Source organism: Eptesicus fuscus, chromosome 5, assembly GCF_027574615.1.
Source record: "Eptesicus fuscus isolate TK198812 chromosome 5, DD_ASM_mEF_20220401, whole genome shotgun sequence".
Lineage (NCBI taxonomy): Eukaryota > Metazoa > Chordata > Mammalia > Chiroptera > Vespertilionidae > Eptesicus > Eptesicus fuscus.
Window position 1 is genome coordinate 4,521,824 of NC_072477.1, and position 576,716 is coordinate 5,098,539.

Consider the following 576,716-nt stretch of genomic DNA (forward strand, 5'->3'; position numbering starts at 1 on the left):
TGGGGCATGAGAGTTTGCATATCGAACAAATTCCAAAGCGAGGCTGACATTGTTGATCTGGGAATCACACTTTGTCATTGGAGTGGAAGAGAGAAGTGATGTATTTACTCACCGTTTCACAGCAAGTGAAGACCAGGGACAGAGATAAAACCCAGGGTGGGAAGATAAAATTATTCTTTGCAATTCTTCATGAGCTTCCTACACTTGAATTATATAGCCATGCCTTTGTCTCTGTGATTTTCCAAAACCACCTACTGAAGTGATATTTCACTTCTCTGCTGTGTAATCGGTCGAGGGTTGGCCATGTGACTTGGTCGGGTCATTTGGGATTTGGTGAAGGAAAGTTGAGCCACTACCAAGCCGAGACTTTAAGAGACATTGCCTGTTAGTATAGACTCTCGTGGATTCTTGCCATTGGCCATGAATAGAGCCCCGGTTTGCTCCAGTGCAAAGAGGAAGAGGGAACACAGGACATAGACATTTTTCTAACTCTCTGTCTAGATGTAAGTCCAACTGACCAGTGTCCTGAATCACAATTGCTAAGCCAAGGCCAGACAAGTTCATCCAAACACAGATGACCTGTGGACCTAAGTGAGAGAATGTTTGTGGTATAGCAAGCTATTGAACATTGGGGTTGTTTGTTATACAGCATTAATGAACTAATTGCTGACTAATACACACTGTGTGTTAGCACTATGTTGCAATCATCTTTCAGTCCAGAAAGGTAAAAAAGTATGATGTATTAAGCATCTATTATGTGCCAGGACTATGTTTGTAGCATTGTACGTAGGACGGCCTTGCTTCCATCATTTTATTATACATCTCTCTAAACTCAGCACCCTTAAAAAGGTGGTTCCAGTAATTGTAGCTTTTATTGTATAATAAATAAATATTTGATATCCCCCCAAGTCTTGCAACTACATCTTGACATGTCTTGGATAGCTCCCTCAAGTCTGTCTGGTGTGTGTGGCTCTGTAGTTTATGATTAATTATTCTGGCTTTAGAAGTCACCAAAGGCTCTGCTTACAGTCTTTCTAACTACTCCGTATCCACTGTGGCATTGTTTCATCCCAACACATACTTGGAACAAAAGGAAAAAAAAACACAAAAACATAAAATTGAAACTTTAGTATGTGGAGATAGGCAACTTTCGTTTCTTCTCATTTCAGGGGGAGGGGAGATGGCAAGGAGGGTGTCTTTTCTTCTTATGAATAGGTAGGCAGGATTGACACAGAAAAAGTACTTCAAGAGCTGAAGTCCTCCGCTGAACACCAATGCGGAGATATTCTGTATATCTTTAAATGTTTTATATGCCCCAGTCATATATAATTTATTATGTTGTGAAGCTGAGTCCTTCCTTGAAAGAAAATTTTACTGTCAGAGCCTGGGGTACTTTAGTTTGATGATTTAAAACTCCCCATGCACTCGTAGCAAATAGCACATTTTTATGGCAGGCTGTTTGTCCAAGAGGTCAGCTTTCAGCAAGTAGGACATTTCCTCAGTAAAATTATTGCAAAGCCAAAAATATACCTCCCAGCCTAATTTTTTCCGCAGAAAATGCAGGTGCTGGGTGTCCATTTTTCAATAGGGCACTGGGCAACAGGGATTTCAGACCGGGGCTGCAAGGATGCAGTTTGAATCTTGTCTTTTCCCTCAACTGGCCAAGCCTACTGGTTTTAAGGATAACGGGAGGTTCTGAATATCAACTCTCAGGACATAATTTGTGAGGGTTAAATGAGATGGTAGTTTGTCAAAATGCCTGGTCCACAATTATTTTTCTACCACATTATTCTGCAGATTCCATTGTGAAATGAAATCGGCCCAGAGAGAGGATGTGACAATGTACAAAAATAATGAGAGGGTTCAGTCAGTTCATTGGCAAAGATTTAGGAAAATCTAGCCAATATTGAAAAGATTCAGCACTCAGTGACACGGGCAACAAGGGCAGCAAGGGCACAGTAAGGAAATGGCAGTTACAAAGGTATGATAAAAAGAATTGTGTGTGTTGCGAAAGTACACTCAGCATGCTTCACCCTCAGCCCTTTCTCTATCTTCACACTGTGAGGACATGTAGACTAGGAAAGGTAGTAGGATTACATTCATCCATCCCATCCATCCATCCATCCATCCATCCATCCATCCATCCATCCATTTATCCATCCATCCATCCATCCATCCATCCATCCATCCATGTGTCCATTCACTCATTTATTTATTTCTATTTATTTCATCTTTCCATCACTCAATCACTCTATGAGCAAGAAATTCAAGAGCGATGATAAGGCAGGTTCTGAAAACACCAAGAGGTAACCCACGTCTGTGGCCTGTGGGTATTTAGAAAGAAGTTGAGAGGCACATCAGATGCAGCCATCATCTCTTCAAGGCAGTGTGCTCAATATTCTAAGGGAAGGGTCATGAAATGCTAAGAAAACACTGAGCAGAGAAACTCTAGGGAAATCCAGGAGGAACTCCCAGGTACCTGAGCTGAGGACCCTTTGGTCGTCAAGTGGGTGACATGAGGATGGCATTCCAGAGCGGGGGAACAGCAGACACAATAGTTTGACTCAGCCCTTTCTCTATCTGAGGCAGGGCTCTTTCTGAGGATTCTGTATTAGCCATCTTGAGCTGCTGTAACAAAGTACCACCCAGACGGTACAATTACTTTTTCACAGTTCCAGAGGCTGGAAGTCCAAGATCAGGGTGTCAGCAGGGTAGTTTCTGGTGAGGGCTCTTTTTCTGGTTTGCAGACCGCCACCTTCTGGCTCAGTCCTAATTGGCCTTTCCTATAAGCTCGTGCAGAGAGAGGACTCCCCTGTCTTTTCATCTCCTTGTGAGGACACCAGTCCTATCATTTCAGGGCTCCACCCTTATGACCTCATCTAACTTAATGACCTCTTTAAGGTTTCTATCTCCAAATACATCATATTGGAAGCTAGAGCTTGGACCTGTGAATATTGGAGAGAATTTAGCTCGTGACAAATGGTGACTGGGATTAACCTGACACTCAGGAGGTATATGGGTAGAAGGGAGAGAAAAGAGAGGTGAGCACGGGTGCCCTCAACTCGGGGTGGGCCCTGTGCCCATGTGGACATGGAAAGCATGCAAGTGTAAGACGGGGCCCACCTCTGGCAGAAAGAAACCCAAGTGAGAAGACATGAGCCACGTTGGTATTGGCACTCCATTCGGACACCACCAGCACCCCAGGAAGCACAACTGTGGGTCAGGTTTCCAAGTGTTGCTTCCCTCTGCTTCCTCCCCGAGCTGAGCGCTTCTGGAACCCGCAGGTTTGACTGGGGAGCGACCCCTGGAAATCCAGGTGGGCGCTGATGGGTTTGGACTTCGGATCCCATTCCCTTTGAGGGGATCCTAAGTGGAAGCTGTCCCCAGAGGACGCAAAGTCCATTTCGGAGCTCTGCAGAAAGAGGCGAAAACCTTGTGCCTGCCTCCTGCGAAATGTGCAAGCGTCAGGGGAGGAGACCCCCAGGGAGGCGGCAGGTCACGGCCTCTGGGCTCTGCGATCAGTGTCCCGGCCTCCAGGAAGCAGGGTGTATGCCCTGTCCCCAGCAGAGCCTCCCTCCATCCCCCCCTCGTATTCTCCGCTGAACTTATTAAGTTGGTATCAAGTCAATGCACCCCTTCTTGATAGTACACAAATTCCCCCAGTGCTGCAGAAGCCTGCGCCCGTCCTCCCACCTGTCACCGCAGCGCCTGTTAGTGATGTTAAAAGAAATCTTTACTGTCACTCATATCACCCATTCACTTTGTTCCCCGCCAGTGACACTCTTGTTGTGTTTCTCCCAGAGCCGCAGCCGACTCCTGCGTCTTGGCATTCCCCGGATTTACACGCGCTCATTAGTCTGAATAAATTTAAAAGCTGCTGCTCCCGAGCTTTAAAAATGTAGCCCGGCTTCTCCTCGGATATAATTGAGGCGTCTTTAGAAAAGTAAATTGCGGTCTGACTCCCAGCTCGGCATGCTAGGAGTTGCGAGGCAGGGCTCTTTGGGGCATCATTGGAGCTATAAATATCTGGGGAGGGGGAGGAAGGAAATAATGCAATCCCCCCAATCAGTGCTGCCTTCTGTTTACTCTGTCCCCTTCCCTCCTCTCTCTCTCCACATGCGGAATACCACAAAGGGCGCCTCGAAGGAGGCCAGGTCGCATGCACTTCCCCTCTTCCAAGAGACCACGAGCAGGTGGTGCCTGAATTTCTCAAACCATTGCCCACGGGCCAAATGCACGAGGCCATTGGGCAAACGCGTGTGAAAATACAATTTTCTGGGCTTTCCCACAGGCCTCTGGCACCTGACACCCAGCCAGGGCCTGGCAATGCCTATTTATTACATCCTGCTGTTTAGTAAGTGGGGGGCTTCCTCTTGCCATGGGTTCAGTGCAGACTTGGGAGCCTTTTTGGCGAAGGAGAGAAGCCAGACGCCACCATATCCTCGATGACCACGCTAGGCAAACTGCCTGCCCCCCAAAGGCCACAACACTCACTGCAAAGAGCTTTGCATTCAGTGCAGAGGGCTGAGCAAGCGCATGTCCCTGCAGGTGATCGCCGGTACCAAGGGCAGTTGCTACCTAGTGACTCTGTCTGAGTTCATCAGGGTGTTCGTGACGAAACCCCGTGTGCGGTGGCCTCCTTGGCACAACGCTTGCCAGCACAAAGTCTTCATTTAGGGAGCATGACTAGCACCTCTTCTGGGACAGCCACAGCGTAGGTCCCCTTTAATGCCCTCTTAGACACACACCAGGCCACAAAGGAAGTGAGCTAAGCACGCTGGATGGGGACAGTGCCTTGAAGAACAACAAGGTCGTGGGTAGGTCGTGCCAGGCAGGCGATGGGGACTTCACTGAGAGGGGCCATTTGGGCAAAGACCTCCAGGAGACAGAACTATCTGGAAAGAGCTGACAGCACTTCCCATGGCAGGGAGGGCTGGCAGCCCCAGGGGTGGGCCAGGGTGCACCTTGTCCCATAGGAGGGCCTGAGGAGGGAGGGCCGGAGTCCAGGGAGCATGTGCCCATCTGCCTACGTCCCCAGTGACATCCCCGTATAAGCTCGCTGGGCAGCGGGAATGCAGGGTCCGCATTTGGAACTGCAGCAGAAGCTGGAGCAAGGACCACACGTAACAGAAGTGGCCCATTTTTTCAGGAGAGGGCTGAGCTGACAGCAGGGAGCATTGCCTGCTCAAAGCCCCAGAGATGTTTGGAGGCTCCAAGAAGAGAGAAGACCCATCAAAGAGAAATGTGAAGGGGATGACTAACTGCCATCAGGTAGACAGTTTGCAAAGTCATAATAACAGCCAGTCATTAGCAAACACCTGCTACGCTGTGGAGCCTGACCAGGCGTTTCCCAAGTGCTAGTCCTTGGGGAGCAGGCACTTTACACAGAAAAAAGCCAGGTGAGCGGTGCCTAGGGGAGCCCAGTTTGCCAACTAGGAAGGGAGGTGCTGGCGTCCAGGCTCCATCTGCCCAGTTTAGAAGCACCCTCCCCAGCCAACGCCCCAGGCTGCTCAGTGCTGCTGACTGGGTTCCACGGAAAGGGAGAGCCCATGCCGAAAGCAGAGCAGGCGGGAGAGTGGGAGCTTCCACAATACTCCCTCTCCCAAGTACCAGCGCACACCCACCACTGCGGAAAAGCTGGCTCTGCATCCAGGAACCCCAGCTCTTTGCAGGTCCTCATGGCTCTGGAGCAGATGGCCTGGGTTCTACTCCCACCTCCGCGCTTGCCTGTGGCCTGGGTCACGTCCTCGGATCTCCGGATTCTCCGCTCCTCACTTGGAATGTGGAAGGAATAACGGTACTCCCCTTTCAGGGACAGGAGGGCTGCAAGAGATCCGACGCGTCAAATGCTTTGCAGCACGTTTAACAGCATCCGGCTCTCCTTCCCTCTGCCACCCATTTATCTATCCATCCTTCCCCCCAATGCATACTGTTGAACTAGGCAATGTTTGAAAGGATGCAGGCAGTTTAGAAAGCAAACAAATAAAAGCCAGGCCACTTGAAAAGCATGGCAAGTGTGAAGATTAATCACCAATACACACAGACACAGGGCAATGTGCAATGGAGCCTCGAGGCCCGGAAACATCCGACCAGGAGGCTCTGAGGCAGGGCTGCAGGGGACCCTGGCTCCTGCCTGAGGAGGAAGTCACGTGCTGCTCCATCCCGTCTGTGTTAAGTAGGAAGGGAGTCACTCCTCACCTGCTCTCTGCGCCCTTGGAGGAGACTCGCCTTTCTGGGCTCACCCCCACCTGCCACCTCTCTGCAGTGGAGTCCAGGTCAGCCCTGTCTGGAGACTTCCCCACGTGAGTCTCTGGGATCATTTATTTGGTCCTCACAGGGTGTGGTCAGTAGAAAACGAACCCCAGAAATGTCTATGTCCTTGTCCCCATGACCTGTGGGTGTATGCTATATTATGGGGCAAAGGGACTTTGCAGGCAGGATGACATTAAGGATCTTGAGATAGGGAGATTCTCCTGGATTCTCCTGATGTGTCCAGTGAATTAACACCATGAACCTCTTACACATGGAAGGCCAGGAGGGTCAGATCAGAGGAAAGAGACTGGAAGATGTTGCAGTGCTGGCTTTGAAGGTGGAGGAAAGGCCGTGAGGTGAGGACTATGGGCAGTGGGAAAGGACGAGGGAGCAGGATCTCCCCTCAAGCCTCCAGATGGAAGGCACCCTTGTCAACACCCCGATTTTTCCGCAGTAAGACCCTATTGACGTTTGACGTCCATGACTTTAAGATAGGTTTGTGCTGTGTTGAGCCACTACATCTGTGGTCATTTGTTCTGTTTCTCTGGAGAATCCTGCCTGACACCCATCCTATAGCCTTGGCAAGGTTGGCAAACCACAGAGCCTCATGCTTTGTTTTCTCATCTGCAATGTGCAGGCTCAATAGACCCCGAAAGATTTGCTTTGAGTAAAGAAAAAATTGGAAAAAACAAAACAAAAAACTTTTGTTTGGCTTCTGATGTCAATGAGATTGCATTCACCGTAATGAATTTTTTGTTGTGGTTGCCTGGTATTGTTAGGAGAGTATTCACCCTCCAAAAATAAAGCCAAAATATGACACAGTGTGGACAATTGACCTGTTAGAATCTTGTATATGCTCTGCAAACACCTGAGTTACTTAAGCCTTTTCTATAAAGCACTCATGTTCCCACAATACTCAAATTTTATTTCTTTAATTACTTATTCATTGTTAAGTGGTTGCAATACAAACTCATACAATGAAAATACAATGAAATATGCATACAACTGGAATGTTATGACTGGAGGGGGGACATATGACTAATGATGCAAACATAATTGAATAGGTTGACCTTCCAACTTATCCCAGAGCTTTCTGGTGTCCCAGGTGAGGTGGAGGCATGATCAGTCATGCAATGTTACTTGTTCACAGAGAGGGGTCAGGCCGGTCTCTTGAGGGTAAGTTAATATGTTTTCTAGCTTTGAATTCTAAACATAATTTTTCATAAAAGATTTTATATCATTTTATATGTTTTTAAATTGAGAGATCTCATGGTATAGGATTACATACACAGAATACTGTGGTAGCCTTTTTTCAGTCCCAGCTACACCATCAATAGGCTTATGACAAGTAAACAGCATTCACTTTTACTCTCCAAAGCATGTTCGCCATGTTGAGAAGACCGGGGGCAATATGTATAAATGGTGAGTGTGGCCTTGTCAAATTTTGGTATGTACTTATTATTAGCACTGGTTTTTATTATCATTATTTGAAAGCATGGGGATGTCAAATGATTGAGCAGACAACATTCCAAAACATAACTCCAGTGAATGGGCTTCTGGTAGAATGGCAGGCAAGGTGATCAGAAGACTATCTTGTCTGAAGGACAACCAGATCTTGGGTTAATTAGAGATTAACAACACAAACATAAATAAACATAGTTTTAAAGTTGTTTGGGCTTCATAGGATATAAGGACGTATCTATGAATTGAAAAACATGCAAGCATACGGAAGAGATGACTGAGCTGAAACTAGAACATGGATCTTGAACAATAAATAAGCATGTGTTAAGTAAATTAAGTCTAGATTCTGGCACTGCTGAGGAGCTCATTCTGCAACATATACTTTGGACCCAGAATCATACAAGGAGCCAAATAATACTGGATCTGTAGAGTACTCTGGCCTGCAGCAAAAGCAAATGGAAATCCTCTCTGGAGATCCCATGTCAAATGCAGGTCCTATACACACACATACACACAGAGTTATTAACGTGATGCAAATAACCGTGTGTAGTACTTAAAGAAATAAAACAAAATGATAACATACCAAAATCCAGTAAAACATGTCCACACAGATTTAAAATACAATCATACAGTCCTTTTTCTAAAATATATAGAATTTCAAAACCCAACGAGTGGATTAAACATTGAATAAGACACAAGTGGCCTGATCATTGGGGATCACAAAGGTAAATCAGAAGAAATACTCACAGTGTTTGAAAGAGAGGCAAGAAAATAGAAAATATGAAAAAAGTTCTAGAATATAGGAATATAGCAAATAAAGTAGAGTGTAGATCACACAATATTAAACCAAGAACTCCACACTTAGACATATTTTTGTAAAATTGCAGAACTTCAAGCAAAATTCTAAGAAGCAGCAGCAGAGATTAACCAGCTGACAACATGCTTCTCAATAAAAAGAATGGAAGCAAGAAGACTGGAGAGACATCTTTCAAGTTTGGAGAGATTGTAACTTTCAACCAAGAATTGTGTGTCCAGTGAAACTATCATTAAAAATCAATGTAAAATAGAAAAATATTTTCTTATAGCTAAAAACTTAGAAGATTGTGACCAACATAATTCTCCAAAAGAATATTAAAAATATATTCTTCAAACAGATAAATTCTCTGGGGAAAAAAGATGAGATTCATATATATATATGATATTGGAGAGAAGGTTTAAAATGCTTATTAGCTTTAAACCTTATTAAGCATACATGAAAAAATTAAGTATAACTATTGAAAATAAAGAAGTAATATGTATAGATCCCAAACTAGTAAAGACAAAACAAAATTACACTAACAACAAAATTGCACAATTGATTCCCCAACTCCATCTTACCCAAAAATTCTAGAAAAGTGAATAAAGAATCATAGAAATAGCATCATTATTAAGACATTACATAAGAGGTATAAATTAAGATGCTAGAAAAAAGACCAATGACATGAACAATCACAAAATATATAAATGGACTAAATTCAGTTAGTAAATAGTTGTTGACTGTAAGACTAGTTAAAAAACACACAAATATATGTTGTTTACAAAATTATACTTAACACATGACAACATAGAAAGGTGGGAAAAAGGTAACCAAGGATATAGTAGATAAATACTAACCATATTGAAATTAGATAAGTAGAATTTAAAACTAGTAGATTATGTGTAGAGAGAGTCTCTATATTGACAATAGGTGTCAATGCACCAAGAAGACATAACTATTCTCAACTTAACTTCAACATGTATTATATTTTCAGAATACATAAAGCAAACCAGAACAGACTTACAGGGAAAAGCTGGCAGGACCACCTTGGCAGTGAGAGACTTTTAAATTATTTTGCAAATTCAATTACATACGCAATTGCTCAGAAAATATTTATTGAACACCCACCCATACCCTAAATGCTTATGATTATTTTTTAGAAGCATTAGTTTGAAGCTGATGACATAAAATCAAAACCTTGTCAAAGGCAAGAAGCTCTGGGAAGAACTAGGACGTGTGGGTCGGTAATGCAGGCTTTAAGACCAGGTTGACTGCATTAGGACTGTCAGAGGTAGCAGAGGGTGGACACAATGAACATCCTTTAAAGGAACTTTTATAAATCTTGGTCAGATTCAGAGAAGCAAGAAAGCCTGATGGTACCTTCTCTGAGCACCCAGGAGTGTCTAGATTCTGAATTGAGGAAAGAACATTCATTTATGGAAGTCCGTTGAGCAGTCATGAGGCAGCCTTTTGCTGGCAAGGTGGAGGGGCCTACATGGGACTCTTGTGGATGGAAGGTCGGCGCGCCCACCACAGAGGGGAGAGGGAGGGGCTCAGCAATCCAGTGTCCCTCTTTAAAGTATAGACTCTGCCTAATCAGCAGCGAAGCCATCCTTCGTAAACTAGGTTAAAATGGCTTCATGGGCGGATGAGATGGCTTTTAAAAGATGATTTGATTTTGAGACCAATGGCCTGAGTTACAGTTCTGACTGTACTCTTTAGAAACTTTGTGATACATCTTGATTTAAGCAAGTCAATAGACGGTGAGTTAGGGTTTTTACCTATGTCCCAGTTTCAGACCTATGGCACCCACACCATATGAGAGAGTGAATGCAAAAGCACATTGGAAACTCCAAACGCAGGATAAGCATGGAGAGATGTGCCATCCTTGTAATCCAGGAAATTATGCACAGAAATGATCCTGACTCATTTGTGGAATACAGGGATGGGCAAAAGTAGGTTCACGGTTGTGAGTATGAGAAACACAGAGTTTATTTTTGTATTATTTATTAATTGTTGTATTATTTTCCATAGGAACAACTGTAAGGCCACTTTTGCCCCACCCTGTATGCTCTAAGGAAAAAGTGGAAAGTAAGGTAACCAGATAAAAAGCCTCTATCTGCTTTGAAGGACTGCTTTGAATATCATCAGAAGTTCAGGTTTGATTTAGGAGACGCGTGGACACAATTACTGCTGGTGTTTGGGCAGGGAGCAGGATCCTGAAATTTCTGTGGCATCTACAATGAACTGAAATGGATATTTATTAGCTTGTCAACTAAAAGTAAGACTCTTCTTCTGATAAATGCTCTTTCAAACCACAGTGTCCTATTGAAATTCTCCATATAGTGTATTCTAACTCAAGGTGGTCATGTGACCAAGTTAAGCCAATCAGAAATCTTCCCTGAATTTTTTTTTTCTCCTAACTTAATCTGAAAAGAGAATCACTATCTCTCTCTCTAGGAACAACAAAATGATGATGCGCTTCCCAAGAACTCAAGGGCCTGCTCTGCCTTGTGAATCCATTGCCTTCCTGTGAGGATGCAGGGCACAAGACAGCCTCGCCTTCATGCTAGTCCCACCCTAGCCCCTAACACTAACCTCATGCCACGCGCTATCCCAGATGTTCCACTCACATCGTTGCATCTAGTCTTCACAGCAGATGCATGACGTGGACACCGCTGTTGAAACTCAAAGGCGGGGACTTGGAGTGAACAGACAAAGGTGATCCTGCTGAAAGGTAGAAACAAACGCCCCTATTCCAACACACCCAATCGCCTGCTGTTTGCCCAGTTTTTGCCCATATCTTAGGCCAAGAATAGGTTGTAGCTGCCGTCAGCACCCTGTTTTGGAAAGAACTCTCATTCCAGCGATTTCCCATTCACGCTGGGGACCGGGCACACCGTGTCACGTTGCCTTAAACATCATTAGTGGGGAAAACACAGAGCGTGGAGGCTCTGAAGCCGGGCTCCCCTCCTGACAGTGACAGGGGCTTTGAAATCGTGTGCTTGGCGCTGGCAGGCAGGGGCCGAGGGAGAGGCTTTCTGTGCTCCATGGAGTTGGTGCTGATCAAGAAACCGATTTAATTTGCAAGGCAGATAGATGCAGCTAAAAAGACCACAAAAACAATGACTAAATAACAAACCGGAATAAAGTCCCCTTTAAAGCCTGTTTCTCCCCTGGTCAGCATGGCTCAGTGGTTGAACATCAACCTATGAACTAGAAGGTTGCAGTTCAATTCCAGGTGAGGGCACATGCGTGGGTTGCGGGCTCCATCCCCAGTGTGGGGTGCGCAGGAGGCAGCCGATCCATGATTTGCTCTCCTCATTGATGTTTCTATCTCTCTCCCTCTCCCTTCCTCTCTGAAATCAATAAAAGTATTTTTTTAAAGCCTGCTTCTCAGTGTAGCTCTGGAGCCCAAATTGCCCCTCCAGTCACTGCCCTCAAGAGGTCCTGCCCCTGGCCCGTCACGCCCCCCGTGACACTAGGAGATCCCGATGCAATGAGACGTGGACATTCCTTCAGAGCGGCATTTTCAGGGCCGGGGAGTTTTCAGTTTGATTAACACATTGATAAGACATCTATTTTCCTTACAACAAGGATGCCTGTGGGATTTGGGGGAGTGCATTCCAAAAACGAGGCCACACTGGAAATATTACCTACGGATACAGTAGTAAAACATTCCGCTAAAACAGCGATAAAACGGACCTCGGATGGGCCCCTGGAGGAATTAGAAAGAGCAGCTTTATTCGGCCGCTGTGTTCCGACAGAAATAAATCCACCCGCGGCCGAGGAGAAACAAGACCCTGGTATATCCTCATTTCAGCTTCGTGGATGCCATGTGGGAGCGGAGGGAAACGCAGCTTGTGTCTGAAGCTGCAGCCTGAACCTGGTGGTAGTTTTGGTGTTTCCCGCGGGGAAAGGTCATCTTTGGCAAGGTCGGATGTTCTTAGGCCATTTCACACAGACCTGTGCCTTCCTTTGGCATTTGGTCCAGCGGAGACACAACCCTTCTGACACACGGATGCGTTCTGAGCAACCCGCTGGCCGTTTCTCTCAATGTCTGTGATTCATACACAAAGTGAAATCGGCACCCTTTGTAGACAGAGACCCCCGGCCTCTCTGCAGTGGGAGACGGAGCTGAGAGAATGGAGAGTAAGTTTTTATTGCTATTTAAAGGAATAGTGATAATATTTTAAAAATAAAAGGACAGGGCCTGGCCAGTGTGGCTCAGTAGTTGAGCGTTGACCCATGAACCAGGAGGTCACGGTTCGATTCCCAGTCAGGGCACATACTGGGATTGTGGGCTCGATCCCCAGTGAGAGGCATGCAGGAGGCAGACAATCAATGATTCTCTCTCAACACTGATGTATCTCTCTCTCTCTCCCTTCCTGTGAATAGGAACAGGAAGTGAATGTAGGAAGAATTATGTTGGCTGTGACTCTCCATACCAAAAAAGTGCACTTCAAAGGAAGACACATTTAATTCATTTCAAAATGTGAACAGGTTACCCTGCTTACAGGAAAGGCAGCCCAATGTAAAAGTTCATAATGATATTTGTTAATTAAATTACCGGAGGTTATTTTCTCATCAGATGGATTGTGAGCATGTGACCACAGCAAGGTCATTCCCTGCCCAGAGCCCCAGGGCAGTCCTTGGAGCAACACTGACGACCTCTGACCCTACGCCCTGCATCTGAGGGTTGTTTGTAAAGGTCCCTGAGAAGGAAGGAATCAATATCATTATTACCTTTCAGAACTGATGGTTGTGCTGTTGATTTTCATAGCTGCACACAGCAGAGGTAGTTTTCCTAAGTCACTCGGCCGCCATGGGACTTAATCTAAAGAAAATGCCAAGAAAGAAAATTATTGCTACGTGGAACCTGATGAACAAAATAAACAAAATAGAAACAGACTCATTGGTAGAGAACAGACTGACAGCTGTCAGAGGGGCGGGGGCTACGGGGTTGGGCAAAATGGGTGAAGGCATTAAGCAAAAAAACACCTCATAGACACAGACAACGTTATGGTGATTACCGGAGGGAAAGGGGGTTGGGGAGGGAGGAGACCATAAAGGGCCGGGTATATGGTGACAGGAGACATGACCTTGGGTGGAGAACACACAATACAATGTACAGATGATATGTTATAGAATTTTATACTTGAAACCTGAATAATTTTATTAACCAATGTTGCCCCAATAAATGCCATAAAATATTAAAAAATAAAATAATTTAAGAAATACAAAGTGAATAGATAGCAAGCCTGGCTTGGTAGGAAGTCGATGCCTCATATAAAACACAAGTGCCCCCCCAAAAAAAGCCGATCCCCAATTCAACCTTCTCCCAGGATCCCACCTTGGACCCGGTAAGTCCTTGAATCAGAGTAGAGAACAGTCCTTGTTCTGTTCCATCTCATTCAGGAAGCTCTGTTGTCTGAACACTTCCTGGAGTAAACCATCCCACCGCACCTCCCGGGACCTGGGTGTGGATCACTCCGGGGCCCACGGGGCCTGGGAAGAAAATGGCCTCAAGGAGAGGCAGGAGCAGCTGCAGGGCGTGGGCTCAGGGCTCAGGGCTCAGGGAGGCCAATGACATGAAGAACCTGCTCCCCCCGCCCTCACTGCTCCCCCTCCATCACCTCCCCCGCTGTGGCTCTGCAGGTCCCTCTGAGTTGACTGTTCTGCCCAACGTTTCAGCAGGAAGCAAAGGTGTGTGGCCGCCATCCAGACCTTGGGGGGCCCAGGTGCTCCTTGCTGGAAGGTATCCAAGTGCCCCCAGGACTCAAAAGAGGTGAACATCCAGGTGTAACTGAGCATCCAGGTGTAACTGCTGGGACTGTTTTCTTGTTGCTGCTCCCCCATCAGGGCCCCCCTGCCTCCACCTGAATGGTCTCAGACAAGCACCCCTGTCACACGCTCCCGCCCTGCCATGCGCAGGGGCCGGGGGCTGCCACGGAGGCTGTAAAGGGTTTTGCCCATTCATTCAGGACGATTCGGAAACCAGGGCAAGGCAGTTCCTCTCCTGTGTCCCCCTACAGGACCTCCCAACATAGCTCCCTGAAGACGGGCTTTTCAAGCTTTGCCTCATGTGCCAGATGTTCTTCCTTCTCATGCAGAGGGAGCAGAGCGGCGTGCCGAGAGCTCTGCACACACAAGCAGAAGTCAGAGACATCACATCGTCGCTTCTGGACCACCGCAATAGAGCAACCGCCCCGGACGGGGCCGGCGTGGGAACGTGCTGAGGATTTCAGCCACTGCCCTAGAGCCTTAGAGTGAATGCATTGGGAGGTTTTACTCCTGGAGAAACAGAACCAGATCTGTTCTGTGAAAGATCACACAAGCTTCAGTGCTGGCTGCAGAGGGGATGGATGAGGTTTGGAATCATGTATGTCTGGAGGAGAGACGATGGCATCTAGAACTGACGTGGTCATAGCGAAGATTGATAGACGTGAAGAGATACAGAGAGTTTAGAGGGTGAAACTCTCCTGCCTTAGTCATGGCTCGAATTAGGGGACCAGTCTCTGGGAGGAGTCCTGTGACTCCTACGTGGCCCAGTTGTGCCACTTCTGGATGGTGATGCCACTTACTGAGACAGAGTAGGGGTGAAGGTTAACAAGGTGGTCTTGGACACCCTGAGTTTCATGTACCTTTCAGGGCTCCCCATGGGGGTGATGAGTAGATGGCTAGATACGCGGGTCTGCTACTCAGAGGAGGAAGCTTGGTTCTAGCCATCTGCGGGATCATCAACCTAGACATGACGACTAAAGCCACGGATTGGCTAGCTTTGGCCTAGGAAAGAAGCACAAAATAAATTATACGGTCCGTTTCCATGGACAGCATTGGGGTCTGGACACGGACAGGCTAGAGATGGCTTGGATAAGCACAAAAATCAAAATAACATTTTCTGGATCTTTAGGTTCTAGCAGTGGCGGTGGGAGAAAGTGATGACTTTTGCAAGTTGTTATTCTTTGGGAAAAGCTAAACAGCAATTTTTCCATTAATACATTACTGCAGTCTGTGTTTATCAGTTATTACCTATCTTTTCTTGTTGTTGTGGTTGATCCTCACTGGAGGATATTTTTTCCATTGATTTTTTTTAGAGAGAGTGAAAGGGAAGGGGAGAGACAGAGACAGAGAAACATCGACCAGGGCCCGGGATGGAGCCTGCAACTGAGATATGTGCCCTTGACCGGAATTGAACCTGGGACCCCTCAGTGTGCAGGCCAACACTCTATCCACTGAGCCAAACTGGCTAGGGCTTAATTTCAGTAATTTTACAATGAAGATACATCTAATATGTACTCGTGTGATTGAAAGACAGACAATGACATGGCTTCAGAAATAGATTGTTATGGCAGCAGCACCCAAGAAGGCCCAATGGGAGGAGCACAGTGAGAAGGCAGGCAGCCAGTGAGGACAGGGCAGGCATCCCCTGGGTGCACAGGTGTGCACAGGTGTGCACAGGTGTACATAGGTGTGCACAGGTGCGCGGGAACCACATGGAGATGGTTGAGTCTGGAGACCAGAAGCTCAAGTCCCGAGATGCTGAGAAAGCAGAATCCCATGACTGAGTTACCAACAGGGCAAGGCCCTGGTCAACAATGCTGCTCAGAGTGTATGTGGTGAGTAGCATGGTGGTGGCTGTGCCATCCACAATGGTGAGTCATAAAGAACGTGTATGAATTCTGAGCCAGCGTGGGCTTGGCGAAGGTTTAGGCAGGTATTATACCTAGGAAATGGCGAAGTGACTGAGACCAAGGCTGGAGGAGATGTGTGAGCAGGTGGACTCATTTGGTCTGGGTCCTACCTGAGGCGGGACACCGAGGACTTGAATTGTCACGCGTCAGAGCTGAAATGCATAAACGTGGGCTGGAGGCCTGACCAGGCACCCTGGACTTCTTTCTCCAGCTGCTCAGAGACACCAGGGTAACTCCTGACAGATAGCCAGCATTTCCAAACCAAAGAACGTATATACTTATATGCATAGTCCATGGACACGGGCCATAGGGTAGTGAAGACGTGAAGACGGAGGCGGGGTACGGGGAGGAGGTACTGGCTAGGAGGAGGGGGTTAAGGGTGGGTGGCAATGGGAGATATCTGTAATATTATCAACAAAAAATAAAATAAAATAAAATAAAAATTACAAACTATGAAAAAGAAAAAGCCAAAAGGAAACCTTACATTCATCTGGGATAAGGCTGCCCTCGCCATGACGAGGTCTTGGCTTTGCTCTGGAGGGAATGTTTCCCGCGTATTCCTTGCCTCCTGAACTGAAAAGCTCTGCCTGATAAGTAAATGGGGGGACCCGCAAACAGCCCCACGAGTGGGGGAAACAGGAGTCTCCAAAACACCTGCTTCCGTCCAGACACCGGAAGGCGGAAGAGCCGGGGTGCATCTCCGTTCTGGGGAAAAACTAGGCTTTCGCTTTGCTCTGTGCCGGCTTGCCTGGCAATCCTTTGGGGCCTCAGTTTCCCCCTTTGTGAAATGGTTCGTTTCTGCTTCCACATTACCATGCAGGAGCAGCTCGAGCTTGCCCTCAGCCCACACCCTCCTCCCCTCCGGAAGGATAATTGATTGATGGTAGAAGAAAGGATATTGGAAAGAAAAAAAATTAAAACATTGAATGTATGCAAGTGGGGAGGGAACTGCCTCATTAACAGAATAATTGAGCTGCTCCTTCATTTTACTTGTTATCCACAGGAAAGAGCAACAACCTTCTAAGCAGCGACTCCTCTTCCACATGATTAAAAGCACAACAGAAAGGCTTGCGTCTTGGATGTGTCTAGTAATCATGGGCCTGGCAGGTTTGTGTTTTGTTGTTGTTGTTGCTTTTTCCTTTTTAAATATCATACGAGGCAGATGTATTTTTAAAATCCTGGCAATTTACACAACACCAGGAAAGTGTCAGGCTTCCTAATCAGAAATGTTCCACGCTTCCCCCACCCTTATTAGCAGTAATTCCCACTAACCGATAATTGTTACCTTTTTCTTAGGCAAATCTCGCTGTTGGTGTAACAAAATGTCCTGCGTTGCCGAGACCAATATGTTTAACGCTCGCTGTAAATAATGCATAAAATTAATTGCAAAACTATGCAAACTTTCCATGTCAGCTGCTAATTCACAGCCATTTTATTTTGATTTTTGCAGGGGACTGGTAATAATGAGGCGTTCTTAAGCTCAAATAATGAATCCTTCACGTGTAAATGCTGTTAGGACTTTGACTAAAGCCCTCGGACACCCCTGTTTCCGGCTCAGGAGCTCCAGTGGCGAACAGCGGATTCTGTCCTCAGTCAACTGCAGCGCATCTTGGCCGATTCATGTAAGACAGTGGTCAGCAAACTGCGGCTCGAGAGCCACATGCAGCTCTTTGACCCCTTGAGTGTGTGGCTCTTCCACAAAATACCATGGCCTGGGCGAGTCTATTTTGAAGAAGTGGCGTTAGAAGAAGTTTAAGTTTAAAAAATTTGGCTCTCAAAAGAAATTTCAATCCTTGTACTGTTGGTATTTGGCTCTGTTGACTAATGAGTTTGTCAACCACTGGTGTAAGAAAACGCTTCTTGACCTGCGTGCAGGAGACTGGACTGGGCCCCTGGTGATGACTGTGGGTTTGTGCAGGCTAATTTCCTGGAAATTGATGATGTCTTTATGGCAGTCAAGGGCAAGGCCAGCAGGCATCTGGGTCGTAGCCCAAAGTGACGGCTAATAAAGGAACTCTGGCAAAGGGCCCTGGACGAGCTTCAGACACGGGAACGTAACCATCACATTATTCTGGCTTGTGCCCCCCGCCCCCCCGACCCTACCTCCCCCCCTGCCCGATTCCTAATTAAAACAGACACACTAAACCATCGGAAAGACAAAGACTGCCCCTTTTTAAAGAAAATATACGACCCAGCAATCTGAAATACAGAGGGAGCTTGCACGTGGAAGAGAAGTACTTACAGAACCAGCTTTCTCCCACTTCTGCAGCCAAGCTGGTCCCTGCGAAACCTTCCCCTGGGGACAGGGAGGGAGTCCCAGGCTTTGCACCCTGTCCTTGTTAGAAGTGACACCTGCGGGCGGGGGATGGAGTCGAAAGAGCAGGGGACTGGGTGTGTGGGGCCCTGCTTTCCTGAACCTTTGTGCATTAGCCTGTTGCTGAGCAAGACAGTGCTCTTTATGGGCCTCAGTTTTCTCATCTGTAAAATGGAGCAGGTTACAGCATAAAAGGTTTCTCAGCCTCTTTCTACTCTTTTATTTCACCTCAAGGCACTATCTTTTGACCCTGATGTATATATATATATCTGTCATATATATATATATATATATATATATATATATATATATATATATATATATATATATATATGTTTCCCCGTGTATTCCTTGGGGAAATATATATAAAATTCTCCTGCAGAAAGGGGAGTAATTGAGAACAGCAATTAAAGTCACCATGCACATGAAATAAAAATTTGGCAGTTGGAATATATTCTAGGCAAACTGTTTAGCCACCCAACCTCCTCTTTAGAGTCTGAGTCCAAACTCTTCCTTTGGGGCATATTTGCAATATCACCAATACACCTTGTTCAATTCTCTCCCTCTGTGTCTCTCTCCCTCTGCAAAACACAAGTTAGGGCAAGCAAAATCAAAATAATGGTCATCTTTTATTGCCAGAAAATTTGTTGAATAACTATTTGCTTCTTTAAATTTTACACTGAACGATGTGAGTTAATTTGAATAACTAATAAGCTATCTGGTGACAGATATTACCCCTTTCATCACATCGAATTCATCATCAATCATAAGAAGTATCATTGTTTTATGTACCACTAAGAAAAAAAGATACCAATTAAACTCTGATATGTCATTAATTATAAGATGCATCCCAGTCTTAGAGATGGTAAAATGTGAATAATATGTGTCTTAGAGTCAATGAAATATGGTATCTATTATTATATTTCTTTATATTTAATCATGTTTCAAATAAGATCTATGAATCTTCTTGTACTAATCATAATTTAAAAGCAGCTTATGTATGATATGACATCAACAATGTAAAACTGAAAGATAAGTTAGCATTCAAGTACTCCAGAATATTCATGGTGATTGTTATATCCAGAGAGTAAGACTAACCGAATTTCAGTTTCTTCATTGTACATTTCTGTAGTTTTATATTTTTACTAAGTTAGTATTAACATCATAATCACAAATATTATTTGTATCTTAAATAATTACATGCCATTTTGTATATGCTATATTATAAAATCTTTTACATAACCTGAAAATAAAAGTAACAGAAAATACATCAAATATTAACGATGTTTATTTCTGATAATGGACTATGGTGGCCATTTTTCTTTCTTCTCTCTACTTTTGAAAACAAGAAACTTTTTTGCCAGAAAAGCAGGTTATATCCTAACAGGCACTTGCACACACTCTTCGTAAGTCAAAAAGTCAATTAATAGTCGCCTACCAAAGAGCCATCCTCTCCACCTTTCTTAGGATAATCACTTGTCAATTCTATGTGGCAAAATGCTGAACTGAAAGCTATTCTTGGCCAACCTGCCTCCCAGAGTGTGGCCCTGTGAGTGAGTTTCCACAGAAGAGATTTAATAAAAATGGCCAATGACACTTCCAAGAAAACTTTTTAAAACCAGGCAGATGTAGCTTTTGCCTTCCTTTCCTCCTTGTCGGAATGCTGCCACAAAGGCTGGAGCTATAGCAGCCGTCTTAGGCCTGATTTAGCTTGAGAATGAGAATCAATGCTGCTTGTGCTGGAGGAGAGGACAGGCAGCCTGGTTCCTGACACTGTAGGAGCTGCCAGCCCACCACCAGACTGCTTGCCTTTGGACCTCCTATGAGAGAAAAAGAAATCAACCTCTCACTTATTTAATCCTCTATGATTTAAGTCTCTATTGCTAGCTGGGGGAAATTCCTAACTATTACAAAGACTGAAATGAAGACAGCTCTCCCTGCCTCTGCATTCTATGTCTGATCATGAATGTGGACAAGACATAGGCACAATATAGTCCCTGTTCTTTTGAAATAAACAGATCTATGTTATCCAAGCTTAGCTTCAACTCGGCCATGTTCCGTCTGAGTGTCTAGAAGGGAGGAAACTCTGAGATCTCCATGCACTCAAACAAACCTGATACTTGGATGGACGTAATCTCCATTACGAATGAGTCCTTTTTCTGTTTAAGCCATTTTCTCCATTCCTCACCTGGGTTGGGGTCTCTGACCTCTTGTTTATTTCTTCCCATGCCACCCTTTCCCAGAAGCACTTGGCTAATTTTGTGCTCTGCTGACCAAGATGGGTGTTGGTCGCTCTCCTCAGAAAGAAAGGAAACAGGTGAATGTGACGTTCCCAGCAGCTCGGACTGAGTCTTCGCCCAGGCGACAGTCTACAGAGCACTTTGCTAGAGATGTGTGCATCTCCAACTTGGATACTTTCCACAACATGCACCTGTGTGTTTCCTTCTAAAAAGTCCATGACAATCAACTTCGTTTCAGAATCCAGTAACTCAGACCAAAAGGAAAACGTTCTGAAAGCACGTTAAGAGTGCCTCTAAGAAAGATCCCTCCTCTGAGAGATTTTTCTTATTTAAGGACTCTGTGGGCCAATGTTGGAATAAGGTAAAATAAAGGATCCATTGAATCCATATGACCGCATGATCAATTGTCATGGACAGACTTCTAATACAAAGAAAGTGACCGGCTAATGAGTTTTTGGTTGAATTTTGTGGAGCGAAATTCTCTAACCTCTTCTTCACCTTGTAAACTCTGTGGGCTTGATGACTAATTGAAGCATATGATTTAAGTAATCCAAAACCCACAAGGATTGTCCTTGGGAAGCATGGGCCTCTGTTGATGGCACTCGTTAGAATTCATGTCCAAGGGCAGCTTTCCATTGACTTCAGGATGCCGTCCATGGTTATCCCCCCACCTGCTACCTCCCTCTGCCCCCAAAGGTCCATACTTATTAAACTGATATTAAACTATATGGATACCCCCTGCCTCAGGACCACTTTCCTGGAAATCTTTGTACGTAGTTCCCTTTGTCTGGCAGAACTTGAGTGCATGGGTCCAAGTTCTGTGTTTCTATCTGCTTATATATGTGAAAAGAGTGGCTTTATTCACCCATTAGATTGGATCTTTTTCATTTATAGTGTGTGCTTATGTTTAAGTTGGGTTTAATTTTATTTTCCAGTTTCTTAAGGTAGAAGCTGAGGTCGCTCATTTGAGACCTTTCTTCTTTCCATTTAGAGGCACTTTAGTTCCATAAACTTCCCTCTAAGTACTGCTTTGGCTGGATACCACACATTTTGATGGGTTGTGGTCTGATTTTCGTTCAGTTCTAATACCTCCTAATTTCTAATCATGTTTTTTTTTTATTTCTTCTAATTTTTGTTGATGATTCCTTCTGCTTGCAATCATTGGAGGTCTTGGATCTATAGAATTATAGTTTTCATTAAGTATTCAAAAATGTAGTTGCTATTTCTCAAATATTTTTTCTGCTCTCTTTTCTTCAAGGACTCGAATTACCTGCATTTTAAGTCATTTGATATTGTCTCACAGACCATTAGGACTCTATTTTTGTTCTCAGTCTGTTTTCTTTCTCTTTCACTTTGGACTAGAGGCCTGGTGCATGAATTTGTGCACAGTGGGCCCCAAAGCTGTTGGGGGTGGGGCCGGGTCACAATTGGCCCTCTGGACAGGTGGTGGGATACCCTTGCCATCCCATCCTGTCCTGCTGACATTCACACCAATTGTCAGGAGCCACCTGGCAGCCGCTTTTATATTGTTTCTTCCTTGTGGAGCATCTAAGGAGGGGGAAGCTGCCGCAGTGCCAGAGGCCAACTTCCAGAGGCCAGCAGCGCTGTCAGGATTGTGCTGGCAGTGCTGGTCTGTTGGTGCCTGGCCTGTTCTCCAGAGATTGGACCTGCAGGACTACTGAGGGAGTGAGTGGCTGCCACGGGGTTGGTGGGCCACTGGGCTGGGTTGCTCAGTTGAGCAGTGCTCCTACTGTGCTTAGGCTTTTATATATATTGATCGTTTCTATTACTATATCTTCACGTTCACTAATTTTTTCTTCTGTAATGTCTAATCTGCTGTTAAGCTTATGCTACAAACTTTTCATACCAGACATTATAGTTTTCATTTCTAAAAATTTTATGTTTCTCTTTTTATATGTCCTATGTCTCAACATACTCATTCATTCCTCTAGATCATAGAACATAAAGTGTGTGAAACAAAAAAAAGTTATACTAATTGTTTGAATAGCCTTGTCTACTACTTCTATCAGTTATGTCATTTCTGAGTCAATTTCAACTTGTTGACTTTTTTCCTCATTGTGATTCATACTTGCCTTCTCATGGGAATGCCAGGGAATGTTTTATTAGTTGCCAGAGATTATGGATTTTACCTTATTGAGTGGCAGAACTTTTACATTCCCTTCAATATTATTAAGCATTATTCTGGGATGTGGCTAAGGTTTTTGGAAGCATCTGATCTTTTGAATCTTGCTTTTAAGCGAAACCAGAGCCACATGTAGACCAGATCTGGTTTTTCCCTAGTACTGAGGGAAATCCTCATGGTCACTCTATCTGGTGTCCCAGGAGCTGCTACATTTTCCACTCTGGCTGGTGGGAACAGGCCCTGTGTGAGTTGTAGGATGTCTTTCCTCTGAGCCTTTTCAATGGTTCATTTCCTGTCTTGAGCTCATGCATATGCTCATAAGATTTCAGGTGAAGACTTGAGGGGAACCCACTACAGATCTCTGACTTCTCCCTCTGTGCAATGTTCTCCTCTCAGATACTCTGCCCTGTGGACTCCACACTCCTTGGCCTCCCGCCAATATTTCCTCAACTCAGGTAGGCCGCCAAGCTCGGCTGGCCTCCGTCTCCTTTGGCCATAACTGGAAACACCCTCGAAGCAATAAACTAAGATAATTTGGGGCTACTTCTCTGCTTTCCACCTCTCAGAGATTCCTGTTCTTCCTTGTCTCCTTCCCAGTTCTTGAAAAGTATGGTTTCATATGTTTTATTGGTCTTGTTATATATGATTTATTTTTAATGGTATATCTCGTTTCTGTTACTTCTTTGGTCATAAGTGAAGGTTGAGTTTAATTTTCTATTGTAAAAATGATTGGTGTATTAGAATCTTTGAGAAGAGGCTGGAGAGATTCTTTTTGCTCATAATTAATCTTGATATTCTTGTCGGATTGTGGTCAATTATTTCCTTAGCTCAGGGAGCATGTCTTTTTGAACCAATTCCTCACGTAACCAACCTCAGTCCAATAGGTGAGTTTCACACCACAAATCACCTCTTGTAAGCTATCTAACTCAGATTACCTAAACTTCCTTACCTCAATATATTTAAATCTCTAAAATAAGAATACTATTATCTACCTAATGGATGTTTAATTGTTAAATTAAGTAGCATATAAAAATGTCTTTCTAATAGGAAGTGTCTGGAACACAGTTGTCTAATTAAAGGCAATTAAAAGTTGTATACTCTAAGATGTCAGGGTCTATCCATTGTCTCAAAGTCAATTATAGTTATAGATTTTATCTATCTCCCTGTCTACGTACTTTAATTTGCATTTAGGAATGTCTTTGAAATTCTACACTTTGCCAAAGCAACTCTAACTTAAACTTTTTTTTAAAATTATTATTTTCTGAGTAAAAACCATGCCCTAAAACTTTCAGGAGAGAAACATTTATTGGAAATGTGATGTTTTTAACAGTGTGTTTCACACATAAATGAGATTGTACTTCCTCTTATAGGGAGATAAAAAGATCCTGAATTAATTAACTCAGCCCAGTGAGAGGGCATTTTCATTTGGGAACCTGCTGAGCCTTGGCAGAGGCTCATCACGGGCAGAGGTGGCGGTTGCCATAACCTCACCTGGTCCCCCTGGGCCCACGCGCTTGGTCAATGAGTCCTGCCATCTGTCTCACTGGAGAGCACTGAAGATGACCCAGGTGCCGTGTTCTCACTCTGCCACAGAACATTTGTGTGGAGGAAGCGCCCCTGTGCTGGCACCGGTCTTTATGCTGCCAGAGGGTTCCAGTGGCATCCAGATGATTTCAGTGTGATCGTTCATATGGGCCACTTCCCTCCATTCTAGATGGTCTCTTCCGCAATGACTTTCAATAGGCACCAGGGTTGTTTCTTCGCGGCTCTGGAATTCTAGGCCAAAGAAGAGGGAGGGAACATTCCATTTCCTTCCATCTATTTTCATCAGAATAAAAATAAAATCCTTCTGCCCTAACCAGTTTGGCTCAGTGGATAAAGCATCGGCCTGTGGACTGAAGGGTCCCAGGTGCGATTCTGGTCAAGGGCATGTACCTTGGTTGCAGGCACATCCCCAGTGGGGGATGTGCAAGAGGCAGCTGATCGATCTCATTGATGTTTCTAACTCTCTATCCCTCTCCCTTCCTCTCTGTAAAAAATCAATAAAATATACTTTAAAAAAATAAATAAAATAAAGGCCTTCTTAAATGCCCACTGTAGTAGAAAAACTTTGTGGTAACTGTTCAACTCAGTGCCCCTTCGACTGCCCTCCTTACCCATAGAGGAGGTGCCACAGATCCAGATTCATAAATATCTCTGGTGGGCGAGGCCACCTGTGGACAGCAGATACAAGCTGGGGTAAGCACATTTGAAATTGAAATTCATCAGTTATATTTCACGTGAGGTCACCTCCTAACAACAACAACAACAACAACAAGATCCTTGAAAGGCTGGAGCTGTGATTGGGTACCTTCCACAGGTGGGTAGGATAAGCAGGATAACATATCTGCAGGTGTAAGAGAAGGAGCTGGATTCAACAAATAAGCAGGCCCATTCCTTAGACTTTGCAGATGCTATTCCATGACTTGCCTAAGGTCTGGCTATCTTTCCACTTCTAGGTTCTGGGAGGCATGACTGTGTCCTAAAACTGAATAACCAAATTTCATTCCCACTTTATTGGTTTCTTCTGCTTGGAAACAAAATTCCCTAATAAAGCAAAAGCAGCATGAGTAAAGAGAGTTGGTCTATACACATAGAGAGAGATGAAGGGCACCTAGAAATGACTGAACACCCAATTTAGGCCAAGAATCCCATGGGAGGTAGACATATTAGGTCCATTTTACAGAGGAATAAACTGAGCCTCTGCTAATTCAAGCAATGTGGCCAGAATCATCAAGTTAGTAGGTGATGTTGGCACCAAAGTCCAAAGCCAGGTCAACTGACTAGTCAGCTTCTGGTGCGTGAGGATGCTAACCCCTCGCTCAAGGATGACAAATGACAACGGTGACATGTGACTTGTGGCTTCTGAAGTCCTTGACCACAAGTTAGGTCTGGTTTATAGACGGATCACAGGAGCTTAGTCATCGAATTAACTTGCACAGGGGCTGAAGGTCACTCAAAAGGAGTCCGATAGGGATAGTCACCAGCAAGGACAATGTATTTTCTCCATGCACAAGCAGCAATTAGGTGAGTTTCCTGTTAATTCAATCAGAGAAGCAAAGAAATGTTGCAATTCTTTGGATGAAGGTCTGAAATCAAATATTTTTTTACACTGTTGACCTTTGTCAGTTTCATGTAGGAGGAACTGATGATGAGCCACTGAACTAGCAAATTAGCTTTGCAGAGCTGTTGACAGGGTCAGGAAGAAATGACACCGCTTTCACGAAGAGGGCCTGCTTTCCAAGGTGTGTGACTCAGATGTGGAGGCTTCAACCATGAAGACGTTCAGAGGCACTTTAGAAGCAGACACAAAAAATTTACAGATTTCAGTCTTGAGACATTTAACTCTTTTATTCCCCTTCCCCAATCAGTAAAACAGAGCGAGAGGTTGGCTTGCCAGCCTTCAGAAAGGCAGAACTCTTTTTCAACTAGTTAAAACCAAACAGAAATGTGGGGCATCTCATCTGCTCCAGGCACTGACCCTGCCATCATGGATTGACTCCTTACCTCAGAAGCAGAAGTGTGATTCCCAGTTTACAAGAGAGAAACTAAGGTACAGAAAGGTTGTGTAACTCACTGTAATCTCCTGCCCTGTTAAAATTTCAGGTCACTCTGGAGGATGCAGGGTGCAGAAATAAGGAGAAAGCTAGGTGGGGGCCCACCAGTTCTGTTCCTTATACATTCAGAGTACAAGCTTCATTATGTTTCTCAGACTGCCTTGAAGTTGGTGTGATCATGTGACTGCGTTCTAACCAATGGGCTGTCAGCAGAAGTGATATGCAACAATTGCTTTCCGGTGCATAAAATATTCCACAGTCAACTTTCTTTGCGTTACCTCCTCCCAATGGCTTGGCAAAGACAATCACAGCATTTTTTGAAGCCCTGCTTTAAAAATGGGGGAGCCACAAGATGGTAGGTGTCTGGATCCCTGAAGCACCACTTGGAGGAGAGCCAGTCACTGATTGGGGACATTTATTTTGGACTTCATATGGCAAAAAATAAATTATTGCACACTCGACACATCAAGACATGTGAGAGTTTATTGCCACAACTAGTGTTAACTAGTATAAAGAGCTAAGGACCATGAGGGTGACAGGAGTTTTTTGTGGTAGAATCTTGATGGTTAATTTTATCATTCAACTTGGCTAGACCATGGGACCCAGATGTTTGGTCAAATACTCCTTAGTCTAGATGTTGCCATAAAGACAGTTTTTTTATGTGATTCACATTTATGATCAATTAATGTTAAGTAAAGCAGATTACCTTCCATAATGTGGGCGGGCCTCATCCAATCAGTTGAAGGCCTTAAGGGCAAAGAGCAAGGTTTCCCCAAGAAGAAAATATTCTGCCTCTAGACTGCAACAGAGAAATTTTGCCCGAGTTTCTAGTCTTTGGACAGAAAACTGAAACATGAACTCTTATTCTCCATCTTGCCGGCTATCCCTACGTATTTTAGATTTGCCAGCCACCATAATCGCATCAGCCAATTCCTCCAAATAAATGTCTCTCCCTCCCCCTGTCTCTTCATCTATCGATCAATGAATTGATTGATCTCTATCACTTTCTATTGATCTACCAATCTACCAACCTATACCTGTCTCTATCTCTATCACGCTCTATAGATCTATCAATCTATCAGTCTCTATCTATCTATCTATCTATCTATCTATCTATCTATCTATCTATCTATCTAGAATCTATTGGTTCTGTTTCTCTGGAAAAGCTGACTAATACAGATTTAAACAGCTGAGGGAAGTGGTGCTTACAGTGGCTGAGGGAGTGAGATGCTGCTAGTAAATGATATCCTCACATTTCTGGAAGATTCAGGGAAGAGCAGTGAAGGCCACAGACAGCTTAGAGAGCTTCTAGCCAAAGTCCTAGGCTATTGGGCCACTGGTTGGGAAGCCTGGCAGTGTCTACAGCAGACAGTATGTGGGACTCAGGCATGCCCTGTCCCTCTGGAGGAGGACAGCCCTTTCCTGTCACACTGACATCAGGCTGGACCATCTGACCAATGTCATGTCTGGGCAGAAGTTTGAAGATTCAGCCTAGGATTCTTTCGCTTTTCCCTCTCCGTCACCAACCTGAGTCCCACAAACCAGGCACCTGGTGCATTTTTACAGCCCACTCTGGATTGAAAGAAATTATCCTTTGTATTGAAAGTTGCTCAAAATCTGGGGTGTTTTGTTATTGCAGCATAAGTTAATCTATCCTGACTCATCTATCTACATATATAAAAACCTAATATGCTAAGTGTCCAACTGATTGGTCGGCCGTTGGTCAACAGCTCGACCAGCCGCTATGATGCACCCTGACCACCAGGGGGAAGATGCTCCAACTGGTAGGTTAGCTTGCTGCTGGGGTCCCACTGATCAGGACTTGGAGAGATGGGCTGGACACACCCTGGAGCCTTTCCTTGGTTCCTCAGGCCTCTAAAATATTTATTCTAATTAATTTCCTTTCAATGTGCATGGATTCGTGCACCAGGCCTCTAGTATTTACATAATGATGACTGCAGATTCACGTGGTTCAAATCCTGGTTCCCACCATTTCCTAGTTGTGTGTCCTTGGACAAGTTACTTAGCCTCTCTGTTGCTCAAGTGTCTCTACCTCAAAGGCAGGGAGTAGAGTATGTGTCTAAAAGGGTTGCTCTGAGGAGGTAGTTGGTTAACACAGGTAAAGTTCTTATGTGTGACAGGCATAACGCAAGGTAGTTACTGAAGATTCCCTATGATTGCAGCATGCTCTTGAACCCTTCTCCACACAGCACCCGCCAAGCTGGGCCCATTCGGGTGGGCCACGGAGATTCGTAAGGAAGTCACAGCCATTCATCTAAGGAGCATCATCTGATTCAAGGTGGGGAGGGGGCAGCTTGCTGCCAGTGCTGGTAACACATTGCTAGGTTCTGCAGTCCTCAGTTGCACTCCACCCCGTGTTCATCTGTCTCTGCGTCTCCTTCTGGCCTCATAGACCTTTACCGATGCCACCACAGCTCCGAGCTGCAGGGAAACCCAGGAGCAGCCCATGGGCCTCATGTGGCTGCGGGCCTAGTCTGCCAGCCTCTGGTTTAATGAATCCTAAAGTGTCTGTTTCTTTTAATTTTCCTTATATTGGGTCTCTGTCTAACCTCTATTCTTTTTAAAATATGTTTTTATTGATGTCAGAGAGAACAGGAGAGGGAAATGGAGATAGAAACATCAATGATGAGAGAGAATCTCTGATCAGCTACCTCAGGCACTACCTCCTGCACGCCCCACACTGGGGATCGAGCCCACAACCCCGGCATGGTCCCTGACCGGGAATGAACCATGACCTCCTGATTCATAGGTCAACGCTCAACCACTGAGCCACGCAGGCTGGGCTAACCTCTATTCTATAAAAAGAGTTCTAGACCATTCTCTATGCAGTTGAGCGTTCACCCCATGCACACTGTATGTCTGTATTCATTATTCAATTCAGCTTGGGAGGTGAAACCTTCAGAACAGCCAATGAAGCTGATTAGTGAAGAAAGAGCAAACTCTGTGTTTATATGAACAAATGTTGATGAGCCACATTGCAAAATAACAAAAGACTTCTGGTGTGGGTGTTCGGCTTGGCTGGTTCGGTAGGAATAGCTTGTGGTTGGCATGGGTTCTGGTGTGTCCCTGTGATGGTCCCCAGTGGTCCATCAAGGACAGGATTGTCACGAGCCTTTGGATGAAACAGGTGCTTAAAGTCCGTCTGGAAAATGCCACTGCAGGTTAATCCTCAAGACTGGCCCCTCTTTCCCATGCGGAATGCAGGCGTCCCCACCCTCCGAGTCCCAGGAGGAGACGGTTACCGGTACATGAAATAAGTAGGGACGTGCCTTTCCGTAAGACAGCACCCGTGCCGCCTGAGGTATTTCTCTCTAGGTACAGCCCAGCCACAGTTCACATTGACTGCTTCTGACTATTTTGGAATATTTTCTAACTATATTGTCCAACTCAGCTACTGCCTCTTCTAGTCCTTGGCATTGGCGTTGCCATTCTGTTTGTCCATCTGTTGTTTGTCCTTCTGGCATTGTCGCCTGCCCATTTTTAATGTTTTGCTAGTTTTTGTTTTTCCCCTTTCCCAGTAATTTTGCAACAGCAGTCTACCGTTTGATTTTCTACCACACACCCTCCTGAAGATGCGCTCTGAGAAATTCTACTGGAAGGGAACACGGGGCCTGATAGGCACTGAGTGGCCATATATATATATATATATACATATATATATATATATATATGTATGTATATATATACTAGAGGCCCGGTGCATGAAATTCGTGCATGGGGGTGTGTGTCCCTCAGCCCAGCCTGCACCCTCTCCAATCTGAGACCCCTCGAGGGATGTCCGACTGGGGTAGGATCGGGCCTAAATGGGCAGTCGAACATCCCTCTCACAATTCAGGACTGCTGGCTCCCAACTGCTCACCTGCCTGCCTTCCTGATTGCCCCTAACTGCTTCTGCCTGCCAGCCTGATCACCCCCTAACCACTCCCCTGCCAACCTGATTGCCCCTAACTGCCCTCCCCTGAAGGCCTGGTCCCCCCCAACTGCTCTCCCTTGCAGGCCTGGGTCCCTCCCAACTGCCTTTCCCTGCAGGCCTAGTCGCCCCCAACTTCCCTCCTCTGCCGGCTTGGTCACCACTAACTGCCCTCCCCTGCAGGCTTGATCATCCCCAACTGCCCTCCCTTGCAGTCCTGGTCCCTCCCAACTGCTGTCCCCTGCTGGCCTGATCGCCCACAACTGCCCTCCCCTGCTGGCCATCTTGTGGCGGCCATCTTGTGTCCACATGAGGGCAGCCATCTTTGACCACATGGGGGCAGCCATCTTGTGTGTTGGGGTGATGGTCAATTTGCATATTACTCTTTTATTAGATAGGATATATATCTGTACTGATTAAAATACATTTCATTTTCAAAATTGAGCTTTCAGCTGTTAACATTTTATACATTTTGGGGGATACCCTGTGTATATGATATAAACAAACTTTTAATTCAAACATAAAATAGTCTAAAATTGTCCTTAGTTGTTTCTATCCCCACTATCCTAAAACGGCTACTTTAAAGGCAACACAACTTTTCCCATTTATACTCACCTGTGCTTGCGAGGTTTCCGCACAATCGTAATCATAGCATAGATATGCAAGGATGTTCTAATATTTCCCATGATCTTTAGCACCTAAATATTTATAAAAATCTAATTAGTTCTTCTAAATTACATACTATGTCTTTGTAGATATGCACTGCAATATTACGATGCATTTAATTATTATTTTCCTATGAACATGACATTAACATAGAATCATATGAGTGAATGTACACAGAGCAGAAATATAATCTGCAGAGGAAATTTTAAAATTACTCATAATTTCACCACCCAGAGATATTTACACATAAACACTTGTAAATACTGATTATACTTTTCCTTGTTCTTTACAGAGGAGAGGTACCAAATCTTTATCAATTCTCTCTTAGGCCAACATTTTTACAGATTTGTGTTATTATTTTCAGTTGAATATGTTTTAATTTGTGGACATGCAGATCTATTGACTTGCGTGAGATTTTCTGTTATTTTTGTGCTTTATAGTTATGGCTCTTCTCAGAGATTGGCTACATAGTCACCAAGATACCACATGATTTCACATGTTTCCATGACTCTATATGGAATTTATTTTGTTACTTTTTTTTTTTTTTATGAAAATTGCACTTATATTTCCCAAGTAGCTAATACAGTGCCCTAATAATTTCTGTCCTCCTTTCTTCACTGCATTCCTTTTTCATGTCTAGTTCCAATTCCACAGAGAATTGTGTTTAAAAATATTTAAAAAATAAATGCAAAAACTGATGAATGAGCGATAGAAAGTATGGTTGAGTAGTGAAGTAAACGAGTGAAGTGAGTGGACTTTAATCTTAACCCACTGAAAAAAGTAAAGGTTTCATGTCCAACACCCAGGCAAGCCTGGGAGTGGCTTCAACCAGCAGGCTTGATCACCCCCAACTGCCCTCCCTTGCAGGCCTGGTCCCTCCCAACTGCCCTCCCCTGCTGGCCTGATCGCCCACAACTGCCCTCCACTGCTGGCCATCTTGTGTTAGTTCAGAGTTCTGTGGGTCAGGAGTCTGGGAGCAAAGCGTCCTGGCCCTGACCACAGTCTCACAAGGCTGCAGTCCAGTGACCATGGCCATGGCCTCCTCTGGAGGCTTGACCAGAAAGCAGTTTACCTGCAGGTCCCTCCGACGGCTGGCATCACTCATTTCCTCGCGGTTATAGGATAAAAACCCCATTTCCCCTCACTGCTGGCAAGGGATCCCTCTCAGCTCCTCGAGGCAGCTCGGGTCCTTTCCACATGGTCCCCTCCATCATCCCCCTCTCACTTTCAGGAAGGAACAGTAAGTGCACATTGTCTGAGTACCCTAATATGCACCCCAACAGGTGGATAGGAACCAGGTACCTCAATCAAGTTCTTCCTTATATGTCTGAGATATAAGTTTATACCATGTTCCCCACACAGGCCCATCAGCCCTGTATTTAGAGTTCTACAGACAGATTGTGTATTCTTGGCTTCTATAGGGAATGAGTTAATTTTCCATGCTGTGTTCTACATGGTTGCTGCTAATCTACAGAAAAGCTATTGATTTTTAGAATATTTCTTTTGAAATGGTCACAGGACGTGGCTGTGATTAATTCTGCAAGTCCTTCAGTTTGTGTACAACTGAGTTATCTTTACTTGTGTCTTTGAGGTAGAGACTCATAACAAACGTAGTAATGATCACTTCGCAATCACGGAATTCTGCATCTTCTTCTAAAAGGGCATGACATCTTTGATCTGTTTTATACCTTAACACTGGCTTTATTTTCACAGCTCTCCGTGGGAGTTAGTCTTCTGTTTGTTTGTTTTTTAATAAGTTTCATGTTGGTTTAAAAAGGATATCTTTGGCCCTAGCTGGTTTGGCTCAGTGGATAGAGCATTGGCCTGTGGACTGAGGGGTCCCGGGTTCGATTCTAGTCAGGGGCATATGCCCAGGTTGCAGGCCCGATCCCCAGTGGGTGGTGTGCAGGAGGCAGCTGATCAATAATTCTCTCATCATTGATGTTTCTATCTCTCTCTACCTCTCCCTACCTCTCTGAAATCAATAAAAATATCTTTTTTTAAAAAAAGGATATCTTTGCTATTATTTTGTGTTTGATATAGGAACCCTTCCCAATTGGTTTCTGTTATTAAAAAAACCAACCTACAGTGTTTGTTTGAGTTTATTTTCCTCTAGATTGTTCCTCTCAATATGTAAGAGGTGTAAGATTCATCGGGGTGCTGGTTGGAGGTCTCTGGGCATTGGGCAACATTTATCAGCTGTTTACTTGCAATGGCCAGACTTGGAGTTTGCTTTGTACATAGTATTTGATTGTCTTGGGGGGAAATTGACATTTACTTACAAAGCTGGGGAGGGCAAGGAGAGGCAGACTGACCCTGGGGCACCTGGAGAACAGGGTTAGGAGTCTGCTCCATCCCCTGGTTGCTGGGTGGCTCCTGACCCTGAGGAACCTCTTCTCCCCATCCACGTGGAAGCAATGATGCATAGTGATGGGAACCCAGGCTCTGCAGTTCGTTCTCTGTGCAACTCAGGGCGAGGCGGCTCCTTTCTCTGAGCCCCCTTTTCTTCCTGGAGGCGACTCCCTGCCGTTCGCAGGGGCTGCTCTAAGAGTTGAGGGAGGTACCACATTTAAGGTGCCCACATTTTACTCTGCACAGAACACGTTCTCAAAAATGCTCTTCCCTGTTATTCTCCACCAAGCTTCTAGGTGCTCTGTAGTCCACACACGTTTCTGTTTGCCCTTCACATGGTAACTGGGAAACATTTGTAACTTGGTTATTTTGTCGTCAGCAGTTCTGTCGTTACCACCATCACCATCATCATCACCATCATCACCATCACCATCACCATCACCATTACCATCACCCTCTCGATGGAGATGAATCTAAGTCATCTGGGTCACCTGGTGAGCAGGACATTTTCCTCTCAAGGCCAATTGTAGATCTTACATATTAAAGCATGCAGGCTGCTATATACAGAAGAGGGACTGTGGTCTCACACCCCAGGGATGAGCAATTAACCAACTGAGCAAGCCACACTGCCTGTCCCCTGCCCCGTGGACATTCTCTCCCTTCTCCTCCACTCCACACCCCCACCCAGCAGTCTATCCTGACTCACAGACCCTTTGGAGAACAAACGTTTTTATATTTATCATAACCTCCCCTTATATGCCCCAAGACTACACTGCTGGTCTCCTCTCTCCTCACCCTAAACACAACACACCACATTTATTACAAATTGCATGGTGTCCAAACTCTATCATATGTTTTAACCATCAATTTGGAACTAATACAAAATAATATTGAATGTCAACACTTAATTGAAGACTAAATTAAAATAAATTATTAGGTATGGTAGCCAGAATTCTGGGATGCCCCCCAAGACACCCGCCCTCTGCAAACAAATGTAGTAATAATCATTTTGCAATAACGTAAGTTTGCATCTTCTTTTAAAAGGTCATTACATCTTTGACCCCTGTGTAACCCGATCCTGGTGTGAGTGGGACTGGTGAACATGGTACATTGTACCCCCTGGTTCGTTCACCCTACATGACAAAGGGGAAGGAATTGAACAAACTCAATGAAAATGCCTAATCAGTTAACTGTGGGTTAACGTGAAGGGAGATTCTCCTGGGTGGGCCTGACCTAATCAGGTGAGACCTTCAAAGTGACCAAGTCCTCCCTGAAAGTGAGAGAAGGCTGATGGAGGGGACTGTGTGGCAAGGACCCGGGGCTGCCTCCAGGAGCTGAGAGGGATCCCTGGCCAGCAGTGAGGGGGAAATGGGGTTTTTATCCTATAACCGTGAGGAAGTGAGCTATGCCAGCAGTCGGAGGGACCTGCAGGTAAACTGCTTTCTGGTCAAGCCTCCAGAGGAGGCCATGGCCATGGTCAGCTCGATTTTGGCCTTGGGAGACCTTGGTCAGGGCCTGGACGCATTGTTCCCGGACTCCTGACCCACGGAACTCTGCAACCACTCTCTGTGGAATCGGTAACCTCATTGCTCACCTCAGAATAATCCTTCCATATGCACGTCCATGCTCTCTGCCCGCCCCCTCCCAGGCCTGCATTAGGCGCCCCGGACACTCCCCTAACAAGTGCCTGCTTTTCTCCTGGCACTCACAGTGCCATACCTGAGTTACCTGTTCACTTGCTACCCCAACCCATTGGGATATACATCTGGGGGAGTCGAAGAACCTGGTTATTTTTCACAGCATTGCTAAGAGGAAATATAGAGACAGATAGTAGTAACTGTGTTTACAAATATTTGAAAAGTAAATGCAGAAAACGATGAATGAGCGACAGAAAGGAGTGAATAAGGAAGTGAAAGGGTGAAGTGGGCTGGACTTTCATCTTAACCCGCTGAAAAAAATAAAGGCCCATCGCTCTAGGCAAGCCAGGGACATTGCATTTTCCTCCCGACCAGGCAGAAGTGATCAAGGCTCCTGTTTGGGAAAAAAGAAATGCCAAAACCAGGAAAAAAAAAAAAAAAACATTTAACACTCTAAGAGAGAAGCAAGGCTATAAAAGTAGCAAAAGAATGCAGTTAATTACAATTTACATACTGATCAGAAAAGACTTTTTTTTTTCAGCCTGAATGAATGTAGTGAATTCCAAGTAACAAACTCTGTGTGATGAGAGAGAGATGGCCACTGACCGTGGTTCTGTGCCGGATGCCTGGCAGGTTGCGTCTTCCTTCCGGGGAAGCCCCGCCTCGGAGTGGACATCCAGACACAGGCGTGTGTCCGGGGACACGTGCAGAGGTCGTGTCCGCCTAAATACAGCCGGAGATGGAGCCCCGGGCTGTCTGTGAAAGGAATGTCCCCCAAACCAGTTAGCTGATCATCCGTTGCGCCTGTGGGGCCTGCCTTGTTGCAATCATCCAGGAATCAGAGTGAAAACCAAAATTCACCTGGCTCTAAAAACCAATCCCTGTCAGCATCGCAATGGATGCTGGGAGGAGCAGCCCTGGCCATGGTTGCGATGGAAGTTAATCAGGGCGTAGGGCCTTTATTTTTATTTTTTTGTTAATCCTCACCCAAAGATATTTTTCCATTGACTTTTAGGGAGAGGGGAAGCCAGAGGGAAACATTAATGTAAGAGAAACACATCAATGGGTTGCCTCCTGCACTCACCCTGACCAGGGCCTGGGCCAGGGTACATGCCCTGGACCGGAATCGAACCTGGGACCCTTTGGTCCACAGACTAATGCTCTATCCACTGAGCCAAACCGGCCGGGCCAGAGGGCCTTTATAGTTCTCTGAGCATCTCCCGGAAAGATGCCTTAACATTCTTTATGACCGTACCGCACTCTGCTCAGCCAGCCCAGAGGAAGGCATAGGTTGACCCAGCTTACAGAAGAGCAAACCGAGGCTCAGATGGTGATAACATCGGCACAAAACTATTGAGAGTCGTCCACCTAACGATTGGACTCAGACTGCTTCCTCTCCGCTGCCCAGTGCAAGGAGCTCACCCTCCTCCCATGTCAGACGTGAGCACCAGGAAGGAAACAATCACTTTCCCTAAGGAACAGCTTGGCGAGGAAAGCCAGGCATGCGTGTATGGCATCGCTCTGTGTATGCACACGCGAATGCGTTGATAGGTGCGTGCACATAGACATTTCTACGTGTGCTAAAAAATAAAACAAACAAACAAAAAAACCACCCCCCCAGAAGCCAAAAGGAGGGACTGCTTTGGCAGCCGGCTCCTGCCCGGCCCGCCCCTTTTATTCCTGAGAGGTTCAATTACGGGCTGCGATCATAAACAGCGCGATTCCTCCCCGCGATGATGCATTGTTTTTAATCTCGCCGCCTCGTATTCGATCACATTCCTATAATTCTTCCGACAGGAAAAGGCTTGTTTCATAAAAATATAGTCCCCGGCACTTGAAATATAAGTTCGCATGCAGGCAACGTATATATCACCGCGCCGGCAAACTAAGTCACTTACTTAATCCACTAAACTTCAGGTGCTCCCTATATTATGTGAAACGGCTGGAAACAGGCAGAAGCTGCCAGAAGCCATCACCACTTCTTTGCTCAAGAGAGACAGGGAGCGGGGAGGCGGGGGTGGAAAGCCCCTCGGTGGATGCCACAATAACACGTCTTTCATTATCCCGGGTGTCAGGACACGGGGCCGCGTTCATTGTGCATGCACACTAAATTACTATTTACCTGCCAGCGCCGTGGAGGGGCCCGCGCCTCTCCCCTCCTCCGTCCACGCGGCCCGCGCAGCCGGGCCCCTGCGCCCATCATCTTATTAAGGTGATACCTTTTCTGAATAAGAAAGCACGCGCTTCCAACGCCCGCGCTCTCCGGGGTGTTGGAGGGACAGTGTTTTTATTGGTCCCCTTTTATTTCTCCCCCCCCGCCCCCCCAACTGTGTTCCAGGGCTGCAGCGGCTCCTGTGTGTACGGCTCCTGTGGCAACGGCGGCGGCGGCAGATATATGCAATATTAAAGAGCGCTTATGAATTTTTGACATCTAATTAGTCGCTACCCAGTTAACATGTCAGGACTCGGAGGGATTAGGGAGGCAGCCCTTTCTGAATAAGTTACAGCGAGGCCCCTGTCCTTTTCATGTATTATTCTTTAATGTAGCGGGTGATTAGTTGGCTGTGATTAATTGATGAAGCTCATTGGTCTGGCAAGTGGTACCGGATCCGCCATTCCTCACTTTTATTTCTCTGCTCAGCCACTTCGTCGGAGGGACTGGCTCCTCTCCGGTGGCCTCGCCTGCCCGTGTGGCCCGGGCGGCTCAGGGCTGTCCCCCGGGCCTGGCCTGACCTCGCCCAGCTCTGCGGCCACAGGTCAGCGTGGCCGGGGCATGCTGCCTTCTGCTTGTGGGAGGCCCGCACCCCTGGAACCATCCCCTGGAGAAGCTGCCGGGCTCCCCCTTCTCCTGCCGGCGCCTTTGACACCTGTAGCCCTGTGGTTCCGTTTACTGCAGGCACAGCTGCCTGCCAACACGCCAGGTGACGTGCCGGCTCTCGGAGGTGGCCCCTGCCATGGTCTCCAGCTGTGGGGCCCTGGGACCACGCGTGCCCTGATGCACAGCCTGCTGGCGCTGGCTCCGCCCCGGGGTAAGGGACAGGGCTCCCGAGTGGCAGCAGTGCCCGCGGGTGTCGGTGGCCAGGGGCTGCTGGCTGCCTAGAAGGGCACCGTCCCGGGAGCCCCGCAGCCTGTCGCCTGCTCAGGTCAGAGCGGGGCTGGGAAGCAGGCGCTGGTCGCCATCACGGGTTCGCTAGGCCCCGCGCTCCCACAGCCCCATCCAGCTCCTGCTCCGCTCGGCCAGGTCCTCCCTGGCCCTCCCTGGACGTGTGGGGCGGGGCCTGGTGGCCTGGGAGCTGAGGGGGCACCTTTGTAGGTTTTGAGATAATGCAGCAGGGAAATGGTCTGTGCCCACAGCTCTGTTTAAAAGGGGCCGTGACGATGATTCTTTTTTTCTCGTTTCAATTCATGATTCTCCTTCAACACACCCTATACACAGTCACAGGCATGTACATACAAGTACACACATGTACACAACACACACATGCCCTGCACAGGCACACATGCATGCACATATATACACATACATGTACACACAGACACACACCCTTGTACAAATGCATATATACACACAGGTCCACACATGAACCCATACATACACATATACCCTTGCACAAACACACTCATGCATGCGCACACATACATGCATATATATATATACATATATACACACACAAAGAGACACACATATACACACATGCACGCACATGTACACACGGACACACACACACACACCTTTGCACAAATACATATATACACACAGGCCCACACATGAACCCACACATACACATATACCCTCGCACAAACATACACACAAGAACACAACAGACACATATGTCATGTAGACACTCGGGCACATGCTCCATACACACACACACACACACACACACACACACACACACACACACACACTTCCTCCCCCAGGGCTTTCCAAACAAAGGCTGTGTCCTCAGCCTTTCCACCCCGGCCTCCTGGTTTCATGGACAAATCCTTACTTTGTGCAAAGCAGAATCCCCCCCATGTCCCTCCCCACTGCTCCAACCATAATTGGGGCAGTAACAGAGCCCTGGCCGACTCGTCTTTTAAATGCACGGACTCTGGACAAACCGTCCTAAAATCATGTAATTTAAAGAAACCTTCACCCACGTCAGCTGGCGGGGTTTTTAATTGCTGCACTTGATGTCAATCAAGGCCAGCCCGGGGCCCCTGTTGGAGGCAATTTCAGAGACACTTGGGGACCTAAGCTGTTGTCCTTCCTCTATTATCTATATTTACAAGGGGAGGGAGGCGATGAGGCGACAGCCAGGAGAGAGGGGAAGAGGCTCTGGAAAGAAAACCCCGGGGAAGGCATTTTCCCCAAGGGGCAGTGTCCTGCCCAGGAGATCTGGGACCCACCCCCAGACCTGCCTTTGTCCCCAACCCTTTCCCAAAGCATGCTGGGAGTGGGGTGCATAGGTGCTGAGGGAAGGGGTGCAAGTGGATGGTATTCCGTGGGGCGGGGGAGCAGAGAGCAAGAATGAGGGGTGCTAAAATAAAAATAAAAAATCAATTGATATATTTCCAGTTTCTCCTCCGCGGCGGGTTTTACCCGAAGGAAGCGCTGAACTTTGTAGTGTGCGCGGCAGCTGAAATTTAGAATTATTGTTTCCTTCTAACAGAAGACTCATTTTCCACGGCCGCATTTGCAGCATAATAAGCTTTTTGTTATTTTTTCAATTAGAGTCAATTGACCTAACAAAATGCTTGGCAATTAAGTGATTTTTGTAATGGTCCGGGGGTAATTTAGTCGAGCTTGTCAGCTGTGTTTCATGAAGCCGGGATGTCTTTTTTCCCCCCACTGCCTCTCTCTCTCCCTCTCTCTCTCCCTCTCTCTTGCTCTCTCTTGAGCATAATGGCTCATAATTTCGAAATCTTTTCCTTCTGTTTCCCTCACAATAATTCGCAATTACAGGAAGTTGTTGGAGGTGATTTTTTTTTCCTACCTTGCCTTTTGAGTCAGTAATTTTAAATAAAATGTACATACTTAGAAAAAGGCAGCTATTACTGAAATGACTTTTTGTGTAAACTCAATTATTTTATGAATAGTGACATCAGCTTATACCGGTCCTGCTCCTGAGGCTGCAGCCTTCTCATCTTCGGGGTAAAAGGTTTGAAACACGCAGACCCTCTTCCCAAATCCACCAGCTCCCAGTGAGGGAAACACCACTTCAGGCAAAGGGCAGGGCGCATCTGGGTTACCTGGTGGTGGGGCAGGTCCCGGCTCCTGGCCAGCCCGGTCCCCTCAGCCAGGCCTGGACTGGGGGGAGGGGTGGCTCTCATCCTCTGATTTATGAGGAAATTCCTCATTTGCCTAATTGATTCATTGTCTTAAGAAGACATCTGGAGTTACATCTCCCTTTTAAAGGGCCGCAGTTAGATCTGATGGCGGAATCAGATGCTTCCTTACTGAAGCCTTGTCTGTTTACGCCTTAAGAACACGCAGCTTGTATCTGCACGCGTGCCCACGTGGCCAGGAAGCCGGGGCCCTTGTTCTCACAGACGGCTTGGACAAAAGCAGCAACGCGAGCGGTTGTGGGGACGGGTGTTATCAAGGTTCATCTGTAACCTTCAGGACGCTGGCGCAGCTTCTGCTTCTCGGCGTGTGTTTCCAGATCCTCTCTGGTTGCCACACCTGAGCGAGGACCCCCTGCTGAGTTCAGTTACCCCATCCTCCAAAACAACTTCAGAGCAACCCGCTTCTCTCCTTGGCAGGGACGTCTCCAGGAGGGGGCAGTAGAAGAGCAAGCCAGCCAGCCACAGCCCCATGGTGGGAGGCCCAGCAGCAGGGGCAAGGCCACTAGCTCTGGGGGTCCCCTCCCCTCCTGGCTCACGCGTGGACACAGAGCTAGAAAGATCCGTTAATGCAGGCAACTGGTTTCGTCTTGGTCCTCCAGTTCTGTCTGAGTAAGGTCTCCATCAAATGTTCCTCCTCTGTTTGGAGGGTTTCTACCTTTCCAAAGGGGTTCCTTGAAAGTCTAGGGTGTTGTCTGCTGGGTGCTAGGAGCCCTGGGAAAATTCTCAGCCAAGGCCACTTAGGCAGCACCACTCTCCAGTCACAGAGGCTCTTGCGAGGCCTTGCGGAGAGGAAGACAAAGGTCCACAGCATTCAACTCCTGCTGACTGAGCAGACACAAGACCTAGGCCATCATTTCTCTTGCCTGCATCTCAATTTCCTCAACTCTAAAATGAGGAGGTTGAGCTAGACACAATCTGCAAACCGATTATGCATTCTTTCATTCTTTAGGCATTCATTCACCCATTCATTCATTCTTTATTATATGTGTACATTCATTTTTTACTGAGTGTAGCTTTATAGGCAAAAGGCATTCTGTGTAAACAGGGTCAACATATTCTTGGATTTGATTTTATCGTTTGTTTAAATATAGGAACTTAGTTTAAATCCAACTGCTTGTCTTTAAATTTATTATTATTATTATTATTGTTATTGATTGGTTGTATAATTTGTCGTCACCCAGGGCATAAAGAGATTTTAGAGACTTAAGCTTATTTATTACCTTTTAACAAAAGTGTGTGCTTCCCACAGTGACATTTTACTTGTACTCTGAGATACTTGGCAGTCCCCCCGCTTCCTCCAGGGTAGCAGCTGGCCCTGAGTTTGGTTGACTGCAGAGTCCCCATCCCTGTGGCCTGGCCAGGTCCGGGCTGGGCCGCAGCTCCAGGCTTTGATGGATCCTCTCATTTTCTGACTCTGAAAGAAGACACAGCTCTGAATGAGCAGCTTGCAGGAGAAGTAAGCCAGAGCAGAAAGCACTAAACTTTCAACCAGCTCCATAGGAGAGATGTAGTTATTAAATCTCAGCTGCTTATCAAACTGATATGAAAGTCATTTTGCATGATTGCTCCGCATCCTCAAATCTTCTGCTTTTATTTGCCATGCAGCTCTGTGCTTTCTTATTAGAAAAATACTCAGAGGATGAAAAAGCTGATAATATTATTCAGTTTTGACAATTAGGTGGAGAGAAGAAAACATCCAGGGAAGTGCTTTTTTATTGCAGCTGGTAGTAATATCGGGGCTCCTCTTGACTGCAGTCTATACCGATGCTCCCCAAGCTGACACTGGCTTTGTCTTTGAATTGCTGTGTACTGGTTATACTGGGGTCGGGCGAGGGGGCTATTTCCAGTCCTCTCATTGTTACCCATGACCCTGGTTTATGTGACATGGGGACAAATGCTCATCCTCTCAGATTCACTCTCCCTGCCTCAGTGGCCTGCCCCCTCTGCTGTTGGACTCCAGAAAGGTACGCCCCACCCCCCCCTTCATTAAGACACTTTGTCCAGCAATTGCCAGGTGCTGGCACTGTGCCGAGGGCCAGGGGTGGCGCTCCAGGCAGCCATCCACCCACAGTTCAATCTCACATCTTCTCCATGAAGTCATCACTGCTTACTTTTAAACGCATGGAAAATGATCAATTAGGTCTATGTTTACCCATGTGCAGATATATGATTAGTTTCATCACTTCACTGTCTTCCAGTGGTCAGTAGAAACACAAAAATGATTTTTGTATCAACGGCTGGTTTTATAGGCCTTATTGTGTTTCAGGTCTCCTGATAACGTTAGGCAGCAGAGACCCAGTTTCTCACTGGACAGCAGTGGGAGTCAAAGCTCAGAGAGGTGAAGTGACCTGCTCCAGGCCACACAGCTGGGACGTGACAGGGTCTGTGCGACCCTAAAGAGAGTGCCACTTCAGCCTTAGCCTGCTGCCAGCACCAGGCTCCCCAGCACCCTGTGTTTCCTAGTGGTTAGAGACATTGACCCAACTGGCATCGCCTGGTAATGAAGGTGAGCATCAGGCCTCCAGGAGCAGGGATGGGGCATGGGCACCCCATTAGCCAACGTCACGGAGCCACACCTTCCTTCAGACCTGCTGGTCTACCTCTGCTGCTCTTACATAGGGAAATGGCACATCGTCACCCCATCTATGTGACTGATACTGACAAAAGGAAGGTGCAGCTTCTGAAGTGCAATCCTGGGGAGTGAACAGAGCCCTCAGCAGAAGAGGGAGTGGCGGCCAGGGCCACTGGAAATCGCTCTTACTTAAAGTCAAGAGAGACTGGAATTAATTCAGCAAGATTCGTGGAGCACCCACTATGAGCCAGGCATGGTTCTTGGTACTGAGACAAATGAAACAAAGCCAGGCAAGAGCTGCGTGGTGACGGGGACCCACAGCCCACAGCAGGTCAGGCTTGTAGCAGGAGGCGGGGTAGCATGTCAGGAGGCGGTGAGTGCTGTGGACAAAAAAGGAGCTATTTCCCCAATTCTAAATTGAGGAGGTTGAGCTAAATGCAAACTGATTATTCATGCGTTCATTCTTTACTGTGTGCGTTCATTCTTTCTTTACTGTATGCATTTATTCATTCTTGACCGTATGCATTCACTCCGTTTTTACCAGGTGTAGCTTTATAGGCAGAAGACATTCTGTGTGCTAACAGGGTCATCATATTTCAGTATGAAATCGCCTGCTGGGCCACGAGGGAGCCAACCTCAGATGCGTCTCACAAAGTCTTCTCTCTCTGGGTCTCTTAGGCCACGATGGCAAAAGAGAAAATGGAACCAAATCAAAGGCTTCTGAACTTGACCGATCTTAGGAATCACCAAGGCGGTTTGTTGTGTTTTCTTTTCTGTTCCTTACCTGTAGAATCCCACGCTCACCTTCAGATCCAGGCTATCAGACTATTATGGACCTTGGGCCTAGGGATCTGCACTGTGGAGAGAAAAGAGTCCAGGTGTGCAAGCAAGTTTAAGAAGGCCAGGACTCAGTGCACATACACGAAGGGCCTGGGGAATCTTCTTGGCTTGTAATCTCTGCCTTTGGAGTTGTTCCTAGACCCTGGAGTCCATCACTCCTGGGTAGGTAGTGAGGATTATCTGATCCAGCAGTTGGTAAAGGCCTTGGCCCAGGTCTTGGCACATCACTGGAGCCCTATATTACCTTCCTATTCCTCGTAGTTCTGACATCAAATCATATTCCTCTGGCCCTAGCTGGTTTGGCTCAGTGGCTAGAGCATCAGCTTGCGGACCGAAGGGTCCCAGGTTTGATTCCAGTCAAGGGCACATGCCCGGTTGCCAGCTCCATCCCCAGGGTGGGGCATGCAGGAGGCAACCAATCAATTATTCTCTCTCATCATTGATGTTTCTATCTCTCCCTATCTCTGAAATCAATAAAAATATTTTTTTTAAAAAGCATACTTCTCTGGAATAATTCCACAAAACAGGGGCATTGGAAGAGGAGCCTCTAGGTCTATAAAAGACGAGAAGAGAGGAGAATAAAGGATGGGTGAAGTGGTTACCCCGCCAAAGGAGAAAGGGGACTGGAAGCCATCATGCAGGCAGGGCCCTTTTTACCAGTTGGGTTAACAGCATATGCATGCGTTCAGCTGAGAGGATGAAGAAAGGGTGGGCTTCAGAACTCCCATCATGAGCGCCCCTGTATTGGGAAGGATCCGGTGTCCTCCCATCCGGGGTGACGGAGGAGGAGGGCCCTGACTCCAGTGGACTCTGAGCCCTGACATTCTGCCTCTGTCCTCAAGTTGTCTGTGTACAAAGCAGATGCCTTTGTCTCACTCATCACCTCCGCTCTTAGAAAATGGAAATTGTATTTAAAGAAATAAAAATGAAGCAGAAAGAAGCACCTGAGATGAGAGGCCACATAAATATTCATCTGCGAGGGAGTGGAATCATCCCCTCCCCTAGTCTCCCGAGGCTCCTCCTCTCCCGCCACCATCACTGCCGACTCCCTTGCCGGCTCAGTGCTGGTGCAGGACTCACTCCCACCCAAGGCAGCGTTGGTTTCATGGTGGGTGTTTCTGGGTACTGTCTCTCTTTCCCCACTAGAATGAACACACATGAAAGCCATGGCTTCAGGTTGCATTCATTGCTCTATGCTTGAGCAGGTGTTCAATACATGTCTTTTTGGAGTAAACGAATTTCAACTCATCCCTGGTTTCATACTGGTTGAATGTTACCCATCGTGCTTTGGTTTTCTCTTCCTTAAGTTCCTCTAGCACACAAAACTGGAGTCCTTTTGCTATACCTAGATGGTAGGAAATGGCAAAGCATAAAAGACAGAAAATGAAAGTAAAGGGAGAGAAAGGAGACTTGCAGAATATTGAGCATAAAAGTGTTCAATTTAGCATTATCCCCTTTATACATTACGGTGGGTGCCTGTACACACCGTAGATCTCAGGGCTTGATGTTTAATTTCGGGCACACTTTTATGGAATTCATCGTGTTGAGGGCAGAACAGGATTTTAATGGCCAAAGGCAATTGGCAGATTAGTTTGCAAACTTGCCAATTCCTGATATATTACAGGGAAACAGATAAGGCAGAAATAGATTTGTAACGAGTCGAATATAAATTTTATTTTTAAGAAACATACTTTGATTCATTTCAGGTACCTAATTATCTCCTCAGTTTAACAACTATTTCTGTTGAAATGACAGCATTTTAAATATTTGACTTTAATGAAGCCTCCCCTGAAAACTTGTTATGCTATTAATTTGATAATTATTTAATGGAATGTTCATTTGGTAAAGGAAACCCCGTGCATGTCTAAAAAAGTCAATCTCTTTCAAGAACAGCTTCCAAATTAATGTTTTACCATCGCCCCACCCAAATGACTGGCTGAGCATCCACCTCGCCATCCACTTGACGGCCTTGAATTGTGTCTTTCTGAGGCTGGGACCCGGATGACCCCCCGAGGCTGGGCCCAGGTGAAGTCCCCAAGGTCACGTGGACTCCCGCTGTAGAAGGGATCCTCCTTGTAGTTCAATCTCTGGATGCAAATGCAACTTGAAAAACTCCGAATTCTATCATTCCACACATGTTGGGATGTTGGGGACCGTGATTCTGAAGATGTGTGTAACATGTAGATGGGCCTCCATCCCATTTAATAATTGTTTACGCACCATCAGCAGAAGGGGCGTAAGGAGAAAGGATGACTAAGGGCCTCCCCCTTCCCACGGTGTGGTTGTGGGATGTGGGGCACGACTCAGAAGGTCCAGACTCTGAGCCTACTCTGCCACCGACTCTTCTGCTCAAGCCCCACATCTACATCCATCTATTGAGAATCAGGACCAGCATTAATATTCTTTCCATTTACAAAAGTAAAATGCATGGCTGTGGACCAACCTCTGGACTTGCTGGAAATTCAAGCCAGGAAGCAATTTATCTAACCAATGTTCTGGGCCAGACCAGCACTGCAGTCTGGCTTGGGAGTGGAATTAAAACATACACATACATGTATGCAGAGGCACACACACACACACACACACACACACACACGTGTGTGCACACAGTGATAGTGGCTGCCCACAGGAGGATAGCAACTTCGGGATACTTACAAAGCAGACTCTGGATTCAGATCTCAACTTCATCCTTCAGCGTCTCGGTGACTGTGGGCGAGTTGCTTCATCTTCTTGACCAGAGTGTCCTCATCTGAAGAGCAGCAATGAAGATACAGGCGTCCCGGGGTCCTTGCAGAGGCTAAGACAGTCAATGTTCATTGGCCTCCAACAGGCCCAAGCACATAGTAGGTGCTTGGCGATGGGAGGTGTGACGGCAGTGATGGCAGTGGTGACGATGGGAAGAGAAGGCTCCTGTTATGTCATTCTATGAATAAGCTCCCAGGACAATAGGACATCTCGGCTCAGAAGCCGTACGTCAGGGGCCCGAGGCTGTGAGTCACCACGTTGCTTCGTGCCTGTCAGCTCGCTTTTGAGAATCCGCAGAAATAGACATGTTCTATCAGACCAACTTGGATTGCCATCTGGCCCACACATTTTCCTGGCACGGCCCGAAGGCCAGCGCTGCCATTCTCCCCTCCCACCAAAGCCCCCGGTTTAGCAGAACAAAAATCTGGTGCCGAAATGCTTCGGGCTCAGCATCAGCTCATTCCCGCCACCAGCAACACCAGCAGCCTCGTAAGGCGATTGATGTGAATAATAATGGAATCCGGGTTTCAGGAGTCACTGTAACTACGAGTGATAAACTGCTAGGACACGGTGCAACGAAGGAGGGGATGCTTGCACCTTTTCAAATGGCTCTCGCATTCACCAGGTCTTGGGTTTATTATTATCCTTAGTTTCTCTTTGGGGAAACTGAGGCTGGGGACAACTGAGACTTAACCCAGGCAATGAGCTGATTTGCGGAAAATTGGGAATCAAAAACTCTGTCATCTGACTGCGTGTGGAGCCAGCCCTGGAGACCGAGGAGAGACAAGCTCGCCGAGTCAGGCTTCGTTGGGCTCAGCCACTGTGTGTCACGGGATGCAAATATGGAAACCGAGGCCCAGAGAAGTGCATGATTTACCTCTGGCAAACAGGGCTTCCACGCAAATGCCAAATTGATTTTTTAGAGAGAGAGAGAGAGAGAGAGAGAGATGGCCACCTGCTGCATGCGCCCTGACTGGTGATAACACTGGCCAGGGCCCAAATAGATTTTTGTTTCACTTACCTTGTGATCCTCTTCTTGAACCCGGAAAGTGAGTGCTTTAGAATTTTCTGTGATCTGAAAACCAAATGATCAAGCCTGTTAAAGGTGCATATTCACCTACCAGTTTTGCCCTCAAAGCGTGGCCTAGTGGTGAGCGTCCCAAAATGGGCTCCTTTAACTCTCATTCTGTAGCACAGGGATAGCTACTATGGAAAAATAGGATTTCTTCATCCATTACACTTTAAATATTCTGGGTTCAAACAGGAATGAAACAGGTGTGTTTTTTATTGCTGCCCTTTTTGTGTTTTCCAACTTAAACATGCAAATAGCATGCTGTGATCCCATCCATCTCTGACCGTGAAATCCTTTTCTCTCCGAACATCCCTGGAGACTCATGTTCGAAAGAGCACCGTTTGGGAAACGTGGACGTGGTGGCATTTTCTCCGGGGTTTTCCTGCGTCCGCTCTGGAGCAGGTATTGCGGATGCACACAGGCCGGCTGGATTAACGTCTGATTCGGCTGGATTAACGTCTGATTCTCGGGCTGACATACGCGAGGTGGAAGGCCTTCACATGATAGAGGGAGGCCGGAACAAGCGCGTTTCATTTCAGAGGCAAGGACCTACGAAGCAACTCAACCCACAACACATCTGAGGATGCTGATCCCCTTTCTGAGCCCTCCGAGTTCCCGTAGAGACACACACCTTCAATGGCTGTTTACTAAGGGCCTGCATGGTGCCAGTTTTCACACAATTTCTGGCTATTTTAGGCTCCTACTTCTGGATCCGGGCTTCCTGTGGTGAGACACCGGAGAGGAAGGCGTGCACGGGAGGGAGGGCATCTGTAGGCTTGGGGGCTATGACGTTAGGCAGTTGTACTTGCACAGGTAATTTCTACAAATCCTCCTCCTCTCTGAATGTGACAATATAAATGGGGGGTGGAATCAACCATTTCTTCTAGGTGTCCCGGATAATGTAGCTCCTGGAAAAAAAGCAGTGAGAGACTTTGCTCAGATGAGGACTTTCTTTTAGTTAAAAAAAAAAAAAAAAAAAAGAATACCTAGGAGCCCTCGCTGGTTTGGCTCAGGGGATAGAGCATTGGCCTGTGGACAGAAGAGTCCAGGGTTCGAGTCCAGTCAAGAGCATGGACCTTGGTTGCAGGCTCCTCCCTGGCCCGGGCCCTGGTCAGGGCATGTGCAGGAGGCAACCAGTGGCTGTGTTTCTCTCACATTGATGTTTCTCTTTCTTTCCCTCTCTTTAAAAACCAATGGGGGGAAAAATCCTCGGGTGAGGATTTAAAAAAAAGAATACCTGGGAAGGAATGAGACAAGGCTAGAGGCAAGATTTGGCCAAAAACTTGGCAACATTTGATGCTCTCAAAGACACATTTGTTTTACTACAAACCCTTAACATTTATAAGTTAGGAGATTGAGAAGTGAGTTCTCACTGATTTAAAACTTGGCTTCAACTAGGTTCCTCCTGGAAATCTCATTGTTTGGTCCTTTTTCATATTTTGTTTTTCTTAAAGGAAAAAAAAAGTTGACTTTGAAAATTGCATGAGAATCAGCAAAAACAGGGCAGTGTGGAGCATGGCCATTCTGACTTCATTTCCAAGCCTTTCCATGGGTTTTGCATTTCCAATTCGGAAGGGAAGCTCCTTTTGGCTCTGTTTTGAAAAATAAATAAATAAATAAATAAATAAATAAATAAATAAATAAAATCTAAGAACAGCCAAAGTTCTGAGGTGTCCAGGGACCTACAACTTTCTTTTAAAAAAATCATACATACAGATTTCCTTTCAAAAAATCATACATACATACTAGGACTTTAACCATTTTTTACTTTACACTCAAAGCCCTGTTATCAAAGGCCATTCCTCTCCTGGTCCCCTCTTTGAATATGTAAAACTCTGCCTGCATTTAATGGGTCCTTCAATTGTTCACTTGTACCTTCAAATTATGGGACAAGTGGCCAATTGGGCCTGCAATTGGCTAATTGCACTGACAATTAGCCAATTGTGGGTATAATGAGCTGCATGTAGCATTAATCATATGCAGAGAGTGGGCAGCCACTCTTTGAACATGGAGAACTCAATGTGGTCTGGGTGAACATCTGTCCTGGGCACAAAGGGACAGAGGCGAGGACCCTGGAGGGATCACACTTAAGAGAATCATTATGGGACATCTCGTGCCTGGTTAAACAGACCACGTGGTCCAACGCTGAGCATCGGGTCTCCCCACTCCCTCCACCCGGAGCTGGGCGTGGACAAGGCAGAGGAGAGCTGAGCATGGCAAATAATTCCTCCCGTCAGAAGGCCTTCTGCAGGGAGCCATGCTGGGGCTGAGAGCCTCCGATTTCACCTTTCTCTAACTACATCTTTAAACGTGTGGGATCGTGGGTATGTTGCATCAGACAGACTCTGCCACCAGAGTCCTCAGGAAGCAATATAGCTCATCTGCATTCTAATACTTTCCACCGTGTGAAATGTTACCATCTCACTCAGACCCAACACCATGCTTCTCAGGATGGCACCCATCTCTTCCCAGGGGGGCCAGGGCATAGTCCCAGGGTAAACCCAGTGCATGTCTCAAAGCACCAATTTCATCTGAAGGCAAGCAGTACGAAATGCTTGTCAATATGAATCAGCAGAAGAGTTTGAAAGTGGTTAAAGTCCTAGTACAAACATGTCAAACTTGCGGCCCGCGGGCTGCATGCGGCCCACAACGAATATTGTTTTGCAGCCCAGCAAAAATTCTTATGGTATGTAAGAAACATTTTAATAAAAAATTTTGTAACTTAATTTTTACAATATCCTGTTATACATAATTATTAATAATAAACGACAATGTTCACTAATGGTTACTATAATCGTGTTGCATTAATTTGCCTTACACGCCTTATGCGCAGGTGCACCATTTCTCTCCACTAATACCAGCAGCGAATATTTTAGCAGCCGATGGCCACATCATTAGTCTTGGACTGACTTGTTTGGGGTGCGCAACAGGAAATATTTTGCTTTCGGAGAACAAGAAAAATAGGTTTATTTGCACTAGGCTTATTACTTTGTAGTTATTCAGTGTCTGGTAAGTTAATGTTCAGGTAAAAATATTAATTTTCATTAAAATGTTCTATATTTTATGTTAACCATTACTCATTTATTTCAGCCTTTTGTATTCAGCATGTCTCTATCAAAATAAACCTACGTTTCTATGAAAATTGAAGCTTTTGTTCTTTTGCGGCCCACATACACTTAAACCTTGTTTATTTGGCCCGTGTTAGCCCTTGAGTTTGACATGGTTGTCCTAGTGGGTAAATTCCTCTACGAACTCCTTTACCTAACGTCCTCATCTATAAGGATACACTACTTGGGAAATGACACTCCAGGTGAAAAGCAGTCAGTGGATGCTTCTGGATTACAGAACAGAATCCAGGCTCTTTGCCTGATTCCAGCCCTCCTCATGTCCCCTGAGCTTCCACTCTTCCTATGCCTCCAGTCAGGGTGCTGCAGGCAGGTCGGAACCCTGAGCTTCCCACGCTGCTACCCACCCCCTCTGTTTAGAAGGACCATGACTGATTTGCAACAAAGCTCACGTGAAATGGACCGGGGACATATCCCAAGTCAGAGGTGTTGAAGAAGAGAGAACTACCAATGTTGAAATGCTGCCTAAACATCAAGACATGTTTTTTTTATTATGTACACACATGTGTTTGCTCCTAAGTTTTGGCTAGGTATTATGCACACACCCCTTTTTAAATTTTATAAATTGCATACGCATTGTATGTTGTTCTAGGAAGGGAGAAGAGGGAGATGTGCTGGTGGGCTGCGGATCTGCTCCCTGGGTTCTTCTCATTCTAGGGTTTATATGAAAAAGAACAGCCTTGCCTGCTGCATGCCTTTGCTCATGACAGAGGTCAGGGATGAGAAAGTGGGTGAAAGCTCATGCTGCCTCTAAAAGCTGTCGGTTAGATGTGGTCCTTTTACATGCCATGGTCCAAAGCAAATCATAGAGTCCAGCTCTATGTCAAAGACATTCACAGAGTCCACCTCTCTGTCAAAGACATTCATAGAGTCCACCTCTATGTCAAAGACATGGGGAGGTAAACTCTGTCTTCAAGGTGGTAAAAATGGAGAAAGTGAATATTTATGAAAAAATAACCAAAATCTACTGTGTTATCAAGCTACATAGTCTTTCCCCCATGATCAGTAAAGTGAAAGAACGTAAAATACTGATTCGCCTTCTTATCTCTTATTACCAGCATAGAGCGGGTGTCTGGAGAAGGTGTCTTTAACATGTGAATATGGCGTTAAGTTTCATTCCAGAGTAAAGGGATGAAAGAATCAGGTGGCACTTTCTGAAATAGTAAAATTGTACCAATGTAGAACTTCTGTACTTACTCTCTCTTCTCTCTCTCTCTCTCTCTCTCTCTCTCTCTCTTCTCTCTCTCTCTTTCACACACACACACATACACACACACACACACACACACACACACACACACACACACACACTCTTTCCTTTAGTAGTGTCGTTTTAGAGAAAAGGAAACCAAGACTTCAAGAAGCTGAGAAACTTGCCCAAGTCCACCCATCAGGAAGTTGAATCAGACCCAGGGTTGTTTGACTGCAGATTGCATGACCTTCACCCATAAGCTCCAGTGAACTTGACCTCCTTGTCTTTGGAGGACTTGGTGAAGGAAAGGAGAAAATGGGCTTAGCAGAGACAGCTGCTTAAAGGAGCTGCTGAGGTATTAGAATCAATTTTGTATTATGTTCTTCTTGCTAGCAGATACAACAATAATGATACCTCATGTAAGGGCATCCTTGTAGAAATGAGCGGCTGAGACACTTAGATGATGAAAGTGCTAACCTAGCAGTCTTTGCCTAAGTTCTTTACATCATGGCACACACAGAAAATGCTTTTATTTGCCTGACAGCCACAAGGTGGAAAACAGCAGAGGTGACTGGCCAGGGGCCTCCAATTGCCAGAGATCCCACTGGGCCATCTCAAGGCCCTGGAGTATACTCTGCTAAGAACAGCCTACTGGAGGCAGCTCTGTACTTCTGAAGCACACATGCTCACTCTAGTCAGAATCAGAGACCAGCGGGGCTGGGAAAACAGTCATCTCAACCACAGGCAATGTGATCTCCTGCTCTGGATGGCATATATCTCAGCAGTTTACCAAGCACTCTTGTAGATACCAGTAAATTCATTATCCAAAATCCAACTAGAGACATCAGCATTGGCATCAATTATAACACAACTAGAGGCCCAGTGCATGAAATTCATGCATGCGGGGGTCTCCTCAGCCCAGCCTGCGCCCTCTCCAATCCAGGACCCCTCAGGGGATGTCAAACTGCCAGTTTAGTCCCGATCCCCTAAACTGGCAGTTGGACATCCCTCTCACAATCTGGGACCACTGGCTCCTAACTGCTCACCTGCCTGCCTGATCATCCCTAACTGACCCCCTGCTGGCCTGGTCGCCCCACACAGCCTGCTGTTCAGTCATTACTGTGAGGGCATCCTTACCAATTTGCATATTACCCTTTTATTAGTATAGAGAGCCTGGGCCTGTGAGACATCCAATCTGACAATGCAACAACCTTAAGTGTCAGTATCCTGATTCCCCAACACAGGCTTGCAGACCCTTCTCTATTGATTACACACCTGAGGACCCAGCTCTTCAGGGCACAGCCAAGAAACTGAAAGGGCTCCCCAAGAGCCAAGACCTAGAATCATATGAAAGGTCTTCATCCTACACTGGGGACTCACTCCCTATGAAAATTATCATTTGGCTTTAAGCTTACTTAAAAGGATGGATGACAGAGGTTGCTGTAAGTCTTATTACTCAAAAATCAGCTGTTAACAGGTCCACCAGAAAGGCAAAAGTGAAAAGAAAAAAAAAAGAATTAAAAAATTAAAAAATATAAGAATAAAGAATCATGGCATTCCAGGGGCATTTGGTATGAGGGCAAAATGTCCTACAGATCTCAAGGTCATGATTGCTTACCTACGTGGTAAGTGTTATATGCAAAGTGAAGATTGAAGACTGATTGGGTAGCTCTGGATATACATTGCAAAGTTCACCCGCCACGTTGAAAACAAATAAATAAAAATAAGACAGCAATAGGAACAACTTTGCCTTCTGAGGGAGGGAGGGAAGGAGGTCACCTTTTTTTTTTTTTTACATTCCACCATATGTCTGAGATGTTTCATATGCTGTTTCCTCTAATCGCTATAAAAAACCTTCTGGGACTGTTTTATTTGGTGTTACCCATGAGGCTGAAGGATAACTCCCGTGCTTAAAGTCACTTTTTGAGTTTCAAACTCAGGGATATTCTTTTCCAAAACCAGTGTCATCACCTCATAGGGGACACTTAATTTCCTGCGGAAATAAGGTGGGTTGGGGCCCTAGGAGCAAAGGCAATGACTCAAAGGACAGGAACGTGTTAGTGCTGTGTACACAGCCACCTGCAAAAGCCAATGGTTGGCCCAGGGCCCTTCCCTCACTGCTCAGCCAGCTGCCAGCCCTTCCCTAGGCGGGTGAAGCAAAAGGGGCACAGGCTGGAGGGCACGCTTGGACCCCTGTGTGAGTGACCTGTGATCGGCAGGCAGACCTAAAGCATTGACTAAATGTTGCCCTTTTTTGTGTGTATTTATAAGTACTAACAGCTACATGCCACTAACGCAGTACCATTTCATTTGATGGCATCCAGCACCGAGCCATTTAGTTCCTCGTTCACTCACTGAAACATCCATCACAGTTTTCCAGGGGCTCCGGTGGAGACTTCTGACTTCCTGAAGCCACAATTAGGAAGACGGGGAGCTGACCACCCTTGTAAATGCTGCTGAGCTGTGAGTCTAGGGAGCAAGGGGCTGAGACCTTTGGAAATGTAATTCTTATTTGGGTTATTCACAGGTTAAAACAGCAAATGGTTATTGTGTTCCTACTGTGAGTACGGACTCTGAGCTGGGTTCTGCATTGGACTATTTTATGTAAATGTTGTCATTAACTCATCACTAAAACCCAGCAAGGCAGATCTTTTTATCCCCATTTTACAGATGAGAAAACAAAGTACCAGAGAATTAGAGCTACTTCACCCAGGCCTCACACTCAGCTGAGATCTGAACACAGGTCGACCCCACGCCCTTACCAGGACATGCGATTCGCAGATGATTGTAAACATGCTGATGATAGTGACCATTGAACCAGAGTATCCCAGGCATCTTGCATCCATGGTTTCTTTGAGTCCTCCAGATAACCTAGTAAGTTCCATTGCCCCATTGTCAGATAAAAATTAAATGAAAACAGTCTGAGGAAGATGAGGGATGCATTAAAGAGCTCATGGAAAGTGCGTGGAACCAGAGCTCGTGATTGCTGAAGTCCCTCTACTCTGTGTTGGCATGAATGGAAGTAGGACTGGATTCAATAGCTATTGGGAATATCAATGTGCAAAGACAGCTCCCCTTTTGGTACAAGGGCTTGATCTCTAGTTTTCCATGTTTTGTGGTATTTAAAGTGAAATAGTTTATAGCAGAGTTAGCAAGGAAGGTGTGAACATATACCTACATTAATGGCTGACTAGTGGCTCCCAAACCACAAGGCTCATGGCTAAGAGTCAATCAAGGGTCAAAGGGAACTCAGCTCTTCCAGGGACTCTTCACCTGGACTTTATTCTGAAGCCACGAACTGCAGGATTTCTCAGATCAGAGAAATCAGACTCTATTGAAATTGCACATTGGAAATTCATCCTAAGCAAATCACCAGGCATATGCTGCACAGTCCATGAGGGCATTCATTGCTGGGTTATTATAGCACAACATTCCTGCAGAGAGTGACTGGTTCTGTAAGTTACCATGCATTCATTCTACTGCATACCATGAAGTCCTGTGGGATGACACACATATGTACAGGCACATGAATACATGGGGCTACACACCTATGCACACGTGTGCATACACACACACACACTTAGACAAAGACGGTTGCTTCCAGTTGGGTAAAGTAGGGTATGGATGTGTTTTGCGAGTGTGTCTGTGCAGGGACAGGTGCTGTGCTTACTAAACTCCTGTCTGTTTGCCAAGTTTTCCTTCTCAAGCATGACTTCCTTAGTCACTAGCAAATGAGGACTCATGCCCGAGTGCCCTGTGGCACAGGTCAGTCCTCTCTTCCCCGGATCCTTGTCCTAATTCGGACAAACGTCTCACGCCAACAGTTCTGTCTCGGGCCCACTGGACCTCACGGTGCCTCTGGTCTCAGAGATGTCTGGGAACTGCTCCTGCTCTGAATGAAACCATAATGCCTATCTCCATGACAAACCAGAGGGGACTTGTCCTGGGCATGTGCAAGTGGGTGGGTGACAAAGCCCTACCTTTCCTGCCTGGGCAGCTACAATGCACAGCCGTGGAATGTGCACGAAAGCAGGCTTTATCCAAGGATTCTGTGGAGTGGCGACTGTGCCTCTGCCATTCAAACACTTGGCCTTTTGGTTTCTTGCAGGTTTCTTTGCAGAACAGAGTTAATTTACTGCGTGGAGGGTCAGCACCCTCCCCTGTTCCAAGCATTGGGGCTTCCCTATGACACTTACAACAAAACAAGGCCTGAATTGGATAAGAGTGCCCCTTATCTATATATATAAAGAGCCAGGGTTGTAACATCCACAACAACCAGAGGTTCAACTGATCACCAGGCTGCACATGCAGCAGGAAAGTGGGTTGAACTGCTGAACTCATGGAAAGAGAGAGAGAGGCAGGGCTGATCAGCAGCTGCAGCAGCTGCTGGCGAGGCCGGGAGAGAGAAGCAGGATGATCAGACCCTGCTTCTCTCTTCTGGCCTCGCCAGCAGCCAAGCCTCTCTCTCTCTCCCAGAGGTCAGCAGTTCAGCCACTTGCCAGCAGCCTGGGGCAGCTAGTAATCAGGCCTGGAGATAGGCCAGGGATGCTAACTGGCATAGAAAATGATTAATCAGAACCAAATTTGGGTGAACTGCGAGGAGCCAATGGCTGTCTAGGAGGCGGAGCTTTTGATGCTGACTGGCATAGAAACCGATCAATCAGGACGAAATTGGCCAGCAGGGGAGGGCAGTTGGGGGCGAGATCAGGCCAGCAGGGGAGGGCAGTTAGGGGCAATCAGGCAGGCAGGCAGAGGGGTTAGGGGCATTCAGGCATGCAGAGGCAGTTAGGGACAATTAGGCAGGCAGGCAGGTGAGGAGTTAGGAGCCAGTGGTCCCAAATTGCGAGAGGGATGTCTGACTGTGATATTGGGCCTAACCCAGCAGTTGGACATCCCCCAAAGGGTCCCTGATTGGAGAGGGTGTAGGCTGGGCTGAGGGAACCCCCCCCTCTGTGCACGAATTTTGTGCAGCAGGTCAATAGAGTGTGTGTGTGTGTGTGTGTGTGTATTAATTATACTTTTACACAAAATCTAAGTTATAGAAATCATGCAAAGCAACTATTGAGCACTTTCTGTATGCCCCCGGCACTGTGCTCAGTGATTCAGAAATATTTTTGTCAATATTCACAGCAAATTCACGGGACAATGGCAGCTATCCCTCCCACACACAGGTCCCTCAAGGAGGGGTGATTCACTTGGCATGATCATGCCATGGACTTAACCTTGGCCTTGAGCACGGAGCCCACGTGGTTAAGGTTCAGCACATCTAGTTCCCCGAAGCCTGTGTAGTGCCACAGAGAGCACAGGCCCCTGGACTAGCTGCCATTGAGAAGACCTAGAAACAGTGCCAATCCCAGGGAAAATCTCTGGTATAGACTCTGGGAGTGACCACTGGCTGAAAACCGAGACTCCAGTCCAGGCCTCCGATGGCCCTGGAGGTATTCCCGTGAGGCCAGGATGGGGAAGCAGCCCTTCATTTCCCAGCATCACCTCCCAGCCGGCGAGAGCCCCTGCGCCCTTGAAGGAGCCGTGGGTTTGCTGACCTCTGGGCCCAGGCTGACGGCTGGCTTCCCCTCCGCCCTGGTTCTGTACCTGTGGGTCAGGACCTTCCTCTCTGGCTGCCGTAACCGAGTCAAGCGAGAGGTTTGGTCTGTGAATGCCAAGCTCTCCCACCGGAGCCTCCCGACACAAGAAACGCACTGAGGTTTTATTCCCCCGGCATCACACAGGCGCGGGCACGTCCATGCCTCCGCGGAGAGAAGACTGTTTGCAAAAAGATTCCACAGCCTCCCCTTCTTCCAGGCCAGGCTGTTTGTAGCTTCGTTTTATTTATTTATTTTTAATTATTTTTTGTTATTATTTTGTTAATTTCAGAGAGGAAGGGAGAGGGGGAGAGAGAGAAACATCAATGATGCGAAAGAATCATTGATCGGCTGCCTCTTGCACGCCCCACACTGGGGATCCAGCCAGCAACCCGGGCATGTGCCCCGGCCGGAATGGAACAGGGACCTCCTGGTTCATGGGTCGATGCTCAACCACTGAGCCATGTGGGCCGGGCTAGTTCTATTTTTTGGGGGGCGGGGAGACAGACATGTTGTATTTTGCTCTTTCCCAGATTCAACTAATGCCGTAAGAATTACAGTCCCATGCTTTTCACCCCATCCCCATCCCCCGCCTCGGTTAGCATGGCCGCCTCCCTGGGACCATCCACTCAGTGTCCCCAGCATCACCTGCAGGTACAATTTTTGTGTCCAGGGATCTGGGGAGACGATGGGGAGAAAGGACCACCAGTATGGGTGGGCCGAGCTAGAAATCCCACCCGTTGGGGGAGCAGGGGAGAACTCCTCGCTCGGGAACTGAGGGGCAAATCGGCGTGATCAGTGCCTCCACCGAGCCCGCTCCCAGCCGCTCCCTCAGTTAACACCCCGGCACACACAATCCCGGCGAAGGTGATTATCGCTGCCAGCATAATTCCTCCCTAACATCTGCTTTCGCCCATAACACTCCACTAATTTTTCCCTCATTTCATTACACATAATTTTCTTTCAACACAATCTACATGTATTAAGTGGTAATGACTTTCAAGTTAAGAGCAAATCGACACCGAGGGACCCCCGTCCCCCCCACGGTTGCCTGCGGAGCCTGACTCTGGCTATTAGAGATAAATTCGTACCTCAGGAAGCGGCCGCGAGGTAATCAATCAATTAAGCGGCGAGGACGTACATTCTCAAACTTCCACAGTGCGGGGGGCAGGGGCCATGCTGATCTACTTGCCGCGACTTTTTAGGAATGCAAAAAAAATAAATAAACACGATTGAGAGCTATTAGACACCCAGGCTGTGATTCGCCCCTCAAAGTGGGGCCTGGCTTTGCCGCCCAGGGAGCAGGGAGGGCCTGGGGCCTTGGATGTGTGCTGTCTGGGCCCAAGTCCTGGCTCAGACTTTTATTAGTGGGGTCCTGGAGCACACGAGGGAACCTGGGGGGCCTCAGAGTCCTGTCCTTTCAAACTAAAGACACCTGGGATTTCACCCCTTCCTGCCAGGCTTGTGTGGGGATCCCCTAAGGCTGTGCCTACAAAGCACCTGGCCCATCACAGGCTCTCAGGAAGCCCCAGCCATCTTTCCCGTCCCCTAGACTGTGGCTCTAGGACATGTAAGGTGACCTAAGACCCCCAAAGTGCGGGCCTCAAACTAGAGTTAGATGATACCATCAGCATCAGCATCACCGTTTCTCTCAGCTCTGTCGAGAGAGCCTGTAGTCAGACAACCGGCCAGTCCTCCCTCCGCTGCTCTCCCTGTGTTCTCTTTGTGCCCACACCTCGGTTTCCCCATCTGTAAAAATGGGTGCATTCATGTCTCACCCCCCACAGCAAGGGTCCTCAGAAGACTCCTGGAATTTATCTTTGAAAACAATAATTAGAGGATGTTAGCAAATATTTACCTGCAAAATGGTCAACATATTGTTGTTTATAATAGCGAAACATTGGAAGCAATGGAGTCCAGTGCTGGTAGATTGCGGTCATTCGTTGAGCAACTTCTTAGTGCCAGGCCTTGTTCTAAGTGCTGAGGCCACCGAGTGAAGGAGGGGGACCGGGTCCCATTCTCCTGGGTCTCCAATTAGCGTGCAAGGAGACCCCACCTGAACAAGTTGTGATGCATACATGAGATGGAACAGTATAAATTCTTTACTCAAAATATTTACTTGGGGCCCACTGTGATTTGGGCACTGTTATAAATCTAAAAAATAAAAATAAATAAAATACAGCTTTGCACAAGGCAACAGAAGATAGGAAACATGTAACCAAACATGTGATAGAAACATACCACATGAATGATGTAGGAAAAAACAATAACGGTGTTACAAGAAGTAAAAATGGTTATATGACATTATGCACAGTATGACGCCATTTGCATAAATAAGCAAAAATGTTTATGCACGAGCATTTAAAAATATTAGAAGAATGCACACCAACTGCTGGGCAGTAACATCTCCAGATATTTTATTTTTCTAAATGTTTGCATTTTTTACTTGTAAAATATACATTTTTAAAAGCACTGTACCCATGATAGGTCTATACTGAGCTACTGATTCCATTTTGTGTTTTTGTTTTTACAACATCAGTTGAATTAGACATGGTGGCAGCCTCAAGATTTGATTTCTCAATAACTAGGATTCATAACATAAAATGGGCTTTGGGTTACTTTATGAATTGTCTTCTTCATAATAAAGAGGACTTCAGGCTCAGGTTCTGAAAGGCGGAAGGAATTTAGAAATGATTTTCAGCCCAAAACTTAACTCACAATGGAAGGCATGGAAGTCTCCAAGGGTTAGGGGACGTGCCTGAGGGGTCGAGCAGGACCTGGGCCCTGACATCCCTTTAGAGCGCTCTCCATGGACAACCGACCCAGCCCTTCCCCTCCGGAGCCCACTTCAAACCTCCGCCTGGCTCTGCCCGCTCAGAACCTCCAGGTGATGGAGAGCAGCGAGAGGAGGAAAAGCATCGCTAAAAATTATTAGCTGCCCATGATCGATTCTACCTTCAAGCAAAAGCAGAACAGAGTGAAATAAACTCATTAAATCCCCGTAGATCGGAGGTGGGCCCTCTGCCCTGCACTCGGACACCGGGAACATGAGGACTCCCCTCAGTAGGGGCTGTGTTTACAACTGAGGTCTTTCATTCCCGGCCCAACTTGTTCCAGCCTGTGTGGGTCAAGGTCAACGCACCGTGATTTCCAGGAAAGCAGCAAGTTAGGAAACATTGTCATGATCATGGTCCGAGGGTAGTTATTCAGGATCGTTACTAGGCTGTAGCTACAGGGAGCATTATGGTTTACCAGGCCATTCACAGGCGTCTTTCCTGGTATTCTCCAGGGCATCACATCGTGCCAAAGTTGTACCCATTTTCCAGGTGAGCATGTTGAGGTTCTGATGACCGGAGGGGCTAACCTGCAGTCACATCTCAGAAACGGAACACAGCCAGAGCAAGCCATGTGACCCTCAGCCCACTGTTCTTGCTTGGCTGGGAAAAGTGTTTGTAGGATAAGCTTCGAATTCAAAAATCTTGTCAGAAACTTGGAGAGGTGGGGGAAAAATAAATCAAGAAGTTACTAGGCTGCCTTTTTTTTTTTTTTTTTTTTTTGCTTTGAAATGAACTCGCCCAAAAGCCACTGTATTTATTCTAAAAACCCAGCCGTCTGTTTTGTCCGACGTCTAAGCCTTTCACCTTGCTGAGCAGTTGCACCAAAATGTCCCTCCTCGGCCAGATTCTCATCCGGGCGGGAGTCTGAGTTTTGAAGAAGTGCATTTGAACAGGACGGCATGGGAGCGCCAGCGACGCTCTACGCAAAACAAACCCTTTGTTTACTGGGCCGTTTGTTTTAAGACAGAAGTAACTTCATGAGGTTGAGGGATCAGAGGCTCCGGGCTATTTCCTCGGATCCCTGAGGCGGGGCGGGATGAAATGTGAATGGAGAGAGAGCCCGCCAGATGCACAGGGCCCTCACACAATGTTCTGTTGCCTGTTGATGTTTGTTTTTGTTTTTTTCTCAGACACTCAAGCCTCCATCACTCCATGGAGCTGGGAGACCGAGTCCTATGTCAAGTGGTTTAAAAACGCAGCTTGACCCCCAGCTGGTCCTGACACACAACCTCCCACCCCATGGGGCTTGAGGCGCATCGTGGACTTTCCCCGGGGTGAGGTCAGCTTCGCAGTGGTGCCAGCAGCAGAAGGCTGTCGGGGGCTAGGAGCATGATTTTATGTTCTCCCCTGTGACCTTCCATTCCACCACCATTTTTCTTGCTCCTCCTCCCCACCCCTCCCCATGGCAAGATGCCTGGCACCCGATGTCTGGCATGAAACCTCCCGGTCTGCGTTTTCCGCTGGGCTGTGACGATGTGTTCCCACGTGCCCTGCCTCCTTGGGAACATAGAGGTCCATTTGTTTGTCTCTGAGGACCAGGAGGGTCGTAGCTCTTTGAGCGGAAAAGGGCATCTTCACCTGGGGTGGATCTTTCTCAGGAGAAGATGAAATCATCTCTCGTGGATTATTTGAGAAATATAATTCTGTTGTAGTGCGTGTTGTGAAAGCTCATGTCGGTGATGCACGTCAGTCATTGCTTCGTTGTTTGAACGTTGCTGGTAGCCTGGAGACTGACTCCCCGCTGGCAGGATCCGCAGCGAGTCCCCTAAAATGTGAGCAACAGAAGGACTGGGGAGTCATGTCATCTGTCAATCATGGTGCACTCATTCCATGCACCACGCCTGATTGCACAAGCTGGAGAAACTGAGGCCGGGAAAGAGAAGAGGTCTGCTCAAGGTCAGAGGCGGGTCGTGACCAAGTCGGAATCTCTGCACTTAAGAGGGCACCTCAGATGACTGACCTGGTGTTAAGGTTGCCTTCCTTGCTTTTTTGTTTGTTTGTTTGTTAATATCTTTATTGATTTCAGAGAAGAAGGGAAAGAGAAGTGAGATAGAAACATCAATGATGAGGGTGAATCATTGATTGGCTGCCTCCTTCATGCCCCAGACTGGGGATTGAGCCTGCAACCCGGGCATGTGCCCTTGACTGGAATTGAACCCTGACCTCCTGGTTCATAAGTTGACGCTCAACCACTGAGCCCTGCCAGCCTGGAGCCTTCCTTGCTTTAATCATACTTTATAATGTAGCCATATGTACTTTTAAAAAAATGTAACCCTTACAGCCCGGGCTGTGTAGCTCAGTTGGTTAGAATGGTCATCCCTATATGCCAAGGCTGTGGGTTCGATCCCCAGTCAGGGCACAAACAAGAATCAACCAATGAAGGCATAAATGAGCGGAACAACAAATCGATGTTTCTTTCTCTCACTCTCCTTCCCTCTCTCTAAAATAAATAAATAAATAAATAAATAAATAAATAAATAAATAAAATTATTTTCAATGTAACCCTTCCATGCAATAATGCTACCATTCTGGACTCAAATGTATTGTTAATATTTGACTATTTTGCACAACTTTATAGAATGGTTTCCCCACTCTTCCTATTTAGAGTGCTATCCTATGCTTTTGTTGATTTTTTGAATTGGAGGATATCACTGTTTTTCACCAGTTCAAACAAATTATGAGTTGTACACTGAAAACTGATTTTAACAGGAAGGAAAAATAATGTGATGAATGGATAGAAATGAATAGATGGATGAGTGGACATACAGATGGATGGATGGATGGATGGATGGATGGATGGATGGATGAGTAGATAAACAGCTACATATTAACATGCTCACACATGGTAGCATTTCAATAATAAATGATCTTGCTTTTCATAGAGGCCGGTTCGTAAACGCTGAGCTTGGGCATCTTTGAACCGCGGACCAGAGGCTGTCTTCCCTTGCCTGCAGCGGCTGGTCCGGGCCTGGCACCAAAAAGATGCTGAAAGACTTACAGAACTGACATGCGCATCGGCACCAGTGGAGGGCTCAAGGCTACATCAAAGCCCGAGCTCAAGACTCAGTAGAACAGAACGCCATCACTGTCACCCGCCCTGGCCTTGAAGCCAGGTCTTCCTCCTTCCAAAAGGGCCCCTCCCCATCCTTGCCTTTGGGGCCTTACACTCAGCTGCCGCTGGGGCTTGTGGGTCGAGGACACCAGTCCCTGTGCTGAAAGGCACATCTGGGCCCGCCCGACGCCTTTCTCCCTCCCCTTTGTGTGTGTGTGTGTCTCCCGTCCCTGGCTGGTGTGTTCCTCGCAGAGCCAGACAGAGCACCTCGGCCCCTCTCCGCGGTTCAGCGGCACCTCTCTCCTCCAATAAACCGTTTGCATTCCATCTGGCGAGCGTTTGCTCCGAAGACATTTCCCTGTCAATCTCTGCCGCCACATTAAAAATCTGTCATTACGATTGCATCGCCGCCTGGCTCCTGAGATTTCTGACTGCTTTATTGCTCTCCCCGCTTTTTTTTCCTGCTGCTGCTACAGCCCAGGAGCAGAAATAAAGGCTTGTTGCTGAAACATGGCCGGGAGGAAAGTAGGAGGCACACATCTGTCAAGGTATTACCTTTCTTCAACCAGGGATTAAGGTGTTTTACGGCGCTCGCTACCGAGCCTCACACTGAATAAATTTTCTCGGCAGAACATAAAAATGAGCTCGTGCGCTCTGAACCACGTTCCCCTCCGCCGAGTGGGCCCAGGTCACTCTTCAGGGGCCCAGCATCCGGGGGACTGCAGGTCAGGCTGGGAGTCTCCCAGCACCCAGCCCACCTCCGCCAAAGCTGCACCGAGAAATGCCAGGGGAGGCAAGCCAAGCATCTGGGTCAGGGAGGCACTGGCTGGGAACGTGCAGCCTTCCTTCCCTGGTGAGATAGAATGGAAAGATCTAGAAGGAATCCTGGTCCCAGGATCCCCCAGCCAAGATCTGCTCTTCCTTTAAGAGCTGGAGCCAATCACGTCCCTTGGGGAGGGTGGGTCCCTTGACTCCACCCACTGCCACCACCTCAGTACCTGCTGTGTGGGAAGACTTATATGACAATTGCAGGTTCCATGTCTGATCTGCCCGCTATCTGTGAGCACAGCCCTCCATGCCCCCCACCGTGCCTGTGTGTACCAGCCTCTGCAGTGCCTGATGGGAGTGTCACACCTGTACCACTTCCCACGCTCCCTTTGCATTGTGTGCTTGGTACATGGATCAGCCCACCAGGTTCCCAGCTACCCAGGGCGGTGCCTGGCACATGAGCAGGCTGGGCGGCCGATGGCTCTGTGCCTCGCCCCAGGTCACCGCTCTCCTCTGTGGGGGCAGAGGAAGCTTGGAAGGAGTTCCTGGCACAGCAGGGTCCTGGCAAGGAGCAGCGATGCCTGGGGCCCTGTCTGGTCTTGGGGCCCTGGGGCCCTCCAGGCTAGAGTCCCACCCAAAGTCGCAGTGGCTCCCGGCTCTGTGGGGGGTGGGCCAGCCACGGGCCCGAGGGGGATGCAAGCGGCTTATGGACCTAAGAAGATGCGGATTCTCACCAGCAGCTAAAGCCGTGGACAGTAAAGCCACCAGGAGATCATGTCACAGCATCAGAATGAAGAACGCCTTCAAGTCCGTAACCTTTAAAGCTTGTTGGCAATGGGGTAGGGATAGATCTTGCCAGAGGAGACCTTCAACATGCCTGACCTTTCTGAAGGGCAACTCAGCAACATCTGATCAAAATTAAACATGTGCAGGACTTTGGTCTGTATTCTCCTGATATGTTCACACTTACATTCAAAATATGTAAGCTGTGTGTGGAAGTCAGTTACAATAGGAGACAACGTGCACAAACCTGAATGTTCGGCCAAACAGGAATCCCTGGTGATATGAGAGTCCTCCCACGACAGAGAGAACTACGCCGTCATGGGAAAGGCGGTCGCGAGTGCACCGGCGCGGAGCAGTGGGCACACTGTTGGTGATTGACTGAAAAGGCAAGAGGAGGGGCAGCATTTCCCACGAAGGGACAGGCGCATGCTCTTGATGTGCGGTCTGTTTCTGGAAGGATGGACACGATTCACCGTGGTCACCCCTGAGGAGAAGAGACTCGTCCTTATGCACCATCTTCTATCGCTTGAATCTTTTTGCAGTGCGCGTGTCTCTTTCACAGTAAATGATGAGTTCAATCTGCAGAGTGGATTGACACTCCATGGACAAACCAGGGGCGTGTGAGAAGTTGCAGCTCCAGCGTGGCTCAGGGGGGCTGGGAACACAGTCAGGGCCACCCTCCCCCTCAGCAGCCTGGACTAGGGGACACATGGCTATCGTGCTGTCTTCCCGGCTTACTCAGTTGCAGACACTGAGTAAACGCCTGCCACAGTCCCTCATGCTGCCCACTCAGTGTGACTTTTGATGGGTAGATGGGCTGGTTGACAGGAACGCTGTGATGGACCTTGGCTGACCCCTGAAGAAACGACCTTCCAGAGAGAGGTTATCAGTCTTGCTCTGGTCAGCCACAAAGGCAAGGTCCGAACATCACCCTCTACCCAACCCTCCGCTAACCAAAGAGGAATTATCCCGAACATCAGACCATTTGCTGCCAAGCCCTGGTGGCCAGCTCCATCCATGAATAACGCTCAGCTTGTCCAGTCAAATCTAACTCGTTCACCTTCTGTAGGAGAGAGAAAAGGGAAGGGGGGAAACTGGAAAACCTTGAGCCTCCTGGGCACCGAGCTCTGTGAGAGACTGATGTTTTTATCAGATTACTAAAAGTTATCCCAATGATAACTCTAAGAGTAAGTATTATCCCCATTTAGCAGGTCAGGACACTGAGGCTCAGCTGGGAGTGGCGGCGAGATGGGAGGTGGGTTTCTCAGACCCAAAGGAACAGACTCCTTCCATCCTGTCTGCCAATCAGCCTGGACAGTGAGGCAGTGTGCAGGGCTGCAAGGTCGGCCGACCCTGCCCACCCCCAGCCCCGCGCCCGCCCCTCCCCCCCATTTGGTCTCATCGCCACTGAGGGAAAGGTGAGCAACCCGGGGTGACCCTATCACTTCTCTGTGCGTGGGTTGTTTCATCAGTAACATGGGACTTACCCCGTTGTGCTGCTGTGAGCATTAGATGAGATACTCCTTAAGGGCTCCTGGCGTCAGCCTGGCGTATAGTAAATGCTCAGTAAGCCCTGGCTGTCATTCTAACCCATCCTGCCAAAACCACCCCCTCTGGCTGTGCTCCCTGAGTGGAAGTGACACATGTGGAGACAGGGACCCTCCGTTCAGCTCCCCTCTCTTCCTGCGCCTCCTCAGGGTTTACACTTGGCCTTGCGGGTGCAGTCGTTTTTCCTCCCCGTGACCATTTCATGATACCAGTTTCGGAGTCCAAAGTGCTGTCAACATGAGGCCATGCATCTGCGATGCCCACGAGGCCCTGTAATGTGATTGGCAGATGCGTTTTCTTTAGCTTAACAGTATCACGTCCGCATTTCGGCCTCGGTCGGCTTCATCGCCCTGCCCAATGCTGGGGTTTTATTGTTGCATCAAATAAACCCTGGCTATAAATCATCCCCAGATGTCAGCCTAATTATTGTGAATGGTGGGGACCTGGAGGTCAGGGCGCATTGGGCGCACGGTGGCCAGTGTCCCGGAGGCCAGCCTCCTCCCACCCTGGCCCCACAGCTCCAGGGGCTGCCGCGCACACACCCCAGGGACTTGCAGGCTCTCCCGGCCCTCTTCCTCCCAAACAGTCCCACCGAGTCAGCTCCCAGGAGGTGAGGCCTCCACACAGGCTCCCGACTTCCTTCTGCGGAAAAGCGCTCGGCTCCGTCAGGATTCTGAGGAGTAATCGTTGCCACCCAACCTGGCAGGTGTATGGGCCGCTTGCTGACCCACGAGAGAAGGAGAGCAAGGTGTGGAGGGTTCAGGTGTTGTGGGGGCCCAGCATTTAAAGACACAGACACATACATGTTCACCCTTAACAAGCCTGAGGCAGGTGTATGTGAGCCTTGACTGTTCGCATTTTAAATGGAGAGGAGATTTTTAGGAAATCCCCCCGGAGAGGGAGTGCTCAGGGCCCCGGCTCAGCCTCGTTCCCACAGAACCAGCCTTTCTCCTGTCTTCCCTGCGGGGCACCTGCGCTGTGTCGGGAGCCACGGTGATGCCGCTTCCCTCTTCATCCTCCCGTTGGCTGTGCTGCCATGGGACCGGGCAGGTGGTGCCCAGGCACACGGGGGCCAAGGTCACTGCTCCACCACGGACTGCTTCTCCCTGCGTGGGACCTGCACGTGGTTTTAAAGTCCTCTGATAAACCCAATATTTGAGAACATTTGCCTCTGGATCTGGGCTTCTCCCATGCAGCTAGCTACTTTACGAGTGATTGATGTTAAAGATGCAAGCTCAGCGCTGGCTGGGGTGGCGCGGTGGTTAGAGGGTCAGCTCTCACACCTCAGGCTCACAGGTTTGATTCCTGGTCAAGGAGCATGTACCTGTGTTGCAGGTTCAGTCCAGGTCAGGAGGGAACTAATTGGTGTGTCTCTCTCACATTGGTCTCTCTCTCTCTCTCTCTCTCTCTCTCTCTCTCTCTCTTTTTCTCCTTCCCTTTCTTTCACTCCCTCTAAAAATCAATAGAAAAAAAATATGGGTGAGGATTCACAACATAAAAATGAAATAAAATGCCAGCTCAGCGTAATGGCTGTCTGGCTGTGCTCCCTTGTCTCCCTGGCTCCATGACCACGAGGGGACTCCTCTGTAAGGTCCAACCTTAGCCACATGGCTGCCCCTGGTGGCTGGCACCAGGCCTGTCCCCCTTCTGCTCCCAGACGCCAGCGGCCTTCCTGCAAGGACTCAGCCTCGCTCACCTCCTTCCCCCACATCAGCAGACGAGCAGGTGGGGGCCCTGAGTCACCTCCCCCATCGCTGGGGTGGTGTGTAGCCCGGTGACGCCGTGGCTTGTGGCCTGCCCTGCCTGAGCCTCCTCCTGAATGAAGGGATCCTCCCAGCATGACCAGCTAAGAGCCAGACTTCTATCAGCAATGGTGTGACTGACGGACCAACCAAACGTGTTTCTGGAACAGGCCTTCCCACAGTGGAGGCCTCAGGGTGACATCGTTCCCTAGTTGCTTGTGGCTTTTATTAGCTCTCATCCCTTCGACCATTTGAGCATTTTCAAACTCAAACAAAGGTAGACACACGCCTGGGAGGAAGAGGAAGGAGAACAGCATTTGAGAGACGGAGCTTCACGAAGGGACGGGGAGTGGCTTGCAAACTCCAGCACTGTTTGTGGGCGCTGGCCGCTGCCTCCTGGGGAAGCTCAGAGTGAGAAAAAGGTGTGAGTGTGAGCGTTACTGAGCTCTCGGTAGGTGGGGAGGTGTGAGGGGTTCCCACTAAGGTGTTAGCAAAACACACAGGACATGCAGGAGAGCCCTTGAGAGGAGAGAACATGAGGTCCTTCATGCAACTGCCCCAGGCCACTCACTGTGCTGAGCCAGGCAGGGAGGGGCCGCTAAAGTCTCCCACGGTCAGTCAGAGACCCCCCAGGGTTCAGTCGGAGACGCCCCAGGGTTCAGTCGGAGAAGACCAAGGACAGTCCCAGGCCTCCATGCAATAGTCCAGGCACCTCCCACCAGCACCCTGAGGTAGGTTCTTTAGTCTCCCCATGTCACTGACCTAAGAACCTGAGGCCCAGAGGGAATAAGCCACTCATCCCAAATGACCAGGGTCTCCAACGTGGCCTCGGGGGGTGGACAGGATGTTACCCCCCCCCCCCCGGCAGACCCTGGACTTCGTGCAGGGGACAGGAATGCAGCGAATGATGGGGAACACTCAGAGATGCCCCTGCTTGAGGGTTAGGAGCTAAAGGAAGCAATGCAAACACTTATCCATGAATTCATAAGTCGGAAAATTTCCAAAAACTCGTGGGCCATTGGTAGCCCTGAGGTTACTCTGTTGGGACCTTTGTCTTCACCTCCCCGGGTCCCATGCCAAAGGGAGATGGCTGGGTGGGAGTATCTGAGGCACGGGCCATTCCTGGCTCCCTCCCAGGCCACGTCCTGTCTGGGCCTCAGGCCTTCCTCCCTGTGACATGAGCTATGTGATGTCTGGTGGGGGCCATGCCTGGTTCATGGATGTCCTGGCCCCTCAGCAGATTCCTGTGTAATTAAAATGTACTGAATTGGCCCTAGCTGGCTTGGCTCAGTGGATAGAATGCTGGGCTGCAAACTGAAGGGTCCTGGGTTCGATTTCAGTCAAGAGCACATGCCCGGGTTGCAGGCTCCATCCATAGGGTGGGGTGTGCAGGAGACAGCCAATCAATGATTCTCATCACTGATGTTTCTCTCTCTCTCTCCTGCTCTCTTCCTCTCTGAAATCAATTAAAAAACAAACACAAAAGTACTGAATTGAATTTGGTGAAAACAGAAGACCTGCCCACTCCGGGCAGGTGTGGGCGAGTTTCCACACGTGACGGGGTAGTGGTAGCTGGTGACCGTGGAGCAGCTGCCGGGCCTTGTGGAGAGAATGGAGCTGTGTCCCTTGGGTCAGGTTTCTGAGGTCCCTGTGGTGAAGTCTCTCAGTGGGAGCGCTTACAGTCTTAGGTGTCAGGCATCTACACACCGACCTCGGGAGATGAGGATGTCATCTTTGAGGCAGGAGCCAGCAGCACGGGGTGACAGAGTCGAACAAATGGGGGGCCAGGCGCGTGCCTGGAGCAGGGTCTGGGAGAATGACACAGCATTGCCCCGACCTCCAGGAGGTTCCAGCCGGGACCAGCTGGTGTGAACTCTTCTTTCCCGTCACAGACAGCACGATGGGGTTGCCCACACCCCTCACAGCAGGTATTTCCTGAACAACTCCTTATCCAACCACTTACCTGGACTCGTGGCGCTGTGTGCTCAGGGGGCTGGGGAGGGCGGCTGCCCCAGCCCCGGGGTCCTCGCTTACACAAAGAACTGCAACAGCAACTTCATGAGACTGAGAAGCCCACTTAGAGCAAAGACACAGGACCTTCCTAGTTTATATTAAAATGCAAATCACCCCCAAGTCCCAGGACTTCATCAGTGGTTACTAACACGCACGGGGTTAAGCATGTGCGCTCTTGGCGGGCTGCTGCGAAGATGGAGGGAGGGATATAAACCAGTGAGGTCCCCGGGCTGATGGCTGAGCTAGGTCCTAGCATCGGGAGGCCTTCCAGGGGCCGGGGTGTGGGCGTGACTTTCAGGGCGGGTGGGTGTCAGCTGGTGAAGAAGCCTGGGAAGGGCATGGGGGTGGGGGTATCACAGCAGGAGGCGAGCTCTGGAGGGGAGGCAGCTCACTCGGGGTGGGTGACCCATGGACCCATGAGTGGTCTCTGTTGCTGAAGGAGAACACGAGGAAGGACAGGCCTGTGAAGTCACTGGAGACAGAAGCCTTCATGTACTGGGTAGGAGCTTGCTTGAGACCTCCTGACCAAGGTCCTGACCTTGGCCTTGGCCTTGGCCTTGCTGACATCGGGGCTGCATCATTCTCGGTTGTGAGGCTGCCCTGTGCCTTGTGGGATGTTGGTGGCATCCCTGCCTCCATCCATTCTATGCGGGTAGCATCCCTCCCCCAGACAATGGAGAATGTCTCCAGGCTTTGTCACGTGTCCCTCAGGGTCAAAATCGCCTGCTCTAGGTGAGGGCTGCAGGCAGGCACGGAGGGGCAGCTGGTGAGGCCTGGAGGGACCTGGACAGGCAGCCTCTGTGGGGAAGCTGTGGGGCCAGTGCTTCCAGCCTGGCACACAGTAGGTACACAGTAGGTACACAGTAGGTCCTCTGTGCATGGCACTGTCTCCACCTTAAGAAAGAAAGTCTGCTGCAAGGAACACTGAGCCCCTAAGTGTCAAGCATTCAGCGCTCAGCAGCGCCAGGCCCTTGTCAGGCCAGCGTCCCCAGGGCTGGGAGGCCACAGTGGGCACCACCTCAGGGGTCAGGTCGTGCTGGGTGGCTGTTTATCCATGTGCCCAGGGCTGCCTGCTGGGCGTATTAGAGGCCATGAAATAATGATGAGGCCTTGGAGGGGTAATTAAAAGCCAGGGTGACATTGATCTGCGGAGATTTCTGAGCGAGCCCAGAGCCCACGGGGCGACTCTCCACCTTCCCTCCTGCAGCCCCGGCCTGATTGGCCCCCTGGGTATTGCCGGGGCCTCGGCACCTCACCTGTGGCCGGGAGACTCCCAGGGCAGCGCCAGCCCGGCTTCAGAGGCTGAGCAAAACAGGCAGCAGGGCGGGGGGCAGCCCAGCTGCTCTGTTCGGCCCTGGGAAGGCAGGAGCCAGAGAATCTGTTAAAGACACAGGTCCCCATTCTCTGCGGCCTCCAAGGCCCACCTTCCTCCCTCAGACCCCAGAAACTCACGCAGTGGAGGAGCTGAGCTACTCTGAGGCCCTGCTGCCTGGCTTAGGGTGGGCGTGTCCATCCGACCCTTGGCCTCAGGGTCTAAGAAAAGGGGGTGACCCAGACGCAGATGAAGGCGACCGTTCTTTCTGGACCGTCTCTCCTGGGCTGAGCACTGCACACACTTGATCAACCGATGAACCTCTAGTTTGTACTTACAATGCCCTGCGCCCACCTGGACACTGACCCGCAGAGCGATGAGCTTGCTGTTGCTGCTGCCCAGTGGGTATTGCTCCTTTGGGGAGCCTTCAGACCTAGGGAGTGGGTTGGTCCAAGTGCAAGTCACACAGCCTGAGTCTGGCCTTGGCTCGCCACCTGCTGTCTCTATGGCCGGAGCCAATTGCTCACGGACTGTCTTAGTCTCCCTGCTGGTGCACGGGATGAAACAACCCACACTGCCCTGGCTGGTGTCCCAGTGGTTAGAGCATCGGCCCCCACACCTAAGGGTCTCAGGCTTGATTCCCAGTCAAGGGCACATGCCTGGGTGACAGGCTTGACCCCTGCCCCAGTTGGAGCACGTGCAGGCGGCAACCAACTGATGTGTCCCTTTCACATCTCTCTCTCTCTCTCTCTGTCTCTCTCTCTCTCTCTCTGTCTCTCTCTCTCTCCCCACTTCCTCCCTCCTTCCCTCCTTTTTAGTCTCTCTAAAAATCAATGGAAAAAATAGCCTGGAATGAGGATTAACAATGACAACAAAATAATAATCCTATATAATAAAAGGCTAATATTCAAATTGTCCCCTTGACAGGAGTTTGACAGTGGGTGGGGCCAGCCAGCCAACCGCCCAAGGCCCCTCCCCACAGCCAGCCAGGGCCAATCCACCCTGATCAGGGTGGGCTGGCCGGACCCCACCCATGCAAAAATTCATGCATCAGGTCCCTAGTAATATTAATAATAACGCACACACCATGGGTAGGAAAGGAGTGCATGAGGCCATGGTCGCAATGTCAGGGGCATTCATTAGCCCTGTTGTTGGTTGTGAGATTTACTTGGTGGCTAAGATCCTTATATCCTGTAGCTCCAGGGAAGTGGCCCCCACTAGCCCACTTCACAGATGAGAAAACTGAGGCTCTGGGATCCCATAGGGAGATTGTACACTCCCCCATCCACAGGGGGCTGGGTGCTCCCCCTGCAGGAAGCTTGGCTTCCAGCTCCAGCCTCAGACAAGCAGGAGGCAAAGCCCTCTGAGAGCCTGGGAATGCAGAGCAGCACGCACTGAGCCCCGTTATGTAATCGCAACCTCTGGTCTTCCTCTGTGAAAGCTGCCCTATTTTTTGCGCTTGGCCTTCTCCCCGCTGTGTGGGCTGGGCGCGTGCACCCCTGCTCTGCACACTGTAAAGGAAGTCGCAGCCCTATCAGATGGAAGGAAGCAGAAGTTTGCTTGGGGCTTTGACAAAGTAGCCCATCTCCCATCCCACATGAGTGCGGGCTGCGGTGAGAGCTCCGATGTAAATACGGAGACAGGCCTGTGTCTTTCTTGTAAGTTGCCGGGAGTGGAGAGAAAGAATCTTCCAGATTTCAGAGAGGACCCTCAAAGTCTTAGAAAAAGCCCATCTCCTTAGGCTCACTGCCTCACGCCGCCCTCCGTGTCTGTATCACAGGGGACACATGAGCTGGGAGGAGGGACACACAGGATCCAAATTAAAGGCACAGGGTTGCCCAGACCCTGATGGGGAAGGCCTTGCAGGAATGAGTGTCCGAGGGCTGATGCCCCGGTACACGTGTCTACTGATGGCATCGAGGTTAGAGCTCAGCATCCCCAGGCCTTGGCAATCATAGGCACCATCTGCGGAAAGTCTGCTGAGGACCGGACACTGGACTTGTGTTCAGTCCCAGCTGCCACATGGGGAGGCAGGGTGCCCCCCGCACACGGAGGCTGGGCAACATGCTCAGGAGAGCATCACGGGACCTGCGCGGAGAGGGAGGTGGCAGGCTGCCCTCCGCCCTGCACTGTCCTGTTCAGGAACCTTCTCTCTCTGCGTGTACATTCTAAGTGCAAACGCCATCTAATTTATAAACTGAAACGGGGCACGACCCTCCGGGTGCCATACAGGGCGTTGAGCATGTGGGGAAAATACTTCTCTTTCCTGCTGGCCGGTACGGGCCCCTGATGTCATAGGGAAGATTCCATAAACGCTTCGTGAACCGATAGTCATTTCCATCATTGATCTGGTTGGGGAAGCCTGGCCTGAGCCAACAGAGAGAACAGGAGGCTGTTGAACGTGTGTGTTTTCCTCACATCGTGCCCATGTCGTGTGTTGCCCCAAAAATATGAGTGTGTGTGCTCTGTCCCTGGCGCTGCCCCAGACTCTCTGGGTTGGTGGTCACGTGGTACCCCATGAAGACACACAGCCACTTCCTAAAACGTTCCTAGTTCTGAGAAATGGAACACGCCTGGCCCCTCAGGGCTCAGGACGGGATGGTGGGCCTGCCCGTCACGTCTGCTGGCCACCCACGGAGCCGGGGCCTGGAGGTGCTGTGGGGTGGCGGCAGGTGTGGCCGTATCAGATCGAATCGCCCTCCACCCGACTGCACTTATACAGCTGCCTGCACAATCTGGGGCGACGATGGGGAGCTCAAGGGAGCCTCCGTCTCCCCAGTTCCAAGGCGAGGGGGGGGGGGTCACAAAGACAGGGTCGCAGGAGGTAGCTGTGAGCTGATTCCCGGAAGGATTTCGGGTGCGATGGCTTTTGGGGCCACGCCAGGGCGCTCCCTGTTTTCGGCTGCTCTCTGAGGCAATCTCCAGAACTGATGCAAAGGTGTGGTAAAACTTTCACTCCGTCAAGGTCACTGCCCTTCGCCTGGAGGAGGGTGTGGCCCCAGGGAGCTGAGGCTGGGGGCAGGTGACGGCACACGGCACCTGCGGAGGCCGAGGCAATTAGCCGCTGCCACCAAGACCTTTCCCATAGTAACCAGCTGTCCCCAGCCTGGTGCTGCGGGCCCCGGCCCCGGGGGAGCGCTCCGGGACACTGCTCTCCCCGGAGCCCAGCCCTGACCACAGGAGCTCGGTAAATAGGCCGGAGCTTGGCCTCCCCAGAGCCCGGGGCGATGATGCAAGGCTCCTCCGGAGCTCAGGTGCAAGGCAGCTGCTGATGGACAGAGGACCAGGGGGTGGGGACCAGAGGAAGGAGGACAAGGGGAGGGGAAGCCTCACACACTCAGCCTCCCCCCTCTGCTCAGAGGTTAGGTCCTCCCCACTCCCCCATCCCCCACCCCCGCTCCTCTGGGCCTCCGCTTTCCTCCCTCTGTTGTTCTCTTGCTTTGGGTCTCTCTAGCTCTTCCTCCCTCCGTGTGACTGTCCCTCCCTGGCACCTGCACACGTGTGCTCTTGTCATTACAGCCAACAGTGAACCCAGGGTTCTCCCCCCCAAAAAAAGATAGTTCATACAACGTAGGCTAGTTTGCTGTTGCCGGGCGAATTTCCACTTTATTTCAGACATAGGTATCTATGCAACAAGTATCTCTTGGGCACTTCCTGCTAGCCAGGCCCTGCTTCACCTGTTGGGGGAACAGTAGTGACTGAGACAGAAAGGCCTTGCCCTAAAGCTGGGCTGGGGGGAGGCGATAGAGCAGTGAGCATCAAACCAGGGGTGTCAGAGGATGGCGAGTGCTACGAAGAAGAGCCACACAGACCACGGGGTAGACTTCGCTGGGGGCAGGAGAGAATGATCAGGAAAGGGTCTCTGACCAGGAGGCACTGAGGTCATCCGAGTGACGTGACAGAGAAGTGCATGTGGCTAAGCGGGGAACAGCATCCCAGGCAGAGGGAACAGAATGTGCCCAGGCTCCGAAGCTGAGGTGTGCTTGGCATGTGGCAGGAATGTCAAGGTGGATGATGGCGTGTCGATTCAGAGAAGGTACTCTCTTCGAGTCTTTGAAATCTTTCTTCTAAATGGAGGTCATTGGCCCCTTCTGGAAAATGAGGACAGTGGTTCAGAAGCTGTAAGGGGTTGGCTCGATAGCAAAGGCATTACATTAAGAAGGAGGGTTCCCACTCAGGCCTCGGCGTGACCACTCTTCACAGTGCCACCCTGAAGCTGGAGAGTGTGGAATGAAGCGAGAAGCCCCGGCTGCTGGTGACACCTCATCTATTAAGAGCTGCGGGGACTCAGCCACAGCCCCATCTCCCAAGTCAGGAACAGCTGTGACAAGTGGTGATCCGATCCCCAAACTTCAGGCCCCTTCTCCGAGGAGGAGGCAGAAAGCAGCATGAGGGAGGTTGAAATCCGAGCCCAAAACAACGGGTCACTTACAGCTGGGGAAACTGAGGCTGGGGAGGCCGAGCATCTTGTCCAGGGCCCATGGCATGGAAGCGGTGAGGTCTGAATGCAAAGCCTCGCCACTCCCCTTGTGGCGCGGGGCTGGCATATAAGGGTGACAACGAGGTAGAAAAAGAAAAGCAGAAAGAGGCCAGAAAACATATGATTGTGTTCTAGCGTTTCATACGTTCCTTTCATCGAACCCATAGGATTTCTGAGAAATTAGCAACAGCACTGAAGTGACAAAGACCGTTTTCCACCAAGAAAAGACAAAAATAAAGGTGATTATTTCCACCTCCCACCTGCCTCTTTTTGTTTGAAAGAGTCGTTACATATATTTCTATCCCATGAGTGGGAAGCAGGACCGTCAATGAATCACCCGCTTCCTGCAACTCGGCAAGCAACCCAGACCCACGTGCCAGAGACACTGTGGGGTTGTCCATGGCTGGGACCAGGGCCCGGAAGGGACAGTCACTGAGGGGAGGACTGGCGGAGGGGAGGAGGGAGCCAGGGGCGCATCCCTGGCCTCCTCATGCTTATCACCGAGTGCGCTCACTCAGCGGGGGGTGCAAACAGTCACTTATTTGTTTATTGATTCTCTCCCTGGCTTCCTCGTGGCACAAACACTTCCTGGGACCTGGCGTCAGGCCTCAGGATCATCTGAGAACCCAAGACCAACAAGACACAACCCCTGAGCTTTCAGGAGTCAAATTTAGTTACAAAAACAAGCCCGGGATGTTTCCAGATCTTGGCGGTGGTAAATTGTGCTGCTGTGAACATAGGGGTTCACACATTCTTTCTGATTGGTGTTTTGGGGTTCTTAGGATATATTCCTAGAAGTGGGACCCCTGGTTCCAATAGCAGCTCCATTTTTTTGAGGAGACTCCCTACTGTTCTTCACAGTAGCTGCACCAGTCTGCACCCCAACCAGCAGTGCACGAGGGTTCCCTTTTCTCCACATCCTCGCCTGCAGTTCTCATTTGTTGGTTTGTAGATGGGGGGAGGGTGGGTGGGTGGGAGGTGATCAACCAAAGACCTTGTATGCATATAGGCAGAACCCATGGGTGCAGACAGTGGGGTAGGGGGCCCCTGGGCTGAGGTAGGGGTGGCTGGAGGGGGTCGATGAGAGGAAAAAGGGGACATATGTAATACTTTCAACAATGAAGATTTTAAAAATTAAGAAGAAAAAGAAAAAGAAAGGAAAGAAGCCTGGGGCCTTCCCGCGAGGCCCTCACCTGCTAGGGATGGACCCAGCATGGAGCTTGGGACAAGGGTCAGGCCTAGGCAGGGGAAGAGGCCGAGGCTCTTCATTCCCTGGAGACTCCCCCAAGGCCGGTGGCCGCCCTGGGTGGGGTGCACCCTCAGTCTGAGGCCGGGGCTGCCGAGCAGGAGGGACATCGGCCGTGGCCGTGGGGGCAGCAGTGTTTGTGGGAGTGGGTGCAGGAGAGGAGGCTCGCCGAGCTCTGTACCTGGAAACATTCACTGTAGAGACTCTGAAACCCAGGCTGAGTCACTTCCTCTGGCAGGAAAGCCCCCACCCCAGCCCCTCTGTGGGGTTCAGCCAGATCGCGGGAAACGCAAGAGGCCCCGCGCCCCGTAATCGCACTGCCAGGGTTTCTGTCTGACCAGGTGCACCCCAAATGGGCCCTGAGAATCAGGCTCTGACTCTTGGGGCTTTCTGGGGCCTGAAACCAAATTCGCCCAGAGGTGAGGCCATAGGAGGGGACAGACAGTCCAGGCTCCTTGTTGGGGACAGAGGACAATGAGCGGCTCAGGGCCCAGTGCCCGCTCAGATGTGGGGCTCTGGGCGGATTGCATAAGCTTCTTAGGGCGCCTCTTCACCCACGAATAGAGGGCTCCTGCCCACTCCATCCACGTGTGGGGAGAAATGAGCCCATTCCAAACCCTGTCCTCTGTCGTCTGTGTTACAAACATGAGGAATCGGCATGAAGAAGAATGCATTGATATCATCACCCCTAAGACATGTGTGTGAGTATAAGTAATAAGCAAACGTACATATGCACTATCATAGAAGCCAATATATGTCATTTGACGTAAAATGGGTCTTGAAGTCTTGTTTTAACTCCGGTAGCTTTCCGACGGCCCTAGAACCAAATCCATCAACAGCTTCGAGGGCCGGGGGGAAGGAGCATTTCAGGAAAGATAAGAATCGCAGTATCAGTTAGTACCCGCTTGTTCATGAAACTTCAAAGCAGAAACCAGAGCGGGAGTCTGCAGATGGCTCCCGAGAAAAAGCCCCGGTTTCTGCAAATCTTCCTTCTGTCTTTAATGACGGCTTAACCTCTCTGCCCTTGAACTTGGGCATCATCTTTAATGAATGCTTAACCTCTCTGCCCTTGAACTTGGGCATCACGTTACCAAGAGTCAGTTCCCACTTTCGTGCGTGCGTGTTTTTCCCCCCCCCGCTTTTAATCCTGAAAATCTGTGGCCATGTCATCCGCTCCTTCTTAATTATACCATATTCTTTACATCTGTCCTGCTAAATAACTCTAATTGAAATAGCACCGGCGTGAATTTCCGTAATGTCCCCCGCAAGACATCGCGAAAGTGACTCCCGAGAAAACAGACTGAAGTCACAGCTGGAAGCGCGTCAAGGATCATTTCCATTTTTACATGATTAATTTGAATTTAATATCTTAAATCAAAACCTGATTAATTTAAATAAAATTTTGATGGTGCCCTGCTTCTAATATACATTGCAGTAATTAGATTCGGCTTAATGTGATTTTTTTTTACATAATTAAAAAAAAGGGGGAAGTGAAGTGTGACAAGGCGATGTTGATACAAATCTGTGGAAATGTATAGAAGGGGACCCTGGTCGGGGACGTTCCTCAGGTGGAGAGAGGACGGGTACTGGCAGGGCCAGCAGTGAGCGAGGACAGATAGGACGGTGCTAACCTCATCCCTGATCGATGGCGACAGAGCTTTCTGAAATGCAAAGTGAAGCGTGGACTTTATTTTTCAGTAAATGAACAGTTCAGTGGGCCAAGGCACCAAAAAAGAGACAATGGGACGTGTGCCATCTCAAATGCAAACGTTCATCTCTGTGCTTTAGACAGCGAGGGAACACCCCCTATGTCCCCAGACCAGGCAGGCTCCACACAGCGGGGGCACGCACAGCCCGGCCAGGGTCCAGCCCCCCATCTCTGGAAACATGGCCTGGAGGGCCATGCTCTGAGGACCCTGCTCTGTATGACCTGCCCCTCGAGGCTGGGGGTTGTGACGAGGTTCCCTTAAATGCGGACTTCTGTTCCCCCTGTGCCAGCAGGCTCACATAGGATGGGGGGGCGGGTCCTGAGAAATGAAGGGACTTCCGTGTCCAGACAGCATGGGAATGGTCACACTCCAGACAGTTCCAGCTCAGAAGCAAGAGGAAGCAGCCGGACGAAAAGAGTCCCACACGGAGGTTTCCAAAATGGTTTTTCTAAGGCGAACCTCTCCCTCACCTGCCAAACCGCCCTGGGCCCGTCATGTTACGATGGGAGTGTCACCCGCGAAGGCAAATGATCAGAAAGGAAGAGGGGCTTCCAGAGAGTCCCACAGGACCCCAACCTTGAGAAGACGGGCCTTGGAGAGCCCCTGAGCCAGAGGACTGAGACAGCTAAGTCCCCGCCAGGGTTCTGGGAGCGGGGTGGTGTCATTGGCCATGAGGGTCCCCAGGGGCAGGTCACAATTCTCAGTGAGCTAGGTCCTTCCTCCCTGGAACAGTGAGGCCGGAGCCAGCCACAGGAGCTTGGTGAAGGGCAGAGCAGATGGCAGGCACTCCGTTCTGCCTTCGCCCTGGTCCATGTGAATGAGAAATCCCGGGACCTGCCGGAGGAGAAGGAACAGGTAAGCGCCTCTGCAGCATGAGAATACAGGCCGCTGTAACGATAACATTTCCAGAGCTCCTCACAGTGAAATTTGAAATCCCCTTCGACTCGATCAATGCTGTTTCTTAGGTGGCTTCCCTATGCACCGTTCTGCAGGACGAGGAGTAGGAAAACCCCTGCTCGCCATGACTTACAGGCAACATCATGCCCTGCATTTGGGAGATGCCTCCTACTCAAGAGACTGATGACCTCCCCTCCCCCACCTCTCGGCCTCCTTCCTGTTTCTCCCCTTGTTCACTCCTTCCCACAAGGCTGTGCCCTGAAGGGTCCACTGTGACCTGTGGTCCCGGCTCCCTACTCTGTAGGCCCCTGGAGAGAGAATCCCTCCGGGGCGGGCACGTGTCTGTGGGCCTGAGACAGGGACGAGGGAAGGACATGGTATACAGAGACTCATCCAAACACCTCTGCCTGATTTCAAGTGGCCCAGGGCCACACTTAGCTTAATGCCATTGTTCATCATTCTAGAGGTTCCTGCATGGGTGTGATTTGAGACTTTCACTGTGAGTTTGAGCAAAGATCAGGACATATGAGGATTATGTTTTTACTAGAGGCCCAGTGCACAAAAATTCGTGCATGGGGGGTGGGGGAGCAGTCTTTCAGGCCTGTTTGTACCCTCTAACAATCCAGGACCACTGGCTCCTAACCGCTTGCCTGCCAGCCTGCTTGATTGCCCCTAACCACTCTGCTTGCCTGCCTCATCGCCCCTAACTGCTCGCCTGCCTCATCACCCCAACTGCTCACCTGACTGCCCTATTGCCCCTAACTGCCTCTGCCTGCCTGCCTCATCCCCCCTAACCCCTCTGCCTGCCTGCCTGATTGACCCGTATATTATACTTTTATTATTATAGATATGTTTTTATTGATTTCAGAGAGGAAGGGAAAGGGAGAGAGAGATCAGAACATCAATGATGAGAGAGAAGCATTGATCGGCTGCCTCCTGTACGCCCTCCACACAGGATGGAGCCTGCATCCTGGGCATGTGCTCTGACCAGGAATTGAACTGTGATCTCCTGGTTCATAGGTTGACACTCAACCCCTGAACCACACCAGCCGGGCTGTTTGAAGATTATTTAGAACCCAGTTATGCCTCACGTCGTGAAAGAGAGAGCAACCTTGGTCCCAGACTGTGTCTGCACCACTTAGCGTCTGGAAAGGGAAGTCCACTTAATCATCAAGTTTGATCCAAACTCCACGGAACGTGCCTGAAAGTCATTCTCAGAATGCCCTCGGCTGCCCTGTGGACTCTGCCGGGGCCAGTTACGAGTTACCGTGGCTGCCTTTACTCTGGCCGGTAACAATTGTAATTGTGCCAACTGCCTGCGTTCCTGGACACCTACATAGACAGCAACTGTGCTCCCCACCTCCATTCCTTATCCCCGATCTTTTGGCACCTCTGCTTAACAGGCATTGTTCTAACCATTTAATGGATTTGAAAACTGAGGCCCAGGGAAGCAAAGGAACTTTCTTGGATCGCAGCAGCTGGGACCGGGATTGGATGAGCCTGTCTGCCCTCCCTGTGCGCGGCCCACGCCACCTGTCCATCCAGGCATGCAGGCAATCACCCGGCCTCTTCGTGGGGAGGGCCCCGGCTGCCAGAACCCTGCAAACCTGGGGCTCAAGTCCGCAAGGCTTTGTGTAGGGGAACCAACAAACCTTCCGACACTTCTGATGACAGAGGGAAGAAGGCAAATACGAATTTCAGAGAGATCGCTGATTTATTCTTCATCACAAAGGGTCTAACGCGACGACTTTCCAATCTGACATCCAGGACTGCGGAGGACAATCAACACTTTAATTTCTTTCTACATTTAGGTTTTCCCCTCTTCTGCATCCAATACCAGAGCCAGCTAAAATATCCGCCCCATGAATGTTGGACGGGAGAATTTCACCGAGTACAGCTTTGTTTTTTTGTGTTTTTTTTTTAATGTTCAAGTTAAAGTCAAAGCAAAATTAATCAGGAGAGGTTATCTACAATGAATCACCATTCCGCTGGGGAGGAGGGACTGGCAATGTCTTGGGCAGCCTCGGAAGAAATGTTCTTTCAAAGAGCAGGGTGGGCCACAGGCTCGGGGAGAAAGATGCGGAGCTTCTATTCAGCAGCGGGAATCTACCCTCTCCCGCTCCGTCTAAGGGTCCCTTTTTGTTAGAAGGCAGCAGGCGTGAGGGTCCTAGGGGCTGTGACTTACATGGTTAATGGAAAAGAAGCCAGGGCGAGCTGTGTCTGGCTACCCTGTCACTGGGACAATCTTATCTGAGTTTACAGAACTATTTCCCATTGGTACACGCTGTATGAATGTCTACTAGATAAAACCCTTAGAACCCCAGGCCTGAGCAAAGGGACCTTGTTCTTCTAGAGCCTTCCACACCTGCCCCTCTGCCTCTCCCCCTCCCCTGCCCTCCCCTCCTCCTCTTTCCGGCCTCTGATAGGAAGTCATTTCACTACCCAAAGCCTCCAGTTTAGACAAATAGACTTAGTCACAGAGTCGTGGGGTGCAGTAGAGACTTGCCCCTAAGCCCTGTTAGAGAACACAGAAGGTCAGAGAGGGCCTGTGACTCACCAAGGTCTTACGATGGGAGAGTCCCACATTCTAGGGGCCAGAATTCAGGCTTTGCCCGGCTGAGCCTGGTGTCCTCTGGGTAGCTTGGAGGGACCAGAAGGGCCACCTCCCTCTGGAATCCCACACGAGGTGGTGACATGAGATTAAATGTGTGACGATTGAGACCATCTGTCCCACGTGGTCGGATGGCCACGATACCATGACTTCCCTATTCCAGGAGGTCTTTGCCTGGCAAGAAAACAGTTCAAATCGCTTCCTTACGAATTCCAGGGGCTTCCTGGGAAACAGCTCTTCTCCTCGTGAATCGAGAGGCAATGCCAAGCAACATGTGGTCCCCACGACACCTCACCGATCCCAAACCATGATCCTGGACCCTCTCTTCACCAGTTCTAATCAGGCACCGCATTGCAAGACCTGCCCTAAGCCAGACTCCCAAACCCATGAGTATCCTGGCATCATCCCCGTCACATCCCCGTCACCCCAGAGAGAGACAAGGTCGGTGCGTGCTCTCCGGAAGCATGCGCTCAGCAGGTCGTGTTTGGAGAGCCAGCATCCGGCGTGTGTCCCGGGAAGGTGTGATGAGCTGACGAAGGGTCTGGATGATGAGCTGGGGGAGCCACATCCTGAAAAAACAACGTCAACAAAAAACACCCCCATGAAGAGGGTAGAGAGGGAGCTCACTCCTGCCGGAGTCTCCACCCAGGGCAGGCGCAGAGCCTCTGATGGGAACAGGGGTCTCTGCCCTCCTGGGCGCAGCTCTGTGGGCGATGGAGGTTGGTCAACATGTGTGTCCCACGCCACCATGCAGAGATGGGGGGAGAGGCCTCTCTGTGGGCGGGAAAGACTCCGGGACAGTGCAACTTGACCTTGACGGGAGCATCCAGGCTGAGAGGCTGGAAAAGGCCCTCCAGGGAGGTGGGCACGAGCATGGCACAGGGGCTCCAGTCGTCCTGCTTCCCAGGCTGAGCACCGCGATCCGACCCCGTGACCTTGGGCCAGTGGCTTGACCTCACGCTGTGAAGTGGGAAGAATGATAACAGGCCCCACCACAGCAGGTACAGGGCCGCACGCATGCAGAGCCCCCAAGAAAGGCTGGATGGTGTTAGCCACTCTGACCCTCTGTCTTCTCCTCGGCCCACCGGGTCTTAGGAGCAAGGCTCCCCTGTATAAAACATACAATTTTCCAAGTTCTACACGATCCCCATGAGCTCCTGATGTAAAAGCAAAACCCATGGCCACCGTCTCTATAGACACTCAAGTGTGGGTTTAAGGGAGACCATGCTCTTTCTGCTCCAGTCTGTGGGGTAGCATCGGCCCTGTCTCTCCCCTCTCTGACCGTCTCCTGGTGCACAGGTGAGTGGGGAGGCAGCGGCTCACAGAGGAGCGGACGGACTCACCACCAGCCTCCATCCTCACCTCCGCAGCCTCCACCCTGCTCATCTCCCAGCAGCCTCAGCTTTGCAAACCCAGCTCTGGCCCGAGACGTGAGGCATATCTCGGGCTTTGCGTCTCTATTGTAATAGATGTAAATTAATGTTTTGCCTTTGTTCGCCATGGTAATCATAGAGGCACGTCTATGTTCCTAACAGCTATCTTATTTTCAATTTGCAAAGCGTACTGTGCTTAATCCCACGAGGCGGCCCATGGCTCCAGATATGAATGGAGGAAGATAATCAGTCCAGGGCAGGAGGCGCTGTCTGCGACCAGGAGCGCGTGCAGCAGCCTGGACAGAGGGGTCCTCCGGGGAACCCCGGCTGGTCATGGTCCCCCTCCCCAAAGGTTTATTCATTTTTTCTCATCGCCACTGCCTTTGTGCAAAGCAGCTGATTTCTTCACGAAAATGGAAATCATGCCCATACTAGAAGCTGGAGTTATTTTGGGGGTTGTTATTTGAGAATTCCCACCCCCGCCCCCGACCAATATTTCTCTTGATGATATTCGTGGCAGGTGACAATTTATTTTACTTTTCTGCCTTTTTTTTTTTTTTTCTCTAACTGAAAGAACGCACCAGGCCTGTGTTGGTTATCCGTCACACTTAATGCCGATGGCAGATTAAGTGACCATCTATTAGAAAGGGCCTCAGAAGGTCCCGGGTCAGAAAGACAAATGTGCTGCCAGCTCGGGTCATGTGCTGTTCCTGCAGGAGCTCTCCCCGCAGCAGGAAATCAGTTATGGAAACAAGCAAGCCGTCGGGCAGGCCGGGAACCCGGCAAGCTCCCAGCACGCACGCCTGGGATTTCAGCCGGCAGTCATCACAGTCAGGCCGGGCTCTGCCTTTATTTACCTGCTCAACCTGAAGCACAGGAGTGTGTGTGCTGGGCACTGGGCCGTGCTGCGGGGTGTGCACTCCCAGAGTTAGGGAAGGCAGGTGGACCAAGGTACAACAGAGGCACTGCCAATGCCATTTGCTGTGGGCAAAGGAGGCAGAGCAGATTCCTTCTCTCTGAGAGAATCTGGGGCGCCTGCCTGGAGGAGGTGCCCCTGGAGCTGGTTTTGAGTAGGTACCTTACATTTCAATGTGACCCGGTAACTTTTCTTTTGTTACAGTTCTTCCAGGCAAATGAAAGTGGAGGATGGCAACAGCTCACATCCATGGAGGGCCAACTGTGCCCCTGGCACTTGGCGCCATATGCCATCCCATTCGCTATGTGTCACCTCGCTTAACCCGGGGACCGAGGAGTGGTTATTATTTACGAATGAGGACACCCAGGCACAGAGGGTCAGAAGCATATCCCAGGATTCTCTGGGAGAGGGGCCAGGTCAGGGTTTGAACCCTGGCCTTTCTGCTCCGCTGGGCAAGCAGGGAGGTGCTCCTGCGAGTCACCCTGGACGCTGACGGCTGCTGGAGGGAGAACGCACACTGCCTCGTAGGACGTCCTCCGCTACAAACCCACACTGTCCTTCTCAGCCGTTCACAGTCCACTTCCCGTGGCCGTGACAAAGCCACAGAGCTGAGCACAAGGGCGGATTTTGCCTTAATTCAAATCAGGTTAGTAAAGGAACCTGAATGCACTTTAAGGGCATTTTCCCCCTTCAGCACGCGAGCGAGGGGACTTCCCCTCTAATGAGTGAAATGTCATTTCGTCTCTAATTCTTAGAGTCCATGGAACCAGGTGCTGCTGGAACAACGTGTGTGCCTATGTGTGTGGGTGTGTCTGTGTGTGCACGTGTCTGTGTGTGCACGTGTCTGTGTGTGCACACCTGTGTTTATGCGCACACCCAAACGCTTCCAGCAACGCGAGCTTCCACGAACTTTAAGAATTAAAGATTATATATGTATATATATATAGAGAGAGGAACAAACAGCCTCCAGACCAGCTTCTCAGGCGCAGGTATGGGATCTGTGCAGACCCGTCCCTGGCGTTTGACACACTGTCACGTGCCGAGCGGTCTCCCCGGGGACTTTCTGAATTCTGATGCAATGTGGCTGCACAGGGTGCTTTCGCACCAAATGGACGGAAGCATATTTAAGAAAACCACTCACTGGAGGAAGCGAGAAGGCAGTTTGAGAATGTTCTGGAGTGTGTCTCCCCTGCAGCCAGGTCCAGGAAGGCAGGGAGCCCCGACGGACCTGCCTCAACATCAACATGGGGGCGTGCCGTGGGGGCCCTTTCATCAGCCAGCCCTGAACTGCCGGTCAGAAGTCTCGCTCAGAGCCACCTTCCCTTATACGTGAAGATTACTTATTATTTCAGGGAAAAGCAACATGCAGACCCAAGGAGAGGGTATGAAGATCCCCCACAGGAACAGAGAATGCACAGCCAGCGCCAGGGGGTGGACCCCGTCCTGGTGGGACAAGCGGGGCCTCCACGCACGGATCTTACGGTGAATGAGGTGGTGACCCTGGGAGACGCCTGGAGGCTTCCTCGGTGCAGCCGGGACCAGCCAGCCGTGTCCCAGAGTGCAGCTCCAATACTAGCTGCTCCTTGTGCAGACAGCGTCGCTCCCTCCTGCTCCCTGGTGCTCCAGGAGGAGGGTCAGCCGCTGAGCGAGACGGAGCTGTCTGCACAGGAGCTCTGTTTCGGGGAGGTGGGTGGGAAGGGTGGGGCCGGTCCATGAGGTCATTTCCAGCCATCTGTCCTCGGCCACGGGCCGGCCCACCGGATCTGCCCGCGGGCGCTGAGCGAATGCTCACGCGCCTCCTTGCGGCCTCTCTGTGGCCTGGAGCGCGGCTCCCCGAGCACGTTCACGCTAACCACCGGACCGCAGGCCTGCCCTGGCGGTAAGCACTGTGGCCCGTGGCCAAGGGCGGGCTCCCGCCTGCCTCGGGGAAGGATGCGCGTGGCTCCTGGGAGATTTCTCTCAGGATGGTTTCCTGAAACCCGCAACATGCGGCACGCTCTCCAGCCTGCCTTCCTGCGCCCCTCCCATGGGATGTGAACGAAGGTTGGAGCCACGTGTGGTCACAAAACCAGACCAGTTTCCGGTCGCCCTTTCTCCCCTCCCCCACCTGATGGCTGTCCACACAACTCTGATGGAAATAACAAGGACCTAACCCTGTCCCTGGGGAGATCCCCCCTGACCAAGTCCCAGATCCCCATACACGGTAGCCGAGGGGCCCTGCGCTGGCGCCAGGCCCCGGGCCCGGGGGTCGCGGTGATGGGAACGCTGCCCGCGTCCTGGGTGTGTGGAAAGATCCAGTGAGTTGCTCCGTCACAGTGCTCTGGGGAGAGTTCGGAGCCCAGCGGAATCATGCACTGAGCATCACTATCAGGATTATTTGCAAGGAATCGAAGAGCCATTCCTTGTCACTCTGTGCTAGAACACACCCTGCCTTTATCACCGTCCTTACCCAAAAACGTGTTCTCTTCCTTCAAAAACATCCTTTTTTTTTTTTTTAACGCGCCTTGAGGTTGAATCATAAGAAACCAAAGCAGTTGTTCTTAACAGCAACATAAACACAGAGGACAGTGAGCTCCTCAGACCCCTTCTCTTCCACAAGGACCGGCCTGAAATCCGGCCTCTGATTTGCTTTTATTTACACCTGCGCATGCTCGGTGAACAAGGGGCGAATAAAAGAGTCCACCAAAGCCAGCCCTTCCTGTCCTGGGGTCCTCAGCCTCATGCTTTGGTTTCCTCACCAATTGAAAAAAACAACAACAAACTAAACAAAACAAAACTAAACTTATTGCATATTTTAAAGGCTCTTCTTAGTCTGCAAAGTGTCACGCCAGCAACATATTCGCCTTCCTCCACCATGATGTTGGGGAGTCCGACCCACTGGCCTAGAAGTTCTTTGTCGAGGCTCCTGCCGCGTGAGAGAGAGCAGGGGGTTATCTTCCGCATCAGTGCGCCGGCACCTGGCAGCGGGAGCTCAGCTGTTGGTAAAAATAACCTCCCGGGCTGGGAGGCAGACTCGGTTGTTGAAAAGGTAAAACGATTTAAAGAGCAAGGCCCAGGCTCCAGATTCGTTTTCATTTGTAACAGCGTTTCCCAAGGGCCACTCCACCGTGGGCCCTTCCTGGCAGTGTTCACGGATGTTGAGGGAACATGGCCGTGGCCTTTTTCAGAAGACGGATGTCAGGGATCAACCTTCTTTCTGACATCATCTTCTTTGGGCTTAATATCCCTGGTTCCCAGAGCTGTGGTTTTCCACTGTCATAGAACGGAGACCCCTTCCTGTGTTGTCCGTTCATATTCACCCTTCACCTTGGAGCATAGCGACAGAGGACCGCGTCCTTGTTCCTATTGTAACGCTGGCGCTTCATCAAGGGCTGAGTGTTTATTGACAGAAGGACGGACAGAAGGGATGCAGGAAAAGAAGGAAGGGAGGGAGGGCCCTGAACCTTGTGTTCGGATAGAACTTCTGAGCAAGTTCTCTCATGAAGAGTTAGACAGCTTTGCCCTGTGAGAGCAGAACAAGAAACACAGGCTAGAGTGTTTGAAGACATGGGTTTGAGTTTAAATTCTGAAAACTCTCAACAAATAGAGGGCTATGGCAGCAACCCCTGTGCCAAGTGCTAGAGAAGCAACCTGAGGTACTACCCATGGCCAGGAGGACCCAGGTGTTCAAGAGGCAGCTTCCATGACACACCCCTCTGGTCCCTATCATCAAGGAGCTGCTGGGTAAGTGTGGGGGCACTGATTTAGGAACAGGAGCTAGGGATGTTGGGTGATGACCTTGAGCAAGACTCTTAAACTCTAAGGCCATAGATGAATGTATGAGAACACTTGCCAAACTGCTAAGTCTTACACCATTAAGAAGAAATTATTGTGTAGAGTATATGATTGCCTTTACTAACATCATATATTACAGGTTTTTATGTCTATGTGTTCCCCTGATTCAGAGATCCTCTCTTAAAATGCAAGAGAAAAGTGCCCCCAGTCTTGCCTAAATGTTCCAGATGGTCACTACCTTCAGGGCAGTCTTTCTGAGCAATGAGCAGAGGCCAAGTCCTTTCCTGTGTTGAACTCATAATGGCCTCCTCATCATTCTCCCACTGCTGTCTATGACACGGGCTCCTTGAGATCTCTGCCTCTTCAACAGAAGGTTGGAGAGTGGGGGCTCCCTGGCGCAATGGTCCCACATCACCTTTCCCACTGATCTAGACGCGGGAGATGGACCTCACAAACTGAGGGCTAATGCCACGGTTAGACGTTAGGCTCTGGGTGAGAAGTCGCGAGAAGACACTCTTTCTGACTTGAATTGTATGGGTCCTGCAGATTATGAGCCTGCAATGTCTGGGAGCCTGGATACCGCTTGAACTAGACATTCACACCTGGAGTGCAGTTCAAAGAAACGCTGCCCAGCCCATGAAGGGATGGCGGGGGGTCGGCCAGGAAACCCTTTGGTCGCCTCCTGCTTCCAACAAGTAGCACCTGTGCCCCTTGTCAGTGTAGCCTCAGGGCCCAAATGCGAGTAGTGAGCTCCTCAGAAAAGCAAAACAATCAGGTAAGGGGAGGCATGCCCAATTCCACAGGACGCTGGCATTGACGAGTCTCAGCTCCTTAAGAGCGCGGGCGCCCTTCCCTTCCTTCCCCGATTAGCCTGGGGGTCTGCTGGTCTTGTGGCAGCACAGCAGATGCAGAGAACTCCTTGCCATTCAGACAGCAGGCCGTGCCCTGGGACAGCACTTCACAGTTTGCAAAGCAGTTTCCTACAAACGACACCAGCACACCACAGCACTAGAGCTGCCTGGGGTGTGGGGCGTGGGCACTCTCCTTGTCTTTTTCTCCTTTTTCTAAAAGAGGAAAGTGAGTCTCAGGGGAGTTAGGGATTTTCCCAGGCTACACTGTGGTAATCACTACCTAGGCCTTCAGCATCCTTCTTTTGTTCTGGAAAAATGACTGTTCCACCAGCTAGCCTCACGCCTGTCCCCTGCTGGGAGAAGACTCTCGCTGCCTCCTGTCACTGCCTTGGGTGGGGGGGCGGGGGGCGGTGCACTCTCTGAATCTCCATCCCCCTCCTGGCCCCCACCATGCACCTCCAACTTTGTTCTGGCCACACTCGGGAGTGTGTGCTCGGCTTCCTGTCTGAAGACTGAGTGGGCAGCAGTGAGTTACCAGCTAAACTCTCAGGATCCGCCTCTCACTAAGCCCCAGGTCATTCTTCAGACCAGGCGGGCCTGTTCTCTGTTCCTCCTCCTTGTCACACATCTGAAGGCCTCAGTGCCGCTCAGGACGGCTACCACCCCCTGCATGCTGGGTTTCTCTCCATAGGCACAGTCTGTGCAGCTCCTGGCAGCTTATTGACCCTGGAAGGCAGGCCAGTAGGTGACCAAGGCGTTGTACAGGCAACACAGAACAGGGACATGCTTTGTCCATGATGCGTGGCCTCTGTCTTTCTTAGCTGATGCTCTGCCATCTGTTAGCCATCTCACCTGTTCTCACTGATACCTGAGCCTGTAACTCCCCGATCAATCTCTTTCTCTTCCGGGTAGGACTGAGTTTTCACATTGGGCACAACTCCAGAGACCCTGTGGCCTTGCGGGGGTTGGGGGGAAGAGGGAGGTGTGAGAGGCCTTGTTAGGGACCCTCAGTGTCAGAGGTTCAGTCTCAAGGATCGATGCCAATGGGTGTTCTCACAGGAAGGCCCCTCTAGGCCACACCCTGGCACCCTGGGTCTGTTGAACCATTTCCTGTGACCTTTTACCCTCAGTACTTCCTGGTCTGAGAACTCACCCCATATTTACTGAGAGGCAATGGTGTGGGGATTTGAGGAGAGTGAGGCCTGGACCCTGCCATGGAGGGATGTGAACCAGCATCCACTGGGCAGCTGCAGCCTATTTTGGTCAATAGCCATGGGGATGCTGCCTCCCGCCCCTGGGTGACAGGCACCTGGCATCTAAGAAGACCCGGGCTTTGGAAAATGTAGGGAGTGATTTTGGGGCACCAAAATAAACGCTCAGAGTATACTTGCTCTTTTTAAGAGTGTGATAACACAGAGAGAGTCCCGCATAAAAGGAAGAAGATGCAATGAAAACAGGCGGCGAAAGACAACATCCGCTCTCATTTCGGTTTCCTGGTGGCGGAATGTGGTCTGGCAGATGTGCTCTTTGTTTCTCTAGAAGAAACAAGAAGATGTAGATGCGAAGAGCTGAATCCACAGCACAGGGTGGAGACGGGCGCGTCCACCTGCGCTCTGGTTCTAGGCGGCCTGGGTTTTCTTCTGAGGGCGGCCGTCCCTGCTGAGTTCCAAAGACATGTCTTGGACCACCGCGCTCACAGGGGCTCCGGGGTTCCCCGGGGCTTCCTCCATGGGCTCCTGGGGAGTCTGTGAACTCCTTGCATTTTTTGAGAAATGTGTGTGCGTTTCCTAGAATGGCTTCTCTATATTTCAAGAGATTGGCAAAGGATCTGACATACATTGTTTTCTTGTCTCTCCTCCCCACCTTCTGTACAGGATACTGCATACAGTTCCATGTGGCTCTACAGCAGGGGTCCTCAAACTTTTTAAACAGGGGGCCAGTTCACTGTCCCTCAAACCGTTGGAGGGCCAGACTATAGTTTTAAAAAAAACTATGAACAAATTCCTATGCACACTGCACATATCTTATTTTGAAGTAAAAAAACAAAACGGCAAAAACACCCGCATGTGGCCCGCGGGCCGTAGTTTGAGGACGCCTGCTCTACAGAGTTGTTTAATAACACCGTCCCATGTTTGCACTGTACTGGAGACTTTTCAAAGCTCTTCCATATGGACTAGCTGATTTGACTAAAAGGCAGGCGTAGTTACCAGCAGGCCAGTTTCAAGCCCAGGAAACCAAACTTACAGCCAGGACCTGGCTGGACACACACATTTCAGGGCAGAGGTAGGGCAAAGAGTCTTCGTCACCTCTGATGTTTCCTAGTCTGGTGACCTTCCCACTCACTGTTTTTGTCCTGGAGAGTTTGGGCAAAAGATTCCTGTTGGTCTTTGATATCATTGAGGATTGGGGGCATATGAGTCTGAGACATGTATGAAATGAAAAAGGGAAGCAGATAAGACTAGAAGTCACCATGCTTCTCATTCTAGTTAATTATCTACATGCTTGACTTCCCACAAGGTTATTATGAAGCAAACATATTTTATTTATCTCTGCATTTTCAGTGCCAAAACAGGGCCTTCTGGTACATGGTAGATGCTCACATATTTGAGGTGTGCCTGAGTGCTTGAAAGTATGAATAAAGAACTAGGTGTACAAGGAATAAATTACCCGGTGTCCAGAGATCTACCATAGATAGTCCTAACTTGCATTCTCAGATGTTGCTTCGCTAGAGTCCTGAGGATGGTCACACAGGATTACAGGCTGGTGGCAAAGTTTTCTAGAAGGCTTTTGGTCAATTCATAGTGAATCTCTGTGATAGAGAAGTTTCCATTATGTCTATCCCTAAATCAGAGGTCTCCATGCCATGCCATCTAGATGCCATTATTAAACTGGCTCTTTAAGTTGTTGAGACTAGTAGGTTGTGTTCTTAATCAAATAAGCAATTCTTACACCAGTCACACACCCCAAGAGGCAAGAGACAGAAGGGTCACTTCCCTCAAACAGAAACTAGAAGTCAACTACCAAATTTAGACAACCAAAGGACGAGTGAAACGGAGCTGTGAAGGCAACACAAAGAGCTGTGGAAAGTAAGAAGTGGGGATGGCCTGTCTGGTGTGGCTGGGTAGTTGAGCATCAACCCATGAACCAGGAGGTCACGATTGGATTCTTAGTCAGGGCATATGCCTAGGTTGCAGGCTCCATCCCCAATGGGGGCATGCAGGAGGCAGCTGATCAAAGATTCTTTCTCATCATTGATGTTTCTATTTCCCCTTCTCCTTTCCTCTCTCTGAAATCATTAAAAAACGTATTTTTTTTTAAAAAAAGAATTGGGGGTGGAGGATGCCTCCATAAGTGTGGTCAGTCCAGATTCCAAATGACACAGGAGTCAGAGAAATGGCCCAGGGGGGTGTCAAGGAGTGTGGTGCTGACCCCAGTCAAACACCTGGATCCAGCAGGAATCCCAGTTGGACTGGACTTTTTCACATGAATGGAAGGGTCAGTAATTGTGAAAGACAACATGCATTCTTATGATTAGCTTTGGTATTATATGACATGGAATGAATTTCTACAAATGGAACCCCCCATTGAGAATCTTGGACATTTTATTTTATTTTTTTTTTTAAATATATTTTATTGATTTTTTACAGAGAGGAAGGGAGAGGGATAGAGAGCCAGAAACATCAATCAGCTGTCGATCAGCTGCCTCCTGCACACCCCCCACCGGGGATGTGCCCGCAACCAAGGTACACGCGCTTGACCAGAATCGAACCTGGGACCCTTGACTCCACAGGCTGATGCTTTATCCACTGAGCCAAACCAGTCAGGGCAATATTGGACATTTTAAAAGTAAAAAGGATTCTTCTACAATTGATCACCATAGACAGCCCTCACCCCAGCACCAATTACTCATCAAGATGAGGTCACCTACATTCACTTTGGGGCAAGAAATCTTGGGAGTGGGACCTCTGTTTTACATCTTCAGGGTGGAAAGTCACCTAAAAGACACTGTTAAACAAAAGTGGATTTTGTTGAAGGGACTTTGTGGTAAAAAAAAAAAGGAGGGGCAACTTTCAGGGTTGTAGATCTTCCCCCCATCATTTCAGAGGTTTGGGCATCTGAAGGTAGCAACCCGAAGGAACCTCTTTTTCTACCATCATAAGTGAGATCTGCTATGTCCGGGTAGAACAGCTTCAAGAGGGTGGCGTTTCTGTAAAGCCATACCGAGCTGCACAAGACTTAAGCGTTGTCACTATGTGAAGCCACCGAGATCTAGGAGTGCTTGTTACTGCAGCCTGGCCTAGACTTCTCTGACTAACACACTGGGATTCGAGAGTTCTTCTCTGGCCCATGAAGGAGAATGTGATCAATGTTCTTTCAAAATAGGATTTCAAAGTTATTTTGGTCTAACCTCTTTCTACAGCATAGAGAGGGTATGCTAGTACAACCACAGGAAGGGGCTCTACCGGTCAAAATCACAGAGCTCTTTAGGAGAAAGACTGACACGACCCATGCGCAGGCTCCTGCCCCACGCTGCAATTAGATTGAGTGCTTTTTTTTTCTTTTTTTTTGGTACCAAATAGCACCCGTCACATGCTCTATCACATTCAATATTCGAAATTACACAAATGGTTTCAACAGCAGCTCCTCTGTCCCAATTAAAATTAAACTATTTGTACCGCATGCATATTTATACAATCATCCCCTCTGACGAGACGTCGGAGCAAAGTCGTGCATTGTCTGAACAAAACAGACGCAGGAGAAGGAGGGGTGGGTGTTGGGGGCTGGGGCCCGAGCCTCCATTCGGCAGGCAGTTAATTTAAAGTTTTAAAAAAATGGCTTTTCCACAGCCGATACATGGCAGATTTAATAACCTGACATTTTTTCTCTCTCTGCCTCGACAGTCCGCTCGACTTGGACTGGACCTGTTGCGGGATGATGTGACTGCCGCGGCGGGCACCCTCTGGCACTATTTAAAACAGCAAATCCCTAATCCCCGCTTAATTTTATGAACTGTCAAAACGATTCTAAATATCGCCTCTGTTTGCATTTTCACCTCGGGACAGGAGTCCGGAGGTACAGATCGGGTGTACAACAGTGGACTTCAGGCAATTTTCATCTCTTCCTGCCTGTAGCGGGAGAGGCTGAATTTGTGATAATCACCAGATTATCTCCAAAGATTGCCCTGTTGTACCTGCAAAACGGTTCTGCAGGAAAATGCAAAAGATATGGGAGAAAGTAATTGATGAGAGGCAGGAGATGATTACTCATCCTAATCCCTGATGGAAATGCACACACACACACACACACACACACACACACACATACCTTGTACCAAGATAAACGTCGGTAATTTCTGTGAATACTGTCTGGAAGCTGCAGTAGCAGAAACTTGCTCGAGAGTCCACGATGGCTCTGTGCCCTTGCAGGCACCTTGCCAGGGGGAACCAGGGCCCGGGGGTCGCTCTCAAAACAGATCCAGAAAAGGAGGCAGGACCCTAGGCCAGCTGAAGGTTAGAGGGGCCCCGGTGAAATGGGCAGAATCAGAAGATGTAGGTATGTCCCCGCTGAGTCACCTGGTACCTGGCACCTGGCCCCCGGCAGGGGCTCCAAACATGTCTGTGTCCCTTTCCCTTTCCTCTCCCTACTGGGGACCAGCCACCTGGGGGTGTGGGAAGAAGGCTTTCTTACAGGTGACTGTGACTTTGGCCTAATGGCCCCTGTCCCTCTCCAGGCTTCTGTCTCTGAATTGGGAGTGGAAGGCATTCCGCTGGTGGGGATGACACATACACCATCAGCACACAGAGCAGACAGAAGCTAAGCCCTTCTCTGACGGGAACTGGATTTGCAGCATTTCATCCATGCTTCTTCTTTTTTAAAAAAAATATTTTTATTGATTTTAGAGAAGAATAGAGAGGGAGAGAAACATCATTGATGAGAGAGAATCAGCTGCCTCTTGCACGCCCCCCTCCCCCCCCCACCCCACACACACACACTGAGGATCGAGCCCGAAACCCAGGCATGTGCCCTGACTGGGAATTGAACCGTGACCTCCTGGTTCATAGGTTGATGCTCAACCACTGAGCCACAACAGCTGGGCAAATCAATCCAGGCTTATTTTAACCCTCATGTTCTGTGCGGTCAGTGGCAGAAATGTGAGGGGGCAGGACTGCCTTCAGTCTGCACTAGCAGTCTGGTCTCTAATCTTAGGGAAAGGAGGAAAGATTGGGAATAACTACGGGTGAAAAAAGGTTGTATGTCTGGGAATACCTTATCTCCCTCCCAAAAAACAAAACCTGTGGTTTTAGAGGTTAAATGGTCACCCAGGCAAAAGACCACTGTAAAACCACCTCTCACCTCAAAGTGCCGCGAGTGGAAGCTCTACATAATAGAATATTCTGGAACAAGGAGGGAGGTTTACTTAGAAATCCCACTTCCCCTGGTTCACTAGCTAAAGGGACTAATGTAAGCTTTCTTCTACTTGAATCTTGAGGGCATTGGGGAGGGAATTTTAAAGCCAATTCTTTTTCAGGGTTGATAGAGGAGGAAAAGTTAGCATAAACCATAGGCAGACGTTGGATCATGTACCTTCCATGTCTAGCCGTCTCCCTGTATCTTATTACTTTTCCTCAAAGAAGAAGCCAGTCCATTTCCAGAGCTGATGAGCAAACCGGCCCAGCCAATCCCTCTGTGGTTATCACTGGGCAGAAGGCAGGCGGGCCTTGGACCCATGCCCAGGCCTCTGAGGGAAGCGCGGAGGGTGAGACAGGAAGTCGTCCACGTGGTGGTGGTGAAGTGTGCTATCTGTACAACTTAGACACCTTTACATGGAAATGTGTGAAACCGTTGGATCCTTTGATCAGAGTCTCCCAAGCAGGGATTTTGAGGTGAAGTCTTACTGAGGATAAGCTAAAATTGATCCCAAACCACCAGAAGTTGAGAGTTTTCTGAGAAAACTGGAAGAATAGATTGCCTTACTCTTTATTTGTTAGAATGCCCTGAAACTGATAAATTCCTAAGCCAACTCTCTTCTGGTGATGACCTCCCATAGAAGGAAAGAACTGTATCACTTGCACAATGAAAGCAACGCCAGGGAGATGCCTTTGCAGGCTACACAGCACCCTCTGATGCTTCCGCACACTTGCTTAAAGCACCATAGCTCACAGCGTGCTGTTAGCACCCTGTACATCACACCCACAGTGTGGTTTAGTATTGCTTTGTTGACCAATAAAACATTTTCAATAACAATAGTATTGAATGTGGAATGATATTAATGACATTTAACATTTTACACATATTAGAGACATAAATGAGAAGGGTACTGCTATAAAGGAGATGCCATGTAGGTGACTGATGTACACTTGCTCTCTTCTTCATAGCAATGACTAAAGGTTGGTTTTATTCGTCACCTAACAGATTAACACTACAAAGCTCAGGTCAATAACGCCCTTGGTTGGCCCAGGTCTCACACCTGGTGAATGACAGAGGTGGGGGCACAAAATCAGGCTCTCGGGTGACAATTGAAGTAATTTTTTACAGGGAATATGTTAGCCAGGTTTAAACAAATATATATCATTTTCAAAGTGCATGACCCCCTCTCATAAACTGCACCGTTTGCAGAAACGTCCAGTTGTGCAAGAGAGTAAATGGCTGCTGTAATCCATGAGCCCTCCTTTGGTACAATGGAGGCTGTGGCCTGATAGGAAACTCAGAAAGGGAAAATGAAAAACAAAATCAACTGGAGTATGATCAGAACCTGAGTTCTCATTAGAGAAAGCAGAGTCCTTTCTTTTCAAAGAAGGCGTTTTGTACATCATCCCGCGGGAGACCCGAGCGCAAACTTATCACTGCAGGGACCCTGGGTGAGCATATGGGCCCATTCATCATGAAATATTGATTGTGCATGGAAACTGGGAAGCGGGTTCCACAACACATGGGCTTGTTCTGCGAGTGCAAAGTGTTAAGTAAGGTAACACCGAAGCCATGTTAACATTCATCTCCCCTCCTTTGTTAGCTGGCCGGTGCTCACCCCATTCACATCGCCTCGGGTTGATGAATTATTCATCAAAAGAGCTAAAAGTCAATCCAATCTGGGTAGGTGTTGTAGTTCCCGTGGCTTCCAAACTTTTTAAATAATGAATGGCTTCATCACTTCCCCAGTGGATGGCAAACAAGCAGGGGGGCTGGGAATTGAAATCCCGCTGGGTACCAAAAGCAACAGAGTCCAAAATGTATGTAGTAAATTTTAGTAATAGCAACTCCTACCTATTGTATCGTCATGGCCACTCTCTCTTGAGAGAACGTTTCAGAATGGGGAAGGAGAGGTGTCTTGGAAAAAGAGGCTTCATAGGATCAAATATTGCAGGAAACATGATATAAAGAGAATTGATGAAAGGTATGAATACATCCAACCACATACAGTATATTGTACTTTGAATTATTCTTTATATTGAAGGAGTTCTCTGATGAGCATCTCAGGATGGAAACTTGGAGAAAGTGCTCTAGAATACATGGGAGAAGAAATACATGGTGTACTTAGGTTGGCCCATTAGCATGAGCCATTGGGCTCGGTACCCACGGGAAGGTATTTAGTGGATAATAACAGGAACATTTGACCAACTCGGAGATAACCTCTGGAAGCAGAGCGGGAATGTGATGGAAACATGCGGACTCTAGGAAAAGAATGTGATCGAAGGAGAAATAATATCACCGAGTACACACAGGTGACAAAGAATTGATTGGTGACACTCGATCAATACCTCCTGTTGGGAACTCGCCAATGTTTCAGATAAGTCTGTGGAGCCATTTTTGCCTCCAGGTGGGAGCAGTTTTGAAGCTGAGAGCCAGGATGTCTGCGGCTTGGTCAGTCACCAAGTGTCCCTCCCACTGATGCTAACCATTCTCATTCACTCTGAAAGGTCAACTGATTCTGACAGGCCCATTCACATTACAGGCTCCAAGTCCCTCCACAGGTTGCAAGTCAGCAGCATTGGGAATTATTGACACCGCTGGTGGGAATGCAGACTGGTGCAGCCACTGTGGAGAACAGTATGGAGTTTCCTCAAAAAACTAAAAACGGAACTCCCATTTGACCCAGTAATCCCACTTTTAGGAATATATCCCAAGATATCAATCAGAAAAGATATATGCACCCCTATGTTCATAGCAGCACAATTTACAATAGCTAAGATTTGGGAACAGCCTAAGTGCCCATCAGCAGATGAGTGGATTAGAAAACTATGGTACATCTATACAATGGAATACTACGCTGCAGTAAAAAAGAAGGACCTCTTACCATTTGCAACAGCATGGATCAATCTGGAGAGCATTATGCTAAGCAAAATAAGCCATTCAGAGAAAGATAAATATCACATGATCTCACTCATTTGTGGAATATCATGAACAACATAAACTGATGAACAAAAATAGAGCTAGAGACATGGAAGCATCAAACAGACTGTCCAACCTAAGAAGAAAGGCAGAGGAGTGGGGAGTCAGAGATCAACCGAAGAACTTGTATGCATTCAATGGGCACAGACAGTAGGGATGGGGGTGAGGACATGTGTTGGGGTTGGGAGCGGCCGGGGTGAGGTCAATGGGGGAAAAGGAATACTTATGTAATATTTTAAACAATAAAGAATTTAAATTTAAAAAAAAAAAAACATTGGCTACTTGTAGGATAGAATTACATGCATTTGACGAAGTGATGGGGCTGTTCTTGGGGAAGAAATCTGTACAAGGAGCGATGGGAAATGATGAGCCTTTATTAACCAAGCTTTGCCTGCACCCCTTTGAATGGCTGTTTGGTAAAATGTGCTCAAACATGCACCAATTGCTAACAAGCCCGAAGGCCCTTATTGTTGCCCTTTCCCCCAAGCTAGGGTTGCCATATAAAATACCAGTCACCCTCTTGCATTTAAATTTCAAATGAGCAACATATTTTTTTAATATATATTTTATTGATTTTTTACAGAGAGGAAGAGAGAGGGATAGAGAGTTAGAAACATCGATGAGAGAGAAACATCGATCAGCTGCCTCCTTGCACACCCCCTACTGGGGATGTGCCCGCAACCAAGGTACATGCCCTTGACCAGAATCGAACCTGGGACCCTTGAGTCCGCAGGCCGACGCTCTATCCACTGAGCCAAACCGGTTTCGGCAAATGAGCAACATATTTTTGAGTATGCGTGTGCCTCAAGCATTGTGTGAAACATCCTAGGAAAAATATCCCTTGTTTTTCTGATCTTCTAATTTAACGTTGTGCCCTGTCTTTTCATTTGCAACCCCACCTTAAACCCAAACGCAAGCCTCCAGATATGATCTTCTAACGTTGTTTCAAATGGACAAATATTTCATGAAAGTGCCTGCATGAATCACTTCGATTTGAAATATCTGCTCCCACTGCATCCCCTCTCTCCTTTTCTATCTTCCTCTCTTCCTTTTCTCCAGTTTCATTGGGCAGATGTGCCTGGATCCATGTCGCTGGTGCGGTTGTGAGGGTAGAAAACTGAATCAGACCCAACCGTTTTCCTGGAAAAGCTCCCAGTCACCTGGAAGAGAAAAGTATGTGTATTCCGTTAGAAAGCTACACTTTAACAGAGTGCATATGCCTTCTTCACTCCATCCTTCCACCCATTCCCATCTAGCCACCCATCCACCCACCTATCCATTCATCTAGCCATCCCTCCCTCCATCCACCCATCCATCTACTCATTCTTCCATCCATCCATATATCCTTTGATCATCCCTCCATGTACCCTCTTCCCATCCGTCATCCTCTATCGAAATCTGAATTAGGGGACCACTTATTGATGGATTGAACTTCAAAAAGAAACCCTGCCACACCCTTATGTCTTAGAAACAGATCAAGCTTTAAGCCAGATATCCCATAGCTAGAAAAGTTGCTCAGCCCTATAGAGCTGATGGCAGAGGCTTGCGCTAGAAATCTCCATCCTTCCCCTCAAAACACACCCCATGTGGTACATCACAGGACACAGAGCTAGACATGCAGGTCGGCACTTTCCTCCTTCTGCGTGTGTGTGTGTGTGTTTTTTTTTTTCCTTTTTTCTCACAGAACCTCTACCCCTCATGTGCCAACGCTCACACAGTTCTCTGCCTTGACATCTGTGGCCCTGGGCCCTGTGACTCCTGTCACCTGCGCTGTGCAGGGGCAGCCTCCCTCCCGTCCCCCGCCTTCCTCGCCTGGGCCTCTGACCGCAGGGGCTGCGCGTGGCCCCTGCTCACCGCGTTCTCAGAGGGCACTTCCTCCTGCCGCTGCTCTGCCACCTTGTTTATCTCTCGCAGGGAGAGTGGCAGAGATGGTATCTGCGGAGATCTATCTGTCTGGGCACAGATGTCTGCCTCGGGGCCCCGGGTCGTCTCTCCGCGGGGCCTCACCTTGTCTTCATCTTCCTCCCCTCCCAGCCCCTCCTGCCATTTGGCAGAAGATTAGCTGCCACAGAGCAGGACAGAGCAGGCTCTGCGCCCCCACCACCCCCAGGGCGCATGAAACGTCTAGGAGAGAAGGCCCAACACTAGTTAGACACTGGTGACCCTGGGCCAGGAATTAGGAGGGGTTCAAAGGGAAGGAGACAGGTCATGGGATCCCAGATGGCAGCCAGATAGCAGCTCAGTGAAGGACAGAAAAGGAAGGAGAGATGGCCCACAAAGAACTGGTTCCCACGGCCGGCCGGGGCCACCGGGAGGGCCTTAGACGGGTTGTCTGATAGGCTGTCTGCAGCGATGGGGGACCGCTCCCACATTGGCACCCTTCACCCCGCAGCCGTCACCCACACGTGGATGTGGGGCACTGGAAATGTGCCCAGTGCGATGGGGAGGAGGGGTATGTAACTTCAACTCCATTCATTTAAAATAAAATGGAAATAACCACATGGCCTGCAGCTACCAGATTCGACGACGGCGCAGTTTCAGAACCTGTTGCGGACGCCCACACGGACGGGCACCACCGTGGGCTGGCAGCTCGCTCCTCCCTGGGCCCTGTCAGTACTCCGAGGAGTCACGGTTTCTTCGATCTTCTCTCATTAGTTCAGCTTCCCGATCTTCAAAGGGCGATCTTGGCCTTGCCTTCCTCAAACTGTGTTGGGAGATGTCAATAAAATAACTGATAGTGGCAAGGGTAGTCCATGAAATAATTGAAAATTGCAGCTTGCAGCCTTAAAATGAGCCTCGCTGCTTCACCGGGACTCGCTCTGGTTCCATGAGCGTGTCTCTCCCCGTCCACCCCCTCCGGGACCCCAGTGCTCGGTGAAGACGTTGGCACATTGCAGAGCTCCAAACACGTGGACGACACGCTGCTTCCGCCAGCACCGCGTGCTCATCACCGCCTCTGACTGCACCGGGGGCGTGGGGAGGAGCCCTTTGGTGTGGGAACTACCTGAGTTCCACTTCCATAGATGCAGGTGACCATGGGCAGGTGTCTCACCTCCTGGGCCCCCACGTCCATGCTGATGACAACGCACCCTGCCCGCCATGGCCTCAGGCCGCAGTAGCCGTGATAGAGGGCCCGGGGCACCCCCTCAGAGCCCCTGCCATTCCTCATGGCAACAACCGTCCATGGTGATGAAACACTGGGCAGGATGGTCGCCCTCCAAGGCCCCAGCGAGAGCTCCTGGGAGCATCCCAAAAGCAAGCTCTGCGGGTCTGGTCGCTGCTCTCGCTGAGTGCGGGCACGTGGGCTATTGCCAAGCCCCTGTCAAACGCCCTGACGTTTCTAGACTAATGTTATTCCTCTCCAGCGCGTTTATTTACATGCCGCAAAGCAAAGTTTCCGGCTTTTAAGAAAAGAGGCTTTTAAAATCATATTAGAAAGACCTCAAAAGGTTTCCTAGACATCAAACAACCCTTAAAATAATGTTTTGATGATTTAATTGTAAATAAATCAGGGACATGGGGATTAAATTTCAATCAAAATACACATGACTTTTTGCAGTTGGGAGACAGGGACGTGGTCTCGCACACTCGGGATTTATGCACGCGGAGCCTTGAGAACAGCTCCGTGGCATGGGACGGGCTCGAGGTCCTGGGGTGGACCCTGACCCGCTGCTTTTATCGACAGCAAAGGACATTTCATGTTTAAAATCTGTTTTTATTGGTTCCAGAGGGGAAGGGAGACAGAGAGAGAGAGAGAGAGAGAGAGAGAGAGAAACATCAATGACAAGAATCATTGATTGGCTGCCTGCTGCACATCTCCTACTGGGGATCGAGTCTGCAACCCAGACACGTACCCTGACTGGGACGAACGGTGACCTCCTGGTTCATAGGTCAATGCTCAACCACGGAGCCACGCCGACTGGGCTACAGCAAAGGACATTTTAGCCGGGGAGGGAGATGCAGGCCTCACACCATCTGATTTGCAATGGCCCAATGCCCTATTCACCAGGCAGCCTCAGGCCCCAGCTGCCCTGGCCCTCCACAGCAGGGCAAGGGGGCACCCCCATCCACCCCAAAGGAGGTGGGCTTGGGGAGCAATTTGGTTCCTTTAAGCTCCTGGGGAAGAGAAGGAGGTCTGGCCGTGGCTCCAGCAGCAGACGGAGAGACTGGCTTGGCCCCAGGCTCCTGCTGCAGGGGATGTGAAAGGTGAGGTCCTGGTGGGCCCGGATTGACCCGTGAGTCTTCTCTCACACACGTACTTACACACACTCACTCACACACAGGCACACACATGCACACATGCATACACGCACATACACACACACACACCCTCAGGCACACGGGACCGGAGGAGGAAGCTGATTTAGAACTAACCCACGGCCCGTGTCCTCTGATCTCAGGCCCTTTCTTTCATTCCCTAAATGAGTTCCAGTTTGAAAACAGCCTGGAAATGAGACACCTCCACCCTGTCCTCCACTTGCACTCGCTCTCCCTTCTCTCCCCCTTTCCTCTGCCTTCCCCCCTTCCTTCCCTTCTCTGTCACTTCCCTTACCCCCCTTCTCCCGCCCCTTCATTTCTCTGTGTTGCTTTCTTCTTTCTTTCCCTCCTTCTCCTTCTTTCCTCCTTTATTCCTCATTCTCTATTTCTTTAACCTCCCTCCATCTATCTCTCCCTCCCCCTCCCTCTCTCTTTCTCTCCTTCCCTTCACTGCTTCTTATCACATCCATCTCCACGGCACAGGCAGGATTTATACTGCATCCTGTCCCAATCAGTCCCAGTGTCCTTTCATACCAAGGTTTCTGCTCATTGTCACCCCCACTGCCTGACACTCGCACTCCATCGGCAGCTGATAGCTGTGTGGGGAGACAGGGCACGCCTGCGCACCATGGGGCTGCAGGTTCCAGGCGGAGCGTGGCCGAGGACGGGGCTCCCGGTGGCCTCCTGAGTAATTGCACTTTCTGGACGTGGGGGGGATCCTGTGCAAACCGGCCTGGGGAGCCTCGCTGCGGAGTTGCAGGGGAGGTGGGGGGGTGAGACAGTGCAGCTGAGCGCAGGCGTTTAGAGGGCAGAATGGCCCCACCTGTGGCCTCGCGTGTTCTGCCCACGTGTACCTGTGGTAGATGGAGGGCACAGAATGGGCAGACCTAAGAGCTGGGGTGATGGCCTGGCTCCCGCATGTCCATTTGGGTGACTGTCCGTAAAAGCGATCCTCCTGGGACCTGAGGTCTTTAATTCTCACAGGGGAATTTTGGAAAACTTGCCCATAGGGTGCATCTCATGGGCAAAAAAATCTGGGAAGGGAAGCCAGCCTGTCCCCAGCCACCACCCCTGGGAAATGTGGTACTGGCGGGGTGTCCCCGGATGTGGGGCTAATCTTGCTGCCCCAAGGCAGGGTCCTCTGTATGGGCACCCCTGCCTGGTAGGCTGACCGTGGCGTGGGCGCTTGGTCCAGCCCTCAGTGCTGGAGGTGCCAGAAGGAAGTCCCGGGGCTGGTAAGTGGGAGCCCCAACTGCAGATGCAGGCCCAGGCCCACCGAGCAGCCGAGAAACCCGGGCTCCTTACTGCACAGAAGGGGCCGTGACCACACCATGAAGGTGACAATGACAGAACCGCAGCGGTGCCTGTGCTTACAACCACACTGCTCTGTGCTCAGGGCTTTGCAGCCTCAATTCTTTCTCCAGAGAATCCTGTGCCCCAGGCTTCCTCGGCCCCATTTCACAGATGAAGAAACCAAGTCTCTATGAGGTTCACTGACTCACCGAAGGACACAAAGAGGACACAGTAGATGTCAGACACTAAGGACCAGAGTCCCGTCCCGCTGGCATGGCTCAGTGGTTGGGCATTGACCTATGAACCAGGAGGTCACAGTTTGGTTCCTGGTCAGGGCACATGCCCTGGTATGGGCTCAATCCCCAGTGTGGGGCATGCAGGAGGCAGCGGATCCATGATTCTCTCTCACTATTGATGTTTCTATCTCTCTCTCCCCCTCCCTTTCTCTCTGAAATCAATTATCTATAATAATAAAAGCGTAATATGCTAATTAGACCGGATGTCCTTCCAGACGAAGCCGCGGTGGAGGGGGCTGAGCCCCTTGTACAAATTTTGTGCATCAGGCCTCTAGTGTGTGTGTGTGTGTGTGTGTGTGTGTGTGTGTGTGTGTGTGTGTGTATATATATATATATATATATATATATATTTTATTCTCTCTTGTCTCTCCCAGCATGAATGTTTCAACATGGTGATGGATCGCAGGTAGGGAGAGAGGATAGGGGATTGGGCCTGCACCATGGACCAGGGCCCAGTTCATGAAGCCCTTTAACACACAATCTCCTACAGCATCTGCAGCCGCCTCAGGGGCAGCACCACTCCCACGCTAAAGAGCTAGACCCCGAGCACAGCCGGCTTGATGATGTGACCAGCCCGCCCAGGGGGACCCATGGAGTCTCCAGCAGGCTTGCTGCTCACAGATGTCCCACTTTCTGGGGAGGGGCTCACCAACCGCTCCCATGTTTGAAGATTGCTTTCTAGAGATGAAAAAGCAGAACCAATCACCTTCCCCTCCGTGTCTGTAAGAATGCGCTTGCTTCTTCCCCTCCCCAATTTTTTCTTCAAGTCTTGGCGGAAGGTTCAAGCTGTGCACACTACAGGGAAGAGTAGAATTTATACGTTCACTTTCTGTGTCTGGCCGGCCCGGCAGGCAGGGTGTAGGACAGAGATCCACACACCGCCTCTGTATTCCGCTCCCTCCCCATTCCACTCCCTCCTCACCCCTACCCTCACCCCCCTCCACAGAGACCACACACACCGCCTCTTCCGTTCTCATTTCTGCATCTTTGCTTCTATGGCTCCTCCAACTTGATGGCCACTGTCTTCCTCCAATGGCTGGCCTACACCTCTCCATCCCTCAAGCACCCTACTAATTGCCCTTTCCTGAGTCGACAGCCATCCCCCCACGCCTCCCCACACCTCCCCTCTCCCGGACTCCTGCATGAGACTCTCCATTTAATGCACTGGAGCTCTGACCTCTCCCCATGGGTCTCCCGGCCTCTCGAAGGTCGAAGGTCGCCGGGGTCTCCTCCGTGGTTAAGATGCAGCAGCTTGATTCATGGCTCTGTCTGCTGTTAAATGGCTCTGTCTCAGCCCTGGTGATATTGGCCAGAGCTGGCCACACCCATCTCAGATACTCACCCCTAAATGCCTGCATCTCATCTACCCAAGCCCTCTGACATCTGCCCTTTGGCTCTGAACCTCAGCTCCCATCACTCACCCCAGGCAATCATCAGGGATTGGCATGCTCGGCTTCTCCACCTCTTTCTGTCTGCTTAAACTTGGACTTGGCCCCTTCTCTCGACAGCCTGCAGCAAGAAGGGGAAGCTGCTCCATGTCCACCCCGGGCCCTATGGGCGACACAGGCTGTGGGGTGCGGCCTTGGCTCCGGCCCTGCTCTGGCCCGTGATCAGCTCCTCCCTGAACCGCTTTCCCATTTGGAAAATGGTGTGGCTGAACCATATGTTTGTAAGAGCACCTCCTGCTTCTGGGACATCTTTTTAAATGACTAAATACTTTGGCTCCTTTTTCCTCAAGTAACTTCTGAAAAGTACAAGACCCAAAGACTATCTTAAAATCAACCTTGTGTGATCTCTAGAAATTAATCCTTAGGGCTCTATTCAAAGTCCTTTTCCTTTTTTTATCGATGGCCTGGATACAGACAAAGGCAATCCCATTGGACATGGACCGAGCCCGAGGGCGGCGAGATGGGAGAGGCGATAGGGTCCTAGGAGAGCTGCCAGGGCAGGAAGGATGAGCTCCGTCTGAGTAGATTTTCCTCCCCGAGGAGGCAACTGCTGAGCTGAGCCTGAGAGGAGCCTTTTCTGCGAAGAAAGGAAGCTGTTTAAGCTGTAGCAGAGGGACACTGGGGCCCCTCAACTCTGGCCGTTAGAGGCCACGGATCCCAGGGATGCGATGTCAAATGGGCTCCTAGGAACCAAAGGGACCAGACTTGCCCCTGAGGTCGCAGCCATGAGCAGTGGCGGGCACTGCCCGGGAGTGGGCTCAGGTCTCAGGAAGGGGCACTTCCAGGAGGCTGTTCAGTCATTGGGAAGACTTCCTGTGGGAGCTACTCTGCTCTAAGGAAGCAGCAGTGACCAGGAGGGCACCCTTCTGCTCTCTCAGCGGGCTGCTCCACAGGAAGAGACACGTAATCACACAGGTTAGCATGCACATACACAGCACATACACACAGGTGAGCATGCACATACACAGTACATACTTACACATAGGTGCACATACACCCTAATGCTTATACACATCTGAGCATACACATACATAGTACATGTTGACACACATGTGAACACACATATACATAGTACATGCTTACACACAGGTGAGCATGCACATAAACAGTACATACACACAGGTGAGCATACACATACAGAGTACATACACACAGGTGAGCATGAACATAAACAGTACACACACAGGTGAGCATGCACATAAACAGTACTTAATCACATACAGATGAGCATGTACTAAATAGCACATAATGGGATACAAGTAGACAATTCCATAATTGAACATAGGTAAACACACACATACATCAGTCAGATCCTTTCACACGTGGTCAGTGTCAGGAAGGGGATGAACAGGGTGTGGTAATAGGACAGGGAGTGAATGGAGGTGGCGGGGCAGTGAAGATCCTCTGTGGATGGGGCGGTGAGGGAAGGCATCCCTGAAAAGATGCCACCTGAACTCAGACCAAAGGGCGGGGTGGGCAGCCAAGCCAGGAGCTCCCCCTTAGGCAGTGGAGCCCCACATTTGCCATCACTAAGCTTGACAAAGTCCGGCGATGCTAAGGACAAGGCCAATGTGGCTGGAGGTCAAGGTGCTTATGGAGGTGACGTGAGATGAGGTCAGAAAGATGGACAATCTGAACTCGGGCAGCTCCTAAATGTCCAGAGAGAGTGGATCTAACGGGCTGCCTGTGATGTGGGAGTCCCTGTCCCTGGGGAATGCAGAGAGAATGGCCACAGGTCAGGCATGACCAACAGCAAGTTCAGTATTAGCTGTGAGAGACCGGGAGGAACTCAAGAGGAACAACGTTAAGCCCCATCCATCTTAGACATTAAAATATCCACTTTCGTGCCCTGGCCAGTGTGGCTCGCTCTCTTGGGCGTCATCCCGTGCACTGAAAGGTTGCCAGTTCGATTCCAGGTCAGGACACATGCCCGGGTTGCGGGCTCGCTCCCCGGTAAGGGGCGTGCAGGAGGCAGCTGATCGATATTGATATTTCCCTCTCACATCGACGTTTCTCTCTCTCTCAAAATCAAGCTGAAAAATCTTTAAAAAAATGTTCACTTCCTGGACTTGGAGACGTCCAGAGTTTCATCTCCTAGCGGAGCCGATCAGATACACTCAGCCACCCTGTGGTTCAGCCGCCGGGCAGGTGTGGTGTGCAGTCCACCACGGAGAGGTGGGGGGAGCGTATAGCAGACATGAGGACATCACAGAGCCTGGGCCGCAACCACTGAGAGCTGGACACTCGAGGAAGCCTGAGCTGCTTCCTGGCACTGACTTCTGAACCCGTGAAGAAGAAAGGAATCAGCAAATCACTAAGATCTCCTGGCAGCCCCGCCATCAAGTCCACCGATGACGGGACCTTAGCTCTGAATGCGGTGGGAAAGACAGTATCGTCTCTTTGCTCCTCCCCAAGCCCGCCACACCAGACTGGACCTCTGGTGACATGCCGGCGGCCACAGCTGCTGCAGGACTCTCCTCCTGATATCACAGGGCAGTGACAGCAGCTCCCGCGACATCCACTTCGTCTCGGCTCTAAGACTCCCTTAGCTCTGCCCTCGCGAAGGCAGGTGGACTTTAATCCTCCCCCCCGCTGCCCCCCACAACATGCTCAGTTTTCTAGAGAACAAAATACAGAGATGGGTTGGAAGTGTGATCACATCGGGGCGAGGAGTCTCCATAGTCACCTGGTATGAAAGATTTTCCCAAGAAAATGCTGCTACAAAGAATGAGGTCACGGGGTTAGGGCAGCTGCCCCTCTGACACTGAATGAAAGTGAGCAGGTGTCTCGAGCTATATCCTTCTCATCTCTACATTCAGACACATCTGCATCTTTTCAGAGAATTTCCCATCGGGCACATGGGCTGCCTTGAGCCGGGCACGACCTCTATGAGCCTTGGTTTCCAATCTGCAGACCCGGGGGCAAGGGTGCATGCCCCCCTCCGAGAGAGGATGTGGGGATGTGGAAGCCCACAGACGCTCTCAGTGGCCCTGGAGGCCCCACGAATGTCAGGTGGATGAAACCCTCTCTCTTGGTTTCTAGGATCTAGTCTACTAGTATGTCCACTCGACCTCGATGGACCCTTCCAATTCCCCTCTGGTTCTAGAGAGTTAGTCTAATCTACTGGTCACGAAATCCCACAGGACAGCGCTTTTGACTTCAATGTATTGTTGGGAAAATTCAGACTTTGGGAATTAAGAAACTGCCCAAGATCTAGGTTTATTATTCAAACCCAAGCTTGGCTGATGTCAACCTCCAGGCTTTGTCCAGTCACCACAATTGCCCCTAAGTGCCATCTGGGGAGCAGTGTCTGAGCGACAGACAGGGAGTCGCACCCAGAAGCTGCGGCTGGCCTCTCGGAATCCGCCCACCCTGTAAGGCGAGCCCCCGAACCCCTCCTGGCCTGTCTGATGAGTCCCCACTCCATCTGGTGAGATCTGGGGACCTGTGGTCTTGTTACCAATCACCATCTCAACCCTCACATCGTGGCGTCCCCTGGGAGCCAGGCCTGGGTAATAACCTGCTAATGACAAAGCGCTAACGGAAGACCCGAGTCACCTCTTGGTTTCCTCCCTTCCCATGGCCGTGGTAATGAAGCCGGGCTGGCCCTGGGGGAAACCAGATCCCGCTCGGGGCTGGCTAAGAGGTGGTTTGTGGTCAGGCACCCAGCAGATGGGCTCACATTACCTGGCTTTAATTCCCAGTAATCAGCGGCCCATTGCCCTCCAGCTCAGGGGCCCTAGGGCTCTGGGGCCCTGGCTACTGCCTGAAGGAGGGGAGGCTGCAGGCAGGGGCTGGAGCATGAGGATTCAGATGCAGGGACCTCCTAGTGACTCAAGGAGCCCAGCGGGTCAGAGCCCTGGCCACCACGGAGTGACTTGAATGCTGAGGCCTAAGCCCCTTGCAGGTCTGCAAGGACTTCCTGCAGAAGAAGGGGAAGGTGGCCATCAGGAAAAGCCAGCCTGGGTCATGTAATTCCCTCCTGGTTCTGTTTGTGTCATTGCCAAAATGTGTGTGCATATGCACATACTCCCAAATGCTTTCTTAGCCTCGCCTCTTAACGATTGTTCGATTTCAGTGCGGACCTTCGAGGCATTAAGTGTTTTACATGTAAGAGCTTACATGATGTTCAGATGACCTCCATGGGGGAGGGCTCTCATAGCCACAGGCTTACAGTCGTGAATATTGGTGGTGAAAGGTGAACGGGCTGCAGGGTCCCCACGGCTCCTCACGAGGGCTGGGCTCTGCCCGGCCCCCAAACACTGTCTCTGCGGAGCAAGGCTCTCACCTCCATCCACCCCGTCTCCTCCTCGTCCCCTCAGGGTTCAATAAACCACCGTGTGTTCATTCATTTACCTTATTCATGCAGAGCCATGCCCCCACGCTGCCCTTCTCCTGTGCCTGGCACCAACCCTGCATGGACTACACACACAACAAACACTCGTTGGGGGAATCAATGAACGTGAGAGTGACGGTCACTAAGTCAGGGCTCCTGTGGAAGGCTGTGCACAGCCGGCGAGGAAACAGAACTAGACCTGAATCTGCACTCACCAGGGAGGTCAGCGGCATAACAGACAGTGGTGAGAGGCGTCAGCACAGTGAGGGCAGGCAAAGTCCGGGAGACACCTTACACAGGGCGGGGGCGCATGCAATCCATCGGGGAACATTGTTTGGCTTCCCCTATAGACCATTGTTTCTGGGGTGGAAAGTGTGTGTGTGTGTGTGTGTGTGTGTGTGATATATCTGTGTGTGTGTGCATATATGTGCATGTGTGTGCATGCATGTGTGCACATGTGTGTGTGTTTGTGCCTGGGTATGTCTATAATCTGCCTCCTGGTCCAAGCCTGGTCATTTCCTTGGTGCCTGGCCTATAAAAGAAGCTTAAAGACAGAAAAGCAAGGACCGAGATCAAGAGACAGGTCAAGTGTCACCCGAGCTTCCTGGGGGCTGTGGAAAGGCGTGTGAGTAATGCTGTTTCTGCATTTGCCCTAACTGGTGGCCTATGACAGAGCCGCTGGCAATGGGACCGAGAGCAGGCCGAGCCGTCTCCTCCCTCCCTGTGGAGAGCCAATGCCATGGCTCTCAGGGAGACTCCCAGGAGCAAGCGGCGCAGGCGGGGTGCTGGGAGTGGGGATACTCTTGGCCCAGAGGGTCATTGAAGAATAATCCATCACCACCTGTGAAGGGCTCCTAGCCAGCTGTCTCATCCACAGGGCGGGCCTGTGACCTTTATGACCCTCCGTTTCCAAAGCGGGCCACCGAGGCCCCCACAGGTCGTTGTACCTCACAGCAGAGAGCGAACCCCGAGTGCCTCCCAGACCGCCACATGCTGCAGGGGTGCTGACTAATGGATTCACTTACCAAATATCACTTCACGGAGAGGGGACACTTCCCCTGCCGTTATGTAATCGTCACACCAACAGCACACTTCTCACACCCAGGCCGCCCCTCACTCAGGGCTGGGGCCCAGACAGTTAAACCACGCAGGGGCCACCTGGTACTTGAAGCACCTCAAGGGTCTTCATAAAACTGCTGGGTGACCACAAAGCTAACCACCAGTTCCTGCGGAGCCCCGCCAGCGGCAGCACCCGGGGGCGGGAGGAAGGGGGGGCGCCAGGCAGCCAGCCTGCTTATCAGCCTCCCACAGACGTGGATCAGGGGAGCCCCCAGCTCAGGGCTCTGACTGCCTGCCTCCGCCTGGGCTGGTCCCGGAGTGCAGACCTTCATCCCTAATATTTCAGTGACTTTGGGTTCAAAGGATATCAGCCCTTCAGATTAAACCAGTCTCCACTGGTTTTCCTAGGAGGACAGAGGGGATGCTGGGACATCTAGACCAGAAAGAGTGCCCCCTGATGGGCTGTCTCAGCAGTGCCTGGACCACCATAGGCGTGGACATGTTGGGGGAGAGCTGGGGCTGTACTGCTACCACCCTTTTCCTCCCTAAATCTCAGGTCACCGCAACTCTGACCTCCCTGTCCAGCCAGCACACACATTCCTCAATCATCCTGTTCATTTTCTTCTTGGAAGGCCACTGAGGTCAGACTGGTCAGATAATCAGAACATGGCCTTGGCCGTCAGACCTGGGTCGGAACCTCACGGTCTCTACAGGCTGGCTCTGTGCTTTGAGTGGCTCCTCTGACTTCCCTGACCATCTATTCTGTTCTGAGGGTGTGGGGGCAGGACCTGGGAAACAGCATTTATACCAATCCCCCTGCCCTGGAGATGGTGCTGGGAACAGCCCTCACAGGGGTGGGGGCTTCATGGGGAGGTTCACAGGAGCAGTGACCCCTGGAAACAGTGAACATGAGATTACCTGTGTACCTTGTGAGGTGGTTATCATAGTGTTCCCAGGGGACCTGTGACCCCAAAGGAACTTAGAACCCAATGTGGAAGTGAAGAGAGGTGGGCTGATGGTGGCTCCCAAGTGGAGGGCCTGTGGTGGCCCTGCCCGATGGGGAGGCCATGGGAGCTGTGGGAGATGAGGAGTTCGGTGTAAATCTGTGACAATCCGGAGGTGTGGGTTGACACCAAGGTGTCTAAATGGCAATGTCACAGGAAAAGTAGGCGACGCCCACCTGGTCTGGCTGAGGACAGGACTGTGGGGGCTCCCAATACACCAGTGACCATGCCAGCTCAAGGGCAGCCTCAGGGAGGGGGCGGGGGACTGGGGAGAATGGGAAAAGCCCAAACAGTGAAGGCCAAAGGGGCCAGGGCTTCACAGATGAGGTGGACTGAGGCCTTCCTGGTGTGCTGGTGGCGTGCTCATGGTCAAACAGAGCTCACGTGGACAGAACAAAGAAGATTCCAGGGATAGCAGAACCCACGGGGTTTTCGGAATCCCTCTGGTTCAAGCCCGGGCTGATACCTCGGCTAAACAGAACAGACCCCAACCCTCCTGCAGGGGTCCTCCATTTCCACACCCCCCCAGAGCATTGCTTGTCTTCACCTGGAAGACATGTTTCACGTAAGGTGTTTTTTTGTTGTTGTCTCATGCATCCCCACCTGTAAGTCAAAGACTAGTTCCAGGACTCTGGGGGAAGTCCCCTCTTTCCCGGGGAAAAGCTCAGGGCGTCTCTTCTTGCCAATCAATCTTCAGGAGACAGAACGAAGCAGACGAGACCGCCAGCAAACACCAGCTTTGCAGAAGCACCCACCACACAAGGCAGATCTCGATGCCAAACGTCTGCTGCCTATATTCAAGAGATGGGAGAGAGCCGGCTCCTCGCAACTGCTCAGCGTCCCTCCTTTTGCTGCTGAAAGAAGTAGGGAATGCGCGAGGAAGAAGGGTGGAGATAGAAAACATCAGGAAGAACAATCACTCCAATCCTATGCATGTTTATTGAGCACCTACTATGCCTGATTCGGGGCATGAAAGACGACGGCCTTTGGACCAGAGCTTAGCTTATGGGTTCCTGGCCTCATGACTTCCCATCAGGGTAGAAGACTCCAAAGCAATTAGGACTGTCCTGGACCCCTCTGTCCCATTTGTGGGTGCCATCTCTAGAGAGTCATTTTCTGGGTCTCGGCTGAAGGGACAGAAGACAGAGGCAGACATGCAGAGACAGATGTCTGAATCTGAAACTCCTTAGATGGGCGGTGGGCTTCCCGCCCTGCGTTCCTCACCCCCATAGACATTTCAGGAGCTCGCTTCTTGCCAACGTTCAGAAGCATCTGAAGAAGTAAAAAGTCATATTTCCAACGTGGCCAGTTCCTTCTTTTCATCAAAGCGTGGAGGCCACCAACCACTCCTTGAAAACAAGTGAGTTTTGCCATAGGAGCCACGGCCCCTTATTCAACCCCTTGGGGCCTCGTGCACTTTGGCACTGAGCGTGTTGCAGACTTAGAAGGGTAAGCTGTTGCATGCTCAGTATTATTTAACACGCCCAGTGGGGCCGGGGGCAGCGCCCTGCAATCAAGCACATTAATATTCCTGCAGGGAAATGGATGACTATGAGCAGAAAGTGAGATAAACAAAGCTTATAAATAGCCTCGTGTCAGTCGGGGTCAACTTTTGCTGCCAAATGAGTTCAGATCGGGTCAGTGGTTGCAGACAAATAGGTTACAAAATGTGGGCTTGCGGAGTGTTCGGGCTTTCAGAATTGCAGATAAGGCATCGTGAGCCTGTGCTGATCCCACGAAGCGAGCTCATACTAGGTGCCCAGAAACTGCTTCTCAGGGCCGACAAGGCAGGTGCCCTCACCGCCCAGTTTGGCACAGGGAGACCGAGGCTGAGGGAGGGTCCCAGGGGGAGTACCTGCCGGGCTGAGGAGCGGTCTCTGTCCCTACCTGCACAGCCCATGCTCTGCACCAAGACATCCGACCAAGATGCCGTGACTGTCCAGAGGGAGCCCCAGCAATGGGTGGAGAGTTGAAGCTGCTCCCAGGGGCCGAGAAGGCAGCTCCTTCCGGCATTCCTCATTTTCCTGCACCCCCTTCCACCCAAGAGAGAGGATCTTGTTAACAAAAGGAAGCCCAGGAAAGAACTAGAACATGGACACTAGTTTCTCCCATTGGGTGTCAGGAAATCAGGAGGCTGGCATCCAACCAGACTGGAGTGTTCACTTCCAAGGCCCCTGGCCAGTGCCCCCTCCGCAACTCGGTCCCATTGTGAGCACCGCCCGCCTCTTGCCGGTAGCCAGGTCAGCTCCTCTGACGTTCCCACACCACTGTTAGCTGGATCTTCCTAAAGCTCTGTTTCTCTGCGGAAAATGCTCCAGGCTTCCCTGCATTCTACAGGAGAAGTTCAAGTGTTTTGACCCGGTCGCTGAGGACACCAATGCGTGAGGGCGGTGAGGGCACCTCCTCAGCTAGCCTAAGCCTCACGATGTCATTGCAAAGGCCTCCATTCCCCATATTGAATGTGCTTACTACCATGTTTCCTCACTTTCTTTTTTTTTTAATCTTTATTGTTGCAAGTATTACATGTGGCCCCCTTTTCTCCCTTTGACCCCTTTAGCCCATCCTTGCCCCCACCCCCCACCTCAAGCCTTCATCACCCTATTGTCTGTGCCTGTGGATTATGCATATATGCATACAAGGTCTTTGGTTGATCTCTTCCCACCCACCCACCCACCCTCCCCCGCCTTCCCTCTGGGGTTTGACAGTCTGCTCCATGCTTCTATGTCTCTGGATCTGTTTTGTTCATCAGATTCCACATCTGAGTGCCATCATGTCTTTCTCTGACTGGATTATGTTGCTCCCTCACTTCCAATGTCACTCTCTTGCACATTAAGCAGAAGCACCTGAGTGTGAAGGTCCAGCTCAGATGTCACTTCTTCTAAGAGGACTTGTCTCTGGCACACAACATGGAGGGAGACCTGCGTGTCATCAATTCCTGTTTTCACTTCTCTTCCCACAGTTTCCAATGCCTCTGCAGTGGAAGCGTTCATTTAGGTCTACTTTGTTTAACAGGGCAAGACAGGGTCCATGTTATTAATGACATTATTACTGTCTATCATCCAATCTGCATGCTTGTATACTGTCATGTGGAATGCACGGGGCTCAGCGGGATGGAATGAAAAGCCACATTGGTTTAGCTCTAGAACACTTAGGTGACAAATTCAGTTCCCTGTTTTCATAATCCTCTAACCTAGGAGGTTTCCAGGTAATAATCCGAGTGTGAGGATATTGCTTTTTAAATGTTTTCTCTACGGTAACAAGAAATCTAATTTCAAAGGTTTCCTTATAAATAACTATTCATCTTCTCATTCATACCTACATGTATAGGCAATATATTATCCTCTTCAATTATTCTCTACAACACTCACAGAATTTGCAAATATAAAAGAAAATACATTATTTACTTCTTTCAGCTCTGGGCTATTCCAAATGCTACCTCTCCACTCTGTCCATTTTCTCAGGCCGATGGTGGGCCCCACCAGGACCTGGGGTGCTTCTGTAGACATTCTTAGCCCCCAGTTACTACCCCAAGTCTTTGATATGTACTAGGGATGTGTGAACACTGGAGGGCTCCCTGCTAGCAAAGATGCCAGAGGACCCACTGGACAAGAGGGAGAGAAAACCCCCTCTGAGATTCAGTTGTGCATCAAAGCCTCTCCTTTGTCAGGAAGTCTGAGATCTCCGTGAATATATGGCGTTTGATTATTCAATTCCCCCAAACACCTTTAAGGACCAAATCACTGGGAATTTCTTTCTCTCTCATACAGGAGTCAACAACTAGGCCTTAGAGGTCTACGGATACACCTACCACACCTTTCCGACCAGGTGTGAGCAAGTGCGGAAAGCAAGGAATCCACTCCCACATGGACCCTAGGCCTCCAGTTTTCACACATCCCAGCTTCATCTCAAAACTGTGAGGTAGTAACTGGGGGGGCTCATCCTGGTGGGGCCCACCATCAGCCTGAGAAAATGGACAGAGAGGAGAGGTAGCATTTGGAATAGCCCAGAGCTGAAAGAAGTAAATAATTAAAACAAATTTCACCCTCCTCCACCCCTCAGTTTCTCAGAATCCCAGCTGCCTTTAGCTGTGGCCCTCATGCTAATTAGGAGGACACTTAGACCCTCAGCATGTCCCCAGGAGCCTAATGACAGACATCGGTGTCTTTAGCCAGTTTGGGAATGTAGTGGTCTGCCTGCCTTGGATGACAGCCTTGGCATTGCCAGGATGTCCTGGGGGACACTTAACAGGCTAGCGAGGCACTGGGCCGGTAGGTGCCAGGCCTGCTGGTTTTGCGCTCTGCAGCCTGCCCCCATGCCTCAGTCGCCCACGTGACATTAGCATGGATCTCTCTATGAGATGAGAAGTTTGCATGCATCTGAATTCTGGGTTTCTTTTGTGTGACCGTTTGCCTTCTTCAGGAAACTTTTGACATGTGCTTAGAGCTTTGATAACAGACAGGAGTCGATTTCCTTGAAATAACAAAGCTATTATTGTAAATAAAGTGTCCCTTTTGGATCTGTTTCTGGTCCGTCTATTTACCGTATGTCAGATTCCATTCAGCAGCAATAATCACACTGTTTTGGTTGTCGTGCCTCCCTGGAGGTTCCGCTTGGTGCCAGGCCCTCTGCCACATATCACTGTCGCCGAGTTCACTAAGTCCTGGCCATCCCTGCCTCAGAAGAAGAGATGGGCATCGGCTCATTGCACCTGCCTTACACCCTCCTTTTCCATCAGCCCTGTGGAGGTTGGGAGGTGCCTCCTGCTCCATCTCCCGTGCTGTCCTTGAGAGTGTGGGCAGCTCCAGCAGCCCTTTGCTCCCAGAGTGTGGGCCACCAGGAGTGGGTTTCTGCCTGTCACTAAGCAGAGATGACATGAGTGGGTACAACTGACATGTTCCTTCCTTTGGAACGGCGGGTGCCTGCAGCGTTCTCTTTCCTTCCTGCCTTCCCGAAGGGAGGCCTGGAGGACGCCGACGAGGAGTGGGCACTCCCAGCCACAGCCATCCACCTGGCCACCCTGAGTCCTCTCACACTCCAGTTCCCATTGACGTGGGGAGGACAAGGTCAGACAGGATGCTGCTTGCCGCCTGGCCCATATGGGAGCAAGGCCAGCACAGGGTCCCGGGGTTATACCAGGCCTCGTACAGCAGGATGCCAGTGCCACCTAAGGCAACACTGGTGCATACTGAGACGATGGCTTTATGTCCCTGCACGGGAACGTTTCAGCTCAGATGTCCCTCCTCCAGGTTCCCTCGGGAAAGCTCCCCAGCTTCCTTCGTTAGGAGGGGTAAGTAGTGGAGTCTTGTTCCCATCGTCCTCTCAGAGCCAAGGGTGCTCCTGGCAGAGAGAAGGTGTTTCATGCGTGTCAGTGCCATTGACATAGATTCTATATTTTGTTTGATGACCACAAAGACCTTTTAAGTTATGCAAATAGATCTTCTTAGGAAACAGGCTCTGGGCTGATGACCGAGATCAAGTCAAAGCTGTAGAAACTCTGTATCTTGTAAATCTTATCAGTATTTTTAAATTATGTGCACTCTTGCAGAAGGTCAGAGAAATGGTTGGCTATTATTTTCTTTGGTGGCCATTGGGGGAGGGGTGTTGGGAAGGCAATCAGAGTCTAGATTTTGAGCATCCCTGGGACTCCAGCTGTGTCTGATGCCCCCCCCCCCCGCCCCCGACTTTCTTCTCAAGACCTACAGCGAGAAGATGTCTCTCACGTTGAGAGAACCAGACCCTCTGAGATGCCCCTTGTCCCACATGTGAAACCCGACCATATCAGCTACACTGGCCCCGGCCGGCCTCGGGCTTGAGAAAAAAGAGCAGAATGTTCCACCCTGTTTGATGGCACCAGAGGGAGGAGGTGAGTGTAAATTTCAATATGAATCTATGACACTTAGTCAGCCAGATTCTACAGCAAGGGGCGTGTGAACTTTCTTGGGGACAAGCCCAAGAAATGGTGTGTGGACCTTTCACACCAGGCCAGATCAGAGGAAAAGATACAGATCCTCGGCAACCACCAGAGAATGCTCAGCTGGGGGGCCCCGCCATCCCCTGGATACTGACCCTCCTTGACAAACACCCTTTTGTAAAGACAGGCTCCTGGGATGGTTGCCTAGCCAGTGGAAGGTCTAAGGTGAAGTTTGAAGAAGTGATGTAGAGAGGGACCTGCGCTTTGCTTACACATTAAACTCGAGGTCCCAAAGCTCAACACCAATGGCAATCAGATAATATAAAGAGTGAGATGCCTGGCTGTGTGGGGACTGGGACAATAAGCAGAACAGGTGCCCCTTCTATATGGGGCAGCAACATCTCTGCTTCAACTGGTCTTCTCCACAAAAAGAGGAAGAACTCCAGTCCTTTGGGTTTATTTAAGTTATTGTTATTTTATGAGAAAATTTCCAATCTGCAAGTGTTGCCAACTACCAGGAGTTCACCTGGAAAGAAGGTGGAGTCAGGAGGGTCCGGGGATTTTATTGGGTACCTACTAAGCTGCACTGGTACCTCATACTGGTTATCACATTTAATTTTCTTCTTCTTTCTCAGAGCAATATATCCCTCTCCCCATTTTACAGGTGAGAAAGCTGTGGCCTGGGTAGGAAAATTACTTGCCAAATATGCCATGAGCAGTTATGGGAAGGAGACCACTTAATGCATAGATCTCCCCCTGACTGCACGCACATTCATTCTAATGCATAGGTGGGCATTTTTTAATGGTCAGAGTTGCCCCACCATGGACTGGTCTTCCTTGTCGAGTAATGAGCTCCCTGTGACGCTGAGCAGTCAGGTGGGTCTAGAACTCCTCCTTCCAAGAATGCTATGAAAGGCAGTCTTGCTTTGATAGTAAAATGAGGCCGGATCATATATAAGATCCCTTGCAGCATGAGGACTCAGATGTTTGCAAAACCCTGTAGCTCCTGCATAGCCTTTCTTGCTCCATCAATTCACTTTGAGTGGAATTTAATGTGAAAAGTCTACCTTGAATATCGAATTTGTATATCCAGCAACATGATGGAAGTTTTGGTGCAGAGGTAGTACATTCACTCCTGATAATTTGTTTTTTAAATGTAGACTTTCTCACTATACTGAGTCCTTTGAAGTATGAGTCTGTGAATGCATAGAGAGTTCACCTTACAGTCTGCCGTCTTGTAAATTCATGTCAGTGGCAGCAATTAAACCTACAAGTAGATGACAGCCTCTTAGAAGAAAACCAACAATACATGTACACTGTATTTTATATTGAAATCACTATAATTATTATTTCTAGAAAATAAAGGGTCTGAATAGGGTTGACTAGAAGATGAATCATAAAACAAGATAATAATATTAAATAGACCACATTAAATTATTTCTGGAACAAGATGGGTGATAGATAACTAGCTTGCTACATAGACAGATAGAAAAAGTTATGATTAACAAAGTAAATATATACAGCAATTTTTAATACGCATTGAATTTCCTTCACATTTACTAGTATATTTAATCAATGCAAAATATGTAGGCTTTGCTTTTGCCTAATTTATGGAGAGCCTGGCATTATGTTAAGGATTTTAATGCCAGGATCTTTGTTCTCCTCAACACAATTATGTAAGAATCCTTCTTCTTCTTCTTCTTCTTCTTCTTCTTCTTCTTCTTCTTCTTCTTCTTCTTCTTCTTCTTCTTCTTCTTCTTCTTCTTCTCCTCCTCCTCCTCCTTCTTCGTCTTCCTCGTAATTATTAGTACTACTATTATTATTGTCATTATTATTATTATTCCCTTTTAAAGATGACAGTGCAGAGCCTCTAAAAGGTGCAATGCCTTAATCAAAGGCACTCTGCTGGTCATTGTTTGAACTCGCCCTAGGAGCAAAGTCTTCTAAGAAGTCTAATCTCTATTTTTTGATAACATCACACTTTGCCAGGAAAGAGGAAACACTTTTATTGAATTGCTAGTAGCCATATATGTGTTTTAAGGCTGAACAGGTATACAGAGTATAATGAGGTTCAATGTGGTGCCAAGACCACTACGGGGAAAATTTAGAAAGTCAACATGACTGATCTTGGGCAATGCCCCTGCCATGTCTGGGATCAACTGCTTGGATATTAAAAACAACTGATCAAGCATCGCTTAAAATTTCCAGTTGATAATTTATTTTATTTATTGATTTTACAGTGAAAGAGGACAAGAGAGAGAAATATCGATTTGTTGTTCCACCTATGTGGTAAGGATTTCAATCATATTATTAGCCAAATAAATGGCAAGTTATTCACACTCAGTTGAGATCCTAGTAGGTATTCAATCAATATGAGGATTATTTGGGCATTACTAATTCCTTAATTTTGTTAGGAGAGGATAAATAAATGAAATAAGTGGCAGGGAACTTGAGAAATCATTCCATCAAATATTTGCCAACCCGTGACAACACCTTGGTTAACACAAAAAGTCCTTGAGTCAGAAGGACGTACGTTTTTCCAAGAATTCAGTAATTCCTATTTTATTTCTTAGAAATAATGTTTGATTGTATTCATTAATTTATCTCTACTAGATAAAGAAATATCACTAATACCATATGGCATAGAATCATATAAAATAAATAAAATTGGCCCTAGCCGGTTTTGCTCAGTGGATAGAGCATCCGCCTGGGGACTCAAGGGTCCCAGGTTCGATTCTGGTGAAGGGCATGTACCTTGGTTGTGAGCACATCCCCAGTAGGTGTGCAGGAGGCAGCTGATTAATGTTTCTCTCTCATCAATGTTTCTAACTCTCTATCCCTCTCCCTTCTTCTCTGTAAAAAATCAATAAAATATATTTTAAAAATAAATAAATAATAAATAAATAAATAAATAATAAAATTGATAAAATATTTTTAAGAAAAAAGAATTTCATTTTGCAACCATCTTTTCTTAATAAGTATTATGAAAAGGACTCAAATTATTGTGTAAAGTAATTACAAAGCACTGGGGTTTGATAATATCCCATTATAGTTCAATGGTTATAAATATGAAGAAAATACAATTAATTGAGGGAAATATAGGGACTAATTATAAAAGTTTTATTGAAGAGTCAAGGGAATATCACCTTAATATTATTATGAATGATTTTTTGCAAAACACTTTTAAAGTTTACACAAGTACTTTCACATTCAAGGACCCATCCATTTTTCAAAATCAACCTTGGAGCCTGGAGTATGTTTGGCTCAATTTTGTCGAAAAGAGAAATGGGGGCTTAATGAAGTTAAGTGACTTGCCAATGCGTCACCTCTAAAAATGGTACCGCTGTCCCATGTATTTTGGTTTCAGGTCTAGAATTTGGTGGTTTTGCTGCTGTTGTTTGTGCTAAATTGCATAGCGGTTGATTAAAACTTGGGAACTACTGGAGGTTTGGGTTTGTTGGGAGCTCTGTTCAAGCCACACTCACTAGTCAGAAAGCCAATATCTCCTAGAACTCCCATTGGCTAGAACTGATCACATGACCAGGCATATTGCAAAGGTGGCTAGGACAGTGTGCCTCTGGCAAAGCAAAATTGATTGACCCAAATGTCCTATTGCCAACGAAGATTCATTTCCTGAGATTAGGTACTTTGTTATTTCCAATAAAGTTGGGGTCAGTTAGCTGAAATAATGTGGCCAGACACTGGTTGGGTAGATAGGGACCAGTGACTTCCACAGATGATCTTTGATACTCAAATCCTGCCCTAGCACTTTCCATACAAAACATTCTCAATATGCAGGAATTCACTGAATTTGAACCATAGAAAAATTAAGTTGGGGGTCTGCCATGTCCAAGGGACCCCTCTTGCCCGATAATTTGAACATATTTGTAGTAAATATTTTTGGAGCGCTGTGGTGAGCATTTTAGGTTTGGTTTCTCATTTCGGCAAGTTCACTCACTAAATTCCACCCACTGGCCTGGATGACCCCTCCCTTCCTCACTGGCTAACTCTGACCTAACACTGAGAGTCCGCTCAGACACCACCCACCACTGAGACTCACTGGCCGTCACCTGACCTCCCAAGGTCAGGTGTTTCTTCCCTGTTCCCATGTGTTCCCAAGGTCCTCTCCCCATCCCCCTCCTCCCTCCCTTCTTCTCTCTTTCCTTCCCCCTCTCTTTCCCTCTCTTCTTCCCTCTCTTTCTCCCTCCTCTTATTCTTTATGAATATTTAAAAAAAAAACAACAACACACAACCATTTTTTATGTCTCCCCGTCCTTTTTGCCTGCCTGATGGGATACCCATCAGCTAGAAGAAAGGCAGGGGTCACCTTTTGTCCTGTCTCAGGATCGGCCCTACACAGCGCACAAGTCCTGAAGCGTGTGTCTCCAGTGCTGGGCAGTTTGGATCGGAACCCACACCCTGGATTGTTCTGTCCACTTCAGAACATGGCTCCATGGCTGCTAAGGATGCCCCCACCAGGAGTGGTCAGGGAGAGCAAAAGCCACCACAAAGTCCAGACCCAAAGCTGACCCCAGGCAGGCAGGGTCCCTGAGCCCTGAGCTTGTCTTAGCCCAGAACCATCAGCAGCTCGACTCCCCTGGAGAGCCTGGCCTGGGAAGCTCCATTTCCCCCGCCCTGGGCCCTCCTCACAGATGCCACGCCACCCCTCCCAGCCCCTGCAGGCTCCCTGTCCCCATCCCCACGCTTCACTGGCCGGGATTGAGTGGCAGCTCGGCTCGGAAAGCAGGTGTCCTGGAAGCAAGCGAGCCTGGCAGGCAGCGCATTAGGTAGCGTCTGTCCCAGGGGAGCCCCAAGGCTCCCAGCTCCAGCAGCCCCAACTGTTCCTCCCTCCGAGGGGGGTGCGGGGTGGGGGGGAGGGCCAGGCCTGCCCGGCCTGGACCAGATGTTTGGGAAAGTTGCCAGGCTGCAGCAAAGAAAACCGCTGTTAATTTATCTAAGGTGTAATAAGTATTAATGGAGCCCCTTCCTCGAGCCTTTGTTTACTAGAAAGGCTCAAAGCAAAGGCGATGCGGGCATCCGTGTGCAGTGTGGGTGGGGCACAGGGGGGTCTCAGAGCACTGCCCTGGGCCCTCCGGGTGGGTTCTCTTCCTGGTCCTGCCCCTGGCTCCTCCGCAGCCTGAGACCTTCCTTAGCATCGGTGAGGCCTGCGCCCTCTGTTGTAATGGAGAGAGGGAGGCTAGAAGCCTGTCTCAGGCCTTTAGCTGGATGGAAAGAGTGAAACCTGGGACTCCAAGTTCTAGTTATCCCTAAAGGCACGTCTTAGAACAGAGAGGGCAGGGGAGAGAAGGGAGAGAGAGGGAGGAAGGGATGGAAAAGAAGGAAGGGAGGGGGAAGGGACCTTGGGAACACCTAACCCCGGGAGACCTGGGATGGCCAGTGAGGTCTCAGTGGCGGGCGGGTGTCTGAGTGGACTCTCAACGTGAGGTAGGACTTGGCCAGTAAAGAAGGGGCCTTAGACCTGGCCTCCCAGTGTCTCAGAGCTCAAAAGACCTTGGAGGTCCTGATCCAACCTCTCACGTTGCAGAGGGGTAAACTGAGGCTTGGAGAGATGGCTCTGCCTGCCCATCATCAGTTGGGGGCAAAGCCTGACCCAGACCCAAGACTCCTAGCTCATAGACCCAGGTCTGGCCAGGCCCCACCTGCCAGCCCAGAGCTCGCCACCTGGGCGAGCTCATGTGTCAGCCTGCCTTTGCCAGCGGAGACCAGCTCAGGAGGGAGGGAGGGGGTGCTGTGTGAACTGCTCAAGAGCGAAACACGAAAGGAGCTGAGGCGAAACTTGAAACAAGACAAGCTGACTGTGTTCTGGCCCCAAGGAAGCCGTGGGCTGGCTGGCCTTTGCGCCGGGGCTGGGATCCCTGGCCAGCGCCTTTGATGGGGCCAGCCTCTGGTTCCAGCTCAGCATTTCTGCGAGTTTCACCCCCGACCAAGCCCGGCTCAGGCCAGCTTTCATGCAAAGTGCAGCGCTCACCTAGCGCCCAGCTCAAAGCGAAACATGGGGCCGTGCACATTCACACAGCCTGAAACCAGACGGGAGAGGCTTTGCATGAATTCCCTCCAGCTCACCAAAGCTGCCTCCGTCCCTGCAATCCACTTCCCCTCTCAGGCTAAATGTGCTTTGCGAGTCTCCTTGATCTCAAAGGCAGGACCGTATGCAGGAAGCGGCAGCAGGGTCTCAGAGACTAGTGCTGTGCATCCTCGGGCCGGTGACTTCACCTCTCTGGACACTGTGTGTGGATTAGTGAAGGACAGTATGAGGGGTTGCATCAGCAACAGAAACTGAGTGATTTCTTGCCATCTGCCTATCTGCTGTGATGTTTACTCAAGATCCCTGTAACCCTTTGTATAGCATTGCCATGTCCAGACAGCTGACATCTGCATTTTAACAGCTTTATTGAGCTATAACTTACATATGCTAAAGCCCACCTGCTTGGAGGGTACTCACATCTTCCCTTCATAGATGAGGACACCAATGCTCCAAGAAGTCTAGCTCAGCAGAGGCCCCAAGCTGCAGGCCTTTCTCGGGAAAGGCCAGATGCTAAGTACCTTTGCTTTGAGGCCAGAGGGTCTCTGTCCCAACTCCTTGAGTGAGTCTGTGCCGGCAGCTCCAGAGCAGCCTCAGATGTTGTGTAAGCAATGGAGGATAGCTGTGTGCCAATAAAACTTTATTTACAAAGGGAGGTGGTCGGATGGATTTGCTGGCCCCTGGGGCACGGTATTCCCTGCTTAAATCACTACAGTTATTGCCCACAGCATTCAGATGACACCTTTTTCTTCTTTCTTTTCTCCTTTTTCTTCTTTCTTTTCTCCTTTTTCTTCTAGGTCTCAATTCAAATGCTGCTTCTTCAGAGAGCCCTTCCAGAAGGTCTGGCTTTCTAACTTATTGCCTTCAAAACACCTCCCTCTCCCCATGATCCTTTGATTAATGGGTGCCTTGTGCTGGGTTTCCATTGGTTTTTCTCACCAGAGCGTAGAATCTGTGGAGACAGGGATGGGGGTCCCTTTCTCTCGCCTCCATGGCTGGTACCAAGGGAACGCCAGGCACATCTGTGAAATGAATGAACGCTGTGCCCAGGCCCTCCTTTCCAAGTTCACTGTCTATGCTCTGAGTGTCTTCCTACCACCCATCCAGGGGGTCCTTTGGTTCCCCTGGATCAGTGGTTGGCAAACTCATTAGTCAACAGAGTGACAAACCACGGCTCGCAAGCCGCATGTGGCTCGCAAGTCGCAGTTTGCCGACCACTGCCCTGGATTAACCCCTGGAACCAGGAAGGTGCCTAGAGCATCTCTTAATTATCCTCCTTTCATCCCTTGTAACCTGTTGGACAGCTTGCTTGGCCAGTGAAAACACACGTCTTCAAATGGCATCAATAGTTTAGGTCAGTGGTCAGCAAACTCATTAGTCAACAGAGCCAAATATCAACAGTACAATGATTGAAATTTCTTTTGAGAGCCAAATTTTTTAAACTTAAACTTCTTCTAACACCACTTCTTCAAAATAGACTCTCCCAGGTCATGGTATTTTGTGGAAGAGCCACACTCAAGGGGCCAAAGAGCCGCATGTGGCTCACGAGCCGCAGTTTGCCGACCACTGGTTTAGGTGATTTGGGCCATATGGTTTAAAATCATCTTTTTAAAGCCCTCACCTCCAATTTTTTGTTTGTTTGTTTTGTATTTTTGTAAATCCTCACCTTAAAGAGAGGAAGGGCGAGAGAGAGAGAGAGAGAGAGAGAGAGAGGAGAGAGAGAAAAATTGATCAGTTGCCTCTGCACTCTGCCCCAACTGGGAACTGAACCCACAACTCAGGTATGTGCCCTGACCAGGATCAAAACAGTAACCTTTCTGTGCACAGGGCGATGCTCAACCAGCTGAGCCACTCCTTCCGGGCCCTCCAAATGTTTTAGAAATTGAGAGATGATCTGCAATGTGGGAATCCAGCTACCACAATAGCAACTGCCTTCCACAGACCGAGGCGAATGCATACATCGCCGCCTGACACGTATGGACCACAGGAGAGCCTGGTGCCCGGCACAGACAGTCCCCGGGCCTCCTCTCATCGGCAGGAGAGGAGGCGAGGACCCTCCTGTCTCTTCCTGCTTTGCAAGTTGCCTGAACTACCGTTTCATCCTGGAAACATTTGGAAATGGTGCACGCGCTCACTGCCTTTTACCCTTCCTCTCCTTTTTTGCTCATTGAAACCTGCTTGAAAGACTGAGGGCAGGCTGCCAACTTCCCTAACCGTGAGCAAAAAAAGAAAGAGAAAGAAAGAAAAGCTCAGACAAACGTGCTTACAATGCAGACGGTCGTTCACTTCCATTTCTCCATTTCCTTCTTTGAGTCTCAGGCGCTGGCCTTGCTGGCGTTTCCTGTGAGCTCTTGATCTGCAAGTTACGGGAGTTGCTTTACTCCACATCGGGAAGTAGATGTGGGTCCTGCCCCGCAGGTGAAAGTGTGCCCCTGGCCAACCTTTGGTCTCGGCGATGTGTGCCCACCTGAGGGGAGGAGGATGAAGAAACAAATCAGAGAGTGGCCCTGTCTCAGCATCGATGTCCTGCAAACTCTTTGCTGCTGACTAGACCCCATTGTCCCCATTTGGAAACAGGTTGGAAGAGTGGCCGGCGTCCTGTGTGGAACCCCGTCTCCCTGGGTTTGCACCCTGGCTTCCCGGCTTGCTCTCAGCGGCACACCAGCTGAGGGCTTTAACGTCTTAGATCTTCAGCTTTTCTGTAAGTGAGGTGAGAAGGTTCCCAGCCCTTGCAGGCTGACCGTGGCCAGTGGGGGTGTCGTACCTTTAAGGGGTCAGTGCCCAGCCGCCCCAGGGAAGGCCTTCCAGAGAAGGGAGCCGGCGTTGTCGGCACAGCGCTTCCTCTTGCCTGTGGCCTTGGCTGCGCAGAGTTGGCCTGCACACCGTGCATACAAATCACCCATATGTTTGATGTGAGCTCCGGGGTCTGCGACCGACCGTGATTTCCAAAGCAGATGCGATTCATCTTCTAAACAGTGCACACCAGCCATGACGTCATTCGGGGCTGACGATGCATGGGCTGCCTCGTTCCCTTGTGGAGGTCATTATTTTGAAGCGGAGGCAGAGGCTGGCGTGTGCAGGTGGGGGCCACTCTGTCCGGAGAACCACCCCGGTGGCGGGAAGCCTGTCGTGAAAACACGAACGTAGGCACGGTCCCCAGAGCTCAGCGCCGAACAGACACACACCGTGGGATGCTGCCAATCAGGCGAAGGTCCCCGTGGACCCCATCGTGTCCTGTCTGTGCCCATGGAGGATGGTGAGGACAGAGACACTGGGTCCCAGGAGAGCCTCCTGTGGCGGGCACCGCTTCCGAGTGCCCGAGCCCAGGCTTGGGAACATGCAGGGAGCAATTTCCTGCTTCGACTCACCTAGAAATGAGGTTCTGCTGTCGCCACGCACAAAGCCGAGTAACCCCCAGACATGAACAGAGGCCTCTGTGTGCCTCGTAGACCTGATGGAAGGTAAGCGCCCAGGTGTCAGTCACCAGACCTCAGCGGCCGCCGAGAGGGAGGTCAGGCAGGCAGCTAGGTCTGTTTGGCAGCTGAGGGTCCAGAGAATGAAATGACATCACTGAGACCAGAGAGGCAGAGGTGGTGGGAATTTTATCCAGTTACTCTGATGTCAAATCCAGCAGGTCCCACCTTAGCCTATCTGCCCTCTCCCGGGCAGGGGCAGCCTGCCAGCAAGTTCACCTGCATGTCCTATATGCACAACAGTATTTCCAGGCAGTGATAATTATGCCCATTTTATAGCTGCGGAAATGGAGTTAGCGACCCAAAGTGACTTCCAAAGATCTCCAAGCTCCACACCTAAATGATGGCTCTTCCGAGGCCGCTGCCCCTCTTCGTGCCCGGGCTGCCCCCAGGCTTCCACCTCCGTCTCTCCCCTGGATTGAAGGGAACTCCCACCATGGCTTCTTCCCACCACCTGCCATGGGTGGTTTCCTTCCCTCACGGGTCTAAGGCTCTGACACAGCTGAGGGTCAGCCCCTGGGAGGGCTGGGCCTGGAGATGGCGGGCGTAGGAAGACAGGGTGATAGGACGGGGTGGCCTGCTGAAGTGGGGCCCGGGAGGCCCAGGTGAGCCCCTCGGCACAGTCAGGTAATAGCAGTGGCAGAGCCCTGTGTCCGCACAGAGTCCCACGTCTCCCTTTGAGGACCACACAGCCCCTGGCCATCAATGTGGGGTTCAGTGCTAATAATATGAGAGGTGGCGCACCCCTCCAGTTTGTAGCTGGTTCCCGGGCCAGTCATTCGTTCAGGTGTGCTCCTGGACATAAAGGCCCTTTCACACTGCCAGGGACTCTGAGGTGTCAACAGAGGCATCCCCAGAGGACACACACACACACACACACACACACACACACACACACACACACGGCTGCAGCCAGGCTGGCCAAGTTCAAGGGCGCCATTCAGGACATGGTCTGTACTTTGCCGCTGGCATTTCATTATGACAATGCATAATTGGCCCTCATAGGTCATGGGTATGTATAATCAAGCGAGTCAGTGACAACTCTGCCATCCACACAGCAGCCTACACGTGAGAAGCGGTACGTATTCAGCGCAGCTCCTGAGACCCGGGCTTCGTGAGGGAGCCAGCGGGCCGAGCTTCATGGTAAGCTATGGGTGGCCTCAAATCCACTAGACAGATGTGTCCACCCATTTGCACCTGACAATGATGCCGGCAGGCAATTTTATTTTTGTTTGTTTTTAGTTTAGGGAGAGGAAACTGTGGGCCAAAGAAATAAGATAAACTGCCCTTCCTTTAGCTGAGCTATGACTTGCATCTGATTCCGTGGAATTGGTTCTTTCTGTTCTTTCAATTCCACACATTTCAAACCTCTATCTTCCTCTTCCCCAACCAGTTTTAGGCTAACATGAAATTTCCCAAACATATCCCAGCTGAGTTCAAAATGTGTAAGGACCTGCTATGTCGAAGGCGCAGGGTTAGTGGCCACGTCATTTGTTCACTTAATATTCACACAGCTCCTGGCATCCGTGTCATCAGAACCAAATTCTCAGGTAGGGAACTGACGCACAGAGGCTGGGGGACCTGCCCAAGGTCACTCAGCCAGTTAGTGACATGGCTTGGATTTGAACCCAGGCAGCCTGGCCCCCAAGGACTCCATAGGGCCATGCAGCAAATTGGAATCTGACTCACACCCTCTCCTTTTGCCATCCCACTGCCCCCTAAAGGAATCGTTTTAGGGTCACAGAGCCTGCCACACCCTAGGCCCTTTCCTGAGCTAATACACACACAGCACTCTCTGTAGCGTACTCCTCATGGCAATGTAGCTGGATTCATTTCCCGCTGCTGCCCTAACAAATCGCCATTAACCTGGTGCTTTAAACAACATCCCTTTAGCTGTGGGACATTTACACTGTGCAATACTATGCAGCTGTAAAAAAGAGGGATCGCTTACCCTTTGGGACAGCATGGATGGACCTGGAAAATCTTATGCTAAGTGAAATTAGCCAATCTGAGAAAAACAAATGTCACATGATATCGCTTATTTGCGGAATATAAGAAACAAAATGAATTGACCAACAAAATAAGACCCGAAGGATAGAGGCATGGAACAGACTGACATACCTCGATGTGGGCCTGGGGGACAAGAAGAGATAAGCCTAAGAACTTATATACGTATGTGCATAGCACATGGACACAGGCAATAGGGTAGGGAAGACCTGGGTATGAGTGTGTGTGTGTGTATGTGTGTGTGTGTGTGTGTGTGTGTGTAGGGGCTGGGAGGAGGGAGGTAAAGAAGGAGGATGGGAGATATCTGTAGTACTATCAACAATAAAAATATATATTAAAACAACGACAACACCCCTTTATCCTCTTACAGGTCTCTGGGTCAGAAGCCCAACAGCACAGGTCTCACTGGGCTCCAACCCCAGAGCAGGGATGCGGTCCGTCCTGGAGGTGTGAGGATGGAATTCATCCCCCCACCTTTCCCAGCTTCTCGAGGACCTGGCCCTCCTGGCTCTGGGCCCCGTCCTCTGTTTTCACAGCCTGAGACACAGCCTGGCCCTGGGCCCTGCTCCGGGCTCATCTCTCCTTCTCCTCTCAACTGGGAAAGGCGCTCACTTTTATGGGTTCATGCCATTCGGCTGAGTCCACCCGGATGTCCAGGGTCCCCTCCCATCTGAAGGCCGTCTCCTTCTTCACGTCTGCAAAGTCCCCTCTGTTGGGGTTTCGGGCTTAGACATGGACAACTTTCAGGGTCCATTCTGCTTCCTTCCATTGTAGATTTTAACTTGGATTAAAATCCAGCTCTTGTGGGATTGGGCTGTGAGAATCAACCCATCCATTCGGAAAGTCTTCATGTTCATTAATTCCGCAAACATGTGAATACCTGACCCCAAGGGCTATTAACACCACCGCTGTTAATTTCGCACAAGTATCAGCATCCATATCCTCACCGTGTGAACTAGCATCGGTCCATCAATGCTGACATTTCCACATCCCTCACTGGATTGGCTGAAGTGAGGCCGCCGGTGCGGAAGGACGCTGTGAGCCTGAAGCTGTGCAGTGCGGGTCCTGACGTGAGTCCCGCAGATGTGGCATTGGGAGCGGGTTCTGGGGGCTGGAAGAGACCCAGAAATACGTGCAAAGGGGCCTGGCCAGCATCCCCCTTGCTAGGACTCAAATGGGACCGGAGGATCTGAACTTAATTTAGGCTTACGGAAAGTTGATGATTTTATTGCTTTCCAGATTTATAAAGCTACTGGCAGTTCCTGAGGGATGGCGTACTAAGGCTGCAATTGTTGCCCAAGGCCAGCTGAGCCACTGACGTGCCGTGGGGAAGGGGAGAGGTCCTACCTCCAGACAGGCGAGTGGACCACCAGCCCTGGACGCTCCACACATGGGCCCTGAGCACAGGGCAGGGCTGGGGGAAACTGTCTAAGGGGAGAAGAACAGGGGGAGGGAGCACACTTGCTCGGCCTTGCGAAGTGAGGGAGGAAGGAGCCCTTCCCGCTGCGTGTGCAGGGCTGTGCGGCTTCCTCCACTGCCTGGGCCTCGGCATGCCCGCCTGGAAAGGGAGCTGAGTGGACGTGGTGGGATGTCAGGACCCTGCGCCTGAAACAGCCAGCACCTCGGCTGGGGTCCTGCTCTCCCGTCCCCTGGCTACACTGCCGACACCATTGCATCGACAAGTGAGCTCCTCGTCCTCCCGATGAGTGAGTCTTGTCCCAGTGTAAGGTGGTCTGGCTCTCCCGGGATCTTGTGAGGATGCAGATCCGGATTTCGATAGGTCCGGGGTTCTGCATTGCTGCTCCTCTGCCAGGATGCTCTGACTCCTGGCTGAGGGACCCACCGTGAGGGGTGACAGCTCCACCCTGCTGGCTCCTGTGGCTCTGGCCACGCCCTGGCCCGGCTCCACTGCCCCTCCGCTGCCTCGGCCTCAGCTCCGCCGTGCCGGCTGCTGGGCTCCTCCTGTGGGGCGCCCGCTGCCAGTGATGGGGACACTGAGGACTCGCCTCAGCAGAGAGGGCTTTGCACCGGCGGACTTCTGGCAGGCATCTCCCTCCTGTTCACAAGGTTGGGGCCCTGGGGGGAGAGGGCTCCCCCCTGAAGGGAGCGGCAGACACGGGGCCCCCCCGGACGATTCTGTGCACGCTGGCCCCGCCCCTGCGGTGTGTGTAGCACCCGCTCTGAGAACCGCTCAGGGGCTGCTTATGTGCAGGAGGTCGCGCTGGGGGCTCGGCGAGGGGCCCTCTGGACGGCCGTTCTGCTGCAGTAAAGGCTGTCCCTATGCTGTGTGGGGCGATAGGGCCAGTGTTCTCAGGGGCAGGTGAACATGTGTGCCCATCGGCGGTTCCTCTGGCTTAGATCCCTCCTGTCTCACCACTGTGATCCAGCCTGACTATCCCAGCACCCACTCTTCATCCCCCCCTGGGTCCCCCACTTTGGTGGACAGGTTCATGACCGAACAGCACGAATGGCTGGTAGGTGTCAAGTTCTGGGGAAGTAAGTCGCCAAGCAGTCTTGAAGGAGCCTGGGTTTGGGAATCAGGCAAGTCCAAGTTCAGAGCCCACCTCGTAGCTGAGGTCCTGGCAAAGCCCCCCAAACTCCCCAAGTGTCAGTCCCTCCCTCCCTCCCTCCCTCCCTCTGAGAAATGGGCTGCTGCGAGGATTGCATGAGAACATGGAGCTTTCCCCTTACACCTGGCATCTGGCTAGGAGTTTGGATTTTGACCCCCACGCCCAGTCCCCTGGATTCTGGCGAGCGTCGGGGGACCCCATTTAGAGCATTTTTGCCTGTTCCTTTCTCTCAGCTCTGTGGCCTGGAGACCCCTGACCTGGGGGGCTCCGTCAAGTTGCCTCTGTTCACAAGTCCTAACACTCACATTCTGAACCAGGAACTTGCCAACCATCTGTGCTGTTGCTGCTGTCAATCCGATTGGACTCGCGTTAAATGGGACAAATTTCCCATTTCACCCACGAGAACTTAAGCGGGTTTGCATGCTACGCAGAGACCCATGGTGGAAAATGGATTTCAAAAATCACGTGCAACTGTGTGTTGAGGCCGAGGAGTTTAAAAACCTGACCGCACGAGCAAACATTCGAACATTCTCATCACTCACAACACAGAGAAGCGATCGGACTCCGCTATCACTGCCCGCACCTCCGGTGTGCGGCTTTCCGGCCCCACAGCTGCAAAGTACAAGGGCAGGGATTTGAACATCGTTGGAAACTTACAAACCATGCCTCTGTGACTTCGGTAAAGGAGAGAAAGGGGCCTCCTTGGATATGTACACATTTTGAAAGGGACCCCCCTCAGGTTAGGTCTAAAGTCGGTGATAAAGCACACTTTCTGATTCCGACCTATAGACGATCTTCCCTCATCCCCAGGCCACTGCCAGTCTTCCTGGAGCGCTGGGAACATCACCAAACACCGTGTCACAGGGCGCATAGACTCGCCGCCATGCCTCACACTCTGCCGCATCGCTGAGTATCATGTTTGCTAACAGTTATCACATTGTCCATTTTCTAATCTAATTCCTAATCTTGAAAACGTGACCCTGATTTCTGTTCCGCCGGAGGCAGTAATAAGACCCCGTTTCCCTGTTTTATCCTCCATTTTCCTTGGTTATCGCGGTGTCATCATCTATTACTGGTTATGGTCCCTAATATACATCTTGACGTCCAGGGCATATATTGTACAATGCTGTGAAAATATGTTAAGAATTCATAAGGGCTGGAGAGTGGTGGCGTTGTCGTCTTGCGTCATTTCTTCATAATGCCTGTGACAACGCAGTGACTTCTTGTTCACTCAGACATTTCTCGTTCGGTAGCTCTGTGCCAGGCTGTGTCTTAGGTCCCAGGGTTGCAGGGATGAAAGGTGGGCCTCCCCCCGCAGCCTCTCCCCTCAGCCTCCCCTCCCCCGCGCCCCCCGTGCAGAACTCGAGGTCTTCTGGGGGTGACCCATGTGGGAGCAGAAAGCACAACGTTGAGAGATTCAGGCTAAGCCTCACCATCGTGTCTGCCTTTGGAGACCACAAAAGGCTTCCCATGTATTTTCTCATTTGATTTCTACCTTAGAAGGTGCTGGGGTGCAACTCAATGGAAGCCTGGCCTTTGTGTCCGCGTGGAGCAGTTACTAGCTGTGTGGCCTTAGGCCAAGCCCTTACCCTCTCTGTGCCGTGTCCCTGGTGGTCTATTGGGGCTTCTCTCCGGGGCCTGTTACCTACAGTATTTCTGGATGCACTGTCCTGTAGCCAGGAATCACATCCCCCGAGGGCGAGTTTATTTTGTCCAGTTGTCTCTATAGACTTGGGAGGTTTGCTCAAACCTCTTTAGCAATTTGTTGAGGTTGCTGCTAAGGTTGCTGCTCAACACATTTCTGTCGATTGAAGAAGTGATTCTGGCAAGTTCCGTTCCCTGGCCTACTGATCCCACCCCTTCCAGGCTGTCCTCCACAGGAGGGCAGGGTCCCAGGAGTGGGTTTTCTATTACCAACCCCCCCTCTTCCCCCCCCCGCCCCGCTGCCACCCTGCAGGACATCCTCCATCAGTGCCCATTTGGCCCAGCCCACCCTTAGAGCTGCACCTCCAGGCCATTCCTCAAACAATCCCTCCTGCCCCTCAGGGACCCCAACCTTGACCTCTCTGTTTGATTGGTCTTCCCCCAACAATAGGGAGGGGATAACATACAACAGGGTCAGCAAACTCAACCCCCTGGGGCCAAATTCGGCCTACTGTCTGGGTGTGCAGCCCATAAACCAAAGAAGGTTATGGTTGAAAAAAGTGAATATATATTTCACAACACATCGACTTTTAGTGTTTATAAATAAAGTTTTATTGGCACACAGCATGCCCATTCACTTGCCTGTTGTCCACATCAGCTATCCTGAAGCAACAACAGCAGAGTTGTCCGCTTGTGACACAGACTGTGGGCGGGAAGGCAGAAAATAGCCACTCGATGGTTCTCTACCAAAAGTCTGCTGACCTCCGATCTACATACTCACAGTCCTTTGCACAAAATGCGCCTTTCCCGGCTGCTAGGTACGCCGTGCTTATGTGTATTTTATCTCTCCCTGGCTGCCATGCCACTTGCTTCCACTTTGCGCCCCAGCCTCTGACGCAGCCTGACTCAGCAGGTTGGGCATGGTGTTTGTGGAGCTGCCTCTGCTGGTGGGGCCACAGTTCCTTCGCGGCCCTGAGTGTAGCAACCAGGCGGTTGGTTAGTGCATCTGCCCAGAGGCGGTGTGTGGATCTGACTTTACAGAAGCAGTTTTCACACCAGCAAACGGAGGGAGTCAGTCCAGCTCCCATGAGCAGGTCCTTGATATTGGCTGTTGAATAATGGGCATCATGTTAGGAATTCCAAATTCATGACCATCAGAGAGGAAAGAGACCTGAACTCTTTTCTCAAGAAGTTTACCTGTTAGGTAAAGGCAGATGCTAGTGGATCATTTCAGCGCTCTTTTAGTTAGGTCTGTGTCTTTCGAGAAAAACTGAGAGAGGCATGATTTCAGAAGCGGAGGGAAATGTACGGACCCATAGATTCAGTTCTGTCTTTTGACCATTCCCAAGCAAATTGCTTGACTTTACTCATCTGGATCTTCACATTTGGAAAATGGGCTTGAAGGTAAAACAGATCAGGTCTGAAGTATATGTCAGCTCTAATCTATAGATTTATACCTTTTATTCTACTGTTTTATTTGACTTTGATAGATGTCTTTCTAACCAATGGCATGCAAGCATTCGGTGAGTTTTAATATACAGGCATATATCTATTCTACAGGCATTATGCAGAGTCTCTGTATCATAAAACCCAAGGGAAACCCTTCTATCTTAAAAAGTCCTAGAAGACATAAACAAAAGACCCTCCACGTCTATGAGAAGATACGGCTAGATTTCGAAGTTCGGTTTTTTTAATTACCAAATCACTTCAGACAGTTTCCAAACGTAATAGGAACAATATGGTGTGACTCTTGATGCCGGCTTCTACAATTAGTGTGTTATTAATTAAACTCTTGAGTAATATAATAACTTGACGGTTAAAGCCCCTCTTTGCATTTAAAGTACATGCTAACTGTGGCTCCAGTTATAAATAAACTCTATGGCTATGGGCTTTGAAAATTTAATTATTCAGAGCAAATTATTCAATCGATGCTCTGTTCTGGAGAGACGCGTCCTGAATATTCTAGCGGGTTCCAGTAGGAAGTGTGTGTAAGCAGAGTTCCACACAGGGGGACTCCTTGCCTCTCTCTCCGGCCCCACCCTCCCCATCCTCTCTGCTCCTGCTCCCCCTGAACATGCAAGCGGGACCTCCAGGTCTGCCCCATCCAACCCACCACCTCCACTCCGTGGCTGCTGGAAGGAACATACACTAAACATGATTCGAGCGTGCCCACTTAATCACTGCCAAGAATTTCCAGAACGTTGGGAATGATGTTTAAAGCCCCAGCTTTATGCACTCATCCTTGTGATGATTCACCGCCCCCTCACATGGCTATCTCCTTAGTGTCTTCACTTATATTCACCTTTTGCTCCACTGCACTGAACCCAGAAACACCTCTCCAATGAGCAAAACTGTGTCATGTTGGCCTGGCTGGTGTGGCTCAGTGGTTGAGCATCAACCTAGGAACCATGAGGTCACCGTTTGATGCCCAGTCATGGCACATGCCCAGGTTGTGGGCTCAGTCCCCAGTAAGGGGCATGCAGGAGGCAGCAGATCCATGTTTCTCTCTCATCATTGATGTTTCTGTCTCTCTCTCCCTCTCCCATCCTCTCTGAAATCAATAAAAATATATATTTTTTAAAGAAATGGTGCCATGCCTCCAATTCTTGGCGTGCGCAATTCCTTCTTCCTGGAATGCCATTCCCTCTGCAGGGAGTTCCTGTTGGCTTTGGACCCCCAGCGCTGCTCATTTCAGCCGCTGAGGGCTGCAGGGAGGATGCTTCCAGGACACACAGCAGGACAGCATGGCAGCAGCGAGCAGGAAGTCACCAAAACATCTGGGACCATCGCAGAGGAGGACAAGGACCCCGGGCCAGGCCAGTTCTTTATACCCATGCAGGGTTCCAGAAACCTAGTCACGTCGCCAAGGCCATTGGATTCTGTGACTTGAAGGCGTGGCCCTGACTCAGTTCAGGGTATGTGACGAGAAGGTAAGGACCTCAGGTACAGAACATCCCTCAAGAATATGGTCCAAGAAAATGAAGAACACACACGGATTGCCTGGGAGAAGGCCAAGAGGTTCGGCTGCCCTGAGAATGGTCTAGAAATATGGTTCTGAAGATTTAAAAGAGGAACTGGCCATCCCCAGTTGGAGAAATCCTCAAAGCCTTCATGGAGGCAACAGCACAGGTATTAAGCACAGCAGGACCAATTCGATTAATCTGACCTATAAGTATCCCCAGCTGGTCTCTGAGCATCAGAGAGGAGTCACTGCCGGTCCCCGGACCACCTACCTGTTACTCAGATCAAAGGTTCGGGGGCCTTACTTGGTTTGTTCAAAGGGCTATCTTGACACAAAGTAATGATTTCCAAACTTCCATCTCTAAGCTAGATGCCTGTCACAACTTCTGCTATGTCAAATTTATCATTTGCACCATTATTTCATTATTATTGCCTTGAATATAATGAAATTATAATCTTTTTTTCTTACTTGGATTAATTTCTCTGCACACATTCTACCTTATAATTTTTAAGGGGACAGCAGCATCCCAGGCCATCAATGAGAGATGAGGGTGAGATAAAGACAACGCGAATAAAACACTGCTACGGGATGCTAGCTCCATGCCGGTGCCTGCCCAGGCTGGAGCCTGTGGCTGGCCATCTCTCCGTGAAGAGGGGGGATGAGGAGTCTGTGTAGGAAGATTTTAAAAACATACATACAGATGGGCCCTACCTCGAAGCTTTCTCCCTGAAGCAATGGAAATGAGGTAGAAATGACAGGCGTTTTTAGTGATGCGATTCGGAGCTGATGCCATTTCCAGCTACTGACTCCAGGCATCCTGTTCCCATGTGTGGGGCTGTGTCCTGGGAGAGGCGTTGGCAGGAAGGGAGGAGCGCTGGGCCCCCATCCAGAGACCTAGGTGTCTGGCCAGGTTGGCTGTGCAGGTCATGGAACCCCTGCCCTTGTAGGACATGGGGGTCCATGCCCAAAGGTCCTTGATGTTTGGTCCTGTCCACAAGGTTCACACTTAGAAAATGTCCTGGATTCAAATTGCCCACGATGTTTATTGATGCTTTGTCTTTACAGGGTTAATATGTGAAAAATGCTACCATATTTTCCCAGTCTAATAATTGCATTGCGGCTGTATTGCCAGTTAAGAACCTTTCTTGCCTCGGTAGCCTGGCTGATCATGGCACATGATCAAGAATCTTTTGGCACGAACCCATTGTCTCCCTGGGAGTTTTGGACCATCCCAAAGAGCAAGGACCTCGGGCATGAACCACATGTCTCCACGGACGCTTTGGACAGCACCGAATGTCCAATAATTGAACCAGAGAGGCAATTTCCATGTGGCCAACGTGATGGAACAAGGAACATTATTTAATTTCCATGGAGTTGTGCATTTATGATCTTTTAAATACCCATTGCACACCTACTACGTGCTAGGCCTTTTCCTGGCCTCTGGGCTGCTCTGAGGAGCAGGTGAACTCTTGGATGTAACAGCACAGTGGGAATGGAGAGGCAGCCACGACCATTACCATCATAGTAAGTTTTATACATGTGCTTTTCTTCCCAGCCTGCTCACACCACGCCTGGGGAAGGGCTTTCTCGGCCCAGAAGTCTGGGGAAGCTTGAGCTCAAAGCTCTGCTGGCTCCTGAAGCTGGTCCTGAAGTCCCTGGCATGGCACTGTCTCTGATGCCCTGGCCCATACATCAGGGCAGGCACTGTCTCTTTAAATCTGGGCCAACCAAAATGAATATGCCTGTGAGATAAGATCATGCGCAGGAGAGAACAGCGGAGGGGCAGTCAAATATTTTAATACTGGAACCACACTTCAAATTTTCATTTGGTTTTACTTTGCCTGCTTTATTATCTGGCCGGGACAAATGGAAGCATGATGAACTCCGGAGGTCTGACCAGCTTGAGCCTGGAACTCCACGTGACGTGGGGAGGGAGGCTGGCGGCTGCTCCCAGCACTTTCTGGCAGGGGCTGATTAGCAGAGAGCTCTGGACCTAGGGATCCAGGATCGGGGCTGGCCTCACCTCTCACCCCGGAGCGCCTGCCCTTCCATATGCTCCCCCTGCTCTCAGCTTGTTTTCTCTGCGGTCGACTGTGGATGGAGCCTCCTGCCCATCTGTGTCTCAAGGGCCCCTGACAGCGTTAAGGAGTGTGTCTCGGACGGACCTGGGCAGCGTGGAGAGAAGACAGGCCAAGCCCAGCCTTTCAAGTATCCCGGGATCTCGCCCCAGCCCATCTTCCTCACAGAATAGTCTGCTCTTTGTCTTGGCTCTTTCCAAATGAAAGGCTTCCGGATGCCTGCACCCCTGCCTGCTCACCTCTGTGTGTTCCAACTGGGCTTGTCTCCACACGCTGCAACATGCACTTGTCCCCGTAGCCTCTTCAGATTCCCTCCGCTGGCAACGGCCTCCCCTCCTCCCTCCACTGTAAACTCCATCGGCACATGAATGGAATATTTAGTGCAAGAGCCTGAGTCATGCCATGGAGTACAACTGCTTGTCAGTGAGAGTGTCTGCTGTGGACCCTCCAGGAGTGAGAGTTGCACTCACCTCGTGTTTGAGTCCCCGTATGTTCCAGGGTGTGTTTGTTACAGCAGCGAGCACCGCCTTGTGCAACCTTAATGAAGCCAGCTCCTCTGGGGCAGGCAAGGCCTCTGCTCCCAGCCTGTCTCCCACTGCCTGGCCAGTGTGGCTCACTTGGGTGGGTGTTGTCCCATGTAAATTTGCATGTACATGGCCACAGTACCTAGTGGCTCTCATGTGGGAAGGGCAGCTCTGGAGGGACAGCGGCCACAAAGGTGACCATTTGGGCCATGATGATAGTGGGGGTGAGTGACACTGCTCCAGCCCTGGACCTGGTGGAAGCCCTGGATGTGGTGAGAAGTCGTCACAGCTCAGATGATTTGGAAGCACTGTGGATAGGCTTCCGACAGAGAGAAGAGGAAGGAGGATTCCCGTCAGGCTGCTGGCCCGGCAGTGGGAGAGACGGAGTCGCAGTTTCCTGAGACGGGAAGACAGACAAGGGGGGGAAGCAATTTGGGAACAGAGAAGATTCAGGAGTTTAGGTCTGAGCGTGATCAGGTCCAGCTTCCTGGTGAGCAGTGCACGGAGTTGTTGCACACAGGTGTCCACAGCTGAGAGGAGAGATCCTCAGAGGGGTGTGGCTTATGACATCACCTGGAGAGGAGAATGCGATGAGAATAGAAGTATCTGGAAACTGAGACCTGGGGCACTCCTGTGTCGATGGGTGATGTCAAGGGGTCAGTAAATGGAACTGAAGGTGGAGGCGGGGGAGAAGGTGTCAAGATGATGAACCAAGAATTATGGGGCAGGGGGGAATCTCACCCACCACAATAGTTAAAATGCAGCTCTGGGGTTGATCCCAGAAAACAGCTGTTGGAATGAACTCAATGGACACACTGCAGGAATCTTCTGTGTGTGTCTAATTTCCACACCCTGGTGGCTCTCTAGCCAGTCTGAGTTGGCAGCCCAGATACGCAGTGTTGCCGGGAGCTCACTGTTGAGTACCCATCCTCATTCCCAGATGAGCACAGACCTCCAAAAATGGATCCAGAGTCCAGCGATGCAGGCAAAGAGAAAGCAGCCAGGCCTACCCTGCCGGGGGCCTGCAGGGAGCAATGGGATGGGGCTGGAGGACCAGGGTCAACTGGACTTCTGCCACTTACTAGCTCTTTGACCTCGGAGAATGGACTTATTTTCCCTGAGCCTCAACTTCTTAATTTACCAAAGGGACTGTCCTACCACCCAGGATGCTTATAAGGATGAAATCAGGCAATGTATGGCAGGCAGCTTCAGCAGCTTCCTTGACATTCCTCCTACGCCTGCACTTGCCCTTGGCTTTCCCTTTATCTCGCCTGCGTGTCTCAGGACCACACAAAGCACGCAGCTCTATAATGGCTGTTGACCAAGGTCACCTCAATGTGTCCATTGAGTTCATTCCAACAGCTGTTTTCTGGGATCAACCCCAGAGCTGCATTTTAACTATTGTGGTGGGTGAGATTCCCCCCTGCCCCATAATTCTTGGTTCATCATCTTGACACCTTCTCCCCCGCCTCCACCTTCAGTTCCATTTACTGACCCCTCGATGAGCCCCAAGTGGAGACTTGAATATCCTGGACTTAGACATAAACAAAGCAAATGTGGGTTCTGCTCAGGTCACACAAAGACAGAAAGGTGAAGGACAGAGAAAAGAATGGTCACCTTGAATTTGTCACAAGGAGACACCGGGCCAGGGCCTCAGCCATGGATTATCAGCCTCCCTCTCTTGGCAGCTCTTCCCTTTCTCTGTCATTCGATTTCCTCCCCAGGCACAGTTTCAACCTCTCTCTTCACCTTGGCACTCAGCAGAGTCTCAATTAAATCACGGCTTTTCTCTTTCCATCATTCTCTTCTCTGATTGCTCTTCATGTTTCCAAAATGGTATGAAAACATTGGAGGAGAATAACACTGCCTGGCCAGCTTCACACTGGCGTGCCAGGTAGATGGAATGATGGATCGTTCAATCAATCAAGAGATGATAACTAGACAGTCAGATTGATAGATATATACTAGGAGTTAGATATGGCTAGATGAGGGTACATGCATCTCTCTATCATGTACTTAATCTATGCACTATCTATCATCTATATAATCTATCTACCTACCTATCTACCTACCTACCTACCTACCTACCTACCTACCTACCTACCTATCTACTTACCTATCTATTGGGATTGGAGACACCTGTATCCTCCAGGTGCCCATCTTTGAAGGAGGGGGGAAGTTGAGCATCCACCTCTGTCACATGACGCTCTGCTTCTTCTTGTGCAGTCCAGTCCAATCCCATGATGTCTCCATCACTCTGACACTCTCGGGGAGCCACCCTCACTGGGACCAGTGAAGGTACACCCCCCAGGCCTTTCATTGTTACGTTTACATGTTAAAGCTGAATTCCACGCTGTTGGTGGCACCTAAGGAAACCACTGCCACCAGTTGCAGAGTTAATTATGGATCGCCCCTTGAAAAAAGCACATGTTATTGGAAGTTGAGGGCTAAATAAAAACAGCTGGGAGGGGAACGGAATGAACGGCTGGGACGGAGCCCATGATGTTCTGCTTAGAGTAAACATTTCTTTTCTTTTCTCTTGCTCAAGCCCGACTCTCTGCGTACAAGTCCGCAGCCCTTTCATGTGGCACAAAGGAGGATTTGGAAAGGGAATTTCCTCAGATCTGTGCATTGAAAACGCAGCTTATGGGAGTCTCGAGCAGAGACATTTTGCCTTTTCTTACAGTGGGTTCCTCTTAATTGTGACTTTCCCAAGCCTCTCCTGAAGTCACCAGAACCATTCAATTAGCATCTTCATCTTTGCATGATGAAAAGAGCCTCTCCCGCTGAACGTCGGCCATTATTAGAAGGCTTTTGTTTGGTGCTATGAGAGTCTCCTAGATAAAATAAGGTTCAATTTATAAAATACTAAAATATATGTAAATGTCAGATCTATAAATAAGTACTGTATAGTAGAGGCGAAAATCTCATTGTAAGCAACAATTTTATTAGCATATCCATTAAGCAAAAGGCCTTATGATGTTAATGTTAACGAAAGTAAACTGTAACCATTTCATTCAGCCAGTAATTTCTGAGCTCTAACTGTGCTATGTACTGAGGCTATATCCATACGTGTATGTACATGTGTGTGTGCACATATGTGTGTGCATACATGTATGTGCACATACCTGTGTGTTTGCTTTGGGGATGGGGACTCTGAGAGCACAGAGGGAAGGCACATTGCCCTGCCCACCTAGATAGCAACTGGCTAGCTGGGTCGACAGTAAAACACACATCGCAAAACAGTAGATCTGGAAATGCACGGCATCTGTTTAGGTATCAAAGCTGTAATGTGAAAAGCTGTCAATTACATCTTGAAGAATTAAAAAAAGCTTCACCGAAGAAGAAATTCTTTTTTTAAAATATATTTTTATTGATTTCAGAGAGAAAGGGCGAGAGAGAGAGAGAGAGAGAGAGATAGAAACATCAATGATGAGAGAGTATCATTGATTATCTGCCTCCTGCACACCCCACACTGGGGATCAAACCTGCAACCAGAGTATGTGCTCTGATTGGGAATCGAACCATGACCTCCTGGGTCATAGGTCAATGCTCAACCAGGGAGCCACGCTGGCCAGGACCAAAGAGGAAATTCTTTTTTTTTTTTTAATTTTTTTAATTGAGGTATTATATGTGTACATATCTTACCATTGCCCCCCACCCCACCCCCATACATGTCCTCACCCCCCAGAGTTTTGCGTCCATTGGTTATGCTTATATGCATGCATACAAGTCCGTTGTTTGATTTCTTATCTCCCCCACCTCTCCCTAACCTTCCCCCTGTAATTTGACAGTCTGTTTGATGCTTTACTGTCTCTGTATCTATCTTTTTGATCATCAGTTTATAATGTTCTTTATTATCCATAAATGAGTGAGATCATGTGGTATTTTTCTTTCATTGACTGGCTTATTTCACTTAGCATAATGTTCTCCAATTCCATCCAGGTTGCTGCAAATGATGAGAATTCCTTCTTCGTGCACTGCTGGTGGGAATGCAGACTGGTGCAGCCACTGTGGAGAACAGTATGGAGTTTCCTCAAAAAACTGAAAATGGAACTCCCATTTGACCCAGAAATCCCACACCTGGGAATATATCCGAAGAAACTAGAAACACCAATCAGAAAGGATATATGCACCCCTATGTTCATAGCAGCACAATTCACAATAGCTAAGATTTGGAAACAGCCTAGGTGCCCGTCAGCAGATGACTGGATCAGAAAACTGTGGTACATCTACACAATGGAATACTATGCTGCCAAAGAGGAAATTCTTGAGCACACTGCGGAGAAGTAAGGCTGGACAGAGAAAAACATCTTAGCTAGAAGGAATAGCAAAGAGAAGATGGGCAAAGTAAACACTGGAGTGTTTTTAAAAAATAAAGTCAAATCAGCAGCAACATCAAAATAAGAACCTAAAGATGCAATGGTAAGTGGGTGGTAAACAGTCTTATACAATCACAATGGGCAGTGAGTCATAAATAATTGGAATTTAGAGTAATTTGAACACTTACTCAAATGTTTATAATACAAAGTTGAGTGGAAAAAAGCAAATATAAAGTTTTGATTCCATACAACCTCCATCATGTAAATACACACAGGCTCATATGAAAAATTTTACAAGGCAGATAGTACTGTTTTTTCTTTTTTCTGAGGTTATGGGATATTTATATTTTCATCTCATTATGGTTCTGGAGTCCAAGTATATATTTTTCCATAATGGTCAGGCATTTCTTTATCATCTGAAAAGGCCATGGAGATATGAAATGAGAAAACAATGAAAGGAACGTGTATAGTTTGTCATCCTTTTCCAGGCTTCGATGTGCCAACCTTCCGCCATTCAGAAAACATATTATAGAGCCAAAGCCCACACTCAGGCCCAGTGGGTCAGCCTAACTGGGAAAGTGCACCCCCGGGAGCCCCTGCAGGTGGGGGTACAGATGTGTGGGGAATGTAAATCCAGCTGCCTTCTACCTGTGGTGCTTCAGTGGGCGGAGGTGATAAGGGTGGGGTCTGGCTGGAACTTGGACTGTAATGATCCTTACATAGCGCAAAGCTGCCGAGGGGAGGAAGGAATGGGAAAGTCTCTAGGTTCCCATGGCCAGGGGGGTGCCCGCACAGGATCACAGAGCCTCACAAAGGAACAGGTACAGAAGCAGAGATGTGACTTGAAGGTGCAGACACCACTGTTAGCAGGCGGATTGCCTGAACTCTATGCTCTGTTTGCCCCATCTCTCTCCCCCACACTTGCACTCCTTCGTGGAGATGATTTTGGTGGGGTCAGAGATTAGCCTGAAATCACCCCGCCATTTAGAGGCGCCTGGACTCCGTCTCTGCCACTTGCACCCCAACTATTCATCAGTGAGCCCTGGAAACTCTCCCCTTCCTTTATAACATTGCTTTTCATCCTCTTCCTTCATTTAAACCATGCATGTTCCAGAGGGCAGGTGGTTGATTCTGAGCCATTCTTCAAATTTCGTACAACACCTTTTTTCTCGCCCCTACAAGGCATTCTTGAGTAATGAGTGAGAACATTTTTCCTGAGTCCATTTTTTCTAATTCAATAGAAATCAGGCCATGCAAACAATTATGACTTATGTAAAACCAAGTTTTGCCAGTTTGGAAAGACTAATAGAGAATTGCATCCAATACCTGGAAACACCCAATAGAACTGAATCTAGTGCTAAGACAAGCATGAAGAACACTTGGTATTTAACATCCAACTTCATATTCAAAAATCACTACAGATTTTTTTTTTTTGCTGTTTTACAAGTGTAGAGATTTGGACCAATGTTATAATGTCAGCCATGCATAAAGGGTGACTCTCAATCTGACAGGGAGCATGAGACACAGATCAAAATTTCTGTGCGAACAGATATATGGTGCAGGATTATCCAACATTTTCTTTTATTTTCATCATTTAAATCAATGTGAGTTCCAAATTATATGACTCGTAATCAGAGCAGTTTATTTGGGGTGTCAATATTAAATTTCTTAGAAATTTCCAAAGAGCATTTGAGGTGATGAAGGGGAGGAAAAATAACTGTAGTCTATGTCTGTGTTGCCTATCTTCTCAAAACACTTCCTTATTTGTAAAGTAATTGCTCTTCAATTGAAACATGATAGGGTATGAAACTTTTATCAGATTCTTATTTAACCAAAGGAAACCTGGGTTATTTTAAAGAACGGGAAAATAATTAGGTTAGATAATTTAATTAAGTAGATGACCTCTAAGGCCTCCTAGCTTATCCATCTATTCAGATATCCATCCTTTTGCAGCATGCCTATATATGTATGCCTTTTCTCTCTCCATATAAAATAGCTGTGTGTATATGGTTTTTAATATGCATATATGAAAATGCCAGTATATTATAACAGAATCGAAGGACCTGCCCTTGTGGAGGGTGGATTCTTGACCCAATGCCTGGGGCAGTATTCAGTGACCTTGGCTGAGTGTCAAGGTGCCCTTCTCTCCGTCACCCTGTGTCTCCTTTTAATAGTGAGGACCCAGGGGACTGTCATCAGCCCCATGGCTGCAATCCTTGTCTGGCCTCAAAGGGAACTGCATGCAATGGACAAGGCCAGTCCAAGGTGAATGCCCAGGTAAGAAAGAGGTCCTGGTACCATCCTGGCGAGGTGGGCTCAAGTACCTAAGACAACTGAGGAAGCTGAGGCTCTGCAGGGTTTAGCGAATCTCATAGACTATCCAGACTAACAATGAGCAAAACCCATGCCTGGCTGGACCTCCTGCCTTTGAGCTCCAACTCTGTGGTTATCGCACACTCGCCACACCAGCAGAGGTCAGGACGCCAGTGGACAGTGACCGGGATGATTCTGTGCAAGACTCCAGCTTCATAGGGGGCTCAGATGGGAGCAAGTGAATGTCCCTCCCTGGGGCTAACAGCCTGGGGCCTCTCAGGTGACCAGAGAATCCGTGATCGCATAGGTAGGTCTTAGACAAGCTGCTGGGACAGAGACACCTGATCTTCAGCCTCCAATCTTTTCTGTGTGGTGCCAGTGACTCCACACACAGTTCCCTTTGCCAGAAGTGCTATTCTCCTCGTCTTCTCGCTAGGACTCTTAGTGGTAGCTTAATGGTTAGACACAAATATATAGGCAAGGACCCTAAAAACAACTGTCATCATCTCAGTCCTTTATTCCCTGGTGCCCCCAAATGCCCACATCTTGTAATTCTCAAGCTGATCTGCAAATACAGTTCCCGGACCCTTGATGAGACTGTGAATGTGTTGAGGGCAGGATCTAAGTCCTATGTATGAATCTTAAACATCTCTGTCACTGGTATATTGCAGATGCTAACTAAAGAATGAATGAATGAATTAATTAATTAATGAGCTCATAGAAACGGCTTGCCTTAGGATATCCAAACGTTATCTCTTCCATAAGCCCAGAAGTCTTCAGCTCCTGGTACAAGACAGGTAACCACACCTGGCAGTGTGGCCAGCTCAGATGTGAGAAGGTCCTCTGGCTGCTAATCCGGGCTTGCCTCGCGGTGCCAGCCACACAGCCACAGCCTCCTGAGCAGAGCAAGCTCCATATGCTAGCCCCCTCGTCTGCTAAACTACCCGCCAGCCTACATTTGAAGCGTTTCTAAAGTGTTACACAAGGTTGCAATAATGTTTTTACAAAACAAAGGCTGAGTGACTGGAAGCCATTTTCAACCAGTCGGCATCTTCTTGAAAGAGGAGCCCGGATGGTACCATTAGTGACATAACGTAAAGAAGTATATGTAAGCATCACAGTGGAGACTCAGCCGGAAACATCTGCTTGGTAAGTGGGGAAGGGGTGATGAGGGGCCCTGGTGGAAGCTGAATGGGAAAGGCCAAGAACGAGGGTGGAAAGTAGTCAACAATGAAGATGTTGAAGGCAATTCGAGTCAAGTAAGGTCCCCAGGGACCAACTACACTGAGACAAGGTGGTAGGCAAGACTTAGGTACTAGAGTCAAGAGCTTTATTTGAGACTAGAGGCCCGGTGCATGAAAATTCATGCACTGGAGGGCGGGTCCCTCAGCCTGGACTGCCCCCTCTCACAGTCTGGGAGCCCTCAGGAGCGGCAGGCGACCTGGTGATCAGGGGAAGGCAATGTCCCATCACACCTCTGCTGCTGCCACTGCCGGCAGCTCAAACCTTGACCAGCCCTGGTTACCTGAGCCTCAGGCAGCCCTGGGCGGCTGGGCAGCTGACATCTGAGGCTTGCCTGCACCTCGGGCCAGCCCTGGGCGACTGGGGGGTTGAGGGGTCTGGGGACTCTGGAGGCAGGCACATGGAGTGGGGCTGAGGGGACTGGGCACTGCCATCTTGTGGCTGTGGGTACTGCTGTCTTTGAGGGCGTGGCAGTCAATTAGCATATTCCCTCCTTATTGGCTGTGGATGTTGCCATATTTGAGGGCATGACAGTCAATTAGCATATTCCCTCTTTATTGGCTGTGGATGTTGCCATATTTGAGGGCATGGCAGTCAATTAGCATATTCCTTCCTTATTAGATAGGATCTTAGTTCACACTCAAACTTGACCCTGTTGGTAATAAGACCATTCACAGTAGTACATGCTCTGGGGTTGTATTAATATTGGTAGGGTGTGGGGAATAGAAAGGTGCCTATCAGACCAAACTAGGCATTTAAATTCTGACCCCTGACTTCACAGAGGATGTGCAGGAGAGCATCCTCAAGGGAGGGGGTCTGAAATGAGGATGACTTGAAAAATCAGGACATATAAAGAAAAACATTAAAAACAATGAAAGTCATCTTGAAAAGAAAATGATGACTTCTGGGGGCATGGCTTGTCCTTAGCTAGCTGAAGTCCTATAATGGGGGGCCTGAAATGTGTTTCCCTCAAATCCGTGCCTCATTTGGGGCTCTCAGTTGAGCATGGCTGGATGGATAGATGCAAGAACATGCAGGGCATGACATGACTGACAGTTGAGGGATGAATACCTGGAACCCTTGGAAAGAAACAGGGAACAGGATGCTCTCACTTCCTGGGAAGGGAGGACATTCTAACAGACTGAACTTTTAAGTGAGATGTCACCTGCTCAGAAGGTAGGGCATCTCTGTGTCTGCGGCCGTGTAAGCATAAAGGAACAAGACCACCCGTGCAGAACACTGACCCAGGACCCCTGTGTTGGAGGAGGTGCTGACCAGGAGGATGCCTGAGCTTCATGTCAGTTTCACTACTTCCCACTGAGCCGATGACAAACCCCACCCACAGCAGCTCACAGCAAGGCCACACGAGCGTTCAGGGGCAGGGCAGCTTGTGGGCTGGTGGTCTGGGGGCTCAATAATACCTCCTCCACACTCCGAGCCCCTCAGCACGGGGCTGCCACAGTTCTAGGGACGTGGGCAGACACAGGGAAGAGGGTGCAGGGAGTGTGGGCACTGGCAGGTCCCAAGGTCCCCAGAGAGGAGCTGGATGGAGCCTGCTTTCCCTGAAGCGCCTGGTGGAGCAGGAAGGAAGTGGGACTTGATTAGGAAAGGGTAGGGGGTGGGAGCCATGGTGCTGCAGAGGGACCAACAGTTACCACCACATCGTACGCTCTCTTTTCATCTAAGATTTTAACTTGGGAGTCCGTGATGTCTTTTAAATATTGATGTTTCGATAGTTTATTGCACTAGGTAGTTGATACTACAAAGATGTATGTGTATCTCTCCGTGATATTTCATTGTTCTAGAGCTTTCTCGTTCTTGGCAGGTCCATGGGAATCGGGTGTGCCTGTGTGTTCCTGTGAATTATTTTTAGGCAGATGGGAGTTTCCCATGCACATGACATTCTGAACCAAATTCTAGCCCACTTGTCACTAGGTAGGACATTCCCTGCCAGTGGGATGTGTGTTTGTGTGAATATAAGTGTGTATATGCACACACATCTACACACACATTGATGTATGAAGGAATCAAGTATCAAGTATGTGCATGTATATTGAACTTAGGTGAAGGATGAAAGAATGAAATATGACATCCCTCATTCTTTGTAAGGATTGTCTACTATTCCACTGTGTGTGTGTGAGTGTGTGTGTAACAAGAACTGTGTAAATGATTTTTCATTAATGAATACTCAGGGCATTTACCATATTTTAATTCTATGAAAAGTGCTAAAGCAAGTGTGTTCATACATTCGTTTCACAAACACTTTGCCATGAAATCACCGTGTCAAAGTGTGAGTGTCCGCTCTGGCATATACTGCCCAGCATCCCTCAGGCGATGATGCACTCCACACAGCCCCTGCACTCCGCCCACACGGGGTTTATTAGACTCTTTGATCTTTGCCAATGTGATCAATGAAAACCAATATCTCACTTTAGTTGCAATTTGCATTTCTCTTATTGGCAGTAAAACTGGCCTGTTTTCACACGCGTAAAAGCCATTTTTACCTCCCTCTCTGTAAACTACCTTTCTCATCCCTCATCCATTTTCCCCAAAAACGCACTCTAATTCCTTAAAGGAATAAGTTCCCAAGAAAGCGGCCTAGCCTCTTTCCATCTTTTAGACAGAACGTGTGCCAACGTGAGCGAACTCACAACTCTTCTCTCTTCTGTGGACCCCAGTCCCTGATGACAGGCGTCCTGGGTGTCAGCTGTCTCCACCCAGATCTGGGCAGGGCCCCATCCAAGCCAGCCCCTCTGGATACAGCCCAGGAGGTGAGCTCTCTCAGGAGGCTCTGCGACCCCAGCCAGAGGAGGAGGTATGCTTTGGGCTGCAGCTTGGCCTGCTGCAAGGCAGGCGGAATGGAGCGCAAGTCTCTCATTTCCATTCTTCCGGGCTCATCATTGGTCTCCCATGTTCAACCCCAAAGGCCAAGGGTAAAGACAAAAACTTCAAGAAGAGACACCAGCTGGGCAGCTGCCGAGGCCGACCCCAGAGCTGGGAGGCCCGACTCAGACCTGGTGCCTAACAGGCCGGGAATGACCCAGGCCCCTCAGTCTCTTCCTCCCTGACCCGACGCCTGGTCACATCCCTGAGTTGACCCCTCAGAACCAGAGCCTCCCGGGACCACCTTTCAAAACCCACCACACCTCAGTTTCAGGGAGTCTCATTCCCCAACACTCAGTTCCCAGGAGCAGAGGTGGTTCCGAGCAGAGCGCCCACCCATGGCCCGAGCGCACATCCTGTGTCAGGACTCATGAATTATTAACAAGACCTCTGCTTGCAGTGCCCGGCTCTCGCTTCCTCCAAGTTCAATTGCTGGGGACTCCATTTGTTTACAAACATACTTAGTTAATGTTTTCTTTTCTTTTTCTTCTTTTTAATATATTTTATTGATTTTTTGCAGAGAGGAAGGGAGAGGGATAGAGAGCTAGAAACATCGATGAGAGAGAATCATCAACCAGCTGCCTCCTGCACACCCCCTACCAGGGATGTGCCCACAGCCAATGTACATGCCCTTGACCGGAATCGAACCTGGGACCTTTCAGTCCGCAGACCGACGCTCTATCCATTGAGCCAAACCGGTTTCGGCAAGTTAATGTTTTCATTGTTGCTTTCTGGAGCGGCCTTTGTACGAAAGTGTTAGAATGTCAAAAAGTCAACCGCAAGCACCCCCCAACACACACACCCCCTCCCCCGCCGGCCTGGGAAAGCCGTGTAAAGTGGACACCAGGCAAATGAAGTCATCAGAAATGAAACCCACTTTAGGACAATGGTGAATATAATGTGTCGTTTCTCAACCCTTCTCCCAGCACCTGGGCATTTCTCAGAAAGGAAGCTGAAGTCGACATACAAAATCCGAGTAGGAGTCCATGGTGCCCCCTGTTCTGCTTTGTTGACCTCAAATCATGCATGACCTCTCCAGGCCGCTCTTGACTCACCTGCAACGTGGGAGCAGCGAGTCCGTCCCATCCTCCGTAACATAAAGGCTCCAAGCAAAGCAGCCTCACCAAGCGCAATGCTCTCCAGGTGTACGTCCTACCTATTGCTTTACCCAAAGGGAGCACCGACGCACTTGGAAAGATGCAGTTGGACAGACATTTAGCCAACACAGCTGGCCTTTGTGGCCTGGGTGCGCCGCCCAGGCCCAGGCTAGGGGTTTCGTAGGTTGCGTGGATGAATGAATATTTATGGGCTCATCTGCTAGGACCTGCCGTCTCACGGAGGAACGGACACACTAACCAGCAGAGGGGATTCAAAGGGGGAAGGTATTGGGCCAATGGTGAAGGTGACCTTGAGTTGGCCGTGATTTAAATGTTAACCAGAAGAATCTTTTTGTTGTCATTGCTGTTGTCGGTACCATTGCTTGCTAAATAACTGTGGCTCTTTTTGTTGTCTTTTTTTTTAAAATATATTTTATTGATTTTTCTACAGAGAGGAAGGGAGAGGGATAGAGAGCTAGAAATATCAATGAGAGAGAAACATCTATCAGCTGCCTCTTGCACACCTCCTACTGGGGATGTGCCCGCAACCAAGGCACATGCCCTTGACTGGAATCGAACCTGAGACCTTTCAGTCCGCAGGCCGATGCTCTATCCACTGAGCCAAACCAGTTAGGGCAACTGTGGTTGTTTTTTCTCACAAAGGAAATACATGTTTCTTATGAAATCACATGAAATACGAGCCAAGAGAAGGTGAAAATCACCCCTGATTACACTATCAAGATGTTGATATTGTGATTCTAGTGCAATACCATCATGGTTTCTATTCCATTAAATGCACCATTTCATTTCCACACAATAAAAACAAAAATCACCGACATCATTCCTCTTTAATAGAATATTTCTATTCCTGTTCTTAAAGACATCACATCGCTCTCTGATCGGAAACTGGCTCCTGGCTCAGCCGGACCCGAGCGCCTACTTCCTGAGCTAGAGCAAGGGACGCAGCCTGAGGAAGCTGGGCCACACTCCGAAGGCAACTCCACGTAGCAGTGGCCACACCGGGGGCTCCCTCCATCCTCCCAGTCTCTCTCTCCCATGGAGTGGTGGCGAGGGTGCCCACTGCCTCGGGCACTGTGAAGGCAAAACCAAGAAGTAGTTTAATTTCATTACAAGTAGAGAAAGTTCAAACAAACCTAACTGAGGTGGCTCCTTCCAGGCACCATGTGTGTGTGTGTGGGGGGCGGGGGGGGTTAGCGGGGGGACGCCCAGTGATCATGGAGTCTCAGCCCTACCACTCACCTCTGCTTCTGATGGGGGAGAAGCCACCTTCCCAACACCTAGGTGAAAATGCGTGTTTTCCATTTGCGTAAATATGCCCATTCAGCTCCTACAACCCATCAGGCTATCAGGGAAACACGATGAATTTCAATAAATCCAATATTTAGCCAAATACAGCAAAATCCCATAATCACATCTTTCCAGAGGGTGGGAAATGAAAATGCATTTATCGGGAAATATCATGGATGGGACCACCGGCCATGTCTTGAAAAGTTAAATGTTACATGCAGGAAAGACTGTGAGTGTAATCATTAAATGTGGGTGTCTACACGAGGGGCCCCTTTTTATTTGTATTGATTTCAGAGAAGAAGGGAGAGGGAGAGAGAGAATAGAAACATCAATGATGAGAGAGAATTATTGATAGGCTGCCTCCTGCAAGCCCCACACTGGGGATCGAGCCCACAACCCGGGCATGTGCCCTGACAGGGAATTGAACCGTAACCTCCTGGTTCATACATAGGTCGATGCTCAACCACTGAGACGTGCCTGTCAGACTACATGGGGGCCCTGTAGAGAAGAAGAAGGGGACTTTCACATGTGGGTGAGGAGGGCATTGCGGGGGTGGCTAATGTGCACCCTCTACATGCCGGGGACCACTGCAACCATCCCATCAGCTCCAATGGGCATTCGGGGAGCTGGACGTGAGAGATGGACCAGGCAGGGGTGCCCAGTGGCCGGGGACCCAGAGCTTCCCCTGCTTCTTCTCCAGCCTTGTCACCCTGGATGAGCCCCTTGAAGCCCCTAAGCCCCCTTTGCCAAATATGCAGGAGACTGAGTCCACTGGACTCTTCCCTGGGGGGCAGTTAGGGCCCAGGTCTGTGAGGGACCTTGCATAGCAGGGAGGCACAGTCAGTGTCATCGAAAGGAGAGGCGTTGGAAGATGGGGCCTCGAGAAAAACCATCCAGGCACCGAAGCACAGGCACAAACCAGGTGGCACAGGTTCCCCTGGGCAACACCATCAGGAAGGCCTCTAGGTTCAGAGGTATTTCCGGCCTGGTCCCTGGGTCACAAAGGAACCCGCCACCATGCTGCAGGAGTAGCTGATGCTGCTACCGGACACCCCAAGCCTCAGGCAGGCGGCCTGGCTGACCCCTCAGATTCCTGTGTATCTCCGGCCTCCCTGCTCCTAAACATCCCATAGATTCAGAAGGAGAGGGAGACGCACTCCCGCTCTGACCCAGCCCCCGGGAACCAGCCCCCGTGGCAGGAGCCACCTGCTCCCTGGAGCCTACGAGGCTGTAGGGATTTATCAGAAGGAACCACAAAAGGCTGAGTGGTCAAAGGGCTCCGCACCATTCACAACGCCTCTGCTATGGCCACCTGCCGCGACCAAATCCAGCCCTGACACCCCTCTCTGGTCCACCCACTCCTGCGCAACCAACACCCAGCGAGGTTCGAGGTTCATGACTTCTTGCTTTGAGGTGCAGGGCTCTGGGACCACAGGCAGCACCTGTTCTCCCCCAATCTTAAAGGACGCCTGTTGCTATGGAAAGGGACTCATTTTTGAAGTCCCCTTTTGTATTGGGGATGACACAGTTAACAAAATTGGTTTTAGGAGTGCAGTTCCACAGCACATCACCTGTACACTGCATGGTGTGGTCACCACCCCAGTCAAGTCTCCGTCCATCGCCACTTGACTGTGCCCCCCTCGCTTCCATTTCTGAACGTAACAGCCGACTGCTCACGGGAGCAGGAAGTCCTGACGCAGCACTGTGGGCTGAGCACTTTGCCCCAAGCGTGGCTGGGCTCTGCGGCCTGGGGGCCATCCAGGGACTTGGCAGGACTCAGCGGTTGTCAACCAGAGGCGACATTGCTCCCTCGGGTGCATTCTGAAACGTCTAGAGCCAGTTTTTGTTGTCATAACTTGGTGTGTGTGTAGGGGGAGGGCTGTGGGCATCCAGCGGGTAGAGCAAGGATGCTGTCAATCACCCACACGCACAGGACGGTCCCCACGTGACAACTGCGGAACGATCCAGCCCCAATGTTCACATCGCCACGCCTCAGAAACCCATGTCTAATGGGCAAGTACATTTGTCAAAAGCTTAAAAACTATTTTATCAAACAAACAAATAAAACCTTAGAATTCATACAGAAAATAGAACCCATGTGACTTTTTCTTGCTCTGTATATTCCACCATCTCTAAAATAGAATATGTACACTATAAATATGTATATTTATATTATACTAGTAAATGCATCTTATGTAAAATGAATGATATATAATTATTATAATTGTTAATGTGATTACATGTTATAATTATCCCTATATATAAAAGGCTAATATGCAAAGTGTCCCCTCTGGAGTTTGACCTGGAGAACAGGAGCTTGATCGCTCGCTATGATGTGCGCTGACCACCAGGGGGTGGCACAGAACGAAGAAGGCCCCAGCTGGCAGCTGGAAGGCCCTGATGGGCCCTGATCGCCAGCCAGGCCTAGGGACCCTTCCCATGCACAAATTCATGCACCAGGCCTCTAGTATACACAATAATGTGGTGCCTTGCTGTATACTGATTACATGTCTGGCTGGATGGAATAAGAGGCATGGGCAGTAGAACGGGCATTGATCACGGAGGGGTGATGTGTGCAGGGCACACCTGGCGGGAAGAGCAAGCATCTGTCCTTTTTTGTGAGGGATGCCCAGGCCCCTGCAGGGAGCACCAGTGTGTGCACAGTTCCTGGATCCCACCCGGACCTGCTGAATTGAATCACTGGGGCCAAGTTTCCACAGAAATCCTTCGGGAGGTCACATGCACCCCAAAGTTTGAGAAATAAAGCCTTTTCATGTCTGGGAACCAGTTGACACCAGCCTCAGCTCTGAGCAAAGGGTAGGAAAGTTCTCATGAATGGATGACCAACACAGTGAGGGGGGTGCTCTGCTCACTGGGACGGGTGACACTGGTGCTCCAACAGGGACAGCCACCCAGGCAAGGCTGGTCCTGCAGACAGACCTCCTGTGAGGGACACTGAGGAGGACTCTGCACCTCAGCTGAATGTGACCACCATCTCTGAGAGTGGGACACAGTGCGGACGCTCTGCAGTGTCTACACATTAAACACAGATGCAGTATCTACACATTAAACATGGTTGCAGTGTCTACACAGATGCAATATCTACACATCAAACACGGATCCAGTATCTACACATTAAACTTGGTTGCAGTGTCTACACATTAAACACGGATGCAGTGTCTACACATTAAACACAGCCACACTGGGCTTCAGTCGGAGGGTGAGTCAGGCAGCCTTAACTCCCTCACTTCCGACGGGAGAGCAAAAAGCAAACCAATTACTTATAAACACTTGTGATGGGATTAATTTAATTTTTTTCTTAAACAAAGAGGGTAAATTAAAAGAACCAGCTTGCTCCTTCCCACACTGTAGTGACAAGATTAAAAATTAAATTTATACATATTTCATTCCTACATAATAAAGCCTTTTTGCAAAAAGAAAAAAAAAAATACCACAGTTCATCTAATTAAATCAAAGAAAATTGCCTGCGGCGATGTTACAGTATCACAACGCAGCCCTTGCCAAAACCAGCCCTTGCGAGTGTGTCTTAAACGCCAGGGTGGGTTTAAGCACTGGATCGGCACGTGGTGTGTGCGTGTGAATTTGGGGGCACCCTCAGGAAAGCGCGGAGCGCTTTCCCAGGTCAGCACACAGGCTGGGGAAGGGGTCCAGGCTCGCTGGAGTTACTGACACATTGGAGATAGCAAGAAAACCCAATTTGTGTGAAAACAAAACAAAAACTCAGCCTGAAGCCTGGGAGAAGAAACAAATTAAGGGTCCTTTTACTTTTCATCTCCCCCAAACTAAAACCATTAAAATGCAGATACCTGAAATAAAATCAAAGCTGCAAGGATGGCCTTATCCTTCCTGGGCACATCGCTGTGTGCACGTGGCCAGTGTGTGGTCCCGGCCTCTGCAGGAGCCACGGTGCCCAGGCGCAGTTAGAACCCCCTCGCCACCCCCTGTCACTCAGCCCGAGACCTGACGAGAGCTGGCTGGACCCTCCCTTAAAGGGACCTCATCGTTAGGAGGCCAGGCAGGTTGATGGATGTGGCCGTGGCCCCTACAGGAGCAAAATAGGCTGGGAGTGGGCCCCCCTCTTGCACAAGGCGTGGTCTTCAGCAAGTCCCTGATTTGGATTCTGAAGACCTCCTGCCAGGATTGCATTTTATTCTTGGAAATCAGGCACTAGAAAGGGGAGAGGCTCATTCATGCCTTCCTGTAGGTCAGAGCTTCGTCCCCTGCAGGTGCCGAGGACATGTATACGGAGCAGGCATTTCCTTCTGCAGCAGCCTGGCAAGCAGTGACCCCTGCCCAGAGGCGCCCTGTGAGTGGCCGCACTCCCAGTTCACGCTGAGGCTGGGGCTGGTAGTTCACTCTCCGTCATCACAGGAACCAGCTCCCACGGGGCTTTGCAGCTTTTAAAATATGTTCCCAAGCACCTCGTCCTTGATCCCGGCAGCATCCCTGGGGATGTGCGAAGTCCACCACTGTTCTCTGAGTTCTCCAAATCTGGAAGCTCCAAATCTCCAAAGCAGCAAAAGCTGAACTGAAAAGTGTGATCTTCGTTGATGCCATCGGATTGACATAAGCACAGGTTTGGGCAGAGAAAGGGTCATGAGTTTCATTACAGGCTCCCCACCCAGAAGCCACAGGGGTGGAATGTGAGGTACCGCAAATGCCCACGTCCCTGAATCGGTTATGGACCGCTGGGTAACAAAGGAGCCCAAAACTTAGAGACGGACACAACCAATCATTTGTTAGCCTACGGTGTCCCTGGTTCAGGAATCTGAGCCCATTGGGTGGGTCCTCTGCTTCAGGTCTCTTAAGAGCCTCTGGTCAAGGTGCGGATGCAGGGTGTCTCCCGGGGCGGCTGTACAGTTGTCAGCAGGGGCCACAGTCATCTCAGGGGGTCATAGGGCAGGATCCTCTGCCAGGACTCCTCCCCTGGTTGGGAGCAGGGTCAGTTCTTCTCGGGCAGCAGGCGGAGGGCCTCGGGGACCTGCTGGCTGTTGGGGAGCTCCTTCCAGATGGCCGCCTCCAGAGGTGCTCGTGAAACAGAGTCAGCATCTTTTGCAACTGAATCACGAAAGTGACATCCCATCGCTTCTCCCATAGTCTTTTTTTTTTTTAATGTATCGGTGTGACATTAATTAGTAAAATTGTATAGGTTTCAGGTGTAAATTTCTATATATATTGTATTGTGTGTTCATCACCCCGAGTCTCCTTCAATTGCCATTTTTCCTGCTATCTTCCCCCACGGTAACCACTATACGGTCATCTGTGTCTGTGATTTGTTTTTTGTTTTTTTTTTTTGTGTGTGTTTGTTTTTTGCTTTATCCCTTCTCCTTTTTCACCTAGCCCAGCAACCCCCGTCCCCTGTGACAGATGTCAGTCTGTTCTCTGTATCTATGAATCTGTTTCTATTTTGTTTGTTAGTTTGTTTTATTCATTAGCTTTCACATATGAGTGAGACCATGTGATACTTGTCTTTCTCTGACTGGCTTACTTCACTTCTCATGATGCTCTCCAGGCCCATCCATGTTGTCCCAAAGAGAGAGAGATCCTTCTTTTGACAGATGAGTATTATTCCATGGTGTAAATGTACCACAGCTTTTTTACCCATTCACCCATTGATGGACACGTGGCTGCCTCCAAATCGTGGCTATTGTTTTAGGTGGGAGTCCCTAGGCCCTGCCATCAGTGACGGTGGGTTAACGGAAGGGCTAGGGTGAGGCCTGGGGACCTTGCCCTCCACCCCACGGTGAGGTGATGGGCATCCACTGGGATTACAATCATGCAATCACACAGTTCTGTGCAGCTCTGTGATAGCTGTACTGGGAATGCTGTAAATATCTCTCTGAATATCCTACTATGTTCCAATTGCTGAGATTGGCGCCAGGAGGATATATCTCGATAAAGCGCCATGGGTGACTCTGATCCATTTGATCCCACAGTCCAGACTATTCTGGAATAATTAAATCAAAGAAAATTGCCTGCAGCGTGGGCCTGGGACATGAGCCACCGAGTGGAGGTGCTCAGATGCACAGACCCAGGTACCACACAAGCAGATTCCAGTGACATGGACATGGGAGGGACTGCAGAGGCCTGTGCTGCAGGGACAGCCGGAGGCCTCCATGGGAGGGACATCTGGAGGCCTGCATTGGAGGGACATCGGAGGCCTGTGCTGGAGGGACATTGGGAGGCCTGTATTGGGGGGACAGAGGAGGCCTGTGCTGGAGGGACATCCGGAGGCCTCCATGGGAGGGACATCTGGAGGCCTGTGCTGGAGGGACAGAGGAGGCCTGCGTGAGAGGGACAGGGAAGGCCTGCAATGGGGGAACGGAGGAGGCTTGCACTGGACTCAGAAGTGGAGGAAGCACATGAGATAGGAGATGTGGGCCGTGGCTGTTCTTGAGATGAAAAGGCTTTGTGACTTTGGATGATGTTCCACCCTAACCTGGCCTCAGTTTCCCCACCTGCACACTGAGGGGACGGACTGGAATCTCTAAAGACTCCTTCAACTCTGAAAGACCCGAGCTGCGAGGGACTCATTTCCTTAAGCGACTTCAGGCCTAGGTTTGATTTCGGATGCTATTCATCGGAGGTTGCTGTGCTGACCAGACACAGGAAACATTACCTCTGTCTGTGATGGAGGTCCCCCTGCTCCCTGTCAGTCTCCTCACCCCCCTGGGCCTTATTCTCTCGTATCCCTGTTTTCTGGGGCTGCTCACATGGGGCACCATCTTGCCGGGGCTGACCAGCAGCCCCTGAACAGCAGATGAATAGATTACTCCGACACAATGTTTGCTGTGAAAGAGAGGCTAAGGGATGGCCAGGCTATAGCAACCAGGCAGCCTCGATTGCCTGCCTCATTAGCCTTTTGTAACAGCAGTTTGAGGTAAAGTTTATCTTTTAGATATAATCAGTAGGGGAAGTAATTTTGGGAGGACACATGTGTTTGTAGTGTCCTTTAAGCCAGGACAACCAAAGATTAAGATTAAGGATTCCAGCAAACACCAGGGGTCTGCACATGCACAGACTTGTTTGGAAAGGTCAAGGAATAATTAGGGGTGCCGACTTCGACACTCCTCTAAGTCTCCTCTAAGTCGGAATGCTGATAAACAGGGCGGGTAGCCTTACGCACACTTCCCCTTTATCAGAATGTCCTCCTTACAACTTTCCACCAAGTCTCTTGTGCTCCCCAACACCTGTTAACTCTCAGTTCCCTCTGTCATTGCTGGAAAACCGCGTGTCTTCTTCAGGGAGTTTTCCTTCCTCTCCCTCATTAAACCTGAGTGGCGTATAATCAAACGCTGAATTCCATGATTCCGTGTCCCCCATTGTTCTTCTTCATTGCCCTTCCTCTGCTAGAACCTCCAGTGTCTCACTCGGTGACTGTTTCTGAGATGTTCAAGCTAAAAGATACTTGTTATTCCTGTATTTTACTCCAAACACCAGAACGACTCTTTCATAAAATTCTGTTGGCCCTGCATTAAACATATACCCAAAGTCTGTGCCCTTCTCATGGATTCTGACACTGTCACTGAATTCTCTCACTAATAATGCAGCAGTGTAACTGGTGTCCCCCCTTTGTGGCTGGTCCCCTCCAGTCTACCCTCCACTCAGCTGCCAGGTGATACATTACAAAGTGAATTAGATAGTCAGCCATGAAAATATGATGCTCAGATCTCCTGCCGCAGGGAGCGTAATCCAGGGGTGATCCCAGCTCTTGTCCGTCCATATGCACCATCTCATTCCTGCCAAGGCTGTGCTTCAAGGACTGCTCCACCAGGACCAAGCCTGGCAGAAGTATTCATATAGGCTGGCTCCTGAAGGATGGAAGACTACCATTTAGTGGCTTCGGCTCAAGGACAACCCTTGGCTTGGCCAAACCTTTTGTAGAACTTAGAACAGTCAAACCCTCTTCCTACCCAACCCTCCTCTTTTTCTACAGAATTAAATTTTTATTGAGTTATGAAGGTTCTCCCAAATACTCCTTTTGTGGGCATTTCCATCCATGAATTTTTAGATGAACTCCAATAGAATTAATTCTAAGAAATCCATTCTCAAATACATCATAATCAAACATTTGAAAACTTAAGACAAAGAAAAAATTCTGAAAGCAACCAGAGAAAAATAACACATACTTCTAATACGTCTATTTTTCTGAGAGTGAGGGATATATCTATCTATCTATCTATATATATATATATATATATATAGAGAGAGAGAGAGAGAGAGAGAGAGAGAGAGAGAGAGAAAGAGACATCAATTTGTTATTCCTCTTATTGAAGCATTCATGGGTTGATTCTTGTATATGCCCTTACCTGGGATCAAACCCACAATCTTGGTATATCAGGAAGACATTCTAACCATCTGAGCTACCCAGCCATGGCAACACATTACTTCTAGAAGAACAATTATATGGAAATTATATTAATGTCTCCAGTCTTATCAAAGCCATGGAGACCAGAAGGAAGTGGGTAGTATATTCTTAAAGTGTTGAAAGAAAAGCACTACTAGTCCAGAAATCTACAGTAGATGAAAATGTGTCCCAAGAATAAAGGTGAAGTAAAGGCATTTTCAGGTGAAAGAAAAAAAAGTAAATTTGTCAATAGCTAACCATATCTTTGAAAAATTGCTAAGAATGTTCTTCAAATGAAAGGAAAGTTATATTAGAAGTAAATTTAGAACATTGGGAATAAAGGAAGAGCAACAAAAACAGTAAAATTCTTGGCAAATACAATAAATCCTTTCCTCTTCAGGTTTTTAATATACACTGAGTGGCCAGATTATTATAACCTCTGAACGCATATATATATATTAGAAATATATATATATATATATATATATATATATATATATATATATATATATATATTAGAAGCCCGGTGCATGAATTTGTGAATGGGTGGGGTCCGGCCAGCCTGGCCAGGGGTAGGGGACATGGCATGGGCGGTTGGCCGGCCTGCCTGCTGGTCAAACTCCTGGTCAAGAAGACAATTTGCATATTAGTCTTTTATTATATAGGATATACACTGAGTAGCCAGATTATTATGCATTCAGAGATCATAATAATCTGGCCACTCAGTATAATAAATATATTTCTTTGTATGCAAACATTTAATATCTGTTAAATCTTATGCATATATCAAATATATTGTGTTGTACAAGACAAGTAATAATTTTAAAAGAATAAAGAAATAAGGGCATGAGCAGAGGATGACCCAAGTAGATTAGTATTTAAGGAACACAGAGCTGTTAGAACAGGAACAGAGCTGCATGTTTCAATGGGAAAGTGAGGCCTGAGCCTTAAAGCTGGGTTGGGCTGAGAGTACTATAAAGAAGGGAACACTGGCCTGGTGTAGGAATGGCAAAAGGGGGTAGGGCATGTGCTCTGTGTATCCATCGCTGCATTGAAAGACATACAAAAACCTAGTGGTATAAGCAGCAGCGGCATTGATTTTGCTCCTGAACATGCAGCAGGGGCAGGGCTCAGCACAGACAGCTCGTGTGGTCTCCGCTCTGGTTCAGCCAGGTCAGCTCCGTGTCTGGGACTGGAAACTTCAGAGGCTGCTCACTCACACAGCTGGACTGAGAGATTCAAACAGCTGGTGCCTACAAAAGCCGGGGCTCCCGGGGAACCTCATTGTCCCTTTCCCTCTATGAGGCTGCAGAGTGGTCCTTCAGGGTCACCAGCCTTCTCAGATGCTGGTGCAGGCTCCAGAGGTGTCTGACCCACGAGGGAGGCCAGATGGAAACTGTCCCTCCTTTTGAAACTCAGCCTCAGACACCGCACAATGGCACTCCACCATCTTCAAGGCAACCCACAGATGCCCACCCACTTCCAGGAAAGGGGAACTTATTTTTCTCCAGCTTTTGATGGAGAAATAGGAAGTTTCTACAGGAACACCTACAACTGACAATATTGCTGTGGCCATTTGGTAAAACCATTATCTGCCACCATGGGTTCTGTGGTTGCTCAGCAGTCTGGACCAAGTCGGTGGTCCAGGTACAGAGGGAACCATGGATCACGGCTGGAGGCAGGTGGAGAGCCATTGGGGATGGATTATGGTGCGGAGGTTTGCAATGGGAGTTAAGGGAAGACACAAATATTCAAGGTTCAAAGGCTGCTGGGGAGAAAATACCATTTGAAGGGGACGATGTATGAGGGGGCCACCCCAAGACAGGTTGGTGTCAGAAAGACATGGAGGAAGCTCTGCCCAGCCAGGCAGGTGCAAGGGGGTGTGGGCGTGGGCGTGGGCCCTGGCTACAGGAAGTGCAAGGAAAAACATCCAAGATGAGGACAAACAGCTGTTTTGGCAGGCATCTCTGTCACTGTGGTGACATGTGGACGGAGGTACCTATGCAGTGTGGTGCCTGGCGGTGTCACCAAACTGCCCAGGAGTAATTTTATTCACTGCCCCATACTCCCAGTAAAAATAATAATAATAATAATCAAAAAAACACACAAAACAAACACAAAAAAAAACCTTAAAAGCTAGTTTTACTTAAGCATAGCCTTGATGAAGCAGTGAAACATATTAATCCTATTAAATCTCGACCCTAAAGTACAATCCTCTCACTATTCTGTGTCAAGAAATGGGACGTGTGTACAGATGCTCTTACTCTTACGTTGGGGTGATGCTCTGATAAAAAAGTTAAAAATAGTGTAAGTTGAAAATGCGTTCTACACTGCGGACACTGAGTGTTGGGTGGCTGGCAGGGGCTGCAACTCACCACCGATGCCACACAGCATCGCCAGAGGGCATATCGCTAGCCCGGGAATGCCCAGTGTCCAAAATCCAAATGCATTTCACTTCCGCCCCATCTTAGAGTCAATACCTGGTAAGTGGAAGTATCCTAGGGAGGGGACCGTCTGTCCGGGCCCTGCTGCACGCCCAGGAACCTGGGAAAGCCTGTGCCTCACTGAGTCACAAATGGAACCAAATGCTTTTCCAAGGAGTCACCAATTGTCCTTCCACGAGCAACTGGCAAACTAGTTACTGACCAGGGCTATTTTGGAGACATTTCTGTGAGAGTGAGTCTCCCACGTCAGGGGAAAACAACTGATACTATTTGTTGCTAATAAAAAAAAAACTGCACTTTTAAGAAAATAAACAAATTCTTTGAATAATTCTTCCTTCTACCATGAGCTTGACACTAAAAATAGAGACTTCTATTTTGACGAGGTGATCTGTGGCTTGGTTTTGAATGCTGTGTAATGAAATGTGTGGACATTCGGAAGTCTGCGTACTCATGGAAAGAGCATGTTTTCCAAACAACCCATGCCTGTGGAACATGGGGAAGCTACCCATTCCGAGTCCAAGAGAGACAAGAAAACAGAACGCAAAAAGCTCACCAATATGCTTCCCCATCGCATTCGGACACTGCCACTTGCTGAGTCTGGGTGCAGTAGAAAAAGAAACCTTTCTCTGAAATTATGCAAAAGACTTCTCTTTTTCTCGCCTCCACATCTGATTTTCATCACATATTTCATCCCAAACAGCAAACAGCCTATTCTGACAGCCAGCATGCACATCTCATGGAAAAGGGCAGTGTTCTGCTGAGCCAGATAGTAAAGACATTTGAAAAAAAAAAAAAAGGAAGCAATGCCACTTACCACTATTATTTTAATTGAAAAAACAACTGTTGTTTTGGTTTGGAAAAGATGGTTGTTTTTCATTAAAATGCTACTTTCATCGGTATGAATGGGTTTGTTGGTTATTTTTAAAGTACATAAGTACCTTTAAATGATCAGGTTTACTTTCTATTAGAGAAAATGTATACACACACACACACACACACACACACACACACACACACATATACACACCACATGAACAAATGTGCTTGGGGGTCCTGAGATCTAGACATTTGGGAGCCATTACATTGTAGGAGACATATTTCGGATGCACAGGAGGACATCCATCCCCTTTTCCCGGATGTCTTTGCATGAGGACATGATGTCTGCAGATGTCAGAACCGTCTTGAAGGGACGATGAGAGGTGAAGCCGACAGCTTAGGGTGGCCGGGCAGAGCCAGGGAAGGCTGGGTTCTTGTTGACATCACTGAGCTGCTGAGCCCATCCACTCTGTTGACTTAGGGAATAAACCTGTTCTGATTGTCCTGGCCACTCTTAGACAGTCTATCCTGCTACTGGAACTAAAACCATCTGAGCTCTTCCACGACCCACACCATCTTCCAGTCCGAGGGCACTTCCCCAGCTCTGTGCAAAAAAGGATGAACGGAGCCATTTTAAATGGAACCAGAGCTGCCACGCCAGAGGCTCTGGCTTGCCTGTCAATGCCTCAAACCTTTGGGATGCTAAGCCAGGTCAACACAACCTTCAGACTGCGCCTAAAGAGATCAGATCCCGCAGAACTCTTTGGAAAGATGACAGAACACCAGGGATGGATACCAGACGGATGGCTGCCCAGACTGAAAACTAAACACAGTGTCCAGCATCGGCATCATGCGTTATGTTCTCTGCATCCATAGGAAGGCCTGCCTTCTGTTGGTGTAATTGCCCCTCTTCCTTTCTCATAAGTGCCCATTACCTTTATCTTCCCATCAGAGCATGATGTGGGCCCCTGCCTGAACCAGTGTTCCCAAATAGCTATTCCTCCATCTCAAATAAATGCTTGTTGCCTGTCACTGTGAAAGGCCTTTTATTTTTAGGTTAACAGCTGTATGATCTGACGTGTATTATTCCATGTAACCCTCTCAACCGTAAGAGAGCCTGTTTTATTCCCACTGAACGGATGATGTGACTGAGGCGCGGGATGCATACTTAGTTATCCCAGTTCACACAGAGGAAGTTGCCACCAGTACTCGAACCATAACCATTTGGCTTCCAAGTCCATTGTCCTTCCATGATAAACTTCACCAGCTTTAATATCTCAAGTCTCAATTCCCATTCCCGCCAAGTGTAAACACCTCAGAGTGCTTTCAAGCTGCAGTCTAATCTTTTAAATTTAATAATCAAATACAATCGAACTGTGTTTGTTTTTAATTTTTTTGTGTTACTTTGTAATTACCCGGCCAGTCACGTTCCCCTTATTACATTTGTAGAATTGTTTTCATATTTCACACAGCTTTTTCATTCTGTATCGTAATTATGTCCTGCAATGTCTGTGTTCCCCTTGGACTGTGAATCCCAGCCCAGGGCCCGACATCTAATAGGCGTTTCCTAACAGTATGTGCAGTGATGGTAAGTGCAGAAGGGACTCACTGCGGCTGGGAACCTGAGACAGATCACCCACCGCTGATACTGACAGCCGTTCCTGAGCTGGTTGTCATCAACCTCATTTTATAGGTGAGGAAAGTGAGGTCCAGCGAGGCTGACCCACGCAGACACACGACACGTGTGAACCAGAAATCAAATACATTTCCTCTGGCAACATTAAGGAGCAAAACTTGAGAAGTTAGTAAGCCTTCTCTCATTTAATGTCTCTGGTGATTAGAAAGTGAGTTTTTACTGGGGTATTTCTTCCCTTACAAGCAGCCCTAATAATTATAAGGCTCTTCCTTCGGGGGATTTGCATTCCCACACATAATCCTATAATGACAAGAATCCTGATATTTGGAGTCTAGTTGCAACTAATGGAGCCCTGCAGAGACAGAGCAGCTCAGGGGTGTGTGTGTGTGTGGTGGGGGGGGGGTCTGTGTGTGAGACGGTGGGGTCCTGCATGGCAGTAGGGGCTGCCAAGAGTGGGGTTAACTGGAGAAGGTCTTTAGCTGCTGAGTTATGCAATTTATTTCTTCTTTTCACATTCTTATTGTTCTACAATTACTCCCTCGGATATGCCTGACATCATGCTAAACACTTCATATGACCTCTTCTCATTCTCTAAGAATTTCATCAGTTCAGTGACATATTTGTCTTTCACTGTTGGGAAAAATGAGGCACAGAGAGAGTCATTCACTTTTCCAGGTTCACACAAGTAGTGAGTGGTAGAGTTCAACCCAAGCAGTCTATCCCCAAAGCCTGGGTTTTCCATCACTGGACGTGACCTCTTCCTCCATGTCCGTGAGATGAAGGGAGGAAAGAGGTGCAAACCATAGAAGACCCCACTTCCCGGCATAGGACAAAACAATCACTATGTACTTCCACTAGTTTGTGCAAGTAGCCACGCTAGACATGATAACTCTTCCAACACAGACTTTTCTGGAAGACCTACTGAGCAATTTTAATTTTCCCTTTGGTTTTATACCGTCTTTCATCCTTGTAACAGATTCTGGAAAGAGAATTCACCCAAAGAAAACTTTAAGAAGTGAAAGAACCTTGATATGCATTCCTTAGAACCCTTTCCCTCCCTTAATTTTATTCCATATGCTCACCGAAAAAGGGTTAAGATGAGAAATCTAAACTGTCACAGCCGACTCCATTGCACATTTGCTTGAATTTACATATAGTGAGATGCATAGATTTTAAGAGTCTAGTTGGATGAATTTTGACAAATGCACATCATGTACCCAACACTTGAAATGGGTTAAATGGTCTCCAGAGAGCCCCCTCCTCTCTCTGTATGTGCCTCCTGCTCCTCCCATCAAAAGATGGAATCTAGCCGAAACCGGTTTGGCTCAGTGGATAGAGCATTGGCCCGTGGAATAAAGGGTCCCAGGTTCGATTCCGGTTAAGGGCATGTACAGTTGAGGTTGTATAGGAGGCAGCTGATCAATATTTCTCTCTCATCGATGTTTCTAACTCTCTATCCCTCTCCCTTCCTCTCTGTAAAAATCAATAAAACATATATTTTTAAAAAGATGAAATCTATTTTCTTTTTCTTTGAGTCTGGGCTGGCCTTGTGACTAACCCTGACCAATAGCATGTGTCCGAAAGAAGGCTCTTCTAGCTCCAGACTTAGTTGTGAAGGAGCCTCTCTCTGTTGTGCTGAGAGAAACTAGTCCGAACAACTGGTAACCCCAGGACACCTCACAGGGCGTTGAAGAACCAACAGGCAGAGGCAGAATTGCATCAGTATATTAAGCCACTGATTCTGGTGGTGGCTTGTTTCTCAGCTAAAGCTATTGAGCGTCCCCAAAACTATTCAGAACATTTCATCACCACAGAGCATGGCCTCACGGCCACTTGCAGTCTATCACCACCTATTTTCACAGCTTAGTTATGTCCCTTCTTAAACTTTAAATGAACTGAGACTTCAAGTGAACATTTATATAAAGTAAATGATGCAACATTTATTCTTTGTCTGGTTTCTTTTTCTGAATATAATGTTTCTGGTATTCACACATCTTTTTTTTTTTGTGAGTGTGTTTTTGTGGGATTTTTTTTTAGTGTTCGTTATTTTTTATTATTGTACTAGTGGCCCGGTGCACAAAATTCATATATGGAGAGGGGGTTCCCTTAGCCCAGCCTGCACCCTCTCTAATCAGGGACCCCTTGGGGGATGTCCGACTGCTGGTTTAGGCCCAATCCCTATGGAAGAAGAAAATCAGGCCTAAACCAGCAGTTGGACATCCCTCTCACAATCTGGAACCACTGACTCCTAACCGCTCACTTGCCTGCCTGCCTGATTGCCCCTAACTGCCTCTGCCTGCCTGCCTGATTGTCCCTAACTGCCTCTGCCTGCCTGCCTGCTTGCCTGATTGTCCCTAACTGCCCTCCCCTGATGGCCTGGTTGCCCCCAACTGCCCTCCCAGACCCTGTGGGGGCCTGGAGAGAAACAGAGGTGCAGCTGCTGGTGAAGCCTGGAAAGAAAGAGAGAGGCAACGGCTGATCAACAGCTGCTATGGGGGCTGCAGATCAGACCCTGCCTCTCTCTTCAGGTCTCTCTCTGGGCCTGATCCTCAGCCCCCTCGGCAGTCAGTGCTGGGTCACCACAGCAACCCAGCACTGACTGCAGGACTGACTTCAGGTGTTCAGTTGAGCCTTCAGTTGGTAGTTACAGACCCTGGGTTTTTATATATTAGGATAATATTCTATGAATGCATCAATAGCAGTTTTATCTATTTTCCTGATAATAAATATTTGTATCATTTCTAGTTTTTTACTATAATTAACTGTAAAAATTGAAAATTCTAATGCATATCTTTTTGTGGACACATGCTATCATTTCTCTCCCATAAGTCCCTAGGAATAGAAGCAGCTGGTTCATAAGACAGGTGAATGTTTAACATTCAAAGAAACTGCTTAAAAGCCTCCCAAAATGTTTGTTCTATTTTACAATCCCCTAAAATTCATGAGATCCAGTTGCTACACAACCTCATCACTATTTGTTGTCAGTAATTTTAATTTTAGTCATCCTAGTGGGTGTGCAGTGGACTTTATTGTGGATTTCATGTATGTTTCTAGGATAACAAATATTTATAAGCACCTTTTAATGTCCTTTAGTTTTTTTATCTGGTTTTGTGGGCATATATATATATATATATATATATGCCCATTTTAATGGACTGTGATCTTTTTATTTGATATGTGGAAATCATTTATATATTTTAGATATAAGACCCTTGTTAGATATATGTATTGTAAATGTTTCTATTCTGTGGATGACTTTTTTATTTTCTTCATGGTGTCTTTTGATGACTAGAGATAACATATAGATGCAAGCAAATTTGTTTACTTTAATTGGGATTGTAATAGGTCTAAAGTTCAATTTGAAGACATTTTGAGTCTCCCAATTCATAAACATAGTACATCTCTCTATTTATTTAGATCTAAAAAATTGTTTTCAGCAATATCTGACAGTATTCAGAGAATATTATTACAAAATATATGTTTATGTATTTTGTGACTTTGATGCTATTATAAATGGTGATTTTTAAATTTTACTTTCTAGTTAGGTATTTCTAGTATATTAGAAATTCAAATTTTAAATACTTTGACCTGGTACCCTGAAATCTTACTAAATTCACTTATTAATTCAAGTATATTTGATTTTCATATTTTTTATTTCCTAGAGTTATTTATGTGAACAATCTAGTCATTTATGCATAAGACAATTTCAATTCTTTTATATCTTCATTCCACTTATTTATTTTTAGACCTAGTACTTGCAAGAACGTATAGCATAATGTGGAAAAGAAGTGCTGAAAATAAGCATTCTTGCAGAAGTTCTAATTTTAGTGGCAAGCTAACCAATAATCTACAATTAAGTACAAGTTATCGTACAGACTTACTTATTTACTATAAGTGGATTTTCATAGAAGTCGTTTGTAAATTAAGGAATTTTTCTTGTATTACTATTTTGTTGAGGGATCATTATTTTTAATTATGACTGGCTACTGAATTTAATTAAATTATTTTTTCTGTATGTATTGAGGATGATTAAATATTATTTTATTTTACTCTGTGACTATAACTTTCTTTAATTTATTTTCAAATGTTAAGCCAACCTGGAATTCTTAAGATAAATCCATCTTGTTCATTTGCATTATCCACTTTAAAAAATATTTTTATTTCCTTCAGAGAAAAAGAAAAAGGGAGATTAGAAACATCAATGAGAGAGAGAATCATTGATCTGCTTCCTCCTGCCTGCCCCACACTGGGGATCAACCCGCAACCCTGGCATGTGCCCTGACCAGGAATTGAACCCTGACCTTCTGGTTCATAAGTCAACACTCAACCACTGCACCATGCTGGCCAAGCTGCATTATTCAGTTTATATATTCCTAGATTTGATTTTGCAAAAAAAAAATTGTTATAACATTTTGCATCTATGTTTATGTGAGTTAACTTGTGTTTGGTAATGCCTTTGTCTAATATTTTTGTAAGATAAATACCGATCTAATGAAATTAATTTGGAAATATTTGCTGCTCTTGTATTTCCTGACAGAGTGTCTGTAGAGTCATTAATTTTAAATTGAACATTTGGTAAAATCCACCTGTGAAACAATGTAAATCTTAAATTTTTTCCATGGGAAATTTCAAAATTTTAACTCAATTTTAAAAATAAATGTAGGAATAATCACATTAGCTATTCCTTCTTGTGTAAGCTTTGCTAGTCTGTGACTTTAAAAATTTTTTTTTCGTTACTTCTAAATTGTAAAACTTATTGTTAGAAAGATGTTTATTATATTTCTTTATTATCCTATTGATGTTCATAGAACTAAGAAACTTTAATAATGCCTTACCTTCTGGTTTGATATTGTTAATCTTTGCATATGATATTAAATAGCAGCTTTTATTTTTTACTTCTTAGTTTGGCCTTTAGGTCTTCTTTGTGTTCCAATTTTTAAGTTGGAAACTTAGATAATGGATTTTATAATTTTCTTTATTTCTAATAAAAATATTTAACTAAATTTTTCCTCTGAGCAGTGTTTTAAATGTATCTCACATATATTACTCTCTGTTTAATTTTTTTCTATTTCTTTTTAATCTAAGTGTCTTCATATTTCTGTAATTTTTTGTAAACATATAGTCAGTTCTTGTTATTTTTTTAAATTTATTATGAGAATATCTACCTTTATTTGACCAGCATGGTTAGATTTAAATATACTGTTTTGCTATTTATCTTCCACCTGTCCCATCTGTCCATTGCTTCTCTGGTTGTTCCCTTGACAATTTTTTTGGATTATTTGTTATGACTAATTTTTCATAGATAGAACCTACTAGGTATATGATTTTATTTTGTTGTTCTATTATATTAGTTGTAGTTGCAATAATATATCCAAGTCTATTTTCAAATATTATATTACTTTAAATATAAAGTAAGGACCATATAATGGCATACTTATTATTAATGTTTATATCTTCTGTGCCACTGTTGTACATTTTACCTGTGTTATAAATGTCACCTTTTTTGCTTTAGGCATTCTATTATTTATTCATAATATTAAAAATTGATTTACAAATTTTCAGTTTTATTTTGTCACATATATACTACTTCTGGAATTGTTCCTTATTTTGACTAAATCAAAATTTTTACCTGATATTTTTTCCTCCTCCTGATGAACTTTTTTTTAGCACTTATTGTATAAATTTGCTGGACATAAATTTAATCAGAATTTTAAAAATTTAAAATATCTTCATTATCCTTTTACTTTAAAGAATATTTTTTTGTGCTGGAAATGGAATTCTAGGTCAACAGATTTATTTTCACACTTTAAAGATGGCATTCCATTGCCTCCTGACCTCCAGCATATCTCATTAAATGTCAGTCATCATTAGTATTCCCTAGTGAAGCAATCCCTTGTGTAGTATATATACACCTATGGCTACTTTTAAGGTTTTATTTTCTTTATTTATTGTTTGCATAATTTTAACTAGGTTATCTGTTTATGATTTTGTGAGCTTCCTGGACCTGTGAATAATTTTTTCTCTAAATTTGGACTCTTCTGGCAACTATTTATTTATTTATTTTTATAAATAATTTTTATTTCTTTTCCTTCTGGATCTTTAAGCACATGCATAGTAAACAGTTTCATACTATTCCTCATGTTACTGAAGTTCTGAATGTTTCCAATATGTTTGTTCAACTCTGGGCTTCACTTTATATTGATCTGCTCACTGATCATTTACCTGAGGTATCCAAACCACTTTTAAGTCTATTATTGCACTATTTATTGCATATAGTCCATGTGTTTTTTGTTCAAAAATTTTCACTAGTTTTTCCCTTATACATTATATATTTCCTTGATAATGTTCCACTGTTTACTAATTCTTTTGCTTTTATTTGTAATTTATTTACTGAAGTTTTAATAGATATATTAAAGTCATTTTCACAATCTAACACCTGATACATCTGTCAGTCTACTTCTCTTGACTATACATTCTCTTGATTATAGGCCATATTTCCTGCTTCTTGGTATGTTTTATGAGTTACTGCATACATGATATTGTGTATATTTTATAGATAATTTGGATGTTATCTTTCTCAAAATAATGTTGAGTTGCTTTTCTTTTTCTATTGACAGGCAATTACATTACTAGAAGATCCCCTTGTATTGGATTTATGCCTTTCCAAAACTAGTTTATTTTGTTGTTTGTTTAGCTTGTTGACTTATTGATCATTTAATTGATTAGTTCCTGGTTTTTGTCCTTTTTCTTACGATATAATGCTTATATGTTTTCAATGAAAAACTCATTGTTTTTACTAAGCCCCTGTAATTTGATGGGGTATCATCTCCAAATTATGTCTTTCCCAGTACTGAGTAACTGTTTAAACTACTCAGTTCTTTAGCCCTCAACTGCTAGTTTCTGCTGGGCTCTTTGGTAATTTTTTGGTGCCTTTCTCATAAACATCAAGTCTAAGAATCAATCAAAGATTTAGAGATAACTGGTATGCAGAATTTTGGGCTTCCCAAATATGTCTCATTTCATTTCATTTTATTTCCCATCAATAATCAGTCTTAAATTCACATCTTCTTTCTTCTGCCAAGTAATTCTGTTCTTTTATGTTTGAGTTCTTTTCCCCCATGTCTACACAGTAAAAGCCAGATAAATGTGGGACTCATGTAGTTTACCTCTCTTGTTTCAAGTATCATATCTGCCTACTTTTTTTGCTTCCCAACCATTAAAAAAAATTTTTTTTTTCAGATTTGTTATTGTCATTGGTTTTGGGTTTAGTCTAATACAATTTACTCTGATATGACCAGAATCAAACCTCTCTTTGAAATATTGATACTGAGAAAGATTTGTTTGGTTATCTAAATTTCATCTAGAAAATTTCAAAGAACTATTTCTCAGGGATGCAAACATGGCCCACACAGAAGATAAGAGCACCTTATGGTAGAAAATAAACTAACATTTATTGAGACCCTATCTTTTACCAAAGGCTTGGCAAACAATATCACTAAAGAACAACTACACCTATAAGTAGGTAATAGTTTTCCCTGCCATCATATGAGACAACTGAATCATAAAGAATTGTCTTGACTTACTCAAAGCTATAGAATTTAGATGTGAGATAACCAGAATTGAATTATCTACTTCTAACATCTGTAATCTTTCCATTGATCTTTCCACTGACCCACAATTTCTAAAATATCTGAAATTTCACTATACAAAAAATGTGAATTTTCCCATCCTCAGGCCCACCTAGCAGGTCCTAAACATACATGGGAAATTGGTCTCATGCTGACTTGCTAATGTTGATGTATTATGTTTTCTATGCAGCTCTGTATTAAACAATGTTGAGACTTCTTTAGGATTCTATGGAAAATATGTTTTGTAAAATATTGGTACTGTTTAATGTAGGTACCCTAGATGGAGTTGTGAGTACAAAGTGCAAGGTAACTAAAATAAATTGAAAATGGAATCTTCCTTCCTTGGAGAAAATAATTGATTAATTAAAATAATAGAAAAAGGAAAGGAGATGGCAAGGGTTCATTTCCACAACAAATGTTTACTTTATATCCTACTCCCACTTTCCACTCTGGATGAATCCAACTCTGGCCAACGCAATGAAGCAGAGAGAGCACTTTAAGCATGAACGGTCTTTGAGGCGATTCCGGGCATGGGTTCCCACAGCCAGGAGCTTCTGCCGTTTCTCAGCCCCGCATTTCTTCTGAGCAGGAACGCTTACTCCTGCCCAGGACACCCAGGTAATGAACAGAAAGGCCCAGGCCAGGGTGTCCCATAGACAGAAGGAAACTTTCCTCTCTCTCTTAAAATACGACTATTCTCAGGACTAAGAGGACCTCATTCAGAATGAAATTATAAAATCTAGAGCTTCTTTAAAACTCAGGCAGGCACCTCTGTTGCATTGGACTTTCGTTGGACGGCTTCAGCGATTGTCCTCCTCTAATATCTGGAGTTCAGCCAACCGCAGGACAGTCGTCTTCTGTTCATTTGTAAATTAATATGTCTGGAAGCGAAGACTGTCTCCGAAGAAAGCAGATTCACTTTTCTCCGAATGTAATGAAATGATGTTTGGGGAAGCCTCTGCTGAGGGCCAGGAATCTTTATGAGCCTTTTAAAGTCATTGTTTTCTTCTCACAAATGAGAACTCGCGGATGCCAAGGAGTAATGAACTGGAAAACCACATGGTGACAGTTGGTTCTTAAGCTGGCCCTGGTGCATTAGCAAGGCCTGTTGGGGAGGACTTCCATGCCTCATGCTTCCCCTCTCACTCCTACTTTTCCTCTTTGATTTCTCCTCCTCTCTGCCACCCCCTCCCTTTCCCCATTATGCAATAAACACAGGTTTTGGTACAGACTGACCTGGGTACAAATTTTAATCTGCCACTTAGTTGTGCGGTCAATTCATATTGCATGAACTTGATACTTAACCTCACTGAGTCTTAGTTTTCCCATCTGTGAAATGGTAATGATACATCCTTTCCTCCCTTCCTCCCTTCCTTCTTCTTAATAGATTCTATCTTTTTTTAAAAATGTATTTTTATTGACTTCAGAGAGAGAAAGGGAGTGTAAAAGAGATAGAAACATCAATGATTGGCTGCCTCCTGCACGCCCTACACTGGGGATAGAGCCCACAACCCTGGCATGTGCCCTGACCAGGAATCGAACCATGACCTCCTGGTTCATAGGTCAATGCTCAACCACTAAGCCACACCAGCCAGGGTTAATAGAATCTATATTTGATTCATCTGTTCAACTCTACCCTATGCAGTTCTTGTGACCCAGGGAGGTGGAAAGACCATTGAGATCCAAGAGTGGAACCTGAATGGTCACAGTCCTTAATGGGCATTGGACCCCTCCAGAGCACAAAAAGTTCTGGAGTCCAGGCTCCCACTTGTCAGAGTTTGGGGGGAGGGGGAGTTATAGCTTCGCTGTGATGTGGGGGAGAAGCCTTCTTTTTTTATATTTTATTGATTTTTTTTACAGAGAGGAAGGGAGAGGGATAGAGAGCTAGAAACATAGATGAGAGAGAAACATCGACCAGCTGCCTCCTGCACACCCCCTACTGGGGATTGTGCCCGCAACCAATGTACGTGCCCTTGACCGGAATCGAACCTGGGACCTTTCAGTCCGCAGACCGACGCTCTATCCACTGAGCCAAACCGGTTTCAGCAGGGGAGAAGCCTTCTTACTAAGAGCCCTGGCAGCATGCTGCCTCTAGATTCTGAAATCCATCACGTGATTCTATAGGGAAGCCAACCTGAGGATGTAGCTGTCACATCAAAAGGAGGCCAACGAGTAGGAGAGAAAAGAAGCCGGTCCCTGACCATGTAATATGCCCACACTAGACCTGGACTTCCTGTACATGAGATTCATTATTCTTTAGGCCAGTTTTGTTGTTGTGTTTTATATCCAAAAACATCCTAACGGCACATGTGTGAAAGTCGAATGTGATCATTTATGCGCACAGTTGGTAGTACACGCCAGCTTCTCCAGGGAGGTTTCTTAACTTCCTCTCCTCTGTTTTAGATTTCTCTCCTTTTCCATCGATTCTTTCCTCTTCTTCTCTCTATAACTCAAACATAACTTGGCATTACCAGGACTCAAAACCCACAGAGAGACCAAGTCATGGTTAGAGGATTGGAACTTTGAGCCCTTAGATTCTCGAGTTAGAGCCCCGATGGCTGATGATTTACTCAATGGATCCTAGGTACTGAGACCACCACAAAAGCCTCTAAAGAAAGAGGTGAAAGGAGCTTCTGAGTCGGTGAGGACATGGCTGTGTTGGGAGGGGTGCACTCTAAGGGGGCCTGGAAACCCTACATTACACCCCCAATACCTTTTCCATTTGGCTGTTCGTTAGCTGTATCCTTTCTAATAAACCAGCAATCATGAGTGCTCTCCTGCATCCTGTGAGCTGCTCTAAGGAATTATGGGAGCTGAGTAGGGAGTTGTGGGAACTCCTAAGTTTGTAAGTCAGCTAGGTAGAAGTGAGGATTCTCTGAACTGTGGGCAGTCTTGTGAGTGAGCCTGAGCCCCTAACCTGTGGATCTGCATTAACTTTCTGTAGCTGGTGTCAGAACTGAATTGAACCACTGGACATCCAGTTGGTGCTAGAGAATTGAAGTACTGAGTTTTGCTCTTGAAAAACCACACAGTTATCAAAAATTAGCTTGTCAACAAAGTGCTCTTAACTCTCCCCCTGTCAAAAATTTAGGTTTAATTCTTGGAAGATTATTAGGATGACAGCAGGGAGGTGTTATTTAAGGAAACCCTATCTCTGGGGATCAGAGGCAGAGCCAAATGGGGCCGTGGCCGGAGTTGAGTTCTGAGTGGCTGGGCCTGAGTGAGTGTTGGCCTTGAGCTCAAAGCAGCCAGAAGCTAAATGAGCCAGAATTGAGATAGAGCCAAAGGGCATAGGAAGTACTAAGGATCAGAGCCCGTGAAAGCATGAACCAGCATGCATGACCATGGAGCCATGAGCAATGGCTTAAGCCAAGGGTCAGGGTCTAGTCCAGGACACCCACGGGCAGGCCCAGCCCGGGACTGGGTGAGGGGTGGGCAAGGGCAGTGGTGCCAACAGGCCCCCAAGAGTCTTCATGTCCCTTTTATCTTTAGCTAAGGCAGCTGATAACCAGTGTAACCTGAGGAATCAGGGTATTCAACCAGGAATCTGGTGCCCTCGTCCACAGTCCTGGGGAGAATTAGGAGTGTAAGAAAGTAGACAAAGTGGACAGTGGAACAGCCCTAACCAATCTCCGGAGGGCAAATGCAACCGAGGGTTCTTGTTCTCTGGTCAGCTGGCCCACACTGGGGACCATCGGCATGCCCATCTCCGGGGTGCTAGGAGTGGCTGCAGAAGCCACGTGGAGGCCAAAAGGTTGTACCTTGCCCTGCGCAGTAGAGGAGCGTTGGGCTAAGCAGGCCATGCACAGCAAGATCACGTGGGGCCCGATGCTGCCTCTGAGGCTTCCTATCTGAGGTTCATGCTCCAGATGAGCAGGAACATCTGCCTGTTGGGAGGCCGCCTCTCTGCTCTTCATGAAGCCTTTGTTGGTCGCTCACCTACAAAGAGAGCCAGACAAGCAGAGCGAGGAAGCCCTGTTCTTGACTTCTGGCATCAATTTCAACTCTGCATCAGTTCATCCTCCATCCAGTTGCACTGCCCACTCCCTTCCCCAAACATTGATTTTAGCTCATGAAGTCTGTTCAAACAGGAGCTTTTCCTCTGACTGACTATCCATAACCTACGCGGCTCTGTATCACTGGATTCTCTTAAGTACCCAAAGACCAAGGCGAAAAAAGAGGCGGGTTGGGATCTGTGTTAATACACAGCACAGAGAGGGTGTGGCCTTTTGCTCATCCATGGCAACTGAGTGGGGGAAGGAAGGGGCTCATCCAAGGACATAAAGTTGGCCAGTTGGTTGGCAGAGCCTAGAGTGAAAGCCAGGACCCTCCACCACTGTCCATCCATGTGCCAGCTGTCTTCTCATCGTGCTGGGAGACTGAAGTGCCATTTCAAGGCATGGGAAAAAAATCGGAGCCACTTTGGGTAGTTTTGTTGTTATTCAACACTGTAATTTGAGCACATGAGTAGTTCAGAGAGGAGGGAAGAATGGAGAATCCCTTGCCTCCCATCCTTCACCTCCCCCAGGTGGTCCTCTGTTCCCTCATCAGAGGCAAGAGGTGCCTAAGAAGGAGGCGGGGCCGGAAGAAAGCGCCTGTCGCCCTCTCTCCTTGTCAGAAAGAAACCTTTCTTCCATCGCAGGTTGCATTAGGCGAAGTGGTAGAGTGTTTGACAGTAAGTCACTCAACGATGATGAAAAACAGGACGCATGAGCTTCCGTGGGGGTTCCCGCGTGAATGGGGCGCCATACAAAATCAAGTTGCATTGTATTGTAGGGAAGGGCTTTGTGTTCACGTTCAAAATAACACGCTGAGAGCCCTCCAAGCCTCTGAGTGTGCTCGGAGTTTGTCAGAATGTTTCCGCAAGGGATCTGCACTGAGCTGGCTGCATTAACAAGGGTTTCGGGGTGGGGGGGAGCGGGGGTATTGGTGAACTAAAATGACATTTTCTTCATTACTCTTCAGCTTCTGTCTCCTGCCTGGGTACTTAGCATTTCCCTCCTTCTCTGTGTGTGCAATCGTGTTTCCCTCAGCAGTGAGGTGTGGCCGGAGATTTGTCGGGGCGGGCAGCCGTGTGCTAGAGGCTGGCTAGCCTGCTCACCAGCTGTCAGAGTTTCTTCATCTATGAAAATAGACAGAACCAGGCCGAGTGGCTCGGTTGGTTGAGTGTAGTCCTGTGTACCAGAGGGTCACTGGTTTGATTCCTAGTTAGGGCACATGCCTGGGTTACAAGGGGGTCCCCAGTTGGGGCATATATGGGAAAGTGGCCAATTGATTGATGTTCCTCTCTTGCATCAATGTTTCTCTCTCTCTCTCTCTCTCTCTCTCTCTCTCTCTCTCTCTCTCTCTTTCTCTCTCTCTACTTCTCTCTCCCTTCCTCTTGAAGCATGTCCTCCAGTGAGGATTAAAAAAACATAGATGTAAGCCCTGGTTGAAGCATCAGAACATACACCAAATGGTTGTCAGTTCAATTGCCAGTCAGGGCACATACCTAGGTTTTGGGTTTGATCCCCATTCAGGGAAATGTGGGAAGCAACCAATTGATCTTTCTCTCAGTTTCTTTCTCTCTCTCTTTCTTTTCCTTTCTCTTTCTCCCTCGCTCGCTCCCTCCCTTCCTTTCTCTAAAATCAATCAAAAACACATCCTGGGGTGAGGATTAAAAAAAAAAATAGACATAAAATCAGCAAACTTAAGGATGCTGCTTCCAATAAAGGAGAGACAACTCTTGTGAAAGATGCTGGCATCTAGAAGGTAAACAGTAACTTCTAAGCTAAAGGCAAATGGGCAGGAAGTAGAGAAAAGATGGAGTTCAGTCTTCTGGATCCCTTGACTGGGGCTGTCACTCAAAGTCGCACAGGCTGGGGGCTGACCCGACAGGAACCTGTGGCCTCACCCTCCGGAGGCTGGATGTCCCAGGTGGAGATGGCAGCAGGGTGGTCCCCTGAGGTTTCTCTCTTTGCAGACAGCCATCTCCTCAGGACCTTTTCTCTGGGTATCGAACCCCTGCCACCTCTCTTCCTGTCCACATTTCCTCTCAAGGACATCAGTTGCCTTGGGCTAGGGGCCATGTCAATTCCCCCTTTTAACTTAGTTACCCCTCTAAGGGCGATCCCCAGATACAGTCACATTCTGAGGTCCTGGGGGTGAGGGCTTCATCACATGGCTTTGGAGGGGTCATCCTTCAGCCCCCACAACCCTGTTTTGAAGATTTTACTTTGAAATCACAGGCATATTTGATGCGCTTAAAAACAAATGAAACACAAACTTAGCAAAACAATTTCTAAGCATCAAATAGACATAAAATTTTAAAAATGTATAGTGTGGTTTAGAATTTATATATTTTCAGAGAGACCTCTGCCTATATTTTGGTAACAGCCCCCATCCCACCCCACTGCCCTGACCCAGCAGAACCTGGGTCAGCACTACAAAATCAAACATACTAACATTTCTACAGGAATAAAAAGGTGTGGAGATTAACTACAGTGGAATAAATGTAGGTCATGTTTCCTAACCTAATGGGTTCAGGTTAGGTTCGGTTTTGCTACCAAATCCATTATTTTAAAAAAAAATTGTGGTGTTTAGACCTTTTGATCTTTAGTAAAGTGATTCTGGGCTTATATTTAATTTTATAAAGCAAGTTGCATAAATAGGCACACAGCATGATCGCATATATATAAATTTTAAAACATGCTTAACAGCACGCTATGTTTCATGGCAACATGCATACTTGGGCTTTGGTTAAAAAATACTTAAGGGACTGATCATTGTCAAGTCCAGGAGGGTGTCTGCTTCCAGGAAGGAAAATAAACAAGATTAGTGAAGGGGACCAGGAGAATATCACTGTAATTGTAATGTCTTATTATCGATGCTATTATTGTTTAAATAAAAAAATGAAGGCCCTAGCTGGCTTGGCTCAGTGGATAGAGTGTCAGCCTGCGGACTGAAGGGCCCCAGGTTCATTTCTGGTCAAGGGCACATGCCCAGGTTGTGGGCTCAATCCCAGGTGGGGGCGTGCAGGAGGCAGCCAATCAATGATTCTCTCATCATTGATGTTTCTCTCTCTCTCTCCATCTCCCTTCCTCTTTGAAATCAATAAATATATATATATACTTAAAAAAAGAAGGAAGGTGATGTCTTCTTGCAAACTACATCAGAAGTGTTGAATCAGATGAAAAAAGTAAATGGAAATGAATTTTCCGGGCAGAGAGAAGAGACGATGGAAGTCTCTGAAGTGTACAGGGTTGACCTGGTCGAAGCCTGCAGGGCGGCTCCGTGGCGGGGGACAGGCTCCGTGTGGATGGGGGAAGGTGGGGGGAGCTGAGGCTGGAAATGAAATAGAAGGCAGCATCCTGAAGGTGATGGGGAGCCAGGAAACTGCAGGATCAAATTTGCCACTCCTGCTGGTTTTCTGGTAGCCAGATAGTTGACGGGTGCTGGAGACAGCTCCTGCTAATCATGTGTCTCTGGATGACAAGCTTTGTCGCACACATCCTCCATGTAGATCTTCCACATCCTCCATGTAGATCTTCCAAGAGTTACTCTGAAGTAGGCCAGGACAGACCCTAGTTCTGCACCTCGAGAGGAGAAAAATCAAATTGCAAAGGTCACATAAGCTGCTCAGAAGAGTAAAGAGAGAACGAGCAAACCCAGGTCTTCTGACACGATTGTACGATATTCTGATTCCTCTCTAACAGCTGTCATCCCTGCAGGAGGGCAGCGAAACCATGAGGGGTGTCTTTAGATGCTTTTCTTGATTGCCAAGAAAGATGGTTTATTTTTTCCCCTCAAAAAAGTGACAGAAATGATTCTGTGGCAAAGATGGGATAGAAAACCCACAAAACAAGCAACCTCTTTTGCAGGGCTTGTCCATGTGGGGAGGTGATGGGAGTGGGGGAGACCAGGATCCGGGGCGTGATCTAGTCTGACCTCCCCATTTCCACGGAGGGCAAAGCAGGGCGGGAGGGAAGAGCTGTATGTGGACTGTGGATATCTTTATGGCACGTTCTGCTTTCCTGGCCCATTTCCCTCCCTTGTTAATAGAAAGGGGTTTTAGGTAAAGACAAAAGTTGATAAATTATGGACTCACATTAGATGAGGAAATAACACCAGAGCAAACTGAAGACAATGTGGTATCACGAATAGGACCCTACCTCGGTGAATAGGTTTTCGGTCAGATCAGAAGAGATTATGTGTGTGCGCAAGACAAACAGAAGCTCTGGGTGTGGCTGGAGGACAAATTCAAATCCAACCTGAGCAGGCACTATATTCTCCGGGGCCTTCTTTAAAACAAAACAAAGAGTATGTTTCTATTTAAGGATCGCAGCTATCTGAAGTATGGATTATACATGTTGGGGATAAAGGATGTGCCTTTATAATTGATAAAACTGAGTCGTTTTCCATCAATCTTGAGCAACTGATAAATTGTGAAGCTTTGATCTTAGCTGCCAGGTCTTTCTTGAAGAGCTGAGCAAGGGCGAGTTTAATTAGCACCATCCGGTCAGCTCTGGGCATCACACTGCCCATGTCCCAGGACCCTTCATACTCCTCAGGGACCCTATTCCGTCCACATGTAGGCTTAGTGATGCCCCATCAACGCTGCACAGGGAAGTAAACTCCGTGCAGACAAGTGACGCATATTGGGAGCTAACATGCATCACATGTTTCTGGCTGGACACTCGGAAATCTAACCGGAGAAGTGTCTGCCAGGGGATTCCTGGTCATCACTCAGCCCTTGGGAGCCTAAGGTGAACCCCCCAAGATGCTCCACAGTCCTGGCCACAGAGGACCCGCAGTTTGAAGGACAAGCTGGTGCGCAAGGAAGCCCCGTCCGAGAGCCCCTCTTCCTAAGCGCTGGCTCTCAACTCCAGGCCCGCCCCGGGTTCCTACCCTCCTCCTCTTCCTCAGCTCCTTGTTTGTTTGTTTGCTTGTCTGTTTGCTTGTTTGTTTATTGTTAATCCTCACCCTAGGATATTGTAACCATTGATATTGATTTTTAGAGTGTGGAAGGCATTGGGAGAGACACAGAGAGAGAAACATCGATGTGAGAGAAACACATCAATTGGTTGCCTCCCCCACACACGCCCCGACCAGAGTTGGGGATCGAACCTGCAACAGAGGTGTGTGCCCCTGACCGGAATCGAACCTGGGACCCTTCAGGCTGCAGGCCAACGCTCTATCCACTGAGCCAAACTCCCTGTTCTTCCCTCCTCCTCTGTCTGCAGCTCCTCCCCAATGTCCGACCTTGGCAGCACCTTTCTCCCAAACCCGGCTTCAGCTCCCAGGAGAGCAGCTCCATCCCTCCTGGCGGTCCTGCAGGGAGGCTCACCAAGGCTCTGGCCCACTTTGAAGACACGGTGAACAAAAGTGGGGACTAGGAGGACGTCCCAGATGCTCTCGGCATTCCCCTCGCCACAAAAGCACCTTTCCAGGGGGAGAAGTGTCCCCTCTCAGTGACTCAGAGCTTCAGCGTCCCAGTGCGACGTCCAGGAAAGTGAGAAAGGCCGCAACCCCATTCTCTCCGAGACCTGAAGAGAATAGCCGAAGCCACACATCCCCAGCAGCCAGGAGATGCTAAGCCTTTCCTCTGGGGAAGGTATAAATAATATATTTTTGTTTACTCAGTTGTACAAAAACCTGTTAAAACCAGGAAGCTTTAATATCTGCACGGAGCACAGGCGGTGGCCGAGGCACAAGGCCGAGTTCATGCATGAAACAAGCGGACGGGAATGTGTACTGTCAGAGCTCTCTCTCCTGGCTCCCGCGAGACTTACTGCTCCTTCTTTTTTAAAAAAAACCCTGATTTGGTTATCTTTTTTTTTTTTTTTTGAATTGCTAATCTATGAATTTTCTCATTAAAACAACGTGCTGCTAAAATATCAGGGATGATGGAGATTGTGCACATCACGTGCTTCCAATGGGGTTGAAAGAGGAGCATTCTCCATATACAAGGCTCTGGATCTGTCTGTGTGACAGTCATACAGCTGCATTTTAAGATGTTCTGAAATCATCTCCTAAAAGCCACTGAGCTTCAGGATCCCAGCTCTGCGGCCACTGTGAACACAGGGGCAAAGGAAGAAGGAATGTGAGGAGTTGAGTTGGGGTCCCTCTCTCTTCATCCTCCTTCTCTGCTATCCCTGTGGTGACGCCATGGGGAGGAGCAAATCTCACGCTGCCCAGCTGTCGCTTGGAATTAGTCCCCGGGCATTTCTGTTTGGGCCTAAGGCATTCTGAATGTTTGTATTGGAATGTGGCTACTTATTTCAGGGTGCCAGCGCCAGCGTGCACTGCAGGAGGGGGTGAGGTGGGAGAGGCAGAGGGAGGAGGGAGGAGCCACAGTAAGCCTAGGCCCTAGGCAAGTCACACCTGCTCCTGGCGGCTGGCTGTCCTCATGGGGACAAACCACCGCAGCCCAGACCTCCTTACTCCTCGCAGGTGCTGTGCCCGGGGTTCCACTGTGCAGAGCGAAGGCCGAGCATCGGGGCAGAGTGTGGGATCGGAGGACCAAGCCCCGAATGCTGGGGACGCCCTTCAGCTAAATCAGAGGGATGGCGTGTGCTCTGCAGGCTGAAGCCTCTGGAGCCGCATGTTGAAACCATGGCTCCACATGAATCTGTAAAGCTGGAGAGTGGGAATCAGCCAGGCCCCTCTGGTAGACAGGACTGGGCCCAGTCTTCCCGCCTGGACGTCCCCGTCCCAACCCCAGAACCCGTGAATGTGCTCATGTACGCGGCAAAGGGGGCTGCAGGTGGGACTGAGCACGGATCTGGAGAGGGGAAGGTGATCCTGGGTTATCCGAGGGAGCCCCTGTGGTGATGGTTCCGAGAAAGCAGCAGGCAGATGCGAGAAAGCAGGGGATGCAGCCGTGGAGGCAGAGCCAGAGGAGACGGGGTGACAGAGCAGGTCGGAGTCACAGCATCACAGTCAGGGAGCCTGGGTGCCCTCCAGAAGCTGGGGAGGGCAAGGGCCACGCTCTCCTTCTCAATTCCCAGGAGGAATGCTGTGCCCACCCCTGGGTCAGGAATCTGGGCCTCCAGACTGTGAGGGAACCAAGGTGTGTTGTTTTGAGCCACTCAGTTTGTCATAACCTGCTGTAGCCACACCGGGGGACTCCTATTCCCCGTCTCAGGATATGCCCCCGGAAGGCCCTCTCCGTGGACGTGAGGGCTGACAAAGTCCAGTGAGTGCAAAGCATTGGTGACATGTTTTTGGACATTTCAACCTCCATTCTCCTGGAATTGGCTGGTCTTCAGGTGGCATCTCCCACTTTGAAACCACCGCAGCCCAGAGCCACCTTCGATCACAATAATTCATTCGATACGAAATCACTGATCACTAGGGAAGGACAAAATCCCCCACGCTCACCTCGGACAACCACCTTGCCATTTAGACCCCTCACACGACCGTGTTCTCCCAATGCTCAGAGCATAGTTGCAAAATCGGGACAATCGATGCGCGTCCATCCCCCTCCCCCATGGCTACCCGGGGGCTAGGGGGAGGGGAAGCGGGAGAAACCATTCATTCCCGCTTCACGCTCACCTATCAGCTCTTGGCTCCACGCCAAAGCATTCAGCTTATAATAATAACTGGCAGCCGTCCAGAGCCTTTTAGAAAATAAGAGAGGCAGGAAAGAATGAAGAAAAGAGAAGAGGAAAGAAAAATAAATGCAAGTGGAAGAAACATCTCAGGAAGAGGACAGCAACACCCTACTGCCAGTGTTTCTCTTTGAAAGAAAGGAAATGCCACATACAACATGTTTTCTAAACCTTCTGTTCTAATCAGACTCCATGGCCTGTCATTAAATTCTAGGGAGCATCTTACCTCTCCTGCCTTCCGAAGTCAGAATGCAGGCATACTTCGCTCTATGGTGATGTCATAGGAATGAAACAACAAAGAAACACAAACAAAACAAAACAACAGCCCACCAAAATGATTGGGTCAGGAGCCTTGTTGGTCTGACTCATAGACCAGGGACATATGTTCAACCCTGGTCTTACTAAGCTCAGAAAACTAGCTCAGCCCATGTGGCTCAATGGTTGAGTGTTGACCTATGAACCAGGAGGTCACAGTTCTATTCCCAGTCAGGCCATGTGCCCGGGTTGCAGACTCGATCTCTAGTGTGGGGTGTGCAGGAGGCAGCCGGTCAATGATTCTCTATCATCATTGATGTTTTCTCTCTCTCTCTCCTTCTCCCTTCCTCTCTGAAATCAATAAAAAATATATATTTAAAAAAAAAAGAAAAGAAAACTGGCCCTAACCGGTTTGGCTCAGTAATTAGAGCATTGGCCTGCGGACTGAAGGGTCCCAGGTTTGATTCCGGTCAAGGGCATGTACCTTGGTTTCAGGCACATTCCCAATAGGGAGTGTGCAAGAGGCGGCTGAATTGATATTTCTTTCTCATCGATGTTTCTAACTCTCTATCCCTCTCCTTTCCTCTCTGTAAAAAAAAAAAAAAAAAAAAAAAAAAAATCAATAAAATATGTTTTAAAAAAATAAAAATGAAAAACTGGCCAGGCCGATGTGAGGGCAGAGACCACCGGGGACAGTGGGGCAGCCTGAACCATGGTTGGGGTGCAGGGCCCGGAGAATGCAGCATCTTCCCAGGCAGACACTGCACCCAGCACATGAGACACAGACAGAGTCCGACCACCCTCCCAGGTACCGCAGGGACCAGAATGGTCATCTCTGCATTCGTCTGAGGAGAGTGACTGGAGGGAACGATGACTCCTCTGTGTCACAGAGGCACCTGGGGATGCAGCCGGGGTCCGAGCCCGGAACACAGCCCGGAACTGCCACCTGCTCTCCCAGCTGCACGTTCACTCACAGCGGTTTCCAGGCTGCGGGAGGAAAGTCGCCCAGGGGACTCGCGGACTGGCACCCTGAGATGCAGTGCGGTGGGGAGAGGAGCCGGAGACTGCAAACTCAATGTCCCTGCGACGTATAAAGGGGTTGGGCATAGAAAAAACAATAGCCGCCGCCCTTCCTCCTGGAAACCCAGAGCACTGTCCACAGTGTAGCCGGCTCCTGAGCGGGCTCATGTCCCTGGCCTGGCCGTGTCAGAGTTGGAGTGAACGGGCCAAGGCCCATTCTGGAGAAATCCAGTGAAGCATATGTCATGGTGGGGGGAGAGAGAAAAGGGAGAGAGACAGGCAAACCAGCAAAAGCTATTTGTAATGACAACATAATTCGTAGCAAAGACCCATAGACGCCTGCCCAGGGATTGGTCATTTGTGTTCACGTGGAGGATGCCAAAGCATCACAGCGGGTAAGTCCCCGTGGGCAACCATCTCCGCACTGTGTCTCCATGGGTCGCTTTGACGGGGCGAAGGCACGCCGTCCAGGAGGGGGATTTGTCATTGCCGTGGAGGCCTGGAGACTTAACTCCAGTCCCGAGAAACGGTGCTCCTAAGAAACGAGGGTTGCAGGTTCACTCGGACTTGGCAGCCAGTGGGCTGTGGCCGGAAGATCCCCAGTGGGAATTCAGGAAAGGAAACCCTGCTCGTTTGCTCCCTGGGCCTCAACAATGGGTGGCCCGTGAAGGCTCACCTCACACAGGGCGTGCAGGGGCTTCCTCAGCACTGAGGATGGGCGACGCCTGGCCCTGTGCCTCTCCACGAGGGAGACAGGTGCCCCCTTTAGCGAGGAACTGGCCGCCCTGACACCTGAGGCTCTGAGATGGGGGTGGGCGGGTGAAGCAGGACTTGGTTGTGTCCCAGCCCTGAGCTGGGTACTGTCAGCAGACTCATCCTCACAGCCGCCGGAGCGGTAAATACTAACCGTGTTTCAAGGGTAAAGACTGAGTAAGGCCCAAAGAGCTTAGAGGACTTGTTCAATGTCAAGGAGAAGATATGGGGGGAGCCGAGATTCAAACCCAGAGCTGAGTCTCAGGCAGTCGTTCTTTTTAACTATGAACCTTACTTTAAACTGGAAAACAGGGCTTCTCTCCCCTAAGTTGTTGCTATGACAGCTCACGCCCAACAGTCAGCTTCAAAGAAGGAAGGGGGTCCTCGCTGTGTCACCCCAAGAAAGACCGAGTTCCCATCCTGCCATCAGGCCACCGAGGCCCCGGCCCCAGACAGGTCTCCCCTCTTCGGGCTGGTCTCCTACTCTGTTCCACGGAGCACTCGACACGGACGTTCCACAGCCTTGGTGCTGAAGGCACCTGGTGTCTGGTACCCTCAGCATCCATGTCACCTGGGACCTTGTGAACCGGTAGGATCCCAGGCCCCGCCCACTCCTGTGGGGCAGATCTGCATTGTCACAACCTTCATGGACCCTTTCAAGTGTGCGGAGCTCAGGGAACGGGTCCTCCCCCTTCCCATGCTCTGGGACTCATTCATGCCAAGGATGCGGGCAGAGGCTCCTGGGAGAAGGGGGAGGGGCAGGAGAAGGGGTACCATGGACAGGAAGAGGGAAAAGCGGAGGAACAATGACAAGGAAGCGAGAGACTAAATCGATGGAGAGGCAGAGAAAGCAAACAAAGCAGAAGGCGCAGGAAGGGGGGGAGAAGAGAGGGAGGGAGCAAAAAAAAAAAAACAGAAGGGAAAAGAGAAGACAGGGGAGAGGAGGAAGAACAAAATAAAGGAGGGAGGGGTCACTTGCCCAGGCCCAGACCTAGTGAGCTGGTGTCAGGATGAGAACCAGGCAATGTCAGTGGTGGGTAGGGAGTCGGGGGGAGGATTCGGGGGGGGGACTGGTGGATGGCAAGGACATAGAGGGTTCTGGGCTGATGGTCGGTCAGCAAAGGCGGATGGCAAGAGGACAGAGGTCCTGGGCTGATGGTCAGCAAAGGCGGCCCGGCTGCCTGTGCTCCGGGTCCCACCTGGTGACATTCCTGAGTCTTCTGAGCAGCTCACGCTGGCAGATTGATCGCTCCGGTCAGCTTTATTGTTAATGAGAAAAGTCACCATTAGCCATCCCTTCCCCACACGCGCCCTTTCCTTGCACGCGCCCAGTTATAAATTAGCCGTTTCCATTATTAATTTTTCCTGGATGACTCATGCCTCAGGAACTGGGCCTCGCCCTTCGGTGAGGGAAGAGTTCGATCTCTGTGGTGTTCTGCCCTCCTGCATCCCGAGGGGAGGGGAGTTAACCCTCACATCGCCCTGGGAACAGCCAGCCCCCAGCCTCACCTGCAGCCAGCTTCATCTGGCAAAAGCCAAGAGGGGGGATGGGGAGGCTGAGACAAGACATTCAATGTGGTTTTTTTTTATGGCTTCAGAGGCCGGGGCACAGGTAAGGAAATGGCCCGCATTAAACCTTCTGGAAAGACACTGGGGAAGATCTATTTGCTTATTTTCTCTTGAACCCATTCCTTTCATTTGCCTTTCAGTGGTCAAGCCCTGGGAGGGCTTTGGACAAAGGGGCAGGCCAGGCCTCATGTCTGCCCCTCTCTTTCCGCCAGGAACTTGGTCAGATTTTTGATCCACCATCTACTCAGGTGTCTATTGGGCAAGGAGATACTCACCCACAATTGTGTTGCAAAAAAAATAAATAAATTTTGTTTTATAAAAAAAAAACAACAAAAAATAACCCACAAGGCTGAGCTCTAACATTGAGTAAATGATTATTAGACTGCCCTAAAGGAACTGTTGTTAAAACTGCTGGATGTAATTTCGTCAAATAGAAATCGAAGCTCCCGTGTGTCCTCATGCAAAGGGCTTGTTTAAAATGTAACTAATATCGGGTCTGAGTCCCTGGGAGGAAACTTCAGGAAGCACGGTTGCTTTCATTTTGAAGCATCGATTCGTGCAGAAAAGGTGAGCGGATGGGAGATGTGCTCCGCGAGGTTTGCACGCGTGGGGTGTGCGAGGCTCCCGGGATGGCTCACTTTTAGAAGGGGTTCGTGAAGGTGCAGACCCACATCTGATGCGAGAGGCAAAGACAAAGCATATTGAGAATGGGAATGATGAGAACACCCTGGTCCCATGGGGGTCTCCCTTCCCCCACCCCCCCATCCACCAGGATTCCCTCTGCCCCTCAGGAATCTCCCTATTGTTCCCATGTTGCTAGGCACCTAATGTCCGTGTCCCTCCGGAACGCAGAGGTGGACCCTCCGCCTCTGAGTGTGATGGTGTTGGGATGGGGTTTTGGGGGGGCACCTAGGTCATGAGGGGACGCCCTAAAGGACGGGTTCTTGCCCTAGGAAGGCCCCTGGAGCTTTCTCCTGGGTAAGGACCGGGAGAAGGTGCCCGCCTGAGACCAGAGGAGGCTGCCCCTCTGGCTCCCTGACCTTGGACGCCCAGCCTTTAGACTGTGATACAGGAATCACTCCTCAGCCAGCTGGGTGTTCTGTCAGCGCAGCCTGGACGGACAGGCACGCAATGAAACTCCCGCCCTCACCGCGTGGCACACCTCCTCACCTTCGGGGTGCTGCTTCCCACCTAGAAGTGCTTTCATCCCTTCGTACTTGGCGCACTTCAGTCCGTGCCTCCAGTCCCGGCGTCAGCATCACCGTCTCTGAATGGGGTTGGCCCCCTCCGGTCACCGCATGTGGACATGGCTTCCCTGAGGCCAGGACTGTGAGGAGCTGGGGAAGGACCAAGACCGGACGGGGCTCTGAGGGGCAGTGTGGGCACCGCCGAGCCCTGAGGACGAGCCAGGTCACCCTGTGGTCTCTCTGTCAGCGCAGGCCCCTTTGAAGAGGAAGCTTGTCTCGCTCTATTTCCTCCGGAGTCAGAACACTGCATTTATTAATATTTAAAGATATTTCTTAATATTTGTGTATCTTCAAATGAAGCTGCTTTTGTTTGTTTGTTCTTTTATGTGGTTTTGTTGGTAGGAGGGCATCAGAGCCAGATTTCAACTACAGATCACTTTGGGGGGCCATAGGACCACGGCCCTCCCCGACATTTTGAGTCCAAAGGCTGTTGTGTGAGTAAACATTTACAATGAATGAGAACACATCTATCCCCTGCCTATATTTTTTGAGATAACATACATGAGTTGGTTTGGAGGGGGACGAGGGGGATTCTGCAAAGGAGTTGAAACCCCATCTCCTGGGCATCCTGCCTGTTCAGTTCCAAAAGCCCAATGCCAGCCCCCGCTCCTGGCCCTGCCGCTGTGGGCCCCAGGCCCCCCAGGAGCTGTGAGTCCAGGGTGTCTGTGCCTGCTGCGGAGAGTGAGATCCAGAGCGATCCCTTTTCACACTCACCCATCTGCCACCGCCTGCCTCTCAAAGAGCCACTCAGACACGTTTTTTTTTTCAAGAGTCCTGGCTGCCACACAAAAAATATATTTTGAAAATGAAGTAGAAACAAAAGATGAATGAGCCCCTGCCCAGCCCCCTCGGGCAGGGTCAGAGGCAGGGGCGAGGCCATGAGCTCTGGCCCCGAGGCTGCCCTCCCGCCTCGCCCCTGCCTGGGGACCACTGGGAAGGAGCCCTTTGGTCCCGCATGTCACTGTGGAGGCTATTCAAGGACTTTGAGAAAGAAGCCGGAGTGACCGGGTGCCTCACATGAATTGTCGTCGTTTTGTTTCCATTTGGCTTCAGTAATTATGCCTTTGACATTGCAATGCATTCACCGTGGACACTGGGCCTGCTTTGTTCTCCACAATAGGCAAGTGGTCCAGAGATGTTCTGGAGGGGGTCCAGGTTCCCCAGGAAGAGAAGGGGGACACGCCGCTCACAAATTTAGGGCGCAGGGAGCCGACTAACGCGGCTTTGCGTCTGGGGACCGAGCATCATGCCAGAACACGAGGCAACTCTCATTGTACCTTTTGCTGAAATTAGCTTTTATTTTTATTTTTTGATCCTCACCCTAGGATATGTTTATTGATTTTAGAGAGAAAGGAAGGGAGAGAGAGAGAGAGAGAGAGAGAGAGAGAGAGAAACACTAATGTGAGAGAGGAACATCCATCAGTCACCTCCTGAACACGAACATGTCCCAACCGGGCATCAACCCACAGCCTAGGGATATGCCCTGCCAGGGGCTTGAACCTGGGACCTTTGAGAGCCTGAGATGATGCTCCCACCAGCGGAGCCAGCAGCTGGAACTGAAAATAGCTTTTATTCTAAATCAAAATCCACAGCCTGGTTTGTTGGTTCCTTCTCTTCTGCTCCCCCTCCTCCTCTTCCTCTCCTCCTTCCCCTCCTCCTCCTCCCCCCTCTCCTCCTCCTCCCCCCTCTCCTCCTCCTCCTCCTCCTCCACCTCCTCCTCCTCCTTCTTCTTCTTCTTTTTCTTCTTCTTCTTCTTCTTCTTCTTCTTCTTCTTCTTCTTCTTCTTCTTCTTCTTCTTCTTTTTCTTCATCTTCTTCATCTTCTTCTTCTTTCCTCTTTTTAGTTCCTTCAATGCTAAAACAGAGAAAACTAGAGTGCTCACTAAACAACCAACACATGGGGCCCTCTCCCTCTCCGGGATTTCTGCCCTGTGTTTTAGTTGAGGTGAAATATTAGAAAGAACATAGGATGTTAGAAAGAACATGGACTGGGGGCGCCAGGGGTTCTCCACCTTTGCTGGACCTTCCGTGGAGACGCTGAGTGACCTGAGATAACTGGCCCATCCCTTCCACAGCGTCATCTCATTGTTCCTTAGCACATGGGGGCAACAAACCTGACTTCCCAGGGCTGTGGAGATGACGATGGCCCATCAGGAAAGTGTGTTAGCAGAGCGCCTCTCCCAGGTCCCCCTGCAGAAAAGAACGCGGATCTCATTTCCCCCCACATTCCCTCCACTTAAAGAAAACCCAAATGGCATCCTGGCTGCAGTTTGACAAACTACTTAATTTAATAACTTGGGAGAGGAGTGGCTAATAGACACACCGTCCCCACCCGCAACCATTCCTCTCCTCTGGCCCTGGAGAAACGTGAGAGAGAGAAGAGAGGCCATGTCCTCAGATGCCCACACTCCGGTTAGGCACGTGGATGGGATGCTGAGGTTCATAGACAGACTCTGGCCAGGTGTGGCCCCTGCTTGTGTGATGGCCGGCCATCCCTCCCAGCTCTGCCTGGCGTTCTCCAGACCCACTGGCCCTCTAGCTTCCTGGACCTGTGGTGTCCTGGGAGCCACTGTTGGAAGGTCAGAGGCTGAGAAATAGGGCAACTAGAGAAGAAATACATCCCCCAACCTTTCTCTGCACATCTCCAGGATTTTCTGTGCCTCTTGCTGGTTCCAGCGGGTGGCCTTCCCTTAGGGGTCCCATCCCATGAGAAAGCCCTGCTGGTGGCCTGCTCTGCTCTCCATCACTTGTGTCACTGATTCCACATTAAACAGCATCCTTCTGAGATACCTAGAATGGATTCTGGCTTATTGACTAGACCCTGATTTCTAGGAGGGATACATTTGTACTTGAATTAAAAGTGTCGTGAGCCAAGGAAACCCTCTTCTCTCCACCTCTCTCCTGAGCCACATAATCAGCTTTTAGGCAGCTTTTAGGCCACAGGATCACCCCCTATGCATATTCACATTGGTTTGCACCTCTGCTTGGGACTACCACCAGGTCAGAAACCTCCTCGGAATTCTAGAAAAATTCCAGATGGAGCCTTTTATTTTTAGGTTCACAGGTGTGTGCAGGATGCAGTGGGTCTGGGAGAGTCTGTTCTGGATCTTGTTCTGGATCCAGCGTGACGGTTTGTTGAGCTGGTTGGTTGTCTATGCCTAGATTCTGGGTCTCCAGAAGAGGCCGTTGCCCCTCTGTGGGAGTCTCCCACTCATGTGCTGAGGTCAGGAATGCCAGCACTCAGCAGGGTGCTGTTGTCAAAGAGTGAGGGTGAGTATTCAGCACCAAGCACGGAGTAAGAGCTAAAGCACTGGATGGTCGGTCCAACTCTGCCACAACCTGCTCCCCGAACTTGGCCGAGTGATTGCCAAGCTCAGATGCAGCACATCGTTGGCGTAAGAGGAGTGGGTCATGTTTTTGACTCAGATGACCTTGGGGCCACATTTCCCCACCACCTGTTCCCACTGTGGATATCATAGACTGCGACCTGGGCTTAAGCAAAGTATTTTCTGACTCAATGACAATCTCAGGCATCTTTAGAGTATACATATTACATGGTGTTTATAAAAGTGTCCCTCAGAAAAGTGAGGGTATATATAAAGTCACAAAGCACCTAGGGGAAAGAGATGAACTCAGAGTGGCCCACCTTGGAGTCCCAGGATCCTCTTATCATTCCAACTGGTATCAATTGCAGCTCCTTAGCAAGGATAGTGCCTGGTTCTGAGAAGCACTCAGTCAATTTTTGCAAAGTCTGAATAGAACTATTAATTGGAAACCAACTTATAGACCTGATTTGATCTCATTACTTTCTGAGGAACTGGGTCAGGCTTTGCAAGGGTGTGTGTGTGTGTTTTTTTTTAAACAATATTTAGGGTGGGTGGTGCTCCATTGAAAGGCTGGCAGAGCAAGTAGGCATGCCATCTTTAACCGACTTCAAGGCTTAGCAGGGTGGTTTTTGGTAAATTCATTCTCTTCTGTAAGTTGTTGTGGTTTCCTACATTGTAAAATAGGTCTGGGAACATTTAATGAAAATGATAAAGTGCTTGCTATCACAAATATAGTATATACTAAGTCCTGTCTTATATTGTCATTTTATAGAACACATATTATGAATAGGATAATATTCACAGATATCATCCCTTTCCAATCCCACACACGAAGAATCCAATAACTAGGCCCCCCAATTTCCTTTTACCTACAGGAATTATTCCCAGTTGGGAGTGAGGACGAGTGGGTCAATATGTTAAGGGCTGAGAGAGCTGAAAGAGACAGAAAGGCAGAAATAAAGCCATATTGACTAGGATAGAAGACGAGATGTTTCTGTTGGTTTATTGGATGGAGATGCATTTAAAGGGGGGGGCACTGAATGAAAGGCAGGAAGAGGGTGGGGAAGGGAGACGAAGGCATTTAGTAAATGGCTTGGTGACTATAATCAAATATTTTCCAATAGGTTGCAAGACGATTGAGTAGAGAATGGTTATTCTTTCATTATTTTTGGTTTTTAAACTTCTTGGACACAATAAGACTTCCCACCTGAACTGTGTGTGGCCACCCAAATAGGGTTTAGTCATTACCCATCATTTTGTGACCAGAGCATTTATAGTAACAATCATTGAAAGTCCTTGGTTTTGTGCCTACATATGGAGAAGGCCTTACCTCAAGAGGCCAACATTTTTTCATTTGTCTTTTGTCCAAATCAAGAATGGGCAGATCAATTGATATAAAGAGAAATCCCCCCAGTTCTACAGATGAATAGTCATGGGCTCACTCAGCCTAGAGAAACTAACAAGCCATCCTGACTCGAGCCCCCCAAAGGTTCTCTGTGCCCAGGTATCAGCCAAGCGGTCCTCAGCTAGCTGGCCGACTTCAGGGATGAGATAGTAAAGTAGGATTTTTAAGGAAACACATCTTAGTAAACAACATCTGGACGAAGACAAGAAGGAACGGGAATAGAGTCGGGCGTCACCCATGCAGTGACAGATTGCATCTTTAATAAGCAGGCGCTTAATTAGAAAAGTAATTTGTAAGAGACACTAATGGAATGTGAGTATTCAACTTTGACCAACACACTTGCTTTGACGTCTAGGCTCTGTCACACATTGAGGTTTGTGTTCCGAGCCGGTTACGCACCCCCCTCTCTGTGAGCTCTCTGGGTGCTCATGACTGTGCTGGTTGCAAGAAAAACACTAAATATTCCCAAGAAGTTAGATTTCACCTCTGCCCACGTCCCCACCCCCAGCAGAAGGCTAATGAGGAGGTGAGGACAGGGGTTGGGAACTGGAGAAGGGGAGGGTGTCCCATCCATGCAGTCATGGTGTGTGTCAAATCAGTGTTACCAGAAGGAAGTCCTGAGTGTTGCCAAAAAAGGATGCCTGTCAATCAAGGGACCAGGAGAATTACAGACACCAAGGAAATGAAGCACAGCCCAGGGCTGAGATGCAGTAACAAGACAGGAAGCTGGATTCACTATGGGTGGGACAGTGGGCTAGGACAGGGCAGCTCCATCCAAGCAGTAGCTGCATAATCAAATGTGATTTTTAAAAACACAGATGCCAGGACCCCACACCACACTGTAGGTCTGGGTGGGAGCTGATTATTAATTTTCATCAGAAATTTCTTGAAAAATCTGATGCTACTGTTGGCAGGGCACCACTTGGAAAATCATTTTCCTATGAAATGACAGAGCAGTAGGAAGAGCAGGCAGTTGAGCCAGTAGTTCTGTAAACTCGGGAAAAGGCTATGAGTCAAAACTATCTGGGATGAGGGAAGGGGCCCCAGGGAGAGGAGATGGCAGGAAGGCTCCCTGAGAAAAGATGGGGAGGAGTCAGGGAAAGAGGAGGAGGAAGAAACTCCAGGTGGAGGGAAATGGCCTCAATGAGCACAACAGGGATCAGCCTGCCCGGGCCCATGGGGACCCAGAGAAGGTCCATGAGTTTAGAGCCTAGACGTCAAAGCAAGTGTGTTGGTCAAAGTTGAATACTCACATAGAGTGGGGGGCGAGGGGAGCTGAGGGCAGGCAGGTAAGGGTGATGCTGGGCAGGTAGCTAGGTGCTTATAAGCCTTTTATGCGAAGGAAGATTGGAGGGCATGAAAGAGTTCCGAGGAGCGCAAATAGTCAGGTTTGGGTTGTGAAAGATCTCCATGGCTGCCCCCAGAAAACGAAATGCCGATGGAGGCTGAGGGGTGCATCCTGTGCTCGTGGAGGGCACCAGGCAGGGGGTGGACTCAGTCTTCTCCTTATTAAATGGGAGTGTCCTTGCACTAGAGATAAAGACTCTGGTCCACCAGACGAGGAGACTTGGACAGTCGAAGAGAGGCTCTGAGCCTCAGAACCTCAGAAACTCCATGGCGAAGTCCTGAGGGGCTTGAGAGAAACATCAGGGTGTGCCTGCATCAATCACACATCCTGGGCCACTTGACAAGTGGCTGTGTGAGGTTCCCGTGGCCCCTGGGACAGACCACTGCAAACACGGTGACTCCAAACAATGCAGGTTCTTTTCCTTACAATTCTAGAGGTTAGAGGTCCTAAGGTCATGGTGTCATTGGACCACATTTCTTCTCGAGGCTCCAGGGAATAGCCCATCCCCTTGCCCTGTCCAGCTCTCAAAGGCTGCCTGCATTCCTTGGCCCTTGGTCTACTTCTGACAATGGCATCACTCTGACCTCTGACCCCTGCTTCTGATGTCATATCCCCTTCTTTTATAGAGATCTTGGTGATTACTTTGGGCCCACGGGATAATACCCCCCACCTGAGAGCCTTTATTTCATCACAGCTGCAAAATCCCTTTTGCTATAGCGGGTAACACATTTGCTTATAAGTTTCAGCAATTAGGAGGTGGGCAAATTTGGGGGCCTTTGTTCTGCAAATCACAGTAACAAAATGGTAGGGGTGACCTGTTAAGGGCATAACTTACAACACAATTGAAGACAAGGGTCAGAAGGGGAAAACTAAGAAGGGAAATGGCCCAATGAAATTAAATTCCTTCTGGGCACTAATGTGTGTCTGTCTCTTTAAAATAACTCAGGAGGACAGGTTTAGTGAGAGTCCTCTCTGCAGTGACTGATGGAATGATTTTATTTCTTCTTCATTTATTTCATTTGGAAATCCCCCTCCCCCTCTCCCTTCCTCCTTTCCTCCCTCCCTTCCTTCCCTCTTTTCTTCCTTCTTGCCTCACTTTTTCAGATACCCTTTCAGTGGGCTCTGATTTCAAAACTTCAGAAATAACATGCAGACAGCCAAGTGATGGGCTCTGAAACATTTTTAAAAGCTTATTTTTCAAAAATTTAAATGTCTTAGAATCTCCCTGAATCATCCAAATTTTTACTTGCTTTAAAAACAAACAAGCATAACCCAAGGACACAGACAATAGGTGGTGAAGGCTTGAGGGTGCAGGGGAATGGGGAGGGGAATGGGGGGAAAAGGAACATATGTAATACTTTCAAGAATAAATATTTATTAAAATGAACTAAGCAAACAAACAAACAAAAAAACACACTAAAATTTTGGATTTTATCTTTTCATTTCTTCCCTCTACTGGCCTCTTCCTTTTGATCTCTAGTTTTGTGTGGCTTTAAAGGGCTTATTTTTTTCCATGGGAAATTTTCTCCTACATTTCATAAAGAATGAGATGTTTTTATATTTGCAGTTTGCATGAGTTTGTGTATATGTTTGTGTGTGTGTGTTTTAAGCCTGAAAACAGTTCCTTTCATGCAATGAATCCCTGCAGTTACGTTTCATGGGAAGTGTGTGCTCTACTTCTAAAATATTTTTGCTAAAGAAAGTAGGGCATTGCCTGCTTTCTCTGCAGTCCAGGCGTGCTTTTCAAGATAGGATAGGAGTGTGGCCACAGGATGAATCCGATTATTTTCATTTCTGTGATTTTGAAGAAAATATGCAGACACTTGCACATGTGGTAGGCTATTCCTTGTTATCTGGACTCCTTGGAGGCTGAAAATGTATCGTATCCCTATGAGGACAGTTTAGACACTTCAGCTCTTTGCCAGGTAATGGGAAAGGACCAAAATGATGGGAACATAGGGTTATTTGAACAAGCGAGTTGGGTGCCCACAGGAAGATGGTGAGAACACTGAGACTGGTTTATAAGAGCCTATGGCTTTGTCCTAAATACGAATGCTATCCCTGGTGATCCAGTTTGACCCAAAGCAGAACAGCATTTGAGCAGGCAAGGTGCAGTGTGGAGGAGAAAGCAAGGCATTCACCAGTATCCAGGGTAGTTATGCTCTTACCTGCAGACTAGATGCTTAGACAATGTGTAGTCATCGGTATCCTCCACCCACCAGCACTCTTCTTTGGAGAGAGAGGGGCCACAGGATGGAAACTGTAAGCCTTCTTTCAATGATTTATTCTTATAAATTTTAATAGATTTAATGCTCTTGGTAACTACATTGCCATGGGGTGGGGTCTGAGCTTTACAGGTAAACCAGCAGGCCGAGGCTAGTCGTCATGAGTGAAGGTAAATACGGGGCCTGCACTGGGATGAGAAGAGTTTGGCGGGTGTGAGAGGTGGGGAACAGGGAGTCTAGACCCAAGGAAGGGAGAAGGCTGGGATGAAGCTGTTACTCACATCTGTGCTTTCTGGGGGGACCTGAGGGCGAAGACAGGCTTCTTGATCATGAAGAATGTCCCTGAAGAGCTATTTGTCATGGCCAAGGGCTCCTTTGCTTTCTCCCTCCAAGGACTCCGTCCTTACACCTTTCACAGGGCACTGCAGGATGGGGTTATGATAAAAGTTGCTCTTGAGCCTGGCCAGGGTTGCTCAGTGGTTGAACCTCAACCTATGAACCAGGAGGTCACAGTTCAATTCCCGGCCAGGACACATGCCCAGGGTGTGGGCTTGATCCCCAGTGTGGGGCATGCAGGGGGCAGCCAATCAATGATTCTCTCTCATCATTGATGTTTCTATCTCTCCCTCTCCCTTCCTCTCTGAAATCAACATATATATATATATATATATATATATATATATATATATATATTTTTTTTTTTTTAAGAGTTTCTCTTGAGAAACAGTGGCCACAAGTTGGGATCCCCTTCACGTCTGGAGCTGGAGCCCATTAGCTACTTGAGTTCCGGGCTGTGGTCAGTGCTGGTCCTCGGCAGATCTTTGAATGTTGGACTGACCCAGAACAAGGTTCTCAGCCTCCTCCTCTACGCTGTCTCTTTCTGCAATCCCACCCAGACTCCTGCCTTCAAATGCCATATCTTTGTCCATAATTCCCACGTATACATTTCAAGCCTGCCCACACCAGTAAGCACCAAATGTGTATATGTCACTGCCAACCTGACATCTATAGTTTGACGTCTAAAAGGCATCTCGCACATAGCCAGCCAAAGCAGGGCTCAGGCTTCCCCACCCCCAGCTCATTGTCTCCCCCTCCCCTAGGCTTCCTCTCCTGGCCATTAGCATTCATTGAGTTGCTCAAGCCCACACATCTGGGAGGCATGCTTCATCTCTTCCATTTTCTAACTCTGTAAAACATCAGAAAATGATGTCAATCCTACCTTCAAATTGTATTTCAAATCCGCTCTCCTTGCTTCATTCCTACTGTTATCAATCTAGTCCCGGCCTGAGACACTTCTTGTTGGGGCGACTGCAATCAGCTTCTAGCTGGTCTTCCCCTTTCCACTTACACCCCCTGCCATCCCTTCTCCATACAGCACCTTGGGGGGTGGGGGGGTCTTTTCAAAGTGCATCACTGTCCTACTTAAACCCTCGAAAACTTGCTGTTGTGATTAGGGCAGTACTCAAATTTCGTACCATGCTCTGCATGGCCCTAACAGGCCTGGCCACTGCCTTTCTTTCCAAATGTCCCTTCAACATGCTTATGATCATCAAACCACACTGGATATCCCTTCTCTTCTCTTCTCTTCTCTTCTCTTCTCTTCTCTTCTCTTCTCTTCTCTTCTCTCTCTTCTCTCCTCTTCTCTTCTCTTCTCTTCTCTTCTCATCTCTTCTCTTCTCTTCTCTTCTCTTCTCTTCTCTTCTCTTCTCTTCTCTTCCCTTCTCTTCTCTTCTCTCTTCTCTCCCCTCCTCCTCCTCCTCCTCTTTCTTCTCTCTCCCTACTCTCTCTTTACCACATCTAAGACCCCATAAAAATTTTGTAATTGCTATTCTCTCTGCTTAAAAATTGTAGTTTTCAGATATTTACATATTTGTGCCTTTTTTAAATCATAAATGTCTTGGGGAAAAATATACCATTTGCCTAAAAACTCCTTCCGGGTCAATACACCCTCAAGAGTCATCCTCTATTAAATCACATTTTTCCATTCTTACTCTTAGATTTCCTGGTGTTACTTTCATTGTGTATTTGCTTATTTGTTTATTTGTTTATTATTTTTCCCTCTTTATTGACTGCTGGTCTCCATGGCCTTGCATGCCTCACTTACCAACATGGTCCCAGGATGTCACTTTATGGTGACCAACTTATCCTGATTTGATGGGGACTTTCCTGGTTTGAGCACTGAAAGTACCATGTCTTAGGAAACTCCTCAGTTAGCAAACCAGGACTGTTGGCCCCCATTCCTTGAATGTCACATAATAGGTACTCAGTAAATATCAGACTTCATTTATTTCCACAAGGCAAATTCATCATGATTTCACAACTAAAAGCAAAATAAAATCACCTTGGATGACCAAAGCAATATAAGACATGAAAATTGAGCGGCACCTTCTCACATAAAGGAAAGGACGGGTTCACAACCATAAAACAAAGTCAGGTTAGGAAGCAAGAGCGTGAGTCTACAGAGAAGAACCAATCAGAGTTCTTGACACTGAAAAGATAATTATCTCAAAACTGTGCTCCACGGAGGAGCTGAAGAGCAGCTTGAGTCCCATGTGGATGTGAAGGGGCTGCTGGGAGGCTGAGCTGAGGGGACACGCAGAAGGAAGCAGGAATGGGTGGAGAATGGAAAATATGAAAGAACACTTCACAGGTATGCAGCCTGGATCCAGAAGCTCTCAATCCCCGCTGATGGAAAATGTGGACAAAGAGAATAGAGGAGGGGGAGCAATGTTTTGAATCATGATGGGTGCGATCTCTCAAACTTACAACACAAAAATCTCAAAAAAACAAACAAACAAAAAAAAACAACGATCACCCTCCAGGTTGGAAAGGCTTGCTTGGTGACAAGAGGAATTAACCATTCCCAGAGAGTGAAGCTTCAGAGCATGATGATGAGAGAGGAGTTTCGAAAACTGTAACGTTAAGAAAGACAAGCCACCACCCCTCTGGAGTGGCTCAGTGGTTGAGCATCAATCTATGGACCAGGAGTTAACAGTTCGACTTCCAGACAGGCCATATGGCTGGTTTGTGGGCTCCTGTGCCAAATTCCATTTCTGGAGAAAGAGTGTGTGGGGGAGGAAAGGAGGGCTTGAGTGACTAAACCGAGGAGATGTATTATAGGTTGCAAGGGGAGATGGCAGCCCAGGTGCCATGATGAGTTTACTGGTTGGCACAGCGAGTTTGGAAAGGAAATTAAACTGGGAAGGGAGGCCTGCACATGGACAGGCCAGTGGATTCCCGCAGCCCTGCTCCTCTGCTCAAAGATGGGCACACCCTGAAGTATGGGCCCCGTTGCATGAACCTTCTAGAAACTCTAGACCAGCTTCTGAAGCCCTCCTTGTTTTGTTCCTCTGCATCCTTGCTCATGCCATGCCCCCACCTGGAATTTCCTGTCCTTCCATCCGCCTCACCAGCTCTTTCTCTTCCTGCCTCGCCATCCAACTCTCGTGGTGCCCCCTAAGCCGCCTGGACACAGGTTTGCTGAGCTGTTTCAGCTGCTCCTCCACATCTACTTTGGCTGGCCTCTGGGGCAGTGCTGGTCCCAACCGCTGGCTCTGCCCAAGCATCTCCAGCCCTAGGTGGTGTCCTGGTCACCTCTGTGGCCCCAGCCCAGAGTCAGGATCAGGATTCTGAGTCACACTTATTTTTGCGCTAATCAATATGTGACTATTAATGCTTGTCATGACTGCCGAGTTTATGGGAGGCAGATAGACCCAGCTAGACCACAGTCTCCTCACTGCCTCTTTCACACCACTGAGATCAGAGGCAACATAGCAATGTCATTAAAAACACAGCTTTTGGTGTCCAATATAACTGGACTGAAAGCCCTACTGGACTACTAACTAGCTGAGCCTGTTCCTCATTTAACTGATCTAAACCTTACCTGTAACATGGATTAGCATGAAGGATGAGTGAGGCAGTGGATGCCAATCCTTTCTAAGAGAGCTGCAGTGGCAGTAGTATTAGTGGTACTAGCAGCAGTAGCGTTAATAGTAGTAGCCATGGACCAGCAGCAGTAGCAGTAATAGGGGTACTAGCAGTAGTGGTAATGTTAGTGGTAGTAGTAGTAGCAGTGTTCATAGTAGTAGCTAAGGCCAGCAGCAGCAGTAGTAACAGTGGTGCCAGCAGCACTAGTAACAGTGGTACTAGCAGCAGTAGTGTTACTAGCAGCAGCAGCAGCAGTAGTAACAGTGGTACTAGCAGCAGTAGTGTTACTAGTAGCAGCAGCAGCACTAGTAACAGTGGTACTAGCAGCAGCAGCAGTAGTAATAGGGGCACAAGCAGCAGTAGTGTTACTAGTAGCAGCCGGGGGCCAGCAGCAGCAGTAGTCAGCGTCCTCATCGGGGCCACAGTAGTAGCAACAGCAGCAATGGTATTAGCAATAATGACAGTAGTACAAAGAGTAGTCATTAGAGTAGAATTAATGGTCGTAATGTTAGTAATAATGAGAGTATTAAAGATAGTAGTAATAACAGGCATAATAGTACTAGTAACTATTCAGTCGATTGGTGAATAAATGTCACATGTCTTCTAACTGGTTTTATTATCTCCAGTTCCAGACACAGCCATAGTTTTGACAACTCCGGGCAAAATTAGGAGCTAATCAGATCAATGACAGCTTGTAAAAAAGTAAATGTATTAAAGGTGCTTCCAGTAGTTAATGCCCACCAAAAGTAATCAAATCTAAAAGTAGGACAGTGCACTCTGCTCAGAAGTGCTAAGAAATACCCAGCTGTGTGCCCAACATGAGGAACCCGATTTCCTCGCTCAGGAAGAGCTGGGACAGCTGCCGGGTCGCTGGCCGGTTGGAGGCAGCTGCCCAAGTTAGGACTCAGCCCATCCCTGAGCAGCTGGCTGCCCTGCGGGGCACTGGTTTATCCTCCAAGCGGGACCGAAGAGCAGTCAGACCCCAGTGGTGTCCACAGGCCACACCTCTCCCTCCGCCTTTCCCACCTGGCTCATGCCAATTCTCTCCTTAATCCCCGGTCAAGTGCGAGCTTGCAGACGCCGATGACAGAGCGTGGAAGGAAATGAAGGGAAGGAGGGTCCTTGGCTCAACAGGAACTCCGGCTTACCAGGATGCCTCTCTTCCAGCCTGAACAGCGGCCAGGGTTGCCGACAGACCTACTGCGGCCTGCGTGCTGGTCTCTCCCTGTGCCCCACTCCACTGGCCAGCAGCTGGGGCTTGGAAAGAGCCTCCGGCAGCCCCCGCTGATGTCAGGGAGAGACCTCTGCTTTCTAACAGAACGCATTCAGAATTGTTTGTGACAGCGGTGCCTCCGCCCCGGCAATTATTCAATTCTTCTGGAATGTGGAGAGTTGGCACGAGGCGCTGGGCTGGGCGGCCACGGCAAGTCAGCTCTCTTCTCTCTTGCACAGGACATCTCCCTACCTGGAGCTGCAGAAGGGGCCAAAAGTCCCTCGGAGAATGCATCTGCATTCTGGCCGAGCTGAGATCAGGCCCAGCGGAGGTGTTGAGCACCGAATGACGGCTGTCTATCAGGAAGACAGTCGATGGGCAACTACCAAATGCAATGGGCTTGGGATCCGTTCTCTCTCTGCTTCTGGCTCTGCCTATTTTTTTTTTTTTTTTTTAAGATACTAAAACTGGAAAGCCAGATCCATTAAACAATTCATACTTTGATTTGCAAAAGACAACAAACATCTCCTCTGGGCTGAGCAAGCGTGCCTCTTCTTGCCTCTGAGCTCAGGAACCTAGGCTCTGCTTCAGGCCCCTCAAGGTCCACATGCTGAAGGGTGATCTAACCGGCTTTCAAGGCAAAGCGAGTGCTCCTTGCCCCCACGGTTCTATTCAATAGCTTTCCCACCATCAAACACGCAGAGACCTATCGTGTAACCTTGATGCCTACATCTGCCAAATGAAGAATCAAAAAGTCCTATTCACGGGGCCTACGCAGGGACACGGATGTTCCCAGCACAAGACGTGACCCTGAGTAGGTGCTCAAAACCATGTGTTAAAAGAGAGAGCGAGTTTTGCTAAATGAACAAGACAATGAGTCATAGAAGTGAAGCAGAGAAGGAAGTGGTAGTCAATACAGTTTAGCACTTCCACGTCACTGCTGAGAAGGGGCCTCATGCAGGGGCAGGAGCTGGCAGAACAGGCATTGGATCGAGTCTCCAAAATCCCAGGTCAGTGTCTTACAGCCACAGGTTAACGGGAAAGGCTGCCGCCCACTGAAGAGCCCCTGGAGGTCCTTCTCTCTCCCCTGCTCTTTTTAGTCTTTTATTTTTAGTAATAGTGGTGATAACAGCATGAAACGTGGAGCCCTTTGACCACTCCTGATTCCCCTACAATCCTTGAGGAATAATAATGGCAATGGTATCAGTGCAGCTATGAGTGTGGTCCATGGACGGACATTCTCGGCATCCTTGGGTGGTCTATCAGACTCCCTGGGGGTGGGAGCAAGAATCTGTATTTTAACCAGTTTTCTGGGTGATTCTGATGTATGCTGTGTTTGAGGACTGCTGAGCTAGACCAAGGTGGTGAGGTGCCCAATGCATAGGAAGGTACCCAGAACCCTACCCGGGAGGGCTGGGGACCAGCGCAGGGGTTGTTGGTGGACTCGATACTCCCTTGTCTGTCCTCCATATAGCGACTTAGAAAGTGAGCTGTTCTCTTTGCCAGTCTTGCCATTTGAAGTGGCCAAGAGACTGAATCTCACCAGTGAGATGTACATGGCGATCCACTGGGAGTCTGGGAAAGCTATTTCTCTCCTGATCAGAAAAAGGCCCAGGAGGACATATGCCATGCCTGTGTCAATTTCTGTCCCTGACTCTGAAAGCAGTGTGTGAGGGTCTGGCGCTTGTGTCCTGCAGCCATCTCAGAAGCAAGAGGAGAAAGTCAAGGGAATCGTGGACACCAGCCTAGCACAGCACTGCCAAATGACCTCTGTGTGCCCTTGATAGGAAAGAACAAGAGTTATATATCTAGTTATACATTTATTGTCAAAGCGATCATGTTGCTAAAAAGTGTTTTCCTCCACAATAACCATGACATAATAAAATGGAGTATAAATTCCTCATAGCTTGCATTAAAATAAAATCAACTCATAGCTTAACTGCTGGCAGTAGAGGCAAAGATTATGCAGCAAGAGGAGAGGAGGGAAGGAAGTGAAGACTGACAAGGATGACCTTGGGGAGGTGTACCCTCATTTCCCAAGACTGACAAGGATGACCTTGGGGAGGGGTACCCTCATTCCCCAAGACTGACAAGGATGACCTTGGGGAGGGGTACCCTCATTCCCCAAGAATGACAAGGATGACATGGGGGAGGTGTGCACTCATTTCCTGGGGCCACTATAGCAAAATGCCACCAACTGAGCAGTTCAAAACAACAAAAATGTATTCTCTCGCAATTCCGGAGGCCAGAATTATGAGATCAAAGTGTCAGCAGGTTGGCTCTTCCTAAAAAATCTAGAGAAGAATCTACCCCATGCCTTTTGTTATGGATTGACTTGTGTGTGTCCCCGAAAGTTGTTCAAGTCCTGACCTCTCTGGACTATGAATGCGATATTATTTGGGAACAGGACTTTTGCAGATGATCGAGATAAAAGGAGGTCATTAGGACAGACCATAATGCAATGTGACTGTGTCCTCATACAAACAGGAAATGTGGACACAGAAACAGACATGCAGAGAGAGGCAATGCTGTGAAGACATGGGGACCATGCCCTCTACAAGCCAAGGAACACCTGAGTGTGCCAGGAGCCAAGATAGCGATGGACGGAGTCTCCCTCCCAGCCCAGCGAAGAACCCACCCCCTTTAGTCCCTGGTGGCCTTTGGCAATCCGTGGCATTCCTTGGTTTGCAGACACGTCACACCCATCTCTGCCTTCATCTTCACATGGCCTTCCCCTCTGTGTCTCTGTGTCTCCCTTTACTCTTACAGGGGCATTCATTGTTGGATATAGGGCCCGTTTTCATTCTAGGATGATTTGAACTCTGAGATCCTGAATTCCATCTGCAAGAGCCTCTTTATAAATAAGGTTCCATTCGTGGGTACCAGGGTTAGGACTTGTGCTTATCTTTTGAAGGGGATAGAATCAACTCACCACGAGGCATTACTATTCTAGTGGGAAATACGATTTCATGGTTAAGAATGTAATACATCTGTATATTGCACAGCACCTTGTATACTCAACCACAGTGTCTGAAGGGGACGGGGACAGAGGGATGGGGCAGGGGCAAAGGTGGTTGACTCTGAGCTCTTCCTTTAACCTCGATTGCCCAGAAGGTTCCCAAGGAAAGGTACGCATTTCACCTGGTCAGATTCCGGAAAAGTTCGCACGTCTCTGTAGATCTCTTTCCACCTTCTGGCTTTGCTTAAAGCACCCGTTGACCCTGAGAGTGAAAGGATAAAAATCAGCACAACACATGGACGGGCTCATTTTTCTTCCTCGCTGTGGACATAGGCAGTTTCAGTTTTGAGTCCCTTCCTAAGTATGACATCTCAGTGACAGATTAAGTCAATTAAGTTGAGAGCTCCTAGAGGGTGAATAATAGACTGGGGTAAGGATACCGGGTTGGTGGCAAAGCTTTGCTTCTGCTTAGCCCCCGGAGCTTCGCAGGACTCTGTGCTGGGTGGGCCTTCACTCCTTCATCTGTAAGAAGCAGGGGGGGGGGGGGGTGGCCTCATTTCTCCAGTCCCGTCCACGCCACCATTCTTTGCGCACACTCCCTTCGGAATTTGGACAGAAGTTGAGTTGTGGTTGCTTTATGCACATGATCAGTATGGAGATTTATGGAGACGCTTGCTTTTTATACAGCACAAGAGGAAGCACACACGCACGCACACACAGACACACACTGCACACAATAGCAGCAGTGAGCCTTTGCCAGCTTCACATACATTTATACAGCGACAGCAGACACACTGCCACCAGACTGCAACGAGGGAGAGAGCCTCTGTCAATATTTACTGAGACAGAAATGGTAACGCAGCCTGTTTTCAGCTTCCTTCACTCAGCAAACACGTGGAGGCCTCGGTCTCAGCCTCACTCGCCCGGCACTGGAGACAGAGGCACGATCCAGACTCGAGCCTGCCTACAGGTGCTCGGGGCCCATCTGAGAGGTGGACACATGGCACAGCAAGGAGTCACACTGTTAGGATGCTGTGACGGGGTGAGTGCTAGGTGTTACGACAGCTCTGAGGAGTGACAGCACCAACCTCAGCCCTGCGGTCCCTCAGAAAGGCCTCTGAGCCCAACTCCGAAGAATTGAAGGCCATGTAGGAGAGTGAGGTGTGGGCTGGCCCATAGCTACCTCAAGTTCAAGGCAATTTGAACTCTACAGTTTCTTGACCTGTAGGTGAACCGCAGTGAAGCAGGACACTTCTAAGGCTTTTCTATCGGCTGGGCTCCACCTTCCTGGATCTCTCCCAAGGTCTCTGATGATCAATCAATCCCACCAGTTATCTCCTTGGAGCCGCATCACCCTCCGAAATGCTCCAGGATCCACGCCAGCCTGCAGCATGTCATCCCCACCTGGGCTGTCCTGCTAGTCAAGGCTCTGGGGTTTCCAGTTGACCTCGTCAACGTCACGTCACACCACGCATCGCAGTACAACAGGACATGCAGACCAGATTTGGAAGTGGCTTCACCTGTTTTAAGTAGAGGGGTGCCACGGGGGTTCTGAAAAGCATAGCCATCAGCCTGACTCGGGTGGTCACACATGTTTATATTCTGGGAGTTGGTGTGGGGATGGGCCCTGAGATATGGAGTCCAGAGGGTTTGTCTCGCCACCCTGCTCCTGTACCTGTGGGCCTGGGCCGGCCTCCACCTCTCCCTGTGTAACCTGGAGCTGGCTCTTCCTGGTCTGACCGCCCCCTGGGAGCAAACACCCAGAAGCAACGTGGAGCCTTGTGTGTATACAACCGGCTTCACGGAGGCCAAGAGAGTGCACTGTAAAGAGGTGGATTGTGACGGTAGGAGACCCGAGTTCCACCAAGGTCCTCAAGCGTCCCTATCACCCTGTCCCACTTCTCAGGGCCTCCATATCCATCACATTCACGTGCAGTCTGGCCCAGATCCAGGCCCTTGGTGACCGCTCTGTCCCCAGGACATACTGGGGGGCTGTGAGATCCTGTCCACTTCTTTGCCGTTAAAGACTCTCACCTCCTCTGCGTAGGTGACATGACATCTTTTGAAAGGGCGCACACAAGGGACCGCACCTGGCATCCCGCCCCTTGCTCTGAGGGTGTGCTGCACCTAGCGTCGCTGGTGTCATGAGGCCAGCGCTGGGCGTGGTCCTGGGGCTGCACTGGAGGCCCAGCAGCCAGGACAGTCTGTCTACACAGATGGTGTCTGCGGGGGCCATTACCTGTGATCTCTCTGTTCCCCACTGCTCACCGGGACACGGGGACAGCCAGGCGTGGACATGTGACTCTGCTCCCGTGGGACCAGGGCTTGGAGCAGGGCTGAGTAGAGGTGGTCTGAACCCTCTGTTCTTCGGGGCCCAGCCCCAGCCCCTCACAGAGTCAATGGGCAGTAGCCTCATGGGTCCCTCCAGTCTCCATCGTGGAAAGCGCATTTCTCTCGGAACACAGGCACTCTCCTCCATCGAGCATTTGGGGCGGGCTGAACATCTCTGACAACGAGCCCAGAGTTTCCTAGCAAAGCCATTTCACTTGGTAATTGGCTCAGTACTAAATGCTTTTAGTGCTTCTGAGTTCATCTCTCGCTGCATTATTTTCCCAGGGCCATTCATTTTTAGCACAATACGGCTGGCGTGCCCACGCTGTAATAGGACCTCTGCAACGCGAGGCCATGTGTTACAATGCCTTATTTTCTGTCATGGAGATTTAATCAAATTCACTAAGTTGCAAGACCATAATAGAGATTTTCAATAATATATGTTAAAAGGGTTTTCAGGGGATGCCTTGCAACATGTGAATAACTTAGATGGGCTGCGGTTGGTACCTCCGCCAAGTAGTGCATGAAGCACCCATGGGAGCCTGGGGTCCCTCCTTGCACAGGTCTGCTAGGCCAGCAGGATCTGGATGGGGGAGGGCCCTCCTTGCAGGTTAGGCCAGCAGGACCTGGACCAGCTGTGTGATAAAGTTTCTAAACGGAGGGCATCTTATCACAGGGTAGAAATAGTCATCTCCCATTGAGTTCTCTAAAATCTAAAAAGAGGATGGCCCTGACCAGTTTGGCTCTGTGGATAGAGCATCAGCCTGTGAAATTGAAGGGTCCCAGGTTTGATTCCAGTCAAGGGCATGTACCTTGGTTGCGGGCACATCCCCAGTGGGGGGGTGTTCAGGAGGCAGTTGATCGATGTTTCCCTCATCGATGTTTCTAACTCTCTATCCCTATCCCTTCCTCTCTGTAAAAAATCAATAAAATATATTTTAAAAAATAAAAATAAAAAGAGTATGAAATGAACATAGATTGCAAATGAGCTCCTTGAACTCTTCACCGTTTACAATCTTAGACCTGCTGTGGCATTCTTGTTTGTTCTTCTGTTTGGCAAGCTCTTATAAGAACTCAGTCAGGATCAAAATGCCTATAATTTAGTCCCAAGAGACTCACTTATTAATTAAGTGAGTAGAAAATGGCCTGGCTTGTGTCTTGCAAATCGAAATGGTATCTGGCTCATTTTCCATCTGTCTGTCCCCACAGCACACCTGTCCACGTCCTCTGCCTCTCATTGCTATGTCTGTCTTTTCCTGGATCTTAAATATTAAGGTGATGTGAGGCAGCGAGGTGCTGTCATCTCTCTAAAGGCAGAGAGGGACAAGGAGCTCCCGAATGATCCCCTGGCAACAGACGAGACAGGAGGAGGAGGACACTCCCTTCCTACCTAGCTCCTCTCTGTAGCCAAATCACACTGCACCAGCCAACTACGGGATGGAGCAGACATTGTCGGGATATCAAGCCAGATATTTTTAATATATTTTTCACTGATTTCAGAGAGGAAGGGAGAGGGAGAGAGAGATAGAAACATCAATGATGAGAATCGTGGATCGGCTGCCTCCTGTACGCCCCCTACTAGGAGACAAGCCCGCAATCTGGGAATGTGCCCTTGATTGGAATTGAACCTGTAAGCTAGAGCTCAAGCCCAACATTCTTAAAGTTCAGCTGCACCTGTGTGCACAAATCCGTTAGGTAAGTTCCGACCTCGTTGGAATGACCTGCGACCAGGTATCCGCAGCCACCATGCTACCGTTTGTTCTTTATTCAAGCCTGTTCATGGCTGGCCCTTCTACTGCCATTGTCCCCTCATGTTGTCATTTTAGAGACTCACAGAATCATACCGGACAGCTCAGGATTCTGTTATTTTACCAGTTCCTTTTCAGTCATTTATTAAATACTTATCTGACTTACCCTCTGCCAGGTGTGCTGACCATAGTTCCTTGGAGGCAACGATCCCTCCCTTCCTGTGCACCCCTGTGCCCCACGGGGCTATGGCTGTAAGAAGTAAGCTCCAGCAAGACCTGCCGAACTCAACTCGGTGAAGCTCAGGCTCCTTGCCTGTGCCTTGGGACAGATAACGGTACCCATAGCCCTGAGACTGAGAACAAAATGAATCAAGAGCAATGATGGCGTTTAAAGGGATATGAAAGCATAAAGCACCATGATAAATACTCACCAACTGGTCCAGAAGAAGGTGTGGGCCCATAGAACAGCCCTGTGTGGGAGAATAACCAGAGAGCGGTGCGTGTTCTATTGACAAATAAGAAATGAATCTCCAAAACCTGTGTTGAAGGGCGAGGCACAGAAGATGGCATCATTAAATCCTGCATCCCAATCCCAACTCAACTGTGTTCTAATCGGGTGTGGATGCTCATAGGAAACTGTCCCAGCCCTCAAGGGGTTCACATGCAGGGAAGAGCCAGATAAGACATCCACCCCAGCCAGCTCCAGGTAAGTTATCATTAGTCTCCTGTCCTTTCCTTCCGTCAACATCTATTAACGGGTCAGTGTGTGCCGGGGGCTGCTCTAGGCCCTAGAGAAACAATAAAAATAAGACAGACGCCACACTTTCTATGCCCAGAGACAGAAAATCAACACACACACACACACACACATACACACACACACACACACGAGCCTACAACTACCAGGAAGCTCATGGCTAAGAGAGCATGAGCACGGGATAGTGGTTTGGATTGGTATTGCTCACGGAAAGCTCATGGATGGTTTAGGTCAAATGGTCAGGAAAGGCTTTAGTGAGGAGGCAATATCTAAGCTGAAACCCACATGCTGACAAGGAGCCGAGTGGTTGGAAGAGGGCAGGGGTGTGTCTGGGGCAGACGGGCAGCAAAGGGATGGGGATGTTGAAAAAGCAGCTTAGTCGGAGCTTAGTCCCTGAGCAGCCGCAGTGGACAATGATCTTGAGAAGACAGGAAGGAACTGGGTATGTTAGGGCCGGTTAGTAAGCAGTTACTGTCAAATATGGTTGCCCACATACTTTTGCTGGGATTATTCAAAGCCAGAAGCAATTTCCAGATGGGGCCACGGATGCCCCGAGGCCTTAGCCTGACTCTCCGGGACGGGGCAGTGTTCCTCCACGCAGTCGTTCACTTGCAAACCCGCTTCCTCTGGGTGCATCGGGTGGGTGTGCGAACCACGCCTGACTTTAGACCAAAGCCACAGCCACTTGGGTCTCCAGGCCACACTGTTCACCTGGAGAGACTCTTTCTCACGTGCACACACAGTGAGTTACCAGGAACCCACACCGCTCACCTTCCAACAAGGAGGAGGAGGCCTGGGGAAGGAAGATGGCGGCTGTGTAGATGGTCACAGCCCTCAGGGCCAGGCAGTCCTGCCTTCACATCCAAGCGCTTCCCTTTGTGATGAACACTCGCAGACTGACTCCAACTGCCATAGCCCTGGGCACCTGTTTGTGAAATGAAACAAAACTTGCCTAGAACGGCCAGCCTTCCCCTCTGCCCCTTCACTCAGCTAATTCCCACCCATCCCAGCAACACCCCCACTCCCTTTCTGGAATCTACCCGGAAGATTTGAAAACAATTATTCAAAAAGATATATTCACCTCTAAGTTCATTGCAGCATTATTCACGGTGGCCAAGCCATGGAGACAGCCTAAGTGTCCTTCGCTGGAGGACTGGGTAAAGAAGATGTGGTGCATGTACACAATGGAATACTGCTCAGCCATAGGAAGGATGAAATAGCGCCGTTTGCAGCAACATGGATGGACCTTGAGAATACCACACTAAGCAAAGTAAGTCAGACAGAAAAAGTTAGAAAGCATGATTTCATTCATAGGTGGGATATAAAACGGAAACTCATAGACAAAGACAGACAACAGTAGGGTGGTTACCAAAGGGAAAGAGGGGGCAGTAAAGGAGAAAGGGGGTCACATATATGGTGACAGAAAAGGATTTTACTGTGGGTGGGAGCACACAATGCAATACACAGATGGTGGATCAGAGAATTATACACTTGAAACCTAAACCATCTTATTAACCAATGTCACCCCAATAAATGTAATTGTAAAAAAGCCTGAATCCTAAGAAACTCCCCCTTTACCACTCTGCCCCTGCCTTTGTCCCCCCAAAAAATAATGACTGTCTTTCCCTGGCTCAGCTATCTCCTTTCTGGGGCTCCTGTTGATTCTTGGGGTGTCTGTTTCTATTGAATCTCGGGGTGTCTATCAGGATAACCTTCCTTCAATAGACAGATATTATCATATAAACTTTAGGTGCCTGCAGAGTGAGATTATTTTCAGTTTGGTATTCCCTGGCAGGGAATAGGCACTCAACACATGTGCTTAAAGTAACTGAATTCATCGTAGAAAAATTTTAAGTCCATACTTTCAAAAACTGCCATTTGTGCCCAAATCAGTGATCTGGTGTGAGCCAGGAGTGAGGACACAGTCATTTTGAATACACATCCCAGATCTAGTCACTTCTTTCTAATGGGTTTTAAATATATGCCAGTATTTTAATTATAGGAAATTTAATATACACGAATATTTTAGCGTGCTTCATTTCATTAATAAAAAAAGCACTTAGGCTTAAATTGTATGGCTTGTTCTTTTCTTCCTCTAGAATAGATTTATAGATAGCTGCTCTGGTTTTTCCATTGTTCAGAGTTTTTAATTCATTATGTCTGGGTGTGCAAAAAAAATAAATCTGTAGTAAATATCTTGTTTGAGTCTATCTCCTTAATTGCATTACATAGTTCCTGCCTGGGACTCTAGGGGTTTGTTGGGAAGGAGGTGGATCTTGAGCATCACTAATGGATTTAAGGTGGTAGGGGATTTCTCTGTCTGTGGGAAAAAAACGTCCTCGGAATAGCATCCAACTACCTTAAACAAGGTTTGCATTTCTCCTGGACATGAGCACCTGGTGAGGTGCCAGTGCATCCCACCAACAGCACAGTGTTCAGCTGTGTGTTGGCACTGGGGGAGGAGAGGAAGTGACTCTAGGTAACTGTGGGTCTCTGAAAGGGGGAATGTCAGCGGACCCCTCCCTGCACTGCCTTGCTCGGTGCCTTGGTCATAGCAAAATCTTGCCAAGTATCTGCTAAAGTAATCAAAAAGCAACCCGCACTGGACGCTGGGGCCATCAGGCCGGAGGCTCAGTCCTCACTGCTCAAAGGCTGCCATGCACTCTGGCCAGGGCCATCATTTGTTGTCATAAAACATGACTCCGAGACCCTAGCCATCATCCGCTGCCATACTAATTCTAGGCAACACCTTTCCACCGACTCCCGGGGCTGTACAGGAATAGGCAGAGAGTGTTTCTCGAGCGTCTGTGGGTACTGGGGAGTGTGGGCACTGGGCTGCTGCCTTCTCTCAGCAGGGCTTCAGCATAAATCTTCGGTCGCCTGGTGGGCAGGTGGGCTGGCTGTTCAGGGGCCTCAGCTAGGATGGTGTCTGGACTGTGGTCTCTCGTGCCCCCGGGGCCATCTGAGCTTGCTCTCCTGGCCGTGGTGGGGCTTAAGGAGAAAGAAGGTCTGCAAGGCCTTTGAAGTCTGGCTCCGAACCAGCACGTGGCTGCTGCTGCCTGTGATGGCGAGTCCGGGGCCGGGCAGGTGGAGTTAATGGGAAAAAAGACTCCAGCTATCCAGCTAGAGGTGTGCGGAAGTGCCAGGTCATGTCGCAGAGGGGGTGGGATGAGGCAGCGTGGGAAATCGGGGTTTCTTTTCAACACCGCATAGGCACAAAGGAGAGTTTAGCGTACATTCTCCACCACCCCTTAACAGGGAAGCAGGGAGGTGTGTACAATAGTTTAGAGAGCTTTTAATACAAAATAATTGCCGTTCAGCATCTAAGCATGAGCTCTCTAGCACATTCAAGATGTAGAACAAGAAAGTGTATGTTTTTCTATAACCAAAGGAATGCGTGTATTTTATGTCAAATTTGAAAATTCCTTAAGAGGCGCGAAGAAGGAAATCAAAGCCACCCCGTTCCCACTTCTCAGCGATGATGGTGCCGCATCTTTCTCAGGCACAGTTTCCAAACGTGAACAAAGGCAGCACGTGCCCTCTGCTCAGCTCAGTCCCAACCATGATGGGCGATTTGCCATTCTTGCTGGTCATCCTCCTCCCATTTTGTTGTTATCTGGGAATATTCTAAAGCAAATCTCAGCTGGCATGTCATCTTACCTGGAAATGTTCAACAGTGTATATTTCTTACAAAAAGGACAAAGCAAGCAAGCACACACACACACACACACTCACACACACACACACACACTCACACTCAGATAGTATCACCCTTAGCAAATTAACAGAATTCCTTAACATCATCAAACAGCTAATTCCTGCAAAAACTATTTTCGTTTTCCAAGTTGATTTGTTTGAATTATGACTTAAGCAAAGTTCAGAAATTGAATTTGTATTATTATTATCACCTTGGCACAGGTGACAGCCATTTGCTCCTAGGGATCCCCAGACAGGCCGAGGCTGGCTGGTGCTGGTTGACCCAGGCTGGGGCTCCCATCAGGCTGGGGCAGGCCGTGGTCAGCTGAGGGGGGACTGATCCACAGTGGGCCGGTCAAGTTCATGTAGATCTGAATGGGATCAAGCCCTGGAACTGTTAATAGAGCGACTTGGGAGAAATGACTGTTGTTCACTAGACCTCAGGTTGTTCTTCTCAAATAACTGAACGCACAGCAGCCACACGGGGGGTTGCTGCAAGGATACAGTGACAGTAAAGTCGTGACTATGCCTGAAACTGAGTGGCAGGGCCTTTCCTCACTGGAGGTTGGGTGCGGGAGATTGTACTCCAGTTCTGGCTTTTTCTGCCTATTTGTGTAGACACACGGTGAGGAGCTTTGGTGGGACGCGGGGTGGCCTGGAAGGACCTCCTTCCAGCATCTGTGAGACATTTGTCTCATAGGCCAGTCAGCCGAGAGCCTCCTCCTCCACCACTCCCTTCTGCATGTTGGTCTCCAGGTTTCCAGCCCCGGGGGCACGGATGCTATGTCCAAAATGCCTTTCTTCCTGGGAACAGAGCCCTTTTCATGGGGCAAGGTCCAAGCTCTAGCTGACACAAGGAATTTGCCCTGAAGGAACAGGTTCGGACCTCATGGACCAGCCCTTCCAGCCCAGTTGCATCTCCAGCTGAGGAGACGTGCCTGAGGACTTATCTGTCCCTGGGCACGGTCTATGACTCTGATGAGCAGAGCAAGGCCAAGGTGCATCCTGCCAGTTCCTTGCCTCCTGGCATCCCAGGGCACAACTACCTGCCCTCAGGCCGGCATGCAGGCCCCGCCTCTGTCCATGGCTTTGACAGTTCTGACGTCCTTTGTGTGGCTGCCAAGGAATGCTGCTGTACAATGCATTCTGCTGGCAGAAGCTGTGTCCCAGGCTCCCGTGCCTGCCTACCCTTGGAAGCTCGGAGCCTCCCCGGGTAAGAGTGGGACACCAGGACAGGGCTCCCAGAAGTGTCCCAGTAGGGAAGGAAGGGGACCCATAGTACTCGAATCTGGTCCCTCAATAACAAAAACAGCCTCATAGTCTGGTACTCTGCTTAGCAGGGATCTCAACGCTGGATTCCCCGTGGTATTTTTATCAGCTTTCTGAACAGGCTCGCAAGAGACTCAACTAGTTTATGTACTTACTGCACGATGTACTGAGTGCCATTTCCCAAGACAAAGGACTAAGTAATGGAGACAATGTCTTTCCCTCAAGAGCTCTTCATTGGTGGCCAATGAGAGAAGTCACACATGTCTACAGACTAACCTAACAACAGGGTACAGGTTTTGGCAAAAGGGCCTGTGGGAATAGGGAGGAAGGACAGCTAACCTAGAATGGAAGACACAAGAGAGACATCCAGAGGGGAGAAATCCCCATGGAATTTTAAAGATGATCTAAGTAAGGAAAGGAGGGTGGGGCGGGGTGGTTCAGAGAGAGGGAGCAGCATGTGTGGGACCGTGAGGGATGGAAAGTGATGGGGTCCCCTTTGAGAACCAAGAGGAGGGGTCCCCGGGGCATCCTGTGGAGGGTATTTCTAGTGATTCCTCCGGAGGTGAAGGCGAGGGCAGCACATAAAGGACTTTCCACCGCACAGCAAGCTGGGAGTCTGACTGTGTGGGGACGAGACTATCACACAAAAGAGCTAGGCTTCCTGTGTAAAGTGAGTTTCCTTGTTTAACAGATGAGCAAGCAGACGAGCAGAGAGCTCAGGTGGTTTCTAATGGCACCTTTAGATGAAGCGGGAAAGCCGGGATTTGTATACGGATTACCGCCCATGGGACAGAGGACCTTTGCAGGACCTCACAGAAGAGATTAAATGGGACTGGGAAGCCCCCGAGTGGTGGAGGAAAGCAAGATTAGGCCCATGCGTCTGGCCTTCCCTTCCCAGCTTCTACACGTGACTTGAGAAATTTAGCAACATTTTCATCAACTTAAGGGAATTCTACATCTTCTGCAAGACGTGAAAATTCACTTTACAAGCAACACGCATTCTCACTGCTTTGAAGTGACAGTTGACGAGTCAATGTGAGACTGACCCCAAAGAACGGTGACTGGCCATTGTGAGCTCTTCCCTGAAAGCGTGTTTGGGTGAGGCTATTCTTTGGTAAGTAATCACTCCATTGGCTAAACATTTTCTTTTAGTGATCGCATTACTTTCTGGAACCACCTAGCCATCATGACAAAGAGCATAATGAATACCCGTCTGGGCATCTTCTGTGTGTGTGTGTGCCTCATGGATGGAAAGAGCTGATGGAGGGCAAGGAAGAAGAGAAAAGATGAGGGGAGTGAGAAGAGAGGAATACTGCAGGCCCATGAAACTTGAGCATGAATGTCCATCATTAACAGAGGCGTTGACAAGGAAGACCGGATGTTGGGAGAGAAGTGGTGCCCCCAAGTCCTTCATTGCTCAGGACCCTGCCACACCACATGCGTATAACCCCTCCCATCTGACAAAAACATGCCATTTGCACTCAAAAAACAAAAAGACACTTCCCCTCTCTTGGGCCTACCACAGCCTCCGCTCATGCTTCCTGAAGCCACTGTATTTCATCGCAGGCTGAAGGTTCCTCCCCGGGAGGTCAACCATCAGACCAAGGATCGCACAGAAGCATCAGCACGTGCCTTGTTTTTGCAGTGAAATATACAAAAAAATAAATAAAATACATGAATATTTTATTAACAACCATTAAGATCTACTAGAATAGACTCTATAACACTAGTAATAAAAGCCATTGTAATATTACTGCAACAACAATAAAAACAATGGCCCGCATATATTGCTGGATTTCTCCGTGGCGGGCCCTGTGATGGCCACCTTGTAAGTAACATTGAGGGCAGCTGTTTGTATAGGACAGGGCCCCTGTCCCTCTCTCAATGCCTCTTAGACACGCTGGCTAGCTGGAGAGGCATTCCTGGCCTTCCTCTGCCCTCTTTCCTGCAGGAAGAGCTGGTATTTCCATCCCTCGGCCTTTGCTGCAGCCAGGGCCCAGACTTGACCTTGATTCTTCCAGATGTGCACGTGGGAAGTGGTGGTGGTTAATTCCATGCATGCGCTTGATTGGATCACAGGGTGCCCACGTATTTGGCTAAACCTGGATTTCTGGGTGTGTCTGTGAGGGTGTTTCCTGATGAGGTTAGCATTTGAATGAGTGGACTCAGTCAAATACTTCTCTGGCCCTTCCAGGATGGGGTGGCCTCCTCCAGGCTGCCGAGGGCCTAAGGGGAACACGGAGGTCGGAGAGATAGAATTCTGTCTGTTCCCGCCCGATTGTTGGAGCTGGGCATTGGTCTTCCCCTTCCCTCTACACTTCCGCTCTCAGTCCTCCCCAGTGGCTGTTCTGACTGTGAGGCCAGCAGATTCAGACTGGACTGTGCCCTCTGTTTTCCTGGGTGTCCAGCTCAGGTCTCAGCCTGCAGATCTGAGAACATCCCCCCATAATCTCAGGGGCTAATTCATGTCTGTATGTATATAAATGTAACATGATTTATAGATATTGCTTATATTTAATGAATACGTAATTATTTTATTTTATTATGGATATAAATATGTCGCATATAACTATATAAGATACAATAAACATATATAACCTCCACTGGTTCTGTCCTCTGGAGAGCTTTAGCCTAGCACCCCGGTGCGATTGAACCCGTCAACCTAAGGTCTGGAGGGAAGGAAGCAGTGAGGGGAGGAAGCAGAGACAAACATCCGCTAGGCCACCTCCCCGCTCAGGGTGTGGCCGGGGACATGGCAAGTCGCTCTCCTTAGCAGTGTTTGCCTTGGTGCGTCAGTCTGCTCGGGCTGCCAGGACAGAGTGCCACAGCCCCACAAACAACAGGAATGCGTTTGCACAGCTCCAGAGGCCAGAATGTGAGGTCAAGGGGTCATCAGAGCTGGTCACTCTGAGGCTGGGGAGAAGCCGCCCGGGCCTCTCGCCTAGCTTCCGGTGTTCGCTGGCAGTCCTAGGCGGACCTCAGCTTGTAAAGGTGACCCACCTCTCTCCATCTTCATGTGGCATTGTCCCTGCACGCATCTCTGTATCCACATGTCTCCCTTTTCTAGGGACACAGGTCATATTAGATGACACCATCCTGCTCCGGTGTGGCTTATCCTAACTTAACTAATGGCATCAGCCTATTTTATTTATATATACACTTAATCCTCACCCAAGGATTTTTTTCCATTGATGTTCAAAGAGAGTGAAAGAGAGAGGGAAAGACAGAAACATGGATATGAGAGAAGCACATCGATTGGTTGCCTCCTGCACGAGCCCCGACCAGGGCCCAGGCCAGGAAGGAGCCTGCAACCAAGGTACATGCCCTTGACGGGAACTGAACCCGGGACCCTTCAGTCTGCAGGCCGACGTTTTATCCACTGAGCCAAACCGGCTAGGGCAGTGGTCGACAAACTGCGGCTCGCGAGCCATATGCGGCTAGCCAGCCGCGGTTTGCTGCTCTGTTGACTAATGAGTTTGCCGACCACTGCCTTAGGGAAAAATACTTAAAAAACATTTTAATAATGTACTAGTGTCTTTAACCTGAAGTCAAAACTTCTGGGTAAGAGTAATGCCTTACGCAGTGGTCGCAAACTCAGTCAACAGAGCGGCAAACCACGGCTCGAAAGCCACATGTGGCAAAAATGAAATCACATTCTGGGGTACTAGGCATTAGGACTTTAACATGTAGATTTTTAGGGGACACGAGTCAACCTATAAGGCCCTGGTGAGTGTGTTGTTTCAAGCACGTGGCACTTAGCTACCTGGGAGACTCACTCCCCTTCGCCCTTGGGGAGTATCTCCAACCTGCGGACTCAGACATGACCTCAGCCGGGCCCGGAAGTTGCACAGCCTGTCTCCCACTCCAGGCCGGCCTGGGTGTGGCCGCATCACTGTGCATGCATTATTGATAGACCCGGCGCTCCAGGCGTGCTAGCCGTGTGTGTGTGTGTGTGTGTGTGTGTGTGTGTGTGTGTGTGTGTGTGTTAGAGAGAGACAGACAGACAGACAGACAGAGACAGAGAGACAGAGACAGAGAGAAAGGCAGACAAAGGCACAGAAGGATGGCACCTCTCGCCTGCAGGGGGTCTGCTCTCATTAAGAACATGTGCTGCCCTCAGACCCCTGACAGTGGCTGTGAAGCAGGGGAGAGTGGAAGTGGCTTTGAACTCCAGTGAAACATACAAAACAAAGGATGTTCAAGTAGTGGAACTGGCTTTCAAAGGCTGATTCTGCAGGGTCCTCCGCCCCCCCTAGCTTGGCCCCCGTCATCTCCACGCAGCGTGGGGGCCCTGCATCCTCAGGTCCCTCTCACTACTCCGGCCCCACCCGCCTCGTATAGCTCCCAGGTCCTCCTGGAGGACTCAGCCACTTACAGTTGTTGAGTGATTAAATATTTAGAATCAGGGCAATGAGGGAGGTGTTGAATAATGAATGCTAAGGTTGGAGCAGGCTTAGATAATTTCTGCAGATTTCTTCGCCCATGGCCTCTTTGATTCCAAGGCAAAACCCCACCCCCACAATCCTTTAATTAACATTTTTGGGGAGCAGCTGTGACAGGATATGCCTTTATCACTGTTTTGTCCATGAACCCCTGCCCTGCCATTGGCTCATTCTGCTGTCACCCCGGCCCGCAGACATGCAGACACCCCATGGTGAGTGCACCGTCCCGTCCCTCGTTTGACTCTGAGTACTCAGGGGAATGCATGTTTATAAACTAAATCCCTAGACCACAACACACCGTCGCCGTTGCCATGATGGGATGTGGACTGACGTTTTTGGGGTGCGCGGACAGCAGGAATGGAGCTCCCTGTTCATGGGCCACATTCAAGCCGTTTTCTACTATTTCATGCGCAATTGTCTTTGATGCTCAGCCCAACTCCACGTGGAAGCAACTGGTGTGATGCAGAATTTTGTAGCTGGGGAAGCCAAGACTCCAAGAGCTTAGGTGATCTGCTCAAGTGCTGAGCGCGGTGTGTGTGTGTGTGAGGGGCGGGGGGGGGCACATTGGCTCTTGGCGTAGTGCAGGTTCCACTCCAGGGAACAGGGATAGAGAACTGAATCAGAAGTAGCCCTTGCCCTGGTGGAAGGCTCAGAGCAGGGGGTGCGGGGGGAGGAGGGGACTCCCCAGCACACAGCAAATAGTGCAGAACTGAGGGGAAGGGAAATGGGAGAAAAAGGTCAGAAAAGACAAGCAATTGGCCGGCTCTGCATGGAAGTGTCTGGAAAACACCATCGAAAAGATAACATGGGAGCAGAAGCTAAAACACTGTGAGACGTTTTCCTGAGGATGAGCCTGGGGACCAACCAAACCTTTCATCCTCTGAGTGGTTCTGAACTGTCCCTTTCCAACCTCTGCAGAAGGCACAGGATAAAGATGCTGCAGTCCAGCCATCTTTTCCTTTTTGGATCAAGGTTCTAGCACTGTATTCTGAAAGCACAGACTCCGAGGGCATTTGAAGATGGTTTGCCTGGGGTCAGTGTGACCAGTGCAAACTTCTATTCTCTGCTATAGACTGATTGTGCCCACTCCCAACTTATACATTGAAACCTAAGCCATGCGGGGGGGGGGGCGCTTTGGGAGGTGATTAGATCATGAGGGTGGAACCCCCGTGAATAGGATTAGTGCCCTTATTAAAAAGACCCCACAGAGCTCCCTGGCCTCATCAACCGTGTGAGGCCACAGTGAGAAGATGGTCCCCTATGAAGCAGGATGCAGGTCCTCCCCGGACACTGAATCTGCAGGGCCTTGATCTTGAACTTCCAGCCTGCAGAACTTAAAAAAAGAAAATCTGTTATTTCTAAGCACCCTGTCTATGGCATTTGGGTACAGCAGCCTAAAAGGATGAAGACCCAATCTATAGAGTGATAATGTTAGAAATCACTTAATTTAATTTTAAGATTTAAGGCATTCTCCCTGCAGAAAAGGATGATGGGGAAAAAAAACCTCTTCTCTAGTACAAAAGGAAAATTAGGGGCTTACTGGAGCCAAAGGCTAGGCGCACATTTCCGCGCCTACATTTGTGTCCGTTCTGATTTAAAATGAGCCCCTTTCTCACAGCGTGACACAATCGCAGGGAGCCAGGCTTCACCCCGTTTGTCAATGGGTCCTTACTCCGCCGTTTGCCATAGGCTGTCAGCTTTCAGCACTCTCCTGTCCTCTTTCCCATCGGCCCTCAGGGACATGGGCACATCGTTTGGGTGGCTGGCATGCTATCTTGGGTGACTGACAGGGGGCAACCTGCAGGGGCACAAACCTTTATGCCCTCAACATTTTACTTGTTGTTGCAACTCAGAAATGATTCCTTTCAGCATTAGAAAACTTCGCTTCCAGCTCCCTCGATGCACAACGTGGAAAAGTTATATCCTTGAATGTCCTTGATGATTTTTGAAGCAGGGGAAGATCACAAGTTCACATGCAAATCAAATTTATCAAGTGCCTCTCCAGGCAAAGCACTCTCTCAGAAACATCTTATCCATTCAAGCATTCGATGTCTCCACAGAGTTTTATTGGTGAGAAATCTGGGTCTCAGAAGAAGTTCAGTGACAAGGCCAAGGTCACAACAATGGAAAAATGGGAAAGGTCAAGTCAAGATTAACCTCAGGCTTCTGAGTCTAAACGTATCCCCGATTCTCACTAAGATCCTCTGGTGCCAACACGATGCATTTGTGTAAACACAAGGCATAATGGTGTCCATGAGAACTTCAATGTGGTCCTTTGTAAAAGTCTAGGTACGGGAACTCCTATTCATCTAGCGCAGTATTTTCCTAAACATATCTCTGAAGAATATTAGTTTAGGATGAATGCATGAAAAGGGGTCCCTCAAACTAGTTGGGGACGTGCTGGCTTACGCAAAGTTAATTTATTTGCTGCTGGCATTCAGAGAGCTTTGAATGCACTGATGTGTGTTGTGGGCTTTCCAGGTGAATTTTTGGTGTTACATTTGTTGAACAAACATGTGTTATGCAGAGGGCACTAGGATAAAACGGTGGCCACAGTAGACGGTGAACCTGTAGGAGATAAAGAACCCGCCCCACAAACGTACCAACAGGGCGAGCAGCCTGGAGCGGTGATCACACATTGCCTAACTCCAGGCCGCTGTTCTTCCAGGCCGCTGTTCTGGGTGCCTGAACTCTACTCCCTCAATGAATGTCGGTCCCAAAGCATCTCTGGGTCCTCAGTCCAGTTACTGATCCTTGTTAGCAGATCTTGAGATCCTGAACTCTTTGAGGCCACGTGACTACTTGCACCGGCTCAGCTCCTAAGTGTCCATCGCAGGAGCCTTAGAAAGAGTAAGCACACAGCATGAGAACACAGGTCTGAACACTCGCTGTATCAGGCACCTTGCTGACTCTTCTGGCATCTCCACTTCCACCTTGGTTCCATGTGGGGAAAATATAAGCTCAAGAGGGCTGTTAGGGGCCACCTGGCACATGCCTGGGATGGGGTAAGTGAAGGTCTCCTTAACGAGGTCCCTTGAACTTCCAGCTCAAAATTGCAACCCCCTTTACCCCCATCCCGGGCGCTTCCAACCCTCCGTGCTGCTCTAGTTTTTTTTTAATCACAGTTTGTGTCACCTGATAACATCATATGGACTTTATTTTATTGTTATGTGGATTATGTATGGCCTGTCCCCCACTAGCCTGTCACTCTGTCTGTCTGTTCATTCATGGATCCCATGGATCAAGCTCAGAGCCGGGTGTGCAGGAGGTGCCGGAGCCGTGTGCCGAGTTAGCCTGTCCAAGTCATTTTTCATCAGACATGGCGTGAGCAGGCCCCTCGCAGAGGCATCCAGCTGGGCCCAGGGATGAGTCAGCGAAGGCCAGAGGCGGGCAGAGCTCTGAGTAAATATTTTCCAGGCTCGGAAGCTCCCCCAGTAGGAACTGATCATACTCACCTGCCCACCGCTCTCAGGGTGATTCTGTTGGGCCTACGTGATGGTTAAAAAAAGAAACTGAGACTCAGAAAGAGATTCAATAGCACGCCCGGCCCATCCACCCAGTAGACCAGGGCCCAGGGCCCAGGTCTCAGACTGTGGGCCACGTCACGTGAGTGTTGCTGGAATGGTCACAGGGGGCCGACTCTGGGGGAGGAGAGGGAAGGACCAAGGTGACCAGAGGGCCCTCTGGGGCTCCCGTGTGACCAGAGGGCAAGTGCTTTAAGGACAGCGCTGGCTGCCTCGGATGCGGGCTGTGCCCCCATTTTATCAGGGGCTCTTCTCACACAGGCTCCTGGTGCTCGGCGGTGAGTTAACCTGTAGGAGATCATAAACCCAAGACGTTGCACAAGAAAAATCAATACCCAGGTCAGAGCTGCCGCTCCAGTGAAGAGCCCTTCTTTCTGAGCACAGTTTGCAGGCGACATAGTCTCGTCTCTAAAGCCTTGCTCATGCCCAGACGACACAGCCCACCCTTCCGCCTCCCAGAGCCCGGGTCGCGCCCCAGGGGCAAGGGCTCTGTGTTACCAGGGTCTCGGCTTTATCCTCTCCCAACAAAGGACAGAAAGCAATTGCCGAGTCACCAAAGGCTGCAGAGATGTATCACCAGTTGCCAAAGCTTGTTGCTAAGTCCAGGGCACCCTGCACCTGCCAGAGGCCACTGCGGGGCATCAAGCAGGAAGCCGGGAAGGTGGGGCGAGCATGGGTCGGGAGCCAGCACCAGGTAAGGCTGACAAATGCCTCATGGGGAGAGGAATCCGTCCAGCAGTCCACTGTTAAAGTCATAAAAGGTTCCTGACTCCTTTCTTCCTGCTCATGGAAGAGACAATGAGGACTTCCTGAATTGATGGTGTTTGTTGTGTTAACTCAACCAATCAAGTCCCCAGCAGAATGGAGCTTGGGGGCGTAACAGGAGGAAAGCTTGGGAAAGGAAGGGAGCTGCTCCACGTGGCCCATCCACTCACAGGCGGGAGGGCATGGCGGTGAGCATCTGCATCCTAAAGCTTCCGGTGTTCCCATCCTCTTCCTCCCACTTCATTCTTTCCAGGATTAATTCACAGAAGTAGGACCCAGCATCCCATGCTGCCGCGTTGCCTTAGTAAGTGTTCTCAGGAAGACCTTAGTCCCCGTCCATAGCACTGCGGGCCACCCTCTGGTGCCGCTGGAACCTGATGTGACAGGTGTCTGCCTTCCTGTTTGATTAATGCAGCTCACAACCTCAGGCTGCCATGGAGCAGAGGTCAGGACTGGCCCTGGACCCTCCCCGTCTCCCCAGCAGCAAGCACAGCCTAAGGATGGTTGAGAACTGTTTGTGGAATGAAATGGATGTCTTAAGCAGAATTAGTGAGCAAAGTCCCCCCCACCACCTGCGGACATGTCTAGAAGGATAGCTTGCATTCAGTGATTTGGACCATGGTTGTGTAATATAGAGAACACTCTCTTATATCTGACAGTGGGACTATTTAGACAGGTCCCAGTGACTATCAAGCCGCATTAAACATACAATACACGAACACTATATTTAGTCAAATTCTTAGAGATGATATCAAATGGTTACAATCGATAACCAAAATGTGTACTTGGAATATGTATGAGCATGGATTAAAAGCAAATGCCCAGATCAAGCTCCTGAAATATAGTAGATACTTAATTAGGAAAATAAATGTAAAATCATACAGATAGTGGGAAGAATATAAGTGTGTATGAGTTAACATTTATATTGTAGATATATGTAATTAAAGTAAAATAATTCATTGTGTGCCTCCTATTTTTTTTTTTACAACTACAGTTGAGAAGGTTAGCTTGTATAATTTGATAGAAGGAAACTGAAAATGTTTGTCCCTTGCTATGGACTTTGGCCCCCGTGACTTCATAGTTGAGCCATTTCACTGTCCTGATGTAGATGTCATCTTGGCATAACGTCACTTCCTTTTTCCTCCCAGTGTCACATGCAGTGGGCCTGGAGAGTCCACTAAGTTCTAGCAAATATAACCCCACGTCCAAAATCTCAGGTTCCTCCCTCAAGACCCAAGTGAGAAGCATAAAGTCAACACAGAGTCAAGTGCTTCACCAAGGTGAAACCATGTGGACGACACCCTTGCGACATATACGCTTTTGCTTTCATTGAACCTGGGGATTTCAAATTTCTCAAAGTCAAACTGAAGTCTCACTGTGACCCCTTGAAGCACTGTTTGTTTGGAGGTAAAAATTGTGATCATTATTTTTGAAAACTCTTAAGAGCGGAGAAAGGGAGATAAACAAGGAACTTCAGCTGATTTATTGAATGTCAAACTGACCCAACGTGATGGTGAAATACCCCCATCCTGATTTACATGGCTGAAGATTTCTGTTTAAACAATCAGCTTCCACTGGCCTTGGTTCAGGTCCTCTGAGGCCCACGAACTTGGCTGTTAAAGTCATTATATCCTCACTGTGGCCAATAGGCTGAGTTGTGTTGAGCAACAATAGAAAAACACATTAACAAACATGTCTATCAAAAAGCAAGGGTTTGCTCAGAACCAAAGCGTCAGTATAACTGTGATTTCTCAGGGGGCTGTTGTCCCAGTGAGGGTCCAAGAAAGTAGCACTGGACGTGAGCTCAGAGGACTTGGGTTTTATACAGTGAGAGGCTCTACTCTTAGTGCCCACATGACCTTGGGGCCACTGCTTTGCATCTACAAGCCTCCGCTTACTCATTGCATGAAAAGAATAATAGCACCTATCCTGACTGTGGCACAGGAGAGGCTGTGTGACTTTCACCATGTGAAAGTGATTGTTCCCATGACTTAACGTCCATTGGTAGCAGCTAAAAATGTTCAAACTCATTTTTCAAGGAAGAAAATAAAGATCATAGACATTCAGTTCAGCCAATGAAAAATGGAAAGCATTTGGTTATTCCCCAGACCAACACTAATGAGTTCCTGACGGCTGTGCATGGCTAACTTGAATCGTGGTGTTTCAGCAAACTTCAGTGATGACACTGAGCCATTGAACTATTTCATGAATAAATAAGAATAAGCGATAGGCTTGGTGCTCATTTCTTGCTGGGAAAGAAAGATGGACTCCAAGAGGAACCACACTTTGAGCACATGCATGACTTGATTCTAGTTTTGGCAGCGCTGTTGGGAGGTAGATAGAACAAGAAGAACCTGAGTGAGTTTGTCAGGCTTTCCAAAGTCACACACTAACAAAGGACAGAGATATACTTTGACCCATATCTTTCTGCCTTCAAAGCGTGTGCCTTTCTCTCCTGGCACCACAGATGAGTTCTTGGATCTCTCTCAGCTGCTGTCAGGGTGCACTCATTGCTGTTATGCCCTGGAGGTCTTAGCAGGGCTGTGGGCTTCCTCACTCCTCTGTCCAATGTCCCAGAACTCCAGGGTTGCTCAGTGACCTGCCTCTCACCGGAAGGGAAGCTCAGCTCAATGTACTGAGATTGTCTCCCACTCCCATTGGACTGGAAATGAGGACATAAAATGGATTTTTAAAATATATATATTGATTTCAGAGAGGAAGGGAAAAGGAAAGAGATAGAAACATCAATGATGACAGCAGATCATGGATCAGCTGCCTCCTGCAGGCCCCCCACTGGGGATGGAGCCCACAACCCGGGCTTGTGCCCTGACTGGAATCAAACCATGATCTCCTGGTTCATAGGTTGACACTCAACCACTGAACAACACTGGCCAGCCTAAAGGAGCCTTTTTAATGGAAACTCGTTTTGTGATGGTTGAGAACATATTTGGCGTCAGGAGCACTCAGTTGGGTTCCGTCGTCTGCTCTTTTCCAAGGTTCTTATTCCTGAGAAAGTCCTTTGGACCCTCCTGAGCTCCAGTTACCCTCTGCAGTAACTTAAAAGAATGGGATATAGAGGAAAGGGAGTCCTTGGTGCACTGTTGCTGGGAATGTACATTGATGGCAGCCACTATGGCAAACAGGATGGAGGTTCCTCAAAACATTAAAAACAGAACTACTGTATGACCCAGCGATCCCATTTCTGGGTTTGTATCCAAAGGAAATGGAGTCACTAAGACGAAGAGCTATCTGCACGCAAGTGTTCATTGCACCGTTATTTACAGCAGTCACGACATGAAAACAACCCAAGTGTCCATCAATAGACAATAGATAAAGAAGATGTGGTGATTCTATACAATGGAACACGACACAGCTGTTAAAAAGAAGGAAACGCTGCCCTCTGTGTCAACATGGGTGGACCTTGAGGGCATTATGCTTGGAGAAACAGGCAGACAGAGGTGGGCACTACTACATGATCTCACTTACATGTGGAATCTAAAAAGAGAATCCAAACTCCTAGATATAGAGACTGAGTATGTATTGGCGGTGGCCTGAGGTGAGGAGGAAATGAGTGAAGGTGGTCAAAAATACAAAAAAAAAAAAAAAAATCATGAAAAGTACCTGAAATGGTTCCTGGAACATGGTTTTTACTTTTTTAAACTCACATTAGAGATGCTTTTAGACACGAGGCTACTCAATCTTCACTTTTCAGCAGCCTCAGAGGCCTGATTGGAATTAATCACTTTTCCATGCACAAGAACCACTCTACTGCATTGACACAGATCTGTGTTTTTAACATCATTCAGCTGAACAAACACCACACAACATGCCCGGGCATCTTAGTAAAGTGTCTCTTTGCTAATCGTCTGAAACAGAAGTGGATTTGCACCTGACCCCAGGCATGCAGGGTCCTGGAGCTGAAGGAGGCCAGCGTGAAGCCCTGGGGCTGAGGGACCGTGCTCTGGACCAGTGGCATTGCCAGCTGCCCTCTGGTCCTCTGGGTACCATACGCACTGTCTGACCACATGATCGCCATGCTTGGCTGGAGTACATGTGGTTCCCAACAAATCACAGCAAAGGCTGGAGAAGCTGCAGAGGGAGACTTTAAAAGCCATTTTTTCTCCTTTGAAGTGTTTATGTGCTGAAATGTGAAGTTCAGTGTATGAAAAGTAACAATTTGATGGGGCCTCTGGCATCAGAACATCCTAGAAATAGTCCAGGAGCAGGTAACTGGGAAGGGCCACCAGCGGCTCCGCACGGAAGTCTCCGCATCTCTCCTGTTCACAAACACTGCTTACCCCGGGGGAGCCTCGCCCGCTGGTTTCCTTCTCCTTCACAGCTGGGGGCCAGGTGGTCAAAAGCATGCAACACGTTGGCAGAGGCCCTGGGAAAGGGCTCCAGGTGGCCTCTGATGTCATAAAAATAACTCTCTCCCCTGAGCCTCATATGCGGGCAAAGTAGCTCATGATGGGTTTTCACATCATCTTTTAAATCCAAATGAGCAAAGCATGCCCAGTCCAACTTGGGGTGTGCATTTTCATGTGTGTGTGCACATGTGTAAGGTGTGTGTGCATGTATGTATACGTGTGCCTGTGTGCATGTGTGTGCATGTGTTTGTGCATGTGGGCATGTGTGTGCGTGCATGTGTGTAACAGGGAAAAACAGTAGCAATCGTGCAAATTCAAAGTGTGGAGTAGAAATCGATGGAGCAGCCATGATCCTCTGCTCTTGGCCGAGGTCTCCCCATCACTGGACAGTTTAACAGATGAGGCCTTGCTCCATCTCGAAGTGGAAAATGATAAAATCAGGAATACAATTAAATTACAATTTACAAACCCAGTTGTCCATGGCCCAAGCTCTGTGCTCTAATCGCTATGTTATCGCTGTGTCTTTGAATCGGAACAGATTAGAGCTAAAGAGGACACACACACAAGGTCATCTGGCCTGACCCTGTGGAAATTCCCCTTCCAGTGCCCCTGGGTCCCCAGGGATGGAGGTACCACCCGTGACGATGAGCTGGCTGGCTGCTAACCATCCCTCCTTATTTTGGACCTAACACACCTGAATCACAGACTGTACATCACATGGTATGTGTATACACACAAATCTATGTCCCAAAGACTACAAGCATCTAATTCGTTCACCTACTAACTACTTATTGAGCCCAAGTTGTGTACTCTGAGTGTGGCTCTAGGGCCACAGTCGCAGACAGAAAGGAATGCCCCCTGCCCTCATGTGTTCTAATCACTCAGTATTTCCAGGTACACCCGCTGGCTGGAGCATGGGCTCAAGTTGTGGGACAAGACAGGGTCAAGTTGCAGGACAAGCCCGAGCGAGGAGGCACAGAGGGCGAAGGCTGGTCTCCACACTGAGGAGGAAGCGCAGCTTTGGGATGTTCAGTCAAAGGTTTGTCCACTGGCTTGGCAGGATTTTCTGAACTGTCACAGACTTAGCTGAGCCTTGACCTCAGCCCTGTGGAGTGCAGGGAGCTGGGCCCACAGGGAGACATGAGGCCGCTCTATAGGGACAGGAGGGGAGGTGGAGGCTGGAGTGGGGTCTGCTTCGTCGGTGTCCTTTCTACTCGTGGATGGGGCTGCTCTCTACAGCCTGGCTCCATTTCATCCAGCCCTGGGTCTGGATATGACATCTTTCCTGGAACCCTGTGGGGAGGTCTAGGGAGCTTGCCCTGGACCTGGGACCTAAGGTCTCATCCTGAGGTCAAGCACTTAGTCTTGACCCCATAAATCCCCCACCAAAGGCCAATAAACCAATATTCTGTGGAAGCTCTGCCCTCCATCCCCCGCCCCCCAACACACACACACACACACACACACACACACACACACACACACGCACACACACACACCTGCCTCCCTGCAGAGGTTTCATCCGGGAGGGACCAGAGGCCAAGGTCCACCAGCTGGTCCTGCAGCAGAGCCTCGTCCCAGTGGGAAGGGAGCTTGTCCACTGCTGAGGCCCCTTGGGGGAGAAGGGGATTGATCCTATTAAGCAATTGGGCTTAATTAACTTTTAAGCAGCTAAGAGCAGAAGGGAGTCCATGCTGATAACAGAGGAGTCACCTTTCTGGGTAGAGATCACAGAAGGAAAATAACTTCCTTTGAGCCTGGGGAAGACTCTCCCAGATTCCATAAGTGTGGTTATCAAGGAGGGCTTCCTGGAAGAATAAAAAACTGGGAACATGGACAAGAGCTAACCAGAAAAAGAAGAGAACTCACAGGCAAATCAAAGATTGCATGAAGGGTCAAGGTTAGATTCCAAGAAGTAGCCGACATTGGCCTCATAAGGGGTAAGCATAAAGCTACAGGGAGAGACAGCCCGGAGGCCCAGTCTGGTCGACTTTAGAGAAGTCCAGGGAACAGGCAGGGAGGAGCAGAGGCCTGGCATGGCAGCTGGAGGGGGTGGCTCAGCCTCCGTCCCCTGGAGTCAGTGCCACACAGTCTGGAGGACGCTGCCTTTTCTGGACAACACACTCAAGTTTGAGTCCTAATTCCTCCACAGCTCAGCTCTGAGACCTCATTTGATTCATGCCAACTGTTCCTATTTTCAATGTCTGTAAGAGGATCACAGAGTTATTTCCCAGCTTTGTCTTGTCCACTGAGAGGGCCCAGAAGTACTGAGGGCCAGTGGCAGTGAGGACTCCTAGGACCCAGATTCAGTGTCCAGATGCCATCCTCCAGTAAAATTCTGGAGACACAGTGGATTCCAGGACCCGTGCAAAAACGTGGAAGGGGTGCCTGGATGGTCTAGTGGCACCTGAAAATGAGGACCTGCTCAGGAAAAGATGGGGAGTCTCGAATGGGCCTGGACCCAACTTGGACTTTGTTCCAATGGCTAAATTGGGGACAATTTTAAGAGTCAGATATCCTATCTAATAAAAGGGCAATATGCAAATTAACCATCACTCTGTCACAAATATGGTGGCGCCCATAGCCACAAGATGGCAGCGCCCAGTCCTCTCAGCGCCAATGGAGTCCCCCAGTCCTGGGGGGCAGCCGCTGAGAGCGGGCAGCATGAACAGCCTGGCAGAATGCTTGTTTTGTCGCCACGGCGAAGACGCAAGCATTCTGCGCCCAGCAGTGGATGGGCCTCTGGGCTGTGGAGAGCCTCTGGGCAGTGGGCGCGGAGTGGCCAGACCCTGCAGAGAGCTACTGGTGCACTGATTCGTGTGCAGAGCTACTAGTATGATGATGATGAGGGACTCGAACCCACAGCACAAAATCAGAACCCATTCGTCCACACTGAGAAGTATTCTGATACATAAATAACTGGAGAAGTGTAGCCTCTTCCCTATAAGAGAATATCAATTTAGAAATGTGTGAAAATAATGTAAAAAAATTTTACATCACCTTTCTGCAAATACCACAGTAAAAAATTGTTCAAGTCAAAAATCCTCAGGTGATGCTAAACTTAGTGGGTGAAAAATAATAAGAAACAGAGTATTTACACCGTTTCAAAATTTGGTGCCAGAAGCCCCTCGGTGATCATAAAGGAAGAAGTAGTCACGTGCCCGGGGAGACACCTGGCATTCCCCACCATAGCCTAGTGGTCAGAGCAGACATGGCCAGCAATGAGACGCATCCCAGGGACCCGGATACTGAGGGGAGCATCACTACTCCGTGATATTCCTGCAGCACACGTATACCTTGAACTTCAGCATGAAGGAACCGCAGAAAAACCCAAAGGGTAGCTTATTAAGAGGATCAGGCAAGCATTAATTTTCTGTCTTTGATCACTGTCCTGTAGATGCTGATATCTGAGGAAGCTGGGTGAAAGGTATATGAGAATTGTGTACTGCTTTTGCAACTCTTCTATATGTCTAAATTCTTTCAAAAAAAAAAAAAAATTAACATTTTTAAGTGAAAAGGAAAACTAACTGGCTTACTATTTGGCAGATAACAAGGTGCTCAGTGAATGGCACTGCCGTCCCTCTGAACAGGAAGAAGTAATTGTGCGGCATTTCCAACCCATTGTCCCCGAGGCGGCAAGCCTTGGCCGAGGACAGGGCTGAGCGGGAGGCAGCGATGTCTTCACAGGGGCGGCAAGCTCCAGGGCTGCGGAGTGGCTGTGGCAGGGACACGTGTGCTGGATTCTGGGAAGAATGGTCCCTTTTCTTTTCACAGGAAAAAAATAAAAAGCGCACACAACAAAATTAGGAGAGACAATAGGTCTTCAACAGCCTGTTGCTCTCAGCTGAGCCATTGTTCAGGCCTCGCACTCAGGGCCACGGCCTGAATGAGGCTGCCTCCTCACTTCCAGGGCAATTCACTGGGAGCGCATTGTCTCTGTGAAAAGGAAAACGAGGGGGGACAGGGCAGGGCCTGGCGCACACCTGTGCCCGGGAAGGCAGAAGGTGCCTCTCCTCCCCCACGACTCCACCGTGCATCGGATGACCTTCCTTCTGTTAAAAACAAAGCGTCCTCCACGGAGGGCACCCTGATGCCATCCTGTATTTAATCTTGGGGTTCTGCGCCCCCAAGGATGGGGAGCAGGGAGGCGTGTATTGCCAGAGCCACCTCGGATTTGGCTCCTGCCCGGTTACAATGGACGGTGTCCCTGGTAGCGCTCAGAATAAATTCCAAAGCACTTCCATCTCAGGGCGCATCTGCCTCTGAGCCAGCCCCACCTGCACACGCCCTCCTTGAGCCTCAGGCACCAGGACCAGGAGCTGCCCACAGAAGAGCACATCTTCAAATGGCCCGTCCCTGTGCCGTGACATCGGGGTCCCGGGACCACCTTTCCTAGACGTCTCTCTCGGGACCTCATCCCACCACCTGGAAGAGCAGGAGGCACCCCCACTCTATGGGTTTCTCCCATTTTCCTGTGAGGACTCACTCCCCCAGCACCACAATTCCTCCTGCCCCGCCATCTGTCCTCAAGGCGGAGGGCTGACCCCTACGCCCCTGGGTCCCAGTGGCAAGAATGGCCCTGGGCCGGGAAATGCTTTCCAGTTTGAACTGAGAAATGCTTGACTGTTGAATGCACTAATGAACAGCATTGCGATTCATTGTGTTTTTTTTTTCGTGCACACATAAGTAGTTAAGATGTATGTATTGATAAACTATAAATTCACCTTTCCCTATTTCTCACATCCTGAAGTGTTTGACGATGAAATGTTTATAAAATTTAATGAAAATTAAATTAAGAGAAATGCCTAATAAAGAGGAAATATTTTGCATTTAAAGATATCATTTATCAATTTCCATAAACATACATCTACTCAAACCGATGGCTCACTGTCACCAAGTAGCGGGCTAGAAGCAGTGGTCTGCAACCTGATGTCACGTTGTTCAGGGGTGGGTAGGACTGATGTTACTGGTGTTATAAACACACCCACAGATAAAGACAGGCTACGACCTCGTCAAACAGGACATGTGTGTATGGATATGTAGAACTGTATTTACATGTTTACTTATTGACTTGAATTATAATCTAATTATATTATACTAGAGGCCCAGCACACGAAATTGTGCGCAGGTAGGGTCCCTAGGCCTAGCCTGCAATCAGGGCCATCTTCCACCTGCTCACTAGTCTGAAGTCCCGCCCCACCCCACTGTCACCACTCACCCTGGTTCCCCTTGTCAGTCCCCAGTCCCACCCCGCCGCCACCATCCACCCCGGTTCCCCATGGTTCCCCATTCACCATCCAGCGATCGGAGCCTGCAGGCCAGTGGGGAGGGACCAAGAGGTAGTCAATGCACCTCATAGAGACTGGTTGAGCGGTCGTTCTGGTCATTACACCGTTATGGTCACTGGGCTTTTTTTATATAGGATGCTAATGCAGATCAAAAAGCTTAGGCTTTTCCTTAGGAACCCTAAGTAGGAATCTCCATGAAATTCCGATGTCAAAAAATATTTTGCCCCACATAGTTTATGTAATCAACTTTATTTCATGTGTGAAGCACAATAAATATATTGTCACCTGTACAAGGTCTTAGAACTAAAATAAACTTCATGCTAATCAACACCTAAAGAACTTCAGGTCATGATAAACAAAATCAACAGATTAAATCAGAAACTCACAGGCAATGAAAGGATTTACATACCCTTTATTATTAAAAAAATATACTAGAGCCTACTAATAATTTATTAATGTGATTATGGAATTCAATACACATGTGAAAAATAACTTTGGAAAGAGTTGTTATGCCATTGAAAACAATTTCTTTTCTTACTAAACGGACTTTATGTCATCACTCCCCTCATTAGTGGCCTAGATCCAGAAGTCACCCTGCCACCCTGCCACCCTGCCACCCTGCTTATATTAGGTCCTATTTATCCTCTTCACCCATTAACTTCTGCCCATCCCCACTGTCACCTCACCTGGTCACAAGTGTCTTAGTGAACATCTACAACTGTCCCACAGGTCCCTCTGCTTGGGACCTCCCCAGCCCCCATGCCCTGTGACCAAATTGATCTTTTCAGAGCAAATGTATAACTTCCTCCCATAAACCATTCAATGGCTTCCCCTCACCTTGGAGAAAGAAAGGTCCACATTCTTTCAGGATGAGCACCCCCTTGACTCCCAGTCCTGCATTCATTCACTCACTCACTCATTCATTCATTCATTCATCTCCTCACTCTGATGAACTCAGCCACTGTATATGGGATATTGCCTGTTCTCCAGGAACTATACCAGGCACTGAGGCATATGTGAGAAACACTAAAAGAAAGCTCCTGTATGTTTGGAGAGGAAGGTGATGGGTGAATTAGAGAACCAGGTTGGCACAAGATTGAGTAAGATACCAAATACCAGGCTAGACGTTTGGACATTTCCTTGTTGTCAACAGGAAACCCACAGAAGTTTGTAATCAGGGGGGCCATCATAATCCATTTACACTTGAACACCCCATTATTTCAAGGTCCTTTTTGTCACTCGCTTGCTAAAACCTCTTTGGTGACACTGAAATGTGTCTCTTTTACTAAAATTATTTAGGGTTTAACCCTGGTTGACTTTCGACAGGTTTTGAAGTTGCTTGCCACAAAATTATGACAAAATTAGGTTGGGATGAAATAGTCCAGGGATGGTTAAAAGAAACAGGGACAGAAGATGTCCCAGGGTGACCCTGTCATTCGCCTCAAGGTGATTGGGAGGGTCCCGAGGAAACCCAAGCAATAAATTTGACTTGAGGAGAGAGGGTGGTGGTTGGGCTCACGGGGACTGTGACTGCATGCCTTGATTGACCTAACATGTCACCTTCAGTGCTGCTTCCGTGGTGCAGAGGGGACAGTGTCACAGTGTCTGATAACTGATCTAATAGCTAGTCAGACATCCTTCTGTTGCCCTGGGTTCATTATGCTCGATCACCTTAATAAAGGCCCTCGTCCTCTGCTCATTCAGACGTGGCCTGCTTCTTGACTTGAATTGTCTGGGACAGCCGGGTCTCACCTGAGCGCCTTGTCGGGTTGTATTATGGTACCTGACCTACTTTGTACAGGTCTCACACTGCAGCACGAGCAGCACAAGCCCCGTGGATGTCCTCTGGACCTCTGGCTAGAGGCAGCGTAGGGTGCAGAATCCCGAAAGGGACCTTCAGGATCAGCTATCCTAACCCTTACTCTGCCCCACCTTCTATGCACACCCCTCAGCTGCCCTGTCTTTGAGGAGTGGCCAGCTGGCCAACACTCATGCATTCCTGATCAATGAACGGCATTCATTCACTCACTCAACAATTGTTTATTGGTCATCGGCTCTGTGCCTTAGGTATTGGTCTTAGGTAATGGCGCCATCACAGGATAAGACAGACATTGTCTCTGACAGTCCAAGCAACACTCAAGGTAGTTAATCAGGTTATTGAGTGTCAGAGCTTTAAAGGGACAGAAGGAAGCATGATGACAACACAGAAAGAGGGACTCTATCTAGTCTGGGGGTTTAGGAGATGCCTCCTTGGGGCAGAGACTCTAAACCCAGAAGCAGGAGGACATGTCGAATTGACTAATGAGCTGGTGGGGATGGGACACCCAGCAGAGAAAATCTAAGTGCAAATTCAGAGTGAACAAGGAAAACATGTAAGGCCAGCAGGCCTAGATCAGAATGCAAGAAGGTTGTGTGGTCTGGGTCTTGGGGGCCCTATCGGGCATGTTAAGAACCTGGGTCTTTGTACTTAGAACAATGAGAAGTATTTAAGCAAGAGGATGAAATGATCAGAATGGTCTTTGACAAATATTTTTCCAACTGAAGAAAAAAAAATTCAGGTCTAAGTGTTAAGATATGAAATTTCTTTTCCTGATATTTTGCAAGACACCAGGAAGTGCTGTATCTGAATCTGAACTTGATCTCTTAGCAGGTGAATGGTCTGAGGCACATTTCCCATAATCTCAGAGCCTCATTTCTCTTCTCATCCATTTACCAATTCATCCCCATCTGATTGAGCCAACAGTGATTCAGGATGGTCAGGAGTTGCACGGGGGTGTTTTCCAAAACTCCCCTCGGAAAGTTCATTTTGATTCAACCACAAATGATTCCTGAACACCTACTCTGTGCCAAGCTCCAGGGACTGGAAAATAAATAGCATAGCAATGAGAGGCTCACGCTTGGCCCAGGTGGGTCAGGGAGCACAAACAAGGAAGCAGACACCCATGGTTACATATGTTCAGGCCCGGAGAGAAAACTGGCCTGTGTAAAACAGCTGAGACTCACTCAAGGACAAAGTGTGAGCATGCCCAAGTTCAAAGTGCTGGTAGCTTACGCTCGGGGTTAACTCCCCCCAGCCACCTGTCTCTGCCTTGCCTGTCTAGTCCTCTGGGTCTCAGCTCTGGCCTCACTCCATCTGGGTAGAAGTCTATGAACCCCGAGATGAGGTTAAAGACCTCCGTTCCCCACTCTCCCATCAAGTCGGACCCACTGGTTCAGGAATCTCCCATGGCCTGTCTATGCCTCTGGCTTCCTCCACAGACATTGGCCCTGGAAGGCAGGGACAGAGTTGATTTTGTTGTGGTTGTTTTTTTTTTTATCTGCATAGCAAAGTAAGAGCCGTTATTATGTGTGGGTAACAGATACCTGATCGTATTTAAGGGAAGAATGGGTGAATGGTGCAGGCAGTGCTCATTGTGATGTGCGGCTATCCCTGTCTAGAATAAAATTAAAAATAACTCCAGTTAACAAGAGAATCTTGAATGAGCTCAAAATCAAATTAGTTAATTTGCTTGTTCAATTAATATTTACTGATCAAGGTGTGCACCTTGGGAATATCCTACAGGAATATAAAAATAGGTCATTCAGACCAGGCCAATGGGATAGAGGGGAGGCAGAGAATTGCAAGGGAGGGAACACATCCTGTTAAAAGTTATCATACAATCAAATCCGTTAGTTCTGACAGAAACCAGATATTGAAGACTTTTTAAAAGAAAAACTCAATAAGATGTATATTACAGTGTAAAGTAGTGAGCCCTCACTTTGCAAGACAATGACTTTGCAGGGGTAAATTGCTACATTTCTGCAAAAGGGAACTTTAAGAAAGAGATACACACCAGTCACTTTGGAGTTGAAATGAAGATTCCTGGGCTCCACTGATGGAGCTTTGAGCACAGAATATCCGAGACCAGCCCAGGACCTGCATCCTGCTGGTCATTGGAACCCAGCACTGGAAACACAGCCTTGAGGTTAAGAAGGCAAGCTTCCTCATTGCACAAAGGAGGAAACTGAGGCTTAGGTATGGGCTGCTGTATTAAAAATGCCATAGACTGGGTGGTTTATAAACCACAGAAATGCATTTCTCACAAACCTGCAGGCTGGAAGTCCAAGGTCAGCATGGCTTAAAGGTCGAGTCCTGGAGAAGGCCCTCTTCCTGGTCTCAGGCTGTGGGCTTATCACTATGACCTCCCAGGGTGGAGATCGGAGAGGGAAAGCTTGCTCTCTGGTGACCCTTAAAAGGCCACTAATTCCATTATGGGGGCCCCACCCGCATAGCCTCTTCAAATCCTAATCACCTCCCCAAGGCCCTACTTTCTGACACCATCACATTAGGGGGGAGGGTTTCAGTATATGAATTTTGGGGTAAAGAACCTGCTAGGCACATAAATAAGCTAATGTAAATAAAAACCTCAGCAGGAGATTCAGCATATATAAAAGGCTTGGTTTAAAAGTTGTGAAAAACAAACAAGTTAAACTTAACCACTCTGCCTTTGATGAGGTCCACAGAGGGGCTAGGAATACACAGACTGATTAAGCAACACTATACATTTAAATGTAAATTCCACCTCAACTGAGTGCCTAGCAGGTTCTAACATTCAGTGCCTAGCAGGTTCTTTGTATGATGTCTTGGGGTTCATGTTGCTGCTCTGTGGTACATATGAGACTCTGAGCTAAGATTTCCAGCTCAAAGCCATGTTCTATCTCCAGTGGAGCAGTTTGTTTTGTGATCTGCTTGGCCTCTTTCTTTGAGCCAGATGGAGGGGATGTTAACTTAGGAAAAAAGAACAAATACAGGGTGAGGCAAAAGTAGGTTTACAGTTGTGAGTAAGCGAAACACAGAGATTATTCTTACATGATTTATTCATTATTATATTGTTTTCCATTTGAACCACTGTAAATCTGCTTTTGCCCCACCCTTTTTTTATTTAACAAAGCACCACAAGGAAGAAATTGGGGATCAGGGAAGATCAACCACCTTCCCTGATCCCCAAAGAAAATACTCTAGAAAAGCCATCTCCTAATGCTGCTCCTCATTCATTCCTACACTCAGCAAAAACCCTGGGCCCCACTCCCTTGTGGCGGAGAGATTTAAGAATGATTCCATGTGAGAATCATTGACAGTGTGACATCTGTACACACAGAATACTGCAAAGCACAGCTTCTATGGCAGGGAGGGGGAATCGAAGATACCCACTCAATTGTATTCCCAGTAGTAGGGACTCAATGTGTGCAAATCAGAGAGAGACAAGGCATTTAAGATTTACAGGACAGTCCCTGGACATTTAGCTCCAAAAGCAAAACATCGTTTCCACTGAATTACAAGTCCTAGTCTCTGTGAGCTGAGCCAAATGTCCCCATTCTACACCAATAGACCTACCTCACCTGGAAACAGTGTTGAGGGTGGGAGGTCAGCCCAGATGTCAGCCAGCTGCTTTGCTGATATTGGAGTCAGTGGGTCAGTTGAGGTGGAATTTACATTTAAATGTATAGTGTTGCTTAATCAGTCTGTGTATTCCTAGCCCCTCTGTGGACCTCATCAAAGGCAGAGTGGTTAAGTTTAACTTGTTTGTTTTTCACAACTTTTAAACCAAGCCTTTTATATATGCTGAGTCTCCTGCTGAGGTTTTTATTTACATTAGCTTATTTAATCCTCAAATTTGCCCCCTTAAAGGTTGGTTCAGCCCAGCTGGCATGGCTCAGTGGTTGAGCATTGACCCATGAACCAGGAAGTCACTGTTCCATTCCCAGTCAGGGCATATGCCCAGGTTGTGGGCTCAATTCTCAGTGTGGGGCATGCAGGAGGTAGCCAATCAGTGATTCTCTCTCATCACTGGTGTTTCTATCTCTCTCTCCCTCTCCCTTCCTCTCTGAAATCAATACAAATATACATTTTATTTAAAGTTGGTTCAACTATTTGACCTGTTACAGACAGGAAAACTAAGCTGGGAAGGCTGGTGACTCCCTAACATCCATAGCTACTAATTATCAGAGTCAAAATTCCAGCCAGGTCTGAGCCCTAACAGGCTGTGCTGGTCAGTATTTTTGTTCACCCTCTCAACTCTAACTGCTCTGAATACCCTGTTTTGACACTGAGACGTGGGGACTCATTTTGGCCTTTCGTATTTGCTGAGCCCTTTCCTCACTCCCCCTAACACATGAACCTCAGCCTCCTCCCAGCCCTGGGCCTGCAGGTTCTCCTGAGCTGGCATCTCTGGCTGCAGGTATGAGACCCTCTTTCCTCTACACCCAGGGCGTATCCTTGCCACCGGATGGACCCTAGGTGTCCGCTGGGCGAAGCTTTGTGCATAGGAGTCTCTTGACTACACGACGAGCTCAGATGAATGCATGAGTTTCAGAGCAGTGATAAGTCTCAGGGTGTAGTAAGCAATGGTTAGCTGAGCTAGAAGAGAAAGGTTGGACACTCATTTATGCTTATGCCCCACTACTGCCAAGATGTGGGGCAGCCCTAACTAGTTTGGCTCAGTGGATAGAGCGTCGGCCTGCAGTCTGAAGGGTCCCAGGTTTGATTCTGATCAAGGGCATGTACCTTGGTTGCGGGCACATCCCCAGTAGGGGGTGTGCAGGAGGCAGCTGATCAATGTCTCATCGATGTTTCTAACTCTCTATCCCTCTCCCTTCTTCTCTGTAAAAAAAACACAATAAAATATATATTAAAAAAAAAAAAAAGGTGGGGCAGCAAAGAGCCACCAACCATGATCAAGTCATTGCAAACACCAGGGGAATGACCGTCCCCAAGCTTAGAACATGTAATCTCACAAAGACCATGAGGTTCCTGGACCTCAAGGTCACAGATGACAGAGGATTTCATAGGCAGGTGATGCCACAGAGGAAGATGGATAAAGATTTAGGTATGGTCCATAGTTAGGAACTTAGAAAGACGCTACCACATCTTTTGCTTCTGTCTCCGGAATATAACAAAATATAGGCAAAAACAGTACTTATTGATTACGTATAGCAATAACACCAACTTAAATGCAATGTTTAAAAAGTGTTGCTAAACATTTCTTCTCTCACTGGCAAATAATAACCACAGAAATAATAATAACATCAGATACAATGGCTCCAGTACCTACAATAAGCCCAGGATTATGCTGAAGGCTTTGCATAGGTGACCTCATTTAATCTGACAACCCTGCCCAGTAGATGTTTGACAGAGCCCCATTCGTTTGTCTCCTGAATAAGCAGCTAAACTACATTTCCCAGAATCCTCTACAGCGAGATTGGGCCATGAGATTAATAGCTGGCCTTTGGAATATGGCTGAAATGGGCATGCACCACTTCCAGATCTGCCTGTGTTCTCTCTCTCTGCACACTGGCCAGATGGAGAGGGTGCAGACAGCGTGACAGAGCCATCAGAAGAAGGGAGCTTGGATCACTGAACAGCTCCATGGAGCAGAACTTGCTTCTCTGATCACCCCGTGGTGGCATGAGTGAAAAATAAAGTGTAATTTTATTAAATCAGTGAGATTTGAGGCTTGTAGTATACTCGTTGCAGCTAACATTATTTCTCTGAATAACACAGTATTTTTTTTTTATTATTTCAGAGAGAAAGGGAAAAGGAGAGAGAGAGAAACAGCAATGATGAGAGAGAATCATTGATTGGCTGTCTCTTGCCAGCCCCACACTGGGGATTGAGCTAGCAACCCAGGCATGTGCCCTGACTGGAAATCGAATCCTGACCTCCTTAAAAACCCAGTGGTTCATAGGTCGACCCTCAACGATGAGCCACACAGTATTATTAACGTCAGTTTTCCAGTAAGGAAACTGACCTTGCAGCTAGTCATCGCAGAACTTTGGCCGATGGCTCCACAGCGTCCTTGTCCCAGTACATAGGCTATCCCACAACACACATGCCACCTCCGTGTTTCAGATAAAAGGATGGGGTCCCACCATGAAAACCAACTCTGCCATGCCCTCTGGGACTGCTCCTGGAATTATCGGTGGCACAAAGGGAGGGGCCTGAGGTTAAGGGTGCTGGGTTCCTGTTGGCCCAGAATTATTTCTAGCCATTGCGTGACCAGAATCTCCTCTCCCCGGCTCCTGGGCCAGGTAGTGGATGGGTGAGTCCCAGCTGGATGACAGCCACAAAACATTCCAGTGGCATTGGACGTGACTCAGGGAGAGTCGGGTGTCTGGCAGGGCGATGTCGCTTGGAACCACACAGACCAATTTCTTGGAAGGACAAACTGTTGTGATTCCAGGGACAGAAAAGATTATTTTTATATGCAACATCGGTGTGCATTTGTGTGTGTGTACTTGTATAAGTGTATAAGTATGCAATAAATATGCAAATATTGTGGAATGCATGCATATAAGAGTATACATATTCAATAAATATGCAAATATTAGATTGTGTGTCTGTGTGTGTACATGTATCCATGCACACGCATACACAAACACACACACACACACACACACACACACACACAAAATCAACCTGGCCCATAAACATCATTGTGCTTTTATATATGACATATATATATGACCTATATAAATGTGTATGTGTAAATGAGCAAATATTATTCCCATGTCAGTTTGTACACAAAACACTGTGTGTATATGTATAGTTGTGAGTACACAAAACACAGAGTTTATTCTTATATTATTATTCATTCATTCTTGTATTATTTTCCATATGAACAAATGTAAACCTACTTTTCCCCACCCTGTAGATATACCTGTACGCAAATATATAAAATAACGTCTATCTCTTTATGCATCTGTGTGAATGTGTGTATCTATAAATATATACACCCAAGGTATTGAAAGCTCCTCCAAGCAAATGGAAACGCATCTTGTTTTCCTCACAGTTTTGAGAGCCACCCAAAATCCACATGAAAGTAGCGATTGGGGAATTCAAATAAACACAAATGTGCTGTTCATGCAGCTGCTGGTGTGAGAATTCCTTAAAAACCCAGTGACTCAACAGAATCCCCCCTTCACTTTGGGGAGAGCTGGGCGAAGGGGACTTCTGCGGCCGCCAGCATGCCGGGCCGCCCTCCGCCGGCCAGCTCTCCCCTGGCCACCCAGGTCTGCCCGCTGTGCAACTGATAGATATGTTTTGACAAGTTCTATTAAGTACAAAGCCGGCCACCGGGGCAGCATGTGGAGTTGATAGAGAGAGAGGCAGAGAGGCAGCGCGCAGTGTGAGGCCTGCTGATGTTGACAGAATTTGCCGGAACAAAATGAGTCCGTGCTCCTCGTCATCTCTTACCAAATTTCAGGAAGGTCTTTGGCACCCGCCATCCTGAGGAGATCGAGCCCCTCCTCGGTTTTCTATTTCTGTCTCCGGACTGCCAGCAAATGAAGGATTTCTCAGAACCCTAATTGGCTGTCTTTATTTATGCGGGCGGCCAGGGGGGGCAAGGGGAGAAGGCATGGAGTGGCTGAAGCCATTACCAGCAGAATGTGTTTCAGCCCAGGCCCCGCTCCTGCAGCCCCTCCCTCTACCTGTTTGCAGGAGCTGCCCAGGGAGGGGACTTGGCAAGCACCCCTAGGCTGATGGCTCTGGCCTCTCTCCCCATCTCCAGCACATGAGCGTCCCTCTCCAGAGCCCTCCTAAGCAAGGTCTGGCAATGGCAAAAACAAACACTACTTTACAACATCCTTGGATGCGCTTCCAAAATGCAGAGGCAATTAATCAGGAGTCTCCCCGAGACTCCACACAATGTGGCCGCTGCGGATGACACAGAGCTTGGCTTCGGTGGGAGTCTAGAAGCGTGTGAGAGAGCCTGAAACGTGGTAATGGGTTTCAATTATTTATTTGTTTAGACGACTGGGGAGCAGAATTTGAGCTGTAAGCACATAGATAATCCATCTGAAGCCCTCCCAGCAGCGAGGTCTTTTGCTCCCTGCCGGAGCACTCTGCCTGGAAATGGATGGGTAGTTGCGCCGGGTCTGGCAGGGATCCAGAGGTCCCCGAGTATGTGTGTGTGCATGCATACCTAAGCAAGCTGGGGTTGGGGTATCTGCATATCGCTTCGGCTGGTAGCAAAACGGCTGGTTCTAATTACAGGACATCCAGGTTGTGTTGCTAGATTCTAATGGATAGGAGTTCTTCATGCTGGATCTTAATGTCATTTCATAGAAAATCAAGATGGTATGTTCTCGGGGAGAAACTGTCATTTAGGGATGTTTTCTCAAGCCGTGGTGTAATCAACTGATCGTAGGAAAGGGAGTCACCTGTAGTCCATGTCCTTCTCAGTCTTGAACTTTGTCCTCTGTAGTTTATTATCCACGTGGAAATATCTTGATGGATTCATCCTCCCAGGAAACTTCAACGGCCCGTCTATGGAGGAGATGGTCTTATGGCCCAAGTTAAGGTCTCATGTCACAAGATGAGGACCATAGCAGTAGGCTGAGGTCATGCTGGCCACATTCCCTGGGCTGGGGATGGCCAGAAGGAGTTCCACAAGGGCCTTAAACAGCCTCGGGTTTTGACTCTGGCTGTAGTTATTGGCTGGACATAAGACATGGGTGGAGTACCCTTGGCTAACGGGCCAAAGATGAGGCAGAGAGAATCCTAAAATTGCCTAAAACTCAAATTCCTCCTTGGCATTTTCCTTTCGAAGTATTTGGCCATCTCTTGGTTTTCCCCTGTTATACTTGCTTTCAAATAAAACCTCAATCAAGGCTACAATTTAAGTCCTTCCAAATAATCCTTAAGTGCTGTACAATTTGCGAAAACGCCGCCATGGGATTCACATTTCTTTGATTTGTAAGTTCTGAGCAACATGAATAAGACATTAAAGAACAGTGACCACAAAACCTCACTAATTCAGATAAATTATCTGGAGGGCCTTCCGACTGAATGGTGAGAGATTGAATCTAGAAAACATTTTTAAAGAAATCCCTTTTTATTTTCTTCAAGGACAAGCACTCACCAGGAGGAGGCGAGCCTACAGTTAAGTAGCGGCCCTCGGAGGACAAGGTTTAATGAATAGATAAAAATGGTTTGTAATTAGTCCATCATTTGTTTGTATGGCAAAGGGTGCTTGGGAGGTGCTTGAGGATGCTTGAAAACAGTGTGTGCTCTTAAGCAGTTGGAATATTTCCCCAGAAATGTGTTTATACAACTCATTTGTTTAGTGAAGCCCTTGCCTCGGCCTCCAGTCTACTCATCCCCATTGTCACATGAGAGGTGAGCACGGGAAAGAGGTCTGACTTGGTTTATGAATTGGCATGAGAAGACGCAGATTGCAGATGTTTCCAGAGAGGAGTCCGTCCTCCTCCTTGGCCAAGAGGTGAAGGATGGGGGCATTGGCCTTTCGTGGACACAGTGCCTCTGAGTTGCCCATCACATGCCATGTTGGCTGATGTCAATCACAGACAACACCCATTCAGTCTTTGAGATCCAAAAATCAACATCCTCTCCAAAGGTGAATGTCCTTTCTGCTCTCATCTTGTGAATAAATGAATGGTGAATAGGGTCGGAGGACTTGATCCTGAGTTTTGTTTCCACTATCAGCTGTACGTCTCTGCATATCATTTAATCCCTCTTCCTGTTCTCTTCAACTAAACATTCAATGAGATAATACATGTGTTTTCTCTAAACCGTGAATCATATACAAATTTAAGAAACTATGCTGATCCAATCATCAACAGGGAGACCCACTAGATATAGAGTTCCAACGTTTGGAAGTTAAAGAATCCTGCTTAAAGTTTCAAAGTTCAAGAATTGGTTTGTTTTATGGGTCTCACAGACCTAGTTTGTGCCCCAGTTTTATGTATTGGTAGCGGTGTTTTGGCCATAATGTTGAACTTGTCTACCCTTTAATTACATACATGTGAAGGGGGATGGAAATAAATGCTTAAGGGATCTGTGCAGTATTTCACACAGTGACTGGCACATAATAAGTGCCAGCCAACATATTTTAACCCAAATCAATTCTTGAAGCCTATAGGGGTAGGCATAAACATGTTCGCTGCAGCATGGCTTGTGGTGGCAAAATGTGGGGGCATCCTGGGGGTGCATCACTGATAAAATGGACAGTGGGGGACAAGACCATGAAGTACCATGCAACAGTTAAAACCAGCAGGTCAGATGCACACATGGAAACACATCTTGAAGCATTTGTGAAAAGAATAAAAAATAGAGTATGATTTAAAATACATGCATAGAAAGCAGTGATATTCATTTTGCAGTAACTCATTGAATTCATATTGACCATAGATGGAGAGGATTGAGAATGAAGTATGAGGTTGAAGGGGAATGAGTGATGGATGAATGGATGAATGAATGAATGACAAGGAGCAATAATGTGCCATAAACACATTAGATGGAATGATTAACTCAGCCTTCCACCCTAGAAGCACAATTGAAAAATTGAATACAATACTGTAAAGACATGCTAGTTGTTGTTATAATACCTGGCGAATGCAACTTTCTAGGAATACCAAAAAAAAAAAAAAAAAAAAAAAAAATTGCCACTTCTTTCCTCCTATTAGCTTCCTGATGCTGCTATAACAAATGGCCACAGATGGATTGCTGAAAACAACGGAAATTTGTGTTCTCACAGTTCTGAAGGCCAGAAATCAGAAACCAGGTGTTGGTGGGTGCCCTCCAGGAGAGAGTCTCTGTTCATAGCCTCTCCAAGGGGCCAGATGACGGCTGGCATCTGTGACTGGTGGCCGCATGAATCCAGTCTCTGCCTCCATGGTCATATGGCCATCTCCTCCTCTGTCTCAAATCTTCCGTCTTTCTCTTGTAAGGTAATTTGTGATGATTTAAGGGCCATCTAGATAACCTGGATAATCCCCTTATCTCAAAATCCTCCAGTTAATCCCATCGGCAAAGACCCTTTTTCCAAATAAGGTCACATTCACAGGTTCTGAGAATTAGGGTAGGGGCCTATGTTGAGGGTGGAGGGGTACCATTCAGCCCACTACATTTTCTAATAGGATCTCAAAAAGTAACAAGTTACACCCACACTGCCTGCACTGGGAGGAGATGCAGTCTCTCCTGCCATTGGGCATCCTCCATGGAGTGCTCAGGAAATCCGCAGAGTGCTCATGCAGCCCTCCCAGCCAGCCTGTCCCTCTCCCCATGGTCCTGAAGCAGGACAATCCAGGACTTCCTAGCTGCCCGCCCCCACCATTGGGCTGCTGGTGTTCCCATAAGACTGTCCCACAGCCTAACCCAGACCCTCCAAGACTCACCATGGCTTCAGCAAGGTCCCAGCATCTGCTGTCGCTTCCAGCACCTGGATGACCTTATGGAACTATTTGATATAAAATCTAGAGCACAAAGAGGGAATGTCTCCATTCTTCAAAACTGTATCAGCCACAGTTATCCCCAGGCCCGGCCCAGGGTCATACTGATAGAATTCCTGGAGGATATCCGAGGGTACCCGACAGTCCATCAATGCAATGTTAGGCCAAGTCTGCTCTTAACACATGGCTATTTCACGTGAGGCATGCCCTGCATGCCAGAGGGACCAGAGTCTGCACTGCTCGCTCTCCATACACTACATTATAGGGGATCCAGTAACCAGGGCTTATAAGAAAGCTCTAGACAGGCCTAGGTTTGAGTCTTATCTCTGCCTTCAAGTAAGCTGTTCTCACTGAACAAGTTAGTTAGGTCCTCTTAGCCAGTAAGCTTAACTCTGAACCTATCACATTCTGGAAAAAAAGGGGAATGGTAACCAGGTATTAGGGCTTTTGAGAGTTGGTTGTGATTGAAGCATTTAGCGCCACTCATTAGCACTCCAAAATATGAACTCTAATCATGGGCTATTCACTTATCATCATTTACATACTGACTTTTTAAAATGTAGTTTACAAAAAATAATGTGTAATGATATTTAATACTGAAGTGCTCATTCATTTAAAAACTTAAGCGACCTTGAACAAATCACTTAAGCTCTTGAGTTTCAGGTTCCTAATCTGCCAAAGAAGAAAATTTGACCAGATCAGTGGTTGTCACTCACTACAATGACAAATTGTCCACCCAGAATGCAGAGTGCCTCCATTTAAATATATATCTGCTTGTACCTTGTAAGGATCTCATTACCATCCTCTTACATCTTCTGTGGATCTCATTGATCTAATCTGTGAGGAAGATGGATATTCCCAAGCATTAGAGCCCGGGACAGTCGGCAAGTTATTTCCCGAGTGACATCTTCCAGAGGGATGATGCCAGCATCCACGTCTTCAATGACTGCAGATCCTTCAGCCAAAATTGCAATCTCAATCCACTAAGCCGTTTAGCAAGGGCAACGGCGAGCGTAATCTTTTATGCTGCAGACGAACTTAGTGGGGAATGGACTCCATGGGAAAATGTAATGTTGAAAATGATCCATCACTGCAGAGGCTTCTCTGTTCTGAGTTACGCAACAGTTTCTCCATAGGAAACCTGAATGAGAAGACCAATACCCTGTACATTTACACGCTAATTATTATGTTTGTTCTGATTCTCAGTCCCATGGGGCTCCCCTACTTTATATGATACAGAACTACCCACTGATAGTAACTCTAGCCCAGTGGTCGGCAAACTCATTAGTCAACAGAGCCAAATATCAATAGAACAACGATTGAAATTTCTTTTGAAAGCCATATTTTTTAAAATTAAACTTCTTCTAACTCCACTTCTTCAAAATAGACTCGCCCAGGCCGTGGTATTTTGTGGAAGAGCCACATTCAAGGGACCAAAGAACCACATGTGGCTCGCAAGCTGCAGTTTGCCAACCACTGCTCTAGCCAATGGGTTCTTAAACTAAATGAATGAATTAAAACGAAATGAATGAATGGATAAATAAATTATAGCAGTCATTGGTAACACCCACTCACACCGGTAATGTGTACAAAGGACTCACTCATGCATTACTTCACGGGAGTGTCCCAAAGACAGTGTGGCATATACAGGACACAGGGGGGAGGATCAGAAGTCTACCCAGGTTAAGTGGATGCCCAGATGAAGATGGTGGGGAGCACAACCATGAACCATGGGCTCCTGACTTCTAGATATGTTATTTCTATTTATTTATCTACACTAATAAAAGAGTAACATGCTAATTGACCATACCTTTGTGACACCCACCAGGCAATCAGGAGTGAGTATTCAAATTAACCCAACAAAGATGGTGAGTTAATTTGCATATGCAGGCACTGAGCGGCCAGGGGCGGGGTGGGACACTTGCATCATCACCATGGCAATGACACAGGCATTCTGCACAGCCCCAGCCGCTCCAGGCCTCTGGGCAGCATGGGAAGTAGGAAAGGCGGCTCCAGCCAGAGAGAAGGCGGTGCAGGCAGCCAGGGGAAGGAAGGCCCATTCTTGCACAAATCTTTGTGCATCGGGCCTCTAGTACCTTATAATTTATGACAGCCAATGTAATTTATTTTATGTACTCAATGCCTTGACATAATTATTCAGCACATATACTTTTATAAATTTAAATTTTTATTAAATATAGCAACAATAGCAAACCAAGTCTTTTCATCACGTTTTTCATTCCATAATCAGCTCCCCAGAACAACTTCTTTCAACTTTTTAACCTGTCCTTGCTGGCATTTATGCCTCTGTATTTCTAAGTAATGGGCTTACATTGCTGCCATTTCTTTAAATGTTTTTCAATTTTTTGTTATTATCTCACTTATGTTCTCTTTTCTATGCATACTTCTGCTCTCTACATTTTCAAAATATTATTATATCATAAATTTGGGTTGATTTAATATTTGCTGTTCCTATTATGACTACAAAAACACTGTTCATAGCTGAGCCACTCTGAATTTTACAATTATATTTTTGCACAGCCTTTTGTTGAGTATAATAATTACTTCATGCATATTTTTTCCTAATTCCTTGCTTTTTTTAAGCACCCACCAATAATTCAGCCCCAAACTTTTTCTTTTCAAACTTTTTGAAAGAACTATGACACTCTTTTCAATTTCCTTATGGTCACATGCCTAAGAAAATATATCAGCACTATTTTTTGAGATATTTATTCTGGATCTCTTATCATTTTCCTTTAAACTGGACTGATTACATTCAAATACTGCTTCACGCCTTTCCACCTGGGGATGCCATCACCATCATCCTGGGAAATTTCTTTACCTCTAGCCTATGTTAAATCTTACTTCCTGGATTCAACACATTCATCTTTCTTGTTTACTTAATCATCTTAATTATGTAAGTCCTCAAAACACTTTCTCTAAAAGATACCTACATTTATTCTATGTACATGTATTTTATTGTTTAGCTGGGTATAGAATTCTAAATTAGTAATGATTTTCTCTCAGAATTTTCAAATTATTTCTACATTCTCTTTTAACCAAATACCTTTAATGGAAAATACCTGTGACACTCTGATTCCCAAATCATTATGTGTAACCTTTTTCTCAGCAAAAACACTCCAGAACATTTCATTTTTAATTTATGGAGATTTGAAACATGGTGGATCCTTTCTAATACCTAGTGGACCTTTATATCTAAAAGCTTCTGTCCTTTTATTCCTTAAAGCATAATGTTATTTAATTATTTTTCCCTCTCCATTACCTTTGCTCTCTTTTTCAGAGATCTTATTATTTGGATGTTTGACTTTCTGAATTGATTCTCTAATTTTCTTATCCTTTCTCTCTAATAATTCATATCTTTGTTCTTTCTGAAGAAAGTTGTAATGGCAGCTTATTGAGATATAATTCATATACTATAAAATTTACCTTTTTAAATTATACATTCAGTGTTTTATAGTGTGTTTATTTATTTAAAAAATATAGTCATTTATCACTATAAATGTTTCTCTAAATACTGCTTAAGTTGTCTCCCATACATTTTATATACCATGTGTTCAGATTTATTCACCTCAAAGTGTTTTTTTTTTTTTAATTTACCTTGTAATTTCTCCTTTGACAAGTATGGAGTTTAATTTATCACATATTTATGAATTTCTCAAACTTCCTTCTGTTAATGATTTCTAATTTTATTATATTTTAGCCAGAGAACATACTTTATAATGTTTCAGTACTTACAAATTTATTGATGTTTGTTTTAGGCCTAAAATAGGGATTATTCTAAAGAATGATTCATGTGTCCTTGAGAATATGAATTCTGCTGTTGTGGGTGGAATGTTCTAGAGATGCCTGTTAGGACTAGTCAATTATAGAGTTAGTTCCTCTTCTACTATCTTGTGGATCTTCTGCCTATTTTGATCCATCACTGAAAGTGGGCTACTAAAATATCCAATTTATTATTAATTTATCTTTTTCTCTCTTCAAATTTTGCTTCCTATATTTCAAAGCTCTGTTAAGTGCATATATATTTATAACTGTTATGTTTTCCAATGTTTTGACCATTTTGTTATTATAGAATTTGACTCTACTATTTGTGCCTTAATATCTACTTTGTCTGATATTCATATAGTCATTAGAGCTCTCTGGTCATTGTTTTTACTGCTAATCTTTTTCTAGCCTTTACATTAAATCAATTTGTGTATTGAATCAAAAGTGTATCTCATGTAGCTTTCCTGGAAGAGTCAAACTTTTTTTCAACCCATCTATTGAATTATTATTTTTTTGGTTTATATTTTATTTTTTTTTAATATATTTTATTGATTTTTTACAGAGAGGAAGGGAGAGGGATAGAGAGCCAGAAACATCGATGAGAGAGAAACATCGACCAGCTGCCTCCTGCACACCCCCTACCGGGGTTGTGCCCGCAACCAATGTACATGCCCTTGACCGGAATTGAACCTGGGACCTTTCAGTCCGCAGACCGACGCTCTATCCACTGAGCCAAACCGGTTTCGGCTATATTTTAATTTTTAAAGACTCTATATTTCTAAATATTTTAGAGAGATAATTTCTCTTGGGAAATTTAATTATAATTTTATTTGAAATTTCACTTGGTTTTCTTCTGTTCACTGCATTTGCTCTGTTTCTTCTATATTCCTTTTCATTAATTTTTTCTTATTCTTTGTCATTAGATATTTTCTAAAAGTTTTGGAGAACCTTGATTGTTTTTATTTATATTTAATAATGGTGCACTAAAAAGTTAATTGAAACTTTATGTGCTCATAAATAAGGCTTATCAATTCTGAGCCTTCACTGTGTAGCAATTAATAGATCATCAAGCTGATGATCAGTTTTCCAAATATTATTTCTCAAATTTTCTGTCTGGTGTATAGGACCCAGAATTTCAGGGATCTGGGAGCTTAAATGGGAATATTGTTTAGGTATCATAGTCGTGGGCAGTCTTTCACTTGTCTCTCTTCTTTCCTTCTTTTTAGCATGGCATCTGATCCCTGTGTCTGGAATTTCAAAATTCTGGGATCATTTTGTTCCATCTATATGAAGAATAAATGTACCTTTTCTGAGTGTGAATGGGAGAGAATGACCTGGCTATGTAAAATAGGAAAAGCGATTTAGGCATCCTATTAATATTAACTCAGTTACTCCAATTTTAAGACCACTTCACACTTTGGCATTCTGAAAAAACTAGCCCGCCCCTCACATTTCTTTTCATTTCTTTTTTCTTGCAGCAAAAATATGTTTGCTTCTTATTGTCATTTCCCTGCAGAAACTAAGGTTCTACCGCTCTTTGCTTTATTACAACAGTGGCCACTTTTTCATTTGCCTATCATGCTCCTTGCTTTAACACAACTTATTCACAGTGATTGACTTCCTAATTATTTTCATCCTTTGACTTTATACTTTTAATGTTATTTTATATTTCATTTTATTTGTTTTCTGATAGGATGCAGAGAAGAAATATGTTTTTTAACTACCATATTGAAGCATAATTCAAGAACAAAACCTTCACACTCATCAACTCCATTTCTCTATCATGTAAGGAATGAGAAAACACAATTACAATAAAAGTACCAAACAATAAACCACATGGTAGATCACAAAGAACTTTACCATTTTCAAAAACAATAATCATTAAATATTTTTTATTATACTAAACCAAAGATACACCATTGTCACTTCACTGTTTCAAAGATTGTGTCCTTTATTCATAATATCCAAGATATAAAAACAACTTAATGTCCATTGGTGGACAAATGGGTAAGGAAAACGTGGTATGAACATGCAATGGCATATTGTTTGGCTTTAATAAAAAGGAAATCTCTCATCCAATCAGCGTGGCTCAGTGGTTGAACATTGACCTATGAACCAGGAGGCCATGGTTCAATTCCAGGTCAGGGCATATTCAGGGTTTCCGGATTGATCCCCAGTGGGGGGTATGCAGGAGGCATTCAATCAATGATTCTCTCTCATCATTGATGTTTCTATCTCTCTATTCCTCTCCCTTCCTCTCTGAAATCAATAAAAATATATTTATAAAAAAGAAAATCTATCATTTGAAACAACATTGATGGATCTAGATGGCATTATGCTAAGTGAAATAAATCAGACACAGAAGAACCAATATTGCATGATCCCACTTTTATGAGGAAAATAAAATAGTCAAACTTATGGAACAAGAGAGTAGGAAAGAGTTTGCCAGGACCTGGGAGAAGAGGAAGAGTGAGATGTCAGTCAAAAAGTACCTAGTTTCAGTTATGGAAGATGAATAAATTCTAGAGATCTAATATATACCATAGCCCTAGGGCAGTGGTCGGCAGACTCATTAGTCAACAGATCCAACAATCAACAAATTTAAAGTGAATCCGTTTATAAAATTATAAACACAGGATTTCCTTCTGTAGTTTGAAATAAAGTGATCCTGTAATCCCTCAATGACTCCTTTTTGAAACAGTACAATGATTGAAATTTCTTTTGAGAGTCAAATTTTTTAAACTTAAACGTCTTCTAACGCCACTTCTTCAAAATAGACTCACCCAGGCCATGGTATTTTGTGGAAGAGCCACACTCAAGGGGCCAAAGAGCCGCATGTGGCTCGTGAGCCGCAGTTTGCCGACCACGACCCTAGGGTAACCAATATTGTATTATACACTTAAATATTATTTACAAGGATAAACCTTATGTTCAGTAAGCTTAAGACAAACAAAAGTATTAATATTAGAAAATAATTTTTTTAAAGTGGGCCAGAGGAAACTTTTGGAAGTTTATAGCTATAGTTATGTACAGCTTTTTAGATGCCAATCATACCTCAATAACGTGGTTAAAAGTGAATAGGTGCTTTGATGATATAAGAAATACATCTTATTTCTTAGGTTATCTTGGGTAATTTTAACTTGTTGCCATACGTCTTATCAGGTAACCATGTAGAGATGGCTGCCTGTGTGTGTGTGTGTGTGTGTGTGTGTGTGTGTGTGTGTGTGTGATTCTATCTATTTCCATTCATCCATCCATCTATCCATCCACCTATCCTTCTGTGTTTTTTATGCATATATGTATATACGTGTATATGTGTGTATAAATGTATGCATATTTGTATGTGTTTTTATATTTTTTGATTCTTTTATAGAAAGGAAATATGACTAATAGACATTTTTATGAAACTCATGATTATGCTCTGTTTCTTGAAGTTAGTCCTAAGGGGGCAGAATAGTTGTAGCAATATGAAATTACTCAGTTAAGGTCTGAATGTCCAGCTTGGGTGTGTTGAGGCATTTCATAACTCAGCCCTCATATTTAAGATCTTTAGAAACATTACCAGGAGATGCTGAGCAAGTCTACAGGTGTGCTTTTATCGACAGTTAGTTGAGTAGTTGTTTCTTTGGCCAATGTTTAGTCCTTGGCCACTGAAGATGCTTGATGACAGAGTCCATCTCCAAGGCCTAAGAGTGAAGCAAACTCTTAAGCCTCTTTCTTTTGCCATAACCTCTTTTTCTTCCTTTGGAACTCTCACAGGAAAGCTGAGTTTCCAAGTTCCATTCCAATGTTTCAATTCATTTCAGTAAATTTCTTATCAATTTTCTCTTTTTAATTAATTTATCATTTGATGGCAACGTATAGAATCCCTGCTGAGCTAAGGCATTTATTTTTATGATAGGAAACCAATATTGTTTTTTGAAGAGGTGATCAATTCAAAACTTACACTTGATCAGAAATGAAGCCATGGTATCCCAAACACCTAATCTGGCCATTCTGATATTATGATAATTTTTTAGGCAAGATATTCTTGTAAAAGCAAAAGCAAGGTTCTCTCACTCCTTCTCTCTCTCTCTCTCTCTCTCTCTCTCTCTCTCTCTCTCTCTCTCTCTCTTTCTCTCTCTCAATTATATAGGTCTCAAGTGTTCAATTCCATGAGACATCATCTGTATATTACATTGTGTGTTTAACCACCCAAAGTCTTCTTCAGAAGAAATGGTGGAAAACTCATCTTATTCGCCTTTACTCTTGAAGACAGTTACCAGGGCTCTTTCTACTGGAGGTTTTATTCCAAGGGTACCTACATATATAAAGTGAATCCATTTATAAAATTATAAACATGTAGGATTTCCTTCTGTAGTTTGAAATAAAGTGATCCTGTAAATATTCACTGAGATATGTTGGTTAAATAAATTGTGGTTTGTCTATTCAATGGACTAGTGTGCCATTATTGAGAGGGCAGATATATCTCTAAATGACATTAAAAATCTCAATGACTCCTTTTTGAAAATTAAATGAGGTTATAAAATGGCATTTAAAAATACAGTATGATTTCATGTATACAGAAACAGAGACCAAAGGAAATGTCTGAAAACATATTCCAAGTGTTAAAAGGATACCTTTGGCTTGTGGGTTGTCAGGTGAGTTTACTTCCTATTCTTTCAATTATTTGGTTTTTGACATAAATATGTATTCACTTTATATTCAGAAAAAAATGAAAACTAAAACCTATATTCTTGGATGAAAATAAATACAAATGAATGAGTTAATTAGAATGACTCCTGGCATCACCAGGTCTCAGGCACAGAGATTTTACCAGGGGAGGTCTACTGTGGGAGGCCCCATCCAAGAACCTTCAATTTGCTCATCTGCAGACTGAAACTGACAATAATGCTTAGCTTCCAAGGAAAGGTGATGGAAGAGCCTGGCTGAAAATGAGACGCACTATAATGAAACAGTTAGCAGTCCAGGCGCTGGAACCAGACCTCCTGGAAATGAACTCCAGTGCCATTGCTTCCTAGCTGTGTGACCTCAGGCAAGTTACTTATTATTTGGTCCAACCTTCCCCTCTTTTCAGGAAGGAACCTCTCTGAGCCTCGTGATCCTGATCTATAATTGCTTCCTAGTTGTGTGACCTTAAGCAAGTGATTTAACCTCTCTGAGCCTCGCACTCCTGATTTGCAAGTGAGATAAATAAATGTCCCCACCCTACGACTGTGTTAGGTAGGCTAACCCCGCTAACATGTATACAGCATTGCAACAGTGCCAGCTACGTAGTAAGCACCATATACATATTTGATAAATAAGCAGCACACTCTATGGTACACTCAGCAGCGGAATTTAGGTCTCTAACTGCCCAGGCAACATTTTTAAAGTAATCTTTAAAATATATCAGCTGGAGTTATGGACTTTGTATTGTCTTTTTTGTTCTATCTTGTATCCATGTCTGAGGAATACGGCAAAGGTACTGATGTGGCCGAGGCTGTAAAAATCATCATGGAAAAAATGTGAGTGCCAAGTAATAATGGGAGGCAATGGCGTTGTTCTTTATCTTTTCCATACTGTCTTAAATAGGTTCGCTCAAATCAATATTATAGTTTGAATAATTTTTCTGAACAAGGACAGATTTATACTTGAAAGCACCTGGCATGTTAATTGAAAGGCCTTGATTACCATTGTCCATTCCTGTTAGGGGCTACCTTTGAAACCATGATGGCTGCCACTTAAATCAAAAATCAATTAGAAACATTAATAAAACAGCCCTGTGGACTCCCATTAGACCCAAGCCAGACCTCTTTCTTCTCTATTAAGCAAGCAATTGCTAATCACTATTTTTATCAATATCTCAGGAGCATGACCTGTAATTTACCGCCAGTGAATGAATAATACCCATTGGCCACCTCCTCCACGGTGAAAGGACTCTCCCAGGGGAAGAAAGGAAGTCCATATCCTGTCACTTGCTGTTTGTAAAGAAGAAGCTTTGGTGTTTGGAAAGAAAGAAACAAACAAACATTGCTTCCAGGGGATAAAATATTCAGGATAGACTATGTTCTAAGACGTGAAAGAGAAAACAGTGGGAGGAATTAGAGAGGGGTATTTGGTAAAATAAGCATTCGAATGTTAAAAAGAGGCAGAGTTTGTTTGCACATTGTGAGCTCAGTCAAGTTCCATTTCGTTGAGGGGGTATTGACCTAAGACAGTCTCTGTGTCCGAGTGGAGTGCGGGAGAGCCAAGGTGTATATGAGATGCCTGCAGTCTGGGGTCTCATGATCTAGTGTGAGAGACAGAGATTTACACAGTTAATTCCACAAAGTGTGGTCGGCTCTCATGGAAGATGCACCTTCAGAGGTTGGGGGATCTGAAGGGAGTAGGCACCCAAAGCAGACTGGGGAGACTTCATAAGACAAGCCTTCTTTGTTTGAGGTTGAGGAGAGGAGGTTATAAGAGCAGACAGTTTGGCCTTAGGTTTATAGGTCAGACTTAGAAATGGTAAAGCAGATTCTTTTGTCCAACCTTCTACTCTTTTCACAAATCCCTTTTTTAAAAAATATATATATTTTATTGATTTTTTACAGAGAGGAAGGGAGAGGGATAGAGAGTTAGAAATATCAATGTGAGAGAAACATCGATCAGCTGCCTCCTGCACACCTCCCTACTGGGGATGTGCCCGAAACCAAGGTACATGCCCTTGACCGGAATCGAACCTGGGACCCTTCAGTCTGTAGGCGGATGCTCTATCCACTGAGCCAAACCGGTTAGGGCTGGAAACTACTTTTAAATAGGAGCATTATTGGTATCATCACTTTCTTTTCAACATGGTAGTTCTTGACATTCTGTGAAGGGCCCCCTCGTGTTTCACCTGGTTCTTCTCTTTTCTGTCCTCAAGATCTGGATCTCTCTCAACTGCTCCCACAAGACCATGGAATGTCTCAACTAGAGGTTAGAGTTCTGTTTGTAAAACTTTTTGTCTCAGATGAACAGCCCCAAATACAAGCCTAGTTTGTGTAATTGTGAGTTCAATTATCTACCAGCTTGTCTAGAAAGTACAAAGCAAGAAAACGTGTCTGAAATAGACCCTCAGGTATACAATCTCCGAATTTTAACAAAGGTGCAAAGGCAATACAATGGATCAAAGATAGTCTTTTCAACAAATGATGTTGGAACAACTGGACATCCACATTCAAAAAAAAAAAACCCAAAAACATCTAGACAAAGACTTTACACAGTTCAAACAAACTAACTCAAAATGGATCACAGACACAAATATAAAACTTCTAGAAGACAACTGAAAATATAATCTAGACGACCTTGGGTATAGCAATGATTTTTAGATATGACACCAAAGGCACAGTCCATCTAAGAAATAATTGATAAGTTGGATTTCTTTAAAATATAAAAACTTATGCTCTCTAAAAGACAATGTCAAGAGATAAGAAGACAAACTAGAGACAGACAAAATATTTTTGCAAAAGATGTCTAATAAAGAACTGTTACTTAAAACTCAACAATAAGAAAACAAATAATCCAATTTAAAAGTGAGCCAAAGACCTTAATAGACACTTCACCAAAGAAGATACACAGATGTTAAATCAATATATGGAAAGATGTTCCTCATCTTATGTCATCATGGAAATCAAAATTAAGAGACACCACTCCACACCTATTAGAATGGCCAAAACCCAGAACACTGACAACTCCAATTACTGGTGAGGATATGGAGCAACAGGAACTCTTGTTCATTGCTGGTGGGAATGCAAAATCATGCGGCCACTTTGGAAGACAGCTGGGCAGATTCTTGCAAAACTAAACATACATTTGTCATACGACTCAGCAATTGCACTCCTTGGTATTTACCCAAAGAAGTTAGAAACTTATGTCCACATAAAAACCCCATAGAGATGTTTATATCAGCTTAATCATAATTGACAAAACTTGGAAGCAACGAAGATGCCCTTTAGTAGATGAATGGATAAATAAACTGTAGTATATGGAATATTATTAAATGCTGAAAGAAATGAACTACCAAGTCATGAAGAGACATGGAGGGAACTTAAATGCATATTAATAAGTGAAAGAAGCCAACCTGAAAGGACTACGCACTGTGCTATTCCTAGTGTATAACATCCTGGGAAAAGACAAAACTATGGAGACAGTAAAAGGAGCACTGGTTGCCAGCAGTTAAGAGTGGGTAGGGAGGAAGCAATAGGTAGAGAGCAAAGAAATTTTAGCTCAGTGAAACAATCGTGCATGACACCACAATGACCCAAACATGCCTTTGTACATTCGTCTTAATCCATAGCACATACAACATTAAGAGCGAATCTTATAAGCTGCGGACTTTGGGTGATTATAACATATCAAAGCAGGTTCATCGATTGCAACAAACGGGCCATTCTGGTGGGGGAGGATATACATGTGTGGCAATGTATGGAAAATTTCTATCCTTTCCCCTCAATGTTGCTGTTAACCTAAAATTGATTTAAAGTAATAAATTCTTTAATGACTTTTCTATTCATATATCCAACCTTATTCAAGGGACTATGATAAAGTAAGACATGCCCCACTGAAGTTACAGATGACAACTCAAATGAGAGAGGAAGCACCACCAGTCCTTTCCCGATTGGTGGTCCAGCTGCGAACTATTTCTGTCTCTAATGGCCATTGTCATTGACAACAGAGCTCTATTATTTTTCTGGGGTGGGTGGTCCCCCTGCCACACTGGTCTTTGAAGCCCTCCCATCATTTACTCTGCTACAGTGAGACTGATGTGGTAGATAGCGGGGGCATAATGAAAATTAGTTTGCATCAATTGAATGTTTAGTATTTGCTGATTAGTACTTCTCAGTATTAACATTGATTAACACACTTAGTCTTCAAAACTACCTTAAGAGGAAAGAACTCTTATTATTCTTCCTTTTTATACCTGAGGAAATTGAGGCTCAGGACAAGTAAGATTGTCAAGAATCATAAAGCATCTGAGATTTTATATTACCTGCAAGCTAATGAGTTAGCTTGTCTCCAGTCCATGGATGCTTGTAGAAGACATGAGATTCCTAGGTCAGAGATAAAGGACAGTCTTTAATCACAGCTGTAATCACCGGCATGTCAGGACTTCTTGAACTGCTCCCTGAGTCTCAATTTCCCACAAGGTGACACAGAAAGGACCAAGAAGGACCAATGACACCCAAAGATGCATGAGTTGTGTTACTAGAGAGGAGCTCAAGGAACCTGAATCTCTTGTAATGAGCAGTACCCCTGCCAGCCCTTCCTCTTGAGGGAGATGCTATCGCTATCTTCCAAGACTGTTGGCGAATCCAGAGCAAAGGGTAGTCAGTGCCTCTTGCCTAAGATGCGCAGAAACACAGGGAAATCATGGGGAATTGTCTCCCAACATAAAGCACTTACTCAAGGTCATGAGAGATAAGGCTTGGATCCAAAGGGGCACCCAGAGCCCCCCATATCTAACCAATAGATCCAACCCCTCCCCCCCAGACTGTTAGAGCATCTGAAAGATGTGGGTGGTTGAGAGGGCAGAGGAAGTAAGCTGAGGGTCTGTGGGACAAATCTAATGCGGGAAGGTTCTTTAGGGCCATGTGAGCCTTGGGCCGTGTGTCTAACCCGTGGATGAATAAATAGGGGTGGGGGGTCAGCAGGCCAGAGAAGGGAATCTGAAAGCGAACAGGAATGTGAAAAAATAGAAATGGAGACCCAAGCCCTAGCTGCTTTAGCTCAGTAGATAGAGCGTTGGCCTGTGGACTGAAGGGTCCCAGGTTGGATTCTGGTCGAGGGCACAGGCCTGGGTTATGGGCTCCATCCCCAGTGAGGGGCGTGCAGGAGGCAGCCGATCAATGATTGTCTCTCATTCTTGATGTTTCTATTTCTCTCTCGCTCTCCCTTCCTCTCTGAAATCAATTTTTAAAAATTAAAATTAAAAATTGAAAAGAAATTGAGACCCAGGAAGATGAGTGCAAGGCATTGGGACAGGAAGGAAGGAGCTAGTGGCGTGAGGCCAGAGATGGACAAAGGTGGGGTCCTTGACTCCGGGGTTCACTCTGACTTGCTTTTCAAGGGTCAGGTCTGACACGGACACTGTGACATGCAGGGCTGTTTGAAGATGAGAACGCTTTCATGAAGAAGGCCTCAGGGTAGATCAGCGGGCCTGGGAATCAAGGGCACAGCCAGCCCCTCTCTGACCTCCCTTCCCTCCGGACTACAGTGACACAGGGAGCGGGGACAGCGCCGGGGGTGGCTTCAATGGCAGGCGCTCCTAGTTGACAAAGTTCTAATCTAGGTTAGGGCTCAATGCCGAGGGCCCTTTGGAGTAAAATCATCTCTTTATTAATGAGATCCAGCCCCCATCTCTCTGATAGAAATGATGGGAAAAGGTGTCCCTTTGGTGCTATTCAAATGAACGGGAGAGAACAGTGGGTGTTTTTAAAACTCTCTCCCTATCGTAGGAGGATGGAGCTCATTAGCGAGGGGAATGGTTTTGCCAGGGAAAGGCTGTTACAATAAGAAAACATTACCTCCTCAAGATGAACCAGATCCGAGGCAATTAGGCTGGGAAAAGCGGGGAGGGGGAGGGAGGGCAAGCGAGCTTCAAAAATGCCACCTCTTTCCTTCCATTCATTTGAATAACAGCAAGGGGACATTTTCAATTTTTTAATCATTTCTTTTTTTTTACTTGAATCAGTCTGGATCTCATTAATATAGGAATGATCTCACTTAAAAGACCCGGTGTTAAACTCCTGTTCAACGGAGATTAACCAAATCAAACATGATTTGACCAAAAAAAGAGAAGTCGAAAGTATTATATCTCTTTCTAATACACTGTATTATTCTGCCTTTCAAAATAAAAAAGGGTACACATGGTGTTTCTTATTCAGCTTCTTTTGAAGTATCTGGAACACATTTTCTTAGGTAAACTGGTATTGAACTTGCAGTGAAATGCGGTTAGCCACACGAAGTTACTGAGAAAGAGGGCATCCAAATAGTTTACACGTGTCTGAGCAGGAGGAGGGTCTGGCAGCCACGTCCACACCCTTCCATGGGGCATATATGTGCCTGCAATTTGCCAGGGGCCCTCATTGCATTAATCTTGCTGGGCCCCCATTTCCATCTGTTGTCGAGTAAACACACCTAATTTGAAGATTTCTCAGCACCAGCTACTACTGACTTTGGGGGCCAAATGTGCAGGGTCCCCGCTCTGGGGCTGCCCGGTGCATTATAGGATGTTTAGCAGCACCCTGGGCCTTCAGCTCTGGATTCCAGTAGCCCTTTCCCACCCAATTACCACAACCAAAAGTATTGGCAGACATTACCAAATGCCCCTTAGGGGCAAAACCACACACACACACACACACATGCACACACACACACACACACCATCGATCACCACTCATTTAAGGTAATCTTGGCAAGAAGGCGAGAGGCGGAGACCTGCATATAAACCAGGCGAATACTTCATCTCCTGGAGAGAATGAGATTCCTGGCGGAGATACCCCATGGCAAAGAGACAGAGAGCGAGATGAGGAGTAACTGCCCAGCTCTGCCTCTCACCTGCCCTCAGATCTCTTGCTTGGGCCCCAGCAGCCACCCCCAAGCAGAAGCCAGCTGACGGGGAGGAGCCTGGAGGAAGGAGTCTGCAGGAGACAGGTGGGATGGGGCTGGAGTGAGGCGTGGGCCTGAGGGAAACTGGGCTTGGACCGCCATCCACACCCAGTGCACGGATAAGCTCACTGGACAGGAGCTGCTGCTTTTGCTGGTGGTTCTCCTGGCCTCTCTGAGCTAGATACTGTGGTTGACATCGGAGTGAAATAAACCATCAGGAACTAACGCGGCAGCCAAGGGCGCTGTTTCTCATGGAGGAAGCCATCCAGAACCGGAACCAGACTCAAGAGAGCCCCGTCTAGTCTCCAGGGGAAGCCGCCTGCAGTGGAGAAGGGGCTGGGGCCTGAGCCTGGAGCCCAGGGCTCCGCAGACCTCCCCACACGGGCACCTGGGAAATAGCTCAGGCTTGCGAGCGGCGCTCACTCAGCCTTACTGTTGTAATCCACAAGCAGTGTAGACAGTCTGTCACTAACTGGATGTAGCCATGTTCCAATAAAACTTTATTTACAAAAGCAGTGGGCTGGACTTGGCTCACAGGGGAACAGCAGGACCCTATCTCTCCAAGGACAGTAGCGCCATCAGCTTGCCCTGTGCGCATAATTCCTCACTTCGCCACCATTATGGGGGAGGAGGGGGGGTTCAAGTTTATGAAGCATTTTGTTGTCTAATGGTCCATGTCTGATATTAACATAAGGGTTATATCACTCACACTTAAAATAGACCCCTGCTAGGAGGTTATCAAATATGATTTAAACGGAGAGGCAGACCCGCCCAGGAAGGAAGCCATTGCCCACAGGGTGTGTGTTTCTCGTCTTGCAGCAAAGCCCGTCAGTGTCCCTGGCAAAGTCACGCCCAGCATCTCCCTCTCGGACACAGCACGTTCCTAATGCCTGATCGCAGATCAGCCCGCCGAGCCGCCAGGAGTGTGCCATGTCCCCTATGTCTGGTGTGCCTGCCGCCGAGCCGATCCTGCTTCTTCTCCTGGGACAGTTAGCGCGGGCCGACCTCCCATTGTCCCTCCAGGGTAGGAGCTCGGGATGGAGAGGAAATGGGCTCCCATCTCAGTCCCTTCACCGTCCGCCTCATCTCGGCAGCCAGGAAGGGGCTCCCTCTCGGGGGACGCAGAGGCACTGTTGTCATTCAGCTCTGTCTCCACGAGGCCGCAAAGGAACCCTGACGGCATGCAGGGCCACAGGTCTGAAAGGGTGAGAGGAGTCCAGGATGCACCTGCTCTGGGCCAGGCCTGCTCCTGCCCCACACAGCCTCCTGCTGGCTCTCGCTCTCCGGGGGGTGGGGGTGGGGCGGGAGGAGAGGGGGGACCTGCATTTCCTCCCTCGGGCCTCCTAGGGGGCCATTCTGCACGGTCACCGCCCATGCCTTAGTCTGATGGGGCCATCGAGCTGGGCGGGTGGGAGGTGAGTTCTGCCTCAGACCGGTCCAGGTTCGTGTCCCAGCTCTGCACTGGCTCACCGTGTGACATAGGCGGGTCTCTAGGCCTCCGTGCCTCAGTTTCCTCATGAGTAAAATAGGGGGTAATGACACTTGGTATGGGCTGAATTGTGTGCCCCCCAATTCATATGTTAAAGCCCCACCCCCCAGTACCTCCGAGTGCCACTGCATTTGGAGAGAGGTCCTTCCCAGAGGAAATTCTGGTGAAATGAGACGGTTAGGACGGGCCCGACGACAGGGTGACTGTGACTTTATAAGAAGAGGCAATGGGGACACAGACAGGCACAGAGGGAAATCACGTGAGGACACGGGGAGATGATGGCCGTCTACAAGCCAAGGAGAGAGGCCCGGAAGGAAACAACCACCGACACTGATCTCTGTGACTTCTGGCTTGGAAGCCACCAGCCTGTGGCACTTTGCTGTGGCAACCCCAGCCGCGGAACATAACCTGGATTGCAAGGCTGCCCTGAAGGCCACGGCATGACCGCGCATGCCCCGGGGCCTGCTGCTGCTGTGAAGGCTTTGCATAGCAAGGCTCTTTCAGAGGTTGAGAGCACACCACATATGTGTGCGTGTGGGACGCAGGGCCAAGCAAGGTCACCTGCAGGGAGTGGCCGTGCCCTTTCTGGCTAACCAGTTAACTGCCACGCGTCCAAAGCCGAAACCATCCCCACAGGCCACGGTATTTTGAATTTATTTACGTCTCTAGACGCTTATGGCGTACAAAGGGTTCAATGCCTCTAGAGACAGCCCACACTCTCTTCTGGAAATGAAGCCTTCCCGGCCTGAGCAGATTCCACTCTTGGAGAGTTCGTTCTTTGTCTAAATGACGCTGATTTCCTGTACCTCTCCGGGGCTGCTCCTGTGTAAGCTTCGGGGACTTAGAAAACAAATCTGATAATGGAACATAACCAGTGAGCCCGGAGTTCGCTTTCTAGGATGAAATGAGGCCTGTGCCTTTAACTGTTCCTCCTGTGCTGGGATTTCGAACCCCTCCACCTCTGCCTTCGCTGCCCCGGGAGGATCCCACCGTCTCTGTTAATCAGTCCATGAGGCGTGGGGGCCCAGCGTCCACCCTTGGTGCTCAGGATGACTATTTTGGTAGTTTTTTGGCACTTACGCACCAGACCTCACAAGGTTCATCCAGACAGAAAAGATAGTCTGTAATTAGCTTCATCTCGTATTTATGTTGCATTTCCCCCCTGGTCATGTCTAACAGAGGTTCTATTTACATCCCTGCCAAATACCACAGAATCAATCAACAGGACCTACATTTCCTTTTCCAAAAGACGCTATTTGAGAGAGATCCACATTGAAAAGGGAGTGTTTGCATTTCCTCCCAGGCTCCTTCTCTGCTTCCCTCTCTCCAGACAACCCTCTCTCAGAACAGCAGCTACCCTGGTGGCTTCCTGAGGTTGGAGGTGGGAGATGGGGCGTTCTCCTTGTGTGCTCTGCACACATTAATAGTCTTAAAAAAAAAAAAAAAAAAAAGGAGGAGCAGTGCGCCTGGGGCAACAATTGAACTGGAAGTCAGAAGGCTCATTATCACACAATTACTGTCCTAAATCCCATCGATCCAGAAGCAATGAGAGGCAGCATTTACAGAGGCCCTACTAAGTGTCGGGCACTCATGCACTGCCCTTACTTGTAAGCCACCAAACAGCTTGTACCTCCGAGGACACAGGACAGTCTGTTTGGCTATAAATCAATCCCTGAAGCAGGAAGCCACTCACTTCCAATAGGCTTTAGGGGATACTGGCTGTATCATGCAGACAAGGGCTTTGGTTCTTGAGATTTTTACCTCCTTGTATATTACATTTCTCGCCATCTGGGAACAGGAGCTCTAACCTCTAAGTGCTCTGCCCCGTGGACCCCGCAGGCCAAGGAGACCACAGTACACATCAGAGATAACTTCTCCCATGTTCTTTGTCTCATCTTGGTTTCACCACTCAGTCTTCCTTGGAATTGCTTATTTTGCAGTCTTTCCCCCGACCCCCAGTCTCCATGCATTCTGCCCTTAATCTTCCCTGATCCCCGTTCCACTGGGATCTTTGACCTTAAATTACAGGTAAAGAACTCCACTTATGGTCCTGGCCAGTGTGGCTAGGTTAGCTGAGCGTCAGCCCATGCACTGAAAGGTCACACGTCCGATTCCCTTCCTGGTGAGGGCACATGCCCAGGTTCCATCCCCTGTTGGGGAGTGTGGGAGACAACTGACTGATGTTTCACACACACACATATATATAAAAGAACTCTAGTTATGCTATTGGAATTTAACATTCCTTTGGTAAGGTAAGGGCACCGACACGTTTGCTCATGTATTTTTAGGGGTGTGATTGTAAAGTTACATACCTTCTGAGTTGTTAGCTCTTCGTGCTATTTCTGCCACGAGCCCTGCTATTTTTAGTGTGTGATTTTGCAGAAAGCAAGATGTTTCAGGAGCACATACACGGCGCTATAGCAGGGAGATATTGGGACGATGAAGATGATGCTCCGTACAGTCAGGTAACTTTCCCAGAGCCACCCTTGGGAGGCTGATGAGTCTGATTTCAGCCAGGTCCCTCCAACTGTCCTGTGCCTGCACTCTGTTCTGTGACCCTCACACCCAGCATCATTCAGGGGTGAGGTAACTCCTATGTCCTCATGTTAGAAGGCGTGAGATTTGCAAAACAGTTGTCAGTACTTCCACTTCCCTGTAGACCCAAACCAAGTTGTGAGAAAAAAGTGTGTTACAGATATCTACACTAATAAAAGAGAAAGATGCAAATTGACTGTACCTTCCCAACACCCACCAGCCAATCAGGAGTGAGTATGCATATTAACCCAACAAAGATGATGGGTTAATTTGCATACACAGGTGCCAAGCAGCCGGGGATGGGACCGCCCAGGCTGCTCTGGGCCTCTGGGCAGCATGGGAAGGCAGGAAGGTGGCTCTGGCTTTAGCAAAGATGGTGCCGACAGCCAGGGGAAGGAAGGCCCATTCTTGCACGAATCTTTGTGCATTGGGCCTCTAGTTTTAATAGAAGAGTCAATAAAATCAAAATTAAATGATGTGTGTATGCTATACCTTTTATCTTCCCAGGTTCTGAATTTAGGAGAAACAATGGAGAAAATGTGCTGGGAGCAGAGTCTGGCTGATACTAGGAGCACACGCCTACAAGCAGCCAGAGGAAACCAAGAAGCATGAAGCAGAGAATTTTCCCATCCGTGGACTTGGACTGGAATATCTCTACCCACTGACCAGAAGCTCACTGCCTACCCTAAGCCACGGTGAACACAGTAACTGATGAGAAATAACAACCTCAAAGATGTACTAGTATAGTGGTTGGTACAGAATTCAAATCAACCAACACGTGGAATACAGAAACTCCACTCTAGGCTCCACAAATTAACTCATAGCCAGAGAATTCTGCAAGGCCTGGGCAGAGGCAACCCCAAAATTTCCCAAAAGGACACCAGCACCCCTCAGGCCATGAAAGGGAGAGAATATCCACTGAAGATGAAGCACATGGAAAATGAGCTGGAAAGTAAGAATTTAAAAACATACACAATCACAAGTGATACCTTATGGATACAAAAGGAGAACACTTAGACCTATGGAACCATTCAAGTCAGGAAGTCTGAAAGGTACTTATAATAAGAATATTTAATACATGCAAGGATATACACCATGTATATTACAAGAAATAACAAAGGAAAACCATAGGAAAACATAACCAATTAGAAAGCTGGAATATCAAAAATATAATCATTTAAAAATTATTTTTAATTTCAGTAACAGCAGTCTTGATGCAGAAAACAAGAGAATTAGTAAACTGGGAGCTAGAGGAACTCTAAAAATATGTCTTTCAGAAGGATTAAGAGAAAGAAAATTTAGACAACATGTTTAACCTTTTTGCACTCAGATGTCGAGTGTGACTGGACACGGTTAGCATCGGTAGCAGCTCGTATGTCGAGCCACACTCGACACGTAGTTTCACTGCTGGGGGAAGGGGGATTTTTGTCTATTTTTCCAGTATCTTTTCTTGTTTTCATTAGCATGAAAGGACAAGTAAAATGTAAATGCCGTCTCAACTGATGCCAAAAAAAAAAAAATGAAAAACCGATAACGCATGTGAAATTTATTAGGAAACTAGAACATGATCTTGTTGGAGAATTCAGAGTTGGTACACTAACTTCCAGGGGTAGATTATTATCCACTAACATAGAGCAACGTTTAGATGGAAAGTTCCATATAATCACACCTCACCCTAACAAAAAACACGAAGATTGTGTTGTTTGTTCTAACAGAAAAATCAAAGGAGGAAGAAGAGAGACGATTTATATTTGCGAAACATGTGAAGGTAAACCAGGTCTTCATGTGGGTGAATGTTTCAAAAAATATCACACCATGAAAAATTATAGAGATTAAAATTACTCTTTGAATGTATCAATAATTTGAAATATAAAAAAAATCCAAATAAATACCGGATGTATGAAAAGAAACTCCAGTTTTTTATTCTACTGCCGCGCTTTGTAAAATCTGGGGTATTTAAAAAATTAAATCCGAGTAGAATAAAGGAATCGAGAAAAAAGCAAGCGAGTGCAAAGGGTTAAGATATAGAAGCTCAAACTCGTCTATTAGAAGATTGGGTGGAAAGACTATAGAGAATTGTGGGAAAGCAATTCTCGAAGTGTCCCTGGCTGAAGCTCATCTAGAAGTGAACACAACAGCCATCCATAGTTTGGAAGGGTCTTAGTCAATAGATATGTCATTTTTGCCCTCAACCTTTTCCATTGATTCTGCCTGGGGCTTGAGCGAAGGCCGGAGCTCCCACCACCAGGCTGTGAGTATGAAGTGGCTCACAGGCCATTGGAACAGACACGTAGCAGGGGGCCAGTCCCCAGGTGTAATGTGAGAGCTGTCATAGGAACTGTGACCTGCTTAACTCTATCTACCTAATAATAGAGGAATATTCAAATTGTCCGGGATGCCATCACAGTAACAGTAACGACCAGCAGGCTGCCTGAGGCAACCAGGCTGGCAGGGGGGTTAGTGAGGGACGACCAAACAACTGAACAAGCAGGCTGCATGGGGCGACCAGGCTGGCAGGGGGGCAGTTGGGGGAAACAAGGCCAGGGGTGGGGGGCAGTTGGGTGAGCAGTTAGGAGCCAGCGGTCCAGGATTGTGAGAGGGATGTCTGACTGCTGGTTTAGGGATTGGGTCTAAACTGGCAGTCAGACATTACCCAAGCAGTCCTGGATTGGAGAGGGTGCAGACTTGGCTGAGGGGACCCCCTCTCATGCACAAATTTCATGTACCAGGCCTCCAGTTATTAAATAAGAAAGATGAAACCCGGATTAGTTTTCACCACTGTTTTAAGGGACCTCTTTTACTTGTAGTTTACCTATTCATTGTCAGATTCAAAATCTGCTTTTAAATATTTTGAATCTATTTTCAGATATTTAAAGACGAAGAGAATTCCAGCCACAGATCTTCATGGAAAAAGGCAGGAGAGGAGATACTCTAGCAAAAAACTGAAGTCAGAAGGAGCAGGAAGCAAGAAGTAATGATTACTAAACATGTTGGCAATACATGTTGGAAATGCTAAATCAAAACTGACTTCATATAAAAAAAATCATGTTGCTGTTCCACTTCATCTTTTGTGCATAAAAATGAGTTAGATCTAGAATATTGGGTAATAGCTGGGAATTAAGGGGAACGAGTGGGATTCATAGTGAATTAAAAGACTGTAAAGTCCTCATCTTGTTTGAGAGGAGAGTGGAGGTACTGATTTGCTTTACACTTGGTTTAAAGACATAAGTTAAAATTTAAGGGCAACTGTAGGAGAATGTAAGGTTACCCTTCCATTCCTTCTCATCCTTGGCCTTTACCTGCATGCCTGCAAGGTCCACTCAGGTGTGCACACCTGGTTCATACAACACGGTCCAGAGAGCAGGACCACTGAGTAAACCCTGGCTGCCAGCGCCCATTCCTCAGATGGCCACAGGGCAGTGACTCACAGAGAAGATCGGGTGCAGCCAGCCCCTCCCCCCAAGATGGCTTTCACCCTCTGTGATTATAAGCAATTCCTTTCTCCATCATTAAAATGTTGGGAGATTCTGGATAAGGCACGTCACTTCTCTACACCTCATTCTCCTACTTCGTGCAGTCGGGCCAATTAACACGTCGCTTCTTGTTTGTGGGGTTGGTTTGTCGAATGAGTCAATGAGTGTAAGTGCTCCTTACCCACAGGTGCTGGGCATATGTCACGTGATGGTGTCTTTTATGTTCCAGTGGTTTCCCAACACTTTTTGGGAGCTTTTTTTTCATCCCCAGAAGGACACCTCCTTCCAAAGCAACGGCAAGTGTTCGCTTTCGTGCTGAGGTTTGCACCGTCCTCTCCAGCACCCGCAGCGATGCTCAGCGCACTTCGGTGGAGTCACCCACATGTGATCACAGGGAAGTCATTGGCAGGGAATGGCTGGATTCCTCCAATGGAGGCAGAGCTTCTGAGGAAGGGGATTATGGACTTTAGGCGGTGGGAGTGAGTCACAGAGAAAGCGCAGGAAGCTCAGCTCCAGGCCAGCACAGCCCTGGGCACGGCTCTTTGGCGCGCTGACCTGTCTGATGTCCTGCTGAACTCCAGGTAGAAACACCCAGGATCTTTCTTCTTCCTTAGTGTTCCCACGACACATCCCTTATTCAAAGTGACACCCGATTCACTCATGGTCTTGGAGACTAATTGTCCCAAAAAACCATACAGTTTGCTTTATTTTTGTACTTTAAATCCTCCTAATCCTCTCCCTGTTGGCTTGGAGTGCCTTCTGGAACAGCAAGGCTGCCAGGCGCCAGCTCCTGTCCGCGTCTCCCAGGCCCATGGCAGGCCCAAGTCTGGTCTTGCCTCTGAGCTCGCCAGGGAGCCTTCTGGAGGGTCCCTCCCTGTTGTTGGCGACAGCAGCTCAGTCAGCTCCTGGAACCTGGTTTCACCTGTCACGGTTTTTGAGATCTTGCCTTTTCTCTCTTCTTGGGTCTGCTCCCCTCTCCCACCCTGCTCATCGCAGGTCTGACGAGGATGCGGCTTTGCCATTCCTTCCTTGACCTGGCTGCCCTTTCACTGGCCAGATCAGTGGCCCAGTCCTCATCTCTGAGCTCCCCTGACCAAAATGCTCATCGTTGCCATTCAATCTTTACGGGAAGTCAAAGAGAAGGGGGCTTGAACAGATTGGGCAGGTAACTTTGTACCCCCTTCCCGTGTTATTATTCCTAAACCTCACAGCAACTCTACCTGAGGTCTCACTCCTATTTCAGATGTAAAGAAGACGAGGGTGGGCCCCACACCCTTTCAATGACAGGGTGAGACGTCAGGCAAAAGTCCAACCCCTCAGTGCCAAGTGATTGATGGCTTCATGCCTCTCGTTGAATGGCTGTCTCCTCCTCAACTTGATAACAAGAGCCTCAGCCAACAGCTAATCAAAGCATGTACTTCCCCTGCCAGGATTGCTCCTAAACACTCCATGTGCCACCTACATAATGTACATTCATAACTCAAGCCACTTGAAATGAGCCGACACCAGGGTAGTGAGAAACAACCACATAGCAGGGTCCTCTGTGTCACATCACCTGGTTTTCTATGACACTTTAGTGCAGTATGATCATCAGAGACCACCCCCAAATATGTAAGTGCTTTAGAGGATATCTAGGCACATGTATGTAAAATGTATGATCCATTCTTATATAAAGACAACTATGGATGTCAAATGGGCAGGATGAATGCCCAAGAAGTGTCATTTAAAAAAACGAGCCAAAGTCTAGAAACGTCTGCCACGGGAATGTGGACAGTGAGGAAGCAAAGAGACCATTCTCTTTGCTTTGTCGACTATTCTCACATGAACTCTGATGGGGAAAATTATCGCATGTTTAATGAACCTAGTGGGATGTTCCTTCTCATACAAATGTTGCTCCTGCCTGTGTTAGAGCAGTTATCTCTTTGGCCTCGCACGGGGTTTATTTGTGTATGTTTCTTGTCTCCCACGCCCCTTTTAATTTACAAGCTCCCTGAGAGTTGAGAATCTCTTTGATTTCGGGAGACAAAGTGGGAGAGAAATAAAGAGAACTTGTTACATCCAACTCCACCACTCAGTCCCAGCGTGCTCTCGGGCAAACCACACTTCCTCTCAGCGCCTCGGCTTCCTACTATGTAAATAGGATGACCGGCACCCGCTCTGAAGTGGGTGGTGAGGACTCAATGAAATTATACAGGAGAAAGGACCCAGAGTGTCTTGCTTTTGAGTTCTCTCATTAGAATACACTTGGATGTGAATTGAATTACAGTGAGAAGAATCCGATTTAATGGCGGGTTGACTGTAATTAGGTTTATCCATGGTAAGATCTCTCAGGTGGTTTTGGAACATTTGTGAAGCCTTCCGAATTGCTGGCACTGTGTTTGTCAGTGGGCACATTCTAGGGAGAATGACGTTCATCATTTTCGGGGGTGTGCATGACCACCTGGTGCAAAGGGACATGCGAAGGACACTTGTGACGGTCACAAGGCTGCCGCCTTCAGATTCCCCTTTAAGCCCAACTTGCCACCCAACTGCAGGGAGTGCGGTCCATAAACAGCATCCAGCCCTCAGCTCCCTGACACCTCCCACATTGCCAAGCGCTGTGCTGCCTGAGGTCACATCCTTCCCAGGGACAGGGAGCTTTGTGGCTAAGCCAGGTGAGAACAAATGCCTGCCCATTCCTCCTCTGATTGTCCCTGGGGTTACCTGAGGCATTGTCATGCCTATGTCAACATTCACCTTCTTCTCCACCCTGCCCCCTCACAGGTGGTGATTCCTAGTAAATATCTTGCAGCCTGGACTTCATGTTAGGATCTGCTTCTGGAGAAATCCACCATGAGAGAAAAGAATGAGTAAGAAAAATGTAAGACAAGATGAGGGTAGCCCCATAAGGATGGGGTGGGTATCATGGTCAAATGCAGCAGAAAGTTCAAGCTTGGGGCAGACGGGGTTCAGTAGGAATGACAACGAGTCTGTAGAGTCCATGGGAATCACAGCTTTGTGGGGCCAAGAGGAAGGCTTTGGAGTAGATATTTTATAAGTCCTGGGGGGATGGCACCCAGGAGACAGCTAGTTAGAACCCTTCTTTTGAAGCAAGAATGCTAGATGGGGGGGCTGGGAGAGGGTGGTTACAAGGTCAAAGAGACACCTGAGCATGTTGATTATTTACAGAGATAATTTTTAAAAATCCTTTCTTTTTAAAAACCCTTTCTTACCCACCGCATCTTCCCCTTTAGACATGTCTGAGAAACTTTGGCAAGAATAGCCTTCAAATCTCCCCCAAATTATTAAGTCAAGTAATGGGCTTTCAGAATGTAGGAAGTTCAAAAGGCCGTCAGGTTGGAGCCAGACATCCGAGGAATGTGCGTGCCCCCCAGAAGAGGCGTGTATCCATTAAGATGTATCAGGTGGCCCTTATCAGGGAGCCCCATCGGCCACTCACAGGGCAGGTTATTGTGTGTGCCAGGTCGCTCAGAAATGTCCCTTCCAATGTTAACTGAGAGCGGTGAGTTCAATCCTCCCCTCCACCCCTGTTCAAACAAAGCACAGGACTCCTTAGTTTGAGCAGGAAGAAAAAGTACTGGAAGAAGATTGTACATTGCAAAAGGCAACTGGACCAATGGGTCCCCAGGAGTCACATTCCTGGGCCACTGATTTCTGCTCCACCTCCACAGCAGCTCTTCAGGGGAGAAGACTCAGCCCAGCAGAAGGAGCCTGAGCTGAAAAGACAGACTACCTTGCTTCGGTTTCTCTACTACAACTGAGATATGCCAGTGTTTCCTAAACAAGGTTAGCCAGAGATTGGTGGCAGAAGACAAACATGACAATGGTCTATGCAATACACTCAATAAAAATACTGACACTGACAATTAGCCAGTCTCCTGCAGGAAGACTCTTTCAGCTACAAATCACATACATCATACATGGACACGGTGTCTGGTCCTATTGGTCACCTCCTCACCCCCTAGCCTCATGGCCTCCAGCCACCATCTCACTTTTCTGGCTTTTATTAGCGGTTGTTTAATGAAACCTGGTGTTCTGCCCCAGGAGAAAACAAACAAACAGTAAAACACTCTCAATAAAACTCAAACTCTTTTCCTACATGCCCATCCCCTTAAGGCCTTTCCACTTAGTCTTCCTCTGGAAACAATGACCTTTTGACCTTGAGCAAGTCCTATCTGACCAAAACTTTTGACACTGGACAAGTCCTCTGAGGGCTTCAAAAGAGAGGGGTGTACTAAAAGATCTTATGATCTTTTAAAACTTTACATTATGGATTCTCTCTATATATTTTTTCCTATACAAGTATTTTCAAATCATTTCTTTAGTTTTTCAGTTATAGTTGACATACAATGTTATATTAGCTTCAGTTGTACACTCCAATGATTAGACATTATAAAATGTACTGAGTCATCATCCCAAAAAATCTCATCCCCTTGTGACACCATGCATAGTTATAGAATATTATTGACTATATTCCCTATGCTATACTTTACATCCCCATGATTCTACTAAAACTACTAATTTGTACTTGTAAATCACTTCATCTTGTTCACTCATCTCCCACCCCCTCCCATCTGGCAGCCATCACAATGTTCAACCATCACAGTGCTTCTGTTCAGTTTGTTTGTTTACTTTGATTTCTACATTCAATTGTTGGTAGATATGTATTTATTGCCATTTTAGTGTTTTTTATTTTTCACCTTTCTTCTTCTTTAACATTTTATGTAATACTGGTTTGGGGGTGATGAATTCCTCAAGATTTTTCTTGTCTGGGAAGCTCTTTATGGAGTCTATGTTTTTTACAACAGGTAATGACAAGTTTTGCCACTCTCTGACAGCTATTTCATTTTGGTAGGCTATTCTGCAGAAAACAAGCAATCGTTCACATTGTCCAACTTGCAAGGGTAGTTTGCCTTGTAATATTGATGATCTCCAAGGGGCCTTTCTGAATCTGTGAAGGACTTTCCCAGATGTCACTCTCTCATTTGGTCCTCCAAACAGCACAGACATCACGTTTACCTACTTTATACGTTAAACAATTGAGGCTTCTACAAATGGACACATTAATAGAGGGTCAGATAAAGAAGATGTAGTACATCTATACAGTAGAATACTACTGGGCAATAAGAAAATATGAAATATTGCCATTTGCGACAACACAGATGGACCTTGAGAATATCATGCCAAGTGAAATAAGTCAGATATAAAAAGTTAAGAACCGCGTGGATTCACTTATACATGTGACATAAAACTAAAAGCAACAAATGAACACACAAAACAGACAAACAAACAAAAAGACAACAGTGTGGTGGTGACCAGAGGGAAGGGGGATGGGAGAGTTTAATAAAGGGTAAAGGGAGTCAAATGTGTGGTGTTGGAAGAAGGTTTGACTTTGGCTGTTGGGCACACAATGCAATATGTAGATGATGTGTTATAGAATTGTACACTTGAAACATATATAATCTTATTAACCAACTAGAAGCCCAGTGCATGAATTTCATGCACAGGTAGGGCCCCTGGTGGCTGCCAGCCCCACCCCCTGATCGAACTCCCAGTGGAACTCCCAGTCGAGCTCCCGGTTGAACTCCCGGTCAAGGGGACAATTTGCATATTAGGCTTTTATTATATAGAATATCACCCCAATAAATGAATTAAAAATAAAAAAATAAAGCACCACAAGCTATCTTGCTGGAAGCAGTGTGCCCACAGTGGACCGCAGACATCTGCAATTCCCAGTCCTGGCTGCCACAAGAAAGTCTGCTTCTTACAAACATCCTATGGCATTACTGCCTCATCCACCTGCACAAGCTTGTGAAATAACTGTGGCCAATGTGTATGTTTTCCATGATGGAAGTTTCTTCTATGTTCAAAATTCTCCCCAAACTATCAAACTTCCACAGAAAGAAAAACAAAAACACAGGAAAAAGAAAATGATCAAAAAGCTATTTTATAAATAGTTCATTAATAAATCAGGGGCTTTAGGTCCTGGCAGAATGGATGCTTCGGAATGGATTTCTCCCAAGAAGGCCCTGCCCTACCCATGTGGCCTGCACATGCAGCCAGCACTCAGCCCGGAGAACCAACTCCGGAGGGCCGTGATGGCTGTGTGTGTAATTTATAACATGAGCAACCAAGGAATCATACTATTCAAACACGTGAAGCAAACCCAAGGAGAGGAGCACTTTAATCTTTTGCTCAGAAGCGACATTTGCAGCTCTTTTCACTTACTTTTCATTATTTCTCCACAGGAGAATCGTTCCCAGGAATTATTATGTTAAACAGTATATTAAAAATGAGTCTTGGTATTTTTTGCAATAAATAACAGTTCACATTTATTCTGAGAACACAAATGCGCACCAGAACTTACTTAATATTGTCTGCTTTCAGAGTGCAGACCTATTAGAAGCGATAGACTTATTTCCTGGGAACTTCAGCTGCTAAGCACTCACTGTAGGCAAGTCCCTGGGCAGCAGATGCAAAGGTAGTGAGGCACAGGCCCCGCCTCCTGCAAGCGCTCAGTAGGTCAGCACAAATTAGGAAGAGCAGTAGTCTTGGGACCAGAGAGATGTAAACGCAAATGTTGACTTTGTTGTTTGGACCCTGAGAACCCAGCCAAATTGTATAACTTTTCCCAGCCTCAGTGTTCTCCTGAGTAAAATGAGAATCATAATATTCTTTGTTTAGGGACTTGGGAATATGGAAATTAACCAAGAGTGCCTAGATGAGAATGAACAGAGACTATTGATGTAGGTCTTGCTATCTGGGAGTCAGCTACTGTCACTTGTGTTTCTCAGACTCAGGGGCAGGCAGGAGGTGGGGAAGTATGATAGAAACTCCAGGCTCCAGGTGTGCCCTGACTGGAGGCTGTGGGCCTGGGGATGCTGCAGGCGGCTGCCCAGGAGCAAGATCTTCCGTGGTTGGTTTGGGGAGCACATTTGCTTTCTCTGGCTGGTTCTGAGTTGGAAGTGGGGGGATGGGGTGATGGGGAAACTGACAGTCATTGACTACATTTTAACCAATTGTTCTAACCAGGTTCTGGGCCAATGGCTTCAGAGATTGTGGTTTGGCTTCCTGGCCTGGTGGCTGGAGAGGTTGGGTCAGAGATCTGTTATCATATATGGTTTGGCCATTGTCTATTTGTATTCTCAGTCTCTCAGGGACAGACAGACAGACACGTGCACACACACATACACATACATACACATACACATACACATACACACAGAGTGAACTCACTATGTGATGAATATTATTATTGGACTCGATCAGAGAAGAAAAAAGTGAGTGTTAACTTAGACTCACCAAGTCCTTTGAGAGGCCAAAGAATAAACTTACTAACTGCTTAAGGCTTTGAAGGATTTGGCTATTTTTTTTTTTTAATCCATCATCTGGCCATTGACGAGTTGAATCTATTAATCCTTTAAAAAAAATTTTTTAATTGATTTTTAGAGATAAAAGAAGGTAGAGAGAAAGAAACATCGATGAGGAGTAAACATCAATCAGCTGCCTCCTGCAAGCCTCCTACCAGGGATTGAGCCCACAATCCAGGTTTGTGCCCTGATGAGGAATTGAAAGAGCAACCTTTCGGTACACAGGATGATGCCCAACCAACTCAGCCACACTGGCCAGGGAGGATTTAGCATTTTTGTCAGGGCTTTGGACTTTGAGCTAGACTAAAAGACAAGGAACTCAGGGGTAGCTCCCCGCCCTAACCACCATGGAGGACACTCCATGCTCAAGGACAAAGCCACAGGCAAGTAGAAGGAGAGCATGTTTTTGGTGGATGGACCCTAGGTGGTCTAGGAGTGACATGAGAGCATCAGAGCGGGGGTGGAGAGGTGTGCTCTGAATGTGAACTTGGATGTTGCAGCTATCAGGACAAAGGAGACCACAACAAAATGAACCTGGCCTAACAAAGAACTGACCATTGTAAGGAAAGAGTAACAGTAGAGAAGACGGGATGAGCAGGAAAGACATCTTTGAGAAGACAACTTTTATGACATCAGGGAAAACAACCAGGAACCAGAAGATAAGTCTGTGGGTCATCTCAGCAGAAGAAACAGTTGGTGAAGAGGCTCCAAGGCACTACATACATCAGGAAGGAGGCTGGAGCTGAAGACCTGTGGGCAAGAGATGTGGGGGTGGGGCAGGAGCAAAGAGAATATAGAACATGCAGGTGGGTGATTTTTATTCTACATGTAGTATAAGCTGCTGGTGGCTTTCAAATAGGGGAACATTGTTATCTGAGCTTTGTTTCAGAAGATTATTCGGTTTGTTGGGTAGAAGATGGACCGGATCACCCAATGCAGGAAGCTCACCTGGAAGGCTGTATCCACATTCCAGTCATGGTGGGGCTGATTGGGAAACAGTAGGGAGGAGGTAGAGAAGTGCATACTGGGAAGACAAAGGTGGCAATTTCCTTTTTTATCTCATACCCAGGGCCTTGTATGGTGCCCCACATTCATTGGGTGCCCAATGCGTAAGAATGCACTGGGCTGAACTCAAGTGAAGAAAGATGCCTCACCAGAGTGAGTCAATGGCTGAGCATGTCTTTAACTTACAATTTAAATATGAAGCACTTTGAATAGAAGAGAAGCATCTCTTTTCACTCTTCAGGAAGGTCAAGTCTAAATCATGCTCAAACCCCTCCTATAAATATGCACTTATCTGATAATAAAAACACTCTTTAAGCAAAGCAACCCCTAACGGATGTTGCCAGTACTTTGTATAACCTCCATTTCCAGCCTATTCATTTCAACTCTAGGCAGAGTCTAAGTCAGGAAAGAAAACTAGAAGAAAGCCCCAGAGCGGCGTCCTAAGCTAGTTCTCAGGCCATCATGCAAGGCTCCGGAAGGAGGAATCAGCCTGCAATTTCTAAACCTCTTTTGTTCCTCCTTTAGAGGCTAGAGAGCCCAGAAACCAGCCACCGGTGTGTGGGCCCTCATTTGAACCTTACTGTAAATTGGCTAATTCATATTTGACATATTCAGAATGGGGTGCCAATAGGGAGTATTCAGCCGAGGGATCCAAGGATATTTACTTAATGACAGGTCTCTGGAGAGATAGAAGTGTACATATTGGATGGTGTCAAAGGGGAAGAAAATGCTACTTGGTGGATGACGGCGCTTGGACTCACATCTACATGCAGAGACCTCAGATCACTCAGATCACAGATGGCCTGCTTTGTAGACTAGGCTGGGACCAGACATTATAGAGTATTTCATGTTTTGCAGAATTTTTTCCACATTGCAGATGAAGAGACCAAGGAGAAAAGATATTAAGAGAATTGTATGGCATTGTAGAGATAGAAAGTTGCGGATCTAAGATCTAAGAGTCAAACTGGAGTCCAATCCTACCCCCTTTTCACTTTATTACCCTACAAAAGTGTTTGTTGTACCCAAAACAGTGCTGGGAAGCCATTCCCACTAGTTCCCCTAAGGAGGCAGTCAGAGAGGAGGTTCATTCTGAGCACCTGGGAAGAAAGTGAAGCCTTGCTCCATAGCAGCGAAGCACCCAGAGGGGCTGAATTATGCTCTCATCCCTGATTACCCACCCATAAGGCAGGAGATCATGTTCAATTATTTCAGGGAGGGAGGGAGTATTCCACAAAAAGAAATCACATGCGCTCCCCATCCCTTAAGAAACTAATGGTTGACCAGTGTACGCGTGACACTTCCCTGAAAAGGAGTCGCTGAAACTTCCACCTTTGACTTCTCAACTTTCCCGCTGCCTGGGGCAGCGCCAGTGACTGCTCTGACATACCTGCAACTTTCCTTCCTTCCTTCCTTCCTTCCTTCCTTCCTTCCTTCCTTCCTTCCTTCCTTCCTTCCTTTTCCTTCCTTTCTTCCTTCCTTCCTTCCTTCCTTCCTTCCTTCCTAGGAAGGAACTCATCAACACCTTTCCTTACCACCACCAAGCAGTCTCCTACACCAACTTCAACCTTTCTGCAGATGGCAGTGTGACCTTCAGTCCACTTGTGTGGGGACCACACATCTTGTGAAGCATTTCCAAGATTGGCTCATCTCAGTAGCCCCAGATCCTTGCAAAGGACAGGAACAGAGTCAGGGAGGCCTGGGTTTTTCTTGGAACCAGACACTGAGATATGCCCGCTGTCTTATCCAGAGTGTCCAATAGAAGCTTTTCTATGGAATGAGACCACAGGGAATGTATGTTTAATTGATTATCTAAGTCCAGATTATGTATTTTATGTATAGAGATAAAATATTCCATTTTATATCCTCTTATAATTCAAACTCATATAGAAGGGAGGAAGGAAGGAAGGAAGGAAGGAAGGAAGGAAGGAAGGAAGGAAGGAAGGAAGGGAGAAAGGGAGGGAAGGTGGAAAAGGGAGGGAGGAAAGAAGGAAGATGGGAAAAAGAACTTGATTTGTTCTTTTTCAATATAAATTATAAACTCATTTAACCCACATTGACTGAATGCCTAGCTGGTGGCAAAACTGGTGCTTGGCACCGCCATGGAGAATTGTGAGCGATGCCCCCCCAACCCCCGAAAGTCAACCAGGAGGAGCTGGGGTAGAGCGGCATTGCATGGGGAATATTCACCCGAGATCGAGGCTTGCAGAGAGCATATCCCTGTGCTCTTGATCGTTTTTCATTAATCCCCATTGTTTCATTTGCTCACTCCTAAAGCCTTATTGTTTTTGCACACCCCCCATCCAATAAAATAAAACTAATATCATGGTGTCATTTGAAAATATATTTATGTTTGTTTTCCCTATAAAAGAGATAATAATGTTATGTTCCAATAATATTAAGTTGCAATGTTATTTGCAAGATTGCAGAGCTTTTAATTTTCTGATTATTTCCACAGTGGGAGTTTCAGCTCAATTTCAACGAAGACACTTCTATCCGTTTCGGTTATTTTTTTATTACAGCTAGAAGCAACAATAATTGCCTGTAGTGTAGGGAAACATCACAGAGGAGGCGATTGTTGTCCCCAAAGAATAAGATCATCAGGGCGAATTTTTATGTAAAAAATTTTGTAAATTAATTGCAGAGTCTTATAAATATTGTATTTACTAAAATTGCATTGGCCGCTGTCTTCAAAGAATTCATCTTTTTTGCATTTTTTAGAGGAATAGATTTCTTGAGAGCAGCAACAAGAAAAAGTAAGTGCAGTCAGTAAAATACTAATCATCCATACATATACGATGTTCACAAGGATGGAGTTAATGCTGGTGAGGAGAAAAATCCCAGACAACTGGGTTCCAGGTTAGGCCCTCAGACTTAGTAGCTCTTTGATCTTTAGAAAGATATGTAAACATCACTGAACCTCAGGTTCTGCTAGTGGAAAAAGATTGTGGTGAGATTAAACTAAATAGTGTGGATGAAATGACCATGTTCTACAGTCTGACATAAAGTAGGCACTAAAGAACTGGCAGCTGTGATAACAGGGCATTTTGATACATTGCTTCATCCATTCAAGGCCTAGTGAGTGCCTAGTGTATGATGATTCCAATCCTCATTCCAGGCTCGATGCTGATGATGAGATGGCGATGATGATGATCGAATTGCCATGAGCTAGTCAACCCTACTGCAGAGTTCACAGTGGGCTCCCCCAGTATTCTGCCCACTGTGAACTGAGCAGTAGGATTATGTTTCTTCTTTGCATGCCCATGGCTTACAGAGGATTGTCTAACTCAAGCACCCATCCTCACCTTCCTTTGGCTGACCTGCCTTGATTACAGACGTTAGAAAGTTTAAAACTTAGACCTTCAGCCTTCCTTGCAACTGGAGTCTATGCGGTTCTAGCCCTTGAAATATGAGAATAGACCTATGAGGATTTCTACAAGAGCTTGGGCTTCCATTTTATAGGGGCCACTCTTCCTGGCTATCTCAGTGTACTCAACGTTTGTGTGAGAGATGGAGAGTGACTGGAGAACAGGAAGCCTTATTCATGTTACAGGATTCAGCACTGATGCCTAGTGGGTACTGAGAAAACTGGAAGGAAGGAAGGAAGGAAGGAAGGAAGGAAGGAAGGAAGGAAGGAAGGAAGGAAGGAAGGAAGGCGGGTGGGCAAAAAGTACTTTAAAAAAATAAAATTAAGCCCTAGCCAGTTTGGCTCAATGAATAGAGCATTGGGCTTTGGTCCAAAGGGTTGCTTCTCATCAAGGGCACTTACCTCAGTTGCAGGCTTGATCCCTGACTCTGGTTGGGGCACATGTGAGAGGCAACTGATCTATGTGTCTCTCTCCCATCTACGCTCAGGATATACAGGTGGAGGGCCGCCAACTTTCCAAGCACATTATAACACTCACATCACGATTCTGTTACACCACGTCACTAACGTGTGGGGGCTAAGCTGTGATAACAGTCTACCTTGAGTAATAAAAAAGGTGGTAATTTCCATTTCTCTAATAAAGTTTAAAGTATTTCCCATAGTCTTGCTCTGGGTATTCTGGGGGGAAAATAACTCAAGATCTAACACTTTAAACCCAGGAAAAAAATCATTTTAGAGTAAATGTAAAATAAAGATACTTTGGGATATAAAAGGATTCAGAAAGCCACAGACCTTTTCTGAGTTTTCCGTAGCAAGAAAAACTGTAATCAGAAGGAAGTAATGGCATACGGGAATGAACAGTGAGCTAGGAAATCAGTCAGGGGTGATTCTCAATAACGACCGTCCGTATAAATTACCATATGATCTATGCAGTTTTTAACCAACTCCAACTAAAACTGTAGGCAACAATAACACGGGAAATGAAAATATAAAGTGGATCGGAGTGAAGGATCCATGACATGAAAATGCATAAAGGTTCTTGTCTTGTTGGGACAAAAATGAAGATATGTAAGACATTCTAATTTCTTTCATTTCTAAAAAGGGAGCACATTCCTAGATTATCTGACATTTTACTTTTACAATAGGAGAAAAGACTGGAAAAATAAGGCTCCATATTTATACAGTTTGTTTGTGAGCTGCTGTCTTCCTAGTACTGTGATACAAGTTTCCAATCTCTTCCCCAAATAGTTAAATTCTGGGTACAAATAAATGTATATACGATGGTCTCTCTTTTTTTTTCTAAAGCATATGACAAAAGCTCAGAAGGAAATAAAGGAAAAGGAAAAATGTTTCTTTCTCTTTGAGTGGTAGAATTATTGGAACCTAATTAACTTCTTCCCACTTTCCCTAATTTCCTACAATTCAAATATTTTAAACAAAAGCCGGTTGCTCAGACACCCAGGCCCCTCCCAGCTCATAGCCAGGAATTGGTCGTGCAGAATGTGACGCGGTAGATGGTCATTTTTATGTCTCTCTCCCTTCACGTCAGTAGAACTCTTGGCAAAATAATGCAGTTAGTCTTGTGATTTATTTCCATAGTTTTTCAAGTACATTTCATTATGTCTTATTTTCAAGGGTTTTTGAGCTGGTTCTTGTTTGAATGGATATACATGTCTCTGTGTAGAGGAAATCTCAACAATCTTTAGACCCAAAGATTGGGGAAATTAGAAATAAAGACACTGGTTTTATAGCGGAGCAGGCTTCTTGGACAACTCCGTACAACAGTGCTCACTGCCCAAGAGGTGAGTCTGAGCTTCTGCAATTTCTTTCTTCTTCATCCGTGTCCACCTCCTGCTCCCAGAGTCCTCCATGCTCTCCAGGGAAACTGCGAGACTTTCTGGACCCATTGCTTCAAGACTTGGAACAAACTGCAAAGAGCTAGGTGTTTGGAAGAGTGGGAGCTTTTGAAGTTGGACGGCCCTGGATTTGTGTCTGGCTGCTCTCCCCATCAGACTTAAGAGACAGGAAGTCGGGATGATAAAACCTGCCCTTGAGTTTGGTGTCGGAAGGTGAGTGTCGGATTCGCGCACATGGCCTGTTTTCCACCAATGGTCATCATTACATGTGAAACAGTCCAATCAGTGGCGAAATCTAAAAAGTGTGCTGCTTGGGGTGTGTGGAGTCAAAAGGACAAGTTGAATGACTGAATGTTTCACTTTTCAGTCCAAACACTTGAGTCCTGTTGATGGCCCAGGAGACCCGAGAATCGTTCCTGCAGTGAGCGGCATGCGATGGCGTAAAACTTGAAAGTCAAGGAGATCTCATTTCCGTTCTAAGTTCCCACTGGTTTCTGACAATGCCTTGAACAGATGACCATCACTTTTACCCTCAGTTATTTCCATCTGCAAAATGCATACAATCAAACCTAGTTTACACAGTTGTGAGGATTAGCAAGAACGGTAGTCATTATCATTATTATCAAGTAATGCTAGGTCCCATTTTTGGAGTGCTTAGGATGTGCCAGGCCTCATGGTGAGTATGTTTCCTGCAATTAATCCTCACACAGCTCTGTGAAAGCCGTCCCAGCCTACAGATGAGGAAACCGAGCACAGGGCTTAGGGAGGGACCCCACACTTCTGGGAGGGGTGGGGTGGAGGGCATAGTGGAACTCACCCATCAGGCTCTATAACAAAACTGCAGACACAGTTTGGGAAATAAAACCAAACAATAAATAAATAAATAAATAAATAAATAAATAAATAAATAAGAACTGTGAAAATTCAGCTTGCAGATCACGTCATTGTACTTATCAGAAACTTGAAGCTATTTTAAGAAGGGCCACTTTTCCTTCCAGAATGATCAGCAGCCATGGAGGTCATTGTCGAGTGCCCAGGGACTTCCCTCCCCTCTGCCCAGGTGGGTCAGCAGGGGCAGGGAGATCAAACAGCTGGCTCCCACCTTACATGGGTGTCTTTCTGCCCCAGCTCAGCTCCGCTCCTGACCCGCCGTGGCCGGGGGAGCCCCAGGGCTGGCCAGCCGGCGCTGGCAGAAGGAAGTCACACTCGCCTCTTGAAGTCAGCCATGCAGGGTTCAGTAGTGTGGACTCTTTTAAAAACTAATTTTAGATGCAAAGGTAAGCTGGAATTTCTCTCTCTCTCTCTCTCTCTCTCTGTCTCTTTATAAAGATGGTTTGTGATGCCAAGGCAGGAAAACGTGTTGACTTGAAGATGGACATTTTTATTTTTAAAATCTAAAAATGAATCTCCCTGCGTTTCATTGCCAAGTTTAAGGTTCTGGTTGACAGCAGCTCTGCTAGTTGAGACTCTCCCAGAGTCTGTGGAGAAATGCAGGGCCTCCCCAGACCGGGGGTTGCCTGCGGGATGGGGGTGCTGAGGCACCGGAGACAGATGCTAGCACAGGAGCCAGGGACTCTCAGAAGCCTGAGGAAAGACATGCTGGCTGGGAAAGGACCAGCTTGTTACTAACAGGAAGAAAAATGAAGTTCTTTCTAAGTGACTGCTTTGAAAAGCACAAGGAAGAGTGATTCTGGGGGCTTGGACTCCACTCACCTACCTGGAAAAATGCCTCCCATTGGTACTTTGTGGTACAAATGGCCGTTTTCTTGCTCCCAGGTTCCATTGCACACACCTTCCTCTTGTCATGCTCTTAGCTCACTCTTGCTTCTTTAGCTTGTCTCTTGTTGGTTTGGGTGCATTTTCTCATCAGTAGGTCTCCCCACCAGACTGTCCACTCTTATAAAAGAAAACATGAAATTGAATGACTTCTGTTTCTCCAGCAACTTTCTGAGGACCTGGCATGTTCTGATTTGGTCTTGCATCTGCTGAGTTTCCTAAGTTCAAAAGATGGCCTATGAAATCACCAACAGGCCTCGGGGCCCAGGGCTCTCAGAGCTTTATTCCAACAGAAAGGCCCAGGCAGGAGGCCTGTGGAGGACTTTGCCCATTGTGTCTTCTCAGCAAAGGCCTCGCTGTCTGTCACTGACTGGCTCTTCCACCAAATGCGTGGTCTATGCAATGGCAGAGAAGCCCGTGATGGGCAGGAATTAGAAGGGCCCGCTGCTTCTGGATCTAGCTCGGCCTCCCGTGAGCCCTGACACCCTGGGAATAACAAGTCACCATCATGAAGCCTCGATTGCTTTGCTTTTAAAATGGGACTCCTGACCCTGGCCATGCCCGCCCCACAGAGACCCAACAGTGACCTGTGGAGTCACAGGAAAAGATGGTGCGTGGTGACAAGGGTGGCTGCTGACGTCCAGAGAGTTAGCTGCTTTGACAATTGACTCCATTTTCAACCTGTCACCCATCCTTAGAGGTAGGGGTGGAAAAGGGTGAATGGTCAGGAAATAGAAGAGGTGCCTTCTCCATCCTTTGCTCCATGCTCTGTGACAACCCTGTGTGCAACCGTGGGCTCGCTCTTCTGTGCCTATGCATTTAGCAGCTGAGAGCCTTGGCTGAGGCTTGGGCCACAGCGTCTGACAGCACCTGCTTTAACCTTCTCAGGATCAATAGTAACAGTTGTTAGCGTGCTTACGGAGCCATCACCTATTTGGGGAAGTGTTCCTGGATACCCTGTCTGAGTGGGTACTGAGCAAAGACGCATATGAGAACCCTGGGGATGAGTGAGATGGTTCCAGCTAATACACAGACTCAGACTTAGAAAAATTCAGAATCTCGCCTTTTCACAATAAGGAGTGGCTTTACAGTAAGGACTATTGTTTGTCTGCATGCGACAGTACTGTAATGTTTCCTTTGTCAATGTCTTTGTTGATGTACGTTCCCAAATAAAGAACATCCGTTTAGGAAGAAGTGTGAAGTTATGGCAAGTATGATACTAGTACACCCATGTGGCCACGATTGCGAGGCATCAGGCGAAGGACTATACATTTGGCAAAGCTTGCTTTAAACGCTCTTTATTAACTCTTCATGAGAAGGTGAATACACAGACCCTGAGCCCCCCTCTCTCAAGGAGGGGACCATATTCAGAGACACTGTGGACCACACACTGTCGGGAAGGCACAACGCCAAGGGCAGTAAGGACTGAATCACATTCCTCATTTTGTAGCTGGTGTTCGTGGCATCACCTTCATTAGACTCTTTTCATTCATGTCTTTACTTATTCGTGTGTCCACGTGATTAATAGCTCCTCCATGCACCTGGACTACCTTCAGTCACCCCAAAGATGAATCTGTATGACCCAACGTGTCTTGTCACCTGTCTTGGCTATGCCTGGCCCAAGGGTTTCTGTGTAAGGGGGACCCCCTTTTCCTTTGTAAGAAAAGGCAGAAAGTGGCTTTCATGTGAGAAACCCTCTCCCAGCCAAAGCAGAGGAGGCCTGAAAATCCCCTCTACATGGTTGAGAGTTGAGTCTCTACTGCGGGGGGGAGGGCCGGTCTCCTCAGTTCAAAGAAAAACCTTCAACAAGAGGGACCGGCCCACAGAGCCCAGGCAGCGTCTTGAACATCGAATCCCCCGAACACTGAGAGCTCATGTATGGGCACCATATGGCTCTCCCCTCAACACATATGGGCTTTACAAATAGGGAGAAACATACTTGGCAAAACATTTTTCAAATTTCCCTCAAACCACAAAACTTTAAAAATATCTTAACATGTCTAATGAACCCAAAATGTGTCCTTGCTCAACCAAGTTAATCTAACACCATTGTAGTAAACATCTGTACCTACTATGGGCCAGGCATGTAGAAACACACACCTGGGTGTTGAGTGAGAAGACTTGAATGTAAGTAAGTAAATCATGCAATATAGTGCATCGGTATGCTCTTTGGGGCAATGTCAGGAGAACTCAGAGAAGAAAGCAGCTGACTGTGCCCCCAGGGTGGAGGCTGGTGTGACAAAGCTGTTAAGAGGAGGTGGCATTTGCCCGGCCAGCGTGGGCTCAGTGGTTGAGCGTCCACCTATGAACCAGGAGGTCAAGGTTTGACTCCCGGTCAAGGCATTGTGTCTTCTCAGCAAAGGCCTCGCTGAGGGGTCAGCAGGAGGTGGCATAATCAGGAAACACCTCCAGACTTCAAAGGCACTAAACAAACCCCACTGCGCATGGGCGTGGCTGCAGCAGCCACGTAGTGGTTCAAGAGCTTCCGGTTCTGGGAGCTCCCTCCCCGGACGGTCCTGACATCTTTCCCAGACCCGGAGTTCTATAAAATGAGTCTCTTCCTCGTGTGTGTGTGTGTGTGTGTGTGTGTGTGTGTGTGTGTGTGTGTGTTTCCTGCTGTGCTATTTACTTGCATTCACAGAGTAGCTTCAGTTCAATAAATGATGTGTTTGCCATCAGAACAATTTGCTTCTCTTTCTAATTATAGCAACAAGCTGCTTCCCCTACGCATATTATGGGTGTTTCATTATTTTAAATTGTTATCTTCCATATTAATTACAGAAACAGTTGATCTTTTCTGATAAGCAGGCAGCTGCAAATTCCCTCTGTATGTCTCATTGTAGTAGGTGAAGCATCAGGTAAAAATGAAATCAAACCCTGATACAAGTCCCGATGGAGGCGCTGGAGGCTGCACCGTGCCGTCCCCACGGGGCCGCGACTTGCTGCTTCCCAGCAGGTCCCAGCTGCCCGGCACAGCCCTCGGGCGGGCACACCCTGCACTGGCTCCCAGCTGCTGACCAAGGTCTCCCAATGCTTCCTCCCCGAGGAGAATAAATCATTGACACCGGAGTAAATCAGTCCTCAAACGGGGGAGGTCAGAGAGAGGGGCGACACCCGCTCTGACCCCTAATTATGGCTGTCACTCACTGGCCGGAGGTCAGAGCGGTGGGGCCCGAGCTCTGGGAAAGCCTCTCCCTGAAGGAGCGAGGCCAAAGGCTCAAGTGAGTCACCTCCCCTGGTTCCGATTACCATCAGCGCAGGGACAGGCGCGGCCCTCCCAGGCCCGAGCCCAGAAGCCTGCATCTGCCCGGACAGGCCGTCCGCCTGCCCCTTCCTGGCGCAGCCTGGGCACATGTCAAGGCCAACCTTAGGGGCGAAAGGAGTGGCCTCCTGCTGGTGTGACCTCCCAGATCACAGGAGATAAGCCAGGCTGTCCCCACCCACAGCCTCTCGGCTGCTCCCCAGGCCCCGTGCCTGAGCCTTTGGCAGCTGAGCGTTCAGCTTCTCATTGCTGGGCGCCAGTCAGAGGCATTGAAAGAGGCATTTAAAACAAACAAGATGACAACTAAAACCATGAAATACAATAGGAGGAAGGCGAAGGTAAAGGGGGAAAGAGCATCACGGTGAGAGGAGACGGGAGCAGATCCGTAACACAAATCCTGGGGAAATGAATGTGCAGCCCTGGGTGTGACCCTGTGGCTCACACTTGTTCAGGCAGAGTGGGGAGCAGCCCGGAGCTTCCCAGCAGCAAAAGCAAAGAAGGAAACACAGCAGGTGTGTCAAGATGCAGAGCATCTAGAGAGGGAAACAGGTCACTCAGCAGGACTGGCATCTAAGATAAACTTCATTTCTGCAGGAGCCTATTTCTCAACATCCCGACCCAAAGCGGAGGGTAGAGAACCCAAGTTCAGTGCCATTCACGGTCCTCCGGGCAGAAGACACAGAATCCTCCGTGGCCTGCATGGGTTTGATCCGGAATAAAGTCGGAGCCAGGAATGTATTTGGAAACCAGAGGAGATGCCTCAGTGCTCAGAGTCCCCAGGATACAGGAAAGCGACTCGTGGCAGCTGAAACCCACGTGCATGCGTGGGGCGCCATGGGAGAAGCCCTCTGAAAGGTCAAGGTCAGTCTATCAAAGGCAAGCGGTGACAATCCCGTCCCTGCACAGTATCCGCTAGCCCAGCTGCAGCCCTGGCCGTGGAACTTCCCGCGATGAGGGAAGTCCTCTCTGCACCGTCCAATCTGGCCGCCACCTGCCCTGCGGCCGTGGAGGGCAGAAAATGTGGCCAGACTGACAGAGGGTGCGCGTTTTTAATTGTATGCATTTGAAACTCATTTAAGCTTCAGGTTAAAGAGCTCGGAGCTATTGTATCCTTGGCCCAGCCCACCGCGTTCTCACTCTGGTTTTCCCAAAGGGACGGGTTCATTCCACTCCCCATTCAAGGTCGAACACCAGGTGCATGGAGGAACCACGCAGGGGTGTCCCTGAGGGCAGCATGGGGTCCTGGGGCCTCCACAGCTGGTCTGAACTTTGACTTGGATGACCTTGGATGTGGAGCCTTTCTTCTCTGAGCCTGTTGCTCCGCCTCCTACATGAGGGGGAGATCGAGTCTCCTGACAGCACGTGGTGGTACCTCTGTGAGTCACAGCCACAGAGTCGCAGCTGCACACATGCGGACGCAGACCAGCAGGGTTCCGCGGTGGACCCAGGGAGAGAAGAGAGGCACCTTGGGAAAGGACCCCTCGCCGAAGCCTGCTGGTCTTCACTTTCCTGACGTCAAGAAGGTATCAACATTTCAGTTGTGATTTAAACAAGGAAAGAAAAAAGCTAATTAAAGAAAAAAACTACCCAGCACATACTGAATTTTCTCTTTTCCACCCCACATACTAGGCATCATTGGGGGGTAGAATCATTCATTCACGCATTCATTCCATGAATATTTACCAAGTTCCCACCCTGCCCCCGGCCTCTGGGGTCCCTGGTTCTGAAGGGGCTCTGTATGGTGGTCATTTGGGGCACATTCTTTCTCTTGGATACCCATGCAGAGAAGCCAGGGAGACACTTTTTAGCTTTTTTGTTAGTTTATTGTTGTTTTTTAATGAAATAATAATGGCAAACACTTCTAAGTACTTCGTACTATATATATGTATACACACATATATATATATATGTGTGTGTGTGTGTGTGTGTGTGTATACATATATATTTATACTCATTTAATTTCACAACAATCTTATGGTATGGATACTATGGGGAAACTGAGGCATAGAGCACTCAAGCACACAGCTAGTATGCCTAGAATCTGGGATTTGACCCTGAAGTCTGTGTGGCTTTAGAGAACTCACTCTTCACTATGGTATTAGGGGTTCCCATGCTCATCTGCACATCAGGATCTCCTGGGGAATCTGTGACCATTTCCACAGCTGAGGCCATACCCCTGAGCAGTCAGCTCACAGTGTCTAGGGTGGGATACAGGCATCCGTGGTTTGGGAAGCTCCCAGGATGCTAATGGGCAGGTAAGTTAGGGGTGCTGCACCGTCCTAGAGTAACCGTCTACCCTACTGCACATCCTGGGTGCAGAGATGAGATTACCAAGCAGAGAGAGGGATACAGGCATCAGCAGACGTGAGCTTACTTCCTGTCTCATGAGCCAGCCTTACAAGGCACCTGATAGCTTTAGTCTGTCTCCCACACCCCCTCATTGAAAAGGGAAGTATGGCCCAGTCAGCATGGCTCAGTGGTTGAGCATCAAGCTATGAACCAGGAGGTCACAGATTCAATTCCTGGTCAGGGCACAGGCCTGGGTTGCAGGCTCAAACCCTAGTTGGGGGTGTGTAGGAGGCAGCCAATCAATGTTTCTCTCTCATCATTAATGTTTTTATCTCTCTCTCCATCTCTGAAATCAATAAAAATACATTTTTTAAAAATAAGAGAAGTATGAAAACTGTTTTTGCAAACTGTGCTTGGGGAGCCTAGTAACCACTCAAAGCAAGAACAAGAGATGTTGTATCTGACTGCCACACTCAACCAGAGTCTTAGATAAACACACACACACACACACACACACACACACACGTGCACATAGTTTAGACAACACACACATTCAGTCCAAAGAGCACAAGTACACACAGTGACACCCCCAGCTCAGAGGACAGATGCGCACGCTCTCACCCAGAAAGGCGTGCAGGTAAGTCTCATCCGATGCCTGCATTAAAAATCAAACCCTCTCTAACACTTCTTTTTCATTTGCATTTTATAAAGAAGTCATCAGAATTCAAACTCTCTCCTCTCCTTGCTGCTTGATCCGTGTTTGTCTTTATTTAAGTTCAGAGCTGAGAAGGCAGCATGGGCTGAAGATCTCCCAGCTACACCGACAGCCCTGCTGAGGGCTTTCTCATAAACTCGAAAAATAAAAGTGTTTTCATTTTCTTGTTGCTGTAATAACCTTGAGAGGGTTAGAAATGAGAGTCTATTTTCTAACTGAAATTGTTTTCTGCGATCACGGGCTCGCTTTTCACACTTGTTGGCTATTATTGTAGGGCTGCTAATGAATGTTGACCTCCTCCCCGCACTTGCAATAATGCCTTCCTTTAAATACCACAGTGATGTCTTAAATGACACGGAGGTTGCAAATAAGAGGATAATGTATGTTTTACTTGGGTGGCACCATTCATTAGAATTGTGTTTTTACCAATAGAGTTAATGGAATAATCTTCACTTGGGTTTAATATTTTATCACTTCAAGGGGTCAGACTATTGTCGTGCGCTATTATAGTGGTTCCTGCCTCCCTCTTTGTGCTCAAGAATCCTTCTGTTGAAAACCCCTTGAATGTATCCTCAATTCTAAAACCCGATCCCAAGTGGTCATCTCCATCTCTTTTTTAAAAAATATTTTTTTAAATTGATTTTTAGAGAAACATCAATGTGAGAGTGAAACATTGATTGGCTGCCTCCTGCACTCCCTTACTGGGGGGGATCTCGCCCACAATCTGGGCATATGCCTTGACTAGGAATTGAACTGGCAACCTTTCTGTGCAAGTGATACACCCAACAACTGAGCCACATGGGCCAGGGCTCATCTCCCTTAAGCTTCCTTTGTCTTGACTATTTCAATGACTGTCTATCTGATCCCCTTGTCTTACTACTCCAATCCATCGTCCCACTGCCAGCAGAGTCATCTTTTCAAGCACAGATCTAATATCCTCCTCCTGATTTAAGCCCTCTCCACTGTGTACAAGGAAAGCACGGCACACGGATCCCATGGGGACTTCGCTCTCCTTCAAGTCCCCACTAGGCTCCTTGAGCTCCAGGCGATGACACTTTTCAGCATTCTCTGAGCATCCCATGCCCTTTCACTTGCTGATGGCTTTGCTGCTGCAATTTGTTTGCCCATATTGAGAAAGGAGGGGTGCCGATTGTTTTTTGAGTAGCTATTATGAGTGTGGTCTTGTTAGGTACTCTGCATATATCATCCCTCGCCCACCATCCTCACTCCACTGCGTCCTTCAAAATGAAAGGCAAGTGCCCTTGCTCAGTGAAGCCTTCCTCGATGTCTGAAGAAGTAGCCTTCCCTCCTCCCACTCACCGTATTAGAATTCGGTGTGTTCAACCTGGTTCCCCATCTAAAAAGCCTGGATGGGGGATTCTTTTGCAGATACTGTATTGAGGCAGAACTCTCAGGTGAAACCTACAGGAAAAGGGAGCAGCAAGATAGTTCTGGGAAGAACATAAGGTTTTGGCTGAAGTCCAGCCTTGCCCAATCCCATGGGGAGCTCTGGGGAATGCATTGTCCTTTGGAAAAATTAGGGGCTAAGGCTTTAACTCGCCCTGCCAGTGATACGTTGGCTGTAGGCCATATCCTGATGACTAGGTGAGGAGAGTATACCCTCCTAGGCCTTGCTGGGCAAGGCAGCACCATTGGCCATGGTGACCTTCTGGAAGTACATGATGCCGTGAGCCGTTAGCAGCCAGCACTGGTGACAGTCTGGTGGGAGTCATCTGGGGTCTATTACAATCTATGCTTCACGTCTTTGTTTGTTTGTTGACCTGGATCCCTCCCATTAGCCTTAAAGATAATGAATGTGTCTTCTTCATATGAAATCCCCAAAGTCCAGCCTCATATTTTTTGACATGAAGTATGGGTCCTTTGTGGTTTTGAATGAATGGGCTATCTATAGACTCCCTACACTCATCAGAGAATAGTTCTAGGTTCTTAGAATATAATGAGCAATTAACCTGGTCCTGGGCTTCCAGAAGCTTGCTGTCCATGGGAAGATGGGGAGCACACGGATGTGAGCTGTCCCTGCAACCCTGTCCGAGACTGTGTTGAAGGAATGACACGTGCAGAACTGAGTTTCAACTATGAGCTGGGCACTGTGTTAGGTGTTTATCTCATGAGATGTGTGTACAAATTAGTGTGTTCTTCCACCAGAACCCTTAGGGAATGAATGGTGCCAGGCATCCCCACTCCCCTGACTCTAAAGGAGAATGCCCCCTCCATGCTAGGACATGCTCAGCTGTGAAAATTTTGGAAAATAAACAAGGAAGAGACTGGAAAAAGCCAGAAAGAGCAAATGATTCATGGAATACAGAGCGAAGATAGTGTGGAAGGAGAAGGCAGAGAGAGACAAGCTGTGAGGGCGATGTTTGCAATATGCAAGGAGGAGAGTGGAATGGTGAGAAGTGGCTATTGAGGTATTTTAAATGTGACAGGGATGAGGAAAGTGGAAATTTTAGATGCCTGATGGGTACTAATTGCACATGTGTTTTTCTTCGTCATTTCCTTAAGAGGATAAATAGGCTGTGGAGGGCCTTTAGCTATCTGCTACCTGATGTGTTTGTTTCAAGGTGACACTGTGTGGAGATGGAATCACAGGAGGCCCTGGGATACATTTGTGTTCTTCACACAATATCTCATTTAATGGTTATTAAACCCATTTTAATTGGAAAAGTGACTGAGGATCAGAGAAGTTATGTACTGTACCTAAACTCAGCCAGGTGGGAACTACTGAATTCAGAATCTGACTCCAAGTTTATCAGGTTCCAAATGTATTCTCGGGCCACTAATACACAGTGTCCCTGATCGGGAACAGAGCTGATGTGCCCCGGAAGACTGCTCGGGGCACATTAGGGGACATTAGGGACACTGTCTTTTTTGTTAAATATATTTTATTGATTTCATAGAGGAAAGGAGAGGGAGAGAAAGAGAGAAACATCAATGAGGAGAGAGAATCATTGATCGGCTGCCTCCTGCATGCCCCACACTGGGGATCAAACGCACTACCTGGTCATGTGCTCTGATCAGAATCAAACTGTGACCTTCTAGTTCATAGGTCAATGCTCAACCACTGAGCCACACCAGCCAGGCAGTCCTCTTAAGGACATGGCTTTAGCTGGTCCAGAGCAGAGAGAGTTCCCTGTGGCCTGAGATGAAAGAAAAGACCTGTGGATTGACGTGGAGCTTCCACTGGGCCGGCTGATGACGAAACGTCCTGGGACCACTTGGTAAAGGGTGAACTGAGGAGAGATACAAAAGCAAGAAAAAGTATTGTCCTGCTCTTTCATGGAAATGTCCTCATTACTATACACTGGCCAGAGTAATGGGCTTCTCCACAGAACAGTTAATGCATTTAAAGAACTACTGAGTCTTATTCATTTGTACTAGAGCCCTGATGCATGAAATTTGTGCATGGGTGTGGGGGTGTCCCTCAGCCTGGTCTGCACCCTCTCCAATCTGGGACCCTTGAGGGATGTCCAACTGCTGATTTAGGCCTGATCCCACAGGATTGGCAGTCAGACATCCCTCTCACAATCCAGGACTGCTGGCTCCTAACCACTCACCTGCCTGCCTGCCTGATTGCCCCCTAACCGTTCCCCTCCCAGCTTGATTGACACCTAACTGCTCCCCTGCTGGCCCAGTCACCCCAACCACCCTCCCCTGCCAGCTTGATTGCCCTCCCCTGCTGGCAATCTTGTGACAACATGGGGGTGGCCATCTTGTGATGACATGGGGGTGGCCATCTTGTGAGGGCATGAGGGTCAATTTGCATATTACCTCTTTATTATATAGGATTGCCTCGCGTGACACCAAATAACTGATGAGACAACACAGCTTGCCTCTCCAGTCTTTGCTTTGAAGTTGTGTGGATACAGCCATCATATTATCATCCACAGAATCTGATAGATCAGCCTCCTCCTTTCCTGAACCCCTCTGTCTATAGAGATTCTATTCATAGGTTTCAACAGCTTTGAATTATGTCAAGAGCTAAATCCCTCTTGGAAAGACAAAATAAAACTTCTTCATTTTCAGTTGTAAGAAAAGCCCAGGGCATGATAAGATGATGGGGGGAAAAACGCACACACCTGAATCTGGGATCAGATCCATAGACTCGCCAACTGTGTGCTTTGTACAAATCATTTTCTCCCTCACAGCCCTGGTTTTCTCCTCCGTAACGTGGGCCTGATTAATCCCTGCCCTTCCCACTTCATAGGGTGGTGAAAATGATCACATTAAATCATGGAAAAAAAGCAGAGCTTTCTCTGAATCAAGAGGAGAAATATTTATAGAAAAGATGTTTGCTTGTCCTTGCGTGAATTATCAATGATGCTCATCTGGTGTTTTAATTAATAAGGTGTGTGATTTTTTAATTTAAAGAAGATTAAGTCTCTGGAAAGAATAATAGCAGAAGAGCATGAATTATGTAATTTTTTTTAAATGCCCAACAATGGTCGAGATGAAGTGGTTGTCTAAAAACAGAGACTTTTGTTGAATTCTTGGAGGGGACTGAACTGATTAGCTCTATTGTGAAGGGCGCATTTTCCCCCACTTTAGATAATATTCACTTATTTTTATATTCCTTAAGACTTTATGTCTTTTTCACATCCCAATGCATTTTTAAAAAACATTTTCCTTTCACATTCTATGGCATAATCAGGAAGCAAATGGGGGGAGGGGTTGAAGGATTGTGCTTGTCCCAGAAAGTAGTCTTAAGAGCTCCTTGAGAACTTGGGCAAGCTGGAGATGACTCAGCAAAAGCCGAGACTGGAAACCTGGGACTCCCCGCTTACTCCTCCTCAGTGTCTACCTTCAGTCACAGAAGGAGTTCGAATCTCCTAGTCTCTTCAGATTCCCTTCCTCCTTCCCTGTTCCCACTTTCCCAGCCCAATGCAAACCCACACAGCCCTGTGAAGACATTCAATGGTCTCCACAGGAGGTCCAGCCTCAGCCCGCCTATCAAAGTCCGGCTGCAAGCTCCAGTCAGAGGTCCTTCCAAACCCACGTGCATGGATGTCCACTTCCAGCCAGCATGAGTAGCAGGGACTACCTTTACTCTCTCACCCGAAACAACTGAAGAAAACCACACAGATTAAATCTGCAAAACGAATGTTTTGACATAAGGGGGTAGGAAAAGCAGGCATCCCTGAAATATGGGCAGCATATAACATGAACCCTCACTGCTTACCAGGAACAACTTCAGTTCCCAGCAGCCAGTGCATGAAAATGAATCCACAGAGTGTGGGGTGGTGAACTCAGAGCAGTTTCACCTTCTAGTGGGGGTACTAGCTCCAGACTAAACATTGCTCCGGACCCAGCGAACAAAGCTTAAAATCAAGACCAAAGACTCAAACTTCTTCCAAATAATATCACCGGGTCCTAGAACAAAGGACCTCCCCGAACAAGGCTAATTGCATAGTGCCTGGCATTCCATAGATAAGGCTAGTCATGCAGAAAGGCAGAAAAATATAAGTGATGATGACAAAATCAATCCATCAAAACGAACCTGGGAATTATGCACATAAGAGAATTAGTAGACAAGGGTATTGACACGGTTATTATAACTGTGTTCCTTATGTTTGGAAAGGTAGTTACACACATGGATATAAAGATACCAAACCCCACTTCTAGAGCGGGATGCTACAATGTCTGTGTCCCTCTGACGTAGGGCTCAAAGCTTCAGTGATGCAAGATGAGTGTCTCATAGCCCTACTGGGCAGCATCCACCCACAGCTAGTAACACTGCATCGCATACTTAACAATGTACTCAGAGGGTAGATCTTATGTTGTGTTCTTATCACAAATACTCATTATTATTATAGTACTAATAGTGAATAAATACATTTGGGAGGTAATAGACATGTTTATGGCCTAGATTGTGATGAGAGTTTCACAGAAGTATAAATATTTCAAACTCAACAAGTTGTATATATTAAATAAGTATGTACAGCTTGCCCTATGTCAATCATACCTCAATAAAGTGGTTTACACTATTTTTTTAAGATGATATGAAAATGACAATGACTAAACTAGAAAATACACTGGGTGAGATTAGTAAAAGAATCAATGTTGCCGAAGGCAGTATTACTAAACTTGATGTCGGAGCCCTAGAATGAAACTCAGGGGAGCAAGATGGGGAAGAACTGGAGCACCAGCCAGTGAGCTGTGGGAGGACTTCGATCTGCCGAATGTGTGAGGAGTGGAGAGGGAGAGGGCTGGGTGAGTCCTTTACAGTTGCATAGCAATATCTCCAAAACTTAACACAACATGAACTGTTTCACCTGGTCTCTGAGGGTCAGGAATCCAGGCACACCTTCCCCGGGTGGCCCAGGCTCAGGGTCTCTGAGGAGGCTGCCCTGGAGCTGCTGGTCCAGGCCTGAGCACCTACAGCCTCCACTGAGGAAGGACCCACCTGAAGCTCTCGGGTAGTTGCTGGCAGCCTCAGTGCCTCCCCCAGAGCGTCCTCACAGCATAGCAGCTGGCTTCTTCCAGATCAGAAAGAGAGAGAGAGAGCAAAACAGAAAGCACCCTGCATTGTACAAGTGAATCTTGGAAGTGGCACTCTATGGCCTCTGCCACACAGTAACTGTTTCTGCAGAGCCAGGGAGGGAACCACACAAGAATGTGACTGTCAGGAGTGGTGGCCATTGGGCGCCATCTTTCAGGCTGCTTAGCACAAGGGTCCGGAGAAATATTTGAAGAACTAATGGCCAAAAACATTTAAAATACGATGAACACTGTACACCCACAGATCCAAAAGACTCAACAAAACCACACCAAGGCTCATCTTTGCCTAAAACCAGTGATAAAGAGAAAAATAAGCCAGAGATTTCACTGGAGTGGCTAAAATTTATAGGACTGTTCATCCCAAGTATTCCAGGACCCGTGGGACAACGGGGCCTCCGCTACATTGCCGATGGGACTCCGGCAGTGTGATTATTTGGAAGAGAGCTCTGCAGTGTCTTAGAAAGGTGACCATATACCTCTCAGATGCCCCTGACAGATGAAATTGATCCAAGGCAGAATAGAGCATATACACACGTGTAGACGTGGATGCCATGTGTATAGCAGCTTTATCTGTCGCAGCTGAAACCTGAAACTCGAATACCCATCACTAGGGAATGAATAAACATTGGGATACACACGGCCCCAAGTGTCATTAGTACCGAGGCTGAGCGAACTGGAGTCAGCCCAAAACACACCAAGCTCGGGGGGTCAGCTAGGACTGCACTGAACCCCACGCTGTGCTTGCAAACTTGACCCTTTCCTGTCAATGTCTCCGTCGGTCCTTTGGGGACAGTGATACCTTCACCACAGGTCTGTCTGCTAAGCCAAAGGTCACCTGTGACCATGTTGACACCCGCAGGCACCCATCAGCTGTGGCCATTGTCCTTGTTCATCGATTGCCCCAGTGTTGCCATGAGAGGAATCAACTTTGATGTCTTTTTTTCAAATATCGATGAGCCCAGTGAAGAGCTGGGTGCTGAGGGGAAACGATACGGTCCCAAGGGGAGGAGGCCGAAGAGGGACACATGCTCACAGCGCGCCGGGCGTGGGCTCAGTAATAAGCAGTGAGGCCCCTGATTGGGAAATGGGGAAACTGTGACCACGACACTACTGACACTTGGAGCCAGATAATCCTTCATTATTGGGGGGCTGCTCTGGACGCCGCAGGATGCTCAACAGCAACTCTGGTCTCCACCCACTAGGCGCCAGGGGCACCCGCACAGTCTGGGTGTGACTCCCAGGTGTCGCTCCTCTTCCAAGACCCCATGTCACCGAGCACAGACCCAGCAGGCTTCTCTGCCCCCCGCACCAGCCCGCTGCCCTGAACCTGTTCCTTGGAAACCCCTTGCCCATCCTCACCCAGACTCTCCTGTCCGCTCTGCCTTCACGTGCTTCTCTGCAGCATTTGAAACGCCATCCACCTCTCCAGAAGGCCTGACTTTTTTCTGAATCCATGACTGCCTTGGACATCCATCCCGTCATCCCATTGGCTCGCCTTCCAGTCTCACCCGCACAGAGATCATGAACCCGCTTCTGCCGAGATTCCAAAATCCCACCCTGTTTATTAGCATGCAGGTCTCCCCGCCATGAGAGTGGCAGTCATTATTTTTCAATATTAATGTTATTGTTTCTCTGGAGCTTCTGCTGTTCTGTGATTCAAGGGCCCCTTGTCGGATCCCATATGTAGCATGTTTATTAGATGTAATATTTTATCTCTTGGACTCAGTGCCTGACACTATCATTTCCTTCTTATTTCAATAAAAATGATCTCCTTCGTCGCGGTTCTGACAGGAGCTAATGGTTTTCTTTATCACGAGAGAAAGGCAGAGGGGGCACGGCTAAGAGACGAAATGAACTGTATACATTTGTGCCTTAATTCAATTGACAGCACAAACTCCACTCTTAACGCAGCAACTTCCTAACATTAGATGCAGCGAAAGGAAGCCACTGGGACAGCCGAGGGGTCTCCATGCTTCTGGACTTGCAGGTCGTGGGTTTGAAAAGCAATCTCCACACAGAACCGGCCAAACCAGGAGGCGCGGGTCGCAGATGCTCAGACGAGTTCCACTTGTCTTCCCTCCTTCCCGCCTTTTTTCTTCCTTTGTGGATGTGTGGCGGGGCGTGGGGGTGGGGCTGAGAGGGCTTCCTATTGATGGAGTCTAATCCAGTGCTAATAGATTCCAGTGCGACCACCCCCTTCCAAAGCCCAAGCTCCGTGGTTTGATGAGAATTCGTTCCTGCCTGTAAATTCCAGGTGCATTCTGCCCTGCTTTGCAGATTTATTAGGAAAGAAAAGATAACGTATTCAGTGTGCAATTCAACGAGGGGCATTTCAGCAGAAACCTGGGGGGGAGACAGCAGATGCCAAGCAATGGCGAGGGGCATTCAAAAAACTTCCAACCCTAGTTTATGCTCAAGAAGTAGTTGTTGAAAGGATAAATGTGAGTAAACAGATACAGATATGCAAAGTCAACTCAAGGACATGCAAATGGGCATGGGATGCTATGTGAGGCTCTAACAGGAGGGTATGGATTGACATCAGGGTGATGGGACCATCTACAGGAATAGACAAAGCCTGAGGTGGCACACGGGGGCTTCCCATGGAAACGTCCATTCAGCTCTGCTGTGGCTCCTCTGGCCTTTTTAGCTCAGAATCTCCCCTTCTTGCCTCAGGAGCCCTGTGTGTCGTTTGGGATGTCCATCATTTGGGCGTGCAGGCAGAAGTGGGAAGCCCTGACCCGGGAGAAGGCGGGGCTGAAGAGTCTGGGAATTCCCCTTCTTTGGGGAGCCATGCCATTGTCTCCAGGGGCAGCTCTTGAAAGACCTGTCCAGTGGGAATTCTTCAGGGGAGCTCACACTTGGAAACATCAGCACATCCCCCGCCTCTGCTCATCCATCCACTGATTCCAGGAGTGATAACTGTGTTCGCCCATGTGCCAAGCTCTGTGCTGGATCCTCAGCTACATCGTAAAGGAAACAGACAGTCTCCTCCGGTTCTCTGGCCAGGAGCCTTCCACAGCCAGAGCCCCTCCTCTGTCAGACCCTCTGCTCAGAGCTGGGAGGCTAAGTGGACCAACACGCACTTGCTGCTGGGAGGAGGGTCCTGTCCAGGGATGGACACAGAGATGTTAGCATCTGAGTTCAATACACCAAGATGAGTACAATTTTTCCACAATCCCTGCTTCGTCTCTTGCCAGAAGTGGCCAGGTTGACTTGTGAGGTGTAGAGCCGGGGGCTCTCTTCCATCATTATAACAAAAGGCCGCCGGGCGAAACAAGATGATTGGTGGCCTGACACCACCTGATGTCCCTGCAGGACACCACCTGTGTCACCCTCCCTGAATAGCCGGTCCATGAGTAGGAAGTTCTACCATTGGGTGGGATTCACTGAGTCCTAGTAAAGATAACTAAACCTAGTTCCAGGCAATGAGGATACACAAAGGAAATAAACTCAGCCTTGACCTCAAGAAGCTCCCAAGCTAGTCTACCCACTGACCTCAGGTAAACTCACTCCCTGATGCTTCTCACCTCCCTTTGCATTTTATTATCAACTAGAGGCCCGATGCACAAAATTCATGCAAGGGGTGCAGCCTATCGCATCCCCGCCCACTGGTCTTTCAGGAAGGTCATCTGGAAGGTCGTTCCTCCCTCTGGTCTAATTAGCATATTAGCTCTTTATTATACAGGATAGTGCCTTCTGGCCTGATCACAGAGACTAAAAGAGCATGATGATCTCAAACAGCCTTTGTGTATTGCTGCCCACGGATGGTGTGCCTTGTCCTACTTTCCTGCTTACAACCAACCCTTGCTCTGCATCTTCCTGGGTGTGTGATCTTGGGCAAGTTACTGCCCCCACCCCCCAAGCCTTAATTTATTCATCTGTATGATGGAGAGAAGATTAGCTCCTACCATGTAGTGTTGTGAGGACACTGGAGATCATGCAAATGAAGTTCTTAACACAGTGCCTGGTGCCAGTGGCCATAGTCCCTATGAAAGAATTTCAAAGATAAGGCTCTGGTTAATGATGTATCTCTTTACATTAAAAGAAAATATCAGAGGCTACTTTACAAGCATCACACCATCGACAGAGAAGATTCTAAAAAGTTCCAGAAGGGCAAGAGGCACATTTAGATGGAAAAGAGAGGAGAGCAGCGGAGAGTTCGCTGTCAGAACACGTAGGAAGTCCGCAGCTGCTGTGCATTTGAAAACTTCAATTCCCTTTGTCTTGGTGGGGGTCTAAGCATCAGTATTTTTCTTTTCACAAAGCTCTACAGGCAGAGCTAAAATGTTGGGTCTGCCTTTCAGGAAACAATTGGTAAAACATCTACTGTTTATCTTTGTGTCCCATTTATCTACACTGTCGATTCTGGAATAAAACAAAAGAGAAAAATCTCAGGGGAGGGTGATGGGGCCGAATGGGTCTTTAAAAAGAGAAAGAAAGAATCAAGTTTATGAAAAACCATCAGAATCAATTCAATGAAATGATTTTCTTCTTTAAAAATCAGGTACTTATCCATTGCCGTTTCATAACATCCCATTCCCAGTGACCTTGGCATTCCTTAGTCTTTGTCAAACATTTCATAATAACTTTCACTGTATATTAATAAGACCATAAAATACGTATTCCATGCAACAGGTTTTCTATGTCTTTTTATATACTTTTCCAGCCATTTATATTTTCCTAAAATGTAGGATGAGGGAAGAAAAAAAAAAAAAAAACTCTTGATTTTGCAATTATTTTTCCATTTTCTTGTGGCCTAACCATATAAATACAACCAACAGAAGCATTCTCAGGAAATTATCAGGCAGTGAGTGTCTGGATCCTATTTCTGGGTCCATGTGAATCTTGGATTTACTTATTTATGGCCTCTTCGGGTTATACTGAAAGACGAATTGAATACTCAGTGTCCAATTTCTCTCTATTTGCAAATTTATGTTCGATGCAAAGTATAAACTGATTTATGTCCAAAACAATGTATAAACTGAAGACCTCATTTCCCCCAGAGGGTTCATGTATAAATTTATTAAAGTAACTCCCTTCCTCCACCCTCGCGATACTATTTATTACACAGAAAGGGAGCTCTAGTCCCCATGTCTCCCGTCTCCATGGACCTGGCACCTCACCATTGCCTACATGTCTGTGAGTTGAGCTAGGACACAAATGATATGAAATTCATCTCTTGCTGCTGCTTCTGCTTCTTCTCTTTCTGTCTCAGCCTAATAAAAATGAGCACAGATCGAGAGAGGGGAAAAGAGAGGTCTGAACATGCAAGAGGGTGAGAGGGGAGGGAGGAGACCTCGGGAGGGAGCGCGCACACACGCACGCACGCTCCGAGGCAGCGTGATGGATAACTGAAGTGAAGGTGTCAGGATGGTATTATGTAAATTACCACGACAGCCAAGCCATGCACTGATGATTACCGAGGATGCGAGCGGAGCTGTGCTCCCCAGACGCCTGTGCTCCTTGTTATTTTTCTTCCCTCCAACTACCCTTGGGGTGGATTCTTCCTGACCCTGGTCCTTGGGAAAAAAAAAAAGTCCTCCAAGAAATAAGTTCCCCTTCACCAACATACATTTCTCAGCTCCCCTAGCAAGAAAGAAAAAAAAAAATGAGAAGGAAGGATGTGACAAGTCTCTCCATGGATCCTCCCCCTCCCTGGATGCCAACCAGACAGACGTCTCCCAGCTGCCTTTTGTTTAGCTCAGTGAAGCAGTTGGCTTTATCAAGCACCTTGATTGCACTGTAGTTTCAAGGGCAGCATCTAAAGGAGAGAAACTAGCAACAAAAAGAGTGGCTCTGAACTCATAAGAAGATGAGAAGTATCTCTATATATACATATACATATACATATATATACATATATATATATATATATGTATATATATATATATATATATGAAGGTATATTTTAAGTATGCTACTTTTATGCCATCTGCATTTTATTGGGGCATACACACTATGTTCCATCCATGGGGTCTTGTTGATTGTAGGTTAGGGTTTACAAGGTCAGAATTGAAAATATGTTCACACAACTTTGCAACCTGTAGCCTCTCCCCAAATTAGAGAGATATGCATTAAATGAATGAGAATACCACAACAAATGCTCAGTATTACTTGGTTTTCATTCATTCATATATTCCATCATTGGTGTGCAACATATTTATTGACCACTCACGGTGTACCAGGCTCTGTATAGTTCTGGACCCACAAAGATTCATGCCAGGTAGTGTTGGCCCCATGGAATCATGAGCCTAATGGGGAAGCCAAGCATGGAAAGAGGCCACACAGAGAAGCCTGATACTAGATTCAGAGGAGTCCTAGGATTATTAAACAGAGCCACCGGCTCACCCATCAAGGATTCATTTACCTGCCTGCTTGTTCTTTTAGCTTGTTTGTCCTTGGCATAACCTGTCGTTTCCAGTCTCCCCAATTCAACACCAGGGGTATGGAATAGTCATACTGGCTGAATTTAGGAATGTCAGCTGGTTTTATGATTATTTTGAAAAGTGATGCTAGATCCTAGGATTTGATAAGCCAAAGCTTTTAGTATCAGACTAGTTTAATTATTCTTTCTTTTCCTCAATCCATCTTCATTGAACAACTGCTGTTTGCCAGGCTCTGTGCTGTGAGGTGAGGGTGCCATCATGAACAAGGCAGATACAGTCTCCGCCCTCAGGACGCTCCCTGCCCAGTGAAGAAAGGAGACACTGACGCACTAAGCACACAAATTCCCAAGAGCACGCTGTGATAGAGCTGGAAAGGAAAACTGGGTTTGCCGTGAAAGCCTCCTGAGACCTATCTAGTCCAACTGTTAAGGAAGCTTTGAAGATACAATGGTCCCACTGAGATATCAGCACAAATAAGAGTTCGCTTGATGAGCTGGAGGAGAACAGTGGGTCAAGTGTCTGGGGCAGAAAGAACACCAGGGCCTAAGGGCCTAAAATGAGCAGAGATATACTCAACTCAAGGAATTGAAAGAAAACCCACCAACTGGAGAAGAAAAAGAGGTCAGGAAGGAGGAACAAAAAGAGGCTGGAAAGGTGGGGTGTAGCCAGGTCAGAAAAGGCCTCCTGTCTCAGGAGGAAGCTCCTGAGATGTTTGAAGTGATCATATACGTGTGGATTATGGAATGTAGGGTGAGGTGCCCAGGTGGGAAAACTCAATGGAGAAGATAGGTAACATGACTGTGGACTTTGTGAAGACAAGAGTAGCCTGGTCTACCATAATTTTGACAATAATGGAAAGAAGAGGTGAATTCAGAATATGTGCTAGTGTGTGAAATTGACAGAAGTAGCAAAGTGACTGAATCCGGGAGGATCAACTAGGGAAAAGAGTTTCAAGAATGACTTCTAGATTTCTGATATGCCCCATTGGGCAAATGAGTCATCAACATAGCACATCATTGAAGCTCACTCCTATATTGACTATTTAAACCAACCTATTACTAGTACGTACATTCTGCTAGATCTTCCATTGCCCTTTGTATCTAGCGAACACTTACCACACATAACCGTTTTTGGCATATTGCTCACTTCATGGGGAGTATCTGGTCTATTTGATATGTGTAAATATGAGGTTATTCTTCTTGACTCCACTTGCTTCAATCACCCAGGCCTCCAAGACCATCCAACAAGATGCAGAAGTCAACGCATGTCACTTCTCAAGGTACAAATGGAAAAGGGTATCCCTCGCAGGACACCAGTCAAACTCAGGAACTGACCTAGGATGTGGGTTGTGCTTTGTGTCTGGCCTGGCTGCACGACCCCACGATGCCATCAAGACCCCTAGCCAGCTGCAAGCAGCAGAGTAAGAACTACAGCTCCAGACCTTCTTGGAAATTAGCTGAGTCTTTGCCACCAGTCCTGCCCTGCCAGACAACCCCACACTGGCACTCCTCCTGGAGCTGTGGAGCATGTGGTTTATGAGTTGAGAGTTCATCCAGATGATCTCTGTCCTGTGGGTGCTCACGGCTTAGCCTGAAACCTTTAAGATGGAAGGAAGAAACACACAGGACAACACAGCCCACTGTACAGCAGACTCTAGATGATTTTGTAAATCAAATGCATGTGAAAATGTTAAGAGTAATTACCATTATTATTCCCTGCTCTCCATCTGCCAACACTAAATGCTCTCTATGCATTTTCTCATCCAGTCCCCACACCACCTTTCTGAGCAGGGTCCTTGATCAGTTCTGTTCTCCAAGGGAGGACTTGAAGGGTCAAAGGCTCATCATATGACCCAAAAGGTAGACTATTTGCTCACATCCACACAACCAGTTAAGTGGCCAGCCAGGATTCAAGGGCAGAAGTCCCTGCCTCCAAAGCCTGAACTTTTAGTCACCATGCCATACCTGACCATCACTGTCTCTTTTATCTCTTATTAACATGATTGTTCATTAGAACCCAGTCACAACTCACACTACTGTAGTTACTATTAGTTATAGCCGTATGCATGCCATTACATATGTAAAACATTCTGAAACATGGAAAGCTATAGGGAAAAGAGGACTGTAGGGTGCCTGGGAACAACTCAGTGATGAAACCCACTGAGGCGAGAGAGAAATCAGCATAACATGCTGAGGAAAGAGGAAACGCGAGTGCAACAACTGAAGTGAGCGGTGAAACCACTGAAATGAGGAGCTCCCAACACATGGCGGAGGACCGGATGGCAGAGCAGGTCGCTAACACCTAACCCTCGACAAAATGCAAATCACAGTATGTAACCCAAACACATGCAAGGCCCAGCCAGGTGGCTCAGATGGTTGGGTGCTGTCCCATGAACCAAAAGGTTGCAGGTTTGCCCTGGCCTATGTTTCTCGGTGATTAGAGAGCATCAACCTGTGAACCCAAGGATTGCAGGATCAATTCCTGGCCCAATCATTGATGTGTATCTCTCACATCAATGTTCTCTCTCTCTCTCTCTCTCTCTCTCTCTCTCTCTCTCTCTCTCTCTCTCTCTCTCTCTCTCTCCCTTCCCCACCTTTCTTCAACTCCCTGTCTCCCTCTTTATCTCTCCCTACTGCCATTCTCTCTAAAAAAATTCAATGGAAAAATATCCTCAGGTGAGGATTAACCTGTTTCATCCCCTGTTGGGGCACATACAGGAGGCAACCAATTGATGTTTCTCTCTCACATTGATGTTCCCCTCTCTCTCTCCCTTCCTCTCTCTAAAAATAAAAAATAAATAAAATAAAACATATCCGTCTGTAAGGGTTACAAAGGAAAAAAAAAAGCTTATGGGAGAAGAAGAGTTGAGAAATCTTAAGATGATTAATTTTGTCTTCTATGGAGAAGAGTTAATGATTATTGCCTGCATTTGATATGTAGTTAAATAGAAAGAAAAAAAGAGCTCTGATATATTAATGTCATTGCTATTTTGGGAGCTTTATTCAAAGGCAATCATCTAAAAACAAGAGTTAAGTTCACAGAGATTTTCATGTAAGCATTATTTGTAATAAAACAAAGGGAATAAGGAAAACCTAAACCAATCACAGGACAAATTATGAAAGTCTTATAGAGCAAAATGATTATTATGAAAACTGTGCTACCACAGATAAAATGCCTATGTGATTAGCATGAAATGAGGAAAGCAGGGTGTTTAATCATTTGTCCACCACCTTTGAAAGTATATAAAAGGTTGGGTGCATAGAGAGGAAGTTTAAAGGAGATCCCTCGCCCTTCTCACACTCACACACATGCACACTCCAGCACCCGGGGAGGCCTGGCTTCATGCTTCCTGCTCTGTTTTCTATGTTCTGTCTGGGCTGAGCTTGACGGCGCATGCACCACACCATAGAGCGGATGAGCATTTTTGAATGAATAAATGAATGAATGGGTGGCTTGCATTTTTTTTCTCTTTGAAATCATTACGCTCTTGCTACTTTGCCTGGTAAACCAGGAACCCCATGGCTTTCTGGTCTCCCTGTCCATGTTTTTGGAGCCTCCCCAGCGGTTCAGTGAGCGGATGCTTTGCTTTCCAAGACCCCGGCATGTCTTCTCCAGCTGGAAAACAGATCTTACGGGAGGAAAGCATTTTACGATCTTAAAGGACTCTGTCCAAATATTGCACGGCAATATTACACAGTATAATCATTGGGGTCATATAGAAAGTATATAAAGATTGCTATTTTAATTTAGTTTTGCTTTAATAGTATACAGCCCCTGATCCTTGTGGGATCATAAATAGAGACTCAAGGACGTGAAAGAGACAAGTCCTGTGACTTAATCTAGTCCCTTCATTTTCCAGATGAGAAATAGACTGAGGATGCTAAGTGATTTATCTAAAGCAACATATTGCGTTGGTGAGTCATTCAAATCTCCACTTTTTAAAGGGCCAAAGTCTTTTTAGCATGTTTGCTTGAGAAGAAATTTAAGAACGAGGTGCGCTGAGCCGTTAGATACCAGATGCAGAGTGGTAGATGCAACAGTAAGCACAGATCATGCCTCAAGGGTGCCCAGGGGCTGTGGGCAGGGCCACGTGGCTGGCAGAGAAAGGGAAGGGCAATCAAGAATAAGTGATGGCAAAAGCCAGGGTCCAGGCCAGCAAGACAGTTCCTAACCCAGTGTGGCCTGCAACAGCGGCTCGTTTCCCTGGTGCCGGCTCTGCGCCTGCTGCGTCCTTGCTGGGGAAGGAGACATGAGTCAGCACCACTTCCCAGGGAGGAGCTCATGGTCAGGAACCGAGTCAGGTGCCTCTATGTTGTGCCCAGTGCCATGGGAGGTAAACCTCGAACCTCTGAGATTGGAATCAGAGGCTGCGGGGCCTGCCAGGCTCTCAGAAACCCATGATAGTGACAAAAGCAAGAAGATAAGAGGAAAGAGTCTCCAGTAATAGCGCCAACTGCTGAGGATCCATTGCACCCACCTCGTTACTCAAGCTAGAGCCTCTATCAAGCTTAAGGCCACAGTGTCAGGGCTCAGCATCCAACCAGAAGTGTGCGCTCCGAATATGCCAACCTTTCCCCGTAACTGTTTCCAATGTTTAAAATACTTATGATGCGTACTACCTTTTCATCTCAAAATGTCCGAGGCGGGCATTTGTATGTACATGCCCGTATGTGCATGATAACATAAAAAAAAATAACACAAATGAGAAGAAAGAGAGAGAAATAAATCTGTCTGTTAGGGCCCAAGCATTTGCTGTAGCTCTGCAGTGTATACAATGTTAACCTTATTGCAGGCTTTTATTTTAATAAGAATCTCTTGGACTAAATAATGGGAACCAAATACAGTAATGTACTTTCCAACAATGCTATGGGCAGCCCCCTGGGACAATCGGGGGGACGTGGGAAGTGACACTTGTACAGGTTTAAATTTGAAATTGCATTTAATTTGTATGTCCTATTGCTTAGTTGAAAACATGTACCTTGAAGGCAAATGCAGAGGGAAATGGGCATCGAGCTAAAAATATGTGAGAGGCAATAATTTGCCTTGATGGCACCCACACCTAGATGGGGGGAGTAATGAAGCATCTCAGGGGAGGTGTTTCTTTGGCTTACTTTGTTTGCACGCTGTTACCAAGTTGTCAAACTGAGGACTGTGCGGAGTGACTGCTCATGAACTTTTCTTTTGTTTCAGCTCCTCATCAGCACACTCCGTCCCCGTGCACTTTCTAGCTTTCTTCCATTGATTTATCCAGCATCCAGCGCCTCTAATGCACTCACCATTGTTCTAGAAACACAGCAGTGAGCAAGACAGGCCGGGGATGTGGCCCCGCTGGGCTGAAGGTCTCATCCACTTGGCCTTCCATCACTCTCTTTCCCTGCAACTCACGTGGGTTAGAATAAGACTAGGTCGCAGAGACTGTGGCCAATAGTGGTGTCATACAGAGGTAGTTAGGAGTAGGGAAAAGACTGGGGAAAGGCGGGGGTAGCTAAAGGAACCCTTAGAAAGTGGCAGGGGTCAAGCTGAGAAGGGGACTCCTACAGCTGAGCTCAAGGGATACACTCATGCGCCCCACTGGAAGGGAAAAGGGTGTGAGGACCCAGGTGGGGGCTCCTTGGACAGCTCTGTGCCCACAGGGCCAGGGTCCACAACTGTGTCAGAGTGGCCACCGTCCACATGGAGTGAGGGAGGTCACCTGAGTTCAATGCACAGACTGGCTTAGAAAACGTCTGTATATGTCAAATAATCAATGGAGCACATTAAAAATAAGTCTTGCCCAGCCAATGTGGCTCAGTGGTTGAGCTTCGATCTATGAATCAGGAGGTCACAGTTCGATTCCCGGTCAGGGCACATACCTGGGTTGCGGGCTCGATCCCCAGTGGGGGGGGTGCAGGAGGCGGCTGATCAATGATTCTCTCTCATCATTGATGTTTCTATCTCTCTCCTCTCTCCCCCTTCCTCTCTGAAATCAATAAAAATATATTTTTTAAAAATAAGCCTTTAATGCCTGACTAAAATGAAAGCTCAGCCTAAAAGAGCCCGAGTTGACACAAATTTAACCTCTGACAACCACACTACTGTATCCTGGCTCAATGTCTTGATCATATTCTACAGAAGAGCTAAGCTGGGAAGTCCTGTTATTTGAGAACCAAACTAACGAATTCACTCACATTCCTTCACTTCATGCCTACCCGCCCCAAAGAGTCACCACGGGGCTGAGGCTTGGGAGACAAGCTCTCCCATCTATGGGGAATAAGGGTGGACATAGGAAGGTCATAGGTTAAGGAAATAAGGAGGGGCTGCATAGAGTGATAGAAACACCAAGAGATGTCCTCCCCTTGGGACCCGTTGGTCCCTGCAGGCATCATCCTACAGCCTCCTTGTGTGTCTGTCAGGCAGCTGTGGTTTCTGCTGCTGTAGAAAGCCTCGCTCAGAAGAGACCCAGGGTAGACCATAGTCAGAGTGACTGTGGCCAGAGCCCACATCAGCTTCATTTCCTGACTAGTCTCGGGGAGAGATGCCGCCCTACACTGGGAGGGCAGGCTCTGTGGCTGATTCTGCATGTGGTCCTCAAAGGATCTGAACAGAGCTTGGGATGGAGTGGCCACGGTCAGTGGGAAGGAATAAATACATGCTTGCTGCCGATTTAATTCATTCTCCTGAGTGGAATCAAAGGACCTCTAGGCTCTATGCAGATGCAAGGGAAGGAGAGAGGAGGTTCCTGAGAGGCAGGGCTTCATCGCAGAATGGCAGAGGGTAGACTTTAAAGAGAGACTCGGTCCCTAATGCAGCTTCCACCATGTGATGCAGGCGATCTACTCACACTCCGTGAGACTCGCGATCTTCATTTGTAAAATGAGGATGATGACACTACCCACTCCGTAGTGTTTTGGTGACACTTAAATGAGATCATTCGTGTTCAGCACTCAGCATAATGCCCAGCTTGCAGTAAGTGGCAGTAAATAATAGCTATTATCAAGAGTGCTGGCAGTAGGTAATATTCAAACAGACACTCTAAATTTTTAGATAATGCTAGTTTCTATAACAGATAAATCCCCCAAATTTCAGTGGCTTGACGTATAATAAATAATGTGTCTCTTACATAACATCCAGCCAGCAGAGGGGCCAAGAGGAGGAGAGAATCTACCCCATGCAGTCATTCGGGGACTCAGGGGGACAGGGCTGTGGGGGGTTTAACATATGGTTCCCAAGGTTGCTTTAAAGCAAAAGCATCGCATGGGAGGTTTGTGAAGACCAGTCCTGGAAGTGACACTCTTGCCTTCAGCTCACGTTCCATTGTCCAAAATTCAGTCACATGGACCCCGAACCACAGGGAGGCTGGGGAATGCAGTGAAGTCTGTTGGGAAAGAAGAGAAAGAGGGGTTAGTGAACAGTCCGAATTTCTCAGCCACTTAGTCACCCCACTATACTATAAAAATCAGGACTGGAACCTGAGTCCAGGTTCTGAACTATGAGCTCTTTCAGGTACTGTTTCCAGGCCCTGCACCCTCACAGCTGTGGCGCGGAAGGAGGGCTCGGCCGGGATGCAGGTGTGGGGCACAGCTGTGGCTTCCAGGTTGGAGGGAGCAGGTGAGCCAGGTGATCTTCACAGGCCCTTCCACCTCTTGAGCAACTGCTTCTCCCAAATAGGAGGGTTTTAGCGACATTGTCAAGTGTCAGGAAATTGTAGGAGAAACATTTACTAGAGGCAGTAACCGGTCATGAGATCTTGAAGCGCATTCCTTAACCTCAGATTCCTATTTGCCTCATTTGGACAACAGAATTACTGTGACAGGAAAGGGTTGTAATGTGTTTGGAATAGGGCATGGTGGATAACAAGCACTCAAGAAATGGAGGCATTATCCAGGTGGTTTTATTTAGACACCGGGGGAATGGAAACAAATGCTTTCCTTCATCCCCTCCCCCCATTTTACCTGCTGGTAGGCTCAGAGAATCAAGCATTATGGCGTCCAGCTTGCTAGGTGAGGCCTGTACGTGGCTCAGCCCTCAGTGAAGCAAATAATCCAGCTACTTCCAGTACCAACCCTTTCATCCAATCACAAGAATGGAGATTGCCTCCTCCTGTTCAGGTGAACTTCATTGATTCCAATGAAGAAAGTATGCGCCTTGCCTCCTGCTCAGAAGGTTGGTTGCACAGGTCGCCTGTGGTTGCCTTCCAGGTGTCCTTCCCATCTCAGCCGCTCCTGGTTGTACATGACCATTTGGAAGAAGAACTCAAAAACCCATTTCTGTCCCCCAGAATGAATCCATTTGCATCAAAGGCCTTAATGAGAACTGTATATTTTGCATAGGTGTTCTTCCCCAACAATAACCTTTAAAAAAAATCCCATCCAACCTGTCTATTTGCCAAAATCCCCTCTTCTCTGTGCCCCACCCTCAGAGGCATTATCTCCTCCCCTCCACCCCCCGTTATCACTCAGCTCTGAGGGTCCCTGTCTCTTTCTGCATGCATCTTCTCCTTGGGAATTGCATGGGCTAGCCTCCATTGTGAAGAGAAATGCAGGCTTCCCTCTGCCTCCGTCCTATACTGGGACACCCACATCTTCCTAAGAATCCTCAGGAAACAAAGAACTTGTCAGTTTCCAGGATCTGGCCTCTTTAGAAGACATTGGGGGTGCCCGTGGCAGGCAGGGAGGGAGACATGCAGTCTGTGAGCCAAGGTCATGATTCTCTAAAGAGTGAATCTCAAACTAAACGCTTTTGTTTGTCTTTGTTTGCTTTTCAACTAAATCATAGTCTTTGCTTTGGAAGCAGACACAGAGGACCTATCTATCCTCATTTCATGCTGTAGCATTGGGTTAGTGGGATGCCTCCTTCCCCCTGGATGTTGTCACATGGAGGGCTTGGGTCTCCTTAGTCCCATCTTTTCTTTAATATTCAACTATTGATGAATTTTGCAGATTAAAAACAACAACAATCAATCAAAAAGAACATATCTTTTAATGAGAGCACTTAAACACCTTTTCAATGCACGCTTTCATGTTCTGGAAGCCCACAACATCCATTTTCATCTCCAACTGTTCTAGTTTGGGTGGTTGGGTTGAAGAAGTCTGCACACATGGGGAAACTTCATCAATTCTTTCAATTTTATTCTCTGAGGAAAAAAGCAAGTGCATAACTGGGTTGAAATGGATGGAAACATGGATTGAAAGGGGAGAATGCATGTATTTGTTTTCATTTTACGTAAATAGATACATGCTGAGATGTAATAGTCACTGAGGAACCAACATGAAATCACGGCAAATGCTTACCTACAGAAGGTATTAATGTGTCAGAATCCAAAATAGCTTTGAGAATTTTCCAGAAATAAAGTTCCCCTCACTGAACATTAGAGAAGAAATTTAAAAAAAAATGAGATTCAAGATCCCCAAACTTCCATCTCACCTTAGGGTCACTGAAACCCGTAAATGTCTAGTTTAATTCTTAGGATAGTTCATAAACTGAACATGGTGGGGGACAGATAAAAATGTGAGAGATGCTGTGAAAAGTGGAAATCACTAAAATCAGTAGTTCTGTCATGTCATCCAAAGATCCAGGGTCCTTGAAACTTTCAACTCTCTACCCACTGAGCCAAACTGGTTAGTCTATGATGCCAAGACTGTTATTTTTTTACTGATGCCTAGATGTGCTTTGCTTTTTCCACTACACGACATTCACATTGATGTGCAAAGCACTGGTGGGAGAAACCACTGTCATCTGAGCACGCATCAGGGCAGTGGCCTCAGACGGTATTGGTAGTCATTGTCTTCACTTCCTGATTTATTTGTCTTCCGCCCGGCCACTGTGGCTCAGTGGTTGAGCATCAACCTATGAACCAGGAGGTTTACAGTTCATTCTCTGTCACGGCACATGCCCAGGTTGCAGGCTCGATCCCCAGTGTGGGGTGTGCAGGAGGCAGCCGATCAATGATTCTCTCTCATCATTCTTTTTTTTAATGTATTTTATTGATTTCTTACAGAGAGGAAGGGAGAGGGATAGAGAGTCAGAAACATTGATGAGAGAGATACATCAATCAGCTGCCTCCTGCACACCTCCTACCGGGAATGTGCCCGCAACCAAGGTACATGCCCTTGACCGGAATCGAACCCGGAACCCCTCAGTCCACAGGCCGACGCTCTATCCACTGAGCCAAACCGGTTAGGGCTCTCATCATTGATGTTCTGATCTCTCTCTCTCTCTCTCCTTTCCTCTCTGAAATCAATAAAAATATTTTTTAAAACGTAGTTTCTACTTTAAAAAAAATCATGGGCCTCATGAAACTTTAAAAAATATTAATGCTATGATTTCTTGATGTGGGAGTACAGGTCTGTTTAGTTTTCTACTCTACAAATTACCATGGTGGCTTAGAACAACATACGTTGATTCATCTTCTAATTCTGTAGGTCAGAAATCTGACATGGGTCTCACCAGGTGATCTTAATCGAGGTGTCATTGTCAGTGGGGGTTGTCTTTGCCTGACAATGATAGAGGAGAATCCATTTCCTGGCTTCTCTCAGCTTTAGGTGCTGCCTGCATTCCTGGATCATGGCTCCGTCTTCTCTGGTCAAAGTCAGCCACATTGCATCTCTCTATCTCTCCTTCATGGTCGAATGTCCTTCTCTGAATTCAGCCAGGAAAAGCTTTCCACTTATGAGACCAATATCTTTAGGCTGAGCCCTCCCACTTAATCCAGAATTATCCTCTCATCTCAAGATCATTAACTTAATCCCATCTGCAATGTGCCTTTTGCAAGGAAGGTAACATGCTCAGCCAAAGACTAGGACATGACCATTTTGAGGGGCCATTGTTCTACTGAGCACAGTCTTTATAGTATTCCAACAAAAAGGGAAATAAGGCATATGACACTTCTGATACATACTGAAATAAGATGGTAGTCCCAAGCAAGGGCACTTTTTGTGTGATTATTTCAGTTGTGAGCTAAGCTGGTGTTTTATTCATGAAATACCATTTTTACTTGAAGCACAACTTACAGGCAAATGAGAATTGTTCAGATCTTGGGGGTTTGGCACACACTTTTTTTTAATGAACCAAATGAGCTTGAAGTTTTTACTTGAACAATAATTTCATTATTGGCAACAAACAACTTATTGGATTAGTTGTCAATAATGAGTTTAGAGCTTTCAGGTTAAATTAGAACTTTGGGAAACTTGCATCTGCTATCAAGGAGACTCTGAATCTTTCCCAAATATTAAATACTTTTCTTATGAGATCAGTAGAGATATTAATGAAGGTAACTTTTTTAGGTAATGACAAAAATATGTCAGTATTTAAATAATCAGCATCACTCAAGGAACTGATATTTTCCAAATCAGATATATATAATGTTGCAAAGTCATATATGGACCTACCAGTAAATTATACCTAGAGTTCAAGATAGTCCAATAGATTGTAATATAACAGAGTATGTAAAGCTCATTGATATTGTTTCAGATTTCAAATTCCCATGAATCCTTAAGAACTATCCCTTGTCGAGTTTTGGTTTAGTGTCAAAGAAGAATTTCTCAAATTATCTGAAAAGCTATAATTCCTCCCATTTCCAATGACACAAACACTTGAGGCTAGATTTTCTTCATCAACTTCAGTCAAAACCCCCGTCGCAGTATTTTGTATTCAGAAGCAGACATGACAGTCCAACTGTCCTCCATTAAAACATACATTAACGAGATTTTTTAAAAATGTTAAATAACATCACTCTTCTCGGTGATATTTTTTGAGAAGGAACCTCATTACTTTACAAGTAATGGATTAGTTATTATTTTAAGATAAATCAGTAAATGGATATTCTATATGTCTGTTTTATTTCTAATATAGTAAATACTGATACAGCCTACATGAGCAAAGCTATTTGTGTCCTCAACAGTTTGAAGACTGTAAAGTGAGGCCAAAAAGTTTAAAGACATATATATATAAAAAAAAGCCAACAGGCCCAATCAGGGGCAGGGCCGGCCAGCCAGCCAACCTCCTGCAGCCCCTCCCCTGGCTGGCCCTGCCCCCAATCTTCTCCCCCACCCTGATCGGGGGCTGGACTGGCCAGCCAACCTCCCGTGGCACCTCCCCCGGCTGGCCCAGCCCTGATCAGTCCTGATTAGGGTGGGCCAGACAGACCCAACATGTGCATGAATTCATGCACCAGGCCTCTAGTATTAAATAATATCAAAGATAAAGCCTTTAGGTAGTAATGTCCCATGAGCTGCTTCAGCCAAAGGGATTATGTGTGTGTGTATATATATATATATATATATATATATATATGTGTATATATATATATATATGTGTGTATATATATATATATATATATATATATATAGAGAGAGAGAGAGAGAGAGAGAGAGAGAGAAATATGCAAATTAGGCTGGGATTCCGTAATGGTCATAACTGGACAGAAGGAGGTTGTGTGTGCAGGTGAGGCCCAGAGCAGAGATGGAGACAGAGATAGGGGGGCTGGTGAGCCGCTGCGTCCCCACTTGGGCCGGCCCCCCGGAACCGGAGCGGACATGGACAGGGACAGAGGGGCCGGACCATAGCTTCCATGGCTGAGCCCAGGCCCAGAGAGGAGATGGCAGGCCCATCTCCCAAGGAAGCAGCGTGGCTCCCTCCTGCCTCCCGTGGAACCGGCGCGGCTCACTTCCGGCTCCCATGGGCACTGGTGGCTCACTTCCGCCTCCCACAGAAGCCGCACAACTCCCGTGAAAGCAGCGCAGCTCCCCGAGGTGTGCTGTGGTTCCCGCTGGCTCCCTCACAAGTGGCGGGCAGCCTACTGCGCGCTATCTGCGGGCTACTAGTAGGTAATATTACAGGAAAAAGGGACTCCATGTTTTGCTTACTGGGAAATCTATTTACCTGTGGAATCCCAATCAGGAAATGACATGATGTATCATATCAATGGGTTGCCTTCAATGGTCAGTTTAGTGGCTGATCTCTGATCTGTCCATGTTCCAGGGTCTTCTTCTCCAGACCACGTGCCAACCCAGAACCACATCACAGAGAACTCACTTGAGTGGGAACATCCTGGTGTCCCTGCTGCAATGAACCTTCTCAGTCCTGTGAGATGGAGGAAAGAAGCCTAGCCGTGTGTATAGTGTCTGGATTGCTGATTTGATTGGATGGGAAAGCCCCAAGCTCAGTAGATGGCACATAAACCTGAAGGATGGGATGGCATTGGACCCTATTGAGGAGGAAAGCAGGGCCAGGCACACTATCTTCATCAATGGGTGGCCAAAGGGCCATGGACAGTCCCTAATGGACCCGCAAGCGGTGTGCCTTGTGTGCATTTTCTGGGAAGAGTATCCATAGACATTTCCAACAATATTTCAAAGAAGCCCCCCAGGGAAGTGTAAGAACCACTGGATTAACGTTTCATTCACTACATGCTTTCAGCTGGTTTGTGCTCCCCGGAGCTTTGTTTGTGGATCCGTCACCACAGTCACCACACTCTAGAGTACCCTGTGTTATAAGCAATGAGTTACCCTGACCTGCCAGCCTGTAAGCTCCAGTGAGATCAGAGCTGTGTCCTACTCACCGGGAATCCCTGTTTTTACAAAGTGCTTTAGATATCATAGGTGCTCAATAAATTCTATCAGGTTAAATTAAATTACCTCATTTACATTGAATCATGTGTACATTCAAAATGATAAGTTGTAAATAAGCCCTATGCAAATAGCATATACTCACACAGATATGTGTATATATGCACAAATTACTTCTATGTCTGTAAAGCAACTGGCCCTCATTTATTCATTATCTATTAATTGAGTCCATGTGGCAAGTCCTGGAGACAAACAGCTGAAAAAGGCATCCTTTCCACCCTGATGAGCTCACCGTACAATGGAGGACGTAAGGGTGGGCTTCACAAGAACAATACGCTGTGACTCTCTGGCTTTGGAAGACCCAGAGGACTTTAGGAGCACAGAGTGGAGGACAGTCACGCAATCTCTGGATGCAGGAGATCACCGGAAGCTTCTCCAAGGGGAACATCCTAAAAATAATACTAGTCATAAGACTTATGTGGGCAGGAGAAATACAGCAAGAGGACCAATGGAGAAAGGCTTTCAGGGAGCAGAAGGTCCATGTGAACATGTAAAGAAGCTACAGTGTGAGAAATCATGGTATACATTCACACGCACACACACACACACACACACGCACAGCCCATTGCTCCAGAAGCACCATTGACTCCCATCAAATCCATGAACAACACATTCCTGCTGGTGAATCCTCAGTTTTTGCCCTTAAATATTAATGGATAGGACTAGATCAGTGGCTCTCACTCCTACCTGAACATTAGAGTCACCTAGAGTATGATTAAATGTGTTCTTGTTCAAGCTACATGCTGTAGATTTGAAATAACAAGGCCCTCAGCCTCCTGGCTCTGTGGTCTTGGAGGTTCTTCACATCCTCTCCCTGAGACCCATTTTCCTCATCAATGTAATGGCAGGTATAATGCAATCTCATCTGATTGTATTGGTCTGGGATGGGGTCCACGTATCAGATCTTTTAAAAAGTTATCCACATGATTCTACAGAGAGTCACTGACTACTAAGTAGGGAATTCCTTCTGGCTTCATTCATTCTTTTCTCCATTCAGTCTTTAATTATTTATTTTTACTTCTCTATCTACGAATCATGGAAGCGTATGGCATTCCAGGCACTCTCCTGGGTATTTCTGGGACAGCAAATGGAACAGGTCCATCCTTGTCCTCATGGCATTTGCAATCTAGCAGATGCTCAGAAGGATGGTATCTGACTCAGCTTTGGCCCAGTGCCTGATTTTTCCCACGCCTACCACTACCATCACCTCTGGGCCAACTGATGTTAAATCCCTAGATGCAGTTATCCAATCACATGTATATACAGTGTCAAGTCCAGTTGCTGCCACACCATTTTCTTATGCATCTGGTCCCAGAGTTATGGTAATCTGTCATTTCAGTTTGCATCCCAATCCTTCCCTTGGAGGACTAACTGTCCAGACCACCCCTCTTTCTACATGCCGTAGACTTGAAGTAACAGGGCCCTCAGCCTCCGGGTCTGTGGTCTTGAGGGTTCCTCACATCCTCTCCCTGAAACAGCTTCCTCATCAATATAATGGCTGTTGTAATGTCATCTCATTTAAACTTCAGAAAACGAAACTTACGAAGTAGATATTGTTTCTTATGTTATAGGTGGGGAAACGGAGGCTCGGGGAGGTTAAAGGAAGTTTGCGCTGTCTCGGCCCTGGGAAGTGTCTGATTCTGTCTAGAATTTAGTTCACCCCAAAACAGCTGTGCATGGGCTCTTTCCATCATACTCATTCCAATAACGTGGCCACCACTCAGACAAGCTTGAAAGGTCCTTGGAACCCTCTGGAGTCCTTCTCCAAGCAAGCGCTTGCCTTATGTGCATGCCTCGTCCTTGATTGCTAGCTGTATACCAAGGCCCGTGTGCTTCATTGATCAGTACCCAGCTTCCCTTGGCGAAGACTCTAAAGAGCAATGCAGTTCAGCCAGCTCGGTCACATAGAAGATGAAAATGTCCAATGTCTGTGCTGTCCTGTCCCGTGGGGTAGCTGTGAGTCTGCGGTGACTATGACACACTTGCCACGTGGCAAGTAAAGCTAAAGAACTGAATTTTAAATTTTATTTTGCCTAATTTAAAATTGAAATAGCCACATCACTCGTGGATACGCATTCAGACGGCAGAGTTGTAAGCTGTGTGTTCGTGACAGCGGCAAAACATCAGAAATAAGCGGTCCTGCGACCAGGCAGCCGCAGCCTGTGTGTGCTGCGGGCGTGGGAAGCTAGCTCCTGGGCTCATTGGTCATGTGCACACACGGTGCTCAGACCGAGGCTTGCAAAGTGTTACCATGAGCCTCTGGGGGAAACTGAGACCTCCAGTACTCCACCAGGACTGTGGGCAGCAACTATAGCGTCACGTCGGGGAAAAGCCAGTCCCAGTTTGGAAACGGACACCAAGAGGGACACCAGGTTTCTAGCTCTGCCTTTCCTTGTCTTCACACACTGTGAGCTGTTCCGCTGGATGCTGAATGGAGAGGCCTATTTTCACTTCAAAAGCCTCTCCTGTGATTCAACACTGGACCAGCGAACACGTGGCCCCGGAGCAGAGCGTCCAGGCCTCCGAAGGAGACACCACGTTCCCCGGCAGAAAGGTACGCGTGGTCCTAAGGAGAGCGTGCGGGTCAAGGCTGGGACAGCAATGACCTTTCTCTGTAACCCGCCTGCACTCTTCCATGTTAACATACTGTGAGCGGCGCGGGAGTGACAAAACCAATCCATCACCCCGGAGCCAACACAAAGAGGAATAGAGAGGTTAACAGAAATTGATGACATCCCCGCTGGAATTGTACACTGATTCGGCCAGCCCTCCGATTGAAATAGACAAAGATTTATAGTCCGAGCGCGGACGCGGGCTCCCTTGATTGCCTTGATTTTTTATGCGCTCCTGCATATTTATCCCCCAGCTCATCACCGGCGTGTCGCGTTAGAATGCTGATTTGATTTCACATTCCGAGAGGAGCGGCTCTCCGCAGCCATTTGCATGATGTGGGAGAAATCGCCAGAACGGCTTCCGATGGCAGCGGCCACACGCTCGCTGGTGCTCACCTGCACGAGCAGGGTCCTGTGATATATATATTTTTTGAAATTCAGATTTCCTCTTGCTCCCTTCGGTGTAAAAATAAAAAAGGGGAATTATTCCAGATCCTGTGGATGAGAAATTGTATTTTGTCATGCCTGGGAGGGCTACCGCCGCATCGCGCTTTTATGAATTCGTTTGATATCGGGGCTGTGCGTTTCGAGTTTCAACACAAATTCTTCCCCCGGTGACATTATTACTGAAAGCTTTTATCAGCTCATTGTGACAGAAAATTGATTATTATCCTTGACATTTGATGGATAGCTTTCATAAAAGGACCTTTTTTTATTTCATGTTGGCCCATAAAGTCCCTCCCACACCCACCCCCCCAAAAAAAACTTTCCTAAGACACGAAAAGAATTTCTCAATTCCCTTGTCAAACTCCCTCTAGGCATCTGCAGTGGGGAAGCAAGTGCCTGAGACAAAAAGTTGAAGGGCAAGTACAGATCTGAACTTGCTCTCCCCACTACCCTGCACCCAGCCTGAAGTGAGGGAGCGCCCGGCAGACAGGCCCTGGGACACGCAGGTAAGACTCCACGGCTGATCCTTCAGCAGTTTCATAAGGAATTCTGCTTGTGACTGTCGGGGAGAAAGCGCATTGCCGCAGATGAGTCCGCATTCAGAGGCTGTTTAGATTACGTGTTCTCTTCAGCTGTGTCTGCTAGGAAGAGAGTCTCCCTACTCACTCGTAAGCACCCCATTGCGTTCCTGCCGTGTTCCCGCTCTCCCAGCTGACCCTTGTCTTAGCACTGTGAGAAAGACGGTCTTTTATTTAAAATATACTTTCATTGATTTCAGAGAGGAAGGGAGAGGGAGGGAGAGATAGAAACATCAATGATGAGAGAGAATCGTCAATCAGTTGCCTCCTGCAGGCCCTACACTGGGGATTGAGCCCACAACCAACCCAGGCATGTGCCTTGACTGAGAATCAAACAGGTGACCTCTTGGTTCCTGGGTTGCTTTTAGGAATTCGTTTGAGCCACACCCAGCTGGGCAAGAAGGATGGCCTTATCTCTTCTCTCCAGCTTAGGCCCTGAGGTTTGGACAGGGGAGGGAACTGGACTCGGGCCCCCTCGTGGTAAAGACAGACCTTGAACCCGTCAAGCTGACTTGAAATCCCGGGCCCATCCACTTTTTAACGCCCCACCTGCAGAGACCATGTCTAGAGAAACAAGGCGGGCATCACCTTTGGAAACACACTTTTTTCAGCTCAGTTATTCAGTCATACACACACACACACACACACACACACACACACACACACGTCATCCACACACACGTCACCCAACAGAAAGAACAATTGAGTCGCAGTGCCGCGCAAACTCCAGGCAGCTGCTCACCTTGTCAGCTCCTGACCTCACAGTCCTCTCCACCCCACACCAGTGTCCGCCCCTGCAAGCACCAAGGGACTCTGATGTATTGTTTAAAGTTGAGCGAAGTCACCTTAGTTTGGATTGGAAGATTGGGGGAGGAGAAGTCAGACACTAGCATTTGAAGAACAAAGCTCCTAGTTTCCATGGCACCCTCATGGATACAAGAGTGTTAGCAGATGTCCAATGTCACCGGCATGACTTTGAGGAGACGCCCCAGTACCCTGCCACAGACCAGGGTCTCTGGAATGTCAGCTCAGTCTTATAGAGAGAGGGGCAGTGAGGGGACCCCAGAGAGAGGGGCAGCGAGGGGACCACGCCCACATCTGCGGAGTCTCCTGTCGCAGTCTCTGATTCCCTAGAAACAGTTGGGTTCCCTCCCCTTTGGAGAGCCTCCAGGTTTTGCTGGGCATTTACAGCCCCCCTATGGGAAGGACTGGCTTTCTAACCAACACAGGAAATTAGTATTACACAGAATATGGGCATCTTCCATCCACGGGCCAATGCTCTAGCCACTGGGCAAAGCCAGCTAGGGCACATCAAGGTCTCCATCTAGGACTGTTAGGTTGTACACAGGAGAACACATGCAGATCTTACTTAGAAAAAACCATGCGGGTCGCAGGAGAACTAAAAGCCACCGATTCTCCAGACTTTGCCAGCGACCTCACTCCATGCCAACTGAGAACGCGCTGTCCTCCCGTCCCTCTGGGTGTGATAAAGGGAACTGGTGGGGCATCGGAATTAATAGAACAGTAGGTGTCTGTGGAAAGAGGAGATTTAAACTAGTTCATTAAGTGGAGGAGATAGGAAACTATTTGACGAATCAAATGGTCTTCATTAAAAGTGCACTTTCCCTGGGAGCTAGAGATGCCACTTAAAAATACATTTTTTTTTTCTTAGTAAGGAAGAGAAAACAGTGTATGCTCATCGTAGAAATTTGGAACATACAGCAGTGCACTCTATAACAAACACACACTTGTAATCTACGACTCACAGGTAACCACAATACATGTGATTTGGGGCAGGATTATTTTTTTCTCTGTTTATGTGCCTCCGAGAACTACCAATTAAGATCAAATGGTATATATTGTTTTTATAATTTTAAAAAAATTGCTTAACACTGCATCCAGAGTCTAGACATTCCCTTTTCTTTGGAAACTTGGCTTTTCATGGCTACATAGTATTTAATCATTAACACATAACATGCAACATATCTTTTCTCAGTTACCCTGCTTTTAATAAGCTCTTAGGTTACTTTTAGTTTTCATGGTTTTAGTCATGATGGCCAAGTGGCAAGAATCCCCATGAGAGATGGGCTGGATTATCCCATTGTTCAGAGGAGAAAAAGGTGGAATAGTCGATGTTCCCAGAACCATGCAAAGTGGTCGAGGAGGGCCGGGACCTCAGACCCACGTGTCCTATAACGCAGAGGTGCAGTATTGCTGCTCAGAAGAAATTCTCTAAATAGTGCAAAAGCAGGAACCTTGAAATGAGCCACTCGAACCAGATCAGAAGAGAAAAGCTTGTGTTAATTCCTTACTTTAACTCTTACCAGCTCTGTGTTCTTTTTCTTTTAATCCCCACCCTATGATATGTTTTTATTGTTGTTGTTTTTAAAATATATTTGTATTGATTTCAGAGAAGAAAGGAGAGGGAGAGAGATAGAAACATCAATGATGAGAGAAAATCATTGATTGCTTCATGCCCCACACTGGGGACCAAGCCTACAACCTGGGCATGTTCCCTGACCGAAATCGAACTGTGGTCTCCTGGTTCATACGTCAATGATCAACCACTGCACCATGGCAGCTGGGCAGTTTTTATTGATTTTTAGAGCGAAAGAGAGAGAGAGAGAAACATCGATGTGAGAAATATCAATTGGTTGCTTCCTGTATGCCCCCGCCCCCTCCACCAGGGATCCAGCCCACAATTTGGGTATGTGCCCTGACCCAGAATCCAGCTGCAAACATTTGGTGTTTGGGACAATGCTCCAACCAATGGAGCCACCAGGTCAGGGCACCAGCTGTGCTCTCACCTTAGGGACTCACCTTAGTCCCATTTCACCATCTATAAATCAGGCATTGCAGCCTCGTGGTGTTGATATGAGGATTAAAGAATTATATCCTGGAAAGTAGCTCAGGGAGGTGAAGTGTGGAGCAGGCCTTCAAGAAATGACAGTTTCATCATTGTGGCCAATTATTGTGTAAGACTAGAGGCCCAGCGCACGAAATCATACATGGGTAGGGTCCCTAGGCCTAGCCTGTGATCAGGGCCATCTTCCACTGCTTGCCAGTCCCCAGTCCCGCCCCACCACCAACACCCACCCCGGTTTCCCATTCGCCATCCAGGTGATGGGAGGGACCAAGAGGTTTGCCTTCTGCCCGCTTGCCAATCCCCAGTCCCTCCCTGCCACCACTCACTCCAGTTCTCCGTGGTTCCCCGTTGGCCATCCAGTGATCGGAGCCTTCAGTGGTCAATGCACCTCATAGCAACTGGTCGATCAGTCATCCTGGTCATTACGCCATTATGGTCACTGGCCTTTTATTATATAGGATGGCCAATAGTAAGTGGAGTGCAGTTTCCTCTCAAATGTCTGATATGGAACACTGGACTTCCATCATGCCATTTTATTCTCTTTAACTTAAAGTGTGAAGACGTTAGCAGACAGCAGCAAAAAAGACTCCAAACAATGAGCTTCCCATGCTCCTGGCCTGGGAGCCCTGGGGCACAGCAGAAAAGGAGTGATCTGAACCCTGGAGCTGGAGAACCTGAGACCAGTTTTCTCACTGCCCCGGCAGAGCCAAGATCAAGAGTAGGATTCACACTGCTAAAGTGCCTGCTTCTGAAATGGCAGGAATGTACTTGGAACAGAACTTCCTGAAAATAAATAAATAAATGCCCCACTTCCCTGGCTCTTCCCTTTAAAAGATGTTCTTAATCACTCCGCCGATTCTAGAATTGTGGCTTTCCATGCTAGAAAATAGCGATCTCCATCACTATCCAGATATATTGGGATATCTGCGCTGCACTCTCTCTCCTACAACGTGTGCTGTGAGTGTGACATCCACCCCTGAGTTCTACGACGTATCAGGAAAAAAAAAATGAATGGAAACTATTCTCATGAATGAATGCTTTTTATTTTGATTGCATGTTACAATGATAATATTTTGCATTCGATACATTATCCAAATTAACTTCATCTGTTTTACATACCTTTTTAAGGTGCTACTAGACACTTAAAATGTGTACGTGTCTCACATTACATATCTATGGGATATTGGTGGGAGGAGGGGGGGTCTGAAGTGGCCCCAGCTCAGTGACCCTCCCCAGACCCTCCAACACACTGGGCAGGAAAGGCCTGTTCAGGCTGAGTGTGGGGTGATGGATTTCCCCCACAGTGACCTTCAGAAAGGAAGGAACTGCTCTCCATGTGGGCGCTTTGGTACCTGAAAACATCTCTCAGTTGTTTAGTGTAAAGCAAAAAAAATTAGTTGAAGCCCAGTTTTAGACACGTTGCCCGTGTTCCAACCTGGCGTGACTGCCCCAAAGGGACACTTCTGCTTTTTGTCCCTTGACAGTGTGGTCACTAGTCCCCCAGAATTACCAAGGGTTTCCTGAAGCTGCGTAGTTACTTTTAACGACAATTATTACAGCATCTGAAAGTTTCTCCTTTTTAAAACCATTTTCATGGTATAAGCAGAAGTCAGGATTCTCAAGGTGTTTTGTTTTTTAAATGACTTCTTTCTTTATCCAAAAAGTTGTGTTTCTTAAAAATAGGGGGGGAAAAAGAAGAATTCTTTAAAAATAAGATTCTCAAAACATTCATTTTCCTTGAGAATTCTCAAGGGGATAATTCTTGAGCTGAACTACTAGAGTAATACTACTGATGTGATACTTAAATATATATATATATATATATATATATATATATATATATATATATATACTAGTAGCCCATTTGCAGGAAGAATCCTGCAAGCGGCTGCTGCAGCCGTGTGCGCTGCCGCAGCCGCCGCTGTTGCTGCCTCCGTGCCTGCACCCATGCGCCGTTGCTGCCCGCCCCGCTCCACCCCACTCTGCCCCGCCCGGGCTTTCCCTCTGGCAGCCACCTTGCTTTCCACTTTTCCTCCCTCTTCCTTCTGAGTTGTCTTCAGTCTTCACTCCTCCCTCCCTCAGTGTATGCAAATTAACCGCCATCTTTTTGGGTAATTTGCATACCCGCCCTGATTGGCTGGTGGGCGTGGCTTTGGATGGTGGGCATGGCTTGGGCATAGCGAAGGTGCAGTCAATTTGCATATTACTATTTTATTAGGTAGGATTGATTTAATAAAATTCAAAACCAATTAAAAATCCCCAAACCATGCAAATTGAAAAAAATGATTCGCAAATACAATTGACAAATTCCTAATAGTCCAGGTTCAATAATTTATTTTTATTTCATTCACAGTATTAATGTAAGCACTGTGTTTTTCAGGTATTTTAAATATGCATTGTAAAAGATTTAATGGAATATAAATAGGCATTTGACTATTTCATCTTCATTCCTTAAAGTTTATATTTTTAAGTTGACTGAAACCTTTTATTTGGATCTCCTCATTGGAAAAAAAGATGAAACTTGGAGTTCATGTTTCACCAGATATATGTGCATATATACACATGCATAGACATATATGTATGTACATATATGTGTATATATACGGAGATAGAGGTGGAGAGAGATCTTAAGGAATTGGCTCATGAGGTTATGGGACTGGCAAACCTGAATTTTGCAGAGCAGGCCAGCAGTTGATACAGTTGATATTATAGTTCATCTGAAGATTGGGGGGCAGAATTCTTTCTTTTGAGGGAGCAGACAATTCCAATGTGTTTTCTCTTAAGACATTCTTCTGATTGGATGAGGCCCACCCATATGATGAAGGGCAATCTGTTTTACTCAAAGTCCATCCATTTAAATGTGAATCTCATCTAGACATACCCACAGGAATCATTCAAAATAATATTTGACCAAATACCTGGGCACTGTGTCCCATCCGAGTTGCCACATAAAATTAGCCATCATGAGAGTCCTGGGGATTTCCTTGAGGCCCTGAGTGGTGCAATCTTGGGGTGAGAAAGAGGAAACAGGTAGAACATAGAAGGAAAAGGCTGCTCCTCAACCTTTTCCAATGGAACTATCCAAGAGCAGCAGTACTTGGCGTTAGCAATGCAGCGTGGGTCTCAGCTTGGGAACCTCCTTGCTGTACTTCCTGGCGTTGAATCCATCCTCCACTTGCAGAGGGAAGGTGCCATGAAGAACAAAGAACTCAACCTTGAGATTCCAACTGGACATTTTGTGTCTAAAGAAAAACAATGCTCTTGAATGTGTGATTTTTTTTTCAGATAGAAAAAATGTTTTATTAATTTAAATAGAGAAAAAAAAGTTGGGTTCTGTAACATGGCCCATGTTCAAAAGTCTGAGGCTGAGGCGAGAGGTTCACTGGGGGCAGTTCGGTAGACAGCAGGGTAGGGTGTGGCTTTGGGTTAGGCAATAAAACGTCGGTGCAGTTGGAAGGGGCTGGGGGAGTTGGAGGGATTGCAGCCATGGTAAGAACACTTCCTAATAATCTGTATTCTTAGCCCAAACCCTTGTCCAGAGGAGAGAGGGTGTGAGATGATAGACATTACAGCAGAAATGTAGAGAAGTTCAAAAAAAGGTCTGAAACGCCCAGGTGACGCTCTACTTCCAGTCCTGCACAGCGCATGGCAAAGTAGAGTAAAGCATATGTTAGGACCAAATTGTGGGCGTGTAATACAGTGTGATTACTGGTTTTGGTTAAACTTCTGCCTTGGCCATGACCTGGTGGTTATAGGTTATCTGGTCACGTGTTCACTCATTTCCCCTCAGGGAGTATATACCTCTTACACGGCAGCAGCGGGCTCTGAGCAAGAGGCTCAGGCTCATGGTATTCAGTTGGTGTCGTAGTCCCTGTCCTCAAAGACTTCACATTGTAAGGGACCCCATGAAATGCAGACATGGACTCACCAATAGCCCGGATGCTCCTCTTCTTCGGGGGCACAGGCTGGCCCCCGGCTATCTCCCTCCCAGCGTCCTGCAGTGCGGCTACCTGGCTGAGCTCTGGATCATGCGCAGCCTCCCCTGGCCCATATTAGGCTTCCCACTGGATCCTCCTTCATTGCAAGAGCGACAGGGAGGTAGAGTCACAAGCTAAGGGTCCTGGTCCCCAAATGACTACCCCAAGCAGAGTCCCTCCCCCCACCCAAGGTGCAGCCTCACTCCTCATCCATGAGTGAGAGCTAAAGTCATCGTGCTAAGCCATTGAGATGTGGGGATTGTTATGGCAACCTGACCTGTCCTAGGGGCCAGGGGGGGGGCATTAAAAAGGCTCCCCCATCAGCCAGCCTAGACTGGCGCATGCACTTTGGAGGTATGTGTGTTTTATGGTTGGCAGGGGAGCACACAGTGCCACAAAGGAGACTGGCCTTCCCTGGACTCAGGCCAGGACAGCAGTCTGCCTAGTCCTGATTCATGAAAACAGAACAAAGGGGTAGTATCCCAGCCCGCTGCCGGGTCCACTGACTCCCAACGAGTAGATGTGTGTTGGTGCATGGACTGGGACCCCAGACGTGGCAGAGATTAGATGCTCAATGAACAAAAGAAGCACATGAGTTCTACTGAGGGCACCTGCAGGTGAGTTGGGGTCGGGCTTAGAGGGGGAGGGAGGGCCAGCCTCCTGCAGGCCTGGAGGAGCCAAAATCATTTCCTCCCAGCACAGCCTCTTCAGGCTCAATCACTTGGTTTTCCTCGAAATACGGAGGCCCCCCTTCCCCCTGCACCCCCACCCTCGCCTCCGAGTTTAGTTGTGCTTCACAGCCATGCATTGCTGGGTCCTGTGGCCACCAGACCTTGAAATCGGTTCTCCGACGTATTATCAAGCGCTTGTTCAAATTCATTGGAAGCCCCGGCTATCTCCCTCCTCTCATCCACAGTCCTTTGGGAATGAAAGGGAAACAATGGATTCATTTCACAAAATTCATCACATTTACATATTTTTATCATGAGCTCAACGAATGTTTTTAATTAAACCGTATTTTAAAGAGGGTAGAGAGGGAGAGGCAAGATGGTAAATATTTAACACCTAATCAAGGGGAGAGAAGCGTGAAGCTGAACCCCTCATTAAGCGGCTTGGATGGAGGGGGGGCCCTGGAAGCAGCCTGGGTTGGAGCCCCCGCCCTCCCTTATCAGGGGGTGACACTGAGCAAGCCATTTCACCTCTTTCAGCCTCATTTTCCTCATCTGGGGGAGTGGGAAGGATGCCAGACTCATGGGATTATTGGCAGGAGAGCTTAACCATATTCACAGGAATCCTGGCCAACATTTCCAGATAGAAACTGTCCAGGCACTGGACCCAGCCCGCAGCAGCATCCTGGCCTTGGCCCTGTAAAGGACACACTGTTAACTGCCTCAGTTTCTGGAAGTGTAAATTGAAGGTTAGGGGAATTAGGTACCATGCCCAAGGTCTCAGCAGGCTGGCATTCTGACCCTGGCAGCTGACGTCCGGAGCGCCCACTCTCAGTCATGATTTTCCTTGCCCAGATCATAGTACCTGGGACAAATACGTGCACACCCTCCTCCTTTCTCAAGTTCAAGCTGAAGAACAGTGTGTTCAGATGCCTTTCTACTTATTTCTACTACTAGAGGCCTGGTGCACGAAATTCGTGCATGGGGGTGTGTGTCCCTCAGCCCACCCTGCACCCTCTCCAATCTGGGAACCCTCGAGGGATGTCCGACTGCCCGTTTAGGACGATCCTACCAGGATCGGGCATAAATTGGCAGTCGGACATCCCTCTCACAATCCAGGACTGTTGGCTCCTAACTGCTCGCCTGCCTGCCTGCCTGCCTGATTGCCCCTAACCGCTTCTGCCTGCCAGCCTGATCACCCCCTAACCACTCCCCTGCCAGCCTGATTGATGCCTAACTGCTCCCCTGCCAGCCTGATTGCCCCCAACTGCCCTCCCTTGCAGGCCTGGTCCCCCCCAACTGCCCCTCCCTGCAGGCCCTGTCACCCCCAACTTCCCTCTTCTGCCAGCCTTGTCACCCCTAACTGCCCTCCCCTGCAGGCTTGATCACCCCCAACTGCCCTCCTTTGCAGGCCTGGTCCCTCCCAACTGCCCTCCCCTGCTGGCCATCTTGTCGCGGCCATCTTGTGTCCACATGGGGGCAGCCATCTTGTGTTGGAGTGATGGTCAATTTGCATATTACTCTTTTATTAGATAGGATGGCTCCTACTTCCATCTTATATTGCCTCCGCAGCTTACAAAGCAAGCCTGCACAAATTTCCCTCCAAAAACACAAATAACCGAAGCTCCCTCCACATCAGGGCAGGCTCTGCGAGGCCGGGTACCCCGGGGGCACCTACATCAGAAATGGGAGTGCACAAACAGGGGAGGTGATGGAGAGCAAGAGAGAGAGAGCTGTACCCTTCAGCCCTTGGGCATGCCCTGATCCAGTGGCTTCAGGAGGTGAGTCTTCAGTCTGTCTGGTTCCGGGAGTGGTTGGATGCATGGGAGCCAGGGTGCAGGAGGTGGGGGCAAACCAGAAGGTGCACCCTCTCCGCACTGTGCTAAGTGCTCTGCCGAGATAATTGTATGGCTGCTTCTGCAATCAGTTCTGAGAAAATTGCTCCTCCCAAATTAGCTTCCCCTTATGCAATAATTTTTAGTTGATGGCATTGAATTGCTGCAAAGAAACTCTGTGTGTGTGTGTGTGTGTGTGTGTGTGTGTGTGTGTGTGTTTTCAAATACTGGACAAATAGCATGAGTAGACATTGTCATTATCAGAAGAGGACACTTTGATATAAGTTCAAATATATCTGAATTGCCCTCCCAAAATACAAGAGAGTCTCCCTTTCGTCCTCTCTGGCTTTCTCCCTCCTCCTCCCTCCCTCCCTTCCTTCCTCCTCTCCTCTCCTCTTCTCCTCCACTGTCTCCTCCTCCTCCTTTCACGTAATTACAGCGCCCTCTGCACTTCCCACTTTCTGGGTCACAGAAGAGGCAGCTTTCACGTTGCAGGTGAAGTACTATGAAGAACAACATTTCTCATGGAACTTCATCACTTAGGCACCTCTTTAGCCTGATACTGGCATGATGATCATGCCGGTCCTCCTCGGCCATGTTCCCACTAGCAGGGCAGCTCTATTTCCCAGGAGCAGTGGGAGGTGGGAATGGGCCGGGTGTGATCTTTCTGGAACTCTTCCGCTGAGTCTGCTGGGACCAGGGACACAAGCCGCCTTGTCAAACCATGCAGTGCATTCTCACAGAGTGTGGGGGGGCCTTCCTGGGTCCCACCTGAGCCCAGGTGAAGAGGAGAGCTGCCCATGACCAGGCTAAGAGCATCAGACACTCGCTTGATCTCACTCATCAGAATCCAAGCCCTGTGTGTCCACCATGAGGCCACAGGGCTTCAAGATAGAAAAAGCAGCTTCTGCTTTGAATCATCTCTGTCAGAGGTCAACCAGCCGGCAGTGCACCCACTTCAGCAGTTTAGTGGGGCCTGGATGGGTACAAGGGTAGTGTGATGTTTCAAAGCTCATTTGAATACACCACATATACTTACAGCTTAAAGGGGGCAGACAATGAAAGCTATGTCTCTTACCTAGCAATCTGGGACACGATTACCTAGTTACCCCAAATGAGAGAAAATAAGGTTTTAAATTGTAAAGGATGGGCCATCTTAAATGAGAAAATAGCAAAGAAGAGAGAGGGGATGGAGGGAGCTCTCCAAGGGTGTTGAATTGCTGAAGGAAATAATTCTATTTGCATCACCCCCAATAATTCTGCCTGAGCTGATTTATTCTCCATACATGAGGTATATCTCTACAAGAGTATATTTCATTTTCACCCAGAGTGATAAAGGAAATATTTGGGGGTGATATCGAGCAGGCCTATAAAAATAAAAAATAACTTTATTATTTTAAATAGGGCATACTTGATATACACATCCCGGTTCGAATTTTTATAATATCTATCTTGCTAGACCTTCCGCCTATAAAACAATGTTTTTTATGGGCACCGCTGTGATGCTAGGTTGTCAGGTATATCATATCAGCGTCTCAATTATGTTCTTTAGGAAACTGCTCCTTGGCCAGAGGCCTAATTTGTGACTGGATAGCAACATCTGCACCCGATGAAATTTGTCATCACCTGTCATCCAACCTATTGGCTGCTGCCTAGCAACAGGTCAGTTGTAAACTGAGTATTTGCTGAAGTAGATTAGTAATATTGTTGCCATATCAACTACCTTTGTTAGTTGATCAAGTTGACTTGACTGAGAAATGGCATTGAGGAACCATGCATGCTGTATGAGGTAGTAATTGCTCCGATTCAACTACTGATTTGGACTATTGGGTTGGTATCATCCTCAAAGACGTGTTCTCTCCCGAGGTGGTACTCATTCAGGCTCTGATATCACTAAATTGACTCCCCAGTGATCCAGGAATGAGGCCTGCAGGTCTGGAAGAGTCACGACATGACTCTACCCAAGGTCCTCTGAGACCTGGTCCCTTCTCCTTCCACCACACAGGTTTCCCAAATGCGACATTAAGCGATGCACTGACCAGAGTCAGGACACAAGAGTGGCCCAGAGACCAGGTTCACCCCTGTCAGTGTCCTCCATCCCGTGGGGGACAAGGAGAAAGTCCCCTGTCAGCGCAAATTTGACTGGAACGCATCGCTCAGTCTGTCCACCAGAGTATTTACAAGCAGGGTCAATGGCTCCTTACACGCAGCACACACGGTGCCCAGAATACTGCCAGGGGCCCATAAAATAGGTATGTTTAGGAGACAAAGTGTGATAATGTGACTAGTTCCAGGAAAATAAGCATGGCTATAGTCAGCAACTTATATTGAACAATGTTCAATTTACTATTTTTATTTCAGCCACAGCTGTGAAAAAACCAGAATGTTCAATAATAGGCAATTGATTGAGTAAGGTATTGAACCATAATATAGTTACTTAAAATGGTGTTGCAAACAGGGTCCTATTATGACTTTCTTGGTTCCTGGGCCCTTCAAGGGCCCCTTCCCCCATTAAAAAAAGACATTTATATATTATGTATATCCACATTTTATATAATTCAAAATAGGTAATATATCAAATATACTAAAATGCTATATTAAAATAGATACTATAGGAAATATATGCAAAATGATATATTACACATATAATATAACATATTTATTTATTATACATTTATATATAAATTTATATATCTATGTGAAATAACTATATACACACATATTTATATTTTTACATTTTAGATACTTTTATAATATATAATATAATATATGCAATAAAATATCGTATATATTTAAATATAATAAATAATATAGATAATGTAGCAAGTGTATTAATAACATATTATGTAAATATATTTTTATTTTAAAATATAATATAGTGTATATCTATAATAATAAAAGCATAATATGCTAATTAAACCGGACGTCCTTCCAGATGTCCTTCCGGGACTATTGCTGCTGCCTTGGCCCTCAGAGCCCCTTGCACAAATTTTGTGCATCGGACCTCTAGTATATATATAATGCGTGATATAGGTACACATATTCAAACAATATATAATATAAATCAATTTTATTTTATGTTTATATGAATGTTCTATGGAGGAACCCCCCAGCTCTGCCACTATAATGTGAAAGCAGCATAGACAACACATAAACAGGTATGCCTGGCTATGTTCCAATGAAAGTGTGTTATGGACAGTACACTTAAGTTTTATACAATTTTCACACACCACAAAATGTCCTACTTTTCTTGCACCATTGAGGAATGCAAACCCCGGTCCTCGCCTCTGGTCTACAAAACCTAGTGGTGGGTTCAAGCTGGCCCCGGGCCTCGGTTTGCTCACCTCCGACGTGGAGGGTGAGGACAAAGAAAAGAGGTTCTCAGTGGCCAGGCCTGGGAGTGACACCCTTCATTTTGTTCACACTCATGGGCTGGCACTGGTCACGGGTTCCCCTCTACAGGGAGGGCAGGACTGAGGTGAGGGCAGCTGTGTGCCCAGGAAGACATGGGCATGGGTCTGGGTGACACCTAAGGGCCTCAGCTCTCTCGGCACATACACTCGGTGACCTGAACCGGAGGGTGCACTTCGCCTCCTGAGGATGACCTCATGCCCTTTGAGACTTTCCAGCAGCTTCTAGACACAAGATCCCTCTCCCTCCCCGCTCTCTTGCTGTGCCTCTGTCTTGCCTTCCTTCTGCCTCGGCCTCTGCACCGTGCTTGGAAGGCGCTGGTTCCTCTATGTGCCTCAGTCCTTCAGTCCAGCTTCTGCCGTAAATTACATAGAATGACTCAGAATAAGATCGCTTTCCAATTTGCATTTCATTAAGAGTTGGCTGTTCTGTCACTTCTCCTTCAGACATGTCAGCAGATCCTGTTCACCTGTTTCCAGGTGAGAAGACAGAGTTAGGATATATTTAATTACCAAACAAGTGTGTAAGGTCTTGGCCCACACTCCCGAGAAGGTCGCCCCCACAGCCGACCTTATAAATTGGTTGTGGCTGCTCCCCGTGATTGTCAAGAAACTTGCTTTCAGAAAGTCCTAATTACATTTTCTTGATAACATATTAAATGAATTGCTTGGGATAACACGCAGTTTCTCAGTCCGTGATTGATTTACAACCCAAATATAGTGCAGCCCGAATCCGCTCCCCGCGAGGGGCTGGGCCTTGTGAACAGTGCCAGGCAGTAAGCGTCTGACTAACTCAGAATACAGAGGACTGAACGCAAGACTGAAAAAGAAACAACTCTAAATTACCAGGACCGTGGCATGGGCTGCGTAACACTCTATGATTCAAGATGCTACCGCTGAGATGCTAATTCTGCCCACTTGCATGCCACCGAACCCGCCGTCCAGGAGAAAAACGGCTCTGATGCTATCAACTTCTTGATTTTCCTACTTCAGAAATTTTACCAGCTGTTCAGTCTATTAAACAGCTCGGGTGGGAGTTTCAGATGGAGAGGTCCTGTCAGCCTTCACTGTACCTGTGAAAGGAGGGGGGAGCTGGGGAGCCGTCAGAGAACAAGTCTGGTGTTGGAGACACAGGCTGGGGCTCACCTGAGAGGAGGTGCAGAGAGCCTTGGCGTGGAGGTCAAGGTACCAGGGCCACTGATATCTCAGATATGCACCACGAACTCCTCGCCCTATTGGCCACCTGCTAGTCTCCAGGAGACGCATCTTGGACGCATCTCTTCTGCTGGCCCCTCCCCATCAGGTGCCAAAGGGGAAGCTTCCTGGACCACCTCTTTACTATCCGCTAACTTCTGTCCACCTCCACTCTCTGTTACACTTACTGTCGCCACCCTCCAACCCACACTGCATCAGAAGCCACATCTGACCCGGCCATTTCTCAGCTTTCAGTGACTCGGGCTCCCTATGGCTCCTAAGATGAATCAGGGCGACCGTGCATGCCAGCTCACCCAGCGCAGTCCCAGTTTATGCCTGTTGTCCCAGCATAACCACTAACAGCACCTGCTTTTACTGTCTCAAGTGTCCCTGTTGGGATGATAAATGTTACCAGCATCCTAGTTCATGTCCAACATCCTTACTGTGCTGACCCCTTCATCTCCTCACCCCCCTGCTCTCTGTGCTACAGGCCTCAGCCCTGCAGACACTCTGGCCCCTGCAAGTGCTCTGGACACTCTCTGCCCGCTCCTGACACAAGTGTTCTTCCCCATCTGAAATGCTCTGTACCTCCCCATCCCCCCTTCAGATGTTTGACTGACTGGCAAGTAGCCTCCAGGGTAACTTTCTCAACCCCCCACACAGGACAGATTCTGTTACATGTTTACCTCATGGTTGGTGTTCTTAGCACTCACCACACCTGAATAGGTACACTAATTGTCTATAGGTACCCAACATCTATCACATTCTTCCCTGGAGGTTAACTTTGGTGAATGCATAAAAGCAGAAAATCCTACAGATGCTCTTGTTGATGACCATGGGTAGGTAATTATTTGTCAAATGGATGAATGAATGACTGAATGAATGAATAGATTATTTTAGTGGGAGATAAGAAAATAAAATGAGCACCTACAAATGGATATAATTTTATGAGGACACAACTTGTCACCCTCAGGAACGAGCTATACAGATGTTTGTGTATGAAGGGGTTCATCTAAGAAAAAGAAAAATTAAAGAGAAACAGGAAAGAGGAGGTGCATGGCTGAGGGAGAGGTGGTGGCAGATCAGAGAGAAACAACAAAAGCAAAACTGTGCTACAAAACTGTTTTTCTTTTTTCTGGGTGAAGGTGATATCACTCAACCAGGTCTCAGAATAACTGTGGGAGCAGGCGCAGAGCTGTGGACATGTGAGGGCTGTTGCAGTCAGATCTGGACACCAAGAGAACAAGAGGAATACTGCTCATGGGATCCCCACAACTCCCACCCAGTTCTCAAGTCAGCCCCTTCCAAAGTCTAATTTTAGCTCAGAGGAGACTAGAAAGGTAGCTCATAAACCAAGAGGAGAGCTTCCGTGTCACGTGATGCACAGTGAGCTGGAAGCCAGAAGTGCTGATGACCACGCTGAGCACCGTTCAGAGGGTCCCTGCCGCGTAGAAGCTGGAAACCAGCCAGCAGGACCTAGGGGAGCGCTGTGTTAACCCAACTTAACTTTCTGCAAAGATGAAATAAATGGTCTACGCGGTCCAGTGTGGCAGCTTCTGGCCACATGGAGCCATTGAGCATTCGACATGTGGCCAGTGTAACTGAGAAACGGAATAGTGCATTTGGTTTCATTTTCATTCATTTCAATAGTGGCTGCCATATTGAGTAGTAGAGGTGAGGGGACAATAGCTCAGCAAGTGTGGGAAGAGACTGGAATTCCCCAGTTCTGCCAGGGTCCTCAGAATGGTAGGGCTGTTCTGGAAGAAAGACATTTTGGAGGCCAACTGAAGACAGAAGAGAAAGGAAAGGTACACACAGGCTTGCTTCAAGAAGACAAATTCAGCAGCCCTCACGTGGAGATGGGGGTCGTGGGGGTGGAGAGACTGGAGGGAGGAGACAAGGAAGGGGGCCTTCACTTGGTCATCATTCCTTTAACTTGATAAACCAGCCCTGATAGTGGAAATCTGATCAGCAGTAAAATGAGGGCCCCAGAAGATCTTTTTGTCAGTGGGACGGCTCTTAGGCAGGTCATTAGGTCAGAGAGTTGGGGAGCCCTTGTGGCCACAGGCCAGCACACACCAGAGGACTGGCCATCAGCTGAGAGCTGATGACCTCTTGAGAGAGGCCACGAGTTTTTGACACGGCTGTCGGAGACCGTGTTGAGCCCATTGGAAATTGCTTTGGCCCAGCACGTAAGCTCAGGGGTGTGGACAGGCAGGCATTCCAGGTTTGTGATGCTGAGTTCAAGTTGGCCTTGTGAAAGCCCACATTCGGAAGGCATTTATTCTTCTCCTGCTTTCCCTTGGACCTTCCAAGCCACCCATCTTTAAACCTCTGTCTTATCAATAATGTGGCTAATAGTGGTATAGGCCTTGTAACCTTGCTATGACCATTAAATAGCATGTGTGGTTTATTCCTAATGTAGAGTAGCTGCTACAGAATTCTGTGTGTTTGTATTCTCTCCATGATGTCTTCTCATGAGCTTTGTCTTTTTCCATTATTTAAGCATTTTCTTGAAAGACATCACGCGCCCTCATGCAGCACAGGTATAAAGACACGGTGCTTCCAGACTGTCAGCAAAGGTATCCTTTTCATCTCGGTCATGGTGGAGTTGTCAGAGGACAGGTAATTATTTCTTCTGCTGTGTGACAGTAGAAGTTGCTAAAAATAACAGGAAGGATATGAAATAAATCACTGATACCTAAGGTAATGATAGTGTTATCCATTATTAACTATAGCAGTAATAACAATTAAGTAATAACAATAAGTAGCCAGCACAGAGAGCAGGACATCTTTGTGTACCCTGAGCTCTGAGGGAAGGAAGCAATGAGATTACTACATGTCCAATGCCTACGTCAGTCAGACACTGTCCCTTACAGTTGGCATCCCACTCCAGCTTTCCCTAACACCTTCCCTTCTGGGGATGACCCTTAAAGCATAGAGGGTCGTCCAGGACATGGTAGAGAGGAGAGAGCTGAGGGATGCAAGGACAAGCCATTCAAGGCTCCGGAAGCCATGCTAAGGATTTGGGACTCAGTTGGAAGACAGGTATTGTATGTGCACTGAAGAATAATAATGAAGGGGAAGGTTCTGGAATTAAGCATCAAGGAAGTCTATGTCTTTTGTGTTTGTGGCAATTGCAATCTCTTGTACAGTCCACTGGTAGTCTCAAGCCATCCACATTCCACCCCTTGAGCTGGGAAAAGAATAAAGGTGGGAGAATGGTGGGAAGGTACAGATATCACCTACATCAAGGGCAAGAGAGGGCCTGGGGACTGTGTCCGGGTGATAATGAGGAAGGGTGGACACAAGAAGACATTTTGGAGAAAGACATGGCAATGCATCATCATGCTCTCTATGTTTATTAATTGTATACTAACATAAATAAAGAAGAACAGATTCCAGGAATGCATATTTGCACTCAAAAAAGAGAATTCTGGGTTTAGCAGTTGTAACTCTTCCCTTCCAACTTACCAACTCTGTCTTGTAGCTCCAGTCAGTGATTTTTTGGATGGACACCCTGGTGATGGCAACTTTGCCCTCTGTGAGTGATAATGACTCTAGAGATCATTCCCCCTGCCACATGAATTACTTGCTATCTCAGCAACTCAAAATCTCCCTTCTCTTTGGCTTGAACTAGGAAATATAATTCTGATATCCAGGAATACCTGTATGGTATGAACCTCTCATCCCACCCTCAAGGTGTCTTCATTCCATCAGCCACCCTGCATGGTAGCCATTCCAATCTCGTCCCGCTCTCTTGAACTCCACCTTCTATAAGCTGTTAGTATGCATAAGAAAGTTCTCCACCAGCCATTTCTCAACTAGAGTCCTACTTGAATTCAACCATTTCTTTTTTTTTAATATATTTTATTGATTTTTTACAGAGAGGAAGGGAGAGGTATAGAGAGTTAGAAACATCGATGAGAGAGAAACATCGATCAGCTAGCTGCCTCCTGCACACCTCCTACTGGGGATTTGCCTACAACTAAGGTACATGCCCTTGACCAGAATTGAACCTGGGACCTTTCAGTCCCCAGGCCGACACTCTATCCACTGAGCCAAACAGGTTAAGGCTCAACCATTTTTTAAAGACCATATTGGTCTGTAATGTTTTGGGGTTATAGAAATTTAAATATTATACAGAAAGCTATAAACTGCCTTATGTTTATGTATGCTCATCCACAAAATTTATGTACAATTTTATGAGATTTCAAGACCCTTGAAGCACAACCATACATTCTTCACCAAGTCAAGGCACCTCATTTTTCAACTTCCTGGCCAATGCTCTCTTACTGGAATGAATTGTACCACACATGTTGGTATTACAGCCCCAATTAAATATTAACCTCCCTGAGAACTATGAGGTGTCTTTTTCTACTTGGCTCCTGGCTGAGCTACTGGTAGAAACTAAAGTGCCATAGACCTGAGATGGCGTCCTAGGCCCATCAGCTATCATAAGCACATCGAGGATGCACATTCTCAGCCAAGTGAGCAGCTGTGCCAAATACACAAGGCGGCTTGGAGAACACCTGAGATTGTCTACTGACACATCCAGCCATGTGTGTGGCACATGGTAGAAAGTCCTTAAATGTTAGTTTCATTCACTTCAGCGGGAGAAAAACCTTTTCAAATGATGTAGGTCTTTAAAATTCTGTCGATGCCTGTGTAACAAACACAGCAATAAATAAAAGAGGAATGAATGTTATTAATAGCATCACCCCTGAGGTTTGCAGCTCACTTACAATGGTTAGCATTAATTTGTAAAATAAGATCTGAGGCCACGGTATGAAAGAAGATGAAGCTAACATGCAGATGTATTTGACTTAAATATATCCTCCTGGAATAGTTCACACCTTATGCTAACTTTCTCCACAAAAGTTTGTCTAAATAAGTTAGGGATGTTTAGTTGCAAGTAACAGAACACTTTACTGGAAATGGCTGAACAGAAAAGGATCATTATTGGCCAGGTAACTCTGTTGATTTAAGCCATCCAGTTTGTGGTAATTTGTTACAGCAACTCTAGGTAACCTGAGTTACAAATCCCATGAGGCTTTATCCCGGGCCTCAATGAATGGTGTGAGCAATATCCGATTTCTTGATTCTATCTCTCTCTTCCTTCCTTTCTCTCTCCTCCTTTCCAAGTCCCTCCATTTCTAGTCTCTGCTTCCATTTCTTGGTTGCTATTCTTCAGGGTCTCTCCTATAATGAGCAGCTTTCCTCTGCATTCCCATTGAAAACAAAAGAATATGATTCCCATAAAGATCAATGAAGTCAAGTCTCATTGGCACTGTTGGTCTGAGCAAGGTCATGTGACCTTCTCTGGGTGGTCTAATCCCTGTGGCCACAGGGCAGGACATGCTGGATGTCTTGAGTCCTGTCGCCACCTTTGGAACTGAAGGTAGAGTTGATGCTGGCCACACCATGTGGCTAAGAAAAATGTGGCAATCTTAGGCTGGGGATAGGGGACGCAGTAGGTGGAAGGGTGAAATAAGGGCCTTTGCAAATGTATTTAAAGGTAGAGGTCTTGAATGAGATCTTCCTGGATGAGGGTGGACCCTAAATCCAATGACAAGTTGTCCTTATATGAGATAGAAAAATACAAGACACAGACCCACAGAAGAAAAAACCATGTGAAGATGGAGGCAGAAATTGGAGGGATCCTGTCATAAGCCAAGGAACATGGATCCACCAAAGCTGGAACGGGTGAGGGAGGAGTCTTCCCTGGAGCCTTGGGAGGGAGTGCGTCTCTGTGGACACTTAGATTTCCAATGCCTGGCCTCCAGGTCTGTGTGGCAATAAATATCTGTTGATTTAAGCCACCCAGTTTGTGGTCATTTGTTACAGCAACCCTAGGACACTAATGAGAGCTTAGGAGTTGAACAGAGGCAAGCAATGCTGGAGAAGTATTCAGGAACAACCCACTAACAAGACCAGTTCACAGATGCGAGGAGCTGAGAACCAACTAAAAAAACAAAGTGCTCACCACGTTGGCACTGAATTCCTGGTTGTGCCAATCACCATAACAGGTCCTCACAATGGAGTAACAAACAGAACGAGGGCCCTGTCCTCAAAGGTCCCAGCATCTAATGGTTAGGTGAGCAAACAAAGGAGCAGATATCCCAATACAAGGCGACAGAGCTGCAGGAGCAGTACCCAGGTCCCAGCATGGGCAGAGGCTCTCCTAATCCAGCCTCTACGGGACAGGGGCAGCTGGGCTAAAGGACCAACAGCAGCGAAAGCTGTGTTCAGAAGATACCTTTTGCTTTGTGTCTGATAAACCAAGAAAGAGTTAATTTTCCAATAATGAAGAATGGGTTTGTCTCTGGCCCTCCATTCTCTAGAGACCTTTCAGGCTCCCAAAGAGAAACATGGCACATCTTTGGGTCTCTCTAGGGTACCATTCATCCCTCCCTTCTCTGCTCCTTCAGCAAGCACAGCCCGGGCTCCTCCTGGGGGACCCTCTGTCTCTGGAGCTTCTCCCACTTGGAGGTAAACATTCTCCTGGTGCTCCTTCCCTTTTCCTTGTATTTTCCACTCCCCGCCATGCTGGAGTCTCCTTTTCCCCTTTGTTCTGACAGCCAGATCCGTCAAGGCTGGTTGCCTCCATTTGCCTGGGACACATCTTCTGCATATAGATTGATGAGTTTAATCAGCGAATCAGGAGGAAGCCTTGGGCATCAATCACTGTCAATGTGCCTTCTTTCTAATTTCTGATTTGCTGTTTCCAGTTATGAAGGCAATAACACAGTTTCTCTTAAAGGTGAAGCCGAAAGTTTTGAATTTGAATGTTGTAAGAAAGTTCTATAACCTCTTTCAATTTAATCCATCAGAGAGAGAGAGAGAGAAAGAGAGAGGGAAGGAGGAGATGGCCAGCATCCTCTGGAAGGGCCGTCATGCTCCTGATCACATTACTCAAGATCCATGCTGAGGAGCATGTTAACAACCCACTTAGAACCCGAAGGAGCATGTTTCCTATTTCTTCCCTTACCAAACTCACATCCTCTTACCTTCCATTTCGTTTTAGGAAGCATCCTGACAAGACAGGACATAGGAGAACCTTGTGATTATTTTGTTTTTCTGTTGGGATAAAAGCCTGCATTTCCCATGAAAAAAATCACCCAACATCCTTTGGAAAATCAAATCAGCCTGCTGCTCTATCTCAAATGCTTCCATGGTTTCCATTTTACTGAGGATAAAGGACAAAGTAAATAACCACAGCCTGCAAGGCCCTGCTTGGAGATATCCCTGCCTATCTTACCTGAACTCACCCCCATTCTCCAGAGCATCTGCATCTCTTACAGGCTTGGAGTATCCATGGAGGCAAGAAACACAAATGCTCTGTTCACTGCTATGAGTCTAGCACACTGCCTGTAACACAGTAAATTATGTTTTCTAGTAATACCATTGTCTGCAGGTAACAAATAGCAGTTTGTGCCAAGTGGAATTTACTCTTTACCAGGACATTTGAAGGTAGGCTGTGCCAAGATTGGCTTGTCAGCTCAGTTATATCACCAGGAACCCACTATATCGCCCCCACATCTCCTCAATGCTTAGCATATGGTTTTTCATGCCTAGACTTTAGGCCACACGGTTCCAAGATGGCTGTCATGACTCTCATCATCATATCTTCACATGAACCACAACCAAAGATGGACAGCAAGGAGTGATCAGGATGGGCAAGGCCTCTCCTCATAAGCCCCCTCTCCTTATCAGGGCAGAACCCTCCTTCCCAGAGACCCTCTATAGATTTTTCTTTGTGTCTCATTATCTATAATTGGATAACTGGCCACTCCTAGCTGCAAGGGAGGCTGCAGATAAGCCAGGTAACAGGGTCTTGTAAATAAGTGTAGGGTAGCCAATCACCAGCGTTTGATACACAGTGCTCAGGAAGTATGGGTAGGCAAAGCATTTGTTTGGAAACACTAGCATTGAACACAATCTGTTGAGTCACTTCATTGTCAATGTCGGGTCCAATTTCTTAAACTTTTTTTTCCCATCTGAAGCTCGAAAAGGTCCAAAGACACAGAACTAGTGAAGTGCTGAAATCTGACCCAGGTCTGCCTGCTGTCAGGATCTAAGCCATCTCTACTTTCATAAACGCAGCATTCCTGTAAGAGGTCTTGACCATCCAAATCTGAGATTCGCCCCAGCTAACACTCACCACAGTGAGACCTTCCCGGAGCATCCAAACTCTGCTGAAGCTGATGGCCACCTGTGAGGCAGCACCACCGAAACGGCAGCTGCTCAGAGTTTGAGCTCAGAGCTGCTTCTCTCGTTAATATCCGTCAGTTAGATTTCTGGTACCAAAGACTTAGTAAATGCAACTCGCTGTGGTTGGCCATGCAATTTATGTTTTTAATTTTGTAAACAGTGCCTTGTTGCTATGGTCAAAGGAGGGGTTTGGGTTGATACATAAGCAAATATAGCCTTCTGGTTGCGTCATGCCAGAGTTGCAAAATATGGCTTTGTTCAGCAAATGCCAGTGCTGACAGCTGCATCGCCATGGCCGTTGAATTATATCCCCTCACATAAAGGGAGAGATAAAAGGCCTCCGTAATGTGTGGCATATGACACACATACATGCATGTACACACACAGGAGGCACAAATGGAGCCCCCCGATGAGCTCAGAGCGGCACGTTCCAGCACAAACACAGTCATGCCCAGAACTTGGCTTTGTCATACAGTTGTGTGGAATCCCCTTCATTTTCTCCTTTTTTTCCGTGCTAGTGACAAGATCTAGGCTAGTGTCAATGTGAGTGCTGCATTCCAAGCCAAAGATAGAAGGAGTACAGTAAAAAAATAAACTAGCCTGGCCAGTTTGGCTCAGTGGTTGAACATCAAGCTATGAACCTGGAGGTCATGGTTCGATTCCCAGTCAGGGCACATGCCTAGGTTGCGGGCTCAATTCCCAGTGTAGGTTGTGCAGGAGGCAGCCGATCAATGATTATCATCATTGATGTTTCTATCTCCCTCTCCTTCTCCCTTCCTCTCTGAAATCAATAAAAATATTTTTAAAAACTTAAAAAAAAAAAAAAAAAGGAAGGAAGGAACTACCATAACAATAGTCATCAGACAAATAACATTGTCCTACACGTCTCTGGCCCGCATTGCATTGTGCATTTTCAATTCTGGAACGTAAGGGCTCAGCACACTGCTGCCGGGGCAGAGGTGCAGGAAACCAAGATCCCCCGGCTAGGGAAGGAACTAGATCCCTGTGACGGTGAGCAATCGACTGCAAGCATAGGCACATTTCCTCCCACCTCCACAGCCCGTGTGCGTGGCGGTGACTCTGCGTGCCCTCCCATTGTGGGTGGGATTGTCTGCCCCCCTCTTAGACTCGGGCGTCAGAACTTGTTTGTGACTTGTTTTGGGCAATGGGGTATTAGAAAATTAGAAGCAGACTTTCTGAAAGCCTTTGCTCACTTCCACTTCCTCCCGGCCTCTTCTACAATTGCCCTGCGAGCATGGCCAGGCCAGCCTGTGTGGGCGGAGATCGAATCCGGCAGAGCCAGGATGCCCCAGTTGTCCTGGCTGAGGCCAGGCTACACCAGCTGACAGCTGGCTGACCCCAACCTGCAGCTGACGGTCGATGCTTGAGTGAGCCCAGCTGAGACCCAAAGAGCCACCCAGCTGCCCTATAGAATTGAGAACAATAAGTGTCATTTCAATCCACTGAGTTTGGGGGTAATTGGTGGCAATCAATGAATGATAAACATAGCTGTTTATAGATCTAGACCTAATAACCCAAACTCCTGATTTCAAAGGAGTGATTTTCCCCAAAATATTTCAGTTTTACAGAAGGAGAAACTGGGGTGCAGTGAAATTGAGTCATTTACAGCAACACAGGTAGAGAAGAATACTGTTATTCACTTTAAAGACGGGCTTCATAATTGAGTTTCAAGAGTACATTATAAGAATAGCACCTACTTTTCAGACACTAGCCCTCCCTGTGGCATGTGTGCTCAGGAAGAGGTTAATAAGTGAATCTCTGAGTGAATGGCAGTGTGATTTTGCCCCCAGATTCTCTGCCCCACCAGGATAGCTCCCCCATTCCAGGATGGCCCCTCCTCCCAAGCCCACTTTTCCCACATTCACTACCCTCTCTCTAAGGCAGCAAGGGGTTTTCAACCCTCCCCGCTCACTCCTAACAGTCAGCCAGGCTTGCTGCCTTTCGCCAGCTATACGCCACATTCTTCTGCAGAATTTGAGTCGATACCCTCATCACTCCAACTGGGACTCAACATGGAAGGGCACTTGCCAGGCCCACATGTATGGAGAAGACACAACACAGCCCTGAGGCCCCTCGGGGATGCAGCCATGGTCAAGGCTGTGGTGGCTCAGTCCTGCCTGACTTCTCAGGCCCACTACCTTCTTTCAGCTCGCTTCTCCACCTTGTGCATCAGAAAAGGCCACGTTTAACTCCTAGACATGACGCCAATGCCAGGTTCTGATGCCCGGTCTTCTCCACCCGAGGTCTTCCCACTTTCATCTGTCCACACCCAACCCACATTTCAGTGTCTACTTGAAAAATAGTAGCGGATCCAGGAATGGTATATTTGTTCAGAAAGCAATGCCCTTATGCTTCCAGGATACCCCTCAAAGTGTCCCTGGGACACCCGGGCACAGGCTCAGTGCTCTGGCACAGATGTTATCTATTGCTGTGATTCTTGTACTTGAGGGAACCAAGATTCAAAGCCCTTGTCTCTGGCCCATGGTTTGACCTGGCACTGAGTAGAGATAGAAAGTGAACCTTGGCCAGTTGACATCCTAAGTCAAGGTCCTTCACCCTACACCTCCGAGGATGTCTGTGATAACTGGACACCAGGCCACCTCTAGGGGTTGGAATGACAGCGGCCTTTGCTGGAGTGAAGGAATGCCTTCCCTGTGGGGCACATGGTGAGAGATGGCACCTCTGCACCTGCAGCCCGGCCAAGTCTTTCCTGCTGTGCTCAACCTTGGCCAGCCTCCCCCTCCCTGACTCCAAACCAGTGGTCCGCAAACTCATTAGTCAACAGAGCCAAATATCAACAGTACAACGATTGAAATTTCTTTTGAGAGCCGAAAACCGACTTCTGCGCATGGGCCACGAAGTTTCAATCGCACTGTATGTGCGCACCCGCACGTGGTATTTTGTGGAAGAGCCACACTCAAGGGGCCAAAGAGCCGCATGTGGCTCGCGAGCCGCAGTTTGCCGACTACTGCTCCAAACCCATCTCTAGTCTCAGAAACCGAAACCAAAGCCTAACACCAAGAAACAATAGACCATCATCGCTCAATTGAAAGTTGTAGAGTGTGACTGTACATCTTAACCACATCTGCAAAATACCTCCACAGAAACACGTACATTGGTGTTGGAATAAATAACTCAGTGCTCCAGCCCAGCCAAGTTGACACATGAGACTAACCATCAAGAGCCCAAACACCAGACCCCAAATACCTGAACCTCATAATAAATCTCTGCCAATTAGGATGAGCCCAGGGAGACCACTATCCTGTCTGTCTCCCTCTACGGAAAACATGCAAATGAGTCCCGAATGGCAGTATTCATACATTTGAACATGTTATTAAAGGACTTGTTCATCTACTTAGAATCCTAGCATTGGTTTTGATTTTAAAAGAGTAGTTAGAGAATACAAAATTACAAGATATTCACAGTGAAAGATAAGGAAACCAACTTGGAGGAAACTTGATTGTGCATTTTTTTTTTTAGTTGCACATTATGATAATGCGGTCAGTAATTAGTATCTGTCATTTACTTTCTTTTAAAAATTTTGGAGATTCCTTTTATCATCTATTGCACGTTCAAATAACATTACATGTTAAAACAGTGCTAAAAAATTTTACTTTAATCTATTAAATATATGTATTCATTTGTAGCTATACGTGTTTCTGTGTGTCTATAAATACATACACTTACATTTTATACCTGTGTTTGATGCTTCATCTTAATTATGTTAATCGAATCTTCTATATTTATATTTATTTCTAAAAAGTATTGACAATTCTGGAAAGTATTGACATCTCCTACCATGATTACATATTTGTCAATTTCCCCTTATATCTCTGACAGTATCACTTTATGTTTTTGGAATTTATACAATTAGCTGCATAACAGTTTATGTCTGTTTTATCTTCTTAGCATGGTGTGTATTTTACTTCTAAGAAATAACCTACTTTATTGTTTTAACTACATTTCATCTTGAATTTTTTTTGCCAAAATGGTATTACTATCAAATACATTTTATTTTTATCTAACATACATTCCCCTACACTTTTCTCTTTACATGTCTTGTGCTGTTTTGTTTTAATTATTTTTTTTAATTTTTAAAAATGGATTTCAGAGAGGAAGGGAGAGGTAGAGAGAGATAGAAAAATCAACAATGAGAGAGAATCATTGATTCACAATCTCTTGCATGCCCCACATTGGGGACCAAGCCCACAGCCTGGGCATAAGCCCCTGACTGGGAATCAAACCTTGACCTCCTTCCTGGTTCATAGGTCGACACTCAACCAATGAGTCATGCCAGCTGGGCTGTTTTAATTGTCTTAAGTAAGTAAAAATGTTCTTTTTGTATTTCCTTTTTCATTTTAACTCAGTCCCTGTCTCTCTCTTTATGAAGATAAATTGAATTTATTCACACTTATTGTCATTACTGATTGATTACAACTGGTTGCTCTAACTCTATATTTTCTTACTATGACATTTTGTTGCTTCTTTTTGCTTCATTTCTTGTATTTTATGAGTTTTTTATACATGTAAATGTTCACATTCCTATCCAAAGAATTGTCATTGTAATGTACATAGGCTTGTGCACATGTGAGTATGCGCACACACATTTGTGTGTGTATTTGCGTATATTGTGTGTGCATTTCTGCCCTAGTTGAATAAATCATTCACAGGAGAATGAGACATAAACCCTAAAGTCTACTGTTGCCAGTAGGACTGAGTTCCATGAATGGCCTTAAGGATCGGTGAGCTGCCTGGAATTTATGGGAGATTATTTGCATTAAAGACCCAAATTCTTTACTCCCCCTGAATCCATGCCCTTTGCAATGTGACTTTGGAGCTCCTCCCAGCAGCAGCTCAGGCATCTTTTGACTTCCAGATTTGTTCTGGAGGATATCAGCATGTGTGATAGGAACAGAGATCCGACAAAGTGCTTATACATTTAGACTTAATTTTGCTCCTCAGCCTTTATTATGAGAAAACATCCAAACTCGCCTGATAGAAAATGAAACACCTGGAGCAGAATTGTACCATTTGTCTCAGGTTAGCCCATCCATGGTGAGCCACGAGCGAGGCACACCCAGCAATTGACAGAGTCCAGCCCAGACCAGAATAGTTATTAATACAACAACTAGAAAAACCTGTAGGTCGTGAGCTAAGTAAATGTTGGTTTTTTTTTTTATATCGAACTGCTAGGTTTTGGAGTGTTTTCCTACAAAGCTTCTCTGTGGCAATTGAAAGCTGACATGGCATGTGTGAGAGAAAGTGAATTTGTCATGAGCCTGCAAAGGATCGAGGTCTCTAAGGATTTCCAAAGAGTCATTCCAAATACTAAAAATGAACTTAGATAATGATATCATGGTTTCTTGAGATCAATGGTAAAGGAAAAGCTAAGCTTTTATAAATTATAAAAAAAAAAGATGGGAATATTTTGGAATCCCCACAATGCCTTGTCTGGCTAATTTTTATAAACCAATATTTTCATGAAGGGTTGTATAAGGTAGATACTATACTTTACCTTGAAATCTCATGTATTCTTGACATTTTAACTCATAAAACAGCATGGTTTTAGAAGTGGGAGTTCTGATTAACTGCAGGTGTTCATTGAAAATGTCATAGCTTGGGAGTAAATTCAGGATTTCTACCATCTACCAATGGCATCCTTGACTCATGGAGATGGAAGGAATCTCAGATAATGAATTGCATCTGCATCAATTCACTCAATGAACACTGAGAACCTACAAAGGGTTGACAGTTCCACCAAGGAAGGGTTTTACCTTGATGTAACCTGTACCTTCTCCACCTACCTGCTGCTCCCGCTGAGCCCAGACTGAGGAGATTCAGGGACAGCATGGCTGGATCTTCCCTCTGCTCCTGTCCAGGCTTCCCCCAGGCTTCACCAGCTACCTCCTTGCACATATAAGTACTGCCACCTTATCCATGAAGACCTGCCCTACTATGTCCCAGATCACTGCTGAGCTTCCTTCAAAGCAGCTTCTGTGCGGCTTCTTGCTAGTCTCATTCTCCTCTGGATTGTATCTCTACCTCATATATATTTATAGGACGCAAATATCACACCTGCAAAACTCATTGATTTACATGTATTCATCTACCACTATTCTATTTTCTTCTTTAAATGGGACTTAAAACATTTGCCTTAAATGTGCAACAAAAAGGAGGTGCTTAATAAATCTTTGTGAAAATAAACACATTCCCTTCTGTGTTGAGCTGTGAGACATAGAAACGTGAAGACGTGTGTCTTCCCTACAGCTTAACTTTTTTATGTTCTCTGAACAACAGGAAGGAGTGAAATCTGAAGAGTCAATATCCCTTTCTCTGGATCCCAATCTAACCCCCACCTGAGTCGAGCCTCACACACAGACGCACCTACAGAAACAAAACATTGAGGGAGTATGTGTAAATGTACCCCACATGTGCCCTAAATTCCAAAAGGCTATATATATAGAAGCCCGATGCACAAAATTCGTTCAAGGGGTTGGGCCCCCACCCTCCGCCCTCCGAGGTGGCCACCTTAGCTCTCGCAGCCCTGGCTTCATCTGGAAGGTCGTCTGGAAGGATGTCCGGAAGGACATCCAGTCTAATTAGCATATTACACTTTTATTATTATAGATCACCCAATGTGTATGTCATAACTTGAATTATATGTACACATTATATGTTACTATTACAGAGTGCATAATTCAGAATTTTCAAATTTATTAGAAAAGGAAGGACAATGATTGTAGAATAAAATAATAGAATGCTGTTCTGGAAGAAATTCAGCAGGAGTCCCTCAGTGTACCAGACCTAAGAGGAAGAGCCACGGTGCTTCAGCACCAGGGACAGTGGCACATTCCCTCTGGTCCAACTACGACTGGGGCATGGACAGCTCCCAGTTGAATTGGTTACTGTAGGGGAGGATAGATAGCTGGAAAGAGAGGCAGCCTCCAATCCAGGCCCTAGGACTTCCATGTCAAAGGCTGCATACTTGTGACCCAAGGGACCTGATTCGACAGCAGATGCCAGGGTACGTGTGCAGCTGTATGTAAATGACAAGGAGAACCCTGTCTTTTGCCACTTGGCCAGGCTTTGTATGGCGAGGATTGGTAAAGCCTGCACGTAGACTTCAAAGTGAGCAGTGAATTTCAAATAATATCAATGCGACGAGTGAAGCGTTGAGCACTATGTCTGTGGGAAAAGCTGACTCGGTGAACAACAAAGTCAAAATGGGACCAAGGAACAGCTCAGAGGACGGAGAGAGAAGCTGGGCTTAAGGGCTGGGTGAGGCAAACAGGTACGAGGACTGGAGCTCCATGCCAATACATGGCAGGCTGGCATGTGGGGCGCCCCTGCCCCTGCACAGAACAAGCCGCATGCCATGTGGCCTCACATCAAGAGGTGGAAGCAGTGGTTACTACTCAGGCAAATGAGCCCCTCCTCCTGGCATGTCTGTTCCTTCACCTTAATTTGGCCTAACTCCTTAAATTCTACTCCACCTATCATCCCTCCTACCTTCTCAATGAATAATCTGTTCATGCATTTACTCAACAAGTATTTAATTAGTGCCACATACACTGAGTGGCCAGATTATTATGATTTCTGAATGCATAATAATCTGGCCACTCAGTGTACTTCTCTTGAGTACCTCATTTATTTGATATCAAAGATGCTATAAATCGTGCACCTGATCCGTTTTCCCCTTTGCACTGGCTGATAGAAAGCTCAGGGCAAATAGGTGGTTGATCTCCAGCAGAAGTCTAGAATACTTTTGGTACCCATTGGAGATACAAATACACTGAGTGGCCAGATTATTATGCGTTCAGAGATCACAATAATCTGGCCACTCAGTGTATATACCACAATCTTCTAGTCCTTTTTTAAAAATATATATTTTATTGATTTTTTTACAGAGAGGAAAGGAGAGAGGGAGAGAGTTAGAAACATTGGTGAGAAAGAAACATCAATCAGCTGCCTCTTGCACACCTCCTACTGAGGATGTGCCTGCAACCAAGGCACATGCCCCCAACCGGAATCAAACCTGGGACCCTTCAGTCCACAGGCCGACACTCCATCCACTGAGCCAAACCGGCTAGGGCTCTTCTAGTCCTTTAAAAACACCTCAAGCTACTGGGTTTGCCTTGTTCATTATTTATTCATTCATCTATTCTCTCAGTTATCCAAGGAGCACTTGTGTGGGGTGCCATCCCAGGCCAGAGGTTGCAAAGATGAGGAAGACACAAGCTCTGTCATCCAGGAGCCGTTGGTCCAGGGGACGAGACTGGTTTGGAGAAGCCAACAGCATGGTAGTCGCCCGACAGAGAAAGGACGATGCTGTGTGAACAGGGAGGGGAGAGACACTGCCACCCTAGAGAATTCTGGAATACGTTTCACCCTCAAACACACATTGGGCATATCACATGCGCTCCGAAGTACGCGAGGCACTTTCATTCTTTAAAGCTCAGAGCAAGCCTGTGAGATGGAGAAAAGGGGAAACTGAGGCTCACAATGGTTTCCCTTTTGCTCCCAGTCACAGAGGCTGCAATGGCGGGGCCGGGATTTAGCCTCAACTGGGCCTTTGGAGTCAGCCCTTTCCAACTCAGCCTGGCCCCCTTCCAGAAGCTCGGGGAGCTGCTTCTGAAAGAGCCAGAAGAACAAGCGGGACTTTGTTGTGCTGCCACCTGTGAAGTGGCGGGGATGCTGAGGGGACCCGGCCAGGTGAGGGCAGAAGGGCTCTCGCCGGGTGACGGGCAGCCCCCAGCTGCCACCCGTGGGGGATGCCTCCCCGTTTCCGTGCTGAGGACCCAGGGGCCCCAGGGCGGTTTCCGTGGCAGCGTGAACCCCCCTGATGCCCTGACCCATCTTTGCCCGTCTCATTCTTCTTCATAATTGGACCGGCTGCCGCTCGCTGCTTACCTGATTAGGGGTTCACTAGCCCAGCAGAAATGGGATCTAAGAGGATTAAAAAGTGAAGAAAAAAAAAGATAATATAAATTGAAAACAGCAGCTTCTCCAGCCGAGCTTTGGATTAGAAGTTGAGAATGCGAATCAGAAAATTAAAAAATGTGAAGGACGAGGCCTAAATGCGATGCGGACGAGTCCCTTTGTCGCCGGGCGCCCTTGCATGCTATTGTGCTGTGTGTGTCTGTCCCCAGGGGAAGAGATCCCTGCCTTCGCCTGGCTCCCAGGGGCCTCCCAAGACCGAGGTGCAGCCTCGCTTTCTGACCTCACCCTGCACACACTCCCTCCCCGCTCCCTCTTCCCTGTGCTCATGCCCTCCTTCCTCACCCTGGGGCCTTTGCTCCCACAGGAGTGGTCCCCAGGCCACAGCTCTGCTGTCCTCACTGCCCGCATCCTCCTGGTCCTCTGGCTGAGAGGCAGCCTCCTTTCAGTGTCTCCCATCGTTGCCCCGAAGTCGCCTCCCCTCCCTGAAGCCTGTTGCACTTGCTCCATCTTGTCAATTACTTGGCGCTTTTCTGCCTCCAAAATAGCATCACTGATGCCTTCTCTCCCTGGTGGACTGTGAACACACCGTCCTCTGTCAAGATGACCTTATGCTTTTATTTGCAAAGGGCTCTTTGGTAGGGATGAGGGAGCCAATGAGCTACTGCGTCGATGCCTGGTGCGCCACCCAGGCACTCCAGCCTCCAAGAGCGAGGCTGAAACGCAGCCTCCTCCAGGGAGCAGCCACCTCTCACCGCCCCACCCATGCCCACTTGCTCCCCAGCCCTCCACCCCTGCCTCTCCCAGACCCCAGGGAGCGTGCCACTGCACCCACAGCCTGATTTGGCTCCTGTTGACCTCTGCCTAAAATCACATTCCCGGCACTTCTCCTCCTCTGTCCATGGGAAATCCTACTCACACCCCCTGAAGTCTTCCGGGGCATCTCTAGGGCTGGCTACCCTTCTTTATCTGTGCTTTGTCCACATGTTTGTTTTAGAACTTGAAGATCGTCTCAGAGTGTGTGCTGCTTTGCTTCCTGTGCGCCTGTGTGGCCTGCATCCCACATGTCTGTTGGGGATCCTCACAGCGGGTTCCTCTAGGACGGAGGCTCTGTGACCTTGCCTCGTGGGTGTGGCTAACATTCCTGAGCTCTCCCTGTGTGCGAGGGCCTGTGCTCACAGGGTGGTGTCGTAGACTCAGCACAGCACGAATCCTCGGGTGGCCTCGTGCACAGGCACAGAAATGCTCGCCCAGGCCCAGGGAGGCCCAGCCTGTGCTGGGGAGCCCTGCCGGGCATTGCCTGCCTGCGAGGCTTTCACCAGCTCGGAGCTGAGAATGCCCCCGCTGCCCAGCACGTGTTTGCAGAAGAACAGGCATAACAAACGAGCTGAGCTCTTCTCAACACTCACAGCCGGCCACGTGCCTGAACATCGCCTCTCCCCAAGGAATGTCCTGTTCTCTCTCTCACCTCAGAGGTGGGAACACCAAGGCTGAAACGATGCAAATTAGTTTGTCTAGAGCCACCTGCTGATAAGGACGGAGACCAGACCCAAACCCTGCTCTTCCAGATTCGAGAACAGAGCTCCTTCGCCTTCCTTAACCCAGCGGGGTTGCAGGGTGTGTTTGCCCAGTGCATGGAGAATTCTAATTAAATTTCCAGGAGATTTCACAGGATAGTCACAGCTGGACCTCAAAGGAGGCTCCCAGAAATGCTGCTGCTGGCTCCCCAGGCCACGCCCAGGAGCAGGGATTTCACAAGGACACGGGAGAAAGCGGCGAGCTTCTGGATGCAGGTGGGAAGCAGCACCAACTGGACTCTCTCTCTAGAAAACCAAAGACTAAAGGGTCGCTTGCCTTCCTCAGTGATGAAAGTGAGGCCCAGGCCCCTTCCCCAGGGCACTCATTTGAGGGCGCAGTCACCATCTTAGAGCCACACCTCTGAGTCCTGGAGTGGACCGGGCTTCGCAGACCCCATAGGCAGTACCCTCAAGCACTCCTTAGGCGTGCAAGACCGCGTCCTCGGGTAAACCTTCCCACAGGGCGGAGCGGAGACCAGCCTGCATCAGGACACGACGTCTGGTCTTCTCATTGCTGGTCCGATACCTGCTGTTTAAGATCAGCCAAGACAGGTGGACACCAACATCGACAGCATCCACAGTGTCCTCGCCTGTGCCCTGACCAGGTGGCGCACGCTGGCCTTTCACTCTGTGCACTGAGTGTCCACAACGAGCCTGCTCAGTGCCATGGGCAGGGACGCCCCGGCCACAGGACCAGCCTGGCTCCTGCCCTCACTGAGCTTCCAGACAAGTGTTGGGTGAATGGGCTCATGCAGGGTGATTATTAGGACCTTTGATGGAACAGACTAAGCAAGACCACAGAGCTGACCCGCTCTCTCAGGGTGTGGCGGCCACTCTGTCCCCGAGCCGGGCACTGCTATGAGGCTCAGGGAGAAGGCTGTGCAAAGGGCCTCGTCAGAACTCCAGGGCCCTGTTGGTGTGAGTGAAACCGCAGGGTCTGAGAAATTCTATCCTGCCCCCAGCTCTGTGGGCTGGGCCAGCTAAGCCAGGCATACGCTCTTCTGATTTCAAACAGAGAAGCCACCAGGACCCCAGATGCGCACGGAGACCATTTAGGATGCCCGAGTCCAAGAAGGCCACGCTGGGGCGGGGGCGGGAGGAGAGAGGCGAGGACGGGGCTGAGGCAGGACGTGGGAACAGGAGCAAAGGAGACCGCCTCCGTGGGAGACTGTTTCAAAGGGAAAGGGGAAGAAAGGTAATTGGAGAAGCCCAGGCTCCATCTGCTCAGACTCCGAGGATAAAGGCGACGGGGGATTAGGTGACCCGAGGCCGCGGCACCCGGGATGGAGATGCCATTTGTTAGCCCCTGCGCGGTGATTATGTTGAATGCTGACCCTGATCCCTTTTGTCCACGGGAGATAATGAAAGCTGCTCTATTTGAGTCTGAGGGCCTTTAAGTGACCCATTAGCAACTCCTACTTCCAGCCGAGGCCGGCGGGCTCTACAGGACAACGCAGAGCCACGGGCAGGGGCGTACGAGGTTCGCAAGAGGGGTTCCGCCATCCGGTAGAACAGAGTGGAAAGGAGGAGCGGGTAGAGAGAGCAGAGTCCTGCCCTCAAACCCAGGCCCTGACTTGGTGGTTCAGTGTCAGAGTGACCTCTTCTCTCTGGTGCTCGGACACAACACCTGCCTCCCCGGGTGTTCCCAAGCTTGACAGGGGGCCCTGCATGTGACAACAGCTTTAAAAACTCCCTGCCCTGGGGATCGGAGCTCTTCACAGCTCCGAAAATGTCTTCTTGAGGCCACCGGGTGTTTGACATTCAAGATTTCTCAGGTTTTGGAAGATAACATGGTATAGGTATCCTATGCCACATGAGTCCTCCATCTGGGGTCCAGAGAACCCTCCTCTCCCAATCACCTTGCCATCCAGGCTTCTCTCTGCTTCCAACCACTTACCACCCATGGACAGGGTGTCATTTGTTCACTGATGCTGGGAAGATGGGGCTGTCTGGGTGGGAACTTCCGCTTCTTTTGCCATCACTTTATCCCCTGTACCTAGAACAGGGGGGGCACCCTATGGACATCCCATAAATAGGTACCCAAAGATCAATATGACACAACTGGCTCTGTATGGTTTGTTAATAATGATAACAACAATGGATCGCGTGTATTGAGCACCTACTACATGCCAGGTGCTTTCTAAGCATGTTCTGTGCGTTACATTTATTTTATTCCGACAACAAACCCTTTAAATCGCTTCTAAATGAGGACATTTGCCCAAGGCTAGAGGCTACTCGGCATGGAGTGGGCGCTCAACCCAAGCTCCCTGACCCAGAGCCCCCCACATGAGGACATGAGGGGGCGTTGCCCCCACAAATACAGAACATGGCAACTGTCCTCACAGCCACATGCGAGGAGGCAGAGCCCTAATCCAGGAAGGGGAGGGGCAGGGAGGCTCCGTGGAGAAGGGGCGCTAGTCCAGCAGCCCCAGCACACGGCTTTGCTCCTCATTCATAAGGATTGGCTGCACCCCTGTCCTCAGGGGTCCTCATGCCTGAACCGTTCCCACCTCTCACGCTCAGAGCTTGACTGTATACATGGGTTTAAGTATCAAGTGCTTCACTCTCCATTTCATTCTGGTTTGCCTGTATTAATGACCATTTATATAATGCACACTTAGGAGCTGGGCACGGCATTCATCTCTTTATATTTATCCTAAATGCAGCTGCAAAGTGGAGATCACTGCCATTGTCCACCTGGGGAGGAGACTACGGGCGGGGGGGCGGGTGGAGGGGTGGTACCTGCCCCTGAGCCCGCGGAGTAGCAGACATGTGTGTCCTGGACCCCTTGTCCATGCTCCAGGGGTCCCTGCACACGTTCCAGCTCAGGTTGACCTCCACCTGGAGGGGTTTCTAAAGCCATTCGCTGGGCTTCTGAGAAGGAAACCCTCCCTCCCCACCGTCTCCTCTCCCAGACTCCAAAATCTAAGTTCGCTGTGGGGTATTTCAAGGACATTTCTGAGTGCAAAATTAGCACCTGCTATTGTAGCAAATATGTGAAACCAGAGGATGGTAGATTTAGGAATAAATATTCTGACATCCAGATATGACCACTGCTACCTTTTTAATATTTTTCTTTCCTTTATATGTAAGATCATGTTTTGGGGCATATGTAATATCATGCTGCAGGTAACGCGGGTCCTACTGTGTTCACCAGACAGAGTGCTGAAAAGTGCCCAACAGACCAATAATTTCTTTCTATAGTTTACTTTTAGTCGTTAATATTCATTGCAGAATCCAATATATGAGTGGGCATTTAAGTTGTTAAAAATTAGATTTTCTCTTACATTTGGATAATCTACTGAGGATAGATTTTCAGCTGTATAATTGTTAGAGGCCAAAAAAATGTATCTTGACAAGTTCTTTTTTTTAAATATATTTTTATTGATTTTGGAGAAAAAGGGAGAGGGAGAGAGAGATAGAATCATGAATGATGAGAAAAAAAATCATTGATCGGCTGCCTCCTGCACGCCCCCACTGGGGATCGAGCCTGCAACCTGGGCATGTGCCTTTGATGAGAATTGAACCTGGGACCTTTTAATCCACAAGACAACGCTCTATCCACTGAGCCAAACTGGCTAGGGCTCTTTAGGGGTTCTTGATACAAATGTTAAAGCTCTTTATTAAGACCTCACTCTGCCGGCCACCACCAAGCTGAGGGGTTGGCCGGTTACCTCATTTCGTCCACAGGAAAGCCTTGAGGAGGGCAAGGTCACCATCGGTTTTACAGGGAAAGTTACAGAGAGGACAGCATGTCCCTTCCAACTGCCTTCCAGAGACAGTTAATCCACGGGCCCTGTCTTCTTCTGTGGGTGAAACATTGGGTCTTATGTAGACACCGTCCCTGGGGCTCCCTTAGATGCCTGTGGAACTCTTTGTGGTAATATATTTCATTGGCCATATTTTTCTCTCTGGTCAAAAGCAAATCACACAAGGTGTTTAGAAATGCAATTGTGACGCTAAGGTGCTTTTCTTTAATGCCTCCAAGTGAGACCCTTTTAAACACCATCTTTAACTTCACCCATCAAATGATTTCAAAGGCAGGATGTTCAGCCATATTTTTCAAACTCATCTTTGACCATTTAACTGTTCAACAATAGAACTTAAATCCACACTACAAATGTTAATTCCTCCCCATAGGGCACAATCCCAAACCTTGATGAAAAAGGAAATTAGGAATAAAAACGTATGTTCACACAAAAACCTGGACATGGATACTCATAGCAGTTGAATATTCAACAGGTGAATGGCTGAACCCCGTGATGCCGTCAGATGGTGGCGTATTACTCAGCAATAAAGACAACCCATACAGACAGCAACTTCGGTGGCTCTCACTGGAATTGTGTTGAGTGAAAACAGCCAAAAGTCCAAAAGGCTCCATGCTGACAGTTTTATGGATGCATAGTGCTCTTGAAATGACAAATTGAAATGGAAAACCAGTTAGTGAAACCAGGGTTTAGTGATGGGGCCAATGGAAGCAGAAGAGAGGTGGACGTGGTTATAAATGTCAGCAAGAGGGACCTTCGTGGGATGGGCCTCTTTGGGACCTTAGCTGCTGGTGGAAAGAGGAACCTCCACACGAGATAAAGTTGTACTGAATGAAGGACACAGAGAACGAGGGCGAGTCACCCTGGGGAGGCCTGACTGAGATGGGTGGATTGCATCGTTATCACCATCTCCATGGTGATATGACAAGAGTTTCAAAAAATGCTGCCATGAGGAGACCTAGGTCGAGTCTACACAAACTCCCTCTGTGCTGTTTTTCACAACTATCAGCCTGAAATTCTCTCCATAAGATTTTTAATGAAAAATAAATAAAGCAGCCCTACTGGCATGGTTCAGTGGTTGAGCATCCACCTATGACCAGGGAGGTCACAGGTCCATTCCAAGTCAGGGAAAATGCCTGGCTTGTAGATAAGCTCGATCCCAGTGTGAGGCATGCAGGAGGCAGCCAATCAATGATTCTCTCATCATTAACGTTTCTATCTCTCTCTCTTCCTCTCTGAAATGTGTGTGTGTATATATATATATGTAAAATAAATGCACACACACACATATACATAGCCTATATAATAAAGAGGTAATATGCAAATTGACCCTCACACCCTCACAAGATAGCTGCCTACAACCAGGCCAGCAGGGGTGTTAGTGAGGGATGACCAAATGACTGAACAAGCAGGCTGCGTTGGGCAACCAGGCTGGCAGGCGGGACAGTTGGGGGTGACCAGGCCAGCAGGGGGGCAGTAAGGGGTGACCAGGCTGCGGGGGGGGGGGGAGCAGTTAGGAGTGACCAGACCAGGAGGGAGGGGACAGTTGGGGGCGACCTGGCCAGCAGCAGGGGGCAGTTAGGGGCGACCAGGCTGGTGGGGGGGGGGAGCAGTTAGAGGTGATCAGGCCAGGATGCAGAGATAGTGAGGGGCAATCAGCCCTGCAGGGGGTATAGTTAGGGGCAACCAGGCAGGCAAGGATGTGAGCGATTAGGAGCCAGAGGTCCAGGCCTAAACTGGCAGTCAGACATACCCCAAGGGGTCCCGGATTGGAGAGGGTGCAGGCTGGGCTGAGGGGGACCCCCCTACCGTGCACAAATTTCATGCACCAGGTTGACGTGCTGTGAAATAGAAATAGCTTCCCCCTCAGTGAAATTGATTCAGGGCATTTGGTATATCTCTGTGATCTTCTGAGGTCCCAAGGCATCTTCTCTACAAAATCTCCCTTGGGGAAGTCAGGGGTGGGACCAGGGTTCTGGAATGCGCATGGCTCATCTGTCTCTGCCAATCACCCCAGCCATGAGCATGGCATGACTGAGAGTTCGAGTCATGGTTTCCCCCCTTCTTTCCACCCCACTCATCCCAGGCACTCACAACCAGGAACATAAAGAGTTTTAACTTAAAAAAAAGAGAGAGAGTGAGAGAGACAATTTTGCTACAATGTTTTCCCATTTTGCTGTAACTGCTGCCAGCTGTGGGCTAATGTGGACCATATTCCAGGCGGCAGCCCGAGGCCTTGCCATGGTTGTGCGTTGCCCAAATAAGTGGGGAGAACGGTGAGCGCAGAGCCTGGTTCTCTGGGCCGGTTTTCAAAGCCACGCTGCTTCTCCTTCCAGAATCTTCAGACGCTGGAGGTGAGCAGGCTCCTGGCTCGGAGTCCGAGGCACAGCGGAGGGCTTGGCAGGCCCCCGGGTCCCGCTGCCTCTGCTGTCAGCTGTGGGCAATCTCCAGATTCGAGCGGCGGGGACTTCCAAGAGCCGCTGCCATTACCCTTGGTCAGTCTTCCTGGGTCACGTCGGGAATGTGATCCACACGCCGGGCCCACAGAGAGAGACTCAGAGAGCGGAAAGGCCTTGTCGGCCAAGAAGCTCCAAATAGGCACCGCCTTTGGTCTTGAAACCACGCATCCTTCTCTCAGCATCGCCCGGAGCCCGTGATGGGCCAACTCTCCATATGGGCTGCCTCCCGTTTGCTCTCATGCTGTGTTCACATCCTTGTCCAGAATTCAATCTCAGAACAGCACATTAGGGCAGGCGGCGTTCAAGTCCCTGCTTTAGACAGACTGGGAAAGGGACCAAGAGGTGTGACACGCTGCCCGGGGCCACATGGCACCTAATAACACATGGGGGCCTGGAACCCGCAGGGCCTCTGATCCGAGATGCCCCAATGCACCCTCAGCAACGTGATTCCTGGAAGAGCTTCTGAGGGTGCACTGGAGGGCACCTTCAATCGGAGGCACTGTCGTTCTTGGGGCACGCATGCCCGTGAAGGAAGGTAGGCCCCAGCCATGAGCAGGGGCGTTGGCATTAGTGTGTCAAAGGCAAGGACTTTGGGCCCAACCAGTATGGCTCAGTGGTTGAGCATCGACCTCTGAACCTGGAGGTCACGGTTTGATTCCCTGTCAGGGCACATGCCTGGGGTTGCAGGCTCAATCCCTGGTGTGGGGCGTGCAGGAGGCAGTGGATCAATGATTCTCTCTCATCATTGATGTTTCTCTCTCTCTATCTATCTATCTCTCTCTCTCTCTCCCCACCCCCTTCATCTCTGAAATCAATAAAAATATTTAAAAATATTATAAAAAGGCAAGGACTTGGGACAAGGGGTAGAAAGATTTCAGGTGTCACCTTCCCCCGATGTCCTCCCTTGTCACTCACCCCCATCCCAGGCTGGATGGGGAATGGTCTTCCCCAGGGCTGCCCATGACCTTCTAGTCCCCTCTCTGCTGCAGCCCCGATAAGCATGCGGTCCTGGGCTCAAGTCCAGCTCCTGCTTAACCGTGAGATCAGGATGTCACGGAGTTCCTCCTGCTCTGGAGACAGGTGGCCGTGTGTGGCATGCCTGTGCACATGCGCAGCCTGGCCAGGGAGCCGGAGCTGGAGCCGGAGCCCCGCCAGGGCCGCCGCGATCTGCTCTGCGCAGGTCATGTGCCTCTCCTCTCCTGTGTCTTCAATTAACCTCCAATTAACATCATGGACCCGCCAGCCAGGCAGACTTCAAACAGACTCCTGCTTCCATCTCGCCTGCAGATGTCCTTGATTCCCGGCCACTTGCAGCCCTCAGAGGCAGCGGGTGCCTCCTGCACCAACCCTGCCCACCTTAAACCTAGAGGGGGGCAGGTTGGCCTCCCCGCTGCTCCCCTGGGGCCTGGATCTCACCCCCACATCCCACACCAGCGCCCAGTGCGGGGTTCAGGGGCTGGGAAACAAAGCCGGTTGCCCAGGAGATACCAGGGTGTCACCCCACTGCCTCCCGCAGATTTCTCCACCCCCTCTTCCTCCTTTCCAAAGGCCGGCTGTCTCTTCTCATTCACTCCGCCTCCATCCAGGCTCTGGTCTCTGCGTTTTCTCTCTCTCTCCTCATTCGCCTCCTTCATTTCGTCTCCTCCCTGACCCTCCCCTGTGCCCACTGTCTCTGGGTGGCCTCCCTCGTCCTCCTCCTTCCCAGGTCTTGATGTCTCACCTCCAGTTGTCAGGGCAGCCTCTTCTGTTGCTCCTTCTCTGCACCCGACCCCTCCCCCCACCCCTGCAGCTCTTCTCCGCTGTACAGGGAAGGGCCTTCCATCCACAGCCCCTATGCACAATGCTGGCCGTGCCCCGGTTCCCCGCCAAATGGAGACGGGGCCCCGGGTGCTTTGCAAAAGTTAACTACGGCTCCAGGAGATTCGCACTGTGACCCCCCCCTACCCCCGTTGTACAGATGAGGAAGCTGAGAGGCAGGCCGGAGCATCAGCTTGCCCAAGGTCATACAGCACGTAGGCAGAGGAGCCAGGCCTCAGCCGGCTGCCGGGCCGCAGTGGCCCGTCTCTCCTCCGCCACGCTCAGTCGTCTCGCCAGCGCCACCTTTTTGTGTGTCTGATTCAAAACGAATGTGGCTCAATATTCATCCAGCAACGCTGACGGGAAGCCCAGCATCAGTGTCCACTCCCTGCTTCTTTGATCAAACATGAGCCTGGTCCTGGGAGGCGGGGCAAGCTCTGGGCCTCCATCCAGGGGGACACGGCAGCCCGGGACCCAGCTCAGGTCTGCGTGGTCCAGTCCAATAGCAGACAGCTTTGGGGCGATTCCTCCCGCTATGACAAGCCGAGCTAGGCCTCCCCAGCACCAATGCCACCAGCCCTTCCCCAGGGCTCCCCCGTCAGAGGGGCTACATTCTCTCCTGCGCAGCTTCCACCGTGAGGAGCCTGTCACCTCCTCCTAAACTCCCCCCGCCCCACCTTCTCCAGTTCAGTTTTTCCCTTCTCCAGTTCTCCAAGCACCAAACCTTTGATCCTCTGCCCCATCTGACAAATCCAGCTTAATTGCCTCATGGGGCCCAGGCCTAGAAAGCAAAGGTCCACTTAGGGAGGGCGCCCGCCACCTCGCACGGTTTCCTCCCTGGCCTGGGCCAGCGAAACCCTCCCAGCCGGAGGATTAGGCTCAGCCTGGGCCTCGGGGCAGTGCCAGTCACTCTGCCCACGGGGAGAGGGGCTGGGGGCTGGGGACATGATTGGGGGCAATCCCTGCCATGTCTTTCTGGAACACCTCTAGGTGAGGAAATAAAAGGGTTATTTTCTCTAGAGGTTATTCTGCCAGATTCCTATCTCAGGAAGTGGTCGGAGCTCTTTACGTACACATTACATCACATGCTTGTAGGAACGCTTACATTACATACGCGGACAGAATGAATGAGAGATAAGCAAGTGAAAAAAATGTTGAGAAAGTCTAACCGTCCACCCGAGAAAATCAGCACAAATAGCCAGTAAGTCCATAAAAAGATGTGCAGGCCACCTAGCCAACATGGCTCAGTGATTGAGCGTTGACCTATGAACCAGGAGGTCACTGTTCCATTCCCAGGCAGGGCACATGCCTGGGTTGTGGGCTCAATCCCCAGGCTGGGGTGTGCAGAAAACCAACCAATGATTCTCTCTCATCATTGATGTCTCTCTCTCTCTCTCTCTCTCTCTTCTCTCTCTCTCTCTCTTCCTCTCCCTCCCTCTCCCTTCCTTCCTTTCTGAAATCAATAAAAATATATATTTTTTAAAAAGTAGATGCTTACTATTAATCAGGGGAATGAAAATTTTAAGATCAAGACTCAATGGCTGTGATCGGCAAGCCCTTCTCCTTCGCTGTGCAGAGAAGAGGTTGTGGCGATAGATGTGCAATGGGCACAGGCCTCACAGCTACCCCATCAGTCACATTCACAGCAGACAAAAGCGCGTGCTGTCACGGACCTTGAACTTCACCAGTGGGAGGACACATTCTAGAATGCTCAATCCAACACGGGACTTGCTGGAACATTTCAAAACAGTCTTAACAAATAATCGAGGTCTGAAGGACGTTGCCACTGACAAGAGAAGTCCCCGAAGACCTGCTTGGCCAGCAGCAGACAGACGCAGCCAGAGGCAGGCTTCGCTTCTCCGATTGTAAACCACGGAAGAGTTCAGACGAGACGGTGTCAGAGGATGGGAGCACGTGATCACACGGGGGAGCGGGCTGAGCGAAGGGGCTGGGCCACAAAGCACAGGCAAGAACTTCCCCAGATCCAGACCCCAAACAGTGCAAACCCAAGCGCGGAGGTGCCCGGACACTAAGGCACAGATGCCCTGCTTCGGGCATATTGTGAGCAGCGATTTCTTGCTGCCGGGCTTACATCCGGGTCCTACTCAGCTGAGGAGGCATCTCCGACTTCAGTACTAATGAGCAGACATGGCAGCAACACACCAGCATGCTGAGACAGGCAGTGCGAGCACCAAGAGCATCCCTGGAGAGGGCCTCCCCACCTCTGGCTGCGTCAGCACCCTCTGCACCCTGGGGCACAGCGGGGTGGCATTTGGGCTTACTATCTAGGTAACACCTAGTTTTTCTGAGCCTCAGTGTCTTTGTCTGTGAAATGGGAATAATAACTTCCGGAGACAGTACTGATGAGTGGCTGAGGAAAAGCAATGTGCGCAAGCACACCATCAATTACAGATCATGACTGAGATGCAAATCTACATGGTTATTTATGAGGACCCACGGGCTGCCCCAAGACGTCTTTTCTGCATCTCAATTCCTCCATGTCTTCGTTGGGACAACTCCTCTCCCCCTAAATGCCTGCCTTAGCTGGGACACAGCCTCCCCTGCTGGTCTCTAAATTAGCACATCTTCTACCCACTCCCCCGGAGACTTCCAATTCCTTTAATCCAATGAAATAAGAAGTTCAAGCCATCATCTTCAAAGAATAAGAATAAAATTTGGGGACCAAAATTATACCCATTGGGATTGCTTCTGTAGAAATACTTTGGAATTCCTTTTCATGCCCTATTAAATAATTAAAATGTTTCTTTTCTGCATTCAATGTTAGTTATTTAAACCCTGGTCCTAAGCTCTATTAGCAACCTTATTAGCACAAAACTTTCTTTGCCAGTTGGATTAGTTTTATAGATTTCTGCATTGAAGGGATGCGCGCAGACAAATGCAAGTGCGTGGCTACGGTTAATGCCCTGCAATCCCAGGAAATAGGTTAAATTTAAGCTGACACGATTCATCTCGCTCCTCCTCATGCTTTATTTGCCTAATCGATGCCCGCCATCTGGGTTAGGAGCTGTTAGCACATCACGCCTGTTTCTGGGACTCAGGCCGACTCGAGTGTTGCCCTCACACGTGGCTCTGTTACCACTGAGAACGGGCTCAGCGGTGATGAGCCAGGGTTTCACAAGGAGGCAGAGGGACAGAGTCCCGGAATGTCAGGACTGGAGGCAGCAGATAGGGAAGCCCAAAGTCCAAGCCGTCCCCTGAGGGAGTCAGCCACTCCCTCGGGCCTCTCTGCCCAGCCCCATTCACTGGGACCCTGCTGTCCACTGCGCGCCCTCCCTCCATGACCAGCCTAGAGAGGGAGGGGCTGATGTTGAAGAAGGACGTCAGGACGAGTGGCAGGAGAGGACAGAGGCAGCAGAGAGCTCCCAAAGCCCTGTCTCAGGCCCATTCAGAACAGGGGACACCGGGCTGTGGGTGCCCCGTTCCCAGCCCTGGGGCAGAGCAAACCCCCACCACAGGGTGGTCCTGGAGGCTGGGTGGAGGCGGGCCCAGTGCGGGCAGAGGCTGCTGCTCAGGAATCTGAACCCAGAACACAGCAGGCCATAGTCAGAGGCCTGGGCCAGGGCCAAGAAAGCAACACCAAGCAAACGAGTGACCCTGGAGACCGCTCACCATGAGCTCGTGCAGGCAGCGCTGGGTGGCCTGGAATTCCCAGCAGCCCTGCCGCCTCTTAAAGAAGGCTGGCTTCCCATGCTCCCTGTTCCTGAAAGACAGGCCTGCTCCCCGTGCTCCCTGCTCTTTAAAGACAGGCCTGCTTCCCCTCCTACCTGTTCCTTAAAGGTAGGCCTGCTCCCCGTGCTCCCTGAGAGCCCCGCCCAGGAGGCCCCTCCCCCGCTAGGTCTCATCACCACCATCCGCTGCATCTGGCTCCTGGGCATCATTGTGAAGATGGTGCCCTAAATGTGCTTCATTTCAAGTGACATTGGTCTCCATGCCTCTGCTCAGCTCCTGTCCCATCCTCCCGGCTACACGCATTGTCACGGAGGTGTCTGCGTGGCAGGAGGTGGCTCCGCCGGAGCAGAGGCACGGAATAGAGGGAGACGTTGCCGCTGAGGCAGGTCTGCCACGTCTACAGAGAAGCCTCGGTCAGCTGCACGTTCTCTGTCTGAGCAGGGACAGCAGACTTCCAGGACCGCAGGGGCCTGGCTGGTGGGAAGGCAGGGAAGGCGGGGCTCACAGGCCAGGGGGACCTCAGATGGGTGCTGGTACACACCAGGGCTCAGGGATCCCAGCAGGTGTGCTCTGAGCGGAGGAGAAATGGTCGGGTAGTGGTGTGGGATTCACAGGAGGCAGTGGTTCCCCTGGGGGACCCAGGAGGCAGAGTCCACGGTGAGACTGGGGGGAGGATGGGAGAGCTAAGTCTCATGTCTGGAGAATGGGGGACAGAGCCAGACAGGAGTGAGGGAGCCAAGGCCAAGGAGAAGAGGACTGGCACAGGGGCACGGCGACAGGGTGTGGCAGACACTGGGATGCCCCCCTGATGTCCTTTCATGGAAGCGCTCATCATGCCAGCTCCCGGGAGCCCGTGGGCCCCTCAGGAAGGCCTCAGCTGCCAAGAGCCACTGGGAGGCGAGGTCCCAGCTTTATTGGTCTGACTCCCGTAGGGATGGGTCAATGGGACAGGAAGCGGGGACAACTCCGGCGCCTCCCAGCCCAGGCCCAAGGCTGTCCAGGGTCTGCAAGGCCTGGACTTCTCCTCGGCCCACTCCTGCTCCTGCCCTCCCGGCTCCCCATCACTTCCTGGAGGGCCCAACCTGCCCCAGCTGTGATGAGGAAATGCATGACAACGAGGGTCCCCCCGAGCAACAGGACACCTGCACAGCACTTCCTGTCCCCAGCCCAGGGCAATTTTCCCAGCAATCCAGTGAATGGGCAAGCCCTCCATCCTGTTACTAAGGACGGAGCTTGCACCCAGGACGACAGTGACCGGCCTGCGGTCAGACACCTGGCAAGGGACAGAGTGCGGGCAGGTGGCTCCGGAGGGACTTCCTGAAGCCCATGCAGGTGGCCTGGGAATCGCTGGCCAACAGCGTGTGGCTTGGTGGGTGCAGGTCTGGTCAGTCTCCGGAGAAGTCAGACATCTACGTGACACGAGGCTGAACTGACGGTCTGAGGCCCACGGGGGCTGTGTGACCTGGGGCAGGTCACGTGAACCACTGAGGCTCAGGCCCCACACGCATGACATTAGGAGAGCCTGCCTTTCGAGTGTCTTAGAAAACAATGAACCTGAAGCCAGCACAGGGCCTGGCACGTCGCCATCTCCAACACATTTAAACATTGAGCCTGGTGCGCCCTCTTTGTGACAATAGCTCTAACCCCAGCACAGGCCGGGCACTTACTTTACACCACACTTTTTGCAACAGTGTCCCACAGTAAAGGTTATTATTTCCATTTCACAGAGGAGAAAACCAAGGGGCAGAGGGGTCTGCCATTCACCAAGGCGGCACAGCGCGCAGCGGCTGGACTGGGGGTAAGCTCAGGGGAAGCCACTCCCCATGTGACACAGCTAGTGGCAGGACCAAGATGGGAAGCAGGGTTTAGCTGATGCCAAAGCACAGAGACCACGCCTATCAGTTCAGACCTGGCTGTTGCACTGCACAACATAAAAGACAATCGTGGTCATAAAATGATGGGTAGTTGTAGCTTGTGATGTGATTACCCAAGAGCAATCAATGAGCTAGAACACAAATATCAGCGAGCCTTTCGGAAGCTGCCAGCCAGCATGGAAGGCGGGGCCTGGTCATGACAGCTCCAAGGCAGGAAGTACAGGGGACATGCAGGGAGCACACTTCAGTTGAGGGGAGACATGAGCATGAATGGGGTGACCGGAGCCAGCACAGGGAACTAGGGCTGCAAGGCTGGGTAGGGTTTCAAAGGAAGGGGACCCCAGGTGAAGGGACCCCAAAGGGACTGGGAACCTGGCTGGTGCTCCTCCCTGGACAGGGAGTGGAGGTGCTGGAGGAGTAGCGTGGAGTCAAGGACTAAGCCCTCTCAAAGGCCGGCTGGAGCCTGGACACCATGTGAAAGGTGACGGGGGTCTCATGCAGACCTGGGACTCACCTGGGTGTGGGTGGGGCTTGCTGGGGGCAGCAGAGACCAGCCATGGGGAGGTGCATGCAGTCTTCTTGAGCTAAGCCTCCTGCTGGGCGGAGACCCAGGGAAGAAGGAAGCCAAGGGCCTTGTTGAAAGTCAGGAGCAGTGAGAGGAGACACATGATCTGTCTGTGATTATAAAGAGCCTCTGAAGTGCCCTCAGCACATCTGGAGCGGGCTCACCTCCCCATTTCTCTGTGCCGTGTGACGTTGGGTCTATTCTGGGAAAGTGGATTTGCAGCTTTGTGAGCTGGTAAGTGACCTGCAGCGTGAGCAGTGACAACAGCAAAATGTGGCTGGGCCTGGTGGCAGCGGTCCTGCAGGCAGCCAGGTGTGCACAGCCCAACAGGAAACCTCCCTGCAGGGACCTGGTCACTGCCGTGCATGTGTCTGTGCACGGGCTCCTGCTTCTGCACGGGGCTTCGATTGCTCATGCATCGTGCTATCCAGAGTACCTTCACTCAGTCATCGCAGTCACTTGTCAGCCACTCGTGCCTCTGACATGCATGAGGTCCCCCCCACCCCCGGCTCCCAGGTGGCCCTTCAGTGCCTCACTCCCTTATCCATGAACTCATGGTTATACCCAGGGCTCTGGAGCTTAGACTCTGGGCTCCAAACTCCAGCTTGCTGACTGTGCATGCAGCTTACATGGCAATGTAACTGAGCTTGGATTCCTCGTCTGTAAAATGGGATGGCCCTAGTACTTGACTCACAGCTACTGTGGACATTAAATAAGATAATATATGTAAAGCTCATTGTAGGCTTTTAGTAAATGTCCCTGCCCACAGCCCATTCTGTCCTCCAGAGGGATAGAACCAAGAGGGATGGAGCTCAGGCTCTTCCATAACAAGGGCTCCACCTCAAAGGGCAGGGAAACCATGGAGCAGAATCATCACAGAGAAGCACAGAGAGAGAGCCGAGGGGAGAGGACAGGTAGAGGAGGCAGACAGAACGCATAAGGCAGGAAAAGAAGGGCTGCATGAGCATCCAGAAAGGCCAGGTGTTTTCGGAAGCCCGTGGGCAGCACAGCACTGGCACTAGATGAGATCAGATTGCCGGAAAGAACAGTGGAGCCCCAGTAAAGGTACTTGGGAGAGATGCTGAACCAGTTGGCTACTGCTGTGTAACAAACACACCCAAACTCTATGTGACTTAAAACGACAACCACTTATTATTACTCATGATGCATGAATGGGCCAGGCTAGGCTGATTGGGCTGGGCTGGCCCATGCTTCAGTGGTCATCTCAGGGTCTGGCTGGAGTTTGGTGGATCTCGATCTGGCTGCAGGCATGGGCTATAGGAGTGTACAGGCCACCTTCCTCTCATCATCCAGTTAGCTAGCTGGGCCTGACTCTAAAACAGTGGTCGGCAAACTATGGCTCGCGAGCCACATGCGGCTCTTTGGCCCCTTGAGTGTGGCTCTTCCACAAAATATCACGGCCTGGGCAAGTCTATTTTGAAGAAGTGGCGTTAGAAGAAGTTTAAGTTTAAAAAAATTGGCTCTCAAAAGAAATTTCAATTGTTGTGCTGTTGATATTTGGCTCTGTTGGCTAATGAGTTTTCCGACCACTGCTCTAAGAGAAAACTCTAAGAGGAAACATGGAAGGCCCCTTGAGGACCAAGCCCAGAACTGACACATGATCACTTCTGCTGTATTCTATTGGTCAACACAAGTCGCAGACCAGGTTCAGAAGTGGAGACAGAGGCTTCTTCTTTTGATGCAAGGACCTTCAAGGTCACATTGCTCAGGGGCATGGATGCAGGGAAGGGAACAGTTGGTTCCATTTTTGCAAACCATCTACCCCAGGTGTGAGGAAGCTCTGAGTGGGACTCAGGGACCTTTAACGAAGTCTTGTGAAGAGAGTGGGTGAGCTGAGCGTGCCAGCTCAGGGCATTGTGCCCTTGAAAGCACAACCCATCTTCCTGGCACCATGACTGTGCTTTGGAGGAAATGTCTCTGTGTGTTTGTGAACAAAAAGGGTGGGCACCTGGGATGATGGCATGCAATGGGATGCTATGATCAGAAACGGTGTCTGCCAAGGTTGTAGACTGGGCCAGGTATGCAGTAAAGGCTTAATAAGTCAGAGCCACCGCCACCAGCAACCTTACCCTCATCACGGGCTTTTATGGTGGGACACCCCAGAATGCTACATGAAAGGAGGGGAGGAAGGAGCACAGGAATTATCATGGCCTGGGTGGCTTGGAAAAGGGCAGCCAGAGCCAGTCCAAGTGAGCTACTCAAGGCCCGGGTGCTTAAATAACGTAACAAACCCAACAGCATGGTGCACCATGGTCAGAACGATACCCTTGCAAAACCTCAAATCCATGGACACCAGCACCCAGATTCCACAGCCTCAGGCCTGCAGCGCCCGGGTTCTACTCCCAATGGCTTGAAGATGGCTGTGCTTGATTCTAGAAGGTCTCTGGATGGGCAGGGTGGCAGGGTCCAGTCGCGGGCCATGTGCCTCAAGGGGCCATTGTCCTTGGAGGCCACAGCAACAGCGAACAGTGTCAAAGACTGTGACCATCTCTGAGGAAGCTTGGGACCACAGCAAAGGAAAACCCTGAGTGTGCTGCTATCCAGGAGAAGGAGGCCACAGGCAGTCCTGGGGAGCTGGTGTGCAAACGCAAGGATCCCTAAGCTGGGCTCACAAGTCAAGGAAACCTTCAGCCCAGATACCGCAGTCCTCCATGAGGCGCTTTGCGGGAGGGGGTGCTGGATATGCATGTCTAATGCTTTGAGAGAGTTTCCATGAGGAACACGGTCAGAGGCAGGCATTTCCCGGGGCTCAGACTTACTTCATCTGTAATCTCTCCAAGCATCTTAATTTCATGTGTAAAATGGGAACAATATTCCTACACTCACAGGGTCGTTGTGTGGACCTAGTGGAACCGTGACTAGGAAAATAATGGTTATTGTTCGTGTGGACTTACCACCGAACCACTTTAGCTATTATTGCTATTATTAATGTTATTACTATTAATTCATACTCTCTCTCCAGCTGTAATTTTCCTTTGAAAGATGTCTCCGGTGATTCTCATAACAGAGAACAAAATAACATTGCGGTAATTACCAGGTGCTTTGAGATCCTCCGGCAAAACCATCCCTTCAGTAATTGGACCTCCAGCAGATTAACACGGCTGAGGACATTAACCCCATTACATTTCCTCGCGGGTCTGCCGGTGTTACTGAACGTTCTCACGCCTGCTCATCGCGCACTGAGACTCATGGTCCTTAGACAGCAACTGCACTCCAGAGCACGCAGTGAAGTCCTCATCTGGACGGCGAAGTTCGTTATAAAGAGAAACACTATTTAACCAGCAGCAATTCACTGTGTCTCCTCGTCCCATCCAGGCCAAAGGTAAGTTTGAAGCACAGACTACCAGGAAATTGTCTATTCCGCATCTATCTAGCTGCAAGCTCCTACCAGACGCCACAGTGGTCCGCACACTGCTGAGCGGGCCTGCGGAGTGAGCAAGCAGAGAGACCGCAGGCGCAGAAGGAAGGGAACACAAAGGCACGTGGTCTTGGATGGTGAAAACAACATCCTCATGTCTTAGAATCCAGCTTTCTCTAGTTTTCATTCATCCATCTGAACATGTGCATTGGGTGCCTAAGGTCCAGGTAACCTTCAAGGTGATGAAGGAGAGTGCAAGGTAAGGAAGGGAGGCAGAGTCCTCCCTTCGCAAGGGCCAAGGAGCTGTCTGGTTTGTGGGGGCCTTTAAATGAGCCCCTCGCTATGGGGAAATGGCCAACCTCTGGTTCTGGCTTCTCAGTGCAAGAGCTGGGAGCTCCCAGACAGAGGGGCCCCAGGGTTAAGGCCTTCAGGGTTAAGAGCATTGCTACATATAACAATACCAGTAATTGCAATAAATGTGAATGGATCAAATCCCCCTCTGAAGAGATAGAGATTTTCTGACTGGGGTTTTAAAACGGGAAAATGTAAGAAAAATCCAGCTATGTTAATGCTTAGGAGATATGCCCCTAAAACAAAATTACAGGGGAGCCCTGAAAACAGACAGATGGAGAAAGAGAAACTAGCAAATGCTTAAATAAAAGAGGTGAAGAAAATATATATCAGACAACATAATAATCCAAGTCAAAAATATTAAATAGGACAAAATGGGATTTCAATATTATTAAATATTATACCCCATCAAGAAGAACATTCACACATTTAGCAACAAAAATCCAACTACATAAAACAAAACCTGTTGGAGATGCAAAGAAAACTAATAAATACACAATCATAATATAAGATTTTAACACATTCCTCTCAGATCAAATGTCACATCAAGTAAACAAAAAATAAGTATAAATATAGAAAACTTGAACACACCATTAATATGTACTGCCAAACAGAAAATAAGAGTCTTTTTAAAAATCCTCTGGCACAGACAACAAAATTAAAGATGGAGACTGTGTCAAATAAGATATTAATGTTTTCCATGGAATAAAAATACCTGATCATAGTATTTAAAAAAAAAAAACAATAGAAAAAAAAAAAAAAAACAGCTGACATGTTTTCACATATAACTAAAAAGATCCCTCTGCATATCTCTTAAAGAAGACATTAAAACCGAAAAATGAATTTAGAAGTAAACAAAAATGAAAAAATGCATAATACATCCTAAAGGATATGGCCAAGGGGATATATTCAGAATAAAAACTTCTAGCCAATAGCATTTATTATAAATTAATGAGTGAAAAAGGGTGAATTGAGATTTTTAATTTAAAATATTAAAAATATATAATAAAATTATCTAAAAAGAAAAGAATGAATCCATTTAAAGGCAGAAATGTCTTACTTAAGGAACAAACAAAAACGAGGCTATAATCAAAGATACACAAAGTAGATTATTTGAAAATTCCAATAAAATAGCTAGTGGTTTGAAGAGACATGCAAAATGAAGAATAAAGAATATAAAAACAAGCAACATCAGGAATAAAAAAATGTATAGCAGTATAGAATCAGAGGGCAATTTTAAAATGAGATTATATGGTAATTTAATAAATTTGCAAAGTTTCATGCAATAGATAATTATCAAGAAAAATAAAAATTGCAAAATTAATTTAGGAAGTGAAAGAAATTATTAGAAGAGTTTTAAAAAAACAGTAAAACAAAATACCTCAAATACAGTTTGTCTTTTATAAAAAGTGAAACCTTTTGCCCTTTGGACAACAGTTAAAGAAATAAAAAGGCAATTGACAGACTAGGAGAAAATATTCTAAATACACGTCTGACAAATGACTGATACCTAAACTATACAAAGAAGTTTTACCACTATTAAGAAGGCCAAAAAAAAAAAAAACAAAAACCCCACACACGGGAAAACATAAAGACAAAAGATTTAAAGAAATCTATAAAAACCTGTGTACCAAGGGCCTGTAATAAACATAAGCAAAGTGTTCAATATTATTCGTCATCAAGGCAATGCAAGTTAAAACCACAGTGGTGCAGCCCCACATACCAAACAGGATGGCTAAAGTGAAAAAGACTGACAACAACAATCATTGGCAAGAATATGGAGCAACTGGAACTTGCATGCCTTGCTGAAGGAAATACAAAGTGTGGAAAACTTTGAAAAACAGTTTGGCGTTTTCACATAAAGTAAAGCATTCAGTTACCATATAACCCAACAATCTGACTCCTGGGTACTTCCCCAAAAGAAATGAAAACACATGTGCACACAAAAACCTCCATACCAATATGTAGAGCAGCTTTATTCACAACTAGAGGCCTGGTGCATGAAAATTCATGCACTGGAGGGGGGCGTCCCTCAGCCCAGCCTGCCCCCTTTCATAGTCCGGGAGCCCTCAGGGGCAGGAGGTGCCCCGGCAATAAGGGCAAGGCGACGCCTCATCATACCTCTGCTGCTGCCACTGCTGGCAGCACAAGCCTTGGCCGGCCCTGGTTTCCTGAGCCTCGGATGGCTCTAGGAGGCCCTGGGCATCCCTGGGCAGCTGGGCAGCCTCCATCTGCAGCTTGCCTGTGCCTCAGGCCTGCTCTGGGTGGCTGGGGGGCTGAGGCGACTGGGGAACTCCAGAGGCAGGCGTGCACAGCAGCCGGGCCCGCCCAGCTTTGCCATGGGCCTGCCACCCCGGCAGGGCTTAGGGGACTGGGCACTGCCATCTTGTGGCTGTGGGCACCACCATTTTTGAGGGCAGGGCAGCAATTAGCATATTCCCTCCTTATTGGCTGTGGCTGCTGCCATCTTTGAGGGAGGGACAGTTAATTAGCATATTTCCTTCTTATTGGCTGTGAGTGCCACCATCTTTGCAATGGCATGAGGATCAATTAGCATATTTTCTCTTTATTAGATAGGATAACCTGAAGCTGACAGCAGCCCAACATCCATCCACAGGAAAATGAATAAACAAATTGCGATCTATTCGTGCAGTAGGATAGTATTCAGCAATGAAAAGAAACTGCTGATAAAAGCAGCAGCATCAGTGAATTTTAAAGCTAATATGCTGAGTGAAAGGAACCAGACAGAACGTAGTATACCTTTTATTATTTCACTAGAGGCCCAATGCACAAAATTCGTGCAAGGGGCTCGGCCCTCACAGCCCCGGCTGCCCCGTGGCCCTGGCCCTGCCCACTGGTCATTCTAGAAGGTCGTCTAATTAGCATATTAGCTCTTTATTATATAGGATTACTTAAAATTCTTTAAAATGCAAAACTAAGCTTTAATGAGTAGAGGCAGAACAGTGGATGAGAATGGCCAGGTGCTGATGGATGAACTACAAAAGGGGCCTGAGATAGACTTTCTGGGGTAAAGGAAAGTTCTATTTTAATTTTTATCTTGACTGTATTGGTGTTCATATGAGTATTTATATATTTCAAGACTGGATATTAATTACACTTGGATAAAGTTGATTAAAATATCACCTTGCCCAATGGTCCATGGGTACATAGTTCCTGTTTTCAAAGAAGTAATTCCTGTGGTTTATTAACTTTGCCAGAACCAAGAAGAAGGTGGTTCATCCAACTCATTCTCTGAGGCCAACATAGACCGTGGCATCAAAATCAGGTATGGGAATTAACTATGAGGAGGATCATTAACCTACTCACTGACATCATTTATGAATTTATATGTGAATACTTAATAGCATGCATGCACGCCTGTCCAACATTTGCTGATGTAATAAAAATGATATTTCAAGTTAACAGTAAAACAATGGAAAAGTCAACAAATGGTTTAGGGATGACCACTACCCATTGAATAAACAACGTTAGATCACTGTCTACCTCATACATGTAAGAAATAATTAATGGATTAGAGAGCCAAATGTGTGGGAAAGAACTATAAAGCATTAGTAGCAAATCACATTTTTTTTCTAGATTGGGATGGGGAGAAGCTCTTTAAATAAGACCTCAAAACTAGAAGTCATAATGTAAAAGTTGGCACATATAACCACAGTTAAATAGAAATTTATTGAAAATAAAATTCAGCATTTCAATAACGAAAAAGAAAATTTAAGTGTCAAAGAAATATGTTCAATACAAATAATAAACTATCAATATCCATATTATGTAAAGAGCTCCTGCAAATCAATAAGAAACATGTTCATTTCCACGCAGAAAGGCCGTAAACAGTTAACATTCCCACCGAGAGTATAGAGGAGAATCCACCAGACCACAAACTCTTCAAAAATGGATGCCATCAGTCTTTATTTTCCTTTCAATCATTCCCTTTTTTAAAAATTACAGTTCACATTTAATATATTTTGTTTTAGTTTCAGGTGTTCAGCAGAGTAGTTAGACAACCATATGCTTTACAGAGTGTCCCAGATAGTTCCAGTACCTCCCTGGCACCATACCATTGCTAACCTCATGGGCAAACAAAACCCACAGCTCATTATAATTTTTACTTTGACTTTCCTAATCACTATTAAATTGACTACATTTTTATGGTTATAGACATTTGCAGATCTTCTATTGTGAAGTACCTTTTAATGTGTATGTCCCATTTCCATTTTTCTATTGGAACAGTTTACCTATTGACTATAACAAGCAAAAGCATAACAAAGTAAGGTGTCCATCAAGAGAAAGTATAAGTGAAATGTGGAGCATCCACATAGAATATTATGTAGGTGGTAAAAATGATGAGGTACTATTGACCTTGAACAATATGGGAGTTAGGGGCACTGACGCCCCACACACAGTTGAAAATCAAAGTATAAGTACAGTCAGCCTTCCGTATTTGTGGATTCCCAACTACAGGTGGAAAATGCTAGTTGTTCAAATGGAAATATTCCTAAGATAAATAAGATTTAAAAAGATACAGTATAACCATTAAAGGATAATCCACTTTACATCAAAAAGTATTTTTTAAACATATGTGCAAAAGCACAGAAAAATATGCAAATGAAGTTAAAAAAAGTACATTTATTGAGGATGTACTATGTGCCAAGTATGCTTCTGAATGTTCTAGAATGCATCTAATCTTCCATCAACCCTGTGAAGTAGGAAATAGCATGGCCCCCCTTTTCAGCTCAGGAAGCTGAGGTGTAGGGCAAAGCGTAATCACAGAGCAGGTAGCGCAGGCCCAGCCTCCTGAGAGCCGGCCATCCGTGCTCCATGGTCCCCTCTCCCAACTCTCCATAAACTGACTTCCGGGACAGCAGAAGGATTCGTTCATCTAAGTCATACGCGTTTTTAGAGTGAGAACATATTTGTGAAATGGCCACTTTTTAAAGAATACATCAAAATAAAAAAGGGGACTCCTGGTGGCCTGCAGAGGCCCGGGCATCCTGGAGGCCGGAGGACAAGTGTCACATAAGGCTGCAGAGGCACAGAAGCAGGTGAGAGGGCGGGGTTTCAGGCTGGGAGAGAGGAGACTCCCAGGACACAAAAGCCATTTTGGAGCGCACAGGAACTGCCTTTGCAGGGGCTCCTTGTAATCCCAGATGGCCGGCGACTCGGGGCCACTGGGTGAAAAGTCCAGGAAGCAGATGTCAGCGCAACACAGGGCCGACCAGGCTCGGGTGGGACCTGCCAAAAATGGAAGCGTGAGCCCCGAAGGCAACATGAGCTCCTGCCCCTGAACCCGAAAAGGAAGCCACGTGCCTGGAGGTTTGAGGTGTCAAATGCCCGCTGCAGGAGAGGTGACCCCTTTGGGGAATGTCCTCTCCCTTCTTCATATTTGGGAGTCATGGGTTAAGGGGCAACATTCAGAGAACTCTCCTCAATGGGATGCTACAGGTTAGAAAGCGACATCATGGTGCGAGCCCTCAGCTGGTGATGGAGCTGTCTTGGCTCGTGTCCAGCAGCGGGTGAAGGGGCTCAGGCACAGGAGGCCAGGCCCCAGGTCCGGGTCACTGCTGCCTGCTGACCTGGGAACAGCCCTCACACAGCACAGTCTTCAGGATGCAGTAGCCGATTATGGCAAAGTGAGAGACTTGTTCAGATGCTGCCTGGTCGGGTGGATTGCCCCAATCTGCCTGCAGCTTTATACACGACAGAGAAAACACAGAAGACATTCTAGAGCAGTGGTTCTCAACCTTTTTCATGCCGCGACCCTTTAATACAGTTCCTCATGTTGTGGTGACCCCCAACCATAAAATTATTTTCGTTGCTACTTCATAACTGTAATTTTGCTACTGTTAATGAATCGTAATGTAAATATCTGTGTTTTCCGATGGTCTTAGGCTCTACAGCAGCGGTTGAGACCGGTTGAGATTGCATCTTCCTCTGTGATTCTCTCATGCTGCCACTTGCTCATTTGCTCATTTCCCTTCTAAATTCCCCCAGATGCCCCTGGGTGCAGACCAGGGTTCCCTACTTCCTGGCCACAGAAGTCCTTGGGGGGAAATCTCATTCAACTCCGCATTCCCCCAGTTCTTTGCACATAGTAGGTGCTTGATACGTTTGTATTAGAATGTTTATTTTTAATACCATTCATGGGGGACCGTGCGCGTGCGCACGCACACACGCATACACACTCAGATACATAAGCTGATTCCATCAGCTCAAACGGAAATTCCGACCATATGTATGAATAGGACTGAAAGCAAACGTCAGCCTAGCCAGGTATTTAGGAACACTGTATGTAGGAACAGTTTCTGAAGCATCAGACTCCTGTGAATGGTGCCTGCGCCCCAAGTCTCCCGGTCCAGGGAGGAACAATGGGGTGCTCTTTGGGCGTGTGCAGCAGCAATAACCAGACTCTGCCACCGATTCCCTGTGTGACCTTAGAGAAGTCACACACCTGTTTGTTCCTGGATATGCTAATCTGTTAAGAAAAAATAGTGGTTGACAATAAATATCCCCTCTACCTCAAAAAGAAACATCTTTTTGTTTGTTATTTTTAAATGGAAAGTCTTTTTAACAATGATCCCAAAATAAGACTCAACCTCTCCCACACAATCCTTCTTTCAAGCACAGAAATTGAGATAAATCTTAGGATGAAACATATATGAAAGCTAAAACTGCCGGGCACAGGATTAAACATAAGAAAATATCTCTGACGTTGGGGTAAAGTGATGATTTCTTAATATATAAAAGGTACTAACCAAAATAAATTAAAAACTTGAATTTCAACAAAATCAAAAACTGCTATTCAGCAAAAGATACAATTGAGCAAATAAATAGCCAATGATGAACTAGGAAAACATATGTGATAGTATGTGTGCACACACACACACACGCACACACATACATAACTATATATACACATAATTATAATGTATAACTGTATATGTAATTACTTTTGTGCATATATGCATACATGAATCCATGAAAATGTGTTCCACATTACTAACCACCACAGAATCACAAATAAAAACCATGAGGTTTTTGTGAGAATGTACAGCAAACAGGCACTCACTCATTGTTGGCAGAAGCATGAAACGGTACACAGATTTGGAATATGCCTGGCAATTCCTTATAAATTACTCATACACTACCTGTCTTAGCTCGGGCTGCTGTCACAAATTACCATAGAGTGTGCAGATGAAAGTATAAACATTTACTTCTCACAGGTCTGGACACTGGGAAGTCCAAGATCAAGGTACTGGCAGGTCCAGCGTGGGTGACAGCTGTCTTCCTGGTCTGCAGATGGTTGCTTTCTTGCCATATTCTCGCCTGGCAGAAAGAGGTCATCCCTGCATGCCTCTTCTTCTAAGGGCACTAACCTGATGCTGAGGGCACCACCCTCATGACCTAATGACCTCCCAAAGGCCCCAACTCCAGAAGCCATCAGACTGGGGAATAGGGCTTCCACACACAGATTCTGAGGAGACAAACATTCGACCCATAGCACCACCTAACAGCTAAGTAGCAATCCCCCTGAGTGTGTACACCCCACAGTCAATTACAAAATGACCCGTGTTCATCTTTATTCGGAACAACCAAACACTGTCAACAACTAGTTTTGGAAGTGTCCATAAACAGAAAGACAGGTAAAGAAATTATGCGATTCTCATACACTGGATTATGACTCAGCAATAAAATAAAATGAACCGCGGACACTCAGCAAGACACGGAATCCCCAATTCAAATGCATCATGCTGAGTGTTAGAATCCATTTATTTAAAACTCTCCATCAGGCAAAGACAACCAACAGTGAAAGAAATCAAGGCAGTGGTGGTAGAGATCGCTGGGTCACATGGTAGTTTTATTGTTCATGTTTGGAGGAACCTCCGTACTGTCCCCGCAGTGGCTGCACTAGCCCGCATCCCCACCAACAGGACAGAGGGCTCCCCTTGTCTCCACACCCTCCAGCACGTGTTACCGCTGTCAATTGTCTCTTTCATGACAGCCACTCTAACAGGTGCGAGGTGACGTCTCATGGTGGTTATGGTTTGCGTTTCCCTAGTAATTAGTGACACTGAGCACTTTTCCATGGACCTGCTGGCCCTCTGGATGCCTTCTTTTGAGAAATGTCTACTTAGGTCCTTTGCTCATTTTTGAAATCTGGTTATTTATTCCAAGAAAATGAGTTCAGTCTCTCAAGGAAATATTGCACTCCCTTGTTCACTGCAGGAGTATTGATAATAGGTGAGATATGGGAACAGCCTAAATGTTCACCAACAGATGAACGACTAACAAAAATGTGTATGTATCCACAATAAATCAATAGATAGATAGATAGATAGATAGATAGATGATAGACAGATAGATAAGTAGATAGATAAAGATAGAGATTACTATATATATATGTGTGTGTGTGTGTGTGTGTGTGTATGTATGTGTATATATACACACACACATATATAAATAGAGAGAGAGAGAGAGAGCATTAATAAGCCTTTAAAAAAAGGAAATTTGTCATTTGCAACAACATGGATGGACCTGGAGGACATCATGCTAAGTGAAGTGAGACAGAAAGACAAGTATTGCATAATCTCATTAACATGTAGAATCTGAAAGAGTCAAACTCTTAGAAGCAGAGAGTAGAATGGTGGTTGCTCAGGACAGAAGAGGGGGAGCTGGGGAGCCATTGGTCAAAGGATACACTTTTCAGTTATGCAGGATAAGTGAATTCTGAAAATCTGAGGTGTAGTATGTGACTAGTTAACAATACCGGATGGTATACTTTTTCTTGAGAGGGCAAACCTCCAGTGTTCTCATCATAAATAAATAAATAAATAAATGAATAAATAAAAAAAAAAAGAAAAATAAGGGAATTATGGTGGGTGACAGATAGGTTCCGTAGCTTTATATGGAAATTATTTGACAATGGATACCTACGTCAGAACATCTCATTGTACTAGTACACCTTAAATACATACCATTACGTTTGCCAATTACACACCACAATCAAGCTGAACAAAATGAAAAAGACCGGTGCTGGGGTGGAGGGGGTAGCAGAACACCTGGGAAGGTGCACGAGGGAGCCTCCAGCGGCGTGGGCTCCACAGGGATGTCACTTTGTCAAAACACACGGAATGTTATACTTCAGGTTTATGCATTTCATTGCATGACATCACCCCCCCCCCATTTAAACCACCTTTTCAATGCCCTGCCCCTTAGAGTTCTGAGAGAATGAAAATAGATTCTGCCCACAAATGAGGTCTTTGGTGCGCCAGGAGATGCTGATGAAAGGAAGAGAAACCCAGTGCTGTCGGCTCCCCGTGAAGATGATCATTTTTGCGAGCGCTGGCCCCCCAGACAGCAAGCCCGAGTCAGCACACAGCCGCCTCTGGGCTTGCCACTCAGCTCCCAGGCAGGGCTCCATCAACTCTCTCCCGCTGGCCTCTGCCTCCCGGTGAGGGCCAGGAGAGCAGGAGAGCAGCCCGGGGGGGTGGCTGCATCCAACTGTCCCGGCTATTAACTTGGTTTCGGAAGGGACGCTCCCTTCAAGTGGCGATCAGCCCCACAGGGCGCTCCCTTCAGCCTGAAACTGGCTGAGCGTGCGCGGCTCATGTCTCGGCATCAGAGGAGCAGGAGACTTTAATTAAACCTCTCTGCCTTCATGTCTAAAAGCTACAAGACGTTTTAATGAGAAGGCAGCAGCAGAAGAAAAGAAATCAGTAATAAATTTTAAAAAAATATGAAATCACGGGGCTCTGAAGCAGCCCCACAGATGGAGGCATTCAGCTCAGTGAAAGAAAAAGTGAATTTATTTGACTACCGTAAAGAGAGAGAAAACGAGGCGCTTCCGTGGCGCTCAACCCGACTCTGCATAGAGGAGTCACGTCAGAGTGTCAGCCCCGCGGTGGTGAACTCCCAGCGCCAACAATGGTCACGCCCGATTTAATGAAAAAACAAATGAAAATGAAACGCTGCACATTACTCTTTGCTTCCCCCGTCAAATGAGGTGTCTGAATATTTTATCCAGGAAGGAGTGGTTTACATGTGAGAGATAATTAAATGTTGTATGGAAGAAGCGGGTGACATGACGTTATGTGGGGGTGGGGGGGAGAGCAGGCAATGGGTGTATGAGGGGGGAAAGCTGGGGAGCTCCTGTGCGTTGGGAGTGAGGTTACAGTTATGACGGGTGTCACAGGGCCAGGCTTCCCCGTGCCCAGCACGGTGCTAATTAAGCCATCAAGGATGGGACTCCATCGCAGGCATTGTGGTATGCCCCACCGAGAGACTCGTAAAAATAGCCAGTGCCGAGCCGCGGCGACCCACCGTAGCCCCCAGGGGAAAGTAAGACCACAAGAAACCAGTGCTCAAAAATGCTGATTGAATGACTAAGTGATTGGACACAAATAAGTGATGCAATAAATGTGTGAAGCACCAAAATGAGAGCATCAGACCCTTAGGAGCTGCAAGGATCCTTCTTGGAGCTTGGGACATACCCAAGCAGATCCCTGCAGCTGGAGAAGGTGCTTAGATAGAAAGGGAGGAAGACTGGCTTCGGATCAGGGTTTCCCAGCCCGGCGCTGTGGAGATTCTGCAATGCATGAGTCCTTGTGGGGGCCGACCTGTGCACTGTAGGATGCTAGGCAGCATCCCTGGCCAATAGCCACCTGATGCTGGTAGAACACCCCACCCCCAAGTTGTGACAATCAGAACTGTCTCCAGACATTGCCAGATGTGAATGTTCCCTGACGGTGGCCATGTGCCTGGCCAAGGACCACTGAGTTAGATGCACGTAGACCTCAATGCAGGCTCTAGCCTTTATAATTGATCATTTATAAGCATGTTGAGGTTGGGCAAGGTATTTCACTGAGTCACACAATGAGTCATCTCTGTCTCTACAGCAACTCCAGCTTTTCATCTTTCCCTACATCTGCACCTCTTGACTTTGAGTTTGGCCATGTGACTGCCTTGGCCAAGTCAAGACCACAAAGCATGTCATCTTGTCATTTCTGCTGGCTGCCTGTGCCTCAGCCATCACCATGATGAGATCATGCCCCAACTATCCTGCAGGTAAAAAACACGTGGAGCAGTCCCAGACCTACAGAGCTGCAGCCTGAAGAGCTGAGCTTACCTGCAGACCGATGGGAATATGCCGCACCTTTTGCCACAGGGGTTCAGGATCCGAAGGAGGGGCCGATGCACAAATGAAAACACTCGACAAGAAATATGAATTTAGAAGGCATGGGGGATCAGGTGGAAACCTCTCTCTTGGAGAGGCACACTGACACCTGGCCTTATCTGCTTTTTTAAAAAATATATTTTTTTATTGATTTCAGAGAGTAAGGGAGAGGAAGAGAGAGATAGAAACATCAATGATGAGAGAGAATCATTGATTGGCTGCCTCTGCATGCTCCATCCTGGGGATCAAGCCCACAACCCTGGGCATGTGCCCTTGACTGGAATCGAACCCGGGACCCTTTGGTCCACAGACCAACACTCTATCCACTGAGCCAAACCAGCCAGGGCCTTATCCACTTTTTATTCAGTTTTAGTTACACATCTTGCCCTCAGTAAAGCATGGCAAACTGGTAGCAGACAGACCATCTCTAAGTCAATGAAGATCAGTAAAAATCAGTAAGGTTCAGTAAACATTTACTTTGAGGCTATTAGGTCAGGAAATTGCTTTGAGCCACCACTCTCTCAATAGAACAATGGTGCTTGGCATTTGCCCTGCTAACGCCCAAGGTCCATTGGCCTTCCACGTTCCTTGGTGCACTCTCATGATAGTATCGGCAGTGGATGGCTTCCCGCGGGAATAACTGCTGTTTTACACCCCTAGGGAGCAGGAGACTTGTTATGCAGTGTTACTATGGCAAGGGCTAACTGATACATTGAGAATAACTCTACAGAGCCAGTCGCTTAGCAGATCAGCACATGCCAGATGCCTTCTCCTCCTCCCTCTTTTGCTGACTTCAAATACGAATGTGTCTGGTTTCCTTCTGACTGAAAGTATGGTCCAGTATCGTCACACGATTCTCCCCCACCCCCCTCCTTTGGAGGATAATTAAAACAACAATCACAACAACTAGTGCATTCAATAAAACTTGGAGATTAATTTCTGACCTCCTACCAGGCAACTATACCTTGGCCTGCACTAGTTCCTGAAAACAAGACAATTTCTAATGCTCTCGATCACTGAAACAAGTTGCATGAAAAAGGTTCTGGCATCTCTTTCATTTATTCAATGTGTCCTGTCCATGTTTGGGGTCCTGGTTGTAAACCCAAGGGGGCATAAAATGTAAACCTTCAGTGTGGTCAACACAGGGCTGTGTGAACCATCGGTCCACCCTGCAGAGTCCCAATGGACTCCTTTTGTCCCGGATTTCTGAGGACATCCATGCCTCTGATCCCCTGGTGGCCCAACCCTGGAGGAAACCTTCTGCTTTTGCTGACTCAGCCTCCCTGCCATCTCTCTCCACCCGGCAGCCCTAGATGATTTTTTAACAGAAGAGGCTATAGGGTGGAATTGAGACTTCATCCCTGTATTCATTCATCAAACATTGACCAGGAACTCATATGCGACAAGAGCCATGTTAGGCTCTGGAGATGTGATGGTGACACACACTGTGTCTACCTTTAGAATCTCCTGGGTCCATAGGAAGAAAGCCCAAGAAAATTACAATACGCATGATAAACTATTAACAAAGCCCACATTCTAATCTCTGGGACCTGTGAATAGGGCACTTACATGGCAAAAGGGGCTTTGCAGATGTGATTAAGGGAAAGTGATCTTGGATTATCTGGTGGGGCCAATGCAATCTCAAGGATCATTATAAAAGGGGGAGACAGGGGAGTCAGAGTCAGAGATGATGTGACAACCGAAGCAAAGGCCGAAGTGGTGCCGTCATGAGCCAAGGAGTGCAGATGGCTTCTAGAAGCTGGAAGAGGGGAAGAACAGATTCTCCTCCAGAGATTTCAGGACATATACAACCCTCCCTCTCCAAAGCCTTCATTTTAGCCCCAGAAGACCCATTCTGGACTTCCAACCTCCAGAACTGTGAAGACAATGCATATGTGTAGTTTTAAGCCACCAAGTTGGTAATAATTTGCTACAGCAGTAATAAGGAACTAATATGGGGAAAATACATGGTGAGATCCTGACAAATACTTGGGGTATTAAAGAGGGCTTCTCAGAGGAGATGATAAAACTGAAGGGCATGAAAGAGTGGGCCAAGGAAAGAAATGGGAAAGGGTATCTCATGCAGGAATTAGTATGAAAGGAAGCCTGCAAATCTCATTGGCTTAACCTGGCAAAGATTCCTCTCACTCACAGTGTCCATCCAACACAAATTGGTAGGTCTTATGAGTTGAATTGTGAGCCTCAAAAAAGTGTATTGAAATACCAACCTCTGATACCTGTGGATGTGACTTTATTTGGAAATAAGGTCTTTGCAGATATAATCAGGTTAAGATGAGGTCATTACGGCGGCCCTGATCCAATATGCCTGGTGTCCTTATGAGAAAAGCAGGTGATGACAGGGATAGAGACTGGATTGATGCAGGAATAAGCCAAGGAATGACCATATTTAAGCTAGGAAAAGACAAGGACAGTTATACTGAGAGCCCGAGAGGGGCAGGGCCCCAAGGACACCTTGAGTTTAGACTTCTAGCCTCCAGAACTGTGAGAAATCTCTCTTGTTTTATGCCTCCCCGTCTGTCACAGAGCCCTAACCAACAAAAACAGCATGGCAGCCATCGCCAACAAATACAGCTTGGTTCCACACAGTGACTCAGGGACCCAGGCTGATGAAGACTGTGCCCCATTGTAGACACAATATCTGGAAGAGATGACATCTACATTGTTGATAGGAACTAAGAGAGAAAGAGAGAGGTGGTGGGGCGGGGGGCGGGGGCGGCTTTCTTTCACAGTCCCATTTGCCAGAATCCAGATCCCTAGCTAATCCCCAAGGGCTGCTGGGAAATGCAAGGGGGCACGTGGAGCCCTGAGCATTGGTGGTCTCTGCTGCAGTGTGAAGAACACATCTGCTCACCAAGTAAGTATTTCCCCTTTCCAGTGAGACCTCACAATGAACCCAGTGCGATGGTGCTTCCTCGGCTTCCATGTGTCCTCACTGAGGAAACTAGGGCACAGAGACATTAAGTGATTTCTCCACGGCCACACAGCATGCACTTGCCTAATGGGGGCAAGGCCAGGATTCAAATTCAGAGCAACCAACTCTGAAGTCTGCCCCGGCCTCCCAGGAAACGAGCCCTGATGGAGTGAAAAAGGAGTCCTGTTCGGCCACTAACCTGGTTCCACATCACATAACGGTGTTCCCCAGACAATGGCTTCCTGTTTCAAAGCGCCGGAAGCCCCCCTTCCAATTACCATGTGCCCTGTGTGGAAGGCTCCCTTCAGTACGCTCAGACATGGTCTGTTCCCCGTCTTCTGAACTGCAAGCAGGCCATTTGGCACAGCTCCATTGTATCCCCACGAATGGAGTCACCATGGGGCAGGAGGGCCTTCTAGCCTTGGAGAAGAGCTGTATTTCCGACCAGGAGAGCAATGAGGCCTGCAGGTCACATTCTGCACACCAGCCTCACCCTGGATCTCCAGAAAGTACCTGTCATGTCCGATGTCCCTCATTGGCTTAGATGTTTTCATTTAAACTGTGCTGGTCGACGTGAAGACCTGCCGGGATGTGGCGGCGTCTGCGCATGGCCACGCTTTCTTGGCTTTGACAAAAGATCACTGGTCTGGCGGAGGCTGCGGAAACCAGGTTTGCAACTTAATGCTGCTTTTGCCCAGAAATAATTAGTTCATTAACTGTGAGCACACAAGCTCATTAAAGGGGGCGGTGGATGTTGCAAATCAGTGGCCTGTGTAAGTCCATCAAAAATTAGGAAGAGCTGGCAATGGCCCGGCTCCAACCTGCTGCCCAACAACTTCATTAACCGAAGAGGCTTCTAGAAGCCCCCCAGGACAGCAGGGACGTGGGTGGGAAGAGGGAGGACAAAGGAATCTACCATTGGCGGAGTGCTTCCTAGGGAGTGGGCCGCATCCGGGGCGTTTCTACTTTCAGGATCTAGAACAATGTCCACACAGTGACCTACCTCAGAGCTTTCACCCGTGGGGATACGGGCTGAGCACTTAGGACTTCCTCATGGTCCTGTGCATCGGTGGCGGTGCTGTGTCTCTGTGAACCCAAACTCCAAAGCTTTCTCTGTCACCTGGATCAGTTGCCGAGCCAAACCTGGACACGCTCGGAAGCATTCCTGGGGTCAGCGCTATATTGAGCTGCAGTTTGCAAAGGTTTATTCACAGGGGATTAACTCACTCTGCTATTTGCAAGTACTGGACTAAGGGAACATTCGCTTTCTCTTGGAATAGGTGCGGTGACATCCAACAGCCCTCAGCCCCATGCTCGAAATGTCAAAATTCTTCTAGGCGGAAGCTCAGAGAATAGACGGCACAGGGAATGACGGGTAAAGAGAGTGGCCTGCGGCGCCCAGAAAACGTGGTGCCCAGTCCCTGTCTGTCACTGAGGGCCCACGCGACCCCGGCGAGACCCAGATTTCTCTGAGTTCTGTTCTCTTGGTAAGAAAAACCCTCTAACAGCCCAGCAGCGGCTTTCCATCACAGCGTGAGCGCGAGTGGAGGATGGAGGTGAAGTCAGGGCTGAGGGGAGGAGCGCCTCCTGATCCCGCCCCTGCCCACGTGCACCTCCTCGGGGGAGGCACCTGAAGGAGAACCACAGCACTGACTGGCAGGATGCACCCTGGGACCCCGGCTTTCACTCTCAGATCAAAGCTGGTGGCGAGGCCCGGGAACAGAGTCCCCTCTGCGATGGGAATGGGGGTGAGTTCTCCCAGGGCCGAGGCCGGGGAGTGTCTGGGGAACCTGCGGGACACCTCAGAGACAGAGGACACACACCCAGAAAGGGACAGGTCGGATTCCAGTGTCAAGAACAATCCAAGAGTGATCATACAGCCTCCAGCACAAGCAGCACATTCCTTCTTTCCTTCTCTCATTCACCTGCCTGTTCGTCCACTCACTCATTCATTCATTCATTCATTCACTCACTCACTCACTCAACACTCTGTCTACATGGACATCTGCGCTAGGCCAGGAAATGCAATGGCGAGTGGGACTCCGCACAGCCCTGCCATCATAGGAGGCACCGCGATGGGGCAGAGTATTCTCTTTAGAGAGTGTTGTCTCCAAAAGGGAGATTCAAGAGCTCAGCATGACGTTGGCTGAGGATAGTGTCAGCCCCTCAGGCATCATGTTGACTGTGATTCTAATCCGCCCCCTCCTCACGCCTCCCTCTGACTGTGGTGTATTAAACCCCCATGGACTTGGAGAGTTGAAACCTTAGACTTGATTTCACCCTCTTTTCAACTGAATATCTTTGAAGCTCACTTAAGCTAACCTCTAACATTGAATGACCCGGCCTTCCTAGCCTGTCTCGTAGAGTGTGAGAAGCAAATGAAAAATAAAAAAAGAAAGGGGGGTGGGGGGGAGACAATGACTTATAACCACTAGCTTATGAGCCATGATGGAACCCCTGTGTGACTGTTAAGTCTGTGATGGCGACTTACCTGGGCTATTCTCGGTGGGATTTGCTGCACCTGTGGGACCCCGGCCGTCTGCTTCACTGTGTCCAGGCTGCACCCTGGGACTGCATTGCATCAGGCAGATGTTGGCCAAGCAGCTGGGGACAGCAGCCACACAGGAAAACATCCGGGCAGAGCCTGCACAAGGCGGGCCCCTCCGTCTGGGAAAGCCATGTTGGAGGGCAGATCCCCAGACCCGTGGGGAGGCCTGGCTCCAACGTCTGGGCACACGGCCAGGAGCTGAAGATCGCGGAAACAGGTCGGAAAACACGGCTCAAGGTGGGAGGCGGCGATAAGGACCCACGATTATTGTGGATGAACTTAGAAGACGGAAGGCTGGATGACTTGCAGGCTAGAGGCACTGGGTCACATTGAACTTCATAGCTCAGATCTGGGTCAGGAGCTGCCTTGTCCAATGACTGAGGAGGCTGTGTCTTGATAAATGCCCTGTTCGTAGGGATTGCAGTTGGACAATTGCATCCAGTCCACTCCATATTCCCAGATTCTGGGGGAGAAATGGAACCAAGTCAACTGTGATACCCTCAGCTCGGCCCACCTGGAGCCCAGGTGGCCTGTACTACAAGGTACAGCAACCTGTGAGTGTTGCTAAGAAAACATCAAGCTCCTTCATGAAACTCCACGGACAAAGCTCCAAATGACATTCCTTGGAAGCGTGACTTTCCAGAGGGGAATAACCCTGCCAACATTTTCCCAGGCACTGGCTCTGCTGCCATCCTTGCTGCTCATCGGAAATTGTGACTCTACATCCCCCTGCCCTCCCCCTCCGCCGCCCCCCGCTATGGAAACAAAGAATAGTTGTTGGCCATTCCTCTCTCCAAGGATTCGGAGGAGTGATGTGCATTTTCCTCACAGCCACGGTCAGTGCAAAGGGAAAGAAGCGAAGAATAGATGGCCCACCATTGGGGTGGAGGGGTGAATTATTTATGAAACATACATAGAGCCTCCAGTTGGGTCTAGGGCTGGGCACAGCGCTAAGGATTCTTTTGTTCTCGCAGCTGGCCTTTGGAGCTGCTCAGAGCCAGTGCAGTAAATAATACCGCTATTGTCTGCCCGTGGCAGAGACAGACAGAAGGTACATTTGGCCCGCATCCAAGCACCGCAAGGGCCACTCATAGTCACAGTGTCCAATTACTGCTGGCTTGACGAGAAAACGCACTCTTTCTTGCTAAGCTAATTTAAGAATGGACGCTCTTAATGGCCCCTGCACAAAGAGGGGTTTTGCTGCATCTTTCAATGGGGCAAAATAAAGTTATGTTCAGCGCAGAAACCAAACCGGCCTGGGGCGGAGGTTGTCCAAACAGCAATGTATTGATAGAAGGGAAATGGTGTTTGGGTGCCCCTTTAAGAAGGAGAGAAAAAAAATCAATCAGCTCAGTTCTGAGTTTCTTGCAGGATAGATTCAGGATGTCAGAGAAGATTTAGTGAGGAGCAAGGGAAAAGCAAAGAACTGGACAGCTCCGGCCATTGGCACAGCCTGCCACAGGATATGGGGGAATGCTACCCCATCTCCCGGGGACTAGGTGACCACAATGATGCCAATGATGGTCATGAGAAGAGGGAGTGTCTACTGTGTTCTTCCTATTGGCCAGGCTCTGTGACAAGCACTTTTTATCCTTTAACACTCCCCACCATCCTCTGGTCTAAACCACATTCAAGGAGAGGAGTAATATTCAACTCTTTAGGGAAGAAGTATCAGAGTTTGGAGGACATATCTTCTTCATGGGGCAGATAAACTGGATTCATTTTCATACAGGTTAATTAAGCATCTTCCATACTCTAGGAATTATGTGACGAGATTATCAGAGGACTTGGTGTAGAGGTATCACCAAGTAAAGGTTTAAAGAATTAGCTACCACATTCCATTTAAGGTAAAGTGGAATAAATATACAATGATGAGAAAATATGACCTCCTCTCTGAATTACATCAGAGCTATGTGAACTGAAAATGCCAATTCATGCCCATTGGGGGTTTACTGAGGTAGCTCCAAGACTTTTGAAATTCTCGAACAGGGGTTGGCAGATTTAGTCTTTAAGGGCCAGACAGTGAATATTTTCAGCTTTGTGGTCTATACAGTCTCTGTCACAGCTACTCAACTCTGCCACTGTGGTGCAAAGAGCAGCCATAGACAAAACATAAGGGAAAGAGTATGGCTGTGTTTCAATAAAACTTTATTTATAAAAGCAGGTCACCGCCCTGTGGGCCATTGTTTGCTCACCACTGTTCTACTATGCACTTCTTAAAACCTTTAGATGCGGATCTCCTTGAGAGCAGGGCTCTGCCATATTTGACCTTTGCATCCCTACACCTAGCATGGTACATGAATGAGGAGGCAGGCACAAGTGTTGTGCACAAATGAATGAATGAACTGATGCTCCAGGAAGCATTAAAGTTTAGATTCAAGGTAGTAAAATCTTTATTTGAAACTTTTAAACTACATGTTTGAGGTATAAAGTGCCTTTGAACAGCTTCAGTTCACTAACTCAGCTGTCAGTCTTGCCTACACCACCCACAGACTACACCGGCAGGCCATGGTCTCCTTATATTGAAGACCCGCCATGTCTAAATTATTGGCACAATAGACCACTGCAACTCCTTTGGACTCATTAGACTTAATTATGTCAAGGTCTCATTGAGGACTCTTTAAATCTGAAGATTCGTGAGATAATAAAATATAATAGCTCCTTCGGAGCCATAAAGGTCTCTTTATGTCACGGGCTATTTGGAGATTCAATATTCCATAAGATTAATATTACAATATTATAAAAATGACAACAATTACCACACCCTCAATGTCTACCAAGTGTAATTTAATAATCATGATTTAGGTAGGCCCACCTCGCAGTCACTTGCGAGGTCTTTGTCAAGGAGGAAAGGTGAAGGATTGTGTGACTTTCCACTCTCTCATCACACCTACTTCCTGGTACAGGGATCCCTCTACTTCCGGCACACCGCTTGGTGCACAGCTTCCTGGTACAGAGCTCCCCTGCTTCTCACCTGGGGAAGCCCGCCCAGGTGACACTATTGACTCAGCCATCCCTGTCTCTCTGTGTGTTTAGGTACCAGGCATGCAATAGGTTGTAAGTGATGGTAAAAGAATCAACAACCTTAGATAAGAAATGATAAATAGTGGTCCTTTAAAAAAAATGAAAAAGAAAAGAACAAAAAATAAATAATAAAATAAAATAAATAGTGGTCCTTTTCCAAGGCTGGCTCAGAAAATGCTAATAATTAATTATAACTGAAGGAATGTGCTTTTTTTTTAATGAAAGAAGCAGAAAAGAGAACTATTGCTATAGTATCTAAGAGACATAATTTAAAAACTGATAAAATTCAAGAGTAAATGTTTGTTGAAAAAGGAATTCTTTCATTCTTGATAAAATATATATTTACTAACAGATAGATTAGGGAGTAGATGGCTAACTCTGGCACTTGAAAATTAAAGTATCTGTAATAATAAAAACATAATATGCTAATTAGACTGGACATCTTTCCGGACAACCTTCCAGATGAAGCCGGGGCTGCGAGGGAAGCCCGGGTCCCGGGTGCCAGAGGGAAGCCAGTGCCGGCAGCCAGGGGAAGGAAGGCCTACTCTTGCATGAATTTTATGCATCAGGACTCTAGTGTTAAATTATAAGAGGCATAGAAACTTTACCATACGTATTTAGGCAAGTCACATGTAGTGCCCCCCAGCCTAACACAATTGCAGTTATTTGATGTGGTGGACAGACTTTAAGGGGGTCCCCATCACCCCTGCCTTCAGGTTCACACCCTTATAGAGGTCTCTCTTATTACTGAGGGCAGGAATACCTTTGTGGATCACGCTATATTTCTACAGGACAGTGCTGTTCTAGAAAAGTAGTTAGGAAAGACCTCTGCCCAGACAGTATGTCCCCAGGCTTCTCCTAAGTAATGCCTACCTATCCTTCAGATGTTATGATTGGGAAACTCTGTGGACACAGGGTCAATGGGAGTGTGGGAGAGCTGGCTGGAAGTTCGGAGTCCTTAGGCTGTGAGAAAAGATTGGCTTTCAAGACCACAAGATGTGCAACTATCTGGATAACAATGGGGAGAACTGTGGGGTCTTCTGAGGGGGAGCAGAATCAGAGGCACTGTCATAGGAAGATGATGGTAGTGTATGGTCATCATTAGAGCAGGGAAAGAATGGTGCCTGAGGGACCTTGTAAGTTTCAATGGAGGCTATTGGGTAATGACAGGTTCTTCCTGCAATTGCTGTGCTTTCTGGCTTGGTAAACAGATACCAATCAGAGAATTCACTTCCAGAATTCCAAAGCATTCACACTTATCTTAAAGTCTGGTTAGCGCTCATCTGTTATCAATGTTTCCTTGTTATAAAAAAAATAGTAGTTGTTGGAATAGCCTCTGAATTTTATGAATGCTTGAATTATTTCATAATAAAAGTTACATCTAGGTAGGTAATATAATAGATATAGATAGATAGATAGATAGATAGATAGATAGATAGATAGATAGATAGATAGATAGATAGATAGATAGATAGATAGATAGATAGATAGATAGATAGATAGATAGATAGATAGATAGATATAGATAGATAGATAGAATAGGTGATAGGTAGGTAAGAAAGATGATAGATTGATAGACAGGAAAGATGATAGAAAGATGACAAGTAAATAGAAGATAGATATAGATAAATAGATAGAATAAGTGATAGATAGATAGATAGATAGATAGATAGATAGATAGATAGATGATAGATAGATAGATAGATAATAGATAGATAGTCATAAAGACTGATAGAGATATAAAACTACCAAAGCTCTCTCAGAGAGATAATTCTATCCCATGTGGGATGATCACCCCGTATTATCATAAGCTCTCCCACTTGATGCATTAGGTCCTCATTGATTTTTCATGCACAATTTTCTTGGGACCACTTGCAAATGTATAAATAATACAATACTCCTTAAAATATGTAAAATTATGTTCAGGTGCCATGCTCCTGCTATCACTCCCAACACTGTGCACTTGAATCAATTATCTGTTATTCTTTTATGTTCAACTCTCCAACTGCTAAGCATGTGTAACCCAATCACTGATGGGTTGACCCATTTTCTGATCAAATTTGTCTTACTTAGGGCACCATTAGGTAGAAAAAAAATCACCATCAAGGGTTTCACCTCCTCCCAATCTCCCACTCACATATTGCACTGTATTTATATCTTGCATCAGGAATGACAGCCACCAGAGGTACGGGTTCTTTAATGCTCATGGAAATTTCTGGAATGACATGATCACATGTTTTTTTCAGAATCAGTTTAATAAGTGGTTCACTCCCATTGTCAAATGCAGGAAGAGAGTTTGGGAGTCGCAGCACCCAAGAAGTAATGCCTATCCTTCCTATACTTATAATCCTCCACTCTTCTTCATCCCCCTCAAACATAACTTACAGGTGCAGCCATTAAAAATCCGCTGTTACTTTCCCATCCCTATGCTTTTGCAAACACTTTAACCTCCAACTGGAAAATTATACCTGCTGGTAAGTATACCTGAAAAATCTCACCCACGTTCAGCTCAAATGTGAGTGGTCTAATAGTTTTCCATGTCATGGGAGAATTAGTTGGCCTCATCTATTTGTTTACGTGATCGTACATATTTGATTTCCATGTCTTGGGTAATACTGCCAGGCTCAAGGTTATTATTGTAATGGTGATTTGTAGCATGGTCCATGGAGCCTGGACTTCGGAGCCGGACTCCTCAGGTTCAAGCTCTGGCTCAGCACACACCATCCAGGAGATGTCAGTCAGTGACCAACCCGGAAATGGGACCAAGGCTGCGAGCCTGCTGGGCTAGTGTGGAGATTCAATTCGCTGATATTTTAATATTTGAAAAATGCTTACAATGGGACCTGAACATCATGTCTATTTACACACCTAAACCCACCCCTAGCCTAGAAGGCCTTTCAAGGTAGAAGACACACCTTACACATTTGTCCCCTACAGCCATAGCAGGCCAGAAACACATGCATATATGCATAAGCCGTGATCATAGATAATAGTGCCTGAAGGCCAGGGTTGGGGGAGAAAGGGGGAGACAGTGCAGGCTGAGAGGAGGGATCGATGGTGAAATAAAGGGGATATCTGTCATAGTTCAACAATAAAGATAAATTTTTAAAAAGTGAAAATAATAAAACACTTCTCTGTGAGTTTCTATAATTGACTTCTATATACTCCAAATCAAAAGGACAAATTACTACTAAAAACAAAAAAGCAGATATTCAAATATAATAATGTAGTAATAGCATAGAATTATTAGTGGGGTTACCATAAGCCACACAACGGCATTTATATAATTTCCTCCCCACGAGGAAGGTACAGGTATTATTCCCAGGACAAAGAATCAGCAGCCCAGGCTAGTGAGTGACCATCAGAACCCAGCGTCCTTACTTCAGCAGAGGCTGGATGACTTCGTCACTGAGGTTCCAGTCCAGTGATATTCCAGTTTCAACTCAGATGCAGAGGCCCCGCCTCAGGCCTGCAGGTTTCAACTTTACATGAGATTGAGGTTGTGATTGTCATCCTGTCCAAGCTAAGCAATGATATTCTAGGCAGTTGTTTGGTGGAACTTTTGAGAGGGACTCACTCAGGCATACGCTAATTACTATCACTGAATTTCTTCCACCTGGAAAATTATAGAGTACACTTTATTGTAAATATCTACAAATGAATTCCAGTGACATAATTATAAAGAAAAATTATAAAATCCGAATAAGAGAAGAATATTTTATGTGGCTCTATCAGAAAATAATAAACCAGGAAGGCAAAAATGATAAAGGATAAGATGACTAGAAAAAAATATATAACATACTTAAAGTAGTGTTCTTATGTGGCTATACATACACCACATGTGTGTTAAATGTATACACATACAAAAAAATAACCTTATGCCTTTATGAGAAAGAGAGAACATTAATTTTTTTCCCAAGTCATATGAAACATCAATAAAAGTATTAGTAACCTAATGTAAGGTTATAAAGTTACATATATATATATATATATATATATATATATATATACACATATATGTATATATATACATATATATATATATATATATATATATATATATATATATTCATATATATTAGCTTACATGTAGAGGTATACAGAAGGTAGTCAATAAAATTATTTTGTTATAACTTTGATAAGATGCTATTCAAACTTAAACTCTTGTTTATGTCAATTTAATCTATGATAAAATTGGTTCCATTATATTTCCTTTTCCTTTTGCTTAAAGTCACAAAACCTATCAATGACGTTAAGTGAGAACTTATTGTATATATATAATATATGTAATATTATATATATACTAGTGGCCTGGTGAACAAAATTCGTGCAAGGGGGGAGGTGTCCCTCAGCCCAGCCTGCACCCTCTCCAATCTGGGACCCCTCGAGGGATGTTCGACTGCCCGTTTACAGGGATCAGGACATGAGGGTGTGGCCAGCCTGAGGGCTGTTTTCAGGCTGGCCACACCCCCTTCAGGCTGGGGGTCCCTGCTGAGGTGCCTGGCCAGCCTGGGTAAGGGGCTGATGGCTGTTTGCAGGCTAGCCACACCCCCAGTGACCCAAGCTCCCAGCCCCTACTTTTTTTTTTTAATATTTTATTGATTTTATTACAGAGAGGAAGAGAGAGGGATAGAGAGTTAGAAACATCGATGATAGAGAAACATCGATCAGCTGCTTCTTGCACACCCCCCACTGGGGATGTGCCTACAACCAAGGTACATGCCCTTGACCGGAATCAAACCTGGGAACTTTCAGTCCACAGGCCGACGCTCTATCCACTGAGCCAAACTGGTTTCGGCAGCCCCTACTTTTTTTCTTTTTTTTTTTCAGCGCCTCCTTGAGCAGAGGCCAGGGCCAGCTGGAAGCAGGTATCTGGGATTTATTTATCTTCTATAATTGAAACTTTGTAGCTTTGAGCAAAGGCCAGAACCAGCCAGGGCAGGGGGGAAGCTTGGCTTCCTCCATCACCGGGGGCAACCCAAGCCTTCTGCTTGCTCCAGCTCCGTGGCTGCAGCCATCTTGGTTGGGTTAATTTGCATACTTGCTCCTGATTGGCTGGTGGGTGTAGCAGAGTGATGGTCAATTTGCATGTTTCTCTTTTATTAGTGTAGACTAGAGGCCCAGTGCATGAAATTCTTGCATGGGGGAGGTCCCCCTGAGCCCAGCCTGCACTCTCTCTAATCTGGGACCCCTCGGGGGATGTCTGACTGCTGGTTTAGGCCCGATCCTGCGGATTGGGCTAAATCGGCAGTCAGACATCCCTCTCATAATCCAGAACTGCTAGCTCCTAACCACTCACCTGCCTGCCTGCCTGATCGCCCCTAACGGCCTCTGCCTGCCTGCCTGATTGCCCCTAACTGCACCCCCTGCCAGCCTGATCACCCCTAACTGCCTCTGCCTGCCAGCCTGATCACCCCCAACACCCCCCACATGCTGGCCTGGTCGCCCCTCACTTCCCCCCTCTGCCAGCCTGGTCACCCCTCACTGCCCTCCTCTGCAGGCCTGATCGCCCCCATCTGCCCCCCCTGCCTGCCTGGTTGCCCCTTGCAGCCTGCTGTTCAGTCGTTGTGTGAGGGTGTCCCGACCAAATAGCATATTACCCTTTTATTAGTATAGATATAAATATATAATATATATTATTTTAATATTTATTTCAAAGAATCAATATAATGCAGCCCATGTTCTAGGACTACAATGCAAGTAAATTTTAAAAATCAACAATAAAGGTAAGTTAATGTCCCTCCCCCTAACATTATTGGAAATATAACAGGATAAAAATGAAATCACAATTAATATTTTTAGAAAAATCAATGTATATTTAGAATTAATTAGAAATAAGTGTCAGCATATCAAAACATATGTGATGACATTAAATCAATATATAGAGACAAATGTATAGCTTTTACTGAATTTATTTTAAACAATATAAATTTAAAGTAAATGAATGTTATTAAAATCTGTAGACAATTTATTAAGGTTAATAAGAGAATTAAGAAAAGTTGTTGGATATAGGATTAACATTTAAGAAAGTTGCATTCTTATTTACCAATAATAATCAACTAATAAAACATCTAATAGAAAAACACTGTATTCTCGCTAACAACAATTCTGTTATGTATGGTACTATTATAATCTTGTCACATGGTTCTAAGGACAGTTACAAACATTTTATCTAAGTACTTAGAAGAAGACCCAAATAAAATATGGCAAGTTTCTTAAATTAGAAGAATTGCTATCACAAAGATGCCAATTTCCTCCAAGTTATTCTATAAATGCAATCCAATTACAACACAAGTAGTTTGGTTTGACAGGGAACTTCCTTGATGTCATAAAATTAACATGAAAGAAGAAAATGTCAATAAAAATAAGATAATTTTGAAGAATATATGATTGGCTATCTGTCCTACAGGTATCAAGATATATTATAAACTCTGATAATTAAAACTCCCTGATCCGTGTAGGTTATAGAAAATAGATTGAAAAAAATTAAAACAAAACATACCAAAATTGACTTATGCTAACATAGTAACCTGACATAGTTCAGGGGTGGCTTTAAAAAATAGTATGGAAAAAAATGAAGCACACAATATAATTTCAGAGAACATTGCTTATCCATTTGAAAAATAAAAGATCAGAAACCTACTTCATGATATCCTCCAAGAAGTAATTCCAACATAGGAAGTACTTTAATGTAAGAAGGAAAAAGCTGAAGCTTAAGGAGACCACATAAGAAAGTGCCGTCATGCTATAAGTAGAGTGAAGAATTTTTAGAGCAAGAAACTTAACCTAATAAAAAACCTAACATAATAAGGAACCAAATCCAATGGAACTGAAGGGAAAATTCAACTCCATTCTCAGTAGGTATTTCCGCATAACAAAAGAAGTATAACTACAAGAAAAAGTAAGGCCTTCACATATATGCAGGATGTAAAACAGAAAGCAACAAACAAACAAAACAAAAGAACAAACCCATAGACAAATACCAAAGTATGGAGGTTACTAGAGAGGAAGAAAGGTGGGGGGAGGATGAAAGGATAAAGGGGTCAAGTATATGGTGACAGAAGGAGACTAGACATTAGGTGGTGAGCACAAAATGCAATATACACTGAGTGGCCAGATTATTATGATCTCTGAACTCATAATAATCTGGCCACTCAGTGTATATCCTATATAATAAAAGGCTAATATGCAAATTGTCCCCTTGATCAGGAGTTCAACCAGCAGGCAGGCCGGCCAACAGCCCATATCCCTTCCCCTGGCCAGGCTGGCCGGACCCCACGCATGCACAAATTCATGCACTGGGCCTCTAATATATATATGTATACTGAGTGGCCAGATTATTATGCATTCAGAGATCATAATAATCTGGCCACTCAGTGTATACAGATGAGGTATTGTAGAATTGTACACTTGAAACTTATATAGTGTTGTTAACCAAGGTTACCCCAAGAAATTTAATGATTTTTTTTTAAAAATCTAAAGGCCAGATTGAGTAAAGATGTTTATCAAGCATAGAGCTAACATAGGCAAAGTATCCAGAATACACAATAAACTTCTATAAGTTTATTAGAAAGAAGGGAAAAAACAATCTGGTAAGAAAATTGGCAAAAGAATTGAAATGAAAAGAAAAATTATGAAAGAATATTATGGGACTCAACATAAAGAAAAAATGTGTTCAGCCTCATTAATGACCTCAAATATGCAAATGAAAACAGCAGTAAGATGACATTTCACACCCCTCACATTGTCACACACAAATATTTGATAATAGCTGGTTGGAGTGACAAGCTGAGAAGGGGACCGACATGCTGCTGGTGAGACGTGAGGTCGAGGCCATACATTTGGAGCACAATTCAGGCCCTCTCTGAGGAAGTTTAACCTAATAATATGTTTCAATCCAGAAATGTCACTGCTGGGTATATACCCAGGAGAATCTTATTCAAGTGTACAAAAATGTGGAACAGTCATTAATAACATTTAAAACACACACATGACCAAAAGCATGAGCAAATAGGAATTAAAGGAGACATCCTCAACTGAAGTGAAGGCATCTACAAATAACTTGCAGGTAATATTACCACCAAAGGGGAAAGGCTCCATACTTTCCACTTCTAATCAGAAGCAGGAGAGGGAGGCTGTTCTCTCCACTTCCATTCAACATGATACTGCATGTCCTAGATAGGGCAATAAAGCGATAAAAAGAAAATAAATAAAGGCATATAAATTGGAAAGGATGAATCAAAACTTCAACTGCAGATGATATAAGTATACTAGAGGTCCGATGCACGAAGATTCGTGCAAGAATGGGCCTTCCTTCCCCTGGCTGCTGGTACCGCCTTCGCTCTGGCCAGAGCCACCTTTCCACTCTGGCCCGGAGCCGCCTTTCCACCTTCCCACGCTGCCCAGAGGCCCAGAGTGGCTGGGGGCAGGGTGGAACACCTGTGTTGTCGCCATGGCAATGACGCAAGCATCCCACCCCGCCCCCAGCTGCTCGGCGCCTGCATATGCAAATTAACCCACAATCTTTGTTGGGTTCATTTGCATACTCACTCCTAACTGGCTGGTGGTCTTCGCAAAGGTACAGTCAATTAGCATCTTACTCTTTTATTAGGTAGATGCCTAGGAAATCTTAAGGAGTCTATTAAAAATGAAACACCACAACTAATAAGTTAAGTTTAGCCACGTGACAGAATATAGGGTCAATATGAAAGTTTCTATATTTCAACATACTATGTGTTATGGACTATATGTTTATGTCTTCCCAATTTCATATGCTGAAATCCTAATTCCCAATATGATGGTAATAGGAGGTCAGGCCTTGGAGAAGTACTTAGGGTGGAACCCTAGTGAATGGGGCTAGTGTTCTTATAGAAGAGCCCCCAGAGAGTTCTCTCAACCCTGCAGCCATGTGAGGACATAGGGAGAAGATGGACATCTATGAATAGGAGGCGGGCCCTCACCAGACATCCAATCTGCCAGCACCTTGATCTTGGACTTCCAGCCTCCGCCTCGTGAGAAATGAATTTCTGTTGTTTATAAGCCACTCAATCTATGGCATTATGTTATTGCAGCCCAAACAGACTAGAACACTATGAATAAACAGTGAATACATACTAGGAATAAAACACTGAAAACTACAAACATCGCCAATAGAAATTAAAGGTGACACCTACCTATGAGATATTGAATGCTGGCTCAATACAAATCTTTTCAAGCTGTTTAGTTAAAAACAAAAAGAAATATCCACGTCAATTGTAAAATGCGTATGAAAAACCAGAGGGCCTAGCATGGCCAAAATAATTTTGAAAAAGAAGGGCATGTGCAGAGTATTGACACTTCCTCATTTCAACCCATCCATAACAGCAAGTACTAAAGACAGCGCAATACTGGTATAGGAACGGGTCTGGAAAACATTAAACAGAATGAAGAATCCAAAGATAGACCCCACTTGCATGCTTACTTTCCCCCTCCCCCACAAAGATGCTAAGGTAATTCAGTGAGGAAGTAATACAGTCTTTCAAAAATGGAAACAACTGGATTATCTGTATGGAAAAAATGACAGTGCCACATCTCACACTGTGGGGAAAAAATAACTTGATACAGATTATAGGCTTCAATAAAAGAGCTGAAACTATTAAGTAATTAGAAGAAAACCTATGAGAAAATCTTTGTGACAATGGGCTAAGCAATGATTTCTCAAACAGGAGCACAAAAGCACAAGGCCAGAAAGAAAAAATTAAAGATGCCCTAATAAAAGCAAAAATCTTGCCCTAACCAGTTTGGCTCAATGGATAGAGCGTCGGCCTGCGGACTCAAGGGTCCCAGGTTCGATTCCAGTCAAGGGCATGTATCTTGGTTGCGGGCACATCCCCAGTAAGGGGTGTGCAGGAGGCAGCTGATCGATGTTTCTCTCTCATCAATGTTTCTAACTCTCTATCCCTCTCCTTTCCTCTCTGTAAAAAATCAACAAAATATATATTTAAATAAATAAATAAATAAATAAATAAATAAATATAAAAATCTTTTGATCTTTGAGACACACAGTTGAGAAAATGAAAAGCTATATCCCAGACTGGGAGGAAATATTTGCAAATCATAGATCTGACAGGGAGTTTCATGCAGATTACAAAATGAGCCTTATCACTCAATAGCAAGAAAACAAACAAAGCAACAACAACAACAACAACAAAAATTGGCAAAGCATTTGAACAAATATTTTACCAAAGAAGATATATGAGTGGCTAGAAAGCACATAAGAAAAAGCTTTTGACATCAATAGTCATCATAAAAAGTAAAACTAATTGCAGAATGATTCTATTCATAACACTTAAGAACATGTAAAGAATCCTATCTAATAAAAAGGTAATATGCAAATCAACCGTCACTCTGTCACAAAGATGGAGGTGTCTATAGCCACAAGATGGCGGCACCCAGTCCTCTCAGCCCCGCAGGAGTCCCCCAGTCCCGGGGGGCAGCTGGTGAGAGCGGGCAACATGAGGGACCTGGTGGAATGCTTACTTTGTTGCCGCTGCAACGAGACAAGCATTCTGTGCCCGGCCGCGGATGGGTCTCTGGCCAGGCCAGGGCGCGAATGCTTGTGTCATCGCCCCGGCAACGAGGCAAGTGTTCCGCACCCGGCCACAGATGGGCCTCTGGGCCACGGAGAGCCTCTGGGCAAAGGGTGCAGAGCAGCCAGACCCTGCAGAGGGCTACTGGCACACGGATTCGTGTGCAGGGCTACTAGTGTTATATGTAAAATTATATATGGAGTTATAGCAACATACATTTTTATAAATACACTTACATATACAAATACATGCATATATATGAATATATTAATACTAGAGTATTCATGGGTTTTTTCATTAACATATATTATTATCATACAAACTTATATGGAATTAATATATATCAAAATTTAAAATGGGAATTTTGAGGAGGAAAATATTGTGATAGCAGACTGATAAATAAGAGAGTTAAACTATTTCCCAAATATTTAATTTCTTAAAATCTGTTAGAATTTGATAGGGCATTAATATACAAATTCAAAATCTCTTGGCTGAAATCTTTTGGGTAGATGACTTCATAATTCAAACATTTGTTTTTAGATTTTTGAAAAGCAATACAATCCATGCATTTACTGTGTAGGACTTAACAGCCCCAGCAGGATCTGAGGCAGCAACCTATAACTAAACACATGAATATTTCTGATGCAAAAGACATGAATATTCACACCCTGAGGGCTGTGCTCATGATTATCAACAGCCTCCCTCCAGTTCGGGTCAGGCTCTGGGGCCACATGACTTGGCCACAAATGTTTTCAACAATTTGGTTTTGAGAACTTTTCCAACTTTGTTGTTGCCGATAAGAGATTGGGGACCTCCAGGCATTTGTCATAGGCCTAATATATTAACAATAATGATGAAGAGTGGACGACTTGACCCTCGGAATTGAACCCTCTTCAGTTTCCTCCACACTCAGCTTAGGCATCATAGTGAACAATGATTATACACTGAGCGGAGCTTTGCCACCATCTTCCCTGTTCCCCTCCCTAAACAGACACAAGGAACCCTCATGGACACGTCTCTGATTGTGCTTTCTTTGCTGGTGCAGGTTCAAGTTCAAGGTCAAGTGTGCCCTCGGTGTCCCCCATGCCATGCTCACCCCGCAGTGGTAAGGCTCCGGCACTGCTTTCCCATTTCATTACCTGCACTTCTGAGTTCTTAGTCTTTACACCTGCAAGTGCTCAAAGCGACATTTAAATTTAGCTTGTGCTGCTTCCTTCCAATAGGCTGGGCAAAAATACCGGCTGCCTGCTTAACTCTCTAACTTAGAAGTGGCTTTTATCTGATGCCTGATCTGGCAGATTTCCCTGTAACCTGCATGTGCTGCTCTGCCTATGGTCTCTGTTGTCATCAACATGCTCTGGTTGCTGTGGTGATGAAGGGGGCACTGGGAGTCCCTTTCAGAGTAAGAGTCCCTCTCTGTGTGGAGCCCATGCTGAGAACATATTCACCACTAGACCATGTGATGGCACTTCTTGTGTAACCTCATCAAATACCCCCCAGGCAGCAGCAGGAGCACAGGATGCAACAACAATCCCCCTCCTCCCTGTTCTACATGGCTCAGGCGTGCCCAGATCTGGGCATTTCATGGGTCTGTGAGGTTTCATGAAAAGTTTTTGAGGCTACCGTAGGGTTGACAGTGTCCACATTTGACAAAATGTGGCATTCACAAACACAGCCTACAACCGCCTATCATCATCATTTGGCTTTCTGGAGTATGTACTACAATGGACCATTTGACATGGACCAATGACACATTTTCCTCTAAAGATCTTGGTGCATGGGCTGTGTTCACTCGACAAATGTCCAGTTAAAGGATATGTGTGTGTCAATCCATAGATTCATAGTTTTACTCTGAAACAGCCACGAGATTTCCCCCTGAGAGTGGGCAATGTGTTGACAAGTTAGAACATACATAACCAAATGCAAACATTTATAGAACATCCAACACCTTTTCCCTATGAGCTGAAGAGAAGAAACAGCATTCACACCAATGGCCCATGGTTTTAAATAGCCCTGATTTCATTCCTCTAAGCCTCCTTTTAGTCACTTGAAATCACCTTTCAGTAACAGGAAATCACCAGAGATGCAAGAAAAGATTTCTATATAAGGTTGTTCCTTTTCGGGTTCTTCACACACACAAAGCAGCTTCCGACATTACCAACATTGGGGAAATGGATGAATGAATATTTGGACATTGCATCATGGGAAATTATGCAGCCATCAAAAAGAACACATTCAAGGAATATACTCAGGAAAATGGTTATGATTGACCAAAGTAAGACAAGCAGAACACAACGCTGCATATATTGATGCCAACGTGATAAGGCTGATATGTTTATACACACAGTTACCAATGTTCCCCCTCTAAATAAATTATCACCTATGTACTTTATTGCTTTTTCCAACTTTTCAAAGTTTAACATGTATTACTTTTATAAACAGAAAAGATTCATTTATATTCGTTGTTGTCAAAGAATATAACGATCAAAAGCTACCTTAGCTGCCTCTTGGATTGAGGCCCACCATCCTCAAATTATGTCTCTACCTGCTACCCCATGTCCAATCATCACCATAGTCTCACCATTTTATTAAAAAGGATTTGTGTTGAGTCTTACAGTCACTGATGAAATAAAAAACTCAGCTAAAACCTCATTGATTTAAAGCTACCCATCAAAAATCTGAAAGAATTCAGATAGTTTTCCACACTACTGTTTCTCTCTATAAGGGTTTACTAAGCAAATTAATCATGTGAGTAAAAACTAATGAGGAGACACACATAAAATATTTCTTCAAGTTCTGGCAGGCAATTCTGAAGTATAAAGTAATATTTTAGCTATATATGGATCTTCTCCATCCATTCCAATGGGTCCCCCGTGTACGTCTCCACAGAGGGCACTTTCTTAGCCAGATCAAAAAGAAATATAACAGAGGAGTTAAATCTATGAAATTACAGGCAACCTGCTTCTGTCTGAGTCTTGGTTCTATGTCTTAGTGCCCACGTGAATTTCATAAAATCGCTGAACAGATGTCTCAGTTTTTCATTTGTATAATGCAGGTAATGAGAAAAGCTCTCTGGTCAAGCTTTAATGAAACCTTTCATTCATTCATTCATTCATTCATTCATTCATAATCCGGAACAAAACATTCCTGGGCACAGTACCAGTCACTACAGGTAGCATGGTGACTGTGACAGATGAATTCCTGCCTTTGTGTAATGTCCATCTCATTTGGAGAGAAATACAGTTTACCAGGTGACCATAAACACTGTGGTTTGAAGTGATGTTAAAAAAATCATAAAGAGAAATAAATCAAGATAAAGAACTAGAGCATGGGGGGTTGTGGGTGTGTTTTAGATAAGGGGGTTCATGAAATTGTGTCCAAGCATGAGCTGGGAGGAGAATGCTCCTGTGCGCCAAAGAAAAAGATCAGAAGGGAGAGTTTGGTGAGTTTATGAAATAGCAAGGAAGCCCTTGCTCGTGTGCAGAGAAAGTCGGGAGAGCTTAGCAGCCAGTGAGAGAGAGGAAGGCAGGGAGTTGATATCCTGAGAGTTTGGGATTTATTTTACCTCCAACTTAAGCTCCTAGAAATATCTGAAGCATGGTATGCTGAGTTCTCATTGTGTTTTTTAAATATCCCCTGGCCCCTGTGCAGAGAATCGGTCATAAAAATACAAGATTACATGTAGGGGACAGCAAGGAGACTGTTGAAATAATTCAGGTGAGCAGTGCTGACAGTTCTCACTACATATGCGCAGAAGGGGTCCAAGAAGTCGTTGACTTAGACGCAGTTAGAGAGAACAGTGACAGGATTTATGGATGGATGGACACATGGTTGTCAGGAAAAGATATGTCAGAGGATAGTATCCATGTTTGGGGCTGAGCAATATGAATGGGGACACCATGACTGAGCGCGGAAGGTGGTTGGAGCAGATTTGAGAGGGAAATCAAGAGTCCAGTTGACCTTGCCAACATTGAGGGACTCCTTCTGCAGCTGGGTGAGGGTTGAGTAGGCAGTTAGACCTATGCGTCCTGATACGTACATTTGGCCACCACCTGGGTACGGGTGGTATTTAAAGTCATGACATTAGAGGAGATGACCTAGTATGTCGGTGCAGATAAAAGGGTGAGGGCTTAAGGACATGTCAACATGTAGAGATCAAGATTAAATGAAGTGGACAAAATATGAGACTGAGAAGAAGCAGCCACCAAAAAAGCTTGGATGACAAGGAGTGTGGTGTCCCAGAATCCAAGAAAAGAAAGGGGAGTAATATATATTATAGAAACTACTCCGCATATTTGAGAGTTCCCTTGAGCGAGTCACAACTGCTCTTTTATGTTCAGGCAGTGTTTCTCATGCTTTATACAGCACTCTTCCTCCCTCCCTTCCTCCCTCCTTCCTCCTTTCCTCCTTCCTCCTTTCCTTTTTCCCTTCTTTCTTCCTTCCTTTCTTCCTTCCTGCCTTTGCTCTTTCTTTCTTTCCTTTATTTTAATATCATACAACCATAAACTCAAACTCACCTTTCAAAATAAAAGCAAGGACCTTGACAATAACTATTTCTAACCATATGTCCCATATGCCATCCAATTCCCTGCCTCCTCTCCCCCACGGTGATCAGCACCCTCAGTGTTCTGTTCATCATTAACTTGTTCTTTGTTTCATAGATTTAGAGCATCTATGTGTATTCCTAAAAAAAAAAAATTACTTTTAATTTGCTGATTTTAAATATTATTTTACAAGTGTCATACTGCTAAATATATTTTGGACTTTTTCCATGAAACATCATATAGCTAATATTCAGCCTTTTAGCTATGGAGCGCTGCAATGAATTGTGACTGCTGTCTAGTATTTCACCATAGCTTGTTCTTTGACCCTCCCACGGACAGGCCGTTCTGTTATTCCTAAATTTCGGCAATTGTGAGCAGTGCAGCTATGGTGTGCTTGCATATGTCTGCCATTGTATATGTGTCCGAATGTCTTTCAAGACTATTCCTAGAAACAGAATTGCTACAGCTGTTGGTTTTGTGAAGACTCGCCTTTAGGAGGTAATGTCAAATTGATTTTCGAAGTCCTTACATTCGTTTTCCCTCACCAGTAATACATAGAAGATCCTGTGAATTGTATAATATATCACCTTGGAATTTTCAGAATTTTTAAGTGTTGCCAACTGAAACGATATAAAATAGATCTTTGTGGTCATGGTTTACATTTTCCTATTACCAAGTGTTTTGAACATTTCTTTATATGTTGATTGACCTTATTATTTGTACTTCGTTTGTCCACTTTTTGAAATGATTACTTGATTTTTATGTTAATGCTTTGTTAGGTGTGTATATTGCAAATATCTTCCTTCTCCTAGTTCATGGATTGTCCTTTTATTTTTTTTTAAAGGGTATTTTGGTTAATTTTAGTAAGTTAACGTTTTTTATCCTTTGTCAATACTTTTGTGTCTTGTTTAAAGGTCTATTTAATTCTCAAGAAGTAAAGCATATTCCCATTTATTTTTGACAAATATTTTTAGTATTTTTGTTTTACATTTGAGACCTTAATCCATCTAGAATTAATCTTTGTACATGGCGTGAGATAGGGATGCAATTTTCCATTTTTACATATAGATAACCACTTTCTGATTGATTTTTGAAGTCTATTCTCCACTCTGTCATCTCACATGCTACTCTGATGTGTACCAAAATCCCCTGCACATGTAGACGGATTTCCCCCTGATAGCCCATGGGTCAATGTGTCATTCTCTGTTCTATTTCCACACTCCTGTGATGTCTGTAGTTTCATCTAGTCAAGCTTTAGTGAAACGGGCCTGCAGGGAAGGGCAGTTGGGGGGGACCCAAGCCTGCAGGGGAGAGCAGTTGGGGGGACCAGCAGTTGGGGGGATCAATGCTAATCTCTGGTTATCGCCACTTCCTACTTTTCCCCTTCAGAAGAGTCCTAGCTAGCTTGGAGGTTTAATCTTTACTCTCTGGTATATATTTTAGATATCACTTGTCAAGTTCCATAATTGGAACTACACGAAATGGAGAGATCAATTTAGGTGACATGAATACCTTTATGATAGTAATGTTTTCTATCTATGAATATGGTATATGTCTTCCTTTATTTAGATACTCTTTACTACTTCTTATTAAAATTTTTCTAGTGTGTTCCTTACAGTTTCCTCTCTTTTTCCCCTGTGGTTCTTCCAGAGTGTTTTTTGGTAAAGGGTGCAAGAGTATGTTTCTTCAAAACCTTGGCGACAACCAAACCCAAAAATTATCTATCTCTCACTCTGCCTTTTTGCCTCTACTAATGATGCCTGTCAATGTCAGCTCACATCATGCAGTTTCACACCTCAGTTCATAGTGCCTCCGCCGCTTTTAATGCCCTGTGTTCTCTTCTCATCTTGGTTTACACCTATTCATTCACTAACATGTAGCTGTACCATACCTTTACCAGGAGAGCTTTTTTGACCTTCCAGCCTGGGTGAGTTTCCCATGATTACTTGTGTTTGCATCTTACACAAGTCTTTCACATTTCAATTGACCTGATCCGAGGAGCTTGTCTTACCCATTACACTATGAGCATAAGGACCGTATTTCATTTGCCTTGAGTTTTCCAGTGTCTTACACAGACACGGTCCTTTAAATGTTTGTTCAGTTAAGCTGCCAAGTCGTCTTAGTAATCCAGAGGTCATAGGGCAGGATCTGGGCCAAGTCAACATCATTAAGTGGAATTATTCTGGAAAAACAGCTAAAGAACCTGAATCTTATCTTTCCTTATCCCTAAAACAATGTGAAAGCATTGATGGGTGGTTCTCTCTGAGCATCAGACCTTTCACTAACCACGGGGGCACTATTCCTGGCCTCCATATCTAGTTGAAAGCTCTGAATTTTAAAAGAGGGGAACACATGTAGAAAGTGATGAGTGTTCTGAAAATACAAGGATGAACACTACACAGGATGCACAGGGCTTTGGTTTTACTAATCCCACCACAGGCATCAGCCTTTCAGAAAAGAATAAGGATGCGTTTTGTAGCACTAACACTCTTAGAGGGGCATCAGATTTTCATAAGCATAGCAGTGAATCTCTCTCTCTCTCTCATATGGAAAAATAATACAATAGTTAATATATATATATATGTGTGTGTGTGTGTGTGTGTGTACATATATATATATATATATATATATATATATATATATATATATATATATGTCCTCCCATGCTGCCCATTTTGTGGTGGCCATCTTGTGTCCACATGGGGGGAGCCATCTTTGACCATATCTTGTGTGTTGGAGTGATGGTCAATTTGCATATTACTCTTTTATTGTGTATATATATATGTATATATACACATATATATAAGTATATATATGTATACATATACATATATATATACAATAAAAGAGTAATATGCAAATTGACCATCACTCCAACACACAAGATGGCTGCCCCCATGTGGTCAAAGATGGCTCCCCCCATGTGGACACAAGATGGCCACCACAAAATGGGCAGCAGGGGAGGACAGTTGGGAGGGACCAGGCCTGCAAGGGAGAGCAGTTGGGGGGGACCAGGCCTGCAGGGGCGGGCAGCTAGGGGTGACCAGGCCTGCAGGGGAAGGCAGTTAGGGGTGACCAGGCCTACAGGGGAAGGCAGTTAGGGGCAAACAGGCTGGCAGGTGAGCAGTTAGGCATCAATCAGGCTGGCAGGGGAGTGGTTAGGGGGTGATCAGGCTGGTAGGCAGAAGCAGTTAGGCGCAATCAAGAAGGCAGGCAGGCGAGCAGTTGGGAGCCAGAAGTCCTGGATTGTGAGAGGGATGTCCGACTGCCCGTTTAGGCCTGATCCTACTGGGATTGGGCCTAAACCAACAGTCAGACATCCCTTGATGGGTCCCAGATTGGAGAGGGTGCAGGCTGGGCTGAGGGACACCCCCCCATGCACAAATTTTGTGCACCAGGCCTCTAGCCTCTAGTGACTGTTCCACTGTTTGACCAGTAGCTATGATACACACTGACCACCAGGAGGCAGACACTCAACATTACAGGCATGGAAACATGGAACAGACTGATGAATCTCAGAAGGAAGTGGGGAGGGGAAAGGGGATTCATACACTGGTGGGGTCCCTCAGCTTGGCCTGCAGGGATGGGGCCAAATCTGTGCATGGGGCCTCTGACATCCCCCAAGGGGTCCCAGATTGTTAGAGTGTGCAGGCCAGGCTGAGGGATCCCACCAGTGCACGAATCCATGCACTGGGCCTCTAGTAAGAATATGAGAATATACTCCGTGTTTTGCCTACTCACAACTGTAAACTGACCTTTTCCCAACTGTGTATATTATATATTAAGTATACATTATATATCTATATATGAAAATGTAAAATATATTATATTAATTATATGTCTATATATACTGATATATTAGTTATATTATCCTTAATTGTCCGGTAGTCTTTGCTAAGAAGCTATTAAAAAATGATGAGACACTAAGACTGGCCTTTTTTATTTTAAGAATGTAACCACTATTTAAACAGTGAATTAAAGATTCATTGTATTCTATTATTTAATAGCATTTATAAAGACCTCTTTATATTGCTTCAATGAAACAACGTTTAAACTATACATTAAAGGTCCAATTCTATTTTATAATGTCCTTAATCGAATTTGGGGGCAAATTTCCTATCACTGAGCACTGTTAACATTTGTATGAAAGACGTGGTTATTCTGACAAAGGAAGCAGCAGTGGCTGTAGCGGCAATGGTCACATTTTCCCAAGAGGGAAAGAGTCCTTAACCTAGGCCAGGAGATTTGAAACGCAACTCTGGGGACTCCCTGGGTCCTGACATGGGGACTTGGGTCACCGTGGGGCGTGAGGGAGACTGGGCAGGCGGGAACAAGAAGTGTGTGTACTCTTTAATAATTATGCAGAGAAGTAAAGATAGGTTCCCAAAGATCCACGCTCCCACACCCCAATGAAACAAATGAGCACCCCAATAAAGCAATACATCACTGTATCTGCTCAGACTTCTTTAAACTAATGCCTCTGAGATCAAGTTGAATTCCCCTTTGTAACCATCCTTCCCTCTTTTTTTCCCAGGGAGGTCATTTGCATTTTGAAGTTGTTGCATATCTTTCCCGTCCATATTTTTTAACACTGATACTACATATCTTTTGTATCTATGAATAATAAACAGTATCGCTTGGTGTGTGTTTACAATTAAGGGAATGGGATCACACTGTATATTCCTCCTGCCACATCCTGTTACTCACTCAAACGTGTGCTTCAGATTTAGCCACGTTGATTCGCACAGATCCGGTTCATTCGTTTTAACAGCTGTGCATCTACAATCATCAGGGGTCTCGGTTGCAAACAACAGAAACCGACTCTAATTAAATTAAAAAGAAACGGATTTAATGAGAAGGACGTTGGGGCATTGACAGAAGAAGCAGACAGAAAGTCTGAAGAAACTTCCGGGAAAAGGACAGCTTCGTGGGGAGAGGCCAGGCAAATCACAGTCACGGTTTCACCAAAGAAAGTGTGGCTGGTGCCTCTGGACCGTGCACGCCACCAGCATGACCTTCACCGCTAACACCGCCACCAGCGCTGGGCTGTGCATGTCACCAGTCCTGGCAGCACTGCTGGCGCTGCTACAGTGTGCCAGCAACCCCGGTCCCGCGTTTGCTGCCGGTACCACTGGCCCGTGTGCGTCACCCCTGGCACAGCCACCTCTGCTGCTCGGGACACTGGGCAGCGGGTGCTGATCTGGCCTGGCCCGTGGGGACTGTCACCGCCTCTGCGCCCTCCATCTTCATTTCATATTCTACTCTCTCTATCATTTTCAGGCGCTGTTCCACGTCCTGAGAGCACAGCACTAGGGAAGACTAAGTATTGGTCCTCACGGGGCTTGCCCCCTGCAGGATAATAAATTGTATTCAAATCTGCATCTGCCTTTATATCTGATGACGTGCACTCGGACTCATCGTCCCCAGCAGGACTCTGGAGGCCCCTGTTCAAACTCACGTCTTCACGTTGCTCCACCTGCCAGGAAGCCAGAAGGAATATCTTCTCCCTTTTTGCATTTGCCCATTTTTTTCCTACCAAAATAGAGCGGTTGGTCTTGGCATGGCCATCTTTTCAATTCCAGACACTCACGCGGTAGTAAAATTATGTCCCAAGTTGTTTTCATTTGCACACTCCTGATCTGCAGAGAGAGAGATAAGTCCGTAGCGATTATATGCTCCCAGACTTTGACTCTTCTTTCAACAGTATTTATACCAGTGTTTCCATCAGCTTTATTGAGTCATCCTATATAATAAAGAGCTAATATGCTAATTAGACTGGACGGCAGAACGACCTTCCGGAATGACCTTCTGGAATGACCAGTGAAGGGGGGCAGGGCCACAAGGCGGCCAGGGCTGCAAGGGCCAGGACCCTTGCACAAATTTCATGCATCGGGCCTCTAGTAATTTACATAAAATAAAACTCGCCAGTTTTAGCGTATAGTTGATGTTTAGACATCTGTAAAAAGTCACCATCATGGAATACACTGTCTTCATCACCCCAACAAGTTCCCTCATGCCCAGTGTACTCCATCCCTGTCCCATCCCCAACTCCAGGCGACCACTGATCTTCCTGTGCAAATAGGTGTTTTAAATTTCATGTAAATGGGATCATAGTTTGTAGCTTTTGGTGTCTGGGTTTCTCCATTTAGCATAATGGTTTTGAGATTCGTCAATGTTGCTACAAATATCAGCAGTATGCTCCTTTTCATGACTGAGTAATATTCCATTGAAAAACCACAATTTGTTATCCATTTACCAGTTAATGAATATTTGGGTTGCTTTCCATTGTTGGGTTTTTTTGTGTGATTATAAATAAAGCTACTATGAATATTCAAGTACAATTCTTTGTATGGGGGCAGGTTTTTATTTCTTTGGATAAAAAGAGAAGGTAAGAAAGCTATGAGGTAAATATATTATAAGAAACTAGCAAATTATTTTCAAATAGCTGCAACATTTTGCATCCCCAGCAACCAGGTATGAAAGTGGCCTTTGCTTGACATTTTCACCAGTACTTCCTATTATCAGTCATCTTAAACTTAGCTATTCCTGGAGGTGTGCACCTTTGCTTTGTAGTTTTAATTTGTTTTCCCTGAAAGACAAATCGTTTTGAGTTTTTTCAGTGTATTTATTTCCCATCCTGTATTTTCTTAGGTGAAATGTCTGTTCAACAATTATGCCCACAGTATTTTAAATCAGGGTATTTTTCTTTTTATTGTTGAGTATGAGAGTTCTGTAGATAGTCTGAAGACAAGTCTTTTGTCAGACAAATGCTTCGTAAATATTTTCTCCTGGTCCATGGCTTGCCTTTTCATGTTCTTAACAGTTCTATGAAAAGCAAAAGTTTTTAATTTTTATGGTTTCATTTATGATTATTTTTTCCTTTTTATGGTTCATGTGTTTTTGTGTTCTATCTAAGAGATCTTTGCCTAGTTCAAGGTCCCAACTTTTCTCTTTATTTTTTTTTTCATTTTTATCTAGAAGTTTAATAGTTTTAGCTGCTGTTACATTTAGGTGCGTGATTCATTGCGAAGTCATTGTTTATATAGTGTGAGGTAAGGCTTCAGCTCCGTTCTCTTCCATCTGGATGTCCGATTATTCAAGCACCATTTGTTGAAAAGACTATTCTTTCCCTTTTGAATTGCTTCAGATGCTTTGTTGAAATTCAATTGACCATATATTGAGGATGTATTTTCCACTTTCCATTATTTTCCACTGACCTATTATGTCTGTCTTTACACTAACAACACAATGGCTTGATTACTGCCGCTTCATAGAAAGCTTCAAATCAGGGACTGACATTCCCCAAAACTCTATCTTAAGTGCTTTGCATTTCCATATAAATTTTGGAACCAGCTTGCTGATTAAAAAAACAAAAAACACCATCCTACTGTGATTTTGATTGGGATTTTGGGGGGGATCTAGAGATGAATTTAAGGACATCTAATTGAATAATACTGAGTCTTCCAGTCCCTAGCATGCTTTATCTCTTAGTTTATTTACTATAGTTTTTTGTAGGTTTTTAGTGTACAGATATCACAAATATTTTGTTAAGTTTTTCCCAATGTGTGTCATATGTTTGATCTTTGATTAAATGGTATTATTTAAATTTCATTTTTTTAAAAAATCCTCACCCAAGGATATGTTTTTATTGATTGGAGAGAGAGAGAGAGAGAGAGAGAGAGAGAGAGAGACCAATGTGAGAGAGAAACATTGATTGGTTGCCTCCCCTACACACTCCGACCTGGGATCAAACCAGCAACCTACGTATATTTCCTGATGGGGAATCAAACCCGCAACCTTTTGGTATATGGGATGATGCTCCAACCAACTGAACTACCAGGCCAGGGCAAATTTTAACTTTTAATTGTTCATTGCTTGTATGGAAAATATATTTCATTTTTGTACACTGACTTTGTATCTTAGGGCTTTGTTAAACTCACTTATAAGTTATAAAATTTCTTTTATATTTTTCTTGGAATTTTCTTCACAGACAATCATGGTTTACTCCTTTCTTTCCAGCTCGATGCCTTCGATGTCTCTTTCTTGCCTAATTGCAAAGCTAGGACCATCAGGACAATGTGAAATAGCAGTGGGAGGCGTGGTTCTGATCTTTAGGGAAAAACATCCTGTCTCCTGCCATCCAGTATTGTGTTAACTCTAGTTTGTCCCTGGGTTCCCTTTATCAGGTTGAGGAAGTTCCTTCCATTCCTAGTTTACAAGGAGTTTTTTGGTGGTTTGTTTTTATAGTTTCTTTGTCTTATCATGAATAGGTGTTAAATTTAAAAAATATATTTCTGGCCCAGCCAGCATGGCTCAGTGGTTGAGTGTCGACCTATGGCCCAGGAGGTCACAGTTCGATTCCCAGTCAGAACACATGCCTGGGTTTCAGGCTTGATCCCCAGTGTGTGTCTCTCTCTCTCTCACTCTCTCTCTCTCACACACACCTCTTAAGTCAATAAAAATTTATTTTAAATAAATAAATAAAATATATTTCTATATCTACTGATTGTCCCTTTTAGCCTGCTATTATATTGAATTGCATTGATTTTTTACAATTGATTTACTTTTTTATTTTACATCAATTAATTTTACAATGTTAAGCCAAACTTGCATTGCTAGGGTCAGCTCCTTTGGGTTGGTGCATTATGACTTTTTGTATGTGTGTTGTTGGATTTGATTTGCAAGAAGAAATTTCTTATGGAATCTTACCTCTGTGTTGTGGAGGGATATTGCTCTGTATTTTTCTTGAAGTGTAATAAAGATGAAGATGTCAGGTTCAATTATGATCGTGCAAGACTCATAAAAAGAGTTGAGAAATATTCCCTCACCTCATACGCTCTGTATACATGGCCGTAGAATTGTTTAGAGGTCTTTAAATACTTGGCAGAATCCAGCAGTGAAGTTTATGGGCTAGAAATTGTTATTATTTTATTTGTGGGTTTTGTTTGGCTTTTTAAACTACAAATTAGGTTTATATAATAGATACGGGAATTTTCAGATCATGTTCCTGAGTGAGTTTGATACTTTGTATTTTTCAATGACTTTATTCTTTTTACCTGTTTTTTGGCCCTGAAATTGATCATAATATCTTATTATTGTCCTTTTCATATTTTTGCCATTGTTGGGAATGCTACCTCTTTCATTCCTGCTAAAAGTAATTTAAGTCTTCTCTCTGTATTGACTTATCCACTTGTCTAGAGATTAATCAATATAATTATTTTTTTCAAATAAGTAGATTTTGGCTTCATTGCTGTGTTGTTGTTTTTTTCTATTGTTTTTCTGGCGTTGCTTTCCAGTTTTATTGCAATTTCTTCTTTAAATGGTTATTTAAAAGATTGTTTAATTTCCCCATATTTTAGGATTTCCTAGATATTGTATATTATTGATTTCTTGTTTAATTTTGGTATGGCTAGATATCCATATTATTGAATTGTGTTATTTAAATCTTAACTTTATTGAGACCTTTTTACAGTATAAGTTGATACTAGACCCTCTTTTTTCTTCATTTCCCTTATTAGTGTATCAAAAGTATTTATGAAAAAGGTGTACTGAATTTTATCAAATTACCTTTCTGCATCAAGTGAGATGCTTATACATTTTTTTCAATTTTAATGTGCAGTTTATTTTAATAGACTTTATGATATTAAACATATATTGCATTTCAGAGGTAAATCCAGTATACAGGGTTTTAAAACACAACTGAATTTGATCTATTTTATTTGTGATTTTTGTCTCTGTCTCAATACCAGTGACCTATAATAATTCTCTCCTTGCACTGGTCTCCAGTTTTGGAATCAAGCTAATGCTAGTAAGTGGGATAGTTTTCTTTTTTTTTCTTTACTCGGGAACTATTTGTAAAAGACATAGTTTATTGTTCCCCTGAAAGCTTGGTAAAACTCATGACCCAGTGGCTTTCTAGAAAAGATACATTGATGTTCTATATGCCACCAAGTATTTGTGTGTGTGTGTGTGAGGTAGTAATTGGTTTATTTAGATATTTGATTCTTTCATTTCAATTCTATTCATTCATATTATTTCAATAACTAGAGGCCCAGTGCATGAAAATTCGTGCACTTGGGGTAGGGGTGTGTCCCTCAGCCTGGCCTGAGCCCTCTCACAGTCCAGGTCCCCTCAGGGGATCAGGCGTAAGCTGGCAGTCAGACATCCCTCTGGCAGCCTGGGAGCCCTTGGGGGATGTCTGATTGCCAGCTTAGGCCTGTTCCCCCAGGGGGAGCAGGTCTAAGCTGATAATCAGAGTTCCTTAGCACTACCGAGGAGGTGGGAGAAACTCCTGCCACCACCACTGTGCTTGCAGCCATCAGCCCACTTGTAGCTGAGCAGAGATCCCCCATGGGAGCACACTGACCACCAGGGGGAAGCTCCTGCATTGAGCGTCTGGCCCCTGGTGCTCAGTGCACATCATAGCCACTGGATGTTCCTGGTCGTTCCACTGTTAGGGTCAATTTATATTACCCTTTTATTATATAGGAGGATTATCCCTTTCATATAAATTAACTGTATCAGTTATTCACAAAATCTCTATTGTGCCTCTTACTAACCTTTTTGTTCCTAATATTTTTGTGAATTTTGTCATTTCCCTCTCAATCTGACCAGAGATTTTTCTGTTTCAATAGTCTCTTAAAGAACCAGCTTTGGTTTCATTGTCTTTCTAGTTTTCCTAATATCTGCTTGTCTTTATTATATCTTGGCTTCTGTTTTCTGTGGGTTTACTCTATTGCTCTTTAATTTATTAAACTAAGTGCTTGCTTCATTAATTTTTAAACTTTAATATTTCTTTATATACACCTTAAAAGTTACAAACTCCCATCTCACACTTCAATTTTACCCAACAGATTTGTATAAATAATGATTTTGTCATTTAGTTTTAAATAATTTGCTATATACATTATGTTTTCTAATTTGTTTCATGAATTATTAAGTTGCCTTTTTTCTCTTTTAGTGTCTAAACATATGGTGAGCTTGGAAGATACCATCATTTCATTAATCTCTGATTTTCTTGCAATGTGGTTAGAAGGAATAATCTATTTGATGTAATTTTTGGTACTGGTTGCAATTTTCATTCTAGATTCTTACTTGGTCAATGTTTGTAAACAACACATGGATGCTCTTAAATGTATTCTCTGCCTTTTTATGTGCACCTTAAGCTTTTCAGTATGTTGTTCAAATTTCTTATATCCTTACTAAGTTTTATCTTTCCTTTATTAAAATATCTCATTCTGACTCTAGATTTACCAATGTCTCTTTATAACTCTGTAAACTTTTGCTTTACACAGATAATAGTTATCTTACTAGTTGCATTAAAGTTCATGATTATCATATAATCTGATAAAGTGTTCCTTTTATTATAAGTCACAACCTTCTAAATTCCCATTGATAATTTTGACTTGACATTTATTTTTTCTTATATTACTTTGGAATATCTATATTTTATTAGCATGTGTCTGATATATTTTTTTTCCATTCCTTCACTTTCAAACATTCTGCGTTATTGTATTTGTAAGTGTCTCACAAATAGCATGGAGCGAGGCATTGCTTGGGGGACACTGCCTTTATGTTTACTGTCTTCCAGCTCATGAGCTAAATATTATTGCATAGGACAGGCGCTAAACCAGGCATGTTTAATGAAAGACTTACCAACACCTGCAGCCACAGAAGTAAGAACAGGCAGATTTGACTCCACAGCCCAGATCCCCCACAGTTAATTCAGGAGACTTCTCTTTGCTCCCTCCATGTGTATGCAGAGAAGGAAAATACTTCAATGTGGAAAACATACATGAAGATGGAAAGGCCACCTGAGAAAAAAGAAAGAGCCACTGGATGCTGACCGTGTTCTCTGTGTGAGCACAGTCACGGCATCACCCTCTCTGGCCCTCCATTTGCCATGCTTCTGGACCAACCAAAACATGCATATTCCCTTCATATAATTAGCATTAAATCCATCTTAAGCATTAAGAAATGCATGTTCTCTGAGGAAACATATTTGCTCAAGATAAAAATATCCTAGACCAGTGGTCGGCAAACTGCGGCTCGTGAGCCACATGCAGCTCTTTGGCCCCTTGAGTGTTCTAACGCCACTTCTTCAAAATAGACTCGCCCAGGCCGAAAACCGACTTCTGCGCATGGGCCATGAAGTTTCAATCGCACTATACGTGCCCGTCCGCACGTGGTATTTTGTGGAAGAGCCACACTCAAGGGGTCAAAGAGCCACATGTGGCTCGCGAGCCGCCGTTTGCTGACCACTGACCTAGACAATGCTCTTTTTGTTATGCAATATAATCGCCTGTTAAAGGCACCTGTATTGGGCTTAATTGTGTCCCCAAAAACTCCTGGGTTGAAATTCTAACCCCCAGTGCCTCAGAAGGAGGTCCTCTTTAGAAATATGTCTTTACAAATGTAATTAGTTAATGAAGTGATGATTGGGGTCCCGGTGAGAAGGGGGACCTTGGACCCAGACATGCATACGCGCTAAATGGCATGTGAAGATAAAGGCAGAGGTGGAGATCATGCTTCCGTAAGCCAAGGACCAGCTATGACGGCCCACAAACCATGAAAAGCCGGGAGAGAGGCAAAAGCGAGATTCTCGCTCACAGCCTCCGAAGGAGCCAGCCCTGCCGACCGACACCTTGGTCTTGGACTTCCAGCCTCCAGAACTCTGAGGCTGAACCTTCCTGCTGAGGAAGCCAATCAGATTGTGGGGCACTGTTGCCGCAGCCCAGGAAACAAATGCAGCAGCCCCCATTATAACTAGAAAACTTCTTGCTGAAGATCCATGTCTGCCTTCTGTCTGTACACACACATGCATGCATACACACACACATACATGCATACACACATACATACATACATGCCTTCTTACAGACATACCAGGGAGCAGCGCTGCCTTAGAGAAGACATGTATGAAATCTGCCCATCTCCTTGGAAGAGCTACCAGATGGTCAAATGGAAAAGGGAGGACCCTGGGTGGGTCAGAAACCTCCAGTTTGGACATTAATTTAGATAAAAACCTTCCATGCAGGCTTTTGGAGTCATTCACATGGTGAGGGGGTTACCAACCTCATCAAGCCTGGCTTGACTGAACATCACATTTTCAAACTATTTTGCCAAGAAATCTGCATTTATAACAACATAATTAATTTGATTGCCCAATGTTTATTAATCAAAAGCATATATATAACAGGATATGCAATAAAATCACTTCTTCCAAATTCCTATGATGTCACCAGCAGCCAATCAGGGCTGAAAGGAACAAGCTTGTGGATTAAGTGCTAAAGTCCCTGCACAGCTGGACCAGATGAGCGGGGGCCCGGCAGGGTGGCCCTTGGTGGCCGGGGGCCAACATCTGCCCAAAACACCCCACGTGGCCTGAGCCGCGCCCAGCTGGCCCATCTGGCCCGATGTCATGTTCCCTGGCAAGTGGCGGGTGACAGCGGAATCCTTTCCTCTCACTGCTCCAGCCTGGGGTTCCCTCCCAGGGGGGCATGGGAGAGGGGACAGCTGGACAAGGACAGGGAAGGGCTAGAGAGCCCAGCAACGGTTCTGGCCGTGAAATTCAAGGCCTCGTCGTGGCTGCTGCAAGAAGAGAGGCCACGTCCCGAGACTGCAGTGACCTTCTGCATGGAGCCCGCAGCCTCCCCATCGCCTTCACACAAGCTGCGGGCCTGGGGATCGGGTCCTCACACAAGTTGCTGAACTTCTCTGGACCTTCCCCCAACCCCCTTTGTTATCTGAGAGATTGCTCAGAGCTAAGGTACAGAGGGGGTCTAGGTCTGGACTTTGGAAAGGCAGATGATTCTGGAAGGCAGAGGGATCAGGGTGTGCAAAGTAGGGGGAAGAGAGAAGCGGGGGGTGGGTCCTCGAGGTCTGGAGGGAATGGCATGCTCAGGTACGTTGGCGCTGAGCCGGGGGTAAGCGATGGGCCAGTGGGGCCTGGCAAAGAGATGCAGGAATCGGCAGAGGATGGAGAGGCCCCCTCAGTCAGCCCAGGACCTCAAAGAGCAGACAGGCCGTGAGCTCAGTACCCCCGTCCCAGGGAGCAGTGACCACCGTGGAGGCCAGCAGGCTGGCACCACATCTGAGTGCATCACTCACCAGCTCAGGGCAGAGAGAGTGGCCACCCTGTGCCCAGGCTCCTCAGCTGTGACATGGTCGACTGTGGACGCGGGCTTCTGGATGGAGGCAGGGCCTCAGAGCTGTCAGCACCTCCCTTGCCTCCCCAATCCCGCCCCAGCGCGGAAGAAGCTTCCAGAGCAGCGCTTCCAGCCTCGCTCTGAGCAGGAGGGTTGCCCCCTCCAGGGCAGGCCTGCCGTCTGTCCCCAAGCCTCTGCCCCGACCCTAACATCTCAGACTGGGACAGAAAGACAGGGCTACGACACACCAGGCTGTCCCTGTCACGGAGAGAAAGCTGTGACCATTCACCCATGCGCTGAAGAAAACAAAACAAAACAAAACAAATGTCAAAACAAAACGAACAAACAAAAACTGAACTGCCATCACCATTTTTGTCCGTTTCCCTTGTAGCTGCAAGCATTCAACCTTTGGGATGTTTCTAGAAAGTTTGCTCAAAAAAAGGAAGTCAGCCTGTTTTGCTCAACCAGAGTATTTGTTCTCCTTGTCCCCTCAATTCTGAAGTCACAAGCTTCCAGGGCCCCCAAATCCTCTCAGCCGCTCCTCGACGTCTCGCTCTGTGTCTAGATTTCTGGACCAGTTTCCTTTGCTCTGAGCCCCTGTGGAAAAAGATGCCACAAAGCACGCAGCCGGGGTCACTCCCCGATCTGGATGGGCAACTGGAAGTTTTCAATCCGACACGTATTGGCTGTTGAGCCTCAAAATCCCAATTCCCCAAGCAGGTTGTCCTGCGAGAGAAGCCCGTCAAGTGAGAAGGTGGAGTTTTCCCCATGACCTTCCCGGCGCCCAGGCCACGAAGGTCACCATGATCCCGAGGAAGGAGAGAATAAGGGGATGACTTTCTGACATCACCCGTTTGCCTAGGAGTCCGTGGCTGGCCCTTCTCTTCCCTTCCATGGCCTCATTCACACGGAGCTGGGTCTGGTATTGGCCCCCTTTGACCCATGAGGAGGAGGAAGGCGAGGCTGTGGGTGGGTGAGAAGAGTCGGAAAGCGGATCCTCGGCCCCAGTGGACCGGCTCCGTCCAGGCTGGCCCCGGGCTCTGTTTGGAGAGCTTTGTCTTGGAGCGTCAGGTGCTGGTCACAATCCAGGGAAACTGCTCTCCCTCCCAGGGGCGGGGCGGCTTGGCAGGGAGGCGGCCAACTGCTCCCTTGGTCGAGGAGATAATGATGCTCAGAGCTGTGTATCGAGCATCTTTGAATGGCAGGCCTCAAATTCCTAATTAACGAACCCCGTGGTCTGGTGGCTCTCCTAAGAGTCCAGCCATATCAGATGGCCGGCATTCTTCCCCGGTCTATCTCTCCCCAAAACCTGTGCTCCGGGCCTGCTGAATGGAAGATTCGGAAGACAGTAATTAATGAATGGGAGGGGAGGAAAGACCGGCCCAAATCCCCAGGGCGCCCAAGAATGAAAGTGGGGTTTTCTGCCAACGGGGGGCCTGCGTGGACAATGCGCCGTGAGGAAAGGGCTGGGGATGCTCAGCTGTTCCGCATTACCCAGGAACGCGGGGCTGCGGTTCGGGGCCACCTGGCACCCAGCTGCTCCCAGCCTACGGTCCCAGAATCCTGCCCCGGGGGGCCCCGCAGACACCAGCTAACACAGCGCTGCATTGTCCATACCTGGCTGCGGTCACCCAGCCCCATGAGTGACAGATGCGGGACGCAGACCCAGGTCATCCAGGATGGCCTGTCTCTCAAGTCGTGTTCCCTGTGCCCAGTGCTCCAGCCGTAACTGACACTATGGATCCTGTCCTTTTGTGCAGGGCACTGTCCTTGCTCACACTGTCCCTCTCCTCCCTTCTCCTCCAGTAGAATCTCAGGCCATCTGCCAAGTGTAAGCCCACGCTCACCTGCTTGGAGAAGCCTTCCTTTATTTGCTTTCCCTCGGTGCTGAATTAGTTGCCTTCTTCCATGCAGCCTGCCTGGATTCAACACCTCCATGGTGACACCCTTCATGCGGCATTGAAGTTGTCCATGCCCCCGCCCCCGTGTCTGAGCTGCACACTGAACAACGAGCTTCTGGAAGGCGCTGCCTGGTTGCCAAGCCCTTTCCATGCCCTGCCCCTGAACAAAACTCATAAAATGTTAAATCAATGATGTCATTCCTTGTGTCTAACTCTCCCACCTCGGAGTGAAGCGCTTGCTGTGTGCCTCCTCTTTGACAGTCACTGTACCCCCTGCAGGGTGTCGAGTTCAAGCAGACACACCAGGATCCCCTGGAATCTCACATGGTTCAGGGTCCTGCAGAGCCTGAGCTAAGGACTGGCCCATGAGGAGTTTATTGGGGACAAGAGACAGGAAAGGGAAGACAACAAAAACGGGGTCTCCTACCCAAGCAAGGTAACCTAGCAGGCCATGGGCTTAGCCCCCCGGGGGAACTCAGGGCATAGGACACGACATGCCTGGGAACTACCTGCCCCAAAGCAGGGACGAGGAGCCGGGGACTCATCCACCACTCGCTGGTCCTCGCTGGAGGAGGGTGGCTTCCGACAGCATTAACTGTCCAGCATTTTCCACGTGGCACCCCCGTGGACTGAAGGTATTCTTCCTGCCGGGAAGGAGAGACCTCGACAAACATGGGCCAGTGTCCAAAGAAGACGAGGCGTTGGCACTTTCTTGGCATCTCCTGCATCCCGGCCATGGCCACCTATCTCCCAGCCTCACGCTGAGGCAGGGGCCACGCACAGCGGTGATACCTGGAGTCTGTGTTGACCCACTCCGTGATCTTGAACAAACCACTAACCCCTTCTCGGGTCTGTGACCGGATGGGAATGGTGATCAGGCCCACCAGGCAGGATGAAATGGACTGGGAGAGACCGTGTGTCAAGCAGCCAGGGGCATATCTAGAACCCAGAGGGCTCCCCGAGCTGGTTAACGTATGTGTACACTGTCATATCCTTAGCTCATTAGACCCTCCTACTGATCTGTGATGAAACTGGACCTGGTGGCGCTTAACCAAGGTGCCCCGTGTCCTCCAGGCATCTGAGCACAGACCTGGACTGGATCGGAGGCAGGAGGCAGCAGCTCACAGAGCGGCGTGGGGCGCCCCTAAGGACGGTGTCATGACGAAAGCCGGAGCCTGCGTTCTGTGTTTCTCTGGGTGCCTTGCCACCCATCCACAGAGCACGTGGCTGAGAGGGAGAATGAGCTCCCCACCCCTGGGCCTTGGAGCGTGGCCGCTGTTGCGGGGGATTTTGTGGCCCGGTCCCCCCCAGATTGAGACTATCCAACCCCAAGTGCCTGGGTTTCGAGGTACCCTCTAAGCTAAGGTGACCAGATTGCCGCGCTTTTGGCGGGACAAATTGTTAAAAATTGTTAAAAATCGGGACTGTCCCGCCAAAAGCGGGACGATCTGGTCACCTTACTCTAAGCTCAATGTTTCTCTGACGAATGTTTTATGGCCGGTGGGAAACGCAAATGCTCTCCAGGCTCCAAGGAACTCATTCAAATAGGGAACCTTGTCGGTCACATGAAACGTCCATTTAAAGGGTTTAATTTTATTTTTAAGTGACTTTGGAAGGAAGCTTCAACCTGAGGAGAAGGCTCAAAAGTAAAACTGATGGCTTCAGGGTGAAATTCGCTCCTTCGGCGGCTTAACTGTCTGGATAGAGAGAACGATGTCCGCCTGTCAGGCAGGAGGGCCAGGGAGCTGCAGAGAAAGACAGCAGGGGCCTCGCAGAGCCTGTGCCCTGGAGAGCGCAGGCAGGGCCGGGAGGGGAGGGGCCCGTACCCTCCCTGGGTCCCCTGCCTGCCGCCTGCCTGTGTCCTCCAAGTCCGGGAAAGGATTAGAAGGGCCCTGCGGTCCCCGGGAAACTGATGGGGATGCAAGGCTGGGGTTCTGCATGACGCGTCGATCACCCCAGCCAGCAGCTCTCACGTGTGCCCGTCCCTGTACTCGGCGCCTTACCTATTAACTTACGGAGCTTCCCAGGGCCCCATGAGGGTGGCTACCAACATCCCTGTTCTACAGATGAGGAAACTGAGGCCTGGAGAATTCAGTGCAACTAACCCACAGTCACGTGACCGAGATGTGGCAGACTCTTGGGCAGTCTGAGCCCTAACTGCCATGTCACACACCCCACAGCCCCAATCGCCTGTGACCCTCAGCACAGGGCAGCTAACGGGTGAGTTTGGGGTTCATTTAAAAGTGAGGTGACCAAGAACCTGAGAGGGACAATGACTTGTTCAAGGTCACACAGCCAGTGCATCGCACAGCTGGACCTGGAACCAGAGGCTGCTCACACCTGGCGGGAATGTGGAGGACCCCCGAGCTGGTTCATTTTCTTTCATGGTTCAGTTTCACTCCTGAATCAGGCATTTTAGTTTTTTGGTTTTTTTTAGTTGTTTTTATTATAATTAGCTTCTTAGGCTTTATGCTACTGTACCAACCTAGAGTAGTTAAAATACACTGAAAGTTGTGTTCGCTTTGTCATTTGTTCTGGATTTAAAAAAATAGGGCGGCCAAACTAAGTCACCTGAGAGAAGTTGGTATTATACAGCGTGTCCCCCAAAAATGTATACACACTTTAACAACTGATGTGATAGCTCAATTTTGAAAGTGAAATGTGTTTTAATACACACTGCCTTTTAATTATTCAGAGTGTGTGCATACATTTTTTTAGGAGACACCCTAGAGTGGTGGCCCAATAGCAGGTATAAACAAATCTGTATGTGTCTCTAAACTCATGCATAAGTGTTACTACAGACATGCTTTATGTATGCAAACATGTTACCTATGCATGAAGTGATACACACACCTCTCTTTGAATTGCTGAGAATCATTAACCATTAAGTTGGTCTCTGATGATATTCCTCTTGAGCATAGAGTTGCCCACAAAAAGCATCTTGTTGCAACTTTAATTCCTCATGTAGAGCCCCATTGCAGAATGAAGTTCAAAGCTTTGCCCTTGTGACTTTCAATGTAGAGCTCAACCTTACAAACATTGTTCATCTTCTTGGCCCACAGCATTTCAGACTATATTCTGTCTTTCCTGGTAAGCCAAGACAGGTACCTCTCATCCGGCCTCAAGGTCAGCTGCAGCTGCCTGCCCCTCTTTAGGAAAAGCTATCGGGGTCCTCAAAGTGAATGTTTTATACACCATAGAGCACAAGTTTTACATCCAGCCATCAAACCCAGAGTGCAGAAATCCACCCAGCCATTTTTGTTTAATGTGGCTGCAGAGAGAGAAAAAAAAATGTTTCATTTATTATATGGTTTTCTGTATACATCAATTTATTCTGCCAAGCATTGAAGGTAGTGTAAGATATAGACCTACACAGCTAATCTATCATTTTCATTCCAGAGGCCTTCATATTTTATCCCATTTGAAATGAAACACAAGCAGGTCATTATGTAAATAACAAAATGCAATGTGTAATTTCTTTAAAGAATATCTGATAAATTATCTGTAATCATTTTGGTATTGATCGAGGTTAATCAAATGAGCACTTACCTGACTATGGATGCCACATGTTAATAGTCTGCCCTAAAATAGAAGCCAGGGTCTGATGCAAATTTAGACGTGCACAGTGTCATGACCTCAGCTTTGCTTCTGAACATAGAAGAGACCGAGGACCATCTAGCTAGTCTCAAGGTCACTATTCTTTCCTGAACAGGAAGTTCATCTGTTGTCATGAACTCAATGAAGTTTCCTTTGAAACTCAAACTGATATCAAAAAGACATTGCTCCAAGTAATAATTTCAATTACATTCTCTAGTCACATTTCAGATCCGCCCTTAAAGAGGCTATATTAAAGAGAAACGTATTAAAGAGAAGCGTGTTAAAGAGAAACTCATATTTCTAAGTCAGTTTGAAACACTTAAGAAGAGTCATGATGAGGTTTTCTTCTCATTTTCCGTATGTGTGGGGAGAACGACTAATTTAAATGGTTGGCCTCCATCTCTTTCTCAAAGCCATCCCCTCAATCAATGTTTGGTTTGTCTTAAAGCCACCAGCCTCATCCATTCCCTCTGAATCTGTCCACTCAGAGAAGCTTCACAATGAAAGAAACACGGAGATCATTCAGAAAACTCATTTTCCAGATGGTCTAGCTGGAGACCAGCGAAGGAAAGGTAATTAGCCAGGAACACAGAGCAAGTCCGTGGCTGAGCTGGGAATAGATCCAAGTGATCTGAGACTAGGATGACCATCCGCTCCACCACACTACTCCACCCTAACTCAGAAGTGTTAACATATATGAAGAGGGTTGCATTCTTGCACTGCCTGCTTATCTGTCCCAGTCCTGGGCTATGGGTCCATGTTGTCCACTGTGACTTTCACATACCCCCAAACTTTACCCATCCTGAGCTTCTCCAGGGTAGCATTGCAAACCCTGCGTGGATGTCTCATTGTTAGCCAGTTTTCACGGTGTCCATGCCTGGAAAGGCTGCCCAATCAGACTGCGTTAGAGGAGAGCTTACAGTTTGTGTCAGCACATTTTGCCAGGAATAAGATGAATCTCAGAGTGACTCAGATAAGGGGGGTTAAAATAATTACAAAATGAAAACTAGGTCCTACTGAGCATTGTCTTCAAATAAAAGGAGAAGATTGGGATCTCATGAGGAATTAAAATTATATGCAACAGAGTGAAATGGGACCAAGTAGTTGGTCCTGTTATGCACTAACTGAAGACCTTTATATTCAAAAGATGATGTCTTATCTGGTGAAAGAAAGAGTTGCCCAACCTAAGAAGTACAAGGCAGCTCATCACAGCGGTCAAGATAGATCTAGGTTTATATCTTAGCTTTAACTTACAAACTATGAAACGTTGTAGCTACACAAAATAGTGAACATGCCAAAGATGAAGATGATAGTGAAGGTGAAGATGATGGTGAAGATGGTGGGGGTGGTGATGATGACGACGATGGTAATGATGATGATGGTGGTGGTGGTGTTAATGGTGTTGGTGGTAATAGATGGCGATAATGACCATGATGAGATCTATAACAATGAGGAGGACAAGAAGATGTTAATAACATAAATAAAGCCAACTTCTGTTAAAAAATGTTGAGTAAGAGAGCCTTTCATTGGGTGGAAGGTGGAAGCTAGGTAACTTCTAAGATTTCCTGCTCCTCCTATGATTATCACTCTTAAGAAGTGGAATAAAAACAACAGAACTTTAGGGTCATATCAACAATAGTTCAGATCCACTAAGTATTAACTACATGATCTTGGTCAAATTACTTATGTTCTTTGAGCCTTTTTAAACCCTGGGATATGGTGATAAAATATCCATCACGCAGAGTGGTGAACAGAACAAATTTTTTTTAATTTTGTAAAGTACCTTGTTACAACTCCAGAAATATGAGAGTCACCCAATGAATATTAATCAATCTCTGATGAAACATTAAAGCAAATTGGGGCGGGGGGGTGACCTAGAGTGCTGATGACTAAAGAGCCAAAATGACCAAACTAATGCTAATCAAGGACTTTTTGAGAGCCATGTGCATTAGCCATCCTGTGCCTTTAGAAATGAAATAATAGGGAATGCCTCTATGTTGTCTAGTAAGATTCAAGGTGGACTTAGGTCTGGAAATTGCTCTCACCACCCCACAATAAGCATGGACTTCAACTTGCTATCAAGCCTTTTCAGACTTTGTCCAATTTTGTTCAAAGTTGAATTCCAAACAGGATGCTCATTCATTTGTTCAATAAACCCTATTAATCACTTATCATGGCTAAGCTATGGTAAGCATGGGAGATGCATAAATGGGCATGACCCAGTCCTCACCTTGCTCTGGGGATGGGATAGAGGAGACAGCCATGTGTGCAAGCTGGCAGGAAGTGGTGTGCAAGAGCAGAAATGGAGAATGCACACAGAATGCAAGGATGGTGTGGGGAATTAACAGCTTGCCGAATTCTACCTGGGGCAGCAAGCAGGGGTAGGAATGCTTCCTGGAGGAGATGGCATGTAGATTTAGCAGAATTCGGTGAAAGGTGTAACTACCATAGCATAAGAATAACTGTTGTAAGAACTGTGGGTTCTTTGTATATTCAATAAGTACTTATTAAAGGCCTTCTATGGGGCAGCTCACCTGTGGTAAGCATTGTGGATACCATGAGAGCAAGATACACAGAGTCTTCCCATCACTATTTCTAGTGGAAGAAGCATAAAATTAAAATGTAGATAGGAAGGTAAGTAGATGGCTGTTATACAAGAAGAAGTAAGAAAAGCAAGTTTTCTTTAGTCATATAAAATATAAAGGAATGAGGACAATAACGGAGGCTGGTGTGATGGAGAGAGGCAGGAGTGGAAGTGGCATCACTGCGGATCACCAGGGAGGCCTCAGCGCCCAGGATTGTCCTGGAGAAACTGTGGGGCATGAAACATACAGGGCCCATACAGCTTTTTGTGGCTCATATCAAGCACATCGAAGGTAGTTCCTATCCTGGACACAGAGATTAGGGATATAGAATTGATCATTCTAATCATTGCCTCAGATAGCCGATGAGGTGACCCATGGGGCGAGTGAGGGAAGGGAACCGAAAGGCCTGTGCACATTATGCAATGGGTGCTGTGCCCAGTGCTGCAGCTACATCCCTTCCCCTTCCTCTTGCTCTCCTAGCCCTGGCGGGGGGAGGGGGGTACTGGTGGTGTCCCCATAACATGGAGCACTCCACAAGGTCCCACTTGTTATTTTGTTGGTCCCATAATTGAGTTTCTTGCATCCAGCACACCACAAAGAAATGTGTAATGAATAATCGAATGGATGGATGGATGGATGGATGGATGGATGGATGGATGGATGCATACATGCATGAATAGATGAAGGGGTGGATGAAATTATGTAATTGTAAGAGTGGCAGTATTCCTGCTTTTCAGATAAGGAAACTGAAGCTTGGCAAGGCTCTATGACTTGTATGAGATCACATAGCAAGAAATTGACAGGAACAGAGTCAACCAACAATCCATCGTTCATCCAATGCTCCCTTGTAGAGTTTTGTTAATAGTGTTGAGCACGCATGGGCTGCTCTTCTGCCTTCAAGTAGCTCATCATATGAAACAAATGAATGGGCTATCGAATTCCAGAGTCCAAACCTCAGGTTTGGCTCCTCAGCGTTGGATGGATTTGTGGAAGTTCCAGGAATACAGATGTGGGTGCAACGTAAGGAAGACCTCTAAACGTTTCTGTCTCAGGGATGTTTGTGAGCGCCTGTTCTCTGCTAGTCAAGGTGAGGCTGGACAATGCTCATCTGGCATAAGAGCGCGGCTCCCGAGAGCCTTGCCGTCAGGACTTCTGGAGGCCAAGACACTCATCGGAGTCTGAACTCTGACCTGAGTTCCAGCTTGCTCTTATCCAAATCCCAGTCTCTTCCATGTGTAGACCAGACTCCTCTGCTGGACCAGAGGCTCCACCTAGAGTGTTCAAAGCCAGGCGAAGAGTAGGTGCCCAGGAAAGAGCAGTTGGAAAACTTTAGTTCCCCTGACTCTCAGAACAGGGCACCCCATCGCCCCCAGCAGACAGAACTGGAGCCGGCAGGAAGCACTAAGGACCACGCAGAGCCTGTGCGCTGGGCCCTTGGCAAGGCTGGAATGTCGCTGCCTCGTTTCATCCGCAGGAAGCAGTGGCTATTATTGCTCCCATTTTAGAGATGAGAAAACTGAGGCTGTATAACCTGCCTGAGATCACCACCCAGCGACGGATGGAAACTGAGGTCCACTTGATCCAAAGCCTGGAAATGACGCCTCACGTGGCCCAGGATGTGGCATTTTCCGGGTGTGGGTGGAGGAAGAAGGTCACGTTATTTATCTCAATTTGGGATAAAAACCTGGAAGGCAGGAGGGAGGCATACCTGAAGATCATGTGAGAACCACCCAGGTGGTGAGAAGTCGGAAGCCAATGGGGATGGCCCAAGACCCATTTGGATTACACTTAATTAAGACAAGCTTTTTGCTTTTATTCTTGTTTTTTTTTTTTTTTTTTTTCCTTTTGTCATGACTGCACTATTGGCTTGTGCTGTCTGAAGAGAAAATAGTTAATTGGTTTATTTGGCCAACTATAGATGTATTCAGTATTATTCTTCACCGTGTGAATTAAATTAAATAGTTTATTTACCCCCATGCAATTCATCCAGTTCGTTTAATTTAATTTCATAGTTATAATACGGGGAACACACTAACCAGCTTCCTCCCTTTGGGAGGGAAATGGGCAAATATTTTGGTTCTGAATTAACAAGCAGCAAAGCTGATATTTACAATAAATCATCCATTGTTCGCTGTCCTGATAATTATTCCGGGAATGGTCTGAAACAGACACGGGCATGTAATAGACATATTGTTGCCTTTGACTGAAGTTTAGTTGTTTGCGTTAATGAGCAATGTAAACGGAAAACTCAGAGATGCCTCCAGAGCAAGCGGCCTGGTTTCACAGGCATAAATTGAGTACCTACTATGTGCTTGGCCTGTGCAACAGCTGTCCGTGTGTTAGCCTTCGCACTAACCCCTGCTTCTCCTCCAGGAAGATGCCCACGGCCCCTAGGAAAGCTTGCAGGGACCCCTGTGACCCTCAACACTTGGCCCTTGCTTCCTGCACCCCACTTGCCCCCCAAATTTGCTACAGATGCCAGCAGTGCTGAAGTATTTGCAGTTATACTCATGTGTGAGCCCCACTGTGATGTGGGTCTTTGCTCCCTCTGTCCTTTCCCTGGTGAACTCGGACTCCGCATTCAAAATTCAGTTTAGTTTCTCTGAGCAACCTTCCCTGAAACAGTTAACTCTGCCCTGTCCTTCGCCCTATAAGCACTGCAGTCCTCACACCCTAATGCAAGTGGCCCTATCGCCTGAGTGTGACCTTTGACTTCCTGGATCAGGGAAGGGGCCGGTCCTTAGTTGCCCCCCTCTTATCCGAACCCCCCTTCCCCAAAACGGGCTGCTGATAATACCGTTCATGTATAGTTGCTTGTTTTGAGGGTGAAATGAGGTTGGCGTGAGTAAAGAATGAAATGACAATGTATGCAATAGTAAGCCTCTATTAACTATTAGACCGTGTTTATATATCTATTTATGTCACTGCCTATTTATATATCACATTTTGTATACAACCATGAATTGGTGGCGAACCAAGACTGTGGCTTATTTTTATCTCGTGACTCCCAGTGAAGAATACAGAGCTTTGAATTTTTTCTCCAATAAATGCATATTTCATGATTTCGGAAGATTGTTAGAGAATTTCAGGTGACGAGACATCTGGGCAATGGAAAAGGAGAGAAGGGAAGAGATGAGGGCGCTGTTATTGGAGGGACAGCAAGTTGCAAACCTAAGCCTTGCTCTTGTCCTGGGAACTCCGATGCTCAGGCTGGGTCAGGAGGCGGGCAGGGGACTTCAGCACAGGGGGCGCCTGCAGCCTGCTGCTCCCATCCGTAGGAAGCCTAGGAAGCCTTGGAGCAGGTAGAAGATCCCATTGGGAAAGATGCAGCCCTTTAACCCTTCACTGAGTACGGATCAACATCTTCGGGGGAAAGAGCAGAATCATATGAAGGGTACAGGCCACGTGGTCTTTGAATGAGCGATTCATGTTAACAACTCAGCTCCATCTGTTATGAGATGTGCCGTCCAGCCCGTTCATCACCCCCTGAAGATCCCTCACCTGGGAAGCGGGCAGACAGCAGGGGTGTGGGTGTGGGTGAGCTGATGTCAGGAAAGTGGCGGGGGGAGGGGTTGGACATGGTCAGGGAGGTCCTTCCCGCACTGGGCCCCGCACAGGCAGCCCCATGCCCCTGACTCCAGGCCTCGCCCTTGGAGCTGCGTATCCATGAGCTGCAGGCCTTCAAGCTGAATGCAATTAACGCTACAATGTGCCGCTGCTCCCGCTGCATTCCGGTGACATCACATCACGAAGTTGGGGCAGGATGAAGGCTTTCTGACAACGGGAAGGCAGATCTGAGTCAACCCACCATATGTCCTCCTTGTCAGGGTCTGGTCCCGAACTCCAGGCACCCCCGCTCGCTCCCTCTTTTTCCTTTCTTGCTGGAGAGCGAAGCCTGGATGTCTGAAGCAGCCACCACCTGGCAACCCCAAGGCAACTTTGACGGGAGGAAGAATCCAGACACCAGAGTGTTTCTGTAAGGTGTGCAAAGCCGGAATGGTCTCTCTACTTTTTTAAGAATCACGTGTTCAGAACCTACAGATCAGTTCTTGTGTCGTCACTGGGGAGCATCTTCTTGGTCCTGGCTTCCGTTCGGGGGGATTCCATCTACATTTCTACTTTCATCCATGCTCAGCCCCGACAGTCACTTATTGACCTGCATCTCTTGTAAACACCGCATTGTCATATCGAGTGGGTCTGCTTTAGTTGAGTGTAACTTGTTCTATATTGAAACTAGAGACCCGGTGCATGAATTCATGCATGGGTGGGGTCCAGCCAGTCCACCCTGATCGGGGTGGATTGGACTGGGCCGACTGGGGAGTAGAGGACATGGGAGGTTGGCCAGCTGGCTCTGCCCCCGATTGGGGTAGGGGATGACCAGGGGTGGGGCCAGCCAGGGGGAGGGGCCATGGGTGGTTGGTGGGCCCACTCTGCCCCTGGTCGAACTCCCAATCAAACTCCTGATCGAGGGGACAATTTGCATATTAGCCTTTTATTATATAGGATTACTCAAATTTTGAACTTTTTTCTGCCTTCTCTATACTTCCCTCTATTCTTTCCTCTGGTTTCTTATTTTTCTCCTTTCCCCCAGTGATGGAGTTGTCTTTGAGGCTTTTTTTTTTTCTTCATCAATTTAGGAATTACACATTCCCTTTCATTTATCAATGTCTCTCAAAAACTTGTAATACCCATGGGAACTTTTTTATTTTTCTAAAAGACAGAAATGTTATCTGTACTTCCATTGTTCTGAGCTCGACCCTCTGCACAGAGCATGTGCTGCCTCCCAAACCTCTCTCTCGCATTTCATGGCTGCCTGACACTCAGTTCCAGCTTGTTTTTACATATTTTCATTAAAAACAATATAAACCATTATATCCTGAGTACTAGTTAATACTTAGGGCTTATTTAGATTCCTCGACATATTTATTGATGGTGTTGCCGACTCTAATTTTCTTGCATCTAACTCCTTTTCCCAAGGTCCATATTTCTTCTTGCTAAAGGACATCCTTTCAGGTTGGCAAACTTTTTCCGTAAAAGACCAGATAGCAACTCGCGCAGGCTTTGCAGGCCAGATGGTCTCTGTCATCGCTACTCAGCGCTGCCCTTGTAGCTTGAAAGCAGCCACAGCCACGATGTAAACAAATGGGCATGGTTGTGGGCCAATAAAACTTGATTTATGGACACTGAAATTTTAATTTCATATCATTTTCAAGTGTTACAGATTTTCTTCTTCTTCTGATTTTTTCTCAGTCATTTAAAAAAAGCATGAGCCCTGTTCTTAGCCCACAGACTACACAAAACCTGGTGGCGGGCTGGAATTGGCCACGGGGCATAGTGTGCTGACCATCGCTCCAGGATGCCTTCTTCCATCAGAAAGGGTCTGTGGTCAGCTTCCTGGCTGGGGTACGGCCTTAAATGTCTTTATCTTCTATCAGCCTCACTCTTGACAACGGAAGGGTAAAGAGTTCATGACAGAAAGCTATTTTGCTCTTTAAATACGTTACTTAATTTTTCTGTTGGCATCCAACGCTGCTGAGAAATCTGTTGTCAATGTGATTTTCACTTCTTGGTAGGAAATTCTTTTTTTTTTTTTTCCTTTTAATTTCCTCTCCTAGCTTGTAAAATCTTCTTTTTTATCGGATATGCTTAGAGGCTTTGCGAGATGACATCAGCGAGCCACTGGAATATCCATGCATAATCTTCAATATTCCGCGGACACCCCCTGAGCACAGCTCTGCCACCATGGTCCCGAGAACTCCCACTGGGCCTGTGGGCGGCTCCTGGCCAGGCTGTCTTCTGTGTCTTAACTTTTCTAGCTCGTTCTCTCTTTGTACTGCGGAGTCTCGGAGGTTTCTTCTGCTCAGCACATCTGTCACAGGACTTCTTCATTTTCAGAAAATACACTTTTTTCTCAGTGGTTAGAGTGTCAGCCCATGCAACGGAGGGTCACAGGTTTGATTTGCAGAAAAGGGCATGTACCTGGCTTGCAGGTCTGATCCCCAGCCCAGTTCGGGTGCATGCAGGAGGCAACTAATTGATGTGTCTCTCTCATATTTATGGTTCTCTCTCTCTCTCTCTCTCTCTCTCTCTCTCTCTCTCTCTCTCTCTCTCTCTCTCTTTCTTTCCCTCCCTCCCTTCCTTCCACTCTCTCTAAAAATCCATGGGAAAATGCCCTCAGGTGAGAATGTCATAAACTGTTACATATGGAGATGACCATTGCTTTTCCCAACTCCTTGCTCTCGTTTCAATGTCTCTTTTCCTCCATAGTCTCCCTTCCTCCTCTCACGGCTGCATTCCATCCTTTATTTCTTCCAGGACATGAAGAACGTTTTAGATTTCTTTTTGGATTCCTGTATGATTGTTTTTCCATCAGGCGAATGTTTTTTGAGGGTTTGTGGGTATCCCCTGGGCTTCCTCGTCCTTCAGTGTTTTGTGCCTCTTGGTTGTAGGTCATCTCCATTCTAGACCGTTTCTCCTCTTACATCCGGGAGCTCCTAGAAACATGGGTTCTGCTCATATCTCAGTTTGGACCTCACCCCACATGTGGGACTTATGTCGGGAGCACCCTACCCTTCAGTGGCTCCAGACCCCGTCGTGGGCAGAAGGCACGGTTCACATCCCTGAACAGGAGCTTAAGCCCCGCCCCTGGGTAGACAGACACAGCAGAACAGGCTCTGGAACTGGGGGTGAGTAACAAGTTCAGAGCCTGAGGATGGTCCCCAGCCACATCAGACTCCAGGATGTGGCCCCAGCCCTTCTTCCAAGGACCCCACATCCTTGCTTCAGCCTCATGCTTGGGTGGGGCTCTTCCCGGCACCTCCTTGGGGCTCAGGGACCCACACCCTGCTGAGCATCCCCCGGCATCCTCTTCTCAGGAAATATTTCCATTTCAGGTCTCAGCACACCCTCCATTTCTGTTCTGCACACCGCTGCACATGTGTGCACCTGGCTAACACTCGTGTAGCCTTCCCAGCGTGTTCAGAGAGGTGGGGGAGGTCCCTTCTTGTGAAAATCCCCATGGCGAGGTGAGTACAATGGAGTCGTCATATCCATCTCTCAGGATCGCTTTTATAACCAAGTAAGATAAATGCTTTTGGAAACCATACAGTGTCTGAACATTGCTCATAGTCATCCTTCTCCCCCACCCCCGTTGGAGCAAAACCCCTCAAATCCCGTGACCATGGGAACGATGGAGATGCTTGGGGGAAGCGCTGGCTTCTGGAACATCAGTGCGACCGCAGAGGGGCTCCGGGCGCAGTCACTTTGGGAAGAGCAGCGATGCAGCCTTCTGGTGGAGAGGCACAGCCACATCCCCGTGCTGCAGGCTGCAAGAATCCCCGCCACCATGGCTCTGACCTCGCCCGGTCAGTGTGGCTCAGTGAATAGCATCAACCTATGAACCAGGAGGTCACAGTTCGATTCCCCGTCAGGGCACGTGCCTGGGTTGCAGGCTCGATCTCCAGGGTGAAGCGTGCAGAAGGCAGCCAATCCATGATTCTCTCTTATTATTGACGTTTCTATCTCTCTCTCCCTCTCCCTTCCTCTCTGAAATTAAAAAAAAAGTATTAAAAAAAACAACAACAAAGACTCCAACCTAACTTCCTGCAGTCCCATATTCCCAGAATGCACTGCTCACCAAAGCCTTCCCAACGTCGCTGTGACCAAGGTGTGCAGGAGTGAGCGGGCGGGCATCACTGAGGAGCCTGCATGCTGTGAAAAGCCTAACCCTGGAAGTGTCCTACATGCGGCTTTACTAATACCGAGCAGAGAACAAGCAGGAACCCTCATGTAGGACAGTCCCGGACCATGTAAGACGTGAGGAATGAGGTCACTACATTCTGAACCGGGCTCACGTGGCCAATCACGTCTTGTCAAGGAGCGCTTGCTTCACACCTCGGAGTTACCTGAAGGATCAGCCTGCTGCGGGGATGCTCAGGGAGACGGGACCTTGTAAACCAGTGGTTCTCACAGGTTGACAACTGCAAGCTGTAGAGCCTAAGACCATCGGAAAACACAGATATTTACATCACGATTCATTAACAGTAGCAAAATTACAGTTATGAAGTAGCAACGAAAATAATTTTATTGTTGGGGGTCACCACAACATGAGGAACTGTATTAAAGGGTCACGGCATTAGAAAGGTTGAGAACCACTGGGACTCCTGTCACATGCACGAGTTTGAACACTAATGTCAACCTCCCTCAGCCTCAGTGTTATCTTCTGTGAAATGGGGATGACATCAGCCCCAGTGGCACGTCATAAACCCCCAACACTCAGGGACACCCCCCCCCCCAAATACATACACGTTTTCTTCTGCTGTGGCCACAGCTGCCGCCCCAGTGGTGAGGGAGACGTTGAATGAGAACCATATGCAAAGTTGTAACTATCAGAGGTGAGAGAAATTCTTTTCTTCCTGGTCCCTTATTATGTTATAAATACCAGACAGCAGAGAGCAGGGGATTTTCAAGCTGGAAGGGGTCTGATGGGTCATTTAATTAGAGCCTCTCCATTTTTAGATAAAGAGATTGAGGTTCAGAGACAACCCCTGACTTGTCCAAGGTTAGTGGCAGGTGGCAATTAGAGGCTCACCTCGCTGGCTCCCCGCCCGGCGATGCTGCAGGACTCCGCGCCGCCTCTCCGCGGGGGAAACAAGTGGATCCAAGTTCAGACAAGAAAGCTCGGGCTTGAAAGAGGCAAAGGTTTCAAAACTTCTGATTTCCTTCAGCGGATCTTAACACACAAAAGGAGGCGATGAATCACCCTCGACGTGCAGTTAGGTCACATTCCTCCTTGCGATTTGGATAAAGAAATGCGAGTTCTGCAGCATTTCCAATGTTCGGGCCGACAGAGAGGGTGAACTTTTGCTCCGTGTCCCCCAATGTTGCTCCCCCTTCCCTCGCTTCTCGGGGAGGCAGAGCTGGATCACCCTGCTGGCCCCCGGAGGGCTGTGCACTTGGGTCCTGTTTCCGTCACCTGATCACCTGGAGGGTGGCAGTCAAAGCCAGCTGTGTGTGCTTGGAGATGCCGCTGGTATTTTTAGAAGCAACAGGCACTGTTTCAAGTGGGAGCGCTGGGAAGGAGAAGCGGAAAGGGAAAGAAAGGGGGAAGAGTTACGGCCGGCTCACAGATTGAAACGGTTAATGCCTCCCTGGCCTAGCGAGTAGCTCTTGGAGCTGGGGAAGAGCTGTCCCAGCCTCCGCTCCTCCTAACGTCCCCCATCCCAGGAGCCACGCCACGGAGGCACCGTCTGCATGTGCCCGTGAGTAATGCCGCCTGAGTGTGCGCCTGGCCGAGCAGGCAGGACCCAAATGCAAGAGGACACAGGGGAGACGGGACTCCGGAACAGTGAGGCTGTGCAGGAGGCAGGTCGCCTGGGGCCTCAGAGGAATGTGTAGGAAGGAAACAGGGCCCATCTGGCCGGCTTTTGAAGCAGGCTGTGGGGGGCGGACGCTGCCCCGGGGACAGAGGAGTTAGGAGATAATCTCACGGTGGCCACAGCTCTTGCAACTCAGAGAGCATTGACACACCCAGCCGCTGGGCCCCAGCCAACCCGGGATGTCACAGCGGTGACGTCCATTGTACAGATGAGCGATCCAAGGCTCACAGGGCCCCCCAGCTCCTCCACAGTGAGGTGAGGGCTGGAATCCAGACTCTCTCAGACCACCTCCAGGTTCCTTACACACAGGGGGCTTGAACGGTTGTTGAGCAAAGGGGTGTCGCAATGAGAGACCTTGAGCTGGGCAGAGGAGGGGTCCTTGGAGGTAGGAAGGCAGATGGATGTATCACAAAGTAGATGGCCGTTAGCTCTGCTCACCCCTGAACCCGGCAACATCCATAACCAGAGCCTAGAAAACTCAACTGTGGTGGTCGTGAGTCACAGCCCCACGCCCGACTCTGCTGTCCCACACCATGGGCTCTGTGCGGCCTCCGTTTCTCCGCCTGTAAGGTGATGACACTGGAGAGGCAGGAAGGGACACCCGACTCATAGACTCGGGCCTGGCATCCGATGGGCAGTGTGTTGGTGACGCTGTAGGGGCTGGTCCCACGTCGCAGCCAGGAAGTGGAAGGGATGAGATTGGGACCCAGTAGCCCTCTGTGGTCCCAGGAACAAGCCTGCCAGTCCGCAGTCTCTAAGTTTTCTCCAGTGGAAAATGATGCTCTGCGTCCTGTCCATCTTGGAAAAGTATGAAATGAGATCCAAGTTTGTTGGCTCACGTCACCCAAGCAAGGAGCATTTCCGCCGGCCACCACGGGAACCACAATGTGTATCTAACAGCTGAGGTTGGGGTGACATTGCTGTGAGCGGAGCTGGCCCAGTCGGGTGCCCAGAATGATATGCACAGAGAGCGCCAGGGGAGGCCTCCCTGTGTCGAGGTGAGCATCCTACCTGTTCTCACAGAAGATAAACCTAAACTCCAGAAGATTGGAGACAAGTACCCAGGGCTGTGTAATCACCAAATAATGTTTTGTTTGGCAATCCCGGCTCTTTGTGCGACACAAAGATTTATTTTTTTATTTTTTTAATATATTTTATTGATTTTTTTACAGAGAGGAAGAGAGAGGGATAGAGAGTTAGAAACATCGACGAGAGAGAAATATCGATCAGCTGCCTCCTGCACACCCCCCACTGGGGATGTGCCCACAACCAAGGTATATGCCCCTGACTGGAATCAAACCTGGGACCCCTCAGTCTGCAGGCCAACGCTCTATCCACTGAGCCAAACTGGTTAGGGAGCGACACCCAGATTTAAATGACTTCAAGAGAACAGGAAAAGAGCTGCCCCGCATAAAAAGACCTTTGAATGCAAGTCAGGTTTCATAGATGAATACTGGCCACCTCCATTTGCCTCTTCCACCCCTGCACCTTTGGATAACGGGTTTTGTTATCAGTGAGGCTTATGCGTGTGTCAGAAGCGTGCCCGAGCAGAGGAATGTAGGTGGCAGACCTCCAGGATAGGAAATAAGAAGTCTGCCCATGCTGACAGTTCTAGAACATTCTCCACTTTTTGTGAACTATGTGTTTGTCAAGTGGCCCTAACCCAGCTGGAGATCTGAGTCAGGCAGCAGAAACAGAGAACCCGAGGCAGGAGGAGCTTCAAGGGCATTCTGAGAGGGTGCCCCTTGCCCATAGCCTCCATCCTGCAGCGGCCCTGCCTCTACCCAGCTGGGTCAAGAGCAGGGAGTCCTCTCCTGTTCCACGGGCTGGGCACTTGTGGCAATAGCACCCCTACTTTTCTGTGTTTGCAATCATTGGTGGAGCTTGTTAAAAATATAAATATCCAGACCCCACTTCCCAGAAATTCTGATTAAGTCTGAGGACACCTAGGAATTTTCATTTCTCACAAGCTTGCTCCTCAGGTGATTGGTGGCATGCATGAAGAATGTGAAACACTAACGCAGAAAGATATCTGCATGTGAAGCAACATGTGAAGCAACATTATTTATGATTCCCAGTATGGAAGCAACCCAAGTGCCCATCAATAGATGAGTGGATTAAAAAGTTGTGGTACATATATACAATAGAATATGACTTGGCCATAAAAAAGAATGAAATCTTACTATTTGCAACAACATGGATGGACCTAGAAGGTATTGTGCTAAGTGAAATAAGTCAGTCAGAGAAAGACAAATATCATATGACTTTGCTTATATGTGGGATCTAAAGAACAAAATAAATGAATAAACAGAATTGAAATAGACTCATAGATATAGAGAACTGACTGAGGGCTGCCAGAAGAGAGGGGGTTGGGGGAGGGGCTGGGTGGAAAAGGTGAAGGAATTGAGAAGTACAGATTGGTAGTTACAGAATAGTCATGGGGATGTAAAGTACAGCACAGGGAGTATAGTCAATAATCTATACTAATAAAAGCCTATGTGGTTGTCACACCCTCACACTGTGATGCCCTCACGCCATAACAATCCATCACCAGGAGGCTGTATGCGCAGAGGGCGTAAGAGGGTGGACGGGGCTGCATGCTCATGAAGCCGCAGAGGTGGGTCCTGGTGGCTCCGCCTCCATGAGGCAAGGCCAGGGGTCCTGGTGGCTCTGCAGAGCCACAGAGGCAGGACCCCTAGCGTGAGATCCCCTGGCTCCGGCCTACCTCTTTGGGGCAACCCATCAAGGGGCCCCAGATGGGGGGATGGTGCCTACCTCTTTGGGGAGATTGATCATGGGGCTCTCACACTGTGAGTGGGCACAGGCCAAGTTGGGGAACCCCCCCTCCCCTGAGTGCACAAATTTCATGTACCGGGACTCTAGTACTATAATAATTATGTATGGTGCCAGGTGGGTACTGGAAATATCAGGGAGAATACTTTACAAAGTGTATAATTATCTAACCACTATGCTGTACACCTGAAACTAATATTAAATAATATATAATAACAACTATAATACAAAAATAAAAATAATAAAGAAAAGAAGAAAGAAAAATCTCAACTCAGGGCTCCATTAGATCCTGGAATCCGTTAGGCAACTGTAAGTGTCTCAAAGCTAGAATAGAAAGGTAGACCAAGAGCAGATGCCCAGGATGCACCCCTGAGAAGGTCATGTGTCAGCTGAGACCTGAGCTGACACACAATCTGGGAACAGGTGGGAAGAAACAGCTGGAACAAAGGCGTGAAGGCCAGGAGATCACAGCAAGGTAGAGGACCTGAAAGAAATTCAACACGTCTAGTACAGACAGGGAAAAAGAGAAGCTGGAAATGTTGGGGATGCAGGCAGGAGTCTGAGCAGGCAGGACCTTAGGAGCCATTTAAGGACCCTGGATTTTACGCTGAGAATTATGAGGAGACACACAAGCTTGTAAGCTGGAGAGTCACATGACACAACCTGCCCATTTCAAGTTCCTCTCCCTGCTCCATGGGAGATGGTTCCTGTGAAGGTTTGCCTGCCTCCCATCGGGTGACAGACAAGCGTGGTTTTAGATAGGATGGGGGCTTTGTGGGGCCTGACATCTGGGGAAAGGTATTTATTCTGGAGCATCACCTGTGTTGTTCCCTAAGTTAGCACCTCTGGAAGGACTAAGGGCACTTTCTGGAATGTGCCAGGCACTGTGCCATGCATCTTGTAGGAGAGCAAGGGTTTGCCACCCAAAATCATGTCTCCTTGGCATAAGGATTATTTTAGGTGGATTATTTTTAAGAAACAAAGGGCTCAGGAAGGGCTTTTTGCCTCAGCTTTAACAGCCCACAAAATTTTAGGTAAAGGATCAGGTTCAGGAAGGATGACTACAAAGAATACAGGCCAGATGCGGCCAGGGGAACTCACAGGGCTTGGAGACTGCGGCCCTTCTCCATGTCCCTTTGTCTCTGGTGACATGGCAAACACTTGTTTACCGAGGATTTGTTTTTCCATTCCCATGTGAATTGCCTTTCTCCCTTTGAGGTCCCAGGCTCTTACCCATTCTCCTTAACTCAGGGTGACATATAAGCCCCGATTGCCCATATTCTTAGGGAAGCCCCCGTATTTATGTGATTAAATTGGTTTTCTCCTGTTAATCTGTCTCATGTCGATTTAATTCTCAGACCCGCCAGAAGAACCTATAAGGGTGGAGGAGAAATTTTTCCTCCCCAACAACCTTGTACACATCGGCCATAAAAATGAAACCGTATCAAGTATTTTCATTTGCAAGGCCCTGTGCTAAGCATTTCACGAAAACGGCTGCACTTAATCCTAATAACAGCCCTATCCAGCAGGTATTACTATCCTCAAGTTTCAGATAAGGATATGAAACGCCAGAGCCTTGACGAGATGTCCTCACACAGCCACGTGGTCAGGCTGGGACTCAGACCCAGCCCCCGGGTTCTTTCCCACAGGCCTCTCATTGAGGTTTGTCAGCGATGGAAGCGGGTAGATTCCCAGTGAATGTAGATTCGAGATAGAAAAGCTCAGCTATGCAAAGTCAAAAGTATCTATGCCTTTGTGGCTGAAAAAAATGGGGCCCTTGAAAGCCAGCCCCTCCCACCCCCGCACATTGAGGAGAGCGCGGCCCTGCCAGGACCCCACACGCTCCGCTCACTCTCGGCCTCTGCTGAGAGCTGCAGAGAGAGCGCTCTCGGCCTGATTTATGGGTGTGTTTGTTGTGCTTCGATCATAAATCTCCACCCCCAGGACATTTCAGTTCTGGTATTTATTGACCAAAGACAACTTGTGTTAAAAAATGCCTTGAGATTTTGCCAGATAATCACTATGGAATATTTGAGAAAACACTCTGTCGTCGGGTAAATGAAATTCTGCAAGGACCTGGTTTTGCTACTGGGGCAGATACCTTCCCTGTCTACTATTTTATTGCCTTCTTTGTTGTTGTTTTGTTTTAATGCAAGAGGCAGGTTCTTCCTGTGTCTCTTTACCATCTCGCGAGTTCATCAAGGGAAGAAGGAGAGGAGGAACTGTCAAAGCCATCTCCCTCGGGGCCTAGGAGAGTTTTGATTCTTTTGAGCCAAGCGTGTCTCAGAAGCATTCAGGTGGCAAAACACCTGGAGAAGAACTATGAAGTAGAGATGCTTTCCATGTAAAAGAAAAAAACAAAGATGGAAGTGTGACCTGCATCTGACACTGAGGCCAGATTCCAGTATAGACAAGCTTAAGACGTTGAAGAACAATTCTGGAGGAAAAGTCAAAAGATTCCCAAGAATTAGCTTTGCTTAGTGTAAGCAAGTGAGCGCCCTTGTGCACGGCTGTGTGAATTTGGAAAATCATGTCAATGATCAATATTAATGGTGGACCACCTTATCCAGCTTAAAGAAAAGAGAGTTTCTAGTTGAGACACAGTAAACCGCTGTTTTAGATAAGGAGTCCAAAGATTCTAAAGTCCGGGGCTTGACCAGTCAGGGAGGTGAGAATGGTGTGAGAAAACACAGAAGCCATCAAGCATCACCCAGCATTCTGGACAGCAGGTGTGTCCTTAAAGGAGATGCCCACTCCTTGGGTCTCGGTGGATGTGGCCACGCTAGATGTGAACCCGAGGTTTGTCAGATCTTCTGGTCTCTGGGCAGAACCTGGAAATTCTGATTTTTAGCATGGTAAACCCAAGTTTTAAGTGTTGATTGATTGCTTTTTTTTGCTTTTTTTTTTTTTTTCATGAAACAGTGTGTGGGCCAAACAAAACACATCTGCAAGCCAGACCTGACAAGGGCTGCCAGCTGAGGCTGCAGGCGAGGCTGGGCTATAACTGCAAATTCAGAACCACGGGACAGTTTAACAATTGCTGCTCCATGGAGTAAGACACCAGCCCTTGACTTTCTGTCATTATGCAGATTGAGTGTTTGTTGTTGACTCAGAAATCAGAGAGTTTAAGAAAGTGACAGCGGCTGGATGAGCTAAGCCCCAGCCCCAGGTAGAGCGAGGCCTTTGTCCTTTCTTCTGAGACCATTTGACCTTGGGCTGTTCCTCCAGGGCTGCCCCTGCCTTTTGCCCCACTTGGGTATGGAGTTTAATTTGTACTCTACTGGTGGAAATAAGGGCAGTAGCAGTTTACTGACCACCTGTCATGTATAAGTCGTCCTATTGATTAATCACCTCATCCTTTTATCCAGTCTTTGTGTTGGGGTAGATGCTATCGGTACCTCAGTTCCATACATGAGAGGCTCAGGAGGCTGCAATGCACACCCAGGGCCAGTAACCTGGTGAGGCAGGATTCAAGGCCAGCTCTGTCTCTCTTCAGAACCCGTGCAGATAGCTGGCCATGAGGCCTGTCTCCACACACAGCTGTCTATGCTGCTTGTAACCAGCTGCCTCTGTACCTACCTGCATTCCACGGCTCTCCTGCAGCCCACCTGGGCTCCGTGTGCTTCTGTCTCCAATCTCGAAGGCCATCATTGTTCTTAGTCCTGCGATTTCTGTCCCAGCATGGATGGTGTGCATCAGCCCCGCTTTTGATGGACATGAGGGCCCCCTGTCCTTATGTGAAATGTCCTGACTTGGACACAGGGCACACTTCTTGAATTGCCCCCTAGAGCTGAGCAGACTGAGGCTGCCTCTCTAAGTAGCTATGTGACGGTTTGCACGGACCACCTTGATAAATGCACCACCATTCTTCCAGGCATAGAAGCTAGAGAATAGGAATCAGATGTAGTCAGTGTCCCTCTCTCCCACCGGAGTCTAATCAGTCACCAAACCCTGTAGATTTATGTCTGAACACCTCTGCTGTATGCCTGCCTCTCTCCATTGCCACTTCCACCTCAGCAGCCCAAGCTCACGTCATCTCTCCCCTGGAACCTCAGAGCTTTCAAACTAGTCTCTGCCCCTCAGATCTTGACCACTTCCAACACACTGTCCACGCTGCAGCCAGCGTGACCCCTGAAGTCTGATTACGAACTGCCCTGCTTTAAGTATCTCAACAGCTCCCTGCTGGTCTGCAGATAAGAATCCCAGCCTCCTGCTCTCACTCAGACTGATGCCTGCTCACCTCTCCTGATCCATGTAGATGTCAGTTCAAGGTCCACTTCCCCCTCCCGCCACCAGCCAAGTCTCTGTTGTCATATGCTACTCCAGTTCCTAGACTTGTCCTTTGTAGCATCTATCACCATTCAGGTTAAATAACGAATTTCACATCTGGGATCATGTCTGCCTCCCTGGCGAGAATGTGAGTTCCACGAGAAAAAAGATGGAGCTGTTACTCTTTCATTCTCAGTGCGTGCACGGTGTCTGCAGAGCGGTGACACCTCCAAGGCTCCTGATGAAAGAAAGAGAGGAGAGGGGAAGCTGAGGGGGAGCGTTTCCTTCTTCAGGTTTAGGAGCGAGAAGTAAGGTCCTTGGACGGCCAAGTGCATTGCTTTGGCTAGAAGTTCATCGACTCTCCCAAGACCCATCTCACTCTTTTCATTAGAGTACAACGATCTCATCCTATCTGTAAGCCCCATGCCCAGGTCATCTTCCCTCCAGCCACGCTCAAGTGCGTTTGGAGATTCGAAATTGTAATCTTGGAAGGATGAGATCCACTCCTTCATTTGTAGAAGTTTTAATTTTCATTTTATTGGCTAACATCACCCAATCCACTGCCCCCTGAAGATGGAGGTCAATGTCCGCTGGGTGTCACACATCAATTCTACCCAGAGGACATACATCAGGGATGTCAGAGAGAACCACCAGGCATTCTGGGGTGGCATCCCCCACAGGGATGGACACATGCTACTCACGCCACAACTTTTGAAATTACTCTAGAAAGCTGGCGTAGATTTTGGTCTTACAGCAATACGGAACTCCAGGCTTCTCAACTTCCACCCCAGCTGGCATCTCTGGGAGCTCAGGGTTGAGGTGATGTAAAAGCAATCTGCTTAATGATCACCAAGGAGGGGGCCCTGCACGTCCCTGGGCGTGGGGCTCATTGGAGAAGCTGCACCAACCTCTTGCACTCTGTGGATGGTACAGCTCGGGCAATTTTTTCAGGAGGAGAATTGGGAAAGACACGTGCATAATGCAAAGGGTGGGAGCCCAGGGAGAGAGACAGAGCTGCTCATCTCCCAGGAAGTCTGACCTGTGGGCTCTGCCATTCCTGGAAGATGGGTGTCAGGATCAAGCAGGTTTGGAGAGGTCTCTGGCTGAAACCCTCAAATAAAACTCGCCAGTTCCTGGGGAAGCCAGCTCGATCCCCTTCCAGAGCAAACGAGGTGTCTCAGTCATCTTTTTTTTAAATGTTTTTATTGATTAAGGTATTAGAAATGTGTCCTTATCCCACCCCCCATTGTCCCTTCATCCCCCCAGTCCTGCCCTCCTCCTCACGCCTTGTTGTCTGCGTCCATGTCCATCGCTTATGCTTAAGGCATCTGTCTTTCTCTCGCTGATGCTCTGGGTAATTGCTTATCTTGTTGTCTAATTAGTTAATTAGGCTGGCATTGTGTTTTAAGTCGAAAATCCTGTTGTTTAGGTCCTAGAAAATGGCTTTTTGTCTGGGTGTTTTGCAAGGTGATGGGGACGTATTGAGTGGCTAGCTCTGGGTGAGGCTGCTCAGGGACTCGGTGTGAATTTTCGGGGAGTAAATGGATATATTAGCTGCGGAAGGTTGTGTTGAAAATAAGAGCACGTGGTGCAGCAAGGTCCCGGTCATTCCATCCCTCATTTTCCTAGGGCAGCTCACCGTTCACAAAGCGACCCACTCCAAACAGGTCATTCAGTCCTAACGGAGAGCCTCACAGATGCATCTCATCACTCCGGACTCACAAGTGGGCTCTGGGGTCTGGACCCTCGTCGGTGCCTGGCCCACATCCCTCGCTGCCCTGGATGGGACGTCTGCTACGCAGGGTGGTAAGGAGGAATAAAAGGTGATGGGCTCCAGAGGGGAAGAGCCTCCACTTTTTTATTTCATCCAACATTCAACCAACATTAGCCACACCCCCTGGCCAGTCCCAGGTGCTGAACGACAGGGGCCTCCCGCTGCCCTGGACTGACATGCATGGTGGACGACTCACCGACCTCCAGCAAGCCTCTCTGTCAAACCGGCAGAATGCTATTGACCTGGAAGGACTGTGGTCCGGTTGAGAGAGCCCAGGTGAGTGGCGCTGAAGGATGGCAGCCGTTCCTAACTGGAGTTCAGGTGCGGGCTCACCTCGCTGACACGCAGGTCTCACCCCACTCAGGTAGCCTCCCTGTCACCAGGGCCCCTGGGCAGCTTGCTGGGCAGCTTCTCGCTGCGGGTCCGTGTCACCTACTCTCTGCAGCCTCTTCCCCAGGGATGTAGGAATGCTCACGCTCTCCCTCCAGAACCATCTTCCATCCTCGCTTGGTGCCGGGGCCTCCGGTGGCTGCCCTCTGCCCTTCCATCTGATTTGAACAAGTCCCACTAGTGGATGTGTCAGTGCCCTCGGGCTGCGGCAGCAAAAGTCCACGAACCGAGTGGCTGGACCAACAGAGATGTGTCTCCGAGTTCTGGAGACGGGAAGTCCAAGATCCAGGTGCCCGCAGGTGGTTCCTCCCAAGGAGGGGAGGGAGACCCGGTCGCTCGCCTCCTTCCCAGTTCCTGGTGGGTGTGCTGGGAGCTGCGCTGTTCCCTGGCTGGGGGAAGAAGCACCCTGTCTGTCATATTGGATTGCCCCCTCCAGACGAGCAGCAATGTCTAGGTCATGTGGGTCGCCACCCTGGGAGGACGCTGTCACTGGCATCCGTGGGGACGGCAGGGGCACACAGGCCAGCCCCACAAGAAGAGTGTGGGTCCCAGCTGTCAGCAGGGCCGAGACTGAGAGCCTCCAGCAGGGGGCCCCTTTCGGTCCTTGTGGAAGGACGGGGTGGACAGGCCACAGAGCAGCCCGAGAGGAGCCGGGGAAGCGCTTAGAGCCCCTGCTCCTGGGCCCGGCTCCTAGAGGCAGGGTACAGGGTGGGCTTGGAAATGGGTTCAGGTTGACAGCACCACTGGGGACCCCAAGTGGGAATGTGGGGCCCAACTCTGAGGAACATCACACCAGATGACCTTTGAGGTCCCTGCACCCCGTGACCTCCTAACGCCAAGCGAGGGCTGGCGGAAAGGGGCGAAGCTTCGGAAACACGAGCGTTTTTAAAGCGCCGGGAGCGCTACTTCTCTAAATGAGAAAATGAACGTAAGTGCAAAGCATGGCCACGGTCATTACTTAATGTCGTGATTTGTGAAGATGCTGTTGCCATGGTGACGGAGCACTATTTATAAGAATTAAGAACATAAATTATAAATAGTATTGTTACAAGCACAAGGGACTCGAACCTCTCAATCAGAAAGGAATCATTTCCAGGTGGAAGAAAGGAAACATGGTGTGCGTCCCACACAGGAGGGGGAAGGGGTGCTGGTGACCTTGCATTTCTTCTTGAGGAAGAAATCGGATCAAAGTGGCGATTTTGTGTCATGTACCTGGTGACGCGGGGGTATGGGCTGGCAGTGGGGCGGGGCAGGGGGAGTCAGCTCTGAGATATTAGAGTCACCCCACCCCCACCCAGCTGGAGCTGCAGGCCAGCCCAGCGGCTCCTCTGCCCAGGGAGGGTGATGCCAGAGGGCCCCGGTCAGGGACCGGCAGGCAGGTTAGGCAGGTTGGCACTGAGCCCCATGCACTCATGTTGATTTAAGGGACGCATCTGAGCAGAGGAGGCCCGGCAGCCAAGGAGGCTGAGCCCGAGGTCAGTGGAGCTGTATCGCTGGGGGTCCCACTGTGAAATGTGGGGGCCCCGGTTCTAGCCAGGAGATCCATTCCACCAAGGAGGTGGCGGTAAGAAAGCAGTCAGGGCATTTGCTGTTTGGCTGGTTCTAGGGATAAACTGAATGGCAGGCAGGGGCATCCCACTCCGGCACCCACACGCCCTGACACGTGGAGTGTGAGGACAGTAGCTTGGACCTCACCGATTCTCCTCGGGTTTGGCCCGAGTGCATTCCTCCACAGGGTTTCATCCACTGATGCCGGAGCTGCCATGCCTGAGCCCTTGTTTCTGAGGCTCTGATGTTTCTGGATAGTGGGAGACATGTTTTCCTCAAGGTGGAGGGGAGGGGAGGGGAGGGGAGGGGAGGGGAGGGGAGGGGAGGGGAGGGAAGGGAAGGGAGGGGAGGGATGGAAGGGGAAGGGAGGGGATGACAGGGGATGGGATGGGAGGGGATGACAGGGGATGGGAGGGGAGGGAAGGAGAGAGAGGGGAGGGGAAGAGAAGGGAAGGGAGGGGAGGTGATGTGAGGGGGGAAGGGGGGGAGAGGGGGGAAGAAGGAAGGGGAGGGGAGGGGAGGGGGGAAGAGGAGGGGAGGTTCAATGGCTTGTTGAGTCCCAGAGACAAGAATTCATCAAAGGTTAGAACATGTTTCTGGTCACTAAACACAAATACCTCAGATATCTGAGGACAGAGGGAACTGCTCTTCCGATTGGATTTACTTCTCAGCCAAACTTTCCAGGGTCTTTGTTCGAATCCCTGCTCTGTCCACTGGCAACTGCTGGCTGGCAGAAAGTATGGCAACATTTTCCTCTTTCAGTAAAAAAATGAAAAACAATTATTTCTGATATCTTTGTCAGGTGATTGAATGGAAATAGTTGTATCTTAAGTGATAGTTTTTTTTTCTCATTATGGGAATTACATTTCCAGCACCCAAAGCCAGGAAGGTCTTCTGAAATCCCAGGATGGGGGTCTTTGGGAAGCCTTTAAGGGCAGTGACCCCAGGTTGCAAATGTGGGATCTCGTGTTAATCTAAGAAATACTTTCTATTGACAAGAGTTTAGCTGTTACCAGGACCCCAAATCCAGATAGTTTTAAGCCCCTTTGGCAAAATAGGTGCCTCTGTTACAGGCAATTTGTGCTTCAAGATTTCATCGCGGTCATTACCACCGCTGCAGCTCATTTAAATATTTTAATGAATGATGTTATTGTCTCTGTGCCTGCGGGTCTTTTCAGCAGAGGTTGCAATTTGAAGGAAGGGGAAAAAATACAGGAAAAATAGCTCTAAATAAGTCCGTGATCGTGGGTGATCCATTCCGGATGTGTGGGGGCCCAGGCTGGGCCTCGTGTGGGAATGAAGGACATACTGTCTCCGGAGGATGGCTTTCAGCGGCCCAGCAGTGTGTCCAAGGGGGACTAGGACCATCTCCCAAAAGCACCATCACCGATTGTACCATCCACCAAAACCAAGGGACCAGCGAGGTGGCGGTGCCCTGGGGAGAGCCCATCCCCGAAGTAGCATCACACACCAGTCACTTAAGCACCCAGCGTGTGTGGCTGTGGGGCAGGAGAAAGTGTCCTATTTTATTGTTGTTGTTCCATCTTTGCTCTTTGGTCTGATAAGAAAACGGACCGTGTTAGGAGTGTGGTCAGGGTGGGGGAAAAGTCCATTTCAAATCCAGAAACCCAGGCTAACGCTGAGTCGGGCTGCTGCACTCCTTCCTCTGGGTGCTGAGCCCAGCCTTGATCTTGCAACCAATCCCAGTCGATCGGCCACTGATCAGTTCCATCCTCGGCGCTCAGCTGAAGTCTAGCTGATAACCCGATGGAGACGCACCTGCTCTGCTCCCATTAGCCTCCCTCCCCACACTCAACACCACACAGAAACCCCAGAGCCTCTCTGTTCTTCTCAATCCACCGTGAACGCACACGCAGGAATGGGGAGAGCAGACACCGCTTTTGAGTAAGCATTCTCTTTCTTTTCCTCCCTTTCCCAATGCCAAACGCACAGTGAGAACTTTAGACGCCTTCGTGTGCGGATGCTGTTTTATTGAGTTATACACTTGAAACCTGTATGGATTTGCAAACCAATGTCATCCCAATAAAATCAGTTTAAAAAAAACAACTATAGAAACATTAAAACAGAAGAGCCTCCCACTAAAAAAAAATAACTCATTCTAGACCATTCTGTCAGGTGGAATCATTTAAATAGTGAGGGACTTCTATCTACTACTCCACTCAGAGAGAACGTGGTCCAATGCGAGCACCACGTGGGAACCGTGGCTTTTGGATTCTTTTACTAAGTTGGTCCCGGTCCCAACCTGTGTGAACAGCTCACGGTGGAGAGTCGATTCCAGGGTTTAAAGGTGAGTGTTTCTCAGACAACTTGGATCTGAAACGTGGGCCTGGAACTTAGGGCTAGACCTGTCCCTGATGTTCTGCTGCAGAAACAGCAGCATGTCCCACCATGAAGGCACCGCAGGGGAGGGGGAGGGGAGCTGGGGACACGGCCCATCAGCCTCCAACACGGCCGCCTCTGAGGGGCTCTCAGGAGGAGCTGGCTTCGGGCGATCGTCACTTTCCACGCTGACTCTGGGGTCTTATGGTCCCAATGCGCACTCGCCCTTTGGACCACGCATTCGCCATGTGTTTATTGAGCACTTTCTCTGATCTGGGCAGCAATCGGGGGCCCAGGGATGCGGGGATGCGGGGATGAGCAAACAGTGAGGGAAACAGACGATGAAGGAACGCAGATGAGTAAACAGTGTGGCTGCAGGCAGCGACCACAGTTCCAGAAAACGATGAAGCACCCTAGGGAGCACCCTAGGGCGGGGTTGTCATTTGGGACTTTGGGGACCTGAAGTCAGCAGGCGCTTCTCTGAGGAGGTGACAATTGAGCAGGTACCGGGTGAGGTGAAGAGGGAGTTGCACACAGATCCGAGCATAGAGGCTTCACGGAGAGGGCCTGGGCGTGTAGGGAAACACCTGGAACCACTGTCACTCGCGTGGGTGATCCCCCAGAAAGCCAGCGGGGTGGCAGGTGAGACGTGATGAACTCCGTTTCAGAAATCAAGACCCTGGGAGCCACGACGTTTCCGCAGGGTGTGGCCAAGCGAGCCCAGCAGAGGACACAGGTGTGGCTGTGACTGGGGAAGGTGTTTCCAGGCACAGCCCAGGGACAGAGCTGACAGAAGTGGAATCCAACAGAACCGAGGCCGGAGAACATGAATCCGTGGTCAGCCAAGGGCCAGGCCACGACCACGGAGGCCAAGACAGGCCCACGTGGGAAGGCCACTGGCCAGGAAGGCTCAGTGCCAGGGAGTCCCTGTGTGGAGGACGCAGATTCTGGGTCCAGGGTGGGTAAAAGCATCAGGACAGTGTGTGGACTTTTCCTCCATCCGGGATCCAGGCTTCCTGAGACTTGATCTGGGCACTTCTAAATCTACGTGCCACAGCCGGGGACATTCAGATACACATGGAACTAATTTGTGAAAATAACGCTTGAAAAAAACATGATCAGAGGTCACTGGGGAGGGGACAGACGAGCCCAGGGAGGCTCTCGGGTGAAACGCTTGCCGCAGTCGTCTGGGTCACGCTGACTCACGGCAGCCACGCCAGGTCGTATCACGGAAGTTTCTGGGGAGGTACGCGTCCAGCTCCAAATGCATTTTGGGGACCTCGCATCAGAGATGCCTTTCTCGACAGAATTTTTATGGGTGGCACCTAGATCCCCCTTTAGCAGAAAGGTATGATATGTTTTATGTGTCTCTGTCGACTACCATTCTGGAAAATGCCAGGGCTTGAGGAGGGTGCTGGCCAGTGTGTGAGCCCCACCTGTGTCAGACTCCTGCCTCATTGTCTGCCTTCCATTCTCCTCTAAACAATCGGCAGAGCACAGCCAGACAGGGCGGCTGCTGCCACCGGGAGCCCGGGCGTGGCGTGGCCAGTGGAGACATGGCGAGCCCAGGTGCCAACAAAAGGCGTCTCGCCCACCGCTTACCCCCGCGCAACCGCCACAGAGATCCCCTGCCTTGGGGAGCTGGTCTGGAACAAAGCGCGCAGCGCGAGTCCATCATCATTAAAGTTTCCAAGATTTCTGCTTCAGTTATTTTGCTCAAAAAAACATAATCTCTCCGAGGTTACAATGACGACACCACTATTTACAGAGACTAAATGGCCCCAAACCCTGGGCCTTAGGGGGCAGCTTGGAGGGGAGGAGGCGGGGTGGAAGGCCAGGGGGAGGCCAGAAAAGGCTCTCTGCTCTGGGAACGTTGGGGCGGGCAGCCTTCCACAGCCAACAGGAGCTTCGCAAGGTTTACTCTGCCCCCCTCCACCCCAGCCATGGCGCCGCCATGTTCCCTTCCGGCTAATCCCAGACGTGAGCCCATGAAAAGGGTTAGAAATCTCACCCCGTCTCCAGTCATTCTAGCTGCTACCGAACGCTCCTCCTCGGGACCTCCCACCGGGAAGAGGCGTGTTCAATGCAAGCACTCACCTCACAGCAAGGGGAGCCCTACATCCTCCAGGTGAGCCTGTTCTCACCCCGACTCATGGGACTGGGCTCCAGAAAACCCCACGCCTGAAACTCCATAGCGGTGAGGTGGAGGGGGGCGCTCTGACAAGTCCAATTCCGTTTCACAGGCATCGACTGAGGACGTTGATGTAGGCAACTCCACACTTGAAAAACACATGATCAGAGGTCCCTGGGGAGGGGAAGCACAAGCCCAGGGCGGCTCTCAGATGGAACGTTTGCCATACACCACGTTCCATAACAACCACCAATAAATTCTGAGAAGCTACAAAGTAGTGAGCCTTTCACAGCCGCTATCTCATTGGTATAGACCACACGCCTGTGAGATTCTAATGATTGGTGTCATTTGACAGAGGACAGCTGGGCTCAGAGGCATCAAGTAACTTGCTCAGGGTCCGAAATTGGGCTACAAGCCAAGTTTTCAGACTTTCAATCATTCATTCCTTCCTCCACACTAGACTCCCAGGGTGGATACGTAGATGTCAGAGAACTGGGAGGTTAATACTTCCTTTAAATATTACGGAGGTGCTTTTGATTGATTCAGACCAGTCCCTGTTGGTTTCATCCAGCTCATTTTCTTTTCTTTTCTTTTTTAAAATATGTTTCCTTTTCTTACGGATTTCAGGGAGAGGAAGAGAGAGATAGAAACATCAAATGATAAGAGGAAATCATCAATCAGATGCCTCCTGCACATCCCCTACTGGGGATCGAACCCAAAACCAGGCATGTGCCAAGACCAGGAATCGAACTTTGACCTCCTGGTTCATGGGTCATCACTGAGCCAACCAGCGGGGCTCACCTGGCTCATTTTCCATCAGGGTTGTAGCCCTTAAAACCAGCAAACAAAATTATCAGTTTGTGGTGACGTCATCACACACACACAAGAGTTGCTTACCTGTACTAAACACTTGACACAGGCCATTTATTTCCCTGTCCACAATCCTACGATAAAAACCCGCATCATCCTCACTCCACAGAGGCTTAAGGAAATTAAGTGCCTTGTCTGGCCACACACTCATGAGGGCCCAAGAACTTGAGCCCTGGCTGGTCTGTCCCCAGAGTTCCTGCACCAGGTGATTCATATCTGTGCTCATTTCCTGTGGCTTCCTAATAAAGTCCCTCCCAAGGGCCACTCTACACACCAGAAATGCCTTCTCATGAAGGTGGGAGTCTCACACCAAGGCGTCAGCAGGGCCCGGCTGGCCTCTTCCAGCTTCTATGGCCCCAGGAGCTTCAGTGTGGGCCACCATCATCACGTGGCCATCCTCTCTCTGTGCTTGTCTGTGTCCTAATCTCCTCTTCTTGTAAAGACACCCATGTTATTGGCTGAGAACCCAACCTAAGTCAGTCTGACTTCCTCTTAACTAGATTACATCTGCCAAGACCCTAATTCCACATGAGGTCACATTCTCAGAAACCAGGGTTTGGAACTCCCATAAGTCTCTTGGGAGACCCAGTTCAACCCATGCACCACTCATGGTCTTCTCTCCCGCCCACCAGGTTCCCTCTTCTCGTGTGAAGTGAAAGTCATCTTTCTGACGAGAATCATAAAGTGTTCAAAGACACCAGAAGGGCAAACTGATCCTTAGGGAGGGGGTCCCAGTGCACTGGGACTCCAAGCTCCCTTCCAGCCAATCCACCAAGCTTCACCATTTTCCTTTTTCAGAACTTAAGGAGTTTCATCTTCCAGATGGGGATGTTTTGATGAGAAACGGAATTGAGCATGACTAAGTCTTTGCTGAACCTGGTTTCTGAAGAGCTTCTATTCTTTTATATATATATATTTTAATATATTTTATTGATTTTTTACAGAGAGGAAGAGAGAGGGATAGAGAGTTAGAAACATCGATGAGAGAGAATCATCGATCAGCTGCCTCTTGCACACCCCCTACTGGGGATGTGCCCGCAACCAAGGTACTTGCCCTGACCGGAATCGAACGTGGGACCTTTCAGTCCGCAGGCCGACGCTCAATCCACTGAGCCAAACCGGTTTTGGCAAAGAGCTTCTATTCTTAAAAAATAAATCAAGGAGGTGTTAATTTTGTAAACGAATGGAAAAAGAAAAATCTTACTTTCACGCGGCATGCATAACCTCCATGGCCCTGAAGGTGGTTGTCATGCATCCAGTGTCTTGTGTGATGAATAGAGTTGTTTTCCATTCTAATTGTTGCTGTTTTTCTGATCTGAGATTCTATTAAAGTCATCGTGTGGAAAGCCAATATCCTGAGAGAGATATTGGGAAGAGCATTCGCTGTACCCCTTCCTGGCTATTCAAGTATCTGGCCTGGACTCATTGGTATGGAATCTCACCATGTACCTATCTCACATAGCCCCAATGACATCAATATTCAGACGTTAGTCTCCAAATCTACGCGGCCCAGGCAGAAGCCTGCAGTCCCCAAATAAATTACTTGTGAAAGGCAGTGTCTCGATGAAATAGTCAAGTTCAAAATCGCAAATATTCAAGTCCTAGGATTCAAATACAAAACCTATTTTGTGTTCTCAGTTTTACATACAGACACGAACTTGTGCTGCGGCTTGCCCGGCCGTATCTGAAAGTGAGCAGGCACATTGAATCAATCAGCCGCAGTCAGCGGAGAAAACGAATCCCCCGTCCAAAGTCAACTGCAGAAATCCATAAATAAGAACCAGAGCGACGGGAAACCTCAGCTGCACGGCCAAGTCTGTGCTTGTGCCTTTGCAGACCTCACTCCCCTGCCCCTCCAGCTGGGAGATTTCAGGGTCTTGTTTTAATAGGCAAATATGCACAAACTTGACTTTCACCTGTCTTCGGTTGCAACCAAACATCAGTAGCTTTTCACCAGAGTCACCCTCGGGAGCAGAACATTACTTGCAGATAGTGAAAATAGAGTTTAAACATCTCGTGGGATCAAGCTTGGCTGTGGGTATGAGCAGGAGGAAGAGAAAGCCTTTTCCCATGGCTATTTGCCTCCTCTTCCGGGAAGCCCTCCAGCTCCCTGCACCTCGGGACATGTGCAAACCCAGAGAAGAAGAGGAAAACCCACACAGCAAGCGACCTCCAGCGTGGGAGTTCCACTGATCTCGGGAGTCACCTGGTGACATTTCGCAACTGAGGAGACAGGCGATGAGCGCGTCTTGCCCCAGGTCCTTGGGTGGCAGAGTCCCAACAGCCATTTTCAGGTCCTTTTCCTTCTGGAAGATTCCCATACTCCAAATCTGAGTGACTCAGCTCCTCAGGAATCCCATTCTTGTCAACACATAGAACTCCTCATTCTTGAGTCATAGGCTGCTGTGCCCTCTGACTGTCCCGGGCCACCTCCGCCACTTCCAGCACAAGGCACCTGCCTCAGCACTCAGCACCTGAGCCCTGGTGTCTTCACATTAAGATGGGCTTTGCCCCCTGGCTGGCAGAGAAAAAGCATCCCCTGTCAGGGGTGGAGCAATGACCTATGAACCAGGAGGTCACAGTTCGATTCCTGATCAGGGTACGTGCCCAGGTTGCGGGCTTGATCCCTGGTGTGCAGGAGGCAGTCGATCCATGACTCTCTTTCATCATTGGTGTTTCTATCTCTCTCTCCCTCTCCTGTCCTCTCTGAAATCAATAAGATATATTTAAAAAATAACAATAATAAATTAAAAAATAAGATAAAATGGGCTTTGCAAGCCCACCTCTGACTTCGACAAAGTCTCATGCAAACATAAATGCACTTTATAAGGGGCTATAAATAGAATCACTTCCAAGCCGCCCAGCGCAGTCACCGGACCTGCTGCTCCCTGTCCTCCCCGGATCTGCAAACCAACACTCACAGCAATGCCCGTGGCGCCTGACAGACACTATCTGCCCCACTATTTTTTTCTAATTTGTGGGGGGTTTGCTTTCATTTTTCTCTTCCTCGTTCCCTGTTTACTCCCCACTTGTCCCCTGCTTATATGGTGGACACTGATTTCCAGCGCAAGTCTGAGCCGTGAGGCAGGTGAGGCAGAGGGAGCAGCACAGAGCAGGCTACTGGAGCCGAGGAAGCCCCAGGTCTTAGGCTGGGGGGGGAAGAGGTGAGAGGAAGGCAAGGACCTAGTCAAGCACCCCGGTACCCCCACACCATGCCCTGCCCCTCAGTCCCAATGCCCTCCAGATGTGCTAAGGCGAGTCACCAGGCCCTCTTTCTGGATGGTGTTGGAGTGGATGTTGGCCAGATTGCCTACCTATCACCAACCACCAGCTCCATCCCGTTCTCTTCTGCCCCCCAGGGGAGCCCTGCTCCTTGTTCGCTGTTTGCAGTTATCAAAAAGGAGATGTCAGAAGGCAAACTTGAGCCTGGGTGAGTGAGGGTGGGGTGAGGATGTTTAGCTCACACAATGCAAAGCACTTGCTGATTCCAACTCCGGGACTGGGGATCTGATCTAACCCCGCCCCTGCCCTCAGAGCCCCCATCCAGTGGCTCTCCCATCACAAGCCCGCCTCCCAGACCTCAGCCCATGCACTCCTGAGCGGGCCACACTGGCCTCTCCCCCTCCACTGCCCTGTTCACTGTTTTCATCCACTGAGTCTCAGACTCTCCACACTGCACTGAGTCCTCCATCCTCCAAAGCTGGGCACAGCCTGGGTCGAGACTTCTTTTTTTTTTCTTTTTAACTAATTTCAGAGAGAGGAAGGGAAAGGGAGAGAGAGATAGAAGCATCAATGATGAGAAAGAATCATTGATCTGCTGCCTCCTGCACACCCCACATGAGGGATCAAGCCTGAAACCTGGGCATGTGCCCTGACCAGGAATCAAACCGTGACCCTTCTGGTTCAGAGGTCAACGCTCAACAGCTGAGCCACGCTGGCTGGGCGAGACTTCTTCGTCTCCATCTCCTGTTAGTTAAACAGCCCTTTGTTGGCCATCAGCTGAGACCTCTCTGCTCCAGAAACACTTTTGGTTTCAGCCACGCGCGCGCACACACACACACACACACACACACACACACACACGCCACATCTATTTTTAACACTGTAGATTCCCTAGCACCTGGGGACATTTTAGGTGATAGATCAACACTGAATGAATGAGTTGCCCCTGTCTCTGGGTCAGACACCTCTTCTGAGGCCCCACGGCCCCCTCTTCCACTTCGGCCCGAGGGGCCGCCCAGTTCACCCGGCTGCCTTTTCACCTCGTCTCTCCCCTCTGGACGAGGAGAGTCTTGAGGACACGAGCCATGCCTTGTTTGTTTCTCTGTCCTCCGCACCCTGCCCAGCGAATGGCAAAGACAGAAGCTCGGAATGTTTATCAAATGATGAGCGTGGATGTGTACAAGGCCCCAACAAGACTCTTTGTCCCTGTAAGGTCACAAAACCTTGCGTCTGTGCATGTCTTCAAATGTGTTCTTGGTTGCGAGGAGCCCGGCCCCAGCCTGTCACGTGTCCCGGAGCAGGGGGTCCTCCTGGCGTCCTCATTCCAGAGATGTCCCCGTCCGCCCTCACCCCGCGAGATAGGACCGGCGGAGCTGCAGATAACACCGCGGCTCCGAGGGCACCTGTGAGCGATGAGCGGAGGCCCTGCCGCTGGCCTCGGCAGGCGATGCTTTATCTCCAAATATAATGTAATGAGAAGCGATAATAAACACACCACACAGAGAAACAAATCACTCCGTCTCCGAACTGCTGTCTCGCTCGCACTGGCTGCTATCAAATCATGAAACACACGTAGCCCTTTTCAACCAAACCGCATTTTTAAAGCTCGGTGAACATTTGTTAAAATGCTAAATGGTGCTCCGAGGTGGAGAATGTTGGCATATTCCTCAAAACAGTCAACAGCAGCTGCTTCGGCGTCTTCAGGTACATTTTTTAAAGGCAACGAAGAAGGGAAGAAAGAAAAGAATAATAAAAGCCGGAAAGAACGGGGAAAACTAGTTGTTGTCACCAGAAGCCCTAACAAGAGCCCAATTTCAAGTTCCTTTCTAGGATGGGGCTGGGTCCCTTTGCTTTCTGTTTTATGAACATTTTTTTTAAAAAATCAGACCAGCTCACAGCTCCTTTTTCTCTGAAGTCCCTCAAGTGTCTCTTAGACCAAGTATACAGGGTAATGAGTCACCACGAATTTTTCAAACACAGCCCAGTTAGCACCCAATGAGGGGAAATCAAGCCAAAACATGGAATGATGGGAAAATAAACAGCGTTCCTGCGACGCTAAGACGTCAGCATTATTTATTTAACCAAACGCTTCCACTGAGAACAGCCCCACCTTGCAAACCTTTCTAAGGAGCAAAAAGCCAATTTCTGTTGGCAAATGTCCTGTTGTCTTTAGCCTTCTACCAACAAAAACCAGAACTCAATGAGCCGCATGCATTGCCCCTGATCTTAAAGGGAACCAAAAAAGCACCCAGACTTTATTTCCACAAGGAATCAGACTCAGGTGACCTTTTCAAGATCACACAAAGTCAAGGTCATCTGGTTCCAGGCTTTGCCCTACAGTTTCATCTACTGTTATCAAAGGTTTGGTTTCCTTTGCAATCCTCCTATGTATTTATTATAGATGATATAATATGATATGATATAATATCACATAACATGATACAATGTGATATACTATGATATAAAGTAATAGCCTCCTTATATAATAAAAGCATAATATGCAAATCGACCAAATGGCCGAACAGCTAAATGACCATCCAGACAACCATCTGGATGACCATCCGGGATCACGCTATGACACCCACTGGCGCCAGGCCAGTCAAGGCGGGTGTGATGCGATTGGTCAGGGGCCCGGCCATTGCCCCATGATCGCCCCTGCTGGAGGGGCGATCAATCGGGGGGCTCCATGATCACCCCAAAGAGGGAGGCCCAGGTCACTGACCAGTGGGCTGCAGCAGGTGGGCAGGGCCTCCCTCTGCGAGGGAAGCCCTGGTCCCAGGTGCCGGCAGCTGGGGGAAGGAAGGCCTACTCTTGCATGAATTTTGTGCATCAGGCCTCTAGTAATGTATATAGTGTAATATAAAGTGTATAATGTGATGTGTATATTATGATATAATGTGTATAATCCTATATAATAAAAGGGTAATATGAAAATTGACCCTATGGGCAGAACGACCAGAATGACCACTCAACCAGTCACTATGAGGCGCATTGACCACCTCTCGGTCCCTTTCCCCAGCCGGCAGGCTCTGATCACCTGATGGCGAATGGGGAACCGGGGGTGGGTGGTGGAAGGGTTTGGGGCCATCTGCGGGCAGCTGGAGAAGATGGCCCTGATTGCAGGCCAGGCCTAGGGACCGTACCCGCACAATAATTTCATGTGCCGGGCCTCTAGTATGATATAATGTGTTATAATGTGATGTCATATAATATGATATTATGTGGCAGAATGTGACATAATACAATACAATACAATACAATACAATACAATACAATACAATACAATATAATATAAATCATTAGACTGTCAACAAATTCCATGACAAAAACAATTGAATAAGTCCCTATTATTGTTGCTTTTTATAATGAAACTTCTGCCTCTCAAACCTTGAGTGTCAATTTGATACCATTGAGATGGTATCAGAATCCTCAGAGTTATTTCCTGCCTAAAATGCATTTCATCTTGGAGAACAAAATAATGCCCAGGGCCAAAGAGAGTCATCGTGAGCTTCCACACCTCTTCTTTCATAAAAGGTAACCCACGATTCATCCAACACACCCACCCCCTCTTCTGTTAAATCCAGGCATGAAATGCATGGCACCGTGTTTAGGTTGGGCCAAATATATCTGTCAAAACACCCTGCAGGGGACGTTGGTCTGGGACTTTAGGAACACAGTAACAGGATTGCTTACACGTAAGTGAACTCACGGTCCAGAGGGTCTCCTCGGTGCTGGTCACCCAACATCCACCCAACCAAGAGGTGGACCATGGACTGCAAAGGACTTCCTCCCGCTCTTGGTGCTATGGGTCCATCATCAGTGTGCACGGTGCAAGCCCTGTGGCACCTCTCCTGGGAGTCATCGACATGCTCTTACCCTTGGGTCGGGTCCTCTCTGTTCTGCGAAACATCTGGAACCACCAACGTTGAAATTGGCCTGTTTTCAACAGGTGTTCTCCCTGGAGGATCCTCTCGCCATTATAGTCTACTAGTAGCCCGTTTGCACAAAGATTCGTGCAATAGACCTTCATTCACCTGGCTGCCTGCACCAGTTTTCTGCCGGCATCGGGGACCCAGGCCTTGGCTGTGGCCACCGCCTTCTGCCTTCTTTCAGGGTCCCGGCTTGGCCCTGGGCGGTGGCCTTGGGCTCCGCCCGCACCCCAGAGTCCCTGCGACCCGATCTCAGGAGTGAGCCGACCTGGAGGTCGGCTCGCTCCTGCGATCAGAGCAGGCACCCAAGGCCGGGAAAGCCCCAGGCGGCTTTCCGGGCCTTGGGCTCCGCCGCACCCCAGCGTCCCTGCAACGGTTTCCTGGTGGGCGTGGTTGATGGGTGTGGCTTGGTTGGTGGGCGTGGCTTGGGCGTAGCGAAGGTGCGGTCAATTTGCATATTTGTCTATTATAAGGTAAGATGAAGGTCCCACTGCAGGTTGACTGTCAGCCCAGGGATGGCTCCTGCCTATCTTGTCAACACCCTTTGCCCTGTCCCGCACCTCAGCTTGCTGCTACAGGAGAGGGATGCCTCAGATGCTCTCTGCGCAGAAAGGGGTTCAAGCCTGAGGTGATGGGAGATCGTATCTCCTCATGACAAACCACACCGAAGATGACAGATAGCCTGACACCTGCTGGCTAAGAACCCTAATATCCCCCCCACCTGCCCACTTAGAGAATGGCTCCGTGCCCAGTTTCATACCGACTCAGATTCCCAGACAGAAACGGGGGTCTCGCAGAACCATTCCTCCTGCATTCCCCCAGAGTGTCATGGGGACCCCATCTGGGAAAGGTAAACAAGTGCAATATACACTTGAAAATGACATAATGTGATTAACCAATGTCCCCCAATTAATTTAATTTAAAAAGAAAAGAAGACCACAGGTATTCTAGAGCCACAGTGAAAATGAGGTTGTCGCTCCTTAAAGGCCTACAGCTCCCGGTGAAAGCTCCTGAGCCCGTGACCTCAGACTGTGGTCAACCCCAGCACCTCACCTCTTAGCACACCCCCTCTCTTGTTGTACAGAAGCTTTTAATAAACATTAGTATTCATAATGGGAATGGACCTCCCATCCTGCCCAGTTGGAAGTTCTTCCCTCCTCCAGCCCACATCAAGATAACTGGCCTACGTCCATGACCCCTTGCCACACTACCCCCACAACATGAACATGCCCTGGAATCACTCCTTATTGGCTGTCCTGCCAATTTCCCACACTGGCAGGTGAGTTAATTCCTCATGGCCTCTCTCTCTCTCTCTCCTTCTTCCACTCCCAACTCTCTTTTTTTCCTTCAATTATTCATTAAGTAAACATAGACTGCTGTCATACAGCATGTTAGTTAGACACACATGAGGCATTGGAATAGAGAGAAAATGGCTCTGCCCTCATGAAGCTCATGTTGAGCAGAGGGGGCTCAGGGGCTGATAAAAAGACACCGTGCTATGAACTCGGAAAAAAATAACTGTAAATGCAATACTTCATTCCATAATTGACTAAAAGAAACATCAAACCCATTCCATAAAATCTTCTATTCTCAAGTTCCTCATAAACTAAAAATAATTGTTCCTACTTTGCAGGGTTTTCATGAGGATTAAATTATTAAAGTTTGTAAAGCAACTGGCACATAGTAGGTGATCATTAAGTGGAATTATTTTTATCATTGTGGCCATTTTCTTAAAAAGTGTTATTAAGCCATTTTTTTTGAAATAATAAGCATGTCTTCCCAATATGAGCCTATGTATTCATTAGTCATGTTATAAATTACACATGTATAAAGTCTTGGCAAAAATGTATATAGTTTTAATAAAGTTTAATGTTCTGTTATATTCTGAGATAAAAATAGAAATTTTAATATGTTTTCTCACACCTCAACAAATAATTTTGGATATCCCTATGAGCAGACACCGTACTTTGAAGATCATTGGTCAAAATTGTGGGTTTCAAGGTAATTTATGAATGTCATTTCTCAGGAAATTATTTTCCAAAATTTCATGCTTTCCATGATTCTCTTAGAAGAATCTTATAAGTGAAAGGATTGTCCAATTCACAGAGGGGAAGTTGAAATGACCAATAAACATTTGAAAAGAAAGTTCAATCATGTTAGAAATGAGGGAAATGCTAAATAAAACAACGAGATAGTCTTTCTTAATCTTCAGATTGGCAAACATGAAAAAAAATACTCAAAAACCATGTGCAGGCATGGGAATTTCCAGATATTGCTAGTGGGTGTGTCCAATGCTCGGCAACATCTTTTATTAGAACACCTGTCAATCTCTACTAATGCTGAAATCAGAAACACCATGTGCCCTCAAGATTACATTGTTAGAGCGCACACCCTACATCAGGTCTTATTCAATTGTTTTTGTCATAGACTTTGTTGACAGTCTAATGATTTATATTATATTATATTATATTATATTATATTATACTAGAGGCCCGGTGCACGAAATTCATGCACGGGGTGGGGGGGGTCCCCTCAGCCCAGCCTGCACCCTCTCCAATCTGGGACCCCTCGAAACTCTCCCCACGTGTTCACAAAAAGACACACTCAAGGATGTGCATTCCGGCACAGTTTGTAAGAGCTGAAACTTAAAAATAACAGAATAACATGCAGTGAATTCATAGTCTGGGATATTACAAAGCACGTGAAAGATGAAGTGTATGTGGAGCTTTCAGCCATCCTGCTGAGAATAAAAAGCAAGGTCAGAAACAAACACAATCAGTGTTTTCCCACTAATGTAAACTAAAAATACGTGGCACAGAACAGTGCAGTTTAGCATTTATTGTATAAAATAATGTTGCTATAGGTTTACATGCAGTGACACCTCATTGCAGGGACCAAAATAACTCACAGAATAGCCTGGAAATTGTTAACTTTGGCAAAGGAGGGAGGAAAATGGAGCTGTGCAGGATAAAAGCGTGACTTCAATTTATGTACACTTTAACAGCTGATAACTTAATTTTGAAAATGAAATGTATTTTGATAAACACTGCCTTTATAATTATTCAAAGTGTGTGTATACATTTTTTGGGATACCCTATATTTATATACCTGTATGTTTTTCAGTTAGATAGATAGAAAAAGAGAGAGAGATGTTACGTAGAATTCTATGTGTGTAGTTTATTTTACCATTTTCAAAATGTGAAATACATATATAAGTATGTTTATATGTATGCGTGTATGTATATATATGTCGATGCATGCATGTATTTTTAGTCATCAAGTATTTCAAGAAGATCATCCCTGTGGCAATAATTTTAAGATTATGCCTAAACAATAACCCAGAGCTTTTTTACTTCCAGAATCATAAAAAGAAAATGGGAAATAAATGGGCAAAGTTCACCGGTTTGCCATCCAGTTTCTTAATAATCATGGTATAGTTTGGGAAGAATATTAGGAACCAGAATTATTTGCAACAATACTTAGTAAGGTTCAGTTGGATAGCTCTCTAATAAGCTAGTTGCACCTTTAACAAAACGTGTTGCTCAATGGTGGGATGCGAAGATTTTAAGTTAGAAGAAAATAAAAGACCTTTGTGTATCTCAATGCATCTGAATTTACTATTAAGAATTTATTTGTAATTTGTAAGTGGCATCCACCTTTGGAGGCAGTGTGGGGAGCCCCAGTCCATCCCGGCCACTGTGCCCGGCACAGCCTCTGTGTGAATTGTTCTCATTACTGGGCTTCAGAGCAGAACTGGGTGCCTGCTGTTGCAAAGGTGGGTCACAAATGTGTCCAGAACTACAAAGATAATGCAGGGCAGGGGTGAGTCTTTGGAAGGAAACACCATGGGGAGATTATGGAAAAGCTATTTCCAGTCTTGAAAAACAAAAAAAAAATCAGTCTGAATAGAGAGCGCCGTCTCTGGGTGGAGCACCGCACACAGAGCCTGCGGCTGCTTTGAAGACCTTCCCATGGGCTTGAAAACCATGACCATACGCAGCTGGGTCCGTTGTGGCAATGCACAGGCAGAACTCCAGGGTCCCAATGCTGAGCATCTCCTCGCTCCTGGATGCTGAGTCAGATGCTGCACAGACAGTTTCCAAGGCAAATAGGCTCAACACGCTCTCATTCCGCGCCCTGTGCGTGCATTCCCTTCTCCTCCTCTGCCCACACCTCTGATGGGTAAACCCTTCTCACCCTTCTCCCCTTACTTGAAGTAAGATGATGGTGGTGATAGTGATGATGGTGATGATGGTGATGGTGATAATGGTGGTGATATTCGATGATGACAACCACACACTTCAATGTACCAGACATTGTTTAAGTACTTTCCATTCCTTCAGTGTCCTAGCCAAGAGGCCATTTAGTCTCTACTTGCATATCTCCAATGGCAGGGAGCTCATCACCCCCAGACAAAGGCCATTTCATTACTGGAGAATCCTGGCTACACAGCTGTGCATCAAGCTGACAACGGTGTCCCTTGGTTCCCACCCATTGATCCTAATAATGGAAGTCTGTATTTATAATCTCTCTCCACGTATGTGACGGCAGCTCTCAGGTCTTCTCCAAGACTTCCTTCCCTGTCAGCTGTCCCTGGTGACAGCACCAGCTTTCCTACAGGTGCTATTGCTGTCTCCACGACTCTCCAGGGAACTGCAATTGGTCCTGTCTCTTTGAACAAACCCACCTGAAGGCAGAGATCTCGATGTTTACTGGCCAGAAGGACAGCCATCTCCCTGCTTTAGAGAGTCTGCTTGCATCCATGCAACTCAACCTCAGTTTATCTTGCTGGAAATGCAGGAATGTTATCGTGAGAAAGAGAGGGTGTGTGAAAGAAAGTGATGTGAGAGCTCCCAGGATGCCACACGGACTCGTCTGGGTGTTATCCACAAGCCAGGGTCCCACTGACGTTTATAACAGCAGAGTAACAACGTGGTCAGATCTTGGAAAGAGAGCAAAGATGGCCTGGAGAAGTCCGGGTACGGACCAAGGAGACCAGGTGGATCGTTAGGAAAATAGAACTAACACTGGGAGTGCTTAGACCACGTTCCTGAGAGAGAGACGAGAGAGACCTCACACTCTGGGGCATCAAGAAACCTTGGACACGTGATGCAAACACCCATGACCGGGTCCCACCCTACGTCCCTGAATAGGACAGGACATCTGCATGTTGAAAACCATGGCCTCCCAGACAGAGGAGATAAAAACGACAGGGCATGGTGGAACAGGCGTTGGGGAGTCAAAGCTCCATGGCAAACAAGGAGAGAGCTTGCGCATGAATCAGGACATCTGGCCCTGGACACAGGAGAGGAGAGGCTGTTAATACAAATCCAGGACCAGGGCCCCACGGGAGGGGAAACAGCATTGGAGGGGAAGAAAATGATTTCCTTTGTCCATGCTGAGTTTGCCTGCTCCATGGAACTTCCACGTAGACGCCCAGCAGATGCTCAGGAAACAAAGCTGGGCCTCCCCTGGGTGGGGTCTCTATGGGGGCATATTTCCTTCAAATCTGTAGAATCCAACCTCTATTTTTTTTTTTTTTGTTTGTTTTTTTGTATTTAAATTCAAAATGACATCTTTGAACTATAAACCCAAACTCTAGATTGGGATGAAGGTTAAAAAAAGAAAATCTTTAAGTCAGATGTTAAAAGGACTAATATAAACTCACGTTTGATGTAAAACGTATAAGTAACTTTCTATTTTATTTTAAAAATTGCCATCAAGGCCTGCAAGTGTTTACACACAACAGGCAGTCGACGATGGCGGGTATTGAAATAGCAATGTGTTTTTTCGCAGGTGCTGGGAATAAAGGCAAGTCCTGGGGAAAGTAATGAATGAACTTGAAGACACCGCGGGCAGTTAACCTCCTGGAGGAATAATCGCACGCTCTCTGTCAGGGCAGGCCGCACACCGGAGCAGTATTTGCACCCAACTTTGTTCCCGTGAAAAGCCTAGAAGGACTCTGTAATGAGAACGGCTGGCAGGATCCTGACGGTCTTTAAAAATATCTGCCCTCTGAAAGCTTTCACACCAGAGTTCTCTCGCAAGCTCACGGCCCTTGAAAGCGCCGATGGACACAGGGCAGAGAGGAGCAGCCGGGTCACTCAGGGGAGAGGGATGTGGGGAGAGGCAGACCTTCCGGCGGAGAAGCCAATGAGGCTGACCCTGGGATGTCTATGATGTAGGCTGGAGTGCTCTGGGCTTTTCATTTCTATCTGCTTTGAAGAAATGTGTAGGGGACACTTCTATGTGGAACAGGCAGCGTCATCGTTTTGGAAGTCACCTGAAATCTGTCGCTCCCTTTTATAGGGAAGCCCCTCCATGCACTTTGACTCCCCAAGGCCTGTTCCATCCTGCTGGCCGCTTTGGGTCTGTGGGGTCACGGGGACCGAGGTGGCGGGACCTGTACCATCTTAATTTTCACATCCACAGCACTAGCGCAGGCCGGGTACATAGCACTTCCTCAATCAATGTCCCTTGAATGGATGAATTAATAAAGGAACGAATGAGTGAATGAATGGATGAATTATCTTGGAAAACATGCCTGGAATGAGCAAAGTGCTTATGTCTAAGCAAGGGTTGAGCTTGGCTAAAGCACAGCTGAGATGAATGAGGTGAGCAAAGACAATCAATGGCTCCAGAAAACACAAGGAAGTAGGGCCTGGGAGCCATGACTTTCAAAGGCTCTGCCATTGCCTGAGCCTGCTATTTTGCACCCTCCGACAGCAAAGCACCAATCTACAGCCAACACGAACATACACTACCGACATTTTTAAATCAACCTGAGTTGGTTTGGCCTGAAAAACGACATCAAAGTAGCACTCTTTGATGTAATTTCTTGCAACTTCTTATTACAATAATTCTGAACACTGAAAAATAATGGTAAGATATGTTGTAGAGGCCTGATGCTTTGGAGCCAGATGGTGTGATAAGGGCTTGGCCTAATTTTTATGTAGTGCTCACAACAACCCTATAAGGGCAGCACCGTCAACATGAGTAGTTTACAGAAGAGAACTCAAGAGGCTCAGAAAGGTAATTCATCCACTGAACCATTTCTCACCACGGCCTTGACATTGAGCCCTGTGCAAGCACCTGGCCAGATCAAGTCTGGGTGCCTAACTCAGGAGACAGGACTGGCCTGCCCCGCCTCTAGCACTGCTGAGTTGAGGGACCCCACACAGAAATATAAGAACCGGCCAAAGCAGGAAGCTAGGAGCCCTCTTATTTCAAAATACATATATTTTTATTGATTTCAGAGAGAAATGGAGAGGGAGAGAGAGATAGAAGCATCGATGATGAGAGAGAATCATTCATCAGCTGCCTCCTGCACGCCCCACACTGGGGATCAAGCCTGCAACCCAGGCATGTGCCCTGACCAGGAATCAAACCATGATCTCCTGGTTCATAGATTGACACTCAACCACTGAGCCACACTGGCCAGGATCTCTCTCACTTTAATATCTTCAGCTTTTTAAAAAATATATATTTTATTGATATTTTTACAGAGAGGAAGGGAGAGGTATAGAGTTAGAAACATCGATGAGAGAGAAACATTGACCAGCTGCCTCCTGCACACCCCCTACAGGGGATATGCCCACAACCAAGGTACATGCCCTTGACCGGAATCAAAACTGCGATCCTTCAGTCTTCAGGCTGGTGCTCTATCCACTGAGCCAAACCGGTTAGGACAATATCTTAAGCTTTAAGTGGCAACCTCACTGCTGCCTCCTCCCTCCACCCCCATCAGTAGGCTCCAACTCAGTGTATTTGGCTGTAAAAATGGAGACACTAAGTAATAACACCAAGGCTCAGTATATTGGCTGTCCTGTGCTAATGCTTCATCAACATCAGGCAGTGTCACCATTTCTATTGTGTTCATGCATATCATTAGCATAAAGGACATTTGGCATCGAGGAGCTCAAATTACGATGTCATCTATAAATTGGCAAATGGGGGAGAAAGCCCGAATAGGGACACTGTATGCATATGTCGTCTTTGGTCAATGCAGGGTCTGGGGACTTCTCCCCTCACCTGAGGGTGAGCTAACAGGACAAAGGATTTATGGGAAAGGACAACAACGATACAGAACAAGAGTAGGGGACATACAACATCAGTGTGAATGGCCCACGGAAAATCAGAAACAGAGGATTACTTAGTGCTGAATGTTTCCAGAAAGGGAAATTGTCTGGCATTACTGGGCATCTCCAGTGGGAGCCCAGCCAGAAGTCACAAAGACTCGGATGACAACTGACCGAGAAGGAAAAGGAGATGAGTGTTGTGATAAAGACTGTAGGGCCCTGAGGGTGCCTCAGATCTACAGAGGAGGCACTAAAGGGTAGAACTGAGGCTGAAAAACAATGACATCAGCAACGGGGAGCAAACTTGACTAGGTCTTTTAGGATTCAGACCCGAATATCCTCCTTCCCACTCCTCCTCCGAAATCCAACTCAGATGTCTCTTCCGCTGTGCAATCTTCCCAACTTCCCCACCAGTGCTGGTCATTATCCCTCTGAGCTCTCTGAAGACCAACTTCCGGTGATGTACTCTTGACATTGATCTATAGCAGTGGTCGGCAAACCGCGGCTCGCGAGCCACATGCGGCTCTAGAGCTGCGCTTTGTCGCTCTGTTGACTAATGAGTTTGCCGACCACTGATCTATAGTATCTTTCCATCACCAAATATCTTGGGAGGAAACGCCTCTGGCTGTCTCCCAGCTGCATGGGAGGGCCCTCGTCAGGCTCTGGATTTCCCCATTTGTTTGTATTTTGTTGATTCCCATTGCCATGTGTCCAGACACTAGTGAGAACCTTGACTTCAGTTAGATCCACTGGAGTTAGTGGTGAGAATAACACCGGTATGACTAGGCAATTTACATATGAATTATTCATGATCACGCACAGGGACACACAGAATCTATTCGAGGAAACTTAATCCTGAAACCAACAGAAAGGCTCACATATAAATCACCCCTCCCAAGGCAGATGACCAGAGAGATAGCTGATCTCCAGCAGCCCAGCAGGCCGACACAGGCCCTACCCTCCCAAGCCAATGGCATAGCCGCCCTTTTCCACAGGACCGGTTTCAGGCCCCGCCCCCACCATCAGTCATAAATCTGTCCTTCAGCGCAGCACTCCTCTGTCAGCAGCTTCCATTCCTTCTGTACAACTGGGCCACTCCACCTGGGGCCATGGGACAAGACCCAACTCAGCACACTCTGGGGTGGCAGGGGGGGGTGATCCATCAGGGCTTCCTCCCTTCTGTTGGAAGAAAAGAGGCCCCCCTCTCACCCTCCTGCCCGCCCCCCATCACACACAGAGCCCTGAAAGGCTGGCCCAAGGGCTCCTCTGTCCACACGCATACCTCGCATTCCTGCACATGGCTTCCCCCCTCACTTCAGGGGCCTCCTCACAGGTAAGCTGGGCTCAAAGGTGTAGCCATTCCCCTTAACTGCTCCCTTCCTAAAAGTTCTGTCCCCTAATCCTCCTTCTAGAAAAGTGCTTCCAGCGATGGGTGAGGGCAAGACGGAATACTCATTAAATGCCTACTAAATGCTAGGCATTGCAGCTTACAGCATGCTGGGATCGACAAAGAAATGGTTGGGTTTTTGTGTTTTTAATTGAAGAACAAAAGAAGGAGTTAAGAGATTTTGAAATAGTTCACTCTGTGCTGCGAGTTAGTAAGAGAAACCAAAACTGGGATTAAAACCAGGGCTGGCCCTAGCTGGTTTGGCTCAGTGGATAGAGCGTCGGCCTGCACACTGAAGGGTCCCAGGTTCAATTCTGGTCAAGGGCACATGCCTGGGTTGCGGGCTTGATCCCCAGTAGGGGGTGTGCAGGAGGCAGCCAATGATTCTCTCTCATCATTGATGTTTCTCTCTTTCCCTCTCCCTTCCTCTCTGAAATCAATAAAGATATATTTTTAAAAAATTAAAAAAAAACGAAAACCAGGGCTGCCCATTTCCAAAGCTTACGTTTTTCTGTCAGAAGATTTCCCAAGGAAGAGCCCCCCCCCCCTAGCTCCCCCTGCAGCCCTCACTCTGCTTGTTAATAAAAAAAGAAAATGAAGAGGAACCGAAAAGAGAGGAGAGAAAGAATCTGGATATAGCACATTCCTCCTCCCACCAAGGCCCCCACCCCTAACCCGCAGCCAGCGGGAAGCGCGCTCTGACCGCTCTCTGCCCTGCGAGGGGCCCAGCTCTGTTCCCTTTCATATCCTCCTTCTTGGTGTACTTCTCCCGCCAGGCCCTCCCTGAGTGGGGTGGGGTGGGTGCTGAGGAAGGCAGGGTGTGGAGCTGCAGCGCCCGAGGGAGGCCTTCCCACCACACACCTGTGCACCCTTCAGCCTCCTCTTGTGACAGCTGCTGTAGACCTTGACTTTCACAGAAGCCTGTTTTCGCTGAACTTGCTTTAAACAAAAACCTGGAAACATGGGTCAACAAAATCCAAGCATGTGCCTCCTTCGTGAAGATGTCTGAGGAGCTCCAGCCCTCCTGTGGAAACAGCTTAGCAAACACTGCAAAGGGAACCAAGCTCCTTCTGGATCCAACCCGCCAAGGAGCCCCCTTGACTGCAGGTAAAGTCCCAATGCCTGACCTTGACTTCCCAGGCTCTGCACTAACTTGCCCTCATAGTTCTCCATCCGACTGCCACTCATCCTGATCGGCCTGTAGTTCATCTTCCTCCCTCCCTCCTCCCTTCTTTCTTCCTCCCTCCCTCCCTCCTCCCTTCTACTTTCCTCCCTCACTTCCTTCCTCCTTCCTTCCTTCCTCCCTTCCTCCCTCTTTCCTCCCTTCTTCCTTCCTTCCTCCCTCCCTCCCTCCTCCCTTTCTCCCTCCTTACCTCCCTCCCTCCCCCCTTCCTCTCTTCCTCCTCCCTTCCTCCTTCACTTCTCCTTCCTCCTTCCTTCCTTCCTCTCTTCCCCCTTTCTCTTCCTTCCCGAGAGATGTTGAGTCAGGTGCTGCACACAGTTTCCGAGACAAATAGGCTCAGCACTCTCCATTCCTCACCCTGTGCATGCACTCCCTTCTCCTCCTCTGTCCACACCTCCTCTGCTGGGTAAACCCTTCTCACCCTGCCTATCTCAAATGAAATATCAAGGGTTTTCTTTAAGAATCCCGCCCCCCATTTCCTGCAGTCTGTCCCGCGTTGGGGTTGGACACCCTCCATGCGCTCCTCCCCTCCCCTTTCCATGGCATTCCTCCTCTTGGGCATCCTTGTCTGCTTAGCGACCCGTATCCTCAACTAACCTCCAGGCTCCAGGAAGGAAGGATGCTCAGAGGCTTTCTAGACACACCTTAATGCTCCTTCCCCCACACACCTCAGTGCCTTCCAGGACCCAGGCTCACCTCAGCGGATCCTTTATTCCTCAGAGAGAAAATAGAAACCCTACGATCACAACGCCCTCAACAGCCACCTCACAACCCACACTCACCTGTGGAAGCCCCCGCTTTTAGTTCTGAGGCCCAGACCACTACATTCAACTGCCTCCTCGGAACCTCCGCTGGGACGGCAGCCGTCAACTCAAACCCAGATCCTCTACGACAAACTCATCGTGTTCCCTTTCAAACCAACTTGTGTGACTTTTTTGTAGGTTCCCCCAGAACACAGCCACCTGAGCTACAGCTCAGAGGTCACCCCCGAGGCTTCCTTCCTCCTCACTCCACACATACAAACAGCAGCTCCATCATGTGGATTCTAGGACCCCAAAATAGCCATCCATATCGTCACCTCTTCATGGCCAGCACTCTTCTCCACGCCTCCATCATTTGTCTCCAGGATTCGAAACAGCCTCCTAATACGTACTCTTGTCTCAGCCTTGGCCCTGCCAACCCGTGTTCAACAATGCAGCCAGAATCATCTGAAGAAGCAAAAATGGCTTAAAACCCACGAACACCTTTCCACTGGCCCCTGGAGGGATGATGTCTGCATTCCAGGGCAGAGCCTGCAAGGCCACTCAGACGCCAGCCTCCGCCTCCCTTTCTTGCTCACCTCCAGTCACTCCTCCATCACACAGTCTCCAGCTAGACCAACTGACTGTCAGTTCTCGAAACCCCCTTGTTCTCCTGGCTTTCCCTGCCTCCTTGCTTGCCTGGGCGGGAATGTCACCTCATTATCACACACCAGTCAAGCCCGGCAAGCAATACGGTGACAGGGACGCCCCCCTCATGTCCCTGTGGCCCCATGAAAGCCTTGGCTGCCACGAAGTGGACCCCGTGAGCCCACCACAGCCCAGCTGTTCCCCGAAATCCCCAGCGGGAGCTCCTGCTGCACCTCATTATTGCTGTCCCCTTAAATAACAGCAGCACTGACACCTCTGCAAAACCAACACATGCATATTTGATCTGTATAAACAGCGCATATCACAGGACACTTCCTTTCAGAACTCCCTGACGCTGGGAATTCAAATGAGAGCTCACAGTCCCTGGGACTGGAGACTAATGAGGGCATCATAAATATTTGATTAAAGACAGGCCAAATTCTCAGGGTTTTGCCTCACAAAATTTTCAGAAGCAACCACTCAAAGATTTCTTGAATATCATAGCTCTTTGGGAGGACAGTAAGGAGGCGGCTTCTGCTCTTTCTCCAGAGCGATGATGGGCATTTGGCTCTCTCTGAGCTTTAAAATCGTCTTCCACCTCGAACTCTTGGTCAATGCGCTTGTGTTCCCGAAGAGACAGAGAGATGAGAAAGGAACATTGGGCGGCATACCAGAATAGCTGCTTCTCAGCCCGGCTGGACCAATTTCTGGCTCCGTCAACTTGGGAGGAGGTGTTGGACATCCCTCAGCTCCAGTGTTTTCTTCCAGAGGTGGTGAGAAAATATGATTGCCAAATGAGCCTGGCCCATTTACATTCTAGAAATTGTCAAGGAAATGTAATCGGTTGGGATTACTCATTAACAAGCTGAGCAAGATACCTGGTCACCTCAGAGAATTTCCCTTGTTGGGATTCTCCAAACAACACCACTTATCAAATTAAAACTCAGAGGACCCATTTAGAAAGCCATCTCTATCTGGAGATTTAACAATATTTTTAACTTTGGCCGTATTGATCATACTTTTATGGGAATTAAATAATGCGAACTATGAAGAAAATACTTGGAAGATTTTTTTTTGTGGTTTTTTTCTTTCTCATTGCAGTGTACTCTAAAATAGTAAATCCTGGGGATGAGCTATATAGCCAATAGTGAAGTCAAGTAAATTATGATATATCCCACTAATGAATTGTGTAGGAAAATGAAGCCATTAAGTACATAGAGTATAAAATCCATGAGGTATAAAAAAATAAAATATATTTTTGCCCTGGTAAAATTATTTCATCTCTGAATAAGAAAGGGAGTCCTAATATAAAAATCAAAGAATAGATCATCAAAAATTTTAAAGTCCTGAAGTAAAATATACCATAAATAAAGTTTAAAGAAAATGGCACTATAACAAATATAGCAAAGATATCACTCTTCTTATTAAAAAAAAACACATACAAACTGATAAGAATATATTTATTCCAATAGATAATTGAGTGAAGAATATTTACAGATCATTCAAGCACACAAAAGAAAAAAAGTTTCATTCTAAAATAAGTAAGTAAATAAATAAATAATATAACAAATGAATTATGATCAGAGTTCTTATTAAATCAATGTAACTGGGGCTGGCTGATGTGGCTCAGTGGTTGAGCATTGAACCAAGAGGTCACTGGTTCCACTCCCAGTCAGGGCACATGCCCAGGTTTCAGGCTTGATCTTCAGCAGGGGGTGGGCAGGAGGCAGCCAATCAATGTTTCTCTCTCATTGATGTTTCTCTCTCTTAATTCTTCTCTCTTCCTCTATCACTAAAAATCAATAAAAACATATTTTAAAAAGATATAACTGATCAATTGGAGGAGGGAAGTTATAGAGAAAGGGCATTCTGATGCATCATTGGAAGAAATGTAAAGAAAATTTATAAATGGAAAAATTTAAATATAAATCGGGAGTCTTAAAAATGTTTATATCCCTTACCCAGTAATTTCATTATAGAAGCCTGTCCTCAAAGAAACAACCACATAATCTGCTAACATTTTATACCCCAAGATCACAAATTACTTGAAGTACAAAAGTTCAAATACTATGAATTGTTATAGGGATAATTAAAAACTGGAAGGAGAATATCAATTTTTAAAGTATTTGGTAGATGTGCTTCTGACCCCAAACTATTTCTGAAGCAAACACAAAAGAAGAAGTATAAAAAAGAAAAAACTTCTATCATCTGTGAAACCAGGAGAGAAATTTTGAAGTGAAAATCAAACTAGTAAAAGCGACTATGTTGAAACAGGATAGGCAGTGTGGCCACGCCAGGAGACCACAGATTCTTCAAATATAAGGAGATGATGGTGTGGCAAAGAGTCTCCATGGACGGCAATCAACCCTCAAACCTTCCCCCCGCCCTGCCCTCCAAGTGCCCACCTCCTGGCCCTCCTTGCTCACTCAGTCCTGCAGCAAAGAGCTCACCCAGAAGAAACTCCCCCATTCTAACAAGGATGTTTCAACCCGCCAGAGAGGATAAAACAAAACCGCAGACCAATCTCGCATATGAATATTGATGGAAACCCCTAAATAAAATATTAGCAAATAGATTCCGGCAGCACATAAAAGCGGTTTGAGGATGGCGATCCGGGCACACACAGAGCCCCCTCTTGCTGCACCCAATTCATAGACATGACAATAAAGCTATTTTTAAAACAGACAAGTAAACGCACGCACTCACATATACAATGGGGACGCTGTCCCAGTAAGAAGCCCCCGAGAGGAAACGCATGGGGGGAAATGCGCTTCAACACCGCACGGTGGCTCCCACAGGTCCCTCCTAAACCGCCACTCCACACACGACACTGAAGTCACGCCATTAAAGGCCTCAGCCCGTAACAAAGAGGGAGATGCGTTTGAGTGGCTTTGCTGTGCAGCTAAGCCTGCCTGTCTGAAACCAGGAGGACTTTATTTCTCAATCACGAAGAGTGCTGTCCATGACTGTGGGAGACTCCCTAATCCCAGACCAGGACTCAGGGGCCAAGGCTGTGGGATGCTCGGCCATCAGCACGTGACTCCCGCGGTGGCCCCAGCCATCCACATCCATGGGCAGATGAGGGGAGGTGACGGGGGATCCCAGTGCGAAGTTTCATGAGCCGCCATGGAGATGGGGTATGTCTCCTTGGCTCACATCCAAAACGAAATGTCTAAAATTAATTTTAAATCTTATATAACTGAGAAAAATGAGTAAAAATATAGGAAACTGATGTGGCAAGAAGAGGATTCTAGTGCGAGTCTGGCATAGTAACAGCCATCAGTGTGGCCATGTGTGTGGGCATCATAGGGGGCAACCAGGATATACTTCCAAGGGCCCCAACAGCCCCACTTTATGGGGGAACCCGACCTTGGAGGAGGCGTCCGAGGTTACTTGGCTGGTGGCACTGGTGCCTGCCTGCTCCAGACTCCACGCCGCCTCGAGGTCGGCGGGCCTTAGGGAAGCCTTTCAGCATCTCTGACCCTCAGTTTCTTCATCTGTAAAATGGGAGGGTAGGACCAGAACGATTTCAAAGTCTTTGCCAGCTCAGAACTATGGCATGCTGCTTGGGACAGCAGTGTCCCCAGCGGGAATGGCCACATCGCCATCACCCTGCAGCCTAGGGCAGTGGTCGGCAAACTCCTTAGTCAACAGAGCCAAATATCAACAGTACAACAATTGAAATTTCTTTTGAGAGCCAAATTTTTTAAACTTAAACTTCTTCTAACTCAGGAAGAGCTAGAAGAAGTGTTGAAAACAACTTGAAAGATGGATACTTCTTTCAAAGGCCGTGTTCAACCCGTGGTATTTTGTGGAAGAGCCACACTCAAGGGGCCAAAGAGCCGCAGGTGGCTCGCGAGCCGCAGTTTGCCGACCACTGGCCTAGGGCATCTTCGTGAGCAGTCTGGGAGGGTCCCCCAGACCACACTGGGCAAATGAGCCGCCGTCAATGGATCACAGAAATGACCTCAACTACCCCCCTCCCTCCATCCACGGCCTTTGCACTGTGACCTTGTCCCTCCCATCAAGAGCTGATGTGTCCATTCCCCTTCCCGACTCTGGGCTGGCCACGGGCCACAGCGGAAGGAAGGGCGGGTGTGCCGGCTCCTAGGGGAGGCCTGGCGAGGCCCCGCAGGCCTCTGTTCTCGCCACCCTGGGCCGAGGTGGACCAGGGTCCCGCTTCCCTGGCTGACGTTCTTAGTTTCCTGTATTGACACAAAAGGGCACTTACTTGGCAGTTGCACTTCCACTTATATTAAGTTGTTCCTACTTCAGTTTATTGCCCCCGATCATAAAATCATTCTCTAATCTTTGCAGAAAATTTAGAATGCAAAGTGCAAAGAGAACCAAATTGTCACCCATCATCTGTCAATAGCATGATGTCATTATGATGGTCTAGGATGCAATTTTGTGTCTGAAATATATTTTTGAAAAAGCATTGCATGCACACGTCTTCCAAGTGCAGGCAGTACCTGGAGTATACAGTGAAAAAGAAGCCGCTCTCCCTCTAGACTTCAACCTGGCCTCCTGGCCTGAGGTGACCTTGTTATAGGACGCTCTGTAACCTCCCAGGAGTCCCTGAGAACTCAACCATGTGTCCTCGATCAACCACGTACCCTCTATCATCCGTATATATTGTGCTCATTTTTGTTTGTTTATACACAGTTGGGTGTTTTTTATACATATTTTCTATTATGCTTTCTCCCTGTCGGTATCAGAGATCATCCCAAATGGGACATTCAGATTCGTTTAACCCTTTTAAATAGCTGTGCAGCCATGGTGCATAGAAATGCCGCAATGTAACCAGTCCCTATGGGGTCACACCGGTGACTAACAATTACCTCAACTTTCTGACACCCACTGCCCCCACAGAGAAGTCCACTTTCCATCTAAAAGCCATCCCTCGAAGGTGACCCATCTTTTCTCTCTGGTTGCCTTTAAGTTTTCTTTCTATCCATGAGGTTCCGCCATTTCTCCACGCTGTATTCTAACGTGGCCTTTTCTTTATATCGCTTTGTGTTCAGTTACACTTCCTCTCTCGGGACCTCACCTATAGCAGGCTGGCCTGCCATCTGACCATCCCAGGGCATGCGAGCGGGTCTGTTGGTCACACCTCGGCGAGGTGTTGAGGAACAGGCAGGTCCTGCTCACCTGAATCAGGAGGAAAGGAGCCCCAGGTGCGGGATGTCACACCCATCCTGCTCTGAATTTCTGGGGAAATTCCAGAGAGCAGGGCCCCAACATCTGGGCAACAGCAGCACCCAGCCCACTTCCAAGTCTCCAGATGTCAGAGGTCAGATCAAGGACCAAAGTTCTCGGGGGCCAGCCTTTAGCTTAGTGTCAGGAAGGCGTTCTCTTCAAGCCTGCAGTGCGTGAGGTTCATGGTCACTGTCTATGAAAGAGAGGCCAAGATGCCCCTTACCTTTTCCTCCCCATCTAAACGTCTGCCTGGGATAACTTGAGCTTGAATGGGCGGGACTTGGAGACCCATTAGTGATCATAGCCACCCACGCACAAGCTTTCAGGGAGGGTCTACCATGTCTCAAAGGCTGCATCCAAGGGCTTGGTCAAGTGCACACCCAGGCCTGCCCCACCTCAGAGCCCCAACATGGCACCCACAAAGGGGTATTGATATGCAAAGGTAGAAATGCGCGTTGTGAACCTGGGACAATGAAGACATCGGCAGGATTTGGAAAGAAGACAGCAAGTCATTGAGTGCCGAGTCCCGACAGGTCCGCTGCGGTGGGACGTTCGGGGACCTCTGAGAAGGAGAGAAATCGATGGAACAGCAGGCAGGGAGGCCTGCTTTCCGGGGTCTGCTCACCGAGGCAGCCAAGGGTGAGAATGAGAAAACAACGGCCTTCATGAGATTTTTATTAAAGAGCCGAGGAAGACGGTAAGTAATGGCTTATTCGAGTGCACACGCTCGGCAGGGAAACAACCAATGATTTCAGAGAACCATATTATTACTTTGTGCTTGCTTATCTCTCTCTCCCCCCCCACCTGATAATCATCTGTCGCTCCATCGCTCTTTTTAAGGACACGCGAGAAAATAGAAAAGCTTGCAGACGGCAGGCAAAGAATTGCATATGATTACCTGGCTTTCCCGCGCTGACTCTGCAATTGTTTGTTTTTGATGAGATAACAATGGAGATAGAATTGTTCAGAGCAAATGCTGCTCAAATTTCATCCAGCCATAGCTCCCTGTCCCCTCCGGTGCACGCTGCCCCTCCCTCCACCAAAGACCCTCGGGGACACCAGCGCCACTGCCAATGGAATGAGTCGTGAGAGATAAAATCCTTTCTCTTTGACCTCCGTGCCCATCGGGACCCAGGGAATTCCTGTGTTATTGGGATGGCTCCACACCGAGTGATGGCACCAGTTCTCACGTAGGGCTTCCCAAGTGAGCCCAGCTGCTTCTCCTGCATAGCTTACGTGCGCTGGCCCTTCTCCATGAAACACCCCTGTCCCTGTCCCCAGTCCACCCCCACTCCTTAAAGATCCCTTGCCCTCCGTGATGCTCTCCCCGGCACCCCCAACTATATGCCATCATCACTCCCCTGGTTCTACTGAGGCAACACATTCCACACTTGGAGGAAGTTTCCATGTCTACTCGCCATGGCCCATGAGCTCCTCGGGGCAGAGGGCAGAGTCTGCAATTCTGCAGCCCTGTGTCTGGCACAGACTTATGATCCCATGGATGTTTGTCCAATAAATGAATGAATGACAAAATGGCTGACTCTCCCAGGGGTAGAGGAGGAAGAGTATCCGTCTTGGAGTCCTCGCCATGCTGTGCGACAGGCCCTCCCTCTTATTCCTGTAACACTGCTGGGTGCCTCTGCATTTCACACGTAAAGGATGATTCTGTGTGAGCCAGGTGGCAGCGGAGATGCCCACACACTGACGCTGTGAAGGCAGCACTCCTGCTTGAGGTCAGGGCTCTGCGCTGTCTCCCATCTCCCCTGGAGGAAGTGCAGCCACGTGGGAGAGACGCTGCGCTGTGGACCAAGCACGAGAGACGCTGCGCTGTGGAGTCCACACGAATGCTCTTCTCCCACAATGCTGCGCAGCCCTGGGGAAGTAACCTCCCACTCCCGCAGGCCTAAGCCTCTATGTCTGTAAAAGGAGAGAAACAAAGGCTCAACCTCCTAAGGCTGTTGCCAGAGGAAGATGAACTAATACAGGAGAGGCTTACCACGGCACCTGCCAGAGCAGGTTAAAATGCCGCGTATCACCAGTAGTGCCGTCTTTTCTTTACATTCTTGCTTCTCTACTTATTTGTTCATCTCTTCAGCAAGCAACTGGGTCTAGCGTCATCCTGCACAGGCGTCACCACAAGGAGAATGCTTTTGTAAATCCCTGGGAAGTTCCTGGGCTCGGTCCAGAGCCTGGTGCCCTCATCCCTCCTGTGCTCCACTGTCCAGAGAAACCTTCCCACTTCTCGGGTCCAAGTCTCATGACTCCTCTTCCTGGGTGGCCCCACCCCTCCCAGATCTGAGCACTTACCCAGTGAGCGGTTTGGATTTGCTTTTTATTTATTTATTTATTTATTGATTGATTAAGGTGTTACATATGTGTCCTTATTCCCCCATTACCCCCTACCCCCCCACACACACTCATGCCATCACCCCCCTGTTGTCTGTGTCCATTGGTTAGGCCTATATGCATGCATACAAGTCCTTTGGTTGATCTCTCTCCCTTACCCCCAAGAAACTACAAACACCAATTAGAAAGGATATATGCACCCCTATGTTCATAGCAGCATAATTTACCATAGCTAAGATTTGGAATCAGCCTAAGTGCCCATCAGCAGATGAGTGGATTAAAAAACTGTGGTACATCTACACAATGGACTACTATGCTGCTGTAAAAAAAGAAGAAACTCTTACCGTTTGCAACAGCATGGTTTGGACTGTCTGTTTCCCATCTTGGTCACAAGATCGGTTCAGCTGCTTCCCCTGCCTGCTTGAATGCCACCAAGTACTCCTATATCTACACTAGCCCAGTCCCCGCGATCCCCTAGCAGGGGAGAGATTCGAAGTAGATTGCTTACACTATTCCTTTCAGATAAGTGAGGAGGTACTGACATGGAGAAGTCCATAGCTCCGGAGTTCTCAAAAAGTAAGACCAAATAAATGCCAATGGGCTTTGGGAAGTGGTCTATGGCGGTCTACTTAAAGCGGGGTTCATGGGTGGGTTAATGGTGGGAGGCAGGTGGAGTGTGGTGAGCACGGACGCCGGTTGGACACTTGTTGTTTCAGTTGCTCACTGTGGTGTGACAAACTACTTCGAAGTTTAGCAGCTTAAAACAATAATTATGGTTATCACAACTCATGGTTCTACGGGTCAAGATTTTCTAGTATATACAATAACATACATAGATATGAGATAGTATTGTAATATATCTTACAGCCACAAAAGTCCTAAGGTTATAATTAGACTAGAGGCCTGATGCACGAAGATCCATGCAAGAATGGGCCTTCCTTCCCGTGGCTGCCAGCACCGCCTTTGCTCCAGCCCGGACCCGCCTTTCTGCCTTCCCTTGCTGCCCAGAGGCCCAGAGCAGCTGGGGCAGTGTGAAATGCCTGGTCTTTGCCATGGCGATGATGTAAGCATCCCGCCCCGCCCCCAGCTGCTCAGCGCCTGCGTATGCAAATTAATCCACCATCTTTGTTGGGTTAATTTGCATACTCACTCCTGATTGGCTGGTGGACATTGTGAAGGTATGGTCAATTTGCATCTTTCTCTTTTATTAGTGTAGATTGGCTGGTGGACATTGTGAAGGTATGGTCAATTTGCATCTTTCTCTTTTATTAGTGTAGATTGGCTGGTGGACATTGTGAAGGTATGGTCAATTTGCATCTTTCTCTTTTATTAGTGTAGATTGGGGGGGGGGTAGAGACATCTTTATTGAGATTATCTTCATTGGCCTGTGGAGGTGGATCCTGCCGCCTAGCAGCCAAGCGCATCACCGTCAGCAAGGGTGCCGATAACTAATTTGTCCGTCAGATTATGTAGACTCGTTCCAGAAACTGGCCTGCATTTTTTCAAGAGACCCAGAAAGAATAGGCAATGGAATTATGCTGATTTTTAAATATAATTTTCCAGTAGTTTAAGGAGAATACGTTTTTCATTTTAAAAACCAGCAGGATCAGCAGGCAGCTAAGTCCTGTTTTAGTTGGAAATCTGTGGGTGGGAAGAGAAAGCCACATTTTTTTTTCCCTCTAAATGGAACCAGAGAAGCAGAAGATCTAACAAGTCGTAATCAGCCAAATTCTTTTTTTCTATACATATATGAGTAAGGAGTTGGGGTTTTCTTCTTACATTGTATTTTGTAATCCAACATAGTAGCACCAAATCACCTTTTGCTAATCTCCATTCCTTTTTGTTGCATAAACACCTTCATTTAGGGGAAGTCAAAAGAAACGCCTTTGAAACCCTACTAATCTCTGGAAAAGCGGGGACTTAAGACCCCAAATCACCCGTGGCCGTTTGCATAGGCGAGGGAAGGGTGTGATGTTCTACTAGCATCTCACCTGTAGCCACTCCCGGAGACTGAGGCTGGGAAGGCTGCGGGGCCAGGGATGGGTAAGATGTGCTCAATTGTCTTAAGTGGCTGAGGGTGGACTGAGCCTGGGGAAAGTACAACCAAAGATCTGAGGAAGCCAGCGGAGGCTCGAGGCCAACATTCAGTGTCACCTGGTGGCTGTGGAACGAGAAGAATGGATCCTTTTCGACGAGGCCCTTCACCAACCACTGACCTTGCACCAGCGACTGGACCGCTTCTTCGTCTACTCAGTAGGGCTTACAATGTTTGCACATGGGTTGTTTGATAATCAAGTGACATGAACGCATAGGAAGGGTTTGGTTGAATACCTGGCATGTAGGGCCCAATAAATGGTCCAAGAGGCAATGGCAGGTCTAAAAGCAATGAGCCAGTAAGCCAAGATCCAGCTAAATGCCCAGCCAGGGCAGGAAGTGAACGCAAACCGGAAACACCTCCGGGGCGCCCCACACTCACTGCTGCCGAGACCCCACACACAACAACAGCATCGCACACTAATGTTCCCTCTTCAGTGTCTCAGATCGCCTCCTCCATAGCTGTGTGCAGGTGCAGGTGTGTGTGTGTGCGTGAGTGTGTGTGTGTGTGTGCGTGAGTGTGTGTGCAAGGCAGGAGGACTATTTAACCGATCTTATTGGAAGTTTGCTGAGGTGGCTTGTGATCAAGACACCGAAGTGAATACTTTTGGGAACAGAGGAATCCCCGGGTGGAACCGGCATCAGAGCAGGCATTTTCTGTTGTGCACCTTCGATTGTGTGTCCATTTCACCACCAAGCAGCACTAGAGGTGGGGACACCCATGTCGGAATATCGGGGTGAAAATCCTGGCTCTGCAACTTACTCCAGCAAGTGACCGAAACACCCCAGCCTCAGTCTCCTCCTTTTCAAATGGGGCCGATGTCAGCTCCTCCCTCACCAGGCGCTGAGCAGGATTAAGTGAGATGATGCAGGTGGAGCGCCCGAGATGAGACTTGGCACGGAGCTCAGTCGCACAGTCATGTTAGCTGCTGTCCACTCCATTCAGTGTCACTGCTCGGGCACTGCCGGCATCGGCTCTGTGGTGCAGACGTCTGGCAGGCGGCCTCCACAGCCCCTTTCCTATCGCCCTTCGTAAAATTGCTCACGGAACCCTGTAGGTGCTGCTGCCACAGTGCTCCCCCTCGTCTCCTGTCCTGGCAGAGGCTGCCCCCCCACCCGTGCCTGCTGCCCTCTCGGTGGTAGCCATGTGACTTCTGCACCATGGCCCACACTTCTGTAGGGACCCCAAAAGCCGGCAGAGCTGTGAGACCCTCTGTTGCTCACACAGGCCGTCTCTGACCTGCCCCCTTTGGCTTATTGCCTCACCTCCTAGGGTCCCCAAAGCCATCCACACAGGTCCTCTCCCCACCATCTGAGGAGGCCATGACCTTTCTGGTCACGCACATGATCTGCTTTGCATTTTCAATGACACACGGTTTACATCTCTTCCACCAACCCCGGGCTGAGCCGGGGGGACCAGCATGGTTCCTGCTGCTGTGTTTCAACGCGCCCAGCCAAGCTCTGCACTCAGTGGGTGCACAGTAAATGCACATTAAGGCATAAAGGAGAAAACCCAGGTCACTCTAGGGGACAAACACGTTGGTGCGAATTCTGGTACATTCTGAGTTGCAAGTTACTCACCCAAGAATGGAGAGCAGCGGACTCTGGCGGGGTTGGGGCTCAGGGGAGGGAAGACTTTGTGTGGACAGGAGAGCTCAGGTGAGTCTTGGAGGGGACAGGAGACAGACCAGGAGGGGGGGGCCACTGTAGGCAGGGAGCAGGGTGTGCACTGCCTGGCGGCAGGAAGCACTGACCCTCAGGCCGTGGGGGCAGCCCGCTGGGTTCATTTGCACATGTGGGTGCCCCGTAAATACCTGTGCAATGGAGCGAGCCAAGGACGATGGGAATGAACCAGTGGGAAAAATAAAACCAAAGGACCCGTTAGCTCAGAAATTCAACCAGGCCCCACCCGTCAGCAGCGTCGCTGAGGCTGTGTCATTTAACGATGCGCCGGGCACACGCTTCAGGCTGAGGCAGTCTTTGTCTCTCCCTCGCTGCAATTTCTGTCTAAACAGTGCCAAGCAATATGGCTCTTTCTGGAATATTCTAGCACTTACTGCCTCCCCAGCAGGCAGTGCTATCAGTAAACTCTCAGAGGGGAGGTGACATGAGACTCCCTCCCAGGTGACAATCCCAGGCTGACGTCCTGAATGCAGAAACTGAGAACTCCCACAGAACCTTGTTGATTAGCTGACACCGGGTCTTATTAGCTGCGTTCGGTCGCCGCATTGCCTGCAACTTGACAATGGATGAGGCTTATCCTGGGGTAGGAGAGCTAAATGAGGAAGAACAGCGAACAGCGAAGAAGCCTGTGGCTGTTTGTTTAACAAGCTGGGGGACCTGGCTCCCACAGTCTGCCAGGTCGCCTGGGCGCCGGGGACCCTGATGGCTAACCACTGCCCTCCCTCTTCCGCGGCTCTCAGCTGCTCTCTGCCCACAGCTCTCACCTCATCGCACGTGCCTCCCTGCTCCCTCCCTCTCCTTCCCCCACCCCTTTCTTCTCCTCTCTCCTTCTCCCTTTTCCTCTCCCACTCTCTCTCCAAACATCTAGGTCGTGTGCTTTGTCTCAGTGTTTCAAATGTCACGCTGGCAGCCTAGAAATGGGTCATTTTTTACGCATTCTGTTCCCTGCTAGATAAGCTCATTCAACCCAATTACTCACGTATCCATTCAGCTCAGGGGGGTGGCGGGGAGTCTCTTATTCTGTCTTTGATAGTTATGTTCCCATCTATCTTGCCTTTGCTCTCAATAAGTTGTAGATTGGATGTGGTCGACAGAAGGATGGTTCCCCGAAGATGTTCACGCCCTAATTCCCAGGGCCTGTGACCCACAGCTGTCAGAGGAAGAAGGGAGTTCAGACATCCCCCCCTTTACCACTGCAGATGAGTTCTTGGGGGAAGAAAACTGCCAAGAAAGAAGTATTTCGTGAGCAACTACTGGCGGCTGCCCTGCAAACCGTTCAGGCTGCGTCCTGCACGTTCGCAGCACCTGGCCGCGGGCGCTGGGATCTCCGGGCGCCCGAACTCTGACTTTCATTTAGCGTTTAATTAACTGGAATGGACCGAGGATCCCTGGCAGCCCCTGATTGCAATCTGTGGATGGATGGGCCTCCTTATCTGGAAATGATGACCGGCTTATCTTCCGTCGAGCAGCCAGCGCACATGATGTGTATCTCTCGTTATCCCGGCTGATCAAACCCAGAAAGTTTATTAAGATTCTATCGTTCGGAGTTATCACCAGTGATAGGATTTTTCATCTGAATGAGCCTGTGCGCAATACCGTATTTTGCCTAAGAGACCCTCAGGGAGACCGAGAGAGGGGAGGTCATCAGTGAGAAGCGTGCGTTGGATCCCCAGGCGATGACCAAGTCATTTAAGGAGTGTGGCCACCGCCCTAGACAACTCTAATAACTGGATCACTTAAAAAGAAGTTTATAGCCCACCCAGCGTGGCTCGGTGGTTGAGCATCAGGGTTTGATTCCTGGTCAGGGCACATGCCCGGGTTATGGGCTCGATCCCCAGTGTAGGGGGTGCAGGAAGCAGCCAATCAATGATTCTCTCTCATCATTGATGTTTCTAGCTCTCTCCCTCCCTCTCCCTTCCTCTTTGAAATCAATAAAAAATATATATTTAAAAAGTTTATATCTCCCCTTAAAAAAAAAAAAAGCAAATTGACATGGATTTAGAATAACATAGACAGAGGATGGAATCGGAATGATGCTGGAATAAGAACAGAAAAGCTGTTGCCCAGGTGAGAAACTGGAAAGGCAAGCCACGTGGTTCTGCATTTTGTTGGAAGTGGCCTCTGAGCTTCCCGGAAGCCAGAGAAGAGGAGAGAGGTGGTCCACGCTGTGGTGTCCGGGCCACAGGAAATGACTGTGACCCAGCATTGGTGAGAAGCCAGCTTCCCGTTGGGTGGCTCAGACACTCTGGGATCAATCATCCAATCAACAAACAGCTAGCGAGTCCTCACTTACCCCGGCCACCGTGTCGGTGCTGGGTGCTCAGTGCTAACTCAAACGCACCTGCTCTCTGGGCGTGGACAAGCCGCTCTAGGTGGCGAGCAGCATGCGACCATGAGTCAAAGGCGAGGCGCTCCCGTGGGGGTGTGCAGGGCACCCACGAGGATCCAGGGCTAAGTGATCTCCTGAGTTCTGTGCAACTGGGAAAGTATTCACAGACAAGACCGACACTTATTATTTTCATTTTTTTTATATATTTTTACTGATTTCAGAGAGGAAGGGAGAGGGAGAGAGAGATAGAAACATCAATGATGAGAGAGAATCATTGATTAGCTGCCTCTTGCACGTCCCCTACTGGGGATGGAGCCTACAACCCAGGTGTGTGCCCTTGACTGGAATCAAACCTGGGACCCTTCAGTCCACAGGCCGATGCTCTATCCACTGAGCCAAACCAGCTAGGGCAAGACCGACATTTAAACGGGAGACCTACGGGATCTTTCCGATGACCTCTATGGGGGCAGGCGCCAGGAAGAGAGGCAATCTCACATGATAATGGAGGTCCACGTGACAGGTAGTGATCTGAGTTGGCCTCCCTTCCCAGGCTGAGTGCTTCATGAACCACTTCCGGCTTTGCTCTCCATCCTCACGGCCCCAGCACAGGCTCTGGCATGGGGAGCGGTGGGTGCTGAATGGACAGGTTCCTCATAAGAATGGAGAAGAGAAGAGACATCCTAGTGAAGGCCATGGTACTATGGAGCGGTGGTGGGTAGTCCTGGAACTCGGACAATCGGCAGTACCTGCTTACTTTAAGATTTCACCTCAATAACGTGGGTGGCATTCTCCTTCCAAGGCTGCTCAGAGGACCACACAGTGGACCTTACCCCTTTTCCAGAGACCTCTGGACTCACAAGACCAGTTCACAACCTTGAACTTGGTTGATGTCCACAAACATCTGGTAGGGACCTAATGGCCTGGTGGGGTAGGAGGCTGGAGATAAACCTGGGGGACTCATTCGGCTCTAATTCCTCCCACATGGTGTGGTTGTTGGGGTCCATGTGTCTGCCTCTCCCTCTTGCCCTGTGAGCTCTCTGAGCCCCGAATGCCATTTGCATTTTCATAGAAAATTCAAAAACCTTGGGTAGAATCAGAGTTGTACCACCAGGGAGCTGTGGGAGCCTGGGGCAAGTAAATAATTAAACCTCTGAATGTGAAATCCCTCCTCGGTCCCGTGTAGAGAGAGTGAAATGCGTTCTGTGCAATTCAAAACAGTTGCACACCTGGTGTCCCCAGCACCAACATAACCCACCTGCCTTGTCACCAGCCTCCATCAGTAGGTTGTCCCTGCCTGTTCTTCGCACTTCCAGTCACTTCTCCCCACACCTGGGCAGATAAGGAGCGGGGAGCCTCCCACTGGGCCCTAGTGCTCACCTTTCACACCTGTCCAGGGCCCGGCACCCTCATCTTTCTCCACTACCCTCTTTGCTTTCCTGAGTTTTTACCTAGTTTGGGGACCTAACGCCCCCCACCCCCCTAATTTTTCTACTCTCCCTTTCTAGAACCAGCAGAGCCACTTGGAATGTTTGGTCTCTGCCTCCCGGCTCCATAACTCTCCACTATTGCCTGGAAACCTGCTCGACTCAGCCCCTCCTTGGCACTCACTCCTTGCTGCCCCATTCATTCATTAGTGCCCAGGAGCCCCGCCCCACCCTTCCCTTCCTCCCGCCATCCCTGCCCGTACAAATTCCATCTCTGAGGTCTGCTCACATGCCTTTTATAGTGACATTTATGAAGTTCCCTCTCGACAGGAGAGAAGTCAAAAATAACTATATATCATTTTAAATTGCTCTGGTTGGTAACGCTACGTTTTAAGAATATCAAGGGGAACAGTGTCTAATGGCAGGGCGACGAGTGGGCAAAGAGCTGACAGCGTAATTGCGTGACCAGGTGCGGCTGCGGGCCTGTGCGAAGCAGCGGGTGTCAGGGCAGTAATTAGGCTCCTGCAGACAAACTGGAAGTGCCATCCGCTCGCCCTGAGCACCCATCACCCCCCGTTATGCCGAGTTCAGTATGAAACATGCCGACATCCTCCTTTTCCCGCAAGGCTGCCGCAAGTTCCCGGGGACGTCTCCCCCCTCGCTCCCACGCGAGTTAATGAAGTCACCGCTTCCCCCGCATGTCAGAGAACTTGTTCCCAGGATGGCAGTACCCTGGTGCCCGTCACTCCCCAAAACACCCATCAGCAGCTTAGGCCCTGCTGTTTGAGTCTTCTCTTCCGACGTCAGGCGGGCTGACGCACTCACACGCAGGGCTTCTCTGCGTTCGTGTTTCTGTTTGCTGTGCTCAGCTCCTCGGAAGAGCACAAAGGCCACAAGAACCCAGAGAACGGCCTTTAAGTCCCAGATGAGCCTTGAGGCATTGGTTGTCCCCTGATGCCAGCTGGACACGTCCCCATTCAATGACCCCACATGGAGACTACAGGGAAGAAATGGGACTAGACAAAGCCATGGGCAGTGGTGCCCTGGGAAGGCATCCTGTCCATCATTCAGGGTGAAGACTCATAAAGGTCTCAACAGTAGGTGATGGCCCAGGCCAGTGGTCGGCAAACTCATTAGTCAACAGAGCCAAATATCAACAGGACAACGATTGAAATTTCTTTTGAGAGCCACATTTTTAAAACTTAAACTTCTTCTAACGCCACTTCTTCAACATAGACTCGCCCAGGCCGTGGTATTTTGTGGAAGAGCCACACTCAAGAGGCCAAAGAGCTGCATGTGGCTCACGAGCCGCAGTTTGCCGACCACGGGCCCAGGTGAATCGGGTCTGTCAGAGGGAGGCTGGTGGACTGCAGTCTGAAGGTAGCGAGAGTAAAGAACTGGGTCTTGAAAGTGCTTGAGGACGGTCATCTTCGGAGAGGTCCATCAGGAAGCTTCAGGGCTGGCCACCAGGCCAAGGGTAGTCAGAGACAGGACATCAAACCAGGATGACAGAGAGGCAAGGGACACTTCTTGGACGTCCGCTGGATTTCCCCCCCCAAACTAGGTCACCCTTTTTACTGGTCACAAAAATGCTGGTCTTCATGTCGGAAAATCCTCTCTCCTGCTCTCAGTCCACATGGTCAGGTGAGGTTGGCCTGCCTGGTCCCACGCACCCAGGAATGAGCGGGATTTCCACTCTGGTCCAGCCGAGAAGGCACTGGGATTATCAGGGGAAGGATGCTTTCTCAATGATGAGGTTGTTGAGCTAGTCTCTGAGGGGATCACTGTAAGGAGAGAGACCACTTATAAATAAAGCCAGGCCTGAGCTGCTTGGGCTCAGTGGATAGAGTATTGGCCTGTGGATTGAACGGTTACGGGTGTGATTCCAGTCAAGGGCAAGTGCCCAGGTTGTGGTCTCGATCCCCAGTAGGGGGCACTCAGGAGGCAGCCAATCAATGATTCTCTCTCATCATTGATGTTTCTGACTCTCTCTCCCTCTCCCTTCCTCTCTGAAATCAATACAAATATGTTTTACAAATAAACAAACAAACAAAAACAAATAAGCCAGCACCATGGAGAGCTGGAGCGCTGGAGAGGGGCCAAGCCTGGGTGACCATGCAGTTTCCTGAATGCAGCCAGGCCTTGCATTGGGCTTGTGCCATGTCCGTTGTGTTTCATTCTCTGATGATGGACTAACTCTAAATAAGAGCATCGGATAGAGATGAGTCCTAGAGGATTTGGATACCAGTCAGCCTTGGAGGGAAGGTTCCCTTGAACAGAGGACTTTTCAGCCATCAACGTTATAGAGGGGTGTGCCAGAGGGAAGCAGAAACACGGTTACCCCACCCGGGGCAGAAAGCAGGGAGTGAGGGGATTGAGTCTGAGTGTCAGGGTCTTTCAATGTCTCCCACCCTGGCCAGGCAGGATGGGACCCCTGGTGGGAGCCAGGAGCCCAGCTGTGAGGGACACATGCTGGTTTCCATAGTCTCTCTGGCACAGGAACTTGGCACCATCCGAGTTCGCTTGGCCCGTGGTTTCCCCATTTGTAAAATGAAGAGGTTCGATAATTTGCTCTTTAGATTGTCTCTCTGGCCCCTGACAACTACAATCTCCTTTTGCCACTTTGTCCCATAAAGCCAGATAATATAAAGCCCAGAGGCTCAGAATGGTGGTTCCTGGGCCTGGAATCAAAGGTTTTTGAGAGCAAGGAGTCTGGCTGCTGTTTCCCTGTGAGGGAATCTCCCATGTTTCTCTCCCCTTCTATTAACCTTCCACTCAGCTGCCCGGGAAAGGCTCCCCAAACACCACTGAGATCTCACCATTGCTCTGACTAAAATGGTTAGTATATACAAAATGCATTGAGTCCCTAGGACAGTGGTTCTCAACCTTTCTAATGCCGTGACCCTTTAATACAGTTCCTCATGTTGTGGTGAGCCCCCACCATAAAATTATTTTCGTTGCTACTTCATAACTGTAATTTTGCTACTGTTATGAAAAATAGAACCGCTAGCAGGGTTGCCTAAGACCATCAGAAAACACAGATATTTACATTGTGATTCATAACAGTAGCAAAATTACAGTTATGAAGTAGGTACGAAAATAATTTTATGGTTGGGGCTCACCACAACATGAGGAACTGTATTAAAGGGTCGCGGCATTAGAAAGGTTGAGAACCACTGCTAGGTCCTAAGGCCTAGGAAGACCATGCTTGGCCAAAAATAACATTCGGAGGACATGAAGTTGGAACATCCTGCCTGCTGGAAATTTAAAAATTCATGAAACTCTTGTTATGATGCCTTTTTACATCCTTTAAAACAAAGACATAAGTGACATTTATAACGTTACATGATCTGGTTTTACATGGTGTGAATTTTATTGTTCTCTTTTTATTTAATGTCTTCATGAACTCATTAGAGAAGGGCAGACATGGAAAACAGCCTGTGTGCTAGGAGCATGTGTCAGGACATGGGTCTAAATGCATAACGTGCTCCGACTTATTACCATCAAGTGTCAGTGCCCCAGCTCAGCCCTGGACTAAATTTGCTGTGTTGGCTCAAGTTTTTGTTTTGTTTTGTTTTTGTTTATGTGTTTTTTTGTTTTGTTTTGTTTTTTAATATTTATTTTTATTTATTTCAGAGAGGAAGGGAGAGGGAGAGAGAGAAAGAATCATCAATGATGACACAGAATCATTGATTAGCTGCCTCCTGCGTGCCCCCAACTGGGGATTGAGCCCACAACCCGGGGAATGTGCCCTCATTGGGAATCGAACCACGACCTTCTGGTTCATAGTTCGATGTTCAACCACTGAACCTCAGCAATCGGGCTTGGCTCAAGTTTTAATGGTCACGAGAAGTTACTTGACTTCCTCCTTTTTAATTAAATGTATTGGGTTGACATTGGTTAATAGATTATAGAGGTTCCAAGGGTACAATTCTATGAGGCCTCATCTGTATATTGCATGGTGAGTTTACCACCCAAAGTCAAGTCTCCTTCCATCACCATATAATTGACCCCCTTTGCCCTTTACTACTCCTCTAACCTCCTTTCCACCATATTGTTGCCTGTGTCTATGAGTTTTTGTTTCTTTGCCCTGTTTGTTCAGTTGTTACTTTCAGTTTTATACCCCACTATGAATGAAATCATATGGTTCTTGACTTTTTCTGTCTGACTTATTCTCATCCATGTTGTTGCAAAGGGTAGTATTTCATATTTTCTTATGGCTGAGTAGTATTGCCTAGTATATATGTACCACATCTTCTTTATTCAATCACCTATCAAAGGGCATGTTGATTGTTTCCATGTCTTGGCCAACATGAATAATGCTGCAAAGAATATAAGGGTGCATATGACTTTTTGGTCATTGGAAAGTTAAATCATGGTTCAGATGTGGTAAAGCAGCATCTTAATGTCAGGTACCCTCTGGTCATAAACATGGGCTCCCACAGAACTGTCTTTAGGGTGAACCCTGAGAACTATGTACAGGCCCTACATGGACCAACCCCTACCCAGGCTTAGGGGTTCCAAGAAAGACGGGTTCTCTTTCCCACCACTCTTTAATGATGAGGCCATTTTTCTAAGAGTGGTCCACAAACATGAACTTTTCATGATGTCCGGTGGGACACATGTTCTACTAAGTTTTTGCCAGACTCTGAGCTGGACCCTGAGGAGGCAAGAAGAGGCTCTTTAGGCAAGATGGAAACTCATGGATAGCTTAGGAAGAGAGAACCACTCATAGATCATTTCAATATGATGTGGCTAAGACAGTGATGGAGATTAAATTTTGGGATGAGGAAGTAGGTAGTTTTAGTTCAAGAATGAGGAAATCAAGTCTTTAGGAATGGCCCAATGCAACTGGTTGCATTGAACTTAAGCAAATTTTCTCAATCGTCTTACTAGTTTCCATGACTGAGGAGCATGGGTAAATAGTTACTTGTAGCCTCATTTTTTAAAAACGTTAAAAAATCGAAAATACCTGTATTTTTCAACAACTACAAAAGATTAAAGGATTGTATGACAACAACACCCTCCACCATGCCTGGGAGTGAGGCATAGACCACTGCGGGCAGAGACCTGTGACCCCACTGCAGGATGGAAACTAACACACAGCAGGGGGAGAGGGCAGTTTGCTTGCTTCTCCTCACCAGGTGATGGATGCTCCCCTCAGCCAAAGCTGCCCATAGCAAGCGGAGGAAAGGAATCATGGGCTGTACTGTAGGGAAGTAAGAGAACTGGAAGATTAAGACAATGTACAAAGTTTCAGTACAGTCCCTTTCATTGTTTTCGTTGCAATGCTGGAGTGAGTTAAAGGATGCTTTGGTTATAGATCAAGTTTATAGTTGGGTCTACTCAGCCTGGGGCAGAATATATTGATTGGGGATAGACCAAATCCTTGAGCCAGTGAACAGCTGTAAATGCACAAAAAGAGCCCCTTTCTTATGCAAGCATCTCTTAGTAATCCCATTAGAAACTAGTTAATGAACAGATGCTGGTAAAAAGTGAGCCAGAGAAAGAATGCCCAGAGGGGGACCTGAGGTCAAAGGACCCACAGGGGTTATTAACACAGCCACTGAAAATTTGACATATGAACAATGCAGAAGGGAAAAATCATGAGTTCACTGTAATTTCTACTATCTTAAATTTTGACTTTTAGACCCAACATATAGCATATAGAAAAAAAAAGGGGGGGGTGATCATTGAGTTAACTCACTTGACCTTGAATACAAGCTCAGTGGTTTATCATATAGTTCCCTGATCTGTCATATTCTTGGTTTTCTCTTTCCTTTTAGGTAAAATAGGGTTAATAAGCCTCACCTCACAGGCTTTGTTTGACTTTGAATTGAAATAAGCAAAGCACCTGGCCATGAGCCTAGACCCGAGTCGGCATTCAATCATCTGTAGTCAATATTTTCATTGTTATGCTCAAGTTCCTTTTGGCAAAAGTTGGACCACAAGGTAAATATTGACCCTCTAATCCCTTGGATTGTAGACTGAATTCTTAAAAGCTAAATTGTCTTCTGTTCTACCAATTAAAATACAGTGATATAAAGGCCCTGGACTTTCATATTTTTTCATCAGAAAGTCACAGGAATTGTTCACTTGAAGATGGTAGAGAAAATGAATTTTTGCTCCACTATCACCTACCAAACCCTACCAAAAATAATAATCATTTTTTACATGCGAGAAAATATACCATCTTCAAATGATACAAGGGAATTACCACCACTTCAAACCATAAACCATGAAACAGATCTGGTCTACACCTAGGTGGTGGAGGATGCTGAGCAAAGGTACTCTCTACCTTTGGTCTCAAGCAGAGCATATCGTCCCTAAAATGTCAACTTTTTGAGCAGTGTGCCCAACAATCATTTGATTAAGGACCTAGTGCTGTGTAGGAAATATAGAAGAGTGAGCAATGCCCTTCTAGAGATTCCATCCAGGAACATGGACTGCCTCATCAAAGGTGCGCATCTGTGTCATTGCCTCCTAGCAATGAACACAGGAGGAGGTCAAGTGCAGTGTCCAGGGAAAGGAAGCAGAACATTCATAATGGTAGCACAGAGAACCTGGGGCCTTGGGGCCTTGCTGTTTTCCATCCCAACATCCTGAATGTTGAAAACTGAGGCAAGACACCCCCAGTAAGCACCCACGGAAAGCCTGTGGAACCAAGACTGGCCTCATGGGATTCTGACCTATGCAAGTTACACATGGCCCCAAGGTCAAAAGGGCCCCACACTTGAATTAATGCTCAACTTAGCTGTCATGAGATTCTTAACCATTCTTGGAGAAAGCATCCCACTTTTTCATTGTGCATCGGCTCCCACAAATTATGTAGTCAGTCCTGTGTGGAATGAACAAATGAATGGATGAATGCTACCACTGGCCAGTGACCTCAGCCTCAACCTCAGTTTCCCACAAGGTGGGGGGGAGAACCCCTCCCCTGCTTGGCTCACAATGCATCCTGGGATCACCACAGAGAGTGTGCAGAGGAGTGGCCAAGGAGGATTCTTCCAGACATACCCCCACCCAACTCATGCGCTCAACTCACCACCTCCAACCTGTTCTTTCACAGCACGAGGTGATTACATTTGAACTTCAAAGACCCTTTGCTTACGCTGTTTCCTCTTTTGAAATGGCCATCCCATAGTCTGCCTGGCCCTCTGCTCATGACCTTCAGGACAAGAGAGAGTGTTTTCTACCCTAGGAAGCCTTCCCTCCTCGAGGGAATCCAGGGGCCCTCCTTTCTCCTCCCTCAAAACCCTCTGCTTGCTTTTACCGTAGTGCTGCTCTCCCTGTGAGCTAGGGACTGTCACTTCTCTATTTCATGAACCTCTCCCCCTTTTTCACTGCGTGACAGGCCCTATGATTGACACCTGGGGTCCAGAGGTGTCTGAGGCTTCACCGGGCAGGACAGACAGACAAGTCTTCCATCTCTGCTGAGCCCACAGAAGGTGCTCACTGATTGTGAAATGAATGAATAACTCAGGGTTAGGACTAGAACTTGGGGGACCTGGATTTTTAGCAAGTCTCTGGCAGGAACATGCAGCTTGACCTTGGATAAGTCCTCAGCCCTCCCAGGTGAGCCATGTCCCCTTCTGCCAATGGGAAAAGAAGAACAAGACAAGATAGCCTCTTTCTTGACTTCCCTCTTGTCTGGGTCCAAAAATTCACAAATCGTCAATCAACATCCCACCTGAGGCCAGTGTTTATCGGCACATCTCAGTCACTGGGCACTTTGACTAGCGTCACCTCTAGTCCCCACGGCAGCCTTGCAAAGCAGATGCATATTTCAGTTTTCGGAGGAGGACTGCATAACTCGGGGAATTAAATAGATTTTGCCACAGTCACACAACTTTTCTTTTTTTTTTAATATATATTTTTATTGATTTTTTTACAGAGAGGAAGGGAGAGGGATAGAGAGTTAGAGACATTGATGAGAGAGAAACATCGATCAGCTGCCTCCTGCACACCCCCCACTGGGGATGTGCCCACAACTAAGGTACATGCCCTTGACCAGAATCGAACCTTGGACCCTTCAGTCCGCAGGCCGACGCTCTATCCACTGAGCCAAACCAGTTAGGGCTGTCACACAACTTTTCAACGACTGCTCTGGGATTCCAATTTACGTATTTGACCCAAAGCCTGTGCACCTCACCGGACTCAGCTCTGCCCGCGCCTCCATCTCCTCTTGTCTTCAGTCCCAGCCCCACAGCTGGTCTAAGGACAGAAAGCCAACTCACATTAAGAACAGGGATCTGAGAGTCTGCATATTTCCAGTGGTTTTTCCACTGGCCACCCTCCAGTTAGCCAGGCTTGGAAAGCTGGGCATTCCCTCCTCGGGCTGGCAAAAAGCCCCCCTCAAATCCATGGAAGTCAGTCTCCGAGGGGCTTCCTCAAATCACACCCACAGTGCACAAGCCCTGTCGCTCAACCCCACCTGGGTCAAACAGAGTGGCCTTGACCCAGGAAGCTGGACCCCTGTTCCCGCTTCATTGGTCCAAGGTCACATCTCCAGGGCCTGAGCTGGTGGCGGGAGCTCCGTGCCGCTGCCAGGAGGCCGGTCACAGGCAGATCCTCCGCGTGGCTCAGCCCTTTCACCCTCTGACAGTTCCTACCCCTGCAGTAAATTCTCCCATAACACAAACAGGCGCGCAGTGAATTTATTAGTCTGGCACTCTGTGTTACTCAACAGAACGGCCAGTCTTAAACAGGTAACTGCGGCAGTAAATAAGCCAGCCTGTTTGGGCGCTGTCAGCCCTAAGTGGTCACGGGGCCTGGAGCAGTGGCGCTGGCCTTTAAAAGTATCACACATGCCTGTCTACTTTCCATTTGCCCCCTGGGTACCTGATGGCAACACGCCACCAGGCCACAACATGGCACCTTAGAACATGTCCCTGAACTTCACAACGTCCATGTGCAGGAGACACGAAGCTAAACATGTAAGTGTACATGAAGGGAAAATGCCTATGTGTGGTCTCAGGGTGAAACAAACAGGCCCTGACCTTGCATATCATGGGGATTCACATCAAGATCGAGACTTTTCTGCCAGCTGCTTTGTGAAGAACCGGGTGGAGAAGAGAAGATCGGAGGAGACAGAAGACAACTACCATTTATTGACGGGGCCCTTTGAGGCCAGGCAGCCTGTCTGCACCATCTGTGTACTCTCCAAGGCCAAGTGTATCTCCAGGCACCAAGTATAGGCAAATAATAACCACTGGCCTCTATGCCAGACTGAAGTGGGCTCTTTCTACAACTATTTATTGGGAAACGTATTCGTCTCCCAAAGCTGCTATAACAAAGTCACCACCAACACAGAAATCTCTTCCCTCATGGTTCTGGAGGCTGGAAGTCTGGAATCAAGGAATCAGCAGGGCCCTGCTCCCCGGGGCCCTGGGGAGAATAGCCCTTGTGTTTTCTTGGCTTCTCATGATGGCCGTCAATCCTCATCATTCCTTGGCTTTCAGCTGTATCACTCCAGTCTCTGCCTCTGTGTCACCTGGCTGTCATCTCCGAGCCTGGGCCTTCTCTTCTTATAAGGACACCAGTCATATGGGTCTACCCAACTCAAGTACGACCTCATTTTAATTAATTATATTTGCAATGACCTATCTCCAAATAAAGTCACCTGTTGAGGTTCTGGGAAGCACATGAATTTGGAGGAACATTACCCAGCCCAGTTCAGATGTTTATTATGCATCAAGGTACTTCCTTTCCTTGAACCTTCCTAGGGCAGTGGTCAGCAAACCGCAGCTCGTGAGCCACATGCGGCTCTTTGGCCACTTGAGTGTGGCTATTCCACAAAATACCACGGCCTGGGCGAGTCTACGTTGAAGAAGTGGCATTAGAAGAAGTTTAAGTTTAAAAAATTTGGCTCTCAAAAGGAATTTCAATCGTTGTACTGTTGATATTTGGCTCTGTTGACTAATGAGTTTGCCGACCACTGGACTAGGGCTTTGCTGGGTAGGAATCCATGTGCTCCTTTCACAATGAAGACACGAAGATTAGGGGACGTCAACATACTTCTTGAACAATGTCTCATGGCGAGCGATTGAGGAAGCCAACTCAGCTCTGTTCCAAAGCCCTCATTTTTCCCAGGACACCGCGAGGCCATCCCCCTGTCCAGCGCTCACATCCTGCGGAGTTGCCTCTGGAGCCCTCTCTAAAAACAGCTCGCGCACGCAGGCGCACACGTGGGCCTATGTGTGAATGACGTTCATCGCGTTAGAAAGCATAGCTTGGATTGTTTAAAGGCCAATTGCAAAAGCTCCAAGAGCCAGCGCCGGGGGAAGACAGTATATAATGGAGCCGCAGCTTTCTTCAGACCATATTTGGATTCAGTCGCCTGTTACCCAGAGAGCCCTGAAAATAAATGCACCGATAAATAATTATTTCCTGCCCCGCACATTACCAAATATGACTGTGCACGGTCTGGTGGCCAAGGCGACGACCCATTGTTCCAATGCCTGGCCCCACCCCCACTTGGCTGCAAAAGCTGTGGCTTTGCCTTCCTGTGAATCCCGACTCAAAAAATAGAATGGCACCCCGTCAGCGAATGCCTGGGGCTGGCTCGCCACTGCCCGGCCCTGGGATCAATTAGATAAATGCAGAGCCATGGAGCTTCCTCCGAATATGGTCAGGAAAACAGTCTCTCCAGGATCTGGTGATTCCGGAACCTTCTGCTTGAGCGAGCCCTGCACTCCCCAGCGGCCCCACTCAGACCCACCCTTCTCCAAAGTGACCCCTGGACGGTGTGTGGTGGAAATGTCCTTACACTTTGCCTTGGGGGAAATTCGAGGTAAGAAAGAGGACATACAGTGAATATCGTTTAGTCCCACGCAGGGAGGGAAAGTTCCAGGACATCAACAACAGCTAGGAAATACATAGATTGGTTTTTTTTGTGTTTTTTTTAGACACAAGTAGGCCCAGATTTGAAACCTACTCCACGATCCAACCACTGGCTTTGTGACCCTGGGCGAGTCACTTCCTCTCTTTGGTCTCCATATGCAAATGAATCCTGCCCACCTCTGTGTAAGGCCAATGAGCTCACACAGATAGCATGCCTAGCCCAGAAGTTGACTTGAACATCAGCTCCCCTCACCCCATTCTTCACAAATGGGGAAACTGAGGTGGATGTTGACCGTTGCAATCTTGACTAGTAGAGTCAAAATTTAAACCCAGGTCCCCCTCAGCGTCAAGGTGAGGATGCCCAGTGAGCCTCTGCCCACGGACCACAAGCTCCTTGAGAGCGTAGGCCATGCCTCATCCCCCAGCACCGCCGTGCCTGGTAGATGGCCTGGCACACGGAAGGCTTCAATTCATGCTTCTGAACAAATGAAGGGATAGAAGCCCTCCTCCGTGACCCCCTAGCACCGGCACTTCCCCGCCGTGGCCCTGGCCACTCCGGGGGCCATCGCTTGTCTGCATGGGGTCCTTCCTCAGAGGGTTGCAAGATCCATCGTGGCCGTGTGTAAGGTACCAGCAGTGTCATTCTTATGACTTAGTGCAATGCCTGGAACCTAGTAGGCGCTCAATAAACCACGGCTGGAAGAGTTCGCGAGGCTTTTCACAATGCGCAGAAGAAAATGACAGGGAGAGTGGACTTAACTATAGGGAGCTCCTACGCCGTGCCAGATACTGTACTCGGTGCTTCACTCTGAATCATCACACATGCATGCACATACATTCACATGCACACACGCGCACGCATACGCACAGGCAGCAGGTTTATCCCCATCTTACAAATGAGCAAAACTGAGGTTGGAGTAGTGAGCCAAGAATACTTGTCCAAGACTACACAGCTCAAGAATGTCAGAGTTCGCATGTCACAGAGCTCAAGTCTGACTGTGAAACCCTTGCTACCCCACACGGTTTCTCTGACATCTGAGCAGAGTGTCGCCTACTTTCTCATTTTACCTACAACCCGGCTGGAAGCCCCTCCCTGGCTGCCGCCCTGCCATCCGGTGGGGAAGGGCCCACCGAGGGAGCCAGTTTGGCCGAAGAGGAGCCATGCCCGCTGCAGGCAGGGGAGGGCTGGACCTCCGGCCAGCAGGTCTTTTACCTCCAGGACTTATTCTGCACAGGCCTGGCATTCTCAGACTTCACAGTAGGGGATGGGGTGCAGGGAGAAGGAAGGACCCCCTTCCAGCTCTGCAGGGCACTGGCGGGTGCCCCAGCGTGAGCTGAGGCCAGCACATGTCCCTGTGGCCAGCCACCACGACCAGGGCGTGGAATGCCGCTGTGGCGGCCATGGCTTCCCAGGCACGAGGGTGGCCTCTTCTCAGCGTGCAATCCAGCCTGCTAGGTCCGCCCGCGCTCCCCGATGAGCCGCTGGCAGAAGCGGGGGCTGGGGGCACAGCAGCACTGGGGATTCCTGGAGGGACACAGTGACCCCCAAAGGCACCGAGAACTTCTGTGGGGAGGCCGAGGGCCAGCAGCCAGAGAACTGGACAGCGACGGAGGGTGTGCCGGGCTCCTGATTCCGGCAGTCCCATCCGTCTTCCCGCTGTACCCTGAAGGCCAGTTTGCAGATGAGAAAACTGAGGCTCATCAGCCAGGAAGAGAAAGAAGACAGTGAGGGAGCAAAGTGCTTCTAGGCCACCCACAATATCAAGTTCGGGAGCAAGAAGCTGAAGCTCTGATCTGGAGTTTTCTTGAGCAGATCAAGAAGAATCTGAGAGCAGCCCTGACCACCAGGAGTGGGCCCCCGCTCTCTTCCGTTGTAAGAAACCTACCTGGGGGAGCGTGCACCCGTGAGCTCTGCCTGCCTGGCCCCTCCTCACGCACTCCAGGGGGACTCTGCTCCAATGTGTTCCTTCTGGGGCGATGGGGGGTGGTGTATTCTAAAGGTGGAGTGGTCCGTTCCCCTGCAGGTCTCAGCGTGGCATCTGCATTGTGCTTTGGTGTCCACAGAGCACGTGGCCCTGTGGGGGGTCCCATCTTCCTACAGCAGAACCACAGCCACCGAATGGTGAGGGTGGGAGGCAGGGAGCCAGGCACTGCCCAGTGCAGGGAGACACAGCAGGTAGACCGCGCGCCCTCCACGCACTGTACGCTCTGTGGCCTGATTCTGTGGCCGCGAGGCCTCTCCCAGATCCCCTGCTCGCTCCCAGATGCCTCCGAACCCCTTGCTCACTCAGCGCCCCCCATGGGCCTCCTCCCAGATTCCTCCGCGGACAGGACTTGGCAAGCCGGCCTGCATGCCTCATCTCCGCACGCTGGACACATCAGCCCGACATGTCTTTCCAATTAGGCCCGTCCTGAGCCGCAGAGAAACAGGAAACCGCTTGTAACCTCAGAGCCATCCAGACGCAGGAAACCGGGCAGAGACAGCGGGCCGGGCAGTGGCGTCAGCCCGGAGCCGGGGCAGGCAGGACGCAGCCAGCCGGCCCTTCGGACCCGCACACCCTCCCACCGCAGGCCCGCAGCGCAGGGAGGGCCAGAGGGGAACACCCCTCCACACTCCCCGCAGCTGGGACATCTCCAGCAGATGTGTCCTTCTCTCCACAACTCCGAGATGCCTGCATGCGAGGTGCACCCCAGCTCAGAGGACCAGGGTGGAGACACTACCCGGGATAATGTCTGGACAGCCCAGCCCAGCCTGCGCACCCAGTAAGTGCTCATTCGTCGCAAGGTTGGGCAGGGATCTTGACCCCAGCCATCCGCTTCGTGCCTTGCAGCTGCTCTGGGTCCCATTTCACAGATGACAAAACTGGGTCAGGGTCCGTGTAGATGGCAGTAGATGAAGCGTGTGAGTCAGAATTCGCTCCCGCTGCCCTCCTGCCACGTGCTAGTTCAGGACTGACTAAGGGGACTGTTCAGGTCCTCCCCTCCGCATGCCGTCCCAGTTCCCACGCCTCACGGCCAGGGGTGGGGTAATGGAGGCCTCCCAGGTCTGGAGTTCACCCACCTTCCCCCGGCCCCACCCCAGAGTGATAGAGCTGACGGTGAACTCCGTGGCCGATCTCGGTAGCATCCCAAGCCTTGTCCCTCCACGGAGCATGTCTACTAACCTCGCCTCTGACCTCCGGGAGGGGGCTCCTAGTCTCCGCACTCCAGACACTTAGGTAGAACGAAAACCAATCACTGAAGGAGCTGGGATCTGGGTGAGCAATTTGCAAGATGATGGCTTAACCACCCCTGACCCCCAAGCCTCCGAAGCTTGCCCTCCCTGCCCCCAAAGGGCCTGCTGACTTCTCTTCCAAAAAGATCCACACTCAGTCCTTTGAACGTGGCCCCACCCAAGACTCAAGGTGGACAGACCCTCCAGAAACTCCACATAGAACGACACTCTGATCCAGCAAACCCGATAGGCAAACAGCCCAAAGGACTGGAAGCTGGGCTGTAAGCAGGTATCGCCACACCTGTGCTCAGAGCGGCGTTGTTCCCGTAGCCAAGAGATGGCAGCAGCCCAAGTGCCCCCCCGAGGGATGAATGGATCGTGTTCATCCACCCGATGGAGTATTATCCAGGCTGGAAAATGGACGGAGACGCTGACACGGGCTACCCCATAGAGGAATCTTCAGGACATTAGAGACGTGAGCGAAGCCAGCCATAGAGGGACAGGTACCGTATGACTCCACTTACATGAAATCCCTAAAAGACGCAATTCCTAGGGATGGAAGTAGAATAGGGGAGAGCAGGCGCTGGCGGGAGGGAGAAATGGGAAGTGGGTGTTTACGGAGTTTCCGTTTGGGAAGGTAAAAACGTTCGGAGATGGATGATGGTGACGGTTGTACAACATTGGGAATGTACTTGCTGCCACTGAAATGTACTCTGAACAGTGATTAACATGGTACGTTTTACGTTGTGCGTATTTCCCTACGATCAAAAAATAAAGTAAAAGGAAACCGTCAGCTAAGTGTGCTCACCGGGACCCTACTCCCCAGCGTGTGGCGCGGTGATTCCGGGATCGGCCTCTCCGTGGCGAAACGCACAGTGCAGTGTGACCACGTGTGGCCCCCACCAAGGAACCCCCACACGGGGAGCTGACGGTAGCGGGCGGTTTTCCTCCCGGGGACCCTTCAGGAAAGCCCTACCTTGCCCTCGTCCTCAGCAGGTCTCAGGGCCTCGCGGTCTCCCCTTCCACGAGGCTGTTCACGTGGATGGGGGTGGGGAGGCCCCTGGAGAGCCAAGGAATAGACCCGTTTGGGGTGAGAGACATGAACCTTCCCACAGACAGGCAGGGTGTTGCAGATGGTCAGGAGGGTGGGAGGGAGGGTTACCGAGGAAGAAAGATCAAGGCCTCTTCCTGGAAGTTCAGTCACAGGGTTTAATGCAAAGAAGCTGTGGCGTGTGCGCTGGGACTCTTTGATGAAAACGATCGCAGCCGTCAAATGCCTTCCACATTGTCTGCGCTCTGCGGAGCACCCGCCTCCGCCCTGCGCGTCAGCCCCGGAGTCGGCGGGCCAGGCCTTGGGGCTCCTCTGGGTCCTTTGTTTCAACCAGCGTCGTTCTTTCCTCTAGAAAAACGTTCTGCTAAAATAAATAGGAAGCCTTCCGCATACGAAAGGTGCCAACCCGGATGTGCTTGAGCCTGGTAGATCACAACCCTTGCAGGCGAGGAATAACGCCTAGGACATATGACCTCGACCTCACCTGCCCCACCTTGGAGTGGACGAGGCATTTGCAAATTCCATGTGGGTGCGTGTATGTGTGCATGTAAGTCTATGCAAATGTGCCCGCATGTATGTGTGTTAGCATGTGTGTGTACATGTGTTCGTGCCCGTGTGTGTGTGTGTGTGTATGCACACACTTGTCATTACTTCTTTCATCAGTTGAACTCTGGCTTCATTTCAAATTGCTATAAGATGCACTTAGTGACTTCTGGGCCTTTGACAATTGGTGTGTGTGTGGGTGTGGGTGGGTGTGTGCGCGCGAACGCACCAGCCCGACTTCCACATTCATAAATCCCAGCCTTTCTCACAGCTGGAAGGAAGCAGAGTTCCCTAGGTCCGCGTATGTTTCTGGAGGGAAACTGAGCCCTGCGAGCTTATTACGGTGTCCCCGGTCACGTGCCTCCTCGTCCAGTGGCCGAGGCAGCGTTTGTTACAAAGCACACCAGCCTCTGCTCCAAGAGGACTTGAACCTGGGACTCAGGCTCCGCGAGCGGCCCACAGGGCCAGGCGGTCTCTGGAATATTTATCTGACATCACACTATGTTAGTAAAGGCTGCGACTGTCCCCCGCCGACCGTCTCTTCTAGAGACAAGTCGGCCCCTCGACGCAGCATTTGTTACAAAGCGAGGACCTGCTCTCCCTCAGCAGTCCCCTCGTAGCTGCTTCGCGGACACCCGTTAATTGCTGAATGGTGATATCCCTTCATTGCTTCCAGCCACGGCCCCTCCCGGGGCTCCCCCGGCCTATCATCACGGTGTAATTTGTCTGCCATTATTTTCTTTCTTAAGAAATCAATAAATTGTTTGTGATTCCTCTAATGGAGACCACATGCCTGTAGTGTAGAAATTCAATATTTACCTTAAACAGTAAATCCATCCTGTCAGGTTCGATGATGTGAGAATTGTTAGGAAAAGATAACGATTTTAACCCAGGCACACGTTCGCGCGCGCGCGCGCGCGCACGCACACACACACACACACACAGCAGGGAAGTTTCCAGAGAACCACGCCCAGTGTGTCGTGTGTCTGGCGGTCGCGTGCAGCCACGCGGCCTGGGCTGGTACCTCTCCGCGCTGTTGAACCTGAGTTTGTCTGGATGTGGAAGACAAACATCCAGGCATGGCAGGAGGAGGAGGCAGGAAGAGGGTTCGAGTGCGAGCCTGGCATGGTAACAGCCATCAGTGTGGCCATGTGTGTGGGCATTAGAGCGGGCAACCAGGATATACTTCCAAGGGCCCCAACAGCCCCACTTTATGGGGGAACCCGACCTTGGAGGAGGCGTCCGAGGTTACCTGGCTGGATGGCTCTGGTGCCCACCTGCTCCAGACTCCACGCCGCCTCGAGGTTGGCGGACCTTGGGGAAGCCTTTCAGCATCTCTGACCCTCAGTTTCTTCATCTGTAAAATGGGAGGGTAGGACCAGAACGATTTCAAAGTCTTTGCCAGCTCAGAACTATGGCGTGCTGCTTGGGACAGCAGTGTCCCCAGCGGGAATGGCCACATCGCCATCACCCTGCAGCCTAGGTCATCTTCGTGAGCAGGTCTCGGAGTCTCCCCAGGCCACGCTGGGCAAATGAGCTGCCATCAATGGATCACAGAAATGACCTCAACTACCCCCCTCCCTCCATCCACGGCCTTTGCACTGAGACCTTGTCCCACCTCCCATCAAGAGCTGATGCATCCATTCCCCTCCCTGACTCAGGGCTGGCCACGGGCCACAGCGGAAAGAAGGGTGGGTGTGCCACTCCTGGGGAGGCCTGGGGAGGCCCCGCGGGCCTCTGCTCTCGGCACCCTGAACATGCCCACCTGCTTGTTGGAGGACACAGAGCCCACATGGAGGGGAGGTTCCCGGCCGCTGCCCTCTCCTCTAGTCATGGATCACTGCATCACAACCATCCAGAACCTAGTGGCTTAAAGCAGCGATTTTCTCTCACCTCTCCTGACACTGCAAAACTCTGATGGGCTTGTAGACAAGTGACGGCTGGACGGAAACCTTCTGAAGGCTGAGCCAGTCTGGGCATCCGAGATGGCCGCTCTCCCCGTGGTGGCTAGTGCAGCTTCGGGCTAACCAGGAGTCTTTCTCTGTTTCTCTCTCTTTTCTTTCCTTCTTCCCCCTTTTCCTCCCTAGCTCTCCCTCTCCCGATCTCCCTCCAAACTCTCTCTCTCTCTCTCTCCTCTCTCTCTCTCTCTCTCTCTCTCTCTCCTCCACCCCTTCATGCTCTCCATGCGGCCAGCTTGGGGTTCATCAGAGCATGCATGTCTCCTCTTCCCAGAGAACAAGGACTGGGCTCCTCCCCTGAGCCCAGCGCCTGGCCACGTGCTGTGTGCATCGCCTTGCGCCCACGTTGGGCTTGCTCCCTGATGCCAAGCCCGGCCTCAGTGAGGCCGCCAGGAGCTGCATCCTCTGGCCTTCGGGATGAGTCCAAAAAATTCCACGCAGGACCCTTCCAAGGAGGGAGAACAGGACCCTGGCTTCCTCTAGAGAGCTTCTGAAAAATAAAAAATAAAAAAGGAATAAAAGGCTTCTTTAAAAGTAAATAAAGTCTTGTCCTCACGTAGCAGGACTTGGAGTCGTATCGCTGTCCCGTCCCAGCTCCCCACTGCCCCCCTAGAGTCGAGGGCCTTCTCCTAGAGCTGAGTGCAACTCTCTGGGGACACCTGACGAAAGCCAGGCACACCCACCCTGTCCCCTCCCTCAGTCCAAGACTCATATTTCTGTTCATGCAGCCCAACTACATCATCTCTGGAGGTCCATGCTGGTACCATGGGGTTTTGTAAAATCAAAGCATTTCCCATCCAACCCCTTCAGGTTCCCAAGGAAAAATGCTGGCTATGCCATGAAGGTTGTGTGTGTTTTCCTGCACTCTCGTCAGAAACCTGCACCCACTCCTACGAAAGAGAAGGTATCCCTGTTTCACAAAAGGAGCATGAGGTTTGGAGCCACAGACCCAGACTCCTATCAAGGGCCCCCCCCCTCCTTTCTCACAGTGTAAGGGGCGGGGACCGTCTTGCCCACACGGAGCCTCTGTTTCCCGATGGAGAGAATCGGGGCCGCATGCCCACTTCCTCTTCCGGAGGTGTACCCGGCCCCGTGACTGACCCAGAGGGCGCCACGTATGTGGACGATGTGATTATTGGTTATAGTGTCAGTAATGACGAGAATAAAAAAGTAAGCAACTGTGCGCCCCATGGCGCCTCAGCATTCTGATGAAGGGGCATCTTTCAGGCCCGCGTCGCCCCGCCTGGCGCATTTATAATCCAGCTGTTCGTCCTCCACAAATCTGGTGACTCGGCTGATGTTTCCACAGACTTACTAAGAGGACCTGGGAGTGAGGCAGGGAGGCGGGCGAAGCCGTGGGGGCGCCATGGCGTCGGCGAACCAACATCTGTCACGGAGAGCTTTTGAAATCGTTGTTTTCAGTCTCCCTAAGGCTACCATCGCGGTGCCCACATTCCCCCCTCCAGGCTGCATAATTAAAAATCAAAGTAAAATATTTAGCTCCCACTGTCCTTCAAGGCTGTCATTTTACTTTCCTCTCCTTCTTTATCTGGGTTATCCTTCACCTTGGTACCCAGCCCCCCACTGGTCACTTTCAAGGAGCACCGTCTTCCCATTGCCTCCCCCCTTCCCCCCACCCACCCCCCGCCAATCACAACGTGCTGTCCTCTGCGGCCGCCCTCTGCTGGAACGTGTTCAATCCCTGTGGTCCCGAAGGTGGGGACTCTACGGAAGTTGCTTTGTTAATAAAGCGCCCCAGTTTTAAAAGTTTGCTCAGCAGCGTGTGTCCCTTAATATGTGTCAACTTCTGTTTGGATCCGTCCACGTGAAATGCTCTATTAATTATTCATTTCTGCGGAATGGAAATTAATTATTGCGCATGAGATTCTAAACACATATGGCAGCATCGCCGGCCGATGGCCCCCCTGCCAGCGTTTCAGCGACTCCCATTCAGAAGTAATATGTTGTTTTGCGCAGCCAAGGCCTCCTAAGGGTTCCAAGATGGGAGAATTGAAAAACTGACATGTTTCTGTACGCGGTCCAGCTCCTGGCCCTCTTTGAATGCACCCCCGACTTGCCTGCTCTCTCTCCCAGAATCCGCGCTGGTGACGGGGAGGCGCGGAGGGAGGGGAGCGTCTGAGTCTGTCATTTTCGCTGCAGCCACCTGAACCTCGCGTCTCTGTCCCTGCTTCCCATCTGTCTTCCCGCAGCAGGTGAGCCCCCCACCTCTCCTCCCCGATCCTCCCAGGTGAGTGCCTCTGGAGGGGCGACTGGTCCGGAGTGCTCCCTTTGCAGTCCATCCTGACTCCGCCCATCCTGACTCCGCCCATCCTGGTGTTCACCGGGTTGCAATGGGGTTGTGTCCCTGGGCACCCGTCACAGCCACAGTTGGGTGAGTCCTTGTGGGTAGGAGCTGGGACTCATCCCTCCTAGGACCCCTCACGCCTACCAAAGACAGGCGGCTGTTAAACTGTGCGGGACCCATTGTTTCATGAGAAGGAAAAACTCACAGAAGGACCTACCCCTTCGAGGGAAACAAAGAAGGAGTCAAGATGGATGTGTCTTCCTTCAGAAAGAAGTTGCTGGAAGCTCTGGATCAACAGGAGACCGCGGTCCAGACCCGTGGCATTGAAGAAGCAGCAGCAGCAGAGCAGCCAGCGTTTCATGTCCCCGCTCCTTTAGCTTCGCTTCTCGCTTCATGCCCATTGCACCACCTCTCACACTGCTCAGCCGAAAACAGCAGCGCCGTGAGTCTTTGCTGCATGAACCGAGACATGGAAGAATGGATAAATGAGGTTAAGATTATTTTGGTTGCAAGTGACCAAAAAAATTAAAGTAAAAAGCAACCCGCACTGACTGGCCAATGCTGAGAAGAACCGTCTTAATGCCTGTAACTGGAGCGCACGGGGCACAGGCCAGCTTCAGGCGGAGTTTGATGCAGGTGTTCATGGCAGCGCCAGGGCCCGGAGTCTCTCTGCCTCTCCTTTCCACCTGCAATAGGTTGCATCTATCCTCAGGCACAATCTCATCTCTTGGTGGACAAATGGCTCTGGTGGCTTCACACCTTACTTCCTCTCAAGTTCAAGTCTACGCAGGAAAGAGAGAGAACCCACCACTGTTGCCATGATTAAAACTAAGTTGACTGGACTAGAACCAAGTGAGGTGGGCAGCGCTGGAGCCAGTAGTGGGTGCAGCATCGGCACAGTGTGCGTGTGCAAAGCAGAACGGCCCGAGGGCCCGCCTGGTCCGTCCCTGAGCGCGTGGATATGTGGAAACACGCTGCCTCACGCTGCCCGCGTGGATACGTGGGAACACGCTGTCTGACGCTGCCCGCCGCACCATGTCGCTCTGCGTGGGAGCTTGAGACCTCCCATGTGGCCGGTCAGGGCCCGCCCCCTCGTGACGTGTGCAGTTGAACTGCGCCCTGTGCTCAGAGGCCCCATGCGTGGCTCCATGCTCTACTGTCACCATCCAGGAATGATTAATGTCTTAACAGCAGCTCATCTTGTCATTTTGTGCCGGACCCCACAGCTTCCGTAGCAGTCACCTGTCTGCCCTAGTGTGGGCATTCCGTCCCCACAGGTAGATCACGCACGGTGGCTTCTCTCAAAGGTACCTCAGCCTAGTTCTCACCTCAAACAAGTGAGCAAACGGTGCAGGTATTACCAGGAGCCCCTTTGCTCCCCCATCCTCCTCCATTGGGCCTACAGGTGCCACTCCTGGGATGTCCCTACTCACCCCCTCCTATGGCCCTGACTCAGGTAAGCCTTGCCCAGGGTTCTAAGCTCATCATCTCCTTTCCCAGCCAATCAAGCTTGTTCTCTTGCCTATCCTGGCCTCGCACATGCTGTTCCCTCTACATGGGTTAAACCTTCCACCCCATGCAGTCACACTCACATTCTCTCTCTTTCTCCCTCACCAGCTAGTTACCCTTTTGGATCTCCAGGGGTTAGTTCAGGGGCCACTTCTTCTAGGACACCGTCCCTGACTCCCAAGGTCCAGAGAAATGACCCTTTTCTGCTTTCTCGTCATGCCCTCTGCTGTCCCTTGGGTTTCTCAGAACCACTGTTTCCTGCACCAAAGCTCTGTCCAGGCGTGTTTCCCCCACCAGCTTCTGAGCTCTTTGCAGAGAAAAACTGTGTCTTCTCCTGTCTGAACCCGGGGCTGGCCAGGGGCCTGGCCTATGGGGAGCTCAGCCGTTGTTTGTGGAGTGACGAGTGGGCAGAAGTCTTCGGCAGGCCCTGGAGTATATGCCCCGACAGGAAAAACCAAAACAGCCAGGGATGCACTTTGCTTTGATGTCCAAGGTGAGTTCTGGTGGTGAGTTGACCTCTATTTGCCCCTGAAGGGCAGACACCTTTGCAGACCTCCCTGCACCCCCCAGCCTGGGCGATGGGCCCACCAGCGCCCCCTGTCCTGGTCCATTTCTCCTGACCCTTCCTCTGCTGCATGAGCGCTCCCCACTGCCCAGTGGGCCACACACAGCCCCTGCCGTGTTGCTCCCCAGCAGAAAGCTGCCCCCCCTGCCCCCCCCCCACCGCAGCAGGGATCGCCTCCGTCTTCTGCATAGCCCAGCATACACTTTGAAAGCTCTCAGAAATGCCATTAATTATAATAATAGTGACACTTTGTACTTTTATAGCCTCTTTCATCAGAAGATCTCCGAGTACTTAAAAAATATTATCTCATTAATCCTCACAACACCCTCGCGAGACAGCTGGCAGGTAAGCCTACCCCAGTTCATCGGGAAAGGGAATGAAGACGGAGATGCCGAGAGAGGGAGCCGGGGTCAAACCAAGGGGTGGGCGCTCTCTGGTTCCCCCCCACTCCAGGCCAGCAGCATCGGGAACCCCTGACCCCCCGGGGAGTCACGTGCGCACTCTACGAAAGGGTGCGTGGACCTCGTGGGTGAGGAATGAAGAGGCCTGACATTCATTGCTGTTTAGGAGACGACCCAAAGTCACTGACGTCTTAGAAAAGTCACCCTTTTAGTTTCTCAGCGACATTTTCTGCGCATCAGCTTGTGGCCAGCTCCCAGTGGCCCTACCGAGGCGGACAGCTTAACAATAATGTTTGTGCCCGGCCAGCGTGACTCAGTGGTTGAACGTTGACCTATGAACCAGGAGGTCATGGTTCGATTCCTGGTGAGGGCACATGCCCGGGTTGCAGGCTCCATCTCCAGTGTCGGGGGCGTGCAGGAGGCAGCCGATCAGTGATTCTCTCATCATTGATGTTTCTCTCTCTTTCTCCCTCTCCCTTCCTCTCTGAAATCAATAAAAGTATATTTTTAAAATAATAATAATGTTTGTGATCTTCTTCCCAAACCCATCTGAGGGCTCATGACGCTCCCAACAATGAGGAAAGAGTGTAATCATAGATGAATCCCAAGGCCCTTTCAACATCAAGAACACAAAACAGCACCTGAGAAAAAATATTCATTATGTCTTTTCCCGAAGAGCCGGGCCTCATCCCGCTGAGCCGCCGTTGACATTCCTCACCTGAAGCCGAGCAGGATTTCGAAGGAATCTGGCTCAACCCTCTCATTATGCAGATGGCAGGGGCCCACGGAGGGGCCCACCATGGGGGGGGGGGGGGGCGCAATGCAGACAGCCTCTGCTCCACTTCATCAGGGCGCTCGTCTTTCTCAACACAAACACCTGAATGGGGTGGTTGAGAGCATTAGAGAAAGTTCTGGTAAACACCAGTGCTTTCGTTTTTCCTTCCAACGACAGCTATGGGTGTTGGAGGGAGAGGCTGGGTGGGAGCAGGGACTGGAGGGCAGGTGGGGACAAGCCCAAGTGTAGGGGCTGCGGCCTTGGATCCAGACGGGTGAGGGGGAATGAGGGGCTCTGATGGAGTGAAAATAAACCCATGAGCCTCCTCGGCGTGCATGATTTTTAATAGATACCTGCCTGATATAATTAATTATGTTTTTCCTAAATTTAACATTGCCCGAAGGGGAAATCATCTTGGCCGGTAAAACCCCTCCTGCCACACAGCGTCTGCGCGCCGGCCAGATCTAATTGCTGTGATAAAAACCACAAGAAAGACCAGGTCCCCACTCAACCTATAACCACATCTGCTGAAGAATAGCTTTAATCACCTTTGAAAGGGTGACCACAAGATAATTAAAGAGGAAGGGTGCTCATTGGGAATTATCCCGGAATATCAAATCTCCGTGTATCACGGAGTCCGACTTAAAACGTCTTGGCATAGCTCTGCCCGCACCACCCCCCACTCCAGTTTAAGCTGAGCCCTTGGATTTCCGGGACTTAGGAGTGGAGAAAGTAGGCCCCTTCCCCATGGCTGGGTTGAGGGTCGAAGGGGACAGTTGTCAGCTGAGAAGAACAGTGGGTTTGGGGGGAGAGGGAGTAGACAGAGACTGGAACCTCTTCACTACCTGCCTGTTGACCTTGGCAGTGACCTGACATCTCTGAGCTAGAGCCATGCCAGTGATTCCGCAGGATGATCCAGCCGGACACCCAGTTCGCTCGCGACCCTTTCCCGCCACAGAACGCCCAGCCCTTTCTCAAAACTAAACAAAAATAAATCAAGTCCTGAAATTAAAGGAGCTGGCCATTGGAGCAGCCTCGAGGGAGTGGGAGGCGGGAAAGGGCGTTGGAGGCAATGGAGGAGCAGTGGAGGTGGCTTCGTGGATTGATTTATTGCTCCCGTTGATGCTCGTCCACGTGGCCAAGGGCAGGGCTCTGAGGAGCAGCTCGGGACGGTGGAGTGACATCCCCACGGCCTTCACCTCCAGAGCGAGCAGGTTGGTTTCAGGCTGTTCCAGGCCCAGTCCCCAGGCCTCCCGCTGTCTGGCCTCCTCTCTCAGGAGGTCGGGAGGTCACCCTGGAAATGGAAGTCTCCCTGCCCTGCCTTCTCTCTCACCTCTCCTAGCCCCAGGCACAGCAGCCTTGTCTAAACTCCAAGGAGCAGAGAGAGAAGCACCCCAGCCCCTGCACCCCTGGCCCTTCAGGGGTGGGGGCGAGCAGGGACCAACTTGGTTTCCCTGTCACCAGGAAGGAGCAAAGAGTCTGGTGGAAACTATTACTCTCTATGTTCATGCACTTCTCCACCCACTGTCACCCAGGTGTGGGCTGTGCCCCTCCCCCACCGCAGTCACTTACAGACCCGGTGGTGCAACTTGACCCAACTTGACCCAACTTGACCCAACTTGACCCAACTTGACCCGACTTGACGAGAGCCACAGTTCCAGGCTCTCATCCCAGCCCTGGACCTATGTAGCTCGCTTCTTGCCTCCCTCTCCCTTTGGGCTCCTACATCCAGATGCAATGAATTTGAACAACGTATAATTAAGTAATACATATTATGAAAATAATATAACTAAAGAATACCTATATAAATAATATAATTTACTCAAACTCATATATCCAAAATGCTACCATTTCCACATACCACCAATATAAAAAGTCAATCATCATGAATGACATGTTGACATCCCTTTCTTTGTCCTAAGCCCTCACAGTTCAGGTGTGGCTTCGACACACAGCACGTCGCGGTTGGAACCAGCTGTGTTCACGTTCTCGACAGCCACACGTGGTAGCCAGTGGCTGTCACGCTGGCCAGCACGACTCTGCACTCACATGCAGAAAGGCACGCTGCTTCGAGCCCCGGCTTGGAGTTGTAGATCGGGCTCGGATTTTTCTCTCTAGGCACGTGGCCGGCCTTCCCCAGTCCTCAGCAGCAGAGAACACGAGGTCATTGTGCAAGGCCAGGCTGTTGACTCATAGGTTGAATGGCCAGCAAGAGGCCAATGTTCTGGTTCAAGGGTCAGCAGACGACAACCCGGTGCCACAACCAGCCTCCATGCAGTTTTAATGCAGCTCATGAGCCAGGAATGGACTTTATATTTTCGAAGGGTATTAGGTTAAGTAAACGAGCAAACAATGAAATAAGAAGAATGTGCAACCGCACCTGCATGTGGACAGCAAACCCTAAAAAATGCATTATCTGCCTCTTTACAGAAAAAGCGGGCTGACCCTTGGTCTAGTTTTACATGTATGTACATTATTGAATCACTAGAGGTCTGGTGCACAAAATTCATGCATGGGTAGGGTCCCTAGGCCTGGCCAGCGATCAGGGCTGATCTGTGGGGTGACCGGTGGAGCAATTGGGGGACCCCCGCTGGCACCCGCCTTGGCCAGCCTGGCGCTGCCCACTGACAGGCCCCGCCCCCTGCCACCCGCTTGCTGGCCGGCCCCACCCCCTGCTGCCACCACCAGTCACCTCCCTCTGCAGGGCAACCGGCGGGGCAATCGGGGGCCCCTGCTGGCACCTGCCTTGGCTGGCCTGGGGCCTGCAGGCTGGGAGCAGCTCCTGCATTGAGAGTCTGCCCCCTGGTGGTCAGTGAGCATCATAGCAACTGGTCGTTCTGCCGTTCGGTCAATTTGCATATTAGGCTTTTATTATATAGGATATTTACTGTAATTATATGTAACATCATACATATGATCTCTATATGTTATTTTTACACTGACAGAGTCACAGCATTGAGAGTCCAGGCTGAGCCAGCTTCCCTGCAGCGTCTCTGGTTCACTCGGTGCCTCTGTAGAAGCGACAGTGCTCACCTTGGTCCACTCTCGTGGCTTCTCCATGCTTGAGCTCATTTGACCCATCGCTTCATTAGCTGAAGCTGCTCTCAGTTTTTCTTTCAAGAGACGCACGTACATGCTCTGTTACAGGTGATAACAATAATGTGGGTTGACAACCACATTTACCTATCATTCCACAGCCATCCGAGTACCTTCACAATGATCATCCATCCCATCCTCAGAAACAACCTGGGAAAGTCTGCCTTACAGTCTAATTTTACAGACGAAGAAAGGGAGGCGTAGAGAGGTCAGGTGTCGCATCCCAAGTCACAGAGTTAGTGGCAGCAAAGCCGACACCAGGCCGAGTCTGTGAGCTTGTCCCACAGCATCTGAGCTACTCCTCTAATCCACACCCCTCACTGCCCACTGACGGCGGCGGGGCCACCCAGAGGTTGGGCAGGTCATTGACAACACGAGGGCCTCTGAGGGACCAGGGAAGGAAGGCGATCACCCCACGCCCCTCTCATCCGGCTGAGTGTCCTGGCACCGGCCATCCCTGCCTGGAGGAGCCCCTGTCCCTGACTCGCATGAAGACTGGTGGGGAGCTGATGACAGGGATTGCCGTTGGGAAGGTCTGCTTCTCCAGGCACCTTCGCATCCAGCACGGGGTCAGCATCCATGAACTGGTTATGGAATGAGCATGTCCTCATTCATAAAGCTCGTGTTCATAAACCACTTCACCACCTCCCGTAACAAGCCCCAAGGCGGACAACATTGGGAGAAACACGGAGGATTTCCGATGCCCCTTGGCCCTTCCAGTGGTGGAATTGGACCAGAATGTTCTAGGGGGAGTCCAGGATCACTGTGGAGTCCAGGAGAGAGAGTGTGTGCTCTTCCTCAGCTCCAGAGGGAGGCAAAAAAAAAAAAAAAAAAAGGAATATTTTTCCTTTCTGCGGGTCCCATATCTGATCCAGCCCCAGATGCAGGCAATGTGTTCAATGGTCTTTTAGGGTTAAATTTCCCAAACTTTTTCTATCATCTGTGCAAGTGACAACCAGGCAGTGAATGGGCCAGTGTCTTCATCTAATTAGATGTGCATGCCTTCTCCTAAACCGCCACAAACCTGCGGATCCAGCCTTTGGGACACCCAAGTCAGCAGGAGACCCCGTGTGAACTGCAGGGCATGGACAGGGGACAGAGGAAGGATTAAGAAACCACGCTGGGGAGGAGATGTGGGGCTCCCGGGGACACTAGGGGGCAGAATGATTGAGAGGGATGGGAGAGCTTAGGAATGAGGGTGGGAGCCTTGGAGAGAGAAAGAGCAAGAAAGCGGAAATGGATGGTGTCCACAAGGCTGGGGTTAATCTAGGTTTTTTCACGGAGAAAGAATCTGCTGACTGAGCAATGCAGAGCAATCGTCTCTGTTCTGCCAAGCCATTAGGAACCTCGCTCCTGGAAGTATGGAGACTGCCTCTTCATTCATTCATTCATTCATTCATGCATGCATGCATCATCCAAGCACTGAACAAACACTTTCTCCATCTCCGTGGTTCCAGGTCCCGTGCTGGGTACCACAATTCTGAAGGTAAAGACAAGAGAGAATAAAAACGCATTGTTCACGATCCTGCCCAGGGTGCCTCTCAGGCCTGACAAATAGTGAATTAGAGAGAGATCAGGACATCCAAGACCAAAACAGTCATTAACTGCCACTCCCCAAGGCCCCCTCCCGGAGCACGCCGGCTGCCAGAAGCCGGCCCAGACAGTCCAGTTAGGAAACAAAAAAGATGGAACAGAGAGGCCCCTTTGAGCAGCCCGGTTATTAAGAGCTCTAGACGGGGGTCGGGGGGAGGGAGTGTGTGCAGCTTAACTCAAACATTCGTGCCGAAATGTAAGAAACAATTATGACGTTCAATTACTCCATTAAGGGAAATTAACCATTCTTCTTATTCTTTGAAAAGACCCAAAAGAAAGCACAGATCTGAATAACTAGGTCAGGGAAGAATTGTGAGGAAAAGATGTCTAGACTTTTATTTTCATTTGCGAAGAGGAGGAGGAGGAGGAGGGTTTTGCATTTGGGCTGTGTGTGTGTGTGTGTGTGTGTGTGTGTACACACGCGCACGCGCACACGCGCGCCCGCTTACTCTAAGAGCGCCTTTGAATTCCCGGGGTGGTCATACCCACGGCTCTGCCCCGGCAGGTACGGCCAAGTCCGGATCAAGGAGTGGCATTCCCACTTTGATGTCGACTGTCACGCTCAGCTGCCTGACGATCTCTTTGGCTGCCTGCAAGTCTGTTGTCCTGGGCGACCAGGTAAACCTGGCCCAGAGCACAGATCCCGCCCCCCCATCCTCCCTGGGACCCTGGCAGAGGCGAGAGGGAACGATGTGGAGGGGGAAATGGCCCCCATAGCTCTTTCCACGTCCAAGAGGGACTTGGGCCCACAGTCATCGTCTGTGGAGGCTGGCTTTCCTGCTGTGAGTTCCACAGGCTTCATACATGCACGCTCACATGTGTGTAGACACACTCGTTCCTGTGGCTCAAGTGTGAAGAGAGGGAGGGCCGGCCACGTGGGAGGACAAGGGCGCCTCTGAGCCCCTGGCCTGCTGTTTGCCCTCTCGAGCCCCCAGGATTGTAGCTACCAATGAGGACCATGACCATTTCCGCCTGACCAGGTGGCTCTGGACAGTACAGAAGCTGCCATATCTCAGCCTCCCACCTGGCATCTGACTTCCCTGTGGCCACGTGACACCATTTCTCCAACAGGCTATTACATCATTTCCTTACTCTGCATGTGAACCAGAAGCCTGCAAATATTAAATATCCATGTCACCCGGGTGTTTTGTTTGTTGGTTTGTTTTGTCTTATTTTAATCATGTCAAGTGGTCCATTTCTCCAAGGATGCTTGGAACATCCAGCCTGCTTCTTTGTGACAAACGCTTCTGCCGTTTACTCAGAGTTTACCCCATGACAGGGGAACATTAAACTGGGCCCTGGACATCCTTTTAAAAGGGTGGTTTACATCTTTAACTATTGTTAATGTGGTAAAATACACATAACGTAAAACTTACCATCTTCACCATTTTAAGTGTACAGCTCACTAAATGCATCCGAATTATTGTGCAGCCATCACCACCATCCATCCACACGACTGTCTTCATCTTACAAAACGGAAACTTGCCCGGGCCAGGTGGCTCAGTTGGCTGAGCATCATCCAGTGCACCAAAAGGTTCTGGGTTCAATTCCCAGTCAGGGCACATACCTAGGTTGTGGTTCAATCCCCAGTCAGAGTGAATAGGGGAGGCAACTGATCCATGTTTCCCTCTCACATCGATATTTCTCTCAATCTCTCTCTCTCTTCCTCTCTCTCTAAAAAATCAATAAAAGCATAAGCTCGGGGGAAGATTAAAAAAAAAAAACACTAAAACTCCATCCCATTAAATACTCCCAATCCCCCCTCCTGGCGACCCCCAGTGTCCATAACTGTGACTACTCTAGTTACCTCATCTAAGCAGAATCATACAAAACCTGTCCTTTGTTGTCTGGTTTGTTTCACTTACCAGACTCCCAGGTTCATCGATGATGTTGCATGTGTCTGAATGGCCTTCCTTTTCACAGTTGAATAATATTCCATTTGTTTTTCCATTCACCCATCCGTGGACACCTGGCTTGCATCCATCTGGTGGCTACTGTGAAGATGCCGCTATGAATATGGGTGTGCAAATGCCCAAGTTCTTCGAGGGTCTTCCAGTGTGCGTTTGCGATTATTTTAAGCATTAAAATAACTTTTAAAGGAGAAAACAATAAAAGAATCATTCCCTTCTGGAAAATGAGTTTCTGTTGGGAGTACTGAAGCTATTGTGGCAATCACAGGAAGTGTGCATTCTTTACATTCAAACACAACCTGGATTAAAATTTTGATTATTAACACTTAAAAGCATTGTCAATTTAGAGAAACTGACTTCTCCAAGATTCACTTTCTTGACAAGCAAAATGAAAAGATACAGTCCTTTCTAACCCTAGCCCTAATCCTAACTCACATACATTCCCATACACACACACACACACACACACACACACACACTCATTCATCATCCCTCCACACACATTCCCTCCCTCCCTCACACACTCACTCACACACCCTATGAGTTCCTACCACTGCTGCAACCAGAACCACAAACTTAGTGACTTTCCACAGCACAAACCGATGGTCTTACGGGTGAAGTCCAGGTGTCCGCAGGGCTGCATCCTTCTGGAAGCTTCCACAGACAGTCTGTTCCCGTCCTGTCCTGTCTGGGCCTCCCGGGCACCCCCATCTCCATGGCAGTAGTGCAGCAGGGCGCCTGCGCCATCGCTCTGACCTCGCGGCCTCCCTCTCCACTGCAAGGACCTGCAGTTGCCCTGCACCCACCAGCATAGTCTCCTGGGTTAGGTCAGCGGGTACAGCCCCAGCTCCAGCCACTGTCCTCACTCCTCTTTACGTGCAGCGCATAACAGAAGCCCAGGTTCCGGGGGTTTGGGGTGTGGACATCCTCGTGGGCCATTGTCTGCCCACCACGGACATGCACCCACACCCATTGCCATCCACACTGGCGCACACTCGCACACTCACTCACACTGACTCCCTCACACACACTCGGGGACCGAGATCTGGTGGGAAAATGAGTCCCAGATGGGTTCCAGCCTGGGTTGCCGGAGACAAGAATCCAGTGCCAGGGCGGGGGGTGGAATGGGGCGGGGGAGCCAGGAGCAAAAGTCAGAGCAAGAGGGTGTGAGCGAAGAGGCAGCAGATTCCAGAGGCGGGCGGCCGTGCCCAGGGCTGGCTTTCCCCTGGCTTCCTCTTTCTGGGTCTTTTTCTGTCTGATCCACACCACACCCGTGCGTGGGTGGGCCTGTGACAGGAGGGACCGCTTTCCCCGCAGCTGGAGACTCGGCATGCTGGAACCCAATCCCCCGTCCGATGGGTGGTCTGCTCCCCACCCCTCCCGGCCCCCCACCACCCGGTGGAATATTATGTCTTTGCAACTATGGACTCGGCCAACACAGAGCGTTTTCCTTGCTGCTTAAATTAGCACATGAGAAACAACTAGAGATAGAAATCACAGTTCACTTAACGCTAATTATTTCCCTGGAAATGAAGATTAATATTGAACTTGTTACTTGCAGTGAGAATAGCCAGCACACACGGACACACACCCTCAAGGAACGGCGCGGATCTAACCCTTCCATCCTCAGACCCAGGCACCCGGCAGCTCTGGTGGCCAAATGGCTCCCGGTGGCTTGCTGGGATCAAATCCAGCAGTTTGGGCAAGTTCAAGGCTGGCCCCGCGGGCGGAGACACCCCGCAGAGGAGGCCGGAGTTCCAGGGTAGCTGGGTGAGTTCTGGGATTCCGGTGTCCCCTAGGACTGTCGGTCCTCCCCACAGGGACAGCAGCACCTGGGCTTGGCTGCCCCTGTGTCCCCAGCCTCTCTGTGAGGAGCTCCGGTGACAGACATTCCGATCGGGGGTCATGAGGGAACGGGCTGGTGGGTGAATGAATGGGCGAGAGAGGGAATGAGAGGGTGGGCCAGTGCCATCCCAAGTGATGGGAGAAAGTGAATGAGGCCGCTCACCCAGCACCAAAGAGCGAGCAGAAGCAGGACCAAGAGCCAGAGGTCCTGGTGTCCGATCCAAGCCTCCGTCTGTAGCTCCACGTGCAGCCAGCAACCCAGGCGGGCTTCACAGAGGAAGCAGCATGGGAAAACAGGCAGCGTCTTAAGGAGAGAAGGGGATTCAGCAGAAGAGTTGGGAGGCGGTGAGATCTGAATGCAGGAATGTGGAGGCATGAAGGTGGGGAGAGGGGTGTGTGTGTGTGTGTGTGTGTGTGTGTGTGTTCCCTCTGGCACAAGCAGAAAGGATCGGGAGGGATCATACTCACCACATTTGTGTGGTAAGCTCTGGGGTTTACAGTGTGCTTCCTACCGTCACTGTGGGGAATTCTCCGGCAGTTCTCTGGGGCGGGAACTTGCCCCATTACAGAACAAGGAGCCGGACTTGCGGGAGGTGAAATACATCGCCCAGGGCCACAGAGATGGAGAGGCATCGAGCGGGGTGTTACTCCAGCCCCTGATCCAGAGCCTGAGCCCCCTCTCCCCTCTCCACCCAGGAGCCCCTGCCCACGAAGCCCCTGGCCCCAGCCAGCAGCCTCCCCGTCAGGATCCGGCGATAATGAGAGGCTCACCTAGCTGCCCCGAAGGCTCACCTCCTGGAAACGTTCCCGGCTGGTCATTGGCCAGGGCAGGAGCGCGATCCTGGCTCTTCTGGCATCAGCTTGCAAGTTGGTTATCTACACTTCAAGCAGCCACGCCACGCGCTCCAGACCTTAAGCGTTTGTGGGCCCCGAAGTTCTTACGCCAAAGGCCAAGCCATGGTGTCACTGGGACAGGAGGTGTGACTCCATCCAGGTGTAGCCTGAAAAAGGTACAGCTGTCTCCCCATCTGTCCCTGCCCAGCAAAGCCACTTCCAGCCCAGTTGTGCACCTGCTGACCGCCTCCCCTCCCTTCACCCTCCTCCTCCACCAGCCCGTGACTCAGAGGCTGGCTCTGGGCATTCCTGATCGGAGCACTAACCCAGGAGCAATGTTGAAGGAAAAACAAGGATATTGCCCATCAGTGGATGTGAGCCCAGCGAGGGCACCTCCAGGGACTTTGGAACAAGGGACTCACTCCCTGACAGTCGGTCCTCCAGCTCAGAGACTGTAAGACAGAGTTTGGAACTCCCCAGACACAGGGTTCAGTGGGGTGACCCTGGGCTACATCCTTAACCTGTCAGCCTCGGCCATTTCGTTGGTCATAGGGTGGCCGTGGCAACCGGCAGAGGTGTCTGAGGATGGGAGAGGCCATGTGGATGCCCTGTGACACCGATACTCATTCATGTCCATAGAGCCTTCCACGTGGCAAGGAGATTGTCGTGACTTCTGGGATGATAAAACTTCAATCCATAGACAACTTGGGGAGGGGGTGATGGCGCGCCTTCTAATCTTCGCCATGATTTCCGAATGTTCCATAGTGGATATCTGTTTACTTTGATAATCAAGAAAACACTAGGCATTAACCGAGAGAAGCTATTTCTCAGATCAAGCAGACATTGGTATACACTGAGTGGCCAGATTATTATGATCTCTGAAAGCATAATAACCTGGCCACTCAGTGTATTTGTATCTCCAATGGGCACCAGAAGTATTCTAGACTTTTGCTGGAGATCAATCACCTATTTGCCCTGAGCTTTCTATCAGCCAGTGCAAAGGGGAAAGCTGATCAGGTGCACGATTTATAGTATCTTTGATATCAAATAAATGAGGTACTCAAGAGAAGTACACTGAGTGGCCAGATTATTATGCATTCAGAGATCATAATAATCTGGCCCCTCAGTGTATATATATTAGAGGCCCAGTGCATGAATTTGTGCATGGGTGGGGTCCGGCCAGCCTGGCCAGGGGGAGGGGACATGGGCGGTTGGCCGGCCTGCCAGCTGGTCGAACTCCTGGTCGAGGGGACAATTTGCATATTAGCCTTTTATTATATAGGATATACACTGAGTGGCCAGATTATTATGCGTTCAGAGATCATCATAATCTGGCCACTCCGTGTATGTCTTCCTAAAACCCAGCTTCCGGACTCCCAGCCCCATACTCTTACCAAAAAAGAAATAATCCACAGAGAGGGACGCATTTCTGAGCTGCCTGTGTAAGCTCTACAGGTGTGAGCACACAGGACAGTCAGCACGGAAACCGCACACATGATGAAGGGGCAACCCTTCGCAACATAAGGAGGTGCCGCACTTTACATAAAAGAGGTGCATTAAGCCGGACCTCGCATGCAGCGATCACAGATCCATGAACAGAGAGACCGGAACCACGGGGCCAGAACAGCATTAAAGCGTGTGACTCCCCTTGGCCCGTCACGTCACCGCTCAGTGCCTCAGTTTACCCATGTGAAGAAGTGAAGTTAAACTAAACCAGAGCTCTTTAGGGGGTGATCGGAAGGGAGACATTTTAAAGGCGGGCATGCAAACATTGAAACAGGGAGAGCTGCTGATGACGGGACACGCCATCCCCCAAAATCTCGATCTACAGAGACACCCACCCCCCCTCAGGAAGAAACCTAATCTCGGTGGAGATTGCAACGGGTAAGAGTAATACCGATGTTTAAGAAGCATCGCCCTTCGAAGATCAGATAAGAACAAAGGCAGAACTGCTCTGAAATGTTAATAAGAGCTGGCGGAAAAATAGACTTCCAGTGTAAAAACCACACACACACACACACACACACACACACACACACACACCTCCATCGTGGCCCACGAAGCTTCACCTCCTGATCCGAAGCATCTCATTATGAAATCACCGCAGAAAATCACGGCACCAGAGGGGTCTTCAGAGATCATCCAGCCACTGCTTTTCAATATTTCCTTTAATCCACACAGCCCTTTCTTCAAATGAAATCTCACACCGAACTGTGGGAAGCAGACGGCGCTGGCTGAAGACGGGCGCATGGAGACGGATGCCTGTCGTGTGGCACGGGGGACACGTGTCCCTCCACAGAATGTTGGGGGTCCCAGAGCCCCTGGGGAAAGCCACGGGTCTCACTCGGTTTAGAACCCGGTACCCAGAGAGGAGCTGTGACTGGCCACGGCAAGTGGTAGCAGGTGGGGACCGTGTAGGCTCCTTCGGCCGCCCCCCTTCTCCCTTCCCCGCCCCCCGTGCCCGGCATCGTCAGACATGCCCTCCCTCCGGTGGAGGTGGCCGGGGACCGGGGACCCTGGAAGTCATTCTGGCCCATCCCTGCCCTCTTCCCGCATGCCCGCATCTCGTTGGTTACTCTGTTCTCTTGGTGCTGCCTCCTTAGTCAATATGAGCTTTAGGGTGAAGCCAAGAGTTCGGCTTGCACTTCAAACCCGCTCCGAGACCCTGCTCTGCCCACCTCCAAAGCCGAGCCAACACCTCTTCACGGAAAGGGACCACCGACCCTGGGTGGCCTCCGAGAGACCCCGCCACGGGACCATGCGCGCGTCTCCATAAACACAGTGTTTCCTGAAGCTGATGGTGAAGCCCGTCCCTCGGTGGCCATAACTACCTTGAAAATGATGTCATTTCTCTTTTAATCCTTTCTCTTTTTAATTTAATTTGCCCCGGTGTTTTGTTTTTTTGTTGAAGAATGAACGATAGCTCCTGGTAAAAGGGGTGACCCCTGGATTTGTCTTCATATCTTAGCAATCTGTCCCGTCACCCCTCCAAGAGCCGTAATGATGCTTTTATTAGCAACCTTTACACTTTGTCGAAATTAAAATGAAGACGTGACATTCATATGTAAATCCAGTTACCTTCTGAGTTCCTCTTCTCCTTTATCCCTTTCACAAAATTACAGATTATTAAGAAAGGTCTGAAGAGTGGGAGACAGGCTTCCGAGAATGGGAGGGAGGCGGAGCAAGACAGAGGGGGTAGAGAAGGCCCGGTGCTCCGACCTTGACCTTCTCCTTCATGCTCAGAAGCAGCTCAGGCTGTGGTCTCATTGCTCATCCACTGTGTGAGCCCCACTCAAGGATACATTACTCTTCAATGAGTACCCAGCAGTTTCCGCGCCGTTTTTTAAGTTGTATTAACTGCATTGGGGTGACATTGGTTAGGGAAGGTGTATGGGTTCCCGGTGTACAGGGCTACCCTCCAGCGCCTGCACAGGGCGCTGTGTGTTTTGAAAGGACTTCTCTCTGTTGCATTGCTTTGGTGCCTCTGCAGCAAATCACTTGCTCAGGGAATTGTGCTTCTATGTTAGGCTCCCATTCTGTTCCTTCAATATAGGCGGCCATGTTTATAACCACACCCCACCGTTCTGATGACGGTAGCTTCTATTATCCAGCAAAGAGGTGGGAATTAAGTCCGCAATGAGATCCAACCACACAACCATCAGAATAACTGAAAAATGCCGGCGAGGATGTTAAGTAACCGGAACTCAGACGTATTGCTGGCGGGGATGGAAAACAGCATGATCACGTTGGAAAGCTGTTAATGCTCTTGCCCAGGCCAGTGTTGCTAAGTGGTTAGAGTGTCAGCCCACGCACCGAAGGGTCTAGGGTTCGATTCCCCATCAAGGGCGCATACCTGGGTTGCAAGTTCTATCCCCGACCCTCACACAAAGGAAGAAAATTGTAAAAAAAAAAAAAAAATGATAATGGCCCTAACCTGTTTGGCTCAGTGGATAACGCGTCGGCCTGCAGACTGAAGGGCCCCAGGTTCGATTCCAGTCAAAAAACCTTGGTTGCGGGCACATCCCCAGTGGGGGGTGTGCAGGAGGCAGCTGATCGATGTTTCTCTCTCACCGATGTTTCTAACTCTCTGTCCCTCTCCCTTCCTCTCTGTAAAAAAAACAATATAATATATATTTTTTAATGAGAATGGCCCTGGGCTGTCTCCAGCATGAGCAAACAATGCTCCCATGAACTCTTTGATGTTGCCTCCAAAGTCTAGAAGGCCAAGTCGTTGCCCCCATTGTGCAGATGAGGCAAACAAAGTCCCAGCGGCCAGCAGTTCCCCCAGCAAGTGCAGCCCTCACTCCACATCCGGATGTCACATCGTCCCCCTTCTAGGGAACCCATGGCCACTTCCGGCTGCCCAGAAGGGCTTCGTCCGGGGGGAGGAGGAAGAACGGAGGCCGGCGTCAGGGGCATTGGGCTGATCTCCCGACAGGATCCTGGAGCCAGGCACGCATCGCTCACCGTCACTGCAGCCCCAGCCGGGCCGCCTCACTGAGCCCTCACTTCTCTCCCTGCGGTTAGTTCATCGCAAGTTGCAGGACCCAGTGAGGCCAGGGGACACCCACTCCCCTCGAGGCCTGGCACGGACCAGGGAGCTGCCTCTTGGGTGCGGTCTCCTGAAGTCTCCCCTCTCCTGGCACCCAGCGACCCCTCCCTGCCTCCCCTGGCTGGCACCCACAGTCTCTGGGACACCGGGGTGGCCCGGAGCCGGGTCTGGAAAATAAAAGGCCCTTTCCCGTCTCTTCCAAAGTGGGTTAAACCACATGACCCGTCGGCAGAAACGGATAAGCGCGGGATAACGTGCCATAACCAGTTTGGGCCGATTCTGCCTTGCCATCTATGTCCCGTTTCCGTGAGATATTGACACAGACTTGTGTGCTCGCGGGTTTGGTAAAGAAGGCGCCGATCAGCACCGCGGCCAGGCCACTCTAGAAGCGGAGCTGCTGTGAAAGCCGCTGCCAGAAAGTCACTTTATCTTCCCTCCGACGCGCCTCAGATTTTATCTTCCCTCTTATTCTTCCTGTCCTTCCCTTTAAGTCCTTTTTATTAGGACTCTTCCCACGAAGCACCCAGGGGCTCCTTTGGTCCTCATTCTTCTGGAAGCAGCTCTCCAGGAGGGAGGCGTTCACGTCGTCCCGGCTGCATTTTACATCCCAACCACGATGAACACGCAGGGCATCGCCTGTGCCCGAGCCGCTCAGACACCAACGCGCGTCCCTGGGAATCCGGGTTCCGCTGCCTGGGGACCCGGCCCTCCTAAGAGCCGGTGAGTGGCGATCACTTACACTACGCTCGCTCTTGCAGCCCAACGGCTTGCTCATCACTGCCTAATAGGGCGAGTAAAGAATGTTCTTGTAATTGCCCATTAATCCAGACCTTTTATACCTCAAGCTGTCTGCAAATCTGAAAGAGATATTCTGACTTGATCTAAAAAAAGGACGTGTCTTACTTACAGGGTTGCAAAATACTCTTCCCTCGGGGCCCTTTCTTGTTTTTTTTTGTTGTTGTTGTGTTTTTTTATATTTTATTGATTTTTTACAGAGAGGAAGAGAGAGGGATAGAGAGCCAGAAACATCGATGAAAGAGAAACATCGATCAGCTGCCTCCCGCACACCCCCCCACTGGGGATGTGCCCGCAACCAAAGCACATGCCCTTGACCGGAATCGAACCCTGGGACCCTTGAGTCCGCAGGCCGACGCTCTATCCACTGAGCCAAACCGGTTTCGGCGGGGGCCCTTTCTTTAATACATTTTTATTGATTTCAGAGAGGAAGGGAGAGGGAGAGAGAGAAACATCAATGATGAGAGAGAATCATTGATCGGCTGCCTCCGGCACGCCCCACACTGGGGATCGAACCTGCAACCCCGGGCATGTGCCCTGACCTGGAATTGAACCGTGACCTCCTGGTTCATGGGTCGATGCCCAACCACTGAGCCACGCCGGCCGGGCCCTCAAAGCCTTTATGCTTTCTCACAGGTGGGAGGACAGGGGTGGGAAAGGGGTGATTTGATGGCCCAGCCCTACAAAATCCAGGACAATCACCAAGTCCCTGCATGAGTCTCTGATTTCTTAAAATGCTACGTGAATATCGCATTCTACCGTCTATCACATCTGTGTTTCATTTTAATACACTAGTGATGTCTTAGATTAATTACCATCAGCAACAAACAAAACGAGACTTTCCTACCTGCCTTGTTATTAAGCAAGAGCAACTGACTTGATTGTTATCAATGTTATGAAACGTGGCTGAACGAGAGAGAATTTACATCCAATCGTGCATCCATGCTGCATCTGGGCAGCTTCTGTTTTCTCCGCGTCCCTCTCTCTCACAAGACGTAAAACCCGACCACGTGACTCTGTGGACGGAGGCACACGGGCTCTGTCTCCGCTCACCAGCTCTGTCCAGGCTCTGGCCGAGAGGAGGGGCCCGAACACCCCGAAGGGTGGCGGGGGGCATCCGGCAGGTGAGTCGGTACCTATGATTCCAGCTTCTTGCCAAGTGGCTACGGCGCCGGTGTGTGAGGCCCTGAGCCACTAGCCAGGATGTTTCCAGAATGTCAGGAACACAGCTGTCAGTGAGCATTTCATCCATTTGTGCCGTGACCTCTTCCCACGGAAATCGACTCCATCTGAGGACTCTCGCCACGCAGCCCTGAGGGTCACGGCAGGAGGACACGTCGTCCTGGCACCCTCACCTGAAGGGACGAGGAGCTCTACCCTGTCGGTGGCGGAGAGCGGTCAGACGCGGAAGGAAATTGCTTCCAAACAGAGGTGCTCCCTGAGCCGTGTCCAGGGCTCATGGGGACCACTCCTTGCTCAGTTCATGAATGCGCTCTGACCTGCTGGCCTTGGCCTTTGCATTTCCCTCCTGGAAGGAACATAACCATCAGCCCAGTTTAATGGCCCTGCCCGCACACACGTCTGCCACGGATGCAGTGGCACTGGTGGAGGGAGGGGTGTGTATGCAAGGGTATGTATATGTATACACTGAGTGGCCAGATTATTATGATCTCTGAATGCATAATAATCTGGCCACTCAGTGTGTGTGTGTGTGTGTGTGTGTGTGTGTGTGTGTGTATTAGAGGCCCGGTGCATGAATTCGTGCATGGGTGGGGTCCGGCCAGCCTGGCCAGGGCAAGAAGACATGGGCGGTTAGCCAGCCTACCTGCTGGTCGAACTCCTGGTTGAGGGGACAATTTACATATTAGCCTTTTATTATATAGGATATACACTGAGTGGCCAGATAACTGGTCACTCAGTGTATATCTGTGTGGTGTGTGTATGGTGTGTGTGTAGGGGGGGAGTGTGTGGTACGTGTAGGGTATGTGTGTATGTGTGGGTGTATATGTGTGTGTATGTATATGTGTGTGTAGGAGGGGTGTGTGTGTATGTACATGTGTATGTGTGGTGGTGAGTGAGTGTGCAGGCATGCTCTCACTTAGCCCGAGTCTGGCGTGCACCACAGGAGGAGGGGATGGGTAGAGCACAAGGCTGGCTGCGGAGGACCTCGCTGCCATCCTGGCCTATCATGGACACTGCTGTCGTCTGCGCGTGGGGCTGGCTGTCCAAGCCTCTGTAGGTGAGGTCCACTCCTGGCCTGACCCAGGCCCCCTGAGGGGCCGGCGGGTGGCTGGCTTCCACGCGTGTCAGTGCTGCTCGGTCGCTCCTGTTGTCCGTGCTGCTCTTTGACTAACTGACGCCGCTCCACCCGGAGACGCAGGGCCCGGAGGGGCATCTAACTGACCTGCCTCAGGTCCCCGGCCGCCCCTCGGCAAAGGCAAGAGGGGACACTTAGGGGTCGGGCCCTCTGACAATACACACAGATCTGTCCTTCCCTCCCGAGAAAGTCGGGGCGCCGAAGATGGAGTCAATGACAATCCCCCGGCAAGAGGCGCGCAGACCCTCACAGCCGGGCGCCACGGGCGTTTGATGTGCAGACCCCAGCCTCCCCGCGGAGAGAGAGCTGCCTTCTCCCCCGTCCCCACAGCCTTCTCCCCAAGCACACGGAGCCCTCGCTGTGAAATATTGCAGGTGAGCAGATGCCGTTTCCTTAAATCAGGACGTTTGTCAGCGAGCTTTGACAGGTCCTTGTCAATAACGACAAAAGATTCGAAACATGTGGCCACCCCGTGTTGCGGGGAGAGAGGGACGGCACGTGTGTTCTTCTCCCCACTCAGTGCTCCGGCCTTGAAGTGAAATACTTTTTCCTTATTGGGCAGAATTTATGAGGTTCCCCAATGTTTAATCTTCCGCTCAAACTTTGATCTTGAGTGACGCTTCCGTCAAGCAACACACCCAAATCAGAAAGAATCCAAATCAAAAGCATGAAGCACGGGGTTCCCCGTGGGGTGGGGGAGTTTTGCCATCGAAACCCAGCGCCCCCGCGACCGGTTACGTGATGCCGGCGGTGAGGCCGAACCCCAGTGTCCGTCCCTGGGAAGTGCGAGTAGAAAGAGAACCTCGTTACCTGGGCTACTGTGACCATTTATCATGCATCATCTCATGCGTACTCGATAAACCGCCGTTTGCTGAGAGTGGGTGCCACGTAGGTATGAGGCGCTTTATATGCAATATTTCTCTCCCTTACAGTGACTTCACAAGGCTGTTTAATTCCCATTTTACAGATGAGCAAACCGAGGCTCAGACAGGATGTCAGCGCCTGACGTTTCTAAAGCTAACAGGCTCTTTCAGAACCGCCGCTGCCTAAGCAACTGGGAATTCCTCCCGCTGCTGTGAGCATTCCGGTCGTGCACCCCGAATGGGCCCTGAAGGGTCAGAGGTGAGGCTTCCTGCTCCCAGGTGGGACCCTGAGCAGGTGGCACCCCCAGCGGGTCACCGATGAGCCATGAACTGGGGTGATCACTTTCGATGTGTCAAGACATTGTAAAGGTTGGCAAGTGCCACGCACGTCGAGGAGCTGAGAAAATACCAAAAGGTAAAGCAAGGGCTGACTCATTTTGGGGTTCCCGTTCACGGAGCCATCTGAAAGGCGACCCAGCTCCACTCCCCAGTGGCTCCACAGAGACCATCCCCGAATCCCGCCTGGGCAGCGCCAGTCTCCTCTGCTTTTCAAAGGAGCGAACAGCTACCGGGCAGCCACGCCTGGTTCCCCGGAGACCGGAGACCGCCCTCTCCGACCACCCTCTCGGGGGGGGAGAGGCCTTCTCTCGGGACTTGGGAAGTGAAAGCGAGCAGGGAGGGAAGCGGGTCACCCAGGGTGCGGAAGGTGAAGGAATTTCAATATCACCGTCTCCTTTCTTACCCGGGCCGAAATGAAAAGTCCTCATTATTAAATCACAAAGCAATTAAAAAATTAAAAATTTCATAAGCCCCTACATAAAAGAAATACAAGTGTTTAATGATGGATTAGAGAGTGGAAGTGGGGGCAGAGAGAAAGTAAAAGCCCGCTGTCTCCGGGGGTGCCCTCCCCCGGGGCGGCGAGAGTGGTTCCTGCCCGCACCCTCATGCCAGCGCGAGAACTAATAAACCCCGCTCCCCTGCCTGGAAGCCACGCCGATTCATATCTGCCTACCTTGTTACCTAATTCATTATGGAATAGCAGTTAATTTGATTTGATATTATTTTAATAAAATTCTGTAATATATTAGATTGTTTCAGGCTATCAAAATAATTTTCCAATTATTACGGTTACTCAAGCAAGTCTTTTTCTCCCCCTTCATGAGCGGCAGTTGGTCTGACTCGGAATATATTAGCTGCTACAGCTTCATCCCGGCCGGGGAGCCGGGGACCCGTGCAGGGTTACCCAGAGGAGCTCCCGCCAAGAACCGGGGTGCACAGTTCACAGCGAAGGGCCGTGGGCCGACGTGGACCTGTGGCCTCATGACTCCCTGGCCACCGAGCTGGCCCCTCTCTGGCCACTGCGTTAAATGTTAAGGGAACATTGAGAGAAATGTTTATAAAAATTACCTTGGAGCCCGTGAGTGCAGGACTGGCCATAGATGGGAAGCTGGGTGATCAATAACACCTGGTGGAGAGTGTTGCTCAGTGGTTGCACGTCGACCTATGAACCAGGAGGTCATGGTTGGATTCACGGCCAGGGCCCATGGCCGGGTTGCGGGCTCAATCCCCTGTGGAGGGCGTGCAGGAGGCAGCTGATCAGTGGTTCTCTCCCATCATGGATGTTTCTCTCTCTCTCTCTCCCTCTCCCTTCCTCTCTGAAATCAATAAATTTATTTTTTAAGCTCAAGGTCAATGCTCCCTCTGTTGGCTTCTGACCTCCCTGAACCGCCAGCTCATTGTGCAGAAGGTGGAGAAGGCTTGCCTTATTGGCAGCGTAGCCTGAGCCGCCGTGGCCATCACCTTTGTACAAGCTGTGGACGCTGATGTACAATTGGCCCAAGACATTGATCCCCTGACTTCCTCGCCAGTCTCCTTGGGAGGGGACGATGGGGAGGGTCAAACCCTCGGGAGGGAATTTGGGGCAACGCCGCTGTGCTGGGAGCTGGAAGCTGGTTTGGGTCCCTGTGTGGCGGTGGGTGAGCCTGACCCTCGGTGTCTGTGCCCGAACTGGGGACTCAGGTTTCTCCACGTTGTCCCTCGACCTCTGGTGGGGCCTCCCTCCGGGGCGAGCTGGAATGGTGGATGCATCATCACTCATAGATTCATTCAGCAAACACTGATGGAGCTCTGAGGATGTGCCTGGTGCTGTGTGTGGGGCGTGAGGCTGGCAGAGTCCCCCCTGCACAGAGCTTGTGGGGCACACATGGCCGGCCCATACTAGGGTACCAGGCACCCGATTGACAACAGGTGCCAGATATTAACCAAATAATCCCGTAAGCACACTGTAAGTGGAACAGTCCAATCACTGTGTACCGAGAATCTGTGCAGGATGGGACTAGCACAGCCAGCAGTGACAGCCGCCCGCCCACGGGACAGGGGCTTGTCCCAGGAAGTCCTGGGAGCTCTAGAGAGGGAGCAGGGAGGGGCCACGTGGGGAGGGAGGAGGGAAGAGGGAGGAGGGAGGAGGGAGGAGGGAGGAGGGAGGAGGGAGGAGCAGAAGCAAAGGCCCCTTTGGAAAGGCTGGCCGAGGGTTTCAGGGCAGAAAGAGGACCGCTGGCAGGGAAGAAGGGGTTGGTGGGTGGGTGGGTGGAGGCCAGGTCCTCAAGGCCCCAGCCCTAAGGGCACCTGAAGGTCAGTGGGCTTGACCCCGTGAGCCACCAGAGCATGAGGGCTCAGGCTTGGTAGCACTGCGCTCAGACCTGAGTTGTGAGCAGCACATGGACAGGGGTCCTCGCGCTCTGGAGGGAGCAGGCAGGGGCCACGTGGAGAGGGAGCTCTCCGCTGGCTCCCCACGCAGAGGGAGGGCCCTTCAGGGCCGGAAGGTGCCAGGGCTGTTTCCGGAAGGGACCGTGCCTCAAGGCAGCGTGGTCAGCTGATGCTCAGACGATTTCCTTCGGTTCCACAGCGTTTCTCTGAAACCCCCGAAGCCCAAAGTAGAGTCTGTGGGAAGAGATGCGGAGCCCCTGCTGCCGGAGACAGCCAGCCCGGCAAGCATCCGCCGGGACCACCAGAGGGACTTTTGTTTCTCATTAAGCCTATCTGGCCTGGATCAGAGGTGGAGGAGGGGGGAGAATGTTTTCAAATGCAAAGGCAAACTCTTTGAACAGACTCTCCCAATCAGCAGTCATCCAGGAGGTCCCAGACCGTGACATGTGCAGGCATCCATCCTGTCACAGCGGGAAGAAGGGAACATGGCCAAGCGGGGAACGAGGCTCCTTCGGGCCTGCCTCGGATCTCGGAGGATACCTCCAAGAAGACCTCTTCTCGCCAGCCCCCATACGGCTCAGTTGGTTGAGTGTTGTCCCGGGCACCCAAGGTTGCCAGTTCTATTCCTGGGTCAGTTTCAGGAGGCAATGGCTCCAAGTTTCTCTCTCACATCGATGTTTCTCTCTCTCTCTCTCTCTCTCTCTCTCTCTCTCTCTCTCTCTCTCTTTCTTCCTTTCCCTCTCCCTCTCCCTCTCCCTCTCCCTTTTCTCCCTGTCTCTCTCTCCCTCTCTCTCTAAAAACTTAACAAAAACATATATTTGTAACGAGGACTTTTAAGAATACCTCTTCTCTCTCCGAGGCGATCTTAGAATGAGTGAGTCATTCCTTCGGCTCTTGGCCTGGCTCAGGGGTGCAGATGGTAAGGGTACCCTTCCGACAGGAACTCCTGGAAATTAGCCAGAAAGGCACAGACATGAGGGGTGACGGACAACTCTTACGGCCGCTGTAATAACTATCCCCCAAAATACGTGCCCCCCAGTCACGCCACATACCTCCCCTATCCTGGGTCTTCTCAGCACACAGCCCTCACCTTCCCTGTCCCTCCGCCTCCCCTGGGCTCTCCACCCCGCCTGGTGCCTCCTGACCTCCCAGAGCTTCGGCAGCTGCCTGCTCCTCCGAGAAGCCTGCCGTGCCCCTCCCACAGGAAGGGATTGTTGCCACTAGATTAGACGCCCCTCCGGGGCAGGCACGAGGTCCGATTCCACACCTCAGGGTGTTTGGGAAGGGCAATGGTCGCAGAACCTTGGAACTGCGGGGACTCACCTGCTCCGATACCCCGTGAAGCACTTGAATCCCCTCTGTGGCGCTGCAGGCCTCTGAACAGCACCCCGCTTGGTTGCCTCCTGGCTCATGCTCCTCAAAGGCAGCCAGTCCCATCCTTGAGCGACTTTGATTATCAAAAGGGCATTTCTCATACGGAGCCAGAGCTGACCACCCTGCAGCATCCGCTTCCTGCTCTTCTTTCTGTTCCTTAGGACCCAGAGTAAGCTGCCCCCCTCGTCCCCTCAATGGCACCCCAGGCCTTGGAAGACAGTGGGTGGCCGGGTTCCCCTGGGTTTTCTCAAGGACGGCGTCCCAGGTCCTCTCACTCCTCCTCATGTAACTTCTTTTGAAATTCTTGGACCGGCTTGGCCACCTTCCCCTGGACCTGCGCATGGTTCCTTAAGATGCCCTAGTCAACATTTTAGCGGGGGGGCGGGGGGGGTGGCGGGCGGTGGGGAACTTTCTCCGGACAGAGTGGCCTGCCAGGGAGCCTGGGGGATGGCGTGTGAGCAGTGGCGCCAGTTAGCTGCGTGAGGGATAGGCATGCTGTTCGCCCTTTTTCCGCAGCAATTCTTCCGACATGAAGTGAGGAGAATGGTACCTGCGCCCCCTTGATGGGGTCTCCCCGAGGACGAGATGAAAGACGCCACAGAGCCCCTGACACGCTCTGTGTGCTCCTCGGGCAGCGATAACCGCGCTTCCTACGCCCACCGCGTCCCAGGCTCTGCCACTGATCTTAAATCCCTCTCTGGAGGCCCGTGTTTTTAAACGTCTCCCTAATAACTGGGTAAGAAATCAGATAAGAGAAAGGAAACGAGGATAAATTTGGAAAAGAAAAAAAAAAAAGAAAAGATTGTTTAACTCAATTACAATCATCAAATTGTCCAGCAAACCCCATGCCAAGGAAGCTGACGGGTCCCACGTTCATTTTTAAGGTCAATGTTGAAAACAACCACTTTTTTAATGAGGTTAAAAACATGTAATAATTCTCCAGGCAATTAAATGAATATCATCTGCGTTACCTCTCCCCAAGTTTGTCATTTTCAACATTTCTCCTAAAGGGTAGAGTGGCTCTGTCGGACCCAATGATATCCCGCCTCCCAACTGGATGGAAACTCCAAAGTCACAGGAGCAGGGGCTCTCCGCCCCGGGGAGGACAAAGGCACCGTCTCCCCTGAGTCTCTCCGTTCCAGACAGAGCTTCTCGGGAGCCGCACCTCCGCCCGTTTGAAAGGCAGCGACCTGGGCAAGCGCAGGGCTGAGAGGCTCTCTGGGCGAAGCTCTGGGCCGTCAGGAGCCTGTGGCCTTCACCTGGGCATCTGAAGGGAGAGACTCGGAAGCAGAGAACGGCCAAAGCCACTGACGGGATGCCGACTCGGTGAAGCTGTGTTTTAAGGCGCGACACCGAGCTCGGCCAGCGTGGCTCAGTGGTTGAGGGTCAACCTAGGAACCAGTAGGTTACTACTGTTTGATTCCCAGTCAGGGCACATGATCCTGTGGGGGCAGGGAGGGGGGGCATGCAGGAGGCAGCGATCAGTGATTCTCTCTCATCATTGATGTTTCTATCGCTCTCCCCCTCTCCCTTCCTCTCTGAAATCAATAAAAATTTTTTAAAAATAAAACCCACGCCCATGTCAGCGCGCATCTGTCAGGCCGGTGGCCTGGGTCCGGGCCGTAACTGGAGTGCTGGGCTGGGGGCCGCAATGGCCAGGGAGGACCCGAGTGAGAAATGTAGCTCGGTCCCTCACGGACTGTGTGATGCAGGAATGGATGTGTTTAGATTATACATAATTACACACAATTACATTATTTCATCATAATGAGGACTTATCACTTATTATCGGAGATAAGGTGCCCTCCCTCCTCGAGCCCCAGCTTCCCCAGATGTGAATGGTGATAGTGTCTGCGCCCCTCCCTCCCCCCCCATATGCACAGCTGGCCACCCAGGGAGGGGCCCGGCGGCTCCCCAGGTGGTGCTGTTGGAGGGACTGACCCCCGGGGGCACAGGCGGCAGGGTTCGCTCGTGCAGGGCCCTCCTCTCGGAGCCACAGACCTCCCAGCTCAGCTGACGAACGTCCCAAGTCGAGTCCTGGGCGTGCTCTGCTGCCTACACATGTCGGCACACACATGTCGCTCTGTCACACCCGCTCGCCCCCCTCCCCCCGAGTTAAAATAGGACACTCCCAGAATGCCAGTCGCAGTTGTTTACAAGGTCAGTTTGGAGACAGCACCCAGAATGCTTTGGAAACACACCGGATCGCTGGCTTGGTGGTTTGGGTGGGCACTTCTTTCCACTCATCTGATAAGAAATTAGGAACAAGACAAAGCCAGTCTCAGGTGCTGCCAGGCCCTGCACTGGCCTGAGGGGCTCAGGTGGCACTACCGGGTGGGAGGGCTCAGGTGGGCGGTTGGCACCCCAGGGAACCTCACCCTGATGTGATTTTAATAGCCAGTAAGTTCGCAGCTGCCGGGATACGGCGGTCCACTGCCCGGGCGGGGTCAAATTCACAGAGACAGAAAGTAGAATGGGGTCCCCATGACTGGGGGAGGGGATATGAGGAGGTAGTGCTCGATGCGGACAGAGTTTCAGTTTTGCAAGATGAAAAGATCTGAATGTTGAACACTTAAAAAGTGTTCAGATGGGCCCTGGCCAGTATTGCTCAGTGGGTTGAGCATTGTCCTGTGCACCTAAAGTTCGCCAGTCCAATTCCATCAGGACACATGCCCAGGTTGCAGGTTCAATCCCCAGTCCAGGCAAGTACAGGAGAGAGCCAATCTCTCTCTCTCTCTCTCTCTCCCTCCCTCCTCTTTTTCCTCCCCCTCCCTCTCTCTTCCTCTCTCTCCAAAATCAATAATAATAAAACTTTAATGGCTAAGATGGTAAATTTTATGTTATGTGTATTTCAGCACAATAAAAAAAATAACAATTAAAAAAGCGGCAGATTTGACCCATAGTTTTGACTCTGGTTTGCCCATCCCTGTGACAGCTCAAGCTGCTTGTCTTAGCACAGAAAGGCACCCGGAGAGCGATAGCACAGAGGGGTCGGGGCGGTGCTTAGGGAGGGAGGAAGATCAGGAGGACGAGAAGAGGTCGCTCTCTCTCCACCACGTGAGGAGACCGTGAGAAGGCGGCCGTCTGCAAGCCAGGAAGAGAGCCCTCACCGGAGCCCGCCCGAGCTGGCGCCCTGCTCTCAGACTCCAGCCTCCAGAACCGTGAGAAGATGACCTCCTGCTGTTTCAGCCCCCAGGTCGCTGGTATGTTGGAGCGACTGAGACAGCTTCCCTGCCCACGTTCAAACCCCGGATCTCCATCGCCAGGCCCAGGGCCTCTGGAGCGTATTTCCGTTCCCCTTCAGCTACAGAGACTTAGAGGCAAGGGACAGGCGGACAGGGGACGGGAGCCTTCAGCATCTCCTCCGGAGCAGGAGCACCTGGGGGGAGGGGGCGGGGCGCTGCTCCAGAAGCAGACCCAATGGGAAAGAGCAAAGGCAGCCCGAGACGGTGTGCGGCTAAGTCAGTTACCCTAAACGAGCTCAGTCCCACTGGGGATCCAATGCAGAGTCCGGGCCTGCGAGCCCCCGGCAGGTGAGAGCCCAGGTGTCTGCAGGGCGGGGGACCTGCAGCATCCGCCACTGGGACACCGTGGGTGGCTCTGTTTATTTTTACACTTATTCCTTCTGACTACATCCCCACAGGGACAGCTCCTGCCTCTACGCGCAGAGGCTCAAGGCTCCTAGTCCAGTGGTGGGCAAACTCAGTAGTCAACAGAGCCAAATGTCAACAGTACAACGATGGACATTTCTTTTGAGAGCCAAATCTTTTAAACTTAAACTTCTTCTAACGCCACTTCTTCAAAAGAGACTCGCCCAGGCCATGGTATTTTGTGGAAGAGCCACACTCAAGGGGCCAAAGAGCCGCATGTGGCTCGCGAGCCACCGTTTGCCGACCACGGTCCTAGGACAACAGAAGAAAGCAGTGAACGGGTACTCACCACCATGAAGCGCTGCAGAGCCCACTCCTCGTCCAAGCCTGGGAGTCCCTGCTCTGGCCCATCGTCTCCGACCTGACCCTCCGAGTGGAATCTGTCCCAGGACCTGGGGCTCTGCCTGCTTCTTTCCCCTTCACACCCTCCAGCTCCCTCCTCGTGGCCCTAGCCTCGCCCTGGACACCCCCTGCCTCTCTTCTCTCCCAGCTCCGCCTGCGACCACAGAGAGACCTTAGGAACCATGCACATTTCAATGGGCCCCTTGCTTCACACTCTCTGGAGGGTTTGCAGGATGAGGCCCACAGCCCCGCGACCACCCACACCTCCAGCTCGGCTCCCCAACACCCCATCTCTGGTTCTAGCAGCACAACCCACACAAGGCGCCCACCGCTGACTCTGCCCCCCTCCACCTGCTCACTCATGCCAAGCTGCCTGGATTGTCTTTTTCCCCCTCCTCTCTTCACCATCCAGGGGTCATCTCAGGCATTGCCCCCTCCAGGCAGTCCCTCTGGGCTCCCATAGTCTCCGTGCCAAGCCCTGCAACTGGGAAACCATGCTGTACCGGCTCTGGGCGATGGCAGGAACCACATCTTCTCGTGCCTGAATGACAGCCTCTGGCCTGAGGAGCGGTCCACGGCCGAGGCCCCATATCTGTGAAATCATATCCGGACCTTTTTTCTAGCTTTGTTTTTCTCCTGGCAGAGCGCAGGGTAGGGCCTCTTTCTGCCAGGACAAAAGAAGAGACACGTGTTTGCTGGTCACCTCCTCCAGTGCCGCGGTGGCACTTGGAAAGGAAGTGACTCTGCCGCTGGCTAAACGTGAGCTGGAGAAACGTCGCTGAGTCCCGGGCACCGCCGAGCTGGGCTGACCAGACCGGCTCCAAGCTGGGCCAGCGAGGTCCAGCCTTCCGGGCACGTGGGTGGCTGTGGGTGGCTGCAGCAGGCCTGCCACCACACCTGCACGCCACAGGGGCCACCACAGGCCTCAGGGCCACCTGTGAGCACGCGGGTGTCAGGACGCCAGCCACAGCGGAAGCCGTCCCTGCCCGCTGGGCTCTGCCTCCCAAACCAGTAAAGCTACAGCGCACATCCCCGTGTGGACGTGGCCAGACTCGGGCCCCACTCTGCCCACACCCTGTGGGGGGTGGGCCATCAGGGAACAGAGTCCCATCCTTCTCCTTCTCTCCTCCCTTCTTTCCTTCCTTCCTTCAATAAACACAAACATTGAGTCGGCCCAGCCCTGGCAGGCCCTGGGACACAGCAAAATACTAGGATCCCACAGACAGGTTCACGGTACCCCACAACAAAAGGCAGCCACGTCCTGTTTTAGGCTCAGGGGTGTGCTGCTGCGAAGGGCAGACCCCTCTCTGCGCAGACAGCGTGGACCGGGAGCGAGGGCAGGTCAGACGATAGCCAGACAGTCCCTGAAGTTCTTCCTCCTCCTCCCATAGGAGCTTCCCTGGTCCACGCCGCCACGCCTCTTACTTCCTACCTGGTCCCCTGCCCCCTCTGCTGCCTGCTCCCCCGCCCTGTAGTCTCTGTAGATCAGACAGAGTGACGTACCTTTTCAAACTTAAACTAGATCCTATGACCGCCCAGCCGAAAACCGTCTCAGGCTCCCCTCAGGTGGAAAGTGAGATCTGAGCATCTTTCACCGGTTAGCGCCCTCCGTGGTCTCCAGGCTGCCTGTCCCTTTCCATTCCCATCCCGGGGCCCGGTTCCTCCCGCCCAGGAAGCCCACCCTTGGTGTGCCGCGTTGCTGCTCCTCCCCTGAGGCCGTGGAGATGGACCCTGACTGGGCCCCATGACCTTTTAGCTAAAACCTGGGTGACAGGGAGACCTGGGGGGAGAGCAGGGCGGCTGCAGGGGGCTGGAGGGCTACATGACCTACGGCAGGAGCAAGGTGGCCAGTGCGGCTGCAGGACGGAGAGCGAGGGGGACGAGTGCTCTGAGAGGATGTTTGGGTCCGCTGTTGCTGCGTACACATCAGCCTCAAGTTCGGTGGCTCACACCACAACCATCTAAAGCAGGCGTCCTCAAACTACGGCCCGTGGGCCACATGCGGGTGTTTTTGCCGTTTTGATTTTTTACTTCAAAATAAGATATGGGCAGTGTGCACAGGAATTTGTTCATAGTTTTTTTTTAAACTATAGTCCGGCCCTCCAAGGGTCTGAGGGACAGGGAACTGGCCCCCTGTTTAGAAAGTTTGAGGACCCCTGATCTAAAGCTTCTTCTGACCCCGTGGGCTGGATGGGCAGTTCCTCTGCTGGTGTCACCTGCGAAAGCAGCTGCAGTCACATTCCACTGGACGATGGGCTCGGCAGGGACATCCAAGAGGCACTGCTCACATGTCAGGCAGTCCAAGCCGTGTTGGCTGGGGTGTGTGAACCCTGAGAAAGAAGACACCTACTAAGAAGGGCTTCTGGTGCCTAACTGGCTTCAGATTTTAAATAAAGGAAAAAAGCAGAGCCTAGCAGCCATTTCTACACAGGGGCCTCTCCCGCAACCTGCACTTCAGGGAGAAGCCGCCGCACTGAACTGCCTGCCTGCCCTGTGCTCCCGCCAGCTGAGCCAGCCCTCATAAAGCAGTTCCTGGAATCCTAGTTCAACCAATAGGACTGAGGCTTTCCCCATCCAATCAGAGTCGCACAGCTACATGAGCTTCTTCACCAACCCATCAGAGCAGCTCCATTCTGACCAATCAGGACAGTGCCTTTTGGACCAATCAGCCTGTGAAGATTTGGAGTCATCATTTGCATGAGGATGGGCCCATCAGGGACCAGGGCAGAATTTCTGTCCTTCCAAACCAGCTCCCCTCTGGCTCCGGGAGCGCATTTTCCCTCTCCATCAAAGACTGAGGACTGCATGGCCCTGGCTGAGCTGAAACACCAAAGAGGTCTCACCTGGCACCGAACAGAGGCGCAGTATTGCAGTTGAGCTGTTTTGCACTGAATAAAGTTTCCTTCTTCACCACTCACTGCACCTCACATCGGGGATTCATGCTGGCATTGAATTGGCACCAACACTGTCCATGGATGAGCCTCAGTCCTCTCCATGTGGCACAGCCTTGCCAGGCAACAAACCTTGCTTCACCTGCCTGCCCTTCACTCCCTTTTGGACGTGCAGCTCTTTCCCACGAACGTGTGAAGGAAGCATGTCATTGTGGGGGGCTTTCAGGAGCCCTGGGGCAGCCCTCCAGAATGCCAGCCTTCTGACCATGTTGTCCCTCTAGTTTAAATCGATGCCCTGGAATGCAAGGTGGCACCACAGCCACGCCAGGACCAAGGAGTAGCCCTGGAGGGCAGGTAAGCTGAAACTCCTCTCCCAGGGCAGGACTGGGTGGGGGGGGGGGGCGGAGGAGGTTCCTCGGCCACCACACCTGGCAGCCCTACTCCATGGCACTTGGGGCGTCCCTAAGACCAACCTGTGGGAGCTATTTGGAGCGGGACGAGAGAGGATGGGGCGTGTGGGGTGGAAGTGACATTGTTTAAGAAGAAAAGCAGGATGGCGTGGAGGACCTGGATTTAGCATCCGCCGTGGCACCTCTATGACCCTCGGGCTTCTCGTCTATGGAAACGAGAGAAGGGAACAAAGGAGGTGGGCGTGGGTGGTGCACCTGAAATCCCACACGTGTGTGACGCGTCTTTTGTCCGGGGCCTGTGAAGGAGGATTATCCCCGGTACTTTGCTAATTGGGAAGTCTTTGGTCGGCCTACGCAGACACCAAAGGCAGACCGGTGAAACTCTGCAAGGTGAAAACTTAGGTCTGAGCCACAGGAGAAAGAAAAATCACAAAGACTCTGAGAAACAAGAGGCTGTGGCCTCTGATTCTGAGCCTCCCTCCGGATTGCTTGTGTTTTCCGGGAAAGGGGTGGAAACCTGTCCTGGCACACGGACTCAGCAAAGCCCTCACAGAGTCTGACAGCCCAGACCTGTGGACTGGGCCGAAGCAATCAACGGGACACTTCCCTGGCAAAGTAGCCATCACCATTGTTCTGAGCTCCCAGAGTCCTCCTTCACGGATGCCATAAAGTAGGTATTGACGAGACAAGGTGATTAAGATGGATAGGATCAATGGAACGCCTCATTCTATTTTAGAGCCGCACACGGCGTTCTCCTGGCACCAGCCCAGCGATTAAAGGGACCAGTCGCTTGCGCCTAATCCGAAAGCGGGACCTTCTGCGGCAGCTCCCAGAACCCAGTCTGGTTCTGCCCCACGGGGTGCCCATGTCAGGTGGCACCGGGGAGAACAAACCACGGCGCCCAGCCACCACCCAGCGCGCACAGCCTCTGCGGAGGCCCCTCTGGGAGACCCGTCCTTGTCTTAGTAGCTCTTGCAGCCAAGAGACCATCTGCGGCCGGGCTGACCTTCCCCACCTTCTCCCCGGCCCTCACTCTCCAGGCTCCTTGCAAGTGGTCCGCCAGCGCTTCCTTCTCATCCCTGCGACTCCCACCCTCGGCCTTGACTCAGGGGGCCCCCTCCTCCACGTCCCCCTTTCCTCTCAAGCGTGTGCCCCCTCGTTCCTGACTCAGGAAGAGTGAAGCGGCTCGTGCGAGGTCACAAAGCTGAGAAGACAGCAGGGTCAGGGCTGGATGGACCCAGGTCTGCCCCAACCGCTCTCCTCTCCTGCCTCCTACGCCAGCAGCTCGAGGCCCCGCCGTGTTGCAGGTGCACTAACCCGCCAACACCGGCTGGGACCGGCAGCGCGGGCCTCAGAGAGCCCAGGCCGCTGGCACAACCTCACACTTCACCCACTCAAGCCTCACCCCTGAGGGGCTGCGGTTCCGAAGCACTGCCCATCCATCCGGGGAGCGCACACCCCTCTCTGCAGAGGGTCAGAGGGTAAGTTCTTTGGGCCTTACAGGCCAGACAGCCCCGTTCCGAATGCTCAACTTCGCCCTCGCCCTGGGAAAATGCCTGCAGTGACAGGCAAAGGCATGAGCTGGGTCCCCGCCAATCAAACCATCTCGGGGGGCCGGACGTGGGCACAGGCGGCCCCCTCTGTCCTTCGTCACACAGTGGAAATGAGGAGCCGGCCGGCCCGGCCTTTTGCAGCCCTCCCCGTGCCCCTCACTGCCTGGCACGCGCCCCCTCCCGTGCTGGTTTCAGGGTGCTCTTCCCTGTGGGTGCATGTCCCGGCTGCTTCACTGCTGCTCCTGATGGGCGGGGGCCGGTAAGTCCTCCACAGCACAGTTCGGCCACTAGCCGTTCCTCGGGTCCTGGGCTCAAATGGTGTGACAGGCCATGAGCTCCGGCTCCAGTCCCGGCTCCTGCCTGGCTCTGGGCCCCTGCAAGCCTCAGTGACCCCATCCGTCAAGTGGGACAGTAACAGCCCCTGCGCCGTGCGTTGGTTGGGGTCATCAAATAAATCGGTGCAGGAACATCCCTTTCAAACAAGGCAAATGGAGGGCGTGGCATAGACATAGACGATGGCTTTGCCATGGAGCCTCCCTGGGAGGTGGAGGCGCTCCCCAGCCGCAGGTTAGTGTCTGGGGGGGAGGGGGAGAGTGAGGACGCGCGTGGGGACAGGCTCCTCCCACCACTGCTGGCTGCACACGTGGTGCCCGGAGTCCTGTGGAAGGAGAACCGCCCGGGGACAAGCCTGCCACCTGACCGCGGTGATAATAACGGCGGCAATCATCATCATGGTCTACGTTTATTGGGCACTCAGCACAGCCACAGGCTCAGGATCTTGCAAACATGCCGTGGTCAGGGCGTCCGGACAGCCCTTCCGAGCTGACAGAGTGCTTTGAGTGGTTTCCTGAGTCACCGGCACCTTCCATCCACCTGTCGGGGCGGCCTGCGCGTCCTCTCTAGCTCACAGACATGGAAACCGAGGTGCCTTCGCCCAGTGGCCGTCTAGAAAGTGGTTGGGCGGGACTCTCCCTGGAGGTTGAATTCCAGAGCTGGCTGCTCCCTGCGACCCAGGGCCCGGTCCTCAGCTCACAGGAGAGAGCCACTGCCATCCCCCATATTAACCCTCCAGGCCGCCCTCCTCCCAGGAACAGGTCTGCTCTCAAAGGCCAGGGGAGGGCATTCTTCACCCGAAAAGCAGTCCCTGGTGGACGTCCTCCCTGTCGATATTACCTGCCCAGGTCTACGGGACCCTCCTCACCCCCCCCTGAGTCTCCAGTCACTGTCCATAGTCCTCAGGCAGGGGACGTAGGGTTCAGGTGTGGACTTCAAAGGGGAGAAGCCTGAGTGGCCACCCAAGCGACCTGCCCCCAATGCTGGGATGGTCTCACCAGGGGCACCTGGGGGGGTGGGGGTCCCTGCAAGGACAGGTGACTCCTGCCCCCCAGCAACTCCGGCTGGGGTTCAGGAAGCCTGTCCTTATGACGTCCCCTGCTGCCTGCTTTCTCTGCCCCATGCCGGCTGCCCCCCCCTCTCTCCCTCCCCAGGTACCGCCGCACCTGGCGGCATCCCCAGCTCCCTCCTCGTCCCCTCGTCCCAGCGGCCTGCATGCCGAGCGGTGAGCCAGGCAAGCGAGGCAGAGTTTGTTCCCCCAGCTCCCTACTCAGACATCGCCACACCCCTCCCCGTGTCTGCGTCCCTGTTGGTGCCACCAGAGTGGTCCCACGTCCCTGGCTCAGAAAGTCAACCCCCACATGGACCCCCACACTTGCATCCCAACTGGGGCAGAACCTGCGGCTGCCTCGCAGCCCTCGAGCACCAGCAGTCACCCCAACTCTGACATGAGTTTGCCTAGACACCGGCAGGCAGGTAAGTCCCTCGCCAGGTCCACCCGGCTGCGCCACAGTCCTCGAAGGACAGTCTGCCTCTCACCCTTGGCCTCTTCTCCCTCCCCCACCCCCCACCCATGCCACCCACTTGCACTTCTTCTCTCCCTCCTCCCCGTCTCCCTCCTTCCCCTCCCAAACCCAGAAGTATTTGATTAGATTGAAACTTGGCACTGGAGTCCCGAGCCTCGAGGCAAACATTTGTCCTAGAATTTGCTGGAAATCACTTGGCTGCTCTTAGCTGGGCAATGGCAAAAACCAAGCACCCACCCCCCGCCCGTTCCTTCACTTGCCCCCCTCCCCCGCCTGCACGCCCCACCACGCAGCCTGGCTGAGCAGAGGCTCCTGGAATTCCCCAGGCGACACCCACCGCCGCTCCAGGCACGCAGCTCCCTGAACTCCCAGGAAGCTCCCTGTGTCATTGGTCCCGGCCACCAGGCTGCTGAGGACAGTGCATGTCCACTCTCGGTGCTCATGGCCTCCGCAGGGCCAGCGCTTGTCCGTGCAGCCCCCGAGTTTCCGGGGGATTTGGGTGCCGCCCTTAGAAAGCCTCCTCTCACGCCTGCACCGGCCGAGCACGGTTCTGAGGACCATGGCACGAGCCTGAGCCGCTCATGACTGAGAAGTATCTGTCCCTCCCTCACTCATCCACTCACCCACCCGTCCGCTCATTTACTTCTTCACTTATTGCAGCTGAGCTCGCTTCACCAATTCTCTCTTTCGCTCAGCCAGACAGCCAGCCTCGCATTCATTTATAGATCGACACCGATGGAGATACGGGCCCAGATGTGGATTCCTTTGCTTACTCACTCAGTCACTGAGTCATGGGCCACCCGCTCATCTCTCTGCCGTTTATCCACGGATTTCCCCATTTGTTTACACATTGACTCATGTCTGTAATGTATTTGTTAATCCGTTCATCCTCCACCATCTATGCGCTCCCTCAGTCACTGCATTCATTGACTCACACACTCACACAAGAAACAAGCCCCATCCTGCAGTGTGCCCGGCACTGCTTCCCTCCAGGGGGTCAGGGCAGGCTGTGAGGACACGGGGCCCCCCTCGGACACCCCTCTTCTCACAGAGGAGCCCAGCCAACCAGGAGCCAAGCCTCCAGAAAGCAAACCACAGGCACGAATGGACTCCTGCCTGCTGGAGAAAGGAGAGGCAAGGCACTTCGGGGTACAGGGGACTCAAGGCAAATTGTGCAGGGGCTGCCCAGCTGGCATGGCTCAGTGGTTGAGTGTTGACCTATGAACCAGGAGATCACAGTTTGATTCGATTCCTAGTTAGGACTTGATCCCAGGTTGCAGGCTTGATCTCCGGTGTGGGCCATGCAGGAGGCAGCTGATCGATGATTCTCTCATCATTGACATTTCTCTCTCTCTCCCCCTTCCTCTCTGAAATCAATAAATATCTCTATATAAAAGCCTAAGCAACCATCGCAACCGAACGGATGACCGAACAGGCTGCGTGGGGCGACCCGGCCAGCAGAGGGGTTAGTGAGGGGTGGCCAAACAACAGAACAGCAGGCTGTGTGGGGTGACCAGGCTGGCAGGGCAGGGAGTTGGGGGCAACTAGGCTGGCGGGGGTTGGGGGGGGGCAGTTGTGGGTGATCAGGCAGGCAGGAAGGTGAGTAGTTAGGAGCCAGTGGTCCAGGATTGTGAGAGGGATGTCCAACTGCTGGTTTAGGCCTAATCCTTGGGATCGGGCCTAAGCCAGCAGTTGGACATCCCCCAAGGGGTCCCAGATTGGAGAGGGTGCAGGTTGGGCTGAGGGGACCCTCTCCCCCCCATCATGCACAAATTTCATGCACCGGGCCTCTAGTATCTACACTAATAAAAGAGAAATGTGCAAATTGACTGTACCTCCGTGACACCCACCAGCCAATCAGGAGTGAGTATGCAAATTAACCTGACAAAGATGGCGGGTTAATTTGCATACACAGGCTAGGAGTGGCTGGGCGGGACAGGACGCCTGCTATGAGGGGCAGGGCAGGGGGCAGAGGGAGCTACAGGAGCGGCGCTCTGGCCAGAGCGAACACTGAAGGCGAATATTCCAGCCAGAGCAGTCAGAGTGAAGGCCTGGGTCCCGGGTGCTGGAGGAAAACTGGTGCCTGCAGCCAGGGGAAGGAAGGCCTATTCTTGCACAAATCTTCATGCAACGGGCCTCTAGTATATATGTATTTTTAAATTTGTACAGGGAATGACCAGAGAGGTCTCCCTGGACACCGTGTCCCGAGGGCATGGGGACCTCCCAAGGTAGAATGGGTGGCAGAGACAGTCCCTCAAAGTGCTGGACCCAGGAAGGGGAATCCCTACCTCAGCTGGCAGCTGCCCGTGGACAAAGGTGCAGGAGGCGGGGTGTCCTGGCCCAGGTCCTGGGTCTGGAGCCACAAGACCCCAGATTCAATTCCAGATCTGCCTCTGAGGAGCTGGGGTCCTCGGTGACTTACCTGCCTGGAGAGCCTCACATGCAGGTGGGGTGGTGACCCTGCACGGGGCTCTTCTGAGGCCTCCGTGGAGGGCACAAAGGTTGACAAGGGGAGAGCGGGGTGAGGGGCCAGCCACCTGACCTGGTCTGTGCCCCACAGAGCAGAAAGCCACCTGGAGGGTAGGACTAGGGACTGGGCCGGGTGGCTCTGGTGGCCCGTCCAGAGCCTAGATCAGCACCAGTGCCCCTCGCACGCCCAGGAACGTGTGCCGAATGACGATCTGGCGGGGGAATCTCAGACATCATCTTTCTAGACGTTTTCAAACTCGGCTGCTTTTAAGGTCCTGCAGGGGCCACCAGGGAAGGCCGGGGACCATGCCCTTCTTGACCCAAAGACCTCTATTTTCAACTGTTTCCATATTGGACTTTTCTTTCAGAATTTAATTCCAAAAGTGGGTTTCTTCCCCGCGCCCCCCCCCCGAAAAAACAAAACACTTTTTAAAAAATGATGGTCTAGTTCTCTTGTTTTAAAGAAGGGCAGAGAGGGGTTGCAAGTGCCTAGGGTCACCCAGCAAGCCGCTGCGGGGGGCCAGAAGGAGACCCCCGACCTCCAGACGCCCAGGGTCACCTTCCCTCCACCCCACTATCAACCCTCCGGGCTTTCCGGGCCCCCTGACACCCATTCCACCTGCCAGGACCGGAGCTTCCAGACAAAAGTGGAAAGAATGGTGAACAAAGGCGGCCAAGCCATGGGGAGGGCGGAGGGCCGGCCAGGTATGCAAGGCTCCCGGGCGTGGGGGGGGGGGGGGGGGGGCGCCGAGGATTGCACTGGAAATTCCGCGGGAGCACAGCTAGCTGTGTATGGCCGGGGTGCTGGGTTTTGAAACCCTACACATTTTTTAAAATCTATAATTACGTGGCACACACCTAATTAAAATGGACTATAATTGTTGAAATATTTTATTGAAGTCATTTTTTTCCCCCCAAACGACAGGTTTAACAGATGATAAAACTTGTCTTGTGGTTACCTCGGGCTGCCAAGAACCCGGGGCAGAGTACAGGGGCGGGGCTGCGGGGCGGCGGACAGTGAGCCCCTCGGAATGACAGCATTCTTCCCTAAGCACCGCTTCCCAGCGCTCCTCTCGGCCCCGCGCCAGGCGCTCAGGACGGAGACAAATAGCCGGGGTGGGTGTTTTGTGCACAAAGATGATTGAGGTTTGCTTTCGCTCCGTGGAGAAATCCTTTGAAATTGTGCTCCCGGCGAGAGAGGGGGCAGCTGAGATCAGAGGGAGCTGTTGACTCAAAAGCACAAGGGAGAAGTGTGAGGCTTCCCTGCTCAGCCAGAAACCCAGAGGCCCGCATTCCAGGCCTCGGCGGGCGGCGCGCGGGCAGCTGTGCGCTCACTTTCTTCACTTTCTCCAGGGGAACCGGGCAGATGCCTCCCTAGAAGCCTCCAAGAGCAGCTGCGATTCACCGGCGCCTTCCAGGTGCTCCGAGTGGGTGTTTCCAGCTCTCCTGCCCACTTGATGGATGAGGAAACTGAGTCACAGAGGAAGGCCTGGCTCTGTCCCGCCCAGAGGCCCGCGCGCCTCCCCTGCGCGTCTGGCTCGGGCCCTGACTAGGCGAGGCTCCCTATTGAATCAGTTGGGGGGCAGGAAGGCCAAGACCACGCCCCAGGATGTGGGGTCCTTTCCGTTTGGTGGTGTCCATGGGTCTGCTAGCAACATGGGGTCCGGGCGAGTTATAAGATCGAGGAGCACGCCACACCCCGGGTCCAGGAGCCCGGCAGCAGGGTCGGGCTGGGGAACAAGGGCAAGTTGGTTTTGTGACCTGGCCCAGAACCCGTGGTCTTTGTACCACAGCCCCGACCTCAGGGAAAGAGGGCGCAGGGCCTGGGGAATGGGGGGGCCACGTGCTCCTCAAGACCTACACTCAGCTCCAACTCCAGCCGCTGTCCCCACCCACAGGAGGCGATGATCCTCCCCACGTCCCCGGGAACGAACGAGGACAAGGGCGAGCCTGGGCTAACGTGACGCAGCGAACAGAAAGCTCCCAAATCCCCACAGGACAGAACGTTCTGGAAATTTCTCCCTTGGGTGGCGGTTGGGGTTGTTGTTTTTCAAACATATTCCTTCTTACTCCTCGTTATTACCTTTGTTCTGCCTTCGTGTGTGTGCCTGCCGCCCCTCCGTGTAATCTGCACGCAGTCGGTTTTTGTCGAGCACCTACTACGCGTGAGACCCAGTGTCGGCCGGGCATCCCTCCAGCCAAGAACGGGGCCTGGAAGGCATGGCACCTAGGCCCCCCGTCCGGCTCTGCCCGGGCGGCGGTGTGATGTGAGCAGGGCTCTGCCCCTGAGTGCAGCAGCTTCTGCTGTGCGGGCAGGTGAACGCCCCACCTGACCTCCTGACCTCGGGGTGCCATCTGGAAGCAGTGAACCCCGGCTGCATGGGGCCAGGATCGGGCCGAGAGCGCTCCCCCCACCCCCAGCCATCCTCCTCTGGGGAGGCCTCCTCTGACAGCTGCCAGGAAGGGGGGCTATTTGCACAGAGTGGCCTGACTGTCTAAATCCCTCCCGGAGGCACTGGTTCCAAATTAACATGTGGCAGGTCTGTTCCCTCCACGCTCCCCCACCCCCCACCCCCCAGCAGGACGTGCCCTCCCGGCCCGCCTCCCATCCGAGTTCTCACCGAGATGAGCACTTCCATCTGCTCACCCCGGCGGTTACCCAACGTCCCTCCCGCTCACCTCCTCCCCTCCTCCTCCCCGGATCCGGCCACACCTGTTGGATCTGTCCATTTGGCGTGGGAAGCCGTGGGCCGTGCCCTGCCCTGCAGCCCTCAACCCCAGGAGAGCGGCGAGGGCACCATTACGCTATGGAACGAATTAATTAGCCCAGCTCCCCGCCCAGCTGTCTCCTGCCCTGTACCATCGACCCTGAGAGAGAGCGTCTCCCTGTGCCCCCTGAGGAGATAAGGAATGGCAGGAGCTCACTGCCAAGGTGACAAATGGCCCAGCTGGGGCTGGGGTGCAAGTCACACTGGGAGCCTCTTACCCCATTGGCTGTACGAACCACTGCCTTTAGGGACGTGTGTCCTGGACACTCTGCCTGCAGGAGCATCATGTGGCCAAAGGACCTGCAAGGGGGGTGCCACTGGCCCACCTCAGGGGAGGGATTGGGAATGGGGAGGCAGTTAACTGACCTGAAACCCCAGCAAGTGCTCAGCCGTGAAAGGGGTGAGTGGGCTGATGGCTTTGCAGCACCCCTTTCCCCGCCCTTCGGAGCCCAGTGAGGAGGAGACAGGCTTCCTTCGGAGCTGGGCCTGGGCGGTGGGTGGCAGGGTGCTGGGCCTGGGTGGTGGGCATCGGGGAAGGTGAGCTTTGCCGGAGGGACGCCTGAACAACGCATGACACCTGATATCATCCCTGGCTCCTGCCGCCTAAAGCCAGTGTGAACCCCGAATCCAGTCCCCAAAGTGACCACCAAAAACGCCTCTAGATATCGCCAAATGCCCCTGGGGGAGGGGCCAAAACCACACCCTCCCCAAGCTGAGAGCCGCACCTTAGAGTTGTCCGTCTTTCTTAAAAAAAGGCCCCCACTTCTCTCAGGGGCACTCAGAGACTCAGAAAAGGCAGTGCCCCCAGAATAAGAAGCACAGAGTATGGGCCCAGTGTGGTGGCAGTATTGCCATTATTATTATCACTAGAGGCCTGGTGCACGAAATTCGTGCACGGGTGGGGGGGGGGGGAGGGGTGTCCCTCAGCCCAGTCTGTACCCTTTCCAATCTGGGACCCCTTGAGGGATGTCCGACTGCCCGTTTAGGCCCGATCCCACCTAAATGGGCAGTCGTACATCCCTTTCACAATCCAGGACTGCTGGCTCCCAACCACTTGCCTGCCTACCTGCCTGATTGCCCATAACCGCTTCTGCCTGCCAGCCTGATCACCCCCTAACCACTCCCCTGCCAGCCTGATTGACACCTAACTGCTTTCCAGCCAGCCCAATTGCCCCTAACTGTCCTCCTCTGCAGGCCTGGTTGCCCCCAACTGCCCTCCCTTGCAGGCCTGGTCATCCCTAACTGCCCTCCTTTGCAGGCCTGGTCCCCCTCAACTGCCCTCCCCTACTGGCCTGTTCGCCCCCAACTGCCCTCCCCTGCAGGCCTGGTCATCCCTAACTGCCCTCCTCTGCAGGCCTGGTCACCCCCAACTGCCCTCCCCTGCAGGCATGGTCGCCCCCAACTGCCCTCCCCTGCAGGCCTGGTCCCCCCCAACTGCCCTCCTCTACTGGCCTGTTCACCCCTAACTGCCCTCCCCTGCAGGCCTGGTCATCCCTAACTGCCCTCCTCTGCAGGCCTGATCGCCCCCAACTGCCCTCCTCTGCTGGCCATCTTGTGGCAGCCATCTTGTGTCCACATGGGGGCAGCCATCTTGTGTGTTGGAGTGACGGTCAATTTGCATATTAGGCTTTTATTATATAGGATTATTATTATTATCATCAGTGACTTGCCTGTTGCAGATGGGAACAGATCCTTACAAATCGGTGGTAGCACCCTAAAGGGCAGGTAAGAACCTCACAGTCTGAGTCCTCTGGCTGATTCCCAGGACGCTGTCAGCGAGTCTGCTGGCCCTTAGGGGACTCAGTGCTCCAATCTCTAAAATGGGAAGACTGAAGAAGGTGACACTCAAGAATCATTTAAATTTTTATATGTTTTTATTGATTTGAGAGAGAGGAAGGAGGGGGAGAGAGAGAAACATCCACCAGTTGCCTCCCGTATGCATCCCAACTGGAGATCGAACCCACAACCCAGGAATGTGCCCTGACCAGGAACTGAACCAGCGACCTTTCAGTGCATAAGATGACACTCAACCTACTGCGCCACACTGGCCAGGGCTCAAGGACCATTTTAAATCCAGTATTTCCAGATCTCCCATATTCTGCCACTCTGGGACTAGACATGTCACACAGCCCAAGGAGCAGGGGCCGTGGGACTGTCCACCTGGGGTCAGAGCACGGCCCCGCTGGGTGACCTGAGCAGGTTCCGAGTCTCTTCCTGGGTCTCTCTCCACCTGTAGGAGTCTGTGGTTGTATCTGCCTCATTTGGCAGTTCCAAGCGTGAGCTGACATGGACAGTGCCCACACTAGTAGTAACCTTATAAGAGGGAGTTACTATCATCGGAAACACCCCTGAAGCTTGGAAAAACACAGGACCCTGCGTCCTGATCATAGGTTCACTGAATCGGATCGTCCCAAGGTGAAACCAGGTGCACATCGTATTTTTTAAATTCACCCCCCGCGCCCCGGCCCTGTGATTCTGAAGTTGCGGGCCCCTGTCCTGGCATTTAGGAACCATTATGAATTATGCTACACTAGTGACCCAGTACACAAAATTCATGCACGGAGGGGGGTGTCCCTCAGCCCAGCCTGCACCCTCTCCAATCTGGGATCCCTCAGGAGATGTCTGACTGCTGGTTTAGGCCCAATCCCTCTCACAATCTGGGACTGCTGGCTCTTAACTGCTCACCTGCCTGCCTGCCTGCCTGATCACCCCTAACCACTCTACCTGCTTGCCTGCTCACCCCCAACAGCCCCCCACTGCCAGCTTGCTCACCCCCAATTGCCCCCCTGCCAGCCTGCTCACCCCCAACTGCCCCCCACTGCCCGCTTGATCACCCCCAACTGCCCCCCTGCCAGCCTGTTCACCCCCAACTGCCCTCCCCTCCTGGCCTGATCACCCCTAACTGCCTCTGCCTCAGCCCCGCTACCATGGCTTTGTCTGGAAGGTCATCCAGAAGGTCTCCCTGAAGGTCTCCCGGTCTAATTAGCATATTACCCTTTTACTAGTATTGATTCTCTGATGGTAGGAACATTCTATTCTATTCACGAGTCAAGTGCCACTCTGTGGGGGGCCCTGCGTGGTACAAAGATGGGAAATACACTCTGTCCTCAGGGAGCCACTATTTAACCAGGTTAAGACCAACTCGGAAAACAAAAGACATGGCCCCAGAGGGCCACAGGCAGGCGCTTGGAGGCGACAGATGCAGGACGACCTGCAGGGCGGCCGAGGGGGCTGCACAGGTGTTGGCTGCACTGCAGTGCCAGGAGAGGCGGCTGCTTCTAGTCACACAAGCACCATCGGGCAGTGGGAGGCCGGAGGTCACCGTCCACCCGGCCTGCCCTGGGAGCTCTGGCTCACCCGTCAGTGCCAGGGCAGCTGCCCCTTCTCTGGGGAGACCCCACAAATGGAACTGACCACAGCGCCATGCGTGCCCAGTGAGGGTTCTGCCTCCCCCAGATTTGAACTGCGTGCTTGGGTCGATGCCCCTGCAGGAATTTATGAGTTCCTTGAGGCCAGGAACTGGCTCTTAACTTCGTGGTGTCCCAGCCTCAGACACAAGGCCTGGTATAGAGTAGGTGCTGAGCAGATGTTTGTTGAATGAATGGTTAGATAAATAAACAAAGGAACAACTAACTAAAAGGGTTTTAGTGCACATCAGTGGGAGGGACAATGCACCACTTATTAAGAGAGCTGGGTGAAATCTGGGGCAACTTCTCGGAGGAGGAGGAGGAGGACATGGGCCTTGAAGGATGGTTTTACTGGGTGGAGATGTGCTGCAGAGGAAATGGAGGGAGCTGGCCAGCAATCTCATGAGCAGAAAATGAGATTTAAAAAGTGGAAGACACAGGGAGTCACTCTTATGAAGGGTTCGAGAAAAGAATGGTTTAACGGTTACCGTGACAACATGCCCTTCATTTGGTCTGGAATCACAAAGTCAACGTTTTCATAGAACCAACAGGAAAATAAGAAGGCACATGTTGCAGCTTCTGGGAAAGTCAGCTTTGCGCTCTGAGGGTGTCCTCGGTAGCTCAGTCATTTTTGTCCGCAGCTCCCCCTGAGCATCGAGCAAATGGAGAACCAGGCACTACGGCCCATATGCTGAGAGAGAGGAGCTCTGGGCACGGCTGGGGCCTGAAATGCTGATGTGAAGGTGTGTTCAAGCCAGTGATGTCCCTCCCCAACCTGGAGCCAGGAATGGCCCCACCTTCGTGCCTGAGAGACCTAGCCCCCAGCCTATCTTGCTGTGGACGGGTTGGATTTGCCTCTGGGCCTCGGTCTCCTCATCCATATAATGGGAATCCCATGGCAGCCTCTCAGGACTCGGTCACATGGAATGCAGCACACTGCTGACTCTGCAGGCGCCCCACCCGTGTTGGTTCTCTCTCCTCAGCACGTTCCATTAATGTCCACTCAGCTGAGTCCAGGGTCCATCTCCAGCCCTCAGCGGCCATGTGTAACTAAGGCTGATGGGGTTCCCTGTGGGCCCGAAATGCCGTCAGTGGAGCCATCACTGATTATCCGAGGGGCAAGGATTCCGGCCCAACCAGCTACGTCAGCACCCAGAGGCACCCCCATGGCACAGACACCCACTGCGCCGACGATGCCGCAGAATGGAGAAGCCGCTGGACCAGCAGCGGTTCCCAGCAGCGCGGAGGAGCTGTGCCATGGATTTAACCGGAAGCCAAACAGAGTCCACGGTCCGTCTCATCTCGGGGGTTCTCTCTCCTGTGCAGATCTTTCCTGTCTAGGCAACAGGAAAGCAGCGCACCTGTGGCCCCCTCCTCCATCTACCCAGAGCACCCCAGCTCCAAGGGCAGGGCCCCAGCAGGATGGCACGTGTTGGCCGTGACGTTCGCACTGGTGGCTTCGTGCCAGGCACTCCGGGTTGGCTGCTGGCCAGGAGGGCCTGGGTCCGAACCTCCAGTCCTCCCATGCACCCTCTCGGGGTCCTGCCCGCCCTGCCTGATTCTCAGCCTCATCCCAAAGGCTCAGCGAGAGGCAGGGTTGGTGTTAGGAACGCGGACGCTGCAGGCAGGCCGCCCGAGGGGGAAGCCCTACCGCAGGGCCAGCTGCGCGAGCCGGGCACGTGGCACGGCCTCCCTGCGCCCTGGTCTCCACCTGGGACAGGCACTGGGCGGCAGTGCCCTCCTCGCCTAACCCCTCCTCAGTGGGGTTCCTTGGTCTGTAAAGCTCTCGGGTCAGGGCGTGCCCGGGCAGGTGCTCTGGGATATTAATACGGGTTCTATTAATACAAGCGCAGCTGGGATTTTAAGTCACAGACTCTTTCCACTCGACCCCGGGGCCAGGTGGTCACAAATAACTCTGAAACAGGACCCTCGGAAGGACTAATGTCAAGGGTCAAATCGGCCCTGTGGGCGCCTGGCCCCAGGAGGGGGATGGGAGTGCTGGAATTTGACAGCCCTGGGTTCAAATTCTGCCTCTACCACTCATGGATGGGCTCGCCCTGCACCCGCTTCTCTGCCCCTCGCTCTCCGCCATGAGATGGTGGCTTCCGCCTACGTGTGGAGAGGTGTTCACCCATCGGGGATAGCACGCGTCAGATAAGGCCCAGGAGTGTGCTCCTAACCCCCCTCCCACCGCCACGCGGGACGGGGACTGGGGGTGGGGGCGCGCCAGGGAATGTGTGTTGCCTGCCGGGCCGCGCAGCGCCCAGGAGGTGCAGCTGAGTCTGTTGGTGGGAGGTACTCAGAGAGGAAGGAGCCGGAAGGTCCCTGGAGAAGCAGGGGTTGCGATGCCATTGAGAGAGGGCAGGAATGTGGCCCGTCCGAGGCGGAGGGGCAGCTTGGGAAATGACCCCGGGCCTCAGAGGACCTGCAGATGGTCTTGCTGCTGATGGAGCACCGCACATGTCTGGGATAGCAGGTGACGGGAAAACAAGGGAGGAGGGAGGGAGGGAGGGAGGAGGGAGGGGGAGGGAGGGAGGGAGGAGGGAGGGGGAGGGAGGGATGATAGAGGATGGAAAACGTCTCAGTTCACCCTTTGCCTATGTCCCATCCGCGGCCATGGCGATGCTGACACTGCCACCCAGTCCCCCGCCGCCTGGCCCCGCATAGAAGGGCCCTTGTTCGTGGCTGCTCGGCGTGATCTCTGGGGACCGTGATTACAAACCCCCGACACTCCCGTCTCACCCTCGCAAAGGGCACGGGTCCCGGGCGGGCGTCTGCCTCTTCCCCTTCTCGACATAATGCGCCCCGCTTGCCACTGAGAGATTCAGTGTCCCCACCCCACCCCCCGAAAAGAAAAATGTAGCTTGAGATTTTAATTCCCATTCATGCCGTTTTACAATGGCTTCATTCATTCCTCCCGGCTGCATGAGTTTTTTGGTTTGTGTTTGTTTTTTTTTTTTAATTTATGGAGTACATTTGTGGTGTATGAATTAGAGAAAGGAACTGTTATTAGAACGGTCCCGGGGAGCGAGCTGTTTCATGTCTGAGGACGGAAAAGTGAGGGGAAAGGACAGGGGGGTGGCAAGGAGAGCTGTGTTCTAACCCAAACCGGCCCCCAGAGTGCTGTGTGACTTGGGGCAAGGAACTTAACCTCTCTGGGCCCTAAGACTCTATGTCTAAGGGGTGACTTCTCAGGCTCATCCAATAGCATCTCCATTTGTTATGACGGCAGCCTATGAGTTAGGTATGGCCATTGCCGTAACCTATATAGAGAAGCACCTTTAGGGGGCCTCCGTCCAGCCCACCCATCTCATGGGAAGGGAGCGAGGCTGAACGCGCCACCCCCACCCCCGCGCATTGTCCGGCTTCAGCTGCCAGGGTCTCTCATGGTCAGAAGCGTGAGCGAAGAAACCCAGTAAGCCTGGGGAGGCCAGCGTTTGGGCCTCCTAAAGCCCTTTTCCCAAACAGCTGGCCACAGCTGCCCAGAGCTAAGTCTCGCAGGAAATTGGCCCAGAGCCCTGAAAACCGAGGGGCTGGGGCCCCGGGGCCGAGGGGAGGAGAAGGCGCCAGAGGTGTCCCCAGGAGCGGGAAAGAGGCTGCTCACTGGCTGGGCGGCCTTGCCCTCTGGAGCCTCAGTTTCCCAATTGTAAAGTGCAGGTACCCCCCCCATCCCACCCCCACCCCCACCCCCCCTCCACACACACTCACACACACACACACACACACACACACACACACACACACGCCCAGCGTTGCATATGGTGGCGAGGATGAGACAGGACCCTGGAGTCTGGCAGCCCGGGTCCAGACCTGATGTGAAGTGTTCTCTGGGGTCCCCTCGGGGGTCCCGCCCAGGCTGCCCTCCCAGCTTTGGCTACTGCACAGTGGTCCCCACCCCGCCCAGGCTCCCAGGACAGGCACACCTGTCTCTGCCGCCTACTGCCCGTCCTCTGGACAAAGCAACAAGGCCTGTGCTTCCGAGCGGGGTGTGCCTGGCCCAGAGCAGCTCAGCCCTGTCCCCTGAGAGGGTCGCTCAGAAAGGGGACCGATGCGCCTGGCGTGGACGGGTGGGTTCTATTTTTATGTCATTTCCCTAAATTCTGCCCCCGCCGCCCCCCCAGGTTGCAGCAGGTCTACAGGTGCTCAGGGACCACATCCCCGGTAATTCGGGGTCTTCTGGTTTAACCCTTTTAGTGCCAGCGGGCCGATCTATGGGCGCCCGGGGTATGTGCGAAGAATGCCACGGGCCGATCTATCGGCCGGGTGTTTTTACGCTCACGCCTTTTCTTTTCTGTGCATCGCATAGGTTTTGTAGACATATTTTTAGTACCTGTCGTGCTTCCTAATCATTATTGACTAATTTTCATTGTGAAAATTAAATATATGTTCGTTTTTTTTGGCTAGAAGAACATAAGGTATTTTCTGCTTTGTAGCGTACCTGCTTTTACTGCGGAGCGGATGCCATGTCTACCTAAGTTGACCTTGTATCACCCGTCTTTGTATTGCTATCAAGCTCGTTCCTCTTTTCATAAACACTTCCGATCGCCTCCCCTCTGAGAAAAGCCCTATGTCTCGTTTGGATTTTACTATTAGTATTGTTGGAGATCTTGGGAATGAATGGCTCCTAGAGAAAAATAACAAATGGGGGAAATCGGAGGAACATGTGAGACAAGACAAGAAGCCGTTAAAAACCTTACCTGGAAGAAGGAGGAGGACTGTTGTGTGTGCAGCAAAAGGTGTGAAACAGGGAGAGGGCAGCGAAGAAGAAGCCGTGCAGTGTGTGGTGAATGTGCACACGGTCTTCCTGGTGCGTGCTGTCCTGGACAGAAGTGCGCGTGTTAAATTGTGTGCGGGGGACATTTTAGTAAATTCAATGTGACTATTTAAAAAATAATGGCAAAAGCATAAAAATGTGTTGGTGAGCTAATAAATAGTAGTAGAAACTAATGCTAACAAAATTAATACTGTCAAAAAATATTAAAGAACAAATTTTCTAATCTGAATGTAAAAGTTTAAATTTTTTAATAATAAATTTTAAAGTTTACTTTTTTTCCATAAATTTATAGAAGAGATAACAACATAAATGAACTTTTTTATCATACCTGAAAGTATTAAGAGTGTATGTAAAAAAAAAAATTAGTTTCAACAAATAAGTATTAAGCTTAATATAAATTTCTTAGTACAAACGTACAAATTCGTCAAAAAAAGCCGTGGCATTTTTCACGTATACCAGGCCTAAGAGGCTGGCACTAAAAGGGTTCAACAGTCACCTTGGGGAAGTGCCCGCTCTGACCAGGGCTTCTCCCCTTCCCTTCCCTCCAGAAATGTCTGGGGGGCTGAGAGGGAAGGAGCCGAGGGCCCTGGCCTCAGGGAGGATGGACGGGCTCTGCCCACCCCCCCTCGGCTCGGTGCCCACGGGCCTCAGCGACTCCCCCTGGTTTCCGTAGCCTGGGGCCTGAGGCCCGCGCTGCCTCCTCCGCGGTCTCCTCCTGCAGGTCCCTCCTGCCCGGGTCCAGGCTTCGGGCTCCCGCACCTGCCGTCCACAGCCCACACCTCCAGGCCGGGTCCTCCCAGACGCTTCCCAGAGAGGTGCCAGCAGAGCGAGCGGACCCTGAGGCCCAGAGAGCCTCGCTCCCCAGCCCCACCCAAAGGGGCTCCTCGGGGTGGGGTGGACTCTGCCTGTTCGGAATCGGGGTTGATAACACCACTCAGGGAAGAGGACATGCGCGCCTGCCACGGAGGCCGGATAAGGGAGCCCGACACTCTGTTTCTCCATCACCTCGAAGGCCTGCGAGACCCTGCAGGTGAAACAGCTTGTCTGGCTCACACAGGCATGAAGTCGGGGTACAGGACTCCCCTCAATTCCTGAACTTCCTGTCATGGGTCATTGCATACCTGTCCCCAACCAATGGCAATGACAAAACACCCCCAATCTTCCCTGGGCACCAGACCGTCCCCCTCCACTGACACAGGCCCTGCTTCTCGGTCTGTGACCTCCCTGTTAGGTCAGAGTCAGCAGAAACTGGCCCCAATGGAAGCACCCACAGCCCGTGGGCAGGAAGTGAGAGGGAAAATCCTGTCTGTCCTTCCGACAGGTAAGTGAAATTTTGTGTGAGCGATGCACTCGCTCTGACTACCCTGCAGTGTAATTTTATTCTGGCTGTTCCGGGCCCGCGGAACCCCTGCTCCTTTAAGCGCCCCGATGCTCTGCGTGCCGAGATAAATGATTATAATTGACCGGGCATTCTCAATCCAGAGCAGAGCTGGTTTCATTCCGAGAGCCAGGGGCCAGCACCGGAGGCAGGGAGCGGAGCGAGGAGGGGTTTTGATCTCACCCTCTCCCTGTGGTGCGGTCCACACTGGCACCCAGGGCTGGAGGGCAAGAGAACAAAGGGAACCCCGCGTCTCTGAATTGCAATCTTTTCCTTTGAAATGCGGCGTCCAGAATGGCCGATGAAACTGTGGAAATGGATTTCCGGCTGCATTTGATGTTAAGCCTTCAGTGCCGAGCGCCAGGTCCCCTGGCTGCCCCTTCCCTCCCCCCTTCCTCCCGTTCTTCCTCTCGCGGCCCTCGTTTTCCCCTTCTCCGGATGCTCTTGAGGGGAACCTGTCCTCTCATAAGTAATTTCTTGGGGGGCTGGGTGGGCAGGTGCACCCCATTGCTGCTTTGGCAGGAAGAGAGTCGATCAGGTCTTAAGGTTGGAGGCGTGCCCTGGTGTCCGCAGTGGGACGGGTCTCACATTGACCAGGACCCAGACTTGTGCTTCAGCCTGAAGTTGTTTGCTGAGGCTCCTCCATGCACAGCATCGCCTTCCGTGTCCACCGAGTCATCCTCCCTTTCGACCTAGAGAAGCGAGTTGGAGAGACCGTCCAGGATTTAGAGCCTCCTCCCCTGTCACCTGCAATGGGAGATGGACGGCAAGAAGCCGAGCTTCCATCCTGGGCAGCTCGCCTGGGCCTTGACGGGGAGCGGAGGGGGCAGCCCGTCCATGGAGACATCCTCGCCGTCACCCTGGATGACACAACACAGAGCCTGAGTGCCCCGGCCAGAGTCAGTTTGGGGATCCCAGTGAGACCAGTGGGTAGCCCCACCTGCCTGCGTTCTATTGCCGAGGGAATCCCATTTGCATACGGTTTCTGATTCGGGGTCAGAGGAAGATCCCGTGAAGAGCACAGGGGATCTGTGGAACCTCCCGTTTCTCTGCTGCCCCTGCCTGGGCGAGCCTGAGTTGCTTATTTCTCTCCCCTCCAGCTCAGACGTCTGGCTGTGAAACGAGGACAGTAGGTCTTCCCCTGCCGTGAGGTCTTCCCCTGCCGTGAGGTCTACGTGAGGGTGGATGCAAGAGCATTGTGGACACTCCAAACATGGTCCAAATGAGAGTGAGGCTCGTTGCAAAAATACCACACCCGTTAGGATCATTCCATCTTCACAACAGGCTAGCAGAGAAAGGATGTTTCCTTCCGCTCTAGAAATCTCTAAACATGCATTAACTTGTAACTTTTTATCATAACTTACCACCAGTGCATCTCGAAGCACCCAGAAAACCATCCTAGTAATAGAGCCAGCCAATGGGAGAGTCCCATCGCGAGTGATAGAACCAGTCAACAGGAGAGTCCATCCCCAGTGAGAGAGCCAACCACGTATGCCGCAACCATGAAGAACTCTAGGAAAAATGTATAAAACATGTTCTTAACTGCTTTAAAGAGCTGGTAAAATAGTAGGAAGTTAGGTCAAAATCAAAGTTATGGAAGGAAGAAAAGCTGTGAAGCCACGTTCACCCTGAGGACATCTGGTCTACCTGGAGAACTTGATTGGCTGTATTTTCAGAGCCTCGAAAGGCTCAGGGGACAGAAAACAAAGCCCGGAGCCTATTCACAGTAGGGAGTCCAAGAGACCTTCGTTATAAAAACTCAGGTCTCAAAGAGTGAACTAGATGAAACGTATACACACACACACACACACACACACACACACATACACACACACACACACACACTCACACACACACACAGACATAAGCCTGGCACTGAACAGAGACGTCCTTAGACGGTCCACTGGGGAGCTATAAGACAGCCAGCCTCCCTCTCTAGCCTCATCTTCCTTTACTACCTCGTTTATCACCACACCTTAAGTTGCTCTCACAGGTTTCCCATGTGAAACCGGCTCAGCAGTCCATATTCTACCCCTTCCTTGTTGTACCTCCCTTCGGCTGAACACCCACTGGCTAGAAATTTTTATCAGTTATTCCTCTCCACATACATCCCTCCTTAGCCACACACCCCACATCACCTACTCCCCACAGCAGTTCATTTTTTTCTAATCAGACCTCTGAGGGCGGCGGGGGGAGGAAATAATCAAACCTAGTCTGTTTAGGTGTTAGGATTTCTTAATAATAATAATAATAATAATAATAATAATAATAATGTTTGATGATAATCATAAGCACATCCTCTAGAATAACTTCTATGTTGTCATGGAACCGCATCATGTCTGGGAGACAGGACTGGTCATAGATACCAGTGGAGATGGGACATCATCTGGGAACACTAACCCCTGACCAAGCTTCTCTACTTGCCAACTCTGACATGTTAGTGGTTCTGAGAAGTTAAATATATGCTGTCCAAAACAAGAAGAAAACTCAATAAAAATGTTGGAAAGCCACATTAAGAAAATCTAGTGAGCACAACAAAAAAAGCCATGAGAGGGAAATGTGAAAAAATATAAAAGACATTGAAGAGTAATTGAAGAGATTTGGCATCTAACTAATAAAACTTTTAGAAAGGTAAAATGGGTTAAAACAAAGATGAGAAAAACTTTTCAAAATAATAATAATACAAGAGAATTTCTCAGAGGTAAAGGACAACAGCCATTAGAATAATCAAGCCAATTGAGTGGCCAGTACAATGTTTTAATAGATCCGTAACTACATTATTATAAAATTTTATAATTCTCTGCTGCTGCTCCAGCCCCTTGCAGGTTTATGGGGTTTTCTAGTAGTTTCCCTTCATTTTAACAAGAGAGACTCCTTCAAATCATCCAGGTGCCATCTTCAAAAGAAAAGTGACAAATCCAATATTATTCTTTTCATTAGCACCAATGGATCTAAGCACACAATAGTGATATTTCTCCAAAGTTCTAAAAGAAGATAAGTGTTAACTTGGAATTTCATACCCTGCCAAACTATCCCTAAAGGATAGCGTAGAATAAAGCATGAAAGAAGAATAAAGATAATCTTAGACATATAACTATTTAGCGGGAAATTTATTGAGGTTATGCTCATGCAATACAAGGGAGAAAATCAATAAGAAAGATGAATAGGACATAGTGTTCCACATGTGGAGTTAATCACCAAGGCAAAAAATAAGCAAACATAAGTAACTGACAGATTTAAAATCGGTTTATTCAGAAGTAAGTTACTAGAGTAAAGGCGTGATATGGCAAAGAACTATTACTTTTCATTAGAAATATATTTCTATATGATAATTTTTTCATCCTATGCAAGTATTTAATAAGTACATTTACTGGTATATATCATTTTTAACTAAGTTTGACATCATCTTGCAGTGAAAGGTCATTTGAGATTGCAATGTACCAATTGTATTTATGATTCATCTTTAATTTTTTATTTTTTAATCCTCACCTGAGAACATGCTTAAAGAGAGGAAGAGAGAGAGAGAAATATCAATAGATTGCCTTCTGTATGCTCCCCAACTGAGGATCAAACCTGAAACCCAGGTATTTGCCCTGACCAGGAATTGAAAAAAGCAACCTTTCAGGGCATGGGAAAATGCTCAACCAACTGAGCCACTCTAGCCGGCCTTTGATTCCTGAGTTGGTATTAATTTGTTGTTGTTGTTATTGATAGTTTTAGCACTTGCATATAGAAATTATTTTAAACTAGAACCACACTGTTCTGTTTCACTCTATTCATGGATTCAACCCAGAAAGCAAGTTTTACAGAGAAAAATAAATATACTGTGGTTTGAATACCCTACCACTAGGGATTCATCCACCTAACCATCATTTATTGAGTATCTACTAAAAACAATGACATCTTCAATATTGCAAGGGCTGCCAGACTCCATAACTGTCCTTAAGGTAACACGTGGGATTTTCCCCCAAAGGAAAGCCACAAGAGAAGGCACAGAGTCTGGGTGCCCTTGTGCACACCCTCACCCACACCTTGGCTTTAATCCACTCTTTGTGCCAAGGACCATAATCAGGATGCTGGGAGTTTTAGACCCAGCTATTTCCTTTCTCCAGCTGCATCATCCAGGCATGTCACCTCTCTGATCTGAACCTCAGTTCTTTCACATATAAAACAACAGCGTCTGGAACAGTTGGGGTCTGAAGCACCAGATCTTGTTGCTTTAAGCTAACTGGTCAACCCCAACAGTGTGTGTGTGTGTGTGTGTGTGTGTGTGTGTGTGTGTGTGTGTGTGTCTGTGTGTGTGTGTGTGTGTGTGTGTGTGTGTGTGTGTGTGTGTGTGGTGGAGGGAGGGGAGGGAAGGAGAGCTTCTAACTCTGGAGGCTAAAGAGGCAAATTTATGTCATTAAAGAGGACTATCTAGGCACCCAAGTACAAGCTGCAGTGCGCACCTGAGCAGTCAGGTGGCAGCCGTGAAGCAATCCAGGTGGTGGAAAGATCGCAGGCCCGGGGGTCTGGAGACCCAGGGTTTGGTTCCAGCCATGCCAAACCTTTGCTCGATGATCCTGAACAAGTCGCTACAGCTCTGTGGCCCTCAGTGTCCTCACCTGGAAGATTAAAGGGTTCAACTACACAATCCCCAAAGTCCCTTCCAGCTCTGACATGCTCTCGCTCCCTGATTGCGTGACCACCAAATTAAATTAAATTCACAGCTTTTGCATCACCCCGTGTGTTGGCGAAGGCCAGAAACACGCCCATGTGTACTTGAAAAAGCCTCCGACAGTGGGCCGCTCAGCTTCTTGTTGTTGTTGATTTTTTTTTTCATCCTTTCCTGAGCTTATCTGCCCCGTGATCAAGGCCTCCCTCTCTAAGGCATGTGCTTATCTGCCCGCTGAGGCCAAGGGCTCATCTGAGTAACTTGCAGCCTCTGAGGCAATGCGGGCGTTTCTGCCACTGTTAAGCCACCACCTCTGGCTACAGCAAGGCGTTGCCTGATAAACAGACTTGCCACATACACGTCTGCCTGGGAAGGAGAGAGCTGCCTGCCAGCCCACTCCTGGCAAGGTCTCCGCCAGCCATCTGCAGGTCGAGTCTGAGTACAGGGAGACGAGGAGCCCGGCGAAAATGCTGCTAGGCTTGGGGACAAATGGATGGGAGATACGGCTCCTGTGTGGTGGGTTTCCCTGGGCACCTGCACCCCAGGCCTGGGGGGTCCTTGAAGGGGTACCAGAGGTCTTAGAGAGACCTGCAGCGAGAGAATGGGGATCTCCTGGAGGACCAAGGCTGAGCTATCCATGTGTCAGGGAGAAATGATCTACAGATATGGCTGTTTCTAAAGCCCGGGATGACTCACTATTTCAAGGAAAATTTGCTAAGAGCTGATGTTCACTGGGCATTAAGGAACAGATGAACTGATACAGGTAGGCCCTTCCCATCCAAGCGTTCCCAGTCTGTTTGTGAGTGGACCTGGGCACGTGAAGCAAGTAATTGCTGTACATGTTACTCTTTCATTCATCCAGTGCATATAAAATGAACACCTACTGTGTGCGCCTCAGCACCATTCTCGATGCCAGAGGAATTCAAGCGAACAAGAAAGGAAAGATGTCTGACCTCTCAACGCTCATATCACCGATGCTCTTCTGACCCTCTTCCAAGGGTAATGTCCATAGTTTGGGGGAGCTTCCTAGGGACTGGGCACTTCGCTGGGGGCTCTACATATGTTAGCTCGAGTCGCCCTAATGGTAGTGATGGGGAGGCAGTGATCACGACTCTCTCTACTTCCTGGAGGCGAAAATCGAAGTCAGAGAGCCTGGGCCTTCGTCTGCAGCCTCTCCACAGTATGTGTCTGAGGTGACATTGGACCAGGTCTGCTAGACTCCAAGCCTGATTGCCTTTTACTATGATATTCGGCCAGAAACGCCATTCTCCACCCTTCCCTCAGCCTGCTCCTTCTCCTTCATTCTCTTGCTCGGGGGGTGACATCCTTTTCTCAGTCAGTATAGTGTAGGTTGTGCTGCAGTAACAAACACTTCTAAATAGCCACGGATTGAAACAACCAGGATGTATTGCCCCAGTACACGCCATGGGTCTAGGGGACACCTTCATTCAGGTTCTGCCTCTCTACGTGTGCGGCCATGGTCACCGGGGCAGGAGAAGCGTAGGGCTAGACGATCTCCCACCAGCTCTTCAATACTCCAGCCCAGAGGTGACGTATGCCAGTTTCATTCAACCCATTGGCCAGAACCCGTCGCACAGCCACACCCAACCCCAGGAGAGGCGGCTGGATTCTGATAAGCAGTAGGGGTGTCTGCCAATATCACCGTTCATCCAGGTCCCTGAGGGGGAAACCCTAGTCTTCTGGGATGGCTGGACGCGTTTGCTCCCTGAGCCAGGAGGTAGGGGGAGCGGACGTGACTCTGGAACCCCTCAGACCTGCAGGACTCGTGGGACCTCGTTGTGTAACTCCTGTCGATCTTTGTCATCTTATCTGCACAACGGGGTGCTATGCCTCTATCTATCACAGGGTTATGATAAAAAGTTACAAGTTAATGCATGTGTGCATGCTTGGCACCCATTAGGTCCTCTCCCTTCCTTCCCACCCTTAATGTCAGGCTCCTGATAAGTCTTTCAGCCTCTACTCCCCACCCCCCATGACTGGCATCTCTCACGGCTATGGCGACAGCATCTTCATCCACTGGTCCCTCTGCCTGAACTGCACGTCCTTCCATCCATCCTCTACCCCGTGGCTTCCCCATGACCTCCCTGAGCCGCAGATTTCACTGCCCTTAATTCTCTCCTGGCTCCTTGCAGTTCTCATGCTATAGCCCTACCCTAACCTACCCTCCCAGTCTCCTCATTTCCCACATCCCCCCCCACCCCCCACCATCCTCCACACACCTTGAACCATTCCCTCATTTCTCCCTGATTTTTTTTAATAGATGCATGGACTTTGACCATGGACTCCTTTTGCTTGGAATATTCTTTTCTCTACCTCATATGGAAAACTCCTATTCATACTTCAAAACACAGCTCACGTGTCACGTCCTCCATGAAGGCTTTCACCGCTACCCTAGCAGAGTTCATCATCTTTCACCTGTTTGTCTCTCATCGCTGCCTGAAATCCCACCATCGGCAATCCACTCCATGGAGCCAAGCTGAAGTTTCTTCAGGCGATCCTCTTTCCTGACGGCAGAGTGGGAAGAACCCAAGGACAGCAGCCCAAGCCCTGAGTTTGACCTCAGGGCTTCTCTTGAACTTGCTTTGCAACCTTAGAGAAGTCCCCTCCCACCTCAGCTCTCCCCTGGTGGAGGGACTCCCCATCCGTCAAGTGCTGTAGAAATGCCATGATCACCACCTGCCCTGGGGCTTTTTCCACCTGAGAATCCACCTGTTCCCACGGTGACAGACATGGGGATGGCCTCGCCCTTCAGCAGGGAGCCCTCCCTCCCCACTCCTCGGGGTGACTTCCCATTGCAGACTCACCATAGCCCGCGGAGTCCCAGAAAGTGCAGCGTTCCCATAATGAACGCTACCCACAAGCAGACAGAGACCAGGAGGGAGGTGGGCAGTCATTCCGCCCAGACCGGCCCCGAGGGGAACAAGAACGCTTGTCCTTGTGCAGTGGGGCCACTGGGGCCGCGGAAGCGCTTCATGTGTCCACACATTTCGACCGCAGGTTCTCGTCAACAGATAAGGAAACCGAGGCAGGGGGTGGTGACATGGCTCCCTCGGGGTCCTCCTGAAATTTCAGGTCGGGGCAGAAACAAGACACAAGAGTCCTCGTTTTTTCAGTTTGTTTGCTTTTCGGAAGTTCCTTGAAAGGCACGCCACCCAGCTTGATAGTCACCCACGAGTGTGCGTGATCCCCGGAGGTGGCAGGATGGTGAACGGGGTCTGCTCAGCACCCGGAAAATGAACCTGACCCTCACTGTCAAGACCTCCAAAGACATGTCATTGGGGGAATAGAAACAGGTGTGATACTCATGGGCAACGTGATATGTGGCATGGTTTATGTAAATATGAAGGAGTTTAAACGCAACAATAACAATGCAAGGGGGGTGTGAGTGTGTGTGTGTGTGTGTGTGTGTGTGTGTGTGTGTGTTTAGGTATTTTTAAGTGACTTGGAAGGAAGGACATCAAACTCATAGTAACGGCTCTTTCTGTGGAAAAGGAAAGGGACGGGGCTGGAAAGAGGGATCACAGGAGCAGATGTGGGGTTCTACAGGCAGGGCTAGTAGTTTTTAGTGTCTCGTGTACTCACCTATTACTTGCAGAATTCTTCAACTCGACACATAAAAAATAACAAATATGCCCTGGCCAGGTGGCTCAGTTGGTTGGAGCATCATCCCGTGCATCAAAGGCATGTGGGCTTGATTCCCGGTCAGAGCACATACCGAAGTTGTGGGTTCGGTCCGCAGTCTGGGCATGTACAGGAGGCAATCGAGCAATGTTTCTCTCTCACATCAATGTTTCTCTCTCTCTTTCTCTCTCTCTCTCTTTTTTTTCTCTCTCTCTCCTTGTTTCCCTCTTCTTCTCCCTTCCTCTTTCTCTAAAATAAATGAAAACATATGCTCAAGTGAGGATTAAAAATAAATAAATAATAATAAATATTAAAAATGGTAAATGGTTAATCTTGAGTGGCAGGCATATATGATGATTGTAACTATTCTTGTTTTTTTATTCAAATTAAAAAGAATAGCCCTAGCCAGTTTGGCTCAGTGGATAGAGCATTGGCCTGCAGACTGAAGTGTTCCAGGTTCGATTCCAGTCAAGGGCACGCACCTCAGTTGCAGGCTTGATTCCTGGCCCTCTTCTGGGCTCATGAGGGAGGCAACCAATCGATGTGTCTCTCTCACATCGATGTTTCTCTCTCTGTGTGTCTCTCCCCCTCCCTCCCACCCTCTCTAAAAGTCAATGGAAAAATATCCTCGGGTGAGGGTTAACAAACAAAAAGCTATATGTATGTAATGAAGCAAATACTGGGTTCAGAGCCCATCTCTGCTGCCAACAAGCTATGAGCCTCTTGGTGACTTCCTTGTCCTCTGCGTGCCTCGGTTTCCTCATTGGTGACCGCGGGGAGTGGGATGGGCAACCACTTGGGTAGCTCCCAGTTCTCAGCTCTGTGAGCTCCACGTACAGGTGGGCCACATCCCCTCCTAACCTGGTGACGTCTTCCAGCCACAGATGGAAAATGCACCGGGTGCTTCATGGCGAGAGGTATCACTGAGCAGAGACTGGCTGCTCAAGGCAAGAAAGGGGAGACGAAAGGAGCAACAACCACGTTAGGGTCCACGTTGAGGAGCAGCCTTAGGGCCTTACAACTCCACCTCTTTCTGCCTGCCTGCGAATGCATGTGCCCACACACATGCCCACACACATGCACACGTACATGTACACACACAGGCACACACGTGCACAGGCACACGCGCACAGGCATGCACACATGTGTGCACACACACACACACACGCACAGGCATGCACACTGACACACATGTATGCACACACGCAGAGGCATGCACACTGCACATGCGTGGGCACACACAGGCATGCACACGTGCGTGCGCGCACAGCAGGGCTGTAGAAGTGACAGCTTAGACCTCGAGCTCGCCTCTACTGAAGGGCCCCCAGCCAGTTCTACTTCGATGTCTCCATCCCGGGACCAGCTCGGCCTCTCGGCAGGCACTTCCTCTGGGTCCCGTGCATCCCACTGTCTGGTCCCTCTCTCCGAGGTCCATACGCAGAGACGGTCATGCGGAGCCAACACGGCGCATCTGTACCTATTCCCATATCCCTATCCCCATGTCCCTCGCGTGTGTGAAGCCTCCATGACAGCCAGGGGCTGATCTGATCCCAGTGGCCGCCAGCCAGGGCGAAGGGAAGAGGCGGGGACCCCTGCTCCCTTCAGTAATTAAACTCAGCGCCGCACTGCGTGGCTGGCACTGGGCTGAGCACCCGCGTGCTTTTTCTCACCAGTCCTCCCCACAGCCCCGCGCCCGGGCAGAAAACCACAGCTCAGAGCAGTCTGCCCGGCCCGCAGCCTGCCAGGCCCGGAACCCGGCTCCCGTGGAGGCTTTCTGTCCGGGACAACGTGGCCACGTGTTGGCAGGGCAGCAAGTTCGGTGGCCGTGCGGGGATGGGTCCCAGGCCCGAGCCCTCTCGGTCACATTCGCTGCAGTTCCATTGGGAACATCCTCACCTCCCCAGGGCGACAGGCACTGAGCAGCCAGCCACTGAGGGGTTCACAGAGGAAGGGCGTGCAGCTCCAGTCACTGCCCCACCTCTCTGGGCCAGGTGCGAGAGCAGGTGCTAGAGCCCCTGAAGCTAGGAAATGCTCAGCGACCTGCCCCCCTCAGGTCACCCGGGAAGCAGCCCAGCTGCCCGACCTGCGCCCTCCCCGCCCGCGGCCAGCAGCCGCGTGTTCCGATGAGAAGGAGCCTGCGTGCTGCCGGGGGCCACCTCCGCCAGGAAGCCGCAGGATGTGGTCGCCAGAACAGCGCGGCCAGTAGCACAGCTTCCCAGAGGCCTTTGCAGCAAAGCCACAAGTGGGGCAAACCTCGCGCTGCCTTTGCTCTCTTCTCACAATGCAGATGTTGAAGGCGACCAGATGAAGAAAAAAAATCATCTCCTGCCAAACGACTCTTCCTCCTCACGAAAGGGGAGCATGGAAGTTACTAGGCCAGGAGACCCTGCTCAGGGCCAACTGAGAATCTCCCCAGGACATGGGGCGTCTGCATGCGGAAAGGACATCTGAGAGCGCCCGGCGGCCCTCTCGGGGTTCACAAGGCGTGAGCCATCCGTCCGGTCCGGGAGCAGGAGCAAAACCACGAACGGTGGCCGCTCGGACAGCAACATAGCACTTTGACGGCTTTCATGTAAACCAATCCGGAGCATGCGTTTTAAAGGCCCTGAGAACACAGGGTGGGGAGGGAGTTGGGGGGGGCATGAGCACAGGGGTGCCCTTTACAGAAACCACACTTGGGGCTTCACCAACTGCAGGCCTCGGCACTGTGGTCTGGCGTCCCAGCCGTTAGCCCTGCAGCTCGGGGTGGACTCTGGTGCCCACAGGAGAAGCTCACACAACCCACGGACACAGGCCTCCCGTGTGGCCCACCATCCACTCGGAGGTCTTCCCAAAGGGCGGGACGCAGGCCACCTCCCACACCTTCCTCCCGACCTCGCTCTCTCCATCCCCAGGCCATGTGGCTTTGGGGCACCTGGTTACTGAGTGACAGGGAGGGCGGGCCCTGCCCTGCACAGTCCCCATCAGCACGGAACGCCTCCCCTCCTCTCCTGTTCATCCTGCAAGACCTGGACTTGTTCTGCGGCTGGATGACCAAGCAGGATGGTCTGGGGCCCAGGGCTCTTGAAAAGTAGCAGAGATGGTGGGAAAGTGGCCGGAAGGGAAGGAGGTGCCTGGAGGCAGGTACGGAATGACAGCAGCCTCCTCAGGGAGTCTAGGGACAGTGAGCAGGGCCCCCTTGGGGAGCAGGGACCTTGTACTTGGAGATGAAGTCAAGAAGGAGATGGAGGGGCATGAGCCCCAGACCTGATTGACGTGTGTGTAGATCCAGCCCCCGGTAGAGGGACTGAGGTTCCATGAGCTGTCGGTAAAGGTTGATTGGGGATGCTCTTGAGAGCGACGCGTCGGGAGGGGTGGGGAAGAGCTGAGGGAAGCAAGGTTGGGCAGAGGAAAATGGGGGGGCGTGAGCTGCAGCCGATGCCACCAGAGCTCTGGATGTCGGCTGGACCTCCGGAGGTGTCCCAGTGCAGGCAAAGGGGCCAGCTTTTGTGCCCTGGCACTAACCAGGCACCCACCTGGATGAGGGGGTGTAAGGAAGCTTCTCTCGGCTCAGGGCAATGTCCAGAGAAGCCTCGCCAACACTCCTGAGAAGTGAGTGTCCCTGCCCTGCGGTGGGATGTGGGCAGCTGGCCCCGGCATCCACGACAGTCCACCCCTTGTTCCGCCTGGACCCGTGAGCTTCCAGCACTAAGTTCACTCTGTCTGGGAACATCCTGGTTGGTCTCTTTTTCCTGGGAGAACTGATAAGAGGAAGGTTAGCGGGACAAGCACAGCCACTGTAGCTCACCTGGCACTGTGGTGGCATCACCCCTCATCACCCCTCTGCTGCCTGTTCTGTAATCCGCGTATCCTTGGCCCGCACTCCGCTGGTCCAGGTGGCCGACCTGGGAGGAGCCACTCCATTTCCCGCTGAAAATTCCGCTCAGAGAAACTGGGGAGAAGGGCGGGGCAGAGGGAGGTGCCCGGGTGTGATGAGGCCCACTCCTTCCTGACTGGGATCTGACCCTGGCAAGGTAGACCTCCAGGCTTGGAGAACTCCACTTCTTCTGGAACACCCTGCTGCTCTCATAATTAAGACCTCATCCTCAACTTTTGTGCCCTCCAGGAAGATGAGTGTCTCTGTATGCGGCCCTCTGGCCTTCGCACTTGGTCATTAATTGGCGCTTAATCACCCTTAGCCATGCATTGTCTCTAAAATGCGTGGATGGCCCCCAGCCCCAGCATCCAATTCTCCAACTCAGGTAATACTTCTTTTTTTTTTTTTACAGAGAGGAAGGGAGAGGGATAGAGAGTTAGAAACATCAATGAGAGATAAACATGGATCAGCTGCCTCCTGCACAACCCTACTGGGGATGTGCCTGCAACCAAGGTACATGCCCTTGACCGGAATCGAACCTGGGACCCTTCAGTCCGCAGGCCGACGCTCTATCCACTGAGCCAAACCGGTCAGGGCTCAGGTAATACTTCTAATCACTCTCCCTTCCTCCCCACCTGAGAACTGGGCCTGCCAGTGCGACCCTCTCTCCAATACCCCACCCCACTCTGCCACCAGCGAAAGGTTTCTCAGTGGCATTGCTGTGGCGTGCCAAAATCCTATTCTCAAGTCTGTGTCCTCAGATCATTCCATTGTCACGGGTTGCCTGGTGGGTTTCCGGGTCACAGAGAAGGGAGAACAATGCACACGCCCGCCCGCGGCCCATGGAGGGGAGCGCTCTGGGACAACACCTGTAAGAACTTGAGGAGGAGGACCGGGTGGAATAAAGCATTGACTACGATGCCATGGCAACAAGGCCTCCGCCAATCCCCTGGGAAACTCTGAATCTGGGATGATGCATCAGAGATGTCCTGCGTGGAAAAGAGGGGGCCAGGCCCTTGTACGCCCACGTGGTGGTCACTAGGTATGGGATGCCTCTACGCCCGTGGTCGGCAAACTGCAGCTCGCGAGCCACATGCGGCTCTTCGGCCCCTTGAGGGTGGCTCTTCCACAAAATACCACCGCCTGGGCGAGTCTATTTTGAAGAAGTGGCGTTAGAAGAAGTTTAAGTTTAAAAAATTTGGCTCTCCAAAGAAATTTCAATCGTTGTCCTGTTGATACTTGGCTCTGTTGACTAAGGAGTTTGCCGACCACTGCCCTAGGAGGAGGGGACACTTGGAGCTGCCTTTGCCTTTTGTATTTCTACGAAAAGCAATTTTAGGTGTTGCATCGACCTATCCCCACTTCAATGATGGGGAGACCGAGGTTCAGGGGTGCGAACATCTGCCTAGGTAAGGACAGGTGGGGCAGGACTCGGGGTCTGTGTGGTTTGGAAGCCCCCGCCTTCCAGGGAGGAGGCAGGGACAGTGGAGGAGACACAGAAGGGGCGATGACCAGCCCCAGGGGACGAACAAGCCAGACCCAGGAAACCCAAATGCGGGCTCTGACCCTGGGGGCTCCCGAGGGTGCAGAGGAGGAAGGAGGGGGTCTGAGCAGTGATCGGTCCAATGCAGAATGGGCCGCACTTAGAGGACACACGGCATGCTGGGGGCGTGGAGGTGGGCAGGGAAGGCTTCCTGGCGGAGGTGGCATTTGAACCAAGCCCCGGGAGGAGAACCCATTTCCCCAGGTGGACGCACCTTTGGTTCGGAGCAGTGTTGGACGATTGCAGCGCTCTGACCATCTTTCCCATCCTCCTCCCTGCCCCTCACTCACCCAGCCTTCACCGCCGAGTAGACTTTCAAATCAACCGTAGGCCCCAGAGCTGCTCCAAACGTACCCACTCGTGTCTTCCTCTGTCTTTGCTCTTCCTTGTCTCCGAGAAACTTCCAGATGCCATCATCCAACCCCGGGACATCCCATCTCTGGCTAGGGAGAGAGCCATTGTACCCAAGCTGGCCACTGCAGAGGGTCTCCCCAGAGGAGAGAGAAGGTCCCTGGGGCGGGGGAGGGGGGGACACATCGATCCACGGACTACAAGAAGACATAGACTAGCATCTCGCCCACACCAGGGACGTGGTTTTGAAAAGGCAGCTTTCACATAGGAAGGGCATTTATCTATTACGAACATTTCCCATTTTTAATGGTAATTGAAGTTTTTCACCGGCGGCCCGCGCTATAAGCACCGCCGCATTGTGGCCGTCCCCGCCCGCGCGGCGCAATTAGAGAATTTAATCAAACTTCGCTGCCAGGGCCGCGCCAGCCAGGCTATCTGTGAATTCTTCCATCTAGAATCATTTGGGGGGTTTTTAATTGTTCGTTGGGTTTATTTATTGAACGCGGGCTTAAAAGAAAAAAATAAACAGCGAGGAGGCGAGAAGCGGCTGGGAACGCAGGAAGGGCCCGACGCGGGCGGTTTAATCAAGTCCGCCCGCCCTCGTTGGCGGCAGACTCCAATGAATTCAAATTCCAGCCGGTCTCTCAACATCTTATTATTTACATCTTTCATCTCTTATGATAGTTCAGATGCGATTGTCATAAAGCGGCCCCCACCCTGGGCAACGGGAGATGGTAAAATAGGGGACGTTATTGCATTACAGGAGCGGGGCTGTATCTCATTTAAAGCCCAGACGCACATAATGTCCTAGGTGGAGGAGCTGTAACCGGGGATAGGCCTGCGAACAATGAAGTCGCCCCCGAAATTAAAAGCCTCTGGCTATCTATTTGTAAACACAATCAGATCGCAATCCAATAAAAGGCCCTTTTTGCATTCATGCGCAAGCACGTGGCCTGCCTCGCAGCACATCCATCACTTTGCTTTTGAACAGCTCGCCGCCTCCGCTCTGTCTGCGTGGAGATGCCGGGCCGGGCGTGTGTCTTTTCTTGTTTCTTTGGCTCACGGTGTGGATAAACGATCCTTGTTTGCAAGGCCAGGAAACCGGATCATCGTTGTGGGAAATGCCCTCTGTCCCTGCGCGGAGGGAGAGCCCCTGTCCCATTTCTCAGAACTTCGGGCATCCAACCCTTGGCATTTTAAAAAGGATCTGTCACCTCCCTCACGTCTATGACGGTTTCTATGGCGATGACCGCGGGAGTGACGCTCTGAAGCAGGGCAGGGCTGTGTTTCACGTGCCCGTGCAAAGGGGAGACCATTTCTCAAATTTAGATCATTCAACACAAAACTTTCCACGTGACAACGTTAGTCGTCATTCCTTCGCCTGTGGCCGTTCGGGTCTCGGGGGAAAGTATTGCCTGAGACCCGAGGTCCACAGTGAGCAAGCAAGGCTTCCTGTCCCACGCAAAGCCACGCCGAGGGGCTGGCGTGGCGGGTGAGCCTCCTGCGGGGTGTCCCGGTGGGCCTGCTGAGGGAGATCCAGGGACCCCTCTGCTCTGGCTCGGGTGGCATTTCCAAATGCATAATTTCTTCTCTCTGCTCCATCTTTAAAAAGACCACATTTTCTGTAATATTTTCAACAGTATAGAGAAGTATTTTGTCTAAGTGTCCCCACTCTTTCCTTGGGCAATTTATGTTGTATATTTCTTTTATCTGCCTTTTGCTGAGGGATTCTTTTCCCCTTCGTCCTCATGGTTATTCTGTTTGTATAGTGTGATGGGGCACGGACTGGTTCTTCTATGTAATGTCTTTTACTGAATGAAGGGGGCCATGTGTTGACTTGGGGGAGACGGGGGTAGATAAGGAATTGGGACATCGCACATGTGGACCAGCTGATGCCTGGAGCCCCTTTCCCCCGAGGTACACGTGTATCTGGGGCTTTAGGCTCTGCATTTGGTGGTATGTCCTGCCTTTCCGTCCTCCTCTCATTGCTGTCTATCCGGCACTCTCCTCCCTGCCCCCTGCC

General features: G+C 48.6%; 1 long non-coding RNA gene across 1 annotated transcript; it reads right to left on the bottom strand.

Moving 5' to 3' along the window:
- Window positions 1–192,356: 192,356 nt before the first annotated feature.
- Window positions 192,357–203,781, bottom strand: LOC129148952 (uncharacterized). Its single transcript, XR_008555943.1, has 4 exons — window positions 203,616–203,781; window positions 198,822–198,962; window positions 198,484–198,728; window positions 192,357–192,426 (listed from the first exon to the last, which is right to left on the bottom strand). It is a non-coding gene; the product is annotated as an uncharacterized LOC129148952 (long non-coding RNA).
- Window positions 203,782–576,716: the final 372,935 nt, after the last annotated feature.